Source organism: Homo sapiens, chromosome 4, assembly GCF_000001405.40.
Source record: "Homo sapiens chromosome 4, GRCh38.p14 Primary Assembly".
In the NCBI taxonomy this organism is placed as follows: Eukaryota; Metazoa; Chordata; class Mammalia; order Primates; family Hominidae; genus Homo; species Homo sapiens.
In genome coordinates this window covers 148073743-148650458 of record NC_000004.12, presented here as the reverse complement: position 1 = coordinate 148650458, position 576716 = coordinate 148073743, and the positions used below count along the sequence as shown (strand labels likewise).

Below are 576716 nucleotides of genomic sequence, written 5' to 3'. Positions count from 1 at the left end.
CTTTAATAGTCCTTATCTGATCTTTTGGTTTCCAATCTCTTCACACTTTTCCACTGAATCACAATTCATGTAATACCATTAAAGTTATCAATTATAAATCAGATATGAATAATATTAATCTTCACTTTAAAATCTGCATAGCCATTTTTAAAATCATAGTATAAAAGCGAAACTTCTAAATAGGGTACACAATGCTCTTCCAATCTAATCTCAGCCTGCCTTTTACACCTTAATCTCTATCCAGCCCTATCACAGATCCAACAGTGCTGGTTTATCACTGTTTCTTGAAATCACCAGGCATTTTCAAGCCTCTGTGTTTTTGCTTATGCAATTCTCTCTTTCTGCAATCCTCCCTACACCACCTCATATCTGACTCATCCACATAACTGAAAGCATCTTGAGTTTTATTCATTTCTATACCTTCAGAACATAGCTTATGCTTAGATTCTCATGGATGTTCAATTAACATTGAATTCAAAATCCTTTCTAATGTGGTTCCCACTTTCTTTTTCTGTCTTATCTCTAGCCTTTCACCCAATTCAACAAATTTTCTAGTTAGATAAATTATTCATCATGACTGAACCTATGAGGCTATTATGCTTTAGCCTCTTTGTTAAATCCTATTCATCCTCTAAGAGTCAACTCAATCTAGACTAATCTTTACTCAACACATGTTCTCATTTGCTCTGTGAAGGTTTTCCCAACTTCTCTCTTCAGACACATCCAAGTGAAATTATTCACCCTCTTTCTCAATAACTAATTATCCAAAATATAATACTTACCAGATTAAATCATATATGTGTATGTCTTAGTCTCTCACACTGAATCATGAGATACTTATCTTGTTTCATTTATTATATATGCAGAAACTAGCATAATACAAGGTACTCAGTAAGTGTCTAAAATTTTGAATGGAATTGATCTGAATTGAAAAATAGACCAGATTAGTTGGGGCATAGGATTCTTATATTCTCATGGTTCACAGCTGTAGCTAACATTAAAATATCATGGGAAGCTTTTAAAAAATACTAACGCCCCTGTCCCATCTCAAGATAATCTCATTTAATTGGCCTAGGGAGGGTCCAGCACCAGTACTGTCTCCAATATTCCATAGGTAATTAGAATGTTGCAGTGATGATGGCAGGCAGCACTGGAGGAATGAGTAAGGGTCACATTGCAGAGTTCCGCAGATGCCAGCCCAAGGAAACTCAGGCACTAACTTGCTCTGGGGCCACATCCCTCACCATGGATTTGCTGGTTGAACAAGGGTCTTAGGAGACTTGAATGAGTGTTAATTTTCCATAATGAAATTATGCAGTGTCCTGAGAGCTACTACCATCTCCATGCAAGATACACAGAACTAAAAATTTCTCTCTCTCTCTCTCTCTCTCTCTCTCTCTCTCTCCCCTTCCTTCCCTCCCTCCCCCTTCAGCTCCTTGAAACTAAAACAAATATCCTCTGTCTACCTCTTGGTTTACATGAAAAGCTAATATTATAATGGTGGAACACTGTAAGCACCAACATGGGTTCTCAGACTCCATTTGTACCTTGGCTCATAGCCGTCGCTGGTGAGCCCCACAACTCAGACCCTCCTCAGCTTCTGAGTCATTTTGACAGAGACAGCAAAATTTACAACAGCTTCAGCACAACACTTAACAGGATCTGGCATCCCATAAAGCTGCCAGCCAGAACATTAAGTTCCAGGGACGTGACTCCAAGACTGCCTCTGAATCCCAGCACCACTTATGGTTCACGTTTCCCCCAAGAGGTGGTCACCCTGGCTATATTACCTGGTAGTGCCTCATTTGCATAGGAAGGACACACAGATCTCATGATATTACTGATCCTGCATCATCCGTCCACCCTCAAACACCACCATATAGACCCTATGTGTGCCAGGTCTTATCCTATGGTCTCTCAACTTCAAACCCATTCTATACTCTGCTCTGTGATGCTGAAACTGGGACACTGCAAATCACATTTCAGCTTTGCTGGCTGGCTCTGTTAGACTCTTTTAATAGGGCTGTTAGAGGGAGATTGCTTCTTTCTGTTCACTCCTGTGGGCTTCCTGTTCCTGGCAGCACTGACCAGCAATGCCTGTTCTTCACCCTGGTCATGTCAGTTAATTCCAGTACTAGCTGTTGAATCCAGGTTGCAGGTTTTTCAACTACATCGTGTTGTCTCAGAGACACCAGCAGTAGCCAGTGTCCCCTCTTTAGAAATATGGATCTTAGGCCCACAGGGCCCCTCCTCTGACCATCAAACACCACAGCAGCAAAGCAGCAACCTACTCTTTCTCAGAGGTCTGAAATCCAGCCCTCTTGGAGGCCCCCTCCAAGCTTTTAAGTTTTAAAGACTCAAACCACTTTGTGCCCTCAGCCCCTCCCAGCCCTGGGAGTGATAGTCACCTTCTACAGTTGTTAACTTGGATATTTTTTTGTGTTCTCTTTTTCCTTTTCAATTCTTCACTGATTAACTAAAAATTCTTTATGCTAAATTCTCACTGTTAAAATAACTGGTGGAGTTCCTTCCTTTGATTGCACCCTATTATTCTAGGCCTGGCTCTAACAGCAATGTTGGCCCAAATTATGTCGCAACTACTTTTGTTTTTTTGAGATGGAGTCTCGCTCTGTCACCAGGCTGGAGTGCAATGGCACGATCTCGGCTCACTGCAACCTCCACCTCCCAGGTTCAAGTGATTCTTCTCCCTCAGCCTCCTGAGTAGCTGAGTAGCTGGGATTACAGGCACACACCGCCCACATCCAGCTAATTTTTGTATTTTTAGTAGAGATGGGGCTTCACCATGTTGGCCAGGATGGTCTCAATCTCTTGATCTCATGATCTGCCCGCCTTGGCCTCCCAAAGTGCTGGGATTACAGGCATGAGCCACCGCACCTGGCCCCACAACTACTTCTATACCTTGAATCTCTTAGCAGTCCTCAATGGAATCTCTCTCTGTAACCACAGCCAGAAATAATTGAATCATGATGTTTGATCCACCACTGATGTAGTATAGCCACAAGTTATGGACTATTTAACATGAATTTTATTTACTTACAAAATAAGAATGATACTAGTAGCCTATTCTTTTAGGAGTAATGAATATAACCAGGAGATCTTTAGCACTTATAAGGAATGTTTCCACGGCATCTTTGGAAATACTATCACCTACAAAAGCACCTGGCTTCCTTTCCAGGGCTCTCAGTTGTACCAGGCATCAAAGGTAAAAGGACAAATTGCAATGAGATGGATGCTAGGGGAGGATAAGCTCCCTCTCTAGCTAAACAACTCACTCTCATACCCCAGTTTCACAGACACATAATATAAAATGCTGTCTCAACATGCCTTAATATGATGTTGATTTTTAGATTAATCCCAAGGCAGTTGAATTTTTAAATAGATAAACTTACAAAGTGTTGATATGTATGAGACTATCCAAACTGATATTCAGGGCTTAATGCATGTAAGCATCAATGTAAGCATGCATTAAGCCCTGAATATCATGTAATCTATGCTTACATTTTACATAAACTATTTTAATTAATTCTTACAACAATTCTATAAAGTAGATTATATTATTATGTCTCTTATTGCAGATGAGAAAACTGAGACACCAAGAGGCAGAATAACCTGTTCATATCTTTCTGTCTCCCATCTGTCACCTTCCTAGCCCTGAGAAGAAGCCTATTTCCCCTCTTAATCTTAACTCTGGTGCCCTTCTCTCTACATCGTTGGCTGGCGCCATGCCTGTCACTAAATTTATCTGATAGGCTCATGATTCCCAACTTCTTCCCTCCCTTTTTCCTATGGGACAATATAGTCTGTGTTGATGATGGAGTGTAATAACTTATAAGCAGCTGAATTGGACTTCCGACTACAAAGTCCACAACTGCTTGCCACCCTACTATTTTTGTTCCACATATCCACTTTGTGAATGTAGCACTTACATTAAAGGCTCCATATAGTTTGTCTTTACTAATGGTCAGATGAGTGATTACTTTTAAAATAGCTTAAGGAATGATTATATTTCACTCAAATCCACTCCATAACTTCCATGATTTGGGATTATAAGCATGCTTTTCTATATATTACAGTTCTTACCTTATGAACTTATGGAAGTTCATTAGCAAATCATGCTAATTGAATATAATGTATTTGTCTGTGGGAATTAAGTTAGACATGGTGGTAACGTTCTTAGGTCAGTCCACAAAAAAAATGTGCAGTTGCTCATCATATGCCCAGAAAACTGTGACTTAGTAGTACAGTAGAGAAAAAAAACAGAGTTACATTTTGCTTTTAAGATTATAACATAGATTTCTAAAATAATCTGTATTAATTTTTAAAGGCTATAGAACTCAGCAGAGGTATGGGAAGGCCAAGTTTTGGGGGAAACACACAGAGGAAATAGTAGAAAACAGGAATGAGCCTGACCTCAAGCTTCACCCAAAGGGAAAATAGCGTTCTGTTGTTTCCTATCTGCCTGTCTACACAACCCACAATCAACACAGACTATGTGCTCTCATAGGAAAAAGGGAGGGAAGAAGTTCAGGATCATGAGCCTATCAGATAAATTTAGTGACAGGCATGGCACCAGCCAACAATGTAGAGAGAAGGGCACCAGAGTTAAGATTAAGAGGGGAAATAGGCTTCTTTTCAGGGCCAGGACAGATGGGGGGCAGAAAGAAAATTCCTCTGAGTGACAGCTTTGTTACCAGAAGTCAATGTGGTGGGTCCCTATCAAAGAGTGAGAAGAGGAGATCTCTTTAAGAAAAAAACACTTCACTGTGATACCATCACAGGTCAAAGCCACGTAATAAATGAGCCACAGGTAAACTAGGCATATTGTTGAGGTCATTTCTATTCAAGAATTTCAATTATTCTTGCCTTCTATTATTTAGTTGTTTAGATAAGATTATAAATAGACCTTGTTTCCAGGGAGAATCTATTACTCAAAGACACTTTTAGCAAAATCCTACTGATAAAGAATAAATCCCAACTGTTTAATTCTGAAGAGATTTTACATTTTTAAGCTCATTCATCTATTCATTCAGTCAGCAAGTATTGATCCATACCATGTGCAGGGTACTGACCTGGGTGCTGGAAGATACAACAGTGAGCAAAACAGATAAAAAGTGTCTGCCAGCCGGGCATGGTGGCTCATGCCTATAATCCCAGCACTATGGGAGGCCGAGGAGGGTGGATCACCTGAAGTCAGGAGTTCGAGACCAGCCTGGCCAACATGGTGAAACCCCATCTCTACTAAAAATACAAAACTTAGCCAGGGATGGTGGCACACACCTGTAATCCCAGCTACCCGGGAGGCTGAGGTGGGAGGATCACTTGAACCTGGGAGATGGAGGTTGCAGTGAGCCAAGATCGCACCACTGCACTCCAGGGTGGGCGACAGAGCGAGACTCCATCTCAAAAAAAAAAAAAAAGTGTCTGCTATCAGAGAGCTTACATGCTAGTTTTATGATAAATGAAGATTCATCTGCAAAAAAATTAATTTCCAAAAAGGCTTTTTATAAGGTGTCAATCCTGAACTTCAGTATTTATAAATATGTAAGATTTAGGATGCCATCCAGATAGCTTCAATATTATGTAAATTTAAAGAGAATATATGACATAGGCCAGGCACAGTGGCTCATGCCTGTAATCCCAGCACTTTGAGAGGCCGAGGCAGGAGGATCACTTGAGGCCAGGAGTTAGAGAACATCCTGGGCAACAAAGTGAGACCCCATCTCAACAAATAATCAAAAACATAGCCAGGCATGTTGGTGCATGCCTGTAGTCCTAGCTACATGGGAGGCTGAGGCAGAAAGATTGCTTGAGCCCAGAAGGCTGAGGCTGTAGTAAGCCATGTTCACACTACTGCACTCCAGCCTGGGCCACAGAGGCCCTGTCTCAAAAATAAATAAATAAATAAATAAATAAATAAATAAATAAATAAATACATAAATACATAAATAAATAATATGGATTCACAGACTGATGAATAAATTGTCCTCTTAAAGATATATCAGATAAATTTGACTTGTGCTGTTTTTATTTTGCCTTACATTTTTGGGCTTGTATGTGTTTAAACTACTTAAAGCTATTATTTAGAGCACAAAGATAAAAGACAAAGTGAATACAAGAAATGTAAGCTATATACCATGAAAAGCAACAGGATTTTGTCCTGCTGTTCTATTAATTCACACCTATTTGACTGAAAAGCTGAAACTCGTCTTTGAATGTGTTTTACATAATATATAAGAAATTTCTACCTCATCACAGAGGTTCCAAATATTGTCAACTGAACATATATCTGGATACTTCTGTAAGTCTGTTGGAAGTTCTTAATTCAGGAAATAAAAACATGACACATAAGTGTCTACTGAGGGCTAGAGGAAATTACCCAATTAAAAGAAAGAATACAATACTCTGGAGAAAAGGAAGTGCCAAGATGTCAAAATCTCTCTCAAGTAGAATCTTATGGATACAGCTCAGCTTTGCTAAATAGAATGACAGAGGATTTGGGTATGATTTCAACTTTTAATAGATGTTTTCCTCTAAAAGGGATAACTCGAGTCTATGAAAAAAAGATAGTAGATAAAAATTTGAGTGAAATAAACTTAGTGAAATGTAATATGTAAATGGGAAAAAAATTTAATACAATTTGATTAATTTTGACTCCACTAATTCAGAATTTCAGAAAGATTCATGAGGCATACACTAAAGTTTACCTTTGTTGTAATTTGGGGGAAATGATCTTCTAGGTCAATGTTTCCCAAACTTCAATGTTCACAGGAATCACCAGAAGATCTCATTAAAATTCAGATTCTGACTCAGTAGCTCTGCAGTGGGCCCCAAGATTCAGCATTTCTGCCAACTTTAATTGAGATACTTCTGCTACTGGTCTAAAACATGCTTTGAGTATCAAGAATTCAAGTAAATCAGCAAGGTCACTTGCAAAAGAAATGATCAACCAACAAACGCACACTTTCACAATACCCTTTGGGGAAAAATGACTACTTACGAACGACTCTATGTTGTTCATTGAAACAGTTGTGGTAGGAGTTCTACTTGGCAAGATGGTGTAAACAGCTAATTGGAGTTAATTCACATTGTTAAAAATGCAAACAAAGGTTTTCTTTAAAAAATACTCTACTGTGCCAATTTTTCATTCTAGTTTCTCTTCATTTATATAACCTTCATTTTAATTAACAAACATGGAATTTGGACATCTGAAATCAAAAGAGAGTGATACGATTATCCATCTTTAATTCTTCTTGAGTCATTTTCCTATCATGTTTGAGATCTCCCCACTTACTTACTTATTCATTTACTAAGAAAAACAGGAAAATGCTGATGAGAGCAAATTTGAGAGAGATAAATTAAATAGAGATCATAAGATGTCCCTTCCTCCCTCATTCCACCCCACACCTGGTGAGATATACAGTTAAGTTTTTTAAAGCTAAATGTTATTATATAGCCCAAACTGTAAATAATAATGCATTAAGAGCTTCAATGTGGTATTTTTTATGGGTCACTACCGTGGCTGGCAATTAGCTGAGGCTATCCAAAAGACTTTGATGTACCTTGGTCCTATTTGCAGGACATGCTAAAGAAACATAGATCCTGCAGTATATCTGTCGATATTCACCAATGATTTGGTTTCTGGTGTCAAATGAAGAGTCCCTCCACTAGAGGAAAATAGCAGCAGAGGACAGAGGTGAAGGTACAACATCAGGAGTACACAGCAAGACATCTGGAGTGCAGTAAGAGAGAGTCCAGGGGAACAGCAAGAGACAGGAAGATGAGGGAAAAAGAGAGAAGTACAAAGATGCATCATTTAAGAAACAGAAAAGGAAAGCAGAGAAAAAAAGATTTTGAGAAAAACCAAAGTTTGACAAAAAGCAAAACTTTGAGAAAAGCCAAAGTTTTAGCCATACAAACTGCCTTGTGTCTGGAAAAGGAGGTACCCCAAGCTGCACAGAACACATGTAACACCAGTACCATCCAAGATGGCAGAGAGATTCCCACGTACCAGCATATTATCTGGGTGGAAAGCACTTTCCTGCTTCAAAGATGCATGGATTATTTAGTTTCCTGCCATGAAACAATCCAATAATAATTGACTACTCTGTGTCTGAGTCTGTGTTCACTAAGCAAATTTTCTTTTCTCTGGAGGAAAAAAAAAGTCTAACAAAATAAACCCTGCAGTAAACTTGACATTTGTATTTCTCATTATAATTTAATAAATTGGCACAGATGGAAAAAGAAAGATGCAAGGAGGGGTGGAGGAGGAAGAGAAAGAGCCCAGAGATAAACCATGGCTTCAGCTATCCCTCTTAGGAGTAAATTGGGTATAGAAACCAGGATTTGCCAAGTAAAGTGTAGCCTTGGTAGATCAAACTTCACAAAGTGGGAGCTAAATTAAATACCAGATGAACATAATCAGACCAGAAATCAAAAGAAAACTATTGGGCATAAGAGTTAGAAAAATTTGAGTAGGAGCCAAAATAGAAAAAAAAATACATAGAGGAATCAAAATTGAAAAAGCAAAGAGAACTGAGGTTCAAGAAAAGAAAGTATGATGTAAAATAAGCTGTAAATGTGGACGTACTTCACTCATAACATTCTTTTTATGGGAATTCCAGTGTGATTCCAAGAGTTCAGAATGGATCTAAAAGAAAACTCTGAGACCTAATATCTTAAAGTTCTTTTATTTCCAGCCTAGAGACTACCAAAACTTCACAGGACATCTAAAGCCACTTCCAGCTGGCAGAGGTGGCCATTTTTTCCCATGCATGCAGGAACAGAGTGGTGAGTCTCCAGCCTTGCACAGTTCTCCATCCCATTGCTCCAATCCAAGACCTAGCTCTGCTGGAAAGATCAGGGACCATATAAAAGTAGAACAGACAGAAGACATAATAGCTCCCTTAAGATACCTTAACAAGCCATATGTTCTGACCCTGAGACCATTATTACGTTTGGATGAGTGGTCCCAGTCTCAAATAAAAAGGAAAGAAAGCATTTGGGGCTACTGAGGAATTTCCTTGAGTATGTATCTTCTATAAATTGGATCTTCCAAGAACCATGCTGGGGATGAAGAGCAATGGTGCTGCTGTCAGTCTTTGCTTAAGCTGAGTAAGTCAGTACTTCTGATGATTCTTATGTTTACTAAGGAGTCTTCTAGACTGATATTCCTTCAAGATAGAAGAAAAAAATAATCACCAGGATTACTTTAGCCCTTAGCAAGTCAGAGCTGGTGGGTGATCCTGTAAGTTACTTGATGTCTTTTCTCAGCATTTTTTACTAGTTGACAAGAATCTACACCTGAAGACATCAATTTCTACTCACCCTTCACTCTCTCATTAAGGATGCAATACTCTGCTTTGACTGATCTTTATACCTCTTTTAGTGACTAATGATCTGTTGGTGAATTGAAAATATAGGCCCTGTCCAGCCCTGAAAAAGACATTCCCTGGAAATGCACTAAAATAAAATACTCATATGAGCACAATGATCTTATAAATCTCAGTATGTATGTCTTTAATACTCACCAAGATATTTTGTAATAAAAGCAACACTCAATCTTTTCCAACAAGCACTAATGGTAAAGTTAACAATAAGAACCACAGAGGTCTCAAGAGGAAAGTTGCAAAAAGAAATGAGAACTCTGCTCCCAGGGCTTTCCCTAAGCAAAAGCGTGAAGACAGGGAAGTTTTTCTTTGGGCCCTACCAAGAACCTCACTGTTTCTAGGTCCTTCTTTCAGCCTTGCCCTGTGAGTTCCACATCCCCACTGCCACCCATGCTCCATGCTTCTACCTGCATCTTGGTGGCCCATAGCACACTTGCACTCTTAGAGAAGTTCCATTTAAGTGGAGCTTCCTTGGGCAGTGTCCTACCTAAGGGTAGGACATGGGGAAAAGCAAGGTGAAAATCAACATGCCTGTCCAGAAACAAAATTCTGACGATCCAAATTATTAAGCCCTCAATAAAACTAGTGTGTGTTGTCAGAAGTCAAAATAGTGTTTACCTTTAGGTAGGTGGTTAGTGATTGGAAGTGAGCATGGTGGGCTTCGGGGTATTGGTAGTTTTCTATTGTTGACCACTGCTGGTTCCAAGGGTATGTTCACTTCATGAAAATTCATTATAGTAAGTGAGCTATACACTTAATTGTGCCTTTTATTGTATGTATAATACAGCAAGAGAATGTTAAAATAGAATATAATGGCCTTAGGAATAATACAATGCAAGAGATCGAAGAAGGTCAGAATAATTCAAAACATAATCAACATTACCTAGACATTTTAAGAAAAAGCAGAATGACATCTGATGACACTATTCCTTGCAAATATTTTTCCCAGTCCATCCTTGCTGGGAAGTATAGTTTTTAAAAGGTTTTCACCAGCCTCAAGCTGGCTTTCAATGTCTTGATTTTGTGGGATGTCTAAAGAAAAGGAGTTAGAGAATGTCTCTAGCATTGTCCTGTGAAGAGGGCAAGCATTGCTCAATTGGATCATTTGAGCCAGAGGCCACTGGTTGATTGGATTATCCATCCAATTCCCCTGGTTCAGAGTCTCATACTTAGCAAGCCATCCATAAAGAGAGAACCAAAATTACATTTATTATTCTAAATTAATAATGTCCTAATTTTACATAAATCTCTGTGGAGTACCAATCTTTTATCAATAGGAGGATCCTTTATAATCTAAAAAAAAAACTTATCAAATTATCACATAACAGTAACCGTAATTTTTTGTTTAGCAACTGTGTTTGCAGTAACAATGTCCACAGTAGGCTGGGACACAAATTAATCTCCCTAAAAAAAGCAACTGGTGCAAAGCACTGGAATAGGCTCTCTCACTGGCATGTGAATAGGTTGTGTATTCCCTGGGCTGATGCAGTCAGACTGTGGGCAATTGCCTGTTTTATCCATGAATAAGACTGTGTGTGACTTCTACTGTGTGTCAGCCATAACAAACCAAATTACATTGAGGCAATGGAAAAAATGTTTTGATGTTTCTATCAGCCTGATTATATTGTGTATTCTCAGAGAAGTCTTAAAAGAGATTTGTTACAATCAGATCTCATGAACAATTGCTACTCTGACAGTAGTACACTTGGGGGAAAAGAAAAGATCAATAATTTGATCAGGTGTTTTGTATTAGTCTTACATTCATAGCATTGAATTACATCATAATACCTGTTGATTTAATGGGTTTTGATAATACCAAGAAAGAATCTCATATCACTAAAGTAGAGAAGTAAAGGGACAAAGATTGAAAGGCAATTTTAAATATCTGTAAAAACATAAGGTTTCCAAATTTGCCATTAGTCTGTTTGTATGTTTTCCATAATTAAAATCTATTTTTTTCTGCCAACTAAAAGTTGTTTGTATTCATTTTACTTAACTCATTTTTCTTTTCCTTCATCTGTCAGGTATTCTCCTGCTCCAAAATGAAAATATTGTAGCTTATATATTTCATGCAGACATTTCAAATATGAATTTTCCATTCAGAGAAAATCTTGTCTTTTCCCTTTTGGGAGAATGTGTTGGCTTCTAGTTCATGCCATTATTTGAAAAATACCTAAAACATGCTGTATTGTTAATCATTAGTTTCTCAACAGTCATGAAGGAAACACTCACAGAAACATAATGTCTGGCGCTTAGACATGCCTAAATCACTATTTTCTCATACTTTATTCTTCTACATCCCACAAGGAGAAAAAATGTCAACTGCTTTCCCAGAGTAACCTTGGAAAAATATATAAGATATCAACATTAGTTTTAGATCAACTGTTAAAATAATGCCTAGTAATATGGTTTGGCTGTGTCCCCACCCAAATCTCAACTTGAATTGTGTCTCCCAGAATTGCGACATGTTGTGGGAAGGACCCAAGGGAAGGTAATTGAATCATGGGGATCAATCTTTCCCATGCTATTCTCATGATAGTGAATAAGTCTCACAAGATCTGATGGGTTTATCAAGGATTTCAACTTTTGCTTCTTCCTCATTTTTCTTTTGCCACCACCATGTAAGAAGTGCCTTTCACCTCCTGCCATGATTCTGAGGCCTCCCCAGCCAAGCAGAACTGTAAGTCCAATTAAACCTCTTTTTCTTTTCAGTCTTGGGTATGTCTTTATCAGCAGCACGAAAATGGACTCATACAGTAAACTGGTACCAGGAGTCGGGTGTTGCTGAAAAGATACCCCAAAATATGGAAGTGACTTTGGAACTGGGTAACAGGCAGAGGTTGGAACAGTTTGGAGGGCTCAGAAGAAGATAGGAAAATGTGGGAAAGTTTGAAACCTCCTAAAGACTTGTTTAATGGCTTTGAAAAAACTGCTGATAGTGATATGAACAATAAGGTCCAGGCTGAGGTGGTCTCAGATGGAGATTAATTTGTTGGGAACTGTAGCAAAGGTGATTCTTGTTATGTTTTAACAAAGAGACTGGCAGCATTTTGCCCCTACCCTAGAGATTTGTGGAACTTTGAACTTAAGGGAGATGATGTAGGGTATTTGGTAGAAAAAATTTCTAAGCAGCAAAGCATTCAAGAGGTGACCCGGATGCTGTTAAAAAGCATTGTTTTAAAAGCGAAACAGGGCATAAAACTTCAGAAAATTTGCAGCCTGATGATGCAGTAGAAAATAAAAACCCATTTTCTGAGGAGAAATTTAAGCTGGCTGTAGGAGTTTGCATAAGTAGCAAGGAGGCTAATGTTAATCCCCAAGACCATGGGGAAAATGTCTCCAGGCCATGTCAGAGACCTTCACGGAAGCCCCTCCCATCACAGGCCCAGAGGCCCAGGAGGAAAAAATGTTTTCGTGGGCCAGGCCCAGGGTCCCTGTGCTGTATGCAGCCTAGGGACTTTGTGCCCTGTGTCCCAGCCACTCTAGCCATGGCTGAAAGGCGCTAATGTACAGCTCAGGCTGTGGCTTCAGAGGGTGGAATGGTGTTAAGCCTGCAGGTATACAGAAGTCAAGAATTGAGGTTTGGGAACCTTCACCTAGATTTCAGAAGATATATGGAAATGCCTGGATTCACAGGCAAAAGTTTGCTGCAAGGGCAGGGCCCTCATGGAGAATCTCTGCTAGGGCAGTGCAGAAGGGAAATGTGGGGTCAGAGACCCCACATAGAGTCCCTAACTGGGGCACTGCCTAGTGGAGCTGTGAGAAAAGGGATGCTGTCCTCCAGAACCCAGAATAGTAGATCCACTGACATCTTTCACCATACATCTGGAAAAGCTGCAGACACCCAATGCCAGTCTGTTAAAGCAGCTGGGTGGGAGGTGGTATCCTGCAAAGCCACAGGGGCAGAGCTGATGTTGGGCCCACCTCTTGCATCAGTGTGACCTGAATATCAGGCCTAGAGTCAAAGGAGATCATTTTGCAGCTGTAAAATTTGACTGCCCCGCTGGATTTTAGATTTGCATGGGCCCTGTAACCCCTTTGCTTTGGCCAATTTCTCCCATTTGGAATGGCTATATTTACCCAATACCTGTACCCCCATTGTATCTAGGAAGTAACTAGCTTTCTTTTTATTTTACAGGCTTACAGGTGGAAGGGACTTGCCTTGTCTCAGATGAGACTTTGGACTATGGACTTTTGGGTTAATGCTGAAATGAGTTAAGACTTTGAGGGACTGTTGGGAAGATGTGATTGGTTTTGAAATGTGAGTACATGAGATTTGGAAGGGTCAGGGGCAGAATGTTATGGTCTGGCTCTGCGTTCCCACCCAAATCTCAACTTGAACTGTATCTCCCAGAATTCCTACCTGTTGTGGGAGGGACCCAGTGGGAGGTAATTGAATCATGGGGACTGGTCTTTCCTGTGCTATTCTTGTGATAGTGAATAAGTCTCACAAGATCTGATGGGTTTATCAGGGGTTTTCGCTTTTGCTTCTTCCTTATTTTTCTCTTGCCACTGCCATGTAAGAAGTGCCTTTCATCTCCTGCCATGATTCTGAGGCCTCCCCAGCCATGTGGAACTGTAAGTTCAATTAAACCTATATTCTTCCCAGTCTTGGGTATGTCTTTATCGGCAGCATGAAAATGGACTAATACACCTAGATATAAGTTAAAGTCATCCACATCTAGAGATGAGCAAAAAGCTAGAAATAAAAGTATCTTATTTTAATTTTTTGAGCTTATTTTTTTCTTTCCATTCAGTTACAGTTAACTAGACTAGTTAGTTAGAAATCACCACCACCCAATATCTTCACCTAGAATATGACTTCTTGGGTCACATGATGTACCAAAGCCAGGTCACAGAATCAAAGGAAAAGATGAAAGCCATAACCTCACATCCATAAGAAAAAGAGAAATAAAGAGAAGAAAAAGAAGACCTTAGAGAATTTGCAAAACACTTGGGGAGAAAAAAAAATGTAGCATTCTATTTACATGCAAAGTTGTTTAATGCCTTGTAACCTCCACCCCTAAGCACAGAATTCCTTTTTTTACCTAACTACTTTAGTGATCATTCCTCTGGCACTATAGTTGTGAATGTTTCTTTATATTATAAATTTTTTCTCCTTTTTTTGCTAAATTAGATGAGCTAATTTAAATTATGAAAGCAAAATTTGACTTTTGCCTTTTGTCCACGTAACACAGTGGTTCTCCACCAGGGACAATTTTGTCCTCCAGGGAACATTTGGCAATATCTGGAGACATTTTTGGTTGTCACAACCTGTGGGAGGGACAACTGCTACTGGTGTCTAGTGAGTAGAGGCCGGGGATGCTGTTAAACATCCTACAAGGCACAGGACAGTCTCCTCCTTCTCACTAAGCCTCATTCCAAAAGAATCATTGGATCATTATTCAAGGTCATATATCTATCTAGAGAAAGCATAGGATACTTACAGCACACCCTGTGATCCAGATAAACTTGGTGTGGACATAGAGATCTGATGCAAAGATCTACCTTCAAGGAATGAACTGCTATCCCAGCTGTTGCAAATACTATCATCAAACAGCCTCTAGTTGCCAGGTGCTTCAAGATTTGCTTCAGCTGCAGACACCATCCTCAGCCAAGGCCAAGCCCTTCTGGGTGTGGACCACAACCAATGACTGATTGCAGCAAGGACATAAAGGCCTGGCCATTTCAGCCCACCATGGGACAACTCTGATGGGATAAATACACTGCAGAGCTTCCATAGGAGGACTGCCCAGCATTGCAATTCAACTTCTCCCCTTGCCCAATCCTGCTTCTCTCTGCAGATTTTGACCCATAATGTACATTCTTCTTCCCAATCTCTGAATCACCATCTGCTGCTGGAGGATCCAACCTGAGACCAGACTCCTTTGGATGGGAAGCTTCTGAGAAGAAAAATTTGGGGAACCCTAACACTCCACATGGAAAAGAACTAGAAGAGGTTTATGGGGCCCACAGAACTGCTGAAGAAAGGTGCTGAGGGAAAATCAGTGGGTGTGGGCTCCATGTCAAAGCATGGAGAACTGAGCTATAGCAGCAGGTTAGAAATGCCCCTGAGACATTGACGATGGCTTATTCAAATTAAAGAAAGCTATATGGTTTTCACAACTCAAAAAACCTGCTGAATGCTGGCAAAAACAAACAAACAAACAAAAAAACCTTCCTCTGAAGTTACATTGGGATATTTAAAAACAAAACCCAAAAAAGTGCATTATCGTGTCAATGAAAAAGGACAGGGATTGACCTGTCCTAAAGAGCTGTGATTCCAGCACCCTGAGGCTCCCAGGCTGTTCCACACCCGTCAGCCACTAGACTGAGTCATCTCTGACCACAGATACATATCTTCCTAAGAGGATACAACTGGAAGGTTCTGCTTTGACTGGTTGTGGGCTCAGACACCCTGGCGGTAACTCAAGCCAACTAGGATCACAACCTGGGAACACACCCCTCAACCATGAACCCATTGAACATGAACCATGGCTATTTTTAGCATTGAGTTGTCCCAACATTGATGAACCATAAAACCTTGAATTTTGCAAGAGATTTTCATCTATGAGAAATAAAAACTTGAATATATTTATTGGTGGGAGAGGGCGGGCCATAGAAACTATTAAAAAGTTATTTGAAACTGAATGAAGAGTTTGCACATGCTGGTATGCAAAGAACTGTATTTTATGGGTCATTATAACTTGTGTACTTATGGAAATTCATTTTTCAAACCTTGTGTTTTTCTCTATTTTTGGTTTCACATGTAGCATTTATTCCTGACAGGTGATTCCAGTTTTTACAATGCAAAACCACTTCTGCAAATTGTAACTTAAATGAATATTCATAAAAATAAGCATAAGCTTTTGCATTTGTCAGTTAGGAAATATTTAATGTCAGTGAGATATTCAATACATGAGCAGGTAAAATTGAGAAGAAATACGCACGAATGTTTATTAAGCAGTGTTAAACAAGCAAAGCAGGGAAAAGTAGAAAAGAGCTGTTCCTTATACCCAGCTCCAAAGAAAATCCAGTAAATAAACATCAATCCATAATCCAAATGTTCAAATGTCCTAGGCAATCTACAGTCAGCACAATCATGATTACACCATAAACCTAGCATTGTGGAGCTCAAGGTCCAATCTGGATGATTTTTTTGCACGTGCTTCACCTTAGAGTTTCAGAGACACTCAAAGGCAGCCTGTTGAGATCTGTGCTTCCCCAGGCCAAGGCAATGAGACTGAGAGCCCAGTTAGAAAGAAGAGATGCCTGAAGAAGATGGATTTCCATCATAGGACCTAGATCCCACTAGAAAAGGAACAGAAGAACAAAGAAAGAAACAAAGAAACCTTCTGCTGGGGACAGAGGGAAACAGGCAGCCATACTAGAAAGGCTCTGTAAGACAGCAGAGAGGAAGGTCTCACTGACAGACTGAGACCACCAAGTACAAGAGCCTCTGAAATGAGAAAGCCAGTCAGAAATTTCCTATCAGAGAGTCAGAAATTCATGGTTCTGTCTCATGGAATTAGGTCCCTGCTATATACAGTCACGCACTGCATAACAATGATATGGTCAATGTGGGTTAGATACATGATAGTGATCCCATAAGATTATAATGGAGCTGAAAAATTCCTATCACCTATTAGCTGTCATAATGTCTGTTGCAGCAAAACACAGTATTCATCTGTTTGTAGTGACGCTGGTGTGAACAAACTTACTATCCTGCCAGTTGTATAGAAGCCTAGCACATACAGTTATGTACAGTACATACCATTTGATCATGATAAAGGACTATGCTATTAGTTTATGTATTCTACTATATTATACTTTTAATCGTTATTTTAGAGTGTATTCCTATTTATAAAGAAGAAGTTAGCTGTAAAACAGCCCCAGTAGGTCCTTCAGGACATGTTCCAGAAGAAGGCATTGTTATCATAGAAGATGGCAGTTCCATGCTGTCATTGTCCCTGAAGACCTTTCAGTGGGACAAGATGTGGAGGTGGAAGACAGTGATATTGATGACTCTGACCCTGTGTAGGCCTAGTGTATGTGTTTGTGTGTTTGTTTTTAACAAAAAAGTTTAAAGAAATTTAACAGAAAAAAAAAGCTTATAGAATAAGGATATAAAGAAAGAAAATATTTTATACAGCCATACAATGTGTTTGCGTTTTAAGCTAAGTATTATTACAAATGAGTCAATGTTTTTAAAAAGTTTTAAAGTTTATAAAGTAAAAAAGTTAAAGTAAGATAAAGTTAGCTTATTTTTGAAGAAAGAAAATTTTTATATAAATGTATAGTCTAAGTGTACAGTGTTTGTACAGTGTTTGTAACGTCTGCAATACTGTACAGCAATGTCACAGTCACTCACCACTCACCCACTGACTCACCCAGAGCAACCTCCACTCCTGCAAGCTCCATTCATGGTAAGTGCCCTATATAGGTGTACCATTTTTATCTTTTTTATTGTATTTTTACAGTACGTTTTCTATGTTTAGATACATAAATACTTACCATTGTATTACATTTGCCTACAGTATTCAGTACAGTAACATGCTGTATAGGTTGTAGCCTAGAAGCAACAGGCTATACCATACAGCTTAGGTGTGTGGTAGGCTATACCACCTAGGTTTGTGTGAGTATACTCTGTGATGTTCGCACAATGATGCATTTTTCAGAATGTATCCCTTTTATTAAGGGACACACAACTGTATATACAGATATATATGTGGATGCATACATGTATATCTACATCTTCCTATATATGTATATTTATGTTAATATATGTATATATGTGTGTAGACACACACTCATATATACTTACATACATAAGCACATACATATTTACACAAACATACATGCATACAGAAACACAGACATGGAAATGTTTGTTTCTTGGTTTTTTGCTGCTATAACATAATAGCACAGACTGGGTAATTTATAAAGAACAGAGAAGTTTATTTGGCTCACAGTTCTGGAGACTGAAGTCCAAAATCAAGGGGCCTCATCTTGTGAGCATGAAGGTCTCCACATGGAGAGAGAGGATGAGAGCAATGCAGACAGAGAGAGAAAAGGGGTAGAACTCATCCTTTGGATCAGGAACTCATTCTTGAAATAATGGCATTAATCCATTCATGAGAGCAGAGCCCTTGTGACCTAATCACCTCTGAAAAGTTCCACCTCCCAACACTGTTACAATGGCAGTTAAATTTCAATGTAAGTTTTAGAGGGGACATTCAAACCATAGCACCTTGGAACCCAGCTTCATACAAGAGCTCTTTCAGAAATAAGCCTGCAAGTCATAGACTTATCAACAACTGTTCCTCTAATCATATTCTCTACAAAGAACAATTTGGTTAAGGGTTACAGACTGCCTTGTGGCCTTATTTATGTTTGCTACCTGAAATCTTGCTAAGTTTTTCAAGATATCTAAGCATGCTTGGTATTCTTTGGGTAAATGACAAAACAAGCAGAGACTGGCCTATCATTATGTATTTTTACTTTTCTATATTCTGTTCTTGGTGGTAAAAGTAGAAAAGGATTTAGGAGATGCCATGTTAACATTTGCATTAATTCACACTTTCTTTGGAAGTTTAATCCTATCAGTCAGGAAATGCAAAATTTAAGGTTCTTCCATTTATGTAAATTTGCTTGCTTTTAATTGGCTGCATTTTTAATCACTAGGGAGTAACTATTATTTTATTGTCCCATTTTTACACAATAGCAAGTTAAGTTTCATTTGTAGCACTTAATTGCCAAGTCACTCATCGATTTTGAGCTCAAACTAACTACATTTCCATTGCTCGATGCAGAATACTGTTTAAAAGAATATACATTTTGCGCATCCAAAATGACAAGCATGCACAATGACTTTACAATTCACATTGCTAAATGAAGTCATAGAGCAATAAGCAGATTGGTAAGCCAAAAACCTAAAGCTTTTATAAATGCATGAATGTAGCCTCCAATTTATCCGTATCCCTGGCTTCTCCATCTCCCACCATCTCCTTCTCCTTTGGGCATCTCAATGATCATTATCACCTCAACCAGAGAATAAGCAAGTGAAAAAGAAAAGCATGAAATTCAAATCAGCTTGCTGCTTTTTAGTAGACTCTTCAAAAGGTTTGTGGGAGAAAAAGCCAAAATTAATGGCTAAAATGAGGTTTGGAGAATATGTTAGATTTCATTTATTTATGCCCTTCTGCACTTGCCCAGCCCATTAACACTAACAATTGAAAGTTCATTTCATTTATCACAGCACACTAAGCAAATGCTATTGTTTTCATTCAAGACCACAAAAACAAAGTAAGATTTTAAATTGCTGCAGGAGGGACTATTATAGAAGTAAACTAAATGACTTCAGGAAGACAAAAGAACTAGTTACCAAAAGAAGTTATGGAATCGTCCTCTCTGAAGATTTTTAGAAATCCAGGAAACAATTCCTTCAATGGGGACATGCTTGGACACAGAGAAATCAACCTGTAATTTCTTAAGGTCCTATGCTTTATAGTTTTACATTAACTCACTTTTTAAATGGGCAATCTGTGAATTAGTTTAAAAACAAGGGAAAATTTGGTATGGCTTAATTAATGATACACAACCCAGAAGCCCCCAGTCCTTCTCAAATTGTGATTACAAAATTTAGTTGCATTGCTGTTAAAATTCAATGTATAATGACCCAAATCTCCACATTTCTAGATTAATAATAGTGTCCCCTTCCCCATACATGTGTACAAATTATGCAAGATTCCAGGTTTTTAAATTCTGGCTTGTGAGTCAGACATCCTGTGTAGATCTCCATAACTTTGCCTTCCAAAGAAGCTGGCCTGCTGATCATGGCTCCCATGACTTACTTCAACAGTAACTACTGAAACCTGAATATCATACAGAAATGGCCCTGTCCCCAGAGTCATGCTCGCTGTTTGCACAGCTACTAAGGAAGTGTTCTGTTGATGAACCTAGAGTTTAGCAGTTTCTTGAGATATAAAGAGAAACACCCCTCGCCCCAAATAACTAAATAAAAAAAGAACTGCTTGGGCCCCAAGCATTAATTGGTTTTGTAGCTCTTATTTGGCTTACTGAATCTATATCCACTGTATTTTTAGACAGAGAATTGTTATTCTTACCCCAGGAAAACTATGCTACAAATCAAGTTGCATAAGAAAACTTGGGCTATGCATATTGAGTCGGGAATATTTAGCTTCAGTCCTCATCTGCTTCTCTCCAGGTACCACATGCAGTTTGACCACATGGTAAACCATAATCTTGAACAGCAAGCTTTGCATTTCCTGAGGGAAATCACAGTGGCTCATCTCAATATTCCTCACCAAACAAATGTTTATTAGATACCTATTGCTAGTATACATTGCATGTGAACATAGGAAGGTACCTGCCTTGCCTTGCTAGAGGAAATAGAAGACACTATGTGAACACCTCAGAGACACCTGATCCAGTCTCGGGGGATCAAGAAGGTTTCCTGGAGGAAGTAACATCAAAATTGTGACCTGCAAGAAGATCAGGAAGCTATCAGGTAGAAAAAGGTAAAAAGGTAAGGAGTATATTTCAGGAAAAGGACTACACATGCAGGAGGACATGTGCTCATGAAACTTCACACGATTCAGCACAGCTGGGGCAGAATAGCAGCAAGACACCACTAGAACTAGTCATAAAGAATCTTGAATGCCATGCCGAAGAACTGGAGCTTTATCTAAAGGGCTACAGAAGAGTCATTAATTGCTTTTAAACACAAGAGTGATAGGATCAAGTTTGTGCTTTAGAAAGATAATTCTGAAAATTTGTTGTAGAAGACTGAGGTTGGAGCCCCTTGGTAGAAGTACAGCATACTGTCAGATTATAAAAAAATAGTACAATTCCCTGAAAGAGGTAGAATTGGAGCTGGGCCCTGGAATTGGAGAAAGGCTATTTAGGACTATCAGAACAGCATGGATAAGGTTAAGGAGGCAGAAAAATGAGAGGACAAAATGTGTAATGAGTGGAAAGTAGATGACTAGGCCAAAGTGTGGGCCTTGAGAAAGAATTTGGTATGCAGCGATGCTACAAGAGTAATTGGAAACAAAATCAGAGATCCCAAATTGCCCACTGACTAATTTCATTCTGATAGCAATGCAGAGTTTTTGAAGTGTCTTGACATGATCCAGTTTTAGAAAGATGATTTAAGGAGTGAAGAAATGTTATTTTGCGCATCTAAACTGAGACGTGAGCTTTTCAGTGGCAGAGATCATCTCATTGCTATGTGAATTTTCAGGACCTCACACTGCATACATTCAGTAGGTGCTCAATAAATGCTTATTCTTTAACCAGAAGGTGGTTGGATGGATGGGTGAGTGGATGTATGAATGGATAGAAGGATGAATAAACAGATGAATCATTGCACCCCTAGGATAAGTGAGCTCTGGGTGAAATAATTTATCTGAGCAAACAAAAACCTAGGAAACCTATAAAATAGGCCATGGAACCCTCACCATGCCCTGCAGAAGCTAACAGAGAAAAAAAGTCTTCTTTATCCCCTTTAATGAGGTCTGCATCTTGGTTCTTGACAACTCTTTTAAGTGTCTCTCCCAAAAATATGCTGTGTGAACTATCCATTGAGATGTTGTTTCCTTCAAGACTATCTTCAAACTCTTGAACTTTAATAGCTATGAGTTCCCATTTTTCCTGATGAATAAGACAAAAGGCTTCCCTTCCTAACATCATATACTAAACCGTGGGTACAGAAATGAAAATATATTACATTTTATAGGGCAACCATGTATTCTTTTCCCCAGAAATGAACATCCCTTCTCACACCTAAAATAAAACTCTTAGAACTGGCTCCTTAATTAGAAAGAATAAGTTGTTTCCTTGATTAATTGCACATTGCAGAAAAAAAGACTATGTAGGAGGTAATAATTTATGGTAGCAATTTGAGGTGGTTTTGTCTTAAACTTTCCATGGTTTCATACTGTAGATTTTGGAAAACATAGTACTTTGTCAAAAAGGGAAGGGGGTGGAGGAAGTAAAATAAATATTTAAGCCCAGAGAGATCATTCCAACAAATGTTCATTCTTAGATCATCTGTTCTTCATTTCATGATATATGTTATAAACAACAGCCTCACTCCAGCTTTTGCATTGCTGAATACTTTAAAATTCAACAAATATGTTAGTGAACATATATAATGTATTGTTGTAGTTTGCATTCACAGATAACACTACTAATGGAGTTGTTTGCCATGTATGTGGGTAAGGTTAAAAATCTGAGAGAGATAAACAGTTTTTCCACATGGGCAGATGCATGGGAGGACTGTTTTATTTTTGTAGTTCTAGAAACCATTTTAGAACAAGTCATTTCTTATGACTCTGTCTTTGCTCAATGGGTTACCAATGTCTTTGCTCTAAAAGAGCTACATGAATTTACTCATTGCCAAGTGGGTCTTTTGGCTGCTGCTGTACCAGAATATCTTAACAATATAGCAAGGCTGTAAATTGTATTTCAGATGATAAGTTAACATTTCTTCTTCTGGAACCTGCAGTCATCTCCTGTTTCAGTTTTCGACAAAGCTGCTAGTTTTTCTATCTTTTGGAAAAGGAAGAACATAGCATTAGGCAGGGTTAGCAAATACTGGTCCATAGTTAAGTTTTACAATTTACAGAAAGTTAAACAAGTAAACCAGAAATACAAACACACAATATTGTAAGTTTCTCTAAAAGCCAAATTTATTCCACTTAAGTGACTGAACTTTTCATTGTGTTAAGATCATAACATCTACCCTCTTGACAATTTTTAAGTGTATACTATAGTCTTGTTAACTATAGGCACAATTTTGTACAGCAAACTTATTCATTCTCCATGGCTGAAACTTTAAGGATGCTGAATAGCTACTCCCCATTTCTCCCCATCCCCATTCTCTGACAACCACCATTCTACTCCTGCTTCTATGTGTTCAAATTTTTTAGATTCCACATCGAAAGTGAGATTATGCAGTATTTGTCTTTGTGTTCCTGGCTTATTTCATTTAGCATAATGTCCTCCAGGTCCCTTCATGTTGTCACAAATGACAGGACTTCCTTTTTGTATGTTTGAATAATATTCTATTGTATGTATATATCACATTTTCTTTATCAATGGACACTTAGGTTGTATGTACATCTTGGCTATTGTAAATAATACTGCAATGAACATAGGAGAATAAATATATCTTCAAGATCCTGTTTTCAATTCCTTTGATAAATAACCAGAAATGGGATTGCTGAAACATATGATAGTTCTATTTTTAATTTTTTGAGGAGCCTCCATACTGTTTTCCATAGCAGTGGCAACACTTTACACTCCTACCAACAATGTACAAGAGTTCTAATTTCTCCACATCCTCACCAACACCTGTTTTGTTTTGTTTTATAACAGCAATTCTAAAAGATGTGCAGTGATATTTTGTTTTGGTTATGATTTGCATTTCCTTGATAACTAATGATGTTGAGCATCTTTTCATACACCTATTTGCCATTTGTATGTCTCCTCTGAAGAAACGCCTATTCAATTATTTTGCTCATTTTGTAATTGGGTTATTTGTTTTCTTGCTATTTCCTTATAGGAATTCTTTATATATTTTAAATAGTAATCCCTTATCAGATATATGCTTTGCCATTATTTTCTCCCATTCTGTGGGTTGCCTTTTCACTCTGTTGATAGTTTTCTTTGCTGTGCAGAAGCATTTTAGTTTGATATATTCATATTTGTCTATTTTTGTTTCTGTTGCCAATGCTTTTGGTGTCATATGCAATAAATCATTTCCAAGAATAATGTCATAAAGTTTTTCCCCTATTTTTTTCTTCTACGGGCTTTACAGTTTGAAGTCTTTTATTTATGTCTTTAATACACTTGTAGGTGATTTTTGTGAATGATGTAGGATAAGCGTCCAATTTCATTTATCTGCATGTGAATAACCAGTTTACCTAAGACCATTTGTTAAAGAGACTCTCCTTTACCCATTGTGTATTCTCAGTAAATTTGTCAAAGATCAGTTGATTGTAACTCAAAGGATTATTTCTAGGCTTTCTATTTTGTTCCACTGTCAATATGTTTGTTTTTACACCAGCAACACCTTACACCAGCAACTACAATTAACTACTCTAGTTTTGTACTGTATTTTGAAACAAAGGAGTGTGATGCTCTAAGTTTTTTTTCTTTCTCTCAAGAATGTTTAGTTCTTTGGGGTCCTTTGTGGTTCCATGGAAGTTTTAGAATTGTTTTTCTATTTTTGTGAAAAAAAAAATGACATTGGGATTTTGATAGGAAATGCAGTGAATCTGTAGATCACTCTCAGCAGTATGAACATTTTAACAATATTAAGTCTTCCAATCCATGAACACAATATGTCTTTCCATTTATTTGTATCTTCTTTCTTTCCTCAGTGTTTTATAGTTTTCAGTGTACAAATCTTTCACATACTTAGTTTATTCCTAAATATTTTGTTCTTTTCAATGCTATTGTAAATGAGATTTTTTTCCCTTTTTTTTGAGTAGTTTGTTGTTAATGTATATAAACACAGCTGATTTTTGTATGATGATTTTGTACCCTGCAATGTTACTGAATTGGTTTATTCATTCTAGTAGTTTTTGCGTGTGTGTGAAGTCTTTAGGGCTTTCTACATATAAGATTATGTCATCCGCAAATTGGGATAATTTTACTTCTTCTTCATCCAATTTGGATACCTATTTCTTTTTCTTGCCTAATTGCTCCAGCTAGGACTTCCAGTACTGGTATGGTTTCAATATGATTTGTCCCCACTGAAAGTCATGTTGAGGCTTGCTTCCCAATGTGGTGGTGTTAGGAGGTGGTAATTTTAAGAGATGATTAGATTATTAAGAAAAATTAATGCCTTTCTTGCCAGAATGAGTTCTCACTCTCACAGGAAAGGATTTGTTACCATGAGATAGGGTTGTTATAAAGCAAGGATGCCTCTTATGTTTGGTCTCTTTGCATGAGCACACTTCTTCCACTTTCCACGAGTGGAAGAAGTATAAGTTACCTCACCAGATGCAGCTGCCTGATCTTGAACTTCCCAGTTACCTGAACCATGAACCAAATAAATTTTTTTATAATAAATTACACAGTCTCAGGTATTCTGTTACAGCATCAGAAAATGGACTAAGATAAGTACTATGTTGAATAGACGTGGTGAGAGTGGACTCTTGTCTGTTCCTAATATTAGAGGAAAAGCTTTCAGTTTGTTACCACTGAGTATGATGTTAGCTGTGGAGTTCTTACATATGGCCTTTATTATGTTGAGGTAATTTCCTTCTATTCCTAGTTGAATAACAGTTTTTATAATAAAAATGCATTTAATTTTGTCAAATACTTTTTCTGCACCTATTGAGATGATCATGTGATTTTTATTCTTCATTCTGTTAGTGTGGTGTGTCACATTAATTTATTTTTACACATTGAGCCATCCTGGCATTCCAGGAATAAATCCCATGTGGTCATGGTGTATAATCCTTTTAATGTGCTGTTGAGTTCTGTTTGCTTGTTTCTATAGGGATTTTACATCTATGTTCATCAGGCATATTGGCCTGTCATTTTATTCTCTTGTAGTGTCTTTGTTTGGCTTCGGCATCAGAGTATTTCTGGCATCTTAGAATGAGTTTGGAAGTATTTCCTACTCTTCAACTTCTTAAAAGGGTTTTAGAAATATTGGTATCACTTTTTTCCTTAAATGTTCTGTAGAATTTATTAGTGAAACCATCAGGCTCTGGAATTCTTTATTGTTGTTTGGAGGGCTTAGATTACTGACTCAATCTCCTTACTAGTTATCAATCAGTTCATATTTCCTATTCCTGATTTGATCATGTCGTATATGTTTCTAGGAATTTATCCATTTCTTCTGAGCCATACAGTTTGTTGGCATATAATTGTACATAGTAGTCTATTATGATCTTTTTTCACATTTCTGAAGCATTAGTTGTAATGTCTCCTCTTTCATTTCTGATTTTATTTATTTGAGTCTTCTCTCTTTATCTCCATCTAACTAAAGTTTTGTCAATTTTGTGTATCCTTTGAAAAACCAACTTTTAATATCATTGATTTTTAAATTGTTTTTCCATTATTTGTTTCATTTATGTCTGCTCTAATCTTTATTTTCCTTCCTTCTGCTAACTATTACTTAGTTTGTTCTTCTATTTCTGGTTTATTGAGGTGTAAAATTGTTAATTTGAGTTCTTCCTTCATTTTTAATGAAGTCCCTTACTACAATAAACTTCCTTCTTAGGACTGCTTTTGCTATATTCCATAGATTATAATATGTTTTATTTTCATTTTCATTTATCTCAAGATATTTTCTGGTTTAACTTTTGATTTTTTAACCCATTGGTTGTTCAGGAATGTACTGTTTAATTTCCACATATTTGTGAATTTTCCAGTTTTTCTTAGCCATTGACTTCTAGTTTAATTTCATTGTAGTCAGAGGAGATACATGGTATGATTTCAGTCCTCTTAAGTTTGTTAAGACTTATCTTGTGACCTAACGTGATCTACCATGAAGAATGTTTTATGTGCACTTGAGAATAATATATATCCTGCTGCTGTTGAGTGGGATGTTTTTTATATATTTGTTAGGTCCATTTGGCCTATATTATTGTCCACTGTTTCCTCATTGATTTTTCTCTCTAGATATTCTAGACATTATTGAAAATGGGTATAGAAATCTCCTATTACTGTATTGCTATTTCTCCCTTCCGTTTAATCAGTGTTTGCTATATATTTATATATGCTTATATACATAAGCAAACATTGATTAAACAGAGGGAAGAAATAGTAATTCAATAAAAGTAGATTATAAATAGATACTTGGTATTGAAATCTCCTACTATTATTTATACATCTATAGATATATATCTGAATATCTATATATATATATATATGCTCTGATGTTAGGCGTATATTGATCTATAATTGTTATATCTTTCTTGGTAAATAATCCTTTTATGATTACATAATGTCTTTCATTATCTCTTGTGACATTTTTTACTTAAACACTATTTTGTTTGATATGTATAGCTACTCATACCTGGCTCTCTTTTGGTTGCCATTTGCATGAAATATCTTACCACACCATCTCTTCACTTTTAGCCTATGAGTATCTTTAACTTTACAGTGAATTTCTTGTAGACAGCTTGTTCTTGGATCTTTTTTTTTTTAACCCATTCAGCTACTTTGTATTTTGTCTTTTTGTTTTTTTGTGTGTGTTTCCTTCTTTTTCTTTTTTTGCTTTTTCTTTTTTTTTTTTTCGGATGCGATCTCGGCTCACTGCAACCTCTGTCTCCCAGGTTCAAATGATTCCCCTGCCTCAGCCTCCCAAGTAGCTGGGATTACAGGTGCCTGCCACCATGCCCAGATAATTTTTGTATTTTTAGTAGAGATGGGGTTTCACCATGTTGGTCAGGTTGGTCTCAAACTCCTGATCCTCTGATCCACCCGCCTTGGCCTCCCAAGCTACTTTGTATTTTGATTGAGAAATTTAATCCATTTACATTTAAAGTAATTATTGATAGGGAAAGATTTACTGTTGCCATTTTGTTAATTTTTTTCTGTTGTGTAGTTCTTTTATCTCATTTCCTCTCTTGCTTTATTCCTTTGGGTTTCCTTGATTTTTAAAATTGATATACTTTAATTCCTTTCTTTTTTTCTTTTATCTATTTCCTATAGGTATATTGTTAAGGTTACCATAGGGTTTACATAAATCATCTTATAGTTATAACAGTCTACTTTAAGCCAATAACAACTTCACTTCAATAGCATACAGAGATTTTATATTTTTTCTTCTCACACATTCTTACTTCATGTTATTGATTTTACAATTTACATCTTTTTATAATATATATTAAGATATTTTTATAGTGACAGTTTTTAAAATACATTTGTCTTTTAACTTTTAAACTAGAATTTAAAATGGCCTATCCATCACTATTAGAGTATTATCGTTCTCTGTATTTCCATATATTTACCTTTACCAGTAAGTTTTATACTTTCATAGGCTTTTGTACGGCTGTTCAGTATACTTTCATTTCAACCTGAAAAACTCCCTTGAGCATTTCTTGTAAGGAATATGTAGTGGCAGTGAACTCCCTCAGCTTTTGTTTTTCTTGAAAAGTCTTTATCTCTCCTTTATTTTTGAAGAACAGTTTTGCTGGAAATGTTATTATTGATTGACCTTTTTTCTTTTTTTCTTTTTTTTTTTTTTCTTAATTTCAGCACATTGATCCCACTCACTTCTGGACTGTGAGATCTTTGCTGCAAAATCCATTAATACTATTGAGATTTTCTTGTACATGAGAAGTCCCTTTCCCCTTGCTGTTCTTAAAATTTACTCCTTGTCTTTGACATTTGACAATTTGCTTATAATGTGTCTCCATGTTGATTACTTTGGATTCTTCTTATTCAGGATTCACTGGGCTTTCCAAATCTGCATGCCCCCTTCCTTCCCCAGATTTGGGACATTTTCAGACATTGCTTTTGAATAAGTTTTCTGCTCTCCTCTCTCTCTCTCTCTCTCTGGACTTGATTGGTCTGCTTAACTGCTTAATGTTTTTCTATAAGTGCCTTAAATTTTCTTCACTCTTTTTAAATTCTCCTCTGAGTGGATAATTTTCAATGTCCTGTCTTCAAGTTCGTTAATTCTTTCTTCTGCTTAATCTAGTTGGCTGTTGAACTGCTCCACTAAATTTTGTTATTCAGCTATTACATCCTTCAGCTCCAAAATTTCTGTTTAGCACTTCTTTATATTTCATATCTCTTTGGTGAAATTCTAACTTTGCCCATGCATTGTTCTCCTGACTACATTAGCTGTTTTTTTAAAAATACATATATGTGTTCTTTCTCAGGTTAAAGATGCTTTTTGTACTCTCAGTTGTTATCATAAATATGGGTTAAATTTTATCAAATGGTTTTTCAGCATCTATTGAGATGATCATGTGGATTTTTCTTTCCCTTATTCTGTTAATGTGATAAATTAGGTTAATATTTTTAATTCATTGATTTTTGAATGTTAAGACAACCTTGTATTTTTTGGATGGACCTCACTTAGTCATGAGGTATTATAGTTTCCACATATTAATAGATTCAATTTGTTAATCTTATGTTTAAGAATTTGCATCTGTTTTCATAAAATACATAAGCCTATAACTTTCCCTTCTTTTGATATTCTTTTCAGGCTTTGATGTTAGGATTATGTTGGTCTCATAAAACAAGAAGTATTACCTCTTTATCTGGTCTCTGAAAAAGTTGTTTTAAGACTGATATATTTTCTTCTTTAAAAGTTTTGGAGAATTCATCAGTGAGGCCATCTCTTCCTGAAGTCTTTATGGGAAAGTTTTTACTTGAGGATTTAATTTCTTTAATATATATAAATTATTTAGATTTTTCAATTATTTCTTGTGTCAGTTTTGGTAAGTGTATTTTTCAAGATTTTAAAAAGTTCATCTTAGGTGTTAAGTTTATTGTCATAGAGTTGTACAAAATATGATTCATTATACTTCTAATTTCTTTAGGGAGTATGGTGATAAAACCTTTTCTTCCCTAATAGTAACTATTGGCTTCTTTCTTTTATTTTTGATAAGTCTTTCTAGTTATTAATAAAATTTTATTGAAATGTTCAAGGATGTAATCATATTAGTCAGGGTTTTCAAAAGAAACAGAACCAATAGAGGATCTACATAAAAAGATATTTATTATAAGAAATTGCTTATAAAATTATATAGGCTGAGTAATCCCAAGATCTTCAGTCAGCAAGCTAAAGACCCAGAAGAGCTGCTGGTATAGTTCCCATCTAAGTCTGAAGGCTTGAGAAGCAGAAGATCTAATGATATAAATTCCAGTCTGACTCCAAGTCCAAGTCTGAAGGCAAAAGACTGGCGTCTCAGCTCAAAGGCAGTCAGAGAGAGAATGAAGCTCCCTTACACAGCATTTTTATTCTATTTGGGCTGTCAATAAATTGGATAAGGCCAACCTACATTAGGGAGGGCAATCTGCTTTAATCAGTCTACCAATTCAAATGTTAACCTCATAAAGAAACACCCTAACAGACACACTCAGAAAAATGGTTAACCAAATATCTGGGTACCTCATGGCCCAGTGAAGTTGACACAGAAAATTAACAATTTTTGGCTTTGTAAATATTCTTACCTGCAGGTTTGTTTTCTACTTTATTTTTGCTTTTATATTTACATATACTTCTTTTGGCCTTCTTTGTATTTAATTTGTAGTTCTTTTCTATTTAATTTGTAGTTCTTTTCTATTCTCATGAGATATAAGCTTTGATGGTAGATTCTCAACCTTTTTTTTCTAATATATACATTTGAAGCTAATGGTATACTCTAAGTACTGTTTTACCTATGTCTTACAAGTTTTGATGTGTCCTATTTTCATGACCGGTCTGTTCAAAATACTTCATAATTTCAAATGGTCTTTCCTATTTGATGCAATGAGTTATCTTGAAAAGTACTGATTAAAAATTTGAAATTTGAGAATTCCAGATATTTTGATTTTTTTTTCTATGTTTCTGCTATTTATTTCTGGCTTACTTCCAATCTAGTAGGAGAACATATATTGTATGCTTTCAATCATTTGACATTTCTTAAGACTTCTTCATGACTCAGAATATACTCTTTTTGTTCAATGTCCCATGGCCATGTGGAAAGTGTATATTATTCCTTATATCAATTAGGTCAAATTGGTTAATGATGCTGGGTGCTTTATAAAGAAAAGAGGTTTATCTGGCTCATGATTCTGCAGGCTGTACAAGAAGTATGGTATCAGCATCTGCTTCTGATGGGGGCCACAAGCTACTTCCACTCATGGCAGAAGGTGAAGGGGAGCTGGTATGTGCAGAGATCACATGGTGAGAGAGGAAGCAAAAGAGAGAGGAGAGGGAGGTGCTAGGTTCTTTTTAACAACCAGCTATCATGGGAACTACTAGAGCAAGAACTCACTCATTACCACAAGGATGGCACCAGGCCATTCATGAGGGATTCACCCCCATGACTCAAACACCTTCCATCAAGCCTTATCTACACCATTGGGGATCAAATTTCAACATGAGGTTTAGGGGGAAATATCCACATTATAATAATATGTTAAAAGTTTTATAATTTCTTGGACATCTTCAAATACTTTTCTTTCTCCTTAACAGGTGCATGACATCTAGTTTGAATAGAAGACTCCTGAATTATAACTCTTTTTCTTTCTGTAATTCATAGATATTATTCCAGTCTTCTGCATTCTAGTGTTGCAGGTAAGTGGCTGATGATATTCCAATTCATTTTCTTGGGCAGAAAACATTCTTTTTGAATAATATTCTTATTTTGTTTGAAAATTTATAGCATATCTTTATACTTAGAATTCACTATTTTTATAAGTGTCTTCAATACTGCATGAATACTGCATGAATACTGCATTCAATCTTTCTTCACTTAGGAAAAAAATCTTGTTAAATAGTTGCTTGTTTTGCTCTGTCGCATACCTTCCAAAACGCCAATTTTTTTAATGTTAGATGTTCTGAAGCTATTGTCTTCTGTCCTTTCCCTCATGATTTCCAAATCTTCATGTTTTTGCTCTGTGCTTTTAAATCTTTTATCGAATTAACCTTCCAAGCATTAATTGGCATATGAACAGTGGCCATCTTTTTCCACATATTATTTATTCATTTGCAGATGCTCTTTATTTAGATGAGGAAGCTACCTTCTGTTTGCTGAATGTATTATTATAAGTGAGTACTAAACTTTGTTAATTTTTTTCATCTATTGATATGATTGTGTGGGTTTTCCTTTTTAGTCTTTTAATATTGGCAAATACATGGATTCATCTTTGACCATTAAAGCAATCTGCATTCCTGAGAATAAACACATTTAATAGTAATATAGTGTCCTTTTTCTTGCTTGCTGCATTTATTTACAAATGTATTTTAAAGGCTTTTGCATCTATGTTCATAAGAAATACTGGTCTGTAGTTTTCTTTTGTTATAATTTCTGATCTACTTTTGGTATCAGGATAATGCTGGCCTCTTAAAATAAGTTGGGAAGTATTTCCTTTTCTATTTTATGAAAGAGTTTATATAGCATTGGTATTATTTCTTCCTGAAGTGTTTGATCAAATTAGCCAGTGAAACTACATCTACTTGGATTGGGGGTGGGGGTTAATTCAATTATCGAATTAATGCAATTTCCTGAATAAAATAAGGATATTAAAATATCCAGGTTTCCATTTTGTTGACTAATGGTGGCCTAGAGTTTATTACAATATCTCTTATTATCCTTTTAATGCCTGTAGAGTCTGTGGTAATTTCCTATCTTTCATTTCCGATATTGGTTATTTGTGTCTTTTCTCTTTCCTACACCATCTGTCTAGCTAGTGTTTATCAATTTTGCTTATCTTCTCAAAGACCTAGTTATTGATTTCTTTTATTTTCTGTTCTGTTCATTTTTTCCAACCTCTTTTCTCTCTCTGCTATAGTTTAAAATGTTTCTATTGCCATATCTTCCAGATCACTGAGATTTTTTTCTACAGAATTTAATCTATTAATTCCTTGCAGTCAATTTTTCACTTCTAGAAATACTATTTGTCATTTTTATATATTCTATTTCTCTCCTCATTATATTAATAGCTCCCTTTACATGCTATAGCTGTTTCTTTGACTGATATTCCCATTATGTCTAGCATTTATAAGTCTGTTTCTATTGACTGATTTTTCTCCTTATAATGAATATATTTTCCTGCCTTGTCATATCTAGTAATTTTATTGGATTCTGAATATTGTGAAATTTATACAGTTAAATACTGGATTATGTTTTCTTCCTTTAAACAGTGGTGAACTTTGCTGTGAAATTCACTTAAATTAAATGCATACTTGATCATTCAGAGGATTGTTTTTAAACTTTCTTATGATGGATTTAGAATAGTCTTTATGCTGGAGCTAGATTTGTACTAATACTAAGGCAAGATTCTCCTAGTATTTCCACTAAATTGTCTGGGTTTTTAACAAGGACACTCTGGTCTGACTAGTCAGAACTCAAATATCTTTACAATCTACGTAAGCTTTCAAGAATTGTCATGGAGTTTCACCTCAAAAATGCAACAGATTCAAAGGAACTCCTCTGAAAATGTCTGGATCTCTTTTCTGCATAGTTCTTTCTCCTCTGGAACTCAGGCCCAAATGTTTAGCTGCCTTAAACTCCCCAAATTCTTATTTTTGTCTCCTCAATTCATTGAAATTACTATATTCTGCTTGGAAGACCATACATGCATTATGATCTGGAAAATGCCTGCAGGCAACAAATCAATTGCATTAATAGATTGTAGGTGTAGGGCTCACCTCTTTTGTGTGCCTTCTCCTGGGACCACTATAACCTTCACCGCCTGTTGCCCACTGTCATAAAACTGTTTTTCCATATAGTTGTTCAATTTTCCGTTTGTTTTTTTTTTTTTTTTTTTTTTTTTACTGTGGGAGGGTAAGTTAGGCCCAATTACTACATTATTGCTGGTAGCATAAAGTCTATCCATTGATTTATCTAGTTATGAATTTATGTTTTTGGCTTATGTACTGCATTTAGGTCACATTTTGCTATGTGGCTCTATTTTAATTTCTTCAGGTATGATTACTGTTTTTCTGTTTATGTTGTCATCTGTCTATTTCGGTAGTTCTAATTCCATTTTAATTTCTTCAAGTGCAATTATTGTTTTTCTGTTTATGTTATCATCTGCCTATTTCACTAGTTGCAATTCACTGCGCATGTGGTCTGTTTATCACATAACTTTTCTCAGCCTTTTGGACCCACTAAGATGATGATGATGATGATGATGATGATGATTTTGGATGCTTTCTGTTTTTGTTTTTGTTTTTGATTGCTCACTGGGACTCATGGTTGTTGGATTTCTTTAAGAGGCAGCATTCCCTAAAATGGCTAAGAGCTCAACAGTGTCCCTTCTGGTCCTCTGATGGATTATTGACTTTGAGGAAGCCTCCCTTTTCCTCATAGTCTCCCAAGCTTAGGGCTGGAATGACTCAATTACTTCTTTTCCTTTGGAAGTCCGGAAGACCAGTAATATTCATGACAGCCAATGTTACCTACAACCCTCATCCATAATGCTTACAGATCAAGATACTTTCTAGAATTGTTCACCTTATAATCCTTACATCCATGCTCCCATGCAGATCTCCAAGTGTTTCTTGAACTCATGGGGGAAACCCCCTCACTAGTAGTCTCTGCTGGTGCTTCTACAGAACTGAAGACTTCACGGAACCTGGGAGCCTACAGACCTCAGTAAAGGCCTAACTAAGAAGATATAGCTGAATAAAAATTGGACAACAAAGAAAGATGTCAATGTTTCTATTGCCATCAGGCAATATTAATTTTAACTTTTAAGATGTTTATTTTGGGCCTTCCCCCACGTGTCACTCCCTTAGTACTGTTTTCTAGGAGATAAAAGCTACATTCATAAAATAATCCATGTTGTTGGTTAATAATTTATTCTTTCAATGAAAGTTGTTTGCATTTCAATCACAACCTTTTATAAACACTAACTTAATCTAAAGGCATGTATCTGTTTGTAGGACTTTTAAATATGACAAGCTAGGGAGGAAGACATTTTCTTTGTGAATCCCATTATAATCATCCTAGAAATGGAATTGCTGTAGCATAGGATGTGAACACATTCAGCTTTCTTAGATATTACTAGGAATTTTACCAATAGCAGTGCATAAAACTGTTGTTACTCCTCACCCTCTGCAACGCTTGAAGGTATAAGATATTTAAAGTTATAGAAGTCTGATATGTGTAAAATATTAAATTATTGTGACTTTAATTTTTATTATTTATTATTTGCCATTTGGATAACTTCTTCTGTGAATTTACTGTTCATATTACTTGTTTGACGCTAGATTTTTTTTTTTTTTTTTGAGAGAGAGCCTTTCTCTGTCCCCAGGCTGGAGTGCAGAGGCGCAATCTCAGCTCACTGCAACCTCCACCTCCCGGGTTCAAGTGATTCTCCTGCCTCAGCCTCCCACGTAGCTGAGACTACAGGTGCCTGCCACCAGGCCCAGCTATTTTTTTTACTTTTAGTTGAAACGGGGTTTCATCATGTTAGCCAAGATGGTCTTGATCTCTTGACCGCGTGATCTGCCCACCTTGGCCTCCCAAAGTGCTGGGATTACAGGCATGAGCCACCACACCTGGCCGATTTCACACTAGATTTTATCTTTACTTACTGGTAGGTGGCCTTCGAATAGTCTGGGAATGAATCTTGTGCTGAAAGATTGTAAATATTTTCTTCCAAATCTGTGACTTCCCTTCAGATTATAGTTTTAATGTTAGAATTGTCAAATTTATCAACATTTCTGTTAGAGGTGGTGCCTTTAGTTCTTGTATTCTTATTTAAAAAGTCTTTTTCTGCCCTGAAATTATCCTATGTGTTCTTGTAAAACATTTTTAGTATTGTTCTCCATATTTAAGATATTTCCATCTGGAATTTATTTTTGTATGGTGTGAGATATGGATATAACCAGAAATATAATTATTTTTTCCTTAATGCAAGCCAAATTTTTTTTGGTTATTTATTTTATAAGCCCTGTTTATTACATCTTTGCCTCACTGATTCCCCACTGGCCAGTAAGGTCACTACTGTTTTACACCAAATTCTCCAATATGAGTCTATTTCTGGCCTCTCTCATCTATTTGTCTATCTCTGAATCAAGCCCAGGGATCAATGTTTTGTTGTTATGGGGAACTGGAATTTTTGAGAAGCTCACTGGTTACTGTCCTTTGCCATAGAAATGACCTCCGGATTGGCAGAAGGTTGTTGGAAACACCTAACCATCAGAGGCAAGGTAGATGTAATTAATATCATGGCATCAAGACCAGAGAGGTACTTAGCGTGCTTGACACACAGGGATTTCCAGTGATGGTGAATAAATCGTGATGTCCATACAGTTGAGATATAAGAACAGCTAAGTTCTAAATTGTTTGATTGGTGCAATAAAAAAAGAAATTAAGACCCAGTGAGCAGAAAGCTGATGTCAGGTACCATAATGGAAAATCACCATATTCATCCAGCTTCTAGATCTACATTTGTCAATATTGTTTGAATGGGTGATAAGATCTCTTTGAAGAATGACCCTGCAATGAAACCCGAGGAATATATGATAATTATCTTTCTTGCTTGCTCCAAAGAAACCCTAAGCTATTTTGCCAGGGTAAAGGCCACTTAGAAACAAGTAATACCTAGATTTTCCAAGGCAATGCAAAATACAATCTTAGTCCTCTAATTTTAAAGAGGGCTTATAGAAGCCAAGTAATCAATGCAGTTATAGCCCAGGATAATCTGATAGTACATCCATAGGTCCTTGAACTCACTCTGGTTCTTTCCTCAGGTTATAAATGTGTAATTGATGCAGATATATATATATATATAGCAGGTCACATTGGCTGGAATGGGAGATACAGTAGAAAGTCCCTGAAATTTGTGTCTCCTGGCCAAGGTAAATAATCCAAAGTAAGTAAATCAGAAGAAATACCATATCTCACAAAGAATTGCAGGGATGTCTACTACCATCAAAGAATTTAAGGATGTAGTGGTGATGCATCATTTCTCTATCAATTCATCTAGGCCTTCACAAATATCCCATGAACAACGGCAGATGAGGGTACTATAAACATAACAAGGAGGTAGCTCCAATCACAGTAACTGTGTGAAATATAATCATTTTACTGAAGCAGATCAATGCAGATTCTGGAATTTAATAAGCATTTATTTATTTAACAAAATTTTCTTATCAGTTCCCTGAGTATGGAGAATCAGAAATAGTACTTTTTCTTAGCAAAAAAGCAATTTACCTTCACTGTCCTGCCTTACAGCTATTTGACTCTCCTCCCCTCTCTTATGTAACTTAATTTGGCACTAGATGATAGTAAACTCTGTGCACATGTATATTTATATGTATATGTGTATGGTTTTTTTGCTTTGAAATTGCAAAAAGTAACATGTATTTGATAATGATGATTTTCCACTTCATTTCCTAAGTTTTCATGTTTTTATTCACCAGTAGACTAATTGTATCTCAAGCTTTGTAATAAACTGGTCAAATCTTTCATTTTTTTCTCATTCAGCAACATTAAACACATAGAGCTCAGAAGTGAATTTTCCTTTGACATGCAATAATCTTCAGACATTTTGAATGCAACAAAAACTTCTCTATGTTTCCATCTCATAAGGTAAGGGTATTGGCTAAGGGTATTGTAAAACTCTCCAGCCATTTGAAGCTCTCCTGCACAATGAAATACATGAAATGCTGTAGGTTTAGAGATTGCTGGATGATTTCAACTTACAATTGAAATTATCATAACTGTTTCATTCAAACTTTGATATTTCTGCTACTATATTTTACATTTTTTTTCATGGTGAAAAATAATGAAAACCTTTTCACAAACATTCTTAAACTTCTCTATGCATTATTTAATAATAAAAACCTGCTTGGTCCTACAGAAGTCAGACCTCCTTTAAATCTCCTAATATACCATTTTAATTTCCTGCGTGGATTTTGTTAACCTGTCAAGGGTTGTAAAACAGGTAACAGAGAAATTTTGAGCATTAATAATCTATTTTTTACAGATGTGCTCCTCTCTACCTCATTAGTAGACCTGACACCAAACTACTTTCTATGGATTGGCTGAAAAATCTCACCTCAAAGAATCAGACACCAATACTAACACTGTATTAGAAAAAAATGTGCATATGGTCTCCCAAAGGTACTCATCTAGTTATTTCCCATTTTCACATTTACAAATACTAATTGGTCCACCTAGGTGACACCCTCAGATCAGAGAAAATTCGAGTGATAGATAATGGAAATAAATCTTTAAAGACACTGGACCAAGACATACGAGCTAGATACGTAAATGTCTTGTTTAAGATGATGGCTAGGAAGGTACCAAGAGCAGATTTTACCTAATTGATAATTTTTCTTAAGACCACTAATACGTATTAATAACTATTAGCATAGTAACAAATCCATCAGAGAAGATGGAAATATTCGACCCAGGAAATAAGAGTGATGTAATGAGATCATCAGAAACTTTTTCGTTAGTTCTGACTTCAGACTTCAATTGATCACTTATTAGCTGTGTGATCTAGGGCAAATTATTGCACTTCACTTTTACCATCTGTAAGTTGTAAATAGTAACACATACCTGAGACAATTGTTGTGAAAATTAAGTAATGAAATACATCTAGCACATCATTAAGACTCTGTGAATGTTAGCTTTTTAAAAATATACATCTATTTTAATAGAAAAAAAAAACACCTCAAAATTTAGAAAGGCAAGATGATTTCTTACATTTCCTCCAGTTTGATGTTTCTGATGATATGTTTCCAAATGAAGGCAGAAGAATCAGGGAAACTTGCTTAGCTCTTATTTAGAAGCTCAAATGCCACCAAACTTCACTTCTGCAGCATGGCGTTCTCACATATTATCAGTTTCCACTTATACAAACCAATTTGACCATGCAGCATATTCACTACACCGCCGGGACAAGAACAAGTATTCTAGTTAAGAAGATAGACTTTTCTGTGTTGGAATTACAGTCCCTAAATTCAAACTTAACTCCCAGGATATCTCCCTTTCCAACATGCCTGAGAACACAGACTAATCAAGTCCATTTATCTCCTACCTTAAGGGAGATCCCGCTAACAGCTTTGTAAATAGTGCTTTTCACAAATCTTAAAAGTCAAGATTAACAATAAAAGTAAATGCAAACCCATGGGAAATGCTAATGGTAAAATGATAATGAAATTACCTCTAGCCCTCCTTCTGATGAAAAGTTTTCATCGTTCTCTTTGGATTTGTTTTGCTAAAGCATATTCTGATTTTCTTGTATTGTTTTTATGTTTTTGTTTTGATAAAGCATATTCTGTTTTTCTTGTATTGTTTCTATGTTTTTGTATTTGAAGCTAGGGAGTGAAAAAAGTAAAGACAGCATAGCAGTTATGTAGTTTACAAGATTACTTGATGTTTCACTGGATGCCATCTTAATAATACTAGGATGTATATTTAAAGAAGTAAAATTATATCTACTTGCAGATAACATGATTCTCTATGTTAAAAAAAAAAAGATTCCACAAAAAAAGCTATTAAAACTAATAAATCATTTCAGTAAAGTTGCAGGAAGCAAAATCAGCATTAGAAAACCAGTAGCTTTTTTTTTTTATTTTTTTTTTGAGATGGAGCCTGACTCTGTCACCCAGGCTGGAGTGCAGTGGCATGATCTCCGGTCACTGCAACGTCTACTTCCCAGGTTCAAACGATTCTCCTGCCTCAGCTTCCTGAATAGCTGGGATCACAGGCACCTGCTACCATGCCCAGATAATTTTTTGTATTTTTAGTAGATACAGGGTTTTGTCATGTTAGCCAGGCTGGTCTCAAACTCCTGGCCTTAAGTGATCTGCCCACCTGGGCCTCCCAGAGTAATGGGATTACAGGCCTTGAGCCACCGCACCCAGTCCAGTAGCATTTTTTCATGCCTAAATAACAGCCTAACTGAAAAAAAAAAAAAATCAAGAAAACTAGACTGTGATAGCATCAAAAAATTAGAATACTTTGTAATAAATTAAACCAAGGAGGTAAAAGACCTGCACACTGAAAACAATAAAACATTGACAAAATAAATTACAGAGGACACAAATTAATGGAAAGATATTCCATGACAATGGGTTAGAAGAATTAATATTGTTAAAACGTCCATACTACTCAAAGCAATTTACAAATTTAATGCAATCCCTATCAAAACCCAAGGATATTCTTTACAGAAATAGAAAAAATAATCCTAAAATTTATATGGAACCACAAAAGACCCTGGATAGCCAAAACAATTCTGTGAAACAAAAGTTGGCAGTATTATACTTTCTGATTTAAAACTCTTTTACAAGGTGATAGTAATCAAAACAGTATGGTACTGGTGTAAAAACAGACACAAAGGCACGAGAGAATAGAGAGCATAGAAATAAATCCAACCACATACAATCAACTAATTTTTAACACGGGCACCAAGAGGACACACTGGGGAAAGGAAAGTCACTTTAACAAATGATGCTGGGGAAACTGGATTTCTACGTGCAAAAGAATGAAATTTGACTTACATTTTATGCCATACACAAAATTCAGCTCAAAATCGGTAAAATACCTAAACGTAAGACCAGAAACGATAAAACTCTTAGAAAAAAATATAGGGGAAAAATTCCTGAACAATGGCTTTGGCAATAATTTTTTTGAGTATCACATCAAAAGCTCAGGCCCCCAAAACAAAAATAAATAAATCGGATTACATCAAACTAAAAAGCTTCTGCATACAATCAACAAAATGAAACAACATCCTACAGATCAAAAAAAAACTTGCAAACCATATTATCAAATAAGGCGTTAGTATTCGAAATTTATAAAGAACTGAGACAGCTTAATACTAGAAAAACAAATAATCCTATTAAAAAATGGGCAAAGGACCCAAACAGATCTTTCTCCAGAGAAAACATAAAAACGGCCAACAGGTATATGAAAAAGTGTTCTACATCATTAGCCATCAGGGAAGTGCAAATCAAAACCATGATGAGAACTACATCACATCATTAGGATGGCTCCTGTAAAAAATGAAAATTAAAAAAGATAAATGCTGGTTGAGGGTATGAAGAAAGGGAAACTCTTGTGTGCTGTTGGCAGAAATGTAGATTGATACAGCCATTATGGGAAAGATTATGGAGGTTTCTAAAGAAATTAAAATTGAAACTACCACTCCCATATTCATTGCAACATTATTCTAGCCAAGATGTGGAAACAACCTATGTGTTCATCAAGCGACACATGAATAAGGAATATTATTCATTCCTAAAAAACAATGTGGTCGTGCCATTTGCCACAACATGGATGAGCCTGGGGGAAGTTACTAAATGAAATAAGCCAGACGCAGAAAGAAAAATATTGCACGATCTCATATGTGGAATCTTAAAAAAAAATTTAAATATACAGAAACAAAGAACAAAACAATGGTTACTAGGGGCAGGGAAGATGTGGGGTGGAAATGGGGAGATATAGGTTAGAGGATTCAAACTAGCAGATGTGTAGAATGAACAAGTCTAAAGATCTAATGACATATAATCATGTTGAGTAGCTGGGACTACAGGCGTGTGCCACCACACCTGGCTAATTTTTTTTATTTTTAGTAAAGACGGGGTTTCACCATGTTAGCCAGGATGGTCTCGATCTCCTGACCTTGTGATCCACCCGCCTCAGCCTCCCAAAGTGCTGGGATATAAATTATATTTATATAAATATAAAAAATATATGATTTTTATAATTTTCTCCTTATAATACATCTTCATCTCGGACACAACCAAAAAAGCAATACTAATGAAAAATAAATAAAGGCTAAGGAATTCTTACAGATTAAAGGAGACTGAAGGGATATGACAACAAAATGAAACATGATTCTTGATTACATTCTGAAATATAACAGCCCTTAGTGAAATATTTGGTAAACTAAAATCATTACCAAAAATATTTGGTAAATAAAATCTTTAACTGTGATAATAGCATTTTATTAAGGTTAATTTCTTGATTGTGATCATTGTAATGCGGTTATGGAAAACAATATCCCTATTTTTGGTAAACACATATTAAATTATTTAGAACTAAAGGAGTATCATGTTTGCAACTTACTCTCAAATGATTCAGAAATATGTTTGTGTGCATATAGCTATATGTGTATGCATGTGTATGAGTGTATATTTAAACACATATACCTATATACATATATACATACATGTAGTCAATCATTATTCACGGGTTCCATATTTCCAAATTCAATACCTCACTAAAATTGATTTGTAATCACAAAATCAATACATGTGACACTTTTGGAGTCATTTGTGGACATGCACAGAGTGGTGAAAACATGAGTTGCCAAATAAGCACAAATCCAGCTGAGGTCAAACAAGCTATCCCCTGCCTTCTTGTTTCACCTCTCACACTGTAAACAAATGTCCTTTTCACAATCTATTTAGAGTAACATTTTTCACATGCTTATGCTTTGTATTGGTGATTTTGCTGTTTAAAATGTCCCTCAGACATAGTGCTGAAGTGCTGTCTAGTGTTCCCAACAGGAGGAAGGCTGTGCCTTCTGGAGAGAATATATGTGTTAGAAAGTCTCTGTTCAGGCATGAGTTATGGTGCTGTCGGTCATGAGTTCACTGTTAATCAACAATATATTTTAAATAAGTTGTCTTTAAACAGAAATACACATAAAACAAAGTTTTGTATTTGTGGAATCCAGTTGTGGAAAATGTTGTGACCAGAGACTCATGGGAACCTAACCCTGTATTTCCCTTAGGAACAATGACTCGGTATTTGCTAATTCAGTGTTTGCAGTGGCTTTAAAGAACAAAACTAAGACAAATAACAAGAATACAGAAAGAGAGAGAGAAAGAGAGTGAGAGGAATGATAAAGCAAATGTGGTAATATTAATTTAGAAAATCTAGAAGAGAATTATACAAGAATTTTTTCTACTATTTTTGTAGGTTTTCTGTAGGTCTAAATGTTACAATGAAATTTAAAGATTAAAAGCAAAACAAAATGCTGCATCCTTGGTTCAGAAACTTCTTTCAGAATCAGGAGCAATCTAGAGGCAGATGAGGGGAGGTGCACCAAGATGTGGGAGTCTGAGAGGCAGGCGTCTGTTTACTCTGGGTGACCCTAAGCAGAATAAGTAGGAGAATATGAATAATGGTCAAGAAAAGAAGTAAGATGTACAAGAGGCATGAAGAGTCCTGAATGTAGAAGAATCATGGGGTCAGAGGCTACTTTGATTTGTGGGAAATCGGGAAACAAGGTAAAAAAAGATAGATTCGACCAAGCATTCAGATTTAAAACTTTAATGTGACGCGATTGGAAGTTCTGCTTGATAGACACTGTTTACATGGCACTGGATCAACCCGATAACTTTAAAAGAAATGGGCAGGACCAGACAGTGCCTTCCTCTGCATTAATATTCATCTTTTCTCAACATTGTAATTCTTCCAGAGCCATTTGTCAAAACTTCTTTTGATTATAAAAAAATGAGGTAAAAAAGAGTGATGAATAACAACAAAAACCTTCTGTTGCATCTGGGGAGAAATGTTTATTTGTGTGCTGGAATTGATATATGTGTTTCTTTGGTTGTATGGATTTGGGAGTATCTTTTTGTTTGTTTAGGAAATAAGTACATTTAACAATATATCCTGGACACATTAAGTGAATTTGTTATTAGAGTGTGTCTTACTCTGTTGTGTGTTACTATAACAGAATGCCACAGACTGTGTAATTTATTAAGAAAAGAAATTTATTTCTTCAAGTTCTGGAGGCTGGAATGTCCAAGGTGGAGGAACCCACATTTGGTGAGGAACTTCTTGCTGCATCATCCCATGGTGGAAGGTGGAAGGGCAAGAGAAAGAGAGAGAGAGAGAGACGGAGACAGAGACAGAGAGACAGAGAGCAAGAGGTGGTTGAACTCACTTTTATAACAAGTTCACTCTTGTGATAAATAACCCACACCCATAATAATGACGTTAATCCATTTTGATTACTTCTTAAAGGTACCACTCTCTACACTGTTGCATTGTGGATTAAGTTCCCAACACATGAACTTTGGGGGTACATGCAAACCATAGCATCCCACCCCTGGGCTCCCAAAATTCATATACTTATCACAATGCAAAATACACGTATTCCAGCCCAACTGTCCCCAAAGTCAACTTGTTCCAGCATCAACTCAGAAGTTCAAAGTCCAGAGTCTCATCTAAATCAGATACGGGTGAGACTCAAGGCACAATTCATCCTGAGGCAAATTCTTCTCCTGTTGTGATCCTGTGAAATTAACAAGTTATGTGCTTCCAAAATACAATGGCAGGACAGGCATAGGACAGACATTTCCATTTCAAAAGAAGAAAGGGGTAACTGGTCCCAAATAAGTCTAAAATCCCAAAGGGAAAACAACATTAAATCTTAAAGTTTCAGAATAATCTTTGATTTTATGTTCCACAATCTGGGCACACTGCTGTGGGGGCATGGTTTTGCTGGACTCAGTCCACTCAGCAGCTCTCATGGATTGGAGTCTTGTGCCTGCCACTCTCCCAGGCGGATGCTACAAGCTGGTAACTACACTTCTGGGGTCTTGGGAATAATTTCACTCCCAATGTTCCACTAGGCATTGTCTTAGTGGAGCCTCCCTGTGGTGGCTTCAACTCCACATTTCCACTCAGCATTGCCCTAGAAAGGGTTCTCTGTGGTGGCTTCATCTCTAAAACAAGCCTCTTCCTGGGCCCCTAGGCTGTCTGCAACACCATGTGAAATCTAGATGGAGGAAGCCCCACAACTCTTGTATACCATGCACCTGCAGAATTAGGACCACATGGTTGCTGCCAAAATTTATGGCCTGTACCTTCCAGATCAGTGGGTCAACATGCACACATGCCTCCTTGAGCCATTGCTGGGGTAGCCAAGGAGCACTGTGCCAGAATACAGAGAGCAGAAACCCAAGGTTTGTGGGCAGCAAGCCCATGGAGGGCATTTCAGGCCCATCCCTCAAAACCATTCTGCCCTCCTAGAGCTCAGGCATGTGATTGGGGTCAGGCCTTAGATATCTTCAAAGTGCCTTCAGGGTCATTCACCCAAAGTCTTGATGGTCCCTTCTGTCTGCACTAATTTTAGCATAGGATTGCTTGGATACACCTGTGGTTTGCTTTCCTGAACACGTTTTTTTGTTCTTCACATGGCCAGCCTGAAAATTTTCAAAATCTTTCCATTCTTTGTCTCTTTTAATTGTAAATTCCATCTTTAAGTCTTTTCTTTCCTCTTGCATCATACTGTATGCAGCTAAAAGAAGCCATGTAACTCCTTCAATATTTTGCTTAGAAATTTCTTCAGCCAGACATTCTAGTTCATTGCTCCTGAATTCCTCTTTCCATAAAGCCCTAAGACATGGACACAATTCACCAACATTCTTTGCCACTTCATAACAAGGATCACTTTTACTCCAGTTTCCAATAAGATATCCCTCTTTGCCATCTGAGATTTCATTAGAATGGTCTTTATTGTTCATATTTTTAACAACATTCTGATTATAACCACTTATGCAATCTTTACAAAGTTTCACACTTTCCCTACAGCTCTCCCCTTCTTCTGAGCCCTCATCAGAATCACTCTTAACACTCCATTTATGGCAATCTAGGCTTTTTCTAGCCTGCTCCTCAAAATTCTTCTAGCCTCTACCTATTACCCAACTCCAAATCTGCTTCTACATTTTCAGTTATTTGTTACAGCCACAGCCTTGCTTCTCAGTACCAATTATCTGTCTTAGTCCATTTAATGTTGCTATAACAGAATTCCACAGACTGAGTACTTCATTTTTAAAAAGAAATTTACTTCTGATACTTCTGAAGGCTAGGAAGTCCACGGTTGGGGGCCTCAAGTCTGGTGAGAGCCTTCTTGCTGCATCATCCCATGACAGAAGGAGGAAGGGCAAGAAAGCAAGAGGGCGCCAAACTTGTTTTTTATAATAATCCCACCATCCCCATTCTCATGATAATTATCCAACTCCCATGATAATGACATTAGACCATTCATGAGGGAAGAGCCCTCAGGATTGAATCACCATTTTTTTTTTTTTTTTTTTCCAGGCAGAATTTCACTCTTGTTGCCCTGGCTGGAATGCAATGTGCAATCTCAGCTCACTGCAACCTCCACCTCCTGGGTTCAAGCGATTCTCCTGCCTCGGCCTCCCAAGTAGCTGGGACTACAGGCATGCACCACCATGCCTGGCTAATTTTGTATTTTTAGTAGAGATGGGGTTTCTCTATGTTGGTCAGGATGGTCTCAAACTCCCTACCTCAGGTAATCTGCCCACCTCAGGGCCTCCCAAAGTGTGGGATTACAGGCGTGAGCCACTGCACCTGGCCGAATCACCTGTTAAAGCTCTCACCTCTCAACACTGTCGCACTGGGAATTAAGTTACCAACACATGAATGTTGTGGGAGACATTCAAGCCATAATAGAACGTGACATACATACAAAAGGGGCATAATTCATAAGTGTACAGCTTAATAAATTTTTACAAAGTTATCAAGAAAAAGAATATCATCAGTACAGCGGTTGTCTTCATACTTCCTCCCAGTCACTATTTCCCTCAAAGGTACCATTATCCCACTTCCATAGGTTAGTTTTGCCTATGTTTAAACTTTATATAAACAATATTATGCAGCATATACTCTTTCTTACCTGGTTTCTTTTATTTAATATTGTCTCTATGGATGTCATTTAGTTTTTCCATGTAATAATAGTTTGTTCATTCTTATTGCTCTATAATATTCTCTTGTTTGAATATACTAAAATTTATTTATTCTGTTTACTAGTGAATTATATTTGATTGTTTTCAGTTTGGGGTTATTATCAATAGTACTGTTATAAACACCCTTACATTGCATTTGTTACACATCTACAAACGGTGTTTATACCTAGTTGTGATATTGTTGGGTTATTGAGTATACGTATGTTCAGTGCTCAGTTTTAATCTGTCAAACAGTAGTTATGGTTGTTAAAACAATTTATAATCAATAGTGGTGTATTAAAAATTATCCTGGATTATTTTTATTGTTGTTTGCCATTTTTATTTGACTATATTTGGAGAATATATTCTGCAGAACCTGTACTTCTTGAAAGGTAAAATTTTAATTGTGACCAAGAACATGAACAACTTTTAAAAATATTCCCTGAACTAACAGAAAAAATGTATAGTCTATGCTTTTTTATATACACACACAATCATCAAATTGAGACCTCAATAACTTTGGAGCAGTAGCATATTCCATGATACAAAGACAATAGCATATAAATGCCAATCTCTCCAAATTAATATATAAACTTAATGCACTTCCAAATAAATTACAATAAAGTGTTTTTGTAATGTAAAAATTATACTATGTTTATGCACAGACACTTTTTAAAAATCAACTATCACGAAAAATTGAAACTAAAGTAGTAAAGAGATGCTTGTCCTACTACACACAATGCATTACCATCAAGTTACTATAAACTTTAATACAATGTGTTGGTAGAGGAATATGCAAATAGGAAAATATAGAGTCTAGAAACCAATTCAAGTACATAGAAATTTTACATACAATAAAGATGGTTTTACAGTATGTTTGATAAAATGAACTATATTTAATAACTATCCTGAAATAAATAACATTATTTTTCAGCTATCCATTAAGCATAATTGGCTACCCATTCAGAAAAAAAGACTTATACCCTATTTGATATCACACAAAAAATAAATCACACAATAATTTAAAAACTATTCAAAAATTAAGTTTATCAGTAGAATACTTAAAAGAATATTTGTGTAACTTTGGGATTGGTGGATGATTTAAGAAGAATATTTTGGAATTCAGAAGCCGTAATTATCAAAAGATTTGACTACATAAAAATTAAAATTTCATTTAAAATTTTAAAGATAGACTGGGAGAAAAGATTTGCAATATATTTAACAAAGGTTAAAATCAAAGAAAATGACTGAATAAATTGTGTTTTAAACCTAAATGTTACTCAGCTATTAAAAAGAATGAGTTAGATCTATATGCATTGACATAAAAATGACCATTTTTTGGTCATTGACCAATATTATTTTGTTAATCTATATTCTGGGAACATAATGACAGCAGTACAGCTTTTGGATCTTCTGGAAACCTCATGTAAAAACAGTCAAAGTAACTAGAGAGAAAATTCAAAATATTTACAACAAAAATTGAAAACAGGGTACCACCATGAACCCTAAAATACAAACAGAGACAAAGTACCAATAACCACAAGATCTAAATGTTATTGAAATCTGTATGAGAGAAAACAGAGGGAAGCAAGCATATACCTGACTGACCTAAGAACAGGATAGCACAAAATAGTCATCTTAAACTTTGGCAGACCAATCTGAAAACAGCAGCTGCATCTAGGAAGGGTTTTGCACCCTCCAATAGTTTTTAAGGGCAAAGAGCCACGGTAAGGCTAAAGAGTTTGGAGCAGTCTAGTCCCTCTGAACTCTTGAAACTCCCTTGTAGGACAGGGTCACACACCAAGAAGAAACTTCTGGGAGAAAAATGAAAACTGAGAAGGATTGGTATACAAGAAACAAAGAAAAGAGAAAAGCCAAATAAAATTAGGCAAAGTGAATAAAGCCAGCAAATCATAGAAAGCAGTATGCCATATATTTAACACTACACAAAAACAAAAAGAAAAAGAAAATTTGTGAAGACAGAAAGCTATCTAAACCTAGATCATTCTGAAAATTTAAAACAGAAATCATATTAAATGAGCAACATAAAGGTATTGAGATCAAATTCTATATAAAATTACTGCAGGAAAAAGAATAAGAACCTGGATGACATCTGTATACAATAAAACACACCAGAAAGATACATTCAAAAGACAGATAACAGGTGTAAAGTACTATTTCCAAACAAGCTAAAAGGCATTAAGAAAATGTACAAAATATGAAAAAACAGTGTAACTTAAAATTACAAAAATTCAAAACTGAGGTAATGGAACTCAAGAATTAGAAATAAGGGAGAAAATCATTTTAGAAATCAAGACTTAGCTAGAAGAAACACAGGAGTGAATAAGCACAACAAATATTGTCTTAGGGACTTTACAAGAAAATGGTGGATAGGAGGCAGGACTAACTTGCAGCTCCTACTCAGCAGGACAAAGCAGTGTGTGGAGACCCACATTGTGAACTTCTGCTCCAAGAACTACTGCAGGAAGATACCAGGAAAGCCAAGATAATCCACAGACCCTCTGACGGAGGTGAATTGCCACTGCAGGCTCCATGGGACGGCTGAGGAACACCAAAGACAAAGAGCATAATCTCTTGGAAGCTCTATGGCCCCGCCCACGGCCTGATCCTCCCTACACTACCACAGCTGATGCACTCTTGAAAGCACCACATCCTGGCTGGAGGCCAACAAACACAGAACCAGCGCACTTAACAATAATGCAACCAAGGACCCTCAAAGTTCACTTTGCTCCCCTACTGCCTCTGCTGGAGCAGGTGCTGGTATCCACCGCTGAGAGACCTGAAGATGAATCACATCACAGGACTCTTTGCAGACATTCCCCAGTACCAGCCTGGAGCTCCAGTGGGTGGCTAGACTAAAAAAAGAAATAACAATCACTGCAGTTTGGCTCTCAGGAAGCCCCATCCCTAGGGGAAAGGGGAGAGCACCACATCAAGGGAGCACTGTGTGAGACAAAGGAATCTGAACAGCAGCCCGTGAGTCCCCGATTGTCCCTCTGATATAGTCTACCCAAATGAGAAGGTACCAGAAAAACAATTCTGGTAATATGACAAAATAAGGCTCTGTAACAGCCCCAAAAGATCACACTAGCTCGCCAGCAATGGATCCAAACCAAGATGAAATCTCTGAATTGCCAGAAAAAGAATTCAGGAAGTCAACTATTAAGCCAATCAAGGAGGCACTAGAGGAAGGTGAAATCCAACTTAAAGAAATGAAAAAAAACTGATACAGATTATTAATGAAAAAATCTCCAATAAAATAGGTAGCATAAATAAAAAACAATCACAGCTTCTGGAAATGAAAGACACAATTAGAGAATTGCAAAATACACTGAAAAGTTTCAACAATAGAATCAAACAAGTAGAAGAAAGAACTTCAGAGCTCAAAGACAAGGCTTTCAAATTAACCCAATCAGACAAAGACAAAGAAAAAGGAATTTTTAAAAATGAACAAAGCCTCCAAGAAGTTGGGGATTATGTCAAACGACCAAACCTAAGAATAATTGGTGTTCCTGAGGAAGAAGAGCCATCTAAAATTTTGGAAAACATATTTGAGGGAACAATCAAAGAAAACTTCCCCAGCCTTGCTAGAGATCTAGACATCGAAATACCAGAAGCTCAAAGAACACCTGGGAAATTAATCACAAAAATATAATCACCTAGGAACACAGTCATCACGCTATCTAAAGTCAAGACAAAAGAAACTCTTAAGAGCTATGAGGTAAAAGCATGACATAACCTATAAAGGAAAACCTATCAGATTAACAGTAGATTTCTTAGCAGAAACCCTGCAAGCTAGAAGGGATTGGGGTCCTAGCTTTAGCAGGCTCAAACAAAACAATTATCAGCCAAGAAATTTGTTTCAAGCAATACTAAGCTTCATAAATGAAGGAAAGATAAAGTTTTTTCAGACAAACAAACGCTGAGAGAATTCGCCACTAACAAGCCAGAACTACAAGAACTGCCAAAAGGAGCTCTAAATCTTTAAACAAATCCCTGAAACATATCAAATTAAAATCTCCTTAAAGCATAAATCTCACAGGACCTATGAGACAACAACACAATGAAATAAAACTAAGGTATTCAGGCAACAAATAGCACAATGAATAGAATAGTACCTCACATCTTAATACTAACATTGAATATAAATGGCGTAAATGCTCCATATAAAAGATACAGAATAGCAGAATAGATAAGAATTCACCGGTCCATTCCGAGATGGCCAACTAGGAACAGCTCTGGTCTGCAACTCCCAGTGTGATCGACGCAGAAGACAGGTGATTTCTGCATTTCCAACAGAGGTACCCAGTTCATCTCATTGGGACTGGTTGGACAGTGGATGCAGCCCACAGAGGGTGAGCTGAAGCAGAGTGGGGCATCGCCTCACCCAGGAAGCGCAAAGGGTCGGGGGATTTCCCTGTCCTAGCCAAGGAAAGCTGTGACAGACTGTACTGGGAAAATCGGGACACTGCTACCCAAATACTGCGCTTTTCCAACGGTCTTAGCAAACAGCACACCAGGAGATTATGTCCCATGCCTGGCTCAGCGGGTCCCAAGTCCACAGAGCCTTGCTGACTGCTAGCGCAGCAGTCTGAGATAGAACTGCAAGGCGGCAGCCTGTCTGGGGGAGGCGCATCCGCCATTGCTGAGGCTTGAGTAGGTAAACAAAGTGGCCAGGAAGTTCAAACTGGGTGGAGCCCACTGCAGCTCAGTGAGGCCTGTCTGCCTCTATAGACTCCACCTCTGGGGCAGGGCATAGCTGAACAAAAGGCAGCAGAAACTTCTACACTCTGAAACGTCCCTGTCTGACAGCTCTGAAGAGAGCAGTGGTTCTCCCAGCACGGCATTTGAGCTCTGAGAACGGACAGACTGCCTCCTCAAGTGGGTCCCTGACCCCTGTGTAGCCTAACTGGGAGACACTTCCCAGTAGAGGCTGACTGAAACCTCATACAGCCAGGTGCCCCTCTCAGACGAAGCTTCCAGAGGAAGGATCAGGCAGCAGTATTTGCTGTTCTGCAATATTTGCTGTTCTGCAGCCTCTGCTGGCGACAGCCAGGCAAACAGGGTCTGGAGTGGAAATCCAGCAAACTTCAACAGACCTGCAGCTGAAGGACCAGACTGTTAGAAGGAAAACTAACAAACAGAAAGGAATAGCATCAACATCAACAAAAAGGACATCCACACCAAAACCCCATCTGTAGGTCACCGTCATCAAAGACCAAAGGTAGTTAAAACCAAAAAGATGGGAAGAAACCAGAGGAGAAAAGCAGAAAATTCTAAAAACCAGAGTGCCTCTCCTCCTCCAAAGGATCGCAGCTCCTCGCCAGCAATGGAGCAAAGCTGGATGGAGAATGACTTTGACAAGTTGACAGAAGTAGGCTTCAGAAGGTCGGTAATAACAAAATTCTCTGAGCTAAAGGAGGATGTTCAAACCCATTGCAAGGAAGCTAAAAACCTTGCAAAAAGATTAGACGAATGGCTAACTAGAACAAACAGTGTAGAGAAGACCTTAAATGACTTGATGGAGCTGAAAACCATGGCACGAGAACTACGTGATGCATGCACTAGCTTCAGTAGCCGATTCCATCAAGTGGAAGAAAGGTTATCAGTGACTGAAGATCAAATGAATGAAATGAAGCAAGAAGAGACGTTTAGAGAAAAAAAGAACACAAAGAAACGAAAAAAGCCACCAAGAAATATGGGACTATGTGAAAAGACCAAATCTACGTTTGACTGGTGTACCTAAAAGTGAAGGGGAGAATGGAACCAAGCTGGAAAACACTCTGCAGGATATTATCCAGGATAAATTCCCCAACCTAGCAAGGCAGGTCAACATTCAAATTCAGGAAATACAGAGAACACCACAAAGATACTCCTCAAGAAGAGCAACCCCAAGACACATAATTGTCAGATTCACCAAGGTTGAAATGAAGGAAAAAATGTTAAGGGTAGCCAGAGAGAAAGGTTGGGTTACCCACAATGGGAAGCCCATCACACTAATAGCGGATTTCTTGGCAGAAACTCTACAAGCCAGAAGATTGTGGGGGCTACTATTCAACATTCTTAAAGAAAGGAATTTTCAACCCAGAATTTCATAACCAGCCAAACTAAGCTTCATAGGTGAAGGAGAAATAAAATCCTTAACAGACAAGCAAATGCTGAGAGATTTTGTCACCACCAAACCTGACTTACAAGACCTCCTGAAGGAAGCACTAAACATGGAAAGGAACAACCGGTACCAGCCACTGCAAAAACATGCCAAATTGTAAAGATCACTGATGCTAGGAAGAAATTCCATCAACTAACAGACAAAATAACCAACTAACATCATAATGACAGGGTCAAATTCACACATAACAACACTAACCTTAAATGTAAATGGGCTAAATGCCCCAATTAAAAGACACAGACTAGTAAATTGGATAGAGTCAAGACCCATCAGTGTGTTGTATTCAGGAGACCCATCTCACATTCAGAGACAAACAGGCTCAGAATAAAGGGATGGAGGAAGATCTACCAAGCAAATGGAAAGCAAAAAAAATCAGGGGTTGCAATCCTAGTCTCTGATAAAACAGACTTTAAACCAACAAAGATCAAAAGAGACAAAGAAGGCCATTAAATAATAGTAAAGGGATCAATTCAACAAGAAGAGCTAACTATCCTAAATATATATGCACCCAATACAGGAGCACCCAGATTCATAAAGCAAGTCCTTAGAGACCTACAAGAGACTTAGACTCCCACACAATAATAATGGGAGGCTTTAACACCCCACTGTCAATATTAGACAGATTAACAAGACAGAAGGTTAACAAGGATATTCAGGACTTGAACTCAGCTCTGCACCAAGCAGACCTAATAGACATCTACCAAACTCTCCACCCCAAATCAACAGAATATACATTCTTCTCAGCACCACATCACACTTATTCCAAAATTGACCACATAGTTGGAAGTAAAGCACTCCTCAGCAAATGTAAAAGAACAGAAATCACAACAAACTCTCTCTCAGACGACACTGCTATCAAATCAGAAGTCAGGATTAAGAAACTCACTGAAGACGCGGTGGCTCACGCCTGTAATCCCAGCACTTTGGGAGGCTGAGGCAGGTGGATCACGAGGTCAAGAGATAGAGACCATCCTGGCTAAAGCAGTGAAACCCCGTCTCTACTAAAAATACAAAAAATGAGCCGGGTGTAGTGGCAGGCGCCTGTAGTCCCAGCTACTCGGGAGGCTGAGGCAGGAGAATGATGTGAACCCAGGAGGCGGAGCTTGCAGTGAGCTGAGATTGTGCCACTGCACTCCAGCCGGGGCAACAAAGTGAGACTCCATCTCAAGGAAAAAAAAAAAAAAAAAACCTCACTCAAAACCCGCACAACTACATGGAAACTGAACAACCTGCTCCTCACAGACTACTGGGTACATAACGAAATGAAGGCAGAAATAAAGATGTTCTTTGAAACCAATGAGAACAAAGACACAATGTACCAGAATCTCTGGGACACATTTAAAGTAGTGTGTGGAGGGAAATTTATAGCACTAAATACCAACAAGAGAAAGCAGGAAAGATCTAAAATCAACACCCTAACAAACAATTAAAAGAACTAGAGAAGCAAGAGCAAACACATTCAAAAGCTAGCAGAAGGCAAGAAATAACTAAGATCAGAGCAGAACTGAAGGAGATAGAGACCAAAAAAACCCTTCAAAAAATCAATGAATCCAGGAGCTGGTTTTTTGAAAAGATGAACAAAATTGATAGACCACTAGCAAGACTAATAAAGAAGAAAAGAGAGAATAATCAAATAGATGCAATAAAAAATGATAAAGGGGATATCACCATCAATCCCAGAGAAATACAAACTACCATCAGAGAATACTATAAACACCTCTATGCAAATAAACTAGAAAATCTAGAAGAAATGGATAAATTCCTGGACACATACACCCTACCAAAACTAAACCAGGAAGAAGTTGAATCCCAGAATAGACCAATAACAGACTCTGAAATTGAGGCAATAATTAACAGACTACCAACCAAAAAAAGTCCAAGAGCAGATGGATTCACAGCCAGATTCTACCAGAGGTACAAAGAGGAGCTGGTACCATTCCTTCTGAAATTACTCCAATCAAAAGAAAAAGAGGGAATCCTCCCTAACTCATTTTATGAGCTCAACATCATCCTGATACCAAAGCCTGGCAGAGACACACAAAAAATAGAATTTTAGACCAATATCCCTGATGAACATCGACGGAAAAATCCTCAATAAATTACTGGCAAACCAAATCCAGCAGCATATCAAAAAGCTTATCCACCATGATCAAGCTGGCTTCATCCCTGAGATGCAAGGCTTGTTCAACATATGCAAGCCAATAAACGTAATCCATCACATAAACAGAACCAAAGACAAAAACCACACAATTATCTCAATAGATGCAGAAAAGGCCTTCGACAAAATTCAACAGCGCTTCATGCTAAAAGCTCTCAATAAACTAGGTACTGATGGAATGTATCTCAAAATAATAAGAGATATTTATGAAAAACCCACAGCCAATATCATACTGAATGGGCAAAAACTGGAAGCATTCCCTTTGAAAAAGGCATAAGACATGGATGCCCTATCTCACCACTCCTATTCAACACAGTGTTGGAAGTTCTGGACAGGGCAATCAGGCAAGAGAAAAAAATAAAGGGTATTCAATTAGAAAAGGAGGAAGTCAAATTGTCCCTGCTTGCAGATGACATGATTGTATATTTAGAAAACCCCATCGTCTCAGCCCCAAATCTCCTTAAGCTGATAAGCAACTTCAGCAAAGTCTCAGGATACAAAATCAATGTGCAAAAATCACAAGCATTCCTATACACGAATAACAGACAAACAGAGTGCCAAATCATGAGTGAATTCCCATTCACAATTGCTACAAAGACAATAAAATACCTAGGAATCTAACTTACAAGGGATGTGAAGGACCTCTTCAAGGAGAATTACAAACCACTGCTCAACAAGATAAAAGAGGACACAAACAAATGGAAGAACATTCCATGCTCATGGGTAGGAAGAATCAATATCGTGAAAATGGCCATACTGCCCAAGGTAATTTATAGATTCAATGCCATCCCCATCAAGCTACCAATGACTTTCTTCACAGAATTGGAAAAAACTACTTTAAAGTTCATATGGAACCAAAAAAGAGCCCGCATTGCCAAGACAATCCTAAGCGAAAAGAACAAAGCTGGAGGCATCATGCTACCTGACTTCAAACTATACTACAAGGCTACAGTAATCAAAGCAGCATGGTACTGGTACCAAAACAGATATATAGACCAATGGAACAGAACAGAGGCCTCAGAAATAACACCACACATCTACAACCATCTGATCTTTGACAAACCTGACAAAAACAAGAAATGGGGAATGGATTCCCTATTTAATAAATGGTGCTGGGAAAACTGGCTAGCCATATGTACAAAGCTGAAACTGGATCCCTTCCTTATATCTTATACAAAAATTAATTCAAGATGGATTAAAGACTTAAATGTTAGACCTAAAACCATAAAAACCCTAGAAGAAAACCTAGGCATTACCATTCAGGACATAGGCATGGGCAAGGACTTCATGTCTAAAACACCAAAAGCAATGGCAACAAAAGCCAAAATAGACAAATGGGATCTAATTAAACTAAGGAGCTTCTACACAGCAAAAGAAACTACATCAGAGTGAACAGGCAACCTACAGAATGGGAGAAAATTTTTGCAACCTACCCATCTGACAAAGGGCTAATATCCAGACTATATAAAGAACTTAAACAAATTTACAAGAAAAAATCAAACAATCCCATCAAAAAGTGGGCAAAGCTATGAACAGACACTACTCAAAAGAAGACATTTATGCAGCCAATAGACATATGAAAAAATGCTCATCATCACTGGCCATCAGAGAAATGCAAATCAAAACCACAGTGAGACACCATCTCACACCAGTTAGAATGGTGATCATTAAAAAGTCAGGAAACAACAGGTGCTGGAGAGGATGTGGAGAAATAGGAACACTTTTACACTGTTAGTGCAACTGTAAACTAGTTCAACCATTGCAGAAGTCAGTGTGGTGATTCCTTAAGGGTCTAGAACTAGAAATACCATTTGACCCAGCCATCCCATTACTGGGTATATACCCAAAGGATTATAAATCATGCTGCTATAAAGACACATGCACACATATGTTTATTGTGGCACTATTCACAATAGCAAAGACTTGGAACCAACCCAAATGTCCATCAATGATAGACTGGATTAAGAAAATGTGGCACATATACACTGTGGAATACTATGCAGCCATAAAAAAGGATGAGTTTATATCCTTTGTAGGGACATGGATGAAGCTGGAAACCATCATTCTGAGCAAAGTATTGCAAGGACCCAAAACCAAACACTGCATGTTCTCACTCATAGGTAGGAATTGAACAATGAGAACACTTGGATACAGGGCGAGAAACATCACACACCGGGGCCTGTTGTGGCATGGGGGGATGGAGGAGGGATAGCATTAGGAGAAATACCTAATGTAAGTGATGAGTTAATGAGTGCAGCAAACCAAAATGACACATGTATAAATATGTAACAAACCTGCATGGTGTGCACATGTACCCTAGAACTGAAAGTATAATAATAATAAAAAAAAATTCACCAACCATGTATCTGCTGTCTTCAAGAGACTCATCTGTGACATAGGGACTCACATAAGCTTAAGCTAAAGAGGTAGAAAAAGATATTCCATGCAAATGGACATCCAAAGTGAGTAGGAGTAGCTATTCTTATATCAGACAAAACAAACTTTAAAGCAACAACAGTTTGAAAAGACAAAGAGGGACATTATATAATGATAAATGGACTAGTCCAAAAGGAAATTATCACAATCCTAAATTTATGTGCACCTAACACTGGAGCTCTCAAATTTATAAAACAATTATTACTAGACCTAAGAAATGAGATAGACAGCAACACAATAATAGTGGTGGACTTCAATACTCCACTGACAGCCCTAGACAGGTCAACAAGAGAGAAAGTCAACAAAGAAACAATGGACTTAAACTATACCCTGGAACATCTTAACACAGATTTACAGAACATTCTACCCAACAATTGTAGATGTAAATTCTATTCATCAGCACATGGAACTTTCTTCAAGACAGACCATATGATAGACCTCAAAACAAGTCTCAACAAATTTAAGAAAATCAAAATTATAGCAAGTACTCTCTCGGACCACAGTGTAATAAAATTGGAAATCAACTCCAAAAGGAACCCTCAAAATCATGCAAATACATGATAAATAAGCTGTTCCTGAATGATTATTGGGTCAAAAATGTAATCAGTATGGAAATTTAAGCATTCTTTGAGCTGAATGATAATTGCGACACAACCTATCAAAAACTCTGAGATACAGCAAAGTCAGTGCTAAGAGGAAAGCTCATAGCATTAAATGCCTACATCAAAAAGTCTGAAAGAGCACAAATAGACAATCTATGGTCACACATCAAGGAGCTAGAGAAGTAAGAACAAACCAAACCCAAACCCAGCAGAAGAAAAGAAATGACCAAGATAAGAGCAGAACTAAATGAAATTGAACAAACAAACAAAAAAATACAAAATATAAATGAAACCAAAAGCTGGTTCTTTGAAAAGGTAAATAAAATTGATAGATCATTAGTGAGATTAACCAAGAAAAGAAGAGAGATGATTCAAATAAGCTCAATTAGAAATGAAACAATATATTACAACCAATACTACAGAAATACAAAAGATCATTCAAGGCTACTACAAACACCTTCACATGCATAAACTAGAAAACCTAGAGGAGACGGATAAATTCCTGGAAGTAAACAACCCTAGTAGATTAAACCAGGAAGAAATAGAAACTCTGAACAGACCAATAACAAGCAGCAAGGTTGAAATAGTAATTAAAAAGTTACTAAGAAAAAAAAACCCCAGGACCAGACGGATTCACAACTGAATTTGAGCAGACATTCAAAGAAAAATTGGTACCAATCCTATTGACAATATTCCAAAAGATAGAGAAAAAGGGATCCTCACTAAATCACTCTATGAAGCCAGTATCAACCTAGTACCAAAACCAGGAAAGGACATAACAAAAAAAGAAAACTACAGACCAATATCCCTGATGAATATAGATGCAAAAATCCTCAACAAAATATGAGCTAACTGAATCCATTAGCATATCAAAAAGATAATCCACCATGATCAAGTGGATTTCACACCAAGGATGCAGGGATGGCTTAACACCCACGAGTCAATAAATGTAATACACTACATAAACAAAATTAAAAACAAAAATCACATGATAATTTCAATAGATGCAGAAAAAGAATTTGACAAAATCCAACTTCCCTTTTTGATTAAAACCCTCAGCAAAATCAGCACAGAAGGGACATATCTTAAGGTAATTAAAGCCATCTATGACAAACCCACAGCCAACATTATACTGAACAGGGAAAAGTTGAAAGCATTCCCCAAGAGAACTGGAACAAGACAAGGATGCACACTTTCACCACTTCTATTCAACATAGTACTGGAAGTCCTAGTCAGAGCAATCAGACAAGAGAAAGAAATCAAGGGCATCCAAATTGGTAAACAGGAAGTCAAACAGTCAGTTTGCTGATGACATGATCATATACCTAGAAAACCCTAAAAACTTATCAAAAAAGCTCCTAGAACTGGTAAATGAATTCAGCAAAGTTTCAGGATACAAAATTAATGTACACAAATTAGTAGCCCTGCTATACACCATAAGTGACCAGGCTGAGAATCAAATCAAGAACTCAACCCCTTTTAAAATAGCTGCAAAAAATAAAATAAAATAAAATTAGGAATATACTGAACCAAGGAAGTGAAAGATCTATACAAGGAAAACTACAAAACAATGCTGAAAGAAATCATAGACAACATAAACAAATGGAAACATGTCCCATGCTCATGGATGGTGTATTAGTCCATTTTCACACTGCTAATAGAGACATACCCAAGACTGGGAAAACAAGTAGCTTTAATGGACTCACAGTGATGCACAGCTGGGGAGGCCTCACAATCATAGCGGAAGGCGAAAGGCATTTCTTACATGGCGGGAGCCACAGAAAATGAAAACCAAACAAAAGGGGTTTCCCTTTATAAAACAATCAGCTCCAGTAAGACTTATTCACTGCCACAGGAACAGTATGGGGGAAACCACCCCCATGATTCATTTATCTCTCACTGGATCCCTCCCACAACATGAGAGAATTATGGGAACTACAATTCAAGATGACATTTGGGTGGGGACACAGCCAAACCATATCATTCTGCCCCTGGCCCCTCCCAAATCTCCCATCCTCACATTTCAAAACCAATCATGTCTTCCCAACAGGCCCCCAAAGTCTTAACTCATTCCAGCATTAACTCAAAAGTCCACAGTCCAAAGTCTCATCTGAGACAAGGCAAGTCCCTTCTGCCTATAAGCCTGTAAAATCAAAAGCAAGTTAGTTACTTCCTAGATACAATGGGGGTACAGGCATTGAGTAAATACAGCCATTCCAAATGGGAGAAATTGGCCAAAACAAATGAGCTACAGTCCCATGAAAGCTTGAAATCCAGCAGGGCAGTCAAATTTTAAAGGTGCAAAATGATCTCCTTTGAATCCATGTCTCAAATCCAGGTCCCATGGTCCCAGGTGTTCCCATGGTCTTGGGCAGCTCCACCCCTGTGGCTTTACAGGCTACAGCCTCGCTCCTGGCTGTTTTCATGGGCTGGCATTGAGTGTCTGTGGCTTTTCCAGGCATACAGTGAAAGATGTCAGTGGATCTACCAGTCTGGGGTATAGAGGACGGTGGCCCTCTTCTCAGAGCTCCACTAGGAAGTGCCCCAGTGGTGACTCTGTGTGGGGGTGCCCACCCCACATTTCCCTTCTGCACTGTCCTAGCAAAGGTTCTCCATGAAAGCACTGCCCCTGCAGCAAACTTCTGCCTGGAAATCAAAGCATTTCCGTATATCCTGTGAAATCTAGGCAGAGGTTCCGAAGCCTCAGTTCTTGACTTCTGTGCACCTGCAGGCTCAATACCATGTGGAAGATGCCAATGCGTGGGGCTTGCACCACTTGAAGCCCATGGCCTGAGCTGTACCTTGGCCTCTTTTAGTCATGGCTAGAGTGGATGGGATGCAGAGCACCAAGTCCCTAGACTGCACACAGCAGAGGGACATTGGGCCAGGCCCATGAAACCATTTTTTCCTCCTAGGCCTCCGGGTCTGTGATGGGGTAGGGGGCTGCCGCAAAGGTTTCTGACATGCCCTGGAAACATTTTTCCCATTGTCTTGGTGATTAACGTTTGGCTCCTTGTTACTTATGCAAATGTCTGCAGCCAGCTTGAATTCTTCCTCAGAAAATGGGGTTTTCTTTTCTATTGCATTGTTAAGCTGCAAATTTTCTGAACTTTTATGCTCTGTTTCCCTTTTAAAATGGAAGGCCTTTAATAGGACCCAAGTCACATTTTGAATGCTTTGCTGCTTAGAAATTTCTTCTGCCAGATATCCTAAATCATCACTCTCAAGTTCAAAGTTCCACAAATCTCTAGGGCAGGGGTAAAATGCTGCCAGTCTCTTTGCTAAAACATAACAAGAGTCACCTTTGCTCCAGTTATTAACAAGTCTCTCATCTCCATCTAAGACCATCTCAGCCTGGATTTCATTGTCCATGTCATTATCAGCATTTTGGTCAAAGCCATTCAACAAGTCTCTAGGGAGTTCCATACCTTTCCACATTTTCCTCTCTTCTTCTGAGCCTTCCAAACTGTTTCAACCTCTGCCTGTTACCCAGTTCCAAAGCGGCTTCCACATTTTTGGGTATCTTTTCAGCAGTGTCCCACTCTACTGGTACCAATTTACTGTATTATTCCATTTTCACACTACTGACAAAGACATACCCAAGACTGGAGAAAAAAAATAGGTTTAATGGACTCACAGTTTCATGTGGCTGGAGAGGCCTCACAATTATGGTGGAAGGTAAAAGGCACTTCTTACATGGCTGTGGCAAGAGAGAATGAAAAACAAGCAAAAGAAGTTCCCCCTTATAAAACCATCAGATCTCATGAGACGTATTCACTACCATGAGAACAGTATGGGGGAAACTACCCCCATGATTCAATTATCTACCACTGGGTCTGTCTCACAACACAAAGGAATTATTGGAGCTATAATTCAAGGTGATTTGGGAGGGGACACAGCCAAACCATACCAGAAGGATAGAATCAATATTGTGAAAATGACCATACTGCTAAAAGCAATCTACAAATTCAATGCAATTCCCATCAAAATACCACCATCATTCTTCAAAGAAGTAGAAAAAACAATCCTAAAATTCATATGGAACCAAAAAAAGAGCCCAAAAAGCCAAAGCAAGATTAAGCAAAAATAACAAATCTGGAGGCATCACATTACCTGACTTCAAGCTATACTACAAGGCCATAGTCACCAAAACAGCATGGTGCTGGTATAAAAACAGGCATGCAGAACAATGGAACAGTATGGAGAACCCAGAAATAAAGCCAAATACTTACAGCCAACTGATCTTCAAAAAAGCAAACACAAACATAAAGTGGGGAAAGGACAACCTATAAAACAAATGGTGCTGGGATAATTGGCAAGCCACATGTAGAAGAATAAAACTGTATCCCCATTTCTCACCTTATAAAAAATCAACTCAAAATGGATCAAAGACTTAAACCTAAGACATTAAAACATAAAAATTCTAGAAGATAACATCAGAAAAACCCTTCTAGACATTTACTTAGGCAAAGACTTCATGACCAAGAACCCAAAAGCAAATGCAACAAAAGCAAAGATAAATAGATGGGACTTAATTAAACTAAAAAGCTTCTGCACAGTAAAAGAAGTAATCAGCAGAGTAAACAGACAACCTACAGAGTGGGAGAAAATCTTCACAATCTATACATCTGACTAAGTACCAATATCCAGAATCTACAAGGAACTCAAACAAATCAGTAAGAAAAAAAAACAACCTCATCAAAAAGTGGGCTAAGGACATAAATAGACAATTATCAAAAGAACATATACAAATGCCTAACAAACATATGAAAAAATGCTCAACATCAGTAATGATCAGGGAAATGCAAATCGAAACCACAATGTGATACCACCTAACTCCTGCAATAATGGCCATAATAAAAAAATCAAAAAATAATAGATGTTGGCATGGATGTGTGAAAAGGGAACACTTTTACACTGTTGGTGAAAATGTAAACTAGTACAACCACTATGGAAAACAGTATGGAGATTCCTTAAAGAACTGAAAGTAGATCTATCATTTGATCCAGCAATCCCACTCCTGGGTATCTACACAGAGGAAAGTATAAGTCATTATGCCAAAAAGATTCTTGCAGGTGCATGTTTATAGCAGCACAATTCACAATTGCAAAAACATGGAACCAGCCCAAATGCCCATCGATCAATGAGTTGATAAAGAAAATGTTGTAAATATATACCATGGAGTACTACTCAGCCATAAAAAGGAATAATATATTGGAATTTGCAGCAACCTAGATGGAATTGGAGACTATTATTCTAAGTTAAGTAATTCAGGAATGGAAAACCAAGCATTGCATATTTTCACTTGCAAGTGGGAGCTAAGCTATGAGGATGCGAAGGCATAGGAATAATACAATGGGCTATGGGAACTTGGGAGAAAGGGTGGGAGGGGTTAGAGATAAAAGACTACACATTGGGTACAGGGTACACTGCTCTGGTGACGGGTGCAACAAAATCTCAGAAATCACCACTAAAGAGCTTATTCATGTAACTAAATACCACCTGTTCCCCAAAAACCTATTGAAATAAAAAAAGTAAAAATTTTAAAATATATATTGTCTTAAAAATTAAGTGATAAAAACTAGTAAAACAAACCTCTTAAAAAGAAATGAAAAATAAAAGGATTTGAGGGTAACATAATTAAAGATAGTAAGAGAAAATCCAATAAATAGATAATCAAAGAAGGGAAATCACCATGTAACAAAACTAGACATTTATTAAAACTTTCCTAAATAATAAGAAACAATTTTTACAACTAATATTGAAAGATCATAATGCGTACTTAACAAAATTGACTCAGAATGACCAAGTTATTTTAGTGAAATTGCTAGACTATAAAGGAAAATAAAAACTCTTAAGTACTTAAAATAAAATAACACATAACTTAGAAAGGGTATAAAAGTATATTATCATCAGACTTTTTGATATAATATCTTTATGCCAGAGGAACATAAATATATTGAATGTATGCAAGGAAAGAAAACGTGAAACAACTATTTTCTAACCAGCTAAACAGGTCTTAAAGAATAAAAAGCATGAACTATTATAATTTAGGGAATGGCATTGCCATGAGTCCTTCTTGAAAAATCTACTGAAAAAGGTAGCTTAAAGCAACCCAAATGACCAAAGAGACATTTGAATAAGTATCAGTCGGTAAGAAATAAATATATGAATTCACATAAAACTAATTCTAGATGAGAATTAAAACAAAGAGATTGGGTGGCTGGCAAGATGGCTGAATACGAACAGCTCCGGTCTGCAGCTCCCAGTAAGATCAATGCAGAAGGTAAGTGATTTCTGCATTTCCAACTGAGGTACCAGGCTCATCTCATCGGGACTGGTTAGACACTGGGTGCAGCCCATGGAGGGTAAGCTGAAGCAGGGTGGGGCATCGCCTCACCTGCGAAGCCCAAGGGATCGGGGAACTCTGTCCCATAGCCAAGGGAAGCCGTGAGAGACTGTGCCATGAGGAATGGTCCACTCCAGCCCAGATACTACACTTTTCCCATGATCTTCACAACCCACAGACCAGGATATTCCCTTGGGTGCCCATGCCACCAGGGCCCTGGGTTTTAAGCACAAACCTTGGTGGCCATTTGGATAGACACCAAACTAGCTGCAGGAGTTATTTTTCATACCCCAGTGGCGCCTGGAACACCAGCGAGACAGAACCATTCACTCTCCTGGAAAGGGGGCTGAAGCCAGGGAGTCCAGTGGTCTAGCTCAGCGGAACCCACCCCCACAGAGCCCAGCAAGCTAAGATCCACTGGCTTGAAATTCTCGCTGCCAGCACAGCAGTCTGAAGTTGACCTGGGATGCTTGAGATTGGTGGAGGGAGGGGGGGTCCACCATTACTGAGGCTTGAGTAGGCCGTTTTCCCCTCACAGTGTAAACAAAGCCACAGTGAAGTTTGAACTAGACGGAGCCCACCACAGCTTAGCAAAGCCGCTGGAGCCAGACTGCCTCTCTAGATTCCTCGTCTCTGGGCAGGGCATCTCTGAAAACAAGGCAGTAGCCTCAGTCAGGGGCTTACAGATAAAACTCTCATCTCCCTGGGACAGAGCACTTGGGGGAAGGGGCAGCTGTAGGCACAGCTTCAGCAGACTTAAATGTCCTTTCCTTCTGGCTATGAAGAGAGCAGTGAACCTCCCAGCACAGCGTTCGAGCTCTGCCAAAGGACAGATTGACTCCTCAAGTGGGTCCCTGACCCCTGTGCCTTCTGACTGGGAGACACCTCTCAGCAGGGAGACACTCATACAGGAGAGCTCCGGCTGGCATCTGGTGGGTGTCCCGCTGGTATGAAGCTTCCAGAGGAAGAAACAGGCAGCAATCTTTGCTGTTCTGCAGCCTCTGCTGGTGATACCCAGGCAAATAGGGAATGGAGTGGACCTCCAGCAAATTCCAGCAGAGCTGCAGCAGACGGGCCTGATTCTCAGAAGGAAAACTAACAAACAGAAAGAAATAGCATCAACATCAACAAAAAGGACATCCACTCAGAAACCCCATCCGAAGGTCACCAACATCAAAGACCAAAGGTACATAAATGCATGAAAATGAGGAAAAACCAGCGCAAAAAGGCTGAAAATTCCAAAAAATAGAACGCCTCTTCTCCTCCAAAGGATCACAACTCATCAGCAAGGGAATAAAACTGGACGGAGAATGAATTTGACGAACTGACAGAAGTAGGCTTCAGAAGGTGGGTAATAACAAACTCCTCTGAGCTAAAGGAGCATGATCTAACCCAATGCAAGGAAGCTAAGAACCTTGAAAAAAGGTAGAAGAATTGCTAACTAGGATAACCAGTTTAGAGAAGAACATAAATGACCTGACAGAGCTGAAAAATACAATGTGAAAACTTCGTGAAGCATACGCAAGTATCAATAGCCAAATTGATCAAGTGGAAGAAAGGATATCAGAGATTGAAAACCAACCTAATGAAATAAAGCTTGATGACAAGATTAGAGAAAAAAGAATGAAAAGGAATGAACAAATCGTCCAAGAAATATGGGACTACGTGAAAAGACCAAATCTGTGTTTGATTGGTGTACCTGAAAGTGATGGGGAGAATGGAACCAAGCTGGAAAGCACTCTTCAGGATATTGCCCTGGAGAACTTCCCCAACCTAGAAAAACAGGCCAACATTCAAATTCAGGAGATACAGAGAACACCACAAAGATACTCCTCAAGAAGAGGAACCCCAAGACATAATCGTCGGATTCACCAAGGTTGAAATGAAGGAAAAAATGTTAAGGAAAGCCAGAGAGAAAGGTCAGGTTACCCACAAAGGGAAGCCCATCATACTAACAGAGGATCCCTCAGCAGAAACCCTACAAGCCAGAAGAGAGTGGGGGCCAATATTCAACATTCTTAAAGAAAGAATTTTCAACACACAATTTCATATCCAGCCAAACTAAGCTTCATAAGTGAAGTAGAAATAAAATCCTTTACAGACAAGCAAATGCTGAGAGATTTTGTCATCACCAGGCCTGCCTTTACGGTGCAACAAATTACTCAATTGGTTAGTATATGGCCAGGAATTATGCATAAAATGTTTGTACTGGTTTGAAGATAGTCCTTCTAAATCATCAAGGAAGAAAAAAAATAATTTACAAAAAAAAGAAAAAACCTGAACATGGAAAGGAACAACCAGTACCAGCCACTGCCAAAACATACCAAATTGTAAAGATCATTGGTGCTATGAAGAAACTGCATCAACAAATAGGCAAAATAACCACCTAGCATCATAATGACAGGACCAGATTCACACGTAACAATATTAACCTTAAATGTAAATGGGCTAAATGCCCCAATTAAAAGGCACACACTGGCAAACTGGATAGAGTCAAGACCCATTGGTGTGCTGTATTCAGGAGACCCATCTCACGTGCCAAGACACACATAGACTCACAATAAAGGGATGAAGGAAGATTTACCAAGCAAATGGAAAGCAAAAAAAATCAGGGGTTGTGATCCTAGTCTCTGATAAAACAGACTTTAAACCAACAAAGATCAAAAGAGACAAAGAAGGGCATTACATACTTCTAAAGGGATCAATGCAACAAGAAGAACTATCCTAAATATATATGCACCAAATACAGGACCACCCAGATTCATAAAGCAAGTTCTTAGAGACCTACAAAGAGACTTAGATGCCCACACAATAATAGCAGAAGACTTTAACACTCCACTGTGGATATTAGACAGATCGATGAGACAGAAAATTAGCAAGGATATTCAGGACTTGAACTCAGCTCTGGACCAAGCGGACCTAATAGACATCCACAGAACTCTCCACCCCAAATCAACGGAATATACATTCTTCTCGGCACCACATCGCACTTATTCTAAAACTGACCACATAATTGGAAGTAAAACACCCCTTAGCAAATGCAAAAGAATGGAAATCATAACAAACAGTCTCTCAGACCACAGTGCAATCAAATTAGAACTCAGGATTAGGAAACTTGCTCAAAACCGCACAACTACATGGAAACTGAACAACCTGCTCCTGAATGACTACTGGGTAAATAACGAAATGAAGGCAGAAATAAATAAGTTCTTTGAAACCAATGAGAACAAAGACACAATGTACCAGAATCTCTGGGACACAGCTAAAGCAATGTTTAAAGGGAAATTTATAGTTCCAAATGCCCACAAGAGAAAGCAGGAAAGATCTAAAATTGACACCCTAACATCACAATTAAAAGAACTGGAGAAGCAAGAGTAAACAAATTCAAAAGCTAGCAGAAGACAAGAAATAAGTAAGATCAGAGCAGAACTAAAGGAGATACAGACATGAAAAACCCTTCAAAAAATCAATGAATCCAGGAGCTTGTTTTTAGAAAACATCAACAAAATAGATAGACTGTTAGACAGACTAATAAAGAAGAAAAGAGAGAAGAATCAAATAGACACAATAAAAGATGATAAAGGAGAGATCACCACTGATCCCACACAAATACAAACTACCATCGGAGAATACTATAAACACCTCTATGCAAATAAACTAGAAAATATAGAAGAAATGGGTAAATTCCTACACACATACACCCTCCCAAGTCTAAATCAGGAAGAAGTCGAATTCCTGAATAGACCAATAACAAGTTCTGAAATTGAGGCTGTAATTCATAACCTACTAACCAAAAAAAAGCCCAGGACCAGATGGATTCACAGACGAATTCTGCCGTAAGTACAAAGAGGAGCTGGTACCATTCCTTCTGAAACTATTCCAAACAATAGAAAAAGAGGGAATCCTCCCTAACTCATTTTATAAGGCTAGCATCATCCTGATACCAAAACCTGGCAGAGACACAACAAAAAAAGAAAATTTCAGGCCAATATCCCTGATGAACACTGATGCAAAAATCATGAATAAAATACTGGCAAACCAAATCCAGTGGCATATCAAATAACTTATCCACCAAGATCAAGTTAGCTTCATCCCTGGGATTCCAGGCTGGTTCAGCATACGCAAATCAATAAACATAATCCATCACATAAACAGAACCAATGACAAAAGCCACATGATTATCTCAATAGATGCAGAAAAGGCCTTCAATAAAATTCAACACCCCTTCATGTTAAAAACTCTCAATAAACTAGGTATTGATGGAACGTATCTCAAAATAATAAGAGCTATTTATGACAAACCCATAGCCAATATCATACTGAATGGGCAAAAGCTGGAATCATTCCCTTTGAAAACTTGCACAATACAAGGATGCCCTCTCTCACCACTCCTATTCAACATAGTATTGGAAGTTCTGGCCAGGGCAATGATGCAAGAGCAAAAAATAAAGTGTATTCAAATAGGAAGAGAGGAAGTCAAATTGTCTCTGATTGCAGATGACATGATTGTATATCTAGAAAACCCCATCGTCTCAGCCCCAAAACTTCTTAAGCTGTTAAGCAACTTCAGCAAAGTCTCAGGATACAGAAGCAATGTGCAAAAATCACAAGCATTCCTATGCACCAATAACAGACAAACAGAGAGCCAAATCATGAGTGAATTCCCATTCACAATTGCTACAAAGACAATAAAATACCTAGGAACACAACTCAGAAGGGATGTGAGGGACCTCCCCAAGGAGAACTACAAACCACTGCTCAAGAAAATGAGAGAGGACACAAACAAATGGAAAAACATTCTATGCTCATGGATAGGAAGAATCAATATCATGAAAATGGTCATACTGCCCAAAGTAATTTACAGATTCTATGCTATCCCCATCAAGCTACCATTGACTTTCTTCACAGTATTAGAAAAAACCACTTTAAATTTCATATGGAACCAAAAAAGATCCCGCATAGCCAAGACAATCCTAAGCAAAATGAACAAAGCTGGAGGCATCATGCTACCTGACTTCAAACTATGTTACAAGGCTACAGTAACCAAAACAGCATGGTACTGGTACCAAAACAGATATATAGACCAATGGAACAGAACAGAGTCCTCAGAAATTACACCACACATCTACAGCCATCTGACCTTTGACAAACCTGACAAAAACAAGCAATGGGGAAAGGATTCCCTATTTAATAAATTGTATTGGAAAAAGTGGCTAGCCATATGCAGAAAACTGAAACTGGACCCCTTCCTTACACCTTACACAAAAATTAACTCAACATGGATTAAAGACTTAAAAGTAAAATCTAAAACCATTAAAACCCTAGAAGAAAACCTAGGCAATACCATTCAGGACATAGGCATAGGCAAAGACTTCATGACTAAAACACCAAAAGCAATGGCAACAAAAGCCAATATTGACAAATGGGATCTAATGAAACTAAAGTGCTTCTGCAGAGCAAATGAAACTATTATCAGAGTGAACAGGCAACCTACAGAATGGGAGAAAAATGTTTTAGTCTATCCATCTCACAAATGGCTAATATCCAGAACCTACAAAGAACTTAAACAAATTTACAAGAAAAAAACAACCCCATCATAAAGTGGGCAAAGGATATGAACAGACACTTCTCAAAAGAAGAAATTTATGGGGCCAACAAACATTTGAAGAAAAGCTCATCAACAGTGGTCATTAGGAAATGCAAATCAAAACCACAATGAGATTTGTCTTATACCAGTCACCTTGTATACCTTGTATACCTATGTAACAAACCTGCACATTCTGCACATGTATCCCAGAACTTAAAGTATAATAAGAAATAATAAAATAAAAATAAAAAACAAAGAGATTATACAATCTCACAGGTAGATATATTAAAACCATTAAAAGGGATAGATTAGGGTAGCATATTAAAATGTTTTGGCTGTTTTCTGTAATTATAATTAGTGATAGTATTGTTATGGTACTGTTATAATGTGGAATAAAACTAATGAGTACGAATTTTTTCTTTGAGATGGAGTCTCGCTCTGTCGCCCAGGCTGGGGTGTAGTGGCCCCATCTCTGCTCACAGCAACCTTTGCCTCCCAGGTTCAAGCAATTCTTCTGCCTCAGTCTCCTGAGTGCCTGGGATTACAGGCACATGCCACCTTGCCTGGCTAATTTTTGTATTTTTAGTAGATACGGGGTTTCACCACGTTGGCCAGGCTGGTCTCGAACAACTGACCTTAAGTGATCCACCCACCTCAGCCTCTCACAGGCATGAGCCACTGTGCCTGGCCTGAAATATTTTAATTGTAACATTTCCTATACCTTTGAAGAATTCTTAGAATGTAAAAAGGACACAGCAGTGTAATAAAGACTAGGTTAAGTAAAAATCCAGTAGTTCTAAACTTCAACTGGATATATCAGTAAGAACACATGAGGTACTTTATAAAGTGTGTTTATATCCTAATTCTATACACAGAAAATGCCTAGAAAGAATGATAAATCCAATAGCAATGAAGATCCATAGAGACCTGATTGTGGACTTGAAATACTATTTCCCAATGAAGATGGAAGGGGTGTTTCCTGGAGACAATGACTGATTCTTGTCTGAGAAAGAGGAAATGAACAAAATGAGTATGAAATACCTTGACATACCTGATGTCATGGAACCTATTAAAAACTCTTAGGGCAATGTTTTAAAAAACAAAAACAAAACAAGACTCAGAAGCAAGCTTCAAGAGAATTCGCAATCCAAAAATGAAAATTTTGAACCTCAATAAGAACAATAATTACAGCATGTTAAAACTCAACAAATACAGCATGATTGAATCCATGATTTTACAATTATATTCTTGCTTTCTTACTGCATTAGCTAGGGCTTCCAGTATGATGTTGAAAAGGAGCACTAGAAGGGAACACCTTTGCCTTATTCCTGACCTTAGAGGAAACTGTCTAGTTTCTCACCACTAAGTATAATATTCACTGTAGGGTTTTTCTGTAGATGTTCATTACCAAATTGAGGGAATTCCACTCTCTTCCTAATTTCCTGAGAGTTTCTATCACAAATAGGTGTTGGATTTTGTCAAATGCTGTCTCTGCATCTATCGATATGATATAATCATGTGCTTTTTTCTTCTTTAGCCTGTTAATGTGATGGATTATATTCTTTTTTGAATGCTGAACCAGCCTTATATACCTGGGATAAATCCCACTAGGTTGTAGTATATAATTCTTTTTATATGTTGCTGAATTTTACTTACTAATGTTTTTTGTGGAATTTTAGCATCTATGTTCATAAGAGATATTGGTCTGTAGTTTTCTTGAAATGTCTTTGTATGGTTTTATTATCATGGTGATGCTGGCTCATGGAATTAGTTAGGAAATATTCCCTCTGTTTCCATCTTCTGGAAGAGATTATAAAGAATTGATATAAATGCTTTCTTAATGTTAGGTAGAACTAACTCACCAGTGAACCCAGTTGAGTTTTTTGCTCTCTGCTTTGGAAAGTAGTTAATTATTGATCAGAATTACATTTTTTAAGAACATTAATTGGTCACCTTCTAAAAATGACTAGACACCAAATCATTTTCTTGAAAACTAAGTAAGAAGAAAAGAATGAAGCATTTATCCTGCCTTTCCTATATGAACTGTACCTATGGGTAATTGAACAGTAGATGTGGGAGTTGTCTCCTTATGAAATAATATAAAGTGAAATAAATAAAATAATAAAATAAAATAAAATAACATCACTATATGGGGAACAAGTGCTTCAGGCAATGGGAAACTAAGTTCCTCATAGACTAGGAAACAACTATAAATTCTGAATATAATACAAAAAGTAGCTACTTTAAAGCACTGCTGAGTGAACAGAGGCTGATAGATTCTGGTGGGAAATCCATGGTAGGAGGAAAGGAGTAATATGTATTGGGTTCCTGTTTCAGTGAATTTATCCAAAAGCCAGACACATTCAGCTTTATTCATAATAGCAAAATACTGGAAACAACCCAAATGTGCATCAACTGGTGAATGGATTAACAAATTGTTCTAAGTCTACATGATGAAATACCACTCAGGAATAAAAAAAGGAAGAAACTACCAATCCACATAGAAACAGAGGTGAATCTCAAAAGCAGTATGCAACGTGAAACAAGCCAGACACAAAAGACCATATATCATATGAATCCATTTACCTGAAATTTTAGAAAATGCAAAACTATAGTGATAAAAATGAAATCAGTGGTTTTCAGGAGATAGTAGATGAGCTCAAGAGGAGATTGACTACAAAGAAACATATGAGAACTTTTGGGGGTAATGGAAATGTTCTATATCATTATTGTGACAGTTTCTTCACTATATGTATTTATCAAAACTCATCAAATATCACATTTAAAATTAGTAAATTTTATCATATATGAATCATACTTCAAGAAAACTGATTTAAAAACAGAGCAAAATCCAGACATTATGTACCTCCTGCTAAAGAAGCTGAAAATCACCTACACTCTTGCCAAAGTTATTGGATATGAGTCTGGTAAAGGCTCTGGATCCAGCTGCCAATTTGAAGGAAAGATGGAGAACAAATTACTGTAAACTTCTCCAGGAATATGAAATCAACAAGATCCAGGTTATGGAAAGTCTGCAGATTAAATGGCAAAGACTTTTCAACAGACACTTTAAAAATGGAAGGAGAAAAACATACAAGTTAGTCTGCAGTGTCTAAGGATTCGCACTTGAGTGATAACACAAAATAATGCAAGGAAGTGATTGTTATAAAAGTCAAGATAGTGGTTACTTAGGAAGGGAAAGAGAACTCTTATTGGAATGGGCCACAGGAAAGGTCTTCTAGAGTGGCAGCAAAGTCCTATTTCTTCACCTGCATTGCCTTTATAAACCTGTTCCTCTTATAAATAATTCATTAAGCTAGGGATTTTCCAAGTGTGGTCCCAGTTATGCAGCATCATCATCATCCAACAACGTGTTAGAAATACAAATTTTTAGATCCCAGCCCAGGTCTAGTGTTACTGAATCAGAAACTCTCAGGATGGGCCCAACAAGCTTTTTTGAGAATCCTTCCAGATAATGCCTGTAGTCCCAGCTACTCAGGAGGCTGAGGCAGGAGGATCACTTGAGCCCAGGAGTTAAAGGTTGCAATGAGTTATGATTGTGCCACTGCACTCCAGCCTGAGTCACACACCAAGACCTCATCTCTTGAAAAAAAAATGTTAAAACACATTTTTAAAGGTGCAGAGTAATGTGTATTTCAGAAAGGCGACGAGGAACTTCTGTTATATATGTATAATACATGTGTTACATATTATATGTACTATATACATATATATACATTATACATATATAATAATGTATACATTTTGTATATTTATATAATGAAAGTGTAAAATGGCATTCATCTCTAGCATTGATTAACTCAGGAATGTGGTATTAAAAGGAAGAATTTAACTTCTTCAAATTCTTTGGTAGAGAATTTAACTTTTTAAAATTCTTTTGTATTGCTGGCATTAATTTGAGTTACATATTGCTCTCGTAACTTAAAATAATTATAAAGTTTAAAAGATGAAGAACACAAAAACTAAGACTTTCACTTAAGCATTTTAAAAATTGTGTCTCCCAGAACACTAGTATTCCACAAATGTTCATGGGTGTTCCAATTAAAATGTTTAGTAGTCAAATAAAGGTATTCAGTTGGTGCAAAAGGAATTGCGGTTTTTGCCATTAAAAGTGACGGCAACATGGCACATGTACACATATGTAACTAACCTGCACGTTGTGCACATGTACCCTAAAACTTAAAGTATAATTTTAAAAAAGTGACAGCAAAACCAGCAATAATTTTTGCACCAATCCAACATAAAGAACATCATAGAACTTCAAAATGCAAATTTGTATTTTAAATGTTGTTAGAAATTTCACATTTAACTTCACCAGTGTTTCCCAACTTCTTTTTAAAGAATGAATGCTTTCTTCACAAAATTCCTATTACCATCTAGCAGCCATGGTGTTGGAGCCAGCTTGTACAGCTTGTGAGATCTGCCTATGCACAATTCCTCCCAACTTTGTGTTCAGTGACATCAGGTTGGTAGCTTAAGATCAGCCATAGTGGGACTATTTACACTACGGAAATCAGCAATCACTACAAATCAAGACGACCTACCCTCCAGTGACAACTGTGAAATATTTTCCAGCACACCACAGTTTAGCAGACTCAGCATTTACATAAGACATGGAGAAATTCTGCTTTAGATTATTTCCTTTAGCTGGAATCTAGTGGTCCTAACTAACTTTAAATTTATTATATTTCTAATACATAATGCATGAGCAAAGCAAGATTTTATTAATCTCACCATACCAAAATGTATTCATAAAGATTTTTCAAACCACTAAAAAGAAGGTTGAGGAAGAGTAGAAGTTGATAAAGTAAAAGAGGTTTAGAGGTACCTCTTACTAACGTTGCTGTACAAGCATAGAAATCTGAGGGGAGAACGAAACATTTATAGTAGTACATTCAATGCAGCAGGAAGAGACAATTGTGGTAATTTTCCATTGATGTGATGCTACTTTTCTTGGGTGGTATGCAGTTCTAATCATTTTTGTCTCCAGCCACAATTACCTCTATCACAGCATGTAGAAATAGCTCCAGTTCCCCCCGGGATAGTGTATGAAAGTAGGTGTGGATTTGTATATTTTTGGCTGAAATGACCAATGTCCTAAAGAATGTTGTCACATCCACGTGGAACCAGTAAGCACCTCCTGTCAGACTAGTCTGAAATACATTTCCAGTAAGCGCCATCCTTACTGGCAAGTACGTCATTCCCTTATCCTCTCTCAGCTACTTTCACACAGACTTCTCGACATTAAAACTTAGTACATCAGCAGAAGAGTGGGACAAGGACCAGTGGTAGAAGATTTTCGAACAGGTGGTGGCAAGCAAAAGTGTGACAATAGCATCAATATAGCTCATCTTTATAATGGAAAATTTATTATGACAAAAACTGAAAGAGGCAAATGTTATATAACCAAAGTCCCACCCTTGCCAAGCTTGGGTTGCTGTCAGCAGCCCTCCTTACACAGAATTAGAACACACCACACAGATAAATTATGTTACATGCATCTATGAGAGCAAAGTGGGAATCCCAGCAATGAGAAAACAAACCCAGTTGCTCAGTAACACAGTGGCCATGTGCCGTACAGTAACTTTGAGCCCAACCCTTCAAGCAAGACTCCAATTCCTCATCCATGGAGTCACGCATACCAGAATTACAGGCTTGCATGCCATAGGCTTCTGAGTGAAAGAGGAAACCCTGATGGTGAATTATGCTGTGGGCTTTCCTTACACGTGGTGGTAGAAACAGCATGAGCTCAACTAGAATTCTCACTGCAATGGGACTGTTCCAGGAATGATACAGGGCCTTTTGCCAATTACTAATACATGGTAAATCACAGTGAAAATAGATACAAAGTATGTTAATATGTTGATAACAGCATTCACGTGATCAAATTTACATAATTTTAATTTATAAGAACTATAACATATTTATATTTATTCTGGGGAAATTAAGTAGTACACACACAGAGAGCGGGGAGGGGGAGGAGGAGAAAGAGAGAGAAAAACCATGTAGATGAATGAGTATTACAAAGAGTCAAACCTGCTTCTAGGCATTTCCTCCACTGTCAAAACATCTCGAAACATCTTGGACTTGCAAAACCATCGTTTGTTTTCAGTAATTATTCTGGATGTCTCTCCATGCTGACAAGTGAGCTTCAAACATTTTTCCAGGCTTTTGTGAGAAGCATATAGCATTCTTACCTGATAATGAGACCTATGGGAATTGAAGATTTTCTAAGGAGTTCTTAGGTCTTATTTTACCTTCTTGATTACTGTCATTTGCGTCCAAAGTTTAACTCTTTATCTGACTGTTAAAAACATAGCTATCTACCTCTCAATTCCAAATGAAAGGGAATATTATAATCTTGGTGATATTTTGCCTTCATCATAATAGCTTCATTTATTGTGCACTGTTTTCAGTTACTTTATTTTATGTATTTCTTACAATAACCTTATGGAGTAGACAGATTATACATAAGGATACTTACATCTAGAAAAATTAAAGAACTTGCCTAGAAATGTAAAGCAAGAGATACAGCTAAGATTTTAACTTTCTTCCTAAAAAGCTGTTAAGTGTTCCCACTTCAATATTCTCCTTCCATGTAGCACCAAATATTCACTGTTCCTCTTAATTCTTGCTTCTTCAATTTCTTGAGTCAGTCACAGGCACTATAGTCCAAACATTCTTGTGAAAATTGAGAACAGGAAAATAAGTCTCCTAGTTTGTTTCCTATCAGGTATTCCTGTTGAGAGTGAGCCCAGTGAAAAAGTTCTGAACTGCCTCTCAGATTCCCTTCTGACAATGCAGTTTCAAGGAAGAAGGCCATTGCCGCGTTGTAATTGAGACGAGCTGACTTTTGTGCTGTCTCTGTGAGATCTGCCCCTGGCAATCACATTTCCTGGCCCTTAACTTGATGAATGTTGGCACAGCACAGTGACTATTGCTTGCAGGAGGCTTAATGAACAATTGCATTCTGATTGACTTCTAGACCAGACAAAATGCTGAATATATTCTGTTTCAATACCCAGAGGCTCTTCCATTAACATCCAGGTGAGTTTTACATGTAGACCAAAGTCCCTAATAAACTTAATGTTAGATTCAGTCACAAAACTACAAACTGTCCAATGTGACTTGCAGCATGTGGAGACATCAAGATCATAGGTGCAAATCTGTAATGACAGGTTTATTTTAGTGCCTTTAGTAACCTAATGAAAACAAAATTATTATTAATTTTTCTTGGTAACTATAATTTTATTTCATTAAGTTCGCTTTTTTGTAACATGTTACTGCCAGGAATAAAATGTTTCTATATCTAGCTTAGGTTGACACAATGGCAATACCATAGGGATACCAAGATCCTAATAAAAACTCAAGGAGAAGGAGGCCCCAGATTGTACTTTGAAGTATCAGTATGCATAAACAATGCAGGTGGAGTGCTGGAAAGAGCTCAGGATTTCATCCATGTGTCCTTGGACAAGGAACTTTTTCTGACTCTTAGTTTCCCCATATGTAAATTGGGGATAACGTTGTCATCTTCAGAAAATAGTTGCAAAAGTTAAATAAGATAATGACTATGAAAATATTTCCTAATTTATACAAATACTAATATTTATTAATACAATAGAAAAATCTCTCAATTTATTTGGCTGATATTCCAATTTTTCAGTCATACTCAGTTTTCGGGAGGAAGACAATAGATTAACTTTTTTTACAGATATTATTTCTTTCATAGCAAAAAACAAAAAAAACTTCAGAAAATGTATTTTTCAAAGCATCCTATTCCACACATTTGTTTGGCATTTCTCTCCTTGCTCTTTCTTTTTAAAATTTATTTTTATTATGAGTCATCAATATTTAATGAAAAACTTAGAAAATACACAAAAATGGGCATGAAATATTATCTGTACCACCACCGAAACACAAATACCATTAACATGTAGTCATATTTATTTTTAAATATTTTCTATACACTTCCAAATCAAAAATTGGACTATGCTATTTATTAAACCATGTAATAATCTCTTTTGTAACACTAACATATATTGTTATTTTTCATTTGCCTTATATCAATAAAGATTCTTCAAGAAATTATTATATTCTCACACTATTTTAGTATATGGCAAAATAACTTATGTAACCATTTTATTTTATCTACATTGTTTGTCTATTCAAATAATTCTGCAATTAATGTGCACAAATAGAAATCTTTGCACAATCTGTCTCCAAGAGTCAAAAATACTTTGATTAAAAACATGAGATTTACTACGGCTCTTGAAAGATAAGACCAACTTGTTTTTTACATAAATTGTATTGATTTACACAACTACTAGCCATGAGAGCATCCATCTCAACACACATTTGTTAACATTGGTTATTATATGTTCAAAAATTTTTTGCTTGATTGATGGAAAAAAGTATCTCATTTTAATTTAGTTTTCATTCCAATGATGCTGAAATTAATTATTCATATTTTTAATAACTTATATGTCTAATTGAGCTAAGTCAGTAGTTAAAATATCTCACACTAACTAAATTTTCCTAAAACTCCTTTGAATTTCCAAATGCTTTCACCTTCTCTATTAGTGATATTATATTATTCTGAATATGAGGATTTTTTAGTGTTTTTGTCTTCATTACTGTTGCCTAGGCTGGAGTGCAGTGGTGCGATCATAGCTCACTGCAGCCTTGAGTTCCTGGGCACAAGCGATCCTCCTGCCTCAGCTTCCCAGGTAGCTGGGACTAAACACATGTGCCATAAGGCCCAACTAATTTTTTTTTTTTTTGAGACGGAGTTTCACTTTTGTTGCCCTGGCTGGGGTGCAATGGCATGATCTTGGCTCACCACAACCTCTGCCTCCCAGGTTCAAGCAATTCTTCTGCCTCAGCCTCCCTAGTAGCTGGGATTACAGTCATGTGCCACCACACCCAGCTAATTTTCTATTTTTAGTAGAGACAGGGTTTCTCCATATTGGTCAGGCTGGTCTCGAACTCCAGACCTTAGGTGATCTGACCACTTCAGCCTCCCAAAGTGCTGGAATTACAGGCATGAGCCACCGTGCCTGGCCCCAGCTAATTTTTAAATTTTTTTGTAGAGACGAGATCTTGTTTTGTTGCCCAGGGTGGTCTCAAACCACTGGCCTCAAGCAATCCTCTCACCTTGGCCTCCTAAAGTGCTAGGATTACAGATGTAAGCTGCTGTTCCCAGCTGATTTTACTTTCTTTTGATTAAAATGACTCTCTTTATAGGACTTAATGTTTTTGCCTTAAATTCTGCTTTATCTAATAGTAATATTAGTTTTCAAAATTTGCATTTGCCTTGCATTTACTTGCCCATATTTCCAAACATATGTGTTTTAGATGAGGAAACTCTAAGTAGTGTATCTCTGGATTTGTCCTTTCATTGGGGTATTTAACAAATATACATTTGATAGTCTAGTATTTCATCATGCTTCTATCATGCTTTCATATGTATTTTCATATTGTCTTTTAAAAATATTTTCTGGCTGGCTTTTTCCTATCTTTTTTGCCAGAACAGAGGGGTTTACTTGAGTGGGGGGAGGAGTGTGCTTTGGGTTTTTTGCAGGGCTTGGGTTGTTTTTGTTTGTTTTTGGGGGTTTTGATTTTTTGCTGTTTATTAGCTTTAGTTTGGAAAGAAAAAACTCCATTTATTTCTTAAGTGACTACTATAAAGTTTTCCAAATACAGTCTTAATACTATATTAAGCAAGCCAGAAGAGTTAAGGGCAAAGTAATTGTTGTCAGCCACCACTGATGGAAAAGAAAATGCTTGTGTCTTTGCTTTTGAATCCACTCCAATCTCTAGACATTAATTTAATTTAGGATATCAACTCTGTATTTTTCATTTGTTAATATTTTAAAAAATAAAAGTCATTTATTTTAAAGGGAAAGCAAATTTTATAATCCAAGTGGTACTTTAATAATTATGTAGACTAATGTTGGTCTATATAATTTTTACTAATAATTTAAACTAGTGGTCCTTTGCAGCCACTAGTTCCTTTGCCAAGAATTCTGATCCTCAATGCAACTTGTGTTGGTATAACTCAGTATTTAACAATTTTTATTCAAGTTGCCTGAATAGCATATTTTGAATTTATGTGTATCAAAGAATGCCTTTCTGTTGCCTTCACACATTGTTAACTTAGCTGGGTATAAAACATTTTCAAAGCTCTGAATTAAAAACAACAATGAGGAGGAGGAGGAAAAAGGGAAGAGGAAAAGCAGAATTAAAAAAATATATGTTTTGCTTACTATGTTTCAGGTATTCTTCTAAGTACTTTAAATACACTAATTCATTTAATCTAACAATAACGATACGCAAGTACATTCATTGTCTGCACTGTTTGTTGATGAAAATGAAGCACAAAGATGGTAAGGACTTTTCCCAGGCTTACATAACTAATATTCAGCAGAGCTAGGTTTTGAAACCGGGCAGTCTGGCTCTAGTCTCTCCATAATCTTGACCATTAACCTCTTCCTTTATATTCTAGCATTTAAGAGTGAAAAAATTAAAAGACAATCAATGTCCTTTGTTGGAAACTCGGTAAACCTAGATGAACTTTTTGTTGTTGCTGTTCTTTGTTTTTCTTGATGTTCAGGTGATGCTGGATTTTTAAGGCAAACATAAGGACATGTCTAGGTGTGGTTCTGTTTTTATAAAGTTGATCTTTACTTCAATGTACATTCTTGCTCTTGAGGCTGAAATTATCCTTTCTTTTTAATTTTAATTTTAATTTTAGATTTAAGGGGTACATGTGCAGGTTTGTTGCAAGAAGATATTTCATGATGCTGAGGTTTGGGCATCTACTGATCTCATCACCCAAATAGTGAACATGGTACCCACTAGGAAGTTCTTCAGACCCTGCCCCTCTCCCTCCCTCATTTTGGAGTCCCCAGTGTCTGTTGTTCTCAGTCATGTGTATCCAAGATTTAGCTTCCACTTATAAGTGAGAATATGGGATTTTTGGTTTTCTGTTTCTGCATTACTTCACTTAGGGTGATGGCCACCAGTTTGCATCCATGTTGCTGCAAAGGACATGATGAAATCATCCTTCTTTTCAGGTGGTGTTTTCCTTTTTCCTTTGACCACTGCTGTTGATTCATCCTGTTTTCTATTCATAGAAGTCCTATTTTATGTAGGTTAATCTCGTGGATGAATCATCTATGCCACTCATATTTTTCTTGTCTTAATCTCTGAATTCTGGGTGAGCACATTTAATCTTTCACTAAATCAATTAAATTTTCACCAGATTCTCTTCTACTATTTAACTCCTCTATTTATAAATTAAACAATGACGTTTTCCATATGCGTGTAATACTTTCACATCATAGATTGTTTCTCCCTTCCATAATGGCTTCCCTCTGCTTTCTCTCTGAGATTTAACAATTTATTTCCCTAAGTAAGATGACTTTCCTACTTACTTATCCTGTAGAGAAGAGTGTATGCTCACTTAGTAGTGGCTTATAATCAAATATAAGACTGATAGGAATTTGTATGGGTCCCTGCTTAAAGCTCTCACATTTTCTTTTTTTTTTTTTTTTTGAGACAGAGTCTTACTCTGTCGCCCAGGCTGGAGTGTAGAGGCGAGATCCCGGCTCACTGCAAGCTCCGCCTCCCGGGTTCACGCCATTCTCCTGCCTCAGACTCCAGAGTAGCTGGGACTACAGGCGCCCGCCACCACGCCCGGCTAATTTTTTGTATTTTTTTTAGTAGAGACGGGGTTTCACCGTGTTGGCCAGAATGGTCTCGATCTCCTGACCTCGTGATCCGCCCACCTCGGCCTCCTAAAGTGCTGGGATTACAGGCGTGAGCCACTGCACCCAGCCAAAGCTCTCACATTTTCAAAGAGCATAGTTTAAGGCATAGAAAAAAAGAATAAGAGAGAAATTATATTCACAGTAAAATTGCATCATAGGTTCTGAGATTCATAAGTCTAGGGGAATTGTGGAGGGAATTGGAGTCATAGACAGTTATAGCAAAGAACTTCATTTCAGTATTCGTATAGAAGCCCTGCTGGAAAAGCAGGCCTTGGCATTACCTGGATCTCTCCAGGGTTGCAGCTCCTGGTATTTGACACGTGTCCCATTTCAGTCACTTCCAACAACTCACTGCTCATTCTACTTGCCACCTTTCTCAGTGGCCAGTTATACAAAATCTTCCTGCAATGTGCTAAGCACTGAGATAATTACTGGAAACATAAGGGGGAAAAGGCTTTTCTTACTTTCAAGGGTCTAATGGGGGACACAAACACAAAAACAGTGTGTTTCAACATAATACGGTAATGAATATGATATGTAAATTTTGGATACTATTATGGTTTAGAGAATGGACACATATTATCAGGTCGGAATATCTCACATTTAAATGAAACTATTTCTGCAGAGTTACTAGTTGAACCCACTCTGATTGAATTGATCTTTGAATGTATTGGGACAAATTTATTTGTTGGTTTGACTTAGTTTGGTTTGATTTGATTTTTTTAACCACATTAACCAACAATCAGGTTATTTTGTTCTTAATAAAATTTAGCCTTTGTCCTCTCTAAGTCATCTTACAACAAAATAGGTGAACAAACTGTTCTTTTCTTCTTACATCTTTATATATCTGTGTGTTTCAAAAGCTTACCCAAAAATTTGCACCCAATCAAGTCAGAAGTACAGACACAGTATCATCAAGTTACTCTACTCACACATCAGTAAATCAATTTGCACAGTGAAACAACCATGATCACCAAACTGTATCACAGTTTGTATAGACTATTACAATTCACCTTTAACAAATTATTAAATAAGTTAGACATAAGGTTAAAAAAAGATTGCATCTTTATATACATACATAAAATATAGAAATAAATGTATAATATATTCAATATTTAATACACATAAAATTGTATATATTTATACATATAATATTATATGTACATAGCTATATCTATATCTACAGGTATAAACCTGTGCATATATGTCAGTGTCAGTTTGAAATCTGACCATTCATTGCTGGGAAGATGTACATAAGCATTTGCATGGGGACTCATTCATTATGAAAACCATGATCCCTATGTGAAAATAAGGCAAACACCAGAAGGCAAATCAGAAAGGAAGAGCGAGGAGGAAAACTCAAAGGCTTGACAAATCACTGCAATAAGAGATTATTTTCTCAATTTGCTGATGATCTGTTTCTCTAGATTAATAGTAATCCAATACCATATGTTTAGTTCAAACCCTACAGCTTTTAGTGCGTGCCTCTTTTGGAATCAGCCTGCTAGGTCAGCGGCTTTAGCTGCTTTTGGCAGTGTTTTGATTTTTCACAAAAATTGATACAGTAACTCTGAATCTGAGTTTCTTAGATAAACTTTTAAGCTAAGAGCTTTTATCTCTTCAAAAGAATATCAGGCTGCCAAAGAAGCCAACAATATTTATATGTATTTATATTTATCTAGGTATATGATTAGGATGTGTGACAGTTTATAGAGAAATTTGAAAAACTGACAATCTAGATTGATATTTATATTTCCAAGTCAGATTTTTTTAGTATTTTTTACCGATAATATTATTTTGATGTTTGGATTGTATTTCAATAACAGTGGGATCCCAAATGCTTAGAAAAATATTATTCTCTGTACATTTTATCATAAATTGAAGCCTTTTTCATAGAGATACTATTGTTTACCTTTTGAGGGTATTAAGGTATCACACACACAAGTACAGGAAAGACAAGTGAAAAAACCAAAGGCCTTAATTTATAACAAATGTACCGTATTCACTTTTGATAAACAAAAGGGTCAATAAAATGAATATGCACATAAACAACTAGAAAGGACATTATTTAGAGTTCCCCAGATCTTCCAGGGATACTCTTAATTTATAGGAAAATTTATTACCAGATCTATTTAGATTTTTCTAAGATTTTTTTTGCCAGGTGAAGCAGTATCATTCTCTGAAAGGCTTTGAACTTTATAATTTGAATCTTACGAAAAAGGGAGGAACAACAGCTACAGGCAATGACTTCAGTATTTTCAATGAATATTTACGTCAACCTTCTGTAAGTGGACTGTCTTAGAAAGGCAGATATTCTCTGGGACAATTTTTGCCAACACCTGCAGTTTAAAAATACTGCTTGGAGAAGTCTATTTCTTATATTATCTCTAATAATTCATTTAGGGAAAATGACCTTGTTGTGCAACTCTGTTTGGAACTGTTAATTAAAATTAATGAGTATCTTGCTATTTTGCACTGGCTTGTTTCTTAGATCAAGCTAGTTTAATCTGGACTGGTCTGATGTCCTGCCTGGACAGGTTTGATACTCTGCCAAGAAGCCAGCAATAGGCTGTGGAAGGCTAAAAATCTGAGCTGCCAAATAGCAGAGTTCTGCAAGTTGAATTTGGGACATGAACAACAGAAAAGGGAATTGCAGCTCAGAAGTAAAGGTGGCAACTGAAGAAAGCTACTCCTTATGTAGCAAAATGATTTCTTATGCTTTTTTTTTTTTTTTTTTTTTTTTTTTTGGTGGGGGACAGAGTCTCGCTTTGTCGCCCAGGCTGGAGTGCAGTGGCACGATCTTGGCTCACTGCAACCTCCGCCTCCCAGGTTCAAGTGATTCTTCTGCCTCAGCCTCCCGAGTAGCTGGGACTACAGGTGCATGTCACCACGTCTGGCTAAATTTTTGTATTTTTAGTAGAGACAGGGTGTCACTGTGTTAGCCAGGATGGTCTTGATCTCCTGACTTTGTGATCCACCCGCCTCGGCCTCCCAAAGTGCTGGGAATTCAGGCGTGAGCCACCACGCCCAGCTGATTTCTTATGCTTTTTTCAGTTATCAATTAAGAACTACGCACAGACATTCAGAAAATTTCAGTAACTCCCTAGAATTGGCACTAAAATATGTAGACTCAAGAAATAATGAAATACTCAGTGTTAGAGACCTGCATTAAATCTGATCACTGCTTGACTACTCTATATCTTTAAAATAATAATAATAATAAACAACTGAATTTGTTTCTTAGGAAAACCTCAACTTTTGGTTTTAGGATCAGAGAATACTTCATTTTTAAAATATATTTTTAAGTTATGATTGTTTTAATAACGTTTGGGATTTCCTAAAGACCTACAAATGATATATAAATTACCCTTAGCAGATATGCATATTTCAGTCACACAAAAAGGGAAACTAGAAAACTTAGAGGTGGTTATAACAAGCCTCAGCTATCACTGTTATTTCCAAATCAACACAACTAGTACTCTTCTCCCAGTCAACAACACAAGGCAGTATTATTTTGTTGTTATTTATATTATATGAAAACTTGGGAGACAGAAGTATTCATAATTTCCTGACTACTTAGCAATCACACTTTAATAAACATGCCTTCCTTTAATTATAGTGCTTATGGATAGTCCCTCTATGTGACTACTAATTGGTAATAAGGGGACTATTATTATGATACCAGTTTTCCCCAAAAATGATAATAGATTTAATAGAATTTCAATCCAAATCCAGCAGGACTGGTTTTTCGGAAATTATCAAGCTGACTCTCAAATGTATATGAAGAGGCAAAGTCATTAAAATAGCAGAATTAATTTTGAAAAAAATAATTTTGCAAACTATTTTGCAATTTGGAGGAATAATACTGTCTTATTTCCAGACTTTCTATAAAGATACAGTAGTTAATATAGTATGGCACTGGAGAAATGACTGACATAGATCAATGGAACAGAATAGAGCCCAGAAATAGACCTACACATATATATGGTCAATTGATTTTCAGTAATAGTGCAAAAACAATTCGATGGCTAAAAGACAGCCTTTTCAATAAATGATTCTGGAACAATTAGCTTTCCATATTATCAAAATATAGTGTCTTGATCCATACTTTACATACCACAAAAAAGTAACTCAACGTGAATTATATACCTACATGTACAATTCTAACACTTTTAGAAGAAAATCTTTATGAACTTCAATTAGCCAAAGAGTTCTTAGGTATGACACCAAAAGCACAAACCATAAAAGAAAAAAATAGACCCATTGAGCTCCAAAAAATTAAGAACTGCTCTCAAAAGACTAGGAAAAGAATGGAAAGACTAGTCACATACTGGGAGAAAATATTTGCAGTACACATATCTGATTTTTTTAAAATTGTATGCCTAAAAAATAAAAATACCTCTCAAAAGTTAATAATAAAAAAGCAAAAGTTTCAATAAAACAAATGGGTGATACTTTACCCAGGAAGATACACAGATTGCAAGTAAATACATAAAAAGACATTCACGATCATCTATCTTTAAGGAATCACATTAAACCTACAATGAGATCTTACTAGCCACCTATTAGAATGACTAAAAAAAAAAAAATTCTAAGTGCTGGTAAGAATGTGGGACAACGCATTAATGGTGAGAATGGAAAATTGCCAAAACAGTTTGGCAATTTCTTATAAAGGTAAACATACACTTAAAATAAGAGTCAGTAATCTGACTCCTAGGTATTTACCCAAGTGAAATGAAAACTTATATTTACATAAAACCTCTGTAAATGCTTATAACGACTTTCTTTGTAATTACTTAAAACTGGAAACAACCCAAATGTCCCTCAACTAGGGAATGGATAAACAAACTATGGTGCAGCCATACAATGGAATATCATTCAGTAAGTTAAAAGAATGAACTATTGGTACTTAAAACAACTTGGGTGACAATGTATCTTGTAAAGAAAATAAGCCAAACTCAAAAGGCTTATGGTATGATTTTGCTTATGACATTCTTGCAAAGGATGCAAACAAAACAAAACAAATCTAGCAGTGGTGAGAGGCTGGGAATGGGGAGCGGGTTTTCTGCAAAGGGCCATGAGGGAGTTTGGGGATGCTAGAACTGTTCTCTAGATTGTGGTGCTGGTGGCGGTGGTGGCTATGGTTACACGGCTATATGTTTGCCAAAGCCTGCAGAATACTACACTACGAAAAAGTAAATGGGGGAAAATATAGTGTTGGAGGAAGCATTACAAAAAGATAGAAAGAAGACAGCAGAGTTCAGAGTCATTGAGGAAGAATGAAGTATTATAGTTGAGCTAAGGATATGGGCAACATGGGCCAGGGTGAGGATCTCGTGTCAGCAATGTGTGATCTGAGACATTTGATATATTTGCGTCCTTGACACAGGGTAAGTTACTTAACCTCTCTAAGTCTCCATATCATCTACGAAATTCAGATATGTAACACCCTCTTCATGGGTGGCTCTGTAGCTAAAGGAGAAAACATATGTGCTTTGTCTTAGCACAGTGTTGGACACATAATGAGTGCTCAGTGAACAGCAGCTGTAGCAGATGCCTCTAGTATGCTGAGTCACATCTGCTTGGCCCACCTCTACCACAGATGGAGTGGACCAGATTTGTACGTCTCAGACTCAGATGCACTGACAGCATCCCATTTCGAGCATGCGCCTCTGACCTCTGCATTCTGCCCCAGGTCCTGGGAGCACTGCTGGCCCAGCTACAAGTGCAGCCCAGAAATGCTGGGGAGGTGAGAGCTCTGACAACCTCAACAAATGGTGCACAGCAGCCAGTGTCTTCTTTTTCAGGAGGAGAAATGTGGAGGTTCTAACCAGATCGAGAACGCTTGCTCACAGTGGCAACCACAATAGTGTACGTATTGTCTTCTTTTTCCCCAATATCTTACTCCTTACTCCTTCATCTTCAGCTTCCTGAGATCACCCCTCCATTTACCGCCTATCCCAATGACACATTTCAGATTCTATTTTCAAGAGAACCCAAACCAAGACAACTATTACCAGAAAGCAGTTTTTTAGAAAGTCAGATGCAATGATTTCATGAAATGTCCATTCCTCATGCCCCCTTTTATACATCTTCTTTTCAGTCAGTACTATTTACGTTGTGATTTGTAGCTTGCTACATATGTAGATTATCCCATTACTCCACAATTTCATGCAACCATGGAGTAGAGAGTTTACAAATGCACTCACCACTTTGCTGCTGTGGCTTTTGTGTCACATCCATGCTCCACTCTAGGCTCTTCCCCCTTTTTGCTACCCAACAAAATAATCTCTGCTTTAAAATAGGCAACACCCCTGTTCTTACATCTCCCATCCCTGCTTCTTCCATTCATGCTAACTTGCCTAATTCCTTCCCATCCACAATGCCATGACATCACTGAGCTACTCTGTAAAATGTGCTGGGGTGACCCTGGGGTTCCCAGGCACAGACTCACCTTCAGTGCTCACAGGGAGCCTTCATTCTCCATACAGAAGAAGAACGCAGGGAGCACTCAAGTGAAAAGGGCTGGAAGGAGAAACAGACATAGCAATACCCTGCTCTATCCCGCAGGATTAATGCTTTCAGGTTCTCCAAACATCTCCTTTTGCTACTTCCTCTACCCCTCACTCCCATTCATAGTTGTTTGGAAAACTGCTGGTAGCTATTTGCAAAATCAATTTATACTATCAAAGAAAACTTGACCCTGGACTGTAGAGCAAATAAGTCCCATTGTAACAAGATTTAACAAACACAAAAGCAGTCTTGAAATATTGCTGGATCCTTTAAAATGAAATTATTATCTATATATGGCACTCCACATCTGGTTATGACACCAGGCTGTGCTTTCGATGGTTTTATAGCTTATCCTAGTGCTGTCTAATAGAACTTTCTGTGGTGATGGAGAGTTTCTATATCTGTGCTGGCCACTGAGCATTTGAAATGTGGCTTGGGCCACTGAAGAACTGAACTTTTAACTTCCTTTCATGTTAGTTAATTTAAATTTAAATTGCCACATTTAGCTATTCCCTCCTACCTTATTGCACAGGCTTATAGTTTCATCACCAATTATCACAGAAACACCAATTATCACAGAAATTAAAGGTGTATCTCCTAAGAGTACTCTTTTTTTTCATTTGGTTTTGTTATTTGGTTGAGATTGGCAAAATAGGATTTTTCTAAGAAACACTAGTACTTGAATGTTACCCACCTTGAGTTTAATTATTAGTATATAAAAATACTTTGATGCTTTTAAGTTTATTAGTATCCCAAGAGTCATAAACAAGATATATTTCCTTTTAAAATTATAAGAATTTAAACAAACAAAAGCTAAAAGCCTCTTGAACAGGAAGGCTTTTCTCAAAAACAGAATGTATAGTTTGACACCAGCCTCTGTGTACTCTGTGGCTTTCTTGGGAAGAGCAGTTTTAAGCAGATTATTAAATAAATCTAGGCCTCTTAGATTATTTTGTTTCTCAAAGTTAGGAATATAAAGAATCCCCAATAGCGTCATGTCCTTTTTCTTTATCTATTGCCCATATCATTATTGAGAGCCTAGAGACATAAATGATTACTTTTTCCCAGACAATCTAACTTACTTGAAAACTATCAGAATATAGACAACTGACAAGATCAAGCAACTTATTGTGATCAGTAAAAACATACAGTCTAATATAAGGTCTTCTCAACCAATCCCCAGTTTGGTATTGGCCAAAGGATATAGAATTTCAGTTAGACCAGAAGATTAAGTTCAAGAGATCTATTGTACAACATTGCAGACATATTTTTTTTTGAGACAGAGTTTCACTCTCTTGCCCCAGCTGGAGTGCAGTGGCATGATCTTGGCTCACCGCAACCTCCACCTCCTGGGTTCAAGCGATTCTCATACCTCAGCCTCCTGAGTAGCTAGGATTACAGGCATGAGCCACCACACCCAGCTAATTTTTGTATTTTTAGTAGAGATGGGGTTTCACTATGTTGGCCAGGCTGGTCTCAAACTCCTGACCTCAGGTGAACCACCTGCCTCAGCCTCCCAAAGTGCTAGAATTACAGTCATGAGCCACCTCACCCGCTGCAAACATATTTAATAACAATGTATTGTATCCTTGAAAATTGCTAAGAGCATAGATTTTAAGCATTCTCACCTCAAAAAAAAAGTATGGGAGAGAATGCATATGTTATTAATAGTTAGCTCGATTTAGCCATTCCACTATATAAGCATATTTCAAAATATGCTGTCCACAACAAATACATACAATTATTATTTGTCAACTTAAATTAATTAATAATAAAATGCAAATTCTGTTCCTTCATCTGGACTACAGTTTCCTACTTCTAAGTTTTTGCTCACAGTGCAAAGTGAATGTCTTCTCCTCCCCATGCTATCCATCCAACCCTTGCCTGTTTTAGGTCCTACCTCAGTTCAACCTTCTCCATGTGGCCCTGTAGGGGTTAAGCCTCTCCTAATCTTCAAGAACAAATATTGTCCACATCACTCACTTGTCATTTATTGTTAGTTGACGTGTGTGTGTGTGTGTGTGTGTGTGTGTATCTGTGTGAGAGAGAGTATAAGGCTATATGTAAAGCACTTGAACAATGCCTAGCACATGGTGAGTGCTCAATAACTGTCAACCATTATTAGTATTATTATTGCTCCTACTAGTGGTAGCCTAATACCCTAGCATAGTGTCTTGAAATTAGTAGGTTTTCAATAAATGTAAACCCTATAAAATAATGTTAATGCATAGATGCTTTGCAAGGCATTTCACAGACCCACAGAAAAAAGTAAGTAAAGGGAGGACTTAACTAATTATTATGAGTTTGAAAAATAGATTTTGCATTAAAATTCTTTTATGAAAGTTTTATCCAGTTTGTGTGTACATCCAAATTATAATATATTTAGTCTCTTCTCAGGGATAACAGCCCTCCTCCTACCCATCTGTCATGTCAGGTTGCACTGAGCAAATGCTAATCTACCTTTTTGATACATCATTTGACAATTTCTGGTTTCAGATATCACATGCAAGGTTGCACATCAGTGAATTAAATTTGAATCCATATTGTCAAGTGCATATTTAGAATAAAATTATGTTGCATCTTTTATATAAACTTAAAAAGTAAAGTTGTACATCAAGTGAGTGTGTGCATATAACTTGAATGGAAAAAAATAAAAGCAAGACAAAGGAAGACATTGTCTTATTGGCTATGAAATTACTGAATCAACTCAGTTGATTTATGGAAGAAGGTCTAAGCAGCTTTGGTTGAACTTTTGCAGTACAATTTCTGGATGCCCCTTCCACTAATTCATTAAATAAAATGAGCATTCTTTTCATTCGAATTATCTCAGCTATATGTGTTAAATATGCTAAAAGCTAAACACAAGCAATAATATTCCTGTCATGTGTTTCACCGGCCAACTCCTCAGAAATAATTAACCTATATTGAGAGAAGTAATTCTTCACTCAAAATGATTTTTACCCCTGCAAAGGAAGCAGCATGCAATAAAAATTCATATAACCTAGTATTCATTACCAAAATAGAACTGAAAAAGCACTAACAGCAATTTAGTTCAATACAATGGAGACAATTGCTGGTGTTTACTTTAATTTTATAGGATAACTTTATATTTCAGATTTGACAGATTTTTTAAAGGTTTGTTTTAATTTCAGAGACTAATTTTATTGGAATTGGGAGCATGTGAAGATTTTTCAATTTTTGAATTGAGAATATCAATTTTTAATATATTTGAATCCAAAAAATATCAACATGATTTCTTACCTCTAAAGTTAACAATAGAAGCAGTGTCACGTGCATTAGGAACGGCCTCAATCCCCCATTGCTAACTAGAGAGATAGACAGAAAGACAGAGATAGAAACAAACTTATGGGCCGGACACAGTGGCTCACGCCTGTAATCCCTACACTTTGGGAGAGGCCAAGGTGGGCGGATCACCTGAGCTCAGAAGTTCCAGATCAGCCTGGCTAACATGGCAAAACTCTGTCTCTACTAAAAATACAAAAAATTAGCTGGGTGTGGATGGGCACCTGTAATCCCAGCTACTCGGGAGGCTGAGGCAGGAGAATCGCTTGAACCCAGGAGGCAGAGGTGACAGTGAGCTGAGATCGCGCCATTGCACTCCAGCCTGGGCCAGAGACCAAGACACTGTCTTGGAAAAAAAAAAAAGAAGAAGAAGAAGAAACAAAGTTGTGATTATTATGATTCTCTACAGTGTGGCAGCTAATATGCAAAAGGCACCTTGAGTTATACATGCATTTTTCTAGCGCCTTAATGTTGTGCACCATCGAGCAAAAGCAGTTGACCACAACACAATAACACAGATCACTGCGGCAGTCAGCAAACAGACACAGTCCTGTCCTCAATGAAACAAGTACTGTCTTGGAAGTGCTCAGAGGGAGGTTTTTCTCCTTTTGTGCATTTTATACGAAGTCTGCAACTGTTTTTCCTCCATCTGCAACTTATTTCTCTTCTCTTACCTTCTTAACTCAGAAGCTTCAACTGTCTCCCATCCAAGCACTAACCAGGCCCAACCCTGCTTAGCTTCCAAGATCAGATGAGATCGGGCATGTTCAGGGTGGTATGGCTGTAGACAGAAGCTTCAACTCTCATATTCACTATCATCTAACTACATTCACCTTTTTCCCCCCAAGAGCAAAATTCAAAATTTACTGTGGCCTTATTTTTTTTAAAATAATTTAAATGTAAAAGAACATTTTTTTAAAATAAGACCACAGTAAACGTCCTTTTAACCAAATTCGTGTTAATAATTAGGATTTTAATTTTTTTGTCATGCACTGGCAATAAAGTTGTACAGGTTTGAGTGGCCCATCCCAATTCTGTTTTTTTCATTCTGTTATTTTTTAAACATGATGTTGCAGAACATGAGGGTTTTTTTTTTTAGAAAAGCATACATCGTACTATAGCAGAAAAAATGTTTGTTTTCTAGTTTAGATTTTCTCAATAAAAAATTTCATCCTTACTCTAAAAATCACATTGCTTATGTTCAAGCTTCAATACATCATACATCTTTGTATCTAAGATCACCCCCAAGGCATTTACAAACCTCCCCTCTTTTTCCCACAACCTCATCTAGCCTTGGACTTTGAAAAAGCCCTCAATATACGTCGTTAGGTTATTAATACATCTATTTTAGTGTTGTCAAGTGCTCATCAAAAATTATTTTATTCAAAAATATCATTTGATATTAATTGGTTAAGTCATTAAAGTGTTTTATTCTATCAATAATCTGTGATTTACAATGTTCTACCTATCTAATTACAGCACTGTGACTCATTTCTTCTATTTCATTGCACAAGGCTTCTTGTAAAAGATAAAAGGTTTTTGTTTACCTGTCATCTCTCTTTTCCCTTCACTTCCCATGTTGGTCTTCATAATATGGACTTTGGGATGCTAGTCACCTGCCTGCTATCTTGCTGACATATTTTTGCAAGTATTTTTGGCATATCACTGCATGAAAAACTTGCCCTTTCTCTCCCATAGGCTATATACTTTAGCACTTTCCCCCTAACCTGAACTCTTCCATCTGTCTAATTCTCTTGACAAAAATAAATAGGCATCAGTGGTAGTTTTTAATATGTCAGTTTTTACTACATCAAGAGAATGACTTGGTCCAATATGAGTGGTGTTTCTTTAGCTGTTATATTCTTTTAATTTTGTTCATTTTGATTTTTTCAGATCAGTAAATCTCTTCTTCAAATCAGAAGAGTAGAATATGTAAGTTAAAAAGATGAACTCCAGAGCCAAGCTTTTGAGTTCACATTCTCTTCTGTTTATTCACTATGTGGTCAAGTTATTTAACCTTCTTGAGCCTCAGTTTTCTCATAGAATTGTGGGTAAATTTAAATTAGTGAATATATATGAAGTGTTTATAGCACTGTCTGATATATAGGAAGAATAAGCAAATGAATGATGCTATCATTGTTACTATCATCTCCCCATGTCACTGCTTCTTATGACATGTCATTCCTAAATGTTTTTATGCTGTATATTTGTAGGTATTAAATTATAAAGTACAGTTCAAAGTTTGACATACTAAGTCAAACTTTGACTTAAAAGTTTGACATACCAAGTGAAACTTACTAAATTGTAGTAAATCAGAGTTACTGTCTTCAAACACACATGTACACGCACACACATGCATGCATGTACACACACACACACGTCAGGCAGGAATGTTTTAAAATCCTGTCAGCCACTGTACCACACTAAAACATTGACTAGGAACCCAAGGCGGTAGACTTAGTAAAGGGGGAATCTCACATCTTTGGTTGACTTTTCCAAAACAACCATCTAATGTAAGCAAGATGAGGAAGTATGAATTCAAATTACACTCTATGACTGATGTTTGGGAACAAGACATTTCACTATATCATTAATTCACTGAGAAGATAAATAAGTAGTTACTATCCTGTGCCAAGCACAGTGCAAGGAGCTGGGGGTACAAAGAAAAACAAGGACACACAGTCATGGTCCTTACTGTCTCAGTTTATAATCTGGTGGAGAAAATACACAAAGGAAACAATGTAGCAGAAGAGCTGAAAAATAAATAATGCAAAGTTTCATGAAAGTACCCAGAAGGGCATGTATATTTAACCTGAGTAGTCAAGGACTGCCTCCAGAGGAAGCGCTGTCTACATGGAGATCTAAAGGATGAAGAGGAATTAGTGAAAGTCTGGGTGAGACATTTCCGAGGTATGCAAAGGCTATGTTGCATTATTAATTAATTAATTAATTAAGTCTATGGGCTTGTTTTCACTGTGCTTGTCTAGCCTCCTCTAGAGTAAGAGCAGATTTGTCTGAAACTGCACTGCTATATATTCATCTCCTAGAAAAGCGCATATACAGTAGCATAGAATAGAAACTCTATAAATATTTGTGAAATGAATGAACAAATGTCAACAGCTCTGTTATTTTCCTCTTAGAGCTTCCAACCAAGAACTCTGGTTAGTTTAATCTGATGATTAAACTTAAGGGTTTGCACGGGTACCATTTATGCATGTCAAGGATCTATTGCACAAATAATAGTACATGTCATCCTTGTGTTTATATCAAAAGCTATGGCTTACTCTTCAGTGTTGTTGAAGGGCAAAGAGACAATGCATATTATCTATGTTAAGAAAAAACGATATTAGTATTTCTTGCCTTTCCATGATCTTTATTAACTGCCTTTAAGATTCAGCTACAAAACATATGTGGGTGTGGGAGTATGTTCCAATGTTTGTACCCCAGCATTTTGTGCAGATTCTCAATTATCTTCCCATCCCAATCATAGAAAAAGTGAAGAAAGGACACCCTCCCCAAAGTCTTAAATACTCGATGTTGTGTTAAAAGTACAATTTCAGCTCTAGGTTCAAGACAAAAATGTTGCCAGGATGTCTAAGTAAGTCCTAAAGTCTTTCTGAAGAATCACAGTAAAATACTGATTTGAAGCAAACCCAACAAATGTGAAAGGTAGGTTGAGCTTAGTTCTAGGAATCAGTAATTACGGCATAAGCACAGAACAGGTGGGGGAATTGTGAATCAATGAGTTTATTTCTGGCATCTTTCTACTTCCCCATTCAGAAATTTTCCCAACTCACTGCCCAAACCATCTTCTCCTCCAATACAGTCCCCACTTAAGGCTGATCCTCTCAGGCAATACCTTAAGCTCTCAATTTGTCTCTTTATCCTTTTATCTTTCAAAAGCTCAGCTAAATTGCAGGCCTCATTTCTATGTAGTTGAGGTATTCATGAAAGGCAGTGTGACCTAGTAAACAGCAGAATTGAAAGTCCGGTTCAACCAACTATGCTGTGCAGTCTCTGGCAAGTTACATGAGCTCTCTGAAGCTCTGATTCTCATCAGTAGAAAGGCAAAAACAGTTGCTATTACATTAGGAAAATGTAATCGATGAATCCATATTGGCAAGTTTATGATAAAAATAATCAATGCATGCTTCCAGAAATGTCCACATTTTCAAAGGATGTGAGTCCAAAGGAACACAACACAGGAAATTGTCTTGCATCACAAAGACAATATTGAGATTAAAGAATTTTTGCGCAGATTTTAACCTATATTTCATGAGCAGCTACCTACAATATCTGTTAGAATGGGGTGCATACAGAAGAGGATTAACAAATATAAATTGCTAGATAATCAAAGAGTTCCAAAACAATTATTGGACCAGGAGTTAGCCTGGAGCTAGGCATATATTAAGCGCTTTAATTTTTAGCTAAAGGAAATAGACCACTACTTTATATATTTTAGTGTGCAATTACCTTCTGAGTATATTTGGATACTTCCCATAGTGCCAATACTTTTTATTGATGCTAAAACGGACGTTTTCCCTCACACTCACATCTCTGACATCAGGATACATCCCACCATTTGTTACAATTAATTAACCTCTTTCTTCTTGCTTGGTGGGACATAATCAATGCAATCTTAGATTCACAGAAATGTAACATATTGAATTCTAGACAATGACTATTCAGTATGTTCTGATGGTAAGTCAGACAACAAGTACAGTTGTACCTCGGTATTCATGGGAGATTGGTTCCAGGCCCCCCATAGATACCAAAATACTCAGTGTTTGTCTCTTATACAAAATGGTGCTGTATTTCCATATAACCTGCACACATCCTCCCATATAATTTAAATCATCTTTAGATTACTTATAATACCTAATGCAATGTAAAGGCTATGAAAATAATTATACTATATAGTTTTTTAATCTGTATTTTTTAATGGTTGTATTGGATTTTTAAAAAACTTTTATTTTAGGTTCAGGGTAGGTGTGCAGGTTTGTTATATAGGTAAATTGTGTGTTACGGTGGTACCGTTATGTTTATTGCTTTTTTTCCAAATACTTTTCATTTCTGGTTGGTTGAATCTGTGGATACAGAACCAACAGGTGTGGAGGACTGACTGTACATAGTTTAATGGACCACAGAGATCTATTTGGCTTCTTGGATGTTTAGTCCCTGAGCATCAACTCTAATAATATTTATAAAGGCAGATATAAACAAGGTATGCATGATTAAAAAAAGAGGGTGCTTCAAATGCTTAAAGCACAATTTCTAAAGTTGTATCAATGGATGAAGATATCACTCAAGCTTTTGAAAGAGTTCACATCCTAGCAGTTTTTGTTTCACTTTGTGATATTTTTATTTTATTTATGTATTTATTTTTGGAACAGGGTCTCGCTCTGTCACTCAGGCTGGAGTGCAGTGGCGATGTCACGGCTCACTGCAGACTGGAACTCCTGAGCTCAAGGGATTCTCCTGCCTCAGTCACCCAAGTAGCTGGGACTACACCATGCAAGGTTATTTTCTAAATTTTTTATAGAGATGAGGTTTCAATGTGTTGCCCAGACTGGTTTCAGACTACTGGACTCAAGTGATCCTCTTCCCTTAGCCTCCCAAGTGTTAGGATTACAGGCATAAGCCATGGCACCTGGCCTACTTTTTTATTTTTTTAATTTTTATTTAATTTATTATTTATTTATTTTTGAGAGAGAGTCTCACGCTGTTACCCAGGCTGGAGTGCAGTGGTGCAATCTCAGCTCACTACAACCACAGCCTCCTGGGTTCAAGTGGTTCTCCTGCCTCAGCCTCCCAAGTAGTTAGGACTACAGAGGTGCATCACCACGCCCCACTAATTTTTTGATATTTTTTGTAGAGATAGGGTTTCACCATGTTGCCCAGGCTGGTCTCAAACTCCTGAGCTCAGGTGATCAACCTGCCTCAGCCTCCCAAAGTGCTGGGATTACAGGCACGAGCCACTGTGCTCAGCCTACTTTTTGATATTTTTAAACAAGCACTAAGGCATGTACTTTTTAAAATTAAATATATACTCACCGTATTTTGAGATTTGGTCACACCCCTTGAAATAACTATATATTCTCTAGGTCATCACAAAGCCTGACTTTGAAAATCACTACCTTGTATTCACTACCTTGTATATTTATGCAAAAATACACAGGGCATAATGGCTCCTTTAAACAACAACTAAACTGTTCATTCTACCCAACAAACAGTTTACTGGATAGAAACCATTTTTTAATGATTTTTGGGGTGAGGGAAAAAATTTTTTAGAAAAAAAAGAAATCCACGCAGTGATAACAGAAGCACAGTAAGTTTATATTTAACTTTACAAAGCTTCCATTATTTGGGGTTAATGTAAACATAGCCACGTGACTCACGACAACATAACTAATATGTCTGAATAGCACAATGATCAGTGTTGACTGTCATGTACTCACCTTCTCTAAGAGGCTGTTTATTTTCAAAATGACATTTCACTGCCTATGAAGATGCAAGCATCCTTATTGCTTTCATACATTTTGGTTTTAAATTTGTGATTTGCCACCCTGGGTGCAGTCATCTGCAGCCCAGATAAGAATATCCCTTTTTTTTTTTTTTTGAAACAGTCTCACTGGATTGCCTAGATTGGAGTGCAGTGGCACAATCTTGGCTCACTACAACTTCTGGCAGCCACATTCAAGCGATTCTTGTGCTTCAGCCTCCCGAGTAGCTGGGATTACAGGCATGCACCACCATGCTGGGTAATTTTTGTATTTTTAGTAGAGACAGGGTTTCACCATGTTGCCCAGGCTGGTCCTGAATTCCTGGCCTCAAGTGATCTGCCTGCCTCGGCCTCCCAAAGTGCTGGGATTACAAGCGTGAGCCATGGCGCCCGGCCCCAGAATATCTTACTTAAAAACATTATATGACATAAAAACCCCAGCCTCCCACCATAACCTACACATGTGTGCCAGTGAAAGAGTATAATCCATTCCAAATGCTTAAATCTATGATATTCCCTGTAGTCACGGGAAATGTGACATTGGACAGACCTGTTGCACCATGGATTCACATATTTAAAGTTTCTATGACATTTTAGAATGGTACAGCCTGGCAATATCTGCAGCTGCATATGACAGCATTCGACATAATTCTTTTATTGGCTTATGTAATTCTCATGTGGGAAAAAAAAGATTTAGATACTATCAGAGATAGATCAAGAGATCCATAGAAATTTCAAAAGCAAAATGAAATCCTACAACTATCAAAACAAGGAGAATATTTTCTCTCCTTTTTCTAAAGCAGACCAAACACAAAATTGACAAAAATCAATTTTAGAATGCTAATCTTTAAAAAAGCAGTGGAAACAACCCAAATGTCCATCAACTGATGAATGGATAAATAAAATGTACTATATCCATACAATGGATTATTATTCAGTAATAGGAAGTACTGGTATATGCTACAACATGGGTAAATCTTAAAAACATTGTGCTAAAAGAAAGAAGCAAGTCACAGAAGACCACATCTTGTTTGATCCCATTTACGGGAAATGGTCAGAATAGGTGAATCCATCTAGAAGGCAAGTAGATTAGCCATTGCCTAGGGCTAAGGGTGGGTGGCAGACGGGGAGTGACTGCTAATAGGTACAGGGTTTCTTTTTGAAGTGATGAAAATGTGCTAAAATTATTGATAATCTATTAATTGTTAATTATTAATGATACTCTATTAATTGTGCATAATTAATAGATAATCTATTATGTATTATTAATAGATAATCTATTGATTATGCATTATTAATAGATAATCTATTAATTATGCATTATTAATAATCTATTAATTTTTAATTGTCAGTCAATTGTGGTGGCAGTTGCATAATTCTGAATATACTAAAAGCCATCAACTGGTACACTTTAAATGGGCAAATTATATGGTATGTGAATTATCTGTAAATAAAACCATTTCAAAAGAAAAGGAAATAGCTTAAAGGTGAAAGCTTTTCCTCCTGGAATGGCAAACACTTTCTCCATGGGCAGATATAGAAATGATCTGCCACAGCCCTAAAAAATAAAAATTTGCAAAGGGAAAGGAGGTTCCCTCGCAGAAATTTGCTGCAGATAACTCAAAATGAAGGCAGTTATCGCTTCTATTATCTGTGTTTAAACAAATGATTCTAGTAACCAGGAAGCAGTTATTGGAGCCTGAGTAGGATCTGGATAAAAAGCAGGAAGCCTAGTTAAATTTGAATCCCAGACGATGAATCAAATTTTACTATGTGTATGTTCCCAAATATTACATAAATAATAAATTAAATATTATATAAGTATTGCACATTTGGGGACATGATTATATTGTACTAAAAAACTATGTATTATCTGTCTGAAATTAAAATTTATTTGGATTCTCTGTATTTTCTGTTGTTCTTAAATCTGGCGACCTAGGGCCTGCAATTATTAATTTTTAGAGATGTGGGAGCTCAGAGCAGTTGAACACAAAACCAAGGCAGGTCTAGGTAAGATTGGAAGAAATTTGTTTCATACCCTAAATCGCCTATTTATAAAATAAATAAATAAATAAATATTTATTTGGTTCTTTATTTGCCCAGCATTATGCAAGACACTGGAGATACTACAGTAAGAAAGGTGGACTCCCAACTTAGAGTCTGGTAAAGACAGACAAGTGAAAACGCAGTAACAATAAAATGCAATAAATGATAGAAGATGAGAAGAAGGTAGCAACTGAATAGAAAAAGTCGGAGAATCCTAGGTAAAGGAAAAAAGATGGGCAACGACTCAGAGATGAACAAGAACATGGCTAGTTCAAAGAATCAAAGTAATTTCATATGAAAAATTACAGCACGTACAGAATGAAGAAGGTATTATTAAGAAGTATAGAGAAATCAGATCCTGGAGGGTTTTTTTTCTAATAGACTTCATTTTTCACAGCAGTTTTAGGTTCATAGCAAAATTAAGCAAAAAGTATAGAGAGTTCCCATTTATCCTCTGTCCCCAACACATGCACAGCTTCCCCACCTATCAACATCTCTCACCAGAGTGGTACATTTGTTACAATCGATGAACTTACATGAACAGATCATTATCACCTAAAGTCCACAGTTTATATCATGGTTCACTCTTGATATTGTATATTCTATAGGCTTGGACAAATTTATAATGGCACATACCCACCATTACAGCATATAGAGGAATTACATTGCCCTAAACACCCTCTGTGTTCCTACTCATCCCTCCCTCCCCTCTAAACCCTGGCAACCAGTGATCTTTTTACTGTCTCCACAGTTTTGTCTTTTCTAGAATGTCAGATAGTTGGAATCATACAGTATGTAGCCCTTTCAGATTGCCTTATTTCACTTAGTAATATGTTAAACATGTAAAGTTCCTCATGTCTTTTCATGGCTTGATATCTCATTTCTTTTTAGTACTCAGTAATAGTCTATCATCTGGATGTACCTATGGAGGGTTTTCTTGATTTTGCAAGAGCCTCAAGCATTTGCTTCATCTACCTGTTGGATAATCTGGTTCTGCAGACAGAGGATGTTTAGCAGTACTGAATACTCAAGAAGACAATATAATGAAAACTTCAACATGCCCACTGGATTTAGACACAAAGATAACAGAAACTTGATAAGTTTAAGTAGAGAGATGGGTCAGAATCCAGATTGAAATTAGTGGTAGACTAAATAGGAGGTAGAACAGAGGCAAAGGAATGGAAATAATGAACATACACAACCCTTTCAAGGAACTGGCTCTAGAGAAGAGACGAGAGTTTTCAGCCTTAGAACTTATAGCTCTTTTTTTCAGCTTTATGAGGTAAAAGTGATAAATAAAAATTGTATATATTTGAGATATACAACATGATGTTTTGATATTCGTATGTATTGTGAAATAATTACCATAATCAAGCTAATTAATATAACCATCACTGTATTAGTCTGTTTTCACACTGCTATAAAGAAATACCCGAGACTGGGTAATTTTTAAATTCACTCACTATCAGGAGAACAGCACGGGGGAAACTGCCCCCATGATCCAATCACCTCCCTCCCTTGACACATAGGAATTACAATTTGAGATGAGATTTGGGTGGGAACACAGAACCAAACCATATCAGTCACCTCACATAGTTATCATTTTTTGTGTGTGTGGTAAGAACATTTAAGATCTAATGTCTTAGCAAATTTCAAGTATACAAAACAATATTATTAACTATAGTCCCCATAGCTCTCCGGAACTTATTTATCCTGCATAACCACAGCTTTGTACCCTTTGACTAACATCTCCCCATTTTTCCCACCCCACCCAATCCCCAGCCCTTGCAGCCACCATTCTACTTTCTTCTGTGAGTTCAACTTTTTCAGATTCCACATATGAGTGAGGTCATGCAGTATTTGTCTTTCTGTGCCTGGCTTATTTCACTTAGCATAATGTCCTCCAGATTCATCTATGTTGTCACAAATGACACGATTTCCATCTTTTTTAAGTTTGAATAATATTCTATTGCATATATACACCACGTTTTCTCTATCCATTCATCCTCGATGGGCACTTAAGTTGATTCTGTATTTTGGCTGTTGTGAATAATAATGCAATGAACATAAGGGTGTAAATATCTCATTGAGTTAGTGGTGTTATTTCCTTTGGATATACATCCAAAAGTAGGGTTTCTGAATCATATGACAGTTCTATTTTTATTTTTTTGGAGGAACTTTCATACTGTTTTCCATAATGTCCATACGCATTTACATTGCCACCAACAATACACAAGGGCTCCCTTTTCTCCACATCCTCACCAACATTTATCTTTTGCCTTTTTCATAATAAACATGATATCAGGTGTGAGTTGATATCTCATTGTGGTTTTGGTTTGCATTTCTCTGATAGTTTGTGATATTGAGCATTTTTTTCATATATCTCTTGGCCAATTGTATGTCTTCTTTTGAGAAATGTCTATTCAGGTTCTTTCCCCATTTTTTAATCAGGTTGTTTGTTACTATTGAATTGTTTGAGTTCTTAAAAGAGATTTTAATGGGACAATCTTGAGTGTGTTTATGTGCTGATGGAGAGTTACTGAGGTCTGTAGAAAGTGCAAGAAGATGGTCTCTTGTGAAATAGGAAGGAAAAGTAACTGCCTGAACATAAAGGGGGAAATAGAGCAGCCAGAAATACAAGATGAGTGGTGAAGGAATTAGCTGCTGGACAGAATAGGGTAGTTGACTAGGAGATCACTGTGGCTAAGAAAGAAAGTAGGACAAAATATTAATGATATAGTGCTTCTTTTCACTGAGTAAGTATTCCTAAGGTAATAGGAAACCACTATTACACATACACACACCAATGATAGAAATATTTTTAACAACATTTTTGATGTATTATAAAAATTCAAATAAAGAGAACTTCATCTATATTAGAATAATCTGTCCTTCAACGCAGAATACCCCAGAATGAGAATCTAGAAAAAGCATCACTGCCACTCAACTCCTTAAAAATTCAGAGAATCAGCTTCAATTTACTAATCATCTCCTATTCCATTATCCACAGCTAGATGCTAGAAGCATTGATCTGAATAATTTAAAACAGCAGATATTCAAAAATGATTTTAGGTCCTGAAAAACGTTAAGTATTTACATTAAATTTACATTGTTAATTGGCCTCACTTACGCAAATATTAAAACTAGTTTAAATTCTCTGAGAAAATACTCAATGATATCAAGGATTAGAAAATGATTAGAATTTAGAGAGAATCCAGAGACTAGCAGTTAGCAACAAATGACAAAGAAAATGAATCCCCACAATGGTATTGAGACAAATTTCTTTTTTTTTTCTTTTTTGTCTTTTGTTTTTTTTCAGAATTAGGGAGCAAGGAGGGTCTTATCTTGCCAGGCTGGTCTCGAAATCCTGGGCTTAAGGAGACAAACTTCTAACAGAGAGGAATTTTTTTCCAATTACAGAAAAATAAATGATCCCTAAATTTTCAGAACTAGAGCTGTTTTTGTTGTCAACAAGATCTTACTCCTACCTTGTGCTGAAACTTGACTTAAACTCCAAGTGCATTCCTTCCAACACCCAGACTTAGCTAAATTACTTCTCAGTAATAAACAGTTCTGCCATGTGCATGCATTGAGTAAGATGCAGCCAGGACACATGGCCAACTGTAATATGATTACACTTCTGTCACATCCTTCCTCTACTCACTCATTCATTCAGTCAATTTGTTCAATCTCAGTCATCATTCGAGTCCTGAGAGCTTACTGTGTGTCAGGGACGGAGTTAACTGCTAACATCACGCAGAGCAATGACGGAGATGACCTAAGTAAATCACCAGTTAAAAACTATGGAATGTGATTTAGGACAGTTATATACTATAAGGGAAAGTAGTGGACTGCTCACTTAAGTCTGATGTTAACTTAGGAATACTTTCCAAGCAGATTTTTTTTTGTATTAATTCTGGAAGAATGAGTAAGAGTTAACCACATTGAGAAGGAAGAGGATCAGGAAGGATAATAAGAACAGGGGTTCACTTTGGACAAAGAGGTGAGAGATGTTATGATGGACACAAGAAAGGAGTTTCCTCTGGCTGAGAGTTACATCATCGGTTAGACCGTCGAGAGACTTGTATGCCAAGATAATGAAGTGGATCATATCCTAAAGGTTATGAGGATTTATTGATGGAAGACTTGTAATGACATGATAAGTTTTATATTTTAGACAATTGCTCTAGATGGATTGGAGAAATTTGGGGAAGATGTGAAGCAGATAAATAAGCCATGGAGTCTGATTAAGATAGAAGCTGTGGAACTGGAGGAGCTGAATATCAAGAAATATTGAAGGGGCAAGAAGCACAAATTTGGAGATTGGTGAGTGGAGAGCAATGATGGGAAGGAATAGCAGTGGCTTACTCCTCTAATCCCAGAACTTTGGGAGGCCAAGGTGGGAGGATCACTTGAGCCCAGGAGTTCAAGACCAGCCTGGGCAAAATACTGATATACCCGCCTCTAAATAATAATAATAATAATAATAATAATAATAAAATGCTATCTTTTTTGTCTGGGCACAGTGGCTCATGCCTGTAATCCCACCATTTCGGGAGGCTGAGGCAGGAGGAGTTGGAGACCAGCCTGGGCAACATAGGGAGCCCTCATTTCTACTAAAAATAAAAATAAATTAGCTGGGCGTGGTGGCATGCACCTGTAGTCCCATCTATTCGGGAGGCTGAGGTGGGAGTATCACTTGAGCCCAGGAAGTGGAGGCTGCAGTGAGTCATGATAGCACCACTGCACTCCAGCCTAGGTGACAGAGCAAGACCCTGTATCAAAATAAGTAAATAAATAAATTTTAGTTTGAACACGTAATGAATGTTGGCATTACCTCTCACTGTTAGAGACTATAGCTGGAAGAAAGGATTAGAGCAGAAGACAATGAGTTCTTATGTGGCCATGCTAAGAGATATTTTCATAGAGGTCATCACAAAGTGAATTAAATTGGTCTGTCGCTCAGGAGACAGATCAAAGCCGGAGATATACACTGGGAGTCATGATAATATAAGCGGGTGCAGATAAAGGCATAGCCCACAGGGAGTAAAACAAACAGGAAAAAACAGAGAAAAGGGAAACAAAAACAAAACAAAGACCTGTACATATTATACCAACTAAACGATAGTAAGTGTTTTACTTGGTGGGGCTGAAAGGGGTAAGGCTAAGGTAGAGTTCAACCTTTCTTTATCCCTATCAATTCACCCTGGTTATTCCACTCAAAATAATTTTTAAATGTTTTATTATTTTGTCTTGATGAATGTTTCTTATTCCTTAATTATAAGTAAATATTACTTTTCAAAAATAGCTCCTAAGGGAGCTAAATTAATACATTTGCTTCTTTTCTTTAATTTCAAGAACCTGAATCAATCTACAGATCATCTAATATTTACATGATATTATATTCAATGACACTCATTGACAGAGGAGAATGAAGTATAATATTGTAGAACACCTTATGGTACATCACAAATAAATTACTACAGATTCCTCATATTTCTGGAAGCACATGCCTATGTGATGTGACTTTTCCTCCCAAAAAGCGAGAGAATCTTTACCCCCTTTCTTGAATTTTAGGGACTTTTTTTGTTTTGGTTTTTTACCTGGTTTGGTCAAAGATGCAAATGATGCAGGCAGAGACTTGACAAGGTCTGTATACTGGAGCCAACACTCTTGCTGCTGGGAAATCTTCCACCACCATATGAACAAGCCCAGGTTAGCCTGCTGGAGAATGAGACCATGTGGGACAAAAATGAGCCATCTCAAATTAAAGGCCCTAGATCTAACCAATCTTCCATCCAAAAGACTTGCAAATGAAATCATCCTAGACTATCCAGGCACAGTTTGAGCTGCCAGCTGATTATACATATTAACAAAACTGCCTCAGAAGAGAAGAGCCACCCAACTAAGCCAGAAAGTTGTCATCAAATTAAATGATTATTATTTTAAGTCAAAGTTTTGGGATGATTTGTTATGCAACAATAAGTAACTAACGTCACCACCTTCTAGAATTAAATAAGAAATCATTTAATATCTCTGATATATGAAGAGAACCTCACAGCAGGCAAACTTTACCTCTTCTGTGACTTTATTCAGAAAAACATACTACACTTAAGCATGTTTTAGAGTGAACAGACATATATTAAATCATAACAATTAAGTATCTTGATTTTCAATCACAGTTAACAGCATGGATTAATTCTGAGTAGAGCAAGCAGCTCTAATGAGTTTTCACCCTGAAGCTACACATCTTTAAACTTGGTAATTGTAATGAAGGCACATAATGAGGTTTTTTAAAATCTAAATAGCACACTGATACTTATTACTGATCTTTTATTTTTGCTAATAAAATGTTTTAGATGTCCTAAAAACTATTTTGAGAAGGATGCCACAGAAGTTTCTCAAAAAACCTAGGATGAAAATATTTCATAAAAGAATTAACATCGCCACAAAAAATTCAACAGGATTCTTCTAGGATACCAATCTCACAAGTTAGAACTAGTTTTCATAGGATAATTACAGACAAAGATTATGAATTATTCATCTTTGTATTGCCTATAATCCCTCCAGTTTAGGAGGCTCTTGATATATATTTGTTGAATGAGTGAATGAATGAATTATTGAGTGAGTGAATGATTAATGGGCCAAATGCATTGTTTCAGGCTTTATTATATGTGGTTCTTATACTTCAGGAGATGTGATTTGACCCATGAGATAACTGACTTGATACAATTAATGAGTCATTTCATAACAAGGTTCTACTGGTATTGTACTCATAAATGAAACCATGCTAATGACTCAGAAAGATTCATCTCAACTAAGAGATCCCTCTGTGCAAGTTAAATTTGTCAGTTTCTTCCCAGTATCTAAAATGGATTGTATTCTTCTTTCAAAAGAACAAAATCAGCCGATCTAACTTCCACCTAATTTATAAGTTGTGTGTATAGTTATAGACATAGATCGCATAAAATATACATTTATCTTTATATAGAGAGATAACACTACTGGTGGCGATTGTTATCTGAGTGAACAGGTGTGGCTGAAAAAACCTTTGCCTGACCAACTGTTCTTTCCACACTATACACATATAAAGAGTATTCTATGGTTGGCAGCTGTAGCCATATTTGCAGATCCCACAGCTATTTGTAACTGCACTATTTAAAATAATACTCTACCCATTACCATTATTCATAAATAGCTATACTTCTAACTAATGCAAGTAAACCTGTTCTGCCTATTTTCACTTGGAATTCCGGAATTACACTGAATCATATGAAGTTTCACTTTGTGAGCTCTTTATAGTTTTTCTTCTGCTCACTATTTTTGCTTGCCATCCTTTACTTAGCACACAACTTTATGAGTATCCTATTGTCATACATTCTCTACACCTGCCCAGTCTCAAAGCCACGTGCTTCAGTAAGAAAATACACACACTAGCTAATTTAGGCCCTCACTGTCTGACTTACCTATTTAAAGTTAAATATCACTCACAAGGGGATGTAATAGAACTTTTCAAGAAATAATTTGTTCATATATTTACTGGCTATTTATTGAAGCACCAGGCACTGTTCTAGGTGCTGGGAATATAGCAATATGCACAGTCACTGCCACAATGGAACTTTGTTGTATGCATGTTTCTTTTTCCACTTCAGAGCAGGGATAGCATCTCTTCCTTAATATCACCTAGACCACTGTTTTGCACCTAGTAAGTGTTTAACAAATGCTGACAGACAGGTCAGCACTCCGGAAACCCTCAGTTTATGCTGGACTTCTGATTGAGTCCATTCCCACTCCTGCTTGCTGGATCTCTTGGATCTCCACATGACCTACATAACAAAAATCATGATTGCTTTCAGCTCTCTATTGCCAATCAAAATAACTGGCTACATTGCTTTCTTTCTGCAAGCTGGAATATGATTTTGCTCTACCTAGACTTATGACAGTCCTGTGGTCCCATGTTTATTCTGCCAAGCTTTTAATATGTTTCATTAGCATCTTTCCTGAGTGCCCTAAATGTATTCTAGGAGTGCAGGTACAGGATCACAGCATGGATTTTAGGAGGCTTGTCTGTGGCATGACACACTGCCTCGTGCTCGCTCTCTCCATGTGCTTTTCAAACACCAATATTCATCAGCACACCACATCAGCTAGAGGCAAGACACCAAAAAAGATGAGTAGTAAACACAGTTGTTCATTTGCCTACTTTCTGGGAATGAACATCAAGCATCAAGCATCTTGGAGATTTGTTGGTCAGTTGGTTATTCCCAAGACTATATTTTAGGAATCCCAAAGAGAGCTACTGATAGATTCCTACCACAAAAGTTCTTTGACAGATTCTACCTAATCAACTTCATATTTCTTGCTCAGTATAAATTCTCCCACAAAAGGTCTTCCTGGTTTTATAAATTTGGATTCAAAAAGGTTAAATATTATATTATCCAAGTTTTATTTCCCCTTAGATTTTTATAAATACCACATAATTGCCAGCCTTCACCCTGTGTATAATCTAAGACAAAGTTGAAAGAGAGGGGGAGAAAACTCTAAAATGTATTTATAAGCAATACATATACTTCTGGAGAACTAGGAACTGGGATTGTGTAAATTGCTTTGCATCATGGTCTGGACAGCAGATTATACATGCATATATTTGTTAAAAATTACCTAAGTATAATTTCTATCCCTCAAGGCTCAAACCATAGAACAATAAAAACTAAGTGCTTATTTCATGCCTCCTAGGTTCACAGCAGTATGCTAATTCCTGTGAAAAGAAAAGTCACTCCCCTTGCCAAGGATCCCTAAAACTTTTATGAAGCAATAAGACCAAATAATAAAATGAAAATATGAAAGGGCCAATAATAAAATGTTATCTTATACTAGTTTAGCAAAATCACAAATATCATTTAAAAGCCAGTCAATGGCTAATTGAATGGCAACACTAATTAGTGCTGAAGAAACCCAGAGACAAAAGTATTCCGAGAAGTCCAGGTGCTTCACTCAAAAGCAAGTACTCTCAGAAAATGGATCAGAAGTACACAGTTGGACCCAGGCTCAAGGCCTTGTAGTTGGGCGTGGCAGGAATTAGCTTGAAAGTGATGGCTTGTCAGGGATGGATAGACATTTGTCACACTTCCTTGGCTGTCCAGGAGCTTTCTAATCCTTCCTATGTTGGAGAATTGTTGCCTCCCCAAAGCAGAAGCTAAAAAATTGCTTTCCCAGCTTCTCTTGGAACTCATGACCTGGGACTCTCCAATGCACTGACATGAGACATGAGTTCAGAAGTAGATGAGGTGAATGAGAAAGTGCAGTGTTGAGTTGATGCCAGCAAGGGCAGCAAGGACAGTCAGTGCCAGAGGCTGCCGTGACAGTAGTCCGAGCTCTAGTATCCTCTGAAAACTTCTCAGCCTCTATATTTGGCAGCAAGCTGTCTAGTACAGTAGTGCCACACTGGAATTTGAAGATTGTTCCTAGCTGTAAGTAAGCAAGTTTAATTCTGTGGTTACTGTAGAGACTTTATTATTTTAAACATAATTTTTAGAGATAGGGTCTCATTCTGTCACCAGGCTGGAGTGCAGTGTTGTGACCATAGCTGACTGCAGCCTCAACTCCTGGATTACAGGCATGTGCCACACCTGGCTATTTTTTTTTTTTTAGATTGTTTTTTGGAGACAGGGTCTCCCTATGTTGCACAGGCTGGTTGTGAACTTCTTTTTTTTCTTTTTTTGAGATGGAGTTTCACTCTTGTAGCCCAGGCTGGAGTGCAGTGGCGCAATCTCGGCTCACTGCAACCTCCGCTGCCCAGGTTCAAGCAATTCTACTGCCTCAGCCTCCAGAGTAGGTGGGACTACAGGCGTGCGCCACCATGCCTGGCTAATTTTTGTATTTTTAGTAGCGACAGGGTTTCACCATGTTGCCCAAGATATTCTTGAACTCCTGACCTTGTGATCCGCCCACCCTTGGCCTCCCAAAGTGCTGGGATTACAGGTGTGAGCCACCAAGCCCAGCCGTGAACTTCTTATCTCAAAAGATCCTCCTACCTCCACCTCCCACATTACTGGGATGTAAGCACAATCCATCACACGTGGCGGCAGAGATTTTATGATGTACCCACTATCTAAAAAATGTCTTACTCTGTTTAAAATAGTAAAGTTGGATTCTGTTGTTTGCAACTAAAAACCTTAACAAAGACCAGATTGACTACAGCAAAATGTGCATCTTGAATCATTATTTGCCTAGGAAGAAAAAAAGAAAAAAAAAGTATATTAGTAAAAATACTAAGTCCAGAAGAAGTTCTGGAAAATTAGGGAGAAAGCAAGTGGCCAAAGGATAGAAAGAGTGCATGATACATTTAATATGATGGCATAACATGCAAACAGCATTAATGCTGGATGTTTGACAGAGGCGTGCAGCTCTGTCGGCTGCACTCCTCCTCTTCCTCTATACTCTGCGCTCTGTGAGGCTGAACTCTGACCTCTGCATCATTGGGCTCACCTGCTTTCTGCATTTCAGCTGAGTTCTGCCAATGCAGAGCACTATAAGGCAAGAGTATGAGATCAGAGTCCATTCTTTTGACTTCCTCCCTGCAAGGTTTCGCAGACTGATGTTTATCCTGACCAAAGGTCCCAGCTCCTGCCAGGCAGGCTTTTCTCACCACATTCTTTCTTTAAGTACCTTTTCTTACTCTTGAGACATAGGGATGGTGATGAAATTCCTAAGCCACTAGTTCTGGAGTCTAACCTTATCCTTTGGTGTTTCCACACCTTTACCACACCTTTGCAAATAGTATGTTTATAAACACTTCTCCATTTACCCAGTTGAGTGTGTCATCACTTTCCTGTTGGGACCCCAACTACTAAACTATTATAGATTATTTGGAAGTACATGTCTTATAAAACTATGAAAACCTGCAGGGAAAAGATGAACACAACATTGAGAAAAGTGCTTAACCCTAGGGGATAGAAAGAGAAGGCGAGTAATTAGATTAGAGAATGGTAAACAAGAGACACAGCAGGCAGTAACTATCTATGTAATATATATCATATAAACATTTATTCTTACATTGGGTCATAGAAACATAAATATTTTCTACACCATTCTTCATGATTTTTATGTTACAGTCCACAGCTTTACATTTTTTTCACTCTATTAAGGCTATCTTTTAGTGAATAAAAGTCCTAAATTTAATGTAGTCCAATTTATCAATCTATATGCTTAAGATTAGAGCTTTTTATGTCCTATTTAAGAAATCTTTGCCTGTTTAAGAATATCTTAGTCATTAAAATATTCTGCATGTTATTTTCTAGATGTTTATCAGGTCATCTTTCTCATTTAGGCCCACAATCTATTTTGAATTTATTTTTTGTATGGTGATATGATTTGTATGCTTAACATACTGTGAGATTCTTGTGACTAACATTGTATTAGGATTTTGCCTTTATGTTCATGAGTAAGATTAGCCTGTTGATCCTTTTTTAAATAAGGGGCTGGTAATTGGCTATTAGTGCTATTAGTAATATTTCCTCCTTAAATATTTAGAGCATTCAGTGGACCTAGATGTTTCTTTCCAAGGAGGTTTTAAATGAGAGATTCAATTTCTTAAATATAACTATTCTATTCAGACTTTATTTTCTTGCACCAGTTTTCATAAATTGTGGTTGTTTATTTCATCTGAATTTTCAAATTTATTGTCATAAAATTTTATCTGCAGTATCCACACAGATGCAAAAGAACATTTTTATCTTCTGAAGCAGAACACTTGGCATCTCCGTGACAGATAACTTCACTATCACTCAGAACCACCCCAAGATTAAATATCAGCCTTATATTTGTATAACTTAAGAAAGCAAAGATCTGTTCCAAAGTGAATGTCTGTCTCCACTAGAAGCTAAAAGCTCCTAGTAACTTTACAATAAAACTCACTCATGGGAAACACAACTTACACTTCACCTAGCACTAATTACACAAGTGATAAACATACAGGCAGCAACTGGGAAACTCTAGAGTGCAACTCTGACATCAAATCAGAGCAAGAGATTTAGATTTTTCAGTTACCAGATTGGAAATAGTAGATAAAGCCATAAGAAAGAGCTCATATTTCAGAAAAACATGGAGAGTGAAAAGCACCAAGTTAAAGAGGGAGGAAAGTGGAAAAAACTTGCAACAAAAATAAAATATGAAAGGCGAAAAGTAGGGGGTAGAACTAGAGTGATGGCATCAGACATGTCAAAGGGGAGTTTGAAGAGGGAAGAGTTGGTCAGCCATGCCCAATTCGAATAGCGGTTTTGGGGAATGAGTACTGATTAAGATCATTGGCTTTAACATTTAAGACCATTGGCTTTAACATTTAAGACAGAAGTTTCAGTAAAGTAGGAGATGTTAATGAGGAAGTAAGTAGTTAGAAAATGTGGGTACTGGGCTGTTTCTACTGATCTCAAAGGAACGCCCATACTGAATAGCTGTGGTACCAAGTAGTCAAGAGATGTTGAAATGTCTCTGTGTGAAAAAAGGGAAAGTTTTAAACTGTAGCCTTACCAATCAAGATGTGAAAAGGATAAACAATTCAAGCAGTTTCAGGTGAGCCAGGCCTAACACCCAAAGGTCACAGACATTACAATCTGAACAACAACCCCGTCTTCCTTCAACCTGATATTTAAAGTCCCACAAGGCTTTACATTTTTTAAAAAAGCACTGCTTTTCTTCTGGCTCTTTGTATCACTTAAAGTGTTTACCAATCTCTATAATAAAAGAAAAATACAATTCTAAGAGGAGTCATTATACTCTATCATTTTAGCTACGTTTACATGAAACAAAGAAGTAATGTGTACCCTGGGAAACCGAGCACAGTGAACTCCTATTACCCTCACTCTGTCATTACGTGATTTCTGGGAACACCAAAGATAAAAGACCACCCTAATTCCAGAATCTCAGGTAGCACTTCGATAAGTTTAAAGGTTCTGACAGTGAAATTATTGCCCAATCCTGCACCAAAAAGAGATTTTTAAAAGAAGACTCTTTCTTCCAGGAAAAAGTTCTATGTCTTGGACACTTGCAGTATCTTAAAAGAAAATCTTTTTTTGTTTTGGTATAAGGAAGGAGATTGGCACAAAAAACCAGGTCAAGCCATCTCTTCAATGAAGATATTTCTCAGGTTACTACAGAATAACCTTAGTGCTTCAAAGGAATAATCAAACTATTTCAATATAAAGAGTCTAATTATTTATTTTAAAAATCGTTGTTGACAACACCTTAATTTCAGAAAACAAATGACTTTTAACCAGTCCAGTGTCTCAGGATACATTTTAGCTTCCCCTTACATTCCTTCTCTAGAAAAGAGTCTTGCCTTTGTCCTCTGCAGCAGAGATGAGCAGGTCTTCTTCCCAGAGCTCATGCTGTTGGGGAAGGGGTGGCAGAGGGAATAGGTGAGGTGAATCCTCACGACTCTTCCCCTGCACAGATTTAGTAATTCTAGGCAACCCCGCTCCATCTTAGCTGGAATAGTGGAAAGTTTTCAATTGTAAAAACTTTTTTTCATACCTTAGTCTTGCTAAAAATAGTTTCCTATAACTGAATGAAAGTATAAAATGAAATTATGAGTAGGAGAGGTTTTCCTAATGCAGTCATGTATCAATTAAAGATAAGGATACATTCTTCATCCTTGTTAAAAACATCAGAGCATACTTACACAAACCTAGATGGCGTAGCCTACTACACACCTAGGCTACATGGGATAGCCTATTGCTTTTAGGCTACAAACCTGTAAAGCATGTGACTGTACTGAACACTGTAGGCAACTGTAACACAGTTGTAAGGATTTGTGTATCAAAACATAGAAAAGGTATAGTAAAAATACAGTATGAAGCTCAGGTGCAGTGACTCATGCCTGTAATCCCAGCATTTTAGGAGGCCAAGGTAGGCAGACTGCTTGAGCCCATGAGTTTAAGACCGGCCTGAGCAACATGGAGAAACCCCATTTCTACAAAATAGTACAAAAGTTAGCCAGGTGTGGTGGCACATGCCTGCGGTCCCAGCTACTTGGGGGACTGCAGTGGGGGGATTGTTTGAACCCAGGAGGCCGAGGCTGCAGTGGGCCCGGATTGTGCCACTGCACTCCAGCCTGGGTGACAGAGTGAGACCTTGTCTCAAAAGAAAAGGAGGGGGTGGGAAGGGTCAGCCACATCTCTGGGGTTCAGTAAACTCAGCCATTCCAGCCTGCCAGCTATGAAGAATACAAATCGTCTGAAGACGGAAGGGTCTCCCACAACACACCACAGCTGCCTTGCCAGATCATGGCCAGACTGCTTCTTTAAGAAGGACCTCGATCCATTTCTCCTCACTGGGTGGGACCTTCATGAAGAAGCTTTAGCCACTCTAGCCAGGGTTCTATGGATAGAGCTCTGATCTGTTCCTGGGACAGAGCTCCTGGCACAGAGGGGAGTGGGGGGTGGAAGCCGCCATCTCTGCAGCAGTTCAGTTGACTCAGCCTCTCTAGCCTGCTGGCTTGGAGAATAGAGTCTGGAAGAGGAAGGGTCCCACTTCCACCCCCAATGCAACACACCTGCTATACCAAAAGGCAGCCAGATTGCTTTTTTAAAAGGGTCCCTGATCTCATTTCCCCTGACTGGGTGAGACCTCCCAAAAGGGGTCACCAACCACCTCCTACAGGTGTGTTCAGGCTAGCAACAGGTCAGTACCCTCCTGGGATGGAGCTTCCAGTGGAAGGAGCTGGCTGCCATCTTTGCCATTTCACGGCTTTCACTGGAGATACCTCCAGGTATGGAAAAACCAAGGCAACCAAAGCAGACCCCCAGCAAACATCAGCAGCCCTATGGTAGAGTGGCCTATTAAAAGAAAAACAAACAAACAGAAAACAACAACATCAACAAAAAACACCACACACTAACCTCATTCAAAGGGCAGCAACCTCAAAGACCAAAGGTAGATAAGCCCACAAAGATGAGAAAGAATCAATGCAAAAATGCTGAAAACTCAAAAAGCCAGAGTGCCTCTTCTCCTCCAAAGGACTATAACACCTCTCCAGCAAGGGCACAGAACTGAGCTAATGCTGAGATGGCTGAATTGACAGGAGTAGGCTTCAGAAGATGGGTAATATTGAACTTCACTGAGCTAAAGGAGCATGTTGTAACCCAATGCAAAGAAGCTAAGAATCATGATAAAACAATACAGGAGCTGACAGACAGACTATCCAGTTTAGAGAGGAACACAACCGACCTGATGGAGCTGAAAAACACAACATGAGAACTTCACAATGCAATCACAAGTATCAATTGCAGAATAGACTAAGTGGAGGAATGAATCTCAGAGACTGAAGACTATCTTTCTGAAATAAGACAGGCAGACAAGAATAGAGAAAAAGAATTAAAAAGAATGAACAAAACCTCTGAGAAATATGGGATTATGTAAAAAGACTGAACCTATGACTGATTGGAGTACCTGAAAGAGACAGGGAGAATGGAAACAAGTCGGAAAATATACTTTGGGATATCATCCAGGAGAACTTCTCCAACCTAGCAAGACAGGCAAACATTCAGATTCAGGAAATGCAGAGAAGCCCAGTAAGATACTCCATGAGAAGATCAGCCCCAAGACACATAATCATCAGATTCTCCAAGGCTGAAATGAAAGAAAAAATGTTAAGGGCACAAAGAGAGAAAGGCCAGGTCACCTACAAAGGGAAATCCATCAGACTAACAGCAGACCTCTCCGTGGAAACGCTGCAAGCCAGAAGAGATTGGGAGCCAATATTCAACATTCTTAAAGGCAATAATTTTCAACCCAGAATTTCATATCTGGCCAAACTAAGCTTCATAAGTGAAGGAGGAATAAGATCCTTTTTAAACAAGCAAATGCTTAGGGAAATCATTACCACCAGGCCTGCCTTGCAAGAGCTCCTGAATGAAGCATTAAATATGGAAAGGAAAACCCATTACCAGCCACTACAGAAACACACTGAAGTACACAGACCAGTGACACTGTGAAGCAACCACATAAACAAGTCTGCAAAATAACCAGCTGGCATCATGATGACAGGGCCAACTTCACACATAACAATACAAACCTTAAATGTAAATGGGCTAAATCCTCTAACTAAAAGACACAGAATGGCAAGCTGGATGAAGAGACAAGACCCGTTGGTATGCTGTCTTCAAGAGACCTATCTCATGTGCAAAGACACACATAGGCTCAAAATAAAGGGATGGAGGAAAATTTACCAAGCAAATGGAAAGCAAAAAAAAAGCAGAGGTCACAATCCTAGTTTCTGACAAAACAGACTTTAAACCAACAAAGACCAAAAAAGACAAAGAAGGGCATTACATAAAGGTAAAGGATTCAATTCAATAAGAAGAGCTAACTATCCTAAATATATATGCACCAAATAAATAATGAAATACTTTATATTAGAGTAAATTTATTTCACCAAATAAATAATGAAAGTATTTCATATTGGGTAAATAATGAAATTAAGGCAGAAATCAAGAAGTTCTTTGAAACTAATGAGAACAAAGAGACAACTTACCAGAATCCCTATGATGCAGCTAAAGCGGTGTTAAGAGGGCAATGTATAGTACCAAATGCCCACGTCAAAAAGCTAGAAAGATCTCAAGTTAACGAGCTAACATCTTAACTAAAAGAACTAGAGAACCAAGAGCAAATAAACCTCAAAACTGGAAGAAGACAAGAAATAACGAAGATCAGAGCTGAACTTAAAGAGATAGAGAAGTTAAAAAGTCTTCAAAAAAATCAACAAATCTGGGAGCTGGTTGTTTGAAAAAATTAATAAAATAGATAGACTGCTAGCTTGACTAACAAAGAAGAAAGAGAGAAGAGTCAAATAAACACAATCAAAAATGATAAGGGAGATATCACCACTGACCCCACAGAAATACAAACAAACATCAGATAATACTATAAATTCCTCTATGCACATAAACTAGAAAATCTAGAAGAAATGGATAAATTCCTGGACACATACAACCTCCCAAGACTGAACCAGGAAGAAATTGAATCCCTGAATAGACCAGTAATGAGTTCTAAAATTGAGGCAGTAATAAACAGCATACCAACCAAAAAAAAAGCCCAGGACCAGATGGACTCACAGCTGAATTCTACCAGAGGTACAAAGAAAAGCTGGTACAATTTCCACTGAAACTATTTTAAGAACTTGAAAAGGAGGGACTCCTCCCTAACTCATTCTATGAGGACAGAATCATCCTGATACCAAAACTTGGCAGAGATACAACAAAAAAGAAAACTTCAGGCCAATATCTTTGATTGATGATGAACATCAACGCAAAAATCCTCAATGAAAGTACTTTATTGCCAGTAGGCAAACCAAATCCAGCAGCACATCAAAAAGCTTAACCACCACGATCAAGTTGGCTTCATCCCTGAGATGCAAGGTTGGTTCAACATATGCAAAACAATAAATGTGATTCATCACATAAACAGAACTAAAGGCAAAAACCACGTGATTATCTCAATAGATGCACAAAAGGCCTTCAATAAAATTCAACATCACTTCATGTTAAAAACTCAATGAACTGGATATTGAAGGAACATACCTCAAAATAATAAGAGCCATATATGACAAACCCACAGCCAATACTGTACTGAATGGGAAAAAGCATGAAGCATATCCCTTGAAAACCAGCACAAGACAAGGATACCCTCTCTCACCACTCCTCTTCAACATAGTACTGGAAGTTCTGGCCAGGGCAATCAGCCAGGAGAAAGAAATAAAGCATATTCAAATAGGAAGAGACGAAGTCAAACTATCTTTGTTTGCAGATGACATGATCCTATATCTAGAAAATCCCATTGTCTCAGCTCAAAAGCTTCTTAAGCTGATAAGCAACTTCAGCAAATTCTCAGGATATAAAATCGATGTGCAAAAATTGTTAGCATTCCTATCACCAACAACAGGCAAGCAGAGAGCCAAATCATGAACGAACTCCCATTCACAATTGCTACAAACAGAATAAAATACCTAGGAATACAGTTAACAAGGTAAGTGAAGGACAAGGTAAGTTCAAGGAGAACTACAAACTGCTGCTCAAAGAAATCAGAGAGGACACAAACAAATGGAGAAACATCCCATGCTCATAGACAGGAAGAATCAATATCGTGAAAATGGCCATACTGCCCAAAGTAATTTATAGATTCAATGCTATTCCCATTAAATTACTGTTGACATTCTTCAAAGAATTAGAAAAAGTATTTTAAAATTCATATGGAACCAAATAGAAGCCGCAATAGCTAAGACAATCTTAAGCAAAAGGCTGGAGGCATCATGCCACCTGACTTCAAACTATACCACAGGGCTGCAGTAACCAAAACAGCATGGTACTGGCACAAAAACAGACACATAGACCAATGGAATAGAATAGAGAACTCCGAAATAAGACCACATGCCGACAACCATCTGATCTTTGACAAACCTGACAAAAACAAGCAATGGGAAAAGGACTCCCCATTTAATAAATGGTGCTGGGAGAGCTGGCTCACCAAATGCAGAAAATTGAAGCTGCACCCCTTCCTTATGCCTTATACAAAAATTAACTCAAGATGGATTAAAGACTTAAATGTAAAACTCAAAACTATAGAAACTGTATTAGAAAATCTAGGCAATGCCATTCAGGACATAAGCACAAGCAAGATTTCATGATGAAAATGCGAAAAACAGTTGCAACAAAAGCAAAAATTGACAGATTGACTCTAACTAAACTAAAGAGCTTCTGCACAGCAAATGAAACTATCACCAGAGTGAACAGACAACCTACAGAATGGGAGAAAATTTTTGCAGTCTATCCATCTGACAAAGGTCTAATATCCAGAATCTACAAGGAACTTAAACAAACAAGAAAAAAACAAACAACCCCATTAAAATGTGAGCAAAGGACATGAACAGACACTTCTTAAAAGAAGATATACACACAACCAACAAACATATGAAAAAAAGCTCAACATCACTGATCATTAGAGAAATGCAAATCAAAACCACATTGAGATACCATCTCACGTCAGTCAGAATGGCTACTATTAAAAAGTCAACAACAGATGCTGGTGAGGTTGTGGAGAAAAAGGAATGCTTTTACACTGCTGGTGGGAGTGTGAATTAGTTCAACCATTGTGGAAAACAGTGTGATTTCTCAAAGACCTAGAGGCAGAAATACCACTTGACCCAGCAATCCCATTACTGGTTATATACCCAAAGGATTATAAATCATTCTATTATAAAGATACATGCTATTTTCATTGCATGAATATGTTCATTACAGCACTATTCACGATAGCAAAGACATGGAATCAACCTAAATGCCTGTCAATGATTGACTGGATAAAGAAAATGTGATACATATACACCATGGAATACTATGCAGCCATAAAAAGGAATGAGATCGTGTTCTTTCCAGGGACATGCATGGACTGGAAGTCATTATCCTCAGCAAACTAACACAGGAACAGAAAACCAAACACCACATGTTCTCACTTATAAGTGGGAGCTAAATGACAAAAACACATAGACATATGCGGGCAAACAACACACAGTGGGACCTTTCAGAGGAGGGGTTGTGGGGAGGAAGAGCATCAGGAAGAACAGCTAATGGATGCTGGGCTTAATACCTAGGTGATAGGATGATCTGTGCAGCAAACCACCATGGCACACATTTACTTATGTAACAAACCTGCACATCCTGCACATGTACCCCAAACTTAAAAGTTGAAGGACAAAAAAACCTCCAAACCTATTTCTTAAAAAAAGAGAAAGAAAAAAATACAGGATGAAAGATTTTTAAATGGTATGCCTGTATAGGTCACTTATTATGAATGGAGCTTGCATGACTGGAAGTTGCCCTGGGTGAGTCAGTGAGTGAATGTGAAGGCCTAAGACATTACACCACTGTAGACTTTATAAACCCTGTACACTTAGGCTACAGTAAAATTATTTTTTAATGTTCTTTCTTCAACAATAAAATTAACTTTAGCTTACTGCAACTCTTCTACTTTATAAACTAATTTTTTAACTTTTAACTCTCATAAAAACACTTGGCTTAAAATACAAACACATTGGGCCGGGCACAGTGGCTCATGCTTGTAATCCCAGCACTTTGGGAGGCCAAGGCGGGCAGATCATGAGGTCAGGAGTTCAAGACCAGCCTGACCAACATGGTGAAACCCCATCTCTACTAAAATACAAAAGATTAGCTGGGCATGGTGGCAGGCACCTGTAATCCCTGCTACTCGGGAAGCTGAGGCAGGAGAATCGATTGAACCCGGGAGGTGGAGGTTGCAGTCAGCCAAGACCACACCACTACACTCCAGCCTGGGCAACAGAGCGAAATTCCATCTCAAACAACAACAACAACAACAACAACAAACACAAACACATTGTACAGCTATACAAAAATATTTTCTTTCTTTTTATCCTTATTCTATAGACTTTTTTCTATTAATTTTTCATTTCACTTTTTAAACTTTTTGTTAAAAAACTAAGATATAAACACACACATGTCTAGCCTGTACAGGGTCAGGATCATGAATATCACTGTCTTCCACCTGCACAACTTGTCCCACTGTAAGGTCTATGGGGGCAATAGCACGCATGGAGCTGTCATCTCCTATGATAACAATGCCTTCTTCTGGAATGTCTCCTGAAGGGTCTCCCTGAAGCTGTCTTACAGTTAACTTTTTTATATATAAGTAGAATGAGGATACTCTAAAATAACAATAAAAAGCATAGTAAATACATAAACCAGTACTATGGTTGTTTATTATTATCAAGAATTATCTACTGTACATAATTGTATGTGCTAGACTTTTATATGACTGACAGCATGGTAGGTTTGTTTACACCAGTATCACTACACACGAGTAAGGTGTTGCATGATGACATTATGACAGCTATGACATCACTAGGCAATAGAAATTTACCACTCCATTGTAATCTTATGGGACCACTGTTATATATGCCATCCATAGTTGACTGAAATGTTACTATGTGGCATATAACTGTACTATTTTTTGGCATTTTCTGAACAACACAAATCAACAGTCTTGGGCCATATGAGTTACATCGTCAATGTTGTAACACTGTAGAGTTGGAAGGGACTCTAAAAATATTCTGGTTCAAACCCCTCATCTGATGAGAAAAAGCCAGGAGATGTGTGATTACGTACACAAGGTCACATAGTTAATGGAGGATTAAGTACTAAAACTCTAGTTATTATGTTCTACCACGCCAAAGTTTTCTTGCAACAATACACAACTAATTTATTTTCCCTTCGTTCTTCCTTTTCTTTTTCTTGTCTTTTATTCTCCTTTCATTTATTATCTTTTCTTTCCAAATTTCCTTCCTTCTTTCCTTCTGTTTTCTCTCTCTCTCTGCCTCTCTCTTTCTCTCTCTTTCTTTCTTTATCTTTTTTTCTGTGCCAACTTTACTGGGTTAAGGGATAACTAGATAGCTGGTAAAACATTGTTTATGTGTGTATCTGTGAGGATGTTTCCAGAATAAATGAGACTTTGAGTCAGTAGACCAAGTGAAGAAGATTGCCCTCACCAATATGGGTGAGCATGATCCAGTCTTTTGAGGAGAGCCAGATAGAAGCAGAAGGTAGAGAAATGGCAAATTCACTCTCTCTTCTGGAGCTGGGATGTCCATTTTCTCCTGCCCTCCGACATGAGAACTCCAAGTTATTTAGCCTTCAGACTCCAAGACTTACACCATTGGCTCACCTGGTTCTCAGACCTTCAGACTCAGACTGAATTATACCACCAGCTTTCCAGGTTCTCCAGCTTGCAGACAGTCAATTATGGGACCTCTGGCCTCCATAATCCTGTGAGCCAATTTCTATAATAAACCCCCTCTTATGTATCTCTCTATATATCCTATTGGTTCTGTTTCTCTGGAAAACTCTAATATTTTTCTTTCTTTTTTAAAAATGGAATAAAATTTGAAACCAAAGATTAAAAATATTGCATACTTTAACCTACTACACTGTCTACCCCTCCAGGCACCATTAAGAAACCTTCAATAGTTTCTTTGAACTGAAACTTGTCATACAGGTTCTCAGCCTGGAAACAACCTCATTATTTGTGGAGCGGCTTTAAAAAAATAATTTGAAAATAATTCCTTATATATTTTACTTCACTTTGCATAACTCAGTGTATCTCCATACTATCCATTTTAACACTGGTTTCTTATAAAGCCATTTAAAATGCATCCACTGAAACAGTGAGTAAAATTTTATCATGCAGGTCAACAAAATTTGGCATGGGTTTCATGCATCCAGATTTATTTTAGCATGTTAGATATAATTTTAACTTGGCCTTTACCCTAATAGAGTTTTAAAGTTAAAAAAACATAAACTTGAACACTAATCTACTTTTATGAGTAACTGTAATCCAAATAATTAAGTGTCATGCATACAGAGGTCACTTACTTTATCAACAATAGAAACAACACTAGAACTCAAGTCTACTGAATGGAAATCCAGTTCAATTATTTATTCCACCACATCATATTGACCCTCCCTCCAAAAGAAAGTTTACAGATCAACACAGAACTGTTTGCATCTTTCCAGTCCTAATGTTCCTAAAAAAAACTTTCATCTGTAAGTTTTGCTTCAATAATTATTCTTATTTAGCAATGGGAAGGGCAGAGGATATTTTGATTCTGTCTGCCTTTCTTGGGTTCCACCTTTCTTTCATTGCTGGCCCCTCACTACAGTTGCCCTACTGAAATGGTGAACAAACTTCCAGGTTCTTGTCTTACATCACCAAAGGGGGGAAAAAACCAGTTCCTTGCATCTGTGAAGGAGGTTTCCTTCCTGGCTGGCACAAGCCATCAATTCTTAGGAAAATAGCTGCATCAACAAGTCAGCTATGCAGTTCCTTAAGGATTTGGGCATGGTAGAAGGTGGCAGAATGAGGCTGAGTTTTCATGTTTCAACCTTTATAGAGTCTGTATAACTTTACTCTCAGAGAAAAGTTTTCACCTACAATATCTCCTCTTAGTCAACGCTGAAGCCCATCAAAATACCAAGAACCAACCGCCTCCAGGTCTCTACATGAAGACCCAGGACCTGGCCAATGCCCCCAACGCCCCTGAGATTCTCGAGATCGAGTTCAAAAAAGGGGTCCCTGTGAAGATGACCAACGTTAAGGATGGCACCACCCACCAGACCTCCTTGGAGCTCTTCGTGTACCTGAGTCAAGTCACGGGCAAGCACAGTGTGGGCCGTACTGACATCGTGGAGAACCGCTGCATTAGAATGAAGTCTCGAGGTATCTATGAGACCCCAGCAGGCACCATCCTTTACCACACCTATTTAGATATCAAGGTCTTCACCATGGACTGGGAAGTGCATAAAGTCAAACAGGCCTCGGCTTGAAATTTGCTGAGCTGATATATACTGGTTTCTAGCACAGCCCTGAGTGTGAATTTGCCCACCACTGCATCGCCAAGTCCCAGGAGCGAGTGGAAGGGAAAGTACAGGTGTCTGTCCTCAAGGGCCAGGTGTACATCCTTAGCCGGGAGTCCCCACTGTCTCTCTACAACAAGGAGCTGGTGAGCATGAACATGCAGGGTGATTATGAGCCAATTGATTCCACCGGGTTCATCAACATCAATTCCCTCAAGCTGAAGGAATATCATCTCCAGAGAAAGGTCACTGCCAAATAGACCCCTGTACAATGAGGAGCTGGGGCCTCCTCATATTTGCAGATCCCCCAAGTACAGGCACTAATTGTTGTGAGAAATTTGTAAGTGTGACTTGCTCTCCCCAGCTGGCAGTGTAGTGGGGCTGCCAGGCCCCAGCTTTGTTCCCTGGTTCCCCTGAAGCCTGCAAATGTCATCATCAAAAGTAAGGATGGAGGGCAGCTGCAGTGGGGAACTATAAAATGACAATTAAAAGATGAAAACATATATATATATATATATATATAATTCTACCTCTATAACCTCTTTACTTCAATATTTCCAAAGTGTCTTCATCTTACTTGATAAGTACATACAGCATAAAATCTTTCATCACTGTTAAGCACTCCTTGACACTGTCAGTCTCTTTGATTACCAAACCAGCTTCCTCTCCTAGGCCTTCTCCCAGCCCTTTGACTAATCTTTAGCCTTTCTTTGCAGTCTTCTCCTCCTCTGTCAATCCCTTAAATATGGTACCCTGCTCTTTTCTCAATATCCAAGCTCTGCTGGCCAATGCGTCTATTAAGTCAGCACCTAACTGATCCCTCACAAAATTACACTTTAGCCCAGATCTCTCTCATATCCTAGCAGATAAATATCTAGAGCTGTGCTGTCTAATACAAAAGCCACTAGACACATATGGCTATTCGATAAATTTAAGTTAATTATACTTAATATAACTTAAAACTTAATTTGAAGTCCTCACTAGCCACATGTGGCTACTGGTTACCATACTGGACAGAACAAACATAAAACATTTCCATCAATGCCAAAAGTTCTACTGGATAGTGCTGCTCTAGAACCTTCTACAAACGGCATCAAAATAACTCATTTCTACCTTAAAATGCCTCAAACTTATCTTATATGAATGTCCAAACCTGCTCTTTCATATGCATCTTCTTTCTTGTCTCTACTTTAACTCTACTGCTACTGCCTTAGTTCCCATAAACTTTGCAACAGTATCCTAACTGATCTTCCTTCCTATAGTCCTGCAGCCCCCCAAAATGCACTTTTCAGGATGCAGCCAAGATCTCTTTCCAGAATGTAAGTCTGGCTGTGTTAATCCCCTGGTAATAACTCTTCAGTGGTTTCCCAGTGGCTAAATAAGGTAACCACTTAATTTATCATCTGAATCCAGGCAATTTTGATAATTTGGTGTTATTAACAATTATACAGCCATAATAGGACTAAATTGGGACTCTCAGAGGTAAACAAGTCTGTATGGTCACCCTGCATAGAGACTAAATTTCTTGGCATAGCTCATGTCCTCTTATACGATCGAGCCCCATATGTGTCTTCAGCACTATAGACTTGCTTGCCATTCACTGAGTGTGATGTCCTCTTTCACACTTCTGTGAATTTGCTTGTTCGAATCCCAGTGCCTGGATCAGCTGCACTCTCTTTGTCATGCCTGCAAAAATACAGAATTCTTGAAGATGTATATGGCTGGGCGCAGTGGCTTATGTCTGTAATCCCAGCACTTTGGAAGGCTGAGACAGGCGGATCACAAGGTCAAGAGATCAAGACCATCCTGGCCAACATGGTGAAACCCTGTCTCTACTAAAAATACAAAAAATTAGCTGGGTGTGGTGGTGCGTGCCTATAGTCCCAGCTACTCGGGAAGCTGAGGCAGGAGAATCACTTGAACCCAGAAGGCGGAGGTTGCAGTGAGCTGAGATTGCTCCACTGCACTCCAGCCTGGGTGAAAAAAAAAAAAAGATGTATATATAAGCACTACATATATACTGTTTTATTTTAAAATATGTATTTCCTATATGTAAAATAATACATAATTCTCAGAGAAATTAGGAAAATGTAGAAAGTTTTAAAGAGAGCAAAATCATCCACCTTTCTACCACTCTGAGACAACTACAGTTAACAATTCATTGTGTATTTTTTCTTTATTTATGTGTACCTTTGTATTGTTTTCTTTCCAAAATTTGTTTTTTTTCTATTTTGCAACAAGCTTTTATCATGTGATATATTATTTACATTTTGTGTCATTAAATAGCCTCTGCCATTAAAACTCATAATTACTGGATATTAATTCACTGTATGAAGATGTAACAGTTTAGTCTTATGTTGGATATTTAGATTGCTTGAAATTTTTAAAATTTATAAGAAATTAAATGTTTTCTCATAGCAAAAGCAATTCATATTTATTGTAGACGTTTGGAAGAAAAATCCACAAAGAAGAAAAGAGACATCACCTTCTGAAAGATTACTTTTATAATGTTTGAAAAATAAGTCTGTATGAAAATATATTTTTGAAATTGTTTTAAGTCATTCAAAAAATATTCTATTTCTAGAAATGTGGAAAGGCAAAATTTCAAGAACGCAAGTATTGCATAAAGGTACATTTTTATAGCTATGATTTTTTTTAATATTTAATACTGCCACTAAGCTAAATTCTTCTAAATGTACAAGGTTAAATATGTTGTAAGAAATACTTCTTAAGATATTTAGCAGCATTCCAGAAACTCTACCCACGAACATTAAGATGGAATGCAAACTTTCTGAAAATTTCCACTGCATTTTAATCATGGATGAAACAGAGAGAGGTTCATCTTTCAAATGTTATGCAAAACTTCTAACCAGGAAATTTTTGAAAATATAAATTATTTATAACAAAGATGTAAGACTTAACCAAGTGTAATTGAACCTGAATTTGTGGTTCTAGGAAACATAAATATAATTAATACATCACAGATAGAGTCACCATTTTCCTTTTCAGCAAGTGAAAGGTAGACCTGTGAATATATGAATACCAGAATATGTGTGAAAACACTACCATAATTTTATTACTTGCTGCTATTCTCTTCATTTTAAAATGACTTCATTCAATCTCAATTAAACTTTTAATATGCCACATCTTGGCAGGAACATGTCACAGATTTATTCCAGTGGTCTCTACACACTTACCTATGACAGAAATGATTTTGCTACCTCCTTTCAAAAAAAGAGATATCAAAATATTTGGAATGGAGACATGGTGACTGAGTAATACTAAAATGGTGTTGGATTTTGGAGAAGGTAGTTCAGAACTATAAAAATATCAAGAATTCTTCTCTGCTGCAAGCCCTAAACATATACATAGTATATGACCTAGAAATTATGATTGAAAAAACACCACCTTCAGAGATTGGGCAGAATTTCAGCAAACACACCAGCATGTAAACATAGCACCAACCAGCTGCCATGGACAAACTAACAGGCACAGTAGCACTTGGCCATTCTGAACCGGGCCCTGAAAAAGGGCATGTGACTTATCATTGTAGGTGGTGTTTGGGATTATCTGGGAACATCCAGTGTGAGAGTGTCGCCAGTAGGCAGTGCACATTTGTGCAGGCTGATTATGGAAATGTAAAAATACCATCAAACATACCTCGGTCTCTTTCGCCAATGTAGGAAAAAAGGAAAGCTAAGATGAATGGCTCTAAACCAAGCTGAACACAGAGTGTGCTGGTTATTTCAAGAGACAGAGCCTTGTGTTTACTAGTGAATCAAGTGTGGCATGAACTAACAGGCATGAAAATAGGTACTAATCCTAATGTCTTAAAGGGGTGAACCCAAATCAGTTCAGATTTAATCTGCCTCAGTGTTCGGTTTAATTGGTCATTTCCAATTGCCAATGTATTTGGTAGGAGAAGATTCAAACTACAGTTTGCTGTAAGTCCATGCTGAGATTCTGTATGGCTTTCACAGAACAGCAGAGGGAGAGGCAGGGATCAGTGATAGTAAAGCTGATACCAGTTGGCCAGACTACTGAGATAAACACACAGCTGTCCTGGAACCAACGAACAGAGATCTCCTGCAGCTCACGCTTTTCACCCTGAAATGTGTAATCCCCCCCTCAACTAGGGCATAATGCTAACATTTTTTTAACCTCACTTATAAATATTCTTCTATGCATAATTATCCACCCAAATGCACTTCTTGTTCCTGTAGCTGTATCTTATAGATAAAACAAATATTGTTATACATAAAATCATGTTTTCCTTTGGCTTCCAATAGGATTTTGTAGACAAGATCCTTAAGGAACTTAAACTAAGTCTGTGACCACTGCAGGCAAGTAAAACAAGCTTTCATATTTAATAATAAAACTTTACCAGTGGCTGCAAAATGGCTGAATAGGAACATCTCTGGTCTGCAGCTCCCAGCAAGATCAACAGAGAAGACGGGTGATTTCTGCATTTCCCACTGAGGTACCTGGCTCATCTCATTGGGACTGGTTAGACAGTGAATGCAGCCCATGGAGGGTGAGCCTAAGCAGGGTGGGGCGTTGCATCACCAGGGAAAGGTAAGGAGTGGGGGAACTCCCTCCCCTAGCCAAGGGAAGCCACGAGGGACTCTGCCCTAAGGAACAGTGCATTCCAGCCAAGATACTATGCTTTTCTCATGGTCTTCTCAACCTGCAGACCAGGAGATTCCCTCAGGTGCCTACACCATCAGGGCCCTGGGTTTCAAGCACAAAACTGGGTGGCCATTTGGGGCAGACACTGAGCCAGCGGCATGAGTTTTTTTTCATACCCAGTGGCGCCTGGAACACCAGTGAGACAGAACCGTTCACTCCCTGGAAAGGGGGCTGAACCCAGGAAGCACAGTGGTCTAGCTCAGCGGATCCCATGCCCAGGGAGCCCAGCAAGCTAAGATCCACTGGCTTGAAATTCTTGCTGCCAGCACAGCAGTCTGAAGTCAATCTGGGATGCTTGGCTTGATGGAGGGAGGGGCGTCTGCCATTACTGAGGCTTGAGTAGGCTGTTTTCCCCTCATAGTGTAAACAAAGCTGCAGGGGACATTCAGACTAGGCAGAGCCCACCACAGCCCAGCAAAGCCACTAGCCAGACTGCCTCTCTAGATTCTTCCTCTCTGGGAAGGGCATCTCTGAAAGAAAGGCAGCAGCTGCAGTCTGGGGCTTATAGATAAAACTCCCATCTCCCAGGCACAGAGCACCTGGCAGAAGGGGCAGCTGTGGGCACAGCTTCAGTAGACTTAAACATTCCTGCCTGCCAGCACTGAAGAGAGCAGCAGATCTCCCAGCACAGTGCTAAAGTTCTGCTAAGGGTCAGACTGCCTCCTCAAGTGACTCGCTGACCCCTGTGCCTCCTGACAAGGAGACACCTCCCAACAGGGGTCAAAAGACACCTCATACAGGAGAGCTTTGGCTGGAATCTGGCAGGTGCCCCTCTCAGACGAAGCTTCCAGAGGAAGGAGCAGACAGCAATCTTTCCTGTTCTGCAGCCTCTGCTGGTGATACCCAGGCAAACAGGGTCTGGAGTGGACGTCCAGCAAACTCCTCCACACCTGCCGCAGAAAAGCCTGACTGTTAGAAGGAAAACTAACAAACAGAAAGGAATAGCATTACATCAACAAAAAAGACATCCACACAAAAACCCCATCCGAAGGTCACCAGCATCGAAGACCAAAGGTAGATAAATCCACGAATATGAGAAGAAACCAGCTCAAAAAGGCTGATAATTCCAAAACCCAGAATGCCTCTTCTCCTACAAAGGATCACAATTCCTCCAGAGCAAGGGAACAAAACTGGACAGAGAATTAGTTTGATGAACTGACAGAAGTAGGCTTCAGAAGGTGGGTAATAACAAACTCCTGTATGCTAAAGGAGCATGTTCTAACCCAATGCAAGGAAGCTAAGAATCTTGAAAAAAGGTTAGACAAATTTCTAACTAGAATAACCAGTTTAGAGAAGAACATAAATGACCTGATGGAGCTGAAAAACACAGAATGAAAACTTCATGAGGCATACACAAGTATCAATAGCTGAACTGATCAAGCAGAAGAAAGGATATCAGAGATTGAAGATCAACTTAATGAGATAAAGCATGAAGAGAAGATTAGAGAAAAAAGAATGAAAAGGAATGAACAAAGCCTCCAAGAAATACAGGACTGTGTGAAAAGACCAAACCTACATTTGATTGGTGTACCTGAGAGTGACGAGGAGAATGGAACCAAGCTGGAAAACATACTTCAGGATATTATCCAGGAGAACATCCCAACTTAGCAAGACAGGCCAACATTCATATTCATGAAATACAAAGAACACCACAAAGATACTCCTCAAGAAGGGCAACCCCAACACATAATCATCAAATTCACCAAGGTTGAAATGAAGGAAAAAATGTTAAGGGCAACCAGAGAGAAAGGTCAGGTTACCCACAAAGGGACGCCCATCAGACTACCAGCAGATCTCTCTGCAGAAACCCTACAAGCCAGAAGAGAGTGGGGACCAATATTCAACATTCTTAAAGAAAAGAATTTTCAACTGAGAATTTCATATCCAGCCAAACTAAGCTCATAAGTGAAGGAGAAATAAAATCCTCTACAGAAAAGCAAATGCTGAGAGATTTTGTCACCACCAGGCCTGCCTTACCAGAGCTCCTGAAGGAAGCAATAAATATGGAAAGGAAACACCAGTACCAGCCACTGCAAAAACATACCAAATTGTAAAGACCATCAATGCTATGAAGAAACTGCATCAACTACCAGGCAAAATAACCAGCTAGCATCATAATGACAAGATCAAATTCACACATAACAATATTAACCTTAAATGTAAACATGCTAAATGCCCCAATTAAAAGACACAGACTGGCAAATTGGATCAAGAGTCAACACCCATCAGTGTGCTATATTCAGGAGACCCATCTCACATGCAAAGACATACATAGGCTCAAAATAAATGGATGGAGGAAGATTTACCAAGAAAATGGAATGCAAAAAAACAAAAAAAGCAAGTGTTGCAATCCTAGTCTGATAAAACAGACTTTAAACCAACAAAGAAAAAAAGAGACATAGAAGGGCATTACATAATGTTAAAGGGATTGATGCAACAAGAAGAGCTAACAATCCTAAATATATATGCACCAAATACAGGAGCACCCAGATTCATAAAGCAAGTTCTTAGAGACCTACAAAAAGACTTAGACTCCCACGCAATAATAGTGGGAGACTTTACACCCCACTATCAATGTTAGACAGATAAACGAGACAGAAAATTAACAAGGATATTCAGGACTTGAACTCAGCTCTGGACCAAGCAGACTTAATAGACATCTACAGAACTTTCCACCCCAAATCAACAGAGTATACATTCTTCTCAACACCACATTGCACTTATTCTAAAATTGACCACATAATTGGAAGTAAAACACTCCTCAATAAATGCAAAAGAATGGAAATCATAACAAACAGTCTCTCAGACCACAGTGCAATCAAATTAGAACTCAGGATTAAGAAACTCACTCAAAATCACACAACTACATGGAAACTGAACAACCTGCTTCTGAATGACTACTGGCTAAACAATGAAATTAAGGCAGAAATAAGTAAGTTCTTTGAAACCAATGAGAAGAAAGACACAACGTACCAGAATTTGTGGGACACAGCTAAAGCAGTGTTAGAGGGAAATTTATAGCACTAAATGCCCACAGGAGAAAGCAGGAAAGATCTATAATCGACACCTTAATATCACAATTAAAAGAACTAAAGAAGCGAGAGTAAACAAATTCAAAAGCTACCAGAAGACAAGAAATAACTACAATCAGAACAGAATGGAAAGAGATAGAGACACAAAAAACCCTTCAAAAAATCAACAAATCCAGGAGCTGTTTTTTGAAAATGTTAACAAAATAGATAGACCACCAGCCACACTAATTAAGAAAAAAAGAGAGAAGAATCAAATTGACACAATAAAAATGATAAAGGGGATATCACCACTGATCCCACAGAAATACAAACTACCATCAGAAAATACTATAAACACCTCTGTGCAAATAAACTAGAAAATCTAGAAGAAATGGTTACATTCCTGGACACGTACACCCTCCCAAGTCTAAACCAGGAAGAAGTCGAATCCCTGACTAGACCAATAACAAGTTCTGAAATTGAGGCAGTAATTCATAGCCTACCAACCAAAAAAGCACAGGAGCAGATGGATTCACAGCTGATTTCCACCAGAGGTACAAAGAGGAGTTGGTACCATTCCTTCTGAAATTATTCCAAGCATTAGAAAAAGAGGGACTCCTCCCTAACTCATTTTATGAGGCCAGAATCATCTTGATACCAAAACCTGGCAGAGACACAGCAAAAAAGAAAATTCCAGGACAATATCCCTGATGAACATCAATGCGAATATCCTCAATAAAATACTGGCAAACTGAATCCAGCAGCACATCAAAAAGCTTATCCACCATGATCAAGTCGGCTTCATCCCTGGGATGCAAGGCAGGTTCAACATATGCAAATGAATAGACACAATCCATCACATAAACAGAACCAACAACAAAAACCACATGATTTTCTCAATAGATGAAGAAAAAGCCTTCGATAAAATTCAACACCCTTTCATGCCAAAAACTCTCAAGAAGTTCGGTATTGGTGGAATGTATCTCAAAATAATGAGAGCTATTTATGACAAACCCATAGCCAATATCATACTGAATGGGCAAAAGCGGGAAGTATTCCCTTTGAAAACTGGCACCAGACAAGGATGCCATCTCTCACAAGGTTGCCTCTCTCAGGGAGGGAGGAAGTCAAATTGTGTCTGTTTGCAGATGACATGATTGTATATTTACAAAACCCCATCGTCTCAGCTCAAAACCTCCTTAAGCTAATAAGCAACTTCAGCAAATTCTCAAGATACAAAATCAATGTGTAAAAATCACAACCATTCCTATACACAAATAATAGAAATAGAGCCAAATCATGAGTGAACTCCCATTCACAATTGCTACAAAGAGAATAAAACACCTAGGAATACAAATTACAAGGGATGTGAAGGACCTCTTCAAGGAGAACTATAAACCACTGCTAAAGGAAATAAAACAGGACACAAACAAATGGAAAAACATTCCATGCTCATGGATAGGAAGAATCAGTATCATGAAAATGGCCATCCGGACCAAAGTAATTTATAGATTCAATGCTATCCGCATCAAGCTACCATTGACTTTCTTCACAGAATTAGAAAACAACTACTTTAAGTTTCATATGCAACAAAAAAAGAGCCTGTATAGCCAAGACAATCTTAAGCAAAAAGAACAAAGCTGGAGGCATCATGCTACCTGACTTCAAACTATACTACACGGCTACAGTAACCAAAACAGCATGACACTGGTATCAAAACAGATATATAGACCAATGAAACAGAACAGAGGCCTCAGAAGTAATGCCACACATTTAGAAACATCTGATCTTTGACAAACCTGACAAAAACAAGAAATGGGGAAATGATTCCTTATTTAATAAATGGTGTTGGGAAAACGGGGTAGCTATATGTAGGAGAACTGAAACTGGACCCCTGCCTTACAACTTACACAAAAATTAACTCAAGATGGATTAAAGACTTAAATATAAGACCTAAAACCATAGAAACCCTAGAAGAAAACCTAGGCAATACCATTCAGGCCATAGGCATGGGCAAAGACTTCATGACCAAAACACCAAAAGCAATGAGAACAAAAGCCAAAATTGACAAATGGCATCTAATTAAACTAAAAAGCTTCTGCACAGCAAAAGAAACAATCATCAGAGTGAACAGGCAACCTACAGAATGGGAGAAAATGTTTGCAATCTATCCATCTGACAAAGGGCTAATATCCAGAATCTAGAAAGGACTTAAACAAATTTACAAGAAAAAAACAACCCCATTGAAAAGTGGGCAAAGGATGTGAACAGATACTTCTCAAAAGAACACATTTATGCAGCCAACAGACACACGAAAAAATGCTCATAATTACTGGTCATTAGAGAAATGCAAATCAAAACCATGGCCAGTTAGAATGGCAATCATCAAAAAGTCAGGAAACAACAGATGCTGGAGAGGATGTGGAGAAATAGAAACGCTTTTGCACTGTTGGTGGGAGTGTAAATTAGATCAACCATTGTGGAAGACAGTATGGCGATTCCTCAAGGATCTAGAACCAGAAATACCATTTGACCCAGCAATCCCATTATTGGGTATATACCCAAAGGATTATAAATCATTCTACTATAAAGACCCATGCACACATATGTTTATTGCAGCACTGTTCACAATAGCAAAGACTTGGAACCAACCCAAATGTCCATCAAAGATAGACTGGATAAAGAATATGTGGCACATATACACCATGGAATACTATGCAGCCATAAAAAAGCATGAGTTCATGTCCTTTGCAGGGACATAAATGAAGCCAGAAACCATCATTTTCAGCAAACTAACACAAGAACAGAAAACCAAACACCACATGTTCTCACTCATAGGTGGGAGTTGAACAATGAGAACACATGGCCACACAGAGGGGAACATCACACACCAGGGCCTGTCATGGGATAGGGGGCTAGGGGAGGGATAACATTAGGAGAAATACCTAATGTAGATGATGGGTTGATGGGTGCAGCAAACCACCATGGCATATGTATACCTATGTAACAAACCTGCACGTTCTGCACATGTATCCCAGAACTTAAAGTATAATGAAAAAAAATAATAAAACTTTAATGTTGCAGAGGGCTTCAAGGGTTTTAAATCACGTTTACATATAATTACTTTATTTTATGATTGCAATCACCTAGTACATAGGACAGGAGTTATTATCATTATTATACCAATGAGTAAACTACTCTGGGTTTAGTGATGTTTCATGTGTTGTTCAAGGACCTTTGACTAGTAAGTGACCTGGTTTTCTAACTTACAGTTCAGTATTTGTTCTTCTACACTGTGAATTTAATAACTGCCATTTTTTTTCAAAATTTCAAGATATAGATAGATGTCTCTAGGTAAGTTTCTATATCTATTTCTTATTTAAATTTCTATATGTAGTAATGTAGATAAGATTTATATGGAAATCTAGATACAGAAATCTAAATAAATTTTTATATGTGTGTGTATGTATAATATTTACTTTGAAATTTAGAATTTCCTTTGAAGTCAGGGAGTAGTGAGAGGATGACCTCTCTGCTCTGCCTACATGGAAAGCAACGCAGGAGGAAATAACTCTCCATCCTGGAAATACACAAAGCATGAGTCATCTATTTAATGTGATGGCAATGGTCTCTACCATCTGAGGTCACTTCTTGTACTTGGAGAAAGTTGGCAGAATAACTTCCAACCCAGAAGTCAGGAAGTTGGGCTATTGAAAGTTTTATTTAAATGACCTTTCTCTTTTGCAAATTCTGAATGTGAGGCTTCCTTCCAGTCCTACAGACCTCAGGCTATAAGTAAAATATAGTAAAAAGAGGAATAAAAATATCAATAAGAGTTGAGTAAATAATGGAAAGTTGATACCACAGTAGATGATGTCCAAAAGACAGAAAGCATAAAACATGAAAATGTCAAGTGAAATGAAGGCAAGATTTGTCTCACATGGTGTGAATTTCTAAAATCTCTCAGGAATAATTTTTATTACCTGCCAAATCTTAAGAAAGATTGAATTGTATTTGTCAATGCAACATCAATCGGGTCTTATACTTCGTTGTTGTATTTGGCACTTCAGTAAGGTACTTTTGCACAATTATGTCAACACACTGAGTTAGCCTTTGTCAAGAAAGGCAAGCACTTAAATTCTTGTCAGCCTATCATGTCATTAAAAAAAGGATCTAAGAGTCAAGAACAATAAGCAACTATTCTTGGCTTCATTAGTGCCTGTATTTTGGTATTTTCCTTTTGACACTCTTTCTCAGGCACATCTGGGCAAGTCTAGTTACATTAAGCCTAGTTTAAAGGAAACTGAAAATTCCACAGTGAAGTTCTCCACTTGACTGACAGATATTTCACTCTCAGGAAGAGTGGAAATTGAGTATGATTGTCTTTCACTTTGAGATGCGTTTGTAATACGAACAGGTGCATCCAAGCTAAGTTGGGGTTAGTAATGAATGGAAGAATCTGTAGTGACTGTTGGAACCAAAATTAATGTGAATAAAGCAGAGAGGCTGCCAGAGAGATGAGATCAAGTACAGATTAAGTACCACAAGTCTCATTAGTTGGTACCTAGGACAATAAATAGTAGATGGTTTAATTATGTTTTATAATGAAAGAAAGCATATATTGAGGAGGGACTGCAACATTAACTATTAATTAGATACATAAATGTTACTCTTCATTAGTTTGCATTTCTTAAAATAGATAAACACTCAGAGATCATGTTTAATTCTCTGCTGACTAATAACAATGTTAGAAATATGAATCATAAAAAAGTCAGTTCCTGGAAATAGCATACCTTTGTTTCTCATGCAATCAGTATTTTAAGTGGCTTCACTACAAAGATGAAAATAGTCTTAGCTATTTTTCGTTCTCAGTGTAATTAAGTATTTTCTGCAGTCAGAGATCCTAACTCCAAGACAGGGGAGTTAGGAGATGCCTTTTGGTGAGTCTTCAGAAAGAATCTTCAGGGACTAAGTCTACTGGAGAGGAATGATTTTATCTTTTGAAGATGGGGTTGAAAGTATGTCTCTATAAGAAATATCTTTGCAACTATTCATTAGAGACAAAATGCAAGAATGCAAATGGCTGCATTCTGTTCTAATTTTTTTATAATTATTATTTTTCTTTTCTTAAAGTAAACTTTGAGGACTTACAATAACAGGCATTTATGTATTTATCCTTACAAGAGTAGTTAACTACGTACCCCTGAAAAGATAGAAGAACTCCATGAGAATAGGGGCCCTCTATTGGTTTTGTTTATTTACGTAGACTCAGTTCTTATAACAATACCTGGAACTTAATAAAATCTCAATAAGTATTTGTGGAATAAATGAGTGTACTTAAACTGTGTATTTAAACTGGATTCCTGAATGTTAACATCTCTACAAGCCCTCTACACCATGTGAATGGTGAAAGATCCTTCTTCACAGGCTTTTGAGTTAGACAAGGCTGGGTTCTACTCTAAGCCAATCACAATGAACTGAGCCTCAGTTTCCTCTTACATAAAATGAGACTTACAATGCTCACTTTGCCTGGATGTACAGTAATCCTCTCCCTAACCCTTATCAGAAGAAAATATATTGCAGCATTCCCAGGGGATGCCTGAAACCATGGATAGACTCAAACCCCATATGTGCTGGGTTTTTTTCTCTACAGTAGCAGGCAGGTGGCACATACAGCATGGATACACTGGACAGAGGATTATTCACATTCCAGGTGGGAGATTTCATCACTCTACTCAGAATGGCAAGCAATTTAAAACATATGAATTGTTTACTTCTGGAATTGAATATTCCATTTAATATTTTGGGGCATTGTTGACTGCAGGTACCCGAAGCCTTGGAAAGCAAAGACGCAGATAACGGGTGGACTCCTCATGTAGATTGCAGAAAATGTGCACACCTGAACACAAAGTCCAGGAGAATATTTGATATATATTATAGGTGCAATAAATTGAGATTATTTCTACCATTTGTTACCTAGACCATTCTACTAATGTAAGTTTAAAATAAAATGTCAACCCAAAAACTAGTGCAACCTCTTATAACTGGAAAAAATTAACCTAGCAAGAACAAGCGATTTGTTGAAGGATCAAAAAGTCGTGCTTTCCAGGAGAGAGGGGGTCTGTATCAATTCCTACTGAAGAATTCGAGGTCAGAATTCACAGGATTAATCCTCTGTTTTTAATTGCACATTGATTTTGGTGTAATTCAATATATGTTTTCTTAGCCCTCACAAAGCTAATATGTAATCTCTTTTTAATACTAATCTTAACCTCTTATATTTTTTTCAGCTCCTGTACAAGCTAAATAAACTTAGAAACCCTACATGATGAATCAGTTCTTCAAATAATTATAACTTATATTAATTTAGATTATCACAGTATTAGTTGAACTGGATCAATTCAACTTTTTTTGTATATTTCACTTCCTTTATTTAGAGTTTAAGAGCTAAACAATACTTAGCAAAATACTTCTTCACCTTATCAAAACACTAGAAAACTCAGTCTGTGCCTAAGGTAAAGTGTGATACTGTTAGGTGGCATCCTGCCACTTTACAGAGGCCTCAGATCACACTATTCTTTTTAGAAAATTAAAATTATGCTGGATGGCTTGAAAACATCTGGAGAAGCCTTCTTAACTCCCAGCACTACAGTTTCTTCCTGCATCTGCTTTCACCACACCTCTTAACTACCTTCTCCACCATCACTTCATGCCTTATTCCTGCTTTTCTAATCACTTAAAATCCTGATCCAATAAGTATGGTTAGGCGTCTGAACCATTAGCGTATCCATCTACAGTCAACTGCAAGATGCAGCAGTGAGACACTCAGAGCAATGAAAACACAGGATCAAGAAGAGCAGATCTCCGCGTTCATCACATAGACTCAATAGGACTTGGCCAGACAACTGACTGAAGCTGCCTTATCTGTATATTGAGGGTGTTGAAAACACAGGCTGTAGAAATTCCTCAAGGTTATTCAGAGGTTTCAAGTCTGTGAAAACACGCTGTAACTATAAGTGCTCTACAAATATTGGTTGCTTTTAGGATTATTACAAGAGAATCTCTTGCCCCAGACTTACTTGCTGAGATAAAGTTGCAAGGCAATTGATAACCACTAAAGAGGTAAGCTACAACATCAGTAGGCTCAAGCACATTGAACTAAAGGGTCAAAATAGTTTGAAATATCCAAGATACCACAACAGATAAACAATACTCTGAACTGGGAACTAGGCACAGATTTTTAACTGAGGCTCGAACTCTCACTCTATACATGGGGAAAGTCACTTAGCAAATTAGCAATTAATTATGTATCCCATTACTGTACTAGGTATGCAACTCACATACATTATCTCTAATCTTAAAATATTATAGCAAGATAGGTATAATTATCTCTATTTTATAGGTGAGGACATGGAGACTTTGAGTGGCTTAGAGCATGACTAAGATTATAGATGTATGAAACAGTAGTTATCTTTCCAAAGTCCCTCCCTTCCCTACTCTATCATGTTACTGCTTTCTCCCTTAGTTGTCTGATCTGTGAATTCAATGGTCACTCCAAAGGTTTTCTTAGGTCCTCTTCAATTCTAACATGGTGATTGACTGCAGGTGATAAGTACTTGGCCAATTAGTGGCCTGCAGATGATCTACTGAAGTAGCTTGAAATAAATCAACCATGTACCTATGAATAGATTATAAGTGTCCCAAGATGTTGACACTCTTAGCCTTCAGACTTCTGGGTAGGAGCAAGGGGAAGCTGGAGCCCCTGGCTCTGTCACTATGTGTACCCTATTCCATTTACTCCAGTTTACTATGCAAGACAATTTTCAGCATGTTAGGACCAAAAGCCTCTGGGAAGTTCTGCAATAAATGCATCACATGGTTATATACAACACAAAAAGTGCTTTGTAGCTTGTATCTGTTGAATCCATATCACTCAGGCCATGTTGTGACTCTGGAAATGACTTGGTTTCCCCAGCAAAAACCCATAGCATAACTTATACATTCTCCAGCTTGTACAGTTGGAGCCACAAATAAACTGTAGAAGCAGAGAAATTGATTAAGCCAAGAAAACTAAACACAATTTTTGGAGCATAACCTAGGTAACTGTATTTACCTGAAAGTCTATTTAAACTAATAGTCTTGCTACATTTCAAGACTTTATTAGGGAAATCAGGACATATGTTGACCTTTCCCTGTGGGCCAAATCAGTCTTGAATTCTGATGCACAATATGAAATTCTCCTTAAATGATAGTAATCTTTTCTTTCCATTGATTCAGTAATTTTTAAAGCACATTGCATTGTAGAAACATGCAAAGTAGTTACCACTAAACACATCATTGACCTAGTTGATGTTTAAAAGGTTATCAAGCACGTACATCTTTGAAATATTAAGATTAGAGTTTCCTGGACAAATTATAAAGCTAGTACTTCCTCTTGGTTTGGAGGTCAGCTTCTATACTTCATAGCTAGAAACTGACCTTGACGCTCTTTGTGAAACAGAACTGTGGAAGTACAGTCCACTGTGGTTCCTACAGTAACCTTCTTTCCAGGCAGAGCCTTCTGGGGATGAGAAAGATGCTAAAGACCAAGGAGAATGAGTCAAAAACAAAGTATCCTGTGGGCAAAACCTCACCCATGCAATTAACTGAACCAGCCACTCCTTACTGGGACATGTGCCCTAAAAACCTGCTCTTCCAAGAAGCGAAATACTGCAAAGTTGCTGCAGCTGCACCCCACTGCTTCAGTCTAAGACCAGTAGATATGCTCACATTGCATGCAGAAGAAACAAGTCTCCACTCTTCTCTCTTCAGCCTTTTGCCAACCTATACTTGCTTTGGGAACAGTATGGCTTCACGTAAAAATTGCAGTTATTGAGGCTTGTTCATATGGAAAGTTAGGATAAAGGTGAGCATTTCTCTAATATAGAATAATAAAATTATTGGTTTTAACTTTGAGTCATCACATTCTTTATTAAATGCACATCATTATTTATGGTGTACTAATATTATTTTTATTTATTTATTTTTTTTATTTTTGAGACAGGCTGTCACTCTCTCACCCAGGCTGGAGTGCAGTGGTGTGATCTCAGCTCACTGGAGCATCGACCTTGCAGGCTCAAGCAATCCTCCCACAGCAGCCTCCTGAGTAGCTGGGACCACAGGCACATGCCACCACACCTGGTTAATTTTTTTTTCTTTTAGAGATGGGGTTTTACCATGTTGCCCAGGCTGGTCTCGAACTCCTGAGCTCAAGCGATCCACCCACCTTGGTATCTCAAAGTGCTGGAATTACAGGAATGAGCCACCACATCCAGCTAGTGTGCTAATATTAAAGAGTTTAAATCTGGATGCTACTATCTCTGTTGGATTTAGAAAACAAAACCAGTAATCCATACACATAACCACAAAACAGTTTTCTTTCTTCCTCAGAAGTCAAATTATCATTTCATTTTGCTTGTTGTGTTAAAAATGAGAAAGCTGATTGGGGACCAAAGTTTATTATCCTTTAGTACTTGTGCAAATTACAGAATGAAAATAAATTAACTATATAGAGGAATAAAAAGTATCTCTAATTGTGTTTATTTTTTATGTATAAATATTGATTTTTTTTAATGTAGACTGTAAGAGACTTTCAAATAAGAATACCAGATTTATAAAAACCTTAACTAGGGCTTTCTGGGACAGAACAGAAGAGTTTGCCCACCAACAGCCCTACAAACCAGAACGTCTGGAGGCCTCAGAGAAAGATAATACCACATCAAACAGGTGAGAGAAAGGATTAAATTTTTTAAAAAACATACTACATTAGTGAGGTGTTTATTTTGTTTTCTCTTTTCAAAAACAAAGAGATATACTGGGAATCTGACAAACTCTGAGGCTTGCTTGAATTCGTCCCTGATTGTGTAATGCTATCTCATGCTATAACCCTGAATGTGTCATGCTATCTCACACTATATCCCTGAAATGTCATGCAACATCATGCTATATCCCTGAATGTGTCATGCTATCTTATGCTATATCCCTGAATGTGTCATGCTATCTAATGCTATATCCTTGAATGTGTCATTCCACATCATGCTATGTCCCTCAAATGTGTCATGCTATCTCATGCTATATCCCTGAGTGTGTCATGCTATCTTATGCTATATCCCTGAATGTGTCATGCTATCCCATGCTATATCCCTGAATGTGTCATTCTACATCATGCTATATCCCTGAATGTGTCATGCTATCCCATGCTATATCCCTGAATGTGTCATGCTATCTCATGCTATATCCCTGAAATGTGTCATGTAACATCATGCTATATCCCTGAATGTGTCATGCTATCCCATGCCACATACTTGAATGTGTCATTCTACATCATGCTATGTCCGTGAAATGTCATGCTGTCTCATGCTATATCCCTGAATGTGTCATGCTGTCCCATGCTACATCCCTGAATGTGTCATGCTATCTCATGCCACATACTTGAATGTGTCATTCTACATCATGCTATGTCCCTGAAATGTGTCATGCTGTCTCATGCTATATCCCTGAATGTGTCATGTAACATCATGCTATATCCCTGAATGTGTCATGCTATCCCATGCCACATACTTGAATGTGTCATTCTACATCATGCTATATCCCTGATTGTGTCATGCTATCTCATGCTATATCCCTGAATGTGTCATGCTGTCCCATGCTATAACCCTGAATGTGTCATGCTATCTCATGCCATATACTTGAATGTGTCATTCTACATCATGCTATGTCCCTGGAATGTGTCATGCTGTCTCATGCTATATCCCTGAAATGCATCATGCAACATCATGCTATATCCCTGAATGTGTCATGCTATCTTATGCTATATCCCTGAATGTGTCATGCTACATCATGCTATATCCCTGATTGTGTCATGCTGTCTCATGCTATATCCCTGAATGTGTCATGTTATCTCATGCCACATACTTGAATGTGTCATTCTACATCATGCTATGTCCCTGAAATGTGTCATGCTGTCTCATGCTATATCCCTGAATGTGTCATGCTACATCATGCTATATCCCTGATTGTGTCATGCTATCTCATGCTATATCCCTGAATGTGTCATGCTGTCCCATGCTATAACCCTGAATGTGTCATGCTATCTCATGCCATATACTTGAATGTGTCATTCTACATCACGCTATGTCCCTGAAATGTGTCATGCCGTCTCATGCTATATCCCTGAAATGCATCATGCAACATCATGCTATATCCCTGAATGTGTCATGCTATCTCATGCTATATCGCTGAATGTGTCATGCTATCTCATACTATACCCCTGAATGTGTCATGCTATCTCATACTATACCCCTGAATGTGTCATGTTATTTCATGCTGTATCCCTGAATGTGTCATGCTACATCATGCTTACATCCTTTTCAACACCTGTTCCCTCTGTCCTAAGTGCTCAGCATTTCTCCTCATAACAAATTTAGAGTCATCATTTAAGGTCCAGTTCTGATGTAATCACCTCAAGGAAGTCACCTTAGGTAATGGTTGAGTTGATCCATGATAGCCATGACCATGACAATTCTAGTCCTCACACCATCTGGTTAAGGAAGTCCCTATTGCTAGACTTTTCCTTATGAGCAGAAACCAAGTTAGACATTGCTTTTCTTTTGCCCTGAGTTTTTCTTAGGATTAAACATAATGAATTAAACCACCTAGCACAAGATTATATGTTTTGTCTATACAAAATAAATGCTTTTGGTTGTTATTATTGTTATTATGATTAGGTTGCACAACCCGCAGAGAGCACAGCTAAAACTCAGCCAACACAGACACACTGGACTTGTGTGGCGGCACTCAAGGGTAGGTCACTCCTATGCACCCGGGCTCCCGGGTTCTTTATTCCCTCCCTTATGTTCCAATTATACCTTAACACACGGTGGATACTTTGTGGTGTGTGTCAGAGAGGTGGAGTGGTAGATTAATGAAGGAAAGTTTTCCATGCACTTAGTCATAACAACATAGAACCACATACTTTTGTTCTACTCTCACTGACTTTTGGTAGAATCTTATGTGTGTCTGGTATGTAAAACTTATGTTTGTGTGTGTGTGTGTTTTAATGACTAACATATGATAAATTGCAAATGAAATTATCACATTACCAGCTTGATCTATTTAAAAAATTTGGACACTGTTAATCTTTGTTCTTGTTTGTTCTTACTTGTTCTTAAACATAGGAGGCAATTTTATATATCAGATATTTTTACAAAAAGGAAATTGCATAAAAAGTGACCAACTGGGACAAATAATATGTCTGTTCTTCACAATATTTAATACCATAGGTATTTGGAAATGTCTAGATATTTAGAAATATCTAGATTTTTGTTAGCATATTACTGTAATAAACTAAAATCTACTCGTATATTTTTACACATATAAAATGTATGATTGTAAAGTGATACAATTGATTTCTCATGCTGTAGGCAAAATTTAGTCTTTATTCTACAGTCATATTAGCTGTATGCTTTTCTTTTCTAAGCTGTATGTCTCAGAGTTACAATGCATTAAACCAATCATAAATGCCAATGATGTGCAAAACAGTGTGTTTGATGATCTCAAGGAAAAAATAAATCCCCGATTTTTAGGAACTTATAGTTCAGTAATATATATGCCTTGTCTTTGTGTTTTTCTTGCTTTCCCTTATTTTTTGACAGCATATGAAATTTAACTAGCAATATTAGAGGCCTCTAGAATATAAAGCAGATTGACTCTCATTCTTTAAAGATTTCAAGCAGAATTATAACGGGGGTGTATATGGGTGTAAGAAAGTAACTTTTATAATTAAATATCATCTCCCTGGTAAACTAACATGTATTCAGCACTTTTATTTTATTTTATTTTGTTTATTTTATTTTTATTTTTCTGGAGACAGAGTCTCACTCTGTCACCCAGGCTGGAGTGCAGTGGCAGGATCTCGGCTCACTGCAACCTCCGCCTCCTGGGTTCAAGCGATTTTCCTGCCTCAGCATCCTGAATAGCTGGGATTACAGATGTGCACCACCATGCCTGGCTAATTTTTGTATTTTTAGTAGAGATGGGGTTTCACCATGTTGGCCAGGCTGGTCTCGAACTCCTGACCTCAAGTGATCCACCCACCTCAGCCTCCCAAAGTGCTGGGATTACAGGCGTGAGCCCAACACGTTTATTTTAACAAAGGTTACCATGATGCTTGCATTACCATGGTATCAGGGAAAGGTACTTGCTGTTTTAACTTCCAGTAGTGGGGCCCCATCCTGCATATGCACCCACTCCCCTGTTATTTTTAGTCACTGAGCAGCATTAGTTTTCTAATTAGTTTGGTCAATGGTATCCAGTATGTTCTGTAGCCCTTTGCAACACTCTTTTCAGAAAGTGAATGATTTTAGCTAGTAGAGTGCCCATAAATTCCACACAGCAAGAGAATTTTTACTAGAGTAAAATATTATAGATTTTCAGAGAATAAAGACCTATACATGAAAGTGTTAAATACTGTGTCTTAGTCTGCTAGGGTTGCCATAATAAAGTACCACAGACTGGGTGGCTTAATCCACAGAAATGTATTTTCTCACGGTTCTAGGGGCTAGAAGTCCAAGATCAAGGTGTCAGCAGGTTTGGTTTCTCCTAACGCTTCTCTCCTTGCAAATGACCAGCTTCTCACTCTGTCCTCACATGGCCTTTTCTCTGGGCAAGTGAATCTCTGGTGTTTCTTCCTCCTCTTACAATGACAGTTCATACTGAATTGGGGCTCTACCCTTAGGGCCTTCTGTAACCTAAATTCCCTCTTTGAAGGCCCTGTCTCCAAATACAGTCACAATGGGGATGGGGGCTTCAATACATGAATTTGGGAAGGGGGCTGTGGGAGATGAAATTTAGTACGTAACACTTTGAAAAAAGACATCTTCAATATCATAAATATAAGTAATCTCACTGAAAGAAACTCCTCTAAATATTTCTGAGCATTCCTTCCAAACCTCTGAGAAAGTAAATTAGGCAAAGTATACAGTACAGCTGTCATGGATTTTATTTTACATCTCAGGTTTAAAAAAATGCCACATTGGTTATTTTTCTAAATTATATTTAATCTGATCAACGGGGTGTGGAAAAATCAACTGTGGTTATTATTGGGGCTCCATCACCCCTCATCATCCAGGTCCAGTGTAGAGCCTGAAATTCGTATATGGCTGAGAACATTTGGGAGACCCCTGGTGTTTAGCCCTCACTGGTCATCATCATCACAGGTGGACTTTCCTAGTACGAGTCACATGATGGCTTCAGGGCTGAAAGGTGGGTGGAGGTTCTGCTGAGGTGGGAACCTAGCACCTTGGGTCCTACCTCCCTAGGAAGATAAGGGGGAGGAAGTCAGCAGAGATTTCTGCTACTCTTGGAGCCCCCAGACCACTGGCTTACCTCCCTCTCAGATTTAGCCAACAGTGTGGCTCCTTCCTCCGGCCTGGCCACTTCTGGTTCCCCTCATCATGTAGCCCTCTACCTGAGAATCTCTCCTCATTGGGGTTTAGAAATGCATGTTTCTCCTTATATCCATCATTTTTTTCTCACTATTACAAAAAATAAAAATAACAAAAGACCTGAACGGAGTTGCCTTGTAGGCTGACTTACTCAGTAGAGATGACAGCTGAAGTCTACACAGTCCAGGAAAATGAAATGTTCCACATCTGTCTCATCACAGCAACCAGGAGGAGAGCACAAATCCCTTCTAGCGGACAATGAGAGACATCATAAACTACAGAGATAAAGACATTGAATGAGTTGCATTACAGTCTCTTTCAATGTCTTTTAAGCTGTCTCTATTTTACTTTCCTCACCTGCCCTCCATTCTTAATTTCTTAGGAGTGTCAAAACGAACCTCAGTTTCATCACAGGAAGAGGAAGTCTGATATCAGGAGAGAGTAGATGAGAAGAAATGTGAATTTTGCCAACAACATATTCTTCCCCCTTTCATATGACTCTATTGTTCTAATTTTATCCAAAGCTCTACAAAACTATTCACTTCAGGAAATCTCAATAATCCAGTAGCCATTCTGGAGTCAAATAAATTCTGCAAATGTGTTGCTAAGAAATTGGATTGGGAAAATATAAATACATGAGTTAGATAAGCAGAGTAGAAAATGTTCTTTAGCTAAGACACCTGGTCAACATTTGTATTCCTTATATATCTTATTCCTGTTAGCTAGCTCTCAATGTTTGAACAAGATGGACAAGACTGATTACTGTGTTCTTTGATATTAGTCGGGACTTCTACATGCAGGATTGATTCTTATAATAAAAAGATACTTTGCATAATTATTTTCCATAAAATTGAATAAAATATAAATCAAATGTCATAATTTTTAAAAACTGTCATGTTAAAAGTGTTATCATTAAATTTCCCCACATCAAGATTCTTTTGTCAAAAACTTCTGTCATATTTTTAAAAGAAGTAAAGGATGAAATAATGTGATTACTGGAATTTGCTTCAAAATAATTCAGAGCTGGGACAGGAAGGGAATGAAAGGCAAGATGGAACAAGACTGACCATGGGATGTTAATTTTCAAGGCTTGTGATGAATACGTGTTGATTATATTACTCTCTCTATTTTTGTATATGTTTCAATTGTTCTACAATAGAAGTTGAAAATAAGTAAAACGTCAAAATTGAATTTAGGACTCCTTACAAGAAAATTAAGAATTAGGTGGGGGGGGGAGGGGTGCTGGCAAGATGGCCAAATAAGAACAGCTCTGGTCTGCATCTCCCAGCAAGCTCAACGCAGAAGGCAGTGATTTCTGCATTTCCAAATGAGGTACCCAGTTCATCTCATCAGGACTGATTGGAGAGTGGGTGCAGCACACAGAGGGTGAGCTGAAGCAGGGTGGGACGTTGCCTCACCCAGGAAGTGCTAGGGGTCGTGGAATTCCCTCTCCTAGCCAAGGGAAGTCGTTAGGGACTGTACCATGCACTCTGGCCCAGACACTGCACTTTTCCCATGGTCTTCCCAACCCGCAGACCAGGAGATTCCCTACAGTGCCTACATGACCAGGGCCCTGGGCTTCCTGCAAAAAACTGGGTGGCCATTTGGGCAGACACTGAGCTAGCCACAGAAGATTATTTTTCATACCCCAGTGGCGCCTGGAATGCCAGCGAGACAGAACCGTTCACTCCACTGGAAAAAGGGGGCTGAAGCCAGAGAGCCAAGAGGTCTGGCTCGGCGGGTCCCACCCCCACGAAACCGAGCAAGCTAAGATCCACTGTCTTGAAATTCTCACTGCCAGCACAGCAGTCTGAGCTCACCCAGAGGGGCATCTGCCATTACCGAGGCTTGAGTAGGTGGTTTTCCCCTCACAGTGTAAACAAAGATGCCGGGAAGTTCAAACTGGGAGGAGCCCACCAGAGCCCAGCAAGGCCACTGCGGCCAGACTGCCTCTCTAGATTTCCTCCTCTGTGGGCAGGGCATCTCTGAAAAAAAGGCAGCAGCCCTAGTCAGAGACTTATAGATAAAACCGCCACCTCCCTGGGACAGAGCACCTGGGAAGGGGCGGTTGTGGGTACAGCATCAGCAGACTTAAACGTCCCAGCCTGGCAGTTCTGAATAGAGCAGTAGATCTCTGAGCATACCATTCAAGCTCTGATAAGGGACAGACTGCCTCCTTAAGTGGGTCCCTGACCCCATGTATCCTGACTGGGAGGCACCTCCTAGTAGGGGCGACAGACATCTCACACAGGAGAGCTCTGGCTGGCATCTGGCGGGTGCCCCTCTGGGACGAAGCTTCTGGAGGAAGGAAGAGGCAGCAATCCTTGCTGTTCTGCAGCCTCCGCGGTGATACCCAGGCAAACAGGGTCTGGAGTGGACCTCCAGCAAACTCCAGCAGACCTGCAGCAGTGGGGCCTGACTGGTAGAAGGAAAACTAACTAACAGAAAGGAATAGTATCAAAATCAACAAAAAGAAAGTCCACTCAAAAACCCCACCCAAAGGTCACCGACTTGAAAGACCAAGTGCACGCGCCTGTAGATAAATCCACGAAGATGGGGAGAAACCAGCGCAAAAAGGCTGAAAATTCCAAAAACCAGAACACCTCTTCTCCTCCAAAGGATCACAACTCCTCGCCAGCAAGGGAAAAATCTGGACAGAGAATGAGTGTGACGAATTGACAGAAGTAGGCTTCAGAAGGTGGGTAATAACAACTCCTCCAAGCTAAAGGAGCATGTTCTAACTCAATGCAAGGAAGCTTAGAACCTTGAAAAAAGGTTAGACGAATTGCTAACTATAATAACCAGTTTAGAGAAGAACATAAATGACCTGATGGAGCTGAAAAACACCACACGAGAACTTTGTGAAGCATAAACAAGTATCAATAGCCAAATCAATCAAGCAGAAGAAAAAATATCAGAGACTGAAGATCAACTCAAAGGAATATAACAAGAAGAGAAGATTAGAGAAAAAGGAATGAAAAGGAATGAACAAAGCCTCCAGGAAATATGGGAGTATGTAAAAAGACCAAATCTACATTTCATTGGTGTAACTGAAAGTGATGGGGAGAATGGAACCAAGTTGGAAAACTCACTTCAAGATATTATCCAGGAGAACTTCCCCAACTTAGTAAGACAGGCCAACATTCATATTCACAAAATACAAAGAACACCACAAAGATACGCTTTGAGAAGAGCAACCCCAAGACACATAATCGTCAGATTCACCAAGGTGAAATGAAGGAAAAAATTTTAAGAGAGCCAGAGAGAAAGGGCAAGTTACCCATGAAGGGAAGCCCATCAGAATAACAGCAGATCTCTCTGCAGAAACCCTATAAGCCAGAAGAGAGTAGGGGACAGTGTTCAACATTCTTAACGGATTTTCAAGCCAGAATTTCATATCCAGCAAAACTAAGCTTCATAAGCAAAGGAGAAATAAAATCCTTCACAGGCCAGGCAGGGTGGCTCATGCTTGTAATCCCAGCACTTTGGGAGGCTGAGGTGGGCGGATCACGAGGTCAGGAGATAGAGATCATCCTGGCTAACACAGTGAAATCCCATCTCTACTAAAAATACAAAAAAAAAAATTAGCTGGGTGTGGTGGTGTGGTGGCACGCACCTGTAGTCCCAGCTACTTGGGAGGCTGAGGCAAGAGAATCGCTTGAACCCAGGAGGCGGAGGTTGCAGTGAGCCAAGATCATGCCACTGCACTCCAGCCTGGGTGACAGAGTGAGACGCTATCAAGAAAAAAAATCCTTTACAGAAAAGTAAATGCTGAGAGATTAAAAGAATAAAGAAGGAAGAGCAAACAAATTCAAAAGCTAGCAGAAGAGAAGAAATAACTAAGATCAGAGCAGAACTGAAAAAGATAGAGACACAAAATACCTTTCAAAAAATCAACGAATCCAGGAGCTGGTTTTTTTAAAGGTCAACAAAATAGACCATTAGCCAGACAAATAAAGAAGAAAAGAGAGAAGAATCACATAGATTCAACAAAAAATGATAAAGGGAATATCACCACCGATCCCATAAAAATACAAACCACCATCAGAGAATACTACAAACACCTCTATGCAAATAAACTAGAAAATCTAGAAGAAATGGACAAATTCCTGGACACATACACCCTGACAAGACTAAACCAGGAACAAGTCAAATCCCTGAATAGACCAATAACAAGTTCTGAAATTGAGGCAGCAATTAATAGCCTAACAACCAAAAAAAGTCCAGGACCAGACAGATTCACAGCCGATTTCTACCAGAGGTACAAGGAGGAGCTGGTATCATTCCTTCTGAAACTGTCCCAAACAACAGAAAAAGAGGGAATCCTCCCTAACTCATTTTATGAGGTCACCATCATCCTGCTACCAAAACCTGGCAGAGACACAACAAAAAAAGAAAACTTCAGGACAACATCCCTGATGAACATCGATGCGAAAAGCCTCAGTAAAATACTGGCAAACTGAATCCAGCACCACATCAGAAAGCTTATCCACCATGATCAAGTCGGCTTCATCCCTAGGATGCAAGCCTGGTTCAACATACGCAAATCAATAAACGTAATCCATCACATAAACCAAACCAATGACAAAAACCACATGATTATCTCAATAGATGCAGAAAAGGCCTTTGACAAAATTCAACAGCCCTTCATGCTAAAAACTCTCAATAAACTAGGTATTGATGGAACATATCTCAAAATAATGAGAGCTATTTATGACAAACCTACAGCCAATATCATACCGAATGGGCAAAAACTGGAAGCATTCCCTTTGAAAACTGGCACAAGACAAGGATGCCCTCTCTCGCCACTCCTATTCAACATCTGTAGTGGAAGTTCTGGCCAGGGCAATCAGGCAAGGGAAAGAAATAAATGGTATCAAATAGGAAAAGAGGAAGTCAAATTGTCACTGTTTGCAGATGACATGATTGTATATTTAGAAAACCCCATCGTTTCAGCCCAAAATCTCCTTAAGCCGATAAGCAACTTCAGCAAAGTCTGAGGATACAAAACAAATATGCAACAAACAAAGAGCCAAATCATGAGTGAACTCCCATTCACAGTTGCTACAAAGATAATAAAATACCTAGAAATACAACTTACAAGGGATGTGAAGGACCTTTTCAAGGAGAACTACAAACCACGCCTCAAGGAAATAAAAAAGGACACAAACAAATGGAAAAACATTCCATGCTCATGGATGGGAAAAAATCAATATTGTGAAAATGGCCATCCTGCCCAAAGTAATTTATAGATTCAATGCTATCCCCATCAACCTGCCATTGACTTTCTTCACAGAATTAGAAAAAAACTACTTTAAATTTCATATGGAACCAAAAAAGAGCCTGTATAGCCAAGACAATCCTAAGCAAAAAGAACAAAGCTGGAGGCATCATGCTACCTGTCTTCAAACTGTACCACAAAGCTACAGTAACCAAAACAGCATGGTACTGGTACCAAAACAGATATATAGATATCTGAACAGAACAGAACAGAGGCCTCAGAAATACCACCAGACATCTAGAATCATCTTATCTTTGACAAACCTGAAAAAAGCAAGCAATGGGGAAAGGATTCCCTATTTAATAAATGGTGTTGGGAAAACTGGCTAGCCATATGCAGAAAGCTGAAACTGGATCCCTTCTTCATACCTTACACAAAAATTAAGATGGATTAAAGACTTAAACCTAAGACTTAAAACCATAAAAACCCTAGAAGAAAACCTAGGCAATACCATTCAGGCAATACCATTCAGGCAATACCATTCAGGCCATAGGCATGGGCAAAGATTTCATGACCAAAACACCAAAAGCAATGAGAACAAAAGCCAAAATTGACAAATGGCATCTAATTAAACTAAAGAGCTTCTCCACAGCAAAAGAAACAATCATCAGAGTGAACAGGCAACCTACAGAATGGGAGAAAATGTTTGTAATCTATCCATCTGACAAAGAGCTAATATCCAGAATCTACAAAGAACTTAAATTTACAAGAAAAAAACAACCCCACTGAAAAGTTGGCAAAGGATATGAACAAATACTTCTCAAAAGAAGACATTTATGCAGCCAACAAACATACGAAAGAAAGCTCATCATCACTGGTCATTAGAGAAATGCAAGTCAAAACCACAGTGAGATACCATCTCATGCCAGTTAGAATGGCGATCATTAAAAAGTCAGGAAACAACAGATGCTGGAGAAGATGTGGAGAAATAGGAACACTTTTACATTGTTGGTGGGAGTGTAAATTAGTTCAACCATTGTAGAAGACAGTGTGGCAATTCCTCAAGGATCTAGAACTCGGAATACCATTTGACCCAGCCATCCCATTACTGGGTATATACCCAAAGGATTACAAATCATTCTACTATAAAGACACACGCACAGTAAACAGTGCCGTTTACTGCAGCACTGTTCACAATAGCAACGACTTGGAACCAACCCAAATGCCCATCAGTGATAGACTGGATAAAGAAAATGTGGCATATATACACCATGGAACACTTGCAGCCATAAAAAAAGATGAGTTCATGTCCTTTGCGGGCACATGGATGAATCTGGAAACCATCATTCTCAGCAAACTAGCACAAGAACAGAAAACCAAACATCGCATGTTCTCACTTATGCATGGGTGTTGAACAATGAGAACACATGGACACAGGGAGGGGAACATCACACACTGGGGCCTCTTGGGGGGATAGCATTATGAGAAATACCTAATGTAGATGATGGGTTGGTGGGTGCAGCAAACCACCATGGCACATGTATACCTATGTAACAAACCTGCACATTCTGCACATGTACTCCAGAACTTAAAGTATAATTTAAAAAACACAATTTGCATTTTAATTTAAAATTGCACCAGAAATCTTTACAGTAATTCTGATAAGGTCATTAAATCATTCTTTCCTTTAAAAAAAAAATGAAGACTGACAACAAATATGATAGAAAGGCCAACTTATAACTACTTGAGAACACTGGACAAGTGTCAGAGTGATGTGGAAAATTTCAACTACTTCTGCCGTTAAAGCGTTCAGAACCCCAGGGAATTGAGCTCTTTTGTCTTCTTCTGTCATGACTGTGAAAGCTGATGGGTGTGTCAGTCACCCCTCAAAGTGGTGCTTTGGGGAATAACATCACTGTGGCAGCTAGTGCCAACTGATGCTCATGCTGTTTTCCTATTCTCTAAGGTCTTGTCAATCAGCAGCTGCACTTCTGGGAAGAATTGAAAACCAAACCCCAGTGGCAACTCTCCATACCCTAATAATCTAATAATGGGGTAAATAAATAGCAAGAGGCAAAGATGCTGGTATTCCCCCCTCCTTTATCCTTAATCTTCTGGATCCAAGGCTGGCTCCTCTCCTCTTGCTATCTTAATCTTCTGGGTCCCACTGGAGGACAAATATACTCATTTCAGAATTATCTATTAAATGGGGTAGGGAACTTTGCCAGGTGTTACAAGGATGTGCAAAAGTATCAGCCATTCTCTCTTCCCCTAGAGGGCTGGGAACTGAGACATAATTAGGATACATAAAGGTGAAATAAGTGAAAAATGCAAGGCAGTGTTGAACATATGCCCACTGAATAAAACAGGTATCAAATATTGTGAGAGTTCAGAGTAGGGAAGGGCCCATAGTTGAGGAAGTAATTTGGAAAAGCTTCACGGAAAGGATGGGATTTAAATGGAGGCTTTAACTATATCCAAATTCAAGGACTGAGTGAGAAGCACATAGTGCAGTAGAAAGACAACTGAGTCAGACACATCTATCTGCCTTCCAATTCCAGCTGTTATCTCTGAGCCTGCATTCTCTCATGTATAAAGGTTGTTATAAAGACTTAAAATATTAACATTTGGGAAAATGCCTGTAAGTACATAGGTTCCCACTGATTGTTTGCTTTTGTTTTGTGTTGTTTTGTTTTTCTGAGATGGAGTCCTGCTCTGTCGCCAGGCTGGAGTGCAGTGGCACGATCTCGGCTCACTGCAACCTCCAACTCCCTGGTTCAAGAGATTTTCCTGCCTCAGCCTCCCAAGTACCTGGGATAACAGGCACCCGTTACCACGCCCAGCTAATTTTTGTACTTTTAGTAGAGACAGGGTTTCACCATGTTGGCCAGGATGGTCTCGATCTCCTGACCTCGTGATCTGTCCACCTCGGCCTCTCAAAGTGCTGGGATTACAGGCGTGAGCCACCACACCCGGCCAATTGTTTGCTTTTTTATACATATATATTGGTATAGGAAGTCACAGGATAAAAATGTCTAAACCAAAGTTACAGCCAGATTGTAGACACCTTGAGTATCAGACTAAGGGATTTAGACTTTATTCTATGGATATCCAATGTTTAAGCCAAGAAGGTCATCGTGAAAGTAATATTTGGGAAAGATGATTGCAGCAGTTATGCAACCTGTTTGAGAGGGAAGACTTGATCCAGATAATTCATTAGGTTAATGCAATAGTCTAAGCTATGGGCTAATCCCAGAGATGTGGCCAAAGATGAATGTATCATGAAACTTGAATGGGACCCTTCCAAGGCCTCAGAAAAAAAACCCCAGACATACCCTCAGAGTCACAAGGGTTTGTAAAATTTGCAAAAATAAGATACTATAGTTGGTTAAGACCACCGTCTGTTTCCACTCCTAGTTCTTCCTTCAATATCATTTTTCTCTTGTGGTGCTCTGGAGTGGCAGTGAGCACTTTGGGAATCAGACTAGTGGGATTTGTGTTGGAGAGAGATCTAGTTCTGGTTTAGTGGGGTATGTTTATGTGGATTGCAGTCACTTCCCGGAAGAGTTAGGTTATTATTATCTTTACCTATATAGAAATGGCTTCAGAAATATGCCTAACCCCCAGTGCCAACTCCCAGAAGATGCAGAGGCACAGGCTGTATTGCAACATACCATGACCTAAGACACCAAGGCCCCAAAGGCAATGGGTGATAGAAGCAGAAAACTATTTTGGAATGTATGGAGCCATAAGCAAGTCAGTGGAAAATTCTTCCAACCATCAGATGTATAACATTGGAAGTGGATGATTTGGTTTTCATTGACAGCTAATCAAAAAACAGATGTTCTGTCCCATTAGGAATATATTATTGGACAGTGCAGCATATACATTATAACTGTATAACCACATTATAATAATAAACACACTGTACTTTGTTTCTGTTTATATTGGAAATGTAAAAAACAGGTATAGGCTGGGCACAATGGTTCATGCCTGTGATCCTAGTACTTTGGGAGGCAGAAGCAGGCAGATTGCCCGAGCCCAGGATTTTGAGACCTGGGCAACATGACAAAACCCCGTCTCTACAAAAAAATACAAAAATTAGCCTGGGATGGTGGTGTGCTCCTGTAATCCCAGTTACTTGAGAGGCTAGGGCAGGAGGATTACTTGAGCTGGGGAAGTTGAGGCTGCAGTGAGTTTTGATCACACCACTGCACACCAGTCTGGAAAACAGAGACTCTGTCTCAAAAAAACAAACAAACAAACAAACAAAATATATATATATATATATAAAATACTATATATATAAAATATTATATTTTATATATAAAATACTATACAGAAAATATTACATTTTATATATAAAATACTATACAGAAAATATATTTTATATATAAAATACTATACATAAATTATATTTTATATATAAAATACTATATATAAAATATTATATTTTATATATAAAATACTATATATATAAAATATTATATTTTATATGTAAAATACTATATATAAAATATTATATTTTATATGTAAAATACTATATATATAAAATATTATATTTTATATATAAAATACTATATATATAAAATATTATATTTTATATATAAAATACTATATATATAAAATATTATATTTTATATATAAAATACTATATATATAAAATATTATATTTTATATATAAAATACTATATATATAAAATATTATATTTTATATATAAAATACTATATTTTATATATAAAATACTATATATAAAACATTATATTTTATATATAAAATACTATATATATAAAATATGATGTTTTATATATAAAATACTATATATATAAAATATGATGTTTTATATATAAAATACTATATATATAAAAGATTGTATTTTATATATAAAATACTATATATATAAAAGATTGTATTTTATATATAAAATACTATATATATAAAAGATTGTATTTTATATATAAAATACTATATATAAAATACTATATATAAAATATTGTATTTTATATATAAAATACTATATACATAAAATATTGTATTTTATATATAAAATACTATATACATAAAATATTGTATTTTATATATAAAATACTATATACATAAAATATTGTATTTTATATATAAAATACTATATACATAAAATATTGTATTTTCTATATAAAATACTATATACATAAAATATTGTATTTTCTATATAAAATACTATATACATAAAATATTGTATTTTCTATATAAAATACTATATACATAAAATATTGTATTTTCTATATAAAATACTATATACATAAAATATTGTATTTTCTATATAAAATACTATATACATAAAATATTGTATTTTCTATATAAAATACTATATACATAAAATATTGTATTTTCTATATAAAATACTATATACATAAAATATTGTATTTTCTATATAAAATACTATATACATAAAATATTGTATTTTCTATATAAAATACTATATACATAAAATATTGTATTTTCTATATATAAAATACTATATATAAAAATATTGTATTTTCTATATAAAATACTATATATAAAATATTGTATTTTCTATATAAAATACTATATATAAAATATTGTATTTTCTATATAAAATACTATATATATAAAATATTGTATTTTATATATAAAATACTATATATATAAAATATTGTATTTTATATATAAAATACTATATATATAAAATATTGTATTTTATATATAAAATACTATATATATAAAATATTGTATTTTATATATATAAAATACTATATATAAAAATATTGTATTTTATATATAAAATACTATATATAAAATATTGTATTTTATATATAAAATACTATATATAAAATATTGTATTTTATATATAAAATACTATATATATAAAATATTGTATTTTATATATAAAATACTATATATATAAAATATTGTATTTTATATATAAAATACTATATATATAAAATATTGTATTTTATATATAAGATACTATATATATAAAATATTGTATTTTATATATAAGATACTATATATATAAAATATTGTATTTTATATATAAGATACTATATATATAAAATATTATATTTTATATATAAGATACTATATATATAAAATATTATATTTTATATATAAGATACTATATATATTATATTTTATATATAAGATACTATATATATAAAATATTATATTTTATATATAAGATACTATATATATAAAATATTATATTTTATATATAAGATACTATATATATTATATTTTATATATAAGATACTATATATAAAATTTTATATTTTATATATAAAATACTATATATATAAAATATTATATTTTATATATAAAATACTATATATATAAAATATTATATTTTATATATAAGATACTATATATATAAAATATTATATTTTATATATAAAATACTATATATATAAAATATTATATTTTATATATAAAATACTATATATATAAAATATTATATTTTATATATAAAATACGATATATATAAAATACTATGTATAGAGGATACTATATATAATATAATATAGTATTTTATATATAAAGTACTATATATAAAATATCATATTTTATATATAAAATACTATATATAAAATATCATATTTTATATATAAAATACTATATATAAAAATCATATTTTATATATAAAATACTATATATAAAATATCATATTTTATATATAAAATACTATATATAAAATATCAAATTTTATATATTAAATACTATATATAAAATACTATATATATAAAATATGATATTTTATATATAAAATACTATATATAATATTATATATAAAATACTATATATATAAAATATTATATTATATATAAAATACTATATATATAAAATATTATATTATACATAAAATACTATATATATAAAATATTATATTTTATATATATAATATAAGGTGAAATAAGTGAAAATACATGATATTTTATATATATATGTGTGTGTGTGTATATATATATAATTCCTAGGTTTATAGAACACAAACTTTTGGTCCCATCTCATGGTAAGCCTAAAGCAGCTTATTATGAAAAAAAATTTTTGATAGTTTTTTCATAGATTTGATAACAATTTTATGACATTACCAATAATGAACTGATGATGAAAGAAACTTTTCTAAACCATTAATAGTTTTTAAAAATGTGAATCCATTAAGTTGAAGAAAGACTGGGTTGCCTTTCTATTCTTTCTACAGAAAATATTACACAGTCCTTTGCTTACAAAGAGGTGATCAACAAGTACATAGCCCCCACCCCCCCCCAAAAAAAAGAAGTATCAGGGAAAAATCAAGGTGTTCAGGTATATTAGGCAGTGAATTAATAAAAATGTTGTGCTATTTGTATGGATTTTGTAATGTTTATGATGTTTGTGTGCTATGATTCCTTTTCCCAGCCTAAATAAAATTTAACTTCCATGCCTAATTTTGTATTTATAATTTTTTCTAAAAGAGAGTTCCTTAAACCTGGATCTACCCCCTGATTGTGACAATGAGAATAAAATGAAAAGAAAAGATGCAGACATTCAGGAGGAATCATGAAGAGGGAAGAGGCCCAACCTGAGGAATTGGAAGAATGAAGGCATCTCTTCAATTTGGTTTTTAGATATGCTGGGTTTACCTGATGGAGCAGAATAGAAGAGTCTAATATCATCCTGAAGCCTAAGAAACAGATTTCAGGCTAAAGACTGTTTAAAGCAGCATCCTCCCTGGGATTATCTCAAAGCATGGTTGGAAAGAGTAAACTAGACCTAGTCATCTTTTCTTTACTCTTCATTGTCTCTACATGGTATTTCCAAGCTGTGAAGACATAATTCTGTGGGCTGTTCATAAATATTACATGAAAGATCTAACCTGACAAGTATATGTGAGAAACTGGGTCAAAGAAAATTGAACTTGTTTCTTTAACAACCAATTTCTTAGATCCTTTGATATGCTAATTTGCATTACTAATCTCCTGTAGAAGGCTATCCCATTGACCACAGAAACATTGTCCACTCCTTTTTGGGTGCCAGAATTTTTGGGAAAATGGTCAGTGACACAAGTTTGGAATACTCACGTCTAGTAGAAAATAAATGAAAGGAATGTCACATGCCCTCAATGGCCCACTGCCACTACCCACACTGCATTCTCTATCATCTGCAGCAAGCTCCCAACTTATCTTTGGCCCTATCGCCACCACCCCTTTACCCCAAAACATGCTCCAAACTCTGGACAAAGTCATCTTTCTAGTATGCAAATCAGGTTATATTAACATCCTCTTATTGCTTTTAGGAAAAGATACCAGTTCTTAGCAGAGAGACATGGATCTCTTCCCAAGCTGTTGCTCCCATCTATCTATGTGGTTTCCATGACAGCTGTGTTATTAATCTTGTCATAGTTGACAAGTCTCTTTTTCTGGATTTTAGGACTTGGGAATAATAGAGTCAGCGGTCATGTTTCCTGTTATGTGACCCTTAGAAGAAGAGGTGTCTGCAGAGAGAAAGAAAACAGATACACAGGATGAACCAAGACGAGCAGGTGCTGATGTTATTCAAGGTCAGATGTCCCTGTGAACTAGCCCCACTCCTGTCCTAGGGCTCTATAGATGGTGCTTCATATTTATGATTAAAATATTTTTGAGTTGTTTGAGGTGTGCTTCTGGTGCTTGCCACAGAGAGTCCCCATGAATGCAAATAGTTCCCAAGAACTTTTATGACTTGGGACCTATTTAACTGTCCAAAATCATCTTTGTTTATTTCCCATCTCACCTTTTATGTTCAATACCACAAACATGTTAGGCCCCTCTCACCTTCAAATCCTTCCTTGAACATACTCTTCTATTTCTTTATTCATCCTTTAGGTCTTGATTAAAATGCGTTTTCCTTACAGAAACCTTTCCTGACTTCCAAGTCTGGGACATGTGCCTCTCACCGCCGTTGTCCTCCTATAAAAGGACTTATCTCACTGTGTGTCATTCCCTATTTGTTTCCTCTCCTGTGTATTTCTTTATCATAAATCCCTTCTGTAAAGTCAGGAGCCATGACTATTTTAATCATCGTTCAATTCTCACTGGCTAACACGTGTCAGACATATACTAGGCTCTCAATATATATTTGTTGAATGAATAAGTACATTAATCACTCAGGTAACATGTGTAAAATAGTAGTAAATGAATAAAGAATGGGATGAAAACCCATGAATCCACCCCCCATCTAAAAAGCAGAGCACTGCTGGAACCTACAAATTTCCCGTGTGTTCTTCTCTGTTCTTTCATTTTCCCATCCGTATCCCCCAGAGATCACCAATATCCCAAACTTTGTTTTCTTTATTTAATCGGCTTGCATTTTCTTAAGGGTCATACCACATACAAGGAGACTTCAAAAAGCTTGTGGAAAATGGAACTAAAAGATAAAAATAAAAATTATAAGAAGAAGAAGAGCAGGAGTTACTATGCAGTCATTAATAATATTGTAAAATATTTCAAACAGTATATGGGTATATGGGTACTTTTTGTTAAAGATGGCAAGTTGAATGCATATATTTACCTCTGCCTGCTTAGAAAACTCTACAAAATTACATTAACAGGGTCACAGAGGAGAAAGCTCCTAAGGCTTAAAGAATAGGAGCACAGACAACAGCACATTAGATATGTCAACAAAATCTTAGAAGCTTGAAAGCAAGCAGATGAGCATTCACCAACTTGATACACCAAAAGATGACCGCTGGCCAAGCATGGTGCCACTGTCTGAAAGAGAGTCTAAACCTGGATCTAAACCTGGATCTGTTCTGGACTATGACAATGAGAATAAAACAGAAAGTATAGATGCAGACATTCAGGAGAAATTATGAAGAGGGAAGAGGCCTAACCTGAGGAACTGAAATTATGAAGAGGGAAGAGGCCTAACCTGAGGAACTGGAAGAATGAAGGAATTTCTTGAATTTGGTTTTTAGATATGTTGGGTTGACCTAATGGAGCAGAACAGAAGAGTCTAATATCATCCTGGAGCCTAAGAGAGAGATGTCAGGCTAAAAACTGTTTAAAGGAGCATCCTCCCTGGGATTATCTTAAAGTGTAGTTGGAAAGAGTAAACCAGCCCCAAAAACTTTTTGAAAACCCCTCATATATAGGTATTCCTAAATGATAAAATTGTGTTGCTTATTTTAGCAAATTTGAAGTTTATAAAACTGGTAGCATGAAACGTTTTTGAAACTTTTAACAACACACAGTATTTCTTCTAAGCTTCATCCACATTCATGTATGTAGTGGTAGTTAACTCATTTTCACTGCTGTATAGTATTGCATTGAATATACTTTCCACAATTGATTGATCCATTTTTTCCCATTCTTCCCATCACTCAACTCTCCAGATTCCTTCTATAATCTATAAATTCTATAAAATTATATAATTTTATATTTATATAAATTTATAAATTCTATAAAAATTTTATTTCCCAAAGATGGCACAACAATATTCCTCATACCATGTGCTCTTCTCTTTGTGACATTGCCACTATCCCATCAGGAAGTGTTTAATTTCCCTCTCCTTGAATCTAGGTGGGCTTGCGACTGCTTCAATCAATACAGTATTGCAGAAGTGAGGCTGTGTGACTTCTGAGACTAGACCATAAGTCTTATGATAATGCAGTTTCCATGTTGTTCACCAGAACACTCATGCTCTTAGAGCTTTGAGCCACCATGTAAAAAGTCAACTGCCCCAAGGCCACCATATTTTGAGGAAGCCACACCACATAGAAAGCCCAATGTGTGGACACTGCAGTCGTCAGTCCTGATTTTCAAACCAGTGCAGCCCAGGTGTCAGGAATATCAATGAAGGTGCTTGCTGATGGTTCCAAACCCCATCCTTTGAGTCACTCCTAGCCTTTGAGTCTTCTCAATTGAGGTCTCAAATATCCTATAGCAGAGACTAGCTAACCCCCATGTGCTCAATCCACATTCCTAATCCATGGGCACAACTGTAAACAACTATTAATTAGTTTTAGAGTACTTTGGTGTGTCACTATACTAACCAGAACCATTTCTTAGTAATGTCCCTCCTCTGGGCCCCATATCTACCTGGGAGAAATCGTCCCCTTGCCTTCAAGGCCCGTCTAACTTTATCAACCAATGTTCTTTTCTCTAATACCCGCCATAGTTCCTTCTAACTAAATCAGCTCATAATTCTTTATTAAAATGTTATAAAAATTCTTTACTAAAATCTTTCCTCTGCCTCCACCAACTTCACAGGATTCTAGGTCTCCTGCTCAAGCAGAACCACCTTGCAACCATTTGCCACTCACTTCAACATTTAGTTTCTCTAAAGACTTCTTTACCTTTGAGTAAATTTGTCTTAACAGTGTTTCTCCCAGTGTGGTCCACAGACCACCTGCATCAGAAGCATCTGGGTCCTTATTTAAAATACAGATTCTCTGGGCAGCACCCCACACATACTGAATCAGGGTCACTGCATTTGTAGCAAGCACCCCAGATGTGCCTTAAGCATCCCAGTGTTTAAAAATCATGAATCTCTTGTGAATTATTTATAGGGGATGGGAGGTCAGTGCATGTAGCGCTTGGTGTAAACTTGAGAAAAGAGACCTAGGAGAACTCAGACAGAAATCCTTTTCTTTTTGCCAACTAAAGCAATTAAAACCCCAGTGCTCTATATATCTCTAGCCCTGTTTCTTTTCCCAGGCACTATAAAACCATGACCCCAAAGTTATACAGCAGATGCTCAGAAAGCATTGCAAGCCTTGAACTTAAGGTAACAAATAAATGAATCAATGAAAGAATGTAGAATTTACTGTCTACAAATCATTACAAAAGAGGTTCTGATTTTCAGATCTTGGTATGGGTTAGTGTCAAGGATGGGGAATATATTTATAATTTTCAATGATATTTTAAATACATAATAGTCATATACACAAACATGCATTATGTCACTTACCCCAGGCATGAGTATTTCACTAATCTAAACAATCCCTCTGTGGAATTGCTCTTTCATTGTGCACCTTTATAAACATTCTTTCAGTTCTGTTTTCCTGTTTCCAAAGTGTGTTGTTTATATGTTTCTATACACCCTGCCTTACTTCACAAAGGATTTTGAATATTTATTCCACTTGTATATTAAAACAAATACAGCCCGGGTACGGTGGCTCATCCCTGTAATCCCATAATGAGGCAGGCAGATTACCTGAGGCCAGGAGTTCAAGACCAGCCTGGCCTACATAGGGAAACCCTGTCTCTACTAAAAATACAAAGATTTGCCAGGCGTGGTGGTGCACGCCTGTAATCCCAGCTACTCAGGAGGCTCAGGCAGGAGAATCTCTTGAACCCCAGAGGCAGAGGTTGCAGTGAGCCGAGATCGTGCCACTGCACTCCAGCCTGGGTGATAGAGGGAGACTTTGCCTCAAAACCAAAAACAAACCAAAAAACAAATACAAATAGGTGGCAAGAATGTTTCCATACTCAAGTCAGCTGTTCCCCAATATTAGAGGAACAGAAGCAAAGAACCATGACTTCCCCATCCCTGTTTATCTGAGAAAATTATAAAAGTTGCCTGTCACTTAACTTGTCATGTAATTACCTAATAGTGTTTGAATATAACATTAAGAAATGTGTTCTTAGCTATATTCATGCCAATGTTACAAGTTCCTCTTTCTCAACCACCATTTACTGTTTGTGATCTTCTTCTAAACCATCACAAAATGTGCATGTAAAAGGCAGGAAAGCAAGAAATAAAGGAAAGAGAAGGAGACAGGGAGAGGAAAATCTGATGTAAGAAGAATTCCTAAATAGAGAAATCTATCTCTTATGTCATAAGAATCACTGAATTCTCAAATCTCAGAGAAGATTCACTAGACTGCTGCATCAACTTGACACTTGCTTTGTGTTATTTTCTCTTATACTGTGCTCTATTTTACACACACATCTTCCAGTAATTTATAAGTGCTCTGAAAGTACAGATAAAGTGTATTTTCACTACTGAACCTTAAGATGATAGCCAGTTGGTACACATTCTTTAAGTTCTCTGTCAGAGAATTTCTCTCTTTTAATGAGACATAAAAGAGTTCACTTTGCAACAATGAGCTATAAAAATAGTAACCACAAAAGCAGCAAAATGAATTCAATGCTTAAAAATATATAGATCAGGCCAGGCATGGTGGCTCATGCCTATAATCCCAGCACTTTGGGAGGAGGAGGTGGGAGGATGGCTTGAAGCCAGGAGTTCAAGACCAGCCTGGGCAATATAGCAAGACCCTGTCTCTATAAACAATTAAAAAATTAAGTGGGTATGGTGGTGCATACCTGTAGTCCCAGCTACTAGGAGGGCTGAGGTGGAAGGATCGTTTGAGTCCAGAAGTTTGGAGCTGCAGTGTGTTAAGATTATAATACTGCACTCCAGCCTGAGCAACAGAGTGACACCCTGTCTCTAAATACACACACACACACACACACACACACACACACACGTACGTACATACAGATCACATATATTATTTCATTTGATCCTCACAGCAACCCTATAATGTAGACGAAAAGAAATTATTAATTTTTCAGGTTTTTTTACATGTGTTCTCTTTTTCTTGACACGTACTCTCTTCTGATATCTACATAGCTTCCTCCCTCATTTTGTTCAAGTTTTCCCTCAAATGTTACCTATTCAGAATTCTCCCTTGACTACTCAAAAAAAATAGTACACCATCTCCTACTCTCCCCCTCACCCCGCTTACTCTGCTTTAATTTTCCCCATAGCACTTTTGCCATATGACAAGATGTAGCTTTTGTATGCTTTCTCTACTTGGATGTAAACTCCATGGTGGTGGTAATTTAGTTTGTTTGCTACTATTTCTCCAATCCCAGAAGAGTACCTAGCACATAGTAGATGCTCAATAAATAAATGAATGCATTATTCCCATTTCATGAAGAACAAGTCAGGAAGTGTGGGCTTAACATATTTGACCAACATGGCACATCAAATGAATGGCAGATTAGTTTCTGCATCACAGGTGTTAACTCCAAGTCCCCCTATATTTTCAGGACCATCAGAAAGAAATTGTGCTAACTTGATGTACACGATTGACTTCGCTGGCATTAATTTCTGGAATAACGTGGATCTTCTTTTGCTGCTTCACGAGTGTTACCTGGAGAAAAAAATGAAAGCAGGCCACGTTTACTGATACTAGATAGGATGGTAGGAAAACGTATAAGCTGAGCCATAGGCAAGGCAATCTGCATCCCACCAAGAAGCGATGCACATTTCCTCGGTGTCAATCTTACTTCCATGGTCCCTAAACAAGCCTTTTGCAAATTATTTCAAAGCACTCTTTGCCAATAAGCAAACTGATTTCTTCCACAATGATAGCATCTTGAGATATGATGCTATTAAGATAACAAAAGCCATTGGCTATTCTCATAGTGGACCATTTAGCAGTATGACAGGTATGCGATATTGCATGAACACTGGCAAGGGGAACAGCCTTTGCAAATGGGTCCAATAATTGCTGTGCTTTCATCAGATTATAAGTATAGCAATAAAGAAGTCCTCATGTAATTTTAGACAGTACTTTCCCTTGGCCTTTAAAGATGACTAACACACTTCTAATACTAAACACAATTTAACCTAACTCACTTAGAAATAGTAAACTCTCTGTTGACTACCATCCTATTAGCCTATTAACCAGCCTATCCTCTATTAACCAGCACTTTCAAACAAATCCTAGTAGTGAATGCTAAAGTTGCAAGACACTTAAGAGATCATCCATTAAAAGTCCATTATTTTAAAAGAAATTTTTGCTAAGTAACTTATCAGTTACACCCAGTCAGGAAGCAGTGCAGTCAGACTAGCACCCTCAATGTTCTTTCTACTGCACACAGTAGGATTGCATTTTGCACAGGGTCTGCCATTCCCAGCAAACTGTTAACTGGATGGATTTGAATTTAATGGCTTTGAAGCCTGGCAACACCATGAAGTAATTTTGAATGATTTGTAAATCATTGGGAGGAACATACATTAAATGATCTTCATTACACTATTTATGTTCTTTGATAGTGTTCGATCTCTGAGAATTTACAATGTCAGTACAGATTATATATAATAAACGTTATTAATGAAAATGTTTGGTCAAGCAGTACAATCAATTTTCTGACCAAACCTGAAGGTATTTTTTTTTATTTTTGGAATTACAAAGTCAGAAGCCAGTAAGGAATCTGAAAGGCTAGAACACTGATACAGAATTACCTCAGCTAATGCCTATTCTATAATAATGTATTCATTCAATTCACAAACATATACTAACCAACTCCCATGTGCCAGTGTAGAAAACCTTTATTAGCTGTTCACTAAACCATTTCCCTCTCCCTCCTAGGCACAGCTAGACTACTCTTTTCACCCTCCATTGCAGTTAGCTACGGCCGCATGACTGAGTTCTAGTCCCTGGGTTGTCAGCAGCAGTGATATATGCCATAACACTTTCCCGTGTGTGATCCTCCATTTACCTTCCTCATCTTCCAACCAGATGCAGAAAATCTAGTAAAACTCTCTAAGAGTTCCAGGAGACAGCAGAGCCACAAGGTGGAAGGAGCCTGGGTCCCTGAGTCACATGTGCAGGAGAGGAATGTAAGTGCCATGTAAACACAATGGAATATCTTAGGAAAGGCTTTCCAGAAGCTCTGGTAGCAGAGACGGACATTGAATTAAGGTTTAAATTGGAAGAAAAGAAAGCAAAGTCACCTTAGACAGAAGAGAAAGCATACATAGAACTTTAGATGTGAAAATATTACATGACATTTCAGAAACAACAAGTTGTCTAAAGTAACTGGCATATGTAGTAAAACACAGGCAAAGCTTTGAATCTTAAGATAAAAATTGAGTTGTGGAAAGATTATGAAGAGGCTTGTGTGCCAAGTTAAAGAATTTAGACTTTACCCTATAGGCAGCAGAATCCAGGAAAAGGCTTTAAAACTGGGGAGTGACATAAACAAAACTATCCATTAGAAGGTAAACTCTGGTACCCTGTGGAAAATAACTTGAAGAGGGAAGCTGGTGTGAGAAGGAGGCAAGTATTAGACTATTGGAAAAGTCCAGGCAACAGACAATGCAAGGAAGGATTCAGGCTGCATCAGAAGAAACTGATACAAAAACAGATAAAAGAGACCATAATATTCAAGTAGCTGTTAGGTGTAAGCCAGTGGTCCCCAACATTTTTGGCACCAGGGACCGGTTTAATGGAAGACAATTTTTCCACAGACTGGGGTGGGGGAGGATGGTTTTGACACGATTCAAGTGCACTATGTTTATTGTGCATTTTATTTATATTATTAGTACATTGCAATATATAATGAAATAATTATACAACTCACCATAATGTAGAATCAGTGGGAGCCCTGAGCTTGTTTTCATACAACTAGACAGTCCTATCTGGGGGTGATGGGAGACAGTGACAGATCATCAGGCATTAGATTCTCATAAGGAGCATGCAACCCAGATCCCTTACATGTGCAGTTCACAATAGAGTTTGCAATCCTGTGAGAACATAATGCCTCTGCTGATCTGACAGGAGGCAGAGCTCAGGCAGTGATATCGTTTGGCTCTGCTTCCCCACCCAAATCTCATCTCAAATTGTATTCCCCATGTGTTGAGGGATGGACCTACAATCCCTACATGTCAAGGGAGGGAGGTGATTGGATCATGGGGGTGGTTTTCCCCATGCTGTTTTCATGATAGTGAGTGAGTTATCACAAGATCTGATGGTTTTATAAAGGGTTCTTCCCCCTTCGCACTCTCTCTCTCTCACCTGCTGCCATGTAAGATGTGCCTACTTCCCTTTCCACCATGATTGTAACCTTCCTGAGGCCTCCCCAGCCCTGCAGAACTGTAAGTCAATTAAACCTTTTTATAAATTACCCTGTCTCAGACAGTTCTTTACAGCAGTGTGAGAATGGACTAATACAGGCCGTAATGTGAGCAACCAGGAGCAGCTATAAATGCAGATGAAGTTTCACAGAGTGATACCGGTCCTTGGCCCCAGGATTGGGGACCCCTGGTACAATCAGTTAAAAGTAACATTAACCAAGACAGGGAACACAGAAAAGATACAGATTAGAAGGAAAAGATGATAAATTTGCTTTTAATTATGTTGAATTTGAGGTCCAAATTACAGAAGCTATCCAGTGGGCATTTTGCATTACATATGTAGAACTTAGAAAAAAAATCAAAATTGGAATTATAAATTTGGGAGCTGGCCATGTAGAGATGGTATTTAAGCCAATGGAGTGGATGAGATCTGCCAAGAAAAGAGTATAGAGTGAGAAGAGAAGAAAGAAGAGATTTCACAAGATATTTGAAAGAGTGGTTACAGGAGTATAAAAAGCATCAGGAGAGGAAAGTGTCATGAAAACCAAGGGAGGTGAGATTTTAAGACTCCCACTTATGCCGAGGAGGTCAGACCAGACCCCGCAGGGAAACCAGATATGCTAACTAGGCACAGAGTAGGGTTACAGTGCCTGGAACTCTGTCAGGCACTGTAGGCATGTTCCAAAGATTTGCCAGAGAATGCAAACCTGTCATCAGATTGAAGTGATAAGTTTTGGCTGGAAGTCAAAGATGGAGCAAAAGGTCAAACACCAAGTAAATGCAGAACCTCGGAGGTGGAGGATCAAGACTGGAAAAAGGGGGAAAAAAAAAAAGGTCTAGGATTTTTGCTGGAGCTCCTACTTGCCAAGATCTGGCCAGACGGTAGACTGGGTCAGAATAAACACAAGAGGTGGGCAATTGTTTCCAGGAACTAGAAGCCTGAAGGGCCACTGGAAATTGGCTAGTAGGTATTGAAGCAATTTTGTTAGTTTTGGAGGAAGAAAAGGCAAATTACTGAAGGCAATGAATGAAGACATTTTCCTCAAGATTGCTGATTGTTAATGGAATTTTGTGTGGAAGCTTGGGGAGTAGGGAGGCTGAAAAGAAAACTCCGAAAATATTTGTAGGCTAAGGGTAAGAATCTATTGAAGAAAGTGACATGGAAGATTGAAAGAACACATAATATAAGAAATCAAGGTGGAAGTCAGGAGATGGGACCAAAGAACCTATGAAGGTGCTTCCTGTGAAAACAATGTCTTCTCTTGCTTTATTGTCTTTGTCAGTTCTTGCCACTAAAACAAAACACCTGAGACTGGATAATTTATAAATAATATAAATTTATTTCTCACAGTTCTGGAAGCTGGAAAGTCCAAGATTAAGGTGCTGGCAAGGCTCCACTTCTTAATACTATATATCACATTGTGATCAAGTTTCAACATATGCATTTTGGAGGACACAGTCAGACCATAGCATTGATCTTACCTTTTGGTGGGGGAGGGGAAAAAACAGGAGAATAATATGGAAGAAGTCTAGATAACTGGTGAGGGATACTGAGGGAGTTCACAACTGATGGTCTTTGTTTTCTTAGTAAAGCCGGGCTGGGTCATCCACTTGGAGAGCTAGAATGTGGAGGGTGCCCACAGGTTTGAAGAGAAAGTAAAGCTTTGGAATAACGGAGGCTGCAGAGAAAGAGGACTGTCCGGGATATATGAGTAATTAGATTTGCACTGAAGGCTCAGCTCAGGCAAGGAGTCAGAAGGAGACAAGATGTTCCCTAGAGATGATTAGAGCCAGAGGGTCTAAGAACAGGGAAAGAAAGAAATAAATCAGATAGTTTGCCTGCTAGGAACAAAGGAAAGAAAAGAGGATAACGAATCCAAAAGTGTCAAAGAGGGTATGATGAAAGAACTGACTGACCAGCCTGCCCTTAGCTACTTGTGGATTGAGGTGAGAGCTTAGCACAGTTCCTGCCACAGTGTCTGACACACAAAATACACTCAACAAATGTGGAATAAATGAATGAACAAGTGAACGAATGAAAGAACAAGCACATGCTGGAAATTCAGGCTGGTTATGGAAGAAATGAAGTGGACTAGGAAGGATTCAAGAAGGAGGACTGTGTCCTGAGGCAGAAGGACAGGTTTTATGGAAATGGAAAAGTTTGAGAAGAGAAAAAAATACAAGGTTGCCGGCAGACAAAGTCAATTAAAAATTCAGATTTTCAGAGGAGCAGTTAAAAGTGATACAAAAGTCCAAAATATACTTCTGTAAATGGAATTGGTAAAATGAAATGGAGGTAAATGTCCGTGTAAGGGCAGGCCATTTGATGGCTCATCAGTAAATATCATGATGTCACTAAAGTTGACAGTAGATGCTAGAACAGAGAGAAGCTGTGAGCCAAGCTCCAAAGTCCTTAGGGTTAAGAAGAAATGACCCAGGGGTGACAGTAACAAGAACTTGAATATATCATGGAGATAATAACATGGGCCCTCCCTACCACCTGGAATTCTTGTAAGGATTAAATAAAAGAATAATTGCATAAATGTTTGTGTTTGAAAGTAAAAGATGCAAGTGTCCAGGACACTTCATTTTAGGTGAAAACTACATAAAATTGTCAGAAAGCAGTTTTGGGGAACCAGGATAATGCTGAGTCCTCTTTAAGAAGCCAAAATAATACCCACTCTGACTAGTGAGAGACGGTATCTCATTTGGTTTTTTGTTTTTCCGGGTTTTTTTGAGATGCAGTCCCACTCTGTCACCCAGGCTAGAGTGCAGTGGTGCAATCTTGGCTCACTGCAACCTCTGCCTCCTGGGTTCCAGTGGTTCTCCTGCCTCAGCCTCCTGAGTAGCTTGGATTACAGGCATGCACCATCATGCCCAGTTAATTTTTGTATTTTTAGTAGAGACAGGATTTGTTCATGTTGGCCAGGCTGGTCTCAAACTCCTGATCTCAGGTGATCTGCCCGCCTCAGCCTCCCAAAGTGCTGTTATTACAGGCATGAGCCACCATGCCCAGCCCTCATTTGGTTTTGATTTGCATTTTTCTAATGATTAGTGATATCGAGCATTTTTTCATATGCTTGTTGGTCACATGTGTCTCTTCCTTTGAAAAGTGTTCATGTCTTTTGCCCACTTTTTAATTAGGTTATTTGTTTTTTGCTGGCAGACTAGATAAAGAAAATGTGGTATATACACACCATGGAATACTACACAGCCATAAAAAAGAGCAAGATAATGTCCTTTGCAGCAACATGGATGGAACTGGAGGCCATTGTCCTACGTGAACTAAAACAGGAAAAGAAAACCAAATACCACATGTTCTCACTTATAAGTGGGGGCTAAACCTTTTGTACACACGGACACAAAGAAGGAACAACGAACACCAGAGCTCACCTGAGAGTGGAGGGAGAGGGGAGCATGAGGATTGAAAACCTACCTATCAGGTAATATGCTTATCACCTGAATGACAAAATAACCTGTACACCAGCCCCCACGACATGGCAATTTACCCTATAACAAACCTGCACATGTACCTCTGAACCTAAAATAAAAGTTTTCTTTTTTAATTTTTAAAATTTAAAACAGAGGCCAAAATATAGTAGTAACAGAGTGTTGTGGTGGAAGCAGTGTCACTTGAAGTAAAGCTGGATTTCAATAAAAGGACACAGACAAAGAAAATAATTTTCACTACTAATGAAGTGCTAAATCCTGGGAGCTTTATCTACATCATCTTAAATTCCCACAGCAACCATGCAAAATAGGTATTACCATCTTCAAATTACAAATGAGGAAACATGGACTTTAGTTAAGTCACTTTCCATAAGTTGCACATTTATAAAATTGAGTAGTTAGGATTTGAACCCAGCTCAGGCAGATGAAATCCCATTCCCTTTCTACTACATGACACTACATGAAACTTCGATGTATTTAGCACTTTATAGGGGAAATAGGATATGAGCATTAGAATGATGCACAAATCCCTAGTATAAGATAGAGGCAAAGAGGACAACTGAGCTGGAGGGGACTGGAGTGTGGGCATGGGTATGTGACAAGAGGGGTCTGCCCTTGCTGGTGGATGAGACTGGAGATGGAGGGAGTTGGAAGGGGAGCAGGAAGAGAGCAAATGAAATTATCTGGGCTTGCATTTCAACTGGAACTTTGATGTTCAGTGATTATGGCGTCTGTATGAAGTTCATTACCACCAGTATGGAGGTTAACTGGCTCCTTTTTTTATGTTAGTTTTTTTTTTCATTATTTACATGAACAGTCAAGCAACCATCTTGCCACTTTAACAAGCACCCTTGAGGAATCAATTAAAAATTCCTATTTCAGAGGACTTACATATGTATAGTAACAGCTTGGGTTAATTTACTAATTCATCTAATCAGCCTGCCATATTATTAGCCAACTTCCCTAAATCTTGTTATAATTTACACATTAAAAAGGAAATGTCTTCCAATTATCTTTGTGCACAATTAGAGAAAACATATAGACACATCATTTTAGATGATTGGTCATAACTTTAATGTATTTCATGAAGGAAAATTGATAAAATCATGTTTTAAAGTACTTAAGGTGTTTGAAAACTGCTCTTTCAAGCAGTTTTTTTTTTCTTGAGTGTCGTTTTTATAGTCCTGTTTGTGTGATTTTTTTTTTTTCTTTTGGACAAATCCTTTCTTTATATATAGCACAGAGATATACATCAGTCAGGTTCCAAATGGCTCATCAAAAATTCTGAGAGAATTTAGAAAAAAAGCAAGCTATTATTTAAGATAAATGCTATGAAGGAGGGATAGCTTTCACAGCCAGAGATTTTGAGACACGCAAAGAATCTCATGGAACCCAAGATAACTGGCCTTTTTTGGACAGCTTCTCTTCTCACTCCTGGCGCATATTAGATCCCTTAGATGGACTTAGTTGTACTTTGCAATACATCCCTGGTACCTTCCCAATCTGTCCCAATATTCTAACTCCCAAAGAATGCGCAAGGCTTATTGGGACACTCACACAAGCATGCAAAAGAAAATTCCACGGATTCCTCCCATTAGACTTCTTTTGTCTGGTGACATCTTCCTTCTTCTGTTTCCCAGTTGGCTTCTCAAAAACTTATTGTCCTATGTAATTCAGCTCTTTTTCACCATCCTTTAGAATGCAGAGAGGAATTAATTTTTTAAATTGCCCTCTAACACAAAGAAGTCATTTATACCCCAACTCTCACTTTACTGATAAAAAATTTAGGCTAAAGAAGGTATGCGTGGCACAGCTAGGAAGAGAATGGGGTTCTTTATATAATGTTGCTGTTCTTGCCCCCACATTCAGTAAGCCCTGAAGATTCTTCCAACTCCAAATTCTATCATTTGTCTGCTCTATGGCTCATGATGAATTTGGACATTAATATATAGTGGCCTACAGCTATAATAATGTGAATGGTTTGGGATGAGGAGACTTTGTGTGTCTACTTTTTGTTGTTGTTGATTTTTTTTTTTTTTGATATGGAGTCTCGCTTTGTCACCCAGGCTGGAGTGCAGTGGTGTGATCTCAGGCTTACTGGAACCTCTGCCTCCTGGGTTCAAGCAATTGTCCTGCCACAGCCTCCCGAGTAGCTGGGATTACAGGCGTGCGCCACCGCCAGGCTAATTTTTGTAGTTTTAGTAGAGACAGGGTTTCATTCACCATGTTGGCTAGGCTGGTCTCCAACTCCTGACCTCAGGTGATCTGCCTGCCTCAGCCTCCCAAAGTGCTGGGATTCCAGGCATGAACCACCCCACTTGGCCTTGTCATTGTTGATTTTTTTTAACTGATAAATACAAATTGTATATATTTATGCTGCACAAAATGATGTTTTGAATCATGCATAATTGTGAAATGGCTAAATTCAGCTAATTAACATAGGCATTACCTCACATATTTATTTTTTATGTGGTAAGAACATTTAAAATCTACTCTCTTAGCAATTTTCAAGTACATCATACATTGTTTTCAACTATAGTCACCATGTTGTACAATAAATCTCCTGAGTTTATTTCTCCTAACTGAAATTGTGTATCCTTTGACCAACATCTCCTCAATTCTCCCTCCCCTCCCAACCACCATTCTACTCTCTATTTCTAGAAATCAAATTTTATAGATTCCACAAATAAGTGAGATCACGAGGTATTTGTCTTACTGTGCTTTATTTCACTTAGCATAATGTCCTTCAGGTTCATCCATGTTGATACAAATGACAGGATTTTCTTCTTTTTTAAATTTAAGTTTGAATAATATTCTATTGTATGTGTGTATGTGTGTATAAATGTGATATGTATATTATATATAGAACATTTTTTAAACTTTTAAAACATTACATTGTGTGTGTATAAATGTGATATGTTATATGTGTATGTATATATATATATATATATATATATATATAACATTTTTAAAAATCCATTCATCCTTTACCAGCACTTAGGTTGATTCTGTATCTTGTTATTGGGAATAATGCTACAATCCATATGGGAATGCAGATATCTCTTCAATATACTAATGTCATTTTCTTTGTATATATACTCAGTAGTGGAATTGCTGGATCATATGCTAGTTCTATTTTTAATTTTTTCAGGAATTTCCTTACTGTTTTCCATAATGTTTGTACTAATTTACATTCCCATCAATGGTATGCAAGAGTTCCCTTTTCTCCACATCTTCCCTAATACTTGTTATCTTCTGACTTTTTGATAACAGCTATTCTAACATACGTGAAGTGATAGCTTATTGTAGATTTAATTTACATTTCTCTGATAATTAGTGATGTTGAGCATTTTTTCATATACTTGTTGGCTGTTGGTACATCTTTTGAGAAATCTCTGTTCAGGTTCTTTGCCCATTTTTAAATGAGGTTATTTGTTTTCTTGCTGCTAAGTTGTTTGAGTACCTTATATGTTTTGGATAGTAACTCCTTATCAGATGCATAGTTTGAAATATTTTCTCTCATTCTATAGGTTGTCTCTTCATTCTGTTGGTTGTTTCCTTCACAGAGCAGAAGCTTTTTAGTTTGCTGTGATCCTATTTGTCTATTTTTGTTTTTGTTGCCTATGCAAAACCAATGTTATGGAACTTTCCTCCTGTTTTCTTCTAGCACTTTTATAGTTTCAGGTCTGATGTTTTTTAATCCATTTTGAGTTAATTTTTGTATATGGTATGAGATAAGGGTCTAATTTCATTATTCTGCATGTGGACATCCAGTTTCTCCAAAACTGTCTATTGAAGAGACTGTTCCTTCTCCACTGTGTGTTCGTGGCATCTTTGTTGAAAATGAACTGACTGTAAATGGCATGGGTTTATTTCTGGTCTCTCTACTCTGATTCTGTTCCATTGGTTGATGTGTCTGTTTTTATGCCAGTACCATGCTGTTTTGATTACTACAACTTTATAATATATATTGACATCAAGTAGTGTGATGCCTCCAGCTTTGTTCTTTTTGCTTAAGATTGCTCTGGCTCTTCAGGATTTTTTGTGATTCCATACAAATGTTAGGATTGTTTTTTCTATTTCAGTGAAATATTTCATTGGGATTTTGATACAGATTGGACTGAATCTGTACATTGCCTTGGATAGTATGGACATTTTAACAATATTAATTCTTCCAATCATTGAACACAAAATATCTTTCTATTTAGTTGTTTCTTCAATTTCTTTCATCAATGGTTTATAGCTTGCAGTGTACGGATCTTTTACCTCCTTGGCTAAATTTATTTGTAAGTATTTATTTGTAGCTATTGTAAATAAGATACTTTCTTGATTTCCCTTTTAAATAGTTCATTGTTAGTGTATTAAAACACTACTTATTTTTGTATGTTGCTTTTTTTCCTGCAACTTTACCGAATTCATTTATTAATTGTAACTTGGAGACTTTAGGGTTTTCTGTATATAACATCATGTCTGCAAACAGACAAATTAACTTCTTCATTTCAGATTTGGATGACTTATTTTTTTTCTCTTGCCTAGTTACTGTGGCAAGGACTTCCAGCACTACGGTGAAAAGAAGTGGCAAGAGTGAGCAACCTTATCTTGTTCCTGACTTTAAAGAAAAAGCCTTCAACTTTTCACCACTGAGTATGATGCTAGCTGTGGCCTTGTCATATAAGGCCTTTATTGTGTTCAGGTGCATTCATTCTATACTTAATTTATTGAGAGTTTTTATACTGAAAGGATGCTGAGTTTTGTCAAATGCTTTTTCTGCATCTATTGAGATGATCATATGGTTTTTGTCCTTCATTCTGTGAATGTGTTGTGTCACATATATTAATTTGCATGTGTTGAACCATCCTTGCATCCAGGGATAATTTACACTTTGGTATTATGCTTTGAGAGTTTGAGAAAGATTGGTATCAATTCTTTAAATGTTTGGTCAAATTAAGCAGTGAAGCCATCAGGTCCTGTCTTTTCCTTGATGTGAAACCTTTTATTACCAATTCAATCTCCTTACTCATTGTTGGCCACAGCTCTAATTTGATATAATGATCCTTGACCGATCTGAAATGCCCAGATACAAGGGAGAATTGATGATCATTCCTAATATCATATACACACACATCACTAGTTGTACAAAAGCCTGCACTATTGTCTGGTTTTTAGTGACTATGTGAAGCTTGTTAGGTTCATTTCTATTTGGTTCTCAACTTTAAATTATTTAACAGGTTAAAAAAATCAATTAATCAAGCATAAACACACTGTGTATAGTTCTACATAGTAATGTAAATTTTGGGGGGATGGTTTGAGACAGGTTCTGGCTCTGTCTCTCAGGCTGGAGTGCAGTGACACTGTCACAGTTCACTGCAGCCTCAAACTCCTGGACTCAATTTATCTTCCCACCTCAGCCTCCTGAGTAGCTGGGACTACAGGCATGCAACACCATGTCTAACATTTTTGTATTTTTTGTAGAGACGGGGTTTCGCCATGTTGCCCAGGCTGGTCTCTAACTCCTAGGCTCAAGCGAGCTGCCTGCCCTGGCCTCCAAAAATGCTGGGACCACAGGTATGAGTCACTGCACCTGGCCTGTAAATGATTTTATATAATAAATAATGTTTAAAAGTTACTGAAAGGCAGTGACTATGAAGTTTGATTCAGGCACAGGCTTGTAATGTGTCCAACAGATAATCTAAAGATGATAGTCCATATAGGGATGTGGCTTAATGTGTTCATGTCTTCAGGCTTTGAATTTCTTGACTCCTGTCAGGTACCACAGTGTTAATTGAGGACAGTGGAGTATTATGAGATTACGGTATACTTGTATCAGCTATTTATTTAGTTCATGGCAATTTAGGCTGAGCTCAGCTGGACAGTTGCTCTGATCTCAGCTGGGCTCCTGCATGTGCCCGTGCTCAGCTGTAAATCAGCTTTAGGTCAGGTCTGTTGATCTTGGCTGGGCTCTCTAACGTGTCTGGGGCCTCTGTTAGCATAACTGGGCCAACTTAGTTCTGGTCCTTGTGGTCTTATCCCCTAGCTAGTGACAGAGGAAGGAGTCCCAAGAGAATAGTCTGAGAAATTTCTTAAGTGCTAGTCTGGGTACTGCCACATCATCATTTCTGCCACATTCTATTGGTCAAAACAAATCACAAGGTAAACCCCAATTAAAGGGATGAAGAGATAGATTCCACTTCTTGATTAACAGATCTGTGAAATCTCATTGCTAACAGCACGGACACAGGGGACATGAACTCACTGTCATGGCTATTGTATGTGCCTAGCATAGTGCTTGGCTTCCCTGAAAAAGTGTTTCACAGGCTAATTAATTCAATAAATGTAAATAACCCTTCTACCCTAAGGTTGTCTTAATTAACAAGGTGAAACAGACTAATCGAATTTTTCACTCCTATTAAATTATATTTTAAAAACACAATACAGAGTTGAAATCTTAGAGAAAATGTACCTGGTCCTTTCAATTCTCATTTCTCATACTTTGGGCAGTTAAGCATTTCACAATAGCCTGTGGGTTGCTTTATGCTTTCCTGAAGGCAATGCAGAGAAAGTAGCAGCAGTGTTTGATATGATATGAATTTGGCTCTTGAAATCTCTAATTGAACAGCCTCATAGGAACTCAGGCAGCCTCCTTCTGGAAGGTGGTCCAATCATCTTTATCAACTGGAGGTTGAAAGATGTAAAGTACTTTCAGAAACACTTCATTGTAATAGGTAATAGGATCCCTGGTTCTTTATTCTGTAGTTTATGTCCTAAAAACTGTTTGAAACCAGTATTTCATTAAGTTCTCCATGATAAGTAGTTTGTTCAGATTAAGCATTTGAATTATTTTCATTCACATTCATATGATTAGCAAGATAAAACTTGAACTCAATGTTAAGAGTCTATTTCTGTACCATACAGCTTTATTCATCCTACTTACGCCTTACAGCAATGTTGAGTTGATAATACACATTTTAAGAAATAAAATTCTGTTTACCACAAATGCCTATTTATCTGCTATTTGAAAATACTGCTTTGCTTTTACTTTTTGCACAAAAATGTGAAATGTACTTTTCTAAGTAACTTGTCTTATATATTTGTCATTTCTGAAACCTCAGTCTATGGAGTTTTTAGCATATTTGTTTGTTTGTTTTATATACTTTTTAAAATATTCAGATTTAGATCTAATGAGGCTGATTGAACAGGCAGATTCCTTTCCTAAATGTTCAGATGTGAGGTGATATGGTGACCTTTATTTGACTTTTTTGGTGGACATTGAATTATAAACCAGGAATGGAGAGCGGCTGTTTGCTGGGGCTTTAATTAGAATTTCACTCATTTGACTAGTTAGCTTAATAATTAAATGCTGCCTAGTTTAATATAAGAAGTTTGCCAAATGATGCTGATTTATGAATTTATGAATGTATTAATGTTTTTCACCTTTAAAAATAAAAAGAGCAATACAAAAATGTATTTAGTACATAGCTAGATTTTGATTGCTTCTACTTTAATTGAAAATAGGTGCAACCCACCAGATATATATAATTACACAAGAAACAACAAAAAATCAAGTAAAAAACAAAACCTGACTCAAGATTTGAATATTTATGTATGTAGATATCTATAATACAGCTTTTTAAAGACAGCGTAATTTTTTTATCTGCTTGCAGTATATTTTAAGTGAAAAGTAAGAAACTGATTTCAAAGTAATTTTTCAATTAAATGTAGCAGTTGAAATTAAATTTTAATATAAGAAATGCTGTTTCCCAGCATTATGAATTATTTTAGGAAGGAGAGTCTCAGAATCAAAATTAGAACTTTTAAAGAGTCATTATCAATCTCCAACTAAAATAATACAAGAATCTTTTGAACTCAGCATAACCATTTTCTCTTTTATCAAATTGGAAAACTGAGTCTACTTGGCAGACCAAAATGAAGTGTTTTAGAAGTGGGGTCAGGGAGGGGAGTTGGAAGCACTAAAGGGAGGAAGAAGGGGAAGTGTTAGAAATCGTAATTTAATGTAAACACAGATAGTAAAAAACCTGTAATTACTTCATTTTATAAATAATGGGGTTCACACTTTGAACTCTGTGGAGGGTTTTTTTATTCTGACTTCAAGGCAATAGGAATGATTAACTATAGAGATAAAAAATAATGTCCCACTCCAAATCTCAGCAGCCATTCCTCATAATTTAACTAAAACATCTATTGACAAGAAATCATTATGTGATATATAACTTAAAAGTAATATATCTATGATGACACTGTGATTTTATTCTTTAAAATTAATTTTTTGTCTTTATGGCATGACAGTCTCTCAAAGGACACAACTTCAAGTCAACATAAAATATGCAGATTTCTATAAGTGAGAGATAAGCCAACTACACAATCACAATGACTTTGAACTCTTCATCCCAAAGATGCATTGGGTGCATTTTTTATAAATTGAAATAATAAATAATAGATTGAGTCTAAAAGTAATCTGTGTTTTTGCTGAGCCATCTACTCCCAAAATATCTAGATTCTGAGTCTCTAATACATTACACTAAGAATTTTATTCCAATCTCAAGCTTTTATGCACACAGGCAAAGACAAAACCTTGGTAGTTTTGTGTTCTTTTTAAAGTTTTTGTCTTTTCTTCCTGTCAACTAAAATAGTTCTTTCTTCATTCAAAACATATAAAAAGAAGCAGGGGAGAGATTAGAGATTATGCAACATTCTGCTCCATCTATTCCAGCTTGTCCACCACTCCAATTTATTAAAATATAGAGCTCTCAATAGAAAGAAGTAATTCTTTAACTCTTGTCTAAATTCTTAAAAAAACAAAACAAACAACAAACATTTTCTAAAGGCACAGGCAGCCGTCTGCCCTGCCTCCTCATTCTGAGTGAGCCATTTTCTCAGCCAGCAAGTGGTGCTATAATTTGCTGCAATAATAAGGCAGGCAGGCAGGAAAGCGTTTTTTGGACTTTGCCTGATTGGGAAATTGGCAAGTTTCCTTTTGTTGTCTGATGCCATTATGGAAATATACAGAGATGCTAATTATCCTAATTGTTTGTGCTTAAGATTTAAGTTCTTATACATCACACTTCAAGAGATTCAGAATAATATCAAAGAATGATGTGTGACTCAGTGAATCTTTGATTCTGAGATCCAATATATGGAACGTAGTTACTAACTCTGGCCTTTACTCACTGTGTGATCTTAGACAACCTCAATGTTCTGTCTATACCCACTCATTTGGCAGTGGTTATTTTCTAACGTTTGTTGTTTTGCTTTTTATGTGTTTGCATGTTATCTTTGAAAACATATTGCCAGCCTTAGGTAATTAAGGACCCTTTAGCCAATACATACGTATTTGTGTTTCACATTCTCTATATTCTACATGTGTGTTGATTGATTTTGAAGCCAGTTGAATAGTTTCTTTACACGTCAATTCTATTGAAATTTTATGCCTGTAGAAAGGCTGTTAGCTCTTGGACCCATTGTAAGTAAGTCCTAGTTCCATTCTCTTCACTTCCAAGTAGACCCGCTGGATGTGTTTAATTTGCAATGGAAAGTGGAAGAATGCTTAGGGCATACTTTCCAAAAATGTGTTTCTCTGTCAGATGTTAATAGATGTTATTTTTAGGATTCTATAGTCAAATGAGTTTGTGAAATGGAAGATTAAAATTAATTAATACAGGTTTTTTAATGGAAAGAGTGCTTAGGAAATTTAATATGCCAATGAGCAATTATAAATCCCTGAGAGAGTGATAAAATACGCGGTTTCCTACTTAGTTGACCATAAAAACCAAGATTTTGGAGAGCAGCTCACATGACTAGTTTTCTACAGAACACATTTTGTGAAATCCTGATTTTCGAACAGGATAAAAAAGAGTGTTAAGTAAATACATATGGCAAGAAGAAGAGAAATCAGACATGGTAAAAGTGACATTTGCAATCAAAAGGTGGTATCAGTCCAAACATGTAGGTTATGCTGCAGTGGCAAATAACCCCAGTATATCAGGTATTTACAAAAGAAAATGTTTCCTTTTTGCTCATGCCTCATGTTGCTTACAGGATGGCTGAATGCACTGATCCACATTATCTTCATTGAGAAACACAGCCGGAAGAGCTTCTACCACCTAGAATGTCACAGATCCCACGGTAGTGGGAAGGAAATTTGTAGAATTACATTCGGACTATTAAAAGCTTCTACCTAGAGATGACCCATGCAACTTCTGCTCCCATTCCATTGGCCAACTCTAACTTAAAGGACATGGGAAAGTATAATGCTACCACATTTCTAGGAGAGTAATGGAATATTGGTGTTGAATGTTCCTAATGATTACACAGAGACAGAGGAGAGCTGCCTCCTCCAGGTCATGCATTTTCCTATCATCCAGTGACCATTGCAGGGCTGTAAAGGCAAGGGCCCTCACCTCAACTCAAGACAATTCTGAAGGGTAATCCCAGTTTCAGAGGCCCGTAGAGGGGTTGACTGAGGTCTTTGTTAGGTCTGCATCACAGCCCAAGCTCCCTTCTGTGCAGTCCTCCTTCACCTCCTTTCCACAAGATGTTGTTCCCAAAATCACTCACTAAAGAACCTCTTCCTTGATAATCTCTATCTTAGAACTTACTTTTTTGGGAATCCAGTCTGCTATACTATACAACATATGTCCTTCAATGATACAAAATATTGTTTTGTGTGTTTTCAAACTTTATGTAAATGGCATAATGCTGTATACACTCAATTTGCTTTCTTCAAATTATATTTTTTGAGGTATATTCATATTGACTCACATAGCCCTAATTAGTTTACTTTTAACTGTTTTTTTTTTTAAGTACCACAAGTTATTTATCTATTCCTTTGTTAGTGGGAATTTGGGTTTTTCCCAATTTTTTACAATTACAGTCTTCCAGAGATATAACTACTTGTTCACATATACAAGAGCTTTTCTAATACACACATATACCTTAAAAAAGAATGCCAGGCCAGGCGCAGTGGCTCACGCCTGTAATCCTAGCACTTTGGGAGGCTGAGCCAGGTGGACTGCCTGAGCTCAGGAGCTCGAGACCAGCCTGGGCAACACGGTGAAACCTTGTCTCTACTAAAAATAAAAAAAATTAGCCGGGCGTGGCAGCATGTGCCTATAATCCCAGCTACCTGGGAGGCTGAAGCAGGAGAATTGCTAGAATCCGGGAGGCAGAGGTTGCAGTGAGCTGAGATCACACCATTGCACTCCAGCCTGGGTGACAGAGCAAGACTCCATCTCTGAAAAAAAAAAAAAAAAAAAAAAAAAAGAATGGCAATAAAATAGGGGATCTGTATTCTCAATTTTATTAGATGTTGTAGTTCTCTGGATACTAGCAGAGAATAACATAAATGGTGATTTGTTTTTCTGTTTCTGTGAATTGCCTATTCATACCCTTGCCCATTTTTTTCTATTTAATTCTTGTCTTTTTCTTATTGAGCTTAAAAATATATATATTCCTGATATCATTCTTCATCAGATATATGCTTGAAATATCTTCTCTGTCTGTGACTTGCCTTTTAATTTTTTTATGATGTCTTTTTATAAATAAGCTTTAAATTTTAATGCGGTCAAATTTATTCATCTTTTTTCTCTTGGTTTATGCATTTTCTGTGTTGTTTATAATATGTTTCCCTATCTGAAACCTTGAAAATAATCTGTATTTTCCTTGAATGTATTTATAGTTTCTGCTTTTTACATTTGCATAATTAATCCATCTGAAATTTTTTATTTTTATATATAATACAGTAGATATACTTTTGTTTTATACTTTTAGCCAATTGTTATAGCACAATTTTTTCCAACCTGTTATTCCATGCTAATTTTTTTTGTTTAGAAATGGGGTCTCGCTCTGTCACCCTGGCTGGAGTGCAGTGGCATGATCATAGCTCACTGAAGTCTCAAACTCCTTGGCTCAAGCCTCCCATCTAGCTAGCCTCCCATCAGCCTCCCAAATAGCTAGGACTACAGATGCATGCCACCATGCTCAGTTAACTTTTTTATTTTTTGTAGAGACGAAGTCTTACTGTCTTTACCAGGCCTTGTCTCAAATGCTCGGGCTCAAGCAATTCTCCCACCTCTGCCTCCGAAAGCGCCGGGATTACAGGCGAAAGCCACTGTGCCTACCAGCCCTATACTAATTTGTAGTGTCACTTCTGTAGATACAGAAATGTATGTTGGGCCCTCTGCTCTGTTTAATTAGTATGCTTGCTATCCTTGCACTAACATCACTTTGAATTAATTAATATGACTTCACAATAAATCCTGGTATCTGAAAAACCAAATTGCCTTTCCTTCATTCTTCTTTAAAACTGTCTTGGCTTTTCACAATCTTCTGTTCCAAGTGAATTTTGGAATCAATCTATTAATTTTCACTAAACAAAATTATCTGTTGGGATTTTGATTGGACTTGCAACAGATTTTTATATATGAATTTGAGGATTATTGATATCTTTATGATATTGAACATTTCCATTTATGAAAATGGTACCTCTCCAGAGAGATTCCATTTTGCTATATACATGCCCAAGTCCCATGTTTTCTGTATTGTGATACACTCAAGGGAGTGTGGACATGAAGGAGCAGGTTATGCATCTACATGGCTACCCTGTTTTCTCTTTCAGTATAAATGGACTAAATTTGGCACAAATGTGATTTGAAATAAGTGCTGTGCTTTAAGACTGACTGACACCACACTGAAGGAGCTAGGTAGTGGCATTTGAAATTATCTAAAAGGCTGAAAAATTCAACAAAGGAATTGTAATAGAGTCAAGGGAGAGATGAAAAAGTCTGAAATAGTATGTGGGAAAGAAAACAGATTGTTCTGCACTGCTGGATCTCATAAAGGTTGGCAGGCTGTTATTCATTCATTAATTCATTCAATAAATATTCACTGAGTACCCACGATTTTCCAGGCAAGTTCTGGCTTTGGGGGAAGAGTAGGAAACAAAACAAAGCCCCTGTCCTTGGTGAACTCATTTAGGGAAGGGACTTAGAAAACACTGAGTAAGTACTAAGTACCTACTACATGAAAATTACAAGTCACTATTTTAGTCCTCAAGCTGATTATGAGAAGACTGGCCATCATAAAATCACCAAGAGAACAATAATGAATGTCATTGGACATAGTACTAACTATAAATGCAATTAAAATGGAAATCAAATAGATTTCTTAGGGGAACTCCGTCTCTCGCTAGAATTTGAGAACAAGCAGGATTTGGTAGGTAGAGAGGAGAGTGGAGGGTGTTTCAGGTGGGAACAGCAGCATCAAAAAGGACACTGAGATGAGACTCTTCATGCTATGTGAGTAGACAGAGTGGAACTCGATATTCCTGGAAAAGAGAACCATGTGGGCAAAAGCAGATGAGGTTAGATAAACGGAATGAAGCCAGATAATGGAGGAATCTGGCCACCATCAGGAGTTTAACATCCAGAGAACAATTACAGGGCCCTCCTCTTCCCCTCTCCTCTTTTTGCTTCTTTTTCTTCTATAGATCTGGAAACCGACTTGATAAAAGCAAAATTGTACCAGTTATCGGCCCAACATTGATATAGAGAAGCAATGGAAAGTGGAGAGACAAGGTATATAAACAGTTACTTTGAGCTTGACCCAGTGTGAGAGACTTTGAGACAGGAGAGACAACATGGACTCTACTCATGGGACTTATCATCAACATGGGAAGGCAAAAGTAATTTGCCTACTACCAAATGAATAAACACTTATAACCCAGATGATTGTTGAGACATGCTGCCGTTTGGCTTGAACCTCCAAATCCAGACAGTTAAGTCTTGAAACTCTCCTCATGCTTTCTGCAGATCCCCAAGGACAGCTATCTTTCATGGCCACTCTGCCTACAGCACCTGCATTCATGTGTGTCTCCTCAGTTTTCCCCCTTGACAAGTCAAAACTCTATTATCAGTTTCCATAAAATATGCATGTTCTCCAAGCACTTTATGAGTTTGCTTTAATTTCCTGAGGTATTGGGAACATGGAGAATGATCACATTGGGTTATACACAACCTCCCAGTGCTCGCTGCTCCACTCTCCTCCTTTCTCCCAAACTTCCAACTCTGGTCCTCATTTCTCCCTTCTGGATTGCTTACAAGAGTCTCATATTCTGCTCTCTTTTTTATGTAGATCAGTTCAATTCTCCTCTACTCCTCACCCAAAATGGTCATGCCCAAACAAATCAAGGCATAAGTAACTGGTCTCATCTCAGATGAGAGTCTCATCTCAGTGTCCTTTTTGATGCCACTGTTCCCACCTAAAACACCCTCCATTCTCCTCTATACCTACCAAATACTGCTTGTTCTCAAATTCTAGTGAGAGACAGAGTTCCTCCAAGAAACTTATTTGACTTCCAATCTCCAATTATCTTTCTTCTCAGACTTTTAATTGCATTTATAGTTAGTACTATGTCCCAAGATAACTGATAACTGGTACAAGTTTTTAAGTAAATAAACACACGAAAAAAAATCTTACACACAAAATACATAGCAAAAGAAACCAAGGCAGAAAGATAAATATGTTTCAGACCATGTAGAAAAGCTGGGAATAAAAAGGCTACCATAGTTCAGAGAAGGAAAAGATCAATCAAGAAGGGCTTTAATAGAGCAGATAGATGTTGAACTAGACCCTGAAGAAAGGCAATAATTAGTATTACAGAGAGAGGAGGCAAGAAGTCATTCAAGAAAACCACACAACTGAAAATGAGCGTGGCATCTGGTAGAAGGCAACTCTTGACTGGGAAGCTAGAAGCAAAATAAGGCTGACTGGTGCTGGAAATGCAAGATTGTCAGACTCAAGAGTTTGGACCTTATCCAATAAGAACCAGAAGATGCTCTAACAAATATGCTTTGGAAAGCAAGGAAGCTTTGGGAGTGGTCTCAGAAAAAAGAACCAGGGGTCCAAATACTATCAGAATTGTCTGTTTCTGATCTCTGCTTCTCTGTATAGGTTGGTTTTAATTTCTTCTCCTGAAAATGTGCTTTCTTTACCCAGGGGCTGGAGTGATTCAGCAGATTTCTGGCTCACTATCCATGGGGAAAAGGCTTTTACCTCGTTCTTCAGCTCCAAAAAATCAAGAGAAAGATTCCATTTGTCCTGGTTGAACCAAGTGCCCATTCCTAAAAGCATCATGGTATTCAGGAAGGTAAGTTCATGGAGAAAGACAGCAGTTCCTAATGGACCACATAATAAGTAAAGCACGACCAGATCTGCGGAAGGGAGAAAATAGAGAGTGAAAAAGTATCTCACTCCACTTCTTTATTCCCTATGTTTTCCCTTCCTCAAATCCAGACATCACTATTAGGGGAAAAGTTGTGAATAAGGAAGCAACTACAGTTTGTTTCTAAGATTGGACCCACTGACAAAATTTATATAAGGAAAATTTATTTATTCTTCAGTAAGCGTTTTTTGTTGACAATCTACTATTCTTTCTCTCTTTTAGAGAAAGGGTATTACTCTGCCACCCAGGCTGGCATGCAATGGCACAATCATAGCTCACTGCAGCCTCAAACTCCTGGGATCGAGCGATCCTTCCACCTCACCCTCTCTAGTAGTTAGGACTACAAGCATGCACCACCATGCCCAACTAATTTTTTTTTTTTTTTTTAAGAGATGAAGTTTTCCTGATACTGAGGCTGGTCTTGAACTCCTGGCATTAAGCGATCCTCCCACCACTCCCTCCCAAAGTGCTGGGATTGCAGGCATGAGCCACAGCGTGCCCAGCTGACAACCTACTATTCTTAAGTTTCTATTACATCTTCCTTATTTTTTCCTCACTTTTTTTCTAATTTAAGTCATTACCCAACATTTTGTGCCTTCTTTTAAGCCACCTTAAATTCTTTTTGAGAAAAAGGGAAAAATATTAAAATCAACTACATAACAGCTGTTATGAACCAATTATTATGTTAAGACATAGTTCTTGTTTTCAAACAGCTCTGAGTCTAGGAGCTATTTCTGTACACTATGTACACAAATAGCTATTACAATGGAGAAAAATGATAATGCCATTAAGGAGGCATAAATAAAATTCTGTGAGTTCAGAGTTTACCTTACTAAAAAAAATAGTATCATTGGACCAATATTTTAAAGTAGAATAGAATAGATCAAATTAAGACCTGAAGATATGGCAAAGAAAGGCTTTCTATACAGAGGGGCAGCTTGAGCCAATAGCATGGGAGTGCTCAAGAGCAGAATGTGTTCAGGAAACAGTTCATATTTGACAGGATGAATCTGGGACTAAAAGAGGAGTGGGCCAAGAGAAGTGGAACCCTGCCATACCTGTGGCCAGGCGACGTGACAAAGGGACAGTTCTAAATTTTTTATACACAACTTTATGGGACAATGTTTATAAGGTAATAGAGGAAGAACTAAGCTGAAGTCAAAGAGACTGCAATATTTTGAGGGTGAGGAGCAGGAAAATTAGCAGTGTCTTGGGGCAGATTCACCTTACAAGGTAAAGATCATCCTCACAATGAGAAGGGATCACCTCCCATTTCTGGAAGAAATTCCAATCCTAATCCCATGAGAGATATGGGTAGAGGAGAAGAACATCTTCTTTTCCTCCCACATTAACCCTTGCAGAGGTTGGTGGTGGCTCTGTATGGTCTATGGCAGTGGTCCCCAACCTTTTTGGCACCAGAGACTGGTTTCATTGAAGACAATTTTTCCGGGGTGGTGGGATGGTTTCGGGATAAAACTCTTCCACCTCAGATTATCAGGCATTAGGTAGATTCTCATAAGAAGAAAGCAACCTGGATCCGTCGCATGTGCAGTTCACAATAGGGTTCATGCTCCTGTGAGAATCTCATGCCACAGGTGATCTGGCAGGAGGTGGAGCTCAGACAGTAATGCTGGCTCCCCCGCTGCCTACCTCCTGCTGTGTGGCCTGGTTCCTAACAGGCCATGGACCGGTACCAGTCCCCTGGGGACCCCTGGCCTATGGAAGCCACAAGTCATGGAGTCATGAAACCACTCATGGTGTCACTGAGAAGCCTCCACACCTCAAAGATCCAGATAAGAGCGTTCAAACCCATAATCCATGCCTCATGGAAAGTCAAAGGCTTTTGTGTCATCCTTGTTGGTTGTAGTTGGGTCCAAGATGCCATTTCATCTGAATTAAGTAAACTGTCCATGTGGGTCCCTGTTCCACATCATGTCAGCCCAGATAGGGGACTCATTCTCCTCCTTGATAGCCATAGGTTAATTGCTCTCATATGATGTTAGTATTTACAATAGACTTGACTGGAGGTTTGAGAAATGGAAGGTGGCTCATATAAGAGGAAACTGCTTCAAATGGGATTTTAGACATATATATTGTATATATATATATTTTTCTTTTTTCCTTTCTTCTTTTCTTTTTTATTATACAGAGTCTCGCTGTCACCCAGGCTGGAGTGCAGTGGTGCCATCTCGGCTCATGGCAACTTCCACCTCCCAGTTCAAGCCATTCTCATGCCTCAGCCTCCCTAGTAGCTGGGACTACAGGCATGCACCACCACACCTGGCTAATTTTTGTATTTTTAGTAGAGACGAGGTTTTGCCATGTTGCCCAGGCTAGTCTTGAATTCCTGGCCTCAAGTGATCTGCCCACCTTGGCCTCCCAAAGTGTTGGGATTACAAGAGTGAGCCACTGCACCCAGCCTAGACATATATATTACATAAGCCTCCAACCATCCCATGACTAAAGGATTTTCCAAGGCCCCTTCACCTAACATAGTGCCCAGTCTTGCTCCAACTCCAGCTCCATCTCCATATCCTCTTTTCATGTCTCCCATTTAGAATTTCCCCTGAAAACTTTCAAACTCTTCACTCTATTATAATGAGCAGTGTTTTTCAATCATGGGTGATACCTCCCTCTGCCCCCAACACACACACTGACAAAGGGTGATTCGGCAATGTCCGGAGACATTTTTGACTGCCGTAACTTTGGTGAGATTACTACAAGCATCTAGTGAGTTGAAGCTGGGGATGCTGCTTAACATCCTACAATGCACAGGATGCACAGGACAGCCAGCCACAATAAGGGACTATCCAATCCAAAATGTCAATAGAGCCAAGACTGCAAAACCATGATATACAGCAAATCAGTTCTCTCCATTCTCCATACTCCCAGATATGCAGTCTTCTTCATCTTTGTATGTTTTCCACCTATGAAGTGTCCCCTCCATTCTATCAAAGGAAATTTCTGTTACAGCACACAAAGGCACCTGAGACCTCAAAGCTTCCTTTTACATGAGCTGCCCTTCTAAATTGTGGTTTTAAATAGCATATTTCCTCAATACGTATAGAATAAAGTTCTCATCCATACTCAATTATACTAACTCTGCCAGGAAGAGAAAGAGAGAAATAGGAGAATGTAAATAGTGTGGGTGATTCTGTCCCACGTTCCCTAAAGCATATGCCCCAGAGGAGCGCGAGAAGGGAGATGTGAATCTGATGTTCCTTCAGTTGGTCTCAGTTCCTGAATTGCTCTCATAGTATGAGCATCTCACCATGTTGAGTGTGATTCAAGTGTTTAAAGATAAATTTTTTTCCTTGTGCAACATGGCCCCCAAATGCAAGCCAACTACTTTATCAGGTGTTTAGCTGAGAAAACAGCAATCTGTTCCAATGCTGGAGGAAAAACTGGCTGAGTTGGATGGTATAGAAGCCTCAAACACGACGCATAAAAACAGCCATGTATGTTATACTTTAAGAGTGAATGAAGGGATTTTTTTCCCCAGGGTATTTCTGAATTTATATGAATGTTCACCTCACTTAATGATTTTAGGGCCAAACTCTATGTAAAATGCAAGTCCACATTACCAGGGAAGAGGGTCTGAGGGAGTAGCAGAGAAGTAGAGGTATTGAGATAGAGCCTTGAGGGATACTACAGGCTGGGATGATGATAAGAAAGAGAAAAGAAGGAATGGTGAGCAAGCATCAGAAAGGTAAAGAGGACTGAGAGATCACATTGCTACTTTATCAATTTTTAGGGACATCTATTTGATAATTGAAAAGTTTGCTAATTTTATAAAAGGAAAGCTGTGCCACAGAGAGCTTAGTTGGTTGCAGTATTGATCTTTCAAAAATATTACTGTGCAGTGTAGAATCAAGGTCTGTAAACTTACAATGCAATACCTGTTGAATTGTTAATTCTCTTTCTCTATTTGCCTAATGTGAAATGTTAGCAGCTAAGCACATTTATCTGTTAATTTACTAAGTAATATATATGTTAACTTGGTTTTTTAATTTAAAAAGCTACCAAGTATATCCCATAAATTCTAAATACTTTGTTTAAATATTAAACAGCAAGTGACAATGGCAGCTTTTGCAGGTGTGCCTTTGAAGTCTGTGTTTATACTGTGGTGAAAGTGACTGTGTGTGAGTGTATAACAGCAAGGTTGACAATTTAGTGGTCGCTAGGTATCTCTAACTTTGTTGGCACAGTTTCTGCCAGTGGCCCACCCTCAATAATTTAAAATCGAGATTATTCTTATTGCTGAGATGATATTACAGGTCATGATTCTTCTCTTTCTCTCTTTCTCTTCCTGGCAGGGTAAGTAAAACTGAGAAGTTTATTCTATATGTACTGAGGAAATATGCTGCTTAAAACCACAACTTTTTAAAAGAAAGGCAGCTTGTGTTAAAGGAAATTTCAGGGTCTCAGCTGCTCTTGTGTGCCATAACATGGGGAAAAGGCAAATTAACTCATAAATATTTTATAGGTCAAAAACTGTATGTGAGGTTTTGAAAGATAAATGCTATAGTAATCATTTCAGAAATTCCCATTTTAATTAAATACAATATTTTCAAAATTGTGCTGTGGTGCATGGCATAGGCTTTTTAACGGGAACTTTCTGAATAATGCACTAAATAAAGGGAAAATTGTTCTCTACTAAGTACTGTTTTCGACACATAAAATTTTATAATGATTTTCTTTCATTTGGGCACAAATTAAGGATATGGGTACTTTTTCTGGACCAAATTACTACCCTTTGTTTTCAAGACTTTAGTTCCATGCTCCTATGAAGTAAAATTTCTAAAAAGTAGTTGAGAATGTAGAATCTGGATTGGAAATTAAACACTGGATTAGAAATATTGGGGTACTGGGAAGTGCACGGAGATAGAAGAGTTTACCTAATGGGTCTTAGTTGACTTATCCAATAATACTATTAGAAATTATTATTTGGATTCTAGAGGCAGAACATATGAAAGTCAAAGCTTACACATGTTTGGAACAGAATTTGAATCTGGTTCTGTGGGATTCTACAGTCCATATTCTTTTCTCTACGACACGCTGCTCAGCTACTTGACACTCCATAATGTGTTCAGTAATAGTTTCCTAGTAGAAATACATTCGAACTTCACTATAATACTCTCACTATAGACTTACATTCTGTCCCCATTTTCTTATTCTGTACCATGTAAATTAATCAGGGCAATGCATTAACATATAAACCCCAATGTCTCATGGGGTGCACACAGTAAAGATTTATTTCTGACTCATATCCCAGTCCAGTGCAATGCAGGCAACTGTCTTTGGTAGCTTTTCTCCAAGAGGTGATGCAGGAGTGCAATCCCATTTCAGACTGTGATGCTACCATCCTAAACGTGAGGCCTCCCAGGCATTCATGACAAGGGAAAACAGCTTGGACAATCATTCGGGGTGGGGGCGGGTTATGATCAGTCCAGGAAGTAGAACACATCGCTTCCACCAAAACAACAGGATCTACACTCAATCATTTGGACACAACCTAAATGCAAGCAACGGTGAAACATGTAGCCATCCTGTGTGCCCAAAAAGAGGAAAATGAAGTCAAATTTGGTGAACCCATAGCACTGTCTGTTTCACACCATCTAAGAGTTTACTTCTTCAAATAGCAAAAGAACCCTATATATATTATCTAAAAGTTGAAGTCAGGTTCATTTTATGGAACACTGAGGGAATAAAACTGTGCCATAAGAGGAGCATGTTTTGCAATGGGTGGGTTGAGACATCAGAAGAGGATATGCCTGAATATTAGTGAGAGGAAGCCAGGCAGATAGCCCAGAATACCAAATAACCCAACAAAGAAAATACAAAAAAAAAAAAATAGGAGAAATTATTGATAAGGTCAGATGCCAAGTGAACGGAGAATAGGAAAGTGTACTGCTGTAGGAGCAAATGGTTTAGGACTAACAGTATATTTAAAATATCATAGCTAACACTGTTTACTATAAGCCAGCCATTATATAGGTTGTTAATCTCCATAATAACCTTATGAGGTAAACCGTGTTATCTGATTTTGCAGATGATGAGGTTGAGGCACAAGGTTTAAGTAATTGACCCATAGTCACACAGCTACTCAGTGGCAGAACTGGGATCCAAACCCAGGCCAAGTCTGGCTCCAGGGTCTATGCTTTTAACCTTCATACTTTACTTCCACTATAAAAGACAAACATTGCTGGGTTTCTTCTTTTATCTGATACCTGGTATATGACACAGAGGCAACTTTTCAAAAAATGTCCAAGTTCCAATGTACTTTACTACCCGCCAATTTATCGGCTATATTGGCCCTTTCTTTCTTCCTGATCTCATTTCTTCTGTGCAAAGTAATTATTTAAAAAGCTAAACCAAATGGATAGACACCTTACTCCATCACTCTTCTTACACATTCTTCTCCTTGCCATTCCAGGCAAAGAAAACTCTACTTTTAAATTCCTCCAGAGTAGGAAGTTCATAACTTCCTTTGTAACCTATATCAGTGTTTGGCACTCTGCAAGTAAAGTAGACATACTGCATTTGGAATGTATGGGAAATCTGGAATTATTCACCAAAATTGCAGGAAGGCCAGTAAATCCCGGATAGCATATAAACCCAAAATAGCAGAATGGGGTATGCTTTCTGCAGACCTTTCACACTTCTCTCAAACAGGGGCTGACAAATAAATCTGGGTGTTGTCTCTTTCCTTCTCCTTTGTATCCATTCCAATGGTCAAGTTTTTGCATCTTGGAAAGAAACTACTAGTTTTTTTCTTAGGACTCTTTCCTTGGCCACTTGTGGTCCAGACGTCTCTCAAGAACATTCTGAACAGCCCATGGAAGCTGGGGTAAGGTTGACAATGTTTAATACCATGTATGGTGGCACTGACTGGCCAGGTATGGGTGTCAGCCAATGAGAATGGACACTGGCTGTAAGCACAGAGTCTGGCTGTTCTAGTACTGACCAATTGTACATCAGCCCACCCCTAACCTTGTGCGATGGTGTTGCAGCAGGCACACTAAAGGAAACTGTAACCTCCTGCACACTCTCCCCTGTGCTAACATACACTCAGTCAGAGGCCCAAATACTTGCTTTCTCCCTGTGACAAGTGTAGATTAAAATCTGTGGGGTTTTTTTTTGGCTCTTTATGGAATAGTATTACTTGCATTTCAAACCCTGCTGATTAATCTCATATAGCTGAAATTCTTGTTATCTTTCACTGATTATTGTTTGAGACTGGTTTGAATCGGGTATGTTTCTTCTCACTTTAGAAAACCATTAATTGAATCTAGCCTGTCCTGCAAACTTAACATGTGGCTCAATGAAAGATCAGCTCATCTTCACCAGAATATTTAGCTACCTGATTCCACTACCTCTGTTTATTGCAAATGATGGCCTCCCTTGATTTGGAGATTGTAAATCCAGATCCCAGTGTCTGCACTGAAGTCCCTGAATGCATCCCGCCCTCCACTCATCATTTCTTACACCTCTCCTTAGCGATAACATTAGATCTTATGCCATGGTTCAAACCTATCTGCCCAGTAGAGCTGGTCAGCACTTATGGCAAAAGCCATTAACTGCCCTCCTGTATTTATGCTTGCCTTTTTCTTTTTATAGTAGAACTCTAGTTTTATTAGGGAACATGGCCAAATCAACCTTCCTTGAGGTTTGCTCTGGCTAATGCTATGTAAGCAAAACTAACGAATGCAAATTACCAAGTCAAGGTTTTTGCTTTTTAATAGAAAATTATGGCCATGGAGCTGGCAAGGCAGCCTCCACCATACAGATAAAGTCATTACTCTATGAAACTGGGGAGCAACAAGGAACCTGGCTTCCTAAAGACCTCATGTATTAGACTGAGTTCTGCAAGGAGTGAAAAAAAGAAAACCAAAGAAACGAAAAGAGAATAGGAGAGGAGAGGAGAGAAGGAGGGATGGAGGGAGGGAGGAAGGAAGGAAGGAGAGAAGAGAAAGAAAGAAAAAGAAAGAAAGAGGAGAAAAAGAAAGAAAGAATGAAAGAAAGAGAAAGAAAGAGAGAGGGAGGGAGGGAGGGAAGGAAAGAAAGAAAGAAAAGAAAAGACAAGAGAACGACCTCATGTAGCAGAAACACCTACCCACTCTGGCCCACATTCATTTATCTCAACTTTATGTGGTATAGAATTCAACTTTTCCTATTTGAGCCTCTGTAGTTTTTGGAGAGTCTCTTTTCACAGGAGCTTTATCCATACCTAATACATCAGTATATATGAAACACTTCAGTATTATTTCTAGGTTAAATATCAGCATATTGGGCCGGGCACGGTGGCTTACATCTATAATCCCAGCAATTTTGGGAGGCCAAAGCGGGCAGATCACCTGAGGTTGGGAGTTTGAAACCAGCCTGGCCAACACGGAGAAACCCCGTCTCTACTAAAAATACAAAATTAGCCGGGCATGGTGGCACATGCCTGTAATCCCAGCTACTCGGTAGGCTGAGGCAGGAGAAGTGCTTGAACCCAGGAAGCAGAGGTTGCAGTGAGCCGAAATTGTGCCATTGCACTCCAGCCTGGGCATCGCAGAGAGACTCTGTCTCAAAAAAAAAAAAAAAAAAAAAAGATTAGCTTATTGCCAAATAAAGTGAGTTGTTAAACTCACTGAATTCCTAAGCCTTGTCCAGTCTGGACTGAATACTTTTTTCTAGGATGACAGTCAAATGACTTAGCAATTCATACAATTTGGGCTGACCAGAATAGTTCTGCTAATAACTTCAGATCAGCATGCAATGATCTACATTATCTCTGCCATTGGTTGACTAAAAGATGAGTCAATTAAGAAGAAAGAAGATTGGAAAGTGATCCAAAAAGAGTGTCATTGGAATGCACTGAATTTGACTTGCTCTAAGAATCTGTATTCCCCTAGGTAGGCAGTTCTCCTTGCCCTAAGGTCATCTTCATTGCTGTTTTCACAGGGAACAGTTGCTTTTTAAATTCCTCCCCTCATCTGAAACCATGAGCTGGATTATGTAGCAGTCCCCATCTGAGTGTTGTTTGGACCTGAATGCCTGGAGTCATGCCACATTTTGGATATATTGAGAAGAGATTCCCTCTTCTCAAGATCTGGGGCAAGGAGTGACTGCAATACTCAGGGCTTATAACAAAGGATATAAACTCCTAGGTGATGAAAGCCCTAACCCGCTGTAGTTTTTGCTCCCTCCCTCTCCAACAGTAGCCCCCACCAAGAAATGGGAACGTATCACTTTTACGCGTTTTTTTTTTTAAAAGGAGTTTCGCTCTTGTTGCCCAGGCTAGAGTTCAATGGCTCGATCTAGGTTCACCGCAACTGAGTAGCTGGGATTACAGGCATGCGCCACCCCGCCAGGCTAATTTTGTATTTTTAGTAGAGACTGGGTTTCTCCATGTTGGTTAGGCTGGTCTCGAACTCCCGACCTCAGGTGATCTGCCTGCCTCGGCCTCCCAAAGTGCTGGGATTACAGGCGTGAGCCACTGCACCTGGCCACTTTTATGCGTTTTTATACTTCCATAGCAAATATGACAAAATGTTCACAACTGGTAATATGAGGGTGGTGACTACTTTGGAGCCTGTGGGTTTTTCAATTTTTTTGTGTGCTTGAAACATTGAAATTTTACAAAACATTCATAAACGTATGAGATATTTTATGCTTAATATTTGTAATTAAATATGAATATAACAATATTTGTAAAGAAGCCATCAAAAACTCTAAGTGACTTTTACAATTGCAAAAAATAAAATTCAATGGGCTACTTGATTTGTTACAATTAGCTTTCTATGATGTCACTATCACGTTAAAGAAATCTGATTTTTTTCCAAGTAAGCCTTCCTTTCAAAAACTGTTAATGATGTTTATCTTTCTTTCAGAACTGTTTCCACAATGTATGGATTATCTCTGGATAATGCTCCAATCAGAGATTACTACTAATTATAATACCGACTTTCCTCACAAGCGAAATATTGGGCATTCCTTTTTAAATGCTGCTTACTTCAAGTTTGATTTTAAGAAACACTAGGAATGAAGCTTTATTTTATTTCTGTTGAATTTCTTTGATTATTCATCAGGTCTGCCTGTATAAAAACAAATTTTATTTATCTTGATTGAATTTCATTTTTCAACTTCTCAAAGAAGTAAAATCCTACGATGTCAACATTGTTTCCTAATAAAGGGATAAAATTGTTATAGAAGTAAACAGAGGCTTGGGTACCTGAGAAAAAATATGGAAATCCTCTCACACAACAGTTGGTCAAATCCTAGGAATGTTCTGTTTGCAAGATGAAAGGAGTTCTGAATTGGATGGTGGTAATGGTTGCACAGCAATATGAATGTACTTAATACCACCGAACGGTACACCTAAAAATGGTAAAGGTGGTAAACTTCATGTTTTGTGTATTTTACCACAATTTAAAAATGTGTTATTAAATTAAGAAAACAAGCTAGGAATGGCCACTGGCTTTGTTAAAAGAGTATCACATCTAATTGATCTAAGCCTCCCTTTTGATAAGGTGAAAACTGAAAAAGGAGCATTAGTTAAAATCTACCTCAAGAGTAATGAGCCCATCTTTATGACATACTCAGGACAGAGGGAGAAAAGTGATCTAACTTGACCACAGTGAACTGTCTGGAAAGGTAATTGAGCTGACAGGATGTGGTGGCTCATGCCTGGAATTCCAGCATTTTGGGAGGGCAAGGCAGCAGGATTGCTTGAGCCCAGGAGTTTTAGACCAGCCTGGTCAACACAGCAAGATCCCTGTCCCTACAAAAGAAAAAACCTACTTTTTTTTGTAAAAAAAAAAAAAAAAAAAAAAAACGTAACTGAAGGAATGAAGTTCATCAGTTCTCAACTTCTCCAAATAATTCAAAGTTAATTAGTGCCTTAAAATATAATAAAATAATAGGTACTTTAAGAGGCTGAAAATGGTAAAGTACTTCCCAAATACTGATTCGGGGAAAGAATCAAGGAGTCATTAAAAAAAATCAACATATAGTCTGAGGGCTGTGTAAAGAAAGAGAGAGGGAAGTCCTCAACTTCGAGTTCAGCTAGCCAGTCCCCTTATGCCAATGATTATGTGACTGTGAAAGCCCCCCGCTTTTTTTTTTCACTACAAGACACTTGCTTTCTTCTATTAACTCCTGCTTCTCCCTGACTCCCAGCAGAAGGTGCCAGTGATAACTTAAACTCTGCAAACGAGCAACTTAAGGGCAATTATTTTGTTTGCTATACTCTAGGGCAATGGTTCTCAAAGTGTAGTCCCCAGACCAGCCCCATCCACATCAACCTGGGAACTTGTTAGAAATGCAAATTCTTAGACTCCACCCAAGACCTACTGAACGGGATACTCTAGGGGGTGAGGCCCAGCATGCTCTTTTACCATGTTCTCCAGGAGACTCTGATGCATGCTAAAATTGGAGAATCATTGTTCTTGATTCTTAGATGTGTGAAGTGCTTGAGGACCCAAGCTCAGGCTTTGATTCTCAAGGGACCTCAAAAACCCTTTGAATTGGCAGTGTGATCTTCAATCTCCCAAAGAAGTATTTCCCAGAGAAATACGGTCTTGGTTTTCTGTAACAAACTTTCAAGTGTAGACAGGTAAGATTTTTTGAGTGCAATAACCAGATACATGTACTGTGGTAAGTACTTATCCCATTGTAGTATCAATAGTCAATACATGGCTGGACGTGGTGGCTCACACCTGTAATCCTAGCACTTTGGGAGGCTGAGGCTGGCGGATCACCTGAGGTCAGGAGTTCAAGACCAGCCTGTCCAACACGGTGAAACCCCATCTCTACTAAAATACAAAAATTAGCCGGGCATGATGGCAAGTGCCTGTAATCCCAGCTACTCAGGAGGCTGAGATGGGGGAATCGTTTGAACCTGGGAGATGGTGATCGCAGTGAGCCGAGATCACACCACTGCACTCCATCCTGGGTGGCTGAGCGAGATCCCATCTCAATAAAAAAAAAAAAAAAACAATGTTTCCCAAATAAAGAAACTTAAACTTAGAATAAGTTATTTGACGTGGGTCATAAGTAAGTGACGAAGCCAGAATTCAAAGCCATTCAATCTGACTCTACTGTACTGCTTGATTTGCTTGTCCTGTGAAAAGAACCTGTGTAAAACACATCTCTAGGCTGAAAATTTCTGCTTAGACTTTTTATTAAGAAGACCTAGACTTAGGACCCTTTCTTGCACCTTGGGCTTTTTGAATTCTCTGCAAAACTTAGTGTTTGGTTGAGTTTCTTCATGAGTATACTTGCTGTGATTACCTTGATTTACTTCTCGGGTCTATTGCTTGTTTGTTTGTTAAGGTACCATTACCTGCCTTCTAGTACTGGTCTTGTGATGTCATGGAAATAACATAGTAGATAAAAAGATATGTATATATGATATTGCATTTTGTTCCTTGGTAGTTGTTACTGAATTATAACAATAATTTTGTTTACAAATAAAGGTAATTAGAAAACTGTTAATTATATTTCAGACAAAACATCCGTTCAGTGGTACTCAAATTCAAAATAAAAACAACATAATTTATAAATGAAAAGGTAATAGTATACAACTGATCATGTTGAAATGATGTTATAAAAATAATTTTCTTAGAATTTTTTCTTCTTTAAGATATGCAATTATTATAAAATTATGTGTCTTGTATTAAAAACAAAAAAGGAAATGTTTCGTGCACACATGGTCCTAGTAAAATCCCAACCCTTTAGGTACTTATTTGGTCCTTTACACAAGGAAGCAATCAACACTATCACACTATCATCGTACATTAGCATTGTTAAGTCTACCCAGCCTTTGCTTACGAGATATGGTTCTGCCACATTCATGGTAAACACCATTAAATATATATATATATATATATATATATATATATATATATATATAAATTTAAAATTTTTTTTTTGAGTCGGAGTTTTGCTTTAGCTGCCCAGGCTGGAGTGCAATGGCGCGATCTCGGCTCACCACAACCTCTGCCTCCCGGGTTCAAGCAATTCTCCTGCCTCAGCCTCCCGAGTAGTTGGGATTACAGGCATGTACCACCACGCCTGGCTAATTTTGCAGTTTTAGTAGAGATGGGGTTTCTCCATGTTGGTCAGGCTTGTCTCAAATTCCCGACTTCAGGTGATCTGCCTGCCTCAGCCTCCCAAAGTGCTGGGATTATAGGTGTGAGCCACCATGCCCGGCAAGAAATTTTTTAAAGTACTAAACTAGGTTTATTTCTAAACATGTCTACTTGTTTTGATAAAATATTAAGGTCTAGTTATAACTAGCACTAACTACTTCAAAATAGCTTATAGTTTAAATATTTAAGAATTGACATGTCATATACCTTCCATATAGAAAGTGTTCATTTTAAACATTTAAACATTTTAAACATGGATATTCAATGTCAAAATGTACATATTAATAAAACTATATAGTACTCTGTGAAAAACTATCAGCATTGAAAGATTTGCACCTGGTTAGAGGAAGGGATAGCTAACCTTGACTTTTACTAAAACTGTACATGTCTTTTGAAAAAAAAAATCCCAAGAAGCAATTAAAAAATGCTTCATATTGAAAGAGCTAATAGATTAGCAACCCCAAAAGGATTAGAGAACACAAATGCAATATAATAAAAATATCATTTGATATAAGAATGCATAAACTCTCCACTGTGCCAGTTAGATGAAGTAGGAAATACTCAGCTGCCTTACTTGGGACAAACTCAAAAGTTGGATTAGGTCTTCGAAATGAGCAGATGACCTATGAATAAGAGGATTCAGTAGGCTTCTCTAATATTATACCATTACCCCTACTTCTCATGTAACAAAAATCACTCGATTTGGGAAGACTATAGGTGAAAGGGAAATTTGACACTTGCAGATATTTAGTTTTAGTTTGTTTTGTAATGCATTACCCATAGCAAATTTACCTCTATCTTTAGGAATAAAGATGACATCTGTCATGAAGCTTCTTACATTTTTTGTTTGCTGCTTCCAGTGTCATATATCTGACATGTGATAACCTCCCTCTATTAACTCTAATGTTAGGGAGAAGGTTTTATTCACTTTGGCTATCTACATGGCTATTCTTAACCTAGAATTATAGTGTCTGTTTCTGACACTGAACACACATTTTAAGAATTATCTTTTTAAATTATCTTTCTTATGTATACTTAGGCATCAGAAAATTAATTTTTGTTTTGTTTTGTTTTTGAGACAGGGTCTTACTGTGTTGCCCAGGCTGGAGTACGGTGGTGCGATTATGGCTTACTGCAGCCTCAACCTCCTAGGCTCAATCTATCCTCCTGCCTCAACTGCCCAAGTAGCTGGGACTATAGGTGCATGTCACCACACTCAACTAATTTTTTAAACTATTTTTTAGAGACAGGGTCTTGCTATGTTGCCCGGGTTGAGAAAATTAAAATATAAAAATTCAAGTGGACTCGTTTTATGTGGATACCTTATTGCCTGCCGCAATGCATTAATAATATTTTATATCACACTAACTTTTTTTATGGCTAAAGATTAAATCCTGAAGCATTTTTTTGCAATCATCTTTGCTAGAGTTTAAAAAATAGTGTTGACAAAGATGTTGTCTTAGTTGCTACTGACAGCTGTTAAAATGTTGCTAAAAATATAGTGCCAACTACTGAAAAGCTAACTGCTCCTGTGAAGTCCTAATGAGAAATTCTAAATGAGTGTTTCATCAAGTTCAACAGAGACTTACATTTCCCACACCTGACCCATTGGATTGTCTCACTTTTTTTGCGGTTGTTACTGTACATAATATTGCAGAAACAGCTTCAAGGCATAATTTTAATGAGCACACAAATCATGCAATTATTTATGTAAGATTAGCACAGTTATTTAAAGGTGATGAATTTCTTGTACTAAACCAAGAATATATGAAAAAAAGAGGAGAAATTGAAAATGTCTTTATTTTTATTAAAATATACTGCTCTAAGTTCCTCCCCTTTTTCAACTACTGTACATTATTTCTAAATTTAGAACATCAGTGTAGGCACGGTGAAATCTGATTTGCTTCTAATAATATGGCATACTAATTGTGATGCATGTGCTGTTTGGTGCTCTGTCATCTCAAAATCTGGCCATAAAAATGTATTAAGTTTGCATATTTTCTATTTAAAATGACTACAGATGGAATTAAGGTAGCCAGATGAATAAATAATAAGGTAAACAAATACAGAAATTAATGAATAACCAAAGCTAATACAAATATTCCAAGTAGTCTAGAAAATTGAGTTTGGGCTATTTTGGATATTAACAAAAACCCTGATATGTTTTGTATTTATCTTCTGGTCTACAATTTCTTATTTACTTGCAGTGTTTATAAACTGTAACATGTGTGCTTTGCAATAAACAAAGAAGAAGTTTTATCTTATATTATTCCTCTATTCATCTTCTCTCTCCAACACCCCCCTCCTTTCTCTTTCTGACTCTCCCTGTCTTTCTCAACTCTTTCCAACAGCTGGTAAGAGACTGAAAAAAAAAAAAAATCCCAGCTTTTTAGAAAGAAATAAAAAAAAATGCCAGCATGGCTAGGCTTATTAATGAAGTTAACTAGGACCAAATGCTTAGCCTTTAACTTTTAAAAATTATTGAATATGATTAAATTATATGATACCTATTGGTCTTTACTTTCTTGTCAGTAAATAGATAATGGAGAAGTACATAATACATTTCAACATATACATGTTCAATTTTTTTTTTGGCTTATAATTTTACAGCTTAACTCCATGGCTTTCCCCCCACCCCTCAGTGTCAGCTGTTGAAGGAATGGATTCGGAGCAGAGAACTAAGGGGTGGTTCTGCTAAAGCTGAAATAGAGAGCTAGGGAGGATTTTTTTCCAACACAAACTTAGATGATATTAGGCTTTGTATCTGAAGTTACATAATAGAGGATGTGATGTCACACATGTAAATTGCAAACGCTGAGTCGTGCACTTTAGTGGCAAACCTCAGGGAGTTTGACATTAATGGGATGGGGGGGAGGGAGGTGTCCTGAGGTTCAGCGACTGTGAATAGAGGGAGAGCAATTGTCAAAAGGGAGATGTCTGATGCTGCTTCAAGCTTTCAGCTATTTGGCAGCTACATAGGAGACGAAGTTAACGTCCTTTTCCGTACGATAATTCTCCCTTTTATTTTTCTTGAAAAAATTTCTATCCTTTTGCAAGGAAAAAATACACTTACATAAAAAGACGAAAGCAACAAACTTTGTTAAGGGACATCTCAGAAAACAACTAAATATTGACATTTACTAGGCACACATATTTCTGAGTTGATCGGGCTCTCTATGAATGGGCATTGGAATGAAGAGTATTCCTAAGCTTCTAAAAACCCATCTTCTTTGAAGAGATCCCTCTGAGGCATCACTTGTGGGGTGATTCCAAGCAAAACCAGTGCCACCTTCTCTTCAGATGAGGGAGACTCAGATCTTATCCCAAAGTTGTTCACTTTTCAGGGTGTCACAGGACCACCTTTTGTCTCTCAGCAGAGGAAAATATAAAAGTGGTTTACCCAGGGGAAACTTAATCATTCAAATATTTGGGCAAATGTTTAAAGACTCAGATACCAAAAAACAAATAAAGCTTTGCCTATTAATAATTGCAAGATCCCCTAACATCTCTCCCAAGGGGTAAGATAAGCTGATACTGTAAATAAGGGCAAATGGACTCCCCACAAGCTATTTTGTGAAAAAGTTTCAAAAGAATATCCATATCTGCTTAAAAATTCAATCTTAGCTTTGTAATACCAAACTGTTTTAAAAGCAGGGAAGATGAAAATTTGAGAACAGTTTGTGTGTGTGTGTGTATGTGTGTGTGTGTGTGTGTATGTATAAAATGGACAAAAGAAACACAGGAAGAAACCTTATAAATTTCTAAAATGTTGCAGTTATAATAACCCCACTGTACACCCTAATTTGATCAAATTGTCCTTAATTGAAATCATTGATTAAAATAGTGGTGGGAGTACCTAGCTTAAGAATTGTTATAGAAAATCATTTTGTAAAGGAGGAAACAATAATCAATGCCCAATTTGTAAGTTTTGGAAACAATTTACATTATATAGGTTACCTTAAGTGGGGGGGTTCTTTTTATCCAACATTGTGTTATGAAAAATTTCAAACACACAAAAAAGCTGAAGGAACTTTACAGTGAACACCTGTATACTTAGCACTTATATTCTACTATTAATATTGCATTATCAACATGTTTTATCACATATCTATCCATCCTTCTGTCCATTTTATCAATCCACCAATGTTGCTGCATTTTATTTTTGATGCACGCACTTCCAAATTAGTTTGCAGACATCAGTACACTTCCAAATGGTTCTTTTTAAAACTCACTGAATGTTATTTTTCAAAATATCTGATACGTAAATATTTTCTTGATCACCATCTTAAGATATACCTTAAGAATGCAGTAAATATGAACCTAGAAGCCTTTCCTACAAATAAGAAAAGCCAAAAGGTTGTTTTACTAGAGGCCAAATTGTTACCTTGAGCCAGCTAAGAACCGAGTCGTGCCAAAACTGTGTAGGTGATGGAGGCAATGGGAAGCTCGCTGTCAGGACAGTGGGAATGTGGAAGGAGAAAGGCAGTGATTGTTTTAACAGGGCACCTCGGTGTTTAACACGGGTCTATGTGGGAAGGGATTAGCAACTTTCACAGCTATTTAGGAATAAAACGGGAAAGAACCCAAAGAAGGGCGGGGGTGGAAGGGGGCAATAGAGCCTGCAGAAAAAGGAGTGTTAAGCCAGAAAAGGGGTGTGTGTGTGGTCAGTTGGTGGGGTTTAACTGAGTCAAAAGGGACCACAGCAGGGGAGCCGGTTAACTGGTAGTGACACTCACACTTCTCCCCCCTCCCAAACCCCCAATCTTCCATCTAAGGGTGTGTGTAACGGTGCGGGGGAAGAGTCTGGGGCAGAAGCGTACCTCGCACACGCGCGTGAACACGCGCGCACACACATGCACACGCATACATATCTCCTGACGTGGTGATCTCCGTGGCCGGGGTGGGGGCGTGGGACTCCGGGGAGGCTCCGCAGAGGGGCAGCGGGCGCGGGAGAATCCCGGGATCCGGGTTCACCCATCCATCCTCTGTCCCCTGCCGCGTGCCCGCGCGCCGCCGGCCGCCCGCCTGCCGGGCCCAGTCGCCCCCCTTTCACTTTCGCGTCTGCGTAGGTGTCTGCCCGAGCGGGCACGAGGGCGCGGGGGCGCGCCAGGAGACGCGGGGGCGCGCGGCGCGCCGCGAGCGGAGGAGGAGGGGTCCCGGCTCTCGGCCCCTTCCTCGGCTTGCCCCGCCGAGCCGCCTCCGCGGGCGTCTGAGCCGCCGTCAGAGCGAGGGGACCGGTCGCGACCGCAGCGCCCCAGCCAGCTCCCCGCACGCCTCCGCGCACAGACGCCCGCTCCCTCCTCGGCGCCCCCCCACGGCGGGGGTGGGGCAGAGGCGCGGCGAGCCCGAGAGGGGCGGGGAGAGGAGCAGCCTGGCGGGGTGGGCAGCCGAGGAGCAGGAAAAGAAAACTTTTCCCTCCCGCCCCCCGCGCGAGGTCCCCAGCCCTCGCCTCCCCCCGCAGGTGGGAACTGCACCTGAAGCCGGGCGCGAGGTCAGGGCCGGACTTTGGAGGGCTGCGGGCAGGGCTGAAGGGGGTGCGTGCATTTGGGCTCAGTTTTCCTTTGGCCTCCAGGTTGTCAGTGGCCGTAGTGGGAGGGCGGCTGCCGGCGCCCCTGCCCGTTTCCCACCCGCGGGTGGCCGGACGCGGTGCCGCCTCCTCCCGCTCGTGAGGGCGTGACCCGGGGAGGGGGGCGCAGGCTCCCCCTGCGACCGCCCCCTCACACACGCGCTCGGCCGCCGGAGCTGTCACCGGCCACCCAGGGCCCGGGGAGGGGGCGCGGAGAGTGGCGCTGCGGAGCGGCGGGCGCGGGATCCTCCTGCCGGACTTCCCGGCTCCCAGGGACGCCGCTGTCAACGCCGAGCGGACGCGCAGCCCCGGGAGAGGGGCCCGCCAGAGGCCCGGCCGCCGCCGCTGGGGGCGGGCGGGTGCCCGCGTCCCCCTCTGCGCGATTTGGCGCCGCTGCCTCGCCGCCTCTTGTAGGGTAACAGCACTATTGCTCTACCCACCGTCAGCAGGGCGACTGCCACTGCCGGGATTATCATCCTCTCCATCCTCACCGCCGATCAGCCAATATTGGACTTGCTGGTGGCGGCGGCAGCAGCGGCGGCGGGAGTCTAGCCGTTCCCCTTCCCCCGCCCCAGCCTCCCCACCATGTCCTAGAAAAGGTGAGTGCAGCGACAGTCACTTTGCGCTGACAGCGGCGAGAGGGGGTCCGGAGAGCGCAGGGGCGGCCCCGGGCAAGGCAGGTTGCGCGCCCAGGGCAGAGGGCGCGGGTTGGCGAGCGGAGGTGGGATGCGGGCAGGAGACGAGTTGCCCGCTGGCGGCCCTGGGGCAAGGGTGCTGGGTGGCGGGCGAGTGATCGCGGCGGCTGCCCCTGCACGGTTCTAACCTAGATTTTGCAAGAAGCTGAGATCCAGGGCAAGACCGGCCCTCCTCAAAGGAGATAAAAACTTAGTAAAAGAGACACGTCCATTCCTTTAATAATGAATAATTCGGCAACGCTTGCGGAGCCGCCGCCGCCTCGCGTGCCCAGGCTCTAGGTCCGGGACTCCCCTTGCTCCCGCCCGCCGCCCGCGCTCTGCCGACGTGAGATCGATGCCCAGTTCGCTGGGCCGGGAGAGTGCGCGTGACGGTGGGCCCCGCGGGAAAGTTGGGACGCTCGGCGGGGACTCCTGGCTGCGGGGACGCCGGGGGCAGCTCCAAGCTGGGGACCGAGGGGCATTAGAGTCTGGGGTCAGGACCAGCTCGCGGCGCTGCCGCTGTCGCCCCTATCTCCAGGGAGTTCCTGACTGGAGCGGCTGAGAGTTCAAGTCTCAGCCCTGGGTTAGGGGTCCGGAATCCCGGAGCTTAACTAACTGTTAAGGAGAGGAGGGGCCTTTGGGCACAGGGTGTCCCCCGGTCCCCCGCCTCGGGCTTTGGCGGGCGCGAAGCGAGGGTGAGGCGGGAGGCCGCACAGCTGCCGCCGCCGGGCTGCGGGTCGCCGAGGGCCGGGGGACCAGATTTAGGTGTATACGTCACTGATGCTGACTCCGGGCCAGCGGGGAGCCTAAAACGGGGCCTTACATGAGAAGCCTAAAAGTCCTTAGAAATCAAAGTTAGGAACCCCATCCTTTTGCTTAGTAACTGCAGCATTTGGGTGGGCGGGAGGAGAATCGAGGAGGGGGCGGTTGGAGGGAAACCGAAATTTCTTCATGCAGACAACCGATCCTTAGAAAACAGTTTGGTTCCTTCCCCCCTCCTGTCTGTTTCTCCCACTTATGTGACCCACCCCCTCCACCCATTATAACGTGAATATCCTCGATGGTAAGCTTGCTTTCAAATTGAACTAGTGGAAAAATCCAATACTAAAGTAGTAAGTACAGTGACAAAATTATAAGGAAGTAGAGGAGCAGCTCTTGACCCTGCCACTTCTTTCATTTATCTTTCTCTCTCTCTCTTTTTTTTTTTTTTTTTTTTTTTTTTTTTTTTGGTGTTAGGGGTCTAAGGGATGGGAGGAAAGCTGTGTTTAAAGGGTTTTTCCAGCACGGTTAAAACAACTAAATTCAAATCGAGTGAACGTGATCGTCTTGCTCGCTGGCAGCGAAGGCTGCTGCTGCTCTGCTGAGAGGTAACTCTGGAGACAGTGGAAAGGGGCTGGGAGAGGAACCTCGAGGGTCGGGTGAAGCCCACCCAGAGTCCTCCCCGCGCGCGGACGCTGTTGGGCGGCGCCAGGGTCTGGGCTGCAGCTCACCTGGAGCTGCAGGTGGAGAGCGTGAGGGGACGACACTTTGCTCGCGGAAAAACCGACTTCTTCCGCGTCAGCACACTTTTCACATCTCTCCAGATATCCTGGGGTCGGTCAGAAGGAGAGCAGGGTGGACGTAAGCAAGTTTGGGGCGGCCGAGCGATGGGGGTGGGGGCAGCGTGCGGAGGCCGCCTGATGTAGCCACCGCCCGGCACCCCAAGCTCCCGCCGCGGCTGCGGCTTTAAGGAAGCTGCCGAGTCCAGGCTGTGTCGCAGCAACTTTGTATCAGTCATGTCGCCCGCCTGGTGACTGACAGCCTGGATTGTCCAATAAGAAGCCCGCCTGACCCGTGCGGCGTGGAGCCTTGCTTCTCTTCGGGCCAATAGGAAGGGTTCAGGGGGGCGGGATAGCAACCTGAACTTTATCTGGACATGTGACCCGCTTTTAAAAGGGCCAGCCCTCCAGCTGGCCCACTCCCCCTCCGGGCTTTCGCCCGCCCTCTCTCCCTCCCTTTTTTGCCCGCCCTGGCCCTGCCCCTGCCCCTGCCCCCTCCTCTCAGCCCCTCCGCGCCCGGGGTGTCATTGGGCCCGGGAGACGGGAGCCAACTTCAGGCTGCTCAGAGGAAGCCCGTGCAGTCAGTCACCTGGGTGCAAGAGCGTTGCTGCCTCGGGCTCTCCCGCTGCAGGGAGAGCGGCACTCGCTGGCCTGGATGTGGTTGGATTTAGGGGGGCTCCGCAGCAGGGGTTTCGTGGCGGTGGCAAGCGCTGCAACAGGTAGACGGCGAGAGACGGACCCCGGCCGAGGCAGGTGTGTAGGGGCGCGCGGCGGGGCACCGCTTGCCGTGCTCGGCGTGCGGCCGCGGCGCGGGAGCGTGCACTTTGCAGGGAGAAGTGGCTGCGTAATCCGGAGGCACAGTCAGTATGGTGCTGTGTGCTTGTTGTTTTGTTTTGGTTTTCCACTTTTCTCCCCCTTTGGCCGCCAGAGGACTATTTTGGGAAAGTTTGGCCACTTTGGATAAATGCCCTCTAACTAGCAGCTTTTAACTGCCTTTGGCAGTGGGAGGTCTACCACCCTTCCCTTTACCCAAAGATGAATTTCGGATCATTTTCCCTGTACAATTTTTAAAGGACGTTTGAATAATATTTCTTTCCTTTATCAATTGCGGACGCTCCCAAATCTCAGCCGGAGGTGTAGCGCATAAGGGCAGTTGAAGGAGATATAGATCCTAATAGATCCTGTATAAAAGGGGCTCTGGAAATTCGTGCATTTCCCGTTCGCTAGCATTCGCGAAACTCTTGAGACAGGCTACGCTTCCTATGGCATCAGTTGGAATTTTAAGGGCAAGGGAGAAGGGGACGAAGCTTCTTTTGGTGGCATCCTTACTCTGCTACTGAATTTTAGGTGCGTGGCTTTGCCTACTCAATTTAAAAAGACCAGGTTTAAATAATAATGGTTTATGGCACCATCAGTTTTAATTATTTATTATGACATAGGAGTTAGGAAAACTTTTGATAGCAGACGAGCTTTTGAAACCGCCGAATTTTAAAGGCACCAAATTGCTTCCTAACATTTTGTATTGCCATTTCTCTAGGTGCTGTTATTGATGATATTTACATAGTAATGATAACAGCATTCTCCATCTGTGAAGTCCTGCTGTGAAGTTTAAATTTTATGTTTGACATCGTGGCAGCTATCATGGAAAAGCTTGAGAGGAGAAGTTTTAAAAAATAATTTAAAGTGGAGCTTTTTCCTTTAAGGGAGGCATAGTTTTGTTTGGCGATTTTTGGAAAGATCAGGTGGCTCGGTAAATTAGGTGAGTGAATAGAAATCAGGTGTGCTCAGTTCTAACTGGTTCTCCCGCTCTCTCAGGTGACCTTGGGCAGATTTCTATCATTTACCTCATCTATAAAAGAGAGGAACATAATAGTTATGTAGTGGGGAATGACAAAAAATAGTTACATATAGTGAACTTTTACAACTATGCAGTCTATAGATGATTGTGAGATTCTTAAGCTTTAGTCTTTAAAGTGCCATCTTATAGTCAAATAAATATAAAAAAGATGCCTTTTCTATCATTTCCATCATGATGAGATTGGGTTTTGGGGGTTACTAAAAGTGAAAGTGTTTCCAGATAAAATACAAATTCGCAAGGATCTTTGTTAATATTCCCGAAAAAAGTACTTCTTTATGGAAAAGGGCAATTTAACACAGACTGTAAAACGTAAAACTTTAAGGTTTTCCTTTGTGAAAACAGCATTTCTTTTGTGTTTGAGAGCATATGTATGGCTTAAAGTAGCACCTCCACCAGTGCTTTTCCTTTAGTGAATTTTTTTTTGTGTTTTGGGGCGAGGCCCATTTGCATGAAAATTAAAAGTTCATAATGTTTTTTGCATTTGTCCTAAGAGAATCTTTGGTATGGTTTCCATTGTGAGGCAGGCAAGCCTGATTTTTGTTAGTTAGATTTGTATACCTCTATCTGCTTCATTTTATACTTTAGTAACATAAACTTTTTCTTTATCCTCTAGATATTAAGTTCTATGAGGATCATATTCATCGACTAGTATTTTCAGTATTCACTAGTTAGTACAGGTTGACTGAAATTCTGCTCAAGCCATGGTCATTGTGCCAGTTGCAAAAAGATAACCTCTGCTTCCTGGATGACATAGTAAATAAATTCCTAACTGGACCCATTTGTTTACAGAAAAGACTAATTAAAATACTAGGGAGACTCAAAATATTTCAATAATGCTATTTGAAAAATATCTGATCTTAAAAAAATGTTTGTGTAGAAGCCGTGCAGATGCTAGATGTCTTGTATTCTTTTGTGTTTGACTATTGCCAATCTGTATTGTTTCCTTTGTTGAGAGGTGCATTAGGTTGGTAGATGAGAATACCTTAAACAAAGTAATTTAGATTTCAGCAAAGCCTTTTGCAAATTCCTTAATGAGACTCCTGTCAATAATGTGGTGAAACACAGCCTATTTTATGTTATTAAGGGAGTTCAAGGTTAGCCAAACAGGACTTGGAAAGTTGTGATCAGCTGTATGATGTTAGCTGGTAAGGTGCTACCTTGTCCAGGGCTTTAAGACTGTCTTTGGTACCCATCATCTCCAGTATAGATTCTCTTCAGGTCTTCCGTAGCCTCACAAATGTGGGATATGGTTCTTGCTTTAGGGCAGAGTGCCGAAAAGTGCAGAATCTTAGTAGATGTTCTTTGAGAAAAAGGTGGAGTGGTCAAATTATTTGAGGAATGCTGGATTAAAAAGTAAACAGAATCTCCCAGAGGTTTTGATATGCAAATTTATATAGGGAAATTTCAAAAAAGCCAAGAGTGGACCGCCCTTCCCAAAAGACAATTTGGAGAATGGGTTTTGGAGAGGGGTCTGGGTGGGGGTCCCCTTCAGACACGGGACAGAGAGCCCTCTTGACTATGACCAGGAAGAGAATGAGGCTATGTGAGTGACGCAGAGTGTGCCAGTGAAGGCCTTCAGGTAAAGCTGTTGAGACAAGAGTAACTTCCAGGCATCTGGTTAGATGGTGGTGCAGTTTGCCAAGAGAGCGAATGTGAATTTGGGGGTGTGTGGGGGGAGAGATGTGCAGAAAGTGTTCAGTTTTGAATACAAATAGACATATTTATTGTGTTGTTTAATGGATTTGGATCTGAACCATTTATACCTTAGCTATATAGTAATTTATCTTTAGTATGGGGAAGACAAAATATTCTTAGGTAGAAATAGAAGCAGCATATAATATTTACTGCTATTTTTCAATACATAGCTATGACTAAATGGTTTTTTAGTAAAGCATAAAAGGCCAGTCTTAGCTATTTGGATCCCAATTCACTGTTTTTTAGTTTAGTTTTCTATCAGCTTTTACTTGGCTTTCATCCACACCAAACATTTTGGCTGGAATTACTATTAATAGATAACTACCTCAACCTTTGTAATTTTATTTATTTTCTACTGTTTTGTGATTGATTTTTGATTAGGAATTCATAGGATGTTCTTTAAGTGAAAACATACTACATAATTGGTAGATTTTAATGTTTGGAAATTGAGCATTGATATTATAATAGTTGAAAATTTTTTCAATGTATCCACTTGGGATACTGTAGTGAAATTGATCATTTCTGCCCTTTGAGAAGGTAAACTCTAGTGTAAAAACACAGAAAAGTAAGAGGTAATTATAATACTTGGACAATTTGGACATTAAATTTCTTCATAGGGCTTTGTGCTATCTAATGCAAATTTATTTATGAGTCCAGCTAAGATTTATCTAATGCAAATTTATTTAGTAGCATTATTTTTCAATGTTAATACATATTCTGTAACAAAAGGACTTCGTGTTTTTTGTTTTTTTTTAAATGAAGGGAAGGTAGGCAGGGTGGAGATAGTGACAAAGAGGGGAAAGGATGAGAGGCCAAAAATAAAACTTGTGTATAGAATGGCAGAAACAGCATCTTTTAGATCAGGACTTTTTTTGGGCCATAGATTGTTTACAGACTTTGAAATGTTTGAAAAATGCATAATACAGATTTTAGGAGTTTTAAAATACTAAAATGTAAAAATAAAATTTTACTGTGAGTGAGTTAATTTCCTTTAAGATATGTTTCTTTACAGTGGTGGTTGTCAGCCAAGGGTGATTTTGCCCCCCATGGGCATTTGGTAATGTCTGGAGACATTTTCAGTTGTCACAACTGGGGAGGTGGAATGCTACTGGCATCTAGTGGGTAGGGGTTAGGGATACTGCTAAACGCCTTAGCAATGCATTATTGACCTCCACAACTAAGAATTATCAGGCCCAAAATGTCAATGTGCCAAGATTGAGAAACTGTATAGAGAGAGACTTGCGATCAAATTGCAGCTCCAACACTTGGTTGTGTGTCTGGTGCCTCAGTTTTCACACTTGTATTATTTGGATAATACTTTTATCAGTCATTCAGGGTTGTGTGTAAGGATAAATGAATTAATATATGCAAGAAGCTTGCAATACTGCATTAAATTATATGGGTAAGAATTATATCAATATAGCCTATTATGAAGATTCTGTCTGTGAAGTAAATTGATCTATAGAGCGCATGGATATGGTTATATATCTGAAACAACCTGGTGGGTTGCTTGAGGATGGGGATTGTGTCTCTTTTGTTTATCACTGCCTGTTCACTGACTGGTCTAAGGCCAAGGGTGTAGCAGGCACTTGGTAAATATTGTTGAATGAATGAATGAATGCTTAAATTTTCGGGGCTCCTCTCAAAAGTCACCATTTACCATTGAGAGTAAACATTTCTGGTTGTTGGCAGTCGTTCTAGCAGAGGTACCACTGGTACCATGCACAGGTCAGGGTGCATGTCAAAGTCCTTGCCAGTACTGAAATACAGAGAAGACACCAGTCATTCCTGAATTGTCATACAGCCCTTCTGAGATATGGACCATCTTTATCAGAATGTATAGATCTTTTCAGAACTGACATTAAATTATCTTCATCACTAATCTAAAGAGAGTCTTACTTTTAAAAAAATCAAAAATTATTTTTCCTATGATAATTCACTTGGTATGTTTATGTTTGGAAAGAGTAACTTTAATTACATTTCCATATTGTTTTTAACAAGGCCATGAATTAAATATGGAAGGCAGCTTCTATATGATCCAAAGACTCCAAAGGCATTGGAGTCAAAAGATTTAGATTTAAACCCAACTTTGTCACCATGTCTTTGACTTTGGGCAAGCCACCCACTTCACTAAGTCCTCAGTTACCTTTTTTTGCCTGCCTTAATAATTCCCAGGATTACTTTGAATATCTAATAAGTTAACATTTGTAAATATTTTTTGCAGACTCTAAAGACTGTATTATAGCAAACATGTTACTTTTATTTAGATCCAAAACAGTTTTATATGATCGCTTCTCTTGTTCTGACATCTCGACAAGCTGTAGTCAATACTCTGTTATGTCAGCATCCAAAAAGGTAACAGTTTTAAATTAGCTAGAAATGTTGCTCATAATAAGTAGAATATGTTTTGTGGCTTAGCAAATGCAATTTTAGAATGTCTTTTAGAGTAATATTGCTATAACTGACTCTAATTTTTTAATGTAAATTTATTTGTTAGCGATGGAGACCAAAGGCTACCACAGTCTCCCTGAAGGTCTAGATATGGAAAGACGGTGGGGTCAAGTTTCTCAGGCTGTGGAGCGTTCTTCCCTGGGACCTACAGAGAGGACCGATGAGAATAACTACATGGAGATTGTCAACGTAAGCTGTGTTTCCGGTGCTATTCCAAACAACAGTACTCAAGGAAGCAGCAAAGAAAAACAAGAACTACTCCCTTGCCTTCAGCAAGACAATAATCGGCCTGGGATTTTAACATCTGATATTAAAACTGAGCTGGAATCTAAGGAACTTTCAGCAACTGTAGCTGAGTCCATGGGTTTATATATGGATTCTGTAAGAGATGCTGACTATTCCTATGAGCAGCAGAACCAACAAGGAAGCATGAGTCCAGCTAAGATTTATCAGAATGTTGAACAGCTGGTGAAATTTTACAAAGGAAATGGCCATCGTCCTTCCACTCTAAGTTGTGTGAACACGCCCTTGAGATCATTTATGTCTGACTCTGGGAGCTCCGTGAATGGTGGCGTCATGCGCGCCGTTGTTAAAAGCCCTATCATGTGTCATGAGAAAAGCCCGTCTGTTTGCAGCCCTCTGAACATGACATCTTCGGTTTGCAGCCCTGCTGGAATCAACTCTGTGTCCTCCACCACAGCCAGCTTTGGCAGTTTTCCAGTGCACAGCCCAATCACCCAGGGAACTCCTCTGACATGCTCCCCTAATGTTGAAAATCGAGGCTCCAGGTCGCACAGCCCTGCACATGCTAGCAATGTGGGCTCTCCTCTCTCAAGTCCGTTAAGTAGCATGAAATCCTCAATTTCCAGCCCTCCAAGTCACTGCAGTGTAAAATCTCCAGTCTCCAGTCCCAATAATGTCACTCTGAGATCCTCTGTGTCTAGCCCTGCAAATATTAACAACTCAAGGTGCTCTGTTTCCAGCCCTTCGAACACTAATAACAGATCCACGCTTTCCAGTCCGGCAGCCAGTACTGTGGGATCTATCTGTAGCCCTGTAAACAATGCCTTCAGCTACACTGCTTCTGGCACCTCTGCTGGATCCAGTACATTGCGGGATGTGGTTCCCAGTCCAGACACGCAGGAGAAAGGTGCTCAAGAGGTCCCTTTTCCTAAGACTGAGGAAGTAGAGAGTGCCATCTCAAATGGTGTGACTGGCCAGCTTAATATTGTCCAGTACATAAAACCAGAACCAGATGGAGCTTTTAGCAGCTCATGTCTAGGAGGAAATAGCAAAATAAATTCGGATTCTTCATTCTCAGTACCAATAAAGCAAGAATCAACCAAGCATTCATGTTCAGGCACCTCTTTTAAAGGGAATCCAACAGTAAACCCGTTTCCATTTATGGATGGCTCGTATTTTTCCTTTATGGATGATAAAGACTATTATTCCCTATCAGGAATTTTAGGACCACCTGTGCCCGGCTTTGATGGTAACTGTGAAGGCAGCGGATTCCCAGTGGGTATTAAACAAGAACCAGATGATGGGAGCTATTACCCAGAGGCCAGCATCCCTTCCTCTGCTATTGTTGGGGTGAATTCAGGTGGACAGTCCTTCCACTACAGGATTGGTGCTCAAGGTACAATATCTTTATCACGATCGGCTAGAGACCAATCTTTCCAACACCTGAGTTCCTTTCCTCCTGTCAATACTTTAGTGGAGTCATGGAAATCACACGGCGACCTGTCGTCTAGAAGAAGTGATGGGTATCCGGTCTTAGAATACATTCCAGAAAATGTATCAAGGTAAGTTGGTTTTCTCCATTTTTTTGGAAGTCATGGCTTTATACATGTTGAAGGTTAGCATTATCTTTACAGTTGATAAATTTAAACACATTTCAGATTACTGTTTTAAGGATGGTCATATGTTGCTCCACTTTGCATGTTGATATAATGTTATTTTTTTGAAGTAGAGGGAAAAAGCATTCTTAAAATGTCTTAGAAAATATCTGCATTGATTTTGAAGGGGCATATGTAGGTGTCCCGCACTCCCCATTTCCTGTTTTAGGTGTTCGGAAAATTTATGTTTTACTGCCAGTTACTATTGTAAATACAGTAATTTAGCAGACCAGTACTAGATTTTTTTTCCTTTAGCTGTTTGCCGGTTTACTAAAATTGCTTTAAGTTAGTTTATTTGTGGTCTTAGTCCTTTTTTTTATTATGGCTTTCTTTATTAATCATCACTTCATCGGTTGTGAAAGCTAAAATTGAATCCTGTATCTGTTACCCACAGGCTTCCCTCCCTTCTGCCCTTTTCTAAGTAGGTTAATTATATGAAAGTTGTGGTTTTTCAATACAAATAAATCATTTCCTTAACTGTTGAGAGCTTTTAAAGACTCAGCATATCTAAAATTACTAAGTGGACAATCTTGCTTTCTTACTTATATTGGAAGTGAAATATGTCACTGCAGTTTTGAATTGGTATATTTATAACTTTTCAGATCTGCAAGAAGACATATTTTATTTACTGTAAAATATCTCTTGGCTTTCCTTGTTGCAGATAGCATGTTGTATATATTTAGAAAAAACAAGGAAGAGGTTTTAGATATGACTATAAAGGGTGGTTCTAAGTTATACAGTGAATACTTGGATTGGACTTTGCTTCAGTACTGTTTTTATTACATGGTTGTGATAAATTATTCCTTTATGGACTATATAAAGAATAGATTTCCTTAGTATAGTTCATTCCTTTGGCATCCAGAACTATGTGGATAGTTTCCTTTATTTCATTAAAAATTATTTTGTGGGGAATATGTCCATCCCATTAACAGGATATAGGGTTTACATGTATTGCTGTGGCTTTCTCTTATTCTATTTTTTTCCAAACCAAAAGCAAAAACTTTATGTATTCTTCTTATTGTCATTGCCTCAAACCTTGCTTTTCTTGCTTATGGAAGCAAACATTTCATAAAGGATACATTTTTATAGTTTCCCCACAGCATGAACTATTTAATCATATTCTGATGCTGTCTCTTAAATTATAAGTTCTAACACAAGTCATGAGATAGCATGGCTGCCATCAGAACCAAATTGAGCATGTGTTTTACTGCTAGTGCTTTGCTTTACTTTTAGAGAAGGACTTTTTTCATGTGTTGTGAATATTTTTGTAAATGATGTTTTTAGTGAGCTGGTATGAGGTAGTATAGCCTGGTAGTTAACAGCATAACTGGTTGAAATCCCAACTCTGCTACTTAATTGTTTAGTTTTCTCAACTGTATAAGGGGATTAAATAGTACCCATCTCAAAGGTAGTTAAGACAATTTAAATGAGATAATTTATGAGAAATACTTTGAATTCCTTCCAGTATGTTAGTATGCATTGTATATGTTTTGCTATTATGAAATTGTTTTATAATTTTTAGTTTTCATATTTTTAGTTTTCTTTTTCTTCATTGTATGAAATTCCACAGAATCTTATAAAGAAATACTTAAAATATTTAAGCACTTGTTAAAGTAAATATTTGATAATCTCTTATGATTAAACTCATATTTTAAAAATGATTATGCACTATACCTTTGTTATTACAGTTCTATTTATGCTTTTTTATTTTTGAAAACTATTGCTTTGAGTAATGATGTTTCTGGTAGAAATATTACAGATGCAGTAAGCTCAAATGATTGTCTCTTATGTTTGTTCTATATCCCTATTTCTACTATTTTAAATGTAGTTTTCATGCTCCACTCAAGAAGCCCTCCTGATGGTCCAATGACCCGTGCATAGCCTTAGACATGTTAGTATGAATTAGTGACCTTGAGCCTATCCTGCATTCATAGGCACAGGAAGCATTGTCTTGTGTCTCCTCTTGAGTATTCCAAAATTCCTTATGTATTTGTTAATACAGTCAACAGGGATTCATTCTGCTTATATACATACTAGTTTTGTGCCAGCTAAATTTCCTAAAAACTTTAAAGCTTTAACGTGATTTGATATCTCTTATAGATTAATGATTCTTTACAGCTTTTCTTGGTGAATACTATCCAAACCTATTTGTTTTGATGATTACCAGAGTAAAAGCTCAAGGATCAGAGGAAATTTAGTTGTTTTTCTAGAGTTCAGTCTACATGTTATAATATTTAATTTAACCTTGTCCAAGTATCATCCTTAGTCTCTTATTTTGAACAAAAAACCCAACCTTTTTGCCTATTTCTTAAAATATGATGATAACTCATTTCAGGGAATGTTGAATAGGTTAATGAATTAAATATCATAAAGGATCAAGGCAGTGTATACTGCTTCTAGGTTTAATAGTATCCTTCATCATTAGGTTGAACCTTGAACTGCAGTATTTTCTGGTAGATGTCAAATCATGGTTTGAGGGTTCCTGAGACCTTTTCAAGGAAGTTCACACAGTCAGAAATCATGCTTTGTTAAAATATCCACCCAAAATGGAACACAGATCAATGGATTTTGATATAATCTTGTATGAAAATTTCACTGATGTTGTTTCAGATTCCACATTGAAACTAACCTTTAAGGAACTATTCAGTGTTATTTTTCAGTATAGTATCAAAGATTCATATCTACAATTATCTGAAATGACCATTAAAATATTCTTCCCCTTTCCCAACAACATATCTATATGAGATGAGATTTTCTCTATGTACTTGAAGAAAAACATAGCACCACACGTAGCAATGAAAATCCAGCAGTCTTCTATTAAGTGTGACAGTAGTCTTGCAAAAATGTTAAACAGTGCCACTCTTCTCACTAAGGATTTTTGTTTGGGGAAATATTGTTTCATAAACAGTTTTCATATTGTTTATGTTAATATGCAATCACTTATTTTTAAATGATTTTAAAACATTTGTTTTAATTTTTAATTTAAACTAATTTAATATTAGTTTTAATTTTTAACTTAAATAATTTAATTTTAGTTTTAATTTCCAATACAGTAGCAATAACTGTAACTCACATAAACAAATGCTCTTTGGGATCCTTCATACTTTTTAAGAATGAAAAGGAGTTCTGAGATCCAGAAGCTGAGAACTGCTGGTCTGTTCTCTTCTATACACGCTTTGGAGGTTAATGAAGAAAGAAGACATTACATTATTTGTATTAGTGTTACTGAATATTATTTTGAGGAAGGAGTGTTCTATTCAAATAGGAAAAATGATTCTTGCTCAGGTTAATTTTTTAAACTGACAGAAATGAGTAATGGCTGTGAGGTGTGTGTTGTCTTTATTTCAGTCTGTGGGCATTCAGTGAGAGTGGTGACGAAAGTCATCTGTTAATAATTTCCAGTGAATGGATTGTCTGAGCACCAAATTGTAAAGTAAATTATGACAAAGCTAAATGTAAAGCCCTTAGAATGGACGCCGGACCTAGTTGTGTCAGGTGGATTAGAACTCCCCTGTCTGCTTGGACATCAACAAAACCGCTCTGAGCCTCAGTTTCTTCATTTTAAAGTGATTAAGTTGAACTAATCATTTTGCTGATCACTAATGTGCCCCAAGAGCTGCCAGTGTAATTTCCTTTGAAGAATCAAAATAGAGTATCCTTTAACATACTTGCTAATTTAGTTTCAAGTATTTTGTATACTCAAGTCTAGCTTCATGGTTTTCAGGGTAGTCTGGGGAGAAAAATATCATTTCCATTTACCATTTTAAAGTAAAAATGAGGAGGGGCGATCTATGATTTTACTTGAAAAGAGGAGCAGTTGTGTTTTTTTAAAACCAGATTTAAAGAAAAAATAAACTCTGAAACTTACTATGAATTCCTTGTTCTTCTTATTTATACAATTCCTCATGGAAACAGGGCATTTCTGTTGACATAACACTGGCTGTTTATGGCGATAGTCATAGTCACTTTGATAGCATCATAACACAGGGCTAACATTGACTTAGACTTTTAAATGTAAAGTTTACTATTTCAAAGGGCATATTCTGGTAGGTTACAAGAACAGTAATTAGGATTTATCTTAATATGTGCTGATTTTTTTTCACGATAGAATGAAACAGTTTAGTAAATAACCTATATTTATTCTTTTATTTTTCAATTGCCCCTGAAGTTTCCTTGAAACTCACATTATATGACAAACCAAACATCAGAATTCGGGGAGTTTGTGACAAAGTTTGCCCTTTTACTAAACTTTCAATATAAACAGTTGAGAAGGAAATATTTCCATGTAATGCAATGTCTGAAAGAATGGTAGGGTGTGTGTCTGAGAGAGAGAGAGTGTATTGGTGCTTACTCTAATACATAAATCCATTACAGCATTGCTTAGGTCATTTGGGAATGAAAACATGTAACTTTCTTTTACTTATTATTTGTCTCATAATATTTTGATTTTGAAATTGCTAATGTACCTAGAATTTCACCAGGTAAATATTTTAAATATTTTTGTAAATTATTTTAAAATGAGAGTTGTTTCTCCTGATATTCATTTTTCATTCGCTTATATTTCTGGGAAGAGTGGTGATAATAAAAAAATTAAGTGTTTTATAATACACAAATCACTATGTACAGTGTACTTTTGTGAGTTTCATTTTTAAACATCACAAATATCGTAGGTTTATATGTCAGTATGTCTGCCTCTTATCATCTAAAATATTGGTTTATTATTTACATCATACTTTAAAAATGATGCTGAGATAAAAGCCATGGTTTCAGTTAGATAACCTCAAATTATTCCACTTAATGCAATTTTCATACCGGTGACATACTACGGACTTAGACTTTTGAATGTAAAGTTCTTACTATGGAGATATTACTTATAGATTTGATATTCCATGTTGCCTTTTGCAATATTGAAATTCTAGGTGTGTCTGACCTTTTCTGTCCTTGGAATGTTACAGTAATAGCAGATGTTATATTGATCACCACTAATTTAGGAGCAACACTTTGCTTCTCTTCATACTTTGATGTCATTATGTTTTTCTGCAAAGTAGTACTTTTTTCTTCACTTTCAGCTGTTGCTTTAGTTTTGTACTGTTCATTTGCTGATAAAAATATACCCCCACTGCTAAATAATATATCATTTTGTTTCGTTTACTAAATTCAAATTGAGAGAAAAATATTAGCTTCTTGATTACATTTAAATATAGCCATTAACTTGGATATCTTTGATGACATTCCAACATTTATTAATGAAAACCGAGGAAAAATAAAAGCATGTTAAATGGATAGCGTCTTCATTTTAAACATTAGGGTCTCTGGTTTTAAACTTGTGAAGTATAGGATTTGTTTTTAGTTTTAAGAGTTTTATTTTGTTCCTTATATAGTAAGGTGGTGATGAAGTTAAAATGTAATTACATATAAGCACTTGTTAATTTATGCTCTAGAAACTTCTGGATTTATGATTGTTAGTGGTATGGCTAAGGCCAAAATTTTTATGTAGAAAAGTGGTGGAAATTGTTTGTATTTTGTGCTAGAAATAGAAAACTGTAGTTTAAGGAAGGAAACAGGACAAAAAAAAGTAATTTGAATGCTTAAAAAGTTAATACCTTAGGGAGGGAGTATGAGATAATAGCTGGCCATCTGGATTCATAACTGTGGCTATGACTTAATTTCATTTCTGATGAATACTTCATTGGTATGTAACGAATATTCACCTTATATATTAGGAGTTTTTGAGATAAATATATGAAAACTCTGATATGAAACTGAAATTTGGCTCGTAAGTGGCAAAATTGACTTTAGATATTCTGGCAGGGAGAGGTTATATGGGCAAGTCTTGGAAAATGGGGAGGTGGGGGATGATCAGAGTTGGTATTTACACTTAGCATTGAAAATCTTGCAGGGAGTGGGTAGTGGGTACTTACTGGAGGAGGGAGCTCTGTGAGCAAAATCCTGGAGATGGGGAGAAAACACTGAGTGTGGTTGAGCCGCGTGGTGGGCTGTGATGTCGGGGTTGGGGGTGAGAAAACCTGGAAGAGGCTAGTTGGAACTAGAAGGGAGTTGAATTTGAAATTTACACTAAGAAATTTGTACTTAACTTGGTAGGTAGTGAGTTGTTATGGAAATATTGGAGCAGGACATGGCAGGAGAGGAAGTGCACTTGGGGAAACCTTATTGGGCAGTGTGTTTGTAGGGTGGATAGGAGTATAAAGAGCCTTGTTAAGAAATTATTTCAGCTGTGTAGAAGGATGAGAGCTAGGCTTTCTGGAGTAAAGATGTTGGGGGTAATAGAAGGGGACAGGTTTGAGATATTACAGAAAAAGCCTATGTAAGCGTCTATCTTTTGTATAAAAATTGATTTTGAAATAATCACAAATTTACAAAAAAGAAAGTATATTATAGAGAACTCCTAGCATCAAGGACATTCACTTACATAATGAGAATATAACCATTAAAATCCAGAAATTAGTATGGGTAAGTTACTGGCATCTACTCTTTTGCTGTTTGTCCCAATAATGCCTTTTATAGCAAAAGGATCCAGTTCAGAATTATGTATTGTGCTTAGTTGTCATGTCTCTTTAGTCTGGGATAGTTCCTCAGTCTTTTCTAGATTTCATGACTTGATACTGCTTTTGAAAATTAAAGGGCAGTTATTTGGTAGAAAGTCTTTCCATTGGGTTTTCTGGTATGTTTCCTCATGATTAGATTCAACAGATGTACCTTTGGCAGGAATATCATGGTCTCCCCAACCTTAACATCAGCTTTTGTACCACTGTCTCCCGCTGGAATGGAATGATAATGTAACAGAAAGACAGAAGGGCAGGATTCTACTCCCAGCTCTGTTTTGTGCATTCTTCTCATTGCATCCTGTCAGGTGGCATGTGATTTCTGTTTGGGTTATTACTATACTTAGACCACTTGATTCAGGTGCTGTTTGCAGGGTTTCTCCATGATAAAGTTACTCTTTTCCTTTTGCTATTAGAATATATTTTGTGGAAGGTACTTTGAAACTGTGTAAGCACCCCATTCTTCATCAGACTTTGTTTATTCAGATATTTATGTATATCAGCATGGCGTCATTGTTTTTTGTTTTGTGAAGTGAGTTACGTACATACTGTTACTGTCCTAATTTTTGATGGTCAGAATATTCCTGATTAAGCCAATGGAAGCCCATTGAGAGTGGTTTCTGTGTCCCTTTGCCTTGTCCCTATCATTCCTTGAGCACATCCTTGCTTTAGGCCCATCTTGTACTTTTCCTGACCCAGATCTGGAATTGGCCATTTCTTCAAGGAGGGTTCCCATCCCTGAAGACACTTTTCCTCTTTCTGATTACAGTCTAATGCCACATTCTGGGTCATAGGGACACCCCCCCTTTCTATGGCTGCCCTCCTTATCCCACCGAGGCACAGACTCCCGTGCTGGGCTGTCCTCACCCTGCTGGGGTTCGGACACCCTCCACTAGACCACACAAACACACAGGTGCCCTCCTGTCTCTGCTTGACTCTGACCTTCCACATCAGGTTTCTGAGCCACCCTTGGGCTTGATAGACCCAACTATAAGCCACCACAGTTGGCCACCCCCTTTCTTCACTGTGGATACCTACTTTGCTGTGTCTTATGTAATGATTTTAGGACTAAATTGTTAAGGAAGAGGAAGGGGAGGAGTTGATATTTGAGTAGAAATAGTAAAGTATGTGGAAAATCGGCAAAAACATCATGTTATGAGCTTAACTCCCATGGATAATGGTGAGTAAGAGAAATGAAGAGATCAGCCAGGCACAGTGTAATCCCAGCCTTTTGGGTGGCCAAGGTAGGCACATCACTTGAGGCCAGGAGTTTGAGACCAGCCTGGCCAACATGGTGAAACCCCATCTCTACTAAAAATACAAAAATTAGCAGGGCATGGTGATTTGTGTCTGTAATCCTAGCTACTCAGGAGGCTGAGACGCAAGAATCGCTTGAACGTGGGAGGTGGACGTTGCAGTGAACCGAGACCGTGTACTACACTTCAGCCTGGGTGACAGAGCGAGATTCTCTCTCAAAAAAAAAAAAGAAAAAGAAAAAGAAATGAAGAGGTCAATAATAGGTTTGGAGCAGAAGTACTGTTACTTTGGCTACATGAGTTTTAAGTGCCAGACCTACCTATGATTGGAAACATTCTTCATATAGGTGGCGATGTTGGTCTGGAGGTCAGGGAGGCCTCTTCATAGAAATTGCAATTGAGGGAGTCCCTGTGGATGCTGTTAGACTGGTGCAAAAGTAATTGTGGTTTTTGCTGTTAAAAGTAATATTACCCAGGGAGGGAATGTATGTAGTGACTCAAGTACAGTTTAAAGTGCATTTTGTTAGGAACTTGGAGGAATAGTGCCCCACTGAGAAGATGAACAACGCATCCTAATGAAGGAGACAGAATTATGTAGAGAACCAAGATCGTGCTTAAGTCATAGATGCCAAAGGGAAGAATCAGGTAGTCTTAGAATTTCCAGTAGAAGGGCTCCAAGACTATCTAGAAATCTGACCCACTATGGGCATGGATACTGAAACTAATGCCCAGAGAAACAGCATGGCTTCTCCAGTATCATACAAAGTAGCTAGTAACACAGCTGGGAATAGAATCCTGCCTTTTTGTCTTTGTTACCTTATCCTTTTCTTCCAGTGGGAGATAGTGGTTTTCTACCAGAGGGTTGGGAAGACCAGGAATAGAACCTAAGAGCCATTGACAGATGGGTGCTGGTGATTTTCAAGAAGGGATTGGATTGGATTGTGATTGGCTAAGGAGTAAATGAACATTGAAGAGGAGAACCTGGGGCATGGGGTGGAGGCACAATGCTTACTCTTGGGAGTATATTTGCTTTGTCATCTGTTTTGGTGACAGCAAAAGTGGTTAAATGGAGGAGATGGTAGCGCAAAGAAATGGCAGGTTCAGAGTAAGGATTTTGTTTGGCAGGTGAAATATGAAGAGGGCAATGGACTTGTGCTGAGACTGAAAATGTGAGAGAGACAAGAGGATTGATGAGGCAGTGTCCTGGGAAGGTGAGAATAGAAATGAGACTGCAGTCAGCCTCAGAGTTAAATATTTAACTGTGAGAGTTTTGGCACTTGCTGGTGACTGCCGTCACTATTTTACAGATATGAAAACTGAGACGGAGACAGTATTCGTGATTTGCCTAAGGCCCTATAGTGAAGGCAAATGAAGAAGCAGGTATTTGAGATAGAGAAGAAGAAAGCAGACTATCCTAAATAATAGGCAGCCAGATGGATCTTTTAAAAACGTAAATCAGATTATGTGGCTGATAGTTTAAAGCCCTCTGGTGGCTTCTCATTGCAAGCAGCAGAAAGTAAAATAATTTAGGGTCTGTAAGACACTAAATTACCAGGCCCCTGATTGCTATATTTAGTATCTGTTCCTCCTTGCTCATTCCCCACACTGACCTTTCTGTGGTTTCCACAAACCAAGCCCCCTTCCTTTTGGGGTCCTCTGTACTTACTGGTGCCTCTGCCAAGAAGGCTATGCCTCCTGATTTTGGTTTCCTGCCTCTTTCTTGTCACTTAGGATTAGTTCAAATGTCACCCTCCCAGAGAGGCCTTCCTTGATCTTCTTATTGAAAGTGGTCATCCCCTGCCTTCTAACACATCACCTTCTTTGTCTCTCTTCATAGCAGTACCTGTCAGAATGATCTTTCTTTACTTCATTTCTGCTAGTTAGCATGTAAGCCTCCTGAGAGAAGGACCTCATCTGGCCTGTTACTTGTACATTTTCCATACCTGAAACAGTGCCAGGTCTGTTGTTCATGTTCAGTAAATATTGAGAGAATGAATGGATGGATTGACTAGCAGAGGGGGTGGGTATATATCTGGCATGACTAAATATTGGTGATTATGTAATATTAATAAAATTATTAAATGACAGAGTTCTACTGAGTTCAGCAAAAAAAATTGTTTTGACTTCTGTCAGCATATTTTTAGAATTTTCCACAAAATAATTAACAAATACTGTTCTTCCTTTTTCTCATCTCAGTATAATACAGTAGTTGGTAATGATATATTCCAAGATAATTGATGACTTACACTCTTAGTCTGCGCAATGAGATTACTTATTTTTAATTCTTACTATAAAATTCACTCTTTTTGGTGTTCAGTTCTACATGTTTTGTGAAATGTGTAGTCTTGTAACCACCACCCAATTGAGATGCAGAAGAGTTCTATCATTCACTAAAATTCTCTTGGTCAACCCTTTTCCTCACTCCCAAACCGTAGTGACCACTGTATATGCCCTATTGGTATAATTTTGTTTTTTTTTTTTCTATGTTGTCTATAAACTCTATGTAGCCTTTGATTCTTGCTTCTTTCACTCAGTATAATGCACTTGAGATTCATCCATATTATTGCTTATTTCAGTAGTTTCTGTTTATTGCTGAGTACTATTCCATTTATGGCTATATCACATTTTATTCATCCATTTACCTGTTGGTAGACATTTGGCTTGTTTCCAGTTTTGGCTACTACAGTTAAAGCCAATATAAATATTTACATACAAATATCTGCATAGACATATGGTTTTTTTTGTTCAGTAAAAACCTAGGAGTGGAATCATTAGAATATACAATAGGGGTAATTTCAATTTTTCAGAGACTATCAAATTGTTTTACAAAGTGTTTGTACCATTTTAATATTCCCATCAGCAGTGTATTAGAGGCCCAGTTCATTACATCCTTTCCAACACTTGATAGTCTTTTTAAGCTTAGGCATTATAGTACATGTGTAGGGATATCTCATTGTGGTTTAAATTGGCATTTCCTAATATCTTAAAGACACCAAACATCTTCTCATGTGCTTATTTGCCATTCATATGCCTCCCTTTCATGCCTGCTTACTCTTGCCCATTTTTATTGTGTGTTTTTCATCTTTTTGAGTTCTGTTATCAATGTACCTTATTGTAAACTTTTTGATAGAAGACCTAGAACTAAGAGTACAATAGATATTTAAAATTCTGTATTGGTAGGCTGGGCGTGGTGGCTCACGCCTATAATCCTAGCACTTTGGGAGGCCTAGGTGGGCAGATTTTCTGAGGTCAGGAGTTTGAGACCAGTTTGGCCAACATGGTGAAACCCCGTCTCTACCAAAAATACAAACAAATATTAGCCAGGCGTAGTGGCGTGCAACTGTAATCCCAGCTACTTGGGAGGCTGAGGCAGGGGAAGGGGAATTGCTTGAACTAGGGAAGTGGAGGTTGCAGTGAGCTGAGATCGTGCCACTGCACTCGAGCCTGGGTGACAGAGACTCTGTTTCAAAAATAATAATAATAATAGGCAATTTTCAAATTATTTAGTCCCCACTCTGTCCTTAATGTGGGTGAACAAAAAAATGAATATGAAACAAACCAAATGTCCCCACTGTATTCCCATCTAGTTGGGGAAGATAGCTCACATGAGTGTATACAGCTTTTTTCCCCCCGCCAATTATGTGTTTGATTGTGTGATGGAGATAAAAGTTGTCACCAAAGATTAGAGAAGGAAGAGTTCCATGTGGGCTAGAATAGTCAAGGAGACCTTCATACAGGAGGTGAAGATTTCAGTAGATGTTTGAAGATTGGTAGTACTTGAGGGGAAGTAGGGAGAGTATTCAAGGAATAAGTAATAGCACAAGTCAAGTGCTAGGCAGGACAAATGAAACTTGCCTGGATGGGTTTAATGGTAGTTGGGGAAAACTAGATTATAGACATTGGTGAATGCTGAAATGAAGTTTTGGGCACTGTTAATATAGCACATTAAACTTTTTTTTTTTTTAATTCAGGAATGACATAAAAGGGGGTAGAAAGGTTAATCTGGTAAGCGAAGGAGAAAATAAGGATTGAGACAAAAGCACAGTGTAGAGGCTGTCATATTGGTAATTTAGGCAGATAGGAGCCCAACTGGTTGGGATGGTGAGCGAGAGGTAAATACTAGAGACAATTTAAAGGAAGAAATCATTGAATACAGGTTATTGGACCCAAAACCTGTTCCTTTTCCACTACATGACTAAACCATGTATGTTAACAGCACCACAAAAAGTAGATTGCCAAGGAGTATAGGAAAGAAAAACACAGGAGTTTATAGGAACAAGGAGAAACTTTAAGCAGAGTTATGGCTCTAATGTAAGAGAAGAGGAGCAGAATAGTTTTGTTTGAATGAAGGTAAAACTTGATGATTTCAGTACCAAAATGGAGTACCTTTTATTAGACTACAGAAAAAAATACCCCCAGGAAATGGAAACAGGAAGAGCCAACTACTGGTTTGGCAGAGTTGGAAAGCAAACTGGTGAAAGATTATGTAAATGAATTAGAAATAGTGACATATGGATTTTGATATGCATACAAGATCTAGGCTTGTTTGGAAGTCTATTAATTGTGTCCTCAAGTAACTGGTGTTTGAATTCACAGTACTCTTTCCAGAAGTAGAAATGTGCTTATTTTCTTCCATCACATGGTGAAGTTTGTATTTACTTAAAAAATATTTTTTCGATACGTTTGAAATTCTAGATGCAAAGTTTCAGGGTATAGAAATGGAATTGGGAGTAGATATTCTTTAGTTTATGCCAATTTGGATTCTCAGTATTTTTTTTTGAAATGGAAATTATATCCTGAGAGGCTTTTGTTCTTGGAAATTTGAGGTATGACTAAAGAATTTATGATCATATGATACAAAGGTGTTTTTTTTTTTCCTCAATTCCTCTGTCATTTTCATACCCAATCTGGTTAAGTATACATGTGAGCTATTCCCCTGAAACTTCTAAAAGCATTCTGGGCTTTCTATATGTGGTAGAAATGATAATTTCATTGACATATACCCTGTATTTTGGACTTGGTTGCTATGTGTAAGGTGAAAAATAGCATTTTTCCCCCTCTTAAGTACTGTTTTTTAGGGAACTGAAAAAATTAATGGATTCCTAGAGTAGAGGAAGGAGGAGTTATAAGCATAGCAACCTTTCATTGTGAAAACCTAAAGCTCCTACATTTGTATGACTTCTGAAACATTCAGATCCATGGGTGGCCACTGGATGTCTATTAGCAAATACCTCTATTTTTGAGCTAATTTTCATTTAACAAGCAAAAGATTTTTATGAGAGAGTATAATTTCATGAACTGTGCATTTCATGAACTGTGCATTTTTTGAAGACTGAATTTGTTGCCAGTACCTGAGAATGGAAGAGGTAAAGAATAGAATTCTGTGAACATGGCCTAGCCTCTGTGATTTCATAATGCTGAAGTATGCTTTTTTAAAAAGTTAAATTCTTGCCAATTTTACTGTAGCGGGAATAAATACATCTAGTATTCTGAGAGTTTTAATGAAACTAGACATAAAACAAGTTAAAATTAATGGGGAAAATGGCTAGATGTCCATGACTGTCAGAGTCAGTACATTGTCAGTATCCTCCAGAAATGTCACTGATATTAACCAAGCTGAGTTATTTCCAGGCGTTGAATCCATGAAGAATGATAAATGTTTTCTCATCATACTTATTCTTAGAATGTTGTGATACTTTTGATATTTCAGTTACTCGTCTTTAAAAGGGGAGTGCCCTTCCCTGGGCCTTGCCTAAGAGAAGAAAGAAAGACTATATTAAGACAGAAAACATGGACATTTTAAAGAGACGAATACACTGCTATGTGAAATACCAGTTCTACTCAGTAAACTCCCTGTAACCTATAACAAACAACAGTGCACATTAAAAGCACTTAATCCAAAAAGAGTTCTGAAGATGGATGGTGGTGATGGTTGTACAACAGTGTGAAAGTGCTTAATGCCACTTAACTTAATGGTGAATATGGCAAATTTTATGTATATTTTATTATAAAAAAGGTAGTTGAGTCCTAAAAATAGGGAGGTGCTACATTGTCTAATAAGTATAGTGTCATATATGTGCTCTGTTCAGTACTGATTTTCTTTCAGCAAGCATTTATATAAACACTTGACTTGGTCAAAGCCTAGTCCTGGGTGTATTAGTCTGTTCTTGTATTGCTGTAAAGAAATATCTGAAACTAGGTAATCTATAAAGAAAGGTAATTGGCTCGTACTTCTGCAGGCTGTACAGGAAGCATGGAGGCATCTGCTCGGCTTCTGAGGAGGCCTCAGGAAACTTGCAGCCATGGTGGAAGGTGAAAGGGGAGCCAGGCATTTTACATGGTTGGAGCAGGAGCAAGAGAAGGAGTGGGGAGCTGCTACACACTTTTGAATAACCAGATCTCATGAGAACCCTATCACAAGACAGCAGCAAGGGAATGGTGCTAAACCATTCATGAAGGATTCACCCCTGTGATTCAATCCCCTCCCACCAGGCTCCCATCTCCAACATTGGGGATTACAGTTTGACATGAGGTTTGGGTGGGGACAGAGATCCAAACTATGTCACTGGGTATGTGGTCAGAGTGGAAAATGAGGAAGTCCTCACTTTTAGGAACACCCAATCTAGATAACATTCAAGATCCGGTTACAAAGTAGGTTGTGGTAGGTGTTATTCTGGAGGTACCAAATAATGTTTTGAGAACATAGGGAGGGAACAGTTAGAAATTAAATACTAATTTCGTTAATAAAATTATGTGATAGTTATAAGTGAATGTAATATGATTAGTCAGTACTCTTGGTTTGCAAACAGCACAAGGACCCGTCTCATATTAGCTTAAAGAAAATAGAATCTCTTGGCTTAAACAAATGGGAATTCAGGAAGTACACCTCAGGCTTGGTTAGATCCTAGGTTTCGAATGGTGTCATCCTATAGTTTCTTTGTCTGCATCTACTAGGGCTTTACTTTTTTTATTCAGTTATATTTTCTGGCCAGCGTCACTCTGGGCTTTTATTTTCATTCGTTGTTCAGGTTAAAAGGAATAACCTTTCTCGACAGATTCTGATTGATCTGGCTTGGGTCACTCATCCAGCCTTAAGTAGGGGTGTTGCTTGTGTGCTCACGTGAGTGGACGTGTATGCATGTAGGTGGTGGGGGTTTGGTCTCACCCAACCCCATGTACTAAGAACACAGGAAGATGTGTCTTCAAAGGGTCTGGCCAAACAAAAACTGTACCCTACATCAGTTTCAAAAACTGATCATACAGTCATTGATTAATTATTCCCTATTTAAATAGGTTGGTCACATTGCTTTTCTAAGCATTATCATTAGTAAGACTTAATTATTATTGAAATGAACTGTCTGGTAATATTGTGAGCTGGTGGAGAACAGAAAATTAATGATTGGAAAGGGCAAAAGCAACATGTTTTTGGGAGGAAGGATCTGATAGTTTCTTTTACAAAGTACATTTACAGATGCTTTAATAATGAGAAAAATTAATGGTAATCAGAATGTTTTCCAAAACAGTACACTGCAGATTGATCATCAGTCACTGATATGTAAAGAATGTTGCCATTAATATTATTCTAAAAAGCTCATTAAATTGGTCCCACGAATAAATATGGCTCTAGACTATCCAGCTCATTATCATTATCCACCTAAGAGTACGTAAGAAGTATTTTATATCATGTCTTCTTTGGCCTTTTCACTGAGGGCCTGTGCCATTCTCGATGCAAATAATCTTTTCTGAATATGGGAGAATTACTAACAAATTTATACCTGCTCACCAGGACGCTATACATACTTGCACATGTAATTTTGCTTATAGCTTCAGAAGATTCGTGGGCCCTTCCTTCGCCAACCATTTCATGAACCCATGAGCCCCAGATTAAGAACTCTTTCTCTTGGTTGTTGTTAAAATATAACTACGTAGCAGGAAGAGGACCATTGTGATCCACTACCAATAGAACATTTATAGTTGAAAATGCAATTTGAGTTGTTTGTTCACCAGTGATGCTATGTTATGCATTTGTTTACATCTCATAACATGTGGTAAATATTTATGCAAGATGGCTAGCCAGACAAAAAGAAAAAAAAAAAGGAAAAACAACCGTGAAATAGAGAATGCAGGGTGACCCATGTAAACAGGCTAGAGATACATTTGAAAAAGATGAGGGTTAAAGAGTGTGTAGATGTTGGCAGGTAAAGAGATAGCATCCTCTAGGGAGGATATTATCAGGAGTCAGAGTAATCTTGGTAAATGGGAGAATATGTAAGAAATGAACATGTAGAAGAGTGGAAAGCCAGCTTTTAGGTCATACTTCCACTTGCTCATCATATGGCCTTGAGCAAGTTACCTATCCTCTCTAAGAATGAGTTTCCTTCCACCTCTGTAAAATAGTGACACTAACAGTCCTTCCTCCTATGCTATTGGGAAATTTTCTGAGCTAATCTATGTAAAGTACTGGCATGTAGAGAGTGCTCAATACAAATCTTAGTTCTTATTATTGTTGATTGTTATTAGTTTCAATTAAAATTGAAATAGAGGAATAGGAACAAATAGGAACTACAATGGGTAAATAATTACTCATATGAGAGTATGACCTAAGAGATTCCATTTTGAAATGAATTAACAATGTAGTATTAATAAATTCAACCTCTAACATTATTGTAGAGAGAGGAAATTCTTCTAGTTCTTTGTGAGAACTTAATTGAGAACTGTATTCTCTGAACTTCAAAAATAGAGATTATCATGAAGATATCTTAGTGATTTTTAAACTCTTTTTTTAGAGCAATACAAATGAAGATTAACATTTACATATATCACATGCTCCATGGTGGTTTGATTGAAAAGCATTGTGTGGGTATGTGTGTGTGGGCAGTAAAGCAAATAGCACAAGTTTTGTTTTTGTGATATTCATAAAAATCAATACTCAGCATAGAAATATGACTCAGTAAGAATTGCTTATTATGGACTATAACATAGATAAGATAGGCTGCACAGTGATGTACTGTGATGGTTTTCATCTCCGCCTCTTTTCTCACTTGTGAACACCATCAGAATGTAAACGAGAGTGGCTTTATTATAGGAAGAATCATGGACCCTTCCTGTGTTTCTGTTTTAACAGTATGTCATTCACAAACATCAATATTATTAACAAATTACTTGGCATACAACTCAAAACTGATCATGCCCTGTTGTCTAGTGTTCTGATTATAGGGACCTGTGCTTTAGAGGAAAGCCTGAGAATCCAGTAAAAATGTCAGAAATCTCTCCCTCTTCCCCACACATTAAACGTCACTAAATATATAATGCTATTCAAATATAAGCACTGTTAAGCAGGTGATTGCAAAATATATAGTATCTTCTTTGGACAACAGAAATGAAAACAAAAGAAACCCTGTTAGGGATTTAAATCAGCTATGAAAAATCTGCTCATTTTATATTATTGTTAAACACTGGGCTGGAATTATTGTTTTGGGAAAAGGCCCATGAGAGTTTTTGCTCTGTGGGTTTTTAAAGGTAAGAATAAATTTCGTGTTTGAGATGTTTTTGATGTGCCTGTAACCAGAATAGAAGTGTCTTAGATTATAACTTTCTCTCAGATTGAGTAATTCTGTTGTAATAAGTCAGCATATGTTGCCATCTAGTCTAAAAACTGCATGAAGATAAAAACATATTATATAAAACCATCTATAGTATCAAGTCTTTACAATCTCACTATGCTTAAGATATAATGCCAACACCATACACTAGATAATTTCCAGATGGTTTAAAGAGAACCTCAATTGAGAAAAACACTGAGTTGAACACATATCTGACTCTTGGATAGAGAAGTCATTATAAGTCTTTATAAGAAGAGAGCGGTAGAAGGAAGTACGTGTGTGCACGCATGCATACACACATGCATACATACACTGAACATTTTGATTATATAAAAATTCAAAATTCCCATATGCCAAACAAAATTAAGACAAAATTTGGGAAATGATGAGTAGGTTGATATCTCCATAATAAGAGCTAATACTTATCAATAAGAAGACCATGAAGACTTCCAAGAGAGGAGGGAAAAAACAAGGAAAAGACATGAACAGGCAGCTCATAGAAAAACAAATACAGGCCAGGTGCGGTGGCTCACGCCTGTAATCCCAGCACTTTGCGAGGCGGAGGCGGGTGGATCACCTGAGGTCAGCAGTTCGAGACCAGCCTGGCCAACATGGTGAAACCCCGTCTCTACTAAAAATACAAAAAATTAGCTGGGCATGGTGGCAGGCACCTGTTATCCCAGCTACTCAGGAGGCTGAGGCAGGAGAATCACTTGAACCCAGGAGATAGAGGTTGCAGTGAGCCAAGATTGTGCCATTGCACTCCAGCCTGGGCAACAAGAGCAAAACTTCATCTCAAAAAAAAAGAAAAAAAAAGCAAATACATATGGAGTGTATGAACTTCTAAACTGTTTAATCATGCTACTAAATAGAGAAATAGAAGTGAAAGCAACAATTTGGTATCATTTTAAATTGGATTTTCAGAAAAAGCAAATGGTGGATAGGGAGCATAGAGACCATCGCTCTTGGATGGCATCCAGTGGAGAGTAGAAAGAGACACAAGTAATTTGGCAGCATGCACTATCAGAAGTAGTGTAACTTGATTCCAGAGCATGGACTCTTCAGCCAGGTGTCCTCAGTTTTACCACTTTATCAGCTGTGTGATCTTAGGCAAATTATTTATTAACCTTTTGGTGCCTCAGTGTTCTCATCTGTAAAATGGAGATGATAGAATGTACCAAACAGTATTGTTATAAGGACTGAGTTAGTTAGAATATGTAAAGTGCTTAGAAAAGTGCTTGTCCCATAGTAAGTCCTACATAAATGTATTTGCTATATTATTATTATCATTGTCTTTATATACCTCAAAAGATCCAGTTTCTAGGAGTGTGTCATCAGGAAGTTGTTATACATATGGAAAAAGATTTATGTATGATGATGTTAATTTAGCATAATTTACAAAAATTTAAATAACTTTTTTCCCAGTGAATTGGCGATTAGCCAAATCTTGGTAAACTTATTTTTTTCTTATTATGATATAAAAATGCAGCTATGTCTATGAAGAAAATTTATAGGAAATCATTACAATTTATTTTTTATATTTAATATTATGATATGCAGCTCTATAGACAGAATTTGTGTCTGCTCAGTTACGTATGTGTATATTTTATTCTCAGTGGGAAGAAATGCATGTATTTTTTTCTTAGTGGAAGAAAATGCCTCGAAATCAGTGGTGTTTGTCTATGAGTAATAGGATTACTTGCTTTGTTTATTTTTCTTTTTGTATTTACCAAATTTTCTACAATGAGAATGTATTGTTTCTAGGACGAAAAATTATTAAAAGAGCAGCAGTAATGATTTTATTTGAGAGTGTAATAAATCTCTCACATGTAAGAACAAGATCATCTTTGCCTCCAGATGGCACTACCATTTTCACAGAGAAGTAGAGAGTTCTGGGCTGATGAGCATTTTGTTCAGTTAGGATCTAGGCTTCATGGATACATTTGTCTTGCTTCCTAAACCAGCCCTAGACAGACGGGTGGAGGGAGGCATGGACCCTGCACATGCCCCCTGAGAATGCTGCTTTTTTTCTTGCAGGTTTTTGCCTGCTTCTAGATTCTTTAAAGTTATGGGGCCATTTGTTGTAACATCTATTAAAACCACTTGAGAGCAAATGAAATTGTTTGTTTATAATAATCTGAAAAGCAAGCATGATGAATAAAATACATTTTTCATAGTATAGTTTATTTCCTAAGCGAATAGAGCAACTTTAAAGAGCTATTAGGGCAGAATAAAAATACTACATAAAAATCATTATTTCTAACATTTATTTCTCCTCTATATTAATGATCTTTCCTCCTGCTCCATCATTCTATCAGGCCTGAAATTTGACTCCTTCAGTTCCTGCGATCCTGTAAGAATGGTTCTTTCAGGTTCTTAGGTTAGATCGACAATCCTTTGCTTTTTCTTTTCTTTTCTGTTTATTATTTTAAGTTGCACTGTTCTTACATAATGATCCTTTCACTTAGTGAGATAAGGCAAAGTTAACTGAGTAAATAGGAGGAGTTTTATTTATTAATTGGTATTAGGTGAATCACTGGAAATTTTGAGCCTAACAGATTTTTCTGTAGGCAAATCAGTTGCAAAATATTTTAAAGATTTGCATTTATGCATATCATGAAAAACTGTTTTAAAAATACTTTTGTTAATAACCCTAATACTGTTAATAACTTCATGGTTTGTAATTGGCCTGCTGACTGAATATTCATGGAGTCTCTGGACATGGAAATAGTGACTTATCTAGATTTACATTTATGATTTATTCAGCTGTTATTGCTAAGTAGTATTTTTATAGTAAAAACTAAATATTTTATAAGGCAAAAGGTAAAGGAAAAATAATTATCACATAAATTTCCTTTCAGAAGCTCTCACGTCTAACATCAGTATAAGTGACAAATTATTTTCCACAAGTCTTTAATGTATTTAAGTCTGACCAACTGGTAATAATTTTTGAGTATTTTTTTTGAAAAATAACATTAAGGTCAAAATGCAATTTATTTGAGATCAGTAACAATCAAGGTGGATTATAGTTATCTACTGGAAAGTTGAATTAGTTGAACTGAACAGAGGCCATATCATCTAGACAGTGGTTAGGAATTTTCATATGATGCCTTATTTATCTCTTTATTATTTTTAAATTAATTAACAAAAGCAAAATTATAGTACTCATAATTTGCTCCCCAGAGTTAACAAATGTTAATTTTTCATTGGGTTCAGATCTTTCTTTAAATGAGAGACAGAATATTACAAAGTTCAAATCAGATTTGGATCCCTTCCCCACCCTTTTCACTTCCTCCCTGTCTTTGCGGAAGCAGTCCAAGTCAAGAATGTCATCTGTATTTTCTGCCCATGTTTTTATCCTGCATATATAGGTGTATGCGTATATTTAGCAATTTTACATAAATGGAATCTTACCCTTGCAAAACATCTAATGATTTTTGAGCTTTATGTGTGATGATACATTTAGATGTAGTTTATTTTACTGTAATTGCCTGATAGTATTCTATCGCTTATCTGGTTCCCTATTAATGGACATTTAGATTGTTTCCAGTTTTATTGCTGATAAAAGTAGTGCTGCAGAGACAAATTTTGTAAATGTCTGCTTATACCCAAGAGCAAAGATTTCTCTAGGATATATAATTAGAAGTAGAATTTCTGTGTAATGAAGAAATGTATACATCTTGCATTTTATAAACTTTGCATAATGCCTGCCAGTAGCCAGTATGTTTGTACTAGTTTACGTTCTCATCAGTATGTGTAAGGTACTGATTTGCCACATCCTTGCTTACGCTTTGTATTGTGGGTAGGAAGTAGTGTATCATTTGTAATTTAAATGTGAATCTCCTCATTACAGGAAAATTGGGCATATTTTCATAGGTTTGTCAGACTGAGTTTCCTCTTCTATAAATTGCTGTTCATATCCTATTTACCTATATTACTTGTGAGTTAATGTCTGTTTATTGATTTGTCAAAGGTATTAATCTGCGCATTAAACTTTTGGTTATGTGAGTTGAAAATATGCTCTCCCAGTCTACTGCTTGTGCTTTAACTTTGTTATAATGTTCTTTTTCATACAGATGCTTTAAATTTTGATGTCATCAAAATTTCAATTTTTACTGCTTAAGGTTTGTGCTTTATATCCCTTGCCTAAGAAACCCCTCTCTACTCTAAGTTCATGAAGGCATTTTTCAATGTATTCTTACAGCTGTATTTCTATTTTTCTTTAAGTCTCAAAGCTTTTCATGTAGTAGTGGATAAAAGAATTTATTTTTTGGAAACATAGTAGTTACTTTAGGAAATGATGCATTTCTACCACCATCCTCTAAAATAATCCTCACAGTGATAGGGATGATTCCCTATGATATTTAAGAGGCTAAGAACAGAATACAGTTATACCCTGTGACTTACGAAGAGTGAGTGCTATATAGCTATTTAGAAGCTTTCAATAAACACTAGGTAAAATACAGAAGTTGGGGCTGTTTATTTCTTATTTGGTTTTGAGGTTCAAATATTTATGAAAATATTATGCTTGTGTGGAAAGATAACATAGGGGACGCTTCTAGTTTTGATCAGTTATTCATTGCAGATTGAGATTGCTGTCTTAAACTTCTTTTGAAAATAAATACAAGGCCACACAGACTGGAAAAGCTCAAGTGATATGTATTTCTGCTCTAAACTCTCAACAGTTTGTCACCTGGGGTGTGATGGGACACTCAGTCATCCTTTTGGGATGAAGCATAACTAAGGGGTGTGTGTGTGTGTGTGTGTGCGCACATGTGCACCTGTGTATGCACGTATGTGCATATTCACAGTGTTGTGGTCTGGGTCAGAGAGGGAGATTTCAGTCACAGATTAAAAGATAAAAATTATGTGCTTTTAGAAAATATAAATAAGTAAAAGAATGTAAGCCTAGAATGTGCTGACAGTTGAGTTTTTGAAAATACATTTCAAGTTGCCATTATAAGACTCTTAGATGAAGCTAATTTTTGTTCCTAATAAAGGAAGGAGCATTTTTTTTTACTCCTTCTCCACATTTCTCTTGTTTCTGCATCTCTCTTCCAATTAAATTACCAATAGACAGTGCCTGCATTTTATTATTGAAAGGCTAAATCTGAATCTCCAAACTGTGAATACTTAGCCAAAAATCTAGTTAGAATTCCAGCTTGATCTTTTTTTACTTCACTTATGTATTCTAATATAGTTTCAGTCTTCTGAAATTTAACCAATTTTCACTGTAATTTTAGGAATAAGTCAGTCCCAGGAAAATAAGTGATTAAGGGGATACATTGCTTTCCTAACAGTAAGAATGGCACAGCTCCACCCACCCCTCCCTGCAAAGAATGAAAGCCACCCACTGATGTCTGCAGCGGAGGTTGTGTGCAGCAATGGTCAGTGCTGCCTTGGATGTTTATTGTGTTCACCGAGTCTCAGTCGTGATGTGCTTTCCAGGCATTAGTCCCTATGGCGACCCCAGGAGACAGGTGTGATAACCCTGCTTTGCTGATGAGGAAACTTACACTTTTGAGAGGGTGAGTAGCTTGGCCAGGATGACACAATTAGTAAATGCAACAACTGGATGTGTTATAGCCCAGCTCTGACCAACCCGGAAACCCTCTTTTTTAAATTGATGCTGTCTCCCTAAAATGTGCAGCGTTAAGTTTTATAAGTGGATTTTCTTGTTCTTTACTTGGGAAGAATGTGGAAGGAGAGGAAGAGGAGGCCTGGAGTTCCTTCATCTTGGTATGTGTTGCAGAGGAAGCAAGATAAAGGAAAACTATTTATTCTAGCAACACTGAAGTCTAAATTTTGCCTGCTTAGTAGTTAATCTTAGAGCTTGCTCTGGTTGTCTATGCATATGGCACCTTACATAAGTATCTTTTGATGTGACATTGTCTGAAGATGATGTGAGTAGGACGACACTGTCCAGAAGGTTTAAGGATAGATCTCAATAGCATTGTGTTGAATTAAAAAGAAAGAAAAACCAGTGTCGAGCAATATAGACCTTGTGATGCCGTTTATATAAAAATCTAAAACCACATAGAATATGTCCATTTGTTTATGTGTGCATATAATGGAAGTATAAAAATACAGAACAAAGATATCAAGCAAAATTTAATTAGTGCTTGACCCTGGAGAGGGAGGGACAGGGGAACAAACACATTACCCTTGTCTGTAATATTTTAATTTTATTTTGAAAAATATTTGAATTGGATTTGGATTTCATTAAATGTTAACATCTTTTAAATCTAAATATTAAGTATATGGATATTTTGTTAGATGCTATATTATTGCCTGTCCTCTTCTGTATTCGAAATTTTTCCCCAAGTGACAGCAACAACAAAATGTGGTTATAGCCAGGATGATTTGCTACCAATTGCTGGGCCCCAAAACAAAAATAGTTTGGAACCTAGAACTAGTTTCTTTGATTCTTTGTTTGGGCCAGTGGTGGGTGGTGGGCGGGTGGGGGACGGGCAGTTGATGCAACCAGCCAAAATGAAAGACATTAAGCTCTTGCTACAACTAAAAAATGTGTAGTTGGAATATAGCAAGAAACTGCAATTTAGGTCTCCCAAATTGTATAAGATGACATTGAGTTGAAGGTCGGAGTACTGAAGATTATCTAAGGTTTCCTCGTAAGGTTTAGTTTGGCTTATGTCTTTGGTGACTATACGTGTTCTGTGTATCTGAACCCTGACAGTAGTCTGTAAAGCATATTTTTGTCACTACTCCTGGCCAAATGATGTGTGATACTCTTGTACTGTGTGGGCACATGAATTATAGCATTATTACCTCAATTATTTTAGGTAAGAAAGAAATCTGAATGGCCAGTATACAAATACTCACTGCTTGGAGTGACCTTTTTTCACCTCTCAGTCTAAGATGTTCATGTTAACTTGCGGATAGGTAAGAAAAATACATTCTTTTAGGGATTCTGCTTCTTTGAGTTATAGTGAAAGGTCCCTGGCCGTTGTACATAGGTCACAAGACACCAGGTTGTATTTTAATTTTATTTCTGTATTTTAAACTTTGATTTAAGCTTCTGCAGTTAAACTAGGATGTAGTGTTAACAGTTCCCTGAATTAAGTCTCCATAAGTTTGAAGCCCATAAACTACTGTTATTGCTTATCTAAAGGGGAATATACTGTGAACTGAAGATTTGAGAAAATCTGGATTTGTTAATTCTTGGACGATGGTGTAGTTTCTTGGAGACTTCTCTGTCCATTGCCTCATTTTAATCACTTGTATTCAAAACTTTATTATTAGATAACTTAAGTACTGTTTCATTCATTGAAAGCATAGTTAACTTGACTTGGAATGGTATGGGTGAGAAGCAGCCAGCTGGTTTGAGATGAACTGAGTTTAGATAGCATTTGATTACAACTTACATTTCATAACAATGGGAAATTTACATGTACATACAAGATTATTAGCATATTTTCTAAAAGTTGGACATGGTTTTTGAATTTAACAATTCAAACATTGAAAAATAAACATTGTTTTTTAAAGGTACCTAATTTTTTATGTGACGTACTTAATAGCTTTTATAGAAAACATCATGTATAATGGTAGTTATTGGAATTTATGTAGTTTAAAAAAACACAGTTTAAAGGACTTTATAGACATTATGTCATTTAGATTCATCCTTCTCTTGTGATTTTAGGGAAATTATCCAATTTTCAATTATGTGTAGGGGAATTTTTAGCGAAGAGAAATAAAGTATATTTTCCTTACATTCCTAAGGAAAAATCACTGGTTAAAAAACAGAATTTAGGACTGAGTTAGTAAATTACCTACTTTGGGACATTGTACCGTGAACTTATTTGAGATATAATAGTTAAAAGGACCTGCTAGGCAAAAAATATTTTGCATGAAGTTTAAATATGGATATATTTTCATTTTAATATATTTTCAATAAACATTTTATTATATGCTCAATTTTCAAACAACTAACTTGGAAATTCTTAATAATTGGAGATAATTTTTTAGGTAGCTAATTCTTTGGAAAAGAAAAATAACATTTCTAATATGCTTTCTGTCACCTAAGGAAAGGTCCATCAGAAAAGGTGAAGTTTAGGTTTAAAAGTTTTGACAAAGATAACATTATGACAAGACAGATAAGGCCTAAGTCTAGTGGATGAAGACTTGGGAACATGTGACTATCCTTGAAGGTGGCAAGTCATGGGTTATTTAAATTAGGTGCTGAATAGTTCATGGCTCAATTTGATAAGGAAAAACACCAAGAATTTTTAGAGACAGAAGAGAAAATATAAAAGGCTAATAAACGTAAGATTTTATCTCAATATCAAAGACATAATTAAGACAATAAAACCTATTCCTTGCTTTTCATATTGACAAAATTTTTAGAATAGTTTGCTTTTATAAATGAGAATGCACATATTCTCCTAATGACAGTCTAAACTGGGATATCCTTTCTGGAAAGCCGTTTGGCAATATGCTAGGAGCCTTGTTTCTTTACCTTTTGACCCAATATCTCCACTTCTAGGAAACGATCCTAGGGGAATAATGAGAAATTTGGACAAACATTTACAACAATTCATTGCAGTATTAGCAAGACCTAGAAAACAACAACTAATAGGAGAATTATTCAACAAAGTTTGGTATGTTGCTATTATTTAGGACTAGTAGATGTTTTAAATATTTCTAATAACTTTCAAGATACAGGAAAATGCTGTTTCTTATAATACTGAGTGAAAAAAACCAGGATATAGAACAATATATAAGCATGATCTCAGTACTTCTTATATATGCAGAAATACACAGTCTTAAATGTATTAATAGATCAATTAGATGAAATACACTAAATATTTCTCTGAATGGTGATATTATGGGTTATTTCATTTTTTCTTAACACTTTTATTTTCTGTTTTCTACTGTCTGTTTTCATAAATAGATAATTAAATAGTTAAAATGGTTGCCTATTGGTAAAGATACCTGTTGATCATCAAGAAATGTGGTTCAGCATTTTTTGTAAAAGAAAGTATCTTTGAATTATAAGGTTTTAGTGGTTGACTAGATCATTTCAATGAGTTTAAAAACCTGAGTTTGATGCTGTGGAGTATAAAGAAACAGAATGATCTCTGCCTTCCAGGTATATAAAACTTGGTGGGGGAATCAAGATAAAACTCTACTGAAAATCCTACAAATAAAATATCTGAATTTTAGAGAACCTACCTCTATAGTCACCTTAAAATAGAGGATGGAAATCTAGTTTATGTTCCTAGCACATATTTTTGTTTTTTATCAGTTACCTGATAACTGGCTAGCACTGATCAATATAATTAATTATTTTGATCATTTTCTCTAATTCGTTGAGGCCTGGCTTGGCCCCTCTGTGACATGTAACACCCCTTTCCTCTGTTTTGATGAAAACTTGAAACACATTCACTTAGAGGTAGTGGTCCCCTGCTAGTTCAAATGTGATAGCTAATAAAGAACCTTTTTATTTTGTAGCTAAGGGTATTGATTCAGCCACATGTTGGGTTGCCTCCTGCTTCAGCACAATAGCCGGAGGAGGCAGGTGGGAGGGAGTGCTCTTCTAAGGGTGTGTGTAGTTTCTGCTTTTGGTGTGCTCTGAAAATCTAATCTAAAAACTGTTGCTTTTTTAACTTCCAGGAAGGTTTTACTGAGAGCATGCTAACAGGTTATCGGGACTTTCTTTACGTTAACTTGCTAATATATATTATTGGAAGAAAATAATATTAGTGTTCAAAGTCAGGATTGAACATCATTCCAGTAGTAAATAGTGATGGGACAAGGATATTGATATGTGCCATTTTACAGTACTTCAATAAGACTAAAATAATTAAAAGAACTCCTAACTAATGTAAAAATGGAATGATGAACTAATTTCTTTAGAAGGATGTATTCCTAATGAAGGGGGGGCCTCTGATAGATTTGAGTGATTTACATTCATTTAGATTCATTATGTGCGTATGCTTGCAAATGATATTCTAGAACTATGAGAAAAGCTTTTTGGCATACTTGGAAGTCGACTGAAATCCTGTCTCAGTGGTAATTTATACAGACTTTAACACTGTTTTATTTGAAGAATAAGCTGTTTAATGAATGGATCAATAAAATTTCACAAAAGTAAACCAATCAAAACTAATTATATGTTTGAGAAGCATGATAAAATTATTTTTATATGGGAAAACACATGAAAAAGATACATTTTTACAATCTTATAAACCACTTACGGCCATTGACTCTGATTTTAAGACTTTCTTTAGTTGAATAAAACAATCAAGTGAACCCTACATGTAACAGGGGTTTCTGTTGTTACTAGACCACATTTCTCCTGTATTATAAATGCCATCTTCCTAACAATCTGTGACTTTGAGTACTGTGTAGTGACTGGATTGAAATTACACTGCTTGGGTTTGAATTCTGGCTCTGGACAGTTGTTAGTATTGATCTTGGAAAAGTTATTAATTTCTATAAGCCTCAGTTTCTCCATTTGTAATAATATGCTTAATTTACTCGGTAGTTGTGAAGAGTAAATGAATAATACCCACAGATACATTTAGCGCAGTGCCTGGCACTTCTGTAAACGTTAACTCTTTGCAAATGGTTGTCATGATTTAATTAAGACATATTTTTAATACTTGCTGTTACATTTTCTTAGGCTAAAACATGTAAGTCCAATAATTACGCAGCTTAAATTCACATCTCACTGAAACTATTGACTGTCAGACTTTAACACTGATCCTGGACTTTGCGTTTTCTAGGCCACACATTCTGATGGTTAAGAAATTGAAACAGATTTTTTCTTAATAATTATCTTGGACAGCAATGAATTGTTTTATGTTAACATTCTTAGAGTTTAGTATTTGAAAACTCCTAAATGTAAATATTTAGGATCCTATCAGTCAGATTCTTAGTTAAAGCTTTTACCGGCCTCCTATTTCTCTTAGGATAAAAAGACCAGACTTGTAATATGGCCTGCAAGACCCTGGCCTGGCTCTGAGGAGCTCTTTGTCTCATCTCTTACCTCCTCTCTCACAACTTAGTTCCAAGTGGGCTTAATTTCTTCAGGTTTTCCAGCAGTATGTATATACTCTCACTTGTGGGTAGTTTTCTCTGCCTGGGGTAATTATCTTTCCATACCTCCTAACCACCACAACGTCCTTGCTCACGTCTGCGTCCTATCGGCTAGAACTCCAGGGATCAGCTTAAACTGCTCCATCCAGAAGGCATTCCGAACTCTGACCTTAAATTCCCCTTCTCTATACTTACCACTCTTCATATTTCTCCATCAAAATGTGTATATTTTTAATATTGTTATTATTAGTACTGCTATTTTATTATTACTTGTTTAACTCTCCTCCCTTCTAGAATGCATGCCTCATGAAGACAGTGCTGTTACCCTCTTGTTCACTTTTTTTGTTTGTTTGTTTTTTTGTTTTGAGACAGTCTCCCTCTCTTGCCCAGACTGGAGTACAGTGGTGTGACCACAACTCACTACAGCCTCAGTCTCCTGGGCTCAAGCAGTCCTCCTGCCTCAGGCTTCCAAGTAGCTGGGACTGCAGGAAGGTACCATTGCACCTGGCTAAATTTAAAAATTTTTTTTTAAAAACCCAAAACCCTTTGCAGAGACAGAGTCATGCTGTGCTGCCCAGGCTGGTCTTGACCGTCTGACCTCAAGTGATCCACCTGCCTCTGCCTCCCAAACTTCTGGAATGACAGGTGTGAGCCACTACGCCTGGTTGACTCTCCTTACTGAGACTTAGGAAGTCTGAGTTGGAGAATAGTGGCAAGGCCAGCAAGGCCAGTGACACTGCACCTGTGCGTCAGACAGACTCTGAGTCCCCCACAGCAGTTCACCTGCCCTTTGCGTATGAAGCAGTTACTTCCCTTTGGAGATTTTCTCTAACTTCCCCTGAGAGGTTACATTTTGTAAAGTGCTTTGAAATTCCAAAGGTCTCTCAAGTTTTTATCAGTATAAAGCACTCAAACGTGGCTGGAAATAGGCCAGTTCTTAGTGTGGGTAAAACTCAGGTATAAGTAGTTCAAGGAGTCTTCTTTACTCCTTGTTGCAGTGGAATTTTTTTCAACTTGGTAACTTTCAAAAGTGAAATCCTTCCCTAGGGAGAAGCAAAGTCTTTGTGCGTTCCCTACAAGTGTAGTGTGGATATAACAAGAGGTGATGTGGTCCTGGTGGTGGACAGGTATGCCTTGAACCTACTGTCCCTTTCCTAGTCCCAGCTTGGGAATGTGTGAGAAAGAGATGTGTGTGTACACATGCTGCACATCTGCATAGTTGGCAAAATATTTGCAAGATATCTTTACCCTTGAGAGTTGGAGAGAAAAGGGTTATGGCTATGTCCAATGCTCTTTTTGTGTAGCCCTATGGTGAGACTAGTGTATCTTTCTATACAAAGACATATAACATGTCAAATTGTCATTGTTATGATCTATTTCCATCGATTGGCTCTTCTTTAAGAAAAATAAGTTTATTTTGGATTTTTTGGATGTTATGTGAGCAGAAGACAATTTTAACACCAAAATCTTTCTAGAAATTAATCTTCAAGAATATAAAGTATTTGAAATTTAATAGTTCAGTAACTTTGTATACTGACATAATTTGGTAAACATCTAATACATGAGTTTGGAACCATCTAATTCTCCACATGCATTGAAGTTTATAAGCTTTGAAGATTCTCCTAAATTTATGCTTTTATTTCTGGTTATTTTAAGTCAGTTAAATTTGATTATAATTTTTTCCTTCAGGTAACATTCTCAGAGGCAAATATTACAAATAAATTGTGAATGTAAATTAAAAACATTACATAGATTTTCATCATTGCCGAAAGTATGCCCCTAAGTACATTTCCTCCTTTTTTATTGTTTTCTTGTGCTTTGATATTATGTTTTAAAATCATTTTATCATTTTGCTTCCAAAAAATTCATCAAGATCCATGTTTATTAGTTTGAATTTTAATTTCTAAATGAGATGGTAGATCATAAGTGCTGGGAAGTGATTGCTTGAAATTAACAGAGCATTACACTAGCATTATACTTATGCTTATGAGGAGACCTAAAATATTTTGTTTGCATTTTTGTGCACAGATAACGTGTCCCTGCTCTAGACTCCCCCCAAAAAACAAACAACACAATAAAGACTCTGGAAACCTTAGAATGGTCTTTGACCTGTAACAAAATTTTGACTATTAGTGTACCACATTTAATTAATAAATGTATTTTTATTCTTCTTTTGTTCCACATGTCATAATTCAAGTTTATTCAGATGAACACTTCTTTTAAGTGAATCCTGTTCTAACAAAAAATATTATCTAATATAAATAATCAGTGAATAATTTCAGTTTTGAAATGTTTTTCAAACTGGAGTTTTCAGTTATTTTATGCAGGTGTGCCAGGCCTTAAGCCTGATCTATGAAATGAAATGAAGCCAACTTGGACATGAATTTTTACTTTACAAAATAGTTCCAAATAAAAAGCATCAGAAGAGCAGACTTTTAAACTCAGATACATCTGAGTTCAAAATATGACTTGATTCTCTGTCTGAGCAAAATGTGTAACTTATGACATGTTAGATTCCTTATCCAAGAAATGGGGATAATACCTATCAAAAAGAAAAGGCAAATAACATATGTAACATTTGTTGTGGAAGGTGAAACTTTACATATTTAACAAATTATCACTGCCATCTCTAGGTATCCAAGTTCTCCTAGTATGTTTAAAATAGAAAGTACATAAATGGGAACTTGAAAACTTTTGGTATTACTTCCAAAAACATACCTTCATTTAAAACATAAACTAGTTATCAGAGGAAATGTGAAAAAGTGCTCATAATTTTTAGAATCTTGAACTTCTACACTGGTACTTACTTTCCTCTTTATATTATTTAGGACATTTAAAATTGCAAATTACTGTGATCAAATCTAACATAAGAAAAAGGTTGTCTTAATATTATTGCCTTATTTTAAAATCAGTATCTGGCTCTGCATAGAAATGTATTTTCTGAAGCATGGGAGCAATCTGTAAAAAATATTCAGAAATAAAATCAAGTTACATTATGTAGAGAGGGCAGGCATTGAAATAGATATTTTTCTCCCTGTCATTAGAAAATAGAACATTTCCCTAAACTTGTATTTTTCTATGGGCTTGATCACCTTCCTTTCAACACTTGGCTACTTTCTAATGGAAAATTTCCTTTTGAAGCCATGAGGGATTTAGTCTGTAATAAAGATATTACCCAGCAAATGGAAAGCAGACCATAACAAAGTGTAAAAAATTAAGGGCTAGTGGAATAGAGAGAACTCCTTCTTTTTCCTTTTCAGCATCCAATATGTGTTTGGATCTCAAGTAGTAATTTATTGAAACATAAAATTGAAGCTTTATAGTAATATGAGGGGAAATGTAAGGATTTTATACTGTAGACTATTTTTGTAATTTCATTTTTTAAATTAGACTATTTGGGTAATACACTTTCATCAGGTAATTTAAACAATTATTTTAAGTGCCTTATAGAATCTGTGTTTAAAAATGTGTATGAATGTGTATATGTATATATACACATACAAATATATATGCATATTTGAAATACATAGAATTTTATGTAAACTAAAAAGTTTCCTATTGCTCCTCATTACAAAAAAAGACACCCTCAAAACCAAAGGAACCACTATTGTGTATCCTTTAAGACTTTTCTATAAATTTACTTGTTTACAGCTTGCCATTTTAAATTTAATAATATATTTTGGACTTATTTTCATGTCAGGTGGGAGTGTCTTTTAAGCTTGTTTTGCTTTCCATTGTATGTGTATGTTTTAATCTTAATGCTGAAGACTTTTAAATAAAATTGAGGCATTTCTTGCCTCATATAATATTTATTGAATGCCTATCATTTGCTACATAGGTACTAGGGATATTGAAATGAAGATATTGAAGTTCCTTACCTCAAGGACTTATATAGCGATTGTTGTGTTCATATACAAAAATAATATAAATATCGAAGACATGTTCTAACTGTGAATTTAGCAATTCATACCGAAGAGGAGCCCAGTGACTCTTCATCAGTCTCTATACCAGTCCCTGAAGTATTTCACTCCCAGATACTTTGTGTGAAATTATGTCTTACAGTAAACCTGAAACTCAGTAAATACCAGCTTGATTTGAATATAACAAGACATATCTGGGTCAGATATTTCATTATATCCTCTGCCTACAGTACAGTTGTAGTTGCTGATGTTTTCCTTATTAATTATTGAGTGTCTTTGGTATTAAGTGCTTCACCTTGATTAGCTTCTCCTCCTTCCCCTACTTCCAGTTTTTCCTAGTTCAGAATAATTACTGAAACATAATTTGATCTGGCAGTTTATTGCTAAGAATTCAAAGCCTAGAAGGTAATTGTTATGTCTGTCTACTGTCCGTGAGGCTTGTTACTGTAATATAACACTGACCACACCGTTGGGCTAAGATTAAAAACCTGTACATGGCCTGACACCAGAGCCCCATTGTGGAACCTACAATCTGGGTACTTCCATACTGAAGATCATGTACCACAATTTTTCTGCTTAATTTAGCCCTTTAAAGTATTTACAGTTACCCCATACCATTTAGGACCTACCTCAGACTGTAACAGAGACCTTACAGTGGCTTAATCATGATTTAGGATTATTTGGTTTTGACTCATGAAAAGCTGGTTGCTGGCATGGGTTTAGAAGCTCAAGAGCATCAGGGCTGAGTCTTTGTGATCCCTTTGGCCTTATCCTCCTGGTCCCAAACATTAGGAGGGAAAAAGGCATGGAGAAAAGGATGGTGTCTATTTCAAGAAATACAACTTTAGGCCGAGCGTGGTGGCTCACACCTGTAATCCCAGCACTTTGGGAGGCAGAGATGAGCAAATCACAAGGTCAGGAGATCGAGACCATCCTGGCTAACGAGGTGAAATCCCGTCTCTACTAAAAATACAAAAATTAGCCGGGCGTGGTGGCGGGTGCCTGCAGTCCCAGCTGCTGGGGAGGCTGAGGCAGGAGAATGGCGTGAACCCAGGAGGCAGAGCTTGCAGTGAGCCTAGATTGCGCCACTGCACTCCAGCCTGGGCAACAGAGCAAGACTCTGTCTCAAAAAAAAAAAAAAAAAAAAGAGACAACTTTATCAGAAGTCTTTAGTAAGCTCCTGCTTGCATCATTTAGACCAAAACTGTGTGATATGACCACCTCTAGCACTGAGGGAAGCTGGGAAATATAGTGTTTTAGCACATTGCCACCCTGAACAAAACAGACCTTCTGCTAGTAGGGAGACAGGAGAATGGATATTCTCCTAGCAGCCTCTGCCATGCTTCCGCATCAGATGGTAAGCACCATGTGAGGATGATTCCACATAGTAGATGCAATGAAAGAGAGAGATGTATTTTCTCATCTAGTTGGTTCACATGGTGGGTATACTGTGAGTCTCACCAGTGTGTTGCCACCATGGTGATTATAATGCCTACTTGGTGAATTTGTTGTGGGAATTAAATGAAGTAATGTGTAAAACATCTGACCAGCACCTGGAACATAGTGAATACTCATGGTGTTTGATGTTGTTATTAGTAGCTCAGTAAATAATACTTGGTAGGCAATAAAGTGTGATATTAGACATTCACATTAAATGTATACAATATAATTCTATGTATTTAGGGTATGCAACATGATGTTATGGGATGGAGATTCCCCAAATCACAGAATAGAGGAACCCAAAATTCTGTGTTAATTGCTAAAGCAAATTTATCTTGTATTTCTACACCAAAGCAGTCTCTCTCTTTTTTTTTTTTTTTTTTTTTTTTTGAGACGGAGTCTCACTCAGTCGCCCAGGCTGGAGTGCAGTGGCATGGATCTCAGCTCACCACAACCTCCGCCTCCCAGGTTCATGCAGTTCTCCTGCCTATTCTCCCGAGTAGCTGGGACTACAGGCATGCATCCCAATGCCTGGCTAATTTTTGTATTTTTAGTAGAGATGGGTTTTCACTGTGTTGGCTAGGCTGGTCTCGAACTCCTGACCTTATGATCCGCCCGCCTCAGCCTCCCAAAGTGCTGGGATTATAGGTGTGAGCCACCATGCCTGGCCACAGTCTTTAAAAATAATGTAAACTCTCTATATATATATGTATGAAAATATAAGATTGGATCTCTTACTCTCTTATGGATTGGGAACAATCTCCAAGAGCAAAAAATCAAGGCTGGCTTTCTGACTTTGTTAGGTTTTAAACAGAGCTAATGTCTACTTCCCAAGCCACAACTATTAGTATACATTACTGTAAGTAGAAGGCAGTCTAGAGAACAGTCTAATTGTGTTTCCAACCCAGCTCCCCACTTCATGTAGATACACTGCTAGCTCAGCCCTTGAAGGTTTTTGAATTTTTGATATTTGCCTTAAGAATGTGAAAACAGTAGACCTGGACATTTAATCAAATCCCAGACTATTGGGCTACAAAGAATTCCTTGATGCTTGAAAAAGCGTCAGTTTCTGACAAATGCCAGTATAATTCTCCTTTACACAGAGAGACATAAAACGTTTTAAATTGTATGGCTTAAAATACAAAGAGTTTCTTGACAAATTAAGATAAGTTGAAAGAAGCTGCATTCTAAATCACTGTTAAATCACCGTTCATTGATGTTTTTGGAAGACATTAAAGTAGAAAAGTTTATGGTTTGCATCTGTATTCCAATAGCCACACAGTGAGCTGTGCCAGATTTACAGTTCTAACCTAGTGTGTGTTAGCACTCATATCTGGGTTGATTGTCCATGGGCTTGAGTAAAGTAAGCTTTTTAGGATTATTAATCAGGAATAAAAAGCCATGGAAGGATGCCTAAAATATTAATATCTGTGATTGGTGAGTTTGTGTATATATGTATGTGTGTGTGTGTGTGTGTGTGTGTGTCTGTATATATAGAAACTTTGTCGATGATGGAGAGTAGTGTTTGTTTATGTAAGGTGTATAAATTTTTTTTGAAATATGCTAATCTTGAAAATTTTTATTTTCCAAACTAAGGTTAAAATTATTTTATTTTCTCTTAGTATTTCATTTTGAAAATTCGATATGGATAACCCTTCCAGGAATTAAAAGTTTGCCATAATGAAGATATTTGTTTTATCATTATGTAGTGTTTTGAAAAATTATGTTCTTATTAATTATATATAATACACTATATGTATGTCATTTAATATGTAGTGTATTATATATAATTAATATAGAAAAACAATGTTAAGTATTTAAAAGTATGTGAATGATAATATAGTAAATTATGACAGTATTCAGTGGAATATTATGTTGCCATTTTAATGCAATCATGACATTCATGCAAGTGTAGAGAATGTTTACTATATATGGAAGCAGAATGCAATCTCTGGAGTCTGAGTACAAGCAGGCCTACTGAGACAGTTAACACAAAGGCCAGAGGCAAGAGGCCACTGTTTTAAGGGATGCAAAGCAATGCTAAATGGATGGCTGAAGAATTTAAGTTGGGCAGAATGGTGAGAAATGACCCTGGAGGGATAACCAGGACATAGTTTACAAAGAGTCTTGTCTGTGCCATCCTAAATATGCACTTGTTCACTTTTCCTAAAATATTCTTCCAGTGTTTTTATGACTGCTTTGCTTCTTCCTCAGGCTATGGCTCACCAATTACTCCTTAAGAGGCCTTCCCCAAACACACTCTCTGAACCCCTCGCTCTCATTCAAACACAAACATGCGCATGCACATGTACACAATCGTTACTCTTTATCTCACTACCCAGGGTACTTCTTTTTTAGTGCATTACAATTGGTAATTATTTTGAATTTCTTAACTTCTTGTCTCTACTAGAATGTAAGCTCCATGAGGGTAGGGGTAATCTGTTATGTTTACAGATTTATATGTCTTACATACGGAGCATTCAGTAAATGTCTTTGAATAAATTAATCAGGAGTTTGAACTCTGTCCCCAGCACCTTTCTGTGCTGTGTGGTCTTGGGCAAATTACTTTTGAATCTGTTTTCTCATTTATGAATTTGGGATACTTATACCTTAGTTTCTTATCTGAGATTATAAAATGTGAGTTAAGGTGGTATACAAATTCAAGATTATTGTATAGAAATACACATACTACAAATAAAATTACACCCCAGTGGTTTCACAGAAGTGATATTTTATATATCTACTTGGATACTTTAAGGGTACACTGATCAAAAGAATGTACTGCCCTCAATTTCTCATACTTACTTGATTTGCAAAAGCTGACCTGGAGTTAAAATATTCTAGGTTAACCTGAACTTGTTAGAGAATTAATTATGCAGCTTTTGTGAGCAACACCTGTAGTGGGTTAAGTAGCATCTCCTAAAAAGATATGATCACGTCCTACTGGTATCTGTGAATGTGACCTTATTTGGAAGTAGGGTTTTTGCACATGTAATTAAATTAAGGGTCTCAGGATGAGGGAATCCTGAATTTAGAATGGGCTCTAAATCCAATAGCTGGTGTCTTTATAAGAGAAAGGAAAGGGAAATTTGAGATAGAGAAACACAGGGGAAACCATATGACAATGGAGGCAGAGACTGAAGTTAAGCCAAGGAATGGGAGGAGCCAGCAGAAACTGGAAGAGGCAAGGAAGGTCTCCCCCAGAGCCTTCAGAGGGAGTGTGGCTCTGCAGACAACTGGATTTTGAACTTCTGGCCTCCAGAACTGTGTGAGAATAAATTTCTGTTGTCTTAAGCCACTAAATAAATGCGTGTATGGTACTTTATGTCAGCCCTGGGAAATGAATACAGTATCCCAGATATTTTAGGTTTATTGAAAACCAAAAGAAGTTTAGGCGACAGCTTCCATTTTTGAGCTCTAGCTGTATGTATGATGAGCTGCTCACTCTCAGTTTAGAGCAGAAGAACTATTCACATTTATAAGAATTCCTTCAATTAAAAAATTGAAATAAGGTGCTTAGGGGATTAGGAAAAGGAAAGGAGTTTTTTGTATTAGAATTGTTAATGAATTATGAGAATGCTATCAAGTAAAATGAAGAATAACAATAAGGAAAGACTTTTTGTTACTTTGTGTGTGTGTTTGCTAAAGGTGTGATAATACATTTTGGCAGGATTCCCGTCTGAGAGATTGGTGGCTCTGTGTATTTTATCCACAGCACAGAGATTATCTGACTGGCCAAAGGCCTCATAGTTCTTAGGCACTAGAGCTAGAATTAAAACCCAGGACTCTGGCTCCAGACACTTTCCTATTTTCACTGCACAAGGCTGCCTGAAGGACAGTCAGCCACGATGAAAGGACAGTCAAGATGAAAGCCCATGGCTCACCCAGGTCTACATCCCAGGCAGAGGCCTTGGTGTCAGGAGTGAGGCCACCCTCCCCCTCAGGGTTGCTGGGCCCTCCCTGGTGGTCAGAACAGCAGGTCACGGGGAAATGGTGGGGGCTGGTCTTTGCTGGCCACATTTCCCATCATGGGGACCCAGAAAGGATGTTGAGTGAAAGCAGCTGTTGTATATAATCCATGGTGTATAATGCCTAAGTAGCTATTTACACTTCAAATTTCAATAGGGTTCCTCTGGCAAATTTGATTTTTCCAGAGAACATTTGTACAAGTTAATGTTTAATACTTAGTCTTATAATCCATGAAAAAGAAGGGTTCTTAGATCTTTAAAAAAAAAATGAGCAAAACATCAACTTCTATAAATTTAGTTGTCCTTTATATGCAGAAGTAGGGATTGGAGAGAACCAAGTTCCCTTTGGTAATATACTTACTGTGTAAAGAAAAGTTTAGTAAGTTAATGAAATAATTCAAAATTGCTTTAGAATTATTCAGAGTTTATTAGAGTGTAATGTTTTCAGCTAATCATTTTACTTCATGAAATACATTAAAATGGTCTGTTGTGTGATTTTTAAATGAATTAAGGAACTTTATAGGAACCTGTTTTCAGGGACTCATACATTTTTGTCCCTATATTATTATTCAGGTTGAAAAACATCCCAAGTCATGGTATGAAGGTTGTGCTTGTTTTTCATAGTTTAATGAAACTCTTCTCCTCAGCTTATTTGGTTGACTATAGAAGGAAAATAAATATTTATTGCTTTTGCAATTAAAACATTCAAGTAAAGCTTCAGTTACCTTTCTAAAGTCTTTGTTAACAAGAGGTGCTTTGTTATAAAAAGTTGATGGTAATTTAGACATGTACAGAATGGTTGGATATAAATTTTTCTCAAATTGCCTTGAAATTTTAATGGATGAAGTGAAGAAACTTTGCCCCAGGGAAAACACAACTATTTCAAGTTTTATTACTCGTAAGTACTAACATATGAATTTTTAGTCTGTTTATATATGAAATTTATGTGCTGCTTTATATTTATGTGATGTATCATGAAATATTGCATATGATAGGTTCAGTACAACTTTGGTGTTGGGATTATTCCAGAGAGCTGAGCATTTGCTTAAAATTCAAGACTATTTTGTTTTAGACATTTGGAATAGAAATCTGTCTAAAATAAATTGCCCATTTTCCTGTCTTCTTAAATAGATGGTACTGACCAAAACCTTTCCTTGATGAATGATCACACTATGGTTTATTTTAAGCTCTCTGGGAGCTTAGTTGCTTTTGTAAGCATAGTGGAATGCCTTGTCCCAAGTATAGCTTCCACCTCTAGCTGCCTGTAAGTATACTGAGGGCAGGATTAACATTTTTAAATTCCCGGCACATCCAGCACAACACATGGTCAATCATTTTACTTGAATGAATGAAACCATTATGACAAAATATGGTGCCCCTTAGGATCAGCTGATATATTTAGTGTTCTTTGCCATCATAATAACACCAGACTGCTGTTACTGCTACCTGCTTTGGGGCTGTTATCTTGTCTGGCTTGTATAGCTCAACATAACATAACATACCTTCTTACTCTGTCATGAGTTTGGAATATTTCATTGAGTATGGTTCAATATTATGTACAATGAGAGCAAATAAGCTCTAATAGCCTGACTTGGTATCTGTGTATGAACACGTTTAGCACACACATTTGGTATTATCTGCTTCAATCACAGAAGTCTATTTTACTTAATTTTTCTGCCATTTGCTTCAGTCCTTTTCTTTTGAGAAGTGCATCTGTTCAGGTTAGGATAACCCTTGTGGTACAGTTGTAACTATGACTCCGTGTTGCCGTGATCCCCACCTTATTGGGAACTTTAACTGATGCCATGTTTCCAGAACCCAGAGTGAGGATTCATCTAGATGGCTTATCTCATTGCTGCCCCAAAAAAGTCCATATTCTAGAGGATTTAGGGGCAGAGCCCTAAATCACAAGCCATAAGAGTAACATTTCTTTGAAGTTGTATGTTCTTTCTTAAAAATTAATGCCAATTTAGAGTTTATACATACTAATTAATATTTATTTTGATGTAAAACAATATTTTAAGTAACTAGTGGGAAAACATTTCCTCTCTCCACACATACACACACGTGTGTATTTAAGTACATATCCTATTTTTTTTTCTACTGTTACTCTCACCTCCCCCATCCCAACACACACATTGGTTACCTATCATTTTAAAAACTTTGAGAATGAGAGAGAGGTTTATTTCCAACCCACCAAATCCTGGACTGTTTCCCCCACTACATTCTGCTTGCAAACTGAACAATTTCGTCTTTAGTTGATCTTTTTTTCCTCCCTATGCCTTTATCATAGGTAGAAACCAGATTATATTTTCAGCATCCTGTCTAGAAATCTTCTTAGCCAGATCTATAAGTTCATTTCCATCTTTCAAGTAATCTCAGGCAAAAATGTTACCAATTATTTCACCACAATAAACTGTTCTTTCCCCAGATTATCTTTCTATAATTTTTCCTGCTTCTGTGTAGTACCCAGTTCCAAAACTGATGCTACATGTTTTTAATTTTTATTTTTTGAGGGTCTTGCTCTGTCCCTGAGGTCGAAGTGCAGTGATGCAGTCACAGCTCACTGCAACCTTGACCTCCCAGGCTCAAGTGATCCTCCCACCTTAGCCTTCTGGGTAGCTGGGACTACAGATGTGTGCCACCACACTCTGCCACTCTGCTATTTTTTTTTTTTTTTTTGAGTAGAGTTGGGGTTATGTTATGTTGCCCAGGCTGGTCTTGAACTCTTGGGATCAAGCATTCCTGCTGCCTCAGCCTCCCAAAGTCCTGGGATTATAGGCATGAGTTACCATGCCTGGTTGTTTTGTTTTTTGTTTTTTTTTTCAAGATAGTACTGTACTTTCTGGTACCAATTTCTATATTGGTTTTCTGTTTCTGCTTAATAAACTCTCCAAAGTTATTGGTTCAGGCAACATCTATTTATTTGCTGGTAATTCTGCAGTTTTGGGTGGGCTTGGCTGGACAGTTTTCTGGATTTAGCTGGGCCCAGTCAGGCAGCTCTGGTCCTCTGATGGCTTCACTGGGGCTGGAGAGTTTCAGATGGCCTCATTCATGTGGTGGGGGCCCCAGTGCTGGGCAGTTGCTAGGCAGGCCCTTTTCTCTCTGTGTTCTTTCACTATTTAGTAACCTAGCCCAAGCTCCTGAAATGGCAGCAGGAGTATTCAAAGAGCAGAAAGGTGAGAGCTGCAATGCCCTTTGAGGCCCAGTCTCTGGACACACACAGTGTCACTTCTGCCTAGCCCTGCTGGCCAAAATAAGTCACAAGGCCAGCCAAGACACAAGGGGTGGGAAATAGACCCCTCGTCTTTATGGAAGGAGCTGAAAATTCTATGGCCATGTGTTTTAAAACTACCACCCCACCATTCCATACCTTCAGAGTATTCCAGTCAAGAAGCGAAAATTATTCAATAATGTTGATTTTCTAGACCAGGGATCACAAACTGAATGCTTCAGTGTGATCATTGGCATGTTTAAAAAACAACCCAACATTTCAGCATCAGGAGGTTTTACCTTAAGCTGAGTCCTGATTTCTGTCTTCTTATTAACAAAATGGAAATCCTGGTAATACCGGGCTTCCATCCCTGTGTCCCTGAGGAGCTGGAGCTAAGTAGGCTGCCACCTTTAGGTGGGGCGTGTCTTCTTTAGTTCATCACCGTCCCCACCACTGCCCATTCACTTGGGCAAGATCCCCACCCAGCTCCCAAGGTATCTGAGCCCCGTGACAGCTCCTCATTAATCAGGGCTGTGAATCAGAATCATTTGCAAAGCTTTTAAAATGGCACATTTCAGGGATCTACCCAAGACCTCTGGAGTTCTATTTGCTGGCAAGCGCAGTTTGGGTGTAAGCATTTTCACAAAGCTTTGCACGTGCTTCTAATGTACACCTGTCATCAAGAACCACTGATTTAGGATAATATTCCCACAGACTAGTGTGAATCATTGAAAAATGACTGTACTTTAAACTTATTTCCCTACTAAAAAATGTCAGGTGCGTTCACATTTATTTCATTTCCCTTCCCAATTTCTCTGTGAGGAAAGCATGTGATGAAACAAAGATAAGGAAATTAATTTGTGAATTGCTGGGAAATCTAATTTTGTCTCCTGAAACTCTACCTTCTCCATATTTCAAAAAACAAAAACAAAACTTCAGCATTTATTACAGCCTGAGGGATCTTGCACTTGTAGGAAACTTGTATGGAAACAATACATTTTAGTAATGATCCTTTTACCAGCACCTGAATGTCTACCTACTGAAAGATATATATATAAAAATGGAAGAGAACTGTGAACATTAGCAGCTGCTGACTACCTATGAAAGATACTATGGAGGTGTATCATTCACCACAAAACCAAGGGGAAAGCCTTACATTACTTTAAAAGGACCAGAAAACATGCATGTATTTTCGCAGATGTACATGTCTCAGAAAGCAGCTTCTGTTACAGTATTTTATTTTGGTAAAATACTTTTACAATGGTCAAAATTATGTTTTTTAGATATAGTGAGCTCTAATTTGAGATTTTTTAGAAAGAACCATGTTTCCTTGACCTGCCTTCTCAGTCTTGGTAGCCAGTTCTCTCTCTCTGTTCAGTACATGTTCATAGAGCAGTAAGTAAGAGCTGAGCTAGCTCTGGGGGACCAGCAGAGCATGCCTGCCCTCAGTGAGTGCAAGTGCCGTGGAAGAAAGGTACAGTGAGAAAAGTTACAGTGCAGTGCAAATGCCCTAAGAGAGAGTTCCGAATCACTGCTTTAGAAGGCAGTGGGAAAAACACAACTTCAATCTTGCTTACAGCAAATATTTCAGAGACACTTGGTTTCCTATAGTGAATTCAGTAAAGTCTGAACCTTAAAAGGGGGGTAAGCACATTATTATCTTTTCTATTTCATATTTTAGGACATTCATAGAACACCCGAAATGATAATATGATGTGAAATGATTGTTAAATGGTTTCTTTAGAATTTCTACTCATGGTCTATCTCTTCTAATTCAAGCTTCTTTGTTAATATTTGGTAAATGGATCTATTTGTCCTGTCAGATCTTAAGTATATTTTGGAAGCTGTGTACGTTCAATAGATTTGGCTGACCAGATTCTTTTCAGGTCTTTGAAATATTACCCCAGATTTCAGGTGTGGTGCTTTCTGTTTAAACCAAGCACTTGGTAATAGTTATTAATTTTGTATTGAAAAAAAATTTACTATCTTGAAATACATAAAGTTTTTATTTCTCCAAAGGTTTTTTTTTTACTACGTTATTACTTGTAATGATTTATTGTATAAAAAATTCTCAAGTCTCTAGTGAAGGAGACATTTGACTTTCTTTTTTTTTTTTTTTTGCAATGGAGTCTTGCTCTCTCACCCAGGCTGGAGTGCAGTGGCCCAATCTTGGCTCACTGCATCCTCTGCCTCCCGGGTTCAAGTGATTCTCCTGCCTCAGCCTCCTGAGTAGCTGGGATTACAGGCGTGCATCACCATGCCCAGCTAATTTTTGTATTTTTAGTAGAGAGAGGGTTTCACCATGTTGGCCAGGCTGGTCTCAAACTCCTGACCTCAGGTGATCTGCCAGCCTCAACCTCCCAAACTGCTGGGATTACAGGCGTGAGCCACCACTCCTGTCCTTGATCTTTTATTTAAATACTACACATATTACTTATTAGTATGTGATTTGTCAACATTCTGCTAAATTTGGATCAAGGCCATGGCTTTCTTTCCTTTCTCTGGGGAGCAGAAATATCTACTTTACATGCTCCAACTATTCAATGGATGGATGAGGTTAAACAAAATAGTATCAAGGCCAAAGACAGTATTTGTAAGAATTATACAAATGCTATTAAAAGATTTTCTAAAATTAAGAAAACCTTGATTTTTTTCATATTATTGTAGCTCACTTTAAATATGAGATGTACAATTCTGACTCACAGTGAGAAATAGAACAGAAAACCGTTTGTGTTACTCAAGCACTGTTACATGTCATGGTTCTGTGAAACAGATTTTATAAGCTTTGGGATCTAACAAGAGGCTGAGACCCTGTTTGGTTTATAAATATGTGTGGGATATTATTTAGGTCTTCAGAAATAAAAGCAGAGAATCATTTCCTTATGCTATCAGTTCCTCTATGGGAAAGCATATTAAAATGTAGAAAATATAATGGTATATAATTTAGCAACATAATATACAATGTGGGTTGAGAGACAATTACAGTGTTTTATTTCCCTATACTTTCCATTTTAACTGAATGCATTTTAGCAACAATTGGTTTCTGGCTGTAACATTATTTTAGCTGTTTCATAAAGCTTTATAGCAAATTACTGTGGTGTACCAGATAAAATAAATTCCCGACTTCACTCTTAAAAGTCATATTATGAGCAGACATAATTTTTTACTTTTATAGGTAAGCATGTATTTTATAACAATTTTTGGGGCCTGTCAAAATCTGAGTTCAGGATTGCTGTTGCTAACATTATTTTAGTGGTTTCCTCTGTATTTAAGATTAAGGGTTCATTTTATGCAACAAATCAACCGTCTTATGCCAGTTTGGTTCATAGTAAGCTGATGTATACAGTGCTGAATTCTGGGGTCACACATCACCAAGTAAACAGCAGCTACTTGAATAGAACCTTGTTGTATTTTTCATTCACACAGTGCCCGTAGTGTACTGTCTCCCTAGGCAGCCCTACCTTGCCCTCCTTTCAGGTGATTCTGGAACTACTCTTTGGCCCTTGTGAATACCTTTCCTGCCTGCCACCACCCAGAACATTTGAATTCTTGCTACCGTCTCACACTTCTTACCTAACCCTAAACCCCATTTGGGCATGTTTTCACCTGAGAATATTATAACTCCACCCCAAGATACTTTTCTGTTTGGAAAAGACTAGAGAAGAATAGAACAAACATTCATGCATTCATCTCTCAGATATAATTGTCAACATTTTGCATATTTCCTGCAGACTTTTTTTTTTTAAGGAATGTATACTTGAAGGGTTCCTGATCATATTTCCCGCAGACTTTTTTTTTTTTTAAGGAATGTATACTTGAAGGGTTCCTGATCATATTTCCTGCAGAGTTTTTTTTTTTTAAGGAATGTATACTTGAAGGGTTCCTGATCATATTTCCTTCCCTCCTTGCCCGGACGTTACCTCTCCCCTGGTGTGTCCCTCTCCAGTCTATGTTTTATCCTTTTATCATATTCCTATCAGTCTGCAAACAGTTTGAACGATTGTATTACACGCTCTTAAATTTGTGTATATAAAAGGTAATGATTTTAAAAGTTGAGGCATAGTGTTACAGTCAGATTTTTTCAATAGTCTGATGTTCTCTAGAATTTTGATCTCACAATTCATGTTTCTCTTTATGCCTTTAGTATTAATATTTTTGTCCTTAATGCTCTGTTATAGTAACCAAAAGAATGCCTTTTATGAATTTAAATGAAATAATGTATATGTAAGACTTGATAATCTCGGTGTAATCACCTATGGAATGTATAGAAGATATAAGATATATTTTTATCAGTCAAAAAAAGTGCTTTTTGGTACAGTTTAGTTTTTAAATTCTACACAGATTCTCTTATTAAACTGGCACCTTCTTTTAATGAGGGCTTTTTCCTGTAACTATTAAGAGATGAAAGCCCCATCTCACTCCATAAAAGTAATACTAGGAGATAAATGAGGAAAGAAACGAGCAAAGGACAAGAAGACTTCTAAAAGTACAAAAAACTCAGTATGTTTTTAAGTACTGTATATACTGGAAAGAGGAGAGACGGTAAATTTTCCAAATTACTATTTCGAAAATAGTGCATTTACCTTTGAAACTCTTACCTGGTGAATCCTGAGCTGAACACCTTTTACCCGTGTCCTATAGCATTCTGGCAAAGCACCTGCCATCTTTCTATTCCTACACAGGTAGGCCAAGTTCTCTCTGCAGTGAGTCCCTTTTTTTTATTTTTGTTTTTTCAACCTGGGGCCTTGCTTTTTCTGCAAGGCCTGACCAGGCTCCTCACTGCTGTTAATTACAAGTTGGATTGCTTCAAAAAACCTGGTTGTGTAGCTGAGAGAGGCTTTCCTTTACTCTTAAGAAGAGCCAAGTGTAATGCCTTGGTAGATGAAAGTGGAAATTTGAGATGAAAGATAGCCCTCTATGTTGAACATTGAGTTAATTGAGGTATAACATGTGTCTTTACAAAATTGATACATAGCACAATTAGGTATAATCTGGTAGCCAGGCAAAGCTTTCTCCTGTAAGCTAGCAGGCTGTAGGGTGTCCTGCAAAGGCAAAGTGTATGAGAGCATTTGTCCCTTTCCAACTGCTTGCTATGGATAGATGTTACCCAGGTCCCTTAAGTGAGGTTGGCTGATCTACAGAGGAGTAGGGAAAGTACACCTTCTCCTCTGGGTCTTCTGCAAGCCTTGCGACTAAAGAGTACTTTCCAATTGTCAGCCACCCCTACTGGGTCTTCTCACTTATTACCCTTTTATTAGTATTTGGGCATTCCAGTGACTAAGTGATAAACAATTTTAAGAAATAGATTGGTTAATTCTGAATAATAAGTGTTTAATAGTCTCCCCAACTTATTATATCTAAGCATTTAAAAAATTTTCTGTCTGATTTTATATGTTAGAATTGTTAAATGGTTGATATAGTTTGATGTGATGATGTGTTGTGATGTAAATATACCTTTGGAAGATTGAAATGTTCATAATTTATAACTTAGGAGAGTGACTAAGGCAGATGCATTCTCTCCACATAGGTTGAGCATTTCGAATCTGAAAATAGGAGATCTGAAATACTCCAAAATCCAAAACTTTTTGAGCGCCAATGTGACGCCCAAGGGAAATGCTCACTGGAGTGTTTTGGATTCAGATTTTTCAGGTTTAAGATTTTCACCTATTAAGTATGATGCAAATATTCCAAAATTTTAAAAAGTGTAAAATCCAAAACATTTCTTTTCCAGGCATTTTGGATGTAGCATGTTCAGTCTGTACTTTATTGTTTTCCCTAAAATACTGGATTTTTATTGACTTGTCTAATATTCAGGGAAAAAGTAAGCTACCCTAGCATGTAAATTATTTTCCGAAGCCATTTTCTCATTTCAACTTATTAGAATTTCCAAACAAGACACAAATAGAGAGGAATGTCTCTGGAAGAGGTGGCAGTTCAGAATTCTTGGGTAGCTCAAGAATGACTCTAAACAAACTGACTTATTAGAAATGCAGTGTAGTGGCAAGATTTTCAGTGATGTGTTCATATTCTGACCAGGTTTCTGGCCACAAAATATTTGATGGTAAATAGGTAGCAGGTTGTCTTGATGTTCTTTGTACCACCTGTAAAATACTGCTTGCTCCACATTTCATAATTAAGACATTCGTAGTTGTGTAGAATAAAAACATATCCTTCTGGGAAAACAACATGCCTAGTTCATATATTGGATGATGCTGTCACTGTTAAATTCTTTGGGATTACCACAGTTACTGATACAATTTGCCACATCTTTTCTCAGGATACAACCATTTTTAACACTTTATGCGTTGAGATGAGTGTATTTTACAGGGAGACATATTGTTATCGCCTCCAGAACCCCCTCCCTTTCAGCGATTTTGTCATGTTGCTTTAAAGAAGTTAGCATTCAGTCAGTGCTTGGTCTAAACATGTGACCAAAACAATTTGAAGCATACAATTGAGAGTATACAGTTGTGATTTTTTGTTTTTGTTGTTCTTGGAGATATCCATTAACATGTGATATATCCATAAAAAATAATTCCAGCTGTATGTAACAGAAAACTCAGGCTAAAGTGGCTTAATCAAATGGGGGTCTCCCTTTCTCTAGTTTAGAGGAAGGCAGCCCAGGGCAGGTAGGTAGCTTTGTAATGTCGTTGGATCTGAGGTTCTTTCTGACTTTCTGTTCAGCCTTCTTTTTGGTTGTTCAGCTTTCATCCTCATGCTTGTTGCCTCATGGTGGCAAACTGGCTGCTGCACCTCCAGGATCCTTGAAGGTAGAAGTCAGTGAAAAGTCAAAGGTACAAACCAATAAAACCTGCTTTAAGCTTTCTGCAGGAAAGAAAAGTCAAATCCGCTTAAAGAGCTTTCCTGGAATCTCCAACTGGTAACTTCCGTTTATATCACATTGACCAGAAGTAGGTTTCTTTGCCATCCATAACTGCAGTGAGGTTGAGATATTTAGTTTCTCAGCTGAGAAATGTTGCTCTGCACAAAACTGGGTTAAGTCACTAAGAAAAAAGGAGGTTAGGACTAGACTAGACAGGCACAGGCTGAAGAGTCCATCCCACAGTGCCTGTGTGCCAGAGACTGCGGAGTAGAGAGGCCGAGATGAAGTCCAGGAAGAGGGCATGTATAAGAGAATGACATTTTTTTCTCACTGATTTAAGAGCAAGACAAAACTCTACTATTAGGAACAAAGGGTAGAAAGAAGTTAACATTCTGTGGTCCTTTCTCTTGAAATTGACCACAGGGAATTCTTGAATTACAGCAATTTGTAGTGTAATAGAAATTTTGCAGGCCCTGAGTTAGGCGACCGCGGGGCCTGACCCTAGATCTGCCAATATCTGACTTTGTTCTGCTGAACAAATCGCTTCATTCTTGGCATAAGGGTTTCCTCCTTTCAGCTCTAAAATGAGGGCGTTGAACTCATCACTATGATCCCTCCAAGGTAAAGACTTTTTGATTATCTGAGTTTGTTGTTTACAGTTTACTCGGTTTGACTCCAAATCCAGCTCTCTTTAGACATCCCCACACGTGAAGTTGGTTAATCATAGTGTTTGTGGCCATTTTTATGAAAAATTACCATCAGGTTACTTGTTTGCCTTAGTTGTTTGTATGGAAAGCTGAGGTATGCTCGTTTTCAGGAATGTTACCCTTTTGAGATTTGCCTGTGGCTCAGACCTGTGACCACACAAGGGAGTGGCCCTGTTAATTTTGGTGTTAAAGTTGGATTTTATTTTCTGAACCTTCATGTTCAGAGCTGTGGAGAGAGGGGAGAGGAGTCCTCAATTTCATGTGAGTGAGGGGAGTTTATTCCCAGGTTCATTGTCATTGGTGTTAAAGTAGCTCCTCTCCTGGGGGCTGGGAGGAGGAGGGATTTAGAGTGGTTTCCATCTTGCACACACCAATAGCATTCCTCTGTTTGTGTTGGCATTCCAGTACAGGACCACCTTGGGTCCTCCCCTTATCCCTGTCTGTGCCTCCAGCAGAGAGCACCTCTGGCACACCCACGTATCTGAAATAGGAAGATGATTAAACTGATGACAATTGCTCCATCTTTAGTGGCAAAATGTGCCTGAAAGTAACTCAAGGAGGCAGTGGTGGTGTGAATTCAGATAATCCTGAGTAATGATGGGAAGGAATGTGGGGGTCTTGCCTCAGCAACACTTTGGTCAACCTTCGAGGTTGTAGCAGGTCCTAGGGGCTGAGAGCAGCATAGGGTGTCTGTGGATGCAGGTGGCATGGGGGAGTATGTGCAGCTGAGGTGCAGGAGGAGGACCTCTGTGGAGATTCTTGTTTAGGATGATGAAATTGTATATCTGTCTTTCTCTCTCTCTTTCCTCCTTTCCTCTCTCCCTTGCACTTTCTTTCAGGCTTTAAGTTAGTATTTCATTCTAAGGAGATATATCTTTGTGTTCAGTTGAAAATGGTGGACAAAAATTTTGGTCTCTTAAGGCATTTGCCCTTGAATAAGAAAAAAAGATTTCAGTTAGAAATCTGAGCAACCTGAGGTTTCTGTATGGAATATAAGAGGAGTCACAATGAATAATTAAGCAAGTTATAGCTAATAAAATATACAGCACATTGCTTCAAACTAAAACATTCTAACTCTACCTCAGGGATGAATGCTTTTCATTATTTTTTAATTGTTGCCAGGGTTGACCTTGAAGGTCTTGTCTGGCAGATAATTTGTTATGGTAAGAATGAGATCACTAAGCATTTTAGATGACCTACATGATGCATAGAGTTTCTTCCTATTATATAATGGTGATGTGATAAGTCTGTTTACTTGGGAATTTATTCATTCATTTGGATGGTATTTTATTTCTCAGAGCCCCTCTTTGGCAGTATCATTGTTGCTGTACTACAGGAAGATCTCCTTAGCCATGATGCTGATTTCTGAGCTCATGTCATATGCATTTTTAAGTGACTGCTGACTCCTGATGGTCCACAAACACCAGAGGAGCAATTATCCATTTGGACAAAATGGACATGGGAAGATCTAGGACATACTTTCTACTCTTAGGAAAATGGTATTCTGGAAGATCATTCTTACATGAGTAGAGTTGTACAGGTTTTGTGCTGATGGCCTAGTTATGTAGCCTTTGTTACTATTCAGTCTTCCTTTGCAGCTACTACAGGACCTGGAATTGCAGAGTGGTTCAGTAAGCCTAGTTACTGATGTTTTTTATAGTTGATTTTGAAGAGAAATATGGTAAACAGTAATTCAAGGTTGTATTAACTTAATTCACTTTTTTCCATTTATATTGTATTTTATGAAGGACAGTTAATAGAACATTCTGGCTATAGAATGATAAACGCATGGGGAAAAACTGTAATTTTCACTAAATAGAACAAGAAGAACCTGTCGTATTGGGAAATTAAAGTTAGCAAATACAGTTTCTTGTTTGTTTGGAATGTGTACTGAATCTTAGACTTGAGTATTAAGTTCAAAACCATATGTTGTTGATATGCATAGTATTTGTGGGGTTTATGTGTACAATTTGAAAAAAAACAAATTCTTATTTGTGGATTGTAATATATAGTATGTCTTTGTTCAGTATTTTCTCTTAGAAAAAATAAAGCAGTAATACAATTCTCATGATACTCTCTTCTGGACAAAGAAAATCCAGTGTGCTGTTAAATAAATAAGATTTATACTGTATGAGACATATATAAGAATAAGAAATAAAATCACTACTAAGTATTCTCATATTGATAATTTGAAAATTATCAATTTTAAGTTGAAGAAAATTTTAGTTCCTATTACTGTATAGAAAATATTTATAATTTAAAAATATTTTTGGTAATAGAAAATATGAATCATTTATTATAAATGATCATTTAAATTCTATTTTGAACATGTAGAAAACTAGATGCCAAGTAGAGTCTACATAAAATGTATTGTTTTTTCTTCCTGGTAATTGCCAGTGAATCCTGGTTCTTACAAACCAACAAAAACCCAATTATTTTACTAAATGTGTAGTTCCTTATTGCTGCCATCCAATTTTAAAAGGTGCTTTTTTTTTTTTTTTTTTCCCCTGAGACAGAGTCTCGCTGTGCCCTGTAGGCTGGAGTGCAGTGGCACCATCTCAGCTCACTGCAACCTCCACCTCCCTGATTCAAGCAATTCTCCTGCCTCAGCCTCCAGAGTAGCAGGGATTATAGGCACAGGCCACCTTGTCCAGCTTATTTTTGTATTTTTAGTAGAGACGGGGTTTCACCATGTTGACCAGGCTGGTCCTGAACTCCTGACCTCATGATCCACCCTCGGCCTCCCAAAGTGCTGGGATTACAGGTGTGAGCCACTGCGCCCGTCCAAAAGGTGCTTATTTACAGACCCTGTGAAGTTAAACTGTGTCCTTGGATTATAGTGTTAAAGTTGTAAACTTAGACCATTTGCACTGGTAATGTTAGTTTACATTTTGGTATGGTAAATTCCTACTCAAGCAGCTGTTGTTTAACATTTTTAAAACTTCATAAAATTGCAGCAAAGGTATCATGTTTGATTTCAGATACAGTACATTCAAAGTATTAAAAACCCGTAATTTTTAACCAAGGGCAAAAGTATGAAATCACTCTAACAAAAGCAAAAATCTACCAGATTTCTAGGGTACTACAAACTGGAGCATAGGAAACACATAAAGTAAGTTGTCTTGATTTTATATAAACATAAAACACCTCTTTAATACTGTAGACTTATTTCTTCTTAATGCCTGATGCTTGATTTTTTCCAGCTCAGAAAGGAAAATTCTAAAAAATCATTCAAAATTGCAGCTTTAAATCCTGTTATAGCTACTTTTTATGTAGTATAATGAAACATGTAGTGTGATGACATTTCATGCTATTCTACATGTCACAAATTAAGATATCAAGTTGTGAATATTTTATTTTTCTCAGGTTTATTTTGAGATTATTTTGAGTGTTTTTATCTAATTTATAGGACTTATTTACACTAAGGATAAATTATATTTATTTATCGTTGCAAACTGGATTTTATTTTCCGTGGTTTCTCTGATGAAATTGAGGCATCAGCCATTTACATTTTTTAAGGATTGAGGTGCTGGCAGATCTATTTTTTATTGCAGAGAAGGGATAGTACCATTCTACTGCTTTATTTGTAACTCAGCTTCCTTCGTGAGATCCTGTTTCTTCCTTTTAATATTACTCAAAGTGACTTTTACTTTACTCTTTTCTCCAAAACAGATCTCTTAGTTGACAGTAGGTAACCTACACATAGATTGTGTTGTAAAACTCAGTATTAAATTGATTACTGCTATATATAGCATTTTTTAAAGAAAAGATGTTATTAATTAAAATACCTAGACTAGCCCTTTTAATGTATGATGTCATGGAAATTATAGACATTAATTTTATGTGCTATAAACACTCAGTTATTGCATTTATAAAATATATATTTGATACCTTTCATAACTCCCACTGAGTTACTTGTAGCATTGTGGTTCAGTGGCTTTGGAGTTGAACAGATCTGTGTTCACATTTAGGCTTGCTTACTGGTTGGTTTTGTGAGCTTGGACAAGTACAATAGCATTAGGGTCTTGTTGTGAAGATTAAAATTAATGTGCATGTGGAACAGCTGTTACATAGTAAGTGCTTGATTAATATTAGATATTAAGTGCACGGACCATATTCTTATTTTTATCCTTAGCTCCTAGTTCAGGGTTTGGCACTGAGGAGGAGGTGAAATAAATGTTGAATGAGTGAATGAATAAATAATAACTAACTCATTAGAGATCCTAGAGAGGACTGCCACTACTTTTCTGCCTTCTAATTTGGAGATTGTTCTCTTTGACTTGACTCTTAACTTCATAAAGGCTTATGTAGAAGGGCTTGGCCTTGTCCTCAGTCAGCCATGCTGGAAGCCTGAGGGTCGGGCTTGATTCTTCAGAATCAAGCTTCTTTTACGTACCGGTGAATTTAATTGCCTACACTGATCTATGCTGTGTCTATTGGGTGGAGGGAATGGTCAGGACCAGGTTTATATAAAATAGGAGATTTGTATTGGATCTAGGTAAATGACAGTGGTGTGGGAAAAGAAAACTGGAGAAAAGAAAATTCTAGGCAAGGAGACTTGCATGAACAGATGCATAGAGGGTGAAGGTATATTGGGGTGGTTAGACCAGAACATCTGAAAAATACACACAAGCGTTAACAGAGCTCACCAAATGGGTTTGGTACTTTCAGTGGAAAAACTATGGTATCATTTACTAAATGATAAAGTGAGCATACCCTGAGTGAGTTAGTGATCCTAGACTGAATGAATTTACTGTTGCCATAAGCAGTACTTTGAGCTTTTGATTTCTGATTTTGTGTTTTTAAAAATAAAAACATTTTGATTGAATTTTCCATGTTTTAAAGATTACTCTACACATGAACTTTTATTGCACAGATGTCTTGTTCGTCATGGGTGTGGACAGAAATATATTTTGTCATATGGGAGAGTATACTTTCTGGTATCTAAATTAATAATGAAATGTTTCTGAATATAATTCAAGTTAATGTTTTATTTTGGTCTAGCAAGTAGAAGGGTCACAGAAGTAGGTTTTAAAGCATTTAGAAACTTTAACAAGTGAGGAAACAGTGATTAGCATCAGGACATTTTTCTAGAGAAACAGTACATGGCATTTGAACAACTGGGCTAGCTCACTTACACCATTTACTACTTTTGCCATAAGATATTGAACTGCTTTTTCCAGATTTATTCTTATCCTAATGTTCTTCCTCTTTTTTTTTTTTTCTTTTGAGACAGGGTCTCGCTCTAGTGCCCAGGCTGGAGTGCAGTGGTGTGATCTCAGCTCACTGCAACCTCTGTCTCCTGGGCTCAAGCGATCCTCCTGCCTCAGCCTCCTGAACAGCTGGGACTACAGGCGTGTGCAACCATACCTGGCTAATTTTTGTATTTTTTTGTAGAGACAGGGTCTTGCTGTGTTAGCCAGGCTGGTCTCAAACTCCTGAGCACAAGCATTCCACCCACTTCAGCTTCCCAAAGTTCTAATGTTCTCTTGATTAACAGTTTTTAGTAATGCAGGATAAAGTATATGTGTATTATATGTGTATAAAATTTTATATCAGTGTGTATAATTTTTAAATATTATGGTTTTTTGGTCACAAAATACTGATTAACTGTGTATAAGTCTGTTAATGAGGTCTAAATATGTAAGCAAAATTATACAAGAGTTTTAAAAACTCATCATTGTTATAGCACTTGTTAGGTCAATCTAAACTATACAGAAGAACTATGCTTCTAAAAATCTACATGCTGAAAAGATGCTCAGCATCATTAGTCACAGGGAGATGCAAGTCAGGACCACTGAGGTACCACTTCGCGCCCACTAAGATGAGTATAATCAAAGAGACAGTAACAAGTATTGGTAAGGATGTGGTGAAATTAGAATGTTCATGCATTGCTGGTGGGAATGTAAAATGGACAACAGCTTTGGATAATAGTCTGGCAGTTCCTCAAAAGTTTAAATATAGAATTCCCATGTGACCCAGCAATTGCAAGAGAGCTGAAAATATATGTTCACACAAGAACTTGCACACGAATGTTCATAGCAGCATTATTCATAATAGCCCAAAGATGGAAACAACCTAAATGTCTATCAACTGATGAACGGATACACAAAATGTGGCTTCTCTTTAAGAGTGGAAATTATTGAACCATAAAAGTGGATGAAGTACTGATACATGCTACAACATGGATAAACCTTGAAAACATTATGCCCAATGAAAGAAGCCAAGCACAAGAGGCCACATAGTGTCTGATTCCATTTATGTGAAGTACTGCATAGTTTCTTATAAAATAGTTGTACAACTTTGTGAATATACAGATAATCACTGAATTACACACTTTAAAGTCATGAATATTATGGTATCTGAATTATATCTCAATAAAAAACAAAAAAGTCTATGTGCATTTATAATACTACAGCCATTATATTTACCCTAATTACATTTTTTAAAATATACCTAATTTTCCCTTATACCTTTTTGAATAATGCAAGAATCATTTAAATGTATTTTTATGAACTTTTTAATATAATCCTTAATTTTAGTTTTCCAAATTAGGTGGGGATAGAGGATTAGTTGATATTAAAGTGTATTGAAACTGAAATATGGACTTAATAAGTGAGCATCTGTGAGGAAGAACAAGATCAGAGGCCAGGTTTAATGTTATCCTGCTTCTTATTATCGTTAAGCTTTGAAAATATATTTTCTAATTATGGTTTGAACCTTTTACTGCATCTCATCTTTCTCTTTATCATTGGCATCATTAGAAAATGGAAGGTGCTTATTTATTAGCTAATATGACACAATTTTGTTTTTCTCTCATTTCAAAATTGGCCTATTACCTCTTGTCAACTCCTGTTTCTGAATAGAAGCTTACTTTTACAAATCAATGGTTCCTTAGACCCCTTTGGAAATTCAGCTTAGGAAATCTCCTGGTTCCATGTTGGTGCTTCTCCACAACCTTGATTCTCTCTTCAGATATATCCTGGCTCATCCCCGGTGGGACTCTGGGAAGGGAGGGTGAGCTTACTGTGCATGTTGCCGTTCTGCTTTGCAGTTCTGCTCTGACCATTTGCACATCATGGTTTGAATCCTTTCCTCTCATCCTAGTGGGGAGGTAGGGGAGCAGCTAGCTATATGCCTGACAGGATTCATTGATGAATTTCTAACGACTTCAATTTGAGCATTTCTGGTATTTAAAAAAAAAAACACTTGATTTACATCCCTAAATTGAATTATTTAAAAAATTATCTTAAGAATATGCACATTCTGAAAGAGATCTAGATTTTCTAGAGGGTTAAATTTAGACGTATAATTATGAGATCAATTTTAATTTCCAGTCCTTTTTTAGTAGTGCTTAATCTCTTGTTAGTGTTGTCTTCTAGTTTTTAATCTTCATGTATCATATTGTATGCTCTTTTGTAACTTGCTTTGTTTGCTCTTCCTTCTTTTGAAGTTTTTGCTGGTACAGGTTGACTTAGTGAATTTGTTTTCATTGCTATATAATATTCTATTATTTGAACACAATTTTGTTTCTTTCGATGAAAATTCTTTGTAATCTTTATTCTAAATCATGGTGCAATGTATCCTTTTATGTATTTCTGTGTACAAAGATAAAAAATTTCTCTAGTGTATGAGTCTGTTCTCGCACTGCTATAAAGAAATGCCTGAGACTAGGCAATTTATAAAGAAAAGAGGTTTAATTGGCTCACGATTCTGCAGGCTGCATAGGAAGCATGACAGCATTTGCCCAGCTTCTGGGGAGGCCTCAGACATCTTACCATCATAGCAGAAGATAAAGGGAGAAGCAGGCACGTCTTACATGGCTGAAGTATGAGGAAGAAAGAGACAGGGGAGGTTCCACACACTTTTAAACAACCAAATGTCCTAAGAACTCTATCAGGAGAACAGCACCAAAGGGATGGTGCCAAACCATTCATGAGGGATCCACCCCCATGATCCAGTCACCTCCCACCAGGCCCCACCTCCAACACTGGAGATTACAATTCAACATGAGATTTGGCTGGGAACCCATATCCAAACCAATTCAGTGCAGGGTGTGTATATTTTTTTTTTTTTGGTGGAGGTGGGTGTGGGGTGTATATCTTCATTGTTTTATACACTGTTGCCCAGTTCTTCTGCAATTGACAGTCCTACCAGAAGTGTATGAGTCTTCCTCATTTCACATTCTTGCTAACACTGTTATTAATTTAATTTTTTGCTAGTCTGAAGGGGATGAATGTTTTCTTATTGTTATCTTTCAATTACTTTTTCTTTCTTAAGATCCCCCGCCAGCCCCCAGCAACCAGATTGTAGGGAATTTCAATCTTCCTGGTTCATACTCATTGATATTCCTATAACAACCTCTATGGCTCATGTGAAGGAACCAGTGATTAATCGGAGTGGAACATTTGATGAGGTCCCTCTGGCTTTAAGTTTACACTTATCTCCCTGTATATCTGGCATGCCTATTATCTAAGTCTGGGTAACCCTTTGCATTGACACTAAGGCTTCCATGCCATGCTTGCCCGGTCTTCATTTGTACCACACACCCATTTCTTTCTCAGGTTCTGCTGTCTCCCGGGAACTGGGAGGCCCTAATGCTTATATCCCCGAGAAGATCTCTTCTCCACCTGCCACCAAAGGCAAGGAACAGAACAATGGAAACAGAACAGAAATAAAGTCTCAGGAAACTACTCTACTGCAGAAGTATCTGACATTGCCTTGGTGATTCCTCTACTTAGTATTCAAGCTCCCATGAGATGCCTCTTCCAGGCTGTAAGAGTTTATCTACTCTTTACAAATGTTCACTGTCCTGCTGTTATGATGATTGTTACTATGATATAGGACACTACCTCAAAACCTTTTTTCTTTGCATCATTTCCCAGCTGCCTACTGCTTTGCTGCTTCCCCCAAATTCATCTGCTTTTTCCTTACCTTTTCTCTTTCACATTCTTGCCAGTTGCTGTGCCCCCTCTGCCACTGAGCCAATCCCTTGTCTCAGTTTGTGGACAGCATCTATTTTTAAATAAAACTCTCTTTGCTGTCCCCTACTTTTGGGAAGAGCTTCACAATAATTGAAAAGACATGTTTATTCCATAGGAAACACCATCATTAAGTTTTCTTCTCCACATTAGCCACAGGCTAGTGCCCTCATACCATGCAGGTGTGGATGCCACATTCACCTCCTGAGACACTTTCCTTGAACTCTTATCTAAAATTTTATACTCTTCTTCCTGCCCCAAATCACATCCCCTCATTCCTCGTTTATTTTTTCTCTTTAGCAACAATCACTATCTAATAATCTATACATCATATGTATTTACCTTTCTTTTGTCTTCCTTCCCTACCAGAATAAAATGTCAGTGAGAAAACTAAAAGTTAAATTAGAAATATGTTGTCTTTTATATTGGTAGTCAAGATTTAAAAAGTGTGACCTAAGCAAATATGTTACCCCAGATATAATATGTAAAGAAATTGAAATATTAGTATACTTAATTTTAATTTCCATTTTATTTGGGCATAATTTCAAAAAAAGTATAACTTTGAGGAAAAAGAGTTTTTGTTGTTGATTTTAATATGTTGGTTATAAAACTAAGTTTTCATTACTGAAAATAAATTAGGAATATCCTGTATTAAAGTACTGATTGACTCTCTAATATAATTTTTCTGTTATTTAGTCTATTTTTAAAAATTTCTAATAACATAAGGATATGTATTAAATCTTACCAACAAAATTTTAGTTAAAGCTTTTGTTTCAGGTTTAGCTGCCCTTGGACGGCAGAACTACCTGTACTGCCAAACATCATGCTTAAGCTTTTGAAATTCTAAAGTTAAAACTAAATTAATAGATAGGTTGCATTTTTATAAGTAAAATAAATGATTACTGAAAGTTTAAGCTAAAACTCTTGGAGCTCTCTCTTACCCTTTTAAAGACTCATTTGGCCATATTTTGAGAGTCACTGAGGACAGAGAAATGTAAAAAGGAAAGGGTCTATTGCATGTGGGGCTACATTCCTTCTTTCTTTCTACAATATTTGAAACACACAAAACCAGCAGCACTACACTGAGCCCTTTGTTCTTCCTGTTGGGCAAAACACTAGATAGCTTACTGTAAATATGGCCAACTGCCAAGCTGTGGCGCAGATTCTTTTTTTTAAATACTGTAAACTGGCACAGGCTCAAGAATTACAGTTCTTCCTTCCTTTTATTTACTTTCTCCTTCTACACCAAAGAGTTTCATCTATGGCAAGAGAGAAAAACAGTTGTTGTGGTTAAAATGCCCAGTCGTCGTGGGTTTTTTTTTTTTTTTTTGCCTTACTCCTGACCTTGAATAGATTTCTTTTAAAATAAGCAGAATAACGTTATTATTCTTAAATTTTAAAAGAGCTATGTCCTTTCATGACCAATGTAAAGGACTGAAGTAGAAAAGTGGGATGAGAACTGAGTTGAATTCATAATATTTGTTAATAGCATTCTACTTTAAAAATTGATTTTGTATTGGTGACTTCCTAATTCTCTTTTGTTAATGTCAGAGATATTATCTTGGTTTCACTTATAGTGATCTTAGAATACTTTGGTCTTAGATTTCATTTTTAATGCACCTGCATTATTTTTGACATTAGTAACTTGCTTCCCCTTGTGTTGGAATTTGTATGGCTGCAACTGAGTTGAAAAGAGGCACAGGGAAGGGTGCGGAGTTCTGCTTTTCAGCTGTAGGGTGTGTCTCTTTTGAAACTGTTTTTTTTAATTCAAGAAAAAGCTTGGAAATTTTGTATTTTTTGAAAGAATTATTTGCTATGCGTATTAAAATAGACGAGCAAAACACCAAGGATCTGCATTATTAAAATGACATGCCTCTCACAAAAAAGAGAGATGTCAGAAATCAGTAGATACATTTTTGATGTAAATACCATCTTGTCAAATATATTTTAAATTTTTGATATAAATACCATCTTGTCAAATACTTTAAATTTTGCAGGGTTTTTTTTTTTTTCTTTCTTTGAGATAGAGTCTTGCTCTGTCGCCCAGGCCAGAGTGCAGTGGTGCAATCTCAGCTCACTGCAACCTCCACCTCCCGGGTTCAAGCAATTCTCCTGTCTCAGCCTCCCGAGTAGCTGGGATTATAGGTGCCCACCACCACGCCTGGCTGATTTTTGTATTTTTAGTAGAGATGGGGTTTCACCATGTTGGCCAGGCTGGTTTCGAACTACCGACCTCAAGTGATACGCCAACCTCGGCCTCCCAAAGTGGTGAGGATACAGGCGTGAGCCACTGCATCCAGCCGATTTTGCAGTTTTATTGATGAATTTTGTACAGGGAAACTTCTAGGTCTGAGTAGAAATTAAATGTATATTGTAATTATTTTTTCAAAACATCAAAATAAGATTTTATTTATTGTCTTTACCCAATGCACTGACCATTAAAATTATTTTATACAGTAGCCACGTGACAACATATTTACTTTTTCATTTCACTCATTAATCTGTTTTCTTTTAAGAAGGAAATCTCACTAGATGTAAATACAAGGATATTTGTCTTGTTTTCAGATATAATGAAAAGTAGAGGGTGTTATGTTTATAATCAGATTTTGTGTCAGTCTTTTTGGGAGATACAGGGGGATTTCAGAAAGCACAGGTGATTAACCAGAGATAGGGAGCCTGCTTCTACTAAGCTGCTCTACCAGTTACTGGGATGAATTTTTCAGTAGTGTCATATATTTTTAATTTTAGGGGGATTTTCATTGGACTGATTGAAAATAATTTTAAAACTTGGGTAAAATATTGGCTACTTTGCCTCAGTTCCCTTACACAAATGAAAATTTAGGTTATTATACTGAGGTCTGAGCATCCAGGAAGTTCTTTTATACATTGACATATATAATTAACAATTGTTATTTTTTCTATTTTCTCTAGAATTTTCATGTACAGTTTCACCTGTATACTGGATAAAGTTATTAAGCTGGGAGTTAAGAGGCAAGCTTCTTACCCTGGCCTTCATTGAATAATAATCTGACCTTGAGGATATTGAGTCTTTCTGGGCCCGGTTTCCTCATCTGTGAAATAATGAGTAGGACTAGGCCTTCTTAGAAGTTGCTTCCAATGTGAAGAGTCTAGACAAAATTCTATGATTATTTTGCCTTTTTAAGAGACTGGAATTTATGAATAATGAGAACATGATATTCTAATGTAGTGAATATTTAATTTATATTCAAAGAATGTAGGTGTAGAGTGTTGCATAACTTGAGGAAATTTTTCTTGTATCCTTAGTTCCCACTGATTTTAGGATCATTTTTCTTTTATGATAGGCTATTGTTATTTGATATCATTCATAGAGAGAATGTGAGTAAAAATGGCTTACAGATTAGGATATTTGGTAATTCTGAAGATGTTCCAGTACAGATAAAATCTAGATGGAGGATACCATTTCATATCTCAAAAGGCAGCTGTAGAGGTCTGTGCAAGGCTTGGAGTGCAGACCTGCATTTAAATCCTGGTTCTGTTGTCCAAGAGTTTTCATTCCTAGGATAACTCACCAAAATGTTCTGATTCTGAATTTTCTTGCTTCTAGAATAAGGATAATAGGATGTCTGTTTCACAGATATATCCTATTAACTGAGTTTAAATTAGATTGTGTGTGTGACTATACTTAACTTCAATTTTAACATTAAAAATGTCATCCTGGCCGGGCGCGGTGGCTCATGCCTATAATCCCAACACTTTGTGGGAGGCCGAGGCAGGTGGATTACAAGGTCGGGAGATGGAGACCATCCTGGCCAATACAGTAAAACCCCATCTCTACTAAAAAAATACAAAAAATTAGCCAGGCATGGTGGCACGTGCCTGTAGCTCCAGCAACTTGGAAGGCTGAGGCTGGATAATCGCTTGAACCTGGGAGGCAGAGGTTGCAGTGACCCAAGATTGCGCTACTGTACTCCAGCCTGGGTGACAGAGCGAGACTCCATCTAAAAAAAAAAAAAGAAAAAAAAAGTCATCCTTTAGTTCAAGTCAGCAAACCTTTGTTGGGAATCCAAGGTACTCTGCTTGGGAGAAGCATATACCTACCTGGATAACAAGAATGTAAGGCATGATACAGGATAGTTGGTTGTAAATCAGAAAAATCTGAGTGTGATGTAGATGGAACAATGGATTTCAATAGGTGAGATTGTGCAAGACTGCCTAAGAAGGTAGAGTTGAGCAAGGCTTAAACAATTGGTAGGATTTTACCAGTGGGAGAAGGCGGGGAGAGAGAGCCAAGAGAGGCTTCTAAGTAGAAGGAAGAGTGCCATCAGCATTGGAGGGTTGAATATCTTAGTGGAACTTGGCTTCCCTTAGAAAGACAAACAAATAAAAGTTATTCAGGAGGAAATCAGAGTATAGCATTGCTTTAAGAAGTAATGTTTAATTCCATTAGAAATTGATTCTACTTACATAAAGTGTTGGTTTACTCTAATGTCTTCTCAAAGATATCTACTTTCTTGGGTATGTGTATGTGTGTGTATAAATCAGATACTGCTGAAACATCTTTCAATTTCAAGCAGTATATAAATTCCTCTGCTAGTAAGAGAGGGTTGCACTCCTGGCTTTTGAACTGATTAAAGGAAGAAAGTTCTTAAAAGGGGTTAAACTATCTGAAGCATAGTCAGAAATCAGTGGAAGGATTAGCATATTTAATCTTGGTTATTATCCCTTAAAATCATGCTATAACTTAATAACTTTTCTTTAGAATTGATCCAGTGAATGTTTGACTTCAAGTGTTAATGTCTTTGAAGAATAAAGAAGTTATCAGGTTTTTCCTTTTATGTGCCTTCCATTTGGAAACAAGCCACTTTTTATAATGTTTCATAATGTATTATTTAAAATAAAGTTGCTGTGAACTAGATTGCTTGTAGGCACATTGTATTTCTGGCTGCCAATAGGAAATGTTTTTCTCACAATTTGAGTGGGTTTTTTTTTTAACATGTTAAGAATGCCTCTTTGGTTTGTGACCTCATCTGTTCATTTTTGGGGATGCTGAGATTGCCGGTCATATCACCTTCAAGGATCTGAGAAACAGTGGTCAATATCAGGGCTTTTATGTGAAGAGAAGATTAACTGGGTATAGAAATGAGAGGGAATATGACATATTTTAAAAACAAGATAAGAGTATAGTATCTAGAATTCTATTCCTGTCATTGTCATTAAGTCATCAGAACATTTTCAGAAAATTAAGACATCTTTCTTTTTTGGTTTATCCAAAAAAGAACATTTTTAATGAAAAGAGGATGATATTTAATGTTATTATGTTTGACCAAGGAATAGAACTTACTTTAAATACATTCTAGTTTAAAGGACTAATCTTTATTTGCTAAAACTTCATGCATGTGTATTTTACTTCAAGTTTTAGAGTCCGCTAAAATTATGGACATGAGATTTTTATACATGAGCAATAGTTTATCCCTTGTTATTTCTGTTCTGACTAGGAGGCCAACTGTAGTTGGTATATGATAGTAACAGATATTTCTGGAATGAATAAATGAAAAAAATCAAGGGCATAGAAATAAGTGTTGTCATTGAAAACAGTTGAAAGTTTGTCGGTCTCCCTCTACTCATTCTAATTTTATACTGTTTGGCCTCTGTCACTCACTAGCTTATGACTTTAAGCAACAACTGTGTGTAATATATATAATTTTTAGCTTTTCCAGTAAAATCTCTATCACAGTATCTGTCTCTCAGGTTAGTGAGGATTAAGTCAGGTACTGTTTTTATTTTATCAAAAATTTAAGGAAAGTGTACAGTGTAAATTTGGTATCTATTTCAAATTTCGGGTGCTTTTGAATATCTTTTCCTCCTTTTTTTTTTCTCTTCTAGTGAATTAGACACTACATTTAAAGGGATTGGGTGCACACAAGGTCACTAGGTATAAAATTTTTCACTTTCAATAACATGGGATATGGTTATTTAATTAAGTGTTGTAATGTCTCTGAGAGCCTCCTCTGTTTCTGTATTTACAGAATTGTAGAATCATTAAGTCATCAAACCCCAAGGGGGTCTCAAGCATTTATCTAGCTCATTCTGCAGACAGGACTGGAGAAATGTTTATCAGCTGTCTCTTCTATTATATGATTATAAGAATTAAAAGTAAAGGCAAGAGGGGGTGCAAGAGAAATGGAGATGGTTAATGGGTACAAAAAAAATAGAATGAATAAGACCTAGTATTTCCTAGCACAATGGGGTGACTATAGTAAAATATAGTTGTACATATTAAAATAACTCAAAGAGTATAATTGGATCATTTGTAACACAAAGAATAAATGCTCGAGGTGATGGATTCCCCATTTACCCCAATGTGATTATTATGCACTGCATGCCTCTATCAAAGTAACTCGTATAACCCATAAATATATATACCTACCAAATACCTACAAAAATTAAAAATTAAATACAGGGAGCCAGACATGGTGGCACATACCTGTAGTCCCAGCTACTTGGGAGGCCAAGGCAGGAGGATTGTTTGAGTCTAGGAGTTCCAAGCTGCAGTGAGCCATGATTGCTCCTCTGAATAGCTACTGTACTCCAGGCTGGGTGGGGAATAGAGAGAAACTTCCATCTCTTATTGGGGGGCGGGGAGGAGAAGGAAGATACTGACCCTCAGTGTAAATTGGTGAAAACTTTTCTAAAAGTAATGAGAGGAACGTTACGTTTGTAATTTCCTAAATAAATACTTACTGGTAAAATGGATCCCTCTTTATTTTATAGTTAACCAGACTATGGGAGTGTCATGTGCTTTTTCCAGATATCTATATTTTAGCACCCCCTCCCATTCATCCATTTTAATTTCTTATAAACTTCATAGTTGGAGAAACTCCAACCAAAACTCCTGATTTTGACAGCATTTCATGTAATTTTACTCCTAACAATACACGTCTGTTTCTTTCATATGTAGACATACTAATACACGCACATACAGTATTTGAAAAAAAGTTATGTAGGAAGGCTAATTATATGTTTCATCTAACCATAACACTTTCATGATTACATTCACAGAAAAAACTTTAACAAAATAAAAGTGAATAGCAACCATCTCCTTGCTTAGTATTTTTTTTTTACTGTTGAATTATCCTAACTGATGTGCAGTGAGGTTGCTCCAAATACTTATCTGTAGAAAAATAAATATTCAGTAGACAGAAAATTTGCCTTCTGAACACTTGCCTTCATTTTTGCATCTTCCATGGCATGTTTGACCAGGTCAGTAATGGGGCTCCTAGGGCCCAAAGTTCAGGTTTCCTTTCGTAGGAAGCAGAAGCTCTGCTTTGTTATGTGGTCACATTGCATGGCTGACTCTGGCCAGTTGTCTTGCACCTGTCACTGGCCATCTATCCCTATGGGACAACTTTTACCATCCATCACCACCGCTAGAAAAACACTTCAAAGTGCATGCCTTCCTGTGGATGGGCTGGCTGCATCATCTCGGAATACAGGAAAGCATGTTATTACTGATTTAGAAAGTTACTACTTCTAAAAAGGTGGCACTTGGTTCCAGCCCCTCAGTGCCCATCAATTTCACCCGGTTCTTTGCAGCATATGGAGAGACTGGGACAGCCAGCATGGCTCCCCTTGAGCTCAGCATCAAGTCTTGTTGCCTTTTGCAATATCACTTTTTTATTTTATCGCCTTCACTGCCTTTCCTTCTACAAAACAGTTGTATTTGTTTTGTCTTGTTCTCCTCTTTAAGATCCTGCCAGAGGGGCACATAGATGTCTCTGGATATGGGTTGATTTAATGAAATCAGAGTGGGCACAATCCATTTGCTATAGAGAAATGGCAGATTATACTTTAAAATGAAGAGAAACCATGAAGAATTTAAGAGAAACAGCATAGTGATTATACTCAAAGTGCTAAAGAAGTATTTAAGTATCACTTTTCAGATCTCTTAGCAGTTAAGGTTTGTCAGTTGATTTTATTTATTTTTTAATCTAGCTCTAATTTGTCATGCCTCAAAGTGAAGTATATGTTTCTGATAATGCTACCATTTGGGGCATTTATTTCTGTGGGCAAATGCTATCATCATAAAGCACGTTGGGGAAATACAAATTAAACATATTGGAAGGGGCTTATGTATGCTAATATGAAATGGTATTGTAATTTCTCCGAAATTCATGTTATGGGTACTTTAAGAAACAAACTTTCTAAAGAGATCTTCATTTTGTCAATTTGTAACAAGCATTTTGAAGCCATAAAAAATCGCTAATGCAATGCCATGTACAGAATCATGAGTTAGATATTTGCCCTGGTAATCCATTCTGGATTAGTTTTGCATGAAGCAGAATGAGGGAAATAATTATTTTCTCTGCTGACAGGTAGTTGCCAAGTGTGACCAGCCCCAGCCCCACTTCTTCCCAGGAATTCTACAAGTACCTACTCTATTTTTTACAGAATGTAGTTAATGGTGTTTTTTACAGAATGTAGTTAATGGCAGCAAGTGGGTAGAAGAGGGGAGCTAGAATGGAGCTCACTGAAGCAAACTCAACAAAGGCCAAGAGGGAAAGCTGGTGAGGACGCTGAGGGAAAATGTCTCCAGCCTAGTGTCAACAAGTTCTGTCTCTACATGGCTGTGTCTTTTGGGAAATCATGCTGGACCAAACAGAGCAGAAGATTTATGAATTGAGATTAACCGCTTTCTGGGGTCTCCCTGTGGGTATCTCATAAATACTCATTTATGCCTTTTATAGTGTTCTATCTTTTCTTTGACTTATTCTCCCCATTGCTGGTTTCCATACCAATCTAGTCTTCAGATATCTTCCTGCTGCTTCCTTTCTCCCCACATTTGAAATTCAGCGAACCATTATATATTGATGTAAAGTTCCAGACGCCTATTGTGCATGCAATAGCTAGGGCCAGGGAAGGATTAAATACAAGATTGTATATATGAAAGTACCATGTTCATTTTATTAATAAAAATATACCACTGTCATTTGTTACTGCTAGTGACAATAATGTGTCATTATGATGTAATAACAATAGCAGAGACAGGGTGGGGAAGCTATTTTCTTCCCACGATTCGATTTTCTTCTTTGAAGAGGTAGTAATTCGGTTGTACACACTTAATATTGAAGCACATCCCAACCCAAGAACTAAGTAACTATTGTTATTACGCATCCCCTTCCCACACTAAGGGATTTTTAAGCTGAAACCGCAAGTGTACAAAGGCTCAGAGGTGAGAGACACAGCAAGAATCTCAGCTGGGGTTTGTGGGGCTATGGGATTTGAGGGAGTGTGGTGGAGAGGAAGAGGTAGAGGTGACTGGCATTGTGTGGAGAGAGAGGGGTCCACCACCCTCACAAGGGCATCAGGAGAAGTGATGAAGTGATGCATCTGAGAGACATTTAGGAGGAATCAATAGGGAGATATGGAACTGATGGATGGTGGCGCCCAAGGGAGGGGAAGAAGTTTAAGATGATATATGGGGACGAGTTTTGTGCACCTGGGTAGGTTGTAGAGGAAATACAGCAGGAGGGCGGATGTGAAAGACGGTTGCTCTGGTGCCTCTCTGGGTGAAAGGATAGCAGGTAACTTGCAGAAATCCCCCTTGACTTTTTTTTTTTTTTTGAAAGGGAGAATGTATTTCTTTTTGAAGAAGTTTACATTGAACCTAGGAAAAACACAGGTTTTCAATGTTTTTTTTTTTAAATTGGATTTCTTCCTCAAAGACTGTTCTAGTTCCCCCTTCACTGTCACTGAAGTAATGCTGAGCATAAATCTTTCTTGAATAATGACAAATTTTTGTGTAGTTCTATATTTAGGAGGTATATTACACTTGCCTTTGTGATTTTATGGATATTAGGTTGGGATTGTGGTTAAGCTAATGAACTGAAGAACTCAATCTGATGGTCTCATCATTCAATCCAGCAGCCTGTCTTAAATTTCAGGCTAATATCTATGTTTATACATGATTGCTTAGCTAGAATTCTTTAGGTGTGATAACATTGTTCGTATTCAACCCAAGCTGAATTTTAATACCATGACTTTTTAAAGTTCATTTAAATATACCTTTAAACTTTTTAATCTTTTATGATTTTCACTTAAATTATGGCATTGTTGATTTAACATTATGATTGTATTTATATAATATGACATAGACCGATAGAGCAATTATCGTATGCCAAAAGTATATGTATAATATTTGGGTTGCTATATTGGCTCAAGCAATTGCATTCGTTGAAACCACCTATTAATTTTGGGGCAGCTTTTGAAATGTAGCAAAGCACACAATCTCATGACAAATCCACTTTATTATGTATTTTGTTTCTTTTGGACAGTGCCTCAAATGTAGAGGTACTGAAACCTTTTTGTGTTTTTCAGATGACATGAACACTTGTTTAAATGGGCAAACCTAGAAGTGATAAAATGCAGTTCTGGGTTTATAGAGTGTAACACACCTCTTTCTGCCTTTATGAGGGATGTTTCTTACTTATTAAAATAGTATACAGGCTTAGCATACCCCATGGAAAATAAGCAAACCTTTATAAATCATAGGAGTGAAGTAGTTTTTTTGTAGGTTGGTGTTATTGAAGTCATGTTGCCAGTGTAATTATACATCTAGCTATTCTCTTATGAACAAAATCTTAATATAGTACAAGGTCATGTTATTGTTATGATAGCCTAGTAAATTAATTTCTGCTATGATTCTTGCCTGGGTTTTTTTGGGGGGGTAATTTTAGCTTTTGATATTCAGGATGGAGAGTAGTCCCTCTGGATTTAAGTATGTGGGGAAAGAGAAAATAAAGCAGAATTTTTGATGATTTGACAGGTCTTATTTTTGCTTCGTATGCAAGGATTTTGAATGATGAGAGAATAGAGACATGTTGTTTCATTTTGTGTGAATTTATCAATTTAGACTTTGTTGAATTGGTACTTGTGTCTTGAAATTTATAAGTGAATTCTAGAGCCAATTATTTTTTCCCTTCTAGAATATCTTAGTATTCTTTTTTAAAAGTGCTGAGTACTTTTTAAAAAGTATTCTTTTTTAAAAGTACTTTTAAAAAAGTATTCTTTTTCAAGGAGTGAATTTGGGGTTGCTTTGAAGTCTCCTGACATGGGGTACCTTGGTATGCTTGGTAGAGCTATGACAGGTTCTGCTGAAGCCAGGGAGCAAGCCATGACTGCACAACATTCTTGGAGGGAAGGGCCCAAGGAAAAGGATTTGGGGAAAGGCATGGAAACAAATATATCTTTCTTCATAATTGTTAATATCCTTGTATGTGGATACACCTGCTTTGTTATTTTTTTTTGATTTGGAAACCAAAGTAAATTTGTCTAACATTATATATTTTCAACAGATTAGGTGTTTATAACTCCATACTTCCTGAAATCTTTCTAGAAATTTATACAAAGATTTGGAATATTAAGATTGGCAGAAGTTAGGAAATAAAAGGTTTGAATTTATGAGATGTACAGTTTTCTGGGGTTTTTTTGTTTGATTTTTAGATTTTGATATTACGGATAACTTTTGTTATACATTGAAATACTTAAAAAATTTCTGTGGCTGTCTTATAAATTGGTGAGCTTTGTTGGGAGAGTTGACAAGAGTCTTAGTGGGGTCAGTGCCTGGAATTTCCGGGAGTTTGTGAGCTTGGATGGGAAAAAGTTATACTTGTATTTTCACTAATATCTGATTGAAATTTATCATTTCCCTTAATTATGAATGTAGGCAAAAAATTAATAAGAAAAACTGTGACTTTGCTGCTAATAGAAATTATAGATATTTTCATATCACATGGTTGTAGAGATCTCAAAATATTTAAGTTCATCACTACTGTAAATTACAGTATTTATTAATTACAGCTGGATCTTCTTATTTCCCACACTAATAAAGCAGCATATTACTGTATCACATTTTAAAATATTTTGATACCTGTCAATCTGATTGATTTCTCAGTAATCTAGTTATGATACTTAAGAAACATAATTTGATAAGGGTTACGTAGACTTTATCAGGCTGCCAAAAGATCCATGGCACTAAAAAAGGTTAAGAAATTCTGGGTAGGGGAACCAAGGAAATGAGTATTCTAGAGCTGGTTTTACCAGTACAGGTTGAGTATCCCTTATCTGAAAATTTGAAATCTGAAATGCTCCAAAATGCAAGACTTTTTAAGCCCTGATATAATGTCACAAGTGGAAAATTTCACAGCTGACCTCATGTGAGAGGTCACAGTCAAAATGCAGGTCCCCAACACAGTATATTCAGCATCCCCAAGGGAAGAAAGGCTTTCCTAGCCCCCTTCAACTGTGATGTATCTTTTCTGCACATGCCAGATATGTGTCTCATATTTTTTATTGTGAAGTACTTACATGGAAATAAGTGTTAAGAAAAGGATTGCTTATTGGTAGCATATAGATTTAGAGTCAGGAATGATGGTGATTTCAAACAACCACAGATTGTCCACATGGGTGGCTGGCCAGGATAGTGACACCTTTGCTTTCTAATGGCTTAGTGTACGTTATTTTGTTTCATGCACAAAATTATTAAAAATATTGTGTAAAATTAGCTTCAGGCTCTGTGTATAAGGTGTATATGAAACATAAATGAATTTCATGTTTAGACTTGGGTCCCATCCCCAATATATCTCATTATGTTTGTGCCAGTATTCCAAAAAAAAAAAAAAAACCCAAAGCCAAAACACTTCTGGTCCCGAGCAATTTGGATAAGGGATACTCAACCAGTCATCTCACTGTGTGACCTTGGACAGTCAGGCCATATGGCACATTGTGCCACATGATGACTACACCCATCAACATAGGAAAGTATTATAAAGATAAAACAAAGGAAATAGCTTTGAAAAATTTTAGTATTATGCATGCAGAAGATGTTATTAAATGGAATTGTTTTTTGCCTTTGTAAGGACCTAACACATATTGTTAAGGATTGTTAAGAGGCATCTAATATGAATTCTGCATTCACTCTACAATTTCAGAGAGTAGCTCAGTATCATTACTCTTTATAGGGAACTTCTACGGGAACAAGCCAATTCCAATATAGTTCCAGAAACATTACCATTCATGGAAGCAAAGAAGATTACTTTTCTCTAAATATTTCTTCTAAAATTGATTCCTGTAATCTCCAATTCTGTAATCCAAACTGACGACTTCAGTGCTCCCTAAAGCAGTGTGTCAGTCAGGCAAAGCATGGGAGAAAAGCGCATGTTTCATTTCCAACACACTGAAGCGTAGTAGTATGGCGAAGCTCCTCGAGTTATTTAAAGGTATTAATCAAGAAATATAAGAAATGGCAGGAGGGAAGAACATACTGAGCACTATGTATGGTGTTTTACAAAAATGTAGTTTTCATTACAATCTTATATAGATCATAAATACTATGGTGCTTAACAGATAAGTAAACTAAAATTGGTAGGCAGTTTACTAAATGGTCATCTTACCCAGAAGTTATGAAACTTAGATTCAAATTCAAGACTAATTGTAAGGGCATATGTTTGAAATAAAATGTAATTACTGAGTAAAATTAGGTATTAATTTTGAAATGTGAGATCTTCTTTAGAATTTTCTATCTGTAACACACCATTTTCCATTGACACGAGAGACTGAATACAGTTTGAGCAGAAGAGTATTTTTACCCCTTTGAAGTGATAGGTGAGACTTGATGTAGAGATATATGAAAAGTCGGCTGGGCGCGGTGGCTCACGCCTGTAATCCCAGCACTTTGGGAGGCCAAGGCGGGTGGATCACAAGGTCAGGAGATCGAGACCATCCTGGCTAACACAGTTAAACCCCATCTCTACTAAAAATACAAAACATTAGCCGGGCGTGGTGGTGGGCACCTGTAGTCCCAGCTACTCAGGAGGCTGAGGCAGGAGTATGGCATGAACCCAGGAGGCGGAGCTTGCAGTGAGCTGAGATAGCGCCACTGCAATCCGGCCTGGGCCAAAGAGCGACACTCCGTCTCAAAAAAAAAAAAAAAGAGATCTATGAGAAGTCTAGACTTTAATGGTTACGAGTAGTGCTGTAATTTCATGTAAAAAATCCTGTCCCCGATGCCTGTGACTTTGATACATAAATATATTTTGAAGTCTGTGAAGTGAATAAATGACTGAAAAATGGAAGGAAGGTGTGTTCTGACAGGTCCAAATTCTGACTAGAAAGAAAACAGGACTTTGACTTGGGATATTTAAAATCTCTCTGCTTTTCAGACAACGCCAACAGCCCTGAAGAGATCACTAAAAGCAGAAAAGAATACAAAAGCAATATGTTGTAGGAAAAGTAAATTTGTACTCTTGATTAGCCCCTCATGGTCACTCAGGGCTTCGGCATCTGTCATTTCACGTATTGTCCTTACTCACAGGAACTCTGAGGTGTGGTGGTTTAAAGCAGTGTCCTCTCCACTTTATGGATGGAGCACAGGAAGGCAAGGCAACGTTGTCACCTTTATAGATGACACTCACTGCTAGGTCTTCTGATTCAAAATCTAACCACTTTTCAACCGCATCCCGTTGTAGTTGTGTAGTATGGGAGAAAGAGAAATGGAATAAATGAAAAGTGTTTGAACGGCATGTAGAAAGATGTCATAACGGAAACGCCATGAGAGCCATAGAGGAGGGCCTAAGTCGCTCTTCCTACAATTCCCTGCTTAAGTCAGCCCTTCCCTCTCTCCTTTACCCACCCCTCTGCAGTCAGGTTTTCCTATTATAGATTCTCTCTCATATACTCCACAGCAGTTATTACAATTGTAATTATTTACATGGGGAATTTTTTGGTTGAATGGCTCTGTCTTCTTTGAGTCTAGATTGTAAATTCCATAGCAATGGGAACTGTGCCCATTTTCTTCACTGCTGTATAGTCTCGGCACACAGTCCCTATAACTCTGTAACTTTTGAGCAGATGAAAGCGGGAGTGAATATGTACAATTCCGTAAGTGAATGGAAATAATAGAACAGCCAATGTGAAGGTAAAGGCTCAGACTTCAAAAAATTTCATTTTTAAAATTTTTAATTTTTAAATTTTAAAGTTTTAAAGTTTTTAAATTGACAAATAATTGTACTTATTCATGAGGTACATAGTGACATTGTAATACACATATAGTGATCAGATCAAGGTAATTAATACATTCATCATCCCAAACATTTATCATTTTTTGTGTTGGGAGCATTCAGTATCCTCCTTCTATATGAAACTGTATAATACAGTATCATTAACTGTAGTCATCCTAAAATGGTACAGAACACTAGAACTTATTTCTCTTACCTAAAAGGAAATAATGCAAACAGCCTGAAATCTTGGGATACGCCACATGTCTTGAATTTTCCAGGAAATCTGTATATTAAATTTTAGGGGCTGGGTGTGGTGGCTCACGCCCATAATCCCAGCACTATGGGTGGCCTGAGGCCTGTGGATCACTTGAGGTAAGGAATTTGAGACCAGCCTGGCCAACATGGTGAACCCCCATGTCTACTAAAAATACAAAAGTTAGCTGGGCATGGTGGTGTGCACCTGTGGTCCCAGCTACCTGGGAGGCTGAGGCGGGAGAATTGCTTGAACCTGGGAGGCAGAGGTTGCAGTAAGCCAAGATCGTGCCACTGCACTCCAGCCTTGGTGATAGGAGTGAAACTCTGTCTCAAAAACAAAAACAATAATAACAACAAAACTTTAGGGTAGTTATCTGGTTATGTCCCTCAATTTTTGGTTCAGAAAATATGGTTACCTATACCTCAGTAACCATTAAAAGTAAGGTACACCTTGTAAGAATGGAAGGAGAAGGGAGGACCCTGAAGGCTGTGAAACTCTGTGATAGTCCCGGATCAGGTGGTATTAACTCCAGTTTAACAGCTGGAGAGATGGTGGACCAGAGAGATTTAACTTGTCCAGGATTCAGATAATAAGGTGTCAGAGTTGAGATTAAAACCAGAGCCCACAATTTCCTATTAATGACATAATGTTGGAGGAGAATGGAAAAGGACAATCTCAGAGGCCCCTAAGGGCAGTAACTTACAGAGCTACTTCTGGGCAAGGTTCAATCTGGCAGTCTCATTCTTTGGCTTCTTCAAAGTCCTGTCTAATGATGATGTTGGCAATAATTACTGAGACATTGACAGAATGTTAAATTATATTACATTTAAGAAAGAAAAGAATATCGTAGCCTAGAGATTTTTATTCAAAGTGATTAAAGGTTTAGCATTTTAATTCTGATGTTGAGGATTCTTATGTCTAAATTGATTCTGGGTAACTGATGTGGGCTGTCAATTTAGAGATTCTCTATTTTTATTTAAAATTTATTCTGGATGTGTAATCTTTGCATTTTTAAAAATCCTCAACTTCTGCTGGAAGGTTATCTGAAAACAAACACTTCACTGTTTTTATTTAGCAGAGATTCATTATCAGGCGCTAGAATACACCATAATTAATACATGGTCTTTGTCTTGCTGGAGCTTACAATCTAGTAGGGGAAAAAACACAAAGATAATTACAATTCAGGGTGTTTATGTTGCAAGGGGCCTTGGGTGGCATCCTGAGGAGGCAGTCTATGAGGGTGACAGCTGTGGCCAGTCATACACTTTATTATCGTGGAACCCCAGACTTTATGGGTGTAACATGTAACTCACCATTACTGTTTCTTGCCAACCCATACTTAATATTGTGTTATAAGTGATGTTAGCATTATATAATTAAGATGAACACTTACCTGAAAGCATCTATTAAAATACCTGGCATATAGGATTTACAGATTTTTAATTAATTCTCTCATAAACCCAGTTAATTACTCTGTGAATTGGAAAAATTTCAGTCAGAATCAAAATATTTCAAACTGATTCAAATTATGATTCTTTTTATAATCCAAACACATCCTAAATCCAATAGGGATGATATTAATATGTCGGATACTTATAACTTTTTTTAAAGGTTCTTAAGGGAAAAATGGGTTTGTTACTGAAGAATATATACTAATATAGTTTTTGTGATGCTTTTGGCTGAGTTGTTTGTTTTGCCTATAAGCACTTTAGCTTTACCGTAAGAGCCTTTAATACACAGAGCATAGAGTAGGAAAGTAATGAGCACACTGAAGGCAGTTACACAGTGTATAGATCTTGGACTATGTTGCTATGATCCACTTTTAGTTGGAGCTTTTTTGTTTTGTTTAAAGAAGAAAGCAGAAAGCACATAGTGTCATGTAGGACAAAGAACATGTGTACAGCATGCTTATGTATATATAAATTAATAATGTCAATTATATTATTTTTCCAAAGTTCTCTACAGTGCTTGATGCTAAATAAGCAAAATGATAAGAAAGTATAAAGTAGGGGCAGATGAGCAATGTATTTATTTGTATTGCCAAGATTTTCTAAATGGCTTAGGATATCCCTTTTATGTTTTTGTACTTGAGCAGTCTTGCTATAGAAAATTCCATTTCTTCTTAGCCACTCTTACTAAGAAATTCCTTTCACTTTGTTCTGCTACCTTGTCTTCCTGTTTAGAAGGAAACAAAGCAAACCCCGGGGTTGCTCCTCCACCACTATGCACCAATTCCTTATTTGCACCTATTCCTGCCTTATTTTCTCAGCCTGAATGCTCACCTGGCTCCAGCCTCTGTAGTTACATGGGATAAGCTGATTGTGTGTAAAGATTTAGCTCTCCTGTACATTACATTGCCATTCTTAAGGTTTATAAATTATCAGCTTGGAGGTTTCTGTGAGCCTCTTGAAATGACACGTAACATTCTGTATACATACTACATGGGAGAGTCTGGGTACACAGCTTGCACGTGTTTCTCAAAGGGGTCTGGGACACCATAAAATATGGAGAAAGTGGGAGGTGACTCTTAGATTTCCACCTGTACCACCATAGCCCCTTTTTTAAAAGAACAAAACTCTTTAAACTCTGATACTTGGACAGCAGTGAAAGATGTACTGATGACTAGTTTATTTTGGCACATATAAAATTTATTGATATTCATTTGTTTATCCCTTAGTTTCGTAGATATATCTGCCATTTGTGAATGGTAAAACCAAAGGTCACTAGAATCCTTTGTTGTGGGGAAGGTATAGATCGTACATCTAACCCAAGTGGATGTGTATCACCTATATGATGATAAAAATCCTAACTTCTATCAGGAACATGTAAGAACTATGTGGTCTGATACATTCTAAAAATTACATCTAGGTTACAAAATGTTCAAATTATTAGCTTTCTTTTTTTTCCCCCCTTTAAAAACCCATGGTGAGGGCAAGGTAGAGGAAATAAACACATTTGGTCAAATGTTGGGTGTAGTTCTAAGGAAACCAACTTATAATCTTTTCAGATGATATTTAAGTTGAATGGGTCAGAAAATAAAAAAAAGAGAGAGGACTATATAGGGAAGTTGGACCAAAATCATAGATTAGCAGAAGCATTTCAATGATCAGTTCATTCAAGCATGAATTTTTTCTTTTTACAGCTCTCTCCTGGTAAATGATCTGAATGAACGATGCTTGAAAAATGATTCTTGCACTCTGTGTGTGTGTGTGTGTGCGTGTGTGTAAATTGTGGTTTAGCTTATTTTATGTGATCCACTTAGTGTTTTTGTAGATGTTTTCTTTTTCTAAGATCAAACTTGGCTAATGGAAATACTCTTCTTGGTATGTTATTACTGTGTTTTAAGGAAATTACAAATTACAAATTAACTTATTAGCCAGGTACTCTAATGGATTAATTATAAGCATAGCTATAAGTGTGTTGAAAATGCAAGCCTTTTTTTCTTGAGATTCTAAGACTACTACTTTTAAAACCTCAGTGATTAAACAGTTTCATATAATTTAAATTTAGCAAAAAAGAACGGAGATATGGCATTTTATTTTTTTTTTTATTTTTTATTTGTTATTATACTTTAAGTTCTAGGGTACATGTGCACATTGTGCAGGTTAGTTACATATGTATACATGTGCCATGCTGGTGCGCTGCATCCACTAACTCGTCATCTAGCATTAGGTATATCTCCCAATGCTACCCCTCCCCCCTCCCCCCACCCCACCACAGCCCCCAGAGTGTGATATTCCCCTTCCTGTGTCCATGTGATCTCATTGTTCAATTCCCACCTATGAGTGAGAATATGCGGTGTTTGGTTTTTTGTTCTTGCGATATTTGACTGACAATGATGATTTCCAATTTCATCCATGTCCCTACAAAGGACATGAACTCATCATTTTTTATGGCTGCATAGTATTCCATGGTATATATGTGCCACATTTTCTTAATCCAGTCGATCATTGTTGGACATTTGGGTTGGTTCCAAGTCTTCGCTATTGTGAATAATGCCGCAATAAACATACGTGTGCATGTGTCTTTTTAGCAGCATAATTTATAGTCCTTTGGGTATATACCCAGTAATGGGATGGCTGGGTCAAATGGTATTTCTAGTTCTAGATCCCTGAGGAATCGCCACACTGACTTCCACAATGGTGAGATATGGCATTTTAATAAGGGATTTACCTTGCGTTAGGAACACGTAGTTAAGTAAATATAGTCCTTTGAAAGAGGATATTTTCAGTGCATTTTCACAATTTAAAGATATTTGTATTTTTTCCTCTTACAACAGCATAAATCAAAAGGTAAGAACTTCCTATTCCTGATGTTTATTCATTTTTTTTAACCCTCCTCATCAAACCTTTGCCTTGCTTTTAACATGCCAGGAACTAAAGTGGCTGACATCTCTGTTGCACTTTCTTTTAAAATGTCAAAAGGAAAAGATATAATGGAGATTGATAAACAGAAAAATCAATATAATATGGTATTATTTAGCAGAAATAATTAATGTTAAATGAAGAGCCTTTGGTGGAGGCTTTGTTGTATGTAACATAAAAGCTTGTCATGTTGGTATTTTCCTAGATTCTTCTAGGAAGAAGTTTAAAAGTTTTCGATATCACAGAAATGTATTATATTTGGAGGAATATGTGTAGCATTATATTTGCATAACTGAAGTTATGACTTGGGGGAGACTTCCATGTTATATTTACCATATTAAAAGAGATGTATAGTCTAGTCATTTCATAGTGTACTGAATTTATATTGAGAGATATACCTTATGTAAAGGAATCTGATTCTCTGACTACAGAGGATGATAATGATGACGATAACATTAAAAAGCATAGGTACTCTTTTCAGTAGAATAAATGAGTTTGTCTTGGATTATACTAACACTTTTACTACAGAAATGAATGGATTCTAATTTTAAAGGTTTGTAAATGAAGACTTAACAATCATTTTTGTAAGCTCATTATAAAATAAAAGAACATGTATTTTTTGATTCAAAAGTATTTGCTAAGGATTTTCCTCCACATGTGCCAGATCAGCCTTGGAACACACACCCCACTATTCCTTCCATTATCTACCATGGGATTATAGGTTTTTAGAGTATTTATGAATATATAACATTTTGATTCAGAATGTTCAACCTATATGAAATTGTCACTGAAGGTTTATCAATCCCTCCCCCATAATAGCAGGTGTTCCTATGAGGACTCTGTAGTACTGTGTCTTCTAGATTGCAAACAAAAAGCATCCCGTAACACACACACACACACACACACACACACACACACACAGTCGTGCTTAGTGTGTGCTTTTGTTCATTGAAAATATAAGCATATGTGAGAAAGGCTCCTTTACCACAGACTGTTTGAATGACTATTTCATTTTAATCTCTGATTTCTTGCATCAGAGAGTTGTGGGAAAGTGAATTTTTATTTTAGTAACAAGACTTATTTTTATGTACACACACATACATAGGCTACTGAGATAGCATTTTTGTAAATTAGTCCGCCCTTGGGATATGTACCATATACATTAGGCTACTTTAAGAAGCTGTCTTTTTGATTGTGAAAAATAATTTCATAGGTTTATATGGTTCCTAAGTGTTCCTTTAGCAAATTCCAACTTACAGTAGTTTTATATTAAGCTCCCGATACGTTTACATGTAGAAAATTGTGGCTTAATACAGTATAGCATAGATGTGACACCTTTATGAATGGCACTACAGAAAAACGTCACTTTTTTCTCCCCCAGATGTCTATTTCACAGATGTCTGTCTTCTTCAAATGAGAAGTTGCTGATTGTACATTCATATAGTTTTCTTCCAATTTATATAATGTGCATGTAGAGGCACACGCAGAATGTGATGGAACTAGCAACATCATTTGTACATTGACAACAGATTTTAGTTTTCATCAGTATTTTAAGTTCATCAAATTACTTTTTAGTACCTTGAATAACATTTTCTCAAATATGCAGTGATCATACTTTATTACAGCAATGTGGCTTTCTTTGATTAATATAACATATAAAATGTTTTTTAAATTTGTCTCTTTTCATTCCCTTGCATAATGAGAGTTTTATTCTGTAGATCTGAAGTTTACATGTGAAAATTATGTGATTTTTCACATTCAAGATCTTGATTGATAGTGGCACTCAGTAAACACTTGCCACTTGTTAGATACTAGTCTGAGAACTTCATGCACATGACTGATTTAATACTCACTAAGCTAATGTGGTGGGTGCTAGCCCTGTTCTCATTTTAAAAACAAGGAAATGACAGGCCCAGAAAGGTTAAGTAATTTGGCCAGGGTCAGGTAGCAGGTCCAGGATGTGTTCTACAAAACCGAAACTTTGCTTTTCCTCTTTAGATTTCTGACAAGAAACCTATTTATGCGAAGTGTTATTGTTAACATTGTTTTTGAGCTTTGTTAGTAGATAACTTGCCAGTATCCTCCCAGTGATCATAGTGGACCTCCTAGCTTTAGCTCAGTTTCGGTGACATTTGTTGTTTGCTAATGATAAACAACTGACGGGATGGCCCTGCCCTTCCTGTAGGGGATGAGAGCTGCTGCAGATGCCAGAGCATCCAGTGAGAGAGGGGTGCTGGCTTTGTTCCCAGGTGCCCCAGGAGTACAGAGGTGGCACTGCCTGGGAAATTCAGGAAGGCTTTCTTCTGGATGTTATACCAGGATTGAAGTTAAGCAGTCAGCTGTCTGAAAAGAATCAGTGTGGGAGTGGGGTAGAGGGTTCAGAGTGGGAGTAGGGTAGCGGCTTCTGGGCAAAAGAGAGACTGAGCAAAGATGGAGAGGCAGAAACATTATGATAAATGCAAGGCCGTTAAGTATATGTTGGTGCTTATGTGTCAGATTTTCTTTGAAGCATTCTATTCCATAAAATAAACTTAACGGTGTGTGCTGTAGTTTTCCTTGGGGCCTCTAATCTCTGGCACTACTCACTTTCCCCAGAAGATATATGGATCTCACCTTGAGAAGCCTGATGTATAAGTAGATATCATTCTGATGTGGGAGAGGTTGAAGAATCTTTACTATAGAACATTTACACTTAGTTTCTCAATAAGAAAGCTCATTTTAAACCTTGGAATGTTATATAAACAAGTGGTAATTTAATTTTGTTCAATTCCATTAAAACTGTTATTGTCCTCCCTTTATTGAAATAATTTAGTGATATTAGTTTTGTGAGCTATATTTATTTTTTTTAAATAGCATAAAATTGGCATAAAATCATGAAATCACTTATTACTTTCCATTGCTAATTTGGAGTATAATGTTTTTGTTCTAATTTCATGTTTCTCCTAGCTACAAGACATCCATTTAATTTTATACCTCCAAAATGAAAATATCCTTGATTAAGATAATTCTATATCCTTCATGATTGAATGTTGAGCAGTTTTATATTTTTAATAAAAATAATTTCATGAAATTTGTTTCTTTTGGAGATACTTTATATACGAATGTCATTGAAAAAATCTGTATTTTAAATATTAATCTTCCATTATTGTTTTGTATCAGGATCTTGTTATTTTAGAATATCTATCTAGTACAGGCCTGAACAAAAACATGCCTTGACAACTATTCGTTCTGCAGAACAGTGTAATTCATTTTGTTAATACAATTCTTTGGAAAATATATACACATATTTTCAATTATTTATCTTCATTGGGTGAGTGGCTACCTGCAGGATTGGATTGTGTAGGTTTAAATATAGTTGACTCTTGAATAATGCAAGGGTTAGGGACACTGACAACCCGGCACCATAGAAAATACGTATATAACTGTTGACGCCTCCAAAACTTAATGACTAATATCCTGCTGTTGACCAGAAGTCTCACTGATAACACAGTCAATTAGCTCATATTTTATATGTTTATATATAATATACTGTGTTCTTATAGTAAGGTAAGCTAGAGAAGACGAAATGTTATTAAGAAAATCATAAGGAAGAGGAAATATACTTAACTGTTCATTAAGTGGATCATCAAAAAAGGTCTTCATCCTTGTCATCTTCATGTCAAGCAGGCTGAGAAGGAAGAGAGTGAAGGGAATAGATGGTCTTGCTGTCTCAGGGGTGGCAGAGGTGAATTCCCATGTATAAGGACCCCTGCAGTTCCAACCCATTGTTAAAGGGTCAACTGTAATTTTGTACATGTCTAGCAGTATAATATCTTAGGACCTGTGATTTGTAGAATAATTTTTCAGGCTCTGTAATACCATTTTTAAGGGATGGTGAAAGAGGTATTCATCCCTAAATTAAAGAGCCTTTAAGTAGAATCCATTAGGTATGCAATGGACATCACTAGGAATGGTTTCTTATTTATGTGGGTTGGCCTAAGGTGAAACTCTGTCCTGCAAAACAATAAAATCTTGATAAAACATGTAAGTCAGTAAGAAGAATGATATTAGATCCTCTAATATGACTCACATACAGAGAGTCTATTGTTCTGAGCAGCAGTGATGGTCTTTTCATATAGGAATATAATTATAAAAACAATATGCATTTGTCTTAAAAATATGGTTTTCTACTCTGTAAAAGTAAAACTCATTCATCATAGAAAACTTACAATTCCAATTTTTGCTTTCACTCCTCTATACCTGTCTATACATATTTTTAAAAGGAAAAATTGTATGCTTTTGTGTAAGCCTTTAGTAACCACTTGCATTTGCGGTATCTCATGAACATTTTCCAGTGTTATATATTCTAGAAAATGTATATATGTGTGTATATATGGAAGATGTATATTGTTGACAAAATTATATTGACGTATTTAAACAATCTTCTATTATTAGGTGGTTTCTTATGATGGTTTTGATAAACTAAATTTACCATAGACTCTTGGATTTCCATAATTTAAAAATTAAAATGAATTTGTATAATGAAAATATATTGGTGCTTCAAGTGTATTATTTTATCAGGGTTTTTGAAATTAATTTAACTGTAGGGTTTTAATTATAAGCCTTCTTACATTTTTTAGAATAAAGCAGGCTATAAATAAATACTAAAATACTATATTATCTGGATTAATCATGTCTTGGGAGCATTTTGAGATTGAGTCTACTTATTTAGACAGAAAAATAAGATCCTTCTAATTTTGTAAAAACTGACGCATTGCCCTAAAGTAAGTACTTCACTTTTTTTGCTATCTGTAATCTATACAAACAGCTTTTGAAGTTTTTAAAATAAGATCTGCCTTGTCACTTCTGGTGTTCTCATTAATGTTTATTCATTCATTGTTTGACTTTATATTTTATGTTATTTTAGAAAATGTGTTATATAGCTTGTTAGCTACTTTACATCTTTAAATCACATTACATAAGAATCTTTATTTTTAGGGGTTTGCTTTGTGAGTTTAGTGGTTAGATTATTTGCATCTCTCTACTTAAAAACAAAAACAAAAAGAACCTGATGGTTGGCATTTCCAAAACATTTATTAAAATATGATTTTAAAACTATGAAAAATCTTTAGTTTGCTCTCTACTGGGTTTCATTGTAGAGGGAGTTCGTTGTTGTTTAAACTTGAAGATGATTGATTTTAGGAATAAGATAAATAGAGATCAGCGACCAAATGTACATGATGTCTCATCTTTTCCCAACACCCTGCTGTTGCCAGTAGGAGAAAATACACAGTGTCACATTGAGATGGGGTCTTTCAATTCCATCAGAGTGGCAGCCTGCGGTGAGTTTGCAACCCCTGGGTGAAGAGAATCTCAAAGATGCCAAGCATCATTTTGGCTAGATGAACAAGGAGATAGATAGATAGATAGATAGATAGATAGATAGATAGATAGATAGATAGATAGATGATAGGAGTTGTATGTAGAGTTAAGATTTATTATTTTAGTTAACACAGAAAAGAGAAGGCAAATACTGAGTGACCTCAAAAATAAAGCATAAGGTAATATCCCATAAGCTTTACTCTACAAATCACCCTTTCTCAAGATGACTTTCAAAAACAGAGAGAGGAATCCAGAAAAATGTTTACAGATGTTTCATTGCTGGAAAGTGGGTAGTACACTGTTCTCCCAGGACTTATGTCGCAAAATACATCCTCATTGTTTAAGGAAGTCTGCAAGGGAACAGATCTGATTTCTCTATCAGCCCTTCTCCCTACAGCAAGTTAGAAAATTAAAAACCTATATTTCCATTGGTTATTTAAGAATAATATTCCAGAATTCCCTCATTTTTCAACCACACATTAATCTACCTACTTTTTCAATATCCTGAGTTTAGGATACTGAGGAAACACATGGTGTTTCCACATAACCAGCCAAGGCTTAAGAACAGAATGGGGGGACTGCATTTTAAGAATGTCACTCTTGAGGCAGTAATACCACCTACAATATCTAGGGTCACCTTGTAGGTAGGCATTTATCACCCTTTTATGACTGATGAAACCTAGACTCTGAGTTTATCACTGTGAGTCAATTTATTTGCTCTTTTATTCACTCATTTACTCAAAAAGCATTTGCTGATTGATCACTTGCCAACTGTCCTGGGAAGATGCTGGAGATGCAAATTGAACAAGATGCTGCCCTCGCCCTGCTCTCAAGTGGCTCACATCTCTTCCAAGGCTGTTACTAAGCCATGAGGCCTGGGGTCTGTAGAGGGCTCTTTCCAGGATCCCACTGCTGACAAAGGTCAATGGTAGGGCATCTGCTGAAAGGTGAAGTAATAGATGGTCCTGATCAGAAAGAAGAAAGAGGCAAATGTTACATATTAGAAAAGACAAATTAGGCTGGATGCGGTGGCTCACACCTGTAATCCCAGCACTTTGGGAGGCCTAGGCAGGTGGATTGCCTGAGCTCAGAAGTTCAAGACCCAGCTGGGCAACATGGTGAAACCCTGTCTCTACTAAAATACAAAAAATTAGGGCATGGCAGCTTGCGCCTGTAATCCCAGCTACTTGGGAGGCTGAGGCAGGAGAATTGCTTGAACCTGGGAGATGGAGGTTGCAGTGAGCTGAGATTGCACCACTGCTCTCTAGCCTGGGTGAGAGAGCAAGACTCCATCTCAAAAAGAAAAGAAAAGAAAAGACAGATTAGCCTAGAATATGAAATCAATGTTAGAACAAAAGATTAGATTGCATATGCAACACTATTTAAGTGTTAAAAATTGAAACACAGACACTTGAGGCTGGTTAAGGGTTTTTTGGTAATCCATTATATTTTATTGAACACCTATATGTTCAAATGAACATGTATTTTATTGAACAACATTATATTTTATTGAACACCTAAAGCATATTTTAGCATTCAGGGTTGTATACAATGTAGTTTCTTTCTCTCAAGATGGGAAAAAGAATAATAGAAGGATATTTTATGCAAGATTGAGGGCTATTAATTTATTTCATCTCAATAAACATTTATTGAACAATAAAACTTGTTTCTTGCCCTTGAGCTCACAGCCATTTAAGACACCTGTGACAGGTGCCAGCCACTAAGGGCTCTGTCTGTATCCCTTGCCAACAAGATTAGAGTGTGGTCTGAATGTGATGGGAACAACTGAAGGCTTCCAAAAGCAGAGGAGGAGCACATTTAAATTTATGTTTTAGGTTTACTATGGTGACTTTGTAAAAATGGATTTGAGGAGATGGGTTAGGAGACTATTCTAGTAGTCTGAAAAAATATCATGACCTGAACCAGGGTGTAATTTGGAAATGTAGTTAACTGATTTAAAACGTCTTTTAGAGATATTTCTAAAATGTTGAGATTTTTTTCTATTAATGTATTAGTATCAGTTGCTTGAAAAATTAAAGGATATCTAGTTTGTCTTTTCTATCCAAGTACTTATTAATCAAAAGTCTTACATGTTATGAATAGCATTCCCATTAGTTTCAGTCTTACCACCTGAAATGTCTTGGAAATTCCCATATTCAGCAACAGAAAGTCAGTACACAGATGACTTCAAAAGGGCCAGCCTGCAAGGGCACTAACTTGGGAGAAAACAGACCTCCTTCTATACTTTGTAATTAGGTACATTGGCTTGGGCAATTAATCTTTCTCAACCTCAATATTCTCATCTATAAAATGGAGATATGCCGGAATTCCCTGGCCTGTAGAATTAGTGAGGATAAATGAGGCACTGAGCATAAAGCACCTGGGACAATACTAGCTCACTTTCTAAGCACCATTTGTTTTTATTTATAATAAGGTACTTTCAGAAAAGAAAACTATATTGTATTTGGTTTACTCTGCCACTTGCATAACAGGACACTTGTTTTGCATATTTACTGAATTTTATGTTTATCTTTCTTTTCTTTTTCCCCCAAATGTTTTCCTGCAGCCTTATAACATTACCTTGGGAGCGGTAAACTGTAGTGTTATTTGATACCAACAATATAGACCATAAACCTTTCTTTTACACTTTTCTGGAGACTCAAAGAAATTTAGCAAGTAATGAAAAAATTGTCTAATGGGAAATGGAAGTCATGAAATTAACTGTGATACTGTTTGTCATACATTAACATCAACAACAAAACATCAAATGTGTTATAAACACTAAGGAAAGTAGTTATTATGAATTTTTTTTTCCCCAAGCCACCACCAGAACCTTTGCAGAAAGGAGAGAATTCTCATTTAAGAAGGTTTGCTTAGTCGTCAGTCCAGGAAGTGTCTTTGTAGGTATTTGTCATCTATTTTGTAGGAACCTTTATGGGGCTACCCTGCAGAAGGTTATAAGTCCTTCTTTCTCTGAGTACAATTTCTTTTCTTTTAGGTTTGTTTTCTAACTGACCTTGACAGCATTTCCAACAGGCAAAATTATGAGTTGTCCCTGGAGAAGTGCTTCATTTCAGACCCAGGTTATAGTACAAGAGACATAATGAAACTAGAAAAAAAAAATAGAGAGTCAGCCAAATAAAAAGATCATTGACAAAAAGGGACTCTTGTGACACAGGATGCTTTTAATACCAGAAATGTGAAGACTCATTTTGCGTCGTTTGTACTGGAATTTTCAACAAGAGGTGACAGAGTATGTGAAACCATTGTTTTATCTGTGTCAGGTTCTGGGTTAATGGTAAGGAAGGATCTGCTTCAGGCCTGTGATGTTGTTGCCACTGCTATGAAACAAATGGGTAAATTAATTGAGTAATTCAGCAAATAATGAAAAAACTGTCTAATGATCGTTTCATTTTCTTTCTTGAGTTATTTTACTCTTCTTTCTAGAGCTATTTTCCTTGTGCTTGGTAATACTAATTTGCAGCAAAAATAGAGTAACACTTAAGGTAACCTTAACACTTGAATATGGTTGAAAAGTCGGAAGAAGGGAGGAGAGTCATTCAAGCAGTTAAAATAGGTAGAAGAAAATGTCTGCAGTAAGGCCCTTTTGATAAAGCCAATAAACAAGTAACAGGTTTCTTGGATTATTGTATATTAGAAGGAGCAAATTAAAAGCTGAGACCATACATACTGAAAGTGGTAGAATAGGATATTAAAACCCTTACAAGTAGACATAAGCACTTAGCACAGCAATTAGAGAGCTATCTGTTATCCAGGCAAAGGATCCTATAAACCTCATTAGCTCCCCAATGACACCTCTGTGTTTACAACCAAGTACAAAAATTGGAGTTCATAATGATGACCCTGGGAAGGTGTAATTACATTTATCTCATGCTATACAAAAAGGCAGAGAAGAATAAGATTTCTCTTTGGATGGTAAAAATAAGAGTTTGGGCAGGTACATGAATAAATTTCGTGAATTTGGAAAGCTGACTTTCATTTATTCTACTAATATTTTCTGAGCACGTCCTATGCTCTAGATAGTTTCTAAGTGCTGGAGATATAAAAAACAGATACAATCCTTGCCTTCATAGAATGTACAGAATAGTAGGTGAATTGGACATAAATCACATAGTGTAAATTACCACCATGGTAAGTGCTGCTCTGGGAGGACAGAGCATATTGTAACATCATGTTTGTGGCTGATAGGGCTGGTGGGGGAATGTAACTTAAATCCCCAACCAAGTGATTTAGACTTACCAAAACAGAGTGTGACTTGAGACCGGGCTGCTCTGAGATGAGCATTGCATGCTCCAGTCTCTCAAATTCTCCAGAGGGAAGGAGAGAGAGACACCAACCGAGAGTGTCCATTCCTCTTCTCTTCAGAAACACCTGGGGTGGGAAGTAATGTAAAGGAGAAGTGCATGGTGCTGGGATAATTTATAATCCTGATCAAGGTCTTTAGAAGCTGTATTCTCTTTCTTTGCCTTGATTTTTTCATCTGTAAAATAGGCAAACAGGGGTGGCCTATTGTAACTCATGAGTTTGTTGTGAGCTTCAAATGAAGTAATTGGTGTGAAGTGCTTAAGGATGTAGTGATTGGAAATTGTAAGCCATATAAACCACCGCTGCTACAGTGGTGCAGTGGTGGTTGGCTGGTTATTATTATTATTACTATGAAGGAATGGTATTTATTTTTGTGTCATGAGGTTGTAAGCTCAAAGAGTGCAAGAAATTTGGTTTGTTCACTGCTGTAGCCCCATCGGGGCATGCGTAGGTACTCAGTAAACATTTGTTGAATAAACGCTTTGGGAAAGTTAGTAGGGAAACAGTGTGCAAATGTTTATTCCCACTGGTGCATTTACTGAGGCCAGCGTATCTTGAGAGAACACTGATTTTATTGGGTATGGAATGAAGAATTATGGGGAAATTAATACTAGACATACATAATTTTAGAATTTGAAGAATTGTAGGGATTATCTAATCCAAGATTCTATAGTGGTAAGCGAACGTGACCCAATAGAAGGGGTGAAAGGAGATGTCGGTTGAAGATAGAGTATTCACTTTTTCTATTCTTTAATTTGTTTTCAGACATGGTATCTATTTGATATTTCAAATAATACTGGAGGAACATTTCTGGGTGGTTGGCAAGAAGCATGGGTGGGTTAAGGAAAGGTGAAAAACGCTGATTTAAAATACATGCCAGTTGGAAGGTGATGCAACAAAAAGTTGGAAATTTATACAAAAATATACATAAAATGCAGGAAAATTAAATTACAGTAATATAGTTATTTTTCACTTATTCCTGTTTCAGAAGCCATTTGTTCTTCTACCTGTGTTCTAGCTTAAATATCCTTTGCAGTGCTTTTCTTACGTGGCTTCACAGCAGAATTTGACCCTTAGGTCTACTTCCTGGTTGCTCAGAGCCTTCTTGCCTTCCACTGTACCACATTGTCTGGCTTTATCGGCTTATTCCATGTTTTCAGCTCTTCCTCGTCATACCACTCCATGTGTTGAACCCCACAATTCTATCAGAGACAAACTCTCATTAGTGCTTCTTTTTACTCTTCCAAACTTCAGTTACTATCTGTATCAGTGCTGCCCCATAGAAATAGAATGTGAGTCATAATGCAACTTGACATGTAATTGTAAGTTTTCTAGTAGCCACACTACAAAAGTGAAAAACTGAAGAAATTAATTTCTATAATTTGTTTAGCCTGGTATATCAAAATATTATTTCAACATATCAGTATAAAAATTGAGATCTTACATTCCCTTTTCATACTGTCTTGGAAATGTAGCATGTATCTTATTTATAGTACATTTCACTTTGCCCTAGCTGTATCCCAGGTGCACCATAGACAACATGTGGCTAGTGGCTACCACAGTGGGAACCTGTATGCCTGAGGCTCACAAATACCAAGTATTTGTCTTTAGTCCATAACTTTCACTGGGCTCTAAACCCATGATCCAGTTTCCTAGGAAGCACTTCAGACTCGGCCTGTCTACAGCTAAGCATATCCTCTTCTCTTCCTTCGCCCAGCCTGCTCATCCTCCAGTGTTTGCATCCCATGAAAGATGCCTTCATCTACAAAGGATCTGTTCGCTGTTCCCCATCATTGCCAGTTCCATGGACCATGTCACCACCGTTTTCTATCTGGGCTATGTTGATAGCCTCCTAACTGCTCTTTCTGCCTTCATTCTTGCCATAACACAATGTTGCTCACAATTCCTGCATTGTTCTAATAGTCTCCCCAAGATATTTTCATAGTTTCCATTGCCTTAGTATAAAGTGCAAACATGCCTTATTGTATCCATCAAGGGTCATTTCCCTGCCTGCCTTTCTGGGCTTCACCCTCCCCTCTCTCCATTTCAGCTATCTTTGCTTTCCTTCACTTCTCACTCTCACTATTGTCTGCCTGGAGCATTCTGCCCTCTCCTCTTATGTAGCAACATTCATTTTGTCCCTCAGATGGTTTTGGTAGAGAAGTCTTTCACTGCCCTTGGCCTAGATCGGTCTCCTCACATCCTCCATAGCTCTCATCATTTGTAAAGCCTTGTGTTTGTCTTCTTTACTGGGCTATAACCTCTGAGAAGGGAGGGACTGGGTCCAACTTTTGCTCTACCATATGTGTAGTGTGTAGTAAGGTACCTGGCCTGTAGTCAGTATTTCGTGAATATTTAGAAGGATGAGTGAATGAAGACACCCAGAAAGAACACAGTATTAAAGTCCTCAGGTTTAATTAACCTTTACTCCGGCACACGAATAACCTTTGGAACATCGCAGCTTCTGCTTGAATACCTAGTGACAGAAAGTTTACTAACTAGAAGAACATTTCTTCTTTCGAACAAGTCATTATTAAAAAGCTGTTTCATTATACATAGAAATTATGTCTTATGTAAGAAAATGGTTTGTAAACTTTAAAGGATTACCCCCCTCAAAAATAAATCCATAAGATAGAGGTTGTATTATTCTAAGTATTCTGTTTTAACTTGTCATTGTTGAGTTTGGTTAATAGATGCATCATGAATTTTATTTTCCATTGAAAAACGATGTATTTTTTTTACTCTTGCCAATTATTGTCTACAATAGAGAAATACAACATTGCCACCTCATTTTTCATTTTCTGTCTTATTTACATGGGTCTGTGTTTATATATGTTCATGTGCACGTGTGTATATGTATTGTCTCTCTCTGAAATTAAAAAAAAACTAACTAAAATATCCAGTGTTTTCCATTAGGTCTCATTTGTTACACATTTCTACTTTTAAATTACTTCTGAACCACAGAATCTGGCAGGCCTTTTTGGAAGGCATTTGAGGATAACTACTCTATCTGGAATCCAGCCATTTACAGTATTTGGAAGCAAAGAACAAAGCAAAGCAAATTGAGATTTTGTTGAATGTTTAAAAGTTTTGGAAAGAACAGTTAAAAAGAAATCCTTCATGGATGCATGCTTTGAAAACACCAAGTTTTCTCAACCTTTAATTTTGTGCATCTGAAAACCAACTTGAATTTGTCTTTAATCCCCTGCTAGTCAGTGGAAAGTAAACAAGCAGAATTGCTAATTCTATATGGCCTTGGAATAATGTTTAAAGGAACAGGATAGTTTAATGGATTAATTACTCTTCTTTACAGTATTAGATTCAAATCCAGCAGAGATGCAACTCTTGATAATGTGTGTCATTCCCGTTTTTTCTCAAGATAATTCATACGTAATTGTCTGATTTTTAGAATGTCTAAAACCTCTTGATAATGTTAAGCATGTTGAACAATAGTAGTAATGTTGACCTCACACTAATAATAGAGAAGCAGTGGAGGTAAACAGATGTGGACTCAAGTCCTGGCTGGCTGTGGGCTGTATTCCAGCTCCTGCTAATAGCAGCTAACATTCATTGAGTGCTGACCAGGTGCCAAACAATGCACTGGGTGATTTAGGTATGTTATCTCATTCAACTTTGAGGACCATATTGGTATCTCCATTTTATAAATTACAGAGGTTGAGTAACTTGCCAAGTTTATGTAGCTCCCAGTGGAGTTTGAACTCCATTCCTGATGTTTAGCTTCAACGCTCATGCTTTTTTCAGCCATCCTGTCTCTATGTTGTTTAGATTTATTATCTTTGTCGTTACTTATAATTCCAGTATTTCACTATGTTAGATATACTTCTAATCATGTTTTAGTTGACCTGAATATAAGGAATACATTTGAGTATTTTCAGAAAGTTTAAAAAACTCTAGCTATTAATATTTCTGAAAATATAAACCTGCAAATGGCCATTTATGTTATTTTAGAGAGAAAGTGGGTAGAAGTTTCTCTTCCTTGTTGTAGTTAAGTCAGTCCTAAAAAGACGAATAAGGACTTTGGAACCATTCTTTACATTTTGAATAAAACATATGTCTATCCCCCTTCCTCTAGATATAGCTTATGCGGTAGTTGCCATTTAGCAATTAATTTAAAGCTATGTCAGGAATTGTCACCAACATTAGTCCTGCTTATTATCCTCGAGAGTCAACAAACAGTAATACAACTGGCCTCAGAATTTTTTTCAGTTGAACCACAGGCCACTCTGCAACCTGTCTTTCTATGAAGCAGTTGTAATTTAACCCCAAGATTCTGAATGTCCAGACCTCAAAAGGAGAATAGTACTTATTACACCTTCTTTCTCCTTTGCAATTTTTTTCGAGTGTGTGTTTGTGCGTGTGAGTTTGTCACTGAGTGGCTTTTGCTACCTAATCTGACCTTTTAAACTTTCTCATATACCTTTAAAATGATTCTTAGGGGGAGTTTAGTTTGCCATTTAAAGGAAATTTTAGTTCTAGTTTCAGCAAACATAGGTTTGAATTGTCTGCAAATCACAATGAGAAATCCAGGCTTCATAACCTCCAACCCCACTTCAAACATTGATTTAAAAGAATGAACCTAATAATATTAATGAATCCCAGGGACCAAAAGCATGCCAGTCAGAATGGGCATCCTGGGGAACAGGTTAACCAGTATTCTAACCTCTCTGCCCTTGAAGTTTAAGTACATTTAAAAAAAAGGGGGGGTCGGGGGGGCGGATATCCCGCTGCTGCCTTGGGACTTGAATCCGTGAGATGTAATGAGCCTGTGTTTGGGCCAAAATAAAGGGTTAAACCCTCTTACTTAGCAGTTCTTTCAATGGCACAGAAAGTGAACTTGAGATAAAATAACAAGGACCAGCAGAATGAAGGACAGCTAAGTTACACCTGATCATGAGGCCATCAGTTTTTGCCTGAGTCCTATAGAGTTGGCATAATGAGTATCTATCTTTGCTTTGTAGTTTTCAGAGTTTGGGCTGCTTAGTAATCTTTCCTGAGTTTGATTAGGGAAAAGATGCCATGATATTTGATTTAATAATTATTGTGGAGTCAGATGAATTTCATTCTGTATCCAGCTACCATATTAATCTCCAAAATGGGTTATATTTTTCTTTCCGGGATTGGGCTAAAAATCTGTCCTTGTCTTTAATAAACTAAAGAAAGATTACTTTATATCTGAAGTAGTTGCATTAGTAATGGAGTCATTCCAGGCACTTTGAAGTTTCTCATACCCTGTAAGAGATGTCAATTAACCTTATAGCTAAAGCAATTTCTAGTAAAAATACAGACAAAACGACTGAAGTAGTATTTCTGTGAAAATCTTACTGTTACTGTTATAAAAATGGTGAGATTTAGAAATAAGATAAAAAATTTTCACAGTTCTTTAATGCTACTGCACAATAATTGTATGTGTTAATAATAAAGGCATAGCAGGGGATTAGAAGTTTTAGTCACTGCTAATAGCAGTTTAAAAAAATCCCCACAGCAGGTTCAGATATGTGGGAACGGATTATAGTGAAAGCTCAGCTTAGCTCATAAGGGGCTTATTATGGATCAGCAAACCAGAGCTTCATCAGATATGAAATACAGGTGTATACTCAGAATTGTTTCACTTTGTGCCACTTGATACCTATCACAATACATGTATGGAGCACTCTACAAAAACAACAGCTCTTGAACCAATTCTTATCAGGTGTTTATAATGGCTCAGGGCCTTGCGCATTACAAATTTCCTATAAATGTTTGTTGAATTAAACAGAGATCTGTCTGAAATGTAATGCTGACCGTCACGCACCTTTGTCCTGAGAACATAGGGCCGTGATTCTGTGTGTGTGTGTGTGTTATGTTATTTATGGTACTAGTTTGAACTATTGTGCCGTGTAGAAAAGCCACGTACTTCGCTATCCACTGAGCTCTGGCGATGTGACCCTTCATCAAAGGTCTCAGGCTCTGACGTTTGACTCCTCGTAGCCATCTTCTTTTGTATCATTAACTCTGTTGTTATCAGTGGGACTGTCTTCAGCAACCCCTCCCTCATCCCCCCGGCTGGTTGCTAAACATGTAAAACCAGAGTAAGACAAGTCAGAAGAGGGCAGCAGAAGAGACTATGTAAATCCAGTGTGTGAAGTTGTGACCGTAATATTTTCTGCTCAGGAGCTGTTTTGCTTGTCAGTTGTTTTTGACTAAGTTGCAAATAGGCAGGGTTTGGGTATACCTCAATTATAAGTGCATGAGTTATTTCCTAGTTTTCAAGTACTTGTTCTTTAAAAATAAGTGAATATATTAAAATAGTGGTGTTTGTATGTATATAATGCAAGGTGTTTATTTCTGGGTAGCCATTGCTGCTTATGTTTGTTTGTTTTTATTTTTTTTATTGATGCATAAGAGCTGTACCTATGTTGGGGGTACATGTGGTGTTTTGATATATGCATACAATGTGTAATGATCAAACCAGGGCAATTGGGGCATTTATTACCCCAAACATTCACCTCTTTTTATATTGGGAACATTCTAATTCTCCTCCAGCAATTTTGAGCTATACAACAAATTATATTTATTATAGTTGCCCTACTGTGCTTTCAAACACTAGGTCTTATTCCTTTTATCTAACTGTATATTTGTACTCATTAACCAACCTCTCTTCGTCGTTCCCTCTCCCTACCCTTCTCAGCCTAGATAACCACCAATCAACTATCTCCATGAGATCCACTTTTATTTAAGTTCCCACATATGAGTGAGAACACATGATATTTATCTTTCTGTTCCTGGCTTATTTCACTTAATATAATGCCCTCCAGTTCCATCCATATTGCTACAAATCACAGGATTTCATTCTTTTCATGGGCGAATAATATTCCACTGTTAGTATCACTTTTTAAAAATCCATTCATCTGTTGGACACTTAGATTGATTACGTATCACGGCTATTGAATAGTTTGGGCTATTGTGAATAGTGCTGCAATAAATATGGGAGTGCAGATATCTCTGATACACTGATTTCCTTTACATTGCTGGATTATATGGTATTTCTATCTTTAGTTTTTTGAGGAGTCTCCATATGTTTTCCATAGTGACTGTATTAATTTATCTTCCTACCAACAGTGTACAAGTGTTCCCGTTTCTCTTCATCCTTACCAGCAACTGTTATTTTTTTTTGTCTTTTTGATAAAAGCCATTTTAACTGGGATGAGATGATATTTCACTGTGGTTTTATGTGCATTTCTCTGATGCACATACATGATGTTGAGTATTTTTCATACACCTTTTGGTTGGCCATGTCTCCTGAGGAATGTCTGTTCAAATGTTTTGTCCATTTGAAACAATTGGATTATTTGGTTTTTTAAATTTATTTGTTTGAGTTCCTTATATATTCTGATTATTAATCCCTTGTTTCATGGATACTTTGCAAAAAACCCTTTATGTGGGTTATCTCTTTGTTGTTTCTTTTGCAGTGCAGAAGCTTTTTAGCTTGATAGGATCCCATTTGTGTATTTTTACTTTTGTTGCCTGTTCATTTGAGGTCTTACCCAACAAATCTTTGTCTAGGCCAGTGTCCAGAAGCATTTCCCTAATAGTTTCTTCTAGTTGTTTTATAGTTTCAGGTCTTAGATTTAAGTTGTTAGTTCAATTTAAGTTGATTTTTTGCATATGGTAAGAGACAGGGGTCTAGCTTTATTCATCTGCATGTACTTACTCAGTTTTTCTAGCACTGTTTATTAAGGAGACTGTCTTTTTTCCGATGTATGTTCCAGGCACCTTTGTCCAAAAGTGAGTTAGCTCTATTCTTTTTCATTGGTCCATGTGTCTGTTTTTATACCAGTACTATGCTGTTGGGGTTACTATGGCTTTGTAGTATATTTTGAAGTCAGGTAGTGTGATCCCTCCCCTTCTGTTCTTTTTGCTCAGAATTACTTTGACTATTCGGAGTCTTTTGTGGTTCCATACAGATTTTAGGATTGCCTTTTTTCAATTCTGTGAAGAATGTCATTGGTATTTTGATAGGGACATTTTAATGATACCAGTAATTTCCATCCACGAGCATGGGCTGTCTTCCCTTTTTATGTCCTCTTCAATTTCTTTCGTCAGTGTTTTGTAGTTTTTCTTATAGAGATCTTTTACTTCTTTGGTTAAATTTATTCCTTGGAATTTAATTTTTTTTGAGCCACTGTAAATGAGATTGCTTTCTTAATTTCTTTTTTAAATTGTTCACTGTTGGCTTATATAAGTGCTACTGATTTTTTTGTATGTTGACTTTGTATTCTGCAACTTTACTGAATTCATTTACTGGTTCTAACAATGTTTTGATCTAATTTTTAGGTTCTTAAATATACCATGTTGTCTTTGAACAAGAATAATTTGACTTCTTCCTTCCAAATTGGATGTCATTTATTTATTTTTCTTGTCTAATTGCTCTGGCTAGGACTTACAGTGAAAGGACTTTTTTTTCCTCTCTCTTTTATATTTCAAAGCTTTTATAGACGTTGTATCTGAGTTTAAATCACAAGTCTATATCAATTAGTTCATTATGCATTTTAAGTTGTAATTATGCAGCTCATCTCTAATATGCCAAATTCTCTTAAACATTACTAATGTTTTATAATTACCAAATATGAACATAGCACTTGACCAAAAGCATCAATAAGATTGTTTTAATTCTTTTAGACATTTCTGTACTTAATTCTAAATTTTTCTAGGGTTAATGTTTAGCTACTAAAGGAATTATGTCATCTCCATCATTTTAGAGTTGCCTACTCATCCTGCTGGAGGTTGTGGTTGTATATCATCTAAAGATTTAAGTCAAGCCATTCATTGAATTCTGACAGAGCATACTGAGCCTTACTTAAGAACTTAAAACAGTGGTCCTTTCATCCTCTTACCCTGGGAAGCTAAAGTCCATGGTGCTTGGAATAGCTCTGTGTCTCCCTTCCAGGCTGATCGTCTGCCAGGTTTAACTTTTCTTTTAGGACAGAGATTGTCTTACCCATCTACCTCCAAAGGCTGTAAAACTTGGTGGAATCCTGCATTCTCTAAATCAACTTCCATACTTAATTCTTACAGATACTAAAATAATAGGAATTGGAACTGAATATTTTCTCATGGCTTTTTCTTTTCAGTCACAAGTGAAAGGACTTTTTTAAAATTAAATTTTTTTTTCTTCAAATACTGCAAAAGGGATGTTATTGAAAATATTTTAGGTGTTTGGAAACACTTATTTTGTAGTTTACAAACTGGCACCAGTGCTAGATTTGGCCCTGAGATGTGTTTTGTTTGGCCCCTATGCTTTTATTGTTAATTAAATTAATTCCTAACTTTTAGAACCAAGTTATTTCTGTTATTGGGAGGATGGAAGGATCAGACTATTCCTTTCAGCATTATTGGATTTGAATTCCTGCTTGTCCAGAGAAGATACCCTCTTGGGGCTCATGTCTCCAGTTCACTGCATTCACCCCATTCCCTATTGCTCCTTTGTGCCGTGACCAAGGGTTTGTTGCCATTCAGCAATGGGCTTACCCTGTTCCATCCTGACAACTTTCTTCCTGTATTTTAGCTGCATAACCCCTATAATCATTTGATTTTTGACCTGATTTTTACATGAATAAACCAATCCTAGATAAATCATTGGAAAACTTTTACACCACTGGCAAAATGAAGTGCATAGTAAGATTTCATCATCTCTACTATTTAAAAATAAAACCATTATGTACTTTTCCTTTTTTGGAAATAACATTTTTAAAAATCCCATAACATTTAGCTCTTTAAATATTTTACCATTGATTATCTGTCTGTAACTACATAGTCCAATAAAGGGGAAAAAGTTGATAACTTTAGTGATTTTCTTCTAAGATAGTTATTAACACTGTAGAAATAACAGGAATTTCTGAAGGGAAAATGAGTTTTGTGAGTTACATTATAGTTTTTCTGTTCCTTGTAATGAAGGGATGCTTTCCTTTTTGAGAACAAATCCTATTCCTAAATAATAACAATAATAGAAGAGTCATATATTGTGCTAACTCTCTATGACCTGTACATATAGCATTAATCCACATAGTACATTAATGAGACCCGTTTTATTTAATCCCAATGCTACAAATAGGGAAAAACTTAGGTATGTAAAGTTTAGGAAACCTTACACTGGATCACAAAACTAGTGAGAAATTCAAGATACAAAGTGCAGGTTTTCTGTTTTTATGAGCACTTAACCAACATCTATACCATTTTTCCAAAATTAAAAGTAGAAACACCCTTTATTCTACGTCCTTTCCCAAAAAAACAAAAACAGAAAGTGAAGTCCCATTTTGTATACTGAAATCATCGCATTATAAATGTGCTAATGAGGATATGGATTTTCTTTGCCTGAAATGTTAGCTTATTTTAGAAATGTACCATATATTTCTACTCATCCATAGAAACATTTTTAAGATTAATATTCCTTTCAGTTGTTAAAAGATAGCCAAACCTGCATATTTACCCCATCTTGAAACCAAAGCTTATTAGACCAAATTAAATCATTTTAACAAAATAGATAAATGTTTAAACTTAGCACCAAATCTTGATTGTTAAATATATTTGAAACTCAATGCATTAATAAAAAGAACTTTTCTTCTTTATGTTTCAACTTTGTAGCATCCCTGCTTAAAATTTGATAAACCAATCCTAAACTGTAACTTCTATGTCAGAAGTGGTATTATGAATGTCAGGAATAATAAAATAATCAGAATGCCATGTGAACCAACAGTCAACTTGACTTAGGTTTGAAAGGGAAGAATATTCTAATCACATGTTCATTTTGAATAGTTTCTTATTTTTAAAAGTAAGATATCCTTATTGTAGAAAAAAGAAACAATGTCACCTCTTCCCATGCCACTGAAAAAGAGGAAACAGCAGGTATTGGCATTTGATATATTTCCTCATAGACTTTTTTCCTGTGTGCTTTAAAACAACAACAATGTGTGTTATCATATTTCCATATATTTTTGTATTCTGCCTTTTTTCTCCATAATATTACAGTATGAAAACTTCGTGGCTGGGTGTGGTGGCTCACGCCTGTAGTCCCAGCACTTTGGGAGGCCACAGTGGGAGGATCACTTGAGCCTAGGAGTTCAAGACCAGCCTGGGCAACATGGGAAGACCCCATCTCTACAACAAATGTAAAAAAAATTAGTCAGGCACAATGGCATATGCCTGTAGTCCCAGCTACTCCTGAGGCTCAGGCAGGAGGATTGCTTGAGCCTGGGAGTTGGAGGCTACAGTGAGCCGTGATCATGCCACTACACTCAGCCTGGGCAACAGAGTGTGACCCTGTCTCAAAGAAAAAGAAAAAAACAAATCAAAACTTGGCCTAATTATGTTTTTATATCATTTTAATGATTAGGTAATACATATGATTCTTAATCCACAAACTAGGCTATGTAAGATACCTGTACTTGCTTTCATCCAAAATCTAGAAAACTCTGTTCTGTCAGGTTAGGGAGAGGGATGTTCAATTTCTCAGCTGTAGCTTACTTCTCCTGGGGCCTTGCAAAGATTCCATGGTGTGTGTATATGAGGGTCTTAACATAGCACTGTGTAGGCCCCCAATTATGCTCTCGCCACTAAAGTCCCCATTGTCCAAGCCGCCATTTATCCCATTTATCCAAGTTCCCATTTATCCAAGTTCGGCTAAATCATACCAATTTAGCTGAACACATTGGGCACTTTGAAGTCCTTGAGATCCTTTGGAGTTTGATGGCTCCATGTCTTTGGAGCCCTCCTGGGCATGGGAATCCTGTCAGATCTGTGACCTCTGGAGCTCGGGGCTCTGCCTGCATAATCCTAGCATGTAGCCCTTTTTCCTAGAGTGCCGCCACTGCCTTAGGTCTTCCCTATTCTTAACACAGATAGCTTTAGTGCTGCCATTATCCTGCAGCTCTCAAAGGCATGCTTCCCTTGCCACCCGTAGGAACACTTGTTCTGATCCCTTCTAGGAGCACAGGCTGCCAGAAGATGTCGGGAAATCAGGTTGTCTGTGAGGGACGGCTCTCTCTGACTCTCTGAGACACTATCACTCAAGGCAAGAGAGGGAAATAGCATGCTTGGCCTTTGGGGAGAAAAGGAATTAGAGGAAGGTCACAAAACAAAAATCAATAACTTCATACGTTATTCAATCTCAGTTGCATAGTATACTGTGGTTTTGCATGATATACTTGGGTATACTATGGTTTTCTAACCATTCCATTTTCTCTGACAACTGTTTTTTTCATTGTTTTCTGTGTTGTAAATAACACTACAGTGAAAATTTTTGTGTATAAACATTTTTCTCTATGATTTTCTTAAAGTCTCAGAAGTAGCGTTATAGGTTACAAAGTTTTTTTTTTTAATTACTTTTTAGACACATAGCAAAAATGTTCTCTAACCCTGAAATTGAAAACTGACTAGAACATTCGAGGGGGTACAGCTGTGTAGTGAGGAGGGCAGCCTGTCAAATCATTTTCTTTTTCAAATTTTTAAAAATAATGAATATTCAAGCAATTCTAATATTACTTTAAATAAATTTTACCAATTTAGCCGAACACATTGGGCACTCTGAAGTACTTGAGATGATGCTCTCATTGGATGATTCAATGGCTGCTGTTGTGTCCAGACTGAACAGTAGTTCTTCTGCAGGCGATCACTCCTGTAGTTTTACCTGCTTGGGATGTGGCCTCCATCTGCGCATGTCTAGAAATTTTCTCATTACGAGAAATTCCTATTTAGTTAAACATTTGTTTAGTATTTATTTCAGTTCTTTCGCAATCATCTACTTTGTAAGTTTACATGTCTCATAGATGTTGATAAATAAATACAGAAGTCAATGATCAAAATTAAATGGTACATTGTTAACATCCACCAGCTTTAATCCAGCTATAATGGGAAAGAATTAGAATCACTTGGTCTGTTACCAGTTGTTATGGGCTGAATTATCTTCTCCCACCCTGACTCCTGCCCCAATTCATAGATTGAAATCCTAACACCTAATATATCAAATGTGACCTTGTTTGGAAATAAAGTCATCGCAGATATAATTAGTTACAATGAGGTCATACTGGAATAGAGTGGCCCCTAATGTAATATAACTGGAATCTTTATACAAAGGGGAAATTGGGACACAGATACCCACGGAGCGAGAATGTCATGTAAAGATGAAGGCAGAGATTAGAGTGATGCAGCAGAAGCCCAGAAGGCTAAAGATTGCCACAGAACACCAGAAGCGAGGAGAGAAGCAGGGGGCAGATTCTCCCCCATAACTCTCAGAAGGAACCCAACCCTGCTAACATCTCGAACTCGGACTTCTAGCCTCTAAAGTAGAGAGAATAAATTCTCCTGTAGTTTAAGCCACCTTGTTTGTGGTTCTTTAAGGCAGCCCTAGCAAACTAATACACTAGTTCAAGAATGTTTTAAGATAATCTGTTTGATAGCTACAGACACTTTTTTTAACCTTTTACATTGGTTGTTCCTTTTCTTTGCCATCTAGAACATATTATGGCCACATCAATGCCAGAATTTGTTGTGTGTACTTCCTCATTTGTGTAAGTTTTTTTGTTTGTTTGTTTGTTTTTGAGATGGAGTCTCATTCTGTCACTCAGGCTGGAGTGCAGTGGCGCGATCTCCGCTCACTGCAACCTCCACTTCCCAGTTCAAGCATTTATCCTGCCTCAGCCTTGTGAGTAGCTGGGATTACAGGCAAGTGCCACCACACCTGGCTAATTTTTGTAATTTTAGAAGAGATGGGGTTTTGCCATGTTGGCCAGGCTGATCTCGAACTCCCGACGTCAGGTGATCCACCCACCTAGGCCTCCCAAAGCGTTGGGATTATAGGCGTGAGCCACCGCGCCTGGTCCATTTGTGTAAGTTCTATAGCCTTGAAAGATGCTTTAAGCAAATTTTTTTGTGTGCTTTTGTACTTTCTCTAAATCAAAGCCTGTCTCATTTTATCCATAAATGTTCCTAGTATTCTTCATAATTTTTCTGAAGACTTCTGTAATCTTTATGCTCAAGTCAGTTACGGTACTTCATGACATCTGGTTGTTGGGAAGTCCACCTTATTGTCTGTCATATTCTCCAAAGTTATTTCAACTTCACAATTCGTTTTCTAATTATCAAACCATATTCTCAGTTGAAAATAAATTTTAAATTTATTTTTAAATAGATTTTGTATAATTGAAAGTAGAAATAACATGGTTTTTGTCCAGTCTTTCCAAGCTAGTTTTAAGAAAAAGCTAGTTTTGCAGGCTTTCTAGGACTAGCCTTGAAATGGCTAATTCCAGCTTTTTTATTCCCAGGGACTAGAACTGGTCCAGCGGGCAGGGTCCTAGACACAGTCTGTTCTTGTGACAAAAACTTGTCTGGCTCACTTTGAAACAACTCTTGCACTAATACTGCCTTGCTTTTCTTGATTTTATATCAGCTAGGGGTAGGTTCAGTTATAGATACAAAAAAAATGTGTCTCTCATGTAGAAGAACCTAGGAGGTGACTGTGTGGGACTAGCATGTGGGACTTGGCATAATCTTTGGAGACTCGTGGTCCTTCCAACTTTTCATTCTCCAATCACTAGGGAGATTTTAAGGAGACTTTCTGGAAGTTCCAGGAGATAGCTGTGCTTATATCTTATTGGCTAGAACTTAGTCACATGGTTATATCTAGCTACAAAGGAAACTGGTAAATGTAGTCTTTTAGGTAGTCAGCAATGTGCCCAGCTTAAAATCAGAGGTTTGTTTGTTTGTTTGTTTTTCCTAGGAATGGGAGACTAATTATTAGAGATCAGTTGATGATACAAAAATGAGAACTTTTCTAGTTTTTCATAACATAGAAAGGTTTTCTTTTCTTGGTTTTTATTTTTTCTGTGGCCCAGACTGGAGTGCAGTGTCATTGTGTGATCTTGGCTCACTGCAACTTCCATCTCCCGGGTTCAAGCAGTTTTCCCACCTTAGCCTCGTGAGTAGCTGGGACCACAGGCACATATCACCATGCCTGGCTAATTTTTTTTTTCTTTTTTTAGTAGAAAGGGGGTTTTTCCTTGTTGCCCAGGCTGGTCTCGAACTTCTGTGTTCCAGCAATCTGCCCACCTTGGCCTCCCAAAGTCCTGGGATTACAGGCTTGAACCACTGTGCCCAGCCAGAAAGTTATTTTTTATCCAGAGTGTGTGTCTTGTTATTTTTTAATGAAAAATACACAAAGTTAAAACACATGGAAAAGTAGGGATTTTATGTATAGCCTTATGTCGAAACACATACACATACACACTCTAACACACCCTCCAAAAGAACTCTTTGGAAGAAAATCAAAACCTTGTCTAAAACCAAATAAAATTGATATTCCATAAAGATGTACTACTTGTATCCCATGACTACCTCTAACACTCCATTGCACCATGTGCTCTTTGTAACACCAGTATCTTGGTGTGGGAGGCAAGGCTCTAAGGTTACATGGAAATATTACCCTTGTCTTGCTATGCATGTGAGATGTTTTGACTAAGATGCTTTGCAGATGTTAGCATACCAAGGACAGTCTGGTAGCCATTTTGGTACGGAGCATCTTGACACAAATAAAAAAGCAAAAGCAAACAAACCTCTCAGAGATAACTATTGCTAAGAAATGTTTGTGCATGTTCTCCCAAACTTGATAAATGGGAGGGACGTATATTCATAGAGATATTGTCTAAGTATTAGGGAAAAAAGACATTCCCAGTCGATTGTACATCAAAGGTTATATCATAATGGTTTAAATTTTAAAACAAAAAATGTCCTCCTAAAAGATTGAATCCATTTACGTTACCAGAGGTAGTGATCATTATAAGTACTATAATCTCAGGCAAAAAAGTGATGTAGTTATTATTTGCAGTTATTTGTTGCCATGATTATATGCTTGCATAGATTTATTGAACATATTTCTTTTTCTGAGTTTTATTTAGATATAATTCACATACTATACGATTCACTCAGTATAGAATTCAATGATTTTTAGTGTGTTGATTATCACAATACTTCTTTTTAATAGTTTTATAAAGATATTTTGTATTAATACTATTTTCAAGTTTGTAAGTATCTTTAGTATTTCTGCTTTCAGAAAATTCTTTCCAATTCAGAGTTTATGGAATGATTCTCCTAAATTTCCTTTTAATACTCTTATAAACCATCAAACTTTTAGAATTTTTTAAAGCAAATAATGTATAAAGCAGATACTCTTACTGCACCTCTTCAACCTTGTGAGATGGAGCTGTGAAGAAGAATGAATGAGCACCAAGGTGAGAGTTGAGTTTTTCTTATTATTCAGTAATAAGAGATGGTACTTGGTATGTGACAAGTTCACTTGTCCTCTGTAAGATTTTATGCTTCATCTTATCACACCCTTTGTTCATCTGGATGTGAAACATCAGAATATATAGATACTATCTCTCTTCACCTTGTCACCACTTCTCTTTAGTAGGAAGCTTCTTTCTGTTTCCAAAATGAAAGTCTATGCATATATATTTATGGAAATGGCAGTTTTTCATAGGATTTGTAGAATTTTTACATAAGTGTAGAAGAAAAAGTTCAATTTAAACTGTACTTTGTGGATATATACTTTATGTAACTTTCATCCTGGGAATACCTCTGATATGTAAGTTTTCTAATTGATGTGTCTTTACTTTTTTGAATCAGGAGAATTACCTTGGCCATTAAATGTAATATTTACACTTGAAAGGCATTGTTGCCTCTTTATACTGCACCATTATGTTGATGGATGTAGCCCTGTGAGGGGATTTTTCCTAAACTCTTGCTCTGCAAATTCTTTTCATGCTTGGGAAATCTTTTTTCATATTCATTTTAGTTTTTCGTTTATCCCACCTGCTGCTTTTTTCTTATAAGAAGAAAATGTCAAAGATTTCTAGGTATAACTTTTACTACTAGCAAAATGACATATTTTTTTTCCTTTTGCACTTGTCAAGTAACCTTATGGATGACAAAGTTTGGGATTAGATCTATTGACCCATTTTGGACAATATATGTATTTCCTTTATATACTGAATTAGTCCATTTGCATTATTATAAAGGAATACTTGAGACTGGGTAATTTTATAAAGGAAGGAGGTTTAATTGGTTTATGGCTCTGGAGGCTGCACAGGAAGCATAATGCCAGTATCTGCTTCTGGTGAGGGCCTTAAGAAGCTTAAAATCAAGGCGGAAGGTGAAGGTGGAGTAGGTGAGTCACATGGCAAGAGCTGGAGCAAGACAGAGGGGGAAGGACCCAGACTTTTAAACAACCAGATCTCATGTGGACTATCTCATCGCCAAGGGAATGGTGCCAAGCCATTTATGAGGGGATCCGCCCCCATGATCCAGACAACCTCCCACCAGGCCCCAACTCCAGCACTGGGGATTACATTTCAACACAAGATTTGGAGGGGACAGATAATCCAAAGCATATCATATACAACGTGTGTAAACCTTTGAATATAAAGTCAAATGGGAGAATAACAGTGTTAGAGTATTTCACATTAGTGCGAAACATAGGCCTACAGGTTAAAAGTGTGTGACATATTCTTTAGTCTTTATTTATTAAAATCAGTGAAAGAAAAATATTTACAGGATATAAAAAGACTACATTTTAATGTCTAAATTGGGTTGCCCCTGCTTGTCACAGGAAGAGGGTTGTTTTCTAGGATGCTACAATATTGGCAAGGAGAGAGCCTGCTGGGACCTCTGTGAATCACTGGGCTATAAATCGATAAAATAGAGCTGGTTATTTCATCAGGACTTTGGATGGACCAGTTGTGCTTCTAAGGCTGTAATTCATAGTGTGTGTGGGCCAGAGGCGTCGTCAATTGTGAAACCTCAACTTGTGTGGTTTGTAGATGCCTATTGAGAATGAATTCCAACCTGACGTGTATTGTGGGGCTTTCATTAGGATTAATTAGTTACTATTTGCTGAGTCTTATGAAGACAAAAACAGTGTCGAGGTGTTAAAAGGCCTGTTATTTTTTTCTACTTGCATTAACACCAAGATATTTTCTAGATGAGAGATTAAACCTTAGAAACCCCCAGTTGAATTTTCAACTCATTCATTTTTTAAGTACTTATCTCCAAAATAGCATTGCAGAAATGTTGACATTGTTGTAGTGCAGCCTCCCTGGCTGGTCAGAAATAGATACCAGGGGATCATTGGCCAGACATGGAACTGCTCAAGTGATTAGAGCGAACAACCCATTCAACACCTACTTGTGACTTAGGTTTCAAGTTAAACTAACATGTTTAGTTATAACTTCTCCAGTTAACGATTAAAGTTCATGGAAAAATCACTCCGTATTTTTAACTGAGCGAATTGTTGCCTTTAGAATTGTTCGGAATTCAAGTCCAGCCTCCATCATCTTGGGCAAATTGCTTAAACGTTCTCAACTTTAGTTTCCTTACCTATAAAATGTAGAAAGTCCTAATAACTTAAAGTTTTTGCAGGAGTTGCATGAAGCTGTTGTATGTGAATGTCTACATGGTGGATGTTTAGCAAATGGCAGTTGTCCTTTTTCCTTTTTTTATTACTTAAAAGCATTACCATTTAACAAATAACTCTTGTAATGAAAAATATGTACTGTGGAAAAAAGGGCAGTGAAGTTTTAGAAGGAAACAAAAAGTGTAGAATCTGTAAATAATGTAAATGAAAGAAATCCTAATTGTTCTTTGAATGACTTAGAAAATGAAGATGTTCCATTTTAGATGATTTGTATAAAATTAGGAGTTAGGGGCTTAAGTGCATTGTGTATATATATGTGCATATATGTGTATATATATGCATGTGTATATACATATATATTCACTTTAGTGCATTCTGAGATTGAATCAGTGGCAGAGAAAGAACAGAAAAAGAAAGATGCATAAAAGATAAATACACAACACTCATGGTTCTTACATTGGAAAATTCTGTAGACCTTGTGCCCTTGGGGGTTGAGGGATATCACCATGCTACTCCATTCACCAGGGCCCCTATGTGCCCTGGAGTCTCACACTCAGGCTGGTTTCATCATGTATGTGACCAGCTTCCAGACCCCTGAAGGCTTTTGCAATTTTGACCTATGATTGACCTTCCTCGCACCATCTTATTTTCTAGTTTTTAAAATAATTTTAGAGGTTTTAGATGTCTACAATGGTAATGAATGAAAGGGGAGAAAATAATGTAGTTTTATCATCAAGAAATCTAGCAGAAGTATATTTGGAGACTCAGTGAACCTGCACATTGAAGTCTGGCTTTGAAATCACCAAGAATTCATCTGGACTCAGAAAGCCCTGGGTTAGAATTTATCCTTCACCATGTACTGGCTGCGAGGCTTTGAATAAATTCTTTAAGCCAGCACAGCCCCAGGCTCATTGGTGGTACTTAACCTGTTATTAATTTCTTCCCTTTGTTAATTGAGAGTTGAATACAGTTCTGTATTAATGATGACCTCTTTACTAATTAGACCAAAGGATACCAATGTAAGAATCTAGATTGGCTGGGTAGATAACTCCTGAATACAGAGGAGAGGACAAGAAGTTTGGTTGCTGTTATTCAGGAGAGGTCTTTTGAGGGGGGCATGGTGAGGTCTCCTCTGATTCCTTTTATGCCAACCTGAGTTGGTTACCATTTCTGTTTCTTTGGCAGGGGAAGACCAAGGAAGATGCTAGGATCTACTTGAAAGTCAGGGCTTTGGCTTTGTATCTTTTCTCCCTTTTGAACATAATTGTGTCCACCTTGTAAGAATGAGAATTTGTGAAGTTTTCATGTGGGGAGCAGATCTGTCTTGTGTCACATGAATGCCTTTCTTTCCCCTACGCATACCTTCTTCCCATGCTGATTCCTCCTCCTCTACCTCCTTCCCCTCTCCTCTGCATTGGGAAATAGAATCTGCAGCCATTTCATGCCACTGTACTATGTGGGTTTATGCTGCTACAGGCAAAGAGGGCAGTAGAAGGATCCATTCCTCCCACGGCTGCTGCCACCTCTTTCCTCATCACTGCAGTCATTGGTTTAGCAAATGGAGCCTTGGCTACAAATGGCAGAGTCCTGGCAGCAAGCCGGTGTTGAAGTTAAACCCAGAGCTCCTGGGGCCCTCTGTTGCCTCTGGAAATGGACAAGCTGGGGCATAGTATTAAGGCAACAAAAGACAACTGCAAAGACTAAAATCCCCCCATGAAAAGGAAGAGGCTTTAAGGGCTAAGAATAGGAAAGCACCTTGCCATTAATATGCAGGTGCACATGATGCTGTCTGGTTAAGCTGTATAGCCCTGCATGTAGGTCAGAGGGTGTATGTGAGAGGGCAGATATAACAGAACCTGAGAGATTAAAGCCAAGCAGGTTAAGTCTGTGCTGAGAGATGAGACCAAACAATTTCATCTCAGCTTGGTAGTAGTATTAATATGTCAACCACTAGCAAGAACAACAATTTGCATTTGCTTGCTGTGACAGCATGCACCCACTCTTGTTCAAGCCCTTTGTTCAAGCATATGCACTACTGTTCCATCACTCTTATCACTTCCTTTAGTAAAATCATTAGGAGGTCATTGCAGAGGGACTTTGGGAGCTCCAGTGCCTGGATGTTATCAACTGATTACTGACTATGGGGAAGAACAGGCATTCCATACCTTTAGAGGTGCTCCAGAACACACAGTTGCCACAGTAATTGTCCCCAGGATCCGATTAGGGTTTCTTTTTGTTTTTGTTTTTAGATTGAGACTGTATAAGGTTGAACTCGCATTTCAGGATTCACTTATCCTCAACCAAGGTAGTTACATATCCTTAATTTTAAACTGTACTTTTAAAACCTCCCCTCCAGTTTTTGATGTTTCAGAAATTGAAATATTTCTTTCTGTCAATAAGAACATAATATAGGTTTCTTTTTTTCCAGACAAATCAGTGCTGCATTGTACCACTAATCATGACTTAGAATTGAGGAAATAAGATATTTTTATTTATATTCCTGTTGAGCTATACCAATTATTGAAGATTAATACCCTAACCCCTCTCACATCTTTTTCCAATTTAATTTTAATTTCTCCCCATTATGTAACGTGTACTTACGTAGATCTGAAACTCTAGAACTGAATAATCAAAAATAATTCTTATTCAACCGTGGACTTTTCTTGGATGGTATATCCATAAAGAAGAATTTTAAGTATTATTTTAGATCTTTTAAAATTATGTTTTTAAAGTATATTTTAGTGGTATTTGTATTACTGAGCTCTTTGAATTTTCCTTTTCTATTAATTTACACAGCAGATTAATTTTTTGGGAAAAAATAAAAATATTTAGCTGTGAGAATTAGACAATGGAATACCTAAGCCCTGTGGCACAAGCTTCCTTCATGAAAGGAAGACATTGTTAGTAGTGGTGAAGCTTCACCATCACAAAGGTTAACTCTGTCGTCCTTGTCTCTAATGTATCATTTAAATTTATATGTTATGTAAACAGTTGGTGTCAAAATCCTGCAAGCCCTAAAGAAAAAAAAAACTTGAAGAGTTGGACTTTTAAAGATTGACAACTTGCCTACTATTAAAACAATAAAATAATGGGCAATAATAAAACACTAGTCTGGACCACCTCTAGCTATGTGTCACCTTTTCCTTTTCTCTGAAGAAAGCTCTCACCTTGGAACACTAACATGGGCAACTTTAAACTTTACAAATAGCTTATACAGATGCTTCAAAAATATTTATTTTTTATTTTTTATTTTATTTATTTATTTATTTATTTGAGATGGAGTCTCGCTCTGTCGTCCAGGCTGGAGTGCAGTGGCATGATCTCAGTTCACTGCAGGCTCCGCCTCCTGGGTTCATGACATTATCCTGCCTCAGCCTCCTGAGTAGCTGGGACTACAGGCACCTGCCACCATGCCCGGCTAATTTTTTTTTTTTTTTTTGTATTTTTAGTAGAGATAGAGTTTCACCATGTTAGCCAGGATGGTCTCGATCTCCTCACCTTGTGATCCTCCCGCCTCAGCCTCCCAAAGTGCTTGGATTACAGGCGTGAGCCACTGCACCCGGCCCAAAAAGTATTTTAAAATGAAACATCTGTAGTTTTTACCCCAACCTGCGTCCATTGATCTTGCTGGTTGAATTTCATGTTAAAATTGAATAATAAGTTAGCAATTAAGTATATTTTTGGGGATCAAATTATTTTGTCTCCAAACATCTTAACAATCTTGTGATTCAGTGAACAAAATTAAAAACTTACAGAATCTGATAAATGCATCCAAACTAGCACACGTCTGTGTGTATCTCCTACTTAATGGAAAAAATAAAACAAGATATTGGATAACATCTACTGTAAGGATTCACCCCCAGATATACTGAAGGATAATCAATCATTTGATTACATAGGTAAGGGGAGGTATGTGGTTTTGTTGATACAGTCATTGGGGAAAAACTTACCATTTGCTACCGGCTGTGTACCCAACAGTAAAAGTAGAAGTCTGGGTTTTCTCTCCCTGGTGAATAAATTATGTATGTTTAAATCTGTTTTGATCTTACCCTTTTTATGCAGTAACGCACTTGGTAGATGATAATCACATGTATGAAATACCTCTACTGTCAGGAGAGAATACTAAGATTTCAAGCAGTGTTACTGCACATTAATGTAATGTCATAACTTCATGCTAGCCTTACATCCATTTCTTTCTCACTGACCTACAACTTACCTAGATGTTGAGGCAAACAACAGGGACAAAGTACTAGAGATTAAAAAAAGAGAGAAGTTAAAACACACATACACAGAGGCTGCTCTGCAACTTTAGTTACTTTGCTTATTTTTCTCCCACGTTTTGTAATTTTGGTGAATTGTAATATGTAGTATGTAAGGACATCATTTTGCAGATGAGGATACAAGGCCAAAGATGTCTTGCTCAAAGTTATGAAGCTATTTGATAGCAGAACTGAGAGAACTTTGAGTGATGAAAATGTGTGATTATTTTTGTACTCTCCCCACACCACACACACACACTCTGTCTCTCTCTCTCTCTCATTCTCTCTCCCTCTCTCTCTCTCTGTCTCTCCACTATGCTCCTTGCTTAGTTATAGCAACAGATCTCATGATGCTTGTATTAGAGAATTTTCATGATAAATTTATGGTTATACGAATAATCCAGTCATTTGTAGATATGCCTCTAATATGATATTGGTTTTCTCTCTCATGCCCATGTAATTTGTAAAGCAATGTTTGACTTTTGTCACAGATATTTTGCTATGTCTTTAATTTACTGGTTTGTGGCAGTGAACAACAAAAAGATTTCTACGATACTTGTTAAGGCAGGCAGGATGATTCTTCCCCCCATTCCCAGCTTTTCTGAGATATAATGGATAAAAATTGTACATATTTAAGATATGAAATATGTTTTGATATGACATGAGTACCACAATAAGGCTAATTATTATATCCATCACCTCATGTGGTAATCAGTTTGGGGTTTTTTTGGTGGTGAAAACACTTAAGATTTACTCTCAGCAAATTTCAAGTATATAATACAGTATTATTAACTGTAGTCCCCATGCTGTATATTAGGTTCCTGGAACTTATTTATCTTATAACTGAAAGTTTGTACTCTTTGATCAACAACTCCCCATTTTCCTCTCCCTGCAGTCTTGCCAACCACTCTTCTACTCTCTGCCTCTCTGAGTTTGCAGCATTATTCACAGTAGCCAAGATATGGAAACAACCTAAGTGTTGGTCAGTGGATGAATGGATGAAGAAAATGTGCAATACAGACACATACACACAGGAACACACACACAAACACACACACACACACACACACACACACACACACAGAGGAATATTATTCAGTCTTAAAAAAGAAAAAAGTCCTGCCATTTGCGACAACATGGATGAATCTGGAGGATGTTACATAAAATGAAATAAGCCAGACACAGAAAGACAAATACCGTGCGACCTTATTTATATATGGAATCTAAAGACGTAGTATGGCTCTTTATCCAGTTAAGGATGTATAGTCTTTCTCAGGTTGATGCTGTTTTCTCTGGTTAATCATGGAGCATATAGGAAGATAATGTGATGGTGGTAGATGATGGTCTCACCAGCTGCTTGTCATTTGCACCAGGATTTAGATTTGTTCTTGGTGGAAACACCTAGAGGGCAGAGGTGAGAAATTTGTGAAATGGAGACAGATACAAACATTTTAGATTATATAAGGCTTAGAAAAGCTTGGGATTGAAGACTCTTTAAAAATGAGATAGAGGGGAGGAGCCAAGATGGCCAAATGGGAACAGCTCCGGTCCACAGCTCCCAGCGTGAGCGACGCAGAAGACGGTGATTTCTGCATTTCCATCTGAGGTACCGGGTTCATCGCACTAGGGAGTGCCAGACAGTGGGCACAGGTCAGTGGGTGCGCGCACCGTGTGCGAGCCGAAGCAGGGCGAGGCATTGCCTCACTTGGGAAGCACAAGGGGTCAGGGAGTTCCCTTTCCGAGTCAAAGAAAGGGGTGACTGACGGCTTCTGGAAAATCGGGTCACTCCCACCCGAATACTGCGCTTTTCCGACGGGCTGAAAAAACGGCGCACCACGAGATTATGTCCCGCACCTGGCTCGGAGGGTCCTACACTCACGGAGTCTCGCTGATTGCTAGCACAGCAGTCTGAGATCAAACTGCAAGGCTGCAGCCAGGCTGGGGGAGGGGCGCCCGCCATTGCACAGGCTTGATTAGGTAAACAAAGCAGCCAGGAAGCTCGAACTGGGTGGAGCCCACCACAGCTCAAGGAGGCCTGCCTGCTTCTGTAGGCTCCACCTCTGGGGGCAGGGCACAGACAAACAAAAAGACAGCAGTAACCTCTGCAGACTTAAATGTCCCTGTCTGACAGCTTTGAAGAGAGCAGTGGTTCTCCCAGCACGCAGCTGGAGATCTGAGAACGGGCAGACTGCCACCTCAAGTGGGTCCCTGACCCCTGACCCCCGAGCAGCCTAACTGGGAGGCACCCCCCAGCAGAGGCACACTGACACCTCACAGGGCAGGGTATTCCAACAGACCTGCAGCTGAGGGTCCTGTCTGTTAGAAGGAAAACTAACAAACAGAAAGGACATCCACACCAAAAACCCATCTGTACATCACCATCATCAAAGACCAAAAGTAGATAAAACCACAAAGTTGGGGAAAAAACAGAACAGAAAAACTGGAAACTCTAAACAGCAGAGCGCCTCTCCTCCTCCAAAGGAACGCAGTTCCTCACCAGCAACGGAACAAAGCTGGATGGAGAATGACTTTGACGAGCTCAGAGAAGAAGGCTTCAGACGATCAAATTACTCTGAGCTACGGGAGGACATTCAAACCAAAGGCAAAGAAGTTGAAAACTTTGAAAAAAATTTAGAGGAATGTATAACTAGAATAACCAATACAGAGAAGTGCTTAAAGGAGCTGATGGAGCTGAAAACCAAGGCTCGAGAACTACGTGAAGAATGCAGAAGCCTCAGGAGCTGATGCGATCAACTGGAAGAAAGGGTATCAGCAATGGAAGATGAAATGAATGAAATGAAGCGAGAAGGGAAGTTTAGAGAAAAAAGAATAAAAAGAAATGAGCAAAGCCTCCAAGAAATATGGGACTATGTGAAAAGACCAAATCTACGTCTGATTGGTGTACCTGAAAGTGATGGGGAGAATGGAACCAAGTTGGAAAGCACTCTGCAGGATATTATCCAGGAGAACTTCCCCAATCTAGCAAGGCAGGCCAACGTTCAGATTCAGGAAATACAGAGAACGCCACAAAGATACTCCTCGAGAAGAGCAACTCCAAGACACATGATTGTCAGATTCACCAAAGTTGAAATGAAGGAAAAAATGTTAAGGGCAGCCAGAGAGAAAGGTCAGGTTACCCTCAAAGGGAAGCCCATCAGACTAACAGCGGATCTCTCAGCAGAAACCCTACAAGCCAGAAGAGAGTGGGGGCCAATATTCAACATTCTTAAAGAAAAGAATTTTCAACCCAGAATTTCATATCCAGCCAAACTAAGCTTCATAAGTGAAGGAGAAATAAAATACTTTACAGACAAGCAAATGCTGAGAGATTTTGTCACCACCAGGCCTGCCTTAAAAGAGCTCCTGAAGGAAGCACTAAACATGGAAAGGAACAACCAGTACCAGCCGCTGCAAAATCATGCCAAAATGTAAAGACCATCAAGACTAGGAAGAAACTGCATCAAATAATGAGCAAAATAACCAGCTAACATCATAATGACAGGATCAAATTCACACATAACAATATTAACTTTAAATGTAAATGGACTAAATGCTCCAATTAAAAGACACAGACTGGCAAATTGCATAAAGAGTCAAGACCCAACAGTGTGCTGTATTCAGGAAACCCATCTCATGTGCAGAGACACACATAGGCTCAAAATAAAAGGATGGAGGAAGATCTACCAAGAAAATGGAAAACAAAAAAAGGCAGGGGTTGCAATCCTAGTCTCTGATAAAACAGACTTTAAACCAACAAAGATCAAAAGAGACAAAGAAGGCCATTACATAATGGTAAAAGGATCAATTCAACAAGAAGAGCTAACTATCCTAAATATATATGCACCCAATACAGGAGCACCAAGATTCATGAAGCAAGTCCTGAGTGACCTACAAAGAGACTTAGACTCCCACACATTAATAATGGGAGATTTTAACACCCCACTGTCAACATTAGACGGATCAAAGAGACAGAAAGTCAACAAGGATACCCAGGAATTGAACTCAGCTCTGCACCAAGCGGACCTAATAGACATCTACAGAACTCTCCACCCCAAAGCAACAGAATATACATTTTTTTCAGCACCACACCACACCTATTCCAAAATTGACCACATAGTTGGAAGTAAAGCTCTCCTCAGCAAATGTAAAAGAACAGAAATTATAACAAACTGTCTCTCAGACCACAGTGCAATCAAACTAGAACTCAGGATTAAGAATCTCACTCAAAACCGCTCAACTACATGGAAACTGAACAACCTGCTCCTGAATGACTACTGGGTACATAACGAAATGAAGGCAGAAATGAAGATGTTCTTTGAAACCAATGAGAACAAAGACACAACATACCAGAATCTCTGGGACGCATTCAAAGCAGTGTGTAGAGGGAGATTTATAGCACTAAATGCCCACAAGAGAAAGCAGGAAAGATCCAAAATTGACACCCTAACATCACAATTAAAAGAACTAGAAAAGCAAGAGCAAACACATTCAAAAGCTAGCAGAAGGCAAGAAATAACTAAAATCAGAGCAGAACTGAAGGAAATAGAGACACAAAAAACCTTTCAAAAAATTAATGAATCCAGGAGCTGGTTTTTTGAAAGGATCAACAAGATTGATAGACCGCTAGCAAGACTAATAAAGAAAAAAAGAGAGAAGAATCAAATAGACGCAATAAAAAAATGATAAAGGGGATATCACCACCAATCTCACAGAAATACAAACTACCATCAGAGAATACTACAAACACCTCTATGCAAATAAACTAGAAAATCTAGAAGAAATGGATAACTTCTTCGACACATACACTCTCCCAAGACTAAACTAGGAAGAAGTTGAATCTCTGAATAGACCAATAACAGGATCTGAAATTGTGGCAATAATCAATAGCTTACCAACCAAAAAGAGTCCAGGACCAGATGGATTCACAGCCGAATTCTACCAGAGGTACAAGGAGGAACTGGTACCATTCCTTCTGAAACTATTCCAATCAATAGAAAAAGAGGGAATCCTCCCTAACTCATTTTATGAGGCCAGCATCATTCTGATTCCAAAGCCAGGCAGAGACACAACCAAAAAAGAGAATTTTAGACCAATATCCTTGATGAACATTGATGCAAAAATACTCAATAAAATACTGGCAAAACGAATCCAGCAGCACATCAAAAACTTATCCACCATGATCAAGTGGGCTTCATCCCTGGGATGCAAGGCTGGTTCAATATACGCAAATCAATAAATGTAATCCAGCATATGAACAGAGCCAAAGACAAAAACCACATGATTATCTCAATAGATGCAGAAAAAGCCTTTGACAAAATTCAACAACCATTCATGCTAAAAACTCTCAATAAATTAGGTAATGATGGGACGTATTTCAAAATAATAGGAGCTATCTATGAAAACCCACAGCCAATATCATACTGAATGGGCAAAAACTGGAAGCATTCCCTTTGAAAACTGGCACAAGACAGGGATGCCCTCTCTCACCACTCCTATTCAACATAGTGTTGGAAGTTCTGGCCAGGGCAATTAGGCAGGAGAAGGAAATAAAGGGTATTCAATTAGGAAAAGAGGAAGTCAAATTGTCCCTGTTTGCAGACGACATGATTGTATATCTAGAAAAACCCATTGTCTCAACCCAAAATCTCCTTAAGCTGATAAGCAACTTCAGCAAAGTCTCAGGATACAAAATCAATGTACAAAAATCACAAGCATTCTTATACACCAACAACAGACAAACAGAGATCCAAATCATGAGTGAACTCCCATTCACAATTGCTTCAAAGAGAATAAAATACCTAGGAATCCAACTTACAAGGGACGTGAAGGACCTCTTCAAGGAGAACTACAAACCACTGCTCAAGGAAATAAAAGAGGATACAAACAAATGGAAGAACATTCCATGCTCATGGGTAGGAAGAATCAATATCGTGAAAATGGCCATACTGCCCAAGGTAATTTATAGATTCAATGCCATCCCCATCAAGCTACCAATGCCTTTCTTCACAGAATTGGAAAAAACTACTTGAAAGTTCATATGGAACCAGAAAAGAGCCCACATCGCCAAGTCAATCCTAAGCCAAAAGAACAAAGCTGGAGGAATCACACTACCTGACTTCGAACTATACTACAAGGCTACAGTAACCAAAACAGCATGGTACTAGTACCAAAACAGAGATATAGGTCAATGGAACAGAACAGAGCCCTCAGAAATAATGCCACATATCTACAACTATCTGATCTTTGACAAACCTGAGAAAAACGAGCAATGGGGAAAGGACTCCCTATTTAATAAATGGTGCTGGGAAAACTGGCTAGCCATATGTAGAAAGCTGAAACTGGATCCCTTCCTTACACCTTATACAAAAATCAATTCAAGATTGATTAAAGACTTAAACGTTAGACCTAAAACCATAAAAACCCTAGAAGAAAACCTAGGCATTACCATTCAGGACATAGGCATGGGCAAGGACTTCATGTCTAAAACACCAAAAGCAATGGCAACAAAAGCCAAAATTGACAAATGGGATCTAATTAAACTAAAGAGCTTCTGCACAGCAAAAGAAACTACCATCAGAGTGATCAGGCAACCTACAAAATGGGAGAAAATTTTCACAACCTACTCATCTGACAAAGGACTAATATCCAGAATCTACAATGAACTCAAACAAATTTACAAGAAAAAAACAAACAACCCCATCAAAAAGTGGGCGAAGGACATGAACAGACACTTTTCATAAGAAGACATTTATACAGCCAAAAAACACATGAAAAAATGCTCATCATCACTGGCCGTTAGAGAAATGCAAATCAAAACCACAATGAGATATCATCTCACACCAGTTAGAATGGCCATCATTAAAAAGTCAGGAAACAACAGGTGCTGGAGAGGATGTGGAGAAATAGGAACACTTTTACACTGTTGGTGGGACTGTAAACTAGTTCAACCATTGTGGAAGTCAGTGTGGCGATTCCTCAGGGATCTAGAACTGGAAATACCATTTGACCCAGCCATCCCATTACTGGGTATATACCCAAAGGACTATAAATCATGCTGCTATAAAGACACATGGACACATATGTTTATTGCGGCATTATTCACAATAGCAAAGACTTGGAACGAACCCAAATGTCCAACAATGATAGACTGGATTAAGAAAATGTGGCACATATACACCATGGAATACTATGCAGCCATAAAAAATGATGAGTTCATGTCCTTTGTAGGGACATGGATGAAATTGGAAATCATCATTCTGAGTAAACTATGGCAAGAACAAAAAACCAAACACCGCATATTCTCACTCATAGGTGGGAATTGAACAGTAAGATCACATGGACACAGGAAGGGGAATATCACACTCTGGGGACTGTTGTGGGGTGGGGGGAGGGGGGAGGGATAGCATTGGGAGATATACCTAATGCTAGATGACGAGTTAGTGGGTGCAGCGCACCAGCATGGCACATGTATACATATGTAACTAACCTGCAGAATGTGCACATGTACCCTAAAACTTAAAGTATAATAAAAAAAAAGAAAAAGAAAACAGCTTAACTAGAACACATATTCAAAATTTAAGGTTATTTATATAATCACTAAAAAAAAAAATGAGATAGACTTAATTTCATTCTTTTTAAAAAAAAGCTTTTTCTGCAGATCTATTAGGTTTTCATTTTTGACCATAATATTTTTCTTTCATTTCTACATATATTTAAAATAATGCCTACATGATTTAGGATGTATTTTCAAGGAAAATTAAAACTGAACATCATCTTCTTTGAGATCTTTTGGCTTATTCCAGCATTTATCATACAAATTCTCATACTCCCTCTCTGTATCTTCTTTATAACCATAACCAGTTGTATTTTTTTAATGTAGCTTCTGACCTTTTTATAAGTTGTTCAAAATAGGTACAAAGCAACTGGGTTTTGTTATATTTAGTTGGGATATTGCGGATATGAAGAAAACAAAATGGCATTGTCTTAATTTTTATAGCTAAAAAATTTTAAGGTAGTCTTTTTTCTTTTTTCTTTTTTTTCTTTTTTTCTTTTTTTTTTTGAGACAGAGTTTTGCTCTTGTTGCCCAGGCTCAAGTGCAATGGTGCGATCTCAGCTCACCACAACCTCCACCTCCCGGGTTAAAGTGATTCTCCTGCCACAGCCTCACAAGTAGCTGGGATTACAGGCATGTGCCATGTCTTTTTTCTACTCTAACTTTTATGAGAATCTTTCTAATGCATGGGTTGAACTTCTAGTGTCTTAAGTGAATACATTTATAAGTTTTAATGAAACTGTGATTTTCCATTAAAAATACTGATGGTGGCCTGGGCACAGTGGCTCAAGCCTGTAATCCCAGCACTTTGGGTGGCTGAAGCAGGTGGATCGCTTGAGCCCAGGAGTTTGAGACCAGCCTGGGCAACATAGCGAAACCCCGTCTCTACAAAAATTAGCTGGAAATGGTGGTGTGCGCCTGTCATCCCAGCTACTCAGGAGGCCTAGGCAGGAGGATCAGTTGAGCCTAGGAGGTCTAGGCTGCAGTGAGCCATGATCACACCACTACATCCCATCCTGGGCAACAGAGCGAGAGCCTGTCTCAGAAAACAAACAAAAAACAACAACAACAACAAAAAAGAAAAAACAACTAATGGAGGGCATTTAATTTTTAAGTGGAATGTTCAAAACCAAAATGTATGCTCTCTAAAATAATGAGAAGTATAAATATATAGTATAAAATTGGAGTCAGATCTATAAATAGAATAAAAACCTATATAACTGAGCATAATTTTGGCTAATTATAAAAATTTCCTCCTTAAAAGAAATTGCAAAGAGAGCATTTCAGATATACCTATTCTTATTTCTCAAAATGTTCACAGATAACTTATTGATTCTTATTTCTCAAAATTCTGTAACAGTTGGTGTTTGTACGTAATTAATGCCTTATAGAAAGTTGTATTCAGCAAATCAAAGCTACCTTTACCTGGGTTGTGGCTTCTCGGAAAGTAAATAATCTAAATTTCTCCTTAAATAATACACAGGGAATAAATATAATACATGTTCCGCATAAATATATAAATATACTTTATTATACATAACTATACAGTGCATATAAAATGAAAGCATAAACAAACCAAAATTATTCAGTTATACCACAGATGACCACTATATTATATGTATTTCCTTACAATCCTGTGTGTGTATGTGTGTGTACTAACACATTGCATATAAGTGAGACCATGTTTCATATTACAATTATTTTCTGCTATTTTGCTTAGCATATCGTAAGCATTTTCGATATGAAAAAAATTGTATTAATTGAAAATCTTAAATCCTATGTCATGTTTTACAACATGTTTTTCTACTTTTAACCATTCTAGTTGGCATTATTGGTTTTCCCTCATATAACTTCTATAATGTGCAAATATGCATATTATAGAAGTCTGGTCTGAATTCTGAATCTTTAAGGTGAATTCCAAAAACGGAGATTGTAAGAAAGATTTTTGGAAGTATATATCACAAAACTGTTTTCATTACTGCAATACAATTTACATTACTGTCAGCATTGTAGAAATTGTATTTTACCATATTCTCATGAATTTTAGGAATTTGTGATAACATTTTGCAACTTGAAGGTTTATTGTAGTGATTGATTCATATAAGGCCCCTAAAGGAAATTTCCAAAATTCTTTGGCTAAAGAGTTTATTCTAATTTTTCAAACAGAATACGTAAGTCTTTAGGGTATGTAATGCCAGCTAAGCCAAACAGCGTTTTATTCTGTTGTTCATAAATACTTCTGTTTCTTTAGAATGTTTGTCAGAAGAAGTGTTTTGGATAATTAAGTCTAAAAAAACTAATTTGCAGAGTTACATGAATGCAAAACATTCTCATAGGCTACATCAAGAAAAATATTCAGAGGGTGTAAAATCTTGCATCCTGAGAGCATCGTTGTGAAGAAACATTGGTTTTGGTTAGACAGAGAGTGAGGGGTTCAGAGTTTCTCAGAGAGGTTTATTTTTATCTTCTTCAAGTTTCATTTAGGAGTTAGGAATACTGAGACAACTTAACATAGTACCTTGGAGTTGATGCCACAGATCATTTTGCATGACAGGTGTGTACAGGCACAGTGACAGCTTCCAACCACCAAGAGTGGCTGTGGTTTGCCATGGAATGAATGTCTACATAACTAAGAGCTGAGTATGCTCAACCATGGGAAGACCCTACTGGACTTTGTGAGTAACTGGCGGATCAAAGTGGCTGAACAGTGAGCCGTCAGTGTAGGAGGAGATGGAGTGCTGGCCCAAACTATTCTGGTCCCATGACATACTGCAAAAGCTGTTTTTAAAAAATGAACTATTATAACATCTTTGATACTGTCAAAACACTGGTTATTTGAGACTTCTATTTGCCTGAATTATAAATAAGAGTGTTTGACTTTAAAAATACATGTCATTTATTGTATAATGTTCGTAGAACATGTTTTCGGTGGTAGGATTTTGCATCATGTTCATGATATAAAACTATAAACATATTTATCATGTTAAAGTTCATTGTGTAATTATTGGATGTGTGTTTTCTTAGTTATGAGGATATTATGATTATTTTGATATCAGAAATAGATGTAGAATTTGCAGCTGTGATAAATGAGGTGTAATGGAAGTCTTTCAATTTCAATTTTCCTTTTAAAATCTTCTGGATTATTGGGAAGTCAGATATTTACATTTCACTTCAGAACCAATGTAGACATTAGATACTTCAAGTGAAGTTATCCTTTCTAGGAAATTACAAAACTGTTTGCAAGTGATTATTAATAACATCAGGATCATATTTAAAATATGGACACGCATGCAGTTTTATTCAAGTACTGTATTAAAGGCTTCACTTACTCAATTTTCATTACTGTATATATTGTAAAATATAAATGTAAGATATAATTTTACTTAAAATAGGCCATTTAATGGTAAAAACACCTGTAAAACTATGCATAGCAAATGCACAGCACCTTTCCGATGACTGATAATAAAGCTCTCAAATGCAAAGAGTTCTAATATTTTAAGCATAGTTATATATCTAAAAAAATAATAATGTTTTTCACAGAACCAGAAAATGGCCAAGTTTAATACTGTACTAAAAATAGCATAACTTGCATCAGCAACTGTGGATTTCTGGTGAGGTAAGGAAAGGTGGGTGCTTTCTCTCCCTCTTGTCATACTTGCTCATCTCTTTCATTTCTACCTCAAAGTATGCGATCATATAGCTTTTGAAGATCTTTCCCCCCAATATAGTCCTTTTGTGGTTTCTTTTAACTGAGTCCAATCTTACTTGCCCTCCATAGAGTTTGTGATTCCTTAGTCACATGTGGAATTGTAGTGCCATGTACTGTTCTAATGATAAAATACACCTCCTCTTTCGAATCGAAGTTAGAGTATTTACAGCTTCTATAAATGAGACCCTTCCATCACTTACCTTCCCCCTTGAAAAGATGTAATGCATAGGTTATATTAACCATTATAATAAAACTCACAAGTTTATGCTAGCAAGAAAAGCTTGCTGTGGGATTTAGGGATCTTAGTTTTATAATACTGTTGAACTTAGCAAGAGAATTGCCTGGGGGTGTGTTCACCATCTTTGCAAGACAGAAGACATACAGCAGGAAGAAAGCCAGGCTGTAGTAAGTAAGGTTAAAGCAAACTTCTAAGCAAATAAAGTTTATAAAATGATATCTGAAAAACCTTTGAGAATTCAGCAGTTAATGGAGTGGTAGAGAATTCAGAGTCAAAAGCTGGGACCCATTTTCCCACCTTACTAATTGTGTTCTTGAGTATATCACTGAAGTTCAGTTTTCTTTAATTTTTAAAGCACGACCGATAATATCTACCTCATAGGATTGTCCTCAGATTTAAAAAGATTTTAGCATTTTGCAAAACTTACAATAATATTTTATTAGTAGTTTTTAGCTTACAAAACATTAAAGGAGATTTTTCAATTGATAAAAGGTCTCTTATGGAACATACCAAAGCATATTATAGTCCTCTACTATGTAAATTTTCTCACAAATATTACACATTGGATGGTTCAAAAATATTTTTATGCATAAAACTTGTACTGAGTGCAATGGACTCATTTACAATTTGAAGTTTTTCGGGACTCAGTATGTTTAAAGTGGTTGTGTTTTTTGTGTGTGTTTTAATAGATTGGAATAAGTCTGCATAATCCTCACAGGAGGAACGCTGTTGGACTGTAGCCCAAGGACTTTCTAAATACTCAGATGTTTCCTTTCTCTGGTAAATTATCCATCATGTTCTATCTCATTTAGGTATGGCTTATTCTCTGCAGTTGGTAATAAGAAAGTCCTGGGTCATTTAAACAAGTAATTAAAAGGACTGTTTTACTATTTCTTGCCTTTGAAGAGTGTTAATTTTATTTGTTGTGAGTTAATGATGCATTTATTGTCTATGCTTACAGCTTCTAGTAGTTCAAAGGTGAATCATTCTCAAAGTAAAAAGCGTTTTTCTTTGGTAATATTTAATTGGGCTACTGCTCTTTAACTAAAGACATATGCTTTTCCCATAAAAAAAAGCCTTTTTATAAATGAAATGCAAAACTAAACATAACTCTGAAGCAAGAATGTATCAACTTAGAAAGTCTGATTATTTGCTTGGAAAAATGCCAATATAGCTAAGTTGAATTATTTTATGAGACATTTATTTGAATTAATGTGACATTATTTAACAGGGAGAGTATCATATACAACTGTATATAACTTGTCAAATGAGATATAGTTTTGTACTTTCTTCTCAGTATACTTTTGCAGGTGGCTTTCACGGAAATTCATTCTTTCATTCCTTTAGTATTTTAGTACCTACTATGTGCCAGATACTGTACTAGAAGCTAGGATATATCCATAGCAGAGTCAGACAGACAATCAGTGCTATTTCGATAATGGTAAATGCTTAACAACTGGCTGGCTGCAGGGAAAGAAAGGCCCTGATTTTTAGCATTTGCTGATTTTGATAGTGTAAATATTCCCACCACAACTGATTTTAAGCTACCAATGTGGTTGAACTGAATGCAAAGATATATATATAGCATTTCTACCATACTCATAAATGTAAATAACCTAAAAAACATAAATTTAAATGTAGTAAAATAATTGGGAAATGATGAGTTTTGAGTATTTGTTACCTTTGTCTTTTATATAATTGTCACTTTACAGACTACACTTGCTAATAATAGCTGTAGTTTAATGACTAGCTCGCAGAATTCCTGAAAAGTTAAGAATTGGCTTCCACGAGCCAGTATAAGCTGCCTCCAGTACACCACTACACAATAAACAAAGTAAAATGTGATATGTTAAATGGTGATAAATATTGCCACCAAATACAGCATAAATCAGAAGCATCACTGTGTGTGCATGCATGCCCATGCATGAGTACTGCTTTAGAGAGTACTGCGGGATCAGTAGAGGCCTCACTGAGAAGTTTGAGCAACCTTGTGAAGATTGTAAAGGAGATAGTTGTACAACTTCTGGGGGAAGAACATTCCAGGCAGAGTGAATAGCAGATGCAAATGTCCTAAGCAGGAGTATCTTGGCACATTCCAGAATCATCAAGGAGGCCAGCATGGCTGGTGCAGACTAAACAAGAGTGCAGTGTAATTGGCAGTGAGGTGATTAATAGGGCCTTTTCATGTAGGCCTCTGTAGGCCACTATTAGGACTTAAGTTGTCACTGGGGCAGTTGGAAACTTTTGAGCAAATGAATGGCATCTGACTCATATGTCTCAAGATTACTCTGGCTGCTATGTGATTCTAGGGGACAGGGGCCAAGGTATGGAATCCTGTTAGGACACTATTGGCAGTAATTCACTTGGTGATTGCTGGAGCATTGTGGTAGTGATTGAGGTGGTGAGAAGTGACCAATTCTGGATGTATTTTGATGGTAGTTGATTGGATCTGCTGATGTGAAGTGTGAGAGAGAAAAAGATGGCTCCGGGGCTTGTGTTTGAGCAGCTGCAAGAATGCAGTTGTCATTAACCCAGATGGGGAAGATTGCTGCAGGTTTGGAGGTGAGAAGTATGTTTTCTCAGCTATGTTGAGGTGCCTATTAGACATTTACGTGGATATGATGAGTAGACAGTTGGATTTCAGAATTTGGGGAGAAGTTTGGTTTGGAGTTATTAATTTGAGAGTCATAAGAATAGAGCTGAATGAGGTTACCCAGAGAATGGAGAAACGAAAATATCCAAGAGAAATTCAACCCACTGGGAAGATAAGGAGGAGTTGGCAAAAGAGATTGAAAAGTACAGCCCAGGTGTTAGAAGGGAAACAAAAGCACATAGTGTCTGGAAAGCAAACAAAGAACATATTTCAAGAAGAGTGAGATGAAATGTGTCTGATGCTGCAGGTTATAAGGTCAGATAAGGCGAGAACTGAGAGTCATCCATTGGATTTAGACTGTGAAGGTCTCTGGTGACCGTGCTAAGCAGTTTTGCTGTGGCTGACCATGTGCAGGGAGTGGGATCATGAGAGTGTGGGAGGAGAGAAACTGGAGACAGGGAGCACAGAGAATTCTGTCCGTGGTTTTGATGCAAAGAACAGAAATTGCTGGTAGCTGGCAGGGGAAATGGGATCAAAGTGTTCTTTTAAAAAAATTATTTTAAAGATGTCATGGCATGCTCATATGCTGATAGAAATTAACCCGAATAATTAAAAGGAGCAAATTTAAGGGGAGCATCATTGATGAGCAGGCATGAGAATGTGGGGAGCTGATTTACCAGGCGAAGAGTCGACATTAGTTAGAAGCATCTTTGGATCATCTGTAGAAACCCAAGGGAACAGAATACACAGGCCCAGCAGGTACAGGTGAGCAATTATGCTGGCTGGTAGAGACTTATGAAAGATCTTATAATCGCCTTTGTTTTCTCAGTTAAAGGAGATGATATACATAGTTCTGTAGGTCCATGTGACAGCAAATAGACTAGGGAAATGTACTGTGATGCCTGGGAGATTTCTAGGCAGTACTAAAGGTTCACTTGCATTTGTTGATCTTAAAATGAGACCCATAATCTTGGTTGAGTTTTATCTAGCCATTTTCAGCTGTATAGATGCAGGTGTGGAGTACATGGAGCCTTGGGTATAAGCACAGGTGGGATTTTGCTGGGAAAGTATGATGAAATGAGCACCAGGTAGCTGGAGGAATTGAGGATATATGCAAGTGGAGCGATTAAAATACACTGGAATGAAGTAATCTAAATTCTAGCATAAGTCTATGTAAGTAGTTTAGGAGGAAGTATCTTAAAAGTTTTCTGTTAATTTTCATTGTAAAAATAATTCTAGTTATTATGATGAAATAATTATATCGTATTCATTCACAGACCTTAGTAAGTAGGATAGTTTTTTTTAAGCCCTGTGATTTTTTTCTCATTATTTCCTCCACCCCCGCCCTTGGAGAGCCTTCATTTTTTTGTTTGCTCATTTATTATTTATTCACCATCGTTTATTAAGTGCTTATGATGTATCAGATATTATCATCTAATTGTTCACTTAACACATTCTATGAAATTTATAGTTACTATGATGAGATAAATAAGGAGTCAAATAATTTAAGTTTACGTACTACATGGCTACTTATAGTCATGGGAACTTGGACAATCCCCATAATCTTTCAAGGTCTGTAAAATGAGAGAGATAATATGAAGATTTCTGAAGTCTAATTCTGTTCATAAAAACACTGCATCTTTTAACCATGTGCATGTGTGTCTCTTCTTACTAGATTGTGGGTTTTTTAAGGGCAAAATTGTGTTTTGTTGATAACTATAGAAAGAGAGAATATGAAGATTCTGAAGTCTAATTCTATTCATAAAAACACTGCATCTTTTATCCATGTGCATGTGTGTCTCTTCTTACTAGATTGTGGGTTTTTTAGGGGCAAAATTGTGTTTTGTTCATGACTGTATATAGAGAATATGAAGATTTCTGAAGTCTAATTCTATTCATAAAAACACTGCATCTTTTATCCATGTGCATGTGTGTCTCTTCTTACTAGATGGTGGGTTATTTAAGGGCAAAATTGTGTTTTGTTCATAATTATAGAGTACATAGTCAATGTTTATTAAATAACTTTAGTTTTAAATATAGTTTTAACAGGTTGAAATCACATTTGTTTTCTATTTCATGTATTGTTTTTCCAGCACACAGTAGTTCTAAATGGTGGTGTCCATCTCTTATTCTTTCTTCTTTTTCTTTAAAAAATTTTTTAAATTGACACATAATAATCATACCTGTTCAGAGGGTACACAGTGATGTTTTGATACGTATAATGTATAGTGATCAAATCAGGTAATTATATCCATCATCTCAAACTTTTTTTTTTGTATTGAAAACATTCAATATCCTCCTTTCAGCTATTTGAAACTATATAATATATACATATTTTTTAAGACAGAGTCTCACTCTGTTGCCCAGGCTGGAGTGCAGTGGCATGATCACAGCTCACTGCAACCTCCACCTTTCAGGCTCAAGTGATCCTCCCACCTCAGCCTCCCAAGTAGCTGGGACCACAGGCATGTGCCACCATGCCTAATTTTTTGTATTTTTGGTAGAGATGGGGTTTTACCGTGTTGCTCAGGCTGGTCTCGAACTCCTGAGCTCGAGCAAGCCGCCCATCTTGGCCTCCCAAAGTGCTGGGATTACAGGCCACTAAGCCTGGCCTGGAAACATGTTGTTGTTAACTATAGCCATCCCACAGTGCTATAGAACACTAGAATTTACTCCTTCCTTTTAGCTGTGATTTCTTATCCTTTAACAAATCTCTCCCCAATTGCCCCCTTCCCCATACCCTTCCCAGCCTCTAGTATCCTCTGTTCTACTTTTTGCTTCTATGAGAGATCAACTTTTTTTTTGGCTTCCACATATGAGTAATGCAGTGTTTAACTTTCTGTTCCCTTGTCATAAGTTGGTACTCATCATGTAGTTTTTTTAGAGTAAATACATCAACTTTATATGCTGGTGGATTTCAAGTAGAAACAGACTAAGATCTTTGGGATTCATATATGCAACAAATTTTCCTACCATATTGCTAGAATTCAAAATGTTTGAAGGTTTATTCTTTAGAAATTTTCCTCCATAATACGTAATGGCACAGATCTTAATACGGACGCTGCTGTTGTGTTTGTATGGGTTTATATTTGTCGCTTTCTAGAAAAAAAAGGACTGGCTGCTCACCTCCACAGATCCGTAGATGTTACCCTCAAGCCTGAGAGACACCCAGACTTGGAACTTCACATGTCCTTGGGTTCTGGTAAAGAACCCAAACAATGTGAAGTTTCTTAAATGTTTGGTAGTAAAGATAAAAAGAGAGGCATTGTATCTCACAAACCTCATAAGCAAAACTTAGAAATCCACAGTTAGAGTTGCCTTCTCCACCATCTCTGCTCAGTCCTGTTGCTTTGTGTTTTCCTCTGATCCTGCACCTGGGGGTCTCATCTTCTCTAGTTCCTCTCTGTCTCAGTATTAACTTTTTTTCTTTTAGAGTATCTTCAAGTGCCCTTTTTTTGTTTTGTTTTGTTTTTTTTAATGATGCAGAGCTTAGCTTTATACTGGCTCTTTTTGCCATATGTAAGCTTATCTAAAACATTTTCCTTCATTCAGTAGGACCCACCATCCTTAAAAGACCTACTTGTTTTCATCCTTTGTGACTTTACCCTTCCCTTTGGGGAAGAAGCTTGTTCTGTTTCCCGACTACCCCCAAGGTAGTGCTGGCACCATCTCTAGATGATTATGTATTGTTAAACAAATATAAATATGAAATTGTGAATGAAGATCACATGGGCATGTTTGGCTTTGTGTATAAAGGCATTCACAAAATACAAGTTCTCATGATTTAGATATAAAAGATATTTAAGTAGTTGCTCTGTGTCATGCATACATCTCACATTCTCTGAGCCTCTTCTTTTGTCAGATGGAGCCTACAAATCTCGTTTGATCTTCATATGAGTCTATGAGTTAATACTTTGAACATAACTTATGATTCTGTTGAAAATCCTAAAATATAATAGAATAACTGATTTCCTTAGCTCACCATTTCATTTTCACCTTCTAGTACACAACACATTTTAACTGCTATAGTAAGTTAGATCTGAAATCGTCAAAAATGACTGATCCCAGAGAGAATTCAACAGAGAAAATTATCTTAAGTGGAAAAATTCTTTGAATGATAGTTGTCATTTCTCTTTGCCAAGTTTTTTTTTTGCATTTTTAACCTAATAATGTAATATAATAGCTAACTCTCTTAGTGTTTGATTATAACATGGTTTCTTATCAGTGAGGCTGAAATAGAAAAAAAAAAGTAAATTTAAAAACACTAAAGTGTCACAAAAATATTCACGTTCGAGAGAAAGCCTTTCCTCTTATACTATGCTAAGATATTAAGATGTAAATTAAGGAAATAGTTTTAAGTGTTATTTATAAAGCTGTCACATTTAATCCATTAATTCTATTAAAAGAGACACATAGTTGTAAACAATATTATCTTTTAACTATGAGTTTATCCACTATAAAATTCCTTTTATCATTTCATTTGCCCCATAAGATATATGTGCTATAATCTATTTTTAATGTTTTACAGCATATTTATAGGGTGAAATTATGCATTTAACTCTATGAATGTGTTTGGAAACCATCTGTTAGAACTTACAGGAAAATAGAAGCTTCCTTCATTAATATGTTTTTTCCTATTTTGGGGACTTAAACATTTAGTATTATCCTTCCTAGTCCATACTGAGAGATTAAAAACATTATTGAAGAATGAGTTCTATTGTGTTCCCACAGGGGGATTCAAACTTTACTGCTTTGTAGTCTGGCATACTCCAGAATTGTTGTGTTATAAAAATAAACATTTCTGATTTACTAAGGGAGGAAATAAATTTGTCCAGTTGGTGGTAGTTTAGTATTTTAAACTTCGGGATATGTTGGAAGAATATACTGGATAGACTTACCCTCCGACATAGGAGTGATAAATTGATTCACCTGAAAATTCACTCAATTGGAGAAGGTGAAAGAGGGGTAGATTTAAAAATGAACACAACAGTGTCTCTGATTTCAAGGAAGCTAATAGAGCTGTAAAATATGCATAATAATTTGTAGCTGAGTGATATGATGAGTTTCAAAAAAGGGGTACATCTAAGACCCTGTTTTACCTCTTGCTTCCTTAGGCAGTTAGTTGATTTATTTCCATTTCTTTTTTGAAAATGGAGATAAGATTGCCTAGAACAGCACCTGCTAAGCTGCAGAGAGAGAATTCAGTTTGTGAAAACATGTCTTAAACTGTAAAGTACTATGCAAACAAATATAAGGCAGTGGTATGGCACATATTGTTGGCCAGATGGCTATCATGGAATAGTCTGTTTCAAAATAGAACCAACTTTTGTCCTCCCCATGAGTCTGTCCTCAGAATCCTTTCCATGGCCTTCTAGCTCTGGCGAGTCTCTTTTCTGAGAACTCTGGGAGCAGCTGCTTATTTGACACGTACAGTAAATGCAGCTGGAACAGCCAGGAAACATATTGAATTAATAACTTCTATGAGTTTTTATAAAACATGCTTATTCCTGAGAGAACGTCCACCTGTTTTAATAGTAGCAGTGTTTCTTCACTTCTGTGTTGTCAATTCAAACCAAGTTAACGCCTGCAAGTCCCAACTTTTCCTAGCTCTAAGTCATAATCTTTAATGCATGCACAATATACTGCTTTGCTCAGAGAGGAATTTTTATGTGCACAACTGCAGAAGAAATTTATCCTGAAGTTCTCTCAAAGCGTAGCCTTTTCTTAATTTTTAGGTTTTCAGAGGAGTTTCACAAGTCGTGATTTTTTTTTTTTTTTTTTTAAGAAAGAATGGGATCCTTGCAAAATGATCCGGTGGACTCTATTAGTTCTGCAACACAGTGCTGTGCCCTTTGCCTCATCTGTATACAGACCTGGAAAGTGGGATCACAGCAGATGAGACCCAGAGTCCCCTCTAAAATACTCTACGTCTCTTGGGAAAAGTGGCACCCTCAGTTTCTGAAAGGCTGACTGTTGCTGCTTTTTTCACTGTCTTTAAAAGAAGACTGTGTTTTATTCTGAGGAGAATGGAGTAGAAAAAATTTATTTCTTCCTGGACCCAAAAGATACTTGATCTAGAACAAAAATTGAGAAAACCTGAAGCAAGATTCAGAATTTATTAGATGAAAAATGAACGATTTCCTACTTTTCATTATATTTGTACCAGGATTTTTTGTTATTCCAGTAAAACCAAAAAGCTTTACATTTGTTTTCTATTATTTTGCAAATGATTAAGTTTTTATTTTATCATTTCATTTACCACTTAAGAACTTCAAGCGATGATGATGGATTTTTTTTTTTAACTCGTTAGTTCAGCTAAAACCTGGGTTCTTGTGTCATGACCAGGAAAAATTAGGCATGTGGACACATTGAAAGGTGAGGAGAGCAGAATTTATTAAAAGAAATCTCTCAGGAAAAAAAAAAAAAAGGGTCCTGCCAACAGGCTCCCACCTCACAAACTGAATACCAGGCCACCACACAGGAGCTGAAGAGGCCAGACTCCTCCCCACTGCATAGTGCAAGAATTCCCAGTGGCTCCACCGCATTCTCCCAGTGCTCAGGCAGGCCCCCAGTCAGCTGCAGGCACACCCAGACAAGGCCCTGAGCAGGTTCCCTTATCTTCCTCCTGCATCTATCATTCCCCCCTCTAAAGTAGTACATCTAACTGCCATTAGAATAAGGATAAGGAAGAGGATGAAGACCAATCTTAACTGCTTCCTGCTGACAGAAGGTGCTGTTTTGGGAAAATGGCAGTCAGTTCTCCCTGAAAGGCCTATCTAAGGGTCCCCAGCAGAAGGGGCCATTGTCTGAGGCTCTGATTCCATGACGCTTTGGAGTTTAATGTCCTGAAGGTGAGAAGAGACAAACTGAGTTATTAGAAAACACATATCAAAATGAAACAAGCTGGGGTAAATCCCGAGGCCTTTTACCAGTTTGTACAGGGAGAGGGAAGCCAAAAGCCCAACTGGTTAAAAAAAAAAAAAAAAAAAAAAAAGCAACAACAACTTTTACCCTTTTGCCAGCATGTCAGGCTTCTGGGTTCCCTTCTCCTGAACTCAATCCTTAGCCAACCAGTTTAAGGTTTGAGAAATTAACTTTTCCCAGTTTGGAGGATGCATCCGAGGGGAGTGTCCCACAGTATGGCAACACAATTATATGTGAAGAGAGGACAGAGGCGGAAAAAGGAAACTCAGGAGTTCAGGATGCATTGGAAAGGGGTACAGACTGAAAATGAATGACTACTCATCTAGAAAGAGGGGAACAGGCATCCCTGGTTCTTTTCTCTTCCCCTTGAATACCCGGGCTACATGAGAGAGAGAAAGTGAGACATTCCTCTTTCTTCTGTCCTCGCATCCCTGAGTCCTGGTGACCATGACGGGCTGCTGCCCATGGGGGTCAACGCGCCTTTAACCCATGTTAACAGGGGGATCTAGGGAGTGGAAATATCCGCTCATACCCATGTATGCCCTGTCTTCCCTGGTGTCAGGAGCCTTCGAGTTCCCTAGACCTCATTTATGCCATGGATACTAGCGTGACCTTTATCCATGAAATGGAAAGCTTGGCTTAATTGGCAGGAATTTGTCATGATCACTTGCGCTGTGCCTTTTAACTTCCATTATCGTCTGCCTCTGGATCCCTCAGATCCAGTTTTCTTTCCAAGGACTTCAACGTGAAGCTTGGAATGGAGTTTGGGACCAAAAATGCATCTCGGGGGGTTGTATGGACTCCTTATCATAAGCTGAATACTAAGGTGAAGCTGTGGAATTGAGTCCCTCCAACAAAGGAGAGAAAAAGATGTCTTGTGACACGCCCAGATAACTGGTGGCTGTAGTTATGCTTGGTAAGATTTGTGTGCATGGGGCTTGGCTTTGGTTAGCCCTCTTGGTCTTACTTTCCCAAAAAGGAAACCTCTGGATGATAGGCACCCTATTTATTCCCATCACCTGGCAGGATTTTCAGGATAATTGCTCAGAACTAGAATGTTGATCCAGATATATACATTACCCATCCCTCTTGTTCCTTCTCAGCTGCAACTGGAGATTGTTGGTTGGTTCACAGGAATAAGCAGGGTTAGTCTAAAATGTAGGCAAAAACTTAAAAACAACTAATGAGTCTAGAATTTAATGTCAAATGTGAAAGTTTTGAAATGTAATTTCTCTCCAGTCCTCATCTTTGTTAAAAAAAAATTATGATAGCACTGAGTTGTTTGCAAAATAGACTTTAGTCTTATACTTGGCCTGATTATTTGCATAAAGTGCACCAAGAATAATTATTTCTACTTAGGCCTTTTAGACTGGCTTTGATGGAACTCTGTTTCACAGGGAATCTCAGATAGGACTTTCTAAAGTTGAGCCCAGCCATGGGTTTCTACCCTCAAATACCTGTGAATTGGGTAAACTTCTCTCTTCTTGAGGTCTCAAGAGCATGTGGTTCCTGGGCCTGCTGGAAAGTAACTTTTTTTTTTTTTTTTTTTTTTGAGACGGAGTTTCGCTCTTGTAGCCCAGGCTGGAGTGCAATGGTGTGATCTCTGCTCACTACAACCTCTGCCTCCCAGGTTCAAGCAGTTCTCCTGACTCAGTCTCCCAAGTAGCTAGGAGAGTGTCATTCTTTACTCACCACAGGTTAGGACCCTATGGGGACTGTGTAGACAAGGTATGAGGCCGGTTTTACCAAGGGGATTTTTATCAGCTTTTCAAGTTGAGCTTGATTCCTTAAAGGGAAGCATACCCTTTCAGTCAAAGCCTTAGTAAAACAACTGGTTTCTCCAGTTGTGTCCTATTGCAAAAGAAAATGGATTCTTATTTCACTTAAGCAAACAACTATGTTGCCATAAGTTAAGAATACTCACAACTAGTTTCTAAATTCTGGAGAAGCCAGGCAGAGAGAGACAAACATGCTCCACATTTTGTTCACAGGATGTTTACTCAATTATTAAAGGCCATTAATAGCTCCAAATAAGTTTTCTTGACTCTGAAAGACAAAACAAGGATCAGCAATGTTCCAAGCAAAAGTAAAAAAGATTACTTAGGTTTTCTGTTGTTCAGTCCATTTGGTTAACTCTTGTTTTGCTTGATATTCATGAACATTTTAGCTCTCCATGAGTCCTGTATATTTTTTCTTTATTCCAATGTCACAGTCTCCCAAGTTATCAGAAACATGCATTTGAGAGTGCCTGTCAAAGTTCCATAGCGTTTGTAAACCATCATTTGAAGATCAAAACAAGACAACAATTATCTGTGAATAACAAAATGTCTATGGTAGTTACAATCAGAAATTGACAAAGAAATCTGGTTATCTCTGTGGTTTACAATAACTTAACATAACAATCTTAATTGTGATTGATAGCATATACTCAGACATTAGAATTTTAGAAATACCATACAATTTTGGAACATATATTACTATTCTTGAAAATATAACCTGAAGAAGATTAAACATCATTTTGCCAATCCCATGTACCTAAACATGTGAGGTAACCCTGTTTACTTTTCTTCATGGTGCTCCGGGGTCCTCCGTAGCATCCAAGAGCTAAGAAAGACAACTTTGAAACTGAAATTGGATTTTGGGAAGCCTGTTAAATATGTTACAAGTGTAAAACCCTTGATGTTATGAAATAGAATTCCAGATTACCATAAGTTATTTATTTTGCCAAAATGATGACTCAGAAATTTTAAAAAGCAAAACACCTTTTATAACACTTTAACAATTTTGCTAAAGAGCAGATTAGTGCCTTAAGAGAAACTTGTTGTGCTTTTATTTCAATGCTCAATTTATCGAAAAGCCATATAATACCCTTTTGAATTTAGTCAGTATGTTCACACATGGAATTTCTTTTGCAAGATTAACGTTTACAATCCTTCCATAACTTGTTTAAACTTTGAGCTTTATCTTAACTATTTCAAAACAATCCTTTAACTCTAGGCAAAAATTTACATTTTGATGGGATATGCATTTTACCCATAATCTTAAGGTTGTTTTTACTTCTCAAAGATTAAAGACCCATGGGCCAGAAGGTACCACAGCTTTTATCTTCCCTTTAAGAAATATTTGATCCAAGCACTTATCCTTCTTTAAGTCAGTTAATTAGAGCTCTTTTTTTTAATAGACATTACACACTCAATACATATATAACTACACAGACAGGCAGAAGATCCAGTAGCTATAAGATTTTTTGTTTGCCATCTCCTAATTGGATTATTGGCCTCTGGGTGGAGCCCTTTAAGAGCAAGGGTAGGAAAGCATGTAGTTTCTAGGGCCTAATAAACAGGTATAGCTGACAAAGACAGACTTTGACAGGGATCCATCTGCCTGTAATTTCTGGGGCTCCATGAGGAAAACAGGTCTCTCCCAAAATGGAAACTGTGGTACCTTTTCTGTTCTTCCAAAGCAGTCCCAGGCCATCAGAAATTATCTTAGGGCCTCTCATTCGTGCATTAAGAGTGACAAGGCAAGGTCGGGCGCGGTGGCTCATGCCTGTAATCCCAACACTTTGGGAGGCCAAGGTGGGTGGATTACCTGAGGTCAGGAGTTCGAGCCCAGCCTGACCAACATAGTGAAACCCCATCTCTACTAAAAATACAAAAGTAGCTGGGCATGGTGGCACATGCCTGTAATCCCGGCTACTTGGGAGGCTGAGGCAGGAGAATTGCTGGAACCCAGGAGGTGGAGGAGATTGCGTCATTGCACTCCAGCCTAGGTAATGAGCAAAACTCTGTCAAAAAAAAAAAAAAAAAATGAGTAGCAAGGCAAAATGGAGAAAAATAATTCAGTTGACTGAGAAAAAACCTTTCTCCAAAAAAAGAAAATCCAAAAAGAGAAAAACATAAAGGCCTTTTAAATATACCTATAACTTGGATATCCACTTTTAATTAAGCTGAGCAGTCTTTAAGAAAATCCTTTTAAATCCCTTTCTACCTGACTTTAGCTGTGCCAAGCAGCCAGTATTCCTGGTTTTTGAACCTTACCAAAGGTAACCTTTCAGGTGCTCAGAGAGAGGAAAATTCAGGGCTGTTTGTGGAGGGGAAGAGAATCAACAAATGGCAAAGATCACATAGAATGTCAAACGAGAAAGGACTCATTTTCTAAGCCAGGACTGAACCTGGGCCACCATCGCAAAATGGTGGAGGCCAAACAAAGCATTGCCATGTGGTTACAGGTCATACTTCCAAGGACGTAAAACAAGATGGAGGCCTGCAGCAAAGTTTGCCACTAACCAGTTTGCTGGGCCAGCTTCAACAGTGGGCCTGTAGAGTCCTGGGCCCGCATCCCATCCTAAATTACCCCTCTTTCTGACAGAACCATACAGTAAAACATGGAAAGCACACCATATTGGCTACAGCTTAAGGCCAACTCATCAATCCCTTTCGATAATCAAAACTTTAGAGAGAATATAAACAGTGATAGCTGGGGTCCTGGTCTAGTAACACGGCTTCTAAAAGGGAAAAAAGGACCTTTCTTTTAAAAGTTAACTCCTGACCCAGTGGAGAAAAGAAAAAAACAAACAGCTGTAAGTGCAAGGCTGTGTTAACTGCTGACAGGGTGGAGAAAAAAATAAAAAAATAAAAATCAGCCGGAACTGCAGGTTTGGAAAGATGCCATGGGGAAGAACCTCTTATTCTTATGCATGTAGGTTTCTCCAACAGGGAGATGAACTTCTAATTGCCGTTTCTTCCCTGGGGCTTGGATGGAGCTCTACTCCTTGGCCCGGGGAGGGGAAGACTCTGTGGACTTGTATTGGAGAATGCTGGCCAGCCTGCCACACAGGCCTTTGGGCCATGTGCCCCAGCTCCAGCCAGGAGGTGAGGGGTCCGGGAGCCGCTGCTTGCCCATCCATCCCACGCATGTCTGTGGCTGTTGGGTGAGGTGGTGCCATTACAGTCCCGAAAAGAGAAGGACAATGCCATAGAAAAGTCCGGGTTGGACCAAGGCCGACATTTCTAACCCCCCAGAGCGACAGGGTTGGGGATGCAGTTTCCTCTACCCTCAGAAGAAGTCCAAGGACAAAAAGCCTCAGAAAAAAAAGGGGAAAAGATTTTTTGTTCTGCATTTTACTTACCTTTCCTCATGTCCCCGTACAGGCCACGAAAACGATGCAGGCTTTTTTGCTCCTTAGTTCAGCTAAAATCTAGGTTCTTGTGTCACAACCAAGAAAAATTAGACACATGGACACATTGAAAGGTGAGGAGACCAGAATTTATTAAAAGAAAGATCTCAGCAAAAAATAAAAATAAAAAACGGGGAGGTTCTGCCAATAGGCTCCCACCTCACGTATTGAATACTGGGCCACCATGCATGAGCTGAAGAGGCCAGACTCTTCCCCCTTGCATAAGGTGCGAATTCCTGGTGGCTCCACCCCATTCTCCCACTGCACAGGTGGGCCCCCTGGTCTGTTGCAGGCACACCCAGACAAGGCCTTGGGCAGGTTCCCTTATCTTCCTCCTGCATCTATCAATGGTAAATTAAATAGAAAAGTAGGTACAGGTTGCTTATTCATCAAGTATATGTTTTAAATATGAAAGCCTTATACAAGACATAGCATATTTGAAATAGCATTTGTAATTTCTCTGAAGCAGGGTAACTAGAATTTGTGTGCTTTGTTGAACTCTGATCAGCCCAAGTGCTAATTAACAGTGGATGATAAGAGACTAATAAGGAGTAGTAGTTCTGCAGAAAGCACTCTTTTGTGATTACTCAGCTGTCTGTTCTAAGATATCCACATAAATCATTTGATCATTTTGTCATATTTCAGTTCCTTAATTTGCCATTATTGATTTTTAATTTAGCTGTGACTTCACTGGTAAAGAGGAAAGTAAATTAGCAATTTGTTCTTATTTTATGCCACTTCTTTATTTTGGTTAAAACCCAAAACCTATCAATTCTAAAAATAGTGATCAAGGCGCAACACATTTCCATCACCCCAGTTGTTCCCCTCCCCTGCCTTCTTCCGGCAGCCATCACTGTTCAGGGTTTTGTTTTGCTTGGGTTAATCATAGGTTAGTTTTTCACTTTCTAGAATTTCATGTAAATTGAATCATGTAGTATGTTTTTCTTCCACATAATGTTTTTGAGATGTATTTATGTCATCTATAAAGTCATTCTTATTGCTGCATAATATTCCATTGAATATACTACAGTTTATATGTCTTTTATTGTCTATAGGCTGCTTCTTTGAATGCTACCACAAGTCTTTCTGAAAATGTAATAAAATGTTTTCATTTTATTGGGTAAATATCTAAGAGGGGAATTGTTGGACCATGAGGCAGATATGTGTTTAGTCTTAGAAGAAGAAACTGCTGGACATTTTTCTAAAGTAGTGACAACACTTTACACTCCTTCCAACAGTGCCTGAGAGTTCCTTTTACTTAACATTCTCACCAGCATTTTGTGTTGTCCATCTTAGTAGATGTATACTACGTGATTTTTTTTTTTTTTTTGAGACGGAGTTTCACTTTTGTCGCCCAGGCTGGAGTGCAATGGCGCAATCTCAGCTCACTGCAACCTCCGCCTCCCAGGTTCAAGCAATTCTCCTGCCTCAGCCTCCTGAGTAGCTGGTATTACAGACATGCAAAATGAAGGTTTTTCTTCAGAATAAGCTATGTTGTCAGATCTTTTTTTGGAAGCCAATATTTAAGATATACTGATATAATAAGAAAAGAAAACTCTGCAGAAAAATGAAGAAAACATAATGTAAAAGGAACCACTACACCTGTCTACTTTTGTAGTTTTAGTAGACACATGGTTTCACCATGTTGGTCAGGCTGGTCTCGAACTCCTGACCTCAGGTGATCCACCTGTCTTGGCCTCCCAAAGTGCTGGGATTATAGGCATGAGCCACCATGCCCAGCCTGTGTGATTTTTAAATATATAGGTGTAGTTTAAAAGAATTCTATGGTTGATTCAAATGTGATGAATTATTCTAAGTTATACCTATGTATTTTGGTATTTTTAAATAAGAAAATGCATAGTCTTTTGAAATGTGCAGAAATATTTTTGTTCTCTGGTTTGAGTGGAGAAATTTGATAAATACAATATCAATTTTGAAAAATAACTAGGCAACTATGATCCATTCTCACATTTAATATGGAAATTTATGTTTTTAATAGATGTGTTGATTAGTCAACAAATGACAGTGGTGTGTCATTTCTTCATTGATTCATTCACTTACATATGTTTTTTTCTTTGTGATTGTCTAGCAGCACAGTCCTGTAGGGCTTTCTGTGTTCATGGAAAGATCATTCTGTGTTATTCAGTACAGTAGCCACCAGCAACATGGGGCACTTGAGCACTTGAAATGTAGCTAGTGCAACTGAGCAACTGATTTTAAATTTCTTAAAAAAAGTATTGCTAGTGACTACTTTACTGGATAGTGTGTGTCAAAATAAATATATTTAGGTGTTATCTGGTCTTTTATTGTAAAACAAAGAAAGTGTTTTCCTTATTTATATACTAGAAAGTGCAAGCCTGGCTGTAATCATTGCTTTTAATGTCTCTTAAATTTTTGATATTTGGAATTTTAAACAAAAATCCTGAGTATTGTGAAGTTATATTTTTGGTAGACTAGGTCTAAGGCTTAGATTATTTAAAATAATAACCACCCATAAAAACATTTGTTCTGCTGGTCATTTGTTGCTATGCATAAAATGAAATGGGCAGCTGATTCAGTTCCCCTGTCTTTATGGCATTGGAAAGCTTTCTCACATGTTCCATTTGTGTTACAGGTACATGCTTTTTTTTTTTTTAATTGGTCAGATCATTTGAGCAGATTGAAGTTACAAAGACAGCGAATCATTAGAAATCCAGTTTTCTTAAGGATGAAGTCGTTTGGTTTCAATGATTACATGATTATGAAAGGTGTAATGTCTCAGTGTGAAGAAAGAAAACAAAAGATTCTAATTAGACAGTGTTCTCTTTCACTGTAGAATATAATAGGACAAAATAAAATATTACTTGTTTCTGTTTTTCCCAATCTAAAATATTTTATGGTTCTTAAAGAATAATTGTGACTACTGCTTTTTTTGGGTCAATTCCCAGAAATGTGGTACCATCCTTAAGTGATGCTGGAGCACAGATAAGTAAGTTGACAGTAAACAAAAAAAAAATGTACTTTCATTCTTAAAATAATCTTTTAAAATGATAGACATTAAATAAATACATTTTGATCATTGATTTAAGAAGGATGTGAGTCCAGTGAGATATTTTATGGCCTTCCTAAGTTCACTCTTGGTCTGCCTAGCCCTGTCTTGATGAACATTCTCTCTTTTTTTTTTTTTTTTTTTTTTGGCCTCAGCTCATATTAAGGACCTCTCTGCATTAAGCAAACATTGACTTGAATAAAATTGTCTTCTGTGTTCCATGTTTGCCATGTTTCTGGATGAAATTTGTTGACTCTGTAATAAAAAATGCAATTATTAGAGCTCCTATTGGGCTGCAGTCTATATGTGTTCCAAATTGTGTGGGTAAGGTAGGCAGGATCACGTGACCTGCCACTGTGACATCTTCATGATTCAGTGATTGCACCCTTTTTGCAAGGGCCTCTGTTGGGAGATGTGGTGATGTGAAGAAGAATTAGTCTACATGGATTAATTCCCATCCTGATTGAGCTTAGGTTCTAATGGGAGGCAGTAGACATGTGTTAGACAAAGTTACAGTAATGCCAGTGGTGAGAGTATGAGAAAGCATGAGCTCAGGTATCTTGGAAGCACAGAGATGGGCATGTGGAGAGGCTGGCAGTGAGGCATGGCCTTACAGGCTAGGCAGGAGTTTTGGTGGGCAGAGATGGCAGAAGAAGACATTCTAGATGGAGGGAATGACATACATACCAGCCCAGAGACCAGTTATATCAGAAATATCTGTGGATTTAGTCTCTAGAGTGTAGCATGCACACAGAGAGGTAGCACTGGATGCGGGGAGTTGGATATTGCAGAGGGAGCCTGATTGTGAGGGTTCTCAACCAGGGCTGGCTGTGGCTTTTGAATTTTATTCAGGACAGTGTTTATTTACATACTTAAAGGTAGGTCTCAATTCATTATGTTTTCTTCATTTTTCTGCAGTTTTCTTTTCTTATTACATTAGTATATCTTAAATATTGACTTCCAAAAAAAGATCTGACAGTGTAGCTTATTCTGAAGAAAAACTTTCATTTTGTAGAATGTCTAAGATCAGGCAAAATACAAAATCCTCCCCATCTTTTTTACCTTTGTAGTTTTCATTATTTTGGTAGATATATCTAAATAAATTTTTAAATGTCATATTTTATTAATATTTAAGGTGAGAATGCTTATTTCATCATCATCTGATTAATGGTACTAGAAAGTAGATTTTTATTTTTATTTTTTTAGAGACAGGGCCTCACTCTGTCTCCCAGGTGGGAGTGCAATGGCGTGATCATAGCTCATTGTAACTTGAACTCCTAGGCTCAAGCAATCCTCCTGTCTCAGCCTCTTTAGTAGCTGGGACAACAAGCATGTGCCACCACACCCTGCTGACTTTTTATTTTTTTTATTTTTTTTTGTAGAGACAGGGTCTTGCTGTGTTGCCCAAGCTGGTCTTGAACTCCTGGGCTCAAGTGATCTTCCCACCTCAGCCTTCCAAACTTCTAGGATTGTAGGTGTGAGCCACTGCACCTGGCCCATGCTTTTTTTTTTTATATCAATGAGGACTTTTAGAAGGAATTTTTGAGCTAGAATGAAGGTACAGGTACTACAATATCAGAGTGAAATTTAGTTTATCTGCAGTTGAGGTACTTGCATTAAATTACTATAGAAAATAGGAAAAAAAACTGTTTTGTGAGGGAGTAGGTAATGATTATGGTTAAGAAGTTTCCAGATAATTTAAGTTCTATACTGTTAAAAATAGTAACACATAGGTTGTATATATACAGAAAAAAACCTATAACGTATAAATGTAAATATAATAATGTCTAATATAAATGGAATCACCTGAATTTTATTAAAAATAAAGGATGGAACTACCATGTAGTACTTGTCAAAATTTATGACATGGATTTGGGGATTAATATTGAGCACTGACCATGTTCCTAATACTGTGCTAAGCATTTGTCTCAGCTAGTCCTCAAAACAACCATGAGCAAGTACTGTCCCCATTTTGCAGATGAGGAAACTGTGGCTGTGAGGTAGTACATATTTAATTCAAGATCACGTATTGCTAAGTGGAAAAAATGCAATTCGAACCTAGCTCCTTTTGCCCATGGAGATAGTGCTTGTACTCACCAGTAATTTCTCAGGATCACTGTTTGAGTGAATGTGCAGGTACCTAGGAGGATACCCAATAGGGCCAAATCCCTTGGGAAGGATATGTTGAGAAGAGCAGCTTTGAGTACAAGACAACTTTATGATTTTGCATGGAAGATGGGCCCTGTCCCCACAGAGAGAATTTCCCTCTGATGCAAAGAGCAAATTATAGGCACCCAACAAACCGTGGTCATGTATGCATAGGTCACTGGTGGGTGGTAAATCTTGTTTCTGGGAAGACTTTTGTAACCATTACCTCTGGAAAATCTGAAATGATGATACCAAACATGTTGCTTACCAAACTGACCTCTTCCACCCTTAGAAGCAGTGAGAAAGTTCAGTGTCAAGGACTGAGCTCTGCAGCTTCTCTTCTGCCTCTGAAATTTATTAAGTCAGTAGGCCAGACCCTAAATGATTTATGACACAGAAAGCACTCACATGGAATACAAATGTCTCATAGTGAAGAGCAAGACCAGTTGTGATTGTAAGAAAATAACTATTAAAATGTGAGTATTTTAGGAGTATACATATTGTTGTTAAGGCATTTCTAGTCAGTAATGAATTGAAGGAGGTAACATACCCACACTAACCAAACTTAGCATTTGTAGGCCCCATCTATAAGATAGCAGAGTCACTGCCTGGGAGTTTCTGAATAATTACTGTCTCTAAATTTTTAAAACGTTCACAGAACAATCTGTTTAAATGCCCTTTAACGTGGTTGATTCTGGTGCTGAGTTTAGTCTGAGGACTACCAAAGCAAAATAATTTCCCTGCACATGCCCAAGTGAGAAATTTCATCTTCTGAATGAATGGTTATAAAATGACTTAGCTTCTTCTGTGTGGGTGCTTATATCTAGTTTGATTTTGCCTGTGGTCAGTGTTCTGATATTATTATATATACATGTATATTATTGGAAAGGAGCATAAAACTTTCCTTATATAATTCCAAGTTAAAAAGAGACAAATGCTTGCCATGCATTCAGATGTTCTTACTTCAAGATTTTTCAAGGTCTTCTAACCAGAGTTAATTGTTAACTTTGTTTCGTATCATGCATTTTTTCAAAAGCTCTAAGTATTGTAGTGTTCTGTGCAGCTATTACTCAATATCATCTCTGTGTCCCCTTTCCCTGTGCTAGCCTTGGTGTCTAGAAGGCCTTGAGTATAGTTTGCTTGTTTAACAGGGTATACAGAATAGGTGCATTCTAGAAGGTTATCTATCAAATCTATTTTTCTATAGACTTTAACCTCTCATATCAGAATGATGACTGGTTCTATTGCCTAGTTCTGGTAATAGCTCTGAGTAGTCCAAAGATCTTTGACAGGTATAGTTGGGAGATAGTCAAGGACCTTGCTGTTTGACTTTTTTAAAGACCTGATTAATACTCTGTATTCTGATTCCTTACTCCCCGTCAGACCATAATCTGAGAGAAACCTCATAACCTGGCCACCAACATGGAATGGATTGTTTTGTACTGTAATGATGGTCAGATAGGGACTAAGAGGAACTAGTTTTCTTTCATATGTAAGTCTTTACCTTCTAACTGTATAAATTGTTAGCAAAATGTTGTATAAAATATTAGAATTTTTCTTTTCGATCTATTTTAATATGTGTTATATATCATAAGGGTTTTAGCAATATTAACATGACATCCTACATTTTTCTTCTTACCATATAATTATATAAAGCAACAAATATTTAGTGGACATTAATATATGCCAGGTAGCATTTCAATTAAGAAAGCGTAAGAGGTAAATCTAGAACCAGAATATTTCTTACAGAAAATATCAGGATGACAGCTGATTTTATGTGTATAAAGTGATTTATCTCTCTGTGCTATAAATTACACCCAGAGGTAGTGGTAGTCAAGTATAATAAAGACCAAAAGAAGAAAAATTTGGAAACATAAAAAAAAGACATAATAGGAAAGTATTTTTGAAGAAAAAAGGCAACTCCAGATTAAAAAAAAAAGAAATACAATCCTTGATTTACAGAATTTCAACTTATTACCTCAATGGTGCAAAAGTAATATACATTCAGTAGAAGCTGTACTTCAAGTGCCCATAAAACCATCATATTTTTCACTTGCAGTACAATATTCGGTAAATTACATGAGATATTCAACATGCTGTTATGAAATAGGCTTTGTGTTAGATGATTTTCCCCACCTGTAGGCTAATGTAAGTGTTCTGAGCATATTTAAGGTAGCCTAGGCTAAGCTATAATGTTCAGTAGGTTTGATGCATTAAATGCACTTTCAGTTTACAGTGTTTTCAATTTATGATGAATTTATTAGGAAATAACCCCATTGTAAGAAGGGGGCATCTATACATTAGTAGAAATAAAAGAGAGTAAAGTTGAGAATGGAAATGCTTCTGTAGTATTTGCTCAATGGGAAACTCAGCTTTTAAAACAATGTTAAGAAAGTAATCAGACATCAATTATAGTATAGTGAACAAGTCAAAGAGAAAAGAATACAAGCAGAATCTCTTCACTGTATGTAAATACTGGTGGGAACTGAATGAAAGAGAATTGGATTTCATTGACTAATGTTCAGTAACATACTGACATACTGATAGTAAGAGGAAAAGATACAAATTGTCAAATTCCAAATTAATATCAATAAAAACAATACAATTAAAAATAACATACAAAGCAGTTCTCTAAGATTTCATTGACTAAAACGTAAGTACAGAGACATTTTTGGAAATCAGTATATCAAGTGGCTAAATTTGTGATGTCATTCATATTTGTTCCCTTATATAGCAAACTAAAAATCTTTGATGTAAAGATTTAAGTGGTAAAGACCTTCTTGGAATGGTTAGGGAAAAAAAAATCCTAAGTCATAATCTAATTACAGGTTTGTAATTAGGAGGAGGGAAATGAAATCCAAATGGAAAGAAAACATGCTTTTTGGCCTTTAAATAATGTGGATCATTCATTTTAAGTAACAAGTGGAATAAAGAATAGATGTCAGTCTAAAGGGCTGATGTGTTGTGGGTACCATCTTGCAATAAGAATACTAATTCACTTATATGGTTGTTAAGTAGACGAGTGCAGAAGATGGAAGCAAATTTGTATACAAAGGTGAATGAAAGGAAATAGATAACAGATAATTAATTTGTTTGCTCATTCTAACAGGTGATTATAAATCTAAAACTGGAAAATATTTTTCAAATATAGAACAGAGATGACGACCATCTTCTCTTTAAACTGATGAACCTCATAGTTTTCCACATATTGCATGTTGATGATTCAGGTGTGAGAAGTAATATCAGAAGTGATGATAGACTAGAACCCGCTAGAGAGGTATTTGAAATTTAGAATTGGTATTTATGAGATGGTTATATTTCAGGTTCATGTATGACAGCTAAGCAATTATTTGCATTCAAAGGACATTGACCATTTCAGGTATATATGCCTTCAAAAGCAGGAAGATATGGAATAAAATTTGAGTTGTTGTGTGTAAATTCATTTGAAAAATTGTAATAAAGTTGTTTTTTCCTGGGCCCAGAAAGTGAATGTGATTAACGGTTTTACCTGGTACATTATATTAGTTATCTGTGCTGCAGAATAAATTACCTCAGAACTTAGTGGCTTGAAACAACCTTTACTATCTCACATTTTCTGTAGTTCAAGAATTCAAAAACAAATTAGTTGGGTCCTTTGCTTTAGGGTCTGTCATGGGGTGAATTTATGCTTCTCTCTTTGCCCCCTCCCCACCAAATTTGTATGTTGTGGTCCTAACTCTCAGTACCTATATTTGGAGATAAGCTCTTTAAAGAGGTAATTAGGTTAAAATGAAGCTGTTAGGCTGAACCCTAATCTAATATGGCTGAAGTGCTTAGCAGAAGAGGAAATTTGGATACAGCCATGTGCATCCTCTGTGTATAGAGCGGACCATGTGGGGGCACAGAAAGAAAGCAGCCATCCTCAAGAAGACAGAGAGAGGCCCCGGAAGAAACTCAGTTTGCTAACACCTTGGCCTTGCATTTCTAGCCTCCAGAAATTGTTGATTTAACCACCCAGCCTGTGGTAGTTTGTTATGGCAACCCTAGGAAATTTACATGGAGTCTGTCACAGTCTAAGTCACTCAAGGCTTCCCTGCAGAAGGATCCTTTTCTTCAAGCATGCTCCTGTGGTTGGAGGCAGGATTGATGTCTTTGCAGGCTGTTGAACTGAGGCCTCATTTCCTCATAAGCTTTTGTTTGCCACTCGAGCCACTCCATAGGGCAGCTCGCATGTGACATGTTCCCTCGCATTATCAGAGCAAGCAAGCAAGAAGGAAAAGAAAAGGGAGGAAGGGAGACAGAGTCAGGAAGCTGTAGTCTTTTATAATATGATATCCAAAGTGACAGCTGGTAACTTTTGCTCTGTTCTATTAGTTAGAAATGAATCTCTCGGCCCAACCCAATTCTCAAGGGGAGGAGATTAATTTCTGTTTATAAATTACCCAGTCTAAGGTATGTTGTTATAGTGGCCCAAACAGACTAGGACACCATCTATTGTCTTTATGATTGTCAGTCATTTTGGTATTTTAAAAATACTATAATTGGATTATGTAGTTAAGTACAAATGTAACAACCTGTGTATAGTTTTAATGTGTCGCTGTAGGAGGCTTAAGGTATATTAAGGCCTGTGAATGCCAAGAGGTATTGAGCATACCAGACTTTTAAAAATGTTCTTTGATGAAAAACATCAAATATACAGAAAGCCAAGAGAAGTATATAATGCACACTTATCACTAAGATTTCAGAGTTGTTGGCTGTCATATTCACATCATGGTTTTTTTTTTTTTTTTTGGCTGTAAATATTAAAAGTAAAGTTCAGACATTGTGACTTTTTTACTTCTAAATATTTCAGTAGTCATCTTGTTTAAAAAGCATGTCTTACCACATAACTTACTATCCTAGTGATACCTAAGAAAATTAACAATTATTGCATATCCAGTTTATTTTAAAATTTTCCTTGGTTGTCTCAAAAACGCCTTTTAATAGCTGACAAAGACCCACTCAAAAACCACATATATTCTGTTTGGTCTTTATGTCTCATAAGTTTCTTTTAATATACTGGATTCCCCTATTGCACCCTCATTTCTTTTTTCTGTGCATCAACTTGTTAAAGAATGGGGCATACTTAAACTGGTGTACTTTTCTGCCTCCAAACATTCCTTTAGCACTAAACTTATTCCCACCAGAAACTTGCACTGGAAGCCTGGAAGTATATTAAGCAGGGGGCATAACACTGATAAAATAGAGACAGCTGCTCTGATTTGGGCATGGCTGAGTGACTGTTTTTCCATGCCTGCCCCCTCCCTACTCCCAGCCACCTTCCTGGCTGAATTCCAGCGTTTGGCACAACTTGAAGCATACTATTTAAAATCATAGATGGTTGAGACTGGAAGACGGTAGGAAAAAAAAGGGAGCAGATAAAGTATATAAGAGAGAGGTAGTAAAGCAGCTGGGCAGGATTCAAATACAACCTTTCCTATGCTCCAGAGCAATTGGCTGGCGCCCAGCAACCCTGTGCTCAATGGAGGGGTGAGGACAGGTTGATTGAGGGACCTCTCATTGGCATTTATGTCACCAGCCAAACTCTTCATTGTTATTTTTACTAGAATGACAGCTCCATGAGAGTAGAGGCATTATGTGGGTTTTCCACCCTGGTGCCTAGAACAGTGCCTGGCATTTAGGCATGCAGAATTAGTACTGGCTGAATGAATTTAGAAATGAATTATGAGTGAACTAACATTTACAGAGCATCTATCAGTTGTGCTTTGTGCTGCTCACATAATTTATAAGAAAATAGTCATGTATTAGATCCTTATGAGGTAGGTATTATTGTCACAATCTTACAAGAAAGACACGGAGCTAGAGAGTAGTTTGAATTTACCTAAAATTATTCAAAACAAGGTCCAGTGACCTCTAAAATGTGTATCACTTATACCGTGGTATCAATGGGACCAGAAATAGCCAGCAGTAATGAGAGCTGGGTTTTAATTTTCTATGTGCTGTTTGCAGACTGTTTTTTTATGGAAATGATTTTATGGAAATCATTTTGGTTTTCTGTTCTTCAGTCTCTTTATGAAGAATATAGTTAGTTAAATGTTTTCATGAATCATTTTGAGGGTAAGTTTGATATAAGTGTTTTTAAAAAGTATTTCAGTAGGTATTATCTACTATCTACTTTAGCATGTAGTTGGCACCTTTATTTTGTCTGACGTTAAGAACTTCTGAATGATGCAGTCGAGACAGTTTGCTCATGCTATATTTTTTAGAGTTATGTAACCAAAAACTATTATATACTTGTCCAGGAGTTACTATATATAAAAAATATTTACAATACACACTCAAGGCATTGTGTGACATATTTCCTACTAGAACTTGATTGAATGTAATAGTGAACCAAAATGAAAATAATATGGTACCTGATTGTTTTATCAAATAGTTTTCTTTTAATGGTATTTGCCTTAATAGAATTTGAATTTTTTAAGTATAGTAATTTATAGGAAAACTTTGACAGTTTAAGTTGGCAATTCCAAATCAGCCCACTCATTGTATTCACTAAAGTGTTCTTCCAAAAATAAATGAGTAGGCTGGCATTGTGTTTTAAACATCGAGCTAATTTTGGTTAATTATATAAATCTAAAAGCCATGGGCAAGGCAGCAATTCAGTCTTACTAGATGATGATCAGTGAAATTGTAAGACAGCTTGCTGAATGATGCACATCAAGCTAATAACCTGAATGCATTGTGTCCAAAAGGACAGTGTCTGGCAGAGCATCAGATAGGAAGCCTTCCCAGAGCTTTAATAAGGGGCTTGTGAATGCTTGCAAAAGAGGGTACAAAGTTAGAAACAGTAGTAATGGCTCTGATCAGAATTCAAAAACATTAGAGAAAAAAATAGTTAACAGTAGAGAAAAAAAGTGGTTTCCATGCATAGCTAATAATTCTGTTACATGGTAGAAAGCTGGGGTTGAGCAGCCTCATGGGCCATCCCTTACTTGCTGCTTATCTCTAGTTTTTGTTTAAATAAAATTAGAGTGCTACATTATGTGGGGCTTTCATTTAAATTAGTTGAAATTAGTATTCTGCCACTAGCAAACAGGAAATACAGATGCAGAATAAGAATGTGGTGCCGCTGGAGAGTTTAGAGGACTTGACTCTCTAACGACATTCCCATTCAGAAAAGAATTGTGACTCCCTTTGTACATGATTGTAAAGTAATGGCACAAATTATGTTATGAGAATTTTTTTGCTGTTATTGTGTTCAGTTGGTATAGTTATGTTGATGTATATAAAATTAGAGTTTGAATTTATTGAAATCTGTGTACAATCATAGAAGCATTTTTTTAACCCTGTATCTCATCCCTTGCCTTAAAAAAGGCTGTGACTATTTAGAAAACATCTTTGTACCTGAAAGTTGTATGATTTCTTTATCCTGGTTAAACTGATCTGTGATTGTCTCTTGGATTTATTCAGGAAAGAGGTGCATCTCTCCTTCATCCAGATTCCACCGGATGAGCCAAGAATGACTGTTGAGGCTATTTTACTTAATGAATTAACAGATTTGACTGAATTTTCTTTTTGCAGTGACCATATGGTTATTGTGAAGATCCATGTAATTATTTGTAGAAGTGAATCACAGGGAATTTTGATTGCTGTAGACTCTAAACAACTGATCCATTTAATCAGATTTTTTTTTCAATTCTGTACAGCCTGATTTTTACTAGCCTATACAGTCAGAAGCAATTAAATAAAGTCCTACAAAAGACAGCAGAGACTGGCTTAAAGCTAAGTTGAATAACACAGCTGGGTTTTTACAGTGTTTCCTTTGGTCTGTTACTCTTATCAGTGGGCTTGGTTTAGCATATCCCCAGAAAATTATATTCCTGTAACTGCCAGAGAAGTTTATATAACAAAATGATTTGTGCCACACACCCAGGCTTGTCCTGCAATATCACTTTAGATAAAGCAAACATTTTTCAACTATTTCTATTTAATACATTGCTTCCAGACTGTTCTAGTCATATGTTAATTACAAAACAAATGATGTATAAAATTTCATTTGTTTTTAATTGTCTTTTTAAACACATATTGCAAAATCATTCTTTGAATAAAACTAACATGTTAATATTTTCCCTCTAGAATGAATTCTGTGAAAGATAAATGTATTTTATAATGTATCACATATGTGAAATAGAACATTGATAGGAATTATGCAAGAAAGCATCGCACTTTTTAAGGTAACAGTACATTTGACTGTCACTGAAGTTACTTTATCACATCTCCACATGTACAAGACAGGGAAGCAGTTGCATTGTGTGCCAATGGAGGAAGTTTTTTTTGTTTGTTTGTTTTTGTTTTTTTTGAGACAGAGTCTCACTCTGTCACCAGGCTGGAGGTCAGTGGCACAATTTTGGCTCACTGCAACCTCTGCCTCCTGGGTTCAAGCGATTCTCCTGCCTTAGCCTCCTGAGTAGCTGGGACTACAGGCGCACGTCACCACGCCCAAATAATTTTTGTGTTTTTAGTAGAGATGGGGTTTCACCATGTTGGCCAGGATGATCTCAATCTCTTGACCTCGTGATCTGCCCGCCTCAGCCTCCCAAAGTGCTGGGATTACAGGCAAGAGCCACCACGTCCGGCCTGGAGGAAGTTTTTAAATTTCAAAAGGAGAAGTATATTTTCTGGACTTTTCTATAAACCAGTTTGTTGCTTCTCTTGTTGATGCCAGTAGAATTTATACAACTCCAGCAACATCGTTTGGGAAAGAGCCAGTTTTTCCTGTCTTTCACAATAGAAGTTACTGATTAGAAGACCCTAAATATTTTTTAGCATTTTCATGTCCATGATAAAGGCTGCAACAAGGGGTAAATAACTTTCCTCTTATGGCAGAAAATATTCTTATGAGACCCCCAGTGCACTTTTTCAGTATGGTGTAATCACATGACAGTTGTAGGGTAGGACCCTCAGAACTGCAGCTCACATCAAGAGCTGTGGGCTCCGAAAGTGAACCATATGTTGCTGTAGTCCAGAGAGATACCAAGAGAATTGGCTTCTGAGTCCAGCAAACCTAGATTCAAGTCTGTCCCTGCCAGTACCTGCTCTGTAACTAGAGGGGAGTTATAGTTAGCTTTTACTAGCCTGAGTTTTTTGTATATGAAATGAGAACAATGACCAATAGTGAGAAGACTTTTTTGTAGGACTGAGTAAAATAATACATGCAAAGACCCCAGCCCCTCAGTGCTCTCAGGTCAACACATATTAATTTCCTTCGTCTCTCTTTGAAGGTCAGAAAATTTGGACAGTGGCGTAGAATTACAGTGCTGTGGGCCAGTGTGCCATCTGATGGCAGAAAGCACTAATTGGATCTCTCTGCATGTCAGTGTAACATAAAGCTTGGCTCACAAGATACAAAGTCATAGATCCTTTCTCACCCTCCTTTGCTGGTAAGAAGGCTCTAACTGAGATTCTTGACAGCAAAATGGATGATTAGGAGTTTTTATAGTAACTTGAATGTATTTATTCTTTTACCTGATGTGTTTTAAAAAAAGAAACCTATCATTTGTATAGGTAAAAGTAAAATTGCTAGTGTTACTGAACACAGCGTGAGTACCTAGTCTTGACACTGTCATGAGCTATCGACACTCAGACATGTTCTTTTATCCTTTGATTCACACCTTCATCAGCAAATGTGTGTTGAGTATTAATATATGATACCCCTTTTGCTGGAGACTCAAAAATTAGAAGACCAACCCTCTATTTATAGGCTTATAAGCCTATCAACTCCTTCAGAGTAGAGGGTTGGCCTTCTAATTTTTGAATCCCCAGCAAGAGGGGGGAGCATTCCATACATAAGAGTTATGTTCCATACATAAGGCTCTACTCTAAAGAGTTATGTTCCATACATAAGGCTCTACATAACCCAGAGGAATACATGTTGGTAGAGGCAGATCCAGGCCAGACCTCCTGCGTGCTCCATTAGGCCCCCACCCCTTTGCTGTTGCAGTGTCTCTTTCTTCTTTATAGACTTATCTCTCCCGTGGGACAAGGTATGTGGTAGAAGGTCAAGAAAATCTTTCCTGAAGTGAATCGAATTAGTATATGATACTTTGAAAGTGGTCATTACGAGGGTGGGGAGAGCCTGGTAATCACTCGCAGTCTCAGTTGTCTCCTGTGTGTTATGAAAGAGTTCATGTCCTTTTGAATCTGTGGCAACCACTGGTAAACATCAAATAATAATTTGCCAGAAACTGGTGAAATCAAATATAAATCAATGTACAATGTACTACATTCTTTGTTGCCTAAGCAGCATTTATGAATTAACCAAGTAATGAGTTATGTTATTTTTTATTATATAGGTTGCATAATTTTTAGCACTTTTCTTACCATATTCTAAAAACCAATAGAGGGATTGTAAGGGCCTTTTGCCAACTGAACTATGAAAAGGGTAGATAAGGCACTGAATATATGACTATAAATGAAGTTCAACTGAAAACAACCTCAGGTTCAGATGATTGTTGTTTAACATTTTTTCAATTTCTTGAGCCTTTCAGGGTTTTTAAAGCACTTGCAAGCCTGGTGATCACCATGGGAAAAACACTGAGAGTTATTGGGGTCACCATTGCTCTTGTGATTCCTTTATCAATAGGTTCTTTATGAAAATAAACTTGGCATGAAGGGAACACTGTAAATTCTGAGGGTTGTAACTGGGTATCATTTATTTAAAAGTTTAGTGATCCTTTGAAAAACCTCACCAATTTTGTAATGTTGTAATTTTTAAGACTAACCAATGGTGCTTATGTTTTTCCTGATCCATTCAGTTCTCTGTAATGGCTAAAATTGGCTTACCTGACCCCACTCTTAGGCAAGGTTGTTTTCATTTTTACTTACTTTTATGAAAGCTATCTTATTCCTTTGATTGCTGCTGCTTATCTTTAAAATGACCCAATTAGTCTGATTGTTTACTTCTTCAAAGTGCTATATGTTTGCACTTATAACACACAGATTATTTTAAATAACGTTTCCTTGTGGTTTTGCTGTATGTGATTTTTCCCCCTCAGCTCTGTTTCCTTCCCGTTCCTTCTAACCTCATCTCTGATTTCATTGTGTTTTGTATTCCTCATATTCCCTACCAGTCCTTTAGCTTGTATTCTTCCCGCCATAGCCTTTGCCTCTTTTTTGCAGTCCAGTAAGGCCCACTCTGCCTATTGATGCCATGTTTTGCTTATGTCCCTCTCTTATATCCCTTCCTTGGTGTTCTGCCTTTTTACCTATTCTCATGTTTTCTTCACTCTTATTTTCCTTCTCTCATCAACACTCTTGGAATTCTTTAGTCTGCTCTTGCCAAATGAGTTTTAGGCAATATCAGGATATTTTTGTCCCCTGGGACTGCACCCCCTCCAACTCCCCCACTCCCACACACCCTGTGTTTAACTGGGACTTTCTTCCTTGTTTTCTTGCTCTTTCTCGTTGGAGACTTTGTCACTATCCTCTCTGCATTCTGCTAACACAACTTGTTCAATGAATGTTTGTTGCAGGAATAGACTGACTTTTCTAATTTTATCCCTACTTTTATGCACATACTCTTATGCTGTAAGATATATTAGGCTGGCCTGTAGGATTTATCTTGAACAAATTTCCATTTAATTTTCCTATTACATAAAATGGTTTTATTGCTAATTGTTTTCTGAGCCTACCATGTAGGAAATAAATAATCTATAAGAGATACTCAGAAAAATTATGGCCGGGCACAGTGGCTCACACCTGTAATCCCAGCACTTTGGGAGGCCAAGGCAGGCGGATCACTTGAGGCCACGAGTTTGATACCAGCCTGGTCAACATGGTGAAACCCTGTCTGTACTAAAAATACAAAAATTAGCCTGGCATGGTGGTGCACGCCTGTAGTCCCAGCTACTGTGGAGGCTGAGGCAGGAGAATTGCTTAAGCCCTGGAAGCAGAGGTTGTAGTGATCCGAGATCACACCATTGCACTCTAGCCTGGACAACAGCGAGACTCTGTCTCAAAAATAAATAAATATATGAATAAGTAAGAGATACTCATAAAAATTAATGAAAACTTTTAGATGTTAAAATCTTACCAATGCTTCAAGGCCCACTTCAAGTATCACTGCCTCTGCAATGAATTAATCTCTTACCAGACTGTTTCCATGACTCCATTTCTATGTATTTTGTAGCACTCATGAATATTATACATGGTTATCTTTACATATGTTTGTACTTCTTATTAGTTCCTCCAAAGGACAGGAGCATCTTTCCGTCTCCTATAGCATTTAGCATGATGCCCTGCACAGCAAGGATACTTGTTGACATAACATAACACAGATGTTTGCTAGACTGAATCGAGAGGTATAATGAGTATAGAAAATGAAAATTCAGAGAATGTGGTTATTGAGCTAGATCTCCTCATGAGGCAAAAAGAAGCAGTGAAGCTCAGGCCAAAGATTGGACCTTAAATAAGAAAGCACAAAGTACAGGGTATATCTTAGGAAACACTGATTTTTGAAGCTTTAAGATATATAATGAGTATTTCAATGTTTTGCAGTCAAATTTGCTAAATTTGTGAAGGAAGAAATGTAAATATATTTGGTAGTGATTGAAATTATGGAAATATACATTATTTGCCCATTTTGTTTTTCATTGAAAGGACGTAAGTCACTGTGTTAGTTCCTAGAACCATAGCGCTCAACTATGTTTGAATAATTTGAAACTTTTATTTCAGTTACATGTAAGTAACTACAGTTTAAACGGTTTTCCCTGCATTTACGTATAACTGCAGATACTGGTTTCGTGGAGGAAAATAAAATATGCTTTCTCTTATCTTTCACCCGCTTTTTCCCCAAGTCTGCTGCTCTTAGTACCACAGTCTGCTCCTCTCCTTTGGAGGTTATAACTAGAACAGGGATAAAGAAAAAGCAGAGAGGGGTCCTTGTGAACTTAGAGAACTGGGGAAAAAGAATGAAGTCTCAGGAGATGAAGGGAGGGACAGACACTAAGTGGAATTCTCAAGAAAATGTCTCTAGCAGGTGCCACAGCTCTAGCCCAAGGAGCGGAGACTGGGACTCAGTTTCTCTTTTTGCTCCTTGCTTTCTCAGCTAAGCTCTAACTGTTCTCTCAAACATGGTTTAATAAAGATTCGTCTAAAAGAGGAATTAGTACACACATTAATCTGTGACTGTTAGCTTTATATAGAGTTTACCAGAGGAAACAGCTCATGCACAGGTGTATACGCATTCTAAAACGGAATTAGGCTAGGTGCAGTGGTGCACACTTGTAATCCCCACATGTGGGAGGCTGAGGCAGGAGGATTGTGCTTGAGCTCAGGAATTCAAGACCAGCCTGGACAACATAGTGAGACCCTATCTCTACAAAACATAAAAATAAAAAAATTAGTTAGGTGTGATGGTTCACATCTGTAGTCCCAGCTACTTGGGAGGCTGAGATGGGAGGATTACTTAAGCTTAGGATGTTGAGGCTGCTGTGAGCCCTGATTATACCACTGCACTCCAGCCTGGGCAATAATGTAAGATCTTGTCTCAAAAGTAAGAGAATTAATTTTATTATTAATACATACTTGATATGCTAAGGCAATGTGAAAACTCCCATTCTTGTTATTTCTGTGTACACTGTTTTCTTTTTCTTTACTGTAATTGACATTCTTTTCGGTATTGCTTGTAACTTTCTTCCCATGTTAACCCATCTAGGTGAATAAGTAACTGTATTTATAAATTGAAAAATTGCAGAACAAGTCATTTTTATTTCTCCAGGGAAATAGGATCACATTAAGTCTGATAGTAGTTAGCCAAAAGTGCACTTCAGAAAAATTATGAAAATATAGCATGCTTTAAGATTTCTTTTAACAGTTGTTGAAAACTAGATTTATTCTCCCATAGGAGCTCAGTGAAATTTTGTTAAAGGCTAGGTTTATTTACTGTTATTAAGTTTACATTTTCCTGATGCAAACAGATTATTTTAGGGTAAAAATAAGATATTTTTGTCAGTTTTAAGCCAACTGAAATTACTACTTTAAGGCTGGGCACGATGGTTCATGCCTGTAATCCCAGTACTTTGGGAGGCCGAGGCAGGTGCATCACCTGAGGTCAGGAGTTCAAGACCAGCCTGGCCAACATGGTGAAACCCCGTCTCTACTAAAAATACAAAATTAGCCAGGTGTGGTGGCAGGCGCCTGTAATCCCAGCTACTCGGGAGGCTGAGGCAGGAAAATCACTTGAACCCGGGGGGCAGAGGTTGCAGTGAGCCAAGATCACGCCATTGCACTCCAGCCTGGGCAAAAAGTGAAACTCTGTCTCAAAAAAATAAATAAAATAAAATAACTACTTTAAACAGTGTAGTACAGAATGTATGCAATGCTTGATTTGATTAAAGTTAAATTCTTACTTCATCCTACCTCAAGGATAATAAGTGCATTTTATGTTTATATTCAAATTTGTTAACATATGCATTGCTTTTATGTAAAGACTTTGAATCTTTCTGGTTGATACTGTGAAATGGAAGACCTAGGGCTTGGCTTTGCTCATATTTTAATTTTGAATTGTTAGTCATGAATTTTTAGTGTCTTGTTTCCTCTTTCCATAAGCCTGGCATAAAATGCATATTCTCGATAGTTATCGCTCATCCAATAATGTGAAGAAAAGGAATTAAAGCTTGCCTTCATTTAGTGTTCTGTCCTCCACCAAGTTTCGGTCTAATTTAATCACTCATTATTTTGTCTTCAGATAACAGCTTCTGCAATTTTTCCTCCACATGTTAGGGTGAAATTTACCTATTTCACAAGCCAAGAAATCAATCTTGATTTTTTTCACCCTTTGACAGTACTTGTGTTCAAAATTCAAGACTAGTTTCAAAGCCAGAACTTTATTTATTTATTTATTGAGACGGAGTCTTGAACTGTCACCTGGGCTGGAGTGCAATGGTGAAATCTCGGCTCACTGCAACCTCCGCCTCCTGAGTTCAAGCAATTCTCCTGCCTTAGCCTCCCGAGTAGCTGGTATTACAGGCGCCTGCCACCACGCCCAGCTAATTTTTTGCATTTTTAGTAGGGACGGGGTTTCACTATGTGGCCAGGCTGGTCTCGAACTCCTGACCTCAGGTGATCTACCCGTCTCAGCCTCCCAAAGTGCTGGGATTACAGGTATGAGCCACCATGCCCAGCCACTTTTTTTTTTTTAAGGGTGGTTATTGGTGAGTAGTTTGCATTTTAGTAAATACATACTTTGTCTCTTTACCTAGTAGTGTGAAATATAGTAGTCTGCATATGTTAACGAATGTGGGTATATGTGTGTTTTAAAATTAAGAATCTAGTACGTTTGTCACCAAAGTTTCTTAAGGAGGAATTTCTTGACAAAGCCATAAAAACTGAGCTTTCTTGAAGGGTAAGGGATTTGGAGTGTGGTAGGGGAGAAGAACCAGGCATTATCCAAAACTTAAAAATGGGTGTGGGTGTGGGTGTGTGTGTGCGCGCGCACGCACGTGTATTTATTTATGTTTATGGTCATGCATTCCTATTTAGTCTTCTTGAGTTACCATTTGTAATCAGACTAGGGTCCTGGGAAAGTTTTTTGCACATCATTTAGTACATATGAATGTGAGCTGTGTTTACTTTACAAATAGGTTATATTTCAAAACGTGATTCTGGGCTGGGCGTAGTGGCTCACACCTGTAATCCTAGCATGTTGGGAGTCCAAGGCTGGCAGATCGCTTGAGGCTAGGTGTTCGAGACCAGTCTGGGTAAAATGGCAAAACCCCATCTCTACTAAAAATATAAAAATTAGCCAGGCATGCACCTGTGGTTCCAGATACTTGGGAGGCTGAAGCATGAAAATCTCTTGAACCTGGGAGGTGGAGGTGGAGGTGGCAGTGATCCGAGATCACACCACTGCACTCCAGCCTGGGTAACAGAGCGAGAACCTGTCTCAAACAAACAAACAAACAAACAAACAAAAAACAGACTTGACTCTGTAAGTTCTTTGAGATGTATTCTTAAAAATATTTCCTTTATGAAATAATGTTATTAATAGCATAGAATTCCATCTTGGGATGCTAGGAATGTATTCTCCTTTTGGAGAATACATGTTGTTTCCCTGGAGGATAATTCATTTCGTGACTCACATTTTGGGCCTTCTTTTCCTGAGGCCCTATAGGTGAAGAGCTGTCTCCTGCATTTCTGGGTCTTGGCCTGTGCATTTGGCTTTGGGTGCTGATGACTAGTATGGCCCTTGATACAAAGCTAGCAGGGTGTCTGGCATGAATGCTGGTGTGGGGTGGGGTCATGGGAGCAACCTTCCTGAGGTACAGATTATTTTAAATTTGGTCACCATTTGTGTACAACTTTTATTCCCTGTTACTTGCTTGAACTTTAGATTGCAAATAAAAGAACACATCACTTTTTATTTAATACTATTTTTTGTTTATTTTAAAAATTTGTTTTAATAGAGATGTGGTCTTACTGTGTTGCCCAGGCTGATCATGAACTTGTTTATTTTTAGAGATGGGGTCTTGCTGTGTTGCTCGGGTAGGACTTGAACTCCTGGGCTCAAGCAATCCTCATGCCTCAGCCTCCCCAGTAGCTGGGCTACAGGCATGCAGCACTGTGCTTGGGCTTACATATGTTTTTGATGTAGATCAATTTGCTAGAGATTTGAATAGTTTAACTTCATATTGCCTATGAGGATGATCTGTAGCCATGAGGATTCGAAGGTGCATTATTTTCTATACAGCAATGATTCATGTTGTTTTAATAGTTTATGAATATCCTCTTCAGGTATTCGTTATCTTAATATTGCAAAGTAACAGACTTGAACTTTTTTAGAGATGAAATTTAAGCTTTTATTTATGAGACTATTCTGATTTGTAGAATTTTATGCCAACATTTACCAAAAGAAAAAGATGATCTCGATCTTCAGTTTGCTGCTATATATCCAGTTCCCGTAAAATATTTTATTTTTAAAGACTAGTACAGAAGATATTGAAAAATATTTTGATTTCTTTTGTTTCTAAAGATCAAGTGAAATAAATGTGATTAAATGTTACTAAGTTACTGAACATACAGTAAATTGTGTTCAGAGTTTGCTTGAAATAATAAACAAATGTAATCAGGCATTTTAACTGGAGTAAAAGACAGCTGTCAATATTCTTGAAACTTTATAAAAGACATTTATCCCTAGGTTATGGTATTCATGTTATAAATTAGCCATGAAGGATTTCATAGTATAAAAGAAAAATAATAAAACCATTGTCTCCCCTTATACTTTGGAAGTGCTACCGCACTTTTCTCTTGAACAAACAATAGGAGACTGTAGTACACATTTGAATGATTGACGTTTGTTTCTCGGGAACAGCCTATTACTGATTGTGGGAAAAGGAGGTTGCCCATACTTACCTATTTTCATTCAGTTCCACTTGCTAAATGAGCACCATTATGTAACTGTTGTTATCAGACAATAGCCCTTTTTCTAGATTTTGGGTAAAGTTTGCTGGGACTGTACCTATCATTAGAAAGAGGAAATCTCTTTCTAAGGTACTGTAATACCAGTATTAGTTTAATTTTATACTAAGTCTTTTAACTTCCTGTAACTCTTTTGAGTAGTAAGGATAAACTCTCCTACCTTTGGTCTTTCATTAGTGTATTCTGAGTCTACATCAAGATCTGTAAAATGCAAATGATAAGATGCACATCAGAGTTGTAGGTATATAAATAACATTGAAAAAACCATACAGGCAAATATATCCAAATGAATCAGAACCTGTAATTCCTAATTTATATGCAGAATTCTAGTATTTAATAGGAAATCAACAAAATAGCACCTCACTCTTCTGGTGTCCCCCACTGCACGTGCCTTCCTTCTCCTATTCCAGGAAATTTTCAGGGTCAAACATATTAAGACTCTCATAAAAGGTTCACAATAAGGACTCCAAGATTCTGAGTCAGGTGAAAATCTTACATTGGGCTCACTGTGCTCTGTACATTTTGGAATGATTTTAACACATTGTAAGAGTAAGGGGGCTTATGAATAATATTTAAATAGTACTATGGAATTTTGTAACCCAGATCATCCCATCTTTATTATGATGGCATTTTATGTTAATACATAATGTGTCATACATTATGTTTGTTTTAAAAAAAACCCTAAGTTGAAATACTTTTCCCTATTTCAGGAATTGAATTCGAAATTTCTTCAAAATCGCTTGATGTCCCCTGACTCTTGGGAACTCCAGTTTTTTTCCCTGATGGTTGTATAGCATATGATAATATTAGTTATTTTCATTATGGTTCATATTTTCTATTATTTATAAGATAAGATTGGCATCTGGGCACTGTGGCTCACGCCTGTAATCCCAGCACCTTGAGAGGCCAAGGCGGGTGGATCAACTGAGGTCAGGAGTTCGAGACCAGACTGACCAACATGGTGAAACCCCGTCTGTATTAAAAATACACAATTAACCATGCTTGGTAGTACATGCCTGTAATCCCAGCTACTTGTGGGGCTGAGGCAGGAGAATCACTTGAAACTGGGAGGTGGAGATTGCAGTAAGCCGTGATCACGTCATTGCACTCCAGCCTGGGCAACAAGAGTGAAACTCTGTCTCAAAAAAAAAAAAAGATAAGATAAGATTGGCTTATCTACTTTATAGTAAATTGAATTCCTCATAATGTCTTCTTTGCTTTTATGATTTATATTTTGGAAATAAAAGTAAGCCCTTTTAGACTTAATTTTAGACCTCAACAGATTTTCTTACCCTACAAATGTACAGTAGAAAGTTTTCTTCCACCCTAACAAATCTATTTCCTACATTTAATTCCTTACACTTATTAGAAAAAGTCATCAACTGACCTGTGTACTTTAAAGTAACCCTTTGCAACTGTGTCATAAGCAAATTTCTAATGATCTTTCCATTTAGTGTGGCTATAATTGTTTAAGTTAAAAATAGTTTTCTCTGCTTAGAAGATAAACAGTGAAGTTAGATGTGTACTTTAGAATTATATGCCCTTTATCTCTGTATTAGTCCGTTTTCACACTGTTATAAAGAACTACCTGAGGCCAGGTGCGGTGGCTCATGCCTGTAATCCCAGCACTTTGGGAGGCGGAGGCAAGTGGATCACCTGAGGTCAGGAGTTCGAGACCAGCCTAGCTAACATGGTAAAACCCCATCTCTACTAAAAATACAAAAATTAGCTGGGCGTGGTGGTGGGAACCTGTAATCCCACCTTCTCAGGAAGCTGAGGTGGGAGAATCACGTGAACCCAGGAGGTGGAGATTGCAGTGAGCCGAAATCACGCCATTGCACTCCAGCCTGGAGTGAAACTCCATCTCAAAAAAAAAAAAAAAAAGAAAAAACTACCTGAGACTGGATAATTGACTGAGTCCATTAAGCAGACTTAATCTACTCACAGTTCTGCATGACTGGAGAGGCCTCAGGAAACTTACAATCATGGCAGAAGGCAAAGGGGAAGCAAGGCACGTCTTACATGGCAGCAGGAGAGAGAGAGAGCAAGAGCGAGGGGGGAGCTGCCCAACACTTTTAAACCATCAGCTCTCATGAGAACTCACCATCAGAACAGCATAGGGTACACCACCCCCATGATCCATACACCTCCCACCGGGTCCCACCCTCAACCTATGAGGATTACAATTAGAGATGAGATTTGGGTGGGGCACAGAGCCAAACCATATCACTCTCAAATTTATCTGTGCCATTATTTTTCTTGAAAATACATGCCATTGTGAGGTAAATTTGCTGACTAAACCTATATACACCTGTCTTTCTAAGACTTCAATAAATTATTTGCCATTTTTCTTTTTGAACACCATTTGTTCTTAACGGGAGATCCCGTAAAACACTTACTATGTTTGGAAAGTTTTTGCTGCTTCTGGCTACTTGTTATTTTTACAAAGATATTATTTCTCTCCCTTTCTTTTCTCACCTGTATTACCTTTTTTTTTTTTTTCTCATGAGCTGCCTTTTATTACCTGTCAAGCCCACTGCTTTCTCTTTTGCTGAGTGTACGTGGCCAGGGCTGGGTTCCAGTGCTCCTAGTGTGAAGCTGGCTTCTACAGACCTCAAAGTTTATCTGCCCTTGACATTGTTATCCACATCTTTCCCCCAACTCCACCCCAGCTGCACCAGCTGCCTTATCTCTTGCTCCACAGCGTGACCCCCCTGTGCACACTGCAGGATCACCGTGATTCTGTTGCCTGGTTTCTGATAGCCCTTCCAACTTGGAGCTTTGCCTTAGTCATGCTCTGTGCCCACTGGCTCTAGCTAGTTCCTAGCCTTGACCTGGTGTGTACCTTCTCTGCTTCTGGTTGTCTTTCTGCTTCCTGACTACCTTGCTGTCTCAGCCCTGTGTTCCTTCTCGTGTCTGTGTTGGCTCTTCTAAGTTCCCTCCTGTCCTTGTGATACACTGTGCTGGGAAGACAGCCAGCACCCCTGGGGCTGACTCCCTTGTTTTTTGTAGCTCTTTGAAAATTATATTTCAGTTTGGGTAAGTTTTACTAAATTAAGAAAAAAAACCCAACATGCCATCTGATCCCTTAACATTATTTTACTATATATAAAAAAATTTAGCGACCATAATCTTTAAAGCTTGGTAATTGTTGCTTAGGTATATACATGTGTGTATACATGTGTGTTTTGTCACTTATGTTTCAAAATATTAATCTCTTTCTCACAAAGAGTAAATATTCTGTATACATTGTTTCAAGCACAAGAAAGGGAATATTGCCATAGATTTCAAAATCTTCATCATAAACAGGCATTGGTGGTACAGTTTTAATAGACGAAGATATAATGTCCTTGATATAATGTCCTTGAAATCTAGTCGAAACATTTAGCAATCCTAATTTCATGTTCCAGTGGCATTGAAATCAAACATAGGAGATTTCATCCATCTGACTTTAGGTATTTCCATTTAATAAAATGGAGGGAGAAAGGCCAGGCTCACTCATATCTTTGTGGTGGGTGGTCAGGTGGTATTGATGACTATCCTTCTTTTTCTCATCTGGCCCCGGTACATGGCACGAAGACATTTGAAGCAAGACTGATCAAAGGTACTTCACTATTTCTTGCCTTCTTGCAGTTAAAACGAAAGAAACAGCCTACTTCAACTTCTTTATCTTTTTCTATCACTATTTATAGGTATACTGAAGTCTTTTTCTTTTTTTTGCAAATGCCAGTGGAACTACTTACTTCTGACCCCTAAACAATATCATGTTTGCTTTGATATGTATCCCATTTGCCTTGTTTTCAAAACCTTTTTCATCTTTTCTCAGACCTGCGCCAAAGACAAAAGCCTAACTTTTATTTTAAAAACTTCTGAAAAAAACATCCGTAATTGCTTTTAAGAGTGTTAGGCAAAAGATGAAAGTTATTTTGGTATACTTAACAGTTATCGTTTTTAAGTACAAATTTTTGTAACCTTGGAAAATACTTAAATTGAGCAGTAAAGCCAGTAGTAAAAATATGGATGTCTTTTTATTTGAAGGACTATCACATGTCACTGAAGGCAAGAAAAGACTAGAATATAGACTTAAATAAATTCCAAGGGTCCTTTCACACACTTATACACACACACCACAGGCTTAAATAATAAAGGTATCTAATTCAATCCTCACTCAGTACTCCTGAGAGCACTTTCTTGAATCTACATGATTTTTATCTCATTTGTAAGAAACAGATGTTACATTGAGTTAACTGAATTTGGAACTTTCATTTTGATTTTTCTTGCTTTCAAGAAAAGCTATTTTAAACAGGCTTGATACATTTTTGTAAGAGTGAGGAGGTAATGCGGAATTGTCATAGAAGTTAATGTATATATTAATATTCCTTTACTTTCCAGGAGGGATTTGTCTGCAAACCGCCACCACCCCTTGCTATTCCCTCATACTAGAATATGAGTTCTAATTATCAGGATTTTTGTGTGTTTGGTTAGTTGATACATATCAAGAGACCTAGAACAGTGCCTGGTATACATTAGTTGCTTAGTAGTTGTGTTGAATAAATAAATAGAGGGAGAAGATAACTGTTTCAATACCTGCTTATTGCTCATAATATATAATCTACAGGTTTAGGTGGATATTTGGAAGTAACTATCCTTATTCTTTAATACCAGGACAGCAACAGAAATCAGGTGAAGAGGGAGGTACTAGTTAGCTAATGAATGAGCTAGAAAGAAGCCAGGCCCTGATTAGTTCTTTCTTCTTCCACTCCAACCACTGGCAAATATCTAAATAGTCCTTTTAATTTAAATTAAATGTTTAAATAATTTTAATATCTGTTCTAATAAGGGCCAAGTATACCCACGGCTCTAATAGTGATAGTTTTTTTCTCAAAGCCAAAATATATATGAGAGGAGGATGCGGGCAGGTGGAAAGGGGACAGAGATGGAAAGAGGTAGAGTATTTGGTAGTTTTTGCTTTTTTTAAAAAAATTTTCCTTAAAAATAGAGTAGCGTGCAAGACATCTAGAAAAGATGGTGGCTAAGGAAATAAATATTATATTTTTATGTACTTTCGTGTGGCCACATGGAGCAGCACTAGTTCAGTGTGTGCCGAAAATCTTAGTGGCCAAAAAAACAGCCTTTCTGAAACCTTAGGCTTCAAGTATTTGTGGAGGGAGGAAGTCAAAGAAACAACCCCAAACTTCAAACCCTGAGAAAAACAAAGACCCAAAGAAAGTACTCAGGATTCCTTCATTGTTCTGGTCATGCCAAGTCAGGAAATGAGCATTCAGTTTGGTTTATTAAAATCATTTTTAAAGGAGCATTTTCCCTTGAAAAGTGGAAACAGTGAAATGGATCAGAAAAAAAAGCAAAGCATATGAAAATAATAACAACAATAAGAATTTTAAAAATAACAGCTCAAATTCGTGGAGAATGTGATCATGGAAGAGAACTCTACTGTCTGGGAGTGGAAGAAGCAGTTTCCAACTTCACCTCCATACTTTAATGTTTGCGCTTGAAGACCTATGACCACCATACTTAGTAGAGCACTATTGCCCACATAATAGTAAAGAATAATTTTTATCTAATTGGAAATGCTATCCTATAGCAGAATCTGGTTTTATCATTAAAGCCAGAGGTCAGAAATGTGTTAAAATGAACCATAAGGAATTCCTGATTTTGCAATCAGGATTTGAAAACAGGTAGGAAACAACTATTTCCTGTGGCAGCTCAGTTAAAAGTGAGCATAGGAAACCGTTTTTGGAATAGTACAGCAATGATTCATCAGTCCTGAAGTATATTGGGGCTAGACTAGAAAAGGTGGCTCTGAATTTCTTTGCAGAGTCAGTCATCCAAATCTACTGACTAGTGCCCTATTGTTGCTCTTATTTAAAGCCTCTACTGTTTTCTGCTGGGGGAATTCTTAATGAAAAAATACCAAAAGACTTCACTGATGATTTATTTGAACACATTCTTTGATGTCATCTTAACATACCATTTTAAATATTTTGAGGAGTGGTAATTCCACTCAAAGTCAGATAGTAGGTTTGAAATAAATATGGCATGGTGTCATGTCAGCAAAAGCACTATAACATTGCCATTAATTGTCATTAATGACTGTGAAGTATTTATAGATTTTTAGAATGAGCTTCTGTAAATGTGTTCTCATGTAAATTTCTGAAATAATAAAAGATATCCTTTTATCCTTTGTGAAAAACTTAGTGTAAGAGAAGTAGAAGAGAGGGTGCAAGTGGACCGATGGAACAGTGTCTGTGTTCTTGTGTCTCAGTCACACACAGCATCAGTAAGAGGTGGATTGAGAGGGCAGTACCAAGGGCAAGGAAAATGATTATTTCTACAATGTGAGGAAAAACACTAGGGGAAAAAGATGTTTGAAGCTTTGATTTGTTAATTACATTTATAGAAAGAAGCCATATTTTGTTGCTGATAAAGGTCAGCATGATGAAGCATGTTTTACATCAACTTTTTGAAAATGTGGTAAGCAAAAAAAAAAAAAATGCTGAAATCAGTAACCTCTAAATAACTTGTGTTCAAGATTCACATTAGGTCCGGTACCCATCAGTCCTCAGCGTCTCATGCCATCTGTATCAGCATCTAAGTCTGTATCTTAATGTAAGGATAATATTAAAGGGGGAAAAGTTACATTATGTCACATACACATGTGTACATATATAATCTTTTTCAAAAGCAAAGCCACTGTATTTATGAATAAAAACATTCAAGTAAGCATTTAGTAGTCATTTTCTTAAAATATATGTTGTAAAGTACTGATCTACAGATGAGGCAGTAAGTTCATGATTCCTTCCCTGAGGATTCCGAATAACTTATAATAAATATAAGTATGCTCACACATGCCACAGATTGCAGAGGCAAATAAATTGTGCTCACAGGTGTTTTTTTTGTTTTGTTTTGTTTTGTTTTTTTGGGGGGGTTTTTTGTTGTTTGTTTTTTGTACATAGATATAGTCATTGTATCAGCAACCGCTGATTGGCATATGCATGCTCGGTAAATATTTCTAGAGATGATTTGATGTTAGATCTTTTTAGAGATTCTGTATATGCTCAAGTGCATACTATCGGATATGGTTTTATGACAAAGACAACTTCCCTGAGTATGGAAAATCCTTAATAGAAAAGATGTGGAGTGATTTTTTTTTACTTTAATATAGTTTACATATGCATCTTATACATGTGCATATATGCTTAAAAACTACCGTCGATAAGGTCAACAGTATCAACAATGACCACATCCCCATGGTGAGCCTTCAGTCTTGTCCTCTTGTTGGCAGTTGACACTACACACAGTCCACCATGGATGCTTTTTCCTCCCTTTGATTCCCAGATTCTGCCTTATCTTGCTCCCCCACTTGGACTTTTCTTCCTCAGGTTTGTTAGCAAGCTCTTCTTTCCCTGCCTAACTGGAAATGTTGGTTTTTTTGTAGATTTCTATCTAGGATCTTCTCTACCCTTCACTTCAGCTTTTGGGTAGGCTCAGTCAGTCATTGTTCCACAAACAGAACATGGAGTCCTTACTCTCTGAGGACAACCTATCTTTTAAGTTACATTCCAGCCTTTCTCTTGTCGAACATGTTTTTCAAGCTTGCCCTGTCCAATGGTCCCTGGAGTTTTCAGTTCACTAGGCCTTTATTCATTCATTGTCTCTATTGTGCATATTAAAAGTTGTAATCAGTCACTTAATTGTATCCTTTAACGTCGTAGATTTTTAAAGCTATTTCTTCATTTTCCATGCCACGTTGTTGGTTGCTTACCAGACATTTCAACTCTTTGTCCTAGAATCATTAACACTTAATCTCACATTAGAGACCCTCCATGATTTGGGCCATTTTCTGTGATTGTCTCTAAGGTACAGCTCCTTGAGTTTTGGATCTCAGTGTGTTTTGCCATCATCTGCACTTGGCATAATTTTTTCTTGACCCAGCTCCAATTTTATCTTGCACCAGTACCCCAAACAAAAAAGTAAATTGTGGAAGACTAATTGTCATCACTGTGCTTTAAATTATTTTCCAAGGTATTTTTAATTATTTTCCAAGGTATTTATCTCCTCGAACTTTCTCAGTTTAGCAGTAACTTTATTCAAACAGCTCAGGTTGTAAGGTGTACATCAATTCTTTAATTCTTATCTGTAGTGCATTGTGAATCATGGCTTGAGAGGATGAACCTTATTTAGTTAGGAAGTATCTTCCAAACATAAATGATTCATTTGTCAGCAAAGATAATATCATAAAAGAAAATATAACATAAAACAGCTCTCAAATATTCCCGCTAAATAATGAGAATATTAGAAGGAGCTACTTCAGGTTAAATATTGTGACTCAAGGCCAGGCACAGTGGCTCATGCCTGTAATCCTAGCACTTTGGGAGGCCAAGGCAGGTGGATCACAAGGTCAGGAGTTCAAGACCAGCCTGGCCAAGATGGTGAAACCTCATCTCTACTAAAAATATGAAGAAATTAGCCAGGCTTGGTGGTGGGTGCCTGTAATCCCAGCTACTCAGGAGACTGAGGAAGACAATCGCTTGAACTCAGGAGGTGGAGGTTACAGTGAGCTGAGATCACGCCACTGAACTCCAGCCTGGGCGACAGAGCAAGACTCCGTCTCAAAAAAAAAAAAAAAAAACACTGTGACTCAAAATATAAGCCTTTCAAAACAAAAGGAAATGCAGCAAAGAGCTTTTTAAAGTATGTTTTAAGTGTATTGAAAATAAGAATTTCAGTAAAACAGTTGTTAAAGGTTGATTTATGTTTGTTAAATGTATTTTTTAAAATATTGGTGGTTTCCAAATCCTTCTGTTTCTTAGATTTAGTGTTCTGTATATAAAAGAGTATATATTTGAATCTCAATAATTATTTATCTTAATGATATAATGTGGCTGTTCCCAACCTATACACTGCAGACACCAGGGGAGCCAGAATTCTTAGAAGAAATGTTGAAATCCATATGCACACAAAGTTCTGTTTACTGTATACAGTAAACAATATGGCTATTGTGGTATTATTTTAAATTATTTTTTTAAAAACCCTTTCTTCTGCTTACCATTGTTTTACAAATTAAAAGCCATACAGAAGAATATAATACAGAATGGTAGAATTACCTATAGGTCCACTATTATGGCAGCCACCATTAAGAACTACAGATCTAGCTGGGTGTGGTGGCTTGTGCCTGTAGTCCCAGCTCCTCGGGAAGCTGAGGTGGAGGATCCCAGGAAACCAGGAGTTCTAATTCAGCCTGGGCAACAGAGCAAGACCTTGTCTCTTTAAAAAAAAAAAAAATTAAAAAAAAAGAATTATAGATGGAATGGTAAATACTAATTAATCATAGCCAGAATTTAAATAACACTATTTGTCAGACACTGTTCCAAGTGTTCTTGAATATACTGAGTCGTGTAATCTACAACAATGCAATATGGTAGGACCTTTGCTATCACTACCTAACAGATAAGGAAAGTGTGGCACACAGTTAATAAACCTGACATATATGGCTCCTAGTTTTTCCTTTGGGTAGACTATAATTCTGTTATCTACAAAAATAGGAACATGTCATCCTCTATATACTGTTCTGCAACTATCAGGTCCAAAAGAAATTCCCCGTAACTCTCCAAACTGCTCTTCCCCCCATCTTAGATATCAGTTAATAGTGTCGCCATCCAGTATTTCTGCAAGTCCTGTTGATACTGTCTACTTTAAAAAAATTTCTCTGAATTAGCCACTTCTCACTGTCTTTACCACTTTTACCCTACTTCACACCATTATTATCTCCTGCCTGGACAACTGCAGAAGCTTCTTTGGCTGGTGTGCCCATGTCCAAGGTCACCGACTTCTGCAGTCCATTCTCCACCCAACAGTCACAGTAAGATTTTAAAATGTTAATAAGATCATGTGACCTGACTCCTTAAAACATTCCAGAGTTCACAGCACTCTGATGGCATGCAGGACAATAGTCTGCCTCCTTAGCCTTCCAAAGCCATGGGATCCAGCCCCACCATCTTCTTGGACCTCACATCCTGCACCCTCTCATCTTTCCTTCCTCCTTATTGACTACATTTTTGCCCCATTGCCCTCATTTTTCTCTCTGGAATGTGTTGCATTCATTCCTGTCTCAGAGACTTTGCACTTGCCCTTACCTTTGGCACCTTCACGTGGCTGGCTACTCTGTCATTTCAGTATCACCAGAGAAAGAGGCCTTCTGGGCCGGGTGCAGTGGCTCACGCCTGTAATCCCAACACGTTGGGAGGCCGAGGCGGGCAGATTACAAGGTCAAGATATCGAGACTGTCCTGGCCAACATGGTGAAACCCCATCTCTACTAAAAATACAAAAATTAGCTGGGCGTGGTGGCGCACACCTGTAGTCCCAGCTACTCTAGAGGCTGAGGCAGGAGAATCGCTTGAACCCGGGAGGCGGAGGTTGCAGTGAGCCAAGATCACACCACTGCACTCCAGCCTGCAACAGAGCGAGACTCTTGTCTCAAAAAAAAAAAAAAAAGCGGCCTTCTGGAGCTATTTTATTTAATGGATCCTGTCTCCCCCACCCTCCCCGTCCAATCTCAGTGTCTGTCATTTTCTTTGTAATACTTCCCTCTATCTGAAATTATTTGTTTACTTCTGTATTGTCTCTCTATTCGCCATGACTATAGAAGTTCCATGAGGATAAGGACTTTTCTCCTTCTAGTTTTTCTCAGTGCTTAGAACAGTGGGGCCCACCGTAGACTTTCAGTACTTGGCCTAGTTAATGAATAATTTAAACACACCAGCATGTTCAGATCAGTATGTGAGGATGTTTACTGATCTGCTGTTTATATGGTCCTCCAAATTCTCGCTGTGCTCTAAGATAGGTGAATGAATGTTTGAATTGATTACATATGGAAAAACAGAAAACACTGTAGCCGGTGATGGTGGTGGTAGAAGCTTTTATCTGATTAAGTAATAGTATAAAAGATAGGTTTGTTTAATTCATATTAAGTGAGTTTAAAAAATACGACTATTTTTTACATGAAGAATTTCTAATCACTGAAAGTGGATCAGTCGCTACTGTTTTGTTATGAAATTACTGTAAGGATGGGAAAGATAGTTTTACATATGATAATTCCTGGAACAACACGGTGCCTTAGAGATTCTCAATGAGCCAATTTCTCCAGGCATTTTTTAATTTGTAAAAAATCATTTTTTTTCTTACGTAGCTTCTTGTTACTTCTCCCCAAGCACCATTCTTTTGGGCAAAAACATAGCACACTAAGTGTTTTTGATGATTGGCTAGTGTATTTCCTCCTGACTGTCACCAAAATCAGTATAAACCTTTGGTTAATCTTTTCTATCTCTTTACTGAGTCATTAGATGGAGTATATTTAGTACTGAAAATAGTTGCAGCTTGCTTGTGTTTCCCTAAGAGAAATACTGTCTTTACAAATGGAAATAAAATTTTCACTCATTTCTGCCTTTATAATATTTTAACATTTGTATAAAATCCTCTGAACTACCTTTGCTGATGATAAACTTCTTTCTGTGAACAATGTTTCTTTGATTATTAACCCCCAAAATGATGAGTTTTCGTAGTTTTTTCTAACTCTTCAATATTAAAATGGTTTGGAGGGATGCAGAATACCATCTATTGCTTACATTTATTCAGACATTTTAACCAAAATCAGCAGCACAGATATTATATCAATGTAAAAAAGATTTTAAGTGTTATATAATTAGCTGATTTAGAAAGAATAATATTTTATTCATTTTTTATGTTTGATCCAGATCAAACAGTGTTTGCTGGGTTTCAGAATACGTTGTTTTTAATTTGAGTTTGAGCTCAATTTGGATTAAACTTGATCAGGACAGGCTATTCCATTTATTTTTATACTTTTATCTTAAAAGGATATCTTGGAAAGGATCTTAGCTATCATCTGTTGAACCTCTTTTTGCTGAGAATTATGGCCCAGAGAGGAGAGGTGATTTTGCAAAGGTTTCACCAGTTAATGGCAGAGCTAGAACTAGAGCCCAGGCCTCCTTAGTGAGCCTCCATTCCTGTCTTTGATCCCTGCATGTTTGGCCCTCAGTTTGGGCTTTACATGCTATGTGTAGATGTTTGGTAAATTTATTATTCTCTGAAGTTGAATTTTGACATACAAATCACTAAACATGCTTTGTATTTTAAAGACATTCAGTGTCTAAGAAGAAGGTGAGTTCAAGATCTGCCTCCCCCCATTTTGTGATATGTATAATCTAAATGTGTTTCTTAAAACTGGATGCAAACAATTTTCCAACCATGTGCCATCTTTTAGTTTCAAAGATAACCACATGATAGTGTGTCAATAGAGACTAGAGTTTTCCAAACCCATCTATTTTTGTGACCTGTCTCTTGTGTTAATAATGCATATGTTTGCAAGACAGCTGGCTGAGCTTTTGACAATAGTCTGTCCCTGGATTCTTTTTTTCCTCTGTGCAAAGCTAAATGAACCATATGGGAATTGAACTGATAACCTTGGCCTCATTAATTTACCTTCTGTAAAATTGACTTTTGTAAATTTATGTTCTACTGTAATGAGATTAGGAGTGTGATTTCATTCACTCAATAAATAGTACCAACACTGGGCTAAAGGCGTTGGGAACACAGAGATGCATACAATAAAATTTTTGCCCTCGAGGGATTAGGATAAGTGCACAAGTCACTAATACAAGAGCAAGAGTGGTAACTGCTAAAGGAGAAGGATTAGCAAAATGTGAAGGAGTTAGGAGAAGGGAGAGTGGTACTTCATGCTGGGGGAACATCAGGGCCCTTTAATGATGGACAGGGTTTCCAGTGGGAGTGAGGGAGAGGAAATGCTAGGTCCTGTAAATGGTGGTTGACCAGAACACTTCAACAGGGATGTTGGCATGTGCTGAGCATAAGGTTAAGCATTATGATTAGACCCTGAAGGAGAAGACTGATAGTAGGGAGAAAGACTTTAAGTGTCCTACTAAGATTTTTATTTATGGTGGCATTCGGAAGGGATGATTGAAGATTTCTAAGCATAGAAGTAATACAGTCAGAACCTTTATCTTCAGATTCGTCAGCAGTCACTGTAGAATGAACTGGAAGGAAAAGCTAGAGTTATGGAAGAACCCTTGGGAAGTAACAAGGGCCTGAACCAGTGTTACCAACAGTGGGATGCAGAGAAGCTATGTGAGAGTTTGCAAAGCTGGACTGAGCAGGACGTGGTGGTAACTGATTAGATTGGATAGTTGAGGAAAGAGTACAAGGTTTGAACCTGGGTAACTAGCAGATGGCAGTACTCTTTCACAACATCAAAATCTGGAGAAAGAAAGTAAATATTGTTTTGAGCATGATATGCTCAAGAAGCTAATAAGGCAGACTTGAAATTGGAACACGGGGTAGAGGTTGGAGCTGGCTGTAAGGATTTGGAAAGTCATTCACCAAGCGAGCTGTTTGAAGCTAGGATTGTGGATGAGATCATTAAGGGATAGAGTATAGAAATAAAAGAAAAGGAATGAATGCATAAGGGTCATTCTGGCAGGGGCTGTCAGGGAGTGGAGATGGTGGCAGGGAACAGAGCAAAGAGAAACCAGAAGATCAGCTAGGAAGCTTCTGCAGAATCCCAGGTAAGAGGTGTTGACAGCTCGAAGTAGATGGTGCTGGAGGAGTGTTTGGAGATTGATCAGAATCTGAATATGTTCTGTGGATAAAACGAATAAAATTTAACAGATTCAGGGCTAGGGGTGTTGTGTGAGAGAAAGAGAAGGGTCAGAGACAAGTCCATGCTTTTTAGCCCAAGCACGGACTCCCTGCCTTAATCTAAACATGGTGTTCTCCTCATGCAGGTGTCTATGTTCCAATTTCCCCTGTATATAATAACATCAGTCCTATTAGATTGGGGTCCACCCTATTCCAGTATGACCTCATCTTAACTAATTACATCTGCACAACCCTAATCCCAAATAATGTCACATTACAAGGTACTAAGGGCTAGGACTTCAGCATATGAATTTTTGGGGGACACAGTTCCATCCATAGTAGTTGCCGTTAACTGAGAAGAGGATATCTGTGAAATGAACACGTTTGGAGGCAGGGAAAGATCTGCAATTTTGCCCATGTTGAGGTTGAGGTGCGTGTTAGACACCCAAGTGGAGATACCACGTGGGCAGTTGAATAAATGGGTCTGAAATTCCAGGGAGGGGTCTGGGCTAGAGATAAATATTTGGAAGTTGCCAGCATATTGGTGATATTGAAAGCCAAGAGACTAGATGAGATCACCGAGAAAGTAAGTTGGGATAGAAAAAGAGGAGAGTTCCAAAGACTGAAGGTAAGATCCCAATAAAATAGTACTGGGATCAAGGCCCACAGAAATGTCGAATAAAAATCCCGCTTATGCTTATAGTTGTGAAAAAGCAATTACATTTTCATGATGATTTTAAGTTATATTCTAAATATTTACAAAACCGTGGCATTTTCTTGTGAAGTGTAAGATGAGTCAGACAGGGTATGGATTAAGTTTTACTGGCTAATATGTTGAAGAAGTTACTGGTGCAGAAATGGAATGTTTTGAATGCCATAAAGAAGTCAAAGGATACCAATAAAAATAATAAAGAGCACTTTTCTCAGAAGGAGAAACAACTTTGGAGAACATTATTTCAGTCCTTGATTTAAGAAGTCATTTTCTAGAAAGGCAGTCATGCTCTAAGCAGCTGTATAGCTTGTTCTTTCCTCTGTTTTTCGTGAGAGTATAGTTCAAAATACTTTAAACAAATATTAACGCATTATTATCACATTTTAGCAGACTTGAAAAATAAATCTTCACTGTAACATAACCATTTTAGCCTTTTCATTGACATTTTTCCATGTTTCTGCTGTTTGGCTTGGAGGCAAAAGCTTTGACAGCAAGGTGATAGAAGTGACATACAGCAACTCTATCCAGTTTTCTGAGCCCATCCAGCTCCCATTTCTCTGAGCCCCCTTCTGCACATTCTTCCACCTCTGCCCCCTTTCTTACTCTGGCTCTCACCTAGTCATGCTTCAAAACTCAGGTTAGCTGTCACATTTCGGGAAGTGTTTTGTAATTCCTTTATTCATAGTGTGCTGCCCCCGTTACCCTGCACCATAGTGCTTACCATAGTGCACCATAGCACTGACCGTAGCGCACCATAGCGCTTACCATAGCGCACCATAGCACTGACCATAGCGCACCATACACTGACCATAGCGCACCATAGCGCTTACCATAGCGCACCATAGGGCTTACCATAGCGCACCATAGCGCTTACCATAGCGCACCATAGCACTTACCATAGCGCTTACCATAGTGCACCATAGCGCTGACCATAGTGCACCATAGCGCTTACCATAGTGCACCATAGGGCTTACCATAGCGCTTACCATAGTGCACCATAGCGCTGACCATAGTGCACCATAGCACTTTCCCCAGTTCTACTTTATGAAGTGTTGCTACTAGATCTTCATAATAGTTTATGCCCCCACCAACTTTGAGGGCAGAGACTGGATTTTTGTATTTTTTCTCTTGGTATCTTGCACAGGATCTGCAGGTAAATATTCAAGAAATGTATGTGAACTGCAAATTGAAAAATCAACTTGTTTGCCTGCTTGGTACATATCTAAACTGTCACTGAACTATGATTCCTTATCAGAAGTTAAAACATTTTGTTTAGGGAGTGTCATCAACTAACACAGTACTATATAATATATCTTGAGAAGATTCCCCTTAAAAAGTATTCAAACAGATTGTTGCCTAAAGGGTTACATTTGTCCCTAAAAACTGTTTCCCAGAGAGCCCTTCAGTTTCTTACCATGAAAGATACCTGAGATATTTACCCTGTTTGGTTTTTTGTTTTATTATTGGCTGTGTCCCTTCAAATTAGAAAGCAAAATGAAATAATTAGAACACATCTATATAAGATAACATGAAAAAATGCGGGAGCTTAGAGGGATAAAATTACTGGCAGTTGAGACAAGATAAAATTTTTTTAAATTAGTGGATTATTTTGGAAAGGGGAGGTTTAAAATTTTTTTGGCATAATTGAGATCTGTGAGTCTGAAGAGTGTTGAGTAATATTATAATAGCTCTTTGATGCAAAAATAAAAGGACAGCAAATACATCCCTGATGACTTGGTTCAAGATTCTTTGCCCTGCCCACTTAAAGTGCAAATAGTGTGATTTTTTGATAAACCTTCTCCAAAAATAGGAAAAGAAGGAAAGAGATTTACATTTGATTATTTCTTATTTCTCAGTACTGAGAAGAGGCTTTGCTACACAATAACCTTGATAGCATTGCTCCACTCATCGGGTTTTACCTTTATTTTGCTAAGTCACATAGTATGTGGTCATTACACACTGAATTCTTGTATCGAACCATGATTATTGACAAATTTTGAGCTAAGCTGTGCAGCATGTTAAATGTGCCTTTACGGTGTAGTTATTTAAATCTCAATTTCTTTCCCCAGCTCTACTTTACGAAGTGTTTCTACTGGATCTTCAAGACCTTCAAAAATATGTTTGGTGTGTGGGGATGAGGCTTCAGGATGCCATTATGGGGTAGTCACCTGTGGCAGCTGCAAAGTTTTCTTCAAAAGAGCAGTGGAAGGTAAATGTTCATGTGGGTGTTCCTTTTACATATTTTTTCCTAGTGTGTAGTTTACTTGTACAGCTAATGCTATAGCATTATTGGGAATTCTTCAAAAAGATTTTTGATTTAATCTGTCAGTGATAAACAGTAATAGTGCCTTGTATAAAAACCACCTGGAGATTTTCCACAAAGCAATATTTAATGAGCAAAATTTGAAATTCTGAGCAAGGATCAACCAAAGAGGATTTTTTGTTGTTTGTCACAGTTTGTTTTTCAGTAAGACTCAGAAAAATAATTCCTTGTCATTGTAAATTTAATTTATGTGATCTGGAATAGAAGTTTTACTAGGCACACACAGAATACATGATTTCTGCCTTTTCTGGGTTTCTGTATAAATATGTGTTTGTGGCAAATTAAAACGTTAATATCAGAATCAAGTCTGTGATTTGTGTTTCATACAGAATAATTTCATTTACCAGCTGGTTCAAGCTCCAGGTCCCTGTGTGAGTCTCACCTTTATTCCTCCTGAAAGTTTCCAAATTTTGCATATTAAATGAAAAACCTGACTGAGATTCACTATGCACAGTTAGGCTAGCTTTTGCTTCTGCCCCAAAATCGTACTCCTTAAGGAGAAATGGTCTTTAATTTATTTTTACCTTTCCCCATCCTCACTTATAAGCAGTTAGTTACCATCAGACTTAGACCAGATGGTTTTATTGATGTTGCAAACTATGTCTGGTGAAAGTGTAGAATTTTTGCTATTAGTAAAAGATTCATTGTGTAATGGACAATTACATTCACTAAGGGGCTCCACATGAAGACTCCCTAAGGTTTATTTCTCAGAGAAGTTTTCTTAGAGATGACTTGGTGCTTCAGAAGCTTAAACATAAGTGGCTTGAATGTTTTCCCTGTGTTTTGCCAGAGACCACAAGGTCATATCTTTAGTTGTGGAATGAAAAAGTTAACCAAGTAATTATTCTTTCTCTTGAGATTGATTTTGCATTAATTGATATTACATGATTTTTACATTATTTACACAATTAATTATTTGGTAGTCCTCAAACCTAGCATTGAATTGGTAAAAGGAGCTCAGTAATTCTTTCTCAGGATTATGAGCTCTTGGTTACAGGTGATAGAAAATACAGCAAACTGGCTTAAGCACCGATGGAAATTCATTGGCTCACATACTGGAAAGTCCCAGCGTAGGCTTGGCTTCAGGCAAGCCATGGTCTTAAGCCAGGTCGTTAGAACTCAATCCCGCTCGCTCAGTCGCTTGGTTTTGTTCTGGCTCTGTTCTCATGCACGTTCTCTCATGGTGCTGAGACAGCTACCAGACCTCCATTAAAAAGAGGTTTTCTGTTCCTAGCAATTCCTATAAAAGCTCCCAGTGGAATCTCCTCAGATTGAACTTGGCTCACATGCCCACCTCTGCCCCAGTGCCTGTGGCTGGAAAATGTAGTGATCAGATAGGCTGGTTCTGGCTGGAGTCGGACAACCTGAACCATCTAGACCAAGAATGGGGAAGGACGTTTCCCTTAGGAAAATGTGGGTTCTGTTACCAGAAGGCCAATTTTTCAGAAAGTAGGAAAAATAAATTTGCACAATACTGAAGTCAGTTTGCTTTTGTGAGGCTTCCCCTGCCTCCTTCTCTCTTTCCTTAATTAGATGATTGGTTCAGTAAAAGATAAATAGGTGAGATTTACATCTGGCATCTTTCTAAGGCCACTTTGTGCTTTCCAATGTAAGAATTCCTCTTTCTGGCTCACTTAATTAGTAAACAAAGTAAGTGGTATGTCAAAATAAAGTGATGTGGAGAAGGACATTTTGGAGCAGGCAGTTGGCCAGCTGGCCCTACCTGTAGATCCACCTTCATGTCAGAACCCACATTTTGGCTGTTTGTAGAATCTGCCCCTTCTCTACTTCTGAAGCAAAAGGTTTCTAGAAGTTCTTGCTTAGTTTTTCTTGTTTTAAGTAGTTTCTGTGGAATTACCTAGGGAATTATTTTTATAACTCAGTTATAAACATACAAAAACCTAAATGCAGGTGCAACTTTTTCCTTCATTGGAAAGCTGATCGATCCATGGATAATGAAACTTGGTAAATGCCTTTTAAGACTTGTATTAATATAGTTTATTTTGTATTGATTTGGGAATTAGACTTTAATCATTCACCTGCTTGAAACAATGCTGTTAATTTAAAATCTAAAATTCATGAGAGTAAAGACCTATTTGTTTTTGTGTTTTTGTATTTTTTGTTAGTTTACTCTTTTATCCCATGTGTATGAGAGAGATTAAATATGTGAAAAAGATGGCTATCTTTATATAAAATATTTTTTAATTAATGAGATTATTTTTATAAAACTTTATAATATTTGTAAAACTCATTTCACAAAATCATGGTATATAGGTGTCATTTTATTTTCCTTTTCTAGATGAAGACATTTAGGATCAAACTTAGTCCACCCAATCTATTCCTAATCCTAAGGCCAAAGTTAGACCCTTACTCAAGTCATAGGACTCCAAACCTACACCTAACCTAAAGTCTGGATTCTAAATCTCATAATATAGCCTTGCTATTTTGCCATATCAGTTCTTGAGTTCATGAAAATTATAACCTATATGTTAGTCTATTCATGCCTCCTTGACTCTAATAAAGGAAGTGATCTAAGCACTAAGAAGGCACAGTTTAGTAGTCTTAGTCTGTGTATATATGTGACTTTGTATGTATATACATATATATGTATGGATGTATGTTTGTATATTTAAATATTTACTAAGTTTGTTTTCCAATGTCCCTTGACATCCCTAAGCCCCTCGTTAGATTACAGAAGCAGAGAATTCTGGGCAAAGTGGGTAGAGGGAGCTGATTTGAGGGAAGTCATTTAAAGCTAAAAGGAAATAATGGCACCAGGAACAGAACATGAAGATAATCCCTAGAGAGCAGACAAGAGGAAAAACACACCAGCCTGAGTTTTGAGTTGATGTCCTTAAGGCTTTATGATCTAGAGTGTGTCACCCTAAAGCTTGCTATAATAGCATAGCAGTGACTATGCAGACTGTAAATTATGATTTTAAAGTATAAATTTTTGTGTGTGTGTGCTCTGTTTAATGGGATGTATGTGTGTTCTTATTTTCTTCTTCTTAAACATTTAATATAAAAACACTTAGAACTGTCTTCCAAAATAACTTATTTGCCAATAATGTCAGTTAGTAGCCATATTATTGTACCTTACAAATGGTTTATACGTTCATTTTAAATTTGAATCACTTATTTGCCTTGAAGATTTTCAGAACCTTCCTGTCTTAAAGAAATAATAATAACTTAAAAAAAGGGTTCTCCCTTGTGGTGGAAGCTAGACTGGCTTCAAGGGTCAGAAACCTAGTTTTAATTTTTTACGTCACTCACTAGGTGTGAGATTAAGGCAAGTTATTTAAAACTTCTCTGGGCCTCAGTTTCTTTGTCTATAAATGGAGAAGTAGTGTTGCCCTACCCGAACATTGCTGTGAAAAATTACCTGAAAATGTTTGTACAGATTTTATAAATTATAAAGTAGCACCAAAATACTAGATTATTACTATCCTCTATGAACAAATGCCAAAGTTCCTGGTGATGTTCACGTAGAGAGATGATGTAAATGATACAACCACATTGAGTTGTTAGGTCGTCATTTTTCAGTCCTTCATTTTCCTTTGTTAGATCTTCATTATTCCTGTAATGTTATTTTGTCCTGAGAGCTGCCCTTTGAGGTGGCAAGATCCTTCTAAACTAGCAGTTCTCAAAGGCTGTGTGTGGAGAATGGGGATCTGTGGAAATGTCCTAGAGGGGCTTTTCCAGTGCAGACTGAACTGTTGAGATTTACTCCTGTAACAAGCCTCTGTGGCAGTCCCACAGTTGGGAGTCTCACAGTTGAGAAAATACTGAGAGCCCTCAACCAGGCTTTGCCTCTTCTGTTAGAAGTTTTTAGAGAAGGCAGAGTCTTATCTCAATAATCTAGCAAGGCTGTGGATATTTAGTAGCCACCAAATAAATGTTTGAATGAATTTCCATGTGACATAAGAGCAATCAAGGTTGGATGACTTCCCCCACCCAGTAAATTGTCAATTGAATTAGCTGAAGAATTTGTGTAGGCCTTTTGACTTCTAATCTGTAATTTCTCATTTTTGTCTGAATTTTGACTTTCTTAGTTTCTTTCCAACTGTAAATTGCCATTAGTTCCATCTCATCTGTGTTTTTTACTTTGTGATTCCTCAGTGAACAGAGTTGACTAGATTCAGCACACTATTTTATAACCTAATTTCCTTTTTGAAGACTCAGTATGTATGCAGTGTCTGGAAGACACAGCTACCACAAATCTCTAAATAGTTATATGGCTGTAAAAGAGAAAGAGAGCTCATTATTATGTAAAGTCAACTGGATTTAAATTGTTTAAGCAGACCTAAGAGTCCATATTTTGGTAAGGTCAGCCAAATTGTATGATGTCAGTTTCCACACTCACACATTTCCCTTGAAGGAAGAGACTTAGGTCTATATCTTGAAACTAAATGGCTGTAAAAGATACAATTACAAGTTAATCTTGGGGTTTTTCAAATAGGCAATATTTTCAGACAGCCAAGCCTGTGAACGAGTACCTCATTTCTTTTCCATGTAGTTCAGTTCACAGCATACATTTTAAAGATCTTTAAATTTATGATTGTGTATTCTATGAGAGAAAATATTTTTAAGGAAATGTAGTGGTTTATGAATCATTAGTTTTCTTTGGTTCTTTAAAATTAATGAGTAAACTGAACAGTTCCAGAGGAAAGTGTGTTTCACTGTGTCATAAACCACATTATCCCTGTCAATGCTGTGTGTGCACACACTCATGAGCAAGAGGGAAGAACAAGTGAGGGTGCCAGCAGGTGGGAGGTGTGTGTTGGGGGGGGGCAGTGAGCATTTGTGCCACAAAACAGAGAACTTCATTGTAGTGGACTCAAGCTAAATCAGAATGTTATTAATATTAATATTACGTAATAATTCAAATATAGCTATCTCCTTATAGCTGGCAATGTACAGTTAACTGATAAAGTAGGGGGAATAATTTAATGTATATTTATTAGATGTTTTTAATTAATGATTTAAGATACAGTCCCTGGTGTTTCCATGAATCATGTACAGGAAGCTTATGAGCATCTGAGCCTATTGTCACAACCACAATATTTGCTGTGTCAGATATAGGAAACCAAGGACTGTCTGCTTACTGCTTTCTTATGAAACACCTTAAAGATATTTTTTCTTTTCTCCTTTTTCAGAATTTAGGAACCAGGTAACCTGACTCTTTCTAATTATTTACTGTAAGAGCCTAAATAAATACCTACCCAGTAGGTTATATCTATGATTTTAATGAACACTCCTTTCCTCCTTCCATAAGCATAAGGCTGTCGTGCTAATGGCAAATGTTTGCCCAGATGTGTGATATCCCTTCAGTTGGTTGTTATGGGAACACATAGAGCCATGACATTTAGGCCACCCTGAAAGGTCAGGGAAGGTTTCTCCAACAATTGACCCCCATGCTGAATCTTGAGAGATCAGACTTGGCCTTGCTGAGGGACCTTAAGAACAGACTGTTGTTGCACAGGGCACCAGAAGCAATTTTGTGTTACCACTGTATAAACTTTCATATGTGAAGTGATAGGAAGTGAGGTTAAATGAGCAGATTGGGACCAGGTCCTGGACTCCAAGGAAGGTCTGAATTCATCCTTAAGCAAAACAGAACCTCTGAATGTTTTCATGCAGCAGAACGATAAGCTCAGTTTTGCACTTAAGATCTGGCTGTTGTGAGGTATACTTGTTTAAATGGTGGCTGTTTTCATCACTTGAGCTAGAAATGACCTAGGATGGACCTAGACCAGGGCTATCAGGGATTGAGAGGGCGGGCAGATAGTAAGACCATCTGAAAAGTAGCATGGACAGCTCTATATTGGAAGAGAAGAAGCAAAGATCTAGGATGACTCCCCAGGCTTGGCTGCTAACGCCGTTCACTGAGATAAGGAATACTGGAGCAGGGGCAGCTCTGAGGGCAAGGGATGAAAGGTTCATTTGCTCAGCAAACATTTACTCAATACCTACTAAATGCCAGGTACCTTTCTAAGCATAGCTGGAGACATCTTGGACAACGATCCCTGCCTTGGTAGAGCTTACATTCTAGTGAGGGGGTGATGAAAAGATTAAGCATAACAAATGAGTTATTTATGTAACATATGAAAAGGTGATTGGCTATGGGGGAAAAAAACCATTGTTAGGATAAAGGGGAGTTGGATGAGGTTTGGTTTAGGACAAGTTTGAAGTACCTATGGGACATTCAGGTATATCTAAGAGGTAGTTGGATATCTAATTTTGAAGCTTGGGAAACAAGGCAAGATTAAAAATAAGGATTTCAGAATCATCATCCATGAAAGTGGATGCAGATGGCCAAGAAATCAGTATTCAGAGAGACAGAGCAGGCCAACGTTAGAACCTTAAAGAACATAAGTCTAGAACATTGAGTGCATGCGTGGCACACGTGTGTGAATAACTAGTCTCTCTCCTTCTATTTCCAACTTGCACACAGAAAAGTCTTAGTTACTTTGATGATTCACCATTTTTGCTGAACTTCAGACATTATTGAATCTATGCAGTTTTCAATCCTAGGTTTGGTTCTTTATCATTATGCCTTGATTATTATGAATGTTAATCAGCCCAGAGCCCCAAACCAAACATGATATTGAGGGAATCTGGTTTGCAAACCAGTGCAGAGGCAACACCCAGCTTGCAGCAGGTGCTCAGAGAACACTGGTTGATGTGTTGTTGGTAACTACTTATGTGAATGGGGTTCGCCCTTGTTTCTGTCACCATGCCACTTGTTTCTCCAAAGTGGAAAATATGTTGAAGTAATTTATTAGAAAATGATTTGAAATAGGGATGTGTGAGCCAAAAGTAAATTAGTATTATCCAAAGACAGCTGCTTGTAGCTTAAATTTTAAATCAAGGTACAACTTCACATGGCAAATTTGAAAACTCTAAGTCAGGAGCACAGTATGTAATTTTGAAAATTATTTCCCAAGTTTATGTGTTTGTTTACAACCCATCTTGTTCCAGAAAATAATCCAAGGTGGCTCACAGATTTCCATGAGTCAAAATGAAATTTAAGTGAAACAAAAAAAACAACAGGAAGGGAAGATTAGAGCAAGAGAGGGAAAAACTGAGCCAAGAATGGAGATGATATAAAGAATATATGTCTCAAGGCCTTTGTCGAGTCTGGCCACTTATTTGGCACTCAGCTTTCTAGCAGTCAACCCAAAGCCAATGAACAGTCACCTGACTTATGATGTTCTTAAAAACTAGTTTAGGGAATTGCCTGTTTATAAGAAAATTTTCATGAGCTACTTTGGTTTTAATGTGCCTGCTCTTTTCATCTGATTTGTATCCTAAGATTTAAAAAGTAACTCTCCCATTGGTACTAATAGAATAGTTTGGTATAGACTTAAGTAGTGGTTTTGAGAAAAATACTTAGTTCTGTCTCCCACCTGGTCCTATAAGAATAGCTACTGAGTACTTACCAGGTACAGGCTCTGTGCCAAGTACTTCATATTTTATCTCATTTATTTCTCATAATAGCCTTCTTAAGCCAAAGTTTCATGAGTTTGGAAAGGTAATATCGTTGAATCTAAACTCCCTCAACAATTGTTGTCATAGGGAAAACATTGACTATTTCTTAACAAGACTTAAAGGTATGATCCTTTAATTTTTAAAAATAATAAGTATTTATTGAGGAGTTTGTGCTCTTTACGCTAGGAACTTGATTGTCTATTCACATTTTAATCCTCTTGATAATTCTATCAAATGTGTGGGGTTATTATCTATCCTCATTTTAGAGATCCATCCACTGAGTCGTGCATGTAGTAAATAACTTGTCCAAGGTCACCCAGTAAGAAGGAAGAGATGCAGTTGGGATTTGAACCCAGGCAGCCCAGGCCTTCTGATTGTATGTACTTAACACATCAGCTATATTGCCTCTCACAGAGTAATATCAGATACCAACTATTTTTACCCATCAAAAAGTAGGGCAACAACTCTGGCTTTAGAATACTCAGGAAGAGCACATTATAATTTAACAGTTATCTTGCTATACTCTAAATAATTAACTCTTACCCATTCCAAGTTGAAACCTTAATTTGAATTTCTGTTGCCTTAGTGGAAAAGAAATTGGGTAATCTCTATTTTTTCTTAAGGAATGAACTTCATATATAAAAAAAATTACCATTACTATCCTGAAGTACCTCTTTAACATCTTGATATTAATCTAAAGCTTTATTTAAAATTTTTATCTTCCTGTGTTTCATTTCCTGTGTGTGATAAAAATTAGATGTAGCCTATCAGGCTCAGAGAACCATTGGGAGAATGGCCTTCCTCATACAAAGCTGAATGCTACTAGCTCTCCAGCTCTTTGATGTCTGCTCTGTGCCTAGTGGCTCAGAAACCATACCCAAGAGTCCTAGGACATGAAGCTGCTCTCAGAGAACTTGCACTCGTGGTGTAGTTATGATCATATAACTTGTGTGATTTGATGTTACTGAGAATGATTTGACACCAGAAATGGAAATTGCTAAATTGACTGTCATCAAATACTAACATTGAGCCTTGGCAGGATGGGAAGGATGGGTGGGCATTTAGGTTGTCATGGAGAGGAGGCAGGTGATGGAAGACTATTAGATGGAGACTGTGTTGGGTGCGGTGGCTCACGCCTGTAATCCCAGAACTTTGGAAGGTTTAGGCGGGTGGATTATTAGAGCTCAGGAGTTCGAGACCAGCCTGGGCAACATGGCAAAACCCCATTTCTACAAAAAGAACAATAACAACAACAAAAAATTAGGCGTGGTGGTGCATGCTTGCAGTCTCAGCTCCTTGGGGGGCTGAGGCAGGAGGATTGCTTGAACCTGGATATTGTGGCTATAGTGAGCTGAGATCACACCACTGCACTTCGGCCTGGGCAACAAAGTAATACCCTGTCCCCCACTCCCCCCCAAAAAAAAGAAAAAGAAAAAGGTGATGGAGACTGGAGGCTGAGGACACCTGCTTGAGCAGACCCAGCTCTGTGAAAAAGGAGGAATTGGCAGCACTGGATGGTGGATCAGTTCTGAGGAATGATGGCAACCTTTGACAGACTCAGGAAGAAAATACTGAAAACAGTTGAAGAATAGGGCAGATGAGTGGGGTTTAGAACTACTGAGGCTTCAGAGATTAGTTTGCCAAAATGGATGAAGCAGTCTGGATAAACAGGAATACAAGAGCAGAAAGACAAAACTTTGAAAAAGTTTATCCTCTTCCTGGAGTTGTTTTCTTGCAAGTTTTAAAATAAAGAAACTACATAGTTAGCTACTAGGTAGTTTGGCAGTAGATTGGCTTAGCCAGATGTCCACGGCATTTGGGGTCATTTGGTGCAGTGTATGGGAAGTTACGTAATGAAATTAAAAGCCTGGGGAAGGTGTTGGGCCCTCAGTAGCAATGGAACAGGGCTGCTTGGTGTCGTGATCACTGGAAATTGTGTGCTGTTGTCAGTCCTCGTGTTAGAGCTACTAAATTATGATTCTAGCAGCTTATGACACCATATAAAGCCACAATATGAAGTTATTAATAATTGAGAAGGCAGAAAATTTCTGTGTAGCAAATAAAAAAAGATGTCAGTCTTTCAAGGCCCCTGGTTTTTTCATGTAATATTTTGCTCTTTAAAGACATACACATGTAGTGTAATAGTTCTTTCCTTTTAACCTTATTCCTCAATATCTATATATACTGCCCTTCTTGACTTGTTAGATAGGAAAAAGAGAAGCTGATAATGAGTTTTCTAGAGATAAGTAGTTATATGTAAAATATAAATACATTTTTTCCAGAGTCTGCCCCACTTAGACACTCGGCACTGTTCTGAGGCAAAGGAACAGAGGCAAAACCTTGAATGTTAGCCAGAAGACTTCAGAACCACCAGAAATTATCGTAAAATTACCTTTGCACATGCTCACATTGTCTCTCTCCCTCTCATCTTTCTGATACCATAAACCAAATCCACATCAAGAAAAGAACAGGCTGACACCAAAGAACGGAGCTCACAACTCTTGCAATGCCATTTTGCCCTCAGGTTGGCCCTATTTGAAGCTCTTTAATAAATGCTAGCTCTTAGAATTTGTTGACTCTAACATTACATTTACAAAAGCGTCACCTTCCTGTGTGTGCTGTCTTGCTAATTAACAGTGAATTCTTATACCTCACCTAGCAAAGAACAATCCCAAGGAAGAGAGAGAAATGTATTTTCTCCTTACAGGTATAAGACATTTAAACTCACACCTCTATGGAGTCTTTAATGTCTTTACTAGAGCCTTTAGCTTCATTAAATCACCGACATTCGACAACAGAATGCATCTTTATAAAAATGTTTACTTTTCTAACAGCGAAAACATGAAATAAAGCAAAAGATGAAAGAATACAAATCTAGGAGGGCATCATAACTATCAACAAGATTGAAAGGTCACTTATAGCAAATCAGCTGAAAAGTAGATGGTATGAGATTTTTGATAAGTCTGATATAAATTCATACTTATGTACAGTATTCTAGATCTAGTACAGGCTCATTAAGTTCTTTTTACTTGTTTCAGTGGAATCAAAACTATAGAATTTTTTTTTTTGGTCGGGGGGAAGCAAATACCTCCTCCTTCCTCTCAATCCCTTTTTATATTTTATTTTCTTCTTCAATTTGAAAGGAAGACCTAGGGCTTTAGTTTGGAGATTCATACCACCCTCTTAGAAGCCGTACTGACCATTTACTAGTATTTAGTGAAAGGCTGACTAACATTTTGAACCCTTGCTTTGAGAGTTTTCCAGTAAGTGTTATCACTGGTGTATAATAAAGGCGGCACCATTGTAGGTTCCAATATCATTTTTATATAGTGTTATACAGAATGATACTGCCCACTCAGAGACTCAGCAAATAAGTCTGTTTCCTTGTCTGTAAACAAAATGAAAATCTTCAAAGTATCTGCCCTGCCCATCTCTGAGTTAGAAAGATAAAAATTAACACACATACGTTTAAACTGCTTTAGAAACAGCAAGGGAGTGCTTTATAAACGTTATATTTTAAAGAGTTTTTCTTTGTTAAGTAATATTACACCTTGGTTCTCAATAAAATTTGGAATATTTAAACTGTGGCTACTTTATGTACATGTTAAATATTTGATTTGAAGGGGAAAAAGTAAAAATTGCAGAAAAACATATGTTACTTTAGGGAAGACCTGGAGTGTTTACTTCCTTGTCACTGGTTTAGGTAGATCTCTATTGTTTATGAATATTGTGCTAAAGGGCCAACTGAGAAAGCCGTTGCATTTAAGACCAGGATTTAAATTTAGTTTGCCCCAATACAGAACCAGACAAAGAGCAAAGATAGTTTTCACGCTCTTTCTGCATCTTAAACAATTTAGAAGATCACAACTACTTTTTACTTCCTTTTTTCCCTTTAATTAACTGTACCAAGATCTCTAAAACATATTGCATTCTCTTACCCTCCCACAACTTAATTGGAAAACCAGTGCAGGATTAGTCTAGGTTGGTCATTTTTCATCTGGCCTGCACCATCACATTTTCCCAGCTGAACTGGGCTCAGCAATTTGATATTGCTAAGATTACATAAGTTTTAATTGTTTTGTTTTTTAGAATACAATATAAACTGAAAGCACATTTGAAAAAGAATTGGAATGATAAGAGTATTAGCCATTAATTAGAAATCTTAAATAAAAATCACTGTTTCCAAGGAGAATGGTCGATGAAATTGTTATAGTCATGCCATTTCTAAATATTAGATCAAAAATCTCTTCAACCTCCCTTTCAGTTTTTTAAATTAAATATCACATGATTTAAATTTTTTAAATTACACATCAGATTAGGATTTATTTGAAAATCATAAGTTGTTATCACTAGTGATACTTAAAATTCAAAATTACTTATGTTGCATCTCTAAAATATTGAAATAGCTGACCTTTGCCTAATGTAACCGGCATCTGACAGACCAGAGCTATAGCAGTGACTGAGGTCAGATCACACTGAATCATGAAAAACCAGGTTCAGAACTTAGAACATCAACCCATGAGCAAGTGCTGAGAAGACACATGATGGGGTAAGGGACCAAAAGGGCTAGAGCCAATTTGGGATAAAGCAGTAACCGGAAATGGAAATGGAAAGGGCAACACTTCAAGTCCAGAGCCAGCAGAAACCAGGCACATTCATTCAATTCAGCAACAGCTGTGGAGTGCTTACTATGGACTAGGCACCAAGAATGTGCTGTGGTCCATTCCCACTAATAAAAAGGCCCACGGATACTAGATTCCACAATTGACTTTATTCTCAGCAGTGTGCTTCTATTTTTTAAATCATCTACTGTGTCTTGAAAATTACCTGTAGAGCAGACTCATCATATTGGGCCTTAGGAATTAACTTTGTCTTTTTCAGTAAAGCAATACAAATTGCACAAAAGTCAAATAGAAGCAGGAAAGATTTCCCATTTTACAAAGTTGCCCACTACTGAACTCAGTTCACTAGGCAGAAAATTGGAGTTTTCAGATACGGGTAGCTAGTTTCTTTATCAGACTAAGTTGTAATTTATAGTAGTGACCCATTGGGATGAGATGTGAACAAAAAAGAAATGATTTTAGTAGGAAAAATTAACCTCTATTGAGCCGTTAACACATTCTCTGTAAAACCAGAAAATTATTGCATTTTTAAAGTTACTTGAAAATTTGAGCAAATTACATTTCCCATCGTGAGGTGGCACATCGAAAAGTAACATGAAAGTATGTTTCTCCATTTATGCAGGAAACCAGAGTAGGCTTTCTGTTCTGTCTTTATCATAACTTACCATTACATAAGTACTAATTGTGCTTTTCTCTTTATCCTTTTTTTAACTATCAAAGATGACCTGACATTACATTTTAAAAAGGAATAGTAATAAAAGTAATGCTAATAGGCATTAATAAAAATCACTGTTTTTATAGGAGACTGGATTAAGAAATACTTATAAAATATCGTTACTAAATGGTTTTAGATATAAAGTTCCTTTAAGCAACTTCCCTTTTAAAATTATAAAATTAGGCCAGGCACGGTGGCTCATGCCTATAATCCCAGCACTTTGGGAGGCCAAGGCGGGGCGGATCACTTGAGGCCAGGAGTTTGAGACCAGCCTGGCCAACATGGTGAAACCCTGTCTCTACTAAAAATACAAAAAATTAGCCTGGCGTGGTGGTGAGCACCTGTAATCCCAGCTACTCTGGAGGCTGAGAAATGAGAATTGCTTGAACCCGGGAGACAGAGGTTGCGGTGAGCCGAGATCATGCCGTTGCACTCCAGCCTGGGCAACAAGAGCGACGCTCCATTTCAAAAAAATAAAATAAAATAATAAAATTAAACATACTCCTAACATTTCTGATTAGGATTTATTTGAAGATCCTCAGTTGCTAACTGGACTACAAGAAGAATGTGATTTCAGATACTTGTGGATATGATACCTTCAGTAGTGAATTTTTTTAAAATCCTCAACTCTGTATTAAATATTTTTTACAGTTACTGAAATTTGTTTAAGTTGAAAAATTAGCAAACATTTTCACCTTGTAAACAATTTTTTCTTTAGTAATTGTATTATGATATTCTACTATGCATTATAGGTGATTTGGACTTTTTGTTGCTTGAGGAAAAGCAATTACTGAAGACAATATTATTATGCAGAAAGGTGTGTACCTGAAATGCAGTCATTCTACCTGTTGTAGACCAGTCTTTTTAAAAATGGAAATGGCCTCATATAGTCTCATGGAGAGAGCCCTCTGTTTTGTTGTTGTTGTTGTTGTTGTTGTTGTTATAGCATCTGACCAGGGAACACCATTCGTTTCTTACACTTAGGCTTCTAGAACATATTGTGTGTACCCACTCATTCTTATTGGATGGCTAATTAAGAAATCAGTGGGAAATTAATCCCAGGCACTGATTTATTTTATTTTACACAAGTAAATCATAAGATAAGTATTCTTCCCACTGCTTAAGATTTGATTAAAATCTTATAGTAAAATAGTTCTGTCATATGTAATGTAGATCATACAAAATTTTCTTCATACAAAATTTCCATCGAAAATGAAATTCTTTCTACATACAAAATTTTCATCGAAGACAGTATTTCCAGGTTCAGTCTAATAAAGCTTAATGTTTAAAGGTTTTGCTTGACACCTGCTTTTTTTCATTTTAATAGTAATTGAGACTACAGGATAGTGTCTCATTTCCTAGGTTCAGTTTAGATGTACTGGGTTGTCATCAGAATCATAGCTTTAGGAGGCTATGTTCAAATTCCAGTGTCACCATTTACAGTAGTCATCAGTTAGCATTTATTAAATGCTACTGTAAGTCTCGCACCAAAATGGACATTCTGTGATTTTATTTTCTGTATAATTTCTGTAGAAGTTAAGCAATATTCTAATTTTTGATGAGGAAATTAGAGAAATTAAGCAGTTTGTCCATAGTTACACAGTGAAGGACAGAGCTAGGAATTGCACGCAGGTTTTTCTGACTTCAAAGTGTTTCTTATTTTATTTCATCATGTGACACTCCTGGCCCTAGGACTTTGGGCAAGATACCCAGCCTCTCCCTGATTCTTAACTATAAAATTAAGATCTGGTAATACTTAGCTTATCAAGATGCTTCAGTGATTGGAGATGATGTGTGCCAAGTACCTGGCACATTGTAGACATTAAATAAATGATCGCTGTTCACAGTGCTCTTATTACTTGTCAGACTGGACATGTGCCACATAATATGCAAAGCTGTTATTTGATGAAATAGTATATAAAATGTCAGGGGAATAATAATTTTTATGTCAGATTCCAACACTACCCGGCTCCTCCAAGCACTAAACATAAAATGTGCATTTGAAATCAGTAAGGGGCTGCTTCGAATCCTGGTGAGAAAAAAAAATCATTGAAATTGGATGCAGACATCCACAGGCAGCTTTTCCAGTTTCTCAGATTGCTCTGTTGTATTATCATATAGGGTGATGGATGACATTAAAAGCTATAACACTATTTTGTAGAAGAGATTCACTGCATGATATTAGGTATGGGCAGAGATCAAAAGTCCTAAATGTAATTTTTGTAAAAGGAGTAATTTAAATTCTAACTTGCAACAATTTTACCAAAATTCTGACCATGGATACTTAAAAACTTTTAAAAGAAAGAGAAGATAATGCAATAATTGATTTTAAAAAAATACTAGGCTCTTCCTCTCCCTTCAAGGCCAGGTCTTTAGTAACCAGATTTGTTGACAGCCTGTAGTAGCCTAAGTTAAGACCCTGCATGTGTGTTCCTGGGATGAAATTGCATAGTGAAACTCATCTCCCTTTCCTTATGCACAGTCGTATTTATGCATGTGGTCATACTAGTAAACACTTGCAGGTAAGTAATTTAGGCAAGATCTCACAGCTATAAATGACAAAACTTACACTCAAGCCTGAATCTGACTTCAGAGCCATTGCTGGTATCCTGACAAAGTAGCTACAATTTCGAGTGTAGCATATTGGAGAAAAGTGGAGGGGAGGGAGTGCCTTCGGTTAACAATTTTAAATTGAAGTTTATTTACATTGTCTAAAAACATATTTTTAAACTTTCAGCAGTTTTTCCTAGAAATACCTGGGATGGACACCCTTCTCACCCCAAAACCTATGTAGCTATCCGGCCCTCAAGAAGCCAATATGTACACTAAGATAAAGGGCGCACTGTTTACTGAGGATGGCTTTCGTGTTACTGGCGTTTTAAACAAAAGAAGTCAGTAAATGTCTCAGGATAGGATCATAGGCACCATCTGTTGAAGTGGTAGTTTTGTCAGGAGTTAACTGCCAGCTCCACCTGTACGTGGACGTCACTGCTGGTACATATTAGCCAGAATTTACTGTGATATAAACTCATTCTCTTACTTAAACCATTGTCTGCCTCTCAAGCCAACCTGTCTTGGTAACTTTGTACATAGTACCACTTGCAAATGACCTAACCACAGGAAGCTTTTCAGATGCAGAAATTATGGCAGCAATCATACAGCAGTTTTCTTAATGAAATGGTACCAAAGCCATACTTGGCATGATGTTGAAATCCACAGCTGATTTGCTTTTCATGGGTGCCAAATGCTCTATACTATGGTAAGAAATCATAGCGGCTGCACGTTTTTAATCTATGAATGTGTCATTGTATATTTTCTTTGACAGCAGGGTAGCAGGGAACTACTCATGAGCTCTGTTCTGAGCTGTTAAGTGTACCCCATTTAAAGAAAACCCACTATGTGGAAATTGTATTTGTTAAAATGAAAATTAACTAAATGAGTCTCCAAGTGGCATATAATATTCCTTAGTATATAAGGAAGTGTCATGGAGCCCTTTGAAATCCAGTGAAGCAAGTCTGGTCTCAAATGGAACTCGAAAGCATATTAGGTGGATATTGGAAAGCCTTTTAAAAAGTAATCATTGAGGCAGTCAAATAAAGTAAAATTAACTTCAGTCTGAGTTGTAATAAAGAGCATATTAGTGGTCTTTGTGGAGATCCTGTTTATCATGTGACCCTCTTTCCCAAAGTTAAAGAAATGTCTTTAGGGCTGAGCCACAGTGGTTCATACCTGTAATCCCCGTGCTTTGGGAGGCCAACAGGAGAGGATTGCCTGAGGCCAGGAATTCAAGACTAGCTTGGGTAACACAGCAAGACTCCATCTCTATAAAAAACAAAAATTAGCCAGGCATGGTAGCACACACCCATAATCCTAGCTACTCAGGAAGCTGAGGCAGGAGGATTTCTTGAGCCAAGAGGTTCAAGGCTGCAGTGACCTATGATCATACCACTGTACTCCAGCCTGGGTGACAGAGTGAGACTTTGTCTCTAAAAATTAAAAAAAAAAAAAAAAACCTGAAAAGTATGAAGAAATCCTGCCACCTAAAATAGTAACCGTCCTGTAACCAATTAACGTTCCTACCTTTATTAGAATCATTTTAATAGTATTTTTGTGTGTTAAGTTAGTCTCATTGAGTACACATAAAACTTTTGATTTGACAAAATGTCTTGGAAAATCAAATGTTTGAAGCTTAATGTGATAGCAGTTCACTCACTGATATACCTCAGCTTCTTATATATGCAAACTGTTTCTCTTTGTAATAGATTTTAAATTTCTTATCCTAAAGAGAAGTTGATTTGATGATACATTTGCATTGGTTAAACAGTTTTTAGTAAGTAGTCTTTCCCCTGCTTCTGTGAGAAAATATTTTCTGTAAAATTTTAGAGAAAAAGAATGAGGAAGAAAGAGAAAATGTCTATCCTTTAAGCATAGCAGGGAATTATATGACAGCTAATTATGTTGTGATGTTGCTTTACTTGTCCAGTAAATTCAGGGCCCACAGGAATCAAGAAATCTGTATGCTGTGGACCCCTCTCACATGTGGCTCACAGTTTAGTGGAAAGAGAGTGCTGCTCAGAAGATGCTTTATATGTATGCATATTCCTACATTTATTGCATTTAATAGGATTCTAGATTAAGATTCTGAGTCAAATTATTTTAAGAAATGTTGCCAGATTGCTTTCCAAAGATGGAAATAATTCACATTTCTTCCAGTAGTTTGAGGACCCTTCCTCCATCCCCACCAGCAACAGATGCCGCCATCTCCTTACTTTGTGCCTGTTTGATAAGTGTATATCATTGTAGCAGTTTTCAATGGTGATAAAATACACATTAGATTTATCATCTTAATTATTTTCAAGTGTACAGTTCAGCAGCATTAAGACATTCACATTGTTATGCAACCATATCACCACCATCCATCTCCAGAACTTTTTTCATCTTGCAAAAACTGAAAATCTGTACCTATTAAACACTTAAATCCTAATTCCTCTTCCCCCCAGCCCCTGTCATGCACCATTCTACTTTCTGTCTCTGTGAATTTGACTTCTCTAGGTACCTAATGTAAGTGAAATTATACAACATTTGTCCTTTTTTGACTGGCTTATTTAGCTTAGCATAATGTTCTTAATAAAATATTTTTATGATGAAAAATAACTCCCTACAATATGATTTGCTGTAGTAGTTAATGATGAAACTCTGTATTTTCATAGCATCCATTTATTCACATAATCATGAAATATTTGTTGAATATCTCCTGGGTGTCAGATGCTGTCATTGGCACTGGGGGCAGAGGCTACCACTGCCCTCACAGAGAATAAGTTCTAGTGAGGAAGACAGACAATTTGCAAATAAGCAAACAGGTAAAATAGAATGGGTGGGGGAAGGAAAAGATGATCCGATGGCGCAGGTAAAGTGCAAGGGAATGGTTATGTTAGTCAGTGTGGTCTGGAGAGGCCCAGTTGGAAAAGGAGCTTGAGACTTGGAATATGAGACACACGAGAGCTTAAAGTGTGCCCTGGCACGGTGCAAAGGCCCTGGGGCAGGAAGGAGGCTAGAATGCCAAAGAAAAAGGCAATGGCTAATGTGGTATGGAAGGGAGATAAAATAAGTGTGCCATTAGAGTTGGGGCAGAGACTTAAGTTTTACTAGATCATGTAGGGCCTCAAAGCCAATTATAGGGAGATTAGATTTTATTTTTCCCCTTTTTTTTTTTTTTTTTTTTTTTTTTTTGAGACAGAGTTTTGCTCTGTCTTCCAGGCTGGAGTGCAATGGCATAATCTTTGCTCACTGCAACCTCTGCCTCCTGGGTTCCAGTGATTCTCCTGCCTCAGCCTCCTGAGTTGCTGGGACTACAGGTGTGCGCCACCATGCCTAGCTAATTTTTGTATTTTTAGTAGAGACGGGGTTTCACCATGTTGGCCAGGCTGGTCTCGAACTCCTGACCTCAGGTGATCCTCCCACGTCTGCCTCCCAAAGCGTTGGGATTACAGGCGTGAGCCACCGCGCCCAGCTGGATTTTATTTTTTTCTAAAGGCGTTGGGAAGCAAGCCATGGAATGATTTTCATCCTTTATAGTTCCAGAGAAGTATGGCACCTCATCCTAACAGGAAATCCAGGAGGCAGTGAGAAAGATTACAAAGGCCCGTGGCCAGGCACAGCACTTAGCAGCTCTGCATTTTCCACCATTTCCCAGGTGAGGTAACTAAGGCTGAAGACTTGCTTCCTGCAATCTCACAGCAGCAAGGACGGGCAGATGTGTTCCTTTGTTCCCAGACCTTTAGTCTGGAATAATAGGAGTGGATGGAAAAAGTGTTTTTGGAAAGCAGACCTCAACAGATTTTACATCAGGAATAGTTCTGTTCCTATAATGGGGAGCTATAGGTTTAAGATACAAGTCCATCACTTCTGCCACCTGACCTCACCCTTGACCCCGCCCCTGTCGCTGTATATTTCATACTCTGCCCTGGGCATTCTGGCATGAGCCTGTTGAAACTAGCATCTCCTAGCAATGAGAGCCTCCCCTTAATCTAGGCTGGCTGCTTTTGCTACAAGAAAAATGTCTATGTATTCTGATGGCCTTATGATATAAGGCGGGTGGAATGTCTGGTTAAAATACTTGAAACATGCACTGTCCAATGTGGTAGACACTGGCCACATGTGACTTTTGAACACTTGAAATATGGCTAATCTACATTGAGATGTTCTGTAAGTGTAAAACGCACATTGGGGTTTAAAGACTTGTATGAAAAATCAATATATATAAAATATATATATTTATATATAAATATATATATAATTTATAAATATATAAAATATCTGATAATCTGATAATTTTTATACTGATTACATTTTTAATAACATTAAATTTAATTACAGATTAAATTGCTAATATTTTGGCTAGGTTGGGTTAAATAAAAATATACTACTAAAGTTAATTTCACCTACTTATTTTTACTTTTTAATGTGGCTGTGCCAGGAAATTTATGATTTGCTTCTGTGCTCTTCTGTTATTTGCCCCTCTGGCCCCCCACACACGCACACACATGACCTCCTGCTGTGCTTCCTCACTGCACAGCCATGTGTGCACTAACTAAACCCCATCATCGTGAAAGAGGAGGGGAGAAAACCAGACCCCATCATGATGTGTTCTCTGAAGCTTCCAAAGTTTGACCACCGAGGAAAACCACTTGAAAATGTGTCCACAAAAACTTCGAAAAGGTTCCATTCTCCCAGACAGCAGGGAGTCTTTCCTCACACCTCATTTTTCACATGGTGTTTTCTTCATCTTCCCATATACCAAAAAACTGACAAAATGTTTTCATAAACTGTGGACCTCATACCGCTTCTTACAGCCAGATATAATGAGCTTATTAGCAAGTTTTAAGAACTGTGCCTTCTGGTGGCCTGGTGGCTTCCAGGCACTTCCTGGCAACTCGCCAGTTGCCTGTCCTCTGCATCTTTGTAGTTGTGGTTCTCTTCACATTTTAGAAACTTGGAGTATGCAGAAGCCTCCAATGGTCCCTATTTAATTCTGGCATTACTGTCAGATAGCCTTCAACCAGAGGCAGAGGGGCAGATACTCTTCAAGAGTGTGGGTAGGTGAGAGAGCCAGAAGCAGCAGGCAAAGGAAAGGTAGCCCCAGTGCTGAACTGAAGACTCCATGCCTTGCATAGGCCTGCAGAAACCCAGGGTTACCAACTGTGCTGAGCAAACTCATTTTACAGACTGGGACCCTGGCCTTAAGAGAAAGGCCCATGGCATTTAATAATGTTGCTGATACATCACTTAGAATCACTGTGCAGTGAGGATGATGCTAGGGGACAGGTATCAGGGAGACAAATGAGCCCACCCAGCATTCACACATTTACTTGGCTTCACTTTTCAAGCTTCCTCAGAATACTTCAGCATCATATACGAACTTTGGAATCTGCCTGTCCCTCTCTAGTTTCATCACTTTTCACTCATGCCTCTACGTCTATTCTTCAGCTGTACTTGGTTTATGAAAGTACCAGCCTCTCCCATCTGTCTGTTGGGCTGCTTGCCCCACCTCCGGCCCTTGGACTCAGAGTTCCCTGTGTTTGATTACTCTTCTTTCCATCTTCACTTTAGCTAATTCTTCCTACAACTTCAGTACTCAGTTTAGAGGTGGCCGAAGCTTCCTTGACTCCTGTGTGTCCTGTGGCACCTGAATTTGCCCTATCTTAGGTTTTAACATGATTTATTAAAATTCCTATTTATTTTTTCCTACCAGACCCCTGAAAGCAGAGAGGGACTCTATCTTGTTTAGGCTTTAGTCTCTACAAATAACATAGTACCTAGTGTACTGTAGGTGAATGAATAAGTGAATGAGCTGTAAACCCAGATACAGAGTCTCCTCAAAGTCATAGGTAGATGCTGGACAGTTGTTAAATGTCTGTCTTTATCAAATCTTAGGGATTATAATATTTTAAAACTCAACAGTGAGAGAAAACATGGAAACTTCTTATCTTTTGAATTGGGTCTCTGTGGTGCACTGTAATTCAACATTTAATGATAGTCTTTTGATGCCATTTATATTTATTACGATTTTTAAATTGTTCTTGTACTTTTGATAGCTTACTTCAGGTCCATTTCTGTGTTGGTTTCTCTGACCTCTCGTTTGTCTGGCAAAATGACTTTTTTTTGTTGTTGTTGCCAGCATGACTAATAATGATTTGCTCAAATTTCTCCCATTCTTACAGATGATATTAAGAAACTGAAGTTATTTTTGTCTTACAGGATCAAACCAATGGTGAAATATAGCTCAGGGAAACATTGTTTTGGCTTTGGGAAACAAATACCATAGATAAATTTGAGTGTCATTTCCATCTGTAATTGCATGTGATTGCAGTCTTTCCTGCTGAGGGCTTCTTAAGCGAGGATGCCTGAAAATAGATACTTTTGCAAATAGAGTTGCTAATTTTAAATAAAAATATAAAATAGTAGTAATAGTAGTGATGAGTTAGGAAAAAAGAAGCATATTTGATGGCGTCCTCAGATGGTTTGCTTTAAATATTAGTTGAAAAGCTATATTGAGGTTTCTCATTTGGGTTCATCAGAATGTTTCTAAATTTCTCCTTGTGATATCTTATATAAATGGAATAAACTGTCAGAACCAGTATTTAAGTTGGTGTCATCTTGATATCAAAGTATTTAAATGAATGATGTTAATAGTTTTGGAAGTTCATTCAGAAATGGTTTTAGCATATATATTTCTCGTTTCTGAGAAGGAAATTCTATCACTACTATTCACCTATTATAAACCATTTTAGCTTCATACCATGTATTTTATTCAGTAATTTAATTTTCAATGTAAATCATTTTGGCTTCCAAAAAAAAAAAAAAACCCATTTTGTTTTTGGGCAGTGCTCCAACTTCTACAATTATTGAAGCGCTGCAGAATGTAAATTCATTTAGTTGGACTAATAAGTTCATAAAATTGTGCCATATTTCATCATAATCTCTTTACTAAAGTGGAAAATCCCTCTGGTTTATAAATTTCAGTGGTTTTTAAGTTTTTAGTTTGATTTTGGTTTTAACGTTCACAGACGTAAGTACTGCTGAGAATTTTAATTATGACATTTTTAGTGCGAAGAGACCTTAAAGAAAATTGAAGTGTTATTTAAATTCTAGGACTAGCTAAATGATATCAATAGTTTTGGGGAGCACCTCCAGGTGGACTCTTTCTATTTTGGATTTCTAATTTAAGTTACTCAGTAATCAAAGAGTCTCAAAATTGTTGATATTTTATAGTGATAAAGGTTCTTGGCACTGTCTCTTAAAAAGTTAAATTGTCCAGTTGCAAATGATGGTATGTCTTCCCTAGAATTTGATTTTTTCCCCCAAATTTCACAGTTTGGTGATTGTCATAATTCTCATTTGATGAATTGTAATCTGTTTTGCTAAATTCAGTATTCATTAAAGTTCATAGTTCAGTGAGATATAAATGTAAAGATAAGAATGTTTGTGGTACAAAGGTAAAATATTATCCCAGTTCAAGGGACAAAATTATAAAAGAGAATCCTTTGGCTTCTTTCCCTTACTAGTGGCTAATGCTTTCCAAAAGTAGGAGCTTGGGAAGAACAATTGAAGAATTGATGATAGCCCCTTAAGAACTGGGAATGTACTTCAATCCCATTAATCTTAAGTGTTTTTGCATCGATGTGTTTATAACTAGAGTTACCCTGTGTCCCAGTTAGCCTGGGAAAGTTTTGGTGTACACCTGTGTCCTGGCGTAATTTTTAATATCACCTCCTTTCACACACTGTAAAGTGTTTGGATAATGATTCTATGTATGATGCACATTCTATTGTGATACCTTATCAGTGATGACCATGAGTGTCCAGCTAGATACAATTTCCCAAAGTATTTGATTTAAGTGCATAAAACATTGAAATATGAGCATTATTAGTGATTGTAAATTCTCAAATATTTTATTTATGGTATGCTAAACCTTCAAACAAAACTTTTCTGACCTTTTTTTAAGTGTAAGAGTATCAGTTGCTAATTGTATATTTTATTTATTATATATTAATACTATTATGTATTAGTGTTATGCATCCAAAGTGAATTATTCTAAAGTTATCTTTTCACCCATATGAAAAGCATATAGGATTTCACTAAAAAATCAACTTTTCTTTTTCCATTGAGGCTGAAGATTTGAAAATGAAAGCACAAATGCTGATTTCTAGAGCTGACACTGAAGTAAACACAGAACAATTCCTATAGAAACATACCAGAAGCCATTGTTAGGTGGGGGATCACTTACCCCGACACCTTGAAGCCTGGGTAGAAATGACAGTGGAGCAGCCAAAAATCAGTTTAGCTAAGAGTGCAGTGGTATTCAGCCCTGCTTTAGGGATTCAGGTTTTTTCCCACTTCCTCAGAAATGGGAAAGATGAGTTATAATTCTGCCATTCCCAAGGGGACGTCAGATGGGTAGTGGGATCCCTCCCTGGAGCTGCACTGGCCTAGCTTTAGAAACACAGAAGAGTCAATTCAGATCTTGCATCTGCCCGCTGCTGCTGGCAGTGGCCGTCTGCCAAGGGAGAAGATATATGGAAAAGAGGAAAAAATGTTGGCAAGGAAGAAATATATCAGTAAAGATGGAGGAAGAAAGGTAGCTTTAGTCACAAAGTCTAGTTGCTGATAAATTTTTTTGTTTTAGAATTATTTTGGTATTTCAAGAAGAGAAAAATAGACATGGTTCTAAAACAGCTAAGCTGTTGTCCTAACCATTGTTGAAGTAGATCCTTGTTTCACAACAACAACAAAACACTCTTCTCCTAACACTAAAAAAAATTCTCCTGGTTTAAAATTAAATTATTGTTTCTATGATTGTACAACCATAAAACTTACTAAAAATCAATAGACTGTACACCTATAGTAGGTGAACTGTGTAGATGTAAATTATAGCCCAATAAAGCAGTTAAAAGTGAAAAAAATACAATCACATTTCAGAATGGTTGTGTTATATTTTAAACTTTAAGAAAAGTCCACCGAACAATTCTGCTTTTAATTCTTATTTTTATGAAAAGCTTTTAAAACTTAATACGCAGACTTTTACAAACACACAAAAGAAGATAAAATAGTATAATGAACCCTCAAATATCCATAACCTCACTTCTACAGTTAGCGGCATATCCCCTTTTCCTGCCTCACTGGATTATTTTAAGACATGTCCTACTCAATGATAAATTCTTCCATATGTATCTGTAAGAGATAGGAATCTTAAATATATATATATATATATATAATTGCCACTTAAATTTTTTAAATACTATTATTAAAAGAATAATCCTCAAAAATTTCCTTAGTATCATCTCATGAAGATCTTTTTACAGTTGTTTTTATAAGTGTTTACAATGCACTTTTTACAAATCAAGAACCAAGGAAGCACCACACATTTTAATGTCCTAAATAGTTTCTAATGAGGACCCTCCTGTAACCAGGAGTTGTCATTTTAAATGCGATTTATTGACCATTCCAAAGCTCTTTTGAATATTTTCATGACATAATAAAACAGCAGGTATAGTTTAGTGCAAAACATTGTGAAAATATTTTCATGTTTAGCAGTTGTTTCTAGTTTAAGTTTTAAACGCATCACCCAAAATAATCTGTACACCAAACCCCCATGACATGAATTTACCTGTATAGCAAACCTGCATATGTACCCCTGAACCTGAAATAAAAGTTAAAAAATAAGAAAATAGAGGGAGAAAACCCAAGTTAATCTCTGTTCCGCAATCCATTCATTCTCCCTAGTAACCCATGTATTGGCCTTCAGCAGAATTACCTATATTCCCCATCCCTCCCTCCTTTTTTTTTTTTTTTTTTAGTTGGAGTCTCACTGTGTCGCCCAGGTTGGAGTACAGTGGCGCAATCTTGGCTCACTGCAACCTCTGCTTCCTGGGTTCAAGCAATTCTCCTGCCTCAGCCTCCCAAGTAGCTAGGACTACAGGCGCATGCCACCATACCTGGCTAATTTTTTGTATTTTTTAGTACAAAAAATACAAATACGGGGTTTCACCGTGTTAGCCAGGATGGTCTCAATCTCCTGACCTCGTGATCTGCCCACCTCAGCCTTCCAAAGTGCTGGGATTACAGGCTTGAGCCACTGCCCCCAGCCTCTCCCTCCCCTTTTTAAATAAGGTTATATAAGTACTGGAGACCCATTGAAATGTTGGGCAATCACTCTGTGATTCTGCCTGATGCGCACTGATAAATTTTGATGGCATTTCTCCTCAAAATAAAAAAATTGTTTAACTTGTCACCTTCCTAACACCTAGCATAGAGAAACTGAACATATTGTTACAGTGTATTCAGTAGACAGAAAGCTTTATGTTAGGATGCTTAGCATGACAGAAACCAAACTTGCACATTGAAATTACTTTTGGGAGATTGCTTGTGGATGATGGTCACCCCATCATTATTCAGTATATGGGCCACTTATTTCAATGATCTTTAGATATAGGCATACCTCAGTTTATTATACTTTGTTTATTGTGCCTTGCAGTTATTGCATTTGTTAATTTCAGATTGAAGGTTTGTGACAACCCTGCATTGAGCAAGTGTAGTAGTGCCATTTTCCCAACAGCATGTGCTCACTTCATGTCTCTGTGTCACATTTTAGTGATTCTAGCAATATTTTAAACTTTTTCATTATTATTATTATTATATCTGTTATAGTGATCAGTGATCTTTGATGTTGCTATTGTAATTGCTTTGGGGTGCCACAAACCATGACCACGTAAGACGGTGAGCATAAATTACAAATGTTGTATGTGTTCTGACTGCTTCACCAACCAGCCATTCCCTCCATCTCTCTTCCTCTCCTCAGACGTTGCTGTTCCCTGAGACACAACATATTGAAATTAGCCCAATTGAGTTGAGCTCTTTGGGAGGCTGAGGTGGGAGGATTGCTTGAGTCCAGGAGTTTGAGACCAGCCTGGACAACATGGTGAAACCTCATCTCTACAAAACATACAAAATTATCCAGGCGTGGTGGCATGTACCTGTGGTCCCAGCTACTCAGGAAGCTGAAGTGTGAGGATCATTTAAACCAAGGGAAGTTGAGGCTGCAGTGAACTGTGGTTGTGTCACTGCACTCCAGTCTGGGCAACAGAGTGAGACCCTGCTTCAAAAAAAAAAACCTAAAGAAATTATTCCTATTAATAATCCAACAATGGCCTCTAAGTGTTCAAGTGAAAAGAAGAGTTGCACATCTGTCAAAAGCTAGAAAGGATTAAACTTAGTGAGGAAGACATATTGAAAGCTGAGATAGGCTGAAAGATAGGCCTCTTGCACCAGTTGGCCAAGTTGTACATGAGAAGGAAAAGTTCTTCAGGGAAATTAAAAGTGCTATTCAGTGAACACACAAATGATAAGAAAGAAAACCATGTGGCTGGTTTAATTTGTATGTTCACAGATTCGCACTTTTAAGGCTGGTATCAGTCTTAATGCTGATATGGAGAAAGTTTTAGTGGTCTGGATAGAAGATCAAACCAGCCACAACATTCTCTTAAGCCAAAGCTAATCCAAAGCAAGGCCCTAACTCTGTTCAATTCTGTGAAGGCTAAAAGAGGTCAGGAAGCAGCGGAAGAAATGTTTGAAGCTTGCAGAGGTTGGTTCATGAAATTTAAGAAAAGAATCTGTCTCCAAGTGCAAGGCGAAGCAGCACTTCACGTTGATGGAAGTGCTGATGGAGAAGCTGTAGCAAGTTATCCAGAAGATTGAGCTAAGATAATTGATGAAGGTGGCTACACTAAACAATAGATGTTCAATGTAGATGAAATAGCTTTCTATTGGAAGATAGATGCCACCTATGACTTTGATAGTTAGAAGAAGACAGTGCCTAGATTCAAAGCTTCAAAGGACAGGCTGACTCTCTTGTCAGGGGCTAATGTAGCTGGTGACTTTATGTTAAAGCCAGGATTCCAAAAATCTTAGGGCCCTTACGAATTGTGCTAAATCTACTCTGCCTGTACTCTATACATGATGCAATAAAGCTAGATGACAGCACATTTGTGCACAGCATGGTATACTGAATATTTTAAGTCCACTGTTAAGACCCACTGCTCAGACAAAAAGATATTTTTCAAAATATTATTGCATGCTGACAACGCACCTAGTCACCAAAGAACTCTAATGCAGATGTACAGGGAAATTAATGTTGTTTTCATGCCTGCTAACACACATCCATTCTGCAGTCCATGGATCCAGGAGGAATTTTGACTTTCATGTCTTATTATTTAAGAAATACATTTTATAAGGCAATCACTGCCGTGCATAGTGATTCCTCTGATGGATCTGGCAAAGTAAATTGAAAAGTTTCTGTAAAGAATTCACCATTCTATAATATGATACAATCCAAAACATAAACGATTCATGGGAGGTCAAAATATCAACATTAACAGGAGTTTGGAAGAAGTTAATTCCAACTTTCCATCCATCATGGATGACTTTGAGGGGTCAAAACTTCACTGGAGAAAGTAACTGCAGATGTGGTAGAAATAGCAAGAGAACTAGAAATAGAAGTGGACCGTGAAGATGTGACTGAATTGCTGCAATCTCAGGATAAAAATTGAATTAATGAGGAAATGCTTTTTATGGATGAGGAAAGAAAGTGGTTTCTTGAAATGGAATCTTCTCCTGGAGAAGATGCTTTGAACATTGTTGAAATGACAACAGAGGATTTAGAATATTACGTAAACTTAGTTGACACAGCAGTGGTAGAGATTGAGAGGATTGCCTACAGTTTTGAAGGAAGTTCTGTATTACATGCTACAGAGAACCCTTTCATGAAAGGAAAAGTAAATCTTTGCAGCAAACTTCATTGTTGTCTTATTTTAAGAAATTGCCACAGTTGCCCCAAGCCTTCAGCAACCACCACTCTGATCAGTCAGCAGCCATCAACATCGAGGCAAGACTCTACCTGCTAAAAGATTATTACTCACTGAAGGCTGATGATCATTAGCAGTTTTAGAAATAAGGTATTTTTAATTAAGGTGTGTAGATTTTTTTTGATGCAGTACTGCTGCAGAGTTTATAGACTTCAGTAATAGTGTAAACATAATATGCACTGGGAAACCAAAAAAACTATGTGCTTGCTTTATTGGGATGTTTGCTTTATTGTGGTGATCTGGAACAGAGCTCTCAATATCTCTAAGGCATGTCTGTTTGTTATTGGATCTTCACAATGAATATATTAGAATTTATCAATGGTTATAGCAAAAAGGCCGAATTGAAAGTTTTGGTTCGTTGTGAAATATCATCATTAGTTTTTAATCTGGACCTAGAATCTAGGTCCTTACATGCATTAGAGAATTTTATCCCTCTAAGAAAATGATACTTTTAGTCATCAGTTTAGAGCACTGCACTTTTAACAGAATACTGTTTGAAATGATTAATCTGTCATAGAGATTGGAATACTCACCAAGGGGTGAAAATTACCTTGACAAGTAGGACCTAAGCATCCTTTAGATGGTACTAAGAATAAAAAGCAGTCTTCTCTGTTAGGCCATGTGACCACCACACACATCTTAGAATTCATTTTGAGTTTGTATTACAAGAGCTTGTTTTCAGTAATCGATACTTAAATTTGGAGAATTTGCTGAGCATCTTTCTTGTTCTTTAGCTGTTGTTAACCTATAATGTGATACTAGGAAATCACATGGTCTGTTGGATTTAGAACTAAGACTTTAAAACATAAATACATTCTCCTGTTTTGTGTGTGAAACTTGAACTTCCGCTTACTCTTATTTCATCCCACTGCATGGTTATAACTGAGCATGAAAGCTTAAATGAAACAGAGGAAGAATTTAGAGCTAAGGTAAAGGCATTGGATGTTAAGTAGGATATTCTATTATTTAGGGTGCTTTGCCTATAATTTTTCAAAAATCCTATACAAATTGACTTCAATAATACAAAATATTACTGGCTCACATAATTGCAATTTCAGAGGGAAGGCAGCTATCAGGATTGGCTAATACAAGAGAAGAGCAATGTCAAGATCTTGGTTCTTGCCACGTGTGGTGGCTCACGCCTGTAATCCCAGCACTTAGGGAGGCTGAGGTGGGCAGACGACTTGAGGCCAGGAGTTCAAGCCCAGCTTGGCCAACATGCTGAAGCCCTGTCTCTACTAAAAAATACAAAAAAATTAGCCAGGTGTGATGGCACACACCTGTAATCCCAGCTGCTTGGGTGGCTAAGGCATGAGAATCCCTTGAGCCTGGGAGGCGGAGGTTGCAGTGAGCCAAGATCACACCACTGCACTCCAGCCTGGGCAACAGAGCAAGACGCTGTCTCTAAAACAAAAAACAAACAAACAAAAAGTGCGTTCTTTTTATCTCTCTGTTCTCCCCTGTAAGTGCCTGTTTTACTCCAAAGCTAATTTCTAGTACTAGAGCTTATGTGGCTTCTCAGTTATGTACTGGAAGAGAGAGAGAATTGTCCCAATTAAAGAAGGACAGCTTTCCCACCCCCACAGAAGGTCTCAGGAAACCTTTGACCTCAGAGTTCTATGGTCACTTGTGAACAGTTGGTATCACCTTAGATAACAAAGCATTTCCCTGGAGTTGAGATTGGAGTTAGCACCCTGGACATAAGTAAGCTGTAGGGGAAGGGTTGGAAAGGGGACAGACCTAGAGTTCTTTAGGGAAGGGGGAAAGGAGATGAGTGATACATAGGCTACAATAATGTCCACTACAATGTCCCTTTAACTTTAAGCTGCTTATAAAAAACGTAAACTATCTTCTGACTATTTAAATTGGTATCTTTGGCCAGAGGTGACATTTGGTGACTTTCATTTGGGTGTATTTTTGCTTTACTTTAGCAGATCTTAGAACTGGGAGACCTGGCTATCACAGGAGTATCTGTGGCCTGTGGTAACATGTATCTATGGGCTGAGAATGTCAGTACTCTCTAACTGTATCTCATCTCCTTCTGCCAAGAAACCCAGAGCCCACATATCATTTGTTTATTTAGAATTAAGATCCAGTACCCTTTCCAGTTCCAAAATTGGCATACACACAGGACTATAACCTTATTTTGATGCAGAATATTTTGCTGCTTAGTTCAGCTAAAATCCAGGTTCTGATCTCATGACCAGGAAAAAATAGACATGAGGAAATATTGAAGGGTGAGGAGGGCAGATTTATTAGGTAAAAAGAAAGTTCTCAGCGAAGAAAGAGGGGGTTCTGCCAACAGGCTCCCACCTCACTGTTTGAATACCAGGCCATCACACACAAGCTGAAGAGGCCAGGCTTCTCCCAGTGCCTAAGGCGTGAATTTCGGGTGGTTCCACTTTATTGTCCAAGCTTGCATGTGGGCCCCCAGTTCATTGCGGGCATGCCTGGGTGAGATCCTGTGCAGGTTCCCTTATCTGCCTCCTGCATCTATCAATTTGCTTTAATCTCCTTTCAGCAAAAGGCTGTGGAGATGGTTTCTTGGCCTAGACCTTGTGTCTTTGCTCAGTTGCCTTCTTCATGGGACCTGGGCAAGAATCTTTCTACTACTAGTCATCAGCTCTTTCACCATAATTGTTCATCCCTTCTATGCCTCTCAGCTCTTTTATAGGCATCATACAGGAGTTTGCCTTTCTTTCCTGCGGATAGTTTGCCTTTCTTTCCTGCCGGCAGTCTGGCTGTGGTGGAAGGATATTTTATGTTTTTCTGAACACCTTTATTATATGGGGTTGGATATAATGTTTCATAAACAGTAGTCTCCTGCTTTGCATATCCAGCCACTTTAAACAATAGATACTCAAATTTCAGTAGTTCTTTTGACTTTTAAATGTTGTCTTCTGCTTTACTATGTTTTCAAAATTTGGATGCATGAATCAGTTGGACTTCATTAAAATTTAAAACTCCACTTACCAAAAGATACCATTAAGAAAATGCAAAGGGAAGTCATAGGCTGAAGAAAATATTTGCAGCATGTATCTGACAGAGGACCTGTTTCCATAATATGTAATGGAGATATTTATATATATAGCTTAAAAGAAGAAAGACTACCCAATGAAAAGCTGGCAAAAAAATCATTGCAGCTTTGCTTTTTTATTGCAAAATATTAGGAACCTAAGTGCCCAAACCTAGGATAATGCTTAAATAAACCATAGTACATCCACACAATGGAGTACTGTGCAGCTTTATAAAAGAATAAGAAAGGTTTCTCTGAGTTGATATGGACGATGTACTGTCACTGGAAAAAGCAAAGTACTTGGGTGTGTGTGTGTGTGTATAAATAATGCAACTATTCATGTGAGAAAAAAGAAAATATATAATACACGTATATCTGCATATTTGTGCAAAGAAATACAGGGAAGATCAGCCAGGAGCTAATGGGATTGATTGCAAATTAGGAATGAACCCTGTAATGTTGGATTGCAATAGGAGATTGCACTATGATCTCCTGGCTTTTAATATGCATACATACCTATGTGTGTCTCTTTATGTGAACATATCTACATTTCCTTGTTCTGTCTACTGAGAAGGCCCAGATACAGTGACACCCAGTAACAAGAAGCATAGCTAGCACCCAGATCTTGACTTCTTAATACCATTCACCACCAAAAAGAGTCAGGATCTTTAAGCAGTGGCTGGATTTAGGACTAGGGGCAGAGAAAATACAAATGATCTTGGAGCAGCAATATACTGGGGCTCCAGAAAGTAAGGAGGTCTCAAAAAAGGATGGAGGTATTTCAAAAGGACACAAGAACTCATCTGAAGAAACTCCTGGTGGGTAAATCTGGGATACCTTGAACAACAAAATAAATAAATGAGGGTGAATAGATTATAATCCATAGCATGCATTAAATATCCATAATTTCATACACAATAAATCTATCAATGGTGAAAAAGGGACAGCTTACAGTGCAATGCCATCAATAAATATAGAAGAAATGAGGAAAATAGAAAAACACTACTTGGCCATCACCATGGTAATAATTGTTACAAATAAGAATGATAAATGGATGCTAAATTAGTAGGTGAAAATATAAGAAGCAGAATATTTGCCTAGTCTTGAAATATCCCCCCAAAAGATACTTATTAAGAACAGAGGAAAAAATAACACTATAGTAGGGAAACCTGGCGGGCACCTTAGCCAAGTAATCAAAGTTAGTATCACCAGTAATGAGAAATGTCAATATCATGTACCACCTGGAATTGTGCACTGAGAAGGGTAGAACGTCACTCTTGTTAAATTCTTGCCAAAAATGCCTAAGTTGAATTTAAGCAAGAGGTGATATCAGACAATTCAAACTCAAAAACATTCTACGGAATGACGGGCCAGTATTTTTCAAAAGTGTCAAGGTCATGAAAACAAAAACTGAGAGACTGTCGGTTGGAGACCAAGGATCCTGGATTGGACCCTGAACCACGAAAAGGACATAGGTGGACAACCGATGAAATATAAGAAAAGTGGATTTGTTAAGAGTATTGAATTATAATTCAGTGATCATTATGCTGTGATTAAGATATTTATGTAAGATTTATAATGTTATATAACATTTGGAGAAGCTGAGTGAAGGTTATACAGGAACTTTATGTACTTTTCTTAAACTTTTTTGTTAGTCTGAAATTATTTGAAAATCAAAAATTAAAAATACTACCCAAAGACTTAAAGACAGGCTTAACCAATGATGCTGGCCAATAAGCACATTTTAAAAATGCTCAACATCATTTGTAGTCAGAGAAATACAAATGGCAAATTAAAACCTGAATTAAATGCTATTTTATACCTCCAGAAATCAATGATAAAGATAGAAAACACCAAATATTGGAAAGGATGTGAATTAGCTGGAACTCGCATGCTTCACTGGTGGGAAGCATAAAATGGCACAACCACATTAGCAAATAGCTTGTCAGTTTCCTATAAAGTCACTGTATATATACCCTAGGCCTACCTAGTACATACCTATTGCTATGACCCAGGAATTCCACTCCCAGGTATTTATCCAGGAACATGAATACACATGTCCACACAAATATGTGCACATGAATGTTCATAGCATCTTTATTCATAATGTGGGTAAACTATGTATATGCATATAATGGAATACTATTCAGCAATGAAAAGAATGAACTACTGATGCATACAACCCAGATCTTAAAAACTTTCAGGGAAAAAAGACACAAAGAAGTGCTTACTGTATGGTTCATTTACATCAAGTTCAAGAAAAGGCAAAAACCAAACTATGTGACTGAAATTAGAATAGTAGTTTCCTAGTGGTGGGCGGGGATTGGCTGGAGAGAGCACAGGGTAGCTTTCTTGGCTCAGGGAAACATTTATCCAGACTTACTATATTGTACGATACATTTTACCTCAGTTAAACAAAAGGCCCAGAGTGGAGCATAATGTCTGGTTTTGATTAAGATCTTACTGAAATTTTGAGGTGTTAACATTCATGTGTACAAAGCTTTCAGCAACTTTTTTTGTGATAGGTGCCTTAAGGAAATTGTACTGTGTTATTATTTTCTGATTACACATATCTTAGGAAAGCATAAAGGCTTATATTTTATTTAAATGTTATTAATATATTATGCATTACAGATATCTGAAAATGTCTACTCTTAGTTAAGTAAACTTCTGTGTAAAGATAGGACATTTATGAGTAAGTCCTTGTTGAAAGAGGAAAAATGACCCAGTGAGTGATACAGTCGAGTGCCAGATGTTTGAGTAAGAGTGTGAAAACATTAGGATTATAATCTCCAAGATGAATCTGCTGTTAAGTACCTTGCCTTGATTTCATTTCCTTAGGAATGTGGTTTTTGTTAATAAAAAATGTTTTTCTTGTGTTTTTATAGTGACATTTTTCTGCAACTTAGTAACTCCATTACTAGTACAGAAGAGATATTGAGATTTTTCTTTTCAAAAAAGCTCTAATTATTTCAAAATTATTCAAATTTTAATATCCATAAATTATCTGTAATTCATTAGGAGATGATGGGAATAAATATTTTCTAAATGAATATTTGTGTCAGTTTCAGGAAAGAAAAAATTAAACTCCTACAGAATTCATAACATTGTTATGTATAAACTTGAAAACAAAGTTCTAAAGATGAGGGAATTTATGTTTTTATATGTGTCTTTTGAGGCATGATTTTATGTTGTTTCATAATGAATTATATTAGCAAACATTAACTCATATTTTCTGATAGGTAGGAGGTAGATAAACTTTTCTAAAAACTCATACAATTTTATAAACCACTCTTTCACCTGTCATTCAGCAGAAAGCGCCGTCAAATTCCCAAACCTCAATATGTTTCCTATAGTCCAGCCAGAACCATACAGATTTGGTAACAGGATTCTCTAGCTTCTTGAGTAAGCTAGGGTTGAGAGTCAGAGAGACTGCATTCTAGTTAAGCCAGGAGGCCTACAGGAGAAAGAGAGGAATAATAAATGGTTCATCTGCAGTATTTTCATGTCTTCTAGTTTGTCCAGGGAAGATTTAAAGTTCCAGTTCTTACATGGCATCCTCGCTGAAGTTATAATTCCTTAATGCTTACTTCCTAATAATAAGCTGCTCTTTGTTCATCAGTTTTGCCTTGCTGCAGCAGAAAGAGGAAATAACTTGAATAAAATGGAAATAAGATTTTGAAATCCCAACTCCAGGAGTTTTTTCTGGATGTAGCTTTCCTGAAATAAGAAGGAAAATAAACATTTGTTAATTTCCTTCATCCAGTCAGGCCTTATCAGATGTAATGTTTCTTCTACTCCTTATAACAATCCTGTAAGTTAGATATTGTTATCAGTATTACCATTTAAAAAATGAAGACATTCAAGTTGTTGCTTTCAGAAGCTTCACAGTTTTCTAAGACATGGCAGAGCTGGGATTCTAACCCGTATTGTTCCACTTCAAAGCCCAAACATTTTCCCACACACCACACTATTTCTTGAAGGTTAGAGTCTGCTGAAATTCATAAACAGTGAACAAATGTAAAATGATCTCCAGCTATGGAATACTAATACTGGCTTTGCCATAGACTTGAGAGAGCTTCGTTTTTCTGTGTCCCCACAATGTAATGCTGCCTCACTCGTTCTAACTGGAGAGAAACATTCTGCACACTTATGTGACAAACATTTATTTAGTGCTTGCTTTGAGCTTTACTGTGTGTAGCGCTGAGGAAATGAAATAGACAAAATCATTGTGCTTTGAATGTCATATCATGAAATAGTGTAACACATTCTATTTTGACTAATGTGTGTATGTATATAGATATTCTTTTATAAAATCTTTAAAATTCAATTTTTCTCTTAGTCATAAAATTCTTGACTCTCTAGCTCATTTATTTACTGCAAGATAACCTGCTTCTTCCTGAGATTAGGGATTTGCATGTTGTCTATGCTAGTTTGGTCTTTTTCCTCTGTTTTTTTTTTTCTTTTTCTTTGCACATTCTTTCTCTGATCCCTATTCTTCCCACCTAACTTGAGATTCTTGACTCTCTGGTCTTTTCCCTTTTTCACTTAATCCCTTTAGTACATTGAGTCAACATATGTTTGTGAATGTCTCCCAAATCAACATCGTCAACACCTTGTTCTCTCTAGCTTCAGTTTTTAGGTTCTATATGTTCATTTGCCTATAGGATCTTCCCATGCCTATATTTTACAGGTACCTAAAACATAACAAGATGAAAATTTAACTTCTAAGCCTTCCTGCAAACTTGGCAGTTCTTCCCAACTTTCACATCACTGTTAATGATAACATCACGATTATTTCAGGCACTAACATTTATAACCTTAAAGTAATTTGTGATTCATCTCTCACCTTTGTTCTTTATGAAAAATCAGCCTCTGAGTCTTATTAATGCTTCATTCAAAATATCTCTGCTCTACCTCTTTCTTTCTTCCAATTCAGGTTGTTTCTTCTCTTTCACTTGACAGACTCTTCTGTATCCCTAAACTAACCATACTACTACTCAGTTGGTATTTTACCAATACTTCTTTCTTTATGTCTTCCTTTAATAAAAGCTTATCATAGCTCAGTAACACCCTGACTTTGCTCTTAAGTCAGCTTCCACCTTAATCAACTACCAGATATTTATTGACAGTCTGCCAGGCACCGTGGGAAAGACACAGATTTGTATAATACACAGTCTGTGTGCTCAGCCAGTTTATGGTCTAGTTGGAGAATTAAAAAATCTGTATGAAAACAACACTAACAATACATGGTAGTGCTTAGGGAGGGTCAAACGAGTGGTTCCTTATGTGTCTTAATTAAGCTGAGTCTTGGCTGTAAGCGGAGAAGTAGGGATGCATTTGAGGCTGGGGAGAAAGAATGCATTGAGATTTGAAGGGGACGTGAGGAATATTCGGAGCTTGCTGCATAGCTCTGTATTGCTGAAGGGGAGTGTCAGTGTAGGGCCGAGTAGGTGGTAAGGTTGGAAAGTGGAGCTGGAACCGGAGTCCTTTTTATTCATCTATTCAATTTGTGTCGCTTTTAAAATATTATTTCTAAGAATTATAGTTTACATTGTTTCCATTTGCTCCATTGCCCATATTATCTTTACCACATTTTTGTTTTGTTTTGGTTTTTTACCACTAATATCTTGCTGTTTCTCCTCTCCCTCTTTCTCATATATGCATTTATGTATATAGGTCTTACTATATCTAATCTACTTCATGCGGCTCCCAAGAGCATGATGTTATCTGAAATGGCTGTGTAATCCTGTAGTATCTAAAAAGCTGGTAGGCACACAGTACATGATCAATAAACACTTGTTTAATTGAATTTCAGTAAAATAAATAGCAAACTTTTACCTTCTCTGCTCCTTCTCTGAAATGTAAACATTTCAAATGGCAAGGTGTAAACTTACCTGAATTAAATGAGGTGTCTCTATCCAACAGAATATATAACCCGCATTTTAAATTGTATTGCTTTTATTATGTTTTGTTAATTTCCTAAATGATTTTCCAGCAATTCAGTTGTTAATAATAAATCAGTGTATACATTACTAGGTGTATTGCTTCTCTTTCAATTATCATCTTTTGAAAATTTCAGGAATTATATTGCCATTTTTACCAGAGAGCAGAGTTGTTGTTGAAGAAAGTACAAATTTTTCATCTTCTTTTTCAGTAGCTTTGGATAACCAAGGTGAATTTTTTTCAGGCAATCATTATTGGCTAATGCGGGCTTTGAACTCATTTATTAAATCAATAGGCTTTTGAGTACTTAGCACAGGGCCCCCTCCTAAGTAAGAAGTCTGTTGGGGATTTTAATTTTTCATGCTGTCTTCATTCCGCATAATTGCAAATAATAGAAAATGTGTCATTTTGGATGATATTTTATGATTCTTCATAAGATATATTTGAATTCCAATGAGGCTTCATTTAATTTCAAGGCAATACAATGTTGGTGTTCCATAGATTAAATAAATGAAAATCCAATTTAGTATCAGTGAATTTGCTTTGGTGTCAATAACAGTCATAGTAATAATTAACACTTAATTATTGCTTATTATGTACCAGATATGGTACAAGATCTTTACATATTATATTAACTATTTTACTATATACACACATACATACACAGACATGTATGCACAAATTTATAAGTTAGGTTACTATAATTATTACATATTAGAGATTGAGATTGTAGCACTTTTTCTTTTTTTTTTTTTTTTTTTAAGACAGAGTCTTGCTCTGTCACCCAGGCTGGAGTGCAATGGTGAGATCTTGGCTCACTGCAACCTCCACCTCTTAGGTTCAACCAATTCTCCTGCTTCAGCCTCCCAAGTAGCTGAGATTACAGGCACCTGCCACCACGCCCAGCTAATTTTTTGTATTTCTAGTAGAGATGGGCTTTCACCATGTTGGCCAGGCTGGTCTCAAATTCCTGGCCTCAAGTGATCCACCTGCCTCGGCCTCCCAAAGTACTGGGATTACAGGCGTGAGCCACCGCACCTGGCCTGTAGCACTTATTCTAAACTGACTTCCCAGTAGAATAAAGATATGTTTTACCTTTAAGTCTTATAGTTAGTAGAGGTTTTATTCATTTCTAGTCTTGATAAATAGAAAAGAAGATAAACGTACATCAATTTTTTGAAGAGGTTTATTCAATCTAGTGCTTCGTTTTTTACCACCAGTTTTCATTTGTAATATTTCATGACATTATTATGATAATTAAAGAGTCCTTTTCTCTCTGACAGTGAAGTACAGTGAATGAGAAAGAATTGTTCTATGAGTTGTACGTCCACTTTATGTGACTTTATAAAGCTACTACTCTGGAAATCCTGAGATTTAACAGATATATTCATAAATAAATTATTGATAGGTTCACATAGTAATAAAGGCTTACAGTTTACCTTTTAAACGCTTCAGCCACTGTATTCTGACAAAAATGTCCCAGGAGATAGATGAGCAAGCTGACACTGAGGGAGATATAAGGAAACATAATCGCAGAGGCGGTCTGTTTGAGCCCCATATAATGTACAGAGTTTAACAGATTTTCAACAATAATCTCATCAGAAATTTGGTCTCACCCCCAGATATTCTTGGTACATGTTTCAGTTGCTAGCTTCTTCATTTTACTCCTCTTAGCATGTGATGGCAAGGGCCTCAAAGCCTTCAGAAATGTTGGTTGAGTCTGAATTAAGGAAGCAGATGTTAAAAACCTTGTGTGTTGCACCTCTCCTTGGATTCTACAATGAAGCTTTCATTTGATTTTTAGAGATTGGTTGATTGACTTTGGCATATGGAAATGTTTTCTCTTTTTTTCTTTTTTAGAGATAGGGTCTCACTCTGTCACCCAGGCTGGAGTGCAGTGGCACAATCATGGCTTACTGCAGCCTTGACCTCCTGGGCTCAAGCCATCCTCCCCCCTCAGTTTCCCAAGTGCCTGAGACTACAGATGCACATCACCTGGCTAATTTTTAATTGTAGAGACAGCGTCTCGCTATGTTGCCCAGGCATGTCTCAAACTCCTGTGCTCAGGTGATCCTCCCACCTTGGCGTCTCAAAGCGCTGGGATTACAGGCACGAGCCACCATGCCTGGCCAGGAAATGTTTTCTGATGGTTTCTATAATCAGAAGTCAGTCCACTATTTCCTTAACTTATGGTTTCTCTCCCTCTGTTGTTCTTAAGCCTTTTAGTTACAGGATTTCTTCATGCTTTTAAAAATTATTGAAGATCTGGCTGGATGCAGTGGCTCACACCTGTAATCCCAGTACTTTGGAAGGCTGAGGTGGCAGGATCACTTGAGGCCAGGAGTTCAAGACCAGACTGGGCAACATAGTGAGACCCCGTCTCTACAAAAAAATTAAAACATTATCTGGGTTTGGTGGTGCGTGCCTGTGGTCTCAGTTACTTGGGAGGCTGAGGTGGGAGGATCACGTGAACCCAGTAGTTTGAGACTGCAGTGAGCAATGATTGCACCACTGCACTCCAGCCTGGGGGACACAGTGAGACCCGGTCTTAAAAGAAAAAAAAAATTAGCTGGGTGTAGTGGTGTATACCTGTGGTCCTAACTACTTAGGAGGCTGAGGTGTGAGAGCTGCTTGAGCCTGGGAAGTTGAGGCTGCAGTGAGCTATGTTTGCAGCACTGCACTCCAGTTTGGGTGACAGAGTGAGACTCTGTCTCAAACAAAGAAAAAATTATTGAAAATCCCAAAGAGCTTTTATTTATGTAAGTTATAGCTATTGACATTTTTTGTGCTAGAAATTAAAAGACATTTTAAAAATGTATGTTAATTCCTTTAAAAATAACAATAAAACTCATCGCATATTAACGTATATTTTCTGAAATAAAATTTTTAAAATAATGAGAAAATGCCGTTGTTTTATATCTTTGCAAACCTTTCCAACATCTGGTTAATAGAAGACATCTGGATTCTTCTGTTGTTTTGAAGTATATGAAGAAAATTGGCCTCACACAGACATGTAGCTGCAAAAGAGAGGAGTATTTTAAGAGCCTTTTCAGATAATTGTGAACACTTCTTGTAGCCACTAGAAAACTCTATTGTATACTCATAAAAGCATGAGAATGAAAAGGGCAATTAATGTCTAAGTATAATTATGAAAATACTTTTGACTTCTTGAACCCCCATAACAGTCCCTGAGACCCTGGGCCACAATTTGAGAACCCTTGTTCTAGCTCACAAATGAAAGATCATTTAATTTTAGAGTTCCAGGCAAAGTTAAAGACATTAATTAGGAACTTGTATTCAAAATATATAAATTACCCCTAGAACTCCATAATAAGATGACAACTCTTTTAGATAAAAGATTTGAGTAGACGTGCATAATCTACATGTCACAAAGGAGATACATAAATGGCTAATAATCACATGAAAAGATATTCAATGTCTTTAGTCATTAAGGAATTACAAAATAAAACCATAATGAGATGTAATTTCACATACACTAAGAGGCTACAATAACAATACTTTTTAAACAACAGTACTAAGTTTTGGTGAGGTTATGGAAAAACACGTCATATATTGCTGGTGGAAATGTAAAATGGTGTAGCCAGCATGGAAAATGATTTGGCAGTTTCTTAAAATATTAAACATACACTTAACCTAAGATCCAGCAATTCCACTTCTACATATCTACCCAAGAAAAATGAAAATGTATGCCCATACAAAGATTTATATTCAATACAAGAAAAACTTGGGAACAATCAGATGCCAATTGGTAAATGTAAAAACAACATGGTATATCCACATAATGGAATACTGTTCAGCACGCACTGCAACATGAGTGAACCTCAAGCATTGTGCTAAGTGAAAAACACCAAAAACAAAATACTCCATATTATATGATTTCAATTATATGAAGTGTCCAGAAAGACCAACCTAAAGAGACAGAAACTAGATTAGTAGTTGACTGGGGAGTGGGAACAGGAATTAACTGCAGATGGGCAGAAGAGACCTTTTTAGGGCAATGGCAGTACTAAAAAACTGGATTGTGACAATGGTTATGAAGCTCTGTAAATTGACTAATTGGGCACTTAAAATGGGGAAAAATAACTTCTATGTTTAAAAAAAAATGTGTACTTGAAAAATAAGATGGAGGAAGTACACCAAAATGTTAACCAAACCAAAACAATAAAACCACTAGGTGAATATGGGATTCTTGTTGCCAGTAAGATAATATGTGTTTATGTTCTATAGCCTTTTGGCTATAGAGACAGTAGCATTTCCTATGATTTTGCAGACTCCTTCATCATTTATATGATAGACTATTCAACTATAATATGTTGGTTTTTAAGGCTTCTGTTTGAACTATGTTTTCAACTTTTTCCTGATATTGCCAAAGGTGTTCTTGTCACTAAGATCTTATTTCTATTTGTTCTCATTAATGCAACAGCTATCAACTGTAGCTATGATATTTACCTTTGTTTTCGTACTTAGACTTATAGCAAATTCACAGCCTTAACACACTGCAGACACTGGACTCCTAGTGTCTTAAGAGGTTGAAATCAAATGTTGGTAACTTTTTCTTTTATACTACTCTGCTGAAGTTACCTTTTAGAAAATTAAAACAAGACAACAAAACTATTTATCTGATGGAGTAAACCTCCCAGCGATTATAGACATGTAGTTACAGTAGATTTGCCTTGGTTTTAAAAGGTTTTCATTGTCCTTATGTTCAAAGATACCACTGTTGAAAGTTCTCACTAGTGGCTACAAGGGTTCATTACGAAGGCTGCAGTCCATTACACATGGGTTCTGCCTGCTGTTTAGAGTTCTTCTCCTTGTCTTCTCAGTTTATAGCTCTAGGCTTTTTGAGTACTTGATTTACAGCAAATACTCAAGCCCAGTCAGAGGGTGGAAAACTTTAGACTATTCTTTTTCGCAGAATTCACTATTCTGGATCCACATTTGGTGTTAGAAAAATGTAAATGGATAAGAGGAGAGAAACATCAACTGGGGTCAAAAGACAGCAGGGGCAAACCAGCATAGGTCAGCAAAAAGAAAAGATGGAAAGAGGAAGGACCTCCATTGGTAGGATGAGACTACAATAGCAGAGTGGATCTGTTTTGGGAAGACTTAATTAAATAGGACAGTCATGTCATTCCAGTGAGTTCCAAAGACTCCATTGCACAAGTAGCCTCTTAGGGAAGTTCAGGAAGGTATGACTGGCCCTGTCCCAAGGCTGAAAATCTCTGAGGTGTAAGTACCAGGTGGGGATCTGTGGGAAATGAGAGATTTTTCCTGTGCATGTCCTAAGAGTTTTCTGTATTCGTATTCTGAAATGGAAGCATAGTTCTCTGGACAGATTGCCTTCCTGTGTGGTTTCCACTAGGTTAGGTCTGGCAAGGGAGGTCAACAGAAGCTTCATATGGTGAGTTTTCTCCCAGCCAGAGACTTAAATACTTTCCAGAGCTGTAGCGGGGAACTCTGACCACGGGGAACCCATTGCAGTCATGCAAATAAGTGCTTTGCCACAAGTCAGGTTGGTTTATCTATGCTTATTCTGTTAAAACATACTATATAAAGTTCTTAAGTGTCATTTGTATTGTCTTTACTAGCTGTCTTGCCACTTTTTGCTCTTGATATAATTTAACTTTCAGTTTCAGTTCACGTTTGGCTTATCCCCAGCTCTGTGGTGGTGGCTTTCAGCAAATGTGGCTTTGGTAAAAAAGACTTTGGCCACCATCTAAGACTTAGCTGCTTGTGGGTCTGATCTGTAATTTGATACCTTTGGAGACCGTACCTCTGGTTGTGATCATGAGCTAGGTAACATGTTCAGATAGCAGGGTGATTTGACATTCAAGATAAATAAGTTGTTTATCAGTAGGACCATGTCTGATACTACTTAGTCAACAAAGCAAAGATCTGGGCATATAGTAGGTCCCAACTGTTCTCCAGAAACATTTGTGGGAAATGTCTTTTTTAAGTATAAAGATGCCTGGGTACCATGTCTGATTTAATAAATTGAAAGGATTTAATAAATTGAAAGTATTTTGAAAAGTTTCCAGTAAGGTTCTGATACCCAGCCAAGGCTAAGAACTGCTATATGCACATGTGGCCCTCAGAGTGTAGCAAGGGTGCCAGAGCCTGTCTGCTTGGGCTCAAATCTTGGCTCTTTCATTTACTCTCGGCAAACACTTAGGCAAGTTACTTCACTGCTCCCAGCCTCAGTGTTCTCATACGTAAAATGGAGATGCTAAGACTGTTTCATGGGATTGTTATCTTAGTTAAATGATCCAATAAAGTGCTTAAGCACACTTTTGACTTCGGCAGTTGACCAGGAAATGCTATTTCTTCTTTGGTCATTATCCTAGATCAGGGACCAGATCTGGCCCCCTGACTATTTTTGTACTGGGAACTAAATGGTTGGGGGGGTGGTGGGGAGTCAAAAATATTTTGTGATATGTTAAAATACATGAAATCCACATTTCAGTGTTAATAAATAAAGTTTTATTGGAACAGAGCCATACTCATTCATTTATATATCATCTATGGTTGCTTTCCCATTATAATGACATAGTTGAGTAGTTGTGACAGAAACTATGTCTCACACTTTGGGAGGCCAAGGCGGTTGAATCACAAGGTCAGGAGATCACGACCATCCTGGCTAATGCAGTGAAATCCCATCTCTACTAAAAACACACACACACAAAAAAAATAGCTAGGCGTGGTGGTGGGCGCCTATAGTCCCAGCTACTCAGGAGGCTGAGGCAGGGGAATTGGTTGAACCCAGGAGGCAGGGCTTGCAGTGAGCTGAGATCGAGCCACTGCACTATGGCCTGGGCGACAGAACAAGACTCCATCTCAAAAAAAAAAAAAAAAACTATGCCTCAAAAAGCCTAAAATATTTACTATTTAACCCCTTTGGAGATCTCCTAGATCTTTGCAGTGTTCAGAGCCTAACAGGTTAATTGTCACCTTTCTCAAATGGACAAAAGAATGAGGAAGACTTTTCACTTGATGTTCTCATGTTTTTGGTGCCAGTGTTACTTTCCAGGGTATGTTGAAGGGCACATAAATTCAATAGCTATTTTAACCTCAGTGTTACAAATGCATATCCTTGGTCACGTGTGGCATTGCTGTGATGCAGTTTAATGAATTACCTCCACCTTCTCCATACTGTTTATCCACAGCTCTCCATACTGTTTATCCTCAGCATTTGCTTCCTCATAAGGAAAGCCCGGATCAGCTTCTGTTAGCTTGCCCAGCAGTCACCACCAGCATGCAGCAGCAGTTCATGGATAAACGCCTCAAGGGCATTTAATAACATTGCAGTTTAGTGAACTAGAATAGTTTTCCAGAGAACTGAGTGTCAATTTTAATGTTTTTTTCCTGATACTTTATGAAACACCAGAGGCATCTAGCTGTGAATCCCAAGGACATAAGGGTAACACCATTCAGGGACATGCCTGTATTCTGGATGCCTTGTTTTCCCTTTTCATACCCCGAACAGACTTTGTGTTATTTATCCGAATGCCAGCTTCCAGGATTTGTTTTTCATGCTTAGGCATAAAGATAAGAATCCAAACACGGAGGGAAATAGAAGGCTAGAATCCTGCCCAGTAGGGCTTCGGTGGAGAATGTACTCCTTACCCAGGCCCCCATCCCCTTGTTGAAGGCTGCACGCAGCCCCAGGCTGCATGCCTGGGTGCTCTTGTCCTTTCAAGGCTCTTAATCTGATTTCTCCAGATTGAAATCAAGCCAGCCAAGATGTTTTGTTTGGCCTGCATAATTTTTTTAACGTTTTTAATTATTTGCCAATATTTAAAAATGGGGAGATTTCATATAAACTCTCGACGTCCAGCCTCTCCTGAAGTAGTGAAAGGTCTGGCAACACGGAGCCTGCATTCCAGCATGCCAGCCATTGGCAAGCCCTGAGCAGCAGCTGTAGCAGCTGCTCTTTCCTTGAGCCAGGGCGTGCAGGCTCCTGCTGCCTCACTCATTTCATCATCTCATGGCTCAGCTCTGTGGCAAGATGCTGGATCCCACATTTCCTAGATGCGGCTCAGGTAGCTTCTCAGGAGCAGTCTTCTCTTCCCTGTTTTCTTAGTTATAGGTAATTTTCAGTTGTCCATCTGAATGGCTAAATGGTCATGGAGCCAAATGCATTCATGGGGACCTAGATCATGATTTGGAAAATTTTTATTTTTGTTTTTAGGTTGAAAAGACAACCCAAATTGTGGAAAGTGGGTATATAACATAGTTGTTGTATTACTCTGTTTTCCTTTTTAAAAAAAAAAACTCTTCAAAAACACCAATAAAAACTGCCTAGACAATATGGTATGTAGACTGACAAACAGGAGATCTTTCTTAGCTTAAGGCCCAACTTTAGAATCAATATTAATAGCTAAGTTATTTAGCAACCTATTCTGCTAAGCACTGCCCTTGGCATCTGAAAATGTTTCTTCTGCACTTCTCAATAATCTAGCTAGGTAGACTATACTTTTACAATTGCACAGAAGTGGAAATAGACCCCTAAGAAGTAAAGTAACTTGCACCAAGTCATAGCTAGTGAGCAGATGAATTTGATTTCAACCCCAGGTCTTCTGATTTAAAGTCTGACATCTCTCCATTACCTCTGTGACCTGGGGTAAGTCCTAGTTAGAATGAAAACCCCTGTATTTTCTTCCATAAGAAGTGAAACTTTCTTTTCAATAATTCAAGTTAGTATTTAATATTCAAGCTTCAAGGAGAACCATTTGCACCATTTTTCCCTGCCTTTTGGAGCTCAAGAAAAAGGGGACTATGTAAGTTGTAAAGTATTCCATAGACAGCTACAGTGACTGTAGTTTCGTGGCGTATTCATTTTATGGCTTTACTGGATGAAACAGAATCAGATTACAAAGCTGTCATTTGCAAAAGTTCTGAGAACGTTGCATGCCCCATTGAAGAAGATTTTATTTTAACTTTAATCAGAATTCAATTTAAATAATTTAGAGTGTTTTTAGGCAGAATGGCTGTCTGAAATGTAATGTCTTCTTAAACTATTAGATTGTATTGACTTAAAGGTTGAGTACATGTGAAAGACCATAGCCTTTGGAACAGCCGCAGAATAATACTCAGCTTTAATTTCATATGGGATAAACGTATTCAATTCAGAATACTATAAATATGTAAGCAGAAAACTGAATTGTGAGTAAGTTATTAGGTAACACTAAACATACATAAAAATTCCATCATTATTGGGGGTCAGTTTCTCACCTTTTGTTTGACATTCCTTAGACTTTAACACCATGTCTAATGATTTCTACTTTTCCTTGGGTTTGCTGGTATGATTGTCTTTACTAAGATTTTTATTATACTGATTTTAAAATGAATTTCCATGACTTTGTTGAATTTTATTGTACAGCTATTTAATCAGTCTATCCTGAGTCATATGTAGAAGGCACTGTGTGTGCTGTGGCACTGTGTTGAGGCAGCTGTGACTCCTCCTAGAGAAGTGTGGTCTTGTCTAAAAAAAAAAAAACCCATCATTGTCCTTCCTCTCCTTCTCAACTTTGGAGAAATTGCATTTCTCCTTTAAGGTTCAGATGAAAGATGACCTCTTCACAAAACTTTTGTGATCACTATCTTCTGTCCTCCTCTCCTTCCCTCATTAATTTCTTCTTCCTCTGTGATCTCTTAACAGTTTTTATACCTTAAAATGCACTTAACACATTTTATCATAGGTAATTGTATGTAGTTCTGTGAACTTCTTGCAAGCAAATATTTTTATTACGAACCTTCATCTGCACAATAAACACGATGCCTATCACATAGTAGGTCCTTATAAAGAGGCAGAGGCTAAAACCACACAATAAAACTACTTTTGTTTTATCACAAATGGATCATGCGATTAAATTTTGATTAAATGAGAATCTATTTTTCTGCCCGTTGCAGACCAGTAAAAATATTTGAAATGTACTTTTCATTTAAATTTTCATTTTATTCAAAGGAACATCTCATTTACTTTTAGATATTTTCTTGGCTCCCTATATGTGTTTGCCTTGTTATATGGTGATACAATGGCTAATGACCCCTCTGGGACAAGGTTTTAAACAGTAACTTCTACTACTCTGCTAGGCAAGGCATTGACAGGTTTGGGAGTAAATTCCAGGGTCACAGCACAAGATTAGTCCTCAGCTGAGAAGGGACAGTTGATCCTGCCCCAGGCACTAGCCTGTTGCTAAACAAGAGGACTACACTGCTGAGGGTAGCTCAGTCCTAACTTCAGACACTAAGGGTGTAACTACTTGAGCCATGTAGGTTCCATGAGGCTCTATTGATGCATAAGATATCCCCACCTTGGAGAGGCTGTGATATAGATAAGAAGAAATGACATGCAAATATCAACCTTCACATAGAGAAGAAAGCAATCATTGCTACTAAGAACTTGCCAAAGCAATAAGAACAATGTGAAATGGGAATACTTTTAATAGCGGATGGTGTTCTTGCAAAGCTTAATTAAGATAATGCAGTGCTGCGGGGCCCAACTTGTGATAGTGCTCAGCCAGTGTTAGCTGGCTCCTTGAGGTTTCAATCAAGTGTGCAGGTATTTTAGAGAGAGGAGATATTTCTGACCAGGGTTAGGGAAGGTTCCAAGGAAGGTTGAGGTTCAGTGAGGGCCTTAGACTTGGTAGTGAGGATGTGAAATTTTCGACTCTAGTCTCCAGAAGGGAAAGAAGAATGAGCTGATGATAATTGACAAAGCCTCCATTATGTAACCATTTTTACAAATTCCATTAATTGATGGCTGATTATTATTATTACGAATAATAAAACTAAGTCCACCAGAAAATGATTGGATCAGTCCAGCTATATACACATTGCTGGTATCTGATGAATGCCATCCACCTTGTTTTGACAGATGGAATGCAGAGGCTGGGAAAACTAGGCTATTTTTGGCCTGCAAGCTGTATTTTGTTTATCTCCATCCTGCTTCATAGAGGCACATTATTTCACGTAACTTGATCTGAGGTGTTAACCAAACTCCCTCTTTCTTTAATATTCTTCCAGTGACGCCATGGTTTATCAAATTTAATAAGCTCCTCTAATTTTTCTTTGACTTAAAATATTACTTGTAGGCTTTTTCCTAATATATTTTTTCAGTTTTATAATTGCAACATAAAAATAAATACATAAGTAGCCTCCTTAAAAACATCTAGAACTGCAGTGAGCAGAGAAAAAGGGCAATGAGCCTTCCATGTCTGCATTTTATTATCTTACACCTAATGAAAAATTCTAAAGCTTTTTAAAGATTCTCGTGTGATCACAGTTTGGCTTTCAGCACTGTTGGAGCTGTTTAAAATTTGTGTTTTAATAGGTATCTATACACATGCATACACAATCTTATATTTTTCGGGTTTTATTTATCTCCTGGAGTACTTGCCTTAGAAGTATTCTTTTGTAAGTAATTTCCCTTATCTTTGACTGCCATTCTCATCAAAGACCATTGTGACTGCTTTGGAATTCTTTTAACTAGTTTGCAACTTAAGACTCTTATGTGGGATAAGGACAGTGATTACTCCCTTTCCTGTCTTCAGCAGTTTGCTCTGAGTTGGGCTTCATAGGTGTGTACCCTGGCCACAGGCAAGGCCATCTCTGGATTTACTACCAATTCATTCTAATGATCACTTTATATCTTTTCGTCAACCATTCCTCTTTTCAGGACCATAGAAGCAAAGAGATATACACACAGGGCAATAGAGATTAATCTCATATCTACATTGTACAGATGAGGGAAGAAACTTAGAAAGGCTTTAATTTCACAGGATGACCCAGCAAGTTAGTGATTTACAGATTGTGGTGGTTTTGTATATGAAAATATTTAACATATTAGTGTAATAATTTATTGGTACTTGTGGATAGAAAAGGCTTTTGAAACTTATTATGATTGCTTTGCACTTATTATGTCTCAGAATTTATTGGCAAACCAGCAATATAGGACAGGTTCCTCAGACAGAAACTCAGGATGGGAGCAAAGGCCCAACTCTGCCTCAAACCACAGGTTTTTTTCCCCTTTGGGAATATGCATAAAAGAACACTGACAAGTAGGAAAGGAAATTACCTTGTCTTAATTCACTGGGCTTGGGTCTGGAGCCCACTGGAGAGAACATTAGGAACCCAGAATTAGTGGCTGGGTGCAATGGCTCCTGCCTGTAATCCCAGCACTTTGGGAGCCCGAGGCAGGCAGATTGCCTGAGCTCTGGAGTTCGAGACCAGCCCAGGTGACACAGTGAAATCTCATCTCTGCTAAAACACAAAAAATTAGCCCAGCGTGGTGGCATGCGCCTGTGTTCCCAGCTACTTGGGAGGCTGAGGCAGGAGAAATGCTTGAACCCGGGAGGTGGAGGTTACAGTGAACCAAGACTGCGCCACTGCACTCCAGCCTGGGTGACAGAGCAAGACTCCATCTCTTAAAAAAACAAAAACAAAAACAAAAAAACACCTAAAATTAGTGAAGTATCACACCAAAACCGGCCTCTTTCTGCCCACCTTTATTCTCATTAGCAAAAAGAGACTGTCCTCTAGAATGTGACCCATCCAGACCCTCCTCCCAGGAGAGGAGGGAATGGAAGGGAAGGACCTTGCTGACATATAACTTGGAGCCCAAGGGAAAGTTGCACCTGAGAAACCCTGGACAGCAAGAGAACATTGCTCTGTAGCAAGGGCAGGCTGCAAGTTGGGAGAAACGCAGCAATGGTGCCCTAAGCAAATTGATCAGGCCAGTATCATGGATTGGGGGAGTGGGAAAAGGCTGGAACATTCTAGGAACTTCTAGCATTAGGATTAAACCAAGACTTAAGGCTGGATGGGATCTGGAGATGGCAGACCTGGAAGGGCAGAGGAAGGCGCAGGCAAGTAAGGGTGAGAAGCAACCGTCCTAGCCCTAATTGGCTTCTCCTGGTAAGCTAAAAATCAGCTGGTGGTTTTGTTATATAGGACTCTAAAATCAATGAGTCTTTCTCTTTTACGAGTGACTGAAATGATAGTTAGGCAATCAGTTATAAATCTATATGCTTTCTTAGGCCAGGCCGAGTGTCTCATGCCTGTAATCCCAACACTTCAGAAGGCCATAGCAGGAGAATCACTTGAGGCCAGGAGTTTGAGAGCAGCCTGTGCACGATAGTCAGACCCTGTCTCTACCTCCCACCCACCCCGCAAAAAACATCAGAAAATTAGCTGGGAGTGCTGTTGTGTACCTGCAGTTCTAGCTACTCAAGAGGCTGAGGCAGCAGCATTGCTTGAGCCCAGAAGGTTGAGGCTACAGTAAGCTGTGATAGCCCACCCGTGATTGCACCACTGCATTCCAGCCTGGGCAACAGAATGAGACCCTGTTGCATAAAGCATTTTTGGCTTTTTCTTTTTTTTTTTTTTTTTTGAGACTGAGTCTCACTCTGTTGCCCAGGCTGGAGTGCAGTCGCACTATTTCGGCTCACTGCAACCTCTGCCTCCTGGGTTCACGCCATTCTCCTGCCTCAGCCTCCAGAGTAGCTGGGATTGCAGGTGCATGCCACCACACCCAGCTAATTTTTGTAGTTTTAGTAGAGGTTGGGTTTCACCATGTTGGCCAGGCTGGTCTTGAACTCCTAACTTTAAGGTGATCTGCCCACTTCGGCCTCCCACAGTGCTGGGATTACAGGCATGAGCCACCGCGCCCGGCCATTTTTTGCATATTCTTCATGAAAAGCTGTTGCTTTTTGAGAGAGAGAAAAAAACACCATGTAATTCCAAATAAACTAAATTATTATTTTTCTCTATTGTATTATTTTATTATTATTTTCCTTCTATATACAAGAAATGGTGACAGGAAATATTTCTTTGGAAATTAAGGTAATAATGGGACAAACTGGAAAGGCCTAGGATATGAATCAGACCAAGGTGGGATAATATCTGGAGTATGGGTACAGGTGTCACAAGGAAGTCCAGCCCAGAAGGCAGAGTGCAGAAACTGCTGGTGGTCTGAGTAGGACATCATGAGAGTCTTTGGGTGTAGGAGGAGACTGCATTTAGAAATCTCAGCAGGTAGGCTCTCAAGAAAGGCAGGTGTCAGAGCCCCAGTCTTGGGACTGGGCTTTCGAGGGAGTCAGGGAGTTAGGAATTTTGTCCTGTAAGGACGGGGGTACTACATAGGCATTAACACAAGGAATGGGACACAGGGGAATGAGGCACAAAACCTATTAACAGAAATTGAGCCCAACATGCAAGCATAATTGGTAGAAAAGTAACTTAACACAGAGATCCCAGCTTTGGAATAGAAGGACTGGATCCTTCTGCCCAAAGTTGGGATTGACCTGAACAGGGCTGAATACAGTCCTGCAAGGAGGTACCATTACAGTGACCATTCTACGGATGGACGTACTAGAGCTTGGTGTGGCTAACTGTAGCTCTCACAGTCAGTGAGTGGTGAAACCAGACAGGAACCAAGCCATCTGCTCCCGGAACAGTGCTCTGCCATTGCACTAAGGTGCTTCCTGATCTCAAGGGCTGTGACCTTGGGGAAGAGTAGAAAGTTTGTTGAGCGCCAGTTGTGTTCCACACATGGTTCTAGGCATTTTAAGTGTACAGTAGTTCCCCGTTTGTCAGTGGTTTCATGCTCCTTGGTTTCAGGTCCCCACAGTGTCAACCATAATCTGAAAATAGGTAAGTGTAGTATAATAAGATATTATGAGAAGAGAGAGAGATCACATCCAAATAGCTTTTATTACAGTCTATTATTTAATTACTGTGTTATTATTAGTTATTAATCTCCTAGTGTGCCTAATTTATCATTAAATGTTATGGGTGTGTGTGTGTATAGGAAAACACAGTATATATAGATTTTGGTACTATCTGTGGTTTCAGGCATCCACTGGGGGTCTTTGGAACATGTCCCTCATGGATAAAGGGAGACTACTGTACTGTTGGCTTAATCTTTATAAGCCCCTGTGAGATAATTTTTGTTACTGACTTTATGGATGAAAAAATGTAAGGTTAAATGGCTTGTTCAGTGTTCCATAGCTGCTAAGTGACACAGTCTGCTATAACCCACTGCATCTGACCCTAAAGCCCATTACTGCCTTATGAATCGCATTAGGAACCTCTCTTGTCCTGAGTTTCAGCTGTAAATAAGAACTAAGCTATTTTTTAGATAGAAAGAGATTTTAAACAAATTTAGCCAAATGATCAAATATACAAGGTTAAAACATATGTTTAAAGCCTTCTTAGAAATTGTGAACTAGATGTTTTTCATGCATGCGAAGATTCAGTACTGCTTCTGTTTGACTGGCCAGGTGATTCTAGTGAGCATGGGCTTTTGTCAGACTTGAGTTTGAATCCTGCCATCACTGCTGGCCCTGTGAAGCACCATGGACAGCTACCCATTTCCTTGCTCAGGACATGAGGATAGTATCACCTATTTAAAAGGTTATCATAAGGACAGGAGTAGTGGCTCACACCTATAATCCCAGCACTTTGGGAGGATCACTTGAGTTCAGGAGTTGGAGACCAGCCTGGGCAACACAGCAAGATCACGTCTCTACTAAAAATCAAAAAAAATTGCCAGGCATGGGCGCATGCACCTGTAGTCCCAGCTACTCAGGAAGCTTATGTGGGAGGAGTGCTGGAGGCTGGAAGATCAAGGCTGCAGTGAGCTGTGATCATGCCACTGTACTCCAGCCTAGATGACAGAGAAAGACCCTATCTCAAAAAAAAAAAGATTATCATAAACATTAAACATAAGAATGTAACTTGCCTAACCCAGTAACCTGGAACATAGTTGGTAGCCCACAAGCCTGAGTCTTCTTCCCTTTCAGCTCATGCTGTCATATTTCCATGGCTGCTCCAGCACACTTATGATCTAGTCCCTTCTCCAACCCTGCCCTTCTCAGTCTCAGCAGATAGTCCTATTTCAGAGAACAAAGGCTTGCAGCTCAATATCCCACACAGTTCCTCTCCCTTCCACTCTCTTATCAGATTCTAATCTTCAACTCCACATGATAAAATAACCATATACAAAGTTCTAACGTATGCAGATTTTACCCCTTATATCACTTTTTCATCATAAGCATAAGAATTTTGGTTCAAACAGACTGAAATTTGTTATTTCTACTGGGAATAATGGGATAAAGGGGAAACTGGCAGGTTTAGAATATGAAAGCAGAAAATATCTACTCGGCTTTGACAAGCTAAGTAGGTAACTTGATGGCTGCCATTTTTATCTCAAACATACATATTATTTGCTTCTTTGAGACAATGATGGGGCCAAGAAGGTAGAAAACAACTTTGAGTTATAAAATTAGAAAAGTGTGAGTGTTTGCATAGAGGGCCACAAAGAAATGATTTAGGATGGCGTTGGCTTTTCTCATTTGGATGAGTGGGTGTGAAGGCAATTCAGCTATGGAAAAACAAGTTTGGAGCCAGAGAGTAACAGAGACAAGGATGATTAATTGGAATTATATCTCCCAATCAAAGTCTTCCCAAAGACTCTTTCTTTGGAAAGAGTCATCTGGATTCTGAGCTTCACTGGTCCCTTTGCCATTACTCTAGGACATCTTCCACTGAACTACTAGAGTGAACTCCCAAAACACAAATTAGACCTGGACTGGCTTCACCATTGCCTAAGATTCATGTCCAGACTGTGTCATATGGTCTAACAAGTCCTCACGGTTTTGCTCTTTCTCAATTCTACACATACACCCCACTGTGCACCAGCCACAAAACTCACCCATCCCAAAATATATGATGCCTTCTGACAACATTTTTTTTTTAGTGTGTTTCTCTGGGTAGGAAGACTTTCTAATTCCCTTTCCATCCAGAAAACAGTCCTCAAGATGCAAATCTATTGTTATTTCTTCTGTGAAGCCTTTTCTGATTTCTGAGGCGAAAATAGTTACTTTCTCTTCTGTATTCTCTTAGCACTTATTCATGTGCCGTTCTTGCCCCAGGGCTTAATTTGCTTAGGAGCCACTCTCCCACACTGGATTATGAGTCCCTAAAGGACAGGGATCTCTTATTCATCTCTCTTCCCAGTGCTGTAACTGGCATGTAATAGCCACCCGATAATTATTTGTTGAATTAATAAAAGAGCAAGCAGACATATTGAATTAATAATGCCTAACTTAACAAACAGAACATATTTACTGTGGTTAAAAACATGTATCCTAGAAAAACCTCTGGAAGGATACAGAGAAATTGATAACAGTGGTTTGCCTTGGGGGAAGGAAACTAGGTGGTTAGAGGATAGGAGAGGGGGAGAGAGAGAGCCTTTTCACCAGATGTCCTATAGTACATCTTGAATTTTGAACCACATGCATATATTATAGCATTATAGACCCAAAACTAGTCTAATTTAATATTTGTGCATGTGGCAAAACAAACACATATCAAATAATTTCATACTTTTCTTGCAAACATTTTAGATTGTTGGTAGAAGTTTATGATTCAGTTGTCCTTTGTTACCAATATCTGCTCTCATCTGGGTTTCATTTCGGTCTAGAGTTATATTGTTGTTCAGAAACTGGGCTATGCCTGAGATGGCAAATAAGGACCCACTGAACTGTGTTGAAACCTTCAAATCTTAACAAATAGTTTGAAGCCAGAGTGGCTGAACAACAGTCCCTTCTCTCTATCCTGGCCTCATTTCTACTTTTGAGGTCTTGAGGGATTAGCTGGTTGGGCAAAAATCTGATCACTGAGAACCCAGCATGTAGGATTTTTAAATTCTTGCAAGGGCTGTGCATATGTTGGCTTCCAGGTCTGGAGTTTAGAGGTATATTTAGATCAGGCAAAAAGTGGTGGATCAGGCAGTATGTAAATTTGGCATCCTACGTATGATGTAATTAGAATTATAGGTGCGACCAAATTCATATGGTTCTCTTTTCCCAGTGTCAGAGTGGTTAGTGATGTATTTGTCTGAATTATCCTTTTTAAGGTGGCCTAAACATGTCTTGCATTCCAGAGGTTCTGTTTCTGCACCATTTTGTCCTGTTGGTATAAGAATATTAAGTATACTTCTAACATGGATGGACCGTAGACAGAGTAAGTGCTGTAATGAAAGTGCTGTAAGTATGAATCCCAGCTAAGCTAGCCACATAATTTTACCACTCCGAATTTGTCTTAATTGACAAAATGGGGATAATATGACCAATCTCATAGGACTCCCCCCATAGGATTTTTAAAGGTTTAAATTAGGTATGATTGGTAAAGCACCTGTCACATAATAGGAATTCAACAAATGCTAGTTCCCTTTCCACTGCCCTGAATAACGTATTAGTTTATCTAGATAACAGATGTTTTTGCATAGTGAAGTGCAGCTATGTTAAATTCCTAGTATTGAATGTGTGAGAAATGTAAGTCACTCCTCCTGAAAAAAAAGTTCCTTGTTCCTTGTTAGTAACTTACTTGCTTTTTCTTACTGCGCACCATAATAAGTGTTTCTCAAGGTTAAAATCTTACATCACTTGGATTTTGTCATATAATATTATCTTTGATTATCTTTTACTAAAATATACATAAAAATTCTTATGATAATTAAAAGTACATTTTAAAAAATGAAAAACGAACACCTTTCACAACAAGAAGAATGTTTATGTGGGAATTTTGTGCTTATCCACATGGGAAGAACTCTTGAAACACCACAGGAAAAAAAAATAATGCTAATCTGACTTCTAAATTAAAATGTTAGAATCCTAAAAACATAATTTCAAAAGATTTGTGCTTCAAGGTGGCAAAGGCAACCTGTACTTACTTCTCAAGTCAGTTCTTTTTCCCCCTGGCATTTTAAAACATGTTAATCCAGGCCCACTCATAAACCTCAGCAGCAGGGGATCATTGTTCATTGGTTTATTATGGGCAGACCAAACTGGTTTTAACTGAGCAGAGGAAGTTAATTATCGAATGTTTTAGTTGGCTCCAACAATGAATAACCAGTTCTTGTTGGACACCGTCTTAACTCACCATGCGACATTATAAGAACGGGGGCGGGGCGGGGGGAGGGATGGGGGAAGGGAAATCGCCCATCAGAATCTGCAATGCGGGAATTTGCTGGGGCTGCTCTAATCTGTTTCCCAGGTTGTTCGAACCAGTTCAAGAGCAGTTAAACAAGGTTATGTAAGTGACATGTGATGTAGCCCAAAATAGTGACTGCAAACACAGGCTGCTGTTGCTGGGCAGTTGTCAACTGCTTAAAAAAAAAAAAAAATCTTGCAGCAGGACAACAAATGGATCTTTAAAAATGAAAAAGAGATTTAAGCACAAAGTTAATTTTAAAAAGGATTTGGAGAAATTGCCTTTTTGATACTGAAAATAAATGATTTTTTTTTTTTAAATAGGGAAACTTACATTGTACATAAGGTCTGGTTATTCTAGAGTATCGACCGGGGTAGTTAGTGAAGACGTACTTGCAGCCAGTTTGGTGCTCTACGAAACATATAGTTCCCATGTTTGAATGAACAGCAACAACAACCAAACCCTCAGATTTATTAATGGCTCTGGCATATAACAAATTATTAAGCAATAGATCATTCAGAGAGTGATAAATATCAAACGATTTTTATAAGTTATTGTCCCTTTTATTTAAATACTTTGTATCTTCAAGATATGAAAAAGAAAACATTTCACATAACATAGGGAGCATAAAAATAAGGTTTTAAAGGAAAACAAGATTCAGTGGTGAAATTTGTTCAAGAATGTTTTTTAGAAGGAAAACAAAAACACCAGAAGAGGGTTTAAACTATGCCTTCACTGTCATCAACATTTGGATTCCCATAATGACCACATTCCCTGGGTTCCCTGCCTTTTAATGAGCTCCAGATCTGGGAAAGTAGGAATTAAGGAGCAAGATACAGAGGAAGGGGGATGAGGGGGGAACCTTAGGGCCTTTCTTAGGATTCAAGCTCAGGAGCTCACTCTGTATGGGTCCGTATTTGTGAGATCTGAATCTCAGGGACTCTGGTGTTAACTTTGTCTCTCTTCATCTCTAAGCGACCTGTAAAATAGCACATTTCCCACCCGGATTCTGAACAAATTGAGTTATAAAACAAAGGAGTGGCTGGTGGAAGATAAAACATCAACATTTGGGAGTAAATAAGTTGAAATATATCATTTAGTGATAAGAGCCAAAAGGGCCTGTCATCTGAGCCCCCAGATTAGGTACAGGCAAGGGAACAGCTGGATCAGGACAGGCCTCCCCAAGACTGGAGGCTGAGCACCTGCTCCCAGAGGGAGCTCTCCCACAAAAGGATGAAGCCAATGTGGAGGCAGGCAAGCCAGATTAATTCTTCTCAAATGTACTAATGAAGGCAGACTGAGTAAAGGGGATGGAGAGAGGCCTGTGATGTAGCATCTTGGAGCTTCCTCCCCCTGGAAAAAAGATCAAGGGTGGGCAGAGGTGTTCGCCACTGGAGGCTCAATCTGAGGCCCCAGCACCACCTCTCTGTGGGGACGGGAAGGAATCTGGGTACTGGGGCAGGAGCAAATGTCAATGTTCAGTATGTTTTGATTTTCCATATTCAGTCCCCCATATGTAAAAGGCTATGTTCCCAATGTGTGATAAGTCAGTTTTTTAAAACATAAAATTTTGGGCATTCTGTTCATAAGATGTAATTGAAGCACCTCCTGCTCTGCAAATCCTTCTTTAAAGATTCTCAAGAGTATTTGTAGGTGTCTGCTGTGGTTTGGGGGCTTCCAGAACCTGGTTCTTTTCATATCTCATATCTAACTCTCCCTGAGAACCGCAGTGTCTTGCTTGATAAAAGGGTACTACCCTGACGATCAGCCATGTGTATAGAGGGATAGAATGTTTTCCAGATATAGGTAGAGGAGTGGGACACTGATGGGGAGTTGAAGGGGGTATATGGATCTGTAGATGTCATAGAACATGAAATTAGTGGAGCCAGAGAAAAACAGAAATGAGACTCCCTTCTAAGACTTAAAAGAAAAGTAATGGGGGAGATATGCCAGAAGTCCTGCCACCACCCATGACCAAACATCAGCCAGGGTTGGCAGGCAGAGGAGATGGTGCATGCTGACTACTGTCTATAGTTGAGGATGTCTGTAGCAATGGTGTTTGTGATTCAGGACCAACCTATATGTCTGTACTTGTGAAGAGAGATACAAGCAGGCAAAGGACCAATCTTCTGAGTTCTTTTATTTGTTAAAATAAACCATAAGCATATTGTCCTTCACATCCATAATAGGAACAATACATGGCAATAATAAAAACACCGAAACTAAAATCACCAATAAACATAATCCAATGTTATTAGGTCAGATGCCTCTGACCAAGCTTTGGTTCCTTTTTCTGAAATGGTTGTAAGTTTTGCTAAGCACATCTTTGAGCTCTGGCCTGCCCATCTCCCCTCCCTGTGCCACACTGGCTCAACTCACATTGAATATGGAGCTTATAAGAGCTCGGACTTGACAGTTTAAGCAGTGAAGGGCCCTAGAAGGCCTTTAAACAGATGATGTCATAATCAGATCTGTGATTCAGGGGGATGACTGTGCAGGCTCTACAGAAGATGGAGAAACTTCTGAAGAGGCCCAGGGCCCTAAGTGCCTGCCATAGAGGCCGCAGTTTCCTATGGAGTGCCCCCTACACCACTGACGGGTACAGATGGAGGGAAACACCAGGGATACCCCTTAGCTTCATTTCAGCCAAAATGTTTCTCTTTCTTTTTTTAACCTATTGATGTCTGTGTAAGAGTTTTTTTTTTTAATTTAATAACTTTTAAATTGAAGTTAGAATCATTTGATTTAGAAGTGGTGTATTAGTAGAGGCAGGTAGACTAGCTACAAGTCCATTGAAATTATACTGATAATATGCAGTAGTACATGATAATAGTAATAATGATAATCACAGAAATACAGCGATAACAGCTACCATTCATTTTATCCTTACTGCATAGCAGTGACTATTTTAAGTGCTTTGTGTGGTATATTATTTTCATGATAACTCATGAAATAGGCACTTTTATAATTCTTGTTTAACAAGTCAGGAAACTGATATATGAAAAGGCTAAGTAACTTCTCTAAAGTCAGATAGTAACAGGGATTCAAACTCCATGATTCAGAAGTTTAACCAAGAGATCCTGCAATGAGGAAAGTACTGATGGATATAGATGGGACACAGAAGACACTTCGAAGGGAGAATCATCAGTTCTTTGCCAGCAGTTGAATGTAGAGGATTGTGGGGAGAAGCGGTGTAAATCATGGATAACTTGTAGCTTCTAGTTCATGCAACTCCTTGTAGCTTTAAAATTGGGCATATAGCAGGCGGGAAGGGGGCTGTGTGGGGGGTGGGGATGTGGCATTTGATTAGTGAACAAGGAGGGATTGAAGTGTCAGAGACATTCAGGTGGGAGCATTCAGTGGACAGGTATATGCATGGGGCTGAAACCCAGAAGAGAGGAAGGGGCACTGGAGCCCGCAGGGCATTGGCGACCTCTGGAAGTGGCTGGGCTACCAGACTGTGTGGACACTGTCTGTTCCTCCTCTTTACCCATCCTGCCTGTGCTTCTGCCAGACCAGTTGCTTACTGAACACTTAACTGTGTCTCAGCCTTCCTTGGGCTTATTCTTTGTGTGGAACACCTGTACATCTGTCCTTTCCATGTTTCATTGTATGAACATTTCTCTAGAACATTCCTTAAGGCTTATGCCAGATGCTTTCCTTCTCCTTAAAGACCAATTCATCCCCCAACTCCAATATGGTCCCTTCCTTAAGTCAGAACATATCAAGAACACATGATATATCTTTTTTTAACTTTTAAGTTCAGAGGTACATGTACAGGTTTGTTACATAGGGAGATTTATCTTAATCATTTTAATTTCCCCAACCTACTCCTAACCCGTAGAATATAAGGTCTTGGAAGAAATGGACTATGTTTTACCTTTTTATATTCTGCCTTAAAAATCCTCGTGGAATGGAATTAACTCATTGTCTGGGAACATATGTTAAATCCTAGAACTTCTTTTTCTTGTTTTCCGAGGGCCTTGCTCCTCAACCTGCCTGTCTGTAAATATCAGTTACCTCTGCCTTCTCTCGTCTGCAGGGGTACAGTTTTCCTCAAGGCTCCTGGCAAAATGGAATTCAGTCTCCCAGGCTCACCTTTGCTTCTGCCCCTGAGTGTATGTGCCTACTTACTTTTAAGAATCTTGATACTAAGTAATAAATTAAAAAAAAGAGATAGCGAGAGAAATAATACAAGGAAGTTATAACTTTCCAGAATCTTATCCCATGCCTATAGTCTTGGGCCCTAGTCTAGAATTCTTAGCTGAGTTGCAGATAGGACAGTCCTGGCTTTTTATCCTGTGTTTACCCTGAAGATACAGTTCAACACGCTCATATCCTTGCCAGCTTTTAGAAAAAAACTAAAGACTTAAAGATGGGTTCGGAGCTGAATGGCGTTTGTCTTGGCTCAGCTGGACTCTTTTCATCTAGAGGCCTTCCTACTCAAAGGCGACATTCTGCTCCCACAGGACGCTCTTTACTCACTTAACTTTCATTACGAGTTGATTTTTGTTCTTTGGATTTTCTCATCCTACTTTTTTTTTTTTTTTTTTTTTTGAGATGGAGTCTCACTCTGTCGCCTAGGCTGGAGTGCAATGGTGCAAGCTCACTGCAAGCTCCGCCTCCCGGGTTCACGCCATTCTCCTGCCTCAGCCTCAGCCTCCCAAGTAGCTGGGACTACAGGCACCCGCCACCATGCCCGGCTAATTTTTTATATTTTTAGTAGAGATGGGGTGTCACCGTGTTAGCCAGGATAGTCTCGATCACCTGATCTCGTGATCCACCCACCTCGGCCTCCCAAAGTGCTGGGATTACAGGCGTGAGCCACCGCACCTGGCCCCATTTTTTTTTTAAGTGAGCTAACAAAATGTTCATCACTACCACCTCTACCACCTTTTTAAATTTTTTTTAGTTTTTTCTTTTTTTTTTTAGTTCTTTCTTCAGGCCAGGCTTTGTGCTTCTTGCTTTATGTGTATATTATTCATTTGAAACCATTTAATAATATAGAAAGTAGGCATTACTCTTTGCATTTTATAGATCAAGATACCAATGCTAGAAACATTGAGCCACTTGGCTGAGGCTCTGATAGCTCCTTATTGACTCAGGTAGGATTGAGACCCAGATGGACCCTGGTTGCGAAGCTGGTCCCCTTTTCATTGTGCTTTCTCCTCCCTGCCCTTCGTTTTTCTACTTTTCTGTTCTTATGCTATTGACGCTTAGAGACCTGCATGTCACATAATCTGTATTTTCTCAGTTGGGACCAGGCCAAGTATAACAAAAAGTTGCTTCTTGATTTCAAAATAATTGAAAATTGTAAAAGACAATTTTTATTGAATGCAGTAACTTTTAAAATAATGAGATTAACTTTTAAACACTTACTGAATTATTCTACAGTTAAAAGCAATACTATAGTTTAAAACATTAGAAAAAAATGATACCTTTGATTTATTTTTAAACTCAACTTTGTTATTGTTTTTTAAGTCCATAAGGCATTTTTGCTTTTATTTTCCCTTTAATTTAGTTCATCTGGTCTTCCTATAAGTCTTTCAATTTGTTTTACACGTGCACTAACTGACCTGAGCATCTTGCTACTTCATTCAAGTTTATCCTAACCTTGGAAGCTTTCTGTCTTCTAGAATGGCTGCCTTATGCCCAAAAAGCTGCCCCAACCTCAAGCAGGAGGTACACTGAACTCGAGTACACGGATGGATGACTAAAGTTCCCTGAGTCCTACTGGACAGATTTTGGTTGTGTGTTGTGTTGGTTTAATATGAATTAAGGAATGAGACACACATTATATATTTGTGTAGGTATAATTTAAATTGTTAATGTTTACACAACTAAAAATATAAACGACAAAATTTTCTGAAAATGACATGTCTGCAACAGTCTCTTACAACTCTCCTATCCTATATGTGGAAGATGAAATATTGTTTTCGGGAGAAAATCATCCTGGGTTGTTACAGTAACAAATTTTTGAAGGGTATTTTTTTTTAAAATCCTTTTAGAACAATCCTGGCATTTGAAGGTCTCTGTTTTTGAACACCCATAGAAGAAAATCTTCCAATGTGTTCATAAGACAGTGGCCATTTTTTTCCATTCTGTATGCCTACAATCTAAAAAGTCTTAGTTACATTTACTGAAAATTCACAGAAGTGAATCTTAGACTACAGCAGACCAACCCTTATGCAAATGATTCGTGACCTTGCAACATATTGGAGGTTCCCCATAAATACTTATTGAATTAAAACAAATTTAAATTACATTTAGTTATTTCTTTGGACTTTAAAGTTTATTCAGTTCAGTGTATATTAAAGATGAAACCTGTGGTTTTATATTCAATCTCATACTATGCAAAAGGCACATAATGTCAGTTGTCAGTAGAAATGCTGGCTAGTAGAGTGTGCTTCTCTCAACATTCTGTTGCTTCTCATTTCCAAAGAGCATCTTCAATGTCTTATTAGACCAACAGTAAATTATATTGCAAATTAGTATTTAGAAAAACCTCTCCTGGCCTTGAGGCACAGCAATGTTATCAGACTTCCTAAATTATTCTTCCAACTCTACCTTTTTGGGAAGTCACTTTATCAATTCTAGTATGAGTTTCTTCTGGTGAATAGCAGCAATAATAATCTCACCTATGTCATAGGGTTGTTCTGTGGGTTAACTAACATAGAACTCTAATGTGGCATTAAAATTTTATTTTAAAAGTGGAAACCTCTCTAAGCTGCTGTACAACATCATGAAACGTTATATTTATCAGTTACCATTTTTACCATGGATATTGATTGCCTTTGTGTAATTATCTACACCTACCCATATTCATTAAGAGCCTTCCATTTTTAGAAAAGGCATTAGATTATTATAATGGCAGGGTTTCATTTCTTCACTTTGATAGATTTCCCTATTCTGTTACTATTGTTTTATTGTTATTACTAAGATTTACTATAATATTAGAGAATATACTTTAGATTAAATTATTTTAATTACATTAAGTGATGCACATTATTTTTATTGAGTATTTACTGTAATTTACTTAGTAATTCTTAAATCAAGGGAACATGATGGTACTACACTGAAGGGAGTGGTTTGGAGCCTGTTCACTACTTTGCAGTAAACAGTGGGCCTCCCTCTCTTCTTTTCAATAACCCATGACTCTTCAGGCTTCACTCTCCAGTCTATGCTCACCCACCATATGATCTCACCCAGTTTTATGGCTTAAAATCACATACATAAGCTGATTACATCTCTAGCCCAGCCCTCTTCCTAACCGCAGACCTGACACCTCCACTTGGATGCTGATCAGGCTTCTCTAACTTACCATGTCCAAGACTGAGCTGGGGTCATTCCTCATAAACCACTGGCTCCTTCTGTCTTCCCCTTTTAATTAATGACAGTCCCCTTTTTCTACTTGTTTAGCCCAAGAATCTTAAGGCCTTCTTAACTCCTCATTTCCTCTGATCTGTCAGCAAACCCTTGCAGCTCTACTTTTGGAATACATCTAGAATCTCACCACTGCCACTGCTACCACAATGACCCAGCCCACTTTCCTCTCTCCCGTAGGTTACAATAATTGCCTCCTACCCCTGGTCTCTCTACTTCTGTCCTTAGTCCACTGCAGTCAGTTTCAACACAGCAGCCAGAGTGATGCTGTGAAATGTAAATCATATCAAGTGACTCCTCTGCTCAAAGCCCTCTAGTCTAGTGGCTTCATCTCAGAGTAAAGGCCAAAGTCTTGAATATCACCTCTAAGGACCTATGTGATGTGGCTCACCTTAGCTCTTTATCTCTGTCTTTTCTTACTCTCTTCTCATTCTCTTCTGCTCATTCACCCTGGTGTCCCTGCTGTTCCTAGAACATGCCAGGTAATCAGCCCTCACCTTCCTCTCTACCACATTTGCTTTTCTTTCTTTCTGGTGTATGTTCTTCCCCAGATGTCCACACTGTTAGACTGAACATCTATAGGACTGATAGATCTATAGACCTTTATTTAAAAATCACCTTCCATGTTCCCTTCATTTTTCTCCCTAGTGCTTATTATTATCTGACATCTTACACATTTTATCTAATTACCTTGTCTATTATGTCTCCCCCAAATCGAATGAAAGTTAAGAGCAGAGGCTTTTGTCTGTCTTGTTCATCACTGTATCCCTAGTGCCTCTAGTAGTGCCTAGTACGCTGTGGGTGTTTAGTAAATATTTTTGAATAAATACTAATAAAGCTAGGCTACAATTTCATATTTTGCCAATAGATGTCACTCTCTAAGCCTGTGCTGTGCCCACATCTGATTTTTTTTAGTTCCATATTGTTTTACAGAATGAAATAGTTTAACATTTCCAATTGTATAATTTGAAAGTGAAATTACTATGAAATCCCAGTGAAGTCACATGTATAAATGGTGGGCAGGCATAGCAGCTTAAACAGCTGCAGTAGGATTTTTGTTTAGATTGGTGCTGTTGTGATGTCTGCAGGAAATGTGCACTATTGCCTGAACCTATGCAGCTATCAAAAAATTCAAATAATGGAGAAATATGGCTCTACTTATATTAGAACATGTTTGAAAATAAGTGTAATGTTATCATATGTAATCTAAAGTCTCAGCTGCATTAAGCTGACCATCTCCTCCTCTATATTATCCACAAATCATGTACTTTTACTTTTTTGAGAAAGAGATTTCAAGGCAGGAAAGAAGTAGTTTTATATTCTGAGTATACATATTAATGTTTTGTACTAGTGTACTCTATTTTAACAGTTATTTTTTATTATTTTAATCAGGGCAACACAACTATTTATGTGCTGGAAGAAATGATTGCATCATTGATAAGATTCGACGAAAGAATTGTCCTGCTTGCAGACTTCAGAAATGTCTTCAAGCTGGAATGAATTTAGGAGGTAAGTTTTGTATTTTTAGTTTAATAAAAATTGTTAATAGGTAATGCAACAGCACTAAGATCTGTGTACTCTCAAAATTGAAAACGAAGCCAACAGGGAGCAAAGGTTTCTGAAAATCTGATGAGTTCTGTTTTCATGCTAAAACATTTTAGAAGAGAAATATTTATTAGCTGGAGTCAAAAAGAGGTATGTTTTATGGCTATAGTTCTAGTGAATTTTTCGAGCCTGAGTTTGCTAAGTTTCAAGAACTAGGCACTTAACAAAAAACAAAACAAAAATGAATGACTTTTATATAAACCCATAGCTAATAGTTCTTATTGCCACGTCTGTTTAGAAATTAGACCTATATGTGATAACATTACCCACATAGAGTACATACCTAACTTTAGAAGTATGTGTAATAAAGAAAGATATATATGAAAAAAGCTTTGAAATGTTACAGTGGCTCATCAAAAGAGGAGGAGAGGGTAAAAAACTAGAACCAAATGCGAAAGTATACAACATCCATGGATAGGAAGACTCAGCATCCTCAAGATATAAATTTTCCCTAAGTTAATCTGTAAATATAGTATAATTCTAAGAAAAATACCAATTGATTATTCTAAGTTCCTAAAGAAGAGCCAGGAATATTCTAGAAAAGACAAATAATGGGAGGAACTAGCTCTACCAGATAGGAAAGCATATTATAGCTACAATAATTAAAATAGTCCGTGGTATTTGCTCATCGATTATCAGACAGATTAACAGAAGGTCAAGAAATAAATCCAAATAATATAGGAATTTTGCACACAATAAAACTGGCTTTTAAGATCAGTGGAGGGATGGGAGATTATTCAATAGAAAATACTATGACAATTGGATAACCATCTGGAAAACAAGAAAGTTGAATACCAGCTCTTAACTATATACACCAAAATAAATGCTGATGCTTCAAAGATTTAAACTTAGAAAAATAGCCACAGAAGTACTAAAAGAAAACATGAATTTTTCTTAATACTCTCCAAGTAGAGAAGACCTTTCCAAATCCCACTATCTATGGGTTTCATATTGCAGATTCAACCAACCATGAATTGAAAACATTTGGTTTAAAAGATAAAAATACAAAAATACAAAATTTAAAATACAGTGTAACATATATATATAACATAGCATTCACATTGTATTAGGTATTATAAGTCATCTGGAGATGATTTAACACATACAGGAGGTTGTGCATAGGTTATGTGCAATACTGGATTCAGGGGATCATGGTGGACAGGAGGCAGGACTAGATTGCAGCTCCAGAAAAAGCAGCATGCGGAGGCTTGCATTGTGAATTTTAGCTCCAGATCCACTGCAAGAACAAACCAGCAATCCCGAGAGGACCCACAGACCCTCTGAAGGAAGCGGACTGCTCCCGGAGGACCTGGGAGACACCCCAGTTACTGTGAGTGCCCCAACTGCAGAAGTGGGAAAGGGAGACCCTCCTCTCCTGAACACACACCCCCACTGGAGAAGCTGAAGGTCTGTTTGTGGGAGAAGTTTCTGACTTCACCTGGAGCTGAGTCAACTTAGAGAGCCCAGTGAAATACAAGGGTAGAAGAAGCAGCAGCAAGGTCCTGGGAGCTCTCTGGGTCCCCAAGCAGCCCACTCCTACCTGACACCACAGGGATCCATCGGGAGGGTGGCCAGAGGAGCAGGGGGTAAAACTCCACAAGGAGAAGGAATTCTCTAGCTGAACTTTGTAACAATTTGAACAGGGTGAGAAGCCTCCTTGCCAGAACTCGGGGGATGGCCCAAATCAGGCCTGCAGACTTCACAGGCAGGGGAAGAACTAAAGCCCTTTTCTGTGGCTGCTGGGAGGCAGATAGCCTTGGGCAAGTGTTCAAGCCCCTCTTGCCCTCTCCCTGGAAACAGACTTGGGCTGTTGGGGTGGCTCAGTGGGAGTGAAACCAGCCCTTTAGTTTGCCTGGGAGCAGGGTGAGGCCTGTGACTGCCGGCTTTCCCCCACTTCCTTGAAAACCTGCATGACTCAGCAGAGGCAGCCATAATCCTCCTTGGTACACAACTCCAGTGAACTGGGAATCTCGACCCCACCCCCCACAGCAGCCACAGCAAGACCCACCCAAGGAGAGTCTGAGCTCAGACGTGCCTAGCCATACCCCCACCTGATGGTCCTTCCCTATCCACCCTGGTAGCAGAAGACAAAGGGCATATACTCTTGGGAGTTCTTAGGCCCCACCCATCACAGTTCCCTCAGCACACTACTACAACTGATGCTTTCTGGAAATTGCCACTTCCTGGCAGGAGGCCAACCAGCACAAAAATAGAGCGTTAAACCACCAAAGCTAAAAACCCTCACAGAGTCCATTGCACCCTTCACCACCTCCACTGGAATAAGTGCTGGTATCCCCACCTGAGAGACCCATAGACAGTTCACATCACAGGACTCTGTGCAGACAACCCCCAATGCCAGCCCGGAGCCAGGTAGACTTGCTGGGTGGCTAGAAGAGAGACAACAATCACTGCAGTTTGGCTCACAGGAAACCACATCCATAGGAAAAGAGGGAGAGTAGTTCATCAAGGGAACACCCTGTGGGACAAAAGAATCTGAACAGCAGCTTTCAGCCCTAGACCGTCCCTCTGACAGAGCCTGCACAAATGAGAAGAAACCAGAAAACCAACCCTGGTAATATGGCAAAACAAGGCTCTTCAACACCCCAGAAAATCACACAAGTGCACCAGCAATGGATCCAAACCAAGAAGAAATCCCTGATTTATCTCAAAAAGAATTCAAGAGGTTAGTTATTCAGCTAATCAGGGAGGGACCAGAGAAAGGCAAAGCCCAATCCAAGGAAATCCAGAAAATGATAAAAGAAGTGAAGGGAGAAATATTCATGGAAATAGATAGCTTAAAGAAAAAAACAATCAAAAATTCTGGAAACTTTGGACACACTTTTAGAAATGTGAAATGCTCTGGAAAGTCTAAGCAATAGAATTGAACAAGTAGAAGCAAGAAATTCAGAGCTCAAAGACATGGTCTTTAAATTAACCCAATCCAACAAAGACAAAGGAAAAAGAATAAGAAAATATGAACAAAACCTCCAGGAAGTCTGGGATTAAGTTAAATAGCCAAACGTAAGAATAATCGGTGTACTTGAGGAAGAAGAGAATTCTAAAAGCCTGGAAAGCATATTTGGGGGAATAATCGAGAAAAACTTCCCCGGTCTTGCAGGAGACTTCAACATCCAAATATAAGAAGCACAAAGAACACCCAGGAAATTCATCACAGAAAGATCATTGCCTAGGCACATTGTCATCAGGTTATCCAAAGTTAAGACAAAGGAAAGAATCTTAAGAGCTGTGAGACAGAAGCACCAGGTAACCTATAAAGGAAAACCTATCAGATTAACAGCAGATTTCTCAGCAGAAACCCTCAAAGCTAGAAGGGATTAGGGACCTATCTTCAGCCTCCTCAAACAAAACAGTTATCAGCCAAAAATTTTGTATCCAGTGAAACTAAGTATCACATATGAAGGAAAGATACAGCCATTTTCAGACAAACAAATGCTGAGAGAATTTGCCACCACCAAGCTATCACTAAAAGAACTGCTAAAAGGAGCTCTAAATCTTGAAACAAATTCTGGAAATACATCAAAACAGAACCTCTTTAAAACATAAATCACACAGATCTATAAAGCAAAAAAAAAAAGTTAAAAATCAAAAAACCAAAGTACACAGGCAACAAAGAGCATGATGAATGCAACGGTACTTCACATTTCAATAATAACATTGAATATTAGTGGCCTAAATGCTCCACTTAAAAGATACAGAACCGCAGAATGTATAAGAACTCACCAACCAACTATCTGCTGCCTTCAGGAAACTCACCTAACACACAAGGACTCATATAAACTTAAAGTAAAGGGGTATAAAAGGCATTTCATGCAAATGACACCAAAAGCAAAGAGGCGTTGCTATTCTTGTATCAGACAAAACAAACTTTAAAGCAGCAGTGGTTAAAATCCTAAACATATATGCACGTAACAGTGGAGCTCCCAGATTTATAAAACAATTACTAATAGACCTAAGAAATGAGATAAACAGCAACACAATAATAGTGGGAGACGTCAATACTCCACTGACAGCACTAGACAGGTCATCAAGACAGAAAGTCAACAAAGAAACAATGGATTTAAACTATACCTTGGAACAAATGGACTTAACAGATGTATACAGAACATTTCATCCAGCAACTGCAGAATACACATTCTATTCAACAGCGCATGGAACTTTCTCCAAGATGGACCATATGATAGGCCGTAAAACAAGCCTCAATAAATTTAAGAAAATTGAAATTATATCAAGCACTCTCTCAGACCACAGTGGAATAAAATTGGACGTCAACTCCAAAAGGAACCTTCAAAACCATACAAATACATGGAAATTAACCTGCTCCTGAATGAGCATTGGGTCAAAAACAAAATCAAGATGGCAATTTAAAAATTCTTCAAACTGAATTGACAGTAATGACACAACCTATCAAAACCTCTGAGATACAGCAGAGGCAATGCTGAGATGAAAGTTCATAGCCCTGAATGCCTACATCAAAAAGTCTGAAAGAACACAAACAATCTAAGGTCACAACTCAAAGAAGTAGAGAAACAAGAACAAACCAAACCCAAACCCAGCAGAAGAAAAGCAATAACCAAGATCAGAGCAGAACTAAATGAAATTGAAACAAACAAACAATACAAAAGATAAATGAAACAAAAAGCTGGTTCTTTGAAAAGATAAATAAAATTGATAGACCATTAGCAACATTAACCAAGAAAAGAAGAGAGAAAATCCAAATAACCTCACTAAGGAACAAAATAGGAGATATTAAAACTGACACCACTGAAATACAAAAGATCATTCAAGGCTACTATAAACACCTTTACACACATAAACTAGAAAACCTAGAAGAGATGGATAAAATCTTGGAAAAATACAATCCTCCTGGCTTAAATCTGGAAGAATTAGATACCTTGAGCAGACCAATAACAAGCAGATTAAAATGGTAACTAAAAAGACTGAAATGGTAACTAAAAAATTGTCAACAAAAAAAAGTCCAGGACCAGATGGATTCACAGCAGAATTCTATCAGACATTCAAAGAATTGGTACCAATCCTTTTGACACTATTCCACAAGACAGAGAAAGAAGGAACCCTCCCTAATTCATCACCCTAATACCAGAACCAGGAAAGAACATAACCAAAAAAAGAAAACTACAGACTGATATCGCCGATGCACATAGATGCTAAAATTCTTAACAAAATACTAGCTAACCGAATCCAACAACATATCGAAAAGATAATCCACCATGATCAAGTGGGTTTCATACCAGGCATGCAGGGATGCTTTAACATATGCAAGTCAATAAATGTGATATGTTACATAAACAGAATTAAAAACAAAAAAATCACATGATCATCTCAATAGATGCAAAAAATGCATTAGACAAAATCCAGCATCGCTTTTTGATTAAAACTCCCAGCTGGGCATACTGGCTCATGCCTGTAATGCCAACACTTTGGGAGACTGAGGTGGGAGGATCACCTGAGATTAGGAGCTCAAGAGCAGCCTGGCCAACATGGCAAAACCCCGTCTCTACTAAAAATACAAAAATTAGCCAGGGGTGGTGGCGCGCACCTGTAGTCTCAGCTACTTGGGGAGGCTGAGGCAGGAGAATCGCATGAACCCAGGAGGCGGAGGTTGCAATGAGCCAAGATCGCGCCACTGCACTCCAGCCTGGGTAGCAAGGTGAGATTCCATCTCAAAAAAAAAAAAAAAAAACTCAGCAAAATCGGCATACAAGGTATATACCTTAATGTAATAAAAGCCTTCTGTGAGAAACCCACAGCCAACATGATACTGAATCGGGAAAAGTTGAAAGCATTCCCTCTGAGAACTGGAACAAGACAAGGATGCCCACTGTCACCACTCCTCTTCAACATAGTACTGGAAGTCCTAGCCAGAGCGATCAGACAAGAGAAAGAAATAAACAGTATCCAAATTAGTAAAGAGGAAGTCAGACTGTCACTGTTTGCTGATGATATGATCGTTGACCTTGAAAACCCTAAGGACCCCCCTAGAAACCTCCTAGAACTGATAAAAGAATTCAGCAACGTCTCCGGATACAAGAATAATGTACAGAAATCAATAACTCTTCTATACACCAACAGCAACCAAGCAGAAAATGAAATCAAGAACTTATCCCCTTTTACAATACCTGCAAAAAATATAAAATCAAATGTGTAGGAATATACCTAAGAAAGGAGTCTAAAGACCTCTACAAGGAAGACTACAAAACACTGCTGAGAGTGTTTTGAAAGAAATCATAGACAACACAAACAAATGGAAACACATCCCATGCTCATGGTTGGGTAGAATCAATATTGTGAAAATGACCATACTGCCAAAAGCAATCTACAAATTCAACGCAATCCCCATCAGAATACCACCATCATTCTTCGCAGAATTAGAAAAAAATAATTCTGAAATTCATATGGAACTAAAAAAGAGCCTACATAGACAAAGCAAGACTAAGCAAAAAGAACAAACCTGGAGACATCCCATTACCTGATTTCAAACTATACTGTAAGGCCATAGTTACCAAAACAGTGTAGTACCGGTATAAAAATAGGTACATAGACCATTGGAACGTAGTAGAGAACCCAGAAATAAACCCAGATACTTAGAGCCAACTGATCTTTGACAAATAAACAAAAACATAAGATAGGGAAAGGACATTTCAACAAATGGTGCTGGGATAATTGCCTGGCCACACGTAGGAGAATGAAACTGGATCCTCATCCCTCACCTTATACAAAAATCAACTCAAGATGGATTAAGGACTTAAACCTAATACCTGAAACTATGAAAATTCTAGAGGATAACATTGGAAAAAACCCTTCTAGACATTGGCTTAGGCAAGGATTTCATGACCAAGAACCCAAAAGCAAATGCAATAAAAACAAATATAAATTGTTGGGACCTTATTAAACTAAAGAGCTTTTGCACAGCGAAAGGAACAGTCAGCAGAGTAAACAGACAAGAGAGTCAGCAGAGTAAACAGATGACCCACAGAGTGGGAGAAAATCTTCTGTACATCTGACAAAGGGCTAATATACAGAATCTACAATGAACTCAAACAAATCAGTAAGAAAAAAAAATCCCATCCAAAAATGGGCTAAGGACATGAATACACAATTCTCGAAAGAAGATATACAAATGGCCAACAAACATGAAAAAATGCTCAACATCACTAATGATCAGGGAACTGCAAATCAAAACCAAAATGCAATACCACCTCACTCCTGCAAGAATGGCCATAATCAAAAAATAAAAAAACAGTAGATGTTGGCATAGATGCGGTAAACAGGGAACACTTCTACACTGCTGGTGGGAATACAGCCACCATGGAAAACAGTGTGGAGATTCCTTAAATAACTAAAAGTAGAACTACCATTTCATCCAGCAGTCCCACTACTGGGTATCTACCCAGAGGAAAATAAGTCATTATTTGAAAGATATACTTGTACACGCATGTTTATAACAGCACAATTCACAACTGCAAAATTGTGGAACCAACCCAAATGCCCATCAATCAACAAGTGGATAAAGAAACTGTGATATATACATATCACATATATCATATATATATATCACAGTTTCTTTATATATATATATATATATATATATATATATATATATATATATATATACATACATACACACATCAGTATGATGGAATACTATGCAGACATAAAAAGGAATGAATTAACAGCATTTGCAGTGACCTGGATGAGATTGGAGAGTATTATTCTAAGTGATGTAACTCAAGAATGGAAAACCAAACATCGTATGTTGTCACTGGTATGTGGGAGCTAAGCTATGAGGACGCAAAGGCATAAGAATGATACACTGGACTCTGGGGACTTGGGGGGAAGAGTGGGAGGGGGGTAAGGGATAAAAGACTACTACAAATATGGTGCAGTGTATACTGCTTGGATGATGGGTGCACCAAAATCTCACAAATCACCACTAAAGAACTTATTCATGTAACCAGATACCACCTGTACCCCAATAACTTATGAGGAAAAAAATAGATTATGTACAATACTGTGCCATTTTATATGAGAGACCTGAGAATTCATGGACTTTGGTATCTCAGAGCAGGGGATAAGTTTTCCTGGAACCAATCCCCTGAGGATGCTGAAAGATGACTATATGAAATAAACTCAGAAGCTATAAAAGCAAAAAGTTGAGAAAATGAACATTACTTACAAATCAAATATTACTGCAAAGGCCTTAAACAATATGAAACTGGAGGAAATACAACTTATAGACAAAGGGTTAATTTTTCTCACAGATAAAGAGCTCCTATAATTTTATAAGAAAATAAAACCCAACTCATTAAAAAAATGGGTAAAGGATATGAACAGAACAATTGCAGATAAAAGAAATACAATTGGTTCTTGAAACACATGAAAAGATTCTAAATCTAATCATTATAATAGAAATGCAAATTAAAAATGTAATGAGATGTTATTTTTTTTGACAAGGATAAAACATTTTTATGACACTGTTTGATGAGAGTATGGAAATAAAGTTAAACTCATTGATGATCTCCTGCATTTCAGGTGGGAGAATAAATTGGTACAACCCCTATGGAGAGCAATTTGGCTATTTCAATAAAATGTTAAAAGGCACATGCCTTGGACTCAACAATTCCACTTTTAGGAATTTATCCTATATATATTCTTGCAATGCTAGAAATGATCTCTACATTAAATACTCATTGTGGTGTTGTTAAATATCAGAAATTTATTAAATATTCATCTGTTGAGGATGGATTAAATAAATTACAGAATACTCTTCAGACATTAATAAAAATAAAGGGAACTCTGTATATACTAATGTGGACTGATCTCCCAAGTAGTATTTAGTCAAAAAAAATCAGGTTGTAAAATAGATATACAACTCATAGCATACAAAATATGCTATTTTAGAAAGCATATTGTATAGAACATTTCTGGAATGATGTATGAGATGCTAGTAGTGGTGGTCATCTCTACAGAGAGGACTTGGGTAGCTAGAAGATGCGATAAGGAAAACTAATTGTCACTGTAGATCCTTCTGTGCCTTTGAATTTTGTATTGTGATGGAAGCATGTGTTGTGTACCCATATTGCCTATTAAAAAAAAAGTAGTTCAAAAAACTAATTAAATGAGACTTCATTCTTCTTTGCTTTGATCAATGAATTAACTGGCTGGCTGATCAGGACCAGGGAGTAAACAGGACTTCCTACAGAGTAGAGCAACTCCTAGAAATCAAGAGAACAGTGAGCTTGGCCTTACTGCTAATGTGAGGACGTGCTCCAAGTACCAACACCAAATCAGAGAGAGGGCCACACTGGCTAAGGGGGCATGCCCTGGAACTAGACTGTGTGGGTGGGAGCCATTGCTCTGTCACTCACTGACCTTGTAACCTCAGGCAAGTTATCCTTTCTTTGTGCTCCAGTTTCTTTTTCCTCACATTGCATTGATCAGCATACCTACCTCTCAGACTGTGATGAGATTTGATGAGTAAATGTATGGTGAGAAGAAAGCGATTACTGAGTGTGTGTTAGTTGGCAGTGGCGGAGGTGGTGAATGTGGGGTGGTTCGTTGTGGCTTCCGTAGTGCTTTCACACATTATCTCATTTTATCCTACCAACCTCTGAATCCCCAGCAAAGGCATTATGGCCCCATGTTTTGGTAATGGTGGGCCTCTGGTGCCCAGAGAAGTTAAGTGGCTTGCCCAGGCAGTGAGATAATTAAACTAGATTTTGAACTTCTGAGCTCCTTTTCTGGTGTCTCTAGTGCACCACCATGTCCCCTTGTCTGATATTGGAATCATTGCAGATGTGGCCCAAAAGATTACCCTCTGTAGTATGTGAGTGAGAATCAGGAGAGATTATTAATAATTTAAAATCTAGATGACACAAGGGTACAGCCATTGGTTGTAAAGTAAACTCAATCTATTTTATAAAATCCATCAGTTGATTTTTTTAAAAAAGCACTTGCTAGGAAGGTATGTTTTAATGTATCTTTATATAATGTGTAGAGTACTTTACAAATAATAGCATATATTACATAAAATATATAAATATTGTTGTAAATATGTATATGAAATGTATAGTCTTATTCACGCTGTAATATATGGTTACTATTGGTTACTATAAAAATAAAATGCCTATCCTTATCATTCTTTTTTTTTTCTTTTGTGAGACAGAGTCTTGCTCTTGTCACCCAGGCTGGAGTGCAATGGCATGCTCACTGCAACCTCCGCCTCCCGGGTTCAAGCGATTCTCCTGCCTCAGCCTCCCGAGTAGCTGAGATTACAGGTGCCCGCCACTACACCAAGCTAATTTTTTTTTTTTTTTGTATTTTTAGTAGAGTTGGGGTTTCACCATGTTGGCCAGGCTGGTCTCGAACTCCTGACCTTGTGATCCGCCCACCTTGTCCTCCCAAAGTGCTGGGATTACAGGCGTGAGCTACCGCACCCAGCCTATCCTTATCATTCTTACCTCATAGGGTGTTCTAAGGATTAACTCAGTCAGTAACTTAAAACAGGATTTCTTAATGTCTGCACAGTTGACATTTTGGGCCTGATAGTTCTTGTTGTAGAGGACTGTCCTGTGCATAGTAGGGTGTTTATCAGTGTCCCTGGTCTCTACCTACTAGATACCTGCGGCAGTTCACTCTCCTCCAGTTGTGACAACTAAAAATATCTCCAGACTTTACCAAATGTCCCCTTGGGGCCATGGAGCATTACTGGTTTAGCAATAATAGTAAGAAATTATTAGGTATTATTTTCTGTTGAACTATACATTCCATCAGAGGAGGAATTGTTTTTTATTTGTTGCCTTATCCTCGGTGACTGCAACAGTACAGGGCACAAAGTTTGGTGTTCACTGGCTATTGATTGAATACATGAATAAACAATTGGCATTTTTGAGGGCTTGCTGTGCTCTGAGCACTCTGCTGAGCCCATTATATGCACTGTCCCACTTAAACCTCACAGCAACACTATGAGATACATACTCTTCATGTGTCCATTTTACAAGCGAGTTAATGGAGGCATGGAGGTTAAAAATCATCATCACTGGTCATCAGAGAAATGCAAATCAAAACCACAGTGAGATATCATCTCACACCAATTAGAATGGCCATCATTAAAAAGTCAGGAAACAACAGATGCTGGAGAGGATGCGGAGAAATAGGAATGCTTTTACACTGTTGGTGGGAGTGTAAACTAGTTCAACCATTGTGGAAGACAGTGTGGCGATTCCTCAAGGAACTAGAACTAGAAATACCATTTGACCCAGCTATCCCATTACTGGGTATATACTCAAAGGATTATAAATCATGCTACTTTAAAGGCGCATGCACACATATGTTTATTGCGGCACTATTCACAATAGCAAAGACTTGGAACCAACCCAAATGTCCATCAATGATAGACTGGATTAAGAAAATGTGACACATATACACCATGGAATACTATGCAGCCATAAAAAAGGATGAGTTCATGTCCTTTACAGGGACATGGATGAAGCTGGAAACCATCATTCTCAGCAAACTATCATAAGGACAGAAAACCAAACACCACATGTTCTCACTCATAGGTGGGAATTGAACAATGAGAACACTTGGACATAGGGTGGGGAACATCACACACTGGGGCCTGTTGTGGAGTTGGGGGCAGAGGGGGAGGTATAGCATTAGGAGAAATACCTAATGTATATGACGAGTTGATGGGTGCAGCAAACCAACATGACACATATATACCTATGTAACAAACCTGCACGTTGTGCACATGTACCCTAGAACTTAAAATATAATAATAATAGTAATAAAAGCTTGCCCAAGGCCACCAAGCCAGGAAGTAGCAGAGCCAGAACCTAGATCTCTGTTGCTGGCAGCAAAGCCTATGCCTGGCCTCACTCAGCAGGTCCCCTGTAGGCAAAGTGGCTCAGCTATCTTTTAAAAACAGCCATGGTACAAGTGTTTAGCTGGCATCTGCAGTTATCTATAAGTGAGGTTTGGCACGGTATGTGATACAAAATTCACATAATTTGTTACTGTTTTCTGCCTATACAGGATAGGTTTTATGGGTTTTGGTAAAAAATCTTGCTGAAAAAAGCTCACTCTGAATCTTGAGGTCCTTTAAAAAAGTAGGTGAGTCAAAAATGGGCAGAGTGAAAACTGGTATTTATGAAAGCAATATTTACTTTAGGTTTAAGTTATAATTTAACCACTTCTGGTTCATGAATTAAATAATTAACTTTTATTAGTTGTCCAGTTGTGTACATTGTAATTTTTTTTCTTTTATGATTTATTTCGAAGTCTTGCTTTTAGTTTCAATTTGGGAGAAAGAAACACCAGCAATCTTACACTTAAAAAAGAGAATGTGAAGTTTAACTTCTAATGTGAAGCAATTTCTAAAATTAAAAACATGAATTAAAACCCTTTTATGCATGTCTCGATCTCACCGCTGTTTTCTTAGCAAAGCAAAGTGGTCCAGTTTCTTTTACCCGCCTTCTTCTTTACTATCTCTTTTGAGGCATATGGCAACATAGCGTAATACTTGGAAGACCTTTTCTTTTAGCAAATGATCATGACTCCTGGAATAAAATCCAAAATACTAGAGAATATTTTTTTCCTATCTGATTAGTTGGTTAGCATGTAGTCCTAATCATGTCCCCAAACTGGCCTCTCCTTTACAATGTGGGAGGAAGGAAGAATAAAGAGTGCATAGATTTGTATCTCTCAGAAATTAAAGCTATAGAATGTGCCTCTTCCCATTTCTCTAGACCCACTCCCTCCCTCCTGCCACTAGTACTATTCTTTTTCCTTAAAATCCTGCTGGGCTGTAGGCAGCATGCAAAGGAAAATACAGCAGAAGATGTGAGAATGTCAACAGATAAATTGAAAGGAAAATAACAGTTCTTTGACTCTAAGCTGAGCCTGCCACTCTTGCTATAGCCCACATTAGTGGATCTAAAAAAGCCCCGTGGCTCTCTGTACATGAGAATTTTCTGCTTTGTGTAGCTTTTTTCAAAGGAATTAATTCACTTCACTTTTACCAGTGTTCTGAAGGGAGTGGTCTATACATGCCTTTTAGAGCTTTTCCTAAAATATGTAAAGCATAGCACTAAATTTAGCCAGCCGTTAGACCAAGAATGAGTCCTTTGAAGGGTTTCTAGCTTGACTGCCCCCTGGCCATAGAATATAGAGGGGATCATAGAGTTTTTCCTATTCCAGTCCTCCCATTTTACAGATAAGGAATTTGGAGTCCAAGATAGTATCATTAGATACTTGAAAAATACAGTGTAAGGATCCTAATTAGTCCTCTTCCCTTCTTTCTAAACTACCCCTCTCACTTCACATTTCGATAGGACTTGAAGTCCTCTTTCACATTCCTTTAGTGAAGACACTAAAATACTAAAATCATGCTTCCTGTAACTTTAAAAAGGTAGACTTTACAAGCCACAGCATATTTCTGAAACTGGTTCCTAATTCTGGTTCCAATGTACTTCCAACAAGTATCTGTAGTTTTCCTTAATCTCAGAAATCACTGAGTTTAGCAGGATCCTGTAAAGGTGGCCATATCACGTTCCCCCTTTCCCTCCTAGAGTGGGACACGTCACAGGAAAAGCGAGAAGGATCTAAGACACAGGAAGCAGGAGCAACAGCAGACATCATGGTTGCTTTTGAGGGTTGGAGAGAAGGCAACTAGGGGAAGAGGGAAGGGAAACAACGCCAATACTGGGAATCATTCACTAAAACAGATGCTCTTGTACATTACTGATAACAATGGAACCACAGTGGGGAAAACACTTATATTAGAATACATCCACATAATGCAATATTAACGGGCCAATAAAATTATGGCCATGAAAATTTATAACAACATAGAACAGCTTCTGAAAAAAGAAACTAATAATACAAAATTAGTATGCAAAATTATTTAGGTCACTTACTCTGTGATTACGACCACACTAAAAGGTTTGCATGAGTCAAAAGACTAGAAGGAAATGTTAGAACACCAAAGATGGTTTGCTAGTGAAGTAACATTATGACTGCATTTTTTTCTTATCTCCTTTCTAGTTTATTAATAATATGAGCATATTTTATGAAATTTAAAGAAAAAAGCTCATAATTTTGAACTAAAAAGAGAAGCATTAACACTAACAGTGTTAGTAAGCAGAAGAGATAAAGACACACAGATGGCCAAAGGAGTTATCCCTGAACAGGAAGGAGGAAAAAAGATTTTTTAAAAAAGCCATCAGTAAGTTACCTGCTGTGCAATACTTTTAAAAACTGAAATGTAGAAGTGAGCAGAAAACAAAAGACCCAGAGACCAAAGAATTAAAGAATCATGACTGCCACACCAAACCCAGAGAGAGATCTTTTTACTTGAAGAAAATTGGCTTTACCTGCCAGCAACTTGTTACAACTAGTTGGCATGGTCACCTGCAAAACTCACAGTGTGGGTCTGGTGAGAGAAATTACAGGATCAACACCAGCAAGAGAATAGGTTTAATATCTGAAATCCAATAAGAGAAACAATTTTTATGTCTTTAAAGGGTCTCCCAAGGCAGGATATGCAGTAGTTGTAGAAGTTTAGAAAGCCCAAGTGTATTGAGTTTTATAAAAGAGATACTATTCCTCAGATTTTTTTTCTTTCCATTCTCCTTGCTTATAGACAATAAGAATTTCAATGGGACTTTTGAACAGTAAAGTTGGGAAAGAATAAATTTTTATAAGTCAGTGAAAGTGTGGTTTTTGCATCTTCACATATAAATTAAGCCATATTAATTGTCATAGTAATATAACTGTTGAATTAAACAACTGGTGTTTTTACACTGCAGAATTTCATGGAGGAAATTCAGGATTGGCTCTAAAGCAGATAGAATTTAAAAGAATTTGCTGTATCTCTTTTAAAGACTTTTTTTCTTTTAAATTTTAACTCTTGTGATTATAATTTGCGCTCAATATATACATCTAATTTTTGTTAGTTTCCTTCAAAACTCTCATTAAATTGGTGTCTTATTTTGTGAATGATGACATCTTAGAACAGAAGCAGTGCAGGCATTGAATGCCAATGTTCATCCCTCCCCAGAAATACATGCAGTTTTATGAACTCACTCATGCCTTGCTGAGCTTACCCAAGGAGTCTGCTTTTCTTATGTCTTTTTAAATATAAAATTCAGGGATGTTGGAAAAATTGGGTATACAGATACCCTCTGTTGCTTTCAGTTTTCCTTTACCTTTTTCACTGCAGTCTGTCCTGGTAGATTGTCATTCTAGCCTTCCTTAAAGGGCCTGAGAGCTTAGCATTTCAGACTTTTTGGGCATAGGAAATCTTGTCATTTGTCCTCGGTGGTCTCAAGAGACCTATAATCCGAACTGTCCTTTCTCTTTCCAAGTAGCATCCTCAATACACAGTTCTCTTTGGGCCAGGACCCCCAGCAACCTCCCAGTTTCACACACTCACTGATATTTTCTGTAATACACAACTGCTAACTCTGTTAAAATCGTTTTGTGGTTTTTGTTCATGACACCTCACATTGTTACATTATTTCAGGTCACTGCAGATAATGGAGTTTTATTACAGTATTAATAATTGCACAGTCTTTGTGAACTGCTGGAATATCACTCAGGATATAAGAGGCTTTCAATTTCTAGGACTTTCTCTTTGTTTTGTTTTGTTGTTTTTTTTTGTTTTTTTTTTTTTTTACCTGCTTCTTTCTGCTATTTTCACTCTACCTCTCTTTGTCCTAACATGTTGCTTTTGCATCCTCGTGGTTTTCAGTACAGGTTTCTACTTAATATATTCTCTCTGCCTATCTCTCAGTGTCATTGACACCTGAGTGTCCTGCATTCAAAATTCCCAAGAGGAGGGTCCAGATTAACTGGTCAGTCACCACCCAGAACAGGGCTTCCGATTGGGCTGAGAGAATATAGACAATGTCTGCCTTTGACCCCTTGCCCTTTCCTCACCCAGGCTGGTATGGTCAGATCACAGGGCCCTTTGGTAGAAAGCGGGAGAACCTTTTGAGAAACATTTTGACCCAATTTTTCAGAAAGGAACTGTGACTGTAACAATCAGAGTATAATAAACACATCTCTACTACAAACCCATAACAGTTACAGGCATCTGCTAATTGCAGAACATCCTTGAAATCGTGGCAAAATTTTCAATATCCTAATTTTTATTTACGTATTTTATGTTATCCATACATTTAAAAGTGAAAAAAAATCAGTTTTCAATAAGCAGATTATCAAAGCGAAATATTAGCTTCATGCTTCTTGGAACAGAACTACTGAAGGCTTTTTTCCAGACAGAGTCTCACTCTGTTGCCCAGGCTGGAGTGAGGTGGCGCATTCTCAGCTCACTGAAACCTCCGCCTCCCGGGTTCAAGTGATTCTCATACCTCAGCTTACCAACTAGCTGGTATTACAGGCGTGCTCCGCCACACCCAGCTAATTTTTAGTAGAGATGAGGGTTTCACCATGTTTGCCAGACTGGTGTCTAACTCCTGGCCTCAAGGGATTCCCCCGCCTTGGCCTCTCAAAGTGCTAGGATTACAGGCGTGAGCCACTGCGCCCAGCCCTGAAGGCTTTATTTTGGAGTCGAAAACGTTTTACTTATGCCTACTTTGAAAACACACGAACCAAAACAAGACAGAAAAGCATAAATGAAGCATATCTCGGAAGCTTTAAAAAATTACTAATTAATGTGTAAGGTGGACATTCTCTTGTAGAACATTATCTCTATAACTAAATTGTTCTCTGTTACTAAATGCCAGCACTGACCCCAGGCCCCAAGACTGAGGATAAGTTCTGGGGTGAGGGATGAGATGAGGGATATGGAGATATTAGGAAAGGGAGGACAGACCACTTACAACCAAGCATCATAGGTTAATACACTCAGTCATCTCAGAAAGGGATGATCAGCCATCCTAGGTAAAGTATCTGCTTGCTCCCTGAGAATTGACTGGTGTCATCCGCCTCAGACTTTTCTCAAAGTTGTAAACATTGCATTCACTTACTTTCTGTGAATAGGTGTGTCCACTGAGGAATATAACTTAATGTTTTTTTATTTGCAAATCTAGTGGCTAATGATCTGATTATTGTTGGCTTTCTGAACAGACATCCTATTTTCCCCATTTTCACACTGAATTATGTTATTGTGAAGATGGAGAAGCTGTTTATGTTACAATAAAGTCCTCTGTTCTCAGCTCTAGAATGTACCGAAAACCATTCAGCTAACTTTCCTTCAGCTAACAGTCCTTCAGTCTTAGTAGTAAATGTATGATATTCAATATCATTAGTATCTTTTCAGATGATGATTTTTCTGGACAGATAATATACCTTAAAAGGCACTAACCCAATTCTAACATATTTTAAAACTATTGATTTGTCAAATTATAAAATGCGTACTCATTACCATGATTAATAAAGGAGAGTAAAAGTTATTTGTAATAAATTGCAATAAAGATGGAGTAAGAGTCAAGTGTTTGCTGAGCACTTCATTTGCTGCTTAAAAAATGATGATTTACAGTTTGACAGAGAGGTTCTTAAAAGCCGAGTTAGTAGAGCTAATAAAAATGGCTTCACTAGAATGTGCTGCTTCATTATTTTGAAAAGAATACTTAACTACAATATGAAGGCAGTTTCTGATTTAGGTCATGAAAATAAGAAACTCCAAAATGTAATTGTTCTTCTTCCTTCAGCGTACTAATGTGAAATATTTTAAATGGGAATGAAAATAAGCGTATATTGTTATCATATAATTATTTTTCATATTAAGATTAATTTGTATAGGGGGATCACAGTGTTTAAAAAGTGTATCTCTGATGAATCCATTCATTTATTCAGCAAAAACCCATCACATGCCTCTGACATGCCAGGCATCCCATGCAATGCTGTGATGGTGATAATAAGAAGGTAGGCGCTGGCCTTGCTCTTTCTAGGAGCTAATCTTTAAAATGAAGAAATTTATTATAGATCTGATAAGCACTGGAAATTTAGCAAAGAGACTCAAAGAGTGCCTTCAGTGTTGATAATGGCCCAAATCCCCAGAGTTCTTTCTCTTTGCTTCAAAGTGATATCTGTAACTCCTTGACTTCTATCTACTGGGAAAAGGTAGAGGCATCTCAGGATGGCTTCATGTGACTGTGTCCCTCACTACATTGGTGGGTTCATCCCAGATGCTCCCTTTGTACATCTGTCCCATCAAATGGCCCTGTGCTATCTACTGATGCTTGCATGGGTGCTGTCTGGAAAGAGCAGCTCTGCCTCCAGCAGTCTTGCAGAAAACCCACTCACCTTCCTACCTGCAGACCACCTCAGTTATAATTTCAACATCTACAGTAGACAGAGTTGCTCCCTGAACTCAGAATATGAAAATCGGCCCCTCAAATTCTTACCAAAAAAATGAACCCAGTTTTACTGTAAAGGTTTCTAGCTCTTGTAAAAGATACTAGGAAATGCCTGGGAGGCAGGCTAAGAGTAGGGTAACCTCTTTCTAGCAGCTGACTTTCTTTCATCTCCCTTCAGCTCTGGAACCACCTTGACACATTACTGTTTCCCCCCAGAAACTCTTTGCATCTGATGGTCAGCAACTGCTAGAGAAGCTGGGAGGCAAGCTTTATGAACAATTTAAAATTTTTATTTTTAGTTTATTTTAGAGATGGAATCTTGCTGTCGCTTAGGCTGTAGTGCAGTGGTGCAGTCTTAGCTCCTGGGCTCAAGTGATCCTCCCGCCTCAGCCTCCCGAGTAGCTGGGACTACAGGCACATGCCTGGCTAAAAAAATTTTTTTAAATTCTTTCAGATTTCTTTCAATTCAGTTTTCTTACTCTAGCAGTCTTCAAATCAAGCCATTCTTAATTCTAAAATTAGACTAATTCACAAGTAAAAATTCAAACTGTTTCATCTTTATTTACATAGGAAGGCATAAAATATACTACAGTAGAAAAATAGAAAAATAAGAAATGAAAGACATGTTGGAAACATTTTCATATGTTAATTAGATATATAATGCATGCATATAAATATATATTTTTAAAGCAAAAACTTAAATTTCATGGCATTAAAAACACTTTTCTATCCTATATATACTCATATTTTTAGATAAAGTTGAGTCAGATTAGAAATTTTAAGCCAAATTCAAAAGCTTTTGTGGAAGAATGATGGGACGTCTAGGCTGTAAGTAAGCCATCCTGTTGAACAGTTCTCACTGCAGCTCAGAATCATCTGTCAAGTCTTTTAAACAGACTCACCCTTGCCCTCCTCCTAGAGATTCTCACACAGTAAATCTGAATGGAGCACGGGCATCCTTCCTTTTCTAGGTCTCTGTTGTGCACCAGTTCACCAGGGCTAGGAACCGCTGCTCCAAGGGTTGCTGACATTGGCAGCATTCTTCTTAGGATAAGAAGGTCCTTTCATTGGTTTTTTTAACCGGCCTTTAGTTGTTTTTTTGTGTGTGTTTTGTTTTGTTTTTTGATTTAGTGTTATTTTATGTTTTTTGAGGAAATCACTGATCAGCATTCTGTAACTATTTCTTCATTGGGAGAAGTCCCTGAATACGATGTTTCAAGTTAATGTATTTGCATTTTCCTTGCCAACCCTAACATAGCCTTACAAAGGGACTACTGACTTTACCAGTTTTGTAGTCTACTGACTTTACCAGTTTTGTATCTCACTAGTAACTTTTAAATATATTTGATAAGCTGTACATTTAAATGCTACAGACATTTGGAGTAGAGCACTTAAAACGTGAAGATTAAGGTAGGTCCGATATCGTTGGAGAGGACAAGCACTGAAACAGTGACCCTACTTCCTGGTATTGGGAAGTCAAGAGTGGGGAACAGTCTTAGGATGAAAACCGAGGAGGAGAAGGAGGGACCCTGGCATGGCTTGTGATTCATTAAGAGAGAGGAAACCAACCTGGAAATGCTACCCTAAGTGCTACTTCACTTCCACTCATCTGCCCCACCTCAGACCCTGGACGCATGTAGACATTTATACCCCCTGGGGAGACGCAGAGCAAAGGGAACTGGGGTTATGCCTTGCCCCCTACATGCTCCATGCCCCAGGCTCCCGCCATGGTTGCCTTTGCTCGTGCTGGTCATCAGTACAGTCAGACAGAAATGTCTGTGCATAGCTAGTGTCTTCAGGCCCCCAAGTAGATGTGTTCACCATTCTGTTTGTTCTTCAGAGGAAATACCCTCTGGAACCACCTCGTTGTCACTCCATAGAGGTGATTTGGGTCATGCCATTGAACTTTTTTAGATAATACCTGAGCGATGATGCTATTGTTGGTTTTCCAGGTGTTTTATGGGTGAAGAAAAGTCCTCATCTGACTTCTGAGTATTATATAAGAGATTCGATTAAAATACTCTAGAGTTGAAAAACAGATCCAGAACAAAGGGGAAATTTTTAAAGGGTTGACTTTATTTGCTTTATTTACTCTGAGACTCACTAACTGTCCCATTCCCAGGCAGGCTTTCATATCCATTAGCTCTGTTTTTGTCAAATCATTTGACTTATTTTTTTAATAAACAAAATCTGAAGCTTCCATTAGGTTGCTTGAAATTCAAAACGAATGGGATTCTATGACTGAACATAAAGCAGTGAACACAATGCTAGTTTGTTTTCAACCCAGAAACACACACACCCATTTTTGTCTTTGCCTTCTTCCTCACCCCTTGAAAGGTTCTGAGCCACTCCCATGAATCTTCTTATGCTAGGGATCCTAATACCTGCCTCCCCAGCCCTCTCCACACAGTCGGGGGCTCCTCCCGCCCACGCTCCTTCGCTTCAGTGCTGAAGCAGTTTCTGCTGTGTCAGCACTGCTGGTTTGAGTAACAGGGCCCTCTTTGTCAGCTACAACAAGGGCCTCTCATTTGTGCCAGACACATAGGAGGACCAAGAAGGAAGCCCCCTGGATTCCTGTGGGAATTAGTTTACTATTGCTGCTGTAACAAATTTACCATAAGCTTATTGGCTTAAAACAACACAAGTTTATTATCTCACAGTTCTGCAGGTCAGAAGTCCAAAATGAGTCAGCCTGGGCTAAACTCAATGTGTCAACAGACTGTGTTCCTTAGAGGAGGCTCTATGAGAGAATTCACTTGCTTACCCTTTCCAGTGTCTGGAGGCTGCCCACATTCTTTGGCTCGTGGCCCCTTCTATCTTCAAAGCCAGATTAAAGGCATCACTTACACCCCTGCTTCCATCATCACATCTCCCTTTCTCCTGGTCCTGCCTCCATCTTTCCCCAATAAGGAGCCTTATGATTACATGGCACACACCCAGACAATTCAGGATAAGTTCCCTATCTTCCAATCCTTGATTTAATCTTCAGAGTTCCTTTTGCCATGTAAGGTGACACATTCACAGATCCCAGGGATTGGGAGGTGAAGTCTTCGTTATTCTTCCCACCATACTATGTAATGACCTATGTCCAACAAAAACATGTTGCCACTCTGTCACCCACCTCATTCCCCTCTCTGTCCTTACTCCCTGACACCATCCCTCCCTTCCAAGAAGTCTCTCTGTATTCTTGCTAGTTTGTGCCTTTGTCAACACAGTTCTGAGATGGCCCCTACATATTCCCCCGCTGTGCTAATAAATCTCTGTAATCAACTCATCACCTCCAGGTTAAGTGTACTCCTCAGAGATCAACCTTTACACAGTGGGGAAAGCTTTCATTCCCTTTTAGACAGTTTTGCAATGTTATATATGTTTATAATTTGTTAAGACTTTTCCTATAAAGCTTTTAATGACTTCCTTAGATGGAGTTGATTAGTACCTTCTCTGTGCTTCCAGAGCCTTTATTATAGCACTCATCACATTTTATTATAATTATTTGTTTATAGGTTATTTCTTGCCAAATAGTCTGAACTTACAAGAACAGAATTGTCCTTTTGTCTTTCTCTTCAGAGCACTTAGCACAGTAGATGCTTAATAAATGCTTATTGAATGAATGAATGAATAAACAAACATGCCATTAAACCTTGCCTGTTTGGCCAAAAAATAATAATCACGACAAGGTTTGGCTCTACAGTTATTAAAGACACAAAAGATTTCATTATAAAACTAGTCCTATAACAGAGTCCAAACGATGGTATTTTAACAAAGTTTTAGTGTAATATTATTTTTTCCATCCCTGCACCAGGACAATGCAGTTTCCAAAAAACACGTAAGTCTTGATCCTTATTGTTGACTTACATAGCATAGTTTGGCAACTTCTTAAATGATAATATACTGCAGGAAAGGCTTATATCTCTTCAGTCCTTGGCGAGGAATTCTAAGTACTGTTTGAACTTCTTGATTATGCTTACTTAACTAAAATTTTTGTCACCAGAATGGAAGACAATGGGGTGTTGGGATAGCTGTTGCTGCTGTTAAGGCAGGAATTTCAATCCTGGTTTGATGGTTTGTAGTGAACTTTGAACCTCATTAGGTTTAAGGTAAAAGAAAATTAGGATGAGTTGACTTACAGTAAAGGAGGGACAAATAAGCCCCCGAGACAAATGTAAAAACACAAAGAATAAGAGGTAATAGAAAGAAAAGAAAACCAAGAATGAAGCAAACCCGACACGAGTAGGTTAAGATGAAAGGTTTAGTTGAGGAGCTTAGTGCAGTAAACTCCCAGGGATTATCAACTAAATTATTATTGGATTCCATAGTTTCTAGAATACATGTAATCCAAGGTCAGAGTCAGGAATCTGTACTGATTTCAGGTGGGAGGAACACCTGTCTTCCCAGGAACTTCAAGATTGACAGGAAGCCTCAGCCCTTGTCTGGGTGGCCACTTGAGTAGAGTGGAAATAAGCAGTGCTGTGTTTAAGACCGTGAACACAAAGACAGTGGTGTAGCTCCACCTCTGGGAAATAGAGAAGCCTTCCAGCTGAAAAAAGAGAGCATTATCAGGCAGGACCTATAAGGCAGCAATACTGGGTCCCTGACCTGTTAGGAACTGGGCCGCACAGCAGGAGGTGAGTGATGGGCAAGTGCCGCCTTCTGTCAGATCAGCAGCCACATTAGATTCTCATAGGAGCACGAACCCTATTGTGAACTGCACATTCAAGGGATCTGGGTTGTGCATTTCTTATGAGAATATAATGCCCGATGATCTGAGGTGGAACAGTTTCATCCCAAAACCATCCTCCCCATCGCTGTCCAAGGAAAAAATGTCCTCCACAAAACCAGTCCCTGGTGCCCAAAAGGTTGGGAACCACTGCTATAAGGCATTCATCCCTGATAAAAATGTGTGCCTAGATAACTGGGGAGTGTGAAGCTGCACTCGTGATTGAAGTAACTCTGTAGAGCTCATACCTGGAAATTCCTTCACATTGCAGTCATGTTTAATTGTGCACTTAAATTGGCATGGAATAGGGAAAGAGGTGCAACTTTCAAAGATGAGACATAGACCATAAACCTAGGGGTGTGGACCTTTTTACCTCCAGGTGGTGTCAGCAGGAAGTCGACGCTTGGGGACCAGTAGCAGCAACACAGCTGAAGGAAGTGTGCATTTAGGGGAAGCCCTGTTCTGTCACAGGAACAAATATTCTTTTTAACGGATGGCTAGTAAGGAAGCCTGTTGTGGAAATCCCAGTTTGAATTTTGATTTGAGTGTGAATGTTGAGATCAACCAGTCATTACTCATTTTTTTATGAGTGTAATAACATTCAGGATATGTGCTTGTCAGTCAGTACATACACCCTTTGGGTGTGGCAGGGTACTTGGCCATGTCTTGTGATAATAAACCTGATATTATGATTACACTAAACTTTGGATATTTCTCTAGTGGACTGTGTACTTGTGCTTGTGTTTCTTGTAAATTATGTTTGTAGATTAAAAGTGTGGCCCTACTACTAAGACTTTGGCGTCTAGGAAACTAAATGTAAGTTTTAAATAAACATATTTAAAACATATTCCAATCTCTTACAATACCCATGACATATTTATGGAATATTTTTATAGAATTCACCCATCTATAAAGCATGGGGGTAGGAAGTGAATGCTCCATCGAAGGGGAGTGGCCAGTCCAGGTCGAGCTGTTTGTTGCCATGCCAAAGGGAGTGGCCAGTTTCAGGCCTAGGCCTATTTGTTGCAGGTATTGCCAGATTCAAAAAAAATTTTTTTTCAAGCAGTGTCAGAAGTGCAAATGTTTGTGTGAAATATGCTAAATTTTGAAAGATGAAAATGAATTTTTTTATTATGCTGAGTTCACTTTTGAGTTTATGACTTCTGTTATTAAGGAAACTAACTTTAGGAGCATAATGAATTAGCATGCTTCTTATTTCAGTTTTCATTTGATTGTTTTTTATATACCCAAGATATTTCATGATCTTTCTAGTTCACTATTCTTGCTTTAACAACTTCCTTAGTATAGACCAGTGAATCTCAACCAGGGGTGATTTTACCCCTGGAAGGGACATTTGGCAAAGTCTGGAAATATTTTTTATTGTCACAATTGGAGGTTGGGGATTGCTACTGGCATCTTTTGGGTAGAGGGCCAGGAATGCTGCTAACACTGTACAATACACAGGACCATTTCTACACAAAGAATTATCCACCCCAAAATGTCAATGAAGTTGAGAAACCATGGTGTAGACCGAATTTTTAATATCTGTCCTTTCCCTCCCTCCCTCTCTTCCTTCCTGTTAACAAATAATCTTTTCTCAGTTTCTCTCTTTCTCCTGCTTTCTGTAATCTCATTCAGAACCTTTAGGTTGATAGTTCTCAATTCTAAAGTGCAGGAAAAATCACATGGGAAGTTTGTTAAAAATGAAGACTCCCAGCCTCCACTTGTAGATACTCTGCCATGTGTACTTTGGGCAGCCCAAGATTCTGCATCTTGAGTAAGCCCTGAGGCGATTATAAGGAAGATCACCCATTGACCAGAGTTTGAGAAGAAATATGATCATCTCTGTTTTCATAGTCTTTGGCTTTATGTGTTTCATCATTGTTTAGATCTTTTATCATTTGAATTTCTCAGTTATATCCCATTACTTTTATTAAGCCCTTAAAATAGCCATAGCTTTTAGTAGTTATTTACACTTTGGGAAGTAAGTAAATTAAAGCATAGTTGAGGATAAAGAGATGAATATATATATATTTATATACATGATTTTATATATATATAAAAAATCATAAATCATATTTGATCCTTATGAGTTGTTGAAGTAGCTACATAGTATATCTTACAGGGTTCCTTTCCCAAATTTCTAATTTCTTTTCTCAGTCTTTTTTGTAATATATCATATGTGTTTCTCAGAAGAAGTTGTTTGAGAGGAGCTCCCTGCAAATACAAGATTAAAATTTTGTTTAGCTTTTTAAGCATAGGAACCAAGTGAGAAAAAAAAAGTGTGGACTATAACAGCTGATAATATTGAGAATAATTTATGTAAGTGATTTCTTAACCATACTGATGTTAATGTTATGAAAGATTAACTTTCCAGAGAGATGAGTTTAGGCCATGTACAGTGAAGGCAATATGGTCATCGTAGATCTATTCATCCAGATGCTGCTTGGTACTTAGAAAAAACTGATGTTTATGCCACCGTAGTGACCTGCCTTCAGGGGCTTCAACTTGTATCTAACATTCACATGTTATGGTATATTGATTTCAATTCACAGGGCTTTGATAGTCAGGTCAACAACAATTCTTTAGTGTCTTCTTGAAATTTACAGTTAGAGTGATGCATGGTAATTATTGGGTACTTTATGAAGGCATATTTTTGGTACGTGATTACTAAACATAGGCACATTACAAACATAGGCACATCCCACACAGGTAAGACAACTCACTGGCTATCTGCTAAGGAGCTGGCCACCAAGAGTCATGGATAACTTTGTCATCTAACTTTGTAGCTTCTCACGGTAATTCTGAAGAAACTATTTTGTAAAAAGCTGAAATTCCATTTGGATGGTTTTGTGTTTATGCCAAATTAAACAGATATTACAGTGGTTGTTGGATGGCCTTGGGAGAGGTTTTTAGCCTTCCCCTCATAATTTTCACCAAATGCCTTCCAACCTATCCTAAATAAATATCAATAAATGTCTTATGAAGCAAATGTGTTTTCACACATTTCTCTAAGTCCCTCCTACATAACAGTTCTGGTGCTGACACCGCTAACAGGCCACTGAACTTGAAATGGTGAGTCTCCGTGTACATGCCACCTCTATCAGCTGGAACCCTGGCAAGCCAGTTCATCTTTCTGGAACTTTATTTCCTCTCATCTAAAATAGATTAAATTGGGTGTTTCGTGAGGTCCTTTCTGGGTCTAGAAGGCTCTCATTCTCTTAGAGTGCTTGCAATTTGGGTACTAAAACCTTGAATTGATGATGGGCATTTGGGGCAGGGGGAGATTAGTCTTTCTGTGCATCACTTGCCCCTTCCATAAGGAAGAGAGGGTCAAGGTCAAACACACTTTCCATCATTCAACCCACAAAAAGGAGCCCATGCTGCTGTGGCTCATTTAATGATGTTTATTGGGCCCTAAGATTAAGTATATAGACTGCCTCTTTCCTGGAGTCTATTTCTGGAGTATGGTTCTATGAAGCTAAAGGCCTCTTTTCTTTTTGGCTTCTCCCTGTTTCCTCTCTCTTCAGACTCTCTCAAGGTTAGAAGTGGCAGGACCGCCTGCTTGTTTGCTGCCCAGCCAGAGAAAACAGCATTAGGTCCCCCTGGCCACAGGGCTGTCAGGTCCTCTGCTCCTGTACTTGGCTTTGCTTCTTGGAGATTGCTTGACTTACTTTTGTTATCAGCGTGATGCTGGGTTGAGCCTTGCCTGGAATTGTTTTCTAGGTAGACTAGCCTAGTTCATTGGGGTTTGGGGTGAAACCCAACATCCTCTCTTTCCATTTCGCTTAACAGTGTTATTAGAAAATGGTGGCTGTGGTTATCACATCAAGAAAAGTAACCTGGTATAGAGGGTCAGCAAAGCATTTACTTATTGGTTTATTTGCTCTTTCTTTCCCTTGGTTCAGTAAGCACTTATTTAGTGCCTACTGTGTGCCATGCAATAAAATACTTAGATAAGTTCTAAGCGTAATACTTCAGAAACTGAACAAACGAGTTGAGTATAGAGTATATCATGTTGGGCATGGCCTTATGATCTTTATCCTCTATGATCATATCTGTGAAGGGAGAATATCTGACTATAAAAGAGAATGTCTAATCTTAACTGTGGGTCCGAAAAAAATCACTAAAGGCTAAAAATGCTCTAAAGGGAAGATTATATAGGCTTTTGTTAGCCCCATTTAAATTTGGGGGTTGAAATTATTATGAGGGTTAAAAAGAGAGTTTTACATAGTACATGACTTAGAACCACATCACCCATTTTAAAATCATAGCACAAGGTTGGCCTTATTCTAAGTCAGCAGTGAAGAGCTGACTTGAATCCTAGTCAAGAGCTTCACTGGAGTGACAGCCATGGGCCACCTTGTGACCCAGGAGCGGCTTGTCCTTACACTAACAAAGCCATCAGTGAAATCATTTGTTGAAGATCCATCATTGTTTGGACCTAGGAATATAAGTGTGAAAATCACCACATGCAGCAGACTTTGTTTTAAATGAAGGGAAACCTACCATTAGAACATAAGCAGAATAGTAACAAGGAAGTGGCAAACAATTTGAGAGAAGAAACGAAAACTGTTTTGTTTAATTTCTGTACTATCAATGTGATGTTACTTTAAAAATTAATAGCAATTTAAATGTGAATTGCAGCCCCCAGTCTCCCCCCAAAAAAACTTTCAGAAATGACCCAGCTGCCCTTCCTGAACTACCCCCATTAAAATTTCCGGAAGTCCTCCCAGGACGGGTCCTTCACAGCTTTGATGGATAACGGCTGACTGTTTCTATCCAAGTCTATTGTTCAATCTCGTATGAATGGAAAATACAGATTATAAGGAATCATGAAAAATAAAAAACCTTTAACGTTAAACTTTCCCCAAAAGCTTATTTTCAGTGAGTTGGTATCTTACATATTAAGAACTTTCTTAAATCCTCTCTTGGACCCTTTTCCTTTAGGGTGGTAGGGTATGACTAAATGATAGAAATATGAAGAATACTTTTGAAACTAAAATGGGAAGCACATTCTTTTAAAGAGGCATTTGTTCAGCCAGCTGTGCAGAATTAGATTTCGAGAGAGCCACCAAAGCTCTGGAATTTACACTGCGGCAGAATACCAAATGAAAAAACAGAAGTTAGTCCTGTAAACAGAGCTGGGCAGGGCAGGGCAGGCCTGTGTGTCTGCCCCCATTCTGGCCACTCTGGCGTGGCCCTGCCCACCACCAGGTCCTCGGCAGTGCCCTGAGACCTGACGGCACAAGACATCATCAAAGTGCCTCAAGATGCTGCAATACCAACCCTGTGTGCAGAGACTAGCTGGAATCCAAACAGGAGAAGCAACTGCAAGATAATCACTTATTCAAAAAAGGCGATTTTGTTTGGCTCTGCTTTATCTGGGAGTTTCCAGACCAATTCAGTCTGTATCCTGAAGAGATCCCAGCCTAGAAAAATAACTTTTTTTTGAAGTACATGCATCATTGGCTACTATTAATTCTTAATTTAGACTAGTTTTGATAATGTCAGTGGAATAAAATGTGGAGTAATATTTAAATGCATAAAAGCAATAACTATTAAGGTTTGCTTTCTCTTTCCTCGGGCCTATTTAATTTTGCCCTCCAACTTGCATGGCATCCTGTTAACTCATTAATATGTACTTACTATGCTTTTCCTTTTTTATGTTAGTACTAGCTTCTGACTTGAAGATTGTTTAAAAATTCTGCTTAGCTTCTTTTGTCTTGCATTTGTAAAATGTTCTTAATAATAGAGTGAAGATACTCAGAAATACAGACTGTTAAAACAATTGTGAAAAATATTTTTGTATCAATTCACAGGATTATTATTTTGTTTGGTTATCTGGCTCATCATTTCTTTTTCTTACTAAGCAATTTTAATAGTTTTTAATGGTTCAGTTATAATCGCAGCATTAGTATTCTTGAGTAAAACACAGTTTTCTTTTCATATAAATAATGTAAAGGATTACTTATGATTTGATTATAATTAAGGTAGTTTTTGATAATATATGTTAAGTAATAGTTCTTTAAGAAATAATTAAAATTATAATGATGTAGTCATAAGTAATTTATTTCACAGAAAGACTGTTGAACTAAGAGGGAAGAAATATTTTGAAGAAAATTAATAGTGGAGATAAAACTCTTTCCTGGTGTATATATTTTTTTATTCCTCATTAAAAGTTTTTATTTCTTAGTACACAAATTACACTAATCATAAAAAAAAATTCTGAAATTAAATTTAGGCAACTTCCTTAGCTGTCTTAGAAGTCTTGGGTACTTCCAAGTCACTGGGTATAATCAAGGGACCAAGATGTGGAAACCACTGCACTAAAGTAGCAACAAATGTTTAGAGGGAGAACAGAATAATTGAAACAGCCCTAAAAAGTGATGTGCAAGCAAATGTACATGTATTATAGTTTAAATATTCTTTAAGTGCTTATTCAAGGAATCTTTGGCTTAAATTTTTGTTTTTTAAAAAACTATTACTTAGTGTAACTGTTCCCCTCATCTATCTGTTTGGTAAGCTCTTATTTTTGTGTATCATATTTGCTTGATGTGGACCCTGCTTGAGTTGACTTGACAGTTTGAGGAGGTATGCACAGGGCCCTTCCTGGCACATTTCTACCACTGTAGGTTCCAGCGTTTAACTAGTTATTTTCAGCCCAAGCCTAGTGAAGATCATGCTAGAACTTGGGAAGGCCTAGTAAACTAAGCTGGGTGCTGCAGTCCATTTCCAGGTCACTGCCTTTTGTCTCTTTCTCATAACTTATTCACCCCTGTGACCTTGTTAGAACAGTAATGTTTCTTCATAAAACATTCTTAATGAGTCTATTTACCTTGCATGCCCAATGAGATCGTGTTTCATGTAATAAATTCTCTACTGAGACATATGCCAAGAAGGCAGCCCTTGAAGCTGTTAAAGAATTAACTTTTTAACTGAGGGAGGGGCCATTTGCTGTGTGACTACAGCTATCATAGTGCTATTTTTCTTATTTTAAATGTATTATAAAACTACTTAGAGGTTTTCTTTTTTGCTTGTTTGTTTTACACATGCACATACATCAGTCTTCAGCATAGTTATCCTCAAAGAATAAGAATTTACAAAGCAGATACTCTATTTTCTAAAGAATGTAAATTTGATTTAGATATTTACATCTAAATAATGATATATTTGTCTGAAGAAGTTACCAGTTGCAATGGAGCTCAGGAACTTTATTTTTAATAAAAGAAGTAGTAGGGTCTTTCCTTAGTAAGTTCTATTTTTTTATACAGACTGACTAGATTGATTTCTATCTAGTCAGATAAAATTGTTAAATTCTCCTCCAGTTAGAATCAAGGTGTCACAACAGGGAGCAAAAGCAAAAAGCCTGAACTGTCTGTAACAGTAAAATAACCTTCCAGTGTAAAGAAGTTGACTGTGCTGCCCAGGGAGTTAGAAATGAAAGCAACTTGTGTATTGATACAGGTTGTTACAAGCCTCCTATTTAAAAGACTAATCTCTGTCAACAGAGGTGATCCAGTGGTGACCTTATAGATAATTTAGAAAAGCCATTTTAGCTGTCGATCCTCTTCTCACCCCCTTTGACCTTCTGATTAGATGTCATTAGATGTTGTCTGCAAATGTAATGGGACTTCTCTATTGTAGTTTTTCATGTCATTACAATAAGTCACTTCCCTCTAATGCTACTTATAGTTATTGCATAAGTCACTTTACCCCTCTGTACATGGTGATAACACAGTACCTACCTCATAGTGTGCTTATGAAGACATTGAATGGGATATTTCTAAAAACTGTTATCTTAGTACCTGACATATAGATTCTCCATTAATGTAGCTCTTTACTATTTTCTCCACTAATAAAATAATGTAATCTCAAGATTACAAGAAACCAAAGAGTGTTTTTTACATACAGGACTGAGCAAACAGCTTGCTTTATAATGGTAAAACTACTTTCAAAAAAAGGAGGGTGGGGGTGGGATAGAGCGGAGAAGAGAGCACAGAGGACGTTAGGTGTTTGGTTTTTTCCCATGGTGCTAGACATTCTCTCAAGCAGGCATTCTGAGATCACAGTCTGCCCTTTGTGCATATTTTGGAAACGTATTTCTGAAATTATCTTTTACCACACATATAAATATAAGGGATTTATTCCTGTTTTTCAGAAAAGTATGAGCCAGAGAGATTTCTTTCAGACAAATGTTAAGTCAGGAATGTACATCAGAGGGTCTTATTTACTTGCATTGTAGGGCCACCAGATCTCAATAACTCATTTCATCACTTTCTTCTACCTTAGGGCAGAACTGCCCTCAGGCAAGCAGGATGCCTGCTTACCTATTATCTTAGAATTTTTAGAAAAGAATAGTACATGTTCTTGCTAGTAGTACATTCCAAGCTTTCTCCATAACACATTCCAGAATGCTGGGAGGAAATTCTCCTAATGTCTAATCTAAATCCCTTCTTCTGCCCTTTAAACCCTTCGTATCTTATCTTGACCTCAGTGGAAATAGAAAATAGATGCTCCCCATGATTTAGCCAATGTCTCTTTAAGTTTTTGAAACTGTTATTGGGCTTCTCATAGACCTCATCCTCTACTCTGGAATAAGTCAACCGCAGTCTTTTCTACCTTTTTTTCTTTCAGAAGCATGTTTTGTCCTGAGGGTAAAACATGTGGGTAGAGGATTTGTCATTTTGTTACTCCCTTCTGATACTCCTCAAGGTCTATATCAGCACAACAGTGACAGGGCCCAAGTAGGAGTTGTCAGGCGTAATCAATCCACTGTCCACCCACCCTGGCAGGGAGGCACGAGCCACCTCTCTGCCTCACCACTGCTGCAGCTCTTCCTAAGAGATGCCGGAGGGCACTTCAGAATTACAGGGCAGCCTCAGCCCCATGCGACGCAGTCCAGCAGTGGCCTATCTTGTTTTCATTCAAAACCAGCCAGGCCTTGAGCACAAGAAAGCTCCAGAAGCTTTCTCCATTGCCCAGAGATGATTACCAGAAGCTATTTAAATCTCTGATGTTCTGAGTTTCCTCTTCCCCTGAGGTTCTTTCTCAGTCTAGTGAGGTCCCCAGCCTGGCCAGACCTCGAAGACATGTTGTCTCACCTTGAAAACCCCTTCTGTGTGCACACATTCCTGAGTTTGATTGGCATTAAAAAGGGGAGGGGGGATGAAAAATGTACATATTAGAGGAGAAAAAAAGAATATAGCTACAGAAAATACAAATGCCATGAAAGTAATCATGCTCACCATCTGTCTAGCCCCAGAAGAACCTCAGAAGCATCTTCCCAGCTTTGTCCCTATCTGACTTCCTGTCTGTCTCCAGTGGTATATTTCTGTTGTGGGGAATCATCTTCCAGAAATTTGTTATTGTCTCTGTAAAATCAGAGAACCCCTATTCTGACTCCCTCAGATTCCCTTGAGCCCCTCTGCCCAGTTCTGGCTTCTGGCCTAAGGGACTTTCCTCTTAGGTGGGTCAATGGCACTTGACTCCAGGTGGATTCCCATACAGCAAAGTGTCCTGGTCCTCATAGGCCTTAGGTGTAATCTGCCTCACACCAAAAGCAAACCAGGGCTTGGTGGAAATTACCACAGAGGGGACAGGATAGTGTGCGCTCCCATGGAGAGAGAAAACAACTTCTCTCTGCCATTGTCTTTCTCTCCAAATATATTGTAAATGCCAGTGACCCAAAACTTATCATAGCCAGCTTTATAAACCTAATTACTTTATTATATATCGATTCAACTTCCCTAAGATTGTAATCTCTTATCAGGGCTCAGATCTTGTTAGTCAGCATTACATTGCTCACAAACTGGGTACTTCTTATACAATGGGTGGATATTAGTTATTTGCTAAGTAATAAACATATAACAATTGCAACAAATTTATATTTATTATAGATATAGATGCAGGTATCTGTGGATAGCTTTACACACACATTAAAATGTAATATATGAGGCCAAGGCAGACGGATTACCTGAGGTAAGGAGTTCAAGACCAGCCTGGCCAAACATGGTAAAACCCCGCCTCTACTAAAAATATTTAAAAAAAATTAGCCAGGTGTGCTGGTGGGCACCTGTAATCCCATCTACTTGGGAGGCTGAGGCAGGAGAATTGCTTGAACCCAGGAGACGGAGGTTGCAGTGAGCCGATACGGTGACACTGCACTCCACCCTGGGCAACAGAGTGAGACTCCATCTCAAAAAAAAAAAAGTGTAATATATGGGTACTCACTCATTTGGAATATCTTTTAAAGTGATCAGAGGTTGGGTTTGTGTTTGCCTTAGCATGTTTTCTATATCAACAAAATCAATAATGTGTGTTAACTTATTAAATTATGTAGATTAATCTGAGAATATTTGAAGACACTTTTTAAAAAACAACCTGTATTCAACTTTCTTAACCACTCTGAGTATTTATAAACAATTGAAATGCTACTTCCTTATAATCAATTGACAAGCTAATTATTTATTGCCCTGGGACCCAGTTCTACTGGTGTTTATTGCATTGGGATTGATTTAGATGATCTTTTTCCTATTAGTGCAAATTAGTTCTTAACCCTATAGAAGGATGACATTGCTTCCTTTGGTTTCATGGCCAGATTACTTAGTTGCCCCCTATCTTTGAGAGTACTCCTTCTCTGGCAGTCAAAAGGCAAAGAGAAGTCATGCAGATAAAGAGATGAGGAAAGAACAATTAGGGTTATTGGGCTGAAATTCGTGCCCCATGTATGAGGGTGACGGGAGAAATGGTCTGTTAAAGAAGATAGTTGGTGGTGGGGGCAAGGGGAAGAGAATGCTGTTACTGTTTTGTGGGCAGTAATTACATTTGGCCTATGAACAGAAAATATATATATTTTAATATAACCTCAATATAACCTCTCTAATGTTTACTGCCAAGACCTAAAATTTCGAGACATGGCATGAAGCATTTCTGCAATCACAGAATTCTCACTTTATTTTTTTCTAATGAAATATTGTAATTGAACAAGATTCCATATTCTACTATATATCACTCTTTTACTATACTCCAGAGGGGGAAAGTTGTCCTGATTACCATTTCTAAGACTAAAGAATCTTTACGTGGTGAAAGTCCTAGTCAGCCATCATTCGGCCACAACAGTGGCTTGTCAAAAGGGTATGTAGCAGGTCATACCAGCCTCAGGAGGGTAGAGCAAAGCAAAAAAAGGAAATCTTGCCATGTCATGTTTCAAAGCTCTTGTGAATCTTGAGATCTCATTAGAAATCTGTCACAGTTTTAATAGAGTCCCACCAAGATGTGCTCTGCCTGCTCTTTTGCAGGTTGGTCAGGATAGGAAGCAGGGCCTCCCCAGTGCCAGTTCCTCGGGGAACAATTCACGAGAATCTAAGGAGTTGTCTCCCAGCAGTGCCAGGAAAGAGTGGCTGCCAAAATGTTACTAGTAATTAAGGACTAGGCACCTGAGGGCAGCAACTAAGCACATACTAGTTATTATAACATCCAGGTAGAACAAATGAAACTCCTCTTTTAAGTGAGTTTAATTGGGACTGGGAGACATTTACAGTCACATTAATGTACCCTGCACGTGCACACACACAGATACACACACAGCTACTGTTGCTGGCAATGGAGAAAATGCTGTTTGGGTCTGGCCACCTGGGAACATGAGATCACAAAGCTCAATGGCCATAAACTCAATATTGATTTAGTAAGGTGCTAAATAGTGGTAAGCTCCCAAATGTATGTTCACTGATGCTTTTGGTTAATAGAAACATGTTCCTTAAGTATCTTCAGCCAGCAATGTTCCTGTGTAATTAGCAAACATCTTAATTACACACTTGGATTTGAAGCTTATGCTAGCTAATCTTAAAGTATAAAAATTGTACAAATTAGATAAAGAGAAAAGGTTTAGAAGAGAGACTGCGTGTAGCATAGAGGTTAAGGGCGTGAACTCTGAGCCCTAGCTGGATTCAAATCCTCACCCTGGTATTTACTAGCTCTGCAATATGAAAAAGTAGTTATTCTTTCTGTGTTTCAGTTTTTTCACCTGAAAAATGAAAATAGTGCCTATCATAGGGTCATGGTGAGCATTGGAATGCTGAAAACAAGTAAAAGCTCTTTTGAACTGTGCTTGGAACATGAAATGCCAAATACATTTAGCTTATTTTAGATACGGTATTTTAAGAGTAATAACTCCACAAGTGGGTCATTACACAGTAGAAATTTTGAAAAGGAATAATAATTAACAATTCAGAAATTTTATCATAAAATCTCAGAAGCTTGCCCACATTTCCCACAGGGAAGTAAACTAATACTTTATATATGTAATAGTTTGTTAACGTTTATTAAAATTTTTAAATAAGGTCAATTTATTCAACAGATATTTTTATTGAGTACCCATAAGCATCATGGGAAGTGATATGATGTTATAGAGATACATAAGACATTATTACCCACTTTGAAGAGCTTAAATTTTACAATATAGCATGTTTTAGAACAGTATAAAATATTCAAGCATTTTAGAAACATTACTTTGATATAAATATAATGAATTAAGTAACCGTATTTTTGGCCCTTTTAGAAAAGATATTGGGTAAATACGCATGGCTGAAGATACACTGGAGATATTTATTACCTTGAACTATTGGAGTAAATATGCATTATTACTCAATTCCAAGTGTCCTACATATATTCACAAAATCACAGTATAAAGTTAAATGTACCTGAAATGCTAAATGTGATGTCGATAATCAGCTCCCTAGGTTTATGCTACAGACCACAGCCTTGTGTGTAAGTGCTGGAGAAAATATTAAGTATTCTTCATGACATTTCCTATCATTGACCTTAAATCAGCTGTGAGAATAAGCACAGCATTGTAGACTGAAAGCCTAAAGCAATATGAATTTTATCATTAGTTTGCAAAAAAAGTCACTTTTAATAAAATTTGAAAATATCACCATTGGCTGTTCTAGTCAATAAATCATGGTTATCGTCAGATGTGGTCCTATAAAGGATGAGAACATCTTAATGTGCTGGAATATTTTTAATGCTTACAAAATTATGGGGGAAGAATGGAAGTGACATTGACATGTTATTTCAGATGTTAATAATAATTTCCAACATGTTTTTATTTGTCATACCCATTTAGTTCTCTGAGAGATAAGAGAGGGAGACATTGTCATGCCCATTTTTCAAATGAATCAGTTGAGACTTAGAGGAGAGTTTATCTAATTGCCCAAAAGACAAATTAATGCTATTGAGTATTTTCTTAAGCTCTGATAGAGTCGTCAGTTGACGAGGTTTTTAGATTACCTGGGTGCTTTGTTCTTTTCTGTTTTGTCTAGTTTTTGAGGCACTTTGCTGAGTATTTTTCATTTGTTCACTCATCCATTCATCGGAAGTATCTGGGTTACTAGTGCCGGCTCAGCACTCCTGGGCAGTTCTTGGTCAGCATCTTCCATTAACATACGTGAATATGATACATCTGCTTTTCCTTGATAAACAGTTCTAAAAATCAGATTTCTGTGCCTCAAATCTTTTATTAAAGAGATAGTCTATAAATTAATTATTGAAGTTTAAAAATTTTGTTAATATTAAACTTCTTAAAGCCAGTAGTTATGTCTTATTCATCTTTTAAGCCTGGTTCCAATATTTAATATAGCTTTTGTTGTTTGATAGCTTATCTTTTATCTGAATTGTAAGATTTTCTGTGATGAACGTGATAAACATTAATGGCTATAATTATAAACACAAATTACTCTTATTTTTAAATCAAGTTAATTGGTGTAACATAGTCCTACTCTACGTTAAATTTGTGTCCTGTAAGTTCTCATGACTGTTAGGATTAAGTAGAAGGTGTCTGTTTGCTTCAAGAATTTTTAAATAAATTGAAATGTTACATTTGTAACGTAAGTAATTCTCACATACCTAAGCTCAGTTTGGTGCTTCTTAACTTTTTTTTTAATTGTTCTCTCATTCATCTGTCTTCCCAATTATATATCCATCTACCCATCTACCTCCCAACCTTCCCACCTCCCCCACTACCTCCATCATATTCGCATATGAAGTAATTTACCCTTCCTCTAAACTCTATTTCAGATACACAAGATGTGTGATCTTATATTTCTTAAACTTTCTGGTCTCTGTTTCCTTATTCTACGATGAGAATCATAATAGAATCTACTCATAAAATTATTAAATTAGTTAATTTATATAGAGCATTTAGAACAGTGCCTGGCATTAGTAAGCATTCAATAAATTTTAGCCATTTTTGGGGTTTTTTTAATTATACTTTAAGTTTTAGGGTACATGTGCACAATGTGCAGGTTAGTTACATATGTATACATGTGCCATGATGGTGTGCTGCACCCATTAACTCGTCATTTAGCATTAGGTATATCTCCTAATGCTATCCCTCCCCCCTCCCCCCACCCCACAACAGTCCCCAGAGTGTGATGTTCCCCTTCCTGTGTCCATGTGTTCTCATTGTTCAGTCCCCATCTATGAGTGAGAACCTGCGGTGTTTGGTTTTTTGTCCTTGTGATAGTTTACTGAGAATGATGATTTCCAATTTCATCCATGTCCCTGTAAAGGACATGAACTCATCCTTTTTTATGGCTGCATAGTATTCCATGGTGTATATGTGCCACATTTTCTTAATTCAGTCTATCATTGTTGGACATTTGGGTTGGTTCCAAGTCTTTGCTATTGTGAATAGTGCCGCAATAAACATACGTGTGCATGTGTCTTTATCACAGCGTGATTTATAGTCCTTTGGATATATACCCAGTAATGGGATGGCTGGGTCAAATGGTATTTCCAGTTCTAGATCCCTGAGGAAACGCCACACTGACTTCCACAATGGTTGAACTAGTTTACAGTCCCACCAACAGTGTAAAAGTGTTCCTATTTCTCCACATCCTCTCCAGCACCTGTTGTTTCCTGACTTTTTAATGATTGCCATTCTAACTGGTGTGAGATGGTGTCTCATTGTGGTTTTGATTTGCATTTCTCTGATGGCCAGTGATGATGAGCATTTTTTCTTGTGTCTTTTGGCTGCATAAATGTCTTCTTTTGAGAAGTGTCTGTTCATATCCTTTGCATAAATGTCTTCTTTTGAGAAGTGTCTGTTCATATCCTTTGCCCACTTTTTGATGGGGTTGTTTGTTTTTTTCTTGTAAATTTGTTTGAGTTCATTGTAGATTCTGGATATTAGCCCTTTGTCAGATGAGTAGGTTGCAAAAATTTTCTCCCATTTTGTAGGTTGCCTGTTCACTCTGATGGTAGTATCTTTTGCTGTGCAGAAGCTCTTCAGTTTAATTAGATCCCATTTGTCAATTTTGGCTTTTGTGGCCATTGCTTTTGGTGTTTTAGACATGAAGTCCTTGCCCATGCCTATGTCCTGAATGGTAATGCCTAGGTTTTCTTCTAGGGTTTTTATGGTTTTAGGTCTAACGTTTAAGTCTTTAATCAATCTTGAATTAATTTTTGTATAAGGTGTAAGGAAGGGATCCAGTTTCAGCTTTCTACATATGGCTAGCCAGTTTTCCCAGCACCAGTTATTAAATAGGGAATCCTTTCCCCATTGCTTGTTTTCCTCGGGTTTGTCAAAGATCAGATAGTTGTCGATATGTGGCGTTATTTCTGAGGGCTCTGTTCTGTTCCATTGATCTATATCTCTGTTTTGGTACCAGTACCATGCTGTTTTGGTTACTGTAGCCTTGTAGTATAGTTCGAAGTCAGGTAGTGTGATTCCTCCAGCTTTGTTCTTTTGGCTTAGGATTGACTTGGCGATGCAGGCTCTTTTTTGGTTCCATATGAACTTTAAAGTAGTTTTTTCCAATTCCGTGAAGAAAGTCATTGGTAGCTTGATGGGGATGGCATTGAATCTATAAATTACCTTGGGCAATATGGCCATTTTCACGATATTGATTCTTCCTACCCATGAGCATGGAATGTTCTTCCATTTGTTTGTATCCTCTTATTTCCTTGAGCAGTGGTTTGTAGTTCTCCTTGAAGAGGTCCTTCACATCCCTTGTAAGTTGGATTCCTAGGTATTTTATTCTCTTTGAAGTAATTGTGAATGGGAGTTCACTCATGATTTGGCTCTCTGTTTGTCTGTTATTGGTGTATAAGAATGCTTGTGATTTTTGCACATTGATTTTGTATCCTGAGACTTTGCTGAAGTTGCTTATCAGCTTAAAGAGATTTTGGGCTGAGACAGTGGGGTTTTCTAGATATACAATCATGTCGTCTGCAAACAGGGACAATTTGACTTCGTCTTTTCCTAATTGAATACCCTTACCGATCTCTACCTGCACTGCGGTGCAGTTGGTGGTACATTTCTTAAGTCCTCCCCCACTAGGCTGAACACTTGTTGAGGACCGGGTAAGGCTTGGTTATACTGAACATATTAGCTGGGTTCCTATGCAGCTTATACAGTCTCTTATAGGAGACAGGCAGTGAAGACTTGTAAAAATGAATGAAAGAAGGAAGGAGTTTGTTCTCTTAATACCAATAGTAAGTAATAATAATTGAGCTTTATATATTTTCTCTTAGTGGAATAAACGGTCATGTTCCTATTGACATAACAAGATCTATTTAGAGGAAAACTGTACTTTAACCAGTGTGAGTCAGCATATTTCAAACATAATTTTAATTTGGCCTTATCATTTATGGTTTCTTATAGCACGAAAGTCAAAGAAGTTGGGAAAGTTAAAAGGGATTCACGAGGAGCAGCCACAGCAGCAGCAGCCCCCACCCCCACCCCCACCCCCGCAAAGCCCAGAGGAAGGGACAACGTACATCGCTCCTGCAAAAGAACCCTCGGTCAACACAGCACTGGTTCCTCAGCTCTCCACAATCTCACGAGCGCTCACACCTTCCCCCGTTATGGTCCTTGAAAACATTGAACCTGAAATTGTATATGCAGGCTATGACAGCTCAAAACCAGATACAGCCGAAAATCTGCTCTCCACGCTCAACCGCTTAGCAGGCAAACAGATGATCCAAGTCGTGAAGTGGGCAAAGGTACTTCCAGGTAGGATTGCCTCTCCTTTCACAGGCTGCATCCTGAACTTAACAAGTCTGGGCAACTGACTTCGCCATCTCCAACCATGCAGGAGGAGTTTGCGTTCTATGAAATCCTGATATCAGATTTTTTAAATTGATAACAAATTGATCAAGTGTATAGGAAAAATATGGTTAATGTGCTCATTTCTTCCGAGAATGCAGGGTTAAGGATTTTATTGTTAAAATGACAGATACGGCTGGGCGCAGTGGCTCACGCCTGTAATCCCAGCACTTTGGGAGGCCAAGGCAGGTGGCTTACTGAGGCAGATGGATCACGAGGTCAGGAGTTCAAGACCAGCCTAGCCAAGATGGTGAAACCCCGTTTCTACTAAAAACACAAAAATTAGTCCTGCTTGGTGGCAGGTGCCTGTAATCCCAGCTACTCAGGAGGCTGAGGCAGGAGAATCGCTTGAACCTGGGCGGCAGAGGCTGCAGTGAGCCGAGATCCCACCACTATACTCCAGCCTGAGCAACAGAGTGAGACTCTGTCTCAAAAAAAAAAAAGAAATTAAAAATAAAAAAAATGACATACACTTCTTATGTTGATCAAAATGGAAAATTTCATCCAAAAATATTAATAAGGTAAAATACATTCTGTTCATGAAATCACAAGTTGAGCACATTATTAGCGGCTCATAACGAGGGTTAATCTAAGTGTAGACCAAGTAAGGCAAGGCCTAGCAAGTAAGTTGTAAGAGACCTGGAATGACTCTTCTGTCTAAAAAATAATCACCTGGCCCCCAGCACCCTTTAAATTGTCCCTGGAATTCCTATTTTAGTCATTTTTTTTTGTTTCATGGTATTTAATTAATAAGGCCCCTCTTAATCTACAGAAACATCACTTAGAAATTGCCATTACATTGTCCCAGTTCATTAATCTAAAGCAGTTTCTTAGATTACCTGTGGTCAGACAGCAGCTGTAAAAGTTGGGGAAAGCTCCACTGACTGATTCTTTGAAGAGGAGCTTGCCCAGTGAAACTCCACAGGCAGAAAAATAACATGATGCCCCTGGAGATGGGGGAGGTGATAAAAAACAAAAGAAGGCCTGGTGCAGTGGCCCATGCCTGTAATCCCAGACTTTGGGAGGCTGAGGCAAGCAGATCACTTGAGGTCAGGAATTTGAGACCAGCCTTGCCACCATCATGAAACCCTGTCTCTACTAAAAATACAAAATTTAGTTGGGCGTCCTGGCAGGCACCTGTAACCCCAGCTACTTGTGAGCCTGAGGCAGGAGAATCGCTTGAAACCTGGGATGCAGTGAGCCAATATCATGTCACTGAACTCCAGCCTGGGCGACAGAATGAGAATCCATCTTAAAAAATAAATAAATAAAATAAAGAACAAAAGAAGAGCTTGAGTCTGTCAGGCAGGGAGGACAGGTGCCAGGGAAACATGTTCTACCATAGAACTTTATCAAAGTCTGGTATTAACCTGGACCATAGGAGGCACCACATGCTCATTTTTTAAGCACCACAAACTCATGAACAATGAAATCTCCCACCATTATTGCAGATACACAGGGTTTGACAGTTATTAAATTACCCTTTATTTTAGTGTTATTAATTGTGGGTGGGACGAAGCAAGTTTTACAGGTTAATACAAATTCTCTCAATCTAACCAAGGGTTTTAGGCTGTCATCCACACTGAAACTTGCTGAACTTTGCAATTTTAGTTTGCCCTGGCAGTTTACCCTCATCTAGAATTTAGGATGAATTTAAAGTGAAATGTGGAACAGGACTGGGCCAGTGGTGGGCACTCTGTAAATGACTGTTGAATTGATTTGAGTCTGTCAGAAAAGAGAAAAGTGAAAGAAAGGTGGCTGTTTGGGGTTGACTTAAGAAGCATCTTCCTGGAATGTACTTAAATGCTAAGTGTATTTCTGTGATTAATTGTTTTGTTCTTCAGGATTTAAAAACTTGCCTCTTGAGGACCAAATTACCCTAATCCAGTATTCTTGGATGTGTCTATCATCATTTGCCTTGAGCTGGAGATCGTACAAACATACGAACAGCCAATTTCTCTATTTTGCACCAGACCTAGTCTTTAATGAGTAAGTACCTATTAATTAGCCTTCATAAAATAAACTGCAGAGTTATGCGTTATGATTTCTTTCAGTAATTTCTAAACAGATGTACGTTGGTGAAAGAATCTACTGAAACTGGCATTTTTTAACGTTAAAAATTTACAGATCTCTGGGAACTTAAAAAATTACTCTTTGCAACATTATACTGTATGCTTCTGAGTGTATATAAATCAGTATATATAAATTCCACATAATAATATGTGGGATATATCCCAAAAGAAAGATGATCCAGTTGGCTCTGAAAATTGACTGGTACAAAGCCACAATTAATAGAAAACAGTCTCTTTTGGTATCGACTCCAATTGGGAAGACAATCTAATTTCTAGGAAATGTGAATATATAAAGTGCCAGCTTTTACGAGCTCATATAATGGTTCTTTTGTTAACAGTATACAGCTGCTCAATGTGTTTTCATGACAATCGTAATTACCCTTCTTTGCCATCATAAAAGAAGCCAAACTGTTATTCTGTAGCAAAACATTTTTAGTTTTATGATGCATTTTAAAAGACTGAAAGAATCGTAATCAGTTTTTCTTTGGCCACAAATTCCTTCCTATTTTAAGTTTACATTTTAATACTGTTTGCATTCCTCATTAGCACATTTTATTTATGTTTGTATCTAGCAGTGCTTCTTTGTAATTGTTGGGTCAAGAAATACTTAAAAGGGAATATTTGAATTATGATAGTAACTACAGCCATATTCTGACAGATGGCTCTCTCTGGCAATAGGAAAACAGGGGTTTCAGTAGGGGAGGAGGCAGATGAGAAATAGGTTGGTGATGAAAGCAAGAAAAGTAATGCAAAAGATGAAAAGTATAGACAGATAGTGCCAACACACCTCAGTAGTACCAGTAGTAATTTACCTAAGAGTACCAGTTCGCCCACATGTGATGTACTGCAAAGACAATTTTATTCCAAACATAAATTAGAAACATCAGTTGTTGGTTCTCGAGGTGGCCTGCTTTTGGCAATTTATCAAAAAGAGTAATTCTAGTACTGCATCAGTGTTCACCAAAAGCATGAAGTAAGGCCAAACAACTGACTTGCACAATTTAATTAACTTGTATTCCTCAATAATCAATTGATATTATTGAATAGTAAGCCCGTTTTAAAATATGTTCTATAAACCAGAAGAAAACACATATTAAAGAGGGTTCTTGTTTTAAAAGGACGTGAGTAAATAAGAATCTCTATTAATGCCCTCAGCGTTTGATTTTAACAGAACATTAAAACAACCCATTTAATCTTATTAATACATCTATTAATTTTTGTCATAAAATGTGTATAACATAAAATTTTTCATTTTTAAGCATACAACTCAGTAGCATTAATTACATTCACATTGTTGTGCCACCATCACCACTATCCACATCCAATACTTTTCATCATCCCAAACAAACTCTAAACCCATTCAACAATCACTCCCCTTTATCCCCTCCCCTAAGCCTCTGGTAACCTCTAGTCTATGAATTTACCTATTCTATATATTTAATATAAGTGGAATCATATAATATTTGTCCTTTTGTGCCTGGCTCATTTTGCTTAGCCTAATGTTTTCAATGTTCATCCATATTTAGTATGTATCAGAATTCCATTCCTTTTTATGGCAGAATAACATTCCATCATAGATATATCAAGTCAGTCCTCATTAGTGGATTCTGTAGTTGCATATTTGCTTACTGACTGCATTTATTTGTAATCTCAAAGTCAATACTCACAGGATATTCATGGTCATTTACAGACAAATGCAGAGTAACAAAGAATTTGAGTTGCCAAGAGAGCACATTGCAGCTGAGCTCACACAAGGGACCACTCCGCCATCTTGTTTCAGCTCTCATGCTATAAACTGTCATCCTTTTCACAGTCTATTTATTGCCACATGTTTTGCATTTTTATGCCTTTTGGTGATTTCACCGTTTAAGATGGCTGGCCCCTAGACGTAGTGCTGAAGTGCTAGCTAGTGTTCTTTAGCTCAAGAAAGCTATGATGCGCCTCACAGAGAAAATAGGTGTGTCAGATAATCATTACTGAAGCATGAGTTATGGTTCTGCTGGCTATAGTTCAATGTTAACAAACTAGGAATATATGTTAAGTAAGATGTCTTTAAACAGAAATACACACGAAACAAAATTAGGTATAGATCAGTTGATGAAATGTAACCAGAGGTTGTAAGGACCATTACCCCAAACTTCCCCTAGGAGGAATAGTTGAATATTTGCTAATTCAGTGTTTGCTGTGACTTTATAGAACATGACTACAGCAAATATTTTATCCAATCATCCGTTAATGGGCAGTTTGGTTGTTTCCACCTTTGACTATTATGAATAACGTTGCACTGAATATGGGTATATAAATATATCTTTGAGATGCTGCTTTCAGTTCTTTCAGTACCTAGAATTGGAATCCCTAGGCATATGGTGCCTCTGTGTTTAACTTTTTAAGGAGACACCACACTCTTTCCACAGCAGTTGCACCATTTTACATTCCCAGCAGCAATGTACAAGGGTTCTAATTTCTCTGCATCCTTGCCAGCACTTTTTTCTTTTTATTAACTAGCCATCCCAGTAGGCATGACGTGGTATCTCACTATGGTTTTCATTTTCATTTCCCTAATGGCTAATGATGTTGGACATGTTTTCATATGCTTATGAGCCATTTGTATATCTCCTCTGTAGAACTGTTCATGTAAGTTCTTTACTCATTTTTTAATTGGATTGTATGTCTTTTTGTACTTGAGTTGTAGGAGTTCTTTATATATTATGGATATTAAACCCTTATCAGATACATGGTTTGTAAATATGTGTCTCAACCTGTGGCTTGCCTTTTTACTCTATTGAAAGTGTCCTTTAATGCACAAGCATTTATAATTGTAGTGAAGTCAAAATCTCTTCTTTTGTTGCCTTTTCTTTGGTGTCACTTATTACTTTTTAATTGTTTGTAAATATCTGAGTACAAAGGGCTCCAAACAATTACAGAATTGTAAGAATGTTTTTTCGTAAATGGAACTTAGGGGAAAGCACCTTATATTTGAAGGCTGGGAATAATGTACTTAAAGGGGTTTAGAAATAAATAAGAAACAAAAAAAAAGAAAAGGTCATATAAGCTTTGTGTATTTGTCTATTCTAGAAAATATTGATACAGATAAAATGGAAACAACAAAAGATAAATGCTTTCTAATATTAAAAGTAGTTAAATGTTATTGATGTAATTATTAGAATGAACATTTTGTTCTCTGTTCTTAAAACTTTTGACCTCAACCCAACCCAGACTTCTGTAGGGTTTCTTTCTCTCAACTAGAAAGAATAGAGCAAAGCTGTGTTTTTCAAGGGGCTAGGGTGGATACTATTCTGGGGAAACAATTGGAAATTATATAAAGCCTTTTGGTCAAATTGCATCAAAAAGAGAGCTTGATGTGGTAGCTCCATCACTGGGTACCATGATAGACCCTGTATTTTTTAGGGAAATCAGTAAGTTACAGAGGATGGCCAAATGCATATGCATACATGCTTCATCTTGCATTTATTCCAGGAATATTTATTAACTGTTGTCAGTATTCTAAGCAGTAGTTTTAGAATAGTGAGAGAAAAAAAATCCCTCTCTCATAGAACATACAGTCTAATGAGAGAGACAGAAATACTGAGTTTTATAAGTAAAATATAATTGTGATAAGTATTGAAAGGAAAAGTGCTCTGAGAGCAGTTAATGGGAGAGGTTGATCTAGTCAGGAAAGTCTTCCTTGGGAATGATTAAACTGGTGTTCCCCAGGTGAAGGAAGTATACGAGGAGGAAAGTTGATCTAGCCTGAGAGACCAGCATGTGCAAAGGCCCAGTGTCAGGAAGAAACATGGGCCTTCAATGAACTAAGAGCAAGACAGTGTGGCTGGAGGGGAGCCTAAGGCCAGGTCCTGTGGGTTTCAGAGGCCACATCAGAGACTTGGCTCTTTATTTTAAGAGCAGTGGAAAAGCCATTGAAGTGTTCTAAGTGATGGGGTGACATTTCCAGATTTGCTTCTTGAAAAGATCCCTCCAAATGCAGAATGGAAAATGGGTTAGAAGTGAGTCAGAGCAGATGTTGGGAGACCAGACAGGAGGCTGCGATGGGAATCCAGGTGATAGTGTAAGGTGAAATCAACAAGAATTGCTAGTAATTGGATATTGGCAAGGACTGGAGCAGGGGAAGAATTAGCTGTCTAGGAAGACTTCCAAGCCTCTGCCATAAGTGCCTGGAAGGATTTGGTGCCCCTCACTGGGATAGGGAATAAGGGAAGAAGACTCAGGTTTGGAAGGGCAGGGGAAGGGAGAGCCTGGGACCAGTTTTGAAGGTAAGATTGACTTGCCTTTGAAGAATTATCCAAGAAGACGTATTATATAGGCAGTTATTTTTACAGGTCAGAAGCTAAAGAGGTGTCCTGACTAAAGTTAAAAATGTTGAACTCGTTTTGGAGGTAGTAGTTAAAGGACAAATGTCGTCACATGGATCGCAAGGAAAGAGAGGACTTTAAGAAAGGAGATGCGACTGCCCTATCATGCTATATGTTGTTGTGATCCCAGTGAGGTGTGAACTAGAAAACTCAAAGCATGCCTCACACATTGCCTGCCAATGCCTTACACATTCCTGTCTTCTGAACATGTTCTATATGCTTTCGCTGAGCCATTACCCGTGCTTTCCTACCTTCCACCACAGCAAAGGCAGCAATCTGGCATTTTGTGTAAAGAGCAGTAGTGATGCCACTCACTTGAGGGCAGAGTGCACTGACGTGGTCCTCCCTTGCTCTCCCACCAACCCTTGGCTGTTTATACCACCTCCCACCTGGCATTGCCAGCTCTTAAGTACGTGTATCTCTGCCTTATTTCACTGGCATACCTCACTGAAGTCACAGACTCTGTCTTAATCATTTCTGAATCTCTAGCAGCTGGCACTGTGCCTCAGTCATAGTAGGTACTCCATAAATATGTGCTGAATAAATGAATTATTGAAAAAATGAACCAAACAATCTATTAATCAGTGTGAAGGGGCTTCCTAAGTTTACATTTCTAATTATGAGGATGAAGTTTATGATGAAGTGTGAAGTTTATGATGAAGCATGGCTTTTCTGAACAGAGACATTGCAATATTTAAAACAGAGGAACAAAACTTTGGGTTTGCCTTCAAATGTGACACAGATCTGAAAGTTCCCAAAGATCTTATTCTTCGGTATTAGCATCACTGGAGATGGAGGAAAGGTGGGAAATAGGGAATAATAAAGGAAACATTCTTTCTAATTTTTTACTAAACATTGGGGTGAAGATATTAGTTAATACTTTAAATTAACATAGAACTTTTCTTATTATAAACTCAAAACTTTTCAAATATGTATTAAATGATTAATTATTCAATTTTACCTTGAAATAGCTTATCATATATTGCTACAGATCGCTGCAAGTATTCAAATTTCTTATCAATTCACTACACATATTAAAACTCCCACTGAAGCCTGTAATGACTTTTTTTTTCTTTTTTTATAAGATCTGAAATGAAGGTTCAGTATTACTCTCTTTTACATCTTGGCTGGTATTTGAAAATTAAACATATATTAAAGACTTGCTTATACTACCTCAAGTAGTAGCCTAGTAAAAAATGTTTTTGGATGATCTTTTACTGTCCTCAGCATCTGAACTTTGGATTGTTTTGGTTCACAGACTGTTGGCGAGAGTGAGAGAGGGTTGAAGTCTTAGTGGCACTTCACATGCCTCTGTGGATTCTCTGAGTGTCTCTCTGGGATGAAGGTGACTTCCACCCACACCATCTTGCGTCTGAAGCACTAGTTGTGTGAGGGCAGCTCCATTAGACGAGTACACAACTCAGTTGCCATCGGCTACTTCTTATCATGTTTTCATGGGGTGCTACCTGTTTCTTTGTGTCCCCAGTCGCTGGGTCAGTGTGCTGGCGCTGTCCAGTTGTCCTCAGTGAGAGTTCTCCCCGGGCCATCCTGCCAATGTCACAGTGCCAATGAGGTCCCTCTGTACCGAACGTTCTGAAGCTCCAGGAGGCCTGGCTTCCAAATGGGTTGTGTGTTCCAAAGTCTGTCCCACCGTGGTGGAGGCTGGCATCAGAGGATTCTAATGGAGGCCAGGGGTGGTTGGAGGTATGGCGAGCCCCAGTGTCCCTTCCCACAGGGAGTGGTGGATCTTCCTGAGCCACTGGAGGTGACTTCTGTGCCTGGACCCTCCTCACCCCATCAGGGTTAGGGCCAGCGATGGTTGGGGGACAGGAATTCTGATGAGAGGAGTCAGGGATGTAGGATGAACCTGGTCAGCTCCTCCTTCAATGGCTGCTTTTGTTCTTCCTTCTCTCTCCCCAGCCCACTTCCCCTTCTTCTTTCAAGTTAAGATTTCTTACTTCTCCTTGGCTCACTGGGAAACTGTTGTGTGATTTCTGCAGCTTCCAGTGTCTGCCCCTCCTCCCTTTTCTTCTCACTTCTCCCTGCTCCTTCGTTTCTTTTCCCTTCTCTGTTACTCCTTCCTTCTCCCCTTCTCTCTCCTTCTTCCACCTCCCACTGCCCCATACATCCCTTTTCCTTCTACTGAGAAACCTCCTCCTGAGATTTCCATTGTTTTTTTAATTTCTGGGTAAGTATGAGGGAATAAAGTTTAAAAGAAGGAAACAAGTCTTCCTTCCGTGCCTTATTTTTCCGTTGGACTCTATGAAAAACCAGGCCTCGCACCAGTAGCTAGAGGACCAAGGCCTGCAGCCGACAGCCTGACCATGAAAGCAGCACCCCCCTGCAGGTGGCACAAGTGCTGCCGGTCTCACTGTGGCCCCACTGTTCCCAGCGGGGGAATCTGTCTGGGTCTGCAGCAACCTCAATTCTTGCCTCCTCAGAAGAAAGAATTTGAGGGGCAGAAGGAGAGACTGAGGCAAATGTTACACAGCAGGAGTGAAAGTTTATTAAAAAGCTTTGAGCAGGAATGAAAGGAAGTAAAGTAACCTTGGAAGAGGGGTTACTCTCTCTGTGACTTGGGAGATCAAGTGTGCAGTTTGACCTTTGACTTGGGGTCTTACACGTTGGCATGCTTTCCGGGAGATTGCGTCCCTTCTCCCCTGATTCTTCCCTTGGGGTGGGCTGTCCGCATGCCGGGTGGCCTGCCAGCATTTCGGAGGGAGCATGCACAATGTGTTTACTGGAGTTCTATGCATGCTCACTTAAGGTGTTCCTCCCTTACCAGTCCAGTATTCCTAGGTCATACCATACCTGAACTCCGCCATTTTGCCTCTTCATGCGCGTGCTTGAGCCCACTCACCCAACTCCTGAGATCTTATCAGGAAGCTGCTTATCACCAGTTTCAGGTTTTTCTATCTATTAGGAGACTGCCTTTCCCTGGCACTGGCTGACACCAGTTATTATTTTAGAGAAACAGTATAACAACTGCCTGACCTGAGGGTCGCCTGACATTCCTGGTGGCAGTGAGAGGGACCTCTCCTGCCCTGATCATGTCTGCCTGACTACCTACTATAACACTACCACTGCCTATTTTGCATCTGGCTCTCTTCATTCCTACCTGGCCCTTGGAGACAGTGGAGCTCAAGACTCTTGAATAAAGAAAAGCAACGTCATAAGTAGAAAATAGTCGATCCTTATCTGCAAAGGGCAGAAGCACTCCAGAATGGAAATTGTGTTTTTATACTACAAAAGTAGTGTTTAGAGGCCATCTTCCCACCTGAAGGAGGCTAGACAGAGTGAACTCTAGGGGAAGGGGCAATGGGGCTGGAGGAGGTTTTATAAGCTAGAAACAAGAACGGTCATTCAGTTATATACAGGGAGAGAGGAGAGGTAGATACAAGTCCCCAAAACCAGAATTATTTCCTTCCCTCCTTTCCCCTACTTCTTTTTAAAATAGTATTTATTCCTTTTTGTCAATCTATCATAGTGGTAAGAATTAGAGTTGGAGTAGAAAGTCGCTTTTAGCCAGGCATGGTACCTCACACCTGTAATCCCAGCACTTTGGGAAGCTGAGGCAGGAGGAATGCTTGAGTCCAGGAGTTCAAGTCCAGCCTGGGCAACAAAAACCCTGTCTCTACAAATAATTAGCTAGGCACAGTAGTGTGCACCTGTGGTCCCAGCTACTTGGGAGGCTGAGGTGGGAGGATCACTTGAGCAACCAGGAGTTCAAGGCTAGTGAGCCATGATTGCACCACTGCACCCCAGCCTGGGTGACAGAGCAAGACCCTGTCTCAAAAAGAAAGAAAAAAAAAGTCATTTCCAGACATTTTAGCAGAGGAAGTGAGAGGAGGGAAGTTCTGGAAGAAATGGATAACCTGCTGCATTGGTGCTTCTGAGTTACATCATAATGAGAGAAGTTCCGAGACTGAGCACGCAGAAGATAGGGACTGCCTGTACCTGAGAAAGGTGGAAACACCTAAGAGGGGAGTATTAACTTAAGACGAGAACTGAGGGGACACTTCCTAACTCAGTTCTTCATTTGTCTTTTTTTTTTTTTTTTTTTTTTTTGAGACAGAGTTTCGCTCTTGTTGCCCAGGCTGGAGTGCAATGGTGCGATCTCGGCTCACCGCAAACTCCGCCTCCCGGGTTCAAGGGATTCTCCTGCCTCAGCCTCCTGAGTAGCTGGGACTACAGGCATGTGCCACCACACCTGGTTAATTTTGTATTTTTTTAGTAGAGATGGGGTTTCCCCATGTTGGTCAGGCTGGTCTCGAACTCCTGACCTGAGGTGATCCACCCGCCTCGGCCTCCCAAAGTGCTGGGATTACAGGCATGAGCCACCGCGCCCAGCCTGTTGTTTTTGTTTTGTTTTGTTTTTATAAAACCCTACCTCTCATTTTAGACTACTCTTGGGAGAAGGAAATAAGTGATATTTATTGTCCTTTCATTTGGCAGATATTTATTGAGCAATTTCCGTGTATTAAGCACTGTTCTAGGCAGCAGGAATATAACAGTAAATAAAACAAGATTCCCTCCCTTCATGGGGCTTACAGTCCAGTGGTAGGTATAAGTTGGTGGCATAGCAGAAAAAGTGAAGGCGGCATTGTGAAACAGTCCTGCCTGCAGTGCTGCTAGAGAGCAGGGCTTGGATCCCATCCCTGATACTTGTATATGACAACAGCAAAAGTGGTACTTAAAATAATATGTCGTTTCAGTGAATTTCCTCAAGAGCTTTTCTAGTGCCCTTGGTTAGCCACATTGGCCTCCTTTTGCTGCACTGAGGATCCAAACTCCTTCTTAACTGGATGTCTGTTCTCTGTGCAGGAAGATGGCTCTTTCGAGCCTTCTTGTCTCAGCTCTAAATATTCCTTGTTCAGACAGATTTTGCCTGATCATCTATATTAGGCTGTTCTTGCATTGCTGTACAGAAATACCTGAGACTGGGAAATTTATAAAGAAAGGAGATTTAATTGGCTCATGGTTCTACAGTGTACAGGAGGCATAGCACCGGCATCTGCATCTGGGGAGGCCTCAGGAAGCTTCCCATCATGGCAGAAGCTGAAGGGAGAGTAGGCACATCACATGGCAAAAGCAGGAGCAAGAGAGATGGTGGGGAGGGGGATGCGCCACACACTTTTAAATGAGCACTGTCAGCGGGAGGACAGCATTTAGAGCAAGGCGGTGGTGCTAAACCATCGATTCGAAATCCACCCCGAGGCTGGGCATGGTGGCTCACGCCTGTAATACCAACACTTCGGGAGGCCATGCAGGCGGATTGCTTGATTGCTACTCAGGAGTTCAAGACCAGCCTGGGTAACATGGTGAAACCCTGTCTCTACCAAAAATACAAAAAATTAGTCTGGCGTGGTGGTGCACACCTGTGGTCCCAGCTACTCAGGAGGCTGAGGTGGGAGTATCACTTGAGCCCAGGAGGCGGAGGTTGCAGGGAGCCGTGGTTGCGCCACTGCACTCCAGCCTGGGTGACAGAGCAAAACGAGGCCCTTTCGGGGGTGGGGAAGAAAGACGTGCACCCCTGAGATCCAATCACCTCCCACCAGGCCCCACCTCCAACACTGAGGATTACAATTTAACATGAGACTTAGAGGGGACACATAACCAAACTGTGTGATCTAGGATCTATAGGTCCTAGAGCTGTCCGTCAGGTCTGGGATACACTCCTGCCACTTCCGTCGCCATTCGATCACATCTCTGTTTTCTCCCTAGTAACGCTCCTGCCCGCATTAGTGTGGGCGCTGGGAGGGCAGGAACCTGGCCTGTCTGATTTACCTTTGCATTGCCAGCTCCTAAAATGCTGCCTGGCGTTAGTTAAGCACTTGATAAACTAATTAATTTTAAAATGCTATTTTCAGCATTATTTCCTGCTGCTTCTCCGCATATACTCCACACCAGCCAAATTAACCTTTCTCTTTCCTAGGTCTTTCTACTGCTGTGCCCTTGCTCCTAATACTTCCCTTCTCCCTCCCTCAAGCCCAACCCAAAGCATACTTTCTCGCTGCTGACTTGTCTTACCATTAAAGAATGACTTTCCCCTCATACACTCTATAGCAGCGGTCCCCAACCTTTTGGGCATCAGGGACCAGTTTTGTGGAAGACAATTTTCCACAGACCTGGCAGGGTGTGGGGATGGTTTCAGGTTGAAACTGTTCCACCTCAGATCATCGGGCATTAGTTAGATTCTCATAAGGAGCATGCAGCCTAGATCCCTCATGTGCACAGTTCAGCTAGGGTTCGCAGTCCTATGAGAATTTAATGCTGCTGCTGATCTGACAGGAGGTGGAGCTCAGGCTGTAACACTCACTCGCCTGCTGCCCACCACCTGCTGTGTGGCCCAGTTCCTAACAAGCCATGGACTGTAATACAGTCTGTGGCCCCAGGCTTGGGGACCCCTGCTCTATAGTACTTCTTTTATATCTCAATCATTTGGTACTTACTGTGTCTATATATGTTTTTTACTCCAGATATACTGTAAATACCTAGAGTACAGAAAATATGCTTGTTAAAGTTATCCATAGTGTCTAGCAAAATACGTGTGTGTGTGTGTGTGTGTGAGAGAGAGGGAGAGAGAGAGAGAGAGAGATGGAGTCTCACTCTGTTGCCCAGGCTGGAGTGCACTGGTGTGTGCAACCTCCGCCTCCTGGGTTCAAGTGATTCTCCTGCCTCAGCCTCCCGAGTAGCTGGGACTACAGACGCCTGCCACCACACCCAGCTAATTTTTTGTATTTTTAGTAGAGACAGGGTTTCACCATGTTGGCCAGGCTGGTCTCAAACTCCTGACCTCAAGTGATCCACCCACCTTGGCCTCCCAAAGTGCTGGGATTACAGGCATGAGCCACCACACCCGGCCGCAAAAATACATATAACTGGCGCTCGGTAACTGTTTTTGGTTTGTTAATATGTGCTCTTTCTGGCACATGGGTCAGAATCCAATTTCCTGATGTGGATTGACCTTACAGTGTTTTGGAGACTTAACATGTAAGCTTAATGAAAAAGATTCAGTTTTGCAGACTTCTTTAAATTTTACTTCAAGAGTACTGCTGTATGTTAATATTCCATGTATGATATTTCTTGTAGCATTCTTGAGAAATTTCCTAAGGAGTTAATGAAGCTGGGTAATTGCCAGGGTAGTATGAAATTAAAGCAAAACAAATATGAGACTGCAAATGGAATGAACTGTTTAAGCTATATATTACTATATTGGGATCAGATAGAGTAGTAATGATGCAAGAAGTACATCCAAGCTTTATTCTGGCTAACTAGAGGGAGCTATTTTTCATTTTTAATAAAAGTCAAAAACAGTTTAAGATCATATATTATCTTCAAAAGGCTTAGTGTGGCTAATATTAGCATATTGCTTTTTACTTCAGTTAACATGCTCAAGGGCCTTGGTCTCTTCAGCTAAAAATACTCTTCTTTTCTATATAAAATAAAGTCCCTGGAGCAAATTTCTTTCTTTTTTTAACTTTTGTAGAGATGTGGTCTCACTGTGTTGCCCAGGCAGTGTAGTAGCACAACGGCTCACTGCAGCCTCAATCTCCTGGGCTCAGGCAATCCTCCTGCCTCAACCTCTCAAGTAGCTGGAACTACAGGCACGTGCCACCAAACTGGCTAATTTCTTCGTATTTTTTAGAGACAGGGCTTCACTCTGTCACCTAGGCTGGAGTGCACTGGCGTGATCATAGCTCATCGTAACATTGAACTCCTGAGCTCAGGCAGTTCTCCACCTCGGGCCCCCAAGTAGCTGGGTTTACAGGTGTGAGACACCATGCCCAGCCTGGAGTAGATTTCTTTATTGAAAATTTGGTAAATGGAGAAAAATTAATTTTATGCAGTGATTCTATTCCGAGATAGGGCAGGTGGAAAGGAATGGGCCAGTCAACTCTAAAACAAAGGAAGGCTCCAGACTCCCCCCTTGACACAGGCCACAAGACCTAGAGATAGTAGCTTTGCTGGCACTGCTCTGGATTGAAGAAGGGAAACACACTTGAATGTGTCTTGCTGTTTAAAGCATTTTATGAACTTATGTCTTTAGACATTTCTAGAACTGAAATTGAACCACACGATTATTTTTATTGTATCACATGAGAGATGATTTTGGTTTTATAATTTTCCTCTTTTCCACCCATGAACCCCAAGCTTATTTAATAGGGTCATGTGGGGAAGGGCTCTGAAAAGGTTGTTTAATTTTCCCTGGGTTCTGGCAGCTGACACTGTTCTGAAAAAAACAAGTGGAGGATGAAGGGAAACAAACAAGAAGGTCATATTTGGAGACCCTCGGCCTGCTTATTAAAGCGCACTGTGCACTTGGATCAGTGGAGCTGCAGTAGGAGTGTTGCCCGAGCCAACATACATACCTACAGGTGTGACAACCTTGTATAACATCATCATCACAGACATCATCTGTGCCCCTCTCCCTTGAAATAGACGTCACTTCAACAGAAGCAGTGGAATTAGCAGTTTAGAACTTCCCCACTTCCTGTCCACTGCAGCTGTATGTCAGTCTCCACTTACCTGGGCACTATAGTGGAAAAGTAACTGATAATCAGTTTAGAGGGAGATTTTGAAGGATTCTGAGCTGATGCTGGAAGCTTATGGAAGGTGTCGTGCTAAATACTATCTCCAATACTCCATTTTATTTAATCCTCACAACTCTGTGAGGTTGGAATTTATGATCCTGCTTTTAAAGATGAGGAAACCAAAGCCCAAAGTTTTGAACACAGGTGTCTGTCTATCCAATGCTCAGAGTTTTTTAGCTACATAAGGCTTCTACCTTTACTATGGAATTTGGATTTTCAGGCAGTTACACACAGTATAGAGCTTTGGAGCCTAATGATGGTTTCAGACATGATATATATTTGAAACTCTAACCAATCATCATTTGTCCATATTGTACTGCAATAACACAATCCCTGATTCTGGGTAATTTAAAGAACCAAGATTTATTTCTTACGGTTGTAGAGGCTGAGAAGCCTAAGATCAAGGGGCCCACATCTGGCGGGAACCTTCCTGCCGCATCATCTCATGGTAGAAGGCAGAAGGGCGAGAAAGAAAGAGAAAGAGAATGTGCATGAGCACAAATGGGGCTGAAACTTGCTTTTATAACATATCCTCTCTCAAGATAACCCACTCCTATCAGAACATGAATCCATCCATGAGGGCAGCATGACCTAGTCACCGGTTATTAGGCTCCACCTCTCAACACTGTTGCATTTGGGATTAAGTTTGTAACACATGTACTTTGGGGGACATATTCAAATCATAGCACTAATCATGTATCATCTTTCATAAGAATTATCCTTTAAAATAAGTGAGATGGCTGGGCATCTTGGTTCACACCTGTAATCCCAAAACTTTAGGAGGCTGAGGTGGGCAGATTGCTTGAGCTCAGGAGTTCAAGACCAGCCTAGGGAACATGGCAAAACCCTAACTCTACAAAAAATACAAAAATTAGCCAGGTGTGGTGGCATGTGTCTGTGGCCCCAGCTACTCAGGAGGCTGTGGTAGGAGGATCCACCTGAGCCCAGGGAAGTTGAGGCCACAGTGAGCCGAGATCGCACCTGCACTCCAGCCTGGGCAACAGAGCAAGACCCTGTCTCAAAAAAATAAAATAGGTGAGAGAGACATACCCAATATATGAACAACACAAATGGGAAATAAAGTGTTCTTAGAAAAACTGGAACTTTGGTTCATATTTTAAATTATTTCTCCGTATCTGTTTTTCTTCCTTTCTGATATCATGACAGTATTTAAGAGCTCAATTGTTGAAGACGTAAGCCCCGGTCCCTAACATTGTCGTTAATGAGCTTCATGTTGTTGAGTGAGTGAGCCTTCAATTCCCTTCTACAGAATGAGGGAATTAGCCCAGACCAGCAGTTTGTAAACAGTGTGTTCTCAGGACCCTTTACGCTCTCAAAGCATTGAGAATCCTAACGAGCTTTTCTTTATGTAAGTTATATCTATTGATATTTACCCATATTAGAAATTAAAACAACTTTTCTAAAATATTGATTTATCAATTTATTTTAAAAGAAACATAAAGCCATCACATATTATAAATAACATAAAACATGAATATTTTTATGAAAAAGAACTTTTTTCAAAAAAAGTGAGAAGAATGGCATTGTTTTGCCTGTTTGCAAATTCCTTTAATATGGCATTCTCTCTTCTGCTTCTTACATTTAGTCTGTTGTGATGGGTTGTTTTGGGGGAGGTATATGAAAAAAATTTAGCCTCACCCAGATACTTAGTTGGAAAAAAGAGGATCTGACAGACTCCTTGAAAGGGTTTTGGGGACACCCTGGCGTCCTCAGACCACAATTTGAGAACCACTGGACTAGATGACCTTTAAAACCCAACCCAGACTCTAATTCCGCCTGGCTTTGGGGAAGCCTCACTTCAAGGTCTGGATCTGTTTCCTCATTCAAGAAAGACTTAATCTATATATCAGATGCCGGAAAATCAAAGCTAGATAGAACATAGTCCCTAAAAGGGCTCATAGTCTAGTAGCAAAATACTTACAGAGCCTACCACGTGCCATTTACTCTGCTTGATGCTTTTGTATGAATCATCTTATTTACAGACCAATTACATTTTAAAGCAGATATTATTGTCACTCTTTCATAAATGATGCAGCTGCCTTGGCAGAGAGAGATCCAATAAATTACCTAAGATCACATCACACTGAGAGATGGGCCTCAGGTCTGAGCCTAGGACTCCCCTCACAGTGCGTGCTGTTTTCGTTATACTGCATTTCTCTTCTCTGCAGAATAATGGAGATGGAAGTGTCTTACAGGTCCCCTCTACCTTCCTATGGTTATGATTATATAGTGCTACCATACCAGTGAGATAACTTATTCTCATAGCTTTGAGAATGTGTGGTTAGAATGTGTTCAAAAAAGAGTAGTACAGTATTATAAATGAATATCCTAATCACTTCCCCTAAAGTGAGAATAAATTCTCTTTATTTTTACTATTTAGCTAAAAGACCAGCCTTTCGCCAGTCAGTAGTAAATATTGAAACTATCTATACCATGGTGGCTACTGTACAGAATCAAAAGAAATGAAACATATAACTTCCATCCTCTAGAATTCTATAGTGTAGCTGGTGAGTTACTGGACAAGTAAGACCTAAATGCATAAATGGTGGCCCAACAAGGTGAAGACAAATGACGGATGACAGGTGTTATGGATGGGCACTCGAGTTTAAAAAGCAGGTGGCAGCTACTCAGGAGGCTGAGGCAGGAGAACCCCTCGAATCTTGGAGGCAGAGGTTGCAGTGAGCTGAGATTGCGCCATTGCACTCCAGCCTGGACAACAAGAGCGAAACTCCATCTCAAAAAAAAAAGCAGGTGACTCTTCTGGACTACAGTGGTCAAGGAAAGCTGCCGGGCAAAACTGTGTAGCTTGAAAGGCCATGCTGTCCTCCCAGAGGGTTAGAATTGGATGGGTATAGTGAAGTGGGTGGTACAATCCAGGCGTGAGATGCTGTACCTGAGCAGGAAAGGGGATGGGTCTCTGCAATCCAGAGTTGAAGCTGTCAAACCACAGGGCCCAAAGAACTGCAGGCTTAAGCTTCAGAGGGAGGGGGCTGTGTCTCTCCCCCTCTCCTTTTGTTCCCTCACCATTTCTGCTTCCCTTCCTTCTCTCCATGACTGGTCCCCCACTCTTTCTCCTCTCATTTTTCTGTTTCTGCTTGACCCTTTCTCTTTCCCTTCCTTTTGCTCTATAGCCCTTCCTTATCTCATGTAGAGTGAGTGGGACAGTATCATTTTTTATTGAATAAAAATGCTACATCCCATTGTCTTGCCTTTGAAATTAGGCATGCTAAGACTTTTACAGACTTTTCCAGAGAGAGAACACAGACTGGACAAAGTTTTTTTGTTTGTTTTTTTTGTTGGTTTTGGTGGTGTTTTTTTTTTTTGTTTTTTTTTTTTTTTTTTTTGAGACGGAGTCTCGCTCTGTCGCCCAGGCTGGAGTGCAGTGGCGGGATCTCGGCTCACTGCAAGCTCCGCCTCCCGGGTTCACGCCATTATCCTGCCTCAGCCTCCCAAGTAGCTGGGACTACAGGCGCCCGCCACTATGCCCGGCTAATTTTTTGTATTTTTAGTAGAGACGGGGTTTCACCGTTTTTAGCCGGGATGGTCTCGATCTCCTGACCTCGTGATCCGCCCGCCTCGGCCTCCCAAAGTGCTGGGATTACAGGCGTGAGCCACCGCGCCCGGCCGTTTTTGTTGTTTTTTAAACTTCAGTATGAACTTCTGTGCTCTTTTCTTTGAGATGGTTGCTCCTAAATTGAAAACTTTTTTTTTGCAGCTCCATCAGTCTTGGTCTTAAAATCAGTGAAATTTCAGTTGCAGAAATTACTCAGAGGAATGACTTTTCTTTACTATTATTATTTTTCCCTGACTGCTTGTCTTAGTTTGTTAGTGCCACTGTTCGCAAAGTACGTGAGACTTAGTAATGTATAAACAATAGAAATTTATTTTCTTACAGTCCTAGAGGCTGAGAAGTTCAAGTTGCAGGTGCCAGCAGGTTCAATGTGTGGTAAGGGCTGCCATCTCCTTCCAAGATGGCACCTTGTTGCTGCTTCTACCAGAGGAAAAGAACACCTTGTCCTCATGTGGCAGAAAGGACAGAAGGGCCAAACTCACCCCCCTCAACCCCTTTTATAAAGGCCCTAAGCCCATCCATGAGGGCTCTGCTCTTACTACTTGATCTCCTCCTACAGGAGGTGATTGTAGCGGGTGATTGAGAAGTGGAGCCTCCTACAGGCCTCACCTCTTACTAGCACATTGACAATTAAGTGACAATATATGAATTTTGAGGGACACACTCAAACCATACCACTGCTGTTCCTTTTCCTTGTTGCAGAAAACATTGCTGCCAAGTGGCTGCCCCTGCCCCCTTTCCTTCCCTCTCACATTCTGCCACCCTCCAGTTCTTTGTACAAAGCATCACAGTGAGGGAGGGCTTGGACTGCACTTGCCTTTCTTTCACAAGATTGCCAAGAGCCCAGTGCTTTACTCAAGAATCCCAGGGAGGGTTGAGCATGGTGGCTCACGCCTGTAATCCCAGCACTTTGGGAAGCCGAGGTGGGGCGGATCACCTGAGGTCAGGAGTTCGAGACCAGCCTGGCCAACATGCGGAAACCCCATCTCTACAGAAAAAAAAAAAATACAAAAATTAGCCGGGCAAGGTGGCGCACACCTGTAATCCCAGCTACTTAGAAGGCTGAGGCAGGAGAATCACTTGAACCCGGGAGGCACAGGTTGCAGTGAGCCGAGATTGTGCCACAGCACTCCAGCCTGGGCGATAGAGCGAGACTCCCTCTAAAAAAAAAAAAAAAAAAAAAAAAGAGAGAGAGAGAGAGAGAATCACAGGGAGCTAACACTTTTAAGGTGTTGTCCTTAACACTCACTGCTTCTAAGCAATGAACACAAAAAACCAACAAATCATTTATCATTAAAGAGAAACTGCACCGCTACTTAGTTCTGATTAGAGGAAGTTCACAGAATTTCGAAGTAGAGGAGAAGGTTAGAAAATGTCACTTTTACCCCTCATCTATCTTGAGAAAAGGAATTTCATACAAGTGGATTAAAAGGATAAGAAATATTTAGACTATACATTGAATAATCATTGTATTCATGCCATTTTGTGTGCATGTGTAGTGTATGTTTCAGTGTTGATGTTTTGTGGGAAATGAATGTCACTGGTGGTATAGTGGCCTGGTGGTGTTACACTTATTTCACCCGGTAATGAATGATGCAGTTGTTCATAATGTCCTGAACAAAATCTGCTTTGTGACAGATGTTCAGAATCAGTAATAAGAAACGACACGTGGCTAATCTCTAATAAATTAATTGAGTTGGACATCACCCTTCTTTTCTATTCAGGCAGATGATGTATCAGCTTTTAGATGATTCCAATAGAAGAAACTACCTTTCCTACAGAATTGTGGCATCCAAAAATGTTTTCTAGGGTATAATTTGATTAATGAATTTAATAGTGTCTATGATAACAGAGTCTCTGGAGCTTTAGCTGTTTTCTTCTTCCAAAGTAAGAAGATAGAAAGCAAGTGTGCTTACTTTACGGGATCATAGACTTCAAGATAGAAAAAGGAATCAGTGATCCTATAAAGTGAGCACACCTGCTTTCTACCTTCCTTGTCCCCACCCCAACACATTCGCACACTGCAAAATCACATCTGCCCATGTGAGCCACTCTCTGCTGTCGCCTTGGAGGCACAATTGTGCACCCAGATTTTATCAGAGTAAACGTCCTTCTCTACACCATCCTGCGCCAGCTTCTGGTTACTGGAGTAATGCGACTTTTGCTTTAGGAAGAATATGACTCCATGAATGTGACTCCAAGAATATGACCCCATGAGTTGTTGGTTAATACAAATCTTTTATTGTAGTAGGAAAAAGTAATTTCCTGTCACCCTTTACCCAAACAATAGTCTGGTAACGTTTCTAAATTAGCATTTAACTATTGAATTTCAAGAATGTGAACAAAGTTATCAAGTAAAGGAATCCTACCTTTTTGCAGCCCCATTTTATAAGTGAGGAAACGATAGTCATTTATTGAAAGTAAGCAGTGTCTTTACGTTTATACCCAAAATGTCCCTGTATGAAGCAATAATATCTCACCAAAGGTTTTCTGTCTTCTGTTTAACCATCTGAGATCTGCATATCATTAAATTTTCAGAAATTTAGTATTAAAATCTATAGCCTAGCCTACAAATACGAGGCTTGAGAGTGAAAAAAATACTTCACTAGAGAATTTTTTCTTTTTTTTTTTTTTTTGAGACAGGTTCTTACTCCTGTCGTCCAGGCTGAAGTGCAGTGGCCCTATCATGGCTCACCGCGTCCTCAGCTTCCTGGGCTCAGGTGATCCTCTCAGCTCAGCCTCCCAAGTAGCTGGGACTATAAGGACCCACACCCTACTAATTTTTACATTATTAATAGAGACGGAGTCCTACTATGTTGCCCAGGCTGATCTTGAACCCCTGGACTCAAGTGATCTGTCTGCCTCAGCCTCCCAAAGTGCTGGGATTACAGGCATGAGCCACTGCACCTGGCATTGAGAATGTTGTTCTTCTGTATTCTTTCTATGGGTGTAGCAACTCTGGCAGTAAGTCTTAACATAGCATTTATTAAGTGATCGTGAGTCTCCAAGCTTGCTGTTGGGTGTTTTAACCTTAATACAGCAGTTAGGAGACCAGAATCTGAGACCAGACAGCCTGGATTCAAATCCTAGAATGCTGTTTTCAGTGAGGTTTGACTGCCTTTCCAAAAAATTTCTCGGAATAAGCAAATCATTATAGTCTAGTCGACACTTAGAGCCTGTTCTTCTGTCAAAGCCATATATAAACTGTCTTAGCAAAGCCTGGAATTTAAAAATTTAGTTTACTAAATCTTAAAATATCCAGTGATATTTGGTACTATCAGAATGGCCTCTGGTAGTAGGCTCTTCTAGTAAGAATTAAGTGCCAGGCGTATTCATGGATTTCCCTGTACCAAGGCCCCTAGTATCTGTATAGATAATGTCCAGTAAACTATTTTTCCTTTTTAATCTCCTATAGTTTGCTCTTTGTCTTTTTTTAGTGTGTGGTGTCTAGACACATATCTCAGAGACAGATGTGCCTCACATGATACAATAAGCAGTCCTGAAAAGTTGCTTAGAAATCACTTTTTTAAGTGAATTGTATTGGTACTGGTCTGCCTGGGGAAATTCACAGTTCAAGGAATACTAAGATTAAACCTTTGGTCAAGCAAAACATTTTTGTAATGTGATTTATCACAGATACCCCCAATTTTAACTTTGTTCGAAATCTGAATTTTACAGTGGATTATGGCTACATGTTTTCTCTCCTGCACTAAAGACATATATCCTTGTACCCTGAAGAAACTGCTGACTATATAAGTTATTTTAAAAACTACTGTATAAAGGAATGTTTTTAAGAATACTATATATAGGATTTATGGTTTAAAAAAATTTTTTCCAGACTTTTAGGACTATCATTGGTAAATTACAGTTGCCATATAACAAGGCCCCTTCTAGATTTTTACATTGTCACATGTTATTCTGATCTGTGTATCATGAATTAAAGTCAGTGGATATTTGATGTTGAAGTCCAAGGGCAGTTGTATGAAAACATATCTCTTCTGGAACATCAACTAAGGTGATAAAATACTGAATTAGCTTTTAACTATTACTAGAATTGACCATGCAGAATTAAGAGAGAATGGATGAATGTTGTGGAGACCAATGGGACATTAGTCTCTCTAACACATTAGACCAGTAAGGCAGACCACAATAGCATTCTCAGGTGATTTCTAGACCTTATGGCTGAGTTCTACCCTGGTTATAAATAAACTCTGCAAGTACTATAAAAATGAACAGGTGTCAGAACTGCAACTAGCAAAATGGTCCTTCTACAGATACATCTTGTTTGTCAGTTGAGGAAAAATTAATAAGACTATGAAAAAAATTAACAGTAAACTGGAATAATTTGAATGTTCAAATTGGGGTCATTTTTATTCTAATTGAGGTTTGAAAGAAAAAACCTGTTTTTCTGCATGCTGTTTTTAGGAATATAATAAGCCTGAGACATGGACCATCTGTTATACTGACCATGTAACAAGATGTTAGATTTATTCAGACACGATGCAGTTTGCAGTACCAGATACAAGGTCTGGTCTTTCAGGTCAGCTGTGATTACGTCTGTGCACCACACCAGTCAAGTTATTTAACTCTCTGTTGCGAGATTGACACTATTGCTGCCTACATTCTGACAATGTAACACACACACATTCCTAGAGGCAGTTTACTAAACTAATAAATAGTATGTTAACAAACATGTTTGGCTGGGCGCGATGACTCACGCCTGTAATCCCAGCACTTTGGGAGGCCGAGGCAGGCGGATCACAAGGTCAGAAGACTGAGACCATCCTAGCTAACACAGTGAAACCCCGTCTCTACTAAAAATACAAAAAAAATTAGCCAGGCATTGTGGCGGGCGCCTGTAGTCCCAGGTCCCGGCTACTCGGGAGGCTGAGGCAGGAGAATGGCGTGAACCCAGGAGGCGGAGTTTGCAGTGAGCCGAGATCGTGCCACTGCACTCCAGCCTGGGCGATAGAGCGAGACTCTGTCTCAAAAAAAAAAAAAAAAAAAAAACAAAACAAAACAAAACAAAACAAAAAAAAAAACGTGTTCATTGAGAGGCCTCCTCTTGAGATTCCAGAGACTTCAACCCTGATTGAGCAAAACAAAACAACCTTTGTTTTGTTTATATCTACAAAGAAAAGAACAGCTGAAAGTCTATGAAATCTGTTGATTTACCTGTTCCTGTTTATTGCCAGATATTTATTTATCACTCACATAATTGTTGACCTATGCACCATACAAAAATCAGTCATAGAAAGATATGCACCCCACTATCCAGAAGAGTACACAGACCTTCAGAATGATGAGAGCTATGTAGAGCTTAATCCAGGGGCTAATGTGAAGTATTTCAAAGGCTTCTTTTTGTAGTTCCTTCTTAAATAAAGTGATGTCTTACATACCTAAAAGGTATTTAGTTGACAAGGTACAGTTCAGTGCAGTATTACTAAAGGATCTTACGTTTAAAAATGTCATTGTACTTTTCATAGGTTCCCATAGGTGGAAGAGTTGGGAAGCTTTTGTGCTTTGGCATTTATAAAATCGGCTGATGTGAAAGGATTACATTTATTAAATGTGAGTTCGTGGAAAGAGAAAAGAGTGATAAAGGTAGTTCTATTTTTCTTCCCCTTTAGGGTACCAAAACTATATCAGAAAGGTCTTTGAGGAACTGTTTCTGAGTGACTTTTTGAAATCACAGTTTATTAAAGAATTTTTACCCCGCATGCTTTCCAAAAGCATTGAGCATAGCTTGCAATAAAAACACAGATACGGTAAAACTAAAAACTATTCAAGACACAAAAAGGCAAAAAGCAAGTAGCTAAAACAGTAAGACAGACATTTTGTATATTATAAAAGAAGAATGAATCACCTGAATGCTAACAGAAGTTGCATTATTAAACACAAATATTAGTTTCTTAATCGATCTCAAAGTATAGGCTGGGTGCGGTGGCTTACACTTGTAATCTCAGCACTTTGGGAGGCGAAGCGGGGGGCAGATCACCTGAGGTCAGGAGTTCGAGACCAGCCTGGCCAACATGGGGAAACCCCATCTCTACTAAAAGTACAAAAATTAGCCAGGCATGGTGGCACGCGCCTGTAATCCCAACTACTTGAGAGGCTGAGGTGGAAGAATCGCTTGAACCAGGGAGGCGAAGGTTGCAGTGAGCCGAGATCGTGCCACTGCACTCTAGCCTGGGTGACAGAGCGAGACTCCATCAAAAATAAATAAATAAATAAATAAAGTTATAACAGGTAGGATTATGGGTTGTAGAGATTCTTGTTTTTCTAATTTTCAAAACATATTTTAGTTGTGATAAAAAAATACACATAACAAAATTTGCCTTCTAACCCTTTTTACGTGTACAGTTCAGTAGTAGTATTACATTGTTGTGCAACCAGTCTCCAGAACTTTTTCATCTTGCAAAACTAAAACTGTACTCACTGAACTAATTCTGCATTCCCACCTACCCCCAGCCCCTGGTAACCACCGTTTTACTTACTGTTTCTATGAGTGTGACTACTTTAGATAGCTCATATAAGTGAAATCATGCAGTATTTGTCTTTTTCTGACAGGCGTATTCCATTTAGCATAATATGAAGCTTCATCCATGGTGTAGCATATGTCAGAATTTCCTTTTTTAAGACTCAATAATGTCCCACTGTATACATATACCACATGTTTATCCATTTATCTGTCAGTGAACACTTGGGTTGCTTCTATCTTTTGCCTATTGTGAATAATGCTGCTATGAACAACAAATATCCCCTCGATGGCCTGCTTTCACTTCCTGCAGAGATTCATTAAGTAGAAGTTAGCATCAAGAAAGAAGCTTTTTCCAGGCCTAAAGTTCAAGGTCCATGTATCACATGAGTCTTAATAAGAATGATGAGTAACAAAAAATGGAAGTCATCTTCAGAAGCCATCTTGCAAAGATGCAGTTTTTCTGCAAAGGGCTATTTCTTGGCAGAGTTCAGTGGAGGCATAATGTTAAATAATGTCTGCAAAATGCACTGCTTTGGAGGCCTGCCTATGTGACTTCCTAGTGGTCTAGCCGAATTTCAGGGGTAACACCTTGGGAAACCATTAAGGAGTTGAGTGGTAAGCATGCCCCTAAAACTAGCCCCTAAAACTCAAAGGTGAACTCAACTGAGCCCTTGACAAGATCAAGGCAACCTCAGAATAGAGGTTGCTGATGAGAACCTGGAATGAGTGGGAAGTTCAAACCATCCCACAGATTTAGACAGTGGAAGATGGAAGAGCCTTGCTTGTGTTCTCACTGTGGTGGATGGCCACCGCATGAAGTGTCCGTGAAGGTGTTTAGACTCAAACTTAGAGCTCCCAAGTTCTACAGGCATTCATAGCCTGGAATGCTTTGTAGTTTGGGCTTGTCAAATATCTACTTCTGTCAAAATACAACATGAATATGATTCTACGATTACATTTAATTTGGGGCAATAATTTCTCAAATCAACTACTTCTAGAAGGACTTCCAGATACCTGAATGGTAAGCCAGTACCTGCAAAACAAGAGTGTTCCTTCTGACAGCCATTGGCTGATAGGCTCAATGGACTAGTCTCATAATGTGAAATAGGGCAACACGGTTGACATAATGATGGTAAGATAGCATGGGTGGGTCCTGTAGATAAAACAGTTGTTCAGATTGTTTAGGTGCTCAGTTAAAAGCAGGCAGCCAGCACCCAAGTCATTTAAATTTTGAAAGCCCTACTCACACTCGGATTTTAATGGGCTTTTTCTAATTCCCACTATTCTTACATGAATTAAACCCCATTTCTAACCCCAAATTCTCTCCAAAGCAAGGAAAAAATATTGTCTAACTCTCATTATTCACTTTAGTCCCAAGTGAATCAGATTTGGAGAAGTTAGATAATTTTAACTTAATATTTTAAAACTATTTCCAAATGATCATATGATTTTAGTTTAGTACAATGGATGTTCTAAGAGAAGACCAGATGAAGTTATAGCTACAAATAAAATTGGCTTCCTCATTTGAGAAAATTTCAAGTTTACAAAACTATTGAAGTGTTTTTTAAAAAATATTTTAGAACTATTATTCATTTTAACCCAACCTCTGGAATGGGTCTCTAGACCCACTTTGGCTGCTGTGTTTATTTATCCAAAAGTAAAGTTTTTATTCTGTTCCTGCAAATAAGAAGATATTTAGAAATGGCTGACATGTGCAAGTATATTAGTACTCACGGTTCTTAAGTAGAGACTAGCAGCTGTTAGTTACTCAGGTCTGATGTTCACTATATGGCTGTTTTCTACATCAGTAATCTATTACCACATTTGTATTAGTCCACTGTTCAAGGGTGACTTTTGGTCATGGATTTACTTTTGTTTTACAGAAGCATTATATGAGCTTGCTTCTCTTTCCCAAAGTAGTCAGTATATTTTTACATTATTCTATTCAAAATGAGGTAAAATTATAACATGAATAAAAGCACGTAGCAAAGAGTATATTCTGTAAAGCGATATTGCAAAATTAATACCAATATTATGCCAAAAGATTGTCCTTATTTCAACTTCCTTGCATGTACATTTCTATACATTTAATTTAATTGTGCAAAAAAATGCACAATTGCACAAAAAATTGTGCAAAAATGATGTGATATAAAATGCATTTTCAAGATGACCTATTTTCTTGAAATTTCAAGCTATATTGAGTGCTCAGTACTCTTCATTTAGAGAATTCGATTTCATGCAATGGAAACAGCAATGGAATTTGAAAACACAAAATGTTACCACATAATGGGGAGCAAAGAATAAACAAATGAGTGACTGTAATAACAAAACACTGGAGGTACTGAATAGAGTTGTATGACTCTGGAAAAAAGGGCCAAAAATCATTACTCAGCTTGGCACACAGAGAAAGGAGAAGGCCTGAGTTTTGAAGTAAAAAACCTGGGTTTGGATCCTGGCTTCACATGTACCTAAAATTCCTTATCATGAATATGAGAATAATTCCTCACAGGGCATTTTGAGATTTAGCAAGAAGAAATTTAGCTCTGGTGGGTGGCGGGTAATCCATAAATGATAGCTATGGAGACTGTAGAGGTTATTTAGTTAATACCTCACAAAGAGTTAAAAAGAGATGCTGTTCATACTGCAGTGGCAAAAAAAATGCTTTCTTTAGGTGTGTTGTCACACATTAACGTTCTAATCTGTTTTCAAGTGGAATCTGAGGTCTCTCTTTAATCTTTAATCTGTGTGTGGATGTTTTGTTAACACATCTGATAACAGAAACACTCTGACATGGAGGTGTTCCGTTCTCATGTTCTACTCTAGGCAAGTTATTTCTACCTTCTGAAAACCTACATTATCTCTGGTTTTTCCCTAGATTTGCCATCTTCTATATAGAAATAATTTAAAATAATAACATAATACTGTATTCCTGAAAACTTATTTTAAGACTTGACTCCTTCTTGGTTTGTTTCAACCAAATGATCATTGGTCTCTTAAGAAGCATTGTATTCTCTCCATGATTTCCAAATAAAGCTAACATGTGTGAAGTATAATTTAAGAGCTTGCATATACTTAGTTCATACATCCCTGCAAGATTGGAATTATTATTAGTATTCCAATTTTATATGTGATAAGCCTGAGATCTCAGATGGTACATGATCACAAAGCTACCAGGTCACATGCTACCAGATCACAAAGCCAGCATGCTGAAAGGCTGATGGGCTGTGCCCCTCTAGGACCTGCTGGGGCAAAGCCAGGGATGCCCCCTTAAGGAATCAAATGCATATGAGCACATTTTTCAAGCCGCACAGTATGAAATGCGTGTTGTGTTGTGCTCCACAGACATCCTGATTTTCCAATTTGCTTTACCCATGTCACAATCTAAATCAGTCTTTCTCTCTCAAAAATTTTGTAGAACTTCCTAAATGCAATATCTAATTTTGTGGCCACTTGATAATCTTACTTTTTATAAATTGCCAGTATTTTCCTTAATTATCATCATCATATGCAAATCTGTATGTTTTCATAGCCTTTAACTGTTCTCTTTTCTTTTTTCCTTTCCTTCTCTCTATCATTCATTCATGAGAAATGCTTAGCAAAGATTGACACATAGCACTTGTTTATCATATTCTTTTTGACATTTACAAAAGTTAGACATGGATCCTGTCTTGAAGAAGTTTGCAGTTACCAATCAAAATGATGGAACTAAACTGAGCTTTTTAAATTTTTCTAAACACACAGAAATTCTGCATTTAAAAAAAAAAGTCTTAAATATATAGCCAAGCTCAAAAGAAATGTTTTTAAAAGGTGCAAAACTAGGAAATTCATAGGCAGGGTGCTTTAAAGCAGAACTAATGCCACAGATGGCCCACTGACTATTGAATACAGATATGCGCTTGAGGAGTGGGTATTAGAACACAGACAGAGAAAGGTGACAGGAAGCTAGACTCCAACAAGGCCAGCACCTGAAATAGAGCTCCCTGCATAAATCCAGGGCTTGGCAAAGATTTCGCTGTCTACTAACAAGGACAATAAAACTAAACCAACCAGCCAGCATGGCAAGGAAGCTGAAAGAAATAAGAAACAAAAACCTGCACCACATCAAGTGTGGAGTCTAAATTTAAACTACATGAGTCTTGCAAAAAGTGTTTAAGCTGAGAAATTAGCATAAAAACTGCTCCAGAACAAGTAAAATGCTTATACCCATGGCAGTAGCAAATGCTAAAACTCTGTAGTGTCCCATCCACAAGCCAGAACCCATGGGATTCACCTAGAAGACAATACATGCCAAAACAATACATGTTAGATATGCATATTAGCACCCCCCAAATTTGAATAAAACATCTGAAAGAAACTATAAAATAAATGTTTAAATATCTAGATATGTAAAGGAAAAATACCTATGGAAAAGAACAGAAATGTTTGAGAGAGAATTGAATAGAGCATTTCTCAGCTCCTCAACATGAAAAATACTGCCATTAAAATTAAAACACTATAGATATTAAATGGTAGATTATATGGAAAAGAGATCTGAGAAAATCACCTAGGAATGCAGTACAGAGAGATAAAAAGTGAGAAGATATGAAAGAGAGGCTAATGTGGAAGACATGAGGAGAAGGTCCAACATACTGCTAAATGGAGTTTAAAAAGGAAAAATAACAGGAACAGGATGGGGTGATATTTGAAGGGACAATGGCTAAAAACATTTTAGAACTGAAGGAATACTTACGTATGCAAGTTGAATAAGGACATTGAGTCCTGAACAGGAGAATTAAAAATCAGTCTGCACCTCAGTACATCATAATGAAACTGCAGGCAATCATATAAATAGAGAAAAAAATTTTAAAGCTACCAAAGAGAAAAATGCAGGCTACCTTCAGGAGAATGACAATTAGACTAACAGGAAATTTCCCAAAAGCAACAATTAAGGCCCAGGTATAGTTGAATACTATCTGCAAAGTACTGTCGTAAATCACCTGTCAAGCTAGAAATCCATAGCTTTTTAAACTATCATCCAGGAATGAAGATAAAATAAAGACATTTTCAGACAAATTGAGACCAAAAGATGTGAGACATGAACTTTGGTTTGGTTTGGTTTGGTTTGGTTTGGTTTTGGGATGGAGTCTCACTCTGTCACCCAGGCTAGAGTGCAATGGCAGATTTTGGCTCACTATTACTCCACCTCCTGGTTCAAGTGATTCTTCCACCTCACCCTCCTGAGTAGCTGGGATTACAGGCACCTGCCATCATGCCCAACTAGTTTTTCTATTTTTGTAGAGATGGTGTTTCACCATGTTGGCCAGGCTGGTCTTGAACACCTGACCTCAGGTGATCTGCCTGCCTCGGTCTCCCAAAGTGCTAGGATTACAAGCATGAGCCACTGCACCCAGCCCCTGAACATTTATCAACTAATCACTGCTGAAAGAATTACTAAAATACATTCTTCAATAAGTAAGAAACTGAACTCAGGAGTAAAGTGCAAGAAGTGATGGTGGTCAGAGAAACACTGGGGAAATCTAAGCAGACCTGGAGTGTGTGTGTATGAGAGAAACTAGATTTAACAATGATAACTTAAGGTGTAAAAACAGCATGTATAGCTTCTAAATCCAGTAGAGCCATAGCAGAGAGGGGATATCGGGGGAACCCGCCCCCAGTATTTCAATGTAGGTTCTTTCTATTTTCCATAAGTGTTGGCCAGCTGAGAAATAAAGAGACAGTATAAAGAGAGGAATTTTACAGCTGGGCCACTGGGGGTGGCATCACATATCGGTAGGATCATGATGCCCACCTGAGCCTCAAAACCAGCAAGTTTTATTAAGGGTTTCAAAAGGGGAGGGGGTGTAAGAACAGGTGTAGGTACAAAGATCACATGCTTCAAAGGGCAAAAAGCAGAACTACTAATAAGGGGCTAACAAAGATCACATGCTTCTGAGGGAACAGGACAAAGTGCAAAAAGCAGAACTACCAATAAGGGTACAACAAAGATCACAAGGCAAAGGGCAAAAGCAGAACTACTGATAAGGGTCTATGTTCAGCAGTGCATGTATTGCCTTGATAAACATCTTAAACAACAGAAAACAAGGTTTGAGAGCAGAGAACCGGTTTGACCACAAATTTACCAGGGCAGAGTTTTTCCCCATCCTAGTAAGCCTGAGGGTACTGCAGGAGACCAGGGCGTATCTCAGTGCTTATCTCAACCGCATAAGACATACATTCCCAGAGCGGCCATTTATAGACCTCCCCCCAGGAATGCATTCCTTCCCCAGGGTATTAATATTAATATTCCTTGCTAGGAAAAGAATTTAGTGATATATTTCCTACTTGCACGTCTGTTTATAGGCTCTCTGCAAGAAGAAAAATATGGCTTTTTTTGCCCGACGCCGCAGGCAGTCAGACCTTTTGGTTGTCTTCCCTTGTTCCCTAAAAATCGCTGTTATTCTGTTCTTTTTCAAGGTGCACTGATTTCATATTGTTCAAACACACGTTTTACAATCAATTTGTACAGTTAACACAATTTTCACCATGGTCCTGAGGTGACATACATCCTCAGCTTACAAAGATAACAGGATTAAGAGATTAAAGACAGGCTTAAGAAATTATAAAAGTAGTGTTTGGGAACTGATAAATGTCCATATTAAAATGAAATCTTCACAATTTATGTTCCTCTGCCACGGCTCCAGCCAGTCCCTCCGTTCGGGGTCCCTGACTTCCAGCAACAGGGGGCTAAAAAGCTAGGTCAATCCAATGAAAGGAAGAGAAGGAGGAAGAAGGGAAAGAGGAAGGAAAGTAAGTTAAAATGGTAGAGAACATCCAAACTTGTCAGTAATCATGATAACTAAAAACAGATTAAACTGAGTTATTAAAATACAGAGACTCTCCGATTTCTTAATCCAGCCTTTTCTGTTTAGAAAATATGTGTGAAATATAATTACGTGGGAAGTTTGAAACAAAGGGATCAAAAGAAAGGTGGACAGCACACCTGACAAGTTCTAAAGAGAGCAAGAAAAAGAGGCAGAGAGAAAGAAAAACAATGTGAAGATCAGATATTTTTAAGGCAAAAAATTATTAGGAATAAAAATGGTGTTACTCAGTGCGAGAAGGAAAAAATGGGTAAAATTGGTAAAGATATGAATAGTCAAATCACCAAAGAAGACACCCAAATGATGAGTAAACATTTGAAAAAATGCTGAACCTACTGGTGATGATGGAAATGGAAATAAAAGCAACCATGTACTATCCATTCAACCTCCCATCAAATAGAAAAAAAATGAAATTGGATAATGGCAATCATTGGTGGGGATGTGAAGTAAGGGCACGCTCATGCTCTGCTGGTTGGAATGAAAGCAGGTGACATGTGCAAATCTATGACTCAGAAGTTCTGTTTTCATTCTGTATCCTGTAGAAACGACAAGGATATTCCTTGGGCATCATTTGTGATAGCAATAAAGAGCAAACAACCCAAGTGTCCATCAGTAGTGGAATGGATAAGTAAATTGCTATACATTCAAACAAATGAAGCTCGAAGCAGTTAAAATGAATTAACTTAGTTACCTGTATCAAAATAGATACATCTCAAAGTTACTGTTCAATAAAAATAAGTTGCAGAAGGATGTGCATATCTAATTTCAAATTTACATAAAACAAAGCAGTACTGTATGCTGTTTTTGTAGATACATACATGTGTAGTGAAATAGACACATCTGAGAGGAAATGATAATCACCCAGACTGGGTGGTTCTCTTCTTGAAAGAGGAAGAGATGGATGGGATTGGGGAAGAAGGCAGAGTGGGCCTTAACTCTGCCATTTTTAATTTTTAAAAATCCGGTGCACATATTGCAAAAATAGTAGCATTTGTTTATACTGTTAATTCTGGATGGTAGATTTGGAAGCTCATGCTATTAGCATGTGTGTGTTTAAAATATTTCCTTAATTTAAAATGGCTTCTATCTTACTGGGGGAGAGGAAAGACATACAGTAATGCAGAGAACATGTGCTGTGTTTCGTTATGGGTTCCTTATAATTGGCATTCAGAGTTGAGTTGCAAGAGATTTCTGCCAATTGAGGGGAGCCCCAGAATCCATCCTGCAAAAGAGATCCCCACATTGCTTTCCTGCAGACGCTGCCTGCTTTCAGTCACCCTTTAATGGATCCACTATCCAGACCTCGTTTTCTGTTTCTTTGGCCTTTGGCAAGTCCTTTCCCATTTTTCACCAATAGTGTCTCTTTCACTTTTTACGGTCTGGTCACCATGAACCAGTAGTTATCCAGGGCCTTACAAAAGGTTTATTACTTTGAAGGAAAACATCTAAAAAAAATAGTGATGCCTTGCTTACTTCTCAAGAAAAGAGAAAATAATGACTTCTGTTTTTAGATAACATGGATTTTTATGGAAGCATTTGGATAGTGGTGTGAGGGTATTGTTTGGTTGTGTGTGTGGAAGTATTTGTATATGTTGTGCCAAACTCCCTTGTCATTTTTTCTCTTTATCAGAAAAATTCCATTTGACGTTCTCACCTTTTAAAGTATTTTTTAATTTCCCTTTTAAAACATGTTGCTGTAAATAGTTAATAACATGCTCCATGACCTCTGTAAGGAAGGCCCATGGAGAAATAAGATTGGTCATCCCCATCCTATGTTCGTAGCATCTAGCCCAGTCCTTTCCTATAAGTGCTGGATATCTGTGGCTGAAAAGGAACAAGAGTCAGATCACAGCAGCTTCTCTGCTTTGTGGATGGTCTCACTGTAACACACTAAAATCCTCATCAGTCAGTATTACTCTTGACATAAAATGAAATCATGGCATACTTTAAAAGGGTTGGTTTCAGTGCTCCTGACACATTCTCACAGGGTACAAGTAAACGGCCCAGCAGTATTGGTCTAGAAGCAATTTACCAGTCACTATGAAAAGCATCTAACTTGTCTTTAAAATACACATCTGCTCCATGTTGAAGCCAAAAGGAGAATTCTGACTCAGATCTCTTATTAAGCTGCCTCAGGCTGCCAGTCTGGGTTTGATAATGAATCTTGCATTCTCAGACATTTTCTTCTTTTCCTTTGCAGAGAGAAGATGCATCAGTCTGCCATGTATGAACTATGCCAGGGGATGCACCAAATCAGCCTTCAGTTCGTTCGACTGCAGCTCACCTTTGAAGAATACACCATCATGAAAGTTTTGCTGCTACTAAGCACAAGTAAATTGATGCCCATTCTGGCACTGTTTCTATATTACCAGATCATCTTCCCCATAGGGCAGTAGGCTATTTATTGTATTCAGGTAGTTGGTACCAAAACAAAAACAAACCAAACAGAAACACTGAAGAAATGGGAGGAAGGCTTTGACCTTTGATGAACTAAGTTACTTGCAAAGTATGAAGCTTTGGGCATGTGAAAGAGCATACCCCAACATTCCTTCATCCATCCAACCACTCAGTGTTTATAAAGTATCTGTTATGTGTATGGTAGGATTGGGCAATTCAGGAAACACAAGGGTTAATGAAGCACAGTCTTTATCCTCATGGAGTTTATACTCTAAGCAAAGTTCAAAGATTTTTTTTTTTTTTTTTGAGATGAAGTCTTGCTCTGTTGCCCAGGCCAGAGTGCAGTGGCATGATCTTGGCTCACTGCAACCTCCACCTCCCAGGTTCAAGCGATTCTCCTGCCTCGGCCTCCCGAGTAGCTGGGATTACAGGCATGCACCACCATACCCAGCTAATTTTTGTATTTTTAGTAGAGATGGGCTTTCACCATGTTGGCCAGGCTGGTCTCGAACTCCGGTGATCCACCAGCCTCAGGGTCCCAAAGTGCTGAGATTATAGGCGTGAGCCACCACGCCTGGCCAAAGATATCTTTAATACATATGGAAAGTAATTATTTACTATGATGGAGGTAAGGAATGTAATGGTGGTTCAAAGAAGGGAAGAGCACATTCAGTTCTGGGGATCTGGGAGGGACATGTGATGCAGCTGGATCTTGGAGGGTTTTGCAAGGGTCGTAGGTTGGATAGAAGGTGTGAGATGGCATTGCCATGAGCATCAGTAATGAGTGTGGACCTGTGGGGAAGTCTATATAGGCAGTAACAACACTTAGCGGGAAGGGGTTGTTTTGCCTTCCAATCCTTTATTTACGTATTCATTTATTTTTTAAAGGTGCATCAAGTTATGTTGGATGGAGGAGTTGTGGGTAATAAGATTGGGGTGTGGATTAGACCAAAATATTCAATGTCCATTGAAGAAATCTGAACTTCATTAGGTGGGCAGAAGAGGGCAATGCTGAAGGCTTTTGAGCAGTGGGGTGACAGGATCAAAGCTGTATTGTATGGCTTTATAAGGGTCTCTCTGGCGGAATAGATTCAAGAGGAGAGAGACAGGATAGGAGAGAGGCAGAGACAGAGAACTTAGCCCAACTGGAAGCACAGAGACCTGCTGGGAGCCTGTGGAAATAATGGGGGGTATTACCATGACTGGTAGTATGATAGACAGGAGCAAGTGGAGTCCAGAAACATTGTAGAGTTGGCCTTGGCAGCTGCCTAGGAAGGGAAATGAAAGTGCTGTGGGTCAGAGTGACACAGGTTTTGAGCGCAGAGAAATGACTAGCCACAGTAGTGATGCCATTAATAGGAATATGTTAACATCAGGACTTGGAGCAGATTGTGTGGCGTGTAAAATGAGTGCTGTTTTGGATAGGTTAATTTTTTGATACCAACTCTGAGTCTTGATAGAAACAGCCAAAAGATGGGGAGAACTGGGGACTGGGACTGTGAAGACAGGTATGAGCATGGAGATATAAATTTGAAATTATCCTTATAGAAAATTGTAGTATAATTCCAATGGTGAGTGGGGTTACCATCATCCAGAGAGAGCCAGTGGAGCTGTGTTACAGGAGGGTGGCAGAAGCTGCAGGGACAGAGACAACTGTCAGAGAGGTGGAGAAACTGGGAGAGTGTACGGTATTGGAAGCCACGAGGTGAGAGTTTTCAAAAGGCATGTGACTAACAGCATGGCCTCCACAGAGAAAGTTGATAACCCCGACAGAAGGCCACTGGAGTTGACCATTAGGCATCGTGCAGGTGCCAGCATGCCAGGGACTTGCAAATTGATGAGAAGCTGTTTTGGGCTTCTGGAACCAAGTATGGGAGGAGAGAAGTTAGTGGCATAAAGTGCCAGAGGAGACAACAGAGGACAGGATTAGCTTTGGCAAGGATGTCTGGCAGTTTAACTCTTGACAACAGCACAGGCATTTTCCAACAGAGGGGAAAGAATTTGAGGAAGCTCCCATCAGATGAGGGCGAGACCCAGAAAGATGACAGGAGACAATGTGGAGAGGAAAACTCTGAGCCGTATGAAATGGCCACTGAGGAAACTGAGAAATGTTCCAGATGTTAAGAGCCTGCAAGGATGCCATGGCAGGTGGTATGGACTTCAGAGGAGAGAGTGCCTAGTGACAACCTGGAGTATCCAGTCTGTGCCCAGCCCTTGCCATGGGCCCCTGAAACAGAGGTGTGGGAGAAGGGGCAGTGATCAGTAAAGTCATTTGGAGAAAAGGGCCAAGACTAGCCAAGGGGCTCAGGATTTCCGAATGCGTATGAAGAGCTGTTGTTTCCAGCAGAGAGGACTGGGTCTACGGAAAGTAAGCTGGAATCAGGTAGTGATCAAAGCAGGAAGAGGGGACACAGTGGTGACATGGGTAACATCCTGCTTTACCTGTGTTTGGCACCTTGCAATTTGCAAAGTGTTTTTCCATATATTATCTAATTTAATGCTTAAAATTACCCTGGGAGATTGATAGCCCTATTCTAAAGTTGACAAAACGGAGGCACGTAAGTGTGATATGTTGAGTATCCTCTATGAGCTAGGACTAAAACCGATGGCTTGGAACTTTACCTCCAGTGTCATTCCTGCTCCCCTAAGAGCAGTCACCAAGAGGCTGAAAGGCAGGCAATGGCAGGTGGCACACAATGGCAGCAGCGAGGGCAGAGTGTCCAAAAGGCAAAATCGCAGACTCCATAGCAGAGGGGGCAAACCGGCAGTCCTGGTAGGGAGGTGGGGCCAGCAGTTCACAGCTGTGTTTTATTTGGCCAGCACAGGTTTTTGGGGTTGCTTTTGGCCTTTTGTTTTATTTTCATTGAATTCAATTGCCCGGGGCAGGGCATGTTCTCTCTAGTTTGCCACAGGCCCCACCATTCCTCACTAATTACACCCAGCCCCATCTCCCGCTGCTCTTGTGTTTACAACCCCTCACCTGCAGGGTTGTCCTCCTGCTCCACTCTTCACCAAGGTTTCTGTTGTTCCTGATTTATTCTTTCTGGAGTATAACTTTGGAACTATAATCTTTAAATTCACTGAAAATGATTTTACTCCTCTGCCAAGCTAGATTATTAACCATTACTGGTTAGAAAAATATGTTTAAAATTATGACAAATGGATGATAGAATGTAAATGAAACATTTTTTAAAGTGCTTGTGATACTAATTCTTCATGAATGTTGACTACTCAATCTAAATTCATGTCTTATCCTTTTACATCTCTTTACATATTCACTCAGCTCGTAATAGATTCTGATACCATTTTGAAGCTACTTGAATTAATTTATTAGCCCCCAAGTAGCTTGGTACTTTGAATTCTGATTTTTTTTCAATGCAGAAGAAGCAAAATAAAAAGGTAGGAAAAAACATAGGTAAAGCATTTTATGAACCATAAAAACTGCAGGCGTTAGTAAGCTTGTTTTGCTAATCTATGATAGAACACATGAAAATTTTTCATCTCAGGAATGTCAGATGCACACCTGATATCCAGTGTATCAAAGTTTTTCGGGACTGACATCAGAGGCTCTCATGTTCTTGAGGAAAGCAGACAGACTTCTACCCCAGTTGTCTCTTTGCTCTTCTCCAGATTTTGGATGATTTCCAGCAGCTCTGCTGCATTTAATAAGTAAATTCAGAAACTCTGGGCAGAACTCCAAAATTTGAGGTTTTGCTTAAGTTCTCTTTATTTGTGGGTTTGTTTCAACTTCTAAAAAATCTGGCTGGGAAACTGGTACAATATATTTCAGTTACAGCAATAATATATAAGTAATACTGTTTGACAAGTTGTTGTAATTTTTAGAATTTTTGATCTACAACTATCAGAAATATAAATTTGGTTAATCTTAGATGTACCAAATGGTATTGAAATATGATAGTGAAACTTATTTATTCTACCACTAGTTAACTTTTCATGTATAGGGTGATGTCCATATAAGTATCTATACTGAAAAACTAAACATTTACTTTGTACAGTTTTATAACTTAAATGCTAATCTGTGGGTGGGAAGTGTAAGATATTTGAAAACTTTTCCTATCTTTTAGAAGGTTTTAAGTTAACATTAAAATTTTGGTAGAAATTGGATTTTACTATTAACATCCTGGTTATTACTGTTCTTTTTGTTTTTTTACTTTTAAAATAAAGTTTTCAGGAGAAAAAAATACTATTTGTTATATAATGGATAGCATTTAACATTTAATATGAATGTCAAATATTTTAAACCACAACTAATACTGTGGCAGCCTCAGGAATTTGTGCAGTTGCTATTAGGGATTTATTTTTCCCCTCACAAAAATAGACTCAAATAAATGACAAATCAAAAGTCTCAACAATTAAACTCAAGAAGATTATTAACATAATAGTAGAAGTTAATTTGCAAGATAATCCATATCTTTTTGTAGGGTAACAGGGTTTATGTGGAAACAGCAGTATGCCTGGCTTCCAGGGTTGCACACAATACTCAGCACCATCTCCAAGTCTCCAAGTGCTGATGACCAAAGTAAATAATTATTTACACCAGTTATGGGAAATTAGCAAATAAATAGGTAATTAAGAAGTGAAAGTAAGAGCAGTTTCAAAATCAGAATGTTAATATCCCAAGGTGAATTTTCATTAGGTCTTTATCACCTAGAAATAAAATTCTAGTTGATTTTCTTATTCAGTGTTAAGGCATAAACATAACTATTGGCTATAAGTGGAACAAAAATGCTTAAACTCTGTCCTAAACCTGGACTTCATTTCTTAATAAAGTACGTTCACAAATGTCCTGGGACCTGCTTCTCAGCGGGTCACAGAAGCACTTGATAAGCTTACAAGTCCTGAATTTCAAAGTATTCCTTTTAAGTGAATTTTTTTAAAACATACGAAAGCTAGCCACCACATAAAAGGAAAGAAGAAAATATTGTCCTTAGTTTTCTACCTTATCAAAGATACAGATGAACATGGTTCATTCTCTTTGAAAGTTTTAAATTTTGCCTTGCGTGCAGAGCCACTGTTGTTGTTCCCCCCTCACACGCATAAACCAGTGTACGTGAATCCTAACTTGCCAATACCTCAGAGATAGGAAAATATATTTTGATGTACAGACGCTTTATGGGCTTGTGCTGGAAGGTCACGTGCCTTAGTGGTCATGAGATCCTGGTGCAAAGTGGATAGAAAGTGCTTCTTTGTATGCAGCGTCCTCCCCTTCGTAGATGGCCAGTTCCCCCGAATGTCTTTAATATCTGAACTTGAGAATGAGGATGTTGATTTCTAATTCTAGCCCCAACCTAGATTGTCTATGGCTCTTCAGTTATCCTGGAAAATCAAAATATATTTTACTATCTTGAAGTATTGGCAAGTTAGGATTCATAAACACTTGGATGACCAGCCACAAGGCAATGTGGCATTGTGGTTAAGAGGCAGGCTTTGGAAACAGACAGACCTAAGTTGAATACCACCCCTTCTCTGCCTTTTTTTATTGTGTCCATGGGCAAGTGATTCAGCCTCCAGTGTTCAGTTTCCTCATCTGTAAAATGAGAATGATATAACAGTTATGTCATAATATTGGTGTCAGGGTTAAGTGAACTAGTCTGTGCAAAGTGTATGATAAGACACATCTGATAAATAGTTGTTCTTTGTGTATGTATGTGTACAAGTATTTGCCAGTAGACAGCTGCCATATTTATTCATAAATGCAATTAATTGAGATTTAGTATCTAACCTCAAAATCAGTATATGACTTTACCTGCCAAGATGCTAAAGTTGTTTTCCATCCTGGAAATTTACATGTCTGTTTTCCTTAACACAGTTCCAAAGGATGGCCTCAAAAGCCAGGCTGCATTTGAAGAAATGAGGACAAATTACATCAAAGAACTGAGGAAGATGGTAACTAAGTGTCCCAACAATTCTGGGCAGAGCTGGCAGAGGTTCTACCAACTGACCAAGCTGCTGGACTCCATGCATGACGTGAGTAGAGCCCCTCCTTGGTTCCTAAGTGAAGGATCAGCAACCACATACACACTGCTGACCAAAGGAAACAGAGACTGAGAGTTTTCAGGGTGTCATGCTAGACCTCTGTTGACTCCATTAAGGATATCGCCATGTCCAAGGGGCTGAAGAAGAGACCCAGAGCCAGGGAATGAGACATAGGGTTTATTGGGTACTTACATACAGGATGGGCCAAGAGTAGTGCCAGAAAACCACTCCCATTTATAAAAAGCATTCAGGTTATATAGCATTTTCGCCTAGCAACCTCCATGTAACCCATGACAAAGGGCCTCGATCCCCTGGACGACCTGCATTCCAAAGAATGGGCCAGGGATTCGGATGTCCTCTATAGATTAGGAGTGAATCTCCAGGTTGGCCACTCTCAGATTCCTTAGCTTAGAACTCCGAACACATATTCTTCTTAAACCATAGGGTTATTCTCAGGGTATGCTTGAGTTATTGCTGTCAGGTGCATCTGCCATACACAGGGCTTTGGGAAGAATCAGAGTAAATCATCTGATAGAAAGCAGCAAGAGTTAAAAACTGATTAAGGAATTTTTTTTTTTTCAAATAACCTTTGGAACAAACCTCATTTGCAGCAGAGAGTATGCCCTGGACCAGGGAAGGCCCTCAGATTTGCTACAGGTGTCAGATTGAGTTTCACATTTTTGCTTGCAATTTAGGAAATGTTTGGTTAATAAAAATGTTTGCTTTAACATTGCATAAATAGTGTCCATCTTCTACAACTGTTAATCTAATAACCCAATCTTTCAAAAACATTATTAGTGGTTCAGGGCCAGCCTGGATCATCTCAATCTTTGCCAACTTTTGAGTCTTATATTCATTATTCTTCATAGGAGTCACCTTTCTTGTCTTGTGTCAATACAGAAAGGAGATTCTAAGCTTGTTTCTAATTTAATCAATTATAGATATAGCCGAGGTGGTTTTAGCAGTTTCTACAAAATATTGATTTGGATAACTTGCTTTGTATGTCATTTAAAATATGCTTCTTGTTTTATTTTGCAAGCAGCTTCTCCAATTCCGGCTCAAACGATGTTGTACGCAGTCATGCTAATTTAGTTCTTCATATTTGTGAAGTTTCCATACTTTCTTTTGGAGAATTTATTGCCCAAGTTCATCCTGTAAGATCTGAGTAGGAAACTCTTTTAAAAATATTTTTCTATTAAGGAAAATGTTGACAGGCATCATTGATGACCAGTATTATAATGGTATTATTATGGAAATAATGGTCCATCTTTTAGAAATTCCATTATGCCAGCGGAATGTTATCTCTCTGTGGTAACTAATGGCATAAGGTTGATTGATAAAAGAATGTCACTTTCCAGTGTTTTACACTGAGACCCTGTGCATATCATTTACCTCTGCTTTATCTGAACTTTTCATATGACAGAAGTCAAATTCCCACAAGGCGAACTCAGTGATAAATAGTTTTGCTAATTGTCAGTGGCTTAAAGAGTGTGACTTAGTGGAAAATCTTAGAAATAAGAGATGATGGCAAGCAAGGCTTTGGGGAACACAGCAAATTATGCTCTTCATGACTCACACAAAAGGAAATGCAGGGAACTGGAGCAAAGTCTTCCCACTCCTTTTATGTTGAAACCACAGATCATCTACATGAGAACACATAGCAGATTTACTTTCGTCTGTTAATTTCATTGAAAGGCCCTCTGAGTAGAGAATAGAATGGAGGTTTTGTGGTTCTTTCGTAAGTTCTCTTATTTGTACAGTTAGGCACAAGTGCAATATCAAAATTCATGTGATTATAGATGAAACATTCTGAAACAATTTCCATGTAATGAGGCTTACAACAGAAGTTAAACTTGGTTTTTCAAAAGCCCTTTGGAATTGACTTTTCTTAAGCAGCATAGCACAATGGAAACACTAAGGCCTCACCTAGTGGTCCATGGGTCAAAACCTCCTTTGCTAGTTTTTTTTTTTCCCCCACCAGCACAGTGCTTGGCATAGATAGGAACTCAATGAATAGTTTTTTGAACGGCTGTATCATAAATGCTGATTTTATGCAAAGTTTCCCAAAGTAAATTAGTGTCTGTGGGGGTTTCTTAATTGAGGTATAACTGATATAGAATAAACTGAACAAATTTAAAGTCCACAATTTTATAAGTTTTGACTTCTATGCACACCTGTGAAATTATCACCACAATCAAGATAGCGAATATATCTATCACCCCAGAAGTTTTCTCCAGCCTTCCTTCAATCTTTCCACCTACACTCCTTCTCCTCAATTACTTTCTATATCGCTCTGTGAATCGAGATTAGTTTGCATTTTCTGGTGTTACATATAAATACAACAATGCAGTATGTAGTCTTTTTTGGTCTGGCTTCCTTCACTTAGCATAGTAACGTTGAGATTCACTCATTCCATTTCATATATAAATAATTTGTCGTGTTTTTCTTATTGCAAAGTAGTTTCCCATTGTATGGATTTTCCCCCAATTAATTTGTGCAGTCACCTATTGATGGTTGTTTGGGTTGTTACCAGCTTGGAGGCTATTACAAATAAAGCCATGCTGAACCTTTATGTACAAGTCTTTGTACAGACATATACTTTCTCCTTTCTTGGATGAATGCCTTGTAGTAGAATACCTGGGTAATATGGCAGGTATATTTTCATATTTTAAGAAACTGCCAAATGGTTTTCCAAAATGGTTGAACAATTTACTGTTCCCACAAGAAGCATATGAGGTTCAGATTGCTCCATACCCTTGCCAACTCTTGGCGTGGTTAGTCGGTTTACTTTCAGCCATTCTAATAGCTGCATAGTGGTATCTTACTGTGGTTTTCACTTACGAAAAGATTGATGATGGTGAACATCTTTTCATATGCTCATTTATCTTTATATCTTCTTTGGTGAAGTGCCTGTTCAACTCTTTGGCTCATTTTTCATAATTGGATAATTTGTTTTCTGACTGCTGAGTTTTGAGGGTTCTTTATATTTTCTGGATACAAATCCAGATATATGACTGTAAGTATTTTCTCCCAGCGTGGCTGATCTTTTCATTCTCTTAGCAATGTCTTTTGAAGAGCAGGAGTTTGTAATTTTAACGAAGTCCAGTTGATGATTGTTTTCTGTATGGGTCGTGCTTTCAGGGCTGTATCTGAGAAGCCCTAGTGTAAGCCAGTGTCATGGAGCTTTTCTCTATGTTTCCTTCTAGCATTACTATCCTTCACTGATAGCCTGTGTCTTGGAAATCATTTTTTCATGGTCTTTATTTTGAGAACTTTTGGTTGTTTCAAATGGAAGGGTAGTTTCAGTTCATCTCACTCCACCTTGGCTGGAAGAAGAATACCACTTCTTTAGAATCATTAGAATCATTTTAATTCTAAAAGCTTTATTTTGAAATATCAAAAATGTTTGATCTTAAAGGGGGCCTGACAGAAGCATCTTGAATACTCTATTTATATTCCTATTCCAAACAGAGCATTGAAAAATGCATTTTAAGTCTAGAGGGACCTTTCTAACATTCACACTTACTCAGACTTGAGACTGCCTACAGCTTTTTCATTAGAGTAAATTAGTGAATCAACAGTTGTGGAATTTTCTTCAAGGGAACAAAGAACTACACAATGCGCTGGCTCTATACTCAGAGCCTAGTTCTGATCACCTTGTGGAAAAAAGAGCATTTGTTTCTAAGGGTCACACACATAAGAACCTTTGACTGTAGATCAAAGTTCTGCTTAAACCATGTGTGTAGTATGCCAGCTCTCAGGACACATCCACGCCGCTCTCAGGACACACATGGATTTCTTCCACATGGTACACATATGTGCTGGAATAATGGTCCCAAGGTGGGTGAAAGGAACATTCTCTGAAAGAACAGGTTGATAGTTGAGTGTTTGAATCAGTTAACAACTTTAATGAATCATAAGTCCTCTGAATGTCAATCTTTCCCCAAAAAAATATTTCAAACAAAGCAGCTGTGGTAAGGATACTAGGAGTAAATGTAGTTTTGCATTGTAAATGTTTAGGTGTCATATGTAAAGCATATAGAATCCTTACTCTACTAGAAAGAATTGACAATAATAATTTTTTAGCTCTTACTAAGGATAGCAATTTCCTATGAGGGAAAGAAGCTTATTTCTAATGAATTTATTGCTAACTTCTATTCATTCTTAGAGAGATCAAGGACTATTTATGTTATGGTAATTGTGTAGAACAGTAAGTAACAAAGATGATATTAATAGTACCTCTTGATGCAAAAATTGCCCTTTTCCTATTAAACATATGTTGTAATTTTATGTCAGTATACACACTTAGTAAAAATGTGCCTCCTGCCTAGCAGTATAGACAGTGCTGCAGAGGATAACAATAAATAAGATAGCAACCTGACCCCTGATAAATAGTGTGCATAGTGTGCCAGCCCTCAGGACACATGCACACAACTTTCGGGACATACATGGATTTCTTCCACATGGTACGCATATGTGTTGGTAGAATGGTAAATAAGCTTAGTTTACAGAGGTGACTGGAGCATAATGCAAGGTAGAAAGTAATCAGGTATTCAAACCAGTTCCCTGGATGGTGGGACCCTTGAGAGCATGTATGTTTATATACTGATCTGCTGGTGAGCCCTTGCCACATTCCCAGGACCAGTGGGCCAATGCAAACAGAAAGTCTGTCCTTAGTAATCGATAGAGGACGATATTCATCTCATTCAACAAATACTTGAGTGTCTAAAAGTGCCAGGCAGTGTCATAGGAGGGAGACACCCCCAGACAGGGCAGCCAGACAGCACCTGGAGGTCACAGGGCAGCATGCTGGGACCTCCGAGGAGGTGGAGTTGTGGGCTCACTGACACTTATTCTACATTGGTACCAAGCCTTGTGAAGAAAGTGGAGGAGCTGTGCTGGGCAGGAGTCATGGAAAACTTCCAAGGGGGCATCAGAGGATCCTTATTTAATGGAAGAAGAAACAGCCCCACAGAATGATTTCTTAAGGTTCCTAGATAGCTGGTGGCAGCCAGAACTTCCTTGACTCACTGCTGAGTGCTCCGGACGCTGCCATTATGAGGAGAGAACACTTGTGGCTGATAGCAGCTGCTCGTTTTTAGGCTGGGCTGCATTTCAGAGATCAGAAAACCATCATATAGGAATGTTAGGGACAGCTGCACCACCCTCCGGCGCTCCAGATTTGTTTGCATCTTCCCTGGCACGTTCTGGAATTCATCGTTTCTGTGAGGTGCAGGGTTACATCTTGAAGGCAGTCAACCTTGTTTTGTATTAAAACATCATGTGTGTGTAGCAGATCCCAAAACAAAATGTTAGTTGGCCTCAACATGAGCTGAGCAGGCCTTGGCTTGGAGGCGTTTGCTTCTGTGTACGACCATTAGACCTGGATGGGAACCTACCCCTGGGGTGGGTGGGGGTCAGTGTGTCACTCAGATGCTCTTCTCTGCACGACAGAAGGAAGGCCTCTGAGGATCCCATTGCTGAATAGCTGCTTTCTGTGTCTCCAGGGGCCATGCTAGAAGCTGACGTGGCTCTTCTCTAGCCAGGCTCTGGGAGCCATGGCTTCCCTGCTCCAAGAGGGGCAAGGTGGGTAGTGTGAGGAACAGAAATCTGGTGGTACAGAAAATACTACATGTACACACTGGGGAGATGTCATTCTTTAGGTCAAAAGGGCATTAAGTATCATTGACATGGCTGGGTGCAGTGGCTCCCAGCTGTAATCCCAGTACTTTGGGAGGTGGAGGTGGGCAGATCACTTGAGGTGAGGAGTTAGAGACCAGCCCAGCCAACATGGTGAAACCCCATCTCTACTAAAAATACAAAATTAGCCGGGTGTGGTGATGCGTGCCTGTAGTACCAGCTACTTGGGAGGCTGAGGTGAGAAGATTGTTTGAGCCCAGGAGGCAGAGGCTGCAGTGAGACAAGATTGCACCACTGCACTCCAGCCTGGATGACAGAGCAATACCTGTCTCAAATAAAAAAAACAAAAAACAAAAAACAGTCAGTGACACAATAACCACAAATGACATACTGCTACAAGCAGCAGAGACTGTTCACAAATTATTATTATTTTTATTTTTTATTTTACTTTAAGTTCTGGGATACATGTGCAGAATGTGCTGGTTTGTTATGTAGGTATACATGTGCCATGGTGGTTTGCTGCACCTATCAACCCATCATCTAGGTTTTAAGCCCCACATGCATTAGGTGTTTGTCCTAATGCTCTCCCTCCCCTTGTCCCTGACCTCCAAATAGGCCCCGGTTTGTGTTGTGCCCCTCCCTGTGTCCATGTGTTTTTATTGTTCACCTCCCACTTATGAGTGAGAACATGTAGTGTTTGCTTTTCTGTTCCTGTATTAGTTTGCTGAGAATGATGGCTTCCAGCTTCATCCATGTCCCTGCAAAGGACATGAACTCATCCTTTTTTATAGCTGTGTAGTATTCGATGGTGTTTATGTGCCACATTTTCTTTACCCAGCCTATCAATGATGGGCATTTGGGTTGGTTCCAAGTCTTTGCTGTCGTAAATAGTGTTGCAATAAATATACGTGTGCATGCATCTTTATGGTAGAATGATTTATAATCCTTTGGGTATATACCCAGTAATGGGATTGCTGAGTCAAATGGTATTTCTGGTTCTAGATTCTTGAGGAATCACCACACTGTCTTCCACAATGGTTGAACTAAATTACATTCCCACCAACAGTGTAAAAGCATTCCTATTTCTCCACAGCCTCACCAGCATTTATTGTTTCCTGACTTTTTAATAATTGCCATTCTGACTGGCGTGAGATGGTATCTCATCGTGGTTTTTATTTGCATTTCTCTAATGAGCAGTGATGATGAGCTTTTTTTCATGTTTGCTGGCTGCATAAATGTCTTTTGAGAAGGGTCTTTGCCCACTTTTTGATGGGGTTTTTGGTTTTTTTTCTTGTAAATTTGTTTAAGTTCCTTGTAGATTCTGGATATTAGACCTTTGTCAGATGGGTAGATTGCAAAAATTTTCTCCCATTCTGTAGGTCACCTGTTCAGTCTGATAATAGTTTCTATTGATGTGCAGAAGCTCTTTAGCGTGATTAAATCTCATTTGTCAATTTTGGCTTTTGTTGCCATTGCTTTAGGTGTTTTACTCATGAAATCTTTGCCCATGCCTATGTCCTGCAAGGTATTGCCTAGGTTTTCTTCTAGGGTTTTTATGGTTTTAGGTTTTACGTTTAAGTCTTTAATCCATCTTGAGTTGATTTTTGTATAAGGTGTAAGGAAGGGGTCCAGTTTCAGTTTTCTGCATATGCCTAGCCAGTTTTCCTAGCACCATTTACTAAATAGGGAATCCTTTCCCCATTGCTTGTTTTTGTCAGGTTGGTCAAAAGATGGTTGTAGATGTGCAGTGTTATTTCTGAGGTTTCTGTTCTGTTCCATTGGTCTATATATCTGTTTTGGTACCAGTACCATGCTGTTTTGGTTACTGTAGCCTTGTAGTATAGTTTGAATTCAGGCAGCATAATGCCTCCAACTTTTTTCTTTTTTCTTAGTATTGTCTTGGCTATACGGGCTCTTTTTTGGTTCCATATGAAATTTAAATTAGTTTTTTCTAATTCTGCAAAGACAGTCAATGGTAGCTTAATGGGAATAACACTGAATCTATAAATTATTTTGGGGAGTATGGCCATTTTCACAATATTGGTTCTTCCTATCCATGAGCATGGAATGTTTTTCCGTTTGTTTGTGTCCTCTCTTATTTTCTTGAGCAGTGGTTTGTAGTTCTCCTTGAAGATGTCCTTCACATCCCTTGTAAGATGTATTCCTAGGTATTTTATTCTCTTTGTAGCAGTTGTAAATGGGAGTTCATTCATGATTTGGCTCTTTGCTTGCCTATTGTTGGTGTATGGCAATGCTTGTGATTTTTGCACATTTATTTTATATCCTGAGACTTTGCTGAAGTTGCTTATCAGCTTAAGGAGATTTTGGCTGAGATGATGGGGTTTTCTAAATATAGAATCATGTCATCTGCAAACAGTGACAATTTGACTTCCTCACTTCCTATTTGAATACCCTTTATATCTTTCTCTTGCCAGAACTTCCAGTACTATGTAGAATAGGAGTGGTGAGAGAGGGCATCCTTGTCTTGTGCCAGTTTTCAAAGGGAATCCTTCCAGCTTTTGCCCATTCAGTATGATATTGGCTGTGGGTTTGTCATAAATAGTTCTTATTATTTTGAGATATGTTCCATCAATACCTAGTTTATTGAGAGTTTTTAACATGAAGGGATGTTGAATTTTATCGAAGGCCTTTTCTGCATCTATTGGGATAATCATGTGGTTTTTGTCTTTGGTTCTGTTTATGTGATGGATTATGTTTATTGATTTGTGTATGTCGAACCAGCCTTGCATCCCAGGGATGAAGCCAACTTGATCGTGGTGGATAAGCTTTTTGATGTACTGCTGGATTCGGTTTGCTAGTATTTTATTGAGGATTTTCACATCGATGTTCCTCAGGGATATTTGCCTGAAGTTTTCTTTTTTTGTTGTGTCTCTGCCAGGTTTTGGTATCAGGATGATGCTGGCCTCATAAAAATGAGTTACAGAGGATTCCCTCTTTTTCTATTGTTTGAAATAGTTTCAGAAGGAATGGTACTAGCTCCTCTTTGTACCTCCCGTAGAATTCGGCTGTGAATCCGTCTAGTCCTGGGCTTTTTTTGGTTGGTAGGCTATTAATTACTGCCTCAATTTCAGAACTAGTTATTGGTCTATTCAGGGATTCAATATAGTCTTGAGAAGGTATATGTGTCCAGGAATGTATCCATTTCTTCTAGATTTTCTAGTTTATTTGTATAGAGGTGTTTATAGTATTCTCTGATGGTAGTTTGTATTTTTGTGGGATCAGTGGTGATGTCCCCTTTATTATTTTTTATTCACACATTATTTTGAGAGAGTCATAGTTCATATAATTAGTGGGTGCTTTTGCATCTCGCTGTGGTCCTGGTAATTTCCCTCAGGATCACACTAGAGGGGACTTAGAGGGAGACACAAACCTACTTTAAACCTCATATGGAAGAATGGAAGCTGCACATTTGGCTATGTCCACCATTTACTTGGATAGCCCACTCACTTCATATTTTATTCTGTCTTATATCTTTCCACTCAGGCAAAGTTTCTCCTCAGGAAATGTTCTGAGGCCAAAATAGAAGCCTGCCATGGAAATGAGACCACTGCGGACAACAGAAAGAGTGTGGCCTCTGGTGCTAGGTTGCCCTTTCTTTCAGCCATCTTGGTGCTTTACTTCAGTTTTTGGCTTTCGGTTTCTTCAACTGTAAGGCAGTAATAATACCCATCTTGTAGGAAGTTTGGGGAAGTGAATGAAATAACACAAGAACCAAGACATCTACCACATAACAGGCACTGAACAAATGTTCACCCTCTCTTCCTGTTGCTCAGGTGACAATGAAATAAGGCTACTTGCTTCTATGTCTGTAATAAAGTACCCAGAGCTGGTAGTACCATGAATGTGTATGTAAGAGACATCGAGAGATCGAGATTCAAAGCCACATTCTCTCTCACCAAGCTAAACTATTTATTATAATTGTTAGCGGTGTTATGCTGCTTTCTTCTTTGACAAGGCCATGACTAAGAAGGCTCTAAGTAAAGGAAGAATCATTTATTCCATAGTCAGCTAACTGGTAGCAAAGCCTTCTCTTCCAAGACACCAAGGGAGAGGGGAGGACATAAATTATGCAAAAAAAAAAAAAAAAAAAACCAAACCAAAACACAAAAAAACAAACAAATCTCACTCTTTTTGAAAAGGACATCTTCATAGGTGTAAAGATTTCAAATTAAATGAATAACTGACATGGGAGATCTTACTCATTGCCTAGTGGGTAATGGAACAATTGCTAAGGGCTTACATTATCTCTATAATGATTACTAAGGGCTTACAGTGAGAGGTGGTGGAGCCAAGTTTGAATTCCTAAAGTAGATAAGAGCTGGCAATTACATTTACAAATTTCTTCTTTCACAAGGATAGCCTAGTTCAGAATACATTGCTCTGGCTGACTTGTGCCAATGGATGCTTATTTTCATATAAAGCATCTTTATATTTGTATAATTGGGAAAATGCAACAAATATAATTAATAATGGGTGGTAAATAGGAAATAATAGGTGAAAATGTGATTTCAGCGTGAAGGAAAAGCATGGCCTAGATGCCTTGAGGTGTGGTATGGGGAGGTCTGGACAAGCCAAGGACTGGTGTCTGTTACATGCCTGCAGCTGGGGCCGTGGAGTCTGACTGGAATATGTAACTCCGCGTAGAGGTAGAAAGGGCATCCTTATGTGTTCCTTCTTCGGTCACCACATTAATGGTTTAAGGGCAGCATCAATCAGTGGCCATGGTTGTATCTCTCGGAGCTCCCCTAGGGTTTGGAATAGGTTCATAGAGCGAGAGGCAGCAGAATTGCTCAGTGACTGTTTCTCTCAAACTTGTTGGAAAGAGGCTTTTCATAACCAGAACGCTACATTAAAAAAGAGATTTTTCAGTGTCCAGTTGTTATTCACTCTGTGAAACGAGCCATCTCTGTCAGTTACCCTTCTAAACAGCCTCTACGGGTACGTGCAAAGAAAGGGCTACTGAGTGGCCCTGCTTCCCGGAGGGAGGGCCTGGCTTTTGGGCCGTGAGTCTACTGGCAGGGGAGGCACACGTGGTAGCCTCTACCATGCCAGGCACAGCACAGGCACTATGGATACAACAACCACATGAGAGACCTGGGGCCTATGTCCTCTGTGAGGACAGAGCTTGCAGTCTGATGGGGAATATAGACACCTAAACTGGATTGAAAACCCGGCATGAAAGGTGGTGTGATACGGAGTGTCAGGACCACGGGTGGAGTATCTGGAAAGGGAAGTGGCAGGGTAGAGAAGGGGCCATGGCATGAGGCAAGGGAAAAGACTGCTTAGCTGCGACCCAAAAGTCAAGTCGGGGTTTGCCACATAGATGGAAGCTATTCTAAGCCAAAGGAGTTAACATCCCAAGGGAGGGAGAAGCATGCTGATTTTGAGAAATAGAGAATGTCCTTGTATCCAAGAGAGCCATGGGACGAATGGAGAGAAAGAGGAGGGAGACAGTGATGGAATCCGTAAGCCAGGTCTAGGAAGCTGTTGAGGCATTTTCACCACATCTGTAGAGAATCTGGAGCTGATCTGTCCAACGCCATTTCCACCGTCGTGTGGGGCTCTTTACATTTAAATTAAGTAAAATGGAAAATGAGTCTCCTGAACACACTAGCTGCATTTCAGGTGCCCCACAGCCACATGTGGCTAGTTGCCACCATTCTGTTTATAATGACAACAGAAAGCTGTGCAGAAGGTTGTGCTGAATGGTGCTGTCTGACAGATTCTAGAGGATCCAGGAGGGGCAGGAGGCAGCGTCCCAGTTGGGATGCTGGTGCTGTGGTTCAGGTGAGAGCTGGTAGAGCCAAGCTGGGGCAGGAGCACCAAGAGAGGTTCAGGTGGTGGAATGATGACTCCTGGTGATGAAAGGGATGGGGAGGTTGAGAGAGGAGAGAGCAAGTCAAAGAGAACTCCCCAGAGTTGGAAGTAGATAGCTGGGCAAGGTAGCACCTGCCCAGAGGAGGGGGCTCAGGGCCAGGAGATCTGGGAGGGGGGATGAAGAGCTTGTTTAGGACGTACAGGATTTGAAAGACCTTTAGGACATTCTGGAGGAAATAGCAGGTAGACACTGAGTTCTGTGGATCAAGGTGAGGAAGGCAGCCTGCTGCTGCAGATGTGGGAGGCGGCAGCATGTGAGTGGTCACTGAAGCTGGGAGTGGATGGAACTGCCCAGCTGTTGGTGCAGCTCAAGAAGAGGGCACAGAACGGAAGAGGGTCCAGAGGAAACACTGTGGTCAAATGGGGAGGTGGCTGCAAAAAGTCTGGGAAAGCGCTGCTGCTAAAGGAAGAAAAGGAGGCAGAATGGGGACATTCAGGACAAGCCAGAAAAGAGAGTGTGTGCCCCATTTTGCCAACGAGGGGCCTGAGGGGAAGAAGCTGCAGAAAGGTCAGTTAGCAAATGGCCTGAACAACTTTCAGTAGCCATAGCAACTGGGAGGTGGTTGTGAAGAATAGTGGATCGACTCAAGGCATGGTAATGCTCACGGGGTTTCCAGTATCTATATTAGAAGCCACAAAGCAAACAGGGACAGCAGTCCATTTTTTTTTTTTAATATTGAGAGTGTTGTCCAGCAAAGCTCCTTAGTAAAATTGCCTTAATAAATAGAAGAGAATGATGGCTCTTTCTGTTAAATGGTGGGATGTATGTAAGTGAGCAGTTCGAATGTGGTTGAGAGAATATACAATGTCTTTGTGTTTATATGTTTAAGCCTGGCTAAGAAATCCCATCAGCTTAACAAGCCTATCTTTGTAAATAATCCCGAAACTCTATTCCAGACCATGGCTGGCTTTATTATGTACTGTATGCATATATGTGTATATATGTGAGGATGTGTATATATCACACATGTGAAGAGTTCAGCATCAAAGGCAGCTATGAGGCTTCTGAGCTGATCTTCTTTTTTAAGTCATGATTTAGTTCAATGATGCAGGTCCTGAACCCTTCCTCTCCCATCACTTTCACATTACACCTTAATTATGATTGTTCATTTCCACTTGCAGCCACAGAACCTCTATCTTCTTCAGTCTTTCGTGCTTGATCATAGCTTTCGTGGCTGACTTAATGCAAAACCTGGGTAATATACTTACCTCTTTCAAGAAGGTTAATGTTTTCCCAGCGGCTGGTTTTTAGACAATTCATAGTGCTTACCAACAGTTGGTCAACAGCCAGGCAACATTTTAAGATGCAATTGTACTATGTTTTACAGAAATGAGAAGGGGGAATGTCCACATAGGAGTTTATGCTTTTTTATTATTTTATTTTTAATTGTAAAATACACAAGCATAAAATGTACCATGTTAACCGTTTTTCAGTGTACAGTGTGGGTGTTGAGTACATTCACATTGTTGTGCAACCAATTTCCAGAGCTCTTTGTCCTGCAAAACTAAAACTCCCCCTTCCCCTCTTTCTGTCTCTATGAATTTGACTACTGGGAGTAGCTCATGTGAGGAGACATACAGTATTTGTCTTTTTATGACTGGCTCATTTCACTTAGCATAATGTCCTCCAAGTTCGTCCATGTTGCAGCAGATGTCAGAGTTACTCCCTTTATAAGGCTGAATAATATTTCATTGTATGTATACACCACACTGTGTTTGCCTGCTAATCTGTCAAGAGACATTTGGGTTGCCACCTTTTGCCTATTGTGAATAGTGCTGCTATGAACATGGATGTATAAATATCTCTTTGAGACTCTGCTTTCAATTCTTTTAGGAATATTCCCAGAAACTGGATTGCTGGATCATATAATTCTGCATTTATTTTTTTGAGGAAACACCGAACTTTTCCACAGCAGATACACCATTTTTCATTGCTAACAACAGTGAACAAGGATTCTAATTTCTCCACATCCTTGTGATCACTTGTTATTTTCTGGGATTTCTTTTTAGTGCTCATCTTCATGCTTGTGAAGTGGTAACTCATTGTAGTTTTGATTTGCATTTCCCTGATTAGTGATGTTGAATACCTTTCCAGGCGCTAATGGCCATTTGTAAGTCTTCTTTGAAGAAACGTCTTTCAAGTCTTTGCCCCATTTTATCAATTTTTTGTTTTTTTGTTGTTGAGCTGTAGGAGTTCTTTATATATTCTGTACATTGGCCCCTTATCCAATCTATGATTTGCAAATATTTTCTCCCATTCTCTGTTTTTGTTTGTTTTCACTTCGTTTGTTTTGGTGCCAAGATCGTCTTTCTCTTATGAATTTATAATGACAACAGAAAATCGTCTGTTTCTTTTAATCCTTAACTGGCAAAAATTAAAAGCGGTGTTTGATCTCAGTTTATTTAAAGAAGGGAAAAAAGTATTTTTCTTATGATCACCAGCTCCTCGTGCTTCATCATTGATATTTCACAGGTTACAAACCCATAGAACATGTGCCTGTGTTCACAGCTAGTTTTGAAGACTTATAAGCAAGTAATTTTCTGTAAGAACACTGCAGAAAAACTAGGATCTTGCCTCATTATGGGAGGAAATCAGGCATTCCATTCCCACCTGACTGCGAGATTTGTGCTGCCACAGGGTGATCTTTCTGGAAAAAACAAAAATTTTAGGGAGAAAAAAACCACTGAAGGTCCTACAGGCTATGTTTCTAGAAGATCACATCTAAATCAAACCTGACACACAGGAATCTTTTCCTGATCTGAAATATATCTAGGGGAGATTTTGGGAAACTATCTTATTGTCTAACACCTGTGTCAATAAATCCCCCGCTCCTATGCAGCTCAAATCCCTCTTCTTACAATATAATAATAACTGTGTAATACCTGGGATTTACATAGTGTCTTTCTTTCTAAGTCCTGTCATTAAATCCTTCTAATGTTTCCATGAGGTGAGGATGAGTAAATATTACTATTTAAACTTAATCACCCTCCTGTCTTAATTCCTTTCTCTATAAAAAGAAAATAATAGTAATGCTTACTTGGATTATTTTTATCCTTTTTATAGAGAAAGGAATTAAGATGGGGTGATTAAATGCATTTTCACGGGCTCATAAATGAGGCAGGAGGGAAAGAAGCACCTGAGGGAGCCATCAGGTGGCTCCTGTGGGTGGCAGCCCAGCCCTCCACCTGGGTAGCTCCATTGCTGATAGGTTAGGTGTCACTCTGGGCTTATCCATAAAGTGGGCATCTCCAGGGCCAAGTGTCATGGGGGTGTGGCCTTGCAGTCCCACTCTTGGCATAATATTCTGCTGCTCCCATCTGGAAATTCTTAATAAACTTTGAACGAGGGACCCCTTATGTTCATTTTGCACAGGGCCCCACCAATTACGCAGTTACGCAGCCTGGCCTAGGCATAATATAATCTGTTTAAGATTGTGTTTGTCAGAATTCAGCCTGCAGTACAGCTTGCAATGGGTAGAACACCTTGCAGGTGTGGCCAGGGAAGAAGACAGCAGAGATAGGAAAGACAAAAAGTTTGGGTGGAGCAGTACATAAGAATTCAGGCAGACAAGGGACTCACTGATATGCTATAAAAAAGGAACTTTTAAACCCAGGGCCTAATTTGATACAAAAAGGAAATAGTGAAGGAATTTCATAAGGAGTGAGACACTCTTAAGCAATAGAGAAATGTTATTGTCAGTGTCATTATAAAATAGAGGAGATAGTTTTAAATGATTGATATTTAAAAGGCTAGGAAGATGCCAATTGACCAATTAAGTTTATCAAGGTCATAAAGGGACTAGAAAGTATATGTGGGTTAAACTGCAGACAGTCAATACTCATCATTCTCAGATTTTGTATTTACAACTTCACCTACTCACTAAAATGTATTTGTAGCCCTAAAATCAATGCTCAGGGCACTTTTGCAGGCATTCCCAGATGTGCAGAGCAGTGAAAAATGCCTGTCACCAATGTGCATGTTCCTGGCAAGGTCAAACAAGGTGACTCTGCTCTCTTGTTTCAGCTCTAATGCCGTAAATACTCATCCTTTTTGAGGTCTACTGCATGCCATGTTTTTTTTTGCATTTTTGTGCATTTTGTTGGTGAGTCTACTGTTGAGATGGCCCACAAGCATAGAGCCCCAGTGCTGTCTATGTTCCTAAGTGCAAGAAAACTATGACGTGGCTTATGGAGAAAATATGTGTGTTAAAGAAGCATCCTTCAGGCCTGAGTTACAGTGCTATTGGCCATGAGTTCAATGTTAGGGAATTGGCAGTATACATTAAATAAGATGTCTTTAAACAGAAACATGCATAAAACAAGGTTATATATTGGTCATTTGTTGAAAAAGTTGCGACCAGCAATGTAACCGTAATAGGTTATTGCCTGATGCACACAGCAAGTCAATACACCAAGACACTGGATTGCAGCAGAGAGGTTTAATCAGAGTCACACCAAAAGAGGAGATGGGAGGAAACCTCAAATCCATCTCCCCAGGAGTTTGGGGCAGGGGTTTTTAAGGGCTTGGGAGTGGGCGGAAGTGTGGAGGTCATTGATTGGTCGAAGAGTACAGGGGGAAGTCGCTGAACAGGGAGATGAAGAAGCCATATTCTCATGCTGATCCTGTTCCTCTGTGGGAGTCTTCAAACCGGTTGCAGGAATTCAGGGTCTGAAAAACATCTTAAGCCAGGGGTGTCCAGTCTTTTGGCTTCCCTGGGCCACATTGGAAGAAGAATTGTCTTGGGCTGCACATAAAATACACTAACACTAGCGACAGCTGATGAGCTTAAAAAAAAAAAAAAAAACAAAAAAAAACGCAAAAAAGTCTCATCATGTTTTAAGAAAGTTTATGAATTTGTGTTGGGCCGCATTCAAAGCCGTCCTGGGCCACATACAGCCCGTGGGCCATGGGTTGGACAGGACAGGCTTGTCTTAAGCGATCCTTAAACAAAAGCCTTTGATTCTAGTGTCAAGAGATCCTGTCTGTATGGTCAGTATCTAATGCTATGTGACTTTTAGCAAGTAGGAAGTGGGCCAAAGTGCAGCACGATTAATACTTAATTATAACTATATTTCTTTCCAGAACCTGGCGTGCAATTCTTGTCAACCCTACAGGGGCAGCTCAGCAGCTTGTGGGAACCTAACCCTGTATTTCCCCTAGGAGCAATTGTTCAGTATTCGTTAAATCAGTGTTCAGGTGACTTTGTAAGACAGTTAGCTACCATGGATATCGAGGATCGACTGTGAATATATGTAACCCCCAGGAAATGTAGGCTTAAAGGGAAATGACTCCTGAAGGAACAGCCAAAAATGTGAGACATGTATGACAGAGGTTGTCTATTTGAATGACAAATTCTGGAACCTTTAAGTTGCATGACGTCTTCGGTTACCTAGCCTTATGCCCATAGGTGCTAGGATTCTTTCTAAGGCGTTTCCTAAAGGCTAGAAGAATCTGTATGGTAAGAGGAAAGCCAGATCTAAGTACCACCATATCACTTAATTTGGAGACCTCTTTTCCCCAACGTTTTAGTAGTTTTGAAAACTACTAAATCCTAAATAAGATGGAGACATTGTATACTTGATTTATATATTTTAACAAACAAAACCTGTTCGTTCAAAAGCTGTTATTGAATCTGTGAGATGCCTTCCAATCCATGGGTCAGCGAACTTCTGTAGTGCGCCACGTAGTAACTAGTTTAGGCTCTGTGGGCCACACAATCTTGGTTACAGCTACTCAGCTGTGCCACTGTAGCATGACAGCAGTCACAGGATATATGTGAATGAATGAATGAGTGTGGCCGCATTCTAAACAATTTCATAACATATGAACATGTCACAAAATATTATTCTTTGGATTTTTTTTCAGTCATTTAAAAGTATAAAAAACACAAACATGGAAAAAACTTAAAAGCATGAGGCCAGATTTGACCTGCAACTGTAGTTTGCCAGACCGTTTGCTTTTTGTGGCATCATAGAATCAAGAGAAGAGAACAGTCCTTATCTATTGCCTTGAGACACCTTGATCTCACCTGTTCTTACCTAAGGCTGCCTCTGGCCACTAGGGTCTGCCCCTTATTGCTTGGTGTTCCTTTTTTGGGGAGATTGAAGTAAGGATTTAACTGCCTAATCTAGATTAAACCTAATGTTAAAGTTGGTAACATATAAACACAAGTCAGCTCAGATTTTTACTTTGCTCAGCATAGTGTACATTTGCAAGAAGGATCTAGGAAATATTGAAAACAAGATTAGGAAAAGTTCATACTTCTATATACAGTAACATGCCAATGCATTTCAAACACCACCCTTTCATTACATTTCCTTTGTTCAGCAAGGTTCTAATTACCCCTTTATCTGTAAGCTCCACTTTCTTCTTTTCCATTGTGTCATTTTTCTCTGTGTTTTTCACATGTACAATAGACCTTATTCTCAAGAAGGCAGAGCTGTGGTCTAGAATGAGGCTTTTAATACAAGGAAACGTTAAGGTGGAAATTAAATAAAATTAAACAAAAAAATTAGAAGTAAATTGAGCCCATCTTGCTTAGCACAGCATCCAAAAACATGATTTAAGGATTTAATATTCACCCCTGACCAGAGATCAGTGATTGGTGTTAAATTTGTTATAAAAATGGGGATGAAGAACAAATTAAAACACAGTCTCAATAACAATCAGATGCTAATGGATGGGGGCCGGGATGAGTTTTCAGAAATGACCTTGATTTCTCATGAGACACTGTAGCACCTACTCCACCCCTCCACCCTCCCATCCCAGCCAGCCCATTCCTGGGCAGGCACTGGACAGACCCAGACTGCCTGAGCCTGCACCAGTCTAGACTCTGGAACCAGCCCTGGGAGGCTGCATGGGACAACCCTGCCTCTGTCACTCCATCAGCGTCACTAAGCTTCCCTCTAAGGTCCCCAAATGCCTCTCACGTGCCTAGCATTTAGCTGCTGCACCGAGCATGCTCACTGACAAACTTTTGGCCAAGAAGAGCCTTTTGGTCTCTCTTGGTCAGATCTAGGAGGGCTTCAGGACTCTCCAAAACTCACCCACTCAGAGAGCCTGCCAGGAACACTCAGCTGAGCGATGGCATTGTGGAGCCTGGGTTTTCAGAAGGGAGCCCATAGTGAGTGGTAGCATAACCTTGTTAAGGTTGTATTTTCCTTAGATATAGAAACAAATCAAATGCTGCTAAATTGGTAAGGGATGGAGTTTTCATATCACGTCACATTTTGCTGAGCCGTAACCAGACAGGGAAAAAGCAGAGCCACATGGCTCAGGGGCCCATCTGGGCACAAGCGGGCAGCTTCCCTTTCAGCCTGCACTGGGAGCAGGTTGGGGGTTTAGAATCTGTTTTTTCAAAATTAATATTTATTGTGGAATATACATAGCTCACAGTTTACCATTTTATCCATTTTAAGTGTACAATTCAGTGGTATTAGGTCCATTCACATAGTTGTGCAACCATCACCACCATCCATCACAGAAATTATGCCCCTTAAACACTAACTTCCTTTCCCCTACTCCTGGTAAGCACTATTCTGCTTTGTTTCTATGAATTTGGCTACTCTAGGTACCTCATGTAAGTGGAATCATATAGTATTTGTTCTTTTTTATCTGGCTCATTTCACTTAGTTAATGTTTTTGAGGTTCATGGTGCTGTAGCATGTATCAGAATTTCATTTCTTTTTGAGGCTGAATAATAGCTCTCTGTGTATGCCACATTTCGTTAATCTGTGGATGGACCTTTTGAGCTGTTTTCACCTTTCGGAATTGTGAATAATGCTGCTGTGAACATATTTTGTTTTTTTTTTGTTTTTTTGTTTTTTTTGTTTTTTTTTTTGAGATGGAGTTTTGCTCTTGTTGCCCAGGCTGGAGTGCAGTGGCGCAATCTCGGCTCACTGCAACCTCCGCCTCCCGGGTTCAAGCGATTCTCCTACCTCAGCTTCCCGAGTAACTGGGATTACAGGCATCCATCACCACACCCGGCTAATTTTTTGTATTTTTAGTAGAGACTGGGTTTCACCATGTTGGCCAGGCTGGTCTCAAATTCCTGATCTCAGGTGGTCCACCCACCTCAGCCTCCCAAAGTGCTAGGATTACAGGCGTGGGCCCCATGCCCAGCTGTGAACACTTATGTACAAATATCTATTTGAGCACTTGCTTTCAGTTCTTTTGGGTATATGCCCAGAAGTGGAATGGTGTGTCATATGGCAATTCTCTGTTTAATCTCTTTAGGAACTGTCATACTGTCCTCCAAAGCACTGCACCATTATACATTTTCACCAGTGACATGCAAATGTTCCAATTTCTCTATATCCTTGTCAACACTTGTTATTTTCCACTGTTTTTTGAATGCCTGTTATTTCCCCCTTTTTTGATAATAGCCATCCTAATGGGTGTGAAATGCTATCTCATTGCAGTTTTAGTTTTGATTTGCATTTCTCTGATGACTGGAGATGTCAAGCATCTCTTCTTGTATCTTGTAAAGATACATTTGTGTATCTTCTTTGGAGAAATGGCTTTGGCAAGTCCTTTATCAATTTTTTTATTCAGTTTGGTTTGTTGTTGAGTTGTAGTTGTTCTTTATCTATTCTGAATATTAACCTCTTTTCAGATATATGACTGAAAATATCTTCTCCCATTCTTTGGCTTGCCTTTTAACTGTCTTGATGGTGGCCTTGGATGCACAGTTTTTAATTTTGATCTACTTGTATTTATCTTTTTTCCTTTCATTGCCTATGTTTTTGGTGCCATATCCAAGAATAACACTGTTTTGTTTCAGATAAAGGCCAAACTTCTTATATAATCACTGCAGGTCATTTTCCCATATTCACAAGGCTATTTCTGGAACACCTGGACTTTATAAAGACTTGCCAGTCATTTGTGTCCAGTGAAACTACTAGCGTTGGAGTATTTATAGTTGAGTTGATGTATCTTTTGCCCTAACCCCAACATATCGCTGACTAAAATTTTGATCTTTGAAAATAAAGTTTCCAATATCCCCCGCCCCAATGCTCATTTTAGGCAAAAGCTCACTCCAATTAGGTAGACATTCTGGAGTCAACAGATAACATATAAGAAATGAGCACGCTATTGAAGTCATGTGGGACCTACTTTAGAGAGGCTGTATCATTCAGGCTTCATCACCACTTAAGTGACTGTGTAACCTCAGAACAGCAGCAGTGGCCCCAGATGTGCAGCAAGGAGGAGACTCTCCCTGCAAGGCCTTCTGAGAAGCCTTCCTTTGCGAGCAGGGAGAGCGGGGAGTGGCCGCTGGCCTGCCCCAGCAATGACTTGTGAGGGTAGTATGGAAAAGGCAGATTGAGCCCCACGGCCTCATTGTCAGAGCGAGCCAAGTGCCATCAGTTGCCCTGTGACCTTGCCAGGCTCCTCTTCCACCCTGACAGCTGTGGCCCATCAGGCTGGAAAAATCATGCTGGGCATCTGCTAAACTTCTGAGATCCCAGCAGATGAATTCTGTACAGAATGAAAAGTCAATGCATAAATCTTCCTCTGATTTCTAACAATGCGGGACTCTTATTGCTGATTGTAATTAGGGTTCTTGCCTCTCCATCTAGCCTGGGATCTACCAGGAAAGGCCAGTGGGCATCAGCATTGAGACAGCAGGCCAGGCCATCATTGCATTTGACTCATTGCAATGAAGTCACTCATGCTGACAAGTAAAGGTAGAGCTTTGGCTTCGTCGCTATGACCACCCTCCCCACTCCGACCCCAGGGTCTCTAACCACAGTGAGCAGAGAATGGGGCTCCTAGCACCCCTGGCATGGCACGCGGATGGAGTCATGTTAAAACTCAGCATAAACAGGCTGAAGGAAACCGGAGTCTAGGGAAAGATGGAAAGGAGTTAGCTTCATGTATTGAGTTTTGCAATATTGGTGCCACAAAATGAAGATGCTCATTTAGGTTGCCCAGTTTTTGTTTTGGCTCAATGAATAAAACTAGCAACATGCTACCCTAAAAAATACTGTTGAAATGAGTCATTCCCAAGCACTGGGAGCTTGGAATAAGTCAGAGAAACCCAGGAGCGAGAATCCGGGCAAGAGTAGCTTGGAATCCCTTTAGCCCTCAGCCCACACCAGGGTTGCACAGCAGAAACATGAAGGGGCCACTTCTGGGAGCCGTGGGGAATAAGACAGGTGATTCCTCCATCAAGGAGCTTGCAGGCCGCTGTTTAAGGAGCTGCACCGTAAATAGGACAGGTTAAACCCATAAAGATGTGGACAGCAGGTTAAAGAGAAAGTGGGGTCACCAGGCTCCAAGGCTAATTGTTAAGTAAATGAGAAAAACAAAAAAGTGTCATCTGCGAGGTGAGAGTCCAGAAAGAACTCCTTCAGGCTGGGCCCCAGGAAGGCCTGCGGGGAAGAGGTGACTGCAGAGAAAGAACTGGGGAAGCAGCTGCTGCCCACGAGCATGACATTTTCCAAAAATGATTCCATGCCAAGTGAGTGTCTGAGGAAATTGCTGGGGCATCCCCGGGAGAGCTGTGCCCACAGTCATTCTGAAGTAATTTGCTTTGAAAGGTGGCCTTTGGGATGGTCTGGCTTTTCCCCCCATTCCAAAACTGACACATCCTGATGAACTGAACTCTTCTTGGTGGTTTCATGCTTTGCAGTGGGAATAGTAGTTTGGGTTCCAACTAGAAACGGTGCTTATTTAGAGATGCACAGCCTGGCTCCTACCCTGCCCAGAATCCCCTTCCAGGGTGTGAGTTCAGCCTGCCCTGCCTCTATCAGCTCTGTACTGGGGACAGTGTCTGATGATGTACAAGTGCTTTGTATGCATTTGTATCCTCATTTCCTGGCTTTTTTAGGCTCAGGCAAGGGCCAAGTCTGCATATTCCTCAATGTGTACCCGTGCACTACATCAGGCTGGTACCCAGGAGGTGCCCACATGAATGTACAGGGTGACTGGTAGATGCTTTGCCGTAACACAGCGGTGTGGCACAGGAACCAGTATCTATTCTGGCTGGTCAGTATCCATGCTGACCCAGATGTTTGATATGTGAATCTCACCCAGCTCTCCTGGTCTTGTGCCCACCTCCTTGAGATCTAACCACCTGCAGCTGCTAACTTCACGCGCCTGGATTTTTCCAGTTGAGATGGGGCTCTGCACTGTGGCGCCTCCCTACCTTAAACATCTGCTAAGGGCCAGGCATCTGTGGGTTCTGCCCTGAAGGCTTCCCTGGCCCACTGGCTGTAGCAGGCCAGGGTTGGGGGAAGGCTGTGCAGGCCAGTGAGCACACGGAGCCCAGGACCTGCAGCTCAGACCAGCTTGGTCATGTTCTCCTCGCCCAGTGACTGGGGCCCCCGCTTGGATTCTCACAGATGTTCCCTGACATCAGCAACTGCAGTCATGGCTCAGGATTTAGGCCTGCAGAGGTTTTCAGCCTTGTCCCAGGGCAGGGTGCGCCAGATGGGCTTCTGTGGCCGCCAGCACTTCCGGTAGCTGCTGAGGCCTTCTGCACACCCAGCCCTGTGGGCATCCTAGCCGCCCCAACAACACAGGCTGAGCCCTTTTCTGGTAGTAGTTGGTGGTGACACCACCCCCATCCACTGGTGACATCATGCTTACAGAGTCAAATGCCCAGCCCCCGGCTGCCAGGCCAATGCCACCTGCTGGCTCTAATGCCAGGCCCAGGTTATGCACGAAGGTCCCATCCCTCTGCAGCTGACCGAGGCATAAACAGAAGCCCTCATGACTGGGGATGAGCTGCTTTCTCTGTCTGTGGAACACGGAACAGAGGTGGGTGGGAAATGCCAACCCCAGGTTAATATGCATTGTTATTGAGTAGTGTCTGGGACACCTGTCCCCAGCCAACCTGTGAGGAAAAACAGCCAAGCCCTTAACCCCAGCCCCTCTCCGTTCTGGTTATCTCAGCATCTCCTGGGTGATGCTCAATGCTGTGGACATGTTTATGTGGGTGATAGGGACAGAGGCTCCGAGAGGGCCTAGGACCTCCCCCTGTTAGCAGGTTCACAGATGTGCCTGGGCTGCATGCTGCCTCTTGTTCAAGGGTCGACTTACTTGTTCCTTTTCTTAGTACATATGTGTCAGCGTTGCTGTCACCTGTGTATCAATATGAACCCTTCCATGGCCCTGCTGTATAACTTTTTGGGGATGTCAGTCGGTAGGCTGGCAGGCCTCTCCACTCTTCAGGAACTCCCTAGGTAACCCTGCACTTGCTGGTCCCCCAATGGCCATGCGACCTTCAGGTCATGTGCCAAGCCCATCTTTCCTGAGAGCCCCTCTGAACTGCACCTCCTCCCTTCCCTCGTCACACTAGCAGCACCTGCCTTTCTGTGTGTATTTCTGCTTAGTAGAAAAGAACACAGACGCCTTGAGAGATCTGTTCACTGCAGCTTCCCCAGTGCCTGGCACAGAGCAGGTGCTCGGGGACTTAGCTGGATAGATGGTGAGGATGAGTTGTAGATAAAGGACGCTGGCCCTCCCCAAACCCTCTGTGGCCTGAGAACAGGGAACCTTTATCCCCAGAACAAGGCTTAATTCTAGAAATGTGAAAGGTGTGGCCACCAGACACTCGTCCTTGTGGTGGTTGATACTGCCTAGAAACCAAGATGTCTACCCTCGGGTTAAAACTGTAAGAAAAGGAAAAAGTCCCCCTCACAGCCCTGCAGGCACCCACATGGAGGGACTCCAGGGCATCGAGGTCCCGAGCGCTGCGGTGGGTGTGCAGGACTCTGCTAGCCTGATGGAAGCATCCCCACCCAGCAGTTGGCACTGCTGACTCATGGTGGCACATCTGGAGTGCCACACCCAGTGTAGCTGTAGCTTTGACAGCCATGGTCCTGCCACATGAGAAAAAACAAAACAGAAATGGGATGGCATGTTTCTTAAATATTCCTGAAAAGGCAAAAAAAAAGGTTCTCCCATCCCTCATTTTATAGAAGGGGGACCCAAGGACCAAGTTCCACCAGAATGGCACAGAGCAGGTTTCACAAACTGTGTTCCATAGAGGGAAATGGTGTTTTATTGTGGAAGAAGTTTGGGAAGGACAGAATCAAAGCGCTCTTGCTCCAGCAGTACTTCTCCCCATCTTTAATAACTTGCTCCATGTCGGGTGGAATTTGAAGCACTTTACCTGAGTCACTCATTCATTCCTCTGAAACAACTCTGAGGCTCAGAGACTGTTCTTATAGCCCGGATACAGATGAGGAAACTGCGGCATAGCATGTGTGTGTGAACATGGTGCTGTTTCCCAGCTTTCTGGGCCCAAACATCCTGCGGGTGCAGAGCACATTAAACCCCACAGTCCTTGGTAGCTGATTAGGAAAATACCACTCTGCAGACTGAGGGCAGTGACACAGGTACAAACAGAAGCATGACAGTTTTTTCCCTGATGAGATTTTCTTGATTCCTGGTTTGTATTGGATGCCTTTACCAAACAGTTATTTACTATCTGACTCAATTAAAGCTTGCTAATGGGGTGTTTTTTAAAATCATCAGGGTAAGTTACAGATACAAGTTCACCAGACTATTAAACTATAGAGTTATTTTGTGGCAGGTGACATTCATATTGCCAGCTGTAATACACTTGGAAATGACCAAAAATCATTTTTCCCATAATGGAATATAGAACTAACTACAGAAAAATTAGAGTGAATTTTTTTCTGATTTGGAATTGCTGTTCCTAGTAAATGGAATAGCAGTGCTCTTGCTGTGCAATGGTAGTGCTGTGCTGCATTTATAATTGTTATTAAAGTTCTGGGGTACACGTGCCATGGTGGTTTGCTGCACCCATCAACCTGTCATCTACATTAGGTATTTCTCCTAATGCCATCCCTCCCCTAGCCCCCCACCCTCCAACAGGCCCCAGTGTGTGATGTTCCCCTCCCTGTGTCCATGTGTTCTCATTGTTCAACTCCCACTTATGAGTGAGAACATGCAGTGTTTGGTTTTCTGTTCTTGTGTTAGTTTGCTGAGAATGATGGTTTCCAGCTTCATCCATGTCCCTGCAAAGGACATGAACTCATCCTTTTTATGGCTGCATAGTATTCCATGGTGTGTATGTGCCACATTTTCTTTATCCATTCTATCACTGATGGGGATTTGGGTTGGTTCCAAGTCTTTGCTATTTTGAACAGTGCCGCAATAAACATACCTCTGCATGTGTCTTTATAATAGAATGATTTATAATCCTTTGGGTATATACCCAGTAATAGGATTGCTGGGTCAAATGATATTTCTAGTTCTAGATCCTTGAGGAATCACCACACTGTCTTCCACAATGCTTGAACTAATTTGCACTCCCACAAACAGTATAAAAGTGTTCTTATTTCTCCATATCCTTTCCAGCATCTGTTGTTTCCTAACTAACTTTTTAGTGATCACCATTCTAACTGGCATGAGGTGGTATCTCATTGTGGTTTTGATTTGCATTTCTCTAATGACCAGTGATGATGAGCTTTTTTCCAAATGTTTGTTGGCTGCATAAATGTCTTCTTTTGAGAAGAGTCTCTTCATATCCTTTGCCCACTTTTTGATGGGGTTGTTTTTTTCTTGTAAATTTAAGTTCTTTGTAGATTCTGGATATTAGCCCTGTGTCAGATGGATAGATTGCAAAAATTTTCTCCCATTCTGTAGGTTGCCTGTTCACTCTGATGATAGTTTCTTTTGCTGTGCAGAAGCTCTTTAGTTTATTAGATGCCATTTGTCCATTTTGGCTGTTGTTGCCATTGCTTTTGGTGTTTTAGTCATGAAGTCTTTGCCCATGCCTACGTCCTGAATGGTATTGGCTGGCTAGGTTTTCTTCTAGGGGTTGTTATGGTTTTAGGTCTTATGTTTAAGTCTTTAATCCATCTTGAGTTGATTTTTGTATAAGGTATAAGGAAGGGGTCCAGTTTCAGTTTTCTGCATATGGCTAGCCAGTTTTCGCCGTACCGTTTATTAAATAGAGGATCCTTTCCCCATTGTTTTTTCAGGTTTGTCAAAGATCAGATGGTTGTAGATGTGTGGCATTATTTCTGAGGCCTCTGTTCTGTTCTGTTCCATTGGTCTATATATCTGTTTTACTTTATCCTTGTAGTATAAAGTCAGGTAGCATGATGCCTCCAGCTTTGTTTTTTGCTTAGGATTATCTTGGCTATGCGGGCTCTTTTTTGGTTCCATATGAAATTTGAAGTAGTTTTTTTCTAATTCTGTGAAGAAAGTCAATGATAGCTGGTGGGGATAGCATTGAATCTATAAATTACTTTGGGCAGTACGGCCATTTTCATGATATTTGTTCTTCCTATTCATGAGCATGGAATGCTTTTCCACTTGTGTCATCTCTTATTTCCTTGAGACTTGAAGATGTCCTTCACATCCCTTGTATGTTGTATTCCTAGTTATTTTATTCTGTTTGTAGCAATTGTGAATGGGAGTTCACTAATGATTTGGCTGTTTGTCTATTATTGGTGTATAGGAATGCTTGTAACTTTTGCACACTGATTTTGTATCCTGAGACTTTGCTGAAGTTGCTTATCGGCTTAAGATTTTGGGCTGAGATGATGGGGTTTTCTAAATATAATCATGTCATCTGCAAACAGAGACAATTTGACTTCCTGTCTTCCTATTTGAATACCCTTTCTTTCTTTCTCTTGCCTGATTGCCCTGGCCAGAAGTTCTAATACTATGTTGAATAGAAGTGAGAGAGGGCATCCTTGTATTGTGCCGGTTTTCGAAGGGAATGCTTCCAGTTGTTGTCCATTCAGTATGATATTGGCTGTGGGTTTGGCAGAAATAGCTATTTTGAGATATGTTCCATCAATACCTAGTTTATTTTTTTGTCTGTTTTTTGAGACAGTCTCGCTCTGTCACTCAGGCTGGATTGCAGTGGTGCAATCTTGGCTCACTGCAACCTCCACTTCTCAGGTTCTATCAATTCTCCTGCCTCTGCCTCCTGAGTAGCTGGGATTGCAGGTGTATGCCACCATGCCTGGCTAATTTATTTATTTATTTTTTTAAGTGGAGACAGGGTTTCACCATTTTAGCCAGGCTGATCTCAAACTCCTGACCTCAAGTGATCCGCCCACCTCAGCCTCTCAAAGTGCTGGGATAACAGGCGTGAGCCACCGCGCCCAGCTATTGGGAGTTTTTAGCATGAAGCCATGTTAAATTTTATCAAAGGCCTTTTCTGCATCTATTGAGATAACCATGTGGTTTTTGTCATTGGTTCTGTTTATGTAATGGATTACATTTATTGATTTGTGTATGTTGAGCCAGCTTTGCATCCCAGGGATGAAGCCGACTTGATCGTGGTAGATAAGCTTTTTAATGTGCTGCTGGATTCAGTTTGCCCGTATTTTATTGAGGATTTTTGCATCAATGGTCATCAGGGAAATTGGCCTGAAATTTTCATTTTTTGTTGTGTCTCTGCAAGGTTTGGGTATCAGGACGATGCTGGCCTCATAAAATGAGTTAGGGAGGAGTCTCTCTTTTTCTATTGTTTGGAATAGTTTCAGAAGGAATGGTACCAGCTCCTCTTTGTACCTCTGGTAAAATCTGGCTGTGAATCCGTCCAGTCCTGGACTTTTTTTGGTTGGTAGGCTATTAATTACTGCCCAATTTCAGAACTTGTTATTGGTCTGTTCAGGCATTCGACTTCTTCCTGGTTTAGACTTGAGAGGGTGTGTGTCCAGAAATTTATCCATTTCTTCTAGATTTTCTAGTTTATTTGCATAGAGGTGCTTATAGTATTCTCTGATGGTAATTTGTATTTCTGTGGGATCAGTGGTGACATCTACTTTATCATTTTTTATTGTGTTTGATTCTTCTCTCTTTTCTTCATTAGTCTGGCAGTCTATCTATTTTGTTGATCTTTTCAAAAAAAACCAGCCCCTGGATTCATTGATTTTTTTGAAGGATTTTTCATGTCCCTATCTCCTTCAGTTCTGCTCTGATCTTATTTCTTGCCTTCTGCTAGCTTTTGAATTTGTTTGCTCTTGCTTCTCTAGTTCTTTTAATTGTGATGTTAGGGTATCAACTTTAGATCCTTCCTGCTGTCTCCTGTGGGCATTTAGTGCTATAAATTTCCGTCTGAACACTGCTTTAGCTGTGTCCCACAGATTCTGGTACATTGTGTCTTTGCTCTCATTGGTTTCAAAGAACTTATTTATTTCTACCTTAATTTCATTATTTACCCAAGAATCATTCAGGAGCAGGTTTTTCGGTTTCCATGTGGTTGTGTGTTTTGAGTGAGTTTCTTAATCCTGAGTTCTAATTCGATGGCACTGTGGTCTGACAGACTGTTGTTTCCTTTCTTTTGCATTTGCTAAGGAGTGTTTTACTTCCAATTACGTGGTCAATTTTAGAAAAAGTGCGATGAGGTGCTGAGAAGAATGTATGTTCTGTTGATTTGGGGTGGAGAGTTCTGTAGATGTCTATTAGGTCTGCTTGGTCCAGAGCTGAGTTCAAGTCCTGAATATCTTTGTTAATTTTCTGTCTCATTGATCTAATATTGACAGTGGGGTGTTAAAGTCTCCCAATATTATTGTGTGGGAGTCTAAGTCTCTGTGTATGTCTCTAAGTACTTGCTTTATGAATCTGGGTGGTCCTGTATTGGGTGCATATATATTTAGGATAGTTAGCACTTCTTTTTGCATTGATCCCTTTACCATTATGTAATGCCCTCCTTTGATCTTTGTTGGTTTAAAGTCTGTTTTATCAGACACTAGGATTGGAACCCCTGCTATTTTTGCTTTCCATTTGCTTGGTAAATCTTCCTCCATCCCTTTATTTTGAGACTATATGTGTCTTTGCACGTGAAATGGGTCTTCTGAATACAGCACACCGATGGATTTTGACTCTTGATTGAATTTGCCAGACTGTGTCTTTTAACTGGGGGATTTAGCCTGTTTACATTTAAGGCCACTGTTATGTGTGAATTTAATCCTGTCATTATGATGCTAGCTGGTTGTTTTGCCCATTAGTTGATGCAGTTTCTTCATAGCATCGATGGTCTTTACAATTTGGTATGTTTTTGCAGTGGCTGGTACTAGTTGTTCCTTTCCATGTCTAGCGCTTCCTTCAGGAGCTCTTGTAACGCAGGCCTGGTGGTGATAGAATCTCTCAGCATTTGCTTGTCTGTAAAGAATTTTATTTCTCCTTCACTTATGAAGCTTAGTTTAGCTAGATATGAAATTCTGGGTTGAAAATTCTTTTAAGAATGTTGAATATTGGCCCCCACTCTCTTCTGGCTTGTAGGGTTTCTGCAGAGAGATCTGCTGTTATTCTGATGGGCTTCCCACTTTGTGGGTAACCCGACCTTTCTCTCTGGCTTCCCCTTAACATTTTTCCTTCATTTCAACCTTGGCGAATCTGACTATTCTGTGTCTTGGAGTTGCTCTTCTTGTGGAGTATCTTTGTGGTGTTCTCTGTATTTCCTGAATTTGTTGGCCTGTCTTGCTAGGTTGGGGAAGTTCTCCTGGATAATATCCTGAAGAGTGTTTTCCAACTTGGTTCTATTCTCCCCTTCACTTTCAGTTACACCAATTAAACGTAGATTTGGTCTTTTCATAGTCCTGTATTTCTTGGAGGCTTTGTTCGTTTCTTTTTCACTCTTTTTTCTCTCATCTTCTTTTCTTGCTTTATTCCTTTGAGTTGATCTTAAATCTCTGATATTCTTTCTTCCGCTTGATCAGTTCAGCTATTGATAATTGTGTATGCTTCACGAAGTTCTTGTGCTGTGTTTTTCAGCTCCATCAGGTCATTTATATTCTTCTCTAAACTGGTTATTCTAGTTAACAATTCGTCTTTTTTCAAGGTTCTTAGCTTCCTTGCATTGCTCCTTTAGCTCAGAGGAGTTTGTTATTATCCACCTTCTGAAGCCTACTTCTGTCAATTCGTGAAACTCATTCTCCATCCTGTTTTGTTCCCTTGCTGACGAGGAGTTGTGATCCTTTGTAGGAGAAGAGGCGTTCTGGTTTTTCGAATTTTCAGGCTTTTTTGCACTGGTTTCTCCCCATCTTCATGGATTTATCTACCTTTGGTCTTTGATGTTGGTGGCCTTCAGATGAGGTTTCTTTGTGGACATCCTTTTTGTTGATGTTGATGCCCTTCCTTTGTTAGTTTTCCTTCTACCAGTCAGGCCCCTCTGCTGCAGGTCTGCTGGAGTTTGCTGGAGGTCCACTCCAGACCCTGTTTGCTTGGGTATCACCAGTGGAGGCTGCAGAACAGCAAAGATCGCTGCCTGGAGGCTTTGTCCCAATGGGGCACCCGCCAGATGCCAGGTGAAGCTCTCCTGTATGAGGTGTCTCTTTGTCAGGAGGCACAGGGATCAGGGACCCACTTCAGGAGGCAGTCCGTCCCTTAGCAGAACTCTAGTGCTGTGTTGGGAGAACCACTGCTCTCTTCAGAGCCGGCAGGCAGGAACATTTAAGTCTGCTGAAGCTGTGCCCACAGCCACCCCTTCCCCCAGTTGCTCTGTCCCAGGGAGATGGGGTTTTATCTATAAGCCCCTGACTGGGGCTGCTGCCTTTCTTTCAGAGATGCTTTGCCCAGAGAGGAGGAATCTAGTGAGGCAGTCTGGCTACAGTGGTTTTGGGGAGCTGCAGTGTGCTCTACCCACTTGGAACTTCCCGGTGGCTCTGTTTACACTGGGAGGGCAAAACCGCCTACTCAAGCCTCAGTAATGGCGGATGCTCCTCCCCCCTTCCCCCACCAAGCTCGAGCATCCCGGGTCGACTTCAGACTGCTGTGCTGGCAGCAAGAATTTCAAGCCAGTGGATCTTAGCTTGCTAGGCTCCGTGGTGGTGGGATCCGCTGAGCTAAACAGCTTGGCTCCTTGGCTTCGGCCCCCTTTCTAGGGAAGTGAACGGTTCTGTCTCGCTGGTGTTCCAGATGCCACTGGGGTATGAAAAAAAAAAAAAAAAACTGCAGCTAGCTCAGTGTCTGCCCTAACCAGTGCCCAGTTTTGTGCTTGAAACCCAGGGCCCTGGTGGCATAGGCACCCAAGGGAATCTCCTGGTCTATGGGTTGTGAAGACCCTGGGAAAAGTGTAGTATCTGGGCCAGAATGCACTGTTACAGCACAGTCCCCCTCATGGCTTCCCTTGGCTAGGGGAGGGAGTTCCCCAACCCCTTGCACTTCCCGGGTGAGGCGACGCCCCACCCTGCTTCAGCTCACCCTCTGTGGGCTACACCCACCGTCTAACCAGTCCAAATGAGATAAGCCGGGTACCTCAGTTGGAAATGCAGCAATCACCCACCTTGTGCATTGATCTCACTGGGAACTGCAGACCAGAGCTGTTCCTATTTGGCCGTATTGCCAGCCTCCAATTTTTTTTTAATAAAGTAGGAGTAGGTCAGGTCTGGAGGGGCTGAGAAAAGTTCTTGGTTCACAGAGTAGGGAAAATGAGCTAGGGGGACACCCCAGAACTTGTCCTTGATGTATTTCACTGTCTCAAAATCAGCCTGAAATAGGAAGTAGCTGAAGAGTCTCAGGTCTGCCCCTACAGGGCAGGCACCCACAAAGAAGGAAAGAGGGCCTGGGGCTGCAGGTGGAAGTGCCAGCTGGCCCCTTGGCGGCAGCTCCATTGGCGGGCCCAGTTAGGGGAACACCACAGCTGCCTGTGCAGTGCTCTGTCCTGCTCCTCACCCTCCTGGGCATCTGTGGTGCTTAGACCCTGGGCCAGCACTTGCCCCTTCCCACCAGCCCACCTTACACCCTGGGAAGGCCCCTCACCAATACAAAGATACACGTGTAGGCACACATTTAGAAATTAGAATTTGATGAGTGCAGTTCAGTGACCCAGTCACTGTTAACTCTGTCACTGTCCCTGTTTCAGCTCATACATTCAGTGCTCAAAATTCAGCTCTCAGCTGAATTTGTTTGTTTTCCATGAAAGGCAGATGACATGGGTGATGTGAGCACCCTTCTTCCTCTCCCAGGACAGATGACTCTGCTCAATTAATGAAGACATGGTCTCCTGGGAGGCTTTCTAAATGTTGTCATTTGAGTTCCCACCAAAGTCAGAAGGCAGAGGGATCCAGGGTCGGAAAGGAGGCCCCCGTGTCATGCCCCCTGTGTCTGTGTTACAGCTGGTGAGCGACCTGCTGGAATTCTGCTTCTACACCTTCCGAGAGTCCCATGCGCTGAAGGTAGAGTTCCCCGCAATGCTGGTGGAGATCATCAGCGACCAGCTGCCCAAGGTGGAGTCGGGGAACGCCAAGCCGCTCTACTTCCACCGGAAGTGACTGCCCGCTGCCCAGAAGAACTTTGCCTTAAGTTTCCCTGTGTTGTTCCACACCCAGAAGGACCCAAGAAAACCTGTTTTTAACATGTGATGGTTGATTCACACTTGTTCAACAGTTTCTCAAGTTTAAAGTCATGTCAGAGGTTTGGAGCCGGGAAAGCTGTTTTTCCGTGGATTTGGCGAGACCAGAGCAGTCTGAAGGATTCCCCACCTCCAATCCCCCAGCGCTTAGAAACATGTTCCTGTTCCTCGGGATGAAAAGCCATATCTAGTCAATAACTCTGATTTTGATATTTTCACAGATGGAAGAAGTTTTAACTATGCCGTGTAGTTTCTGGTATCGTTCGCTTGTTTTAAAAGGGTTCAAGGACTAACGAACGTTTTAAAGCTTACCCTTGGTTTGCACATAAAACGTATAGTCAATATGGGGCATTAATATTCTTTTGTTATTAAAAAAACACAAAAAAATAATAAAAAAATATATACAGATTCCTGTTGTGTAATAACAGAACTCGTGGCGTGGGGCAGCAGCTGCCTCTGAGCCCTCGCTCGTCCACGGTCTTCTGCATCACTGGTATACACACTCGTTAGCGTCCATTTCTTATTTAATTAGAATGGATAAGATGATGTTAAATGCCTTGGTTTGATTTCTAGTATCTATTGTGTTGGCTTTACAAATAATTTTTTGCAGTCTTTTGCTGTGCTGTACATTACTGTATGTATAAATTATGAAGGACCTGAAATAAGGTATAAGGATCTTTTGTAAATGAGACACATACAAAAAAAATCTTTAATGGTTAATAGGATGAATGGGAAAGTATTTTTGAAAGAATTCTATTTTGCTGGAGACTATTTAAGTACTATCTTTGTCTAAACAAGGTAATTTTTTTTTGTAAAGTGCAATGTCCTGCATGCATAATGAACCGTTTACAGTGTATTTAAGAAAGGGAAAGCTGTGCCTTTTTTAGCTTCATATCTAATTTACCATTATTTTACAGTCTCTGTTGTAAATAACCACACTGAAACCTCTTCGGTTGTCTTGAAACCTTTCTACTTTTTCTGTACTTTTTGTTTTGTTCTTGGTCTCCCGCTTGGGGCATTTGTGGGACTCCAGCACGTTTTCTGGCTTCTGCTTCATCCTGCTCCATCGGGGAATGACACACTGCGGTGTCTGCAGCTCCTGGAAGGTGTCATTTGACAACACATGTGGGAGAGGAGGTCCTTGGAGTGCTGCAGCTTTGGGAAAGCTGCCTCGTTTCCCTTTTCCTCTAGAAGCAGAACCAGCTCTACGAGAGTGAGACTGGGAACTTGATGGCTCAGAGAGCATCTTTTCCTCCCATTTTAGAAAATCAGATTTTCTCCTGTGGGAAAAAAAAATTCCATGCACTCTCTCTCTGTTAAAGATCAGCTATTCCCTTCTGATCTTGGAAAGAGGTTCTGCACTCCTGGAACCGGTCACAGGAACGCACAGATCATGGCAGGATGCGCTGGGACGGCCCATCTTGGCAAGGTTCAGTCTGAATGGCATGGAGACCGGGAGATAGAGGGGTTTTAGATTTTTAAAAGGTAGGTTTTAAAAATAAGTTTTATACATAAACAGTTTTGGAGAAAAATTACAGATCATATAAGCAAGACAGTGGCACTAAAATGTTTAATTCATTAATCTGTTTGTTTGGCACTGATGCAATGTATGGCTTTTCTCTTGCCCCAAATCACAAACATATGTATCTTTGGGGAAACTAACAATATGATTGCACTAAATAAACTACTTTGAATAGAGGCCAAATTAATCTTTTAAAAATGATGATAATCATCAGGTTTACTCAGTGAAATCATATTAATTATTTTCCAAAATCTAAAAGCTGTAGCTGGAGAAGCCCATGGCCACGAGGAAGCAGCAATTAATTAGATCAACACTTTTCTCCAGGGTTCACCATGCAGGCAACATTACCTTGTCTTTCAAAAGACACCTGCCTTATGCAAGGGGAAACCTGTGAAAGCTGCACTCAGAGGGAGGAGTTTTTCTTACATAATTTGCAATTTCAGGAATTTAATTTATAGGCAGATCTTTAAATACAGTCAACTTACGGTGCACAGTAATATGAAAGCCACACTTTGAAGGTAATAAATACACAGCATGCAGACTGGGAGTTGCTAGCAAACAAATGGCTTACTTACAAAAGCAGCTTTTAGTTCAGACTTAGTTTTTATAAAATGGGAATTCTGACTTACTTAACCAGGTTTGGGATGGAGATGGTCTGCATCAGCTTTTTGTATTAACAAAGTTACTGGCTCTTTGTGTGTCTCCAGGTAACTTTGCTTGATTAAACAGCAAAGCCATATTCTAAATTCACTGTTGAATGCCTGTCCCAGTCCAAATTGTCTGTCTGCTCTTATTTTTGTACCATATTGCTCTTAAAAATCTTGGTTTGGTACAGTTCATAATTCACCAAAAGTTCATATAATTTAAAGAAACACTAAATTAGTTTAAAATGAAGCAATTTATATCTTTATGCAAAAACATATGTCTGTCTTTGCAAAGGACTGTAAGCAGATTACAATAAATCCTTTACTTTAATCACCTGTTGTTTTGGAGCAAATTCATTTGAATGTCTGTAGGTACACCTGGATTTTGTGCCCTCCCAAATCTTGATTGTATGCACTCTGCCTACATCCAAGATGGAGAACGTGGTTTTCCATGTTAGAAAGAGTCCTATGTTAGCCACATGTTAATTCTACTCTTTGGGGGACTGATCAGAGACCTTGTTTTTAATACTTTTGATTGATATTTAGTTCATTAAAATACTCTGTAACCATTGGATAACTATTGCCATGTAGTTGCTAAACCCTATATATACATTGCCTCATTTATCTTCACAACCACTTGAAAACTTATTCTGCAGAATTTGAGACTAATGTGAGTGGAGCCCCCGTCTGACTCCAAAGTTGTTCTTCTACATGGTCTCACCCTATCATCCCCCAGCACCCTTGCGCCATCAAGAAGCTCAGCTCCCCATTGGCCATGATGCTTCTGACATTTCTGCAGGCTTGTCCCCTGGATTCCACTCATTAATATGGGCCACAAAGGAGCAGTAAGCAATCACCAGCTGGTTTTTAAATAGAAAACATTTCCCACAAGATAAAGTACAGTACATTTTTAGTGTGTTGCTCAACTGGTGATTGTTCAAATTATTTGCTTTCAGCAAGAGAAGACTATTTGATTGATAGTAAAATTCAGCTTTGTGAAACACAACAGATCCATTTCTGGAACACAGCATACCCACTGAACACAGCACAGGAAGAAAATTGGGAGCACAAACTTTTGGTGTGTGAAATACTGTAAGTGCAATTTTAGATTTAAAAATTTCAGAAATTTGACCTATTAGGGAACAGGGCTTTTCACAGAGAGCCCCTACCTTGAAACAAAAGCCATCTTGGGCTGGGAACCCACCCAAAGCTGGCAGGAGGCCCCTACAATGTGCACCCTTGGCTAAAGGGGGTGCCCTTTTTGAATTGAACAGACTCATTCTTGGGTCAAGTGTGACTATTTCTCACAATCTCTAGAAGTGCTCTCAGGCCCAAAGAATTCAGCCCACAGTTAGGAATCATTAGCTAAGAACTGTGTCTCTGCCACTGAGACAGCCAGCCACTATATGCCAGAGCAGTTAAAAAAAGAAAAAATTGTGCCCGGTGATGCCTATGTATTTAGAGGCTTGTTTGCTTCTGTATGCTGAATTCCCTCCAAGCAAATAGAAAACATTGTCCCTTTATGTACAAATCAGCTCTAACATTTTTTATAAACTCTGCAAATGTACACAGATTAAAATGACTTGATTACAAGTATCTCTGGCACTTTAATTTCAAGTCAGCCAGTTGCTACTGTAGCAATTTTCTTGGAAATGAAACAGTAGCTTCCAAAACAACACTGGAATTGGGTAAGGCACAATCTCAACATTGATCATCGACCAAGACTGTCCAAAGCAAAGTGAACGATGGGGCAAAGTGGCAGGCAGTTAGCTGCTGCTGTATAACAAAACATCCCAAAACTTAGCGGTTTACATCAATCACCATTTAGTATTTCTCATGTTTCTATGAGTCGGCTAAGGGAAGCAGGCTAGGGTGTGCTGACCTGAGCCAGGCTCGGCTGAGCTGGGATTGTTTGTATATCCGTGGTTAGCCTGCAGCTGTCTGGTCTGCAGTGGCACTGCTCCATGTGGCCTCTCATCCTCCAGCAAGCTAGTCTGGGTTTATTTTCATGGCAAAGCCAGGGCTTTAAAAAAGAGCCTGGAAAGGCATATAACACTTTCCATGCCTCTGACTGAATCAAGTTTGCTCCAAGCCCATTGGCCAAAGCAAGTTGTGAGGTCAAGCCCTGAGTCAGCCTGAAAGGACTCCACAAAAGGGCATGGGTTTGGGGAGGGGTGAAAGATCAGGATCTTTAAATGTCTACCACACTAGTAGTTACTGAGATATTTTGCTGCAGCATGTATGTTGCCAAGACAGTGGTTTCCAAGTTTTCCCTAGTCTGAAAAAACCCCTTTATATGGATCTCCATGCCCTGAGCCAGCCTGACTGAGGGTGGATGGCAGCACCTGTGAAAACTGGCCTGGCTAGGTCTGATCCTGCTGCTCCTGGCATGGGAGCTGCTCCACCTTGCAGTGTTTCCTTAGTTGCTAAACTCCACAAGGAAGAAGGAATCCAGACACCAAGGCATGGCCCTGAGCTGCCATGCATTCACTGCCCAAATTTAAAGTGCAGGTCTCTTGGGCCAAAAATAGGAGTTCTTCCAATCAAGTTGATCTTCAGATAGAAAGTGTTTTCCAAGGTATTCTTCTAACCGATAGATTGAGATACTTTTAGCTAGACATTTAAGTGTCAGAATGAGCTGGGCTGCCCAAATGAGGTAGCAATAAATTACTGCTCAGGCCAGTCAAGGAGGAAGAGTGCTGACAAGCAACTGAGAAGACATTTGCAGAACTAGGAGTGGGAGAGCTGTTTGAGGACACACTCCTGGAACAGCATCCTCAGAGTGGACAGAGGAAAGCTACGTGGCTCAAGAAGATTCAAGAAGTCATGGAAAACATCTGGCCAGCGAAGGAGTAACCAGAACTGGCTTTGAGAGACTGGAAGGGAGAACTCCTAAGAAGCTGAGAAGATGCCCAGTCTGGAGGTGAATGGGAACAAAGGCAAGTCCAAGAGAGCAGGAGCCTGGAGTGGCGTTGGGAAGGAGGGGAGAGGCTGAGCAATGTCAGCAAAGGACAAGAGCATGGAATGGCTTTTGGAGAAGAGATGCTGGCAGGAAGCAGGCAGTGATTTACAGATGAGAAGGGGGACAGAAACCGACCCCCAACCACCACAGTGTCCTGCTGCCTTGCCTTCTCCAGTCCTCTCCATTTACTAAACCCCACTTCCTACCATGTGCCCATCCAGCACAGGACATTCACTCTCATTTAACTGTCACATCCCACAGGTTGCTTCTCCTCTTTCCATTTCACTGGCACAAACAGAACCATAAAAAGGTCAAGTAACTTACCAGAGATCACCAAGATATAAAATAGCAAAAATAGGATTTCAAAACAGCTTGTTTGTAATGCAACACGCACTTTTCACCACTGTATTACGTTCATAGAGCTACTGTAACAAAGGACCACAAATTGGGCACCTTAAACAGAAATGCATTTTCTCCCAGTTCTGGAGGCTGGAAGTCCAAGATGGAGGTGTCAGCAGGGTTGGTTCCTTCAGTGAGGGCTGAGAGAGAAGGGTCTATTCCAGGCCTCTCCCCTTGGCTTGTAGATGGCTGTCTTCTCCCTGTTTCTCTTCATGTCATCTTTCTTCTATGTGAGTCTGTCTCAGTGTCCAAATTTCTCCTTGTTTTAAGGACATCAGTCATATCGGATTAAGGCCAACCCTACTGTGCTCAGCTTAACTAGCAACATCTGCAAAGATTCTAGTTCCTAATGACATCACATTCTGAGGGACTAGGGGTTAAGGACTTCAACATGTGAATTTGGGGAGTGGGAAACAATTCAACTCATAACAGCATGGCCCTGAGGACAAGATGGCACAGCAGAAAGAACTTTCTGTGACTAGCTTATCGAACCTGAGCAAGCAAGTGCTCGTCTCCATTTTCTCATCCATAAAATGGGCTAATATCTCCTGGCTTGTGCAGTCATTGTAAGGAAAGAATGAGTTAGACATCCATCTCTGGCATGGACACCCATTGCTTTTCCCTTCCATACCCCCAACTGCATGTGTGGCTGCTACTACAAAGGAAGGAAGTTGGGGCTGCAGCCCCTGCAAGTCCTTTGGCTCTGTTTTCACCTGGCATCTCCTTTACAGGTGCAGGGAACACCAGGGAAGGCCCTGTGGGTGGCACCATCAGATGCAAGCCCTGCAGCCCCAGTGTCAACAAGAAACACATAGCCCAAGTGCTCTTTTTTGCCCCAAACCACCATACTGCCTCTGAATGAACACAGGCTATGGACCTGGTCTAGGCAGGCGCAGTTGGTGCTGCAGTCGCTGAGCAAGGTAGGGCTGAGGGAAGTCCAGGCAGCCTCAGCAGAGCCTTGGGGAGCAGCCGCACCCATCCAACTAAAACAGCAAAACATACTCCGCTCCTCTTCTAGGGGAAGGAAGATGATCCACCAAAGTAAGAAAACACCTCCTGATCCCATTCCTCAGTACATCCTGGGCCATGTCCAGGGGTAAGCTCCCTGCCCAGAGGCCTTGGCAGTCCTGGCCACACTGCTGTGCACGTGTCACATTCTCAGACAGAAACACCCCTGCTCCCCTCTGGCACTACCCCACTCTTCCACAGAGCCACAGGAGGGGTCTTCAGCTCTTAAGGCTACAGGAGCCTCCACAGGGCACAGCTGTAGAACTTCACTACTTGTCACCCCATCATCCTAAGGAACACAGAAGACCCTGATGACAAAGATGCAAGATACTGCTATTCTTATTCGTAGAACTAAGAAAAACGGGAACAGCAGTTCCTGTTAGCCAAGCCCTCCCCACATACTGGGTGCGCTGCTTCTATTAGGTCATTTCAACCCCAAACCTCTCAGTATCATTTTATTTTTAGGAGGCTTTAACAGAATCATGGGGGTAACCGATCTTGCCCAAGGTCACATAGATAGCCAGACTTGGTGGTGATTTCTTTAAGTGGTGGTAAAAGCACTTTGAGGGGAACGGCTGGTTGGGTGCATCTCACTGTTAACAATAGGAATCTCCAGCAAGCAAACAAATCAATCAAGGCCTGATGCAGGGAGATTTTTAATGGCCCCTGGGATACACCAATTAGGAATCTGCCAGGAAGCCACTCCCAACACTAACCTGAGCCTGCTCTAGCTGCCCACAGGTTTGCCTTTTCCTGCAGAGGGGCTCTCACAGAAGTGGAACATGCCAGAAACCTCTTCTCACGAGTCAAGTTTCCTTTCTACATCCCAAGCAACAAGTCAGGGCAGCAATGACAACTCAGAAAACAGGCTACTGGAGGTTATGCTGCCCCAGCCCTAGGGCCAAGCCAGCCCCGGCCCACACCTCAGACCCGCTTGTGGTAGGGTGGCCCTGGGCTCCTCTGTGGTCTCAATGCTCTTCACGGGG

At 38.2% G+C, this 576716-nt stretch overlaps 1 protein-coding gene, 4 long non-coding RNA genes and 2 pseudogenes across 16 annotated transcripts in view, besides 8 other annotated features; 3 read left to right on the top strand and 4 right to left on the bottom strand.

The window, feature by feature from the left end:
- The window catches only part of LOC105377483 (uncharacterized), a 64875-nt gene extending 30191 nt beyond the window's left edge, over positions 1-34684 (top strand). The window contains exons 2-4 of one of the 2 annotated variants that reach the window (XR_007058326.1): positions 31658-31692; positions 32111-32166; positions 34609-34684. This is a non-coding gene — a long non-coding RNA (uncharacterized LOC105377483). Of the gene's footprint in view, positions 1-31590; positions 31693-32110; positions 32167-34608 lie in introns of both variants that reach the window. The other variant, XR_939336.4, reaches the window with a different exon arrangement.
- Positions 1-113938, bottom strand: part of LOC107986195 (uncharacterized) — a 496338-nt gene extending 382400 nt beyond the window's left edge. Inside the window, exons 1-2 of the long non-coding RNA XR_001741441.2 lie at positions 110399-113938; positions 105875-105995 (exon numbers count right to left, since the gene is read on the bottom strand). This is a non-coding gene — a long non-coding RNA (uncharacterized LOC107986195). The remainder of the gene's footprint in view (positions 1-105874; positions 105996-110398) is intronic.
- Positions 92411-92512, bottom strand: RNA5SP166 (RNA, 5S ribosomal pseudogene 166; annotated as a pseudogene).
- ASS1P8 (argininosuccinate synthetase 1 pseudogene 8) lies at positions 123305-124199 on the top strand (annotated as a pseudogene).
- LOC124900798 (uncharacterized) lies at positions 140888-147262 on the bottom strand. The gene is made up of 2 exons (XR_007058327.1): positions 146247-147262; positions 140888-146137 (listed from the first exon to the last, which is right to left on the bottom strand). It is a non-coding gene; the product is annotated as an uncharacterized LOC124900798 (long non-coding RNA).
- Positions 204712-204851: a silencer, noted in NCBI's record as "silent region_15746". NCBI's record gives its function as "represses an Ori minimal core promoter by ATAC-STARR-seq in GM12878 lymphoblastoid cells {active_cell/tissue: GM12878}" and the evidence as "EXISTENCE:reporter gene assay evidence [ECO:0000049][PMID:35858748]".
- On the top strand, positions 205137-571695 carry NR3C2 (nuclear receptor subfamily 3 group C member 2). 10 transcript variants are annotated; one of them, NM_001437655.1, is made up of 9 exons: positions 205137-205259; positions 213597-215355; positions 390342-390481; positions 455597-455713; positions 495558-495908; positions 497846-497990; positions 530171-530301; positions 536198-536355; positions 568960-571695. In NM_001437655.1, exons 2-9 carry the CDS (start codon positions 213599-213601, stop codon positions 569113-569115), a joined length of 2955 nt encoding a protein of 984 aa, NP_001424584.1. In that variant the 5' UTR covers positions 205137-205259; positions 213597-213598; the 3' UTR covers positions 569116-571695. The 10 variants fall into 10 exon arrangements, 9 of the variants coding, with proteins under 9 accessions (NP_001424584.1, NP_001424583.1, NP_001341748.1 ...); NM_001437654.1 differs by lacking the exon at positions 205137-205259 and adding an exon at positions 205752-205933; NM_001437656.1 differs by lacking the exon at positions 205137-205259 and adding an exon at positions 207326-207375.
- Positions 205612-205661: a silencer, noted in NCBI's record as "silent region_15745". NCBI's record gives its function as "represses an Ori minimal core promoter by ATAC-STARR-seq in GM12878 lymphoblastoid cells {active_cell/tissue: GM12878}" and the evidence as "EXISTENCE:reporter gene assay evidence [ECO:0000049][PMID:35858748]".
- Positions 205822-205911: an enhancer, noted in NCBI's record as "active region_22013". NCBI's record gives its function as "activates an Ori minimal core promoter by ATAC-STARR-seq in GM12878 lymphoblastoid cells {active_cell/tissue: GM12878}" and the evidence as "EXISTENCE:reporter gene assay evidence [ECO:0000049][PMID:35858748]".
- Positions 207848-208137: a silencer, noted in NCBI's record as "silent region_15744". NCBI's record gives its function as "represses an Ori minimal core promoter by ATAC-STARR-seq in GM12878 lymphoblastoid cells {active_cell/tissue: GM12878}" and the evidence as "EXISTENCE:reporter gene assay evidence [ECO:0000049][PMID:35858748]".
- Positions 229795-229995: a silencer, noted in NCBI's record as "peak5133 fragment used in MPRA reporter construct". NCBI's record gives its function as "represses an SCP1 promoter by STARR-seq MPRAs in K562 erythroleukemia cells {active_cell/tissue: K562}" and the evidence as "EXISTENCE:reporter gene assay evidence [ECO:0000049][PMID:32103011]".
- Positions 326215-326776: an enhancer, noted in NCBI's record as "H3K27ac-H3K4me1 hESC enhancer chr4:149244835-149245396 (GRCh37/hg19 assembly coordinates)". NCBI's record gives its function as "activates a minimal SCP1, AML or CMV promoter by ChIP-STARR-seq in primed H9 embryonic stem cells {active_cell/tissue: H9 hESC(primed)}" and the evidence as "EXISTENCE:reporter gene assay evidence [ECO:0000049][PMID:30033119]".
- On the bottom strand, positions 424193-431275 carry LOC102724672 (uncharacterized). 2 transcript variants are annotated; one of them, XR_007058324.1, is made up of 5 exons: positions 430734-431275; positions 429421-429524; positions 429244-429309; positions 425410-425578; positions 424193-425315 (listed from the first exon to the last, which is right to left on the bottom strand). It is a non-coding gene; the product is annotated as an uncharacterized LOC102724672 (long non-coding RNA). The 2 variants fall into 2 exon arrangements; XR_007058323.1 differs by having other exon boundaries at positions 424193-425578.
- Positions 456982-458181: an enhancer, noted in NCBI's record as "MED14-independent group 3 enhancer chr4:149113429-149114628 (GRCh37/hg19 assembly coordinates)". NCBI's record gives its function as "activates an origin of replication core promoter dependent on BRD2, BRD4, P300/CBP and CDK7 cofactors, and independent of MED14, by STARR-seq in HCT116 cells {active_cell/tissue: HCT116}" and the evidence as "EXISTENCE:reporter gene assay evidence [ECO:0000049][PMID:35650434]".
- Positions 559372-560021: an enhancer, noted in NCBI's record as "H3K27ac-H3K4me1 hESC enhancer chr4:149011589-149012238 (GRCh37/hg19 assembly coordinates)". NCBI's record gives its function as "activates a minimal SCP1, AML or CMV promoter by ChIP-STARR-seq in naive H9 embryonic stem cells {active_cell/tissue: H9 hESC(naive)}" and the evidence as "EXISTENCE:reporter gene assay evidence [ECO:0000049][PMID:30033119]".

Bases quoted from the DNA above. Each gene is read 5' to 3' on its own strand.
- NR3C2 (NM_001437657.1), top strand. From the start codon at position 213,599: ATGGAGACCAAAGGCTACCACAGTCTCCCTGAAGGTCTAGATATGGAA. The intron at 215,356-390,341 runs GTAAGTTGGTTT...TTCTTTCCCCAG, and splicing joins ATTCCAGAAAATGTATCAAG to CTCTACTTTACGAAGTGTTT. The intron at 495,909-497,845 runs GTAGGATTGCCT...TTTGTTCTTCAG, and splicing joins GTGGGCAAAGGTACTTCCAG to GATTTAAAAACTTGCCTCTT.